Below are 477,771 nucleotides of genomic sequence, written 5' to 3'. Positions count from 1 at the left end.
GAGCTTATGGGACAGGGACAGAGTGGCCTACAGAAAAAGCCACTCACCGGATCCCGTGCGCCTGCGACGAAGCAGCTCGAAAGATATGTGGTCCTCTCTGACCCTGTACGCCATCTCCTTTGCCAGCATCCTAGTAATTTATTGTATTAGAAGAAAAACTATAAATGCGTATAATTACCCGTACAAAAAAGGAGTTTTTAAAATTTTTGGCAACACTGTATAATGTTGACAAATTACATTTTTCTATGTATATAGTTTCTACTTTCTAGCAAAGAGTATATCAAAGCAAAGACAGCAATGGCCTATTCAGCACATTATTTCTTTACATAGAAATGATCAAAATATAAAGACAAAGGCTGAAAAGTAAAATAATACCATAAAATTAAAGTACCTAGGAATAGGTAAAATATTTTTTTTTTTGTTTTCAAATTTATATTATAAATTTATTTTATTCTTCGAGTATCTATCTGAATTATTAAAATTCTATTTTCATTACGCATCATTTTTAAAAGCATAGTTATTATCTTGTATTATTGCAATATAAGACCTACCTTACCATTTACCAGTATGCAAGTTTTATGACATTGTCCTTCAACAAGTTCATAAGTATGCAGCTTATGTTTACCACATTCAATGAATGAAAAAAAGAACACAATTTAATCTGAATACATTATTTATATTCAATTAATCATAGTTACATGGGATTTATATATTAAACAGAAATTACCAAAATAATTTAACAATAACCAATTACATAAGTATCGTTAAAATTTATATCAATAACGTTGAATCAATTTAGTAACTTTACAACTTTTAAAAGGTTAAAGAACTATGGTTGGGCCGGAGAAATAACACCTAAATATTTATATCATAAAGCAGTTCTTGAGTTTCGTTCTAAGGGCGTGTATGTTAGTTGAGTTGCTTATAATGCGACCAGAACTGTTGCTTAGGACTTTACGAGTTACAAACTCGTTCTAACAATCGCCTTGGATAAGTATGTCTCTCTACCAGAACAGCAGCGCTTAACACTGCTGTTATTAGGCATGAATAGGTGTAGCGGTAATGCCTCCTTAGTCGAACCACAAGGGGTTCTACCATCGTTAGCGTAGGTATAATGTGCCTTATAAGGAATCTGTTGCTTCAATACCCGAATCAAAATTTAATTTTGATCCTTCGAATCTTCTTTTCCTTTCCTATTGCACCGATTTTATTTGCAAATTTATTCAAAGACAAATCAATGTCAAAGATCTCAATAGAGTAAATATATAATATACGGGTTTTTAACAGTTTATAAAATTATAAAATTTATTTGTGTACACCTATTATTTTACCATAAGTCGCACGTACAGGTTGTACCTGCGACTTATGGAGACATGGTTTTGACGTAGGACACGGGGATGTCCTACGTCAAAAACATGTATAATTAAAATACATTTCCTTTCAACACCAGATAAAAGTATCTATAAAAAAGGATCACCAAGTGATCCTAGTTAAAAATTGACCCCGATAAATGTTGTCTTGATGATCTTCTTTCTTGCTTTCACAGTCGTAACAACTCTGGCACGGTCTTTAAATACATCTCCCGACGAACATTCGTTAGCGTGATTCAGAAATGGATCAGCGACATCTAGCGGTACTGGTGGAACGTGTCTATGACGTAAGCATTCTCTCCAAAGCAGTTTTGTTTGTACCAGAAACTACTAGATGTCGTAAGAAGGATGTTCTTACCACGCTTTTATTAACTTGACCTGTATATATGTAGGTATGTTTATGTACCGATATCTTAAACTAGATTTTTTACCCAAATTTTGAACCATTTTCAAGAACCAATGATCAACTCGATTTTAATAATTTTGACCCATTGTACTTACCAAGATCATCAGATAAAGGATTTTCGAGGCGGTGTTCGGGCGCCGTAAAGAAAGTTCATGCCAAAGTTACTGCATCATAGATTGCGACATGTAAGGTGACCATCTTAGTATTCGGATCTGGTCATTTTTATTGCCTTCAATAAAACACCTTTCTACATGGACTCGATTATATGAGAAATAGTCACTGGCGCACATAGACGCACTCATCAGATAAACTGCATAAACGAGCATACACTTCGATCATATAAAAAATAACTTTCCTACTAGTTATAGCCTATATATTTCATTATTGTTGACATTTTGCACCGGAGCCTCTCAGTAATGTAGATGAGTATACACATTTAAGAAAGGATTTTTTATGAATTCTATATTGTCGTCAAGCCGTTACTCTTCCACTGCTGGACACGGGTCTCCTTTAAGAATGAGAAGGATTGGGCCATAGTCCACCGCGCTGGCCAAGTTGAGCACTGGTACACTTTACATACCTTTGAGATTTTTTTTAATTTCACTCAGGCATGCTCACAGTGTTTCACTTCATCGTTAAAGTGAGTGATAATTAATTTCTAATACGCTTATAGTCGAAATCATTATGGGATTTGAACCTTTTTTTTATAATATAAGAGTAGCAGACGAGCATGCAGTCCACCTGGTGGTAAATGGCTACTGCCGCCCATGGACATCTGTAATCAACCCCAGATAGGATTAGATATTTCTACCTGAGGTCGGCCACAGATGCGCCGCTACCCCTGAGGACTAAGCTGGAACGCCTCGGAAAAGAAAGGGTGTGGTAAGGGAGACAGTCCCTTACCACACCCTTCAAACCGTAACACAGCAGCGCCTAACACTGCTGTTATTAGGTAGGAACAGGTGTGGCGGTGGTGCCGCCGGAGTCGAACCACAAAGGGTTCTACCACCTTCAAAATTTCTCGGTCCTCTCGGACTTTAAGGTTTCAACCACTGAATTCTATCATCTAAGGTATAAATTTATTTTAAAGGATAAGTTGACCTAACCCATAGATGGACCCATGGATGGAAACTCATAGATGGATGAGTTTTATTGATTTCAATGCCATCTATCAGTTTTCTCAGTCTGTCTGCGAAATTACCTACCCTTGTAGTACTGTATAGTAATACAAGATGGCGCTGTGCATTTTCTGAAACACGCTAACGAGTGTACGCCGTAGACTGTATTTCAGGGCGCCTTGTACAACATAGACGATTTACCTGAATTGGACTAACCTGTATTACACACATACCGCCGTGCTTCCCGGGGTCACTAGCCGAGCGGTTCGAGCTCCCACTCTTGCCGCCCGCAACCCCGGAAGCCCCTCTTACGACAGGCAGGGGATATTGTAGCCCTATTCTGGTCCCGGAACTACAGGAACCTGAAATTTACCTACCTAGTAGTAGTAGTACCTTTTTTTATTTTATTGCTGTCGAGCGCCCTTTTCGCGACCCCGTATAAGCCTAAACCTAGTTTTGATTTACTAGAATTAGACTCACCTGTATTTTAATTATGTTATATGTGCCTAGTGGTTAATGACTTTAGAGTCCTTTTCGGAGGTCCGAGATTCAAATACCTGAAACGCAACTCGTTTTTCTTAAGTAATGTGTATTTACCACCACCGCCACACCTATTTCTACCTAACAGCAGTGTTAGGCGCAGCTGTGTTCCGGTTTGAAGGGTGTGGTAAGGGAGATAGACTTTTCCGAGGCGTTCCAGCTTAGTCCTCAGGGGTAGCGGCGCATCTGTGGCCGACCTCAGGTAGGAATATCTAATCCTATCTGGGGTTGATTTCAGATGTCCATGGGCGGCAGTAGTCACTTACCATCAGGTGGACTGCATGCTCGTCTGCTACTCTCATATTATAAAAAAAAAAAAAAAAAAAATTAGAAATTAATTATAACTTGCTTAAGCTGGAAGGAAGGTATCCTAAGGAAACCTGCACATCTGAAAGTTTAAAAAAAATATCAAGGGTGTGTGAAGCCTAGCAATACGTATTTGGCCAGCGCGACGATTTGGACGATGTCCTAAACCTCTCTCAGTGAAAGGAGACCCGATCCCAGCAGTGATACAGTAATGGGTTGACGATGTGTTATAAGTATCTATAAAAGGATCACCAAGTGATCCTTGTCAAAAATTTATTCATAGTATTTTTGGCGATCTTCTTTCTTGCTTCCACAGTCGTAACAACTCTGACTCGGTCTTTATATACATCTCCCGACGAACATTCGTTAGCGTGATTCAGAAATGGATCAGCGACATCTAGTGTTTCTGGTGCAACTTATTGTGTTGTCTATGACGTCACCACTCTGTTTCGTTCGTACCGAGAACTACTAGATGTCGTAAGGAGGGTGGTTTTTAGTACTTCAAGTGATCGTAAGCAGTGATAGCGTGGTACTTATAAATGAATGATTACTAAGTAGCTTTAAACGGTGAAGGGAAACATCTCGAGGATAGCCTACACACTTGAGGTTACAAAAAAAAACTGGCCAAGTGCGAGTCGAATGTCTTTGGGTAAGGAACTCTAAAAATGGTCCCAAAAAAGTGTGAATGTATGGGCTGTGATTGTAGAAAGCGTATTTTAAAGTAGTTTGTGATGGCAAGAATTTATGTTTTGGACCAAAAAAAAATCGATTATTTCGAATCGAATCAATTCAAGAATCGATCTTTTTCGGAAAGAATCGCCATCCCTAAATTGGATTACAAAATACAAATAAAGGGATCTCGAACTGATCCATGTCAAAAATTGAAAATGTATAAAGCATTCGTTTTCTAATCAAAACTGACGGGTCCTTTAAATACGTCTTCCGACGAACACTCGTTAGCATGATTCAGAAATGGAACAGCGACATCTAGCGGTACTGGTGGAACGTGTCTATGACGCAAGCACTCTCACCAAAGCAGTTTTGTTTGTACCAGAAACTACTAGATGTCGTAAGAAGGATTGTTTTTAGAAATTGAAGTAGCAAACGAAATTAAGTGATTTGAATTTATTTATTATTTTTATAAAATCAATAATTTACAAAAAATAACTCATAACTCATAACACACAATTGTGTTATGAGTTTCTTTTGCCGCTTCTCCATAACGAAACTTAAGAAGTGGCGGTAGATGTATTGACATTAAAAAAAATAGAAGGTGGTAGAACCCTTTGTGGTTCGACTGCGGCGACGCCACCTCCACACCTATTTCTGCCTAATAACAGTGTTAGGCGCTGCTGTGTTCCGGTTTGAAAGGTGTGGTAAGGGAGACAGACTTTTCCGAGGCGTTCCAGCTTAGTCCTCAGGGGTAGCGGCGCATCTGTGGCCGACCTCAGGTAGGAATACCTAATCCTATCTGGGATTGATTACAGATGTCCATGGGCGGCAGTAGCCACTTACCATCAGGTGGACTGCATGCTCGTCTGTTACTCCTATATTATGAAAAAAAATTTAGAATAAAAAAATGATTTGGTTTGACATTCGGTATCATACGCCGGTGTCTGGGGTTCGCATATCAGATCTATAATTTTTCGTTACGATGTGTGGGTAGAAACAAATTAATTATTTTCCTCTATTTCTCGAAGGAAAATATCGTGAGGAAACCTACATGCCTAAGATTTCTGAAACGAAGAAGTTCTCAAAGTTTTATTACTCCAATCTAAAAAAGCAGTGTGATAAACACCAAAGTATGAATATTTTAATCCAGTTTCTATTGGCTTACTATTAACGAAAAGTAGGTACTATTATAGTTATACAATCACAGTAATTTGCAAAATAATATAATATATTTTTTGAAAGGTTTACAATCCCTGAAGTATGTGAAATCACGTGATCTGCTGAAACTGACATTCTAGGAAGGATCTAGGTGATAAATAAAGACACTTTTGTTTTCAGAACAACTTTGATAAACGTCAATTTATCAGAGTTTTATGGCTTCAATTTTGGCACCTCTCGGGTGCCACCCGCCATACACAAAAGAAATGCATGGCACAACTGTGATGCCATCCGCACGGAATCGGCTAAATGAATGAAAAAAAAAACACAATTTAATCTGAATACTGTATATTAAACAGGAATTACCAAAATTATTTAACAATAACCAATTTCATAAGTATCGTTAAAATTAAATTTAGCAACTTTACAACTATTTAAAGGTTAAAGAACTATGGTTGGGCCGGAGAAATAACACCGCTACACCTAAATATTTGTATCATAAAGCAGTTTTTGAGTTCCGTTGTCAGGGCGCGCACTGTGGGCGTGTATGTTAGTTGAGTTGCTTATAATGCGACCAGAACTGTCGCTTAGGACTTTACGAGTTACAACTACTAGCCACTAAGACCGCCATTCGTTATTTTCCCAACGGATCTGCTGGTGGCTTAGATGGCCTTACACCTCCACACTTGAAAGACTTTACCGATCCTTTGTTAGGTGAAGTAGGAAAGGGATTACTGAAGGAACTCACCGCTCTCATTAATTTAATGTTAGAAGGACGGGTTCCTTCCAGTATAACACCTATAATCTATGGAGCCAACCTCGTTGCTCTCAAAAAGAAAGATGGAGGCATTCGACCTATCGCAGTGGTATGTACTCTTCGACGATTGGTTTCCAAGTTATGCTGCCGAAATTATAATGAGCTTTTGTCCAGGCAGCTTGGCTTCAGTGTCAAGGGTGCCTGCGAGGCAGCTGTACACGATGCTCGTACATTTTTAAACAAAAATGATTACGATGTGTTTCTTAAAATTTATGTAAAAAATGCATTTAATTCGGTAGACAGGGGACCTCTTCTAGCGGAAATTCAAAAAGAAATGCCTGAAATATTTGACTACATGAGGAGCGTAAAGTGCTCCCCCCAGGGCAGAGCCCGACCGCGGCATTGCGCTCGGAGGACTCCGGTTGTGTTCCATATGGAGTTCTCCACCAAGCGCTGTGGACGGCCACCGGGGGGGTTTTAGTGCGGTAAAAATCCCACATAACCCGGCGTCGCTCCCACGTCGTCGGGTACCTTTTGAAGGTGTCCCCCTCGAAAACAAAAAAAAAGAAAGATACGGTATGATTTAGGTATATTCAAACGTAAGAAAATGGATACGTATTTTTTTTGTGACAGGACGGTTTATTAACCAACTTATTGAAGGCACATTATAATAACATAAATTATATAATACATTTATTTCTTATCGACTAAAGTGAATAGAATTTATTTCTTTTATAGATATTTTTTATATTTTACGTTGTTCTTTCATTTATTTATTTTTAATTTTCGCAAGCTCGTAATAATGTCGGACTTTGATGTGAGTTTATGCGTCTGTTCTCTCAGGTGCTCCATGCAGTCGGAATCATTATAACTACCCATTTCAATACATTTTCTTATGTAGAGACGCCACATTTTGTCCGTATTCAAACAATTTGGATTTCCAATAACAATTAACTTTGCCTTTGCTCTCGTCAGTGCAACGTTGAATCGCTGGAATATAATAAAAGTTTATTAATTTAACAAACAAATACCTATAAATATCGCATCGTAGCTGGTAGGTACATAAATAATTCGTATTATGATTAAATGTATACTAATTTAATACACCAGGTTCTATAAACTCTCTCCTGCGCAAAGCAAACGAGTAGGTACTATGTAAAAATAATAAATATTCGGTTTCTCACGATTATTTACTGTGCGAGAATAGAAATAGGACATTTTCGCAGACTAATTTTAACATATTGTTTTTGATTTTTTTCAAGAATCGAAAAAATTACACTTAATGTAAGAATATTATAACAAAATAAGTTTGGAACTACAATATGGCGCTATGCATTTTCTGAAATACGCTAACGAGTGTACGTCGTAGACTATATTAAAGGGTGCGTTTTTTAACGAAATCTATGTAAATTTATCTAGTCCCTACAAATATTTTTGTAAGGGCCGCCATTTAGGCGACCCCTTATAACCCTAACCAAAAAGTGTTTTTTCTATTTCACTCATTCTCACAAACTTCAATTAGTGGAAAAATAGATTGTAATTATTTTAAACTTCAATGATAATACAGAAATAATTCACATTTCAATTTCCATAGTCAACTCGAGCAGCAGTTGTTGCGTTTCAGTGGAAGGGTGTGAATGGTGACTTTTGACATTTTTGATTCCACAGCACTATCCCCCCCACTCTACCACTTTTTTTAAATATAGGAGTAGCAGACGAGCATGTAGTCCACCTGATAGTAAGTGGCTACGGCCGCCCACCAGTGACCGTCACCGACAGTCGGTTTCCGTCGCTCGTATGTTAACTCACTGGTGTTGAAAGGAAATGTATTTTATTTATGGTATGAGCGTATTATAAATTAATTATAGCGTGCTTAAACTGAAAGGAAGATATCGTAAGGAAACCTGCACAATTGGAAGTGTCAAAAAAATACTCAAGGGTGTGTGAGTCCTACCAATTCGTGTTTGACCAGCGCGGTGGACGATGAACTAAACCTCTCTCACTGAAAGGAGACCCAAGGCCAGCAGTGGGACAGTAATGGGTTGAAGATGTGTTATAAGTATCTATAAAAGGATCACCAAGTGATCCTTGTCAAAAATTTATTCATAGTATTTATGGCGATCTTCTTTCTTGCTTCCACAGTCGTAATAAATCTGACTCGGTCTTTATATACATCTCCCGACGAACACTCGTTAGCGTGATTCAGAAATAGAACAGCGACATCTAGTGGTACTGAATAGAGTGGAGGTTACCCCCTTGACAGTACAATTTACTTTTAAGAATAAGTTGATTTCATTGCCACCTATGAGATTTATAGTTATCAACGCTATCTATCAGTTTTTTATGAATACATTCTATCCCTGCTTCGTATGCGGGTCCGCTAAATTACCTCCCCTTGTAGTACTGTATAGTAACACAAGATGGCGCTGTGCATTTTCTGAAACACACTAACGAGTGTACGTCGTAGACTGTATTTAAGGGCGCGTTTTGTATTATTAAAGCGGGATATTTAAGTTATTAGGTTCATGCGGCATTGAATCACATTTAGATCACATATATTTTTGTAAGGGCCGCCCTATTAGCGAACCGTATAAACCTAAAAGTGGTTATTAGTTTTACTCATTCTCAAAAACTTCAATGAGTGGAAAAATCAATTAATTAAAATAGATCGTAACTATTTTAAAATTCGACGATAACACAGAAATAGTTCACATATAATTTCTATAGTCAACTCGAGCAGCAGTTGTTGTTTCCGTGTGCGGGTGTGGATGCTGGCTGACTCACATCTGAGTGGTAACGTATCTTTGATTCACTCACATTTAAAAACTTTGTCCACAGCACTCTCCACACTCTACCATTTTTTTAATAATATAAGAGAGCAGACGAGCATGCAGTCCACCTGATGGGAAGTGGCTACTACCGCCCATGGACATGTAGATAAGATTAGATTAGATTACAGTGGACTATGGCCTACACCTCTCTCATAAAAAGGAGACCCGAGCCCTGCTGTGGGACAGTAATAGGTTGACGATATGTTATAATATATAAAAGTATCTATAAAAAAGGATCACCAAGCGATCCTAGTTAAAAATTGACCCCGATAAATGTTGTCTTGATGATCTTCTTTCTTGCTTTCACAGTCGTAACAACTCTGGCACGGTCTTTAAATACATCTCCCGACGAACATTCGTTAGCGTGATTCAGAAATGGATCAGCGACATCTAGCGGTACTGGTGGAACGTGTCTATGACGTAAGCATTCTCTCCAAAGCAGTTTTGTTTGTACCAGAAACTACTAGATGTCGTAAGAAGGATGTTCTTACCACGCTTTTATTAACTTGACCTGTATATATGTAGGTATGTTTATGTACCGATATCTTAAACTAGATTTTTTACCCAAATTTTGAACCATTTTCAAGAACCAATGATCAACTCGATTTTAATAATTTTGACCCATTGTACTTACCAAGATCATCAGATAAAGGATTTTCGAGGCGGTGTTCGGGCGCCGTAAAGAAAGTTCATGCCAAAGTTACTGCATCATAGATTGCGATGATCTTAGTATTCGGATCTGGTCATTTTTATTGCCTTCAATAAAACACCTTTCTACATGGACTCGATTATATGAGAAATAGTCACTGCCGCACATAGACGCACTCATCAGATAAACTGTATAAACGAGCATACACTTCGATCCTTTAGTTCCTGTGGCGTAAAACATTTTTCTAACACTAACGATTTCTTCGGGACCCATGACCGTGTCATAAACTTAAAAATACCAAATTGAGTATTCCTTGGCTTCAAAATATCCACAAAATGCACTTTTTCACTCATTTTCTCGCACAAATAATATATAATTAAAGTAAGTAGATCACAAGCATGTCAATTGAAATATGATAACACACACTTCGCAATATTTTTTAATACAGAAGACGTATAAAAAATAAATATTTAATTTAGGCAACTTTATTAAAGTTAAGGTAAAATTTATAAGCGATCTCAATACTAGAGGATTACAAACGCTCAATGCAACTCGTTATGTTCCTTTGATTGAAATATTGCAAAATTGTCAAATTTGACATAAAATCAGGGGTGTAGTGTTGCCACTGGCGCATTTTTCAATTGCCGTATAGGAGATAATATTACAGTTGCATTCTAATTAAAAAAATGTACTTCCACTAAAACCTAATTTTCTACAATATAATTGGTATGAACTATGTACACATTTACATATTTTTTACGCAGAGAAATCCTTATGGATCCGTATGTTTATCCTTACTGACTAAATCTCCGTTGAGATGATCAACACATAAGGCGTGTAAAACGCACTCACGATATCTTGAGCCCTAAAGACCGGAATAGATTTCCCCGAATCCCCCTTTGTGAGCTTATGGGACAGAAACAGAGTGGCCTACAGAAAAAGCAACTCCCCGGGTCCCGTGCGCCTGCGACGAAGCAGCTCGAAAGATATGTGATCCTCTCTGACCCTGTACACAATCTCCTTTGCCAGCATCCTAGTAATTTATTGTATTAGAAGAAAAACTATAAATGCGTATAATACCCGTACAAAAAAGTATTTTTTAAACTTTTGGCAACCCTGTATAATGTTGACAAATTAATTTTCTCTATATATATATAGTTTCTAGTAAAGAGTATATCAAAGCAAAAGTAGCAATGGCCTATTCAGCACATTATTTCTTTCCGTAGAAATGATCAAAATATAAAGACAAAGGCTGAAAAATAAAATAATACCATAAAATTAAAGTACCTACGTATAGGTAAAATAAAACATAATTATTTTTTTCAAATTTATATTAATATTTTATTCTTCGAGTATCTATCTGGATTCCGTTATTAAAATTCTATTTTCATAACGCATCAATTTTAAAAGCATAGTTATTATCTTGTATTATTGCAATATAAGACCTACCTTACTTTTACCAGTACGCAAGTTTTAGGCCATTGTCCTAAAAGTTTATAAGTATGCAGTTTATGAACTTTTACAATTAAATGAATGAAAAAAAGAACACAATTTAATCTGAATTGGATTTGTATATTAAACAGAAATTACCAAACAATGACATTTTATACATCAATGTTACCAAAATAATTAAACAATAACCAATTAGGTACATAAGTATCGTTAAAATTTATATTAATAACGTTGAATCAATTTAGTAACTTTACAACTTTTAAAAGGTTAAAGAACTATGGTTGGGCCGGAGAAATAACACCGCTACACCTAAATATTTATATCATAAAGCAGTTCTTGAGTTTCGTTCTAAGGGCGTGTATGTTACTTGAGTTGCTTATAATGCGACCAGAACTGTTGCTTAGGACTTTACGAGTTACAAACTCGTTCTAACAATCGCCTTGGATATTTTATATTGAATCAAAATTTAATTTTGATCCTTCGAATGTTCTTTTCCTTTCCTATTGCACCGATTTTATTTGCAAATTTATTCAAAGACAAATCAATGTCAAAGATCTCAATAGAGTAAATAAATATATAATATACGGGTTTTTAACAGTTTATAAAATTATAAAATTTATTCGTGTACACCTATTATTTTACCATAAGTCGCACGTACTGGTTGTACCTGCGACTTATGGAGACATGTTTTTGACGTAGGACACGGGGATGTCCTACGTCAAAAACACCATTAAGCCTCGATGTGGTGCGCGCGGTGTTCCCGCGCGCACCTCATAGATAAGCGGATGGAGTAGCAGCTCCATCCCGAACCGAGACGTCGGGATCGCGGACGAGTGCTATTAGACGCCTTTTGTCCGGACGCGTGGTCCCGACAAAAAGAATAGAATTTATTTCTTTTATAGTTAATTTTAAATTTTGTTGCTCTTTCATTTATTTATTTTTAATTTTCGCAAGCTCTAATAATGTTGGACTTTGATGTGAGTTTATGCGTCTGTTTTCTCAGGTGCTCCATGCAATCGGAATCATTATAACTGCCCATTTCAATACATTTTCTTATGTAGAGACGCCACATTTTGTCTGTATTCAAACAATTTGGATTTCCAATAACAATTAACTTTGCCTTTGCTCTCGTCAGTGCAACGTTAAATCGCTGGAATATAATAAAAGTTTATTAATTTAACGAACAAATACCTATAAATATCGCATTAGGTACATACATAATTCGTATTATAATTAAATGTATACTAATTTAATACACCAGGTTCTATAAACTCTGTCCTGCGCAAAGCAAACGAGTAGGTACTATGGAAAAATAAGAAATATTCGGTTTCTCACGATCATTTACTGTGCGAGAATAGAAATAGGACTTTTTCGCAGACAAATTTTAACATATTGTTTTTGATTTTTTTCAAGGATCAAAAAAATTACACTGTAAGAATATTATAACAAAATAAGTTTGGAACTACAATATGGCGATGTGCATTTTCTGAAACACGCTAACGAGTGTGCGTCGTAGACTATATTAAAGGGTGCGTTTTTTAACGAAATCTATGTAATTTTATTTAGTCCCTACAAATATTTTTGTAAGGGCCGCCATTTTGGCGACCCCTTATAACCCTAACCAAAAAGTGTTTTTTTTTATTTCACTCATTCTCACAAACTTCAATTAGTCGAAAAATAGATTGTAATTACATATTTTAAACTTCGATGATAATACAGAAATAATTCACATTTCAATTTCCATAGTCAACTCGAGCAGCAGTTGTTGCGTTTCAGTGGAAGGGTGTGAATGGTGACTTTTGACATTTTTGATTCCACGGCACTATCCCCACTCTACCACTTTTTTTTAAATATAGGAGTAGCAGACGAGCACGTAGTCCACCTGATACTACGGCTACGGCTACGTGGCTACGGCCGCCCACCAGTGACCGTCGCCGACAGTCGGTAGCCGTCGCTCGTATGTTAACTCACTGGTGTTGAAAGGAAATGTATTTTAATTATGGTATGAGCGTATTAGAAATTAATTATAGCGTGCTTAAACTGAAAGGAAGATATCGTAAGGAAACCTGCACAATTGGAAGTGTCAAAAAAATACTCAAGGGTGTGTGAGTCTTACCAATTCGTGTTTGACCAGCGCGGTGGACGATGGACTAAACCTCTCTCACTGAAAGGAAACCCAAGGCCAGCAGTGGGACAGTAATGGGTTGAAGATGTGTTATAAGTATCTATAAAAGGATCACCAAGTGATCCTTGTCAAAAATTTATTCATAGTATTTATGGCGATCTTCTTTCTTGCTTCCACAGTCGTAACAACTCTGACTCGGTCTTTATATACATCTCCCGACGAACACTCGTTAGCGTGATTCAGAAATGGAACAGCGACATCTAGTGGTACTGAATAGAGTGGAGGTTACCCCCTTGACAGTACAATTTACTTTTAAGAATAAGTTGATTTCATTGCCACCTATGAGATTTATAGTTATCAACGCTATCTATCAGTTTTTTATGAATACATTCTATCCCTGCTTCGTATGCGGGTCCGCTAAATTACCTCCCCTTGTAGTACTGTATAGTAACACAAGATGGCGCTGTGCATTTTCTGAAACACACTAACGAGTGTACGTCGTAGACTGTATTTAAGGGCGCGTTTTGTATTATTAAAGCGGGATATTTAAGTTATTAGGTTCATGCGGCATTGAATCACATTTAGATCACATATATTTTTGTAAGGGCCGCCCTATTAGCGAACCGTATAAACCTAAAAGTGGTTATTAGTTTTACTCATTCTCAAAAACTTCAATGAGTGGAAAAATCAATTAATTAAAATAGATCGTAACTATTTTAAAATTCGACGATAACACAGAAATAGTTCACATATAATTTCTATAGTCAACTCGAGCAGCAGTTGTTGTTTCCGTGTGCGGGTGTGGATGCTGGCTGACTCACATCTGAGTGGTAACGTATCTTTGATTCACTCACATTTAAAAACTTTGTCCACAGCACTCTCCACACTCTACCATTTTTTTAATAATATAAGAGAGCAGACGAGCATGCAGTCCACCTGATGGGAAGTGGCTACTACCGCCCATGGACATGTAGATAAGATTAGATTAGATTACAGTGGACTATGGCCTACACCTCTCTCATAAAAAGGAGACCCGAGCCCTGCTGTGAGACAGTAATAGGTTGACGATATGTTATAATATATAAAAGTATCTATAAAAAAGGATCACCAAGTGATCCTAGTTAAAAATTGACCCCGATAAATGTTGTCTTGATGATCTTCTTTCTTGCTTTCACAGTCGTAACAACTCTGGCACGGTCTTTAAATACATCTCCCGACGAACATTCGTTAGCGTGATTCAGAAATGGATCAGCGACATCTAGCGGTACTGGTGGAACGTGTCTATGACGTAAGCATTCTCTCCAAAGCAGTTTTGTTTGTACCAGAAACTACTAGATGTCGTAAGAAGGATGTTCTTACCACGCTTTTATTAATTTGACCTGTATATATGTAGGTATGTTTATGTACCGATATCTTAACACGTTAGCTGCGGAACGCGGCTTAAAACACCTCGTCCATGTCTGGTCGTTATAGCGGTAAGAAAAAACTTTAACTTCTCTGTGGTGCGAGAGGCATAACTTCCGTCTGGTTCAGTGTAGGAGAGTGATAACTATATGTTTGTGATGTGCTACTGATTCCTAGTTCTATGGTACACCAACCTAATGTCGGGTTTGTTAGACCTCGTACCGCACTGAACAAATAATAATGCTAACACAGTGCGGAACGAGGTTGGGAACGCCTCGTTTCCTCACGCACCTCGTACCGCACCCCACGCTAGCTTCACGTGGTTAGTGTTGTGCAACGCAGTCGAGGCTGCGTAGCGACGAAGTAGGACCGCTGTCTTTATGTTGAAAATTATCATGTCGAAACGTTGCCGAAAAAAGTTGATCATGGAGGAAGATGAAGAAAAACGGTTGAAAAATCTGAGCCAGAATCAGAATACAGGAAGATATTTCAAAAACAGGTAAGTCACAAATATACTCTGTCTAGGTGAAAGTCCAGTAGTGAGACTTGGCAGGCTAGGCGTATATCCGTATAGTAAGAAATTACATTATAGATAATTACGTTTCCTGTTATGGTTCAAACAAAAGTTAAGTAGCTACATTATTGATATAGGAAACGTAGGCAAAATCGTTACCGAGTATTCCGATTACTCTTTACCCTAATCTACTCGCTCCTACTTTTCAGAATCCACTGCAAAGAAAGCACATCATCTCGATAAGGGTCCAAAGAAGAAGAGATGTGTCGGATGCTACGAAAAACTCCGCACATTCTTGACATGTCGTGAGGCAGACAAAAAAACCAAAAAAAAAATCTCACGGAATGCACTGTTTGCAAAAAACCTTATTGTCTGAAATGTTTCAATGAAAAACATCCATAACTTTTCCCCTTTTTGTATTCATTCTGTCCATCACGTTGATAAATAAAAACAATAAAATAAAATCGATATTTATTTTCCCATCACTAAATTATATGGAAACCTGCCATTTTTCAGTGCGGTCCGAGGTGCATTAGACCCACATTTTATTTTACCCATAGAATCTAAAGTAACGAATTTAACCAAGGGCGGCGGCAGTTTTAGGTTAATCAACTCATTGTTAATAATAATCAAGACAAAAGCCGTCGATTTTGTCTTATTTGGCGCCAAAAAAAGGATTTTAGTCTCCTTCGGGCGGTGGGATTTAACACGCCTCGTGCCGCCACAATGTCGGATATAGGACGAGGTTTAAAACAACTCGTAACGCAGTAATGGAAAGTACAGAAAAATCTGTGCCGCAGGGAACGTGTTAAACTAGATTTTTTACCCAAATTTTGAACCATTTTCAAGAACCAATGATCAACTCGATTTTAATAATTTTGACCCATTGTACTTACCAAGATCATCAGATAAAGGATTTTCGAGGCGGTGTTCGGGCGCCGTAAAGAAAGTTCATGCCAAAGTTACTGCATCATAGATTGCGATGATCTTAGTATTCGGATCTGGTCATTTTTATTGCCTTCAATAAAACACCTTTCTACATGGACTCGATTATATGAGAAATAGTCACTGCCGCACATAGACGCACTCATCAGATAAACTGTATAAACGAGCATACACTTCGATCATATAAAAAATAATTTTCCTACTAGTTATAGCCTATATATTTCATTATTGTTGACATTTTGCACCGGATCCTCTTAGTAATGTACATGAGTATACACATTTAAGAAAGGATTTTTTATGAATTCTATATTGTCGTCAAGCCGTTACTCTTCCACTGCTGGACACGGGTCTCCTTTAAGAATGAGAAGGATTGGGCCATAGTCCACCGCGCTGGCCAAGTGAGCACTGGTACACTTTACATACCTTTGAGGTTTTTTTAAATTTCACTCAGGCATGCTCACAGTGTTTCACTTCATCGTTAAAGTGAGTGATAATTAATTTCTAATACGCTTATAGTCGAAATCATTATGGGATTTGAACCTTTTTTTTATAATATAAGAGTAGCAGACGAGCATGCAGTCCACCTGGTGGTAAGTGGCTACTGCCGCCCATGGACATCTGTAATCAACCCCAGATAGGATTAGATATTCCTACCTGAGGTCGGCCACAGATGCGCCGCTACCCCTGAGGACTAAGCTGGAACGCCTCGGAAAAGTCTGTCTCCCTTACCACACTCTTCAAACCGTAACACAGCAGCGCCTTACACTGCTGTTATTAGGTAGGAATAGGTGTGGCGGTGGTGCCGCCGGAGTCGAACCACAAAGGGTTCTACCACCTTCAAAATTTCTCGGACCTCTCGGACTTTAAGGTTTCAACCACTGAATTCTATCATCTAAGGTATAAATTTATTTTAAAGGATAAGTTGATCTAACCCATAGATGGACCCATGGATGGAAACTCATAGATGGATGAGTTTTATTGTTTTCAATGCCATCTATCAGTTTTCTCAGTCTGTCTGCGAAATTACCTACCCTTGTAGTACTGTATAGTAATACAAGATGGCGCTGTGCATTTTCTGAAACACGCTAACGAGTGTACGCCGTAGACTGTATTTAAGGGCGCCTTGTACAACATAGACGATGTACATGCATTGGACTAACCTGTATTACACACATACCGCCGTGCTTCCCGGGGTCACTAGCCGAGCGGTTCGAGCTCCCACTCTTGCCTCCCGCAACCCCGGAAGCCCCTCTTACGACAGGCAGGGGATATTGTAGCCCTATTCTGGTCCCGGAACTACAGGAACCTGAAATTTACCTACCTAGTAGTAGTAGTACCTTTTTTTATTTTATTGCTGTCGAGCGCCCTTTTCGCGACCCCGTATAAGCCTAAACCTAGTTTTGATTTACTAGAATTAGACTCACCTGTATTTTAATTATGTTATATGTGCCTAGTGGTTAATGACTTTAGAGTCCTTTTCGGAGGTCCGAGATTCAAATACCTGAAACGCAACTCGTTTTTCTTAAGTAATGTGTATATTAGAAATTAATTATAACTTGCTTAAGCTGGAAGGAAGGTATCCTAAGGAAACCTGCACATCTGAAAGTTTAAAAAAAATATCAAGGGTGTGTGAAGCCTAGCAATACGTATTTGGCCAGCGCGACGATTTGGACGATGTCCTAAACCTCTCTCAGTGAAAGGAGACCCGATCCCAGCAGTGATACAGTAATGGGTTGACGATATGTTATAAGTATCTATAAAAGGATCACCAAGTGATCCTTGTCAAAAATTTATTCATAGTACTTTGGCGATCTTCTTTCTTGCTTCCACAGTCGTAACAACTCTGACTCGGTCTTTATATACATCTCCCGACGAACATTCGTTAGCGTGATTCAGAAATGGATCAGCGACATCTAGTGTTTCTGGTGCAACTTATTGTGTTGTCTATGACGTCACCACTCTGTTTCGTTCGTACCGAGAACTACTAGATGTCGTAAGGTGGTTTTTAGTACTTCAAGTGATCGTAAGCAGTGATAGCGTGGTACTTATAAACGAATGATTACTAAGTAGCTTTAAACGGTGAAGGGAAACATCTCGAGGATAGCCTACTATACACTTGAGGTTACAAAAAAAAACTGGCCAAGTGCGAGTCGAATGTCTTTGGGTAAGGAACTCTAAAAATGGTCCCAAAAAAGTGTGAATGTATGGGCTGTGATTGTAGAAAGCGTATTTTAAAGTAGTTTGTGATGGCGAGAATTGATGTTTTGGACCAAAAAAAATCGATTATTTCGAATCGAATCAATTCAAGAATCGATCTTTTTCGGAAAGAATCGTCATCCCTAAAATGGATTACAAATAAAGGGATCTCGAACTGATCCATGTCAAAAATTGAAAATGTATAAAGCATTCGTTTTCTGATCAAAACTGACGGGTCCTTTAAATACGTCTTCCGACGAACACTCGTTAGCATGATTCAGAAATGGAACAGCGACATCTAGCGGTACTGGTGGAACGTGTCTATGACGCAAGCACTCTCTCCAAAGGAGTTTTGTTTGTACCAGAAACTAGTAGATGTCGTAAAAAGGATTGTTTTTAGATATTGAAGTAGCAAACGGAAGTAAGTGCTTTGAATTTATTTATTATTTTTATAAAATCAATAATTTAAAAAAATAACTCATAACTCATAACACACAATTGTGTTATGAGTTTCTTTTGCCGCTTCTCCATAACGAAACTTAAGAAGTGGCGGTAGATGTATTGACATTCAAAAAGTGCTTTGTGAATAGAAGGTGGTAGAACAGTTTGTGGTTCGACTGCGGCTACGCCACCGCTACACCTATTTCTGCCTAATATCAGCAGTGTTAGGCGCTGCTGTGTTCCGGTTTGAAGGGTGTGGTAAGGGAGACAGACTTTTCCGAGGCGTTCCAGCTTAGGTAGGAATACCTTATCCTATCTGGGATTGATTACAGATGTCCATGGGCGGCAGTATGGCTACTACCATCAGGTGGACTGCATGCTCGTCTGTTACTCCTATATTATGAAAAAAAACTGGTTAGAATAAAAAAATAATTTGGTTTGACATTCGGTATCATACGCCGGTGTCCGGGGTTCGCATATCAAATCTATAATTTTTCGTTACGTGTGGGTGGGTAGACAGAAATTAATTATTTTCCATTTCTCGAAGGAAAATATCGTGAGGAAACCAACATGCCTAAGATTTCTGAAACGAAGAAGTTCTAAAGTTTTATTACTCCAATCTAAAAAAGCAATGTGATAAACACCAAAGTATGAATATTTTAATCCAGTTTCTATTGGGTTACTATTAACGAAAAGTAGGTACTATTATAGTAATGCAATCACAGTAATTTGCAAAATAATATAATATATTTTTTTGAAAGGTTTACAATCCCTGAAGTATGTGAAATCACGTGATCTGCTGAAACTGACATTCTAGGAAGGATCTAGGTGATAAATAAAGACACTTTTGTTTTCAGAACAACTTTGATAAACGTCAATTTATCCGAGTTTTATGGCTTCAAATTTTGGCACCTCTCGGGTGCCACCCGCCATACACAAAAGAAATTCATGGCACAACTGTGGTGCCATCCGCACGGAATCGGCTAAATGAATGAAAAAAAGAACACAATTTAATCTGAATACTGTATATTAAACAGAAATTACCAAAATTATTGAACAATAACCAATTACATAAGTATCGTTAAAATTAAATTTAGCAACTTTACAACTATTTAAAGGTTAAAGAACTATGGTTGGGCCGGAGAAATAACACCGCTACACCTAAATATTTGTATCATAAAGCAGTTTTTGAGTTCCGTTGTCAGGGCGCGCACTGTGGGCGTGTATGTTAGTTGAGTTGCTTATAATGCGACCAGAACTGTCGCTTAGGACTTTATGAGTTACAAACTCGTTCTAACAAACGCCTTTGATAAATATGTCTCTCCACTAGACCATACCAGCGCTTAACACTGCTGTTATTAGGCACAAATAGGTGTATTGGTAATGCCTCCTTAGTCGAACCACAATTGGCTCTACCATCATTAGAGTAGGTAGGCACATTATAAGGAATCTGTTGCTTCCACGCCCGAATTGAAATTTAATGTTGGTCCTTCGAATCTTCTTTTCCCTTCCTATTACACCGATTTTATTTGCAAATTTATTGAAAGACAAATCAATGTCAAAGATCTCAATAGGGTAAATATAGGTATAATATAGGGGTCTTTAACATAAAATTTCTTCTATAATTTTACCATAAGTCGCAGGTACAACCTGTACGCGATAACTTGAGACCTGCGTGATGACACACAACGGAATGTTAGTAAAAAATACTATCATCAATATTTCAATTAAGTAAACTCATCTCACATATTAGATACGCTTTTACAAAATTGCTTATCCAAAATTCTAAATTTAAAATTTGATGATCGTTCCTGGATGCAGGCAACTCTTCCGGTTAGGTTTGGTGGCATAGGTGTCCGCACCACGGAAAGTTTGGGGCTTCCGGCTTTCTTGGCCTCTTGTCATAGTACGATCGCCCTCATCTCCGATATATTAAACTCTAATTTGGATGATGTTCGGGTGACGTACATGCCAGAGGCTGAGGAGGCCTGGAGTGGTTGCTTTCCGGCTGAGGATATATCTATGTCAGATACAACCAAGCAATCCGTTTGGGATACACCGGCTCTTAAGTCTGTTTTTGCCTGTCTTCTGGAACGATGTTCTGACAACTCTGATAGGGCCCGTTTATTAGCTGTTGCCCAAAGTGAATCAGGACATTGGCTACACGCGCTCCCTTCCAACAATATTGGCACCGTGCTGGATCCTATAACGTTACGCATTTCTATAGGTCTCCGGCTCGGTGCCAAGATTTGCGAGTCTCACTTTTGTCCGTGTGGGCAGGAGGTGGACACGGTGGGTCAACATGGCTTGTCCTGTATTAGGAGTGCCGGCAGGCTATATCGTCACGGGACTCTGAACAGTTTGATTCGTCGGGCTCTTGCTACCGTCTCTATACCAGCGACTTTAGAACCCCCAGATCTTTTAGAGACGATGGCAAGAGATGATGGAATCATTCTAGTTCCATGGAGTCTCGGACGACCCCTGATATGGGACGCAACGTACGTTGATACTTTAGCCCCCTCTCACCTAGATTAGCTAGGTCACTTCAGTGAAAGCGGGGGCTGCAGCCGACCATGCCCAGACTCTCAAGCGTCGTAAATATAGTAATTTATTAGACAATTACTTGTTTGCGGCGCTTGCTTTAGAGACAATGGGTCCATGGTCATCTGACATGAAAAAAATCATGTCAGATATGTCGACCAAACTTGTCACTGCTTCCGGTGACCAAAAATCTGGCGGCTATTTTGCACAAAGATTAAGTCTTGCCGTGCAGCAAGGAAACGCCGCCAGCGTTTTGGGAACCATGCCTCACACGGCAATTTTAGATGGCTTATTTTATTTATAATTTTCCTGTATATATTTTGTAAATAAGTCCATTTTTAGTTTGTATTTAACATTCAATGTATGTTAGTAAATAAGTAAAATAATTAAATTTTATATTTAAGTAAGTACACATATTTGATTAAACTGTAGAGTTAACTTGCTACTGATGAAGGTTTTTTTTAATATAGGAGTAGCAGACGAGCATGCAGTCCACCTTATGGTACGTGGCTACTGCCGCCCATGGACATCTGTAATCAACCCCAGATAGAATAAGATATTCCTACCTGAGGTTTTCCACCCGCCTGAGTCGAATCACAAAGGGTTCTACCACCTTCAAATGCGCAAATTGAGGTGTCGCATGCCACGCTAGCAGATCTCAAGTTATCACGCAAGGATCGTGCGAACTTGTCTTGAAACCCGCTTAACAGATTTCTATATAAAATTTCGTAGGTATGATGTAAGTATATTCAAACGTAAGAAAATATACGTATTTATTTTTTGTGACAGGACGGTTTATTTATCAACTTATTGAAGGTAGGTACAATATAATAACATAAATTAATATATTTATTTCTTATAGACTAACTAATATAATTTCTTTTATATATTACTTTTATTTATTTATTTTACGCTGTTCTTTCATTTATTTATTTTTAATTTTCGCAAGCTCGTAATAATGTCGGACTTTGATGTTAGTTTATGCGTCTGTTTTCTCAGGTGCTCCATGCAATCGGAATCATTATAACTACCCATTTCAATACATTTTCTTATGTAGAGACGCCACATTTTGTCCGCATTCAAACAAATTGGATTTCCTATAACAATTAACTTTGCCTTTGCTCTCGTCAGTGCAACGTTAAATCGCTGGAATATAATAAAAGTTTATTAATTTAACAAACAAATTCCTATAAATATCGCATCGTAGCTGGTAGGTACATACATAATTCGTATTATAATTAAATGTATACTAATTTAATACACCAGGTTCGATAAACTCTCTCCTGCGCAAAGCAAACGAGTAGGTACTATGTAAAAATAATAAATATTCGGTTTCTCACGATTATTTACTGTGCGAGAATAGAAATAGGACATTTTCGCAGACTAATTTTAACATATTGTTTTTGATTTTTTTCAAGGAGCGAAAAAATTAAACTTAATGTAAGAATAGTATTACAAAATAAGTTTGGAACTACTAAATAGTAAAGTGGATGCCATAATGTTGGCTACCCCTGATCTAGAATTATAGAATAGTTCATTTTGTTACCTTAGAGTCCGTGAGAAATCCAAGTTTAACTTTCCTGGTAGAGTCTTTTCCATTTCCACGTACTGTGGATATTAAGATTATCTTCTTCTCTTTGCCTTGAAAAGATTCCACTGATCCTACTTCAATTCGTTCTGCCCCCTGGGTACTTAACCATTCTTTAATTTTTATAACCTAAAAATAGTTTCATTTATTTGTAAATACCTCCTTAAAATACTGTTTAATAAATTTTAAATTAAATTAAATTGTCTTATTTTTTAGCTAAACTTCGGGGTTCGGATGTACCATCATAGCGCGTATTTATATATTACCATGTTTACAAAATACTAGCTTCCAGCTTTACCTGTGATGTATAAGGTGTGATAATGCCAATATCTTTCAAGCTTTGCTTGTATCTGACCATCAGTCTCCTTATATAGACTTTCAACATGTCCAGCTCCATTTTATTGAAGTAGCTATAAAAAATATAATAATATAATAATAATAATAATAATAAGGCTTTTATTTATCTTTAACCTAACCTAGATACATATAATAAAAGTTTAGTAATAAAAACGAGAAATAAAATAATTAAGTTAAAGCCCCTTTGCGGGTATAGGCCTCCTTCAGACGTCCCCATTTTCCTCTATCTTTCCCTCTTCTCTATCCAGTCTGTGCCCGCTATTTATATAAAAAATATATTTTATATTAATTATTGTCCCATTGGGGCAGCCTCATTGCATCCATCACTCCAGTTCAAATCATGAATGTTTCAACTTGAAAAACAGGATACTTTTAATCAGATAGGTGTTGCCATTATCGACGTCTATTAATATATTTAGGGCTAGAAATTTATCTTGGCCGGCCAGTCATAATATACATATTGTGTGGGTGGATATTAACGAAAAAGTAGGTACTTTTTTTTTTATAATATAAGAATAGCAGACGAGCATGCAGTCCACCTGATGTGGCTACTGCCGCCCATGGACATCTGGAATCAACCCCAGATAGGATTAGATATTCCTACCTGAGGTCGGCCACAGATGCGCCGCTACCCCTGAGGACTAAGCTGGAACGCCTCGGAAAAGTCTGTCTCCCTTACCACACCCTTCAAACCGGAACACAGCAGCGCTTAACACTGCTGTTATTAGGTAGAAATAGGTGTGGCGGTGGTGCCGCCGGAGTCGAACCACAAAGGGTTCTACCACCTTTAAACTAGGTGTTGCCATTATCGACGTCTATTAATATATTTAGGGCTAGAAATTTGTCTTGGCCGGCCAGTCATAATATACATATTGTGTGAGTGGATATTAACGAAAAAAATCGGTTGTCTGTAAAGTCGGATTACTGACGATAGTTGAACGTGACAACGTCATAAGAAAATACTGATGGAATGGTTGCATTTTTCAAAAGAAAATTTTAATTTTATTTGTTTGATAGATATTTTGTATGGATATAGAGAAGGAGGTAAATACGCGGAGGCCGATTGTGCCCCTTTGTCGCTCGTTCCGCTCTCTCGCTTGCACTTCAAGCTTTAAATGGAACGCCCCAAGAGCGAGGTAACGCCGCATGAGTCATGTTTTTTGGTGCGTGCAGCCGGCTCCATCGAATTATAAGACGTTGTCACGTCAAAATGTAGGTACTTATGAAAAACATGGAACTTTACGCAGTTTACATACCTTGATGATTGGTTTTCTTTTTGCTCCTGGCCAAAAACTGCATGGAAAACTATAGCGCGGCACTTTTTTGTGCTATTTAGTATATTCACTCTGCTAATAGATTCTTCTGCTATACAAGCCTACAAAAATAAAGGTATGCATAATTATGTTAATCATACTCAGTCTTAATTTACATAAAAAGAGGTATGTGTGCAGTGCGCACATTAATATAAAGATTGTAATATTCTTCCGTCTTCCCTGCATCAGGACCCCAGACCCCCATTTTCAATTTCCTCTTTTACCTAACAGAGTTTGAAACAATAGTATGTAGGCACGTAGGTACCTTTTTCTTCTCGAGGGGGAAACCTTCAAAAGGTACCCGGTGCCGTGGGAGCGACACGGGGTTATGTGGGATTTTTACCGCAATAAAACCCCTCCGGTGGCCGTCTCAGCGGTGCGTAGAGGGCTCCGGGATCTCCAAAGAAACGCAACCGGAGTCCTCTAAGCGCACTGCCCTGTCGAGCTCCGCCCAAGTGAAATTGAATCACCACACCGTCCGATGTACACGACGCTATGCGACCACACATACCGTCGTCCTTCCCGGCATCGTTGGCCGGGCGGTTCGAGCTCCCACTCTTACCGCCCGCAACCCCGAAAGCCCCTTTTAGTCGCCTCTTACTACAAGCAGGAGATACTGTAGCCCTATTCTGGTCCCCGGAACTACAGGGACAAGGCACGTAGGTACCTATAGTCCGATTCATAATTAGGTGTCCAAAATGTAAACAAAGAAATGTCACTGTCAAAATTAACAAGAAACAAAAACTTTAACAAACTCAACAAAAAACTAAAACTTTAACAAATATACACAATTATACAAACGCGTTATGTAAACGAGAAAACATTCGAGTTCGATCACAATCACGAAAATGAATAATATCAACTACGAAACTTAAAAATGACGGCACAAGAAATGTTTTGGATTCCGATTGTGTTACCATTATCACATTTTAATTTTCTACCATAAACTTTGTTTTTTATTATTATTACTGTATGTAACGAAATTGAGGTGATATAAATATTAGAAAATGTGAACTAATCTTAATTTATTTAGATTACAATTTTATTATTGTTGTATTATTTTAATATCGACAAAAATAAGAAACTACCATTTGAAACATATTTTTTTGATAGGTCAACACTTTTGTTTACATTTTGGACACCTAATTATGAATCAGACTATAGTGATTTGATAACTTAATCTAGAAAATACTCTAATGCACTAGGTTCAGACTATATAGGTACATTACATTTTCGTGATTTTCGAATGTGTCATAAATAATAATAATTTTCACGTTGAAATGTTCAGAAATCTACGGTCCCCCTTTAGTATTCCTATCTTGTATGATAGGTACTAATAGATAGGTTTTAGAACCTCAAACACTAATAAACAAAACTTAGCTCGCCAGAGCACCGACACGTCCGTACGGGCCAACGGTTGAGCACTGACTGCAAGCTGCCTCACAGACTGACATGTGCGCTTGAGACTAACTACCCTCGTTTAAAATAAATATGATTACTTTCTATAACGTAAATAAGTTAGCTCCCAAAGCTTACCTGTAGCTTTCCTTCGTAAAACTGTTCGTTTGAGATGCTAAGTATATCTGCATGTGATCGAAAGTTTTTCTTCAACATGACAGTGTAGCTAGGATCAGTATTGCGTGCATTGTACAGAGTGTACTCCTTCATCAAACGTTCCATCATAGATAAACCTGTAATTTTTAATTAAATTGTATTGTATAGCTTTGCATCGCACCTTTAGCTTACAATTACGTAGGTTTACGCAAAATATAGTCAGTATAAATAATAGGTACTTATTTTGATTTTTTTGATATTTCTTTAGCTTTAAGTACAAAACGAATTACATGATGTAATTCGTTTTTCGCAGTGTCGGGAAGAGCGAGAGTAAGAGGAGCAGTCGTTCTAGGTGCCAAGTGGCAATACTTAGGCGGTAAAAAGTCAATTCAGAAAACAATTCCTAGCGAAAAGTGTGTTTAATCACGCTAGCAAGTACTAAACTACACTTTTGAGAATCTTTTTACGGAACTCTCAGAGACATTCAGTCTCGGAGAGGTTTTTTAAAAGCAACTGATTATTGATTTTTAATTTTTATCCCAATCTTCTATTATTTTTAGTTTATATAAATATAGTGAAGGCGAACTTATATTAAATAGTTATAAGAACTATTTATACGAGTTACACTGACCTAACCCATGTTTCTTAGCATGCGGTGAACAGATGACAGGTCCAAGTTGCAGGGGATCGCCGGATAGGACAAGGAGGCCTGTCGGGACGAGCACCTTCCGTATGGGCAACAGGCAGAGCGGCTCCGTGGCCTGCCCGGCTTCGTCGATGAACAAATGTGTGATGTTGCAACTGTAATGGTTTTGATCAGAAAAGGTGCAACCTTAACGGAAAGTAAGGTATCGGCGGAATGATAATGGGCATATTATTTTTCTTTTATAAGGAGAGAAATAGAAGAGTGGCAGACGATGCAGTCTGATTGTAAGTGGCTATTGCCGCCCATGGATATTTGTAATCACCTCCAGATACGATCATTTTCTTTTTTTTTATAATATAGGAGTAGCAGACGAGCATGCAGACCACCTGATGGTAAGTGACTACCACCGCCCATGGACATCTATAATCAACCCCAGTTAAGATTAGATATACCTACCTGAGGTCGGCCTCAGATTCGCCGCTACCCTTGAGGACTAAGCTGGAACGCCTCGGAAAAGTATTTCTCCCTTGCCACACCCTTCAAAACGGAACGCAGCAACGCATAACACTGCTGTTATTAGACAGAAATAGGTGTGGCGGTGGTGCTGCCGGAGTCGAACCACAGAGGGTTCTACCACATACCATTTCCTACAGTATGTCCAGTGTGTTCCATGTCGGTCATAGATGCGGCGCTACCTCTGGTATGCCTCGGCAAAGTATGTCACCCTTACCGCACCCTTCAAACCAGATCACACCAACGCTAACACTGCTATTATTATAGGGCACAAATTGGTGTGACTGTGGTACCGCCGGAGTCGAACCACAGAGGGTTCTACCAAACTTCAAATATAATTAACTGTATTTAGGTTTATTAATTAAAATATTACAATTATACTTTGTTGTATTTGGAACACCTATTAAATTTTACTAAAATAAAGTTATTTTAACAAAAGAGTCTATAAGGAGCTCTGAACACGCTTACATATTTCTTGCTGCTTGTGGCCCATAGCAGATAGTGCTAACAATGACTCTGGTCCCCTTTAAAGCCGCTTCCAATTGTTTTACATACGGAATTGATGGGTTCCTTACAAAAGGATCCGTCGAATAAGACTTTAAACATCCAGGTAAAGTCGACCTAGAATAATTAATTAATGTTTTATACTCATTACCACCTGAAGTGGCGATGGTTTTAGGAACTCGGCCTCGCAATCCGAGGGTCCGAGGTTGGAATCCCAGGCACGCTCAGAGCTAAGTGCGTATTAGAAACTATTTATCATTTGCTTAAGCGGTGTAGGAAAACATCGCAAGAAAAGTTACACGTGTAACACGTGTAACTTTTCTTTGTAACGTAACGTGTAACGTTTCTTGCGATGTTTTTAAAAAGTTCTCAAGGGTGTGCGATGTCTACAAATCTGCATATTTGGCATAGTTCACTGCTCTCAGTCAGAGAGGAGCCTGTGTCCAATAGTGGCATAGAAATGGTTTAATAATGAAACATTACAAACTTGTAACAAAATAATATTAATACACATACGTAATAAAATCAAATCATACCAATCTCTACTTGCGGAATTCCTGCGAAGAAGAAATATCCCTGAGGGAAACTCTGATTCGTATTTAAGCAGTTTTACCGCTACGTCATCTGCAGCCATGTTAGATGGCGCACACACCATAACTCGGTTGGATTCATTCGACTTCAGTACCTATAAATCGATTGTAAAAATTAACTGCCGCGCTTTTCGGAGAAAAAAATGACTTTTTTATATGGACTGTAAGTAAAAAATCGAAGTACGGCAAGAGATTTGTGTGTGGAAAATGAAATTGTCTTAACAGCGTGAAGAAAAGAATGAAAATATTTGCCGCCAGTACGAGACGGAAAATAACAGTATGCCTAGACATGCTGTGCTTCCTAATGTCAATATTATTATTAACTCGTAATTCTATTCTTGTAACTACTTTGACGTGCCCACTGTGAGCGCAAGTCTTTACAATTATTTGTTATTTTTTTTATTTTTATAATATAGGAGTAGCAGACGATCATGCAATCCGTCTGATGGCTACTGCCGCCCATGAACATCTGTAATCATCCCCAGATGAAATTAGTTTCCTACCTGAGGTCAGCCACAGACATGACGCTATTCCTAAGGACTAAGCTGAAATGCCTCGGAAATAATATCTCCCTTACTACGCTCTTATACCAGCAGCGCTTAACACTGCTGTTATGAGGTAGAAATGGGTGTGGTGGTGGTGCGTCGGAGTCGAACCAAAGGGGGTTCTACGACCTTCAAGTTGCTGTAGTTGCGACTGCCGTTCATACCTGCAAAATTGCCTCCACGATAGTTGCAGTCTTGCCGGTACCCGGAGGGCCATGCAGGACATAGGGCGCAGTACCAGAACTTTTAGCTACTATGTGCTCGACCGCCGCCCTCTGCTCAGAATTCCTCGCGATACTAGGGTTATACCACCTGATATAGTAAAATTGGATTATAGATTTTATTCGAAAATTATCATTTGGGTATTATTAGAATACACCTACCTGTAAATATACCTGTTTAAAAGCGTAAAAGAAATATTCAATAACTTTCTATGAGTAGGTACATGTATCTCATAATTATATTTCGATCACATAAATCTGTAGTATAGGTACTTTAACTCACTATTTTTTTGTAAGTTGTAACCGACTACTAACCCGTCTACTCAACCCGATATTGAAATCTACACCATTTTTCGCGAAAAACAATAAAAATTTACATATAATAGTTTGTTATATAAATATAATAGTTTGTTAACTTCAAATAAACAAACAACAGTAGCCCCTGGCATTTTTTTACTATTTCCTGTTTAAAGACGACTTACTTTATAATGGACGTCCTTAAAGGTGGTGTGATATTTTTCTTTGGATATATTTTCGATCTGTGAGTATGCTTCATAATGTCATTTATAACGTTATGCATGCTTTTGCTTTGATATTCTGAATATAAGAACACTAACTTGAAAACTTCATCAATTTTGGTCCTGAAAACGTAAATACTTATATAGTAAACAGGTATTTTTAATATCTAACATTAAATAAAATCATTGAATCGTTTGCACATGTTCATATAGGTAAGTAGGTAATTTTGCAAAATACATAAGTAAGTAATATGACAAAAGAAACACTATTTTCGTAAAAACAAAGGCTGTTAAGATTCAAAACCAGGGGTGTGGAGGTTAAATTCATAAGTAACTCAGTATAATATTATAGTATATTATTATTTGTACTCAGGGGGGTTACTACTATCTCTTAAACAATTTTAATTTAATCAAACTTTTACTTCATTTGCAGCAAAATTTAACTTTTTAAGCACAATATGACAATTTCAGTTGGTTTTAAACAATGGATAAGTGAAAAATTAATAAGGGTTTAAGTTTGTTCAACTGTGTATGACGGAATATTTTATTGTTTTAAGGAGGAAATAAAACTTTCCTGAACTATGATGGTTTTTAAAAGGCCCCCAAAATGGTAGGCCCCCAGATAATAAAAAGTATATAATAAAAATAATAATAAATATCCCCAGATAATAATAAAAATCCTAAAAAGAATAGAATTTTTTTCTTGTATTTAAATTTAATGACTTATGTATAGAAATACAAAATCAAAATATGTAAATGAAAAGTGTTGGTCGTTGGTTGAAATTTGCAAATCAAGTACATACTTAGATTACATTATTTGCAAGTTTTTTGAATCAACATGAAACTATATATTTACAGTTATAATTATAATTACTAAAAAATATAATTTAAACTATAAAATAAAAAATAACTTATTTACAAAATTTACATTGAAACCTACAAAAATTAAAAACAAAAACTAAGTACCATAAAAAATGTCACCATCACTGTCTTTGGGCAAGGTTCCCAAGACGATGAAATTCTCTTATTATATTATTATTTATAATTTCATTTTACTTACTTTTACTTTAACTTGTTTACTTAGTACCTAGTAGGTACATATTACATTTTTATTATTATTGTGTTGTATTATTATGAGATAAATGATTTGAGATGAATTTTTTATAAGCTTACCGGTAACTCTTTGGTTTTTCCAATTCAATTATTAATTTATTCTGCTTTATATCAGTGATGATTCCTATTAATTTTTTCGATGATCCCAAATTAGATACAAGCATTATACGGTCATCTGAAAAATGAAAGTAATGTTTAAAATTTATTTTAAGCAAGTAATTTGTTACTTTTTAAGTATATATTACCAGGAGTTACTTTGCGGAAATCTATATTATAAAATTCCAACATGTATGATGGTACCGCGCCAAACTGCTAGTCCGCTCTGAAGTTGTTGCGCACAAATACAAGCATATATTCCGTAGCAACGTAAGGGCATAGGCATACTAATGCAGCTATGTAAAGTATGCAAAATTTTGGGTGGATTCGCATCTCTATCAAAGTTGGTCGGCTAAAAATACGTACCAATTCTGACTCGTTTCTGTTTAATTTTAGGCACTGCTATAGACAATTTCTTGCCTTCCTCTTTCAATATAACACGATCCACATCTTGTTCCTAAAAATAAAATAAGTATTCGAATACAAAACCATTTTTAGGGTTCCGTACCCAAAGAGTAAAAACGGAACCCTATTACTAAAACTTCGCTGTCTGTCCGTCCGTCTGTCCGTCTGTCACAGGGCTATATCTCCGGAACCGTAATAGATAGACACATGAATTTTTTTACAGAGGATGCATAACGATGGCCGCTATAACAAAACATACTAAAAATAAAATAAAGTTGAATATTAAAGGGGGTCTCTATACAACAAATCGGATTATTTCGGCATTTTTCGATCTAACTGTTAAACAGTACTAGGAAGACGGTTGAAATGTTTACAATCTGTTTACTACTATAACTGATATTATAATAAATACAAATAAGAACCATAAAACATATTTTGATATAATTATTTTAATTTTATAATACATTGTTTACGTATCATTCCTCATCACCCCAACGCCATCTATTTTTGTGTGACATAAATAATTATGCGTTGGGGCAAATAATACTTAGGTATTATTGAAAATTTACGTTTATCATCACCCCAACGCCATCTTTTGTTGGGTTATATAACTAAGTATTGTTAAAAATAATAAAAATATGTAAGTAAAAAATAATGAACATTTGGAGGTACGGAAGGAATGGTATAGACGATAACATTACAAGGTCATTGATTGTGTTGGATACCGTGATAACATTTAATTTGCGAACGCTCGGATTTTACACGGATTTTCACGGATTATTTAACACGTTATTTTTTAAACAACTATTGTGATTATTTTTACTACTAGAAGTAAATGTGGTCACATTTACTTCTAGTAGTGAGATAAGAATAAATTGATGTCCCAGTTTAAGTAAACCTAATTTTGAGAAGATTACTTCTGAATAGGTCTTCCCTAATTTGCGTCTTTCCAGCCGTATTTATGGCAGCCGTTGCAGTTTGCGGTTGTGTTTACCGTTTTTTTATAGTACGAAAGAAGCATACATCAGTGCAGTCCTCCTGATCACCTAAAGGTGACATCTGTTATAGTTCGCGCTTAACTGCTAGTCCGCTCTGTACTCCTTCCGAGCAGGTGTAGCCATACAATTTGCTATGGCGACGCCATTCATTTCTATATTCAGAGCGGACTAGCAGTTTGACGCGAACTTTTTTTTTTATAATATAGGAGTAGCAGACGAGCATGCAGTCCACCTGATGGTAAGTAGCTACTGCCGGCCATGGACATCTGTAATCAACCCCAGATAGGATTAGATATTCCTACCTAAGATCGGCCACAGATGCGTCGCTACCTCTGAGAACTAAGCTGGAACGCCTCGGAAAAGTCTGTCTCCCTTACTCCTTACTCCCTTCAAACCGGAACACAGCAGCGCCTCACACTGCTGTTATTAGGTAGAAATAGGTGTGGGGGTGGTGCCGCCAGAGTCGAACCACAACGAGTTCTACCACCTTCATACCTATACCAATTCTATATACACTCCTAAGGACAAATATTGCCTCATATTTATGATTCGGCTGGCATCCACACCCTTCTACCGAAACGCTAAATCTATTGACGCTAGAAATAGGTATGGCGGTACCTATCCGGTCGAATCGTCCTTATCCTACCACTACCACCTTTCAATCTAATCTTTCTTTTTTAAAATCTTTTAAAAGTAAATACTGCTTGTACAGGATGATATGTTCGCCCAGCGAAAAAATCCCACTATAAATTAAAAAAAAAACAACCTTTCAATCGTCTATTTCGTCTCGCCTTGTTTTAAAATAACACAAGTTTTCGCTCTTGAAACTGTTCAAGCCAACCTGTTTGAACGGTTTACAATGTTTACAAATGGACCTTTGATATTATCTAAATAGTTATCCCATAGTTTATGTTTAAGTATAATGTCTGCATTGTCTGTAATACCGTTAGTAACTACCTACTCATGTTAACAAAGCGAACTTACAATGCGTAGAAGTGGAGAGGCAAATAAAGGCAAGTATACCTACGTATACATTTAAATTTAACATAAGCTTATACATATCTATATCTTACACTCCATTGTACAAGTGTTAATTATTATCCAATCTTAACCCAAACTAAATCCAGTCAGATTCCATATTTCAATTTTAATTATAAAGATTTACCTACATGCAACATTTCCCTCTCTTTAGTTTCCTCAAACCACAGTAAATGATGAAAATATGCTTCGTACGCTATGTCTGATAGATTATTGAATATTACTCTGTAACAAAAACAACATAATTATTTACAAAGTTCCATTTGAGTCGATGTCGGCGTAAGTAAAATGGCTGCGTCAATGTGAAGTATATATTATTACAATCGTCGTCAAACTATTTTTACCTAATACCGCACCACTGCTGGGCAAGGGTCTCATGTCAAAATAAAATTCATAATCAGTTATTGATGGTCAAGTGCGGATTGGTAGACTTCACATGCCTAAAAATTTTTTTTAATAAATGACTACGTCTGTTAGTGGATTTTCTCACAACTCACAATATTAACGTTCCCTATTAAACAAGTGATTGTTAATTTATAATACGCTCAGAACTTCGATATATCCGAGATGTGTGCCTAGGATTAGAACTCGGAGCTACTAACTTACTAACGTCGTATTCGAAACCACTGAGCTATCACGCTTGAATTGACGTTCAAGTAGGTGCAAGATATACCTAAGTATCAATTAAAATTATATGGGATATATGGACGGCTTAAGTGTGTATTATAGATGAGTTCCATGTTAAATGGAAAATATTACTTCATAACACACAAGGTCTAAAGACCAGATCAAGAACTTAAATATACAATAATTCAAATATTTATTTAAATTTTAATAAATATTATGAAATCCTGTTTCAAATTTCATAATATGGAGCCACTGTGAACGAAGCTTAATATTATACATTAAAATTGATCTTCGCAAGCGCAGCAAATACTTAATTAATTTCTTTATTTCGATTAGGTCCAATTAAATAATTGCTATACAACACTGTTTTTTACAAGTTTTACAGCTTAAAAGTAAATAGCGAATATTGCGAAATACTTACTTCAATTTCATAACATATTTGTGTTCTTCTGCGGTAACGATGTGTTTTCCATCTAGGCCTTTAGAGTATATTTTTTTATATTTTAAAGGTATACTCCACTCATTTAAATTATTCTCCATTTTAAATCAAAATACACGTAGTATTATTTAATTGGAACTGCACTGCACTTGCTTTCACGTAACGTTAACTATTATAAGCTAAACTGATAAACTCCTTGTATAACACTACTGCTTGATATGAAGTTAATAATTGCTAGCTGATATCGGTCTGCTGACTAAACTCACACTGCTGTAAAACCTGCTGTTTTATGTGTTTTACGTGCCTATTGTATAGTACAAATGCACGTAATCAAAACACGAGTAGCGTTCCGGGGAATACCGGAATTGTGTTGAGGCTTGGGGTTGTCACCTTCTTATTCGAATATCTTACTACTATTTAGTAGAATTTAATGGAACAGAGTGGTGTTAAAAATTTAGGATAGGTATACGCTCTGGGTTCGAGGTTCAAACCTCTGGTTCTTTGATATCACTCTGAGTTTACGAAGTTACTTTATATTTCAAAAAACTTGGGCATCGCCCTCAGTGGACTCCGGTCGCATTCCTATGGAGATCGGACATTAGTGGATGGGCTTAGCGGGGAAAGAGTATGTATAACTATAACGTAAATTTATGTATAGATTTATACTTATTTTAAGATGTTGGCAACACATTTCAACCTTGATTTTGTTTGGGTATAAACTATAAAATAGCGCTCGAGTTGCAAAATGTAACAAAGGTACTCAGATTACATAATTTCTGCGAAAGTTTGCCTATGATTTCGTATGTATGGACCTATGTTTAGGAATTACTGATTAACATTGTTGGCCGCAAATTCAGATAAAAAAAGATAGAAAAGGCATCTCGAATAAAATATTGACTAATTTGAAATTATATCAATTTCAGTCTTTAATTATCTAAGATTTCAGTAGGTACAAGATAGAATCTTAGATGCACAATATTAAGTAAATGCTGTTTTTTAAAGTCATCGTTCTACACAATTGGCACCCGTACCCAGCGACAAAATTATTGTCGCCATAAGGGGGCTGCCCCGGAGGGAAGATTTTGACACGAAAATAAAAAAGGAAACCCCCATTAATCGACAAGTTAAAATGAAATTGCGTTATCAAAACATATCATCACTACTCTACTAATCTATGATCGTCACATACACGAAAGAACGTCGCGTCACAGTATAAGGATCTATTATTAAATTCCGTGTAGCAATGCGATGTCGTACGTAGCGTGGAACTAATTATATTTCGCTCACAAGTAAATCAGGATTAGTCATTAGATTTAAAGCCGATTTTCATACATTTGATTGATGGAAATCAAACATACCTACTTGCCTACTTACCTCGTAATGTAATATAACTACAAAACACCCATAGATCTTCCATTTGATGTTATGTAATTCGACATGCTGATTCTATGATGGTAAATTAAAAAGTCGATGGAATGACTATCCGGTGAAATACCTATCCTATATCTATGCGAAGCGGAGATGAAGGTGTACGGAGACGAGCGGGCAGCGTGTTTCCATGAATGCGTTTGTGAGCTAACATAGAGCGGTTAGTACCTACGGAGCGAAGTTGGTTGAGCGAAACATTTTTTTGGCGAGCGTGGTAAGACTCCCGGGTAGCAGGGATGGATATGTGCACCGTTGAACCTAGACATCTGCGTAACCTAGCGTATATCTATACGTGCCTGTCCCTGTAGTTCCGGGATAAGTAGGGCTACGGTATTTACAGCCCTTGTCTGTCATAAGAGGCGACTAAAAAGGGGCTTCCAGGGTTGCGGGCGGCAAGAGAGGGAACCACACGGATAGCGAACCCGCGAAGGACGGCAGTATGTGTGGTCGTATACCGTCGTGCACATCAGACCGTGTGGCGAGCGTCAAGCTGGCCCTTAACTCTTTTTGACAAAAGTACACTGCAGACAGTAGAGTATCCCATAAAAAACCCACATTTACAATATGTATGAAATTTATTATCTATAGTTGTCTATTACACAAAAAATAAAAGGTCTCTTTCAATCATGGAACAATAAAAACTAGGTGGTTTTTATTTTGTTTTGCGTTTTCAATACATTGATCCGCGAGGCTTTATCTACAATTTTTATGGTTGTAGGCCACAATCTAATATGGGATATATGGAAATGAAAACAAACATGTTTTTATTCGGTGTTTAAGCCTATACATTTATGAATCAACTAAGTACATGGAAGTCATGTATTTAAAAATTTAAATTATTCGCAATATCGATTTACTGCACAAACGTTTCTTTTATGGTTTAAGAAACTTGCGACAGTTCAATCTTATGAATCTTCTCGAGAATTTGCCCGTTACAATGTAACCTGTGAAACTGGTCGGCATCACAAATCAATATCATTTTTACTAATTTTATTTTTTATAATATCAGGAGTAGCAGCCGAGCATGCAGTCCACCTGATGGCAAATGGCTACTGCCGCCCATGCACATTTGTAATCAACCCCAGAGAGGATTAGATATTCCTACATGAGGTCGGCTAGATATGCCGATACCCCTGAGGACTAAGCTGGAACGCGTCGGGAAAGTACTTCTCCCTTACCACACCCTTCAAATCAGACACAGCAGCAGTTAACACTGCTGTTATGAGATATAAATAGGTTCCGTAATCGTAAGGGTAAATCCGTAAAGGGTTCTATCACCTTCAAAACGGTTCTACCTAATCTTTTCAAGAATTCTACTAAGCATATTGTTGAGATATTGAGTATAAACTATGTATAAACATGTACAATGGATTCCTGTAAATAAAACTACAATTTCGATTAATGAACGGTTTTATTGCTTTTTTACAGTTGTACATCGAACCATTTAAGTATAAACAGGAAATAATATCAATAACAACGATTACCAACAATAATTTTGGCGATATCCAATGTTAGATCTAACATAAGACACTGATGAATTTGCTGTTTATCTTTGTCAATTACAATGCATTAACAATATCAAAAAAATATCATTTAAATGACATAATTATAAGTTTGCTATAACAAATACAGTTCACTTTATCAAATTACGGACCAGTGAAATAGTTACGATCGTGCAGCGAGCGGTTGGTTGACAAGTTTACGGATTTGACTGCGAACAGACCACATCCACAGTCAAATTGGTCTGACCCATACACATTTGCCAACCAATCATGCGCTATTTGGCACATTATCTGCAAACACATACATGCAGAAAATCAGGTATCCGTAAAATGACCACAGCGGACAAATAAAATAAAAACAAAAATAATCTTAGAAAAAAATGAACTTATAGAATATGTTATCTTTTCTTTTTTATAACTTGCACAAATATATCAACACTAAAATGACGGTAACCCAAGAATAATTAAAAAATCTAATTTACGCATAATCAAAACAAAAATAAAAAAACAAAATCAAAATCACACAATACCACATGCTGTTTTCTAACAGAAAAAATAGTTTACTGAGTATTTTTTCTTCCAAAAACAGACTGTAAACTTTATATTGAACAATAATGAACTTAATACGCATGAAACTAGCACATTTTACTTAAACCTAAAAGTTCTTGGTCAACAATTAAGAAAATAGGATAAAATAAATCCTTAAATACGAATAATAAAGATATAAAAATACTTTAAATGCTAATAAAATTAAGCACAGCACATTTTTTATATAAACCTTAATCTTATCAAACTTATTTTTATAAAAATGTTTACCTTATTGCATTCAATGCAATGATAAAACTAAAGTGTACAGACCGAAATAAGACCATGTAACAAAATTAATGTACTTTTCATAATATAGGCGTAGCAGACGAGCATGCAGCGCACCTGATAGTACATGGCTACTGCTGCCATTGACATCTGTAATCAACCCCAGATAAGATAAAATATTCCTACCTGAGGTCGGCCACAAATGCGCCACTACTTCTGAGGACTGAGCTGGAACGCCTTAGAAAAGTAAGACTTCCTTAAAACACCTTTCAAACCAGAACACAGCAGCGCTTAAGACACACAGTCATTAGGCAGAAATACGTGTGGTGGTGCTGTCACGGGAGTTGAACCATAAAGCGATCTACCACCTTCAATGTCAGAAAAACACTGGGTTATATTTAGATAGCTGTAGTGATATACTGTTTTCTGACATGGCTCCTTAAATAAAGAGAAAAGCAGCGACAAATATATAATAATTATAAACTATCATAGTACTTAAACACTATTACTTTCCATGTATTCTAACATTTCGGTCAAACTCACTTTTGAATAAGTAATTGACAACAAGAATTCTGCCATTATTAAAATGGACAAACAATTCAAGGGTTTCTCCTGTACATTTGTATACAGTTTTTTTTTATATCTCAGACTATAAAAGGGTGGTAATAAGGGTCCCGCGACCAGGTTATTCATGAAGTTAATACGTACACACATACTTTAATATTATTGACATTAATTCGTGTATTGCATCATTAGTGCATATTTATGGACAATTTAAAGGGATCAGTAGTTTCTTGCTTTTTTTAATTATTTGCCGAAATTATTGTCAATACCACTAAGTATGTGACTCATTAACGGGTTCCTATTATGGCCATTATTAATAATCAATCTATCCAACTTTTTGTCTACAGAAGATAAACATTTGATAATTTCTTCATACATTGTGAAATTTCGATCTTTGGTAGGCTTTGATAAGTAAAATAGGCCTATTTTACACAGCAAAGTGGGTAGTTAAGAATAGATAGATTGAATATTAATAAACGGCGTAAGTGTGGTATAATGTCTTGTCATATTTCGTTACACTTTGTCCACTTTGTTGCTCCTGGGGGCAAAACTTGCAGCTGCCGAGTTGTATCTGTATAAACGCTACAGCTTTATGCAAGCGAGTAATTGGAGGTTATGGGGAAAAACAGCATAATTTTACTTTAGAGAACACAAAATCCATATACGGCATCTGACTAGATGGAAGTAAGTGTTACCGCTGTCACATTAAACATGGTTTACAATGTTGAAATTGAATTGAGTTTTACAAATTGTATAGAATTGGAGTTATTTGTATTTGTCTTGAGATTTTTCTTGCACCCCGTACACAGTTTTTTAAACTCATAGGAAATCTGGACAATTTCAGAATAAAAAGCAGTTTTATGTAATCAAGAAAACGGGTAATATATATTTATATTAGATTAGCAGGTTTCAAAATTTCAAAATTCTGGGAACGTTCGAAATAACACATCGGCTTGAATACAGACAGATTAATCTTAATATCACAGTTAAACTTAAATGTGTATAATGTTTATAATTATATAGTTACTTTGCGGAAATCCATGCTATTAAGTTAGGATTAAAACTACTTCGCAACAATCCGCTACAAATATGTATGATGGTATATATTTTAAACCATGCAGTATGTACCACCCTCCCTCCCTCAAAGGATGCGTGCAGATACAAAAAAAATTAAAAATATACACCACCATACATACCACCACCAACACGTGTTTCGCTCCAAAACGAAGCATCATCAGGGTAAGTTGACTCTGTGACGGTTAATCGTTAAGATTTAACGGTCCTAACTTTATAAAAATATAGTAAGATAAATTATCAAGTTGTTAATAAACTACGGTTTTTGATTTAATGATGGTGTGAAGACATTACATACACCCGTTAATAATATACAATATATGCTAATTCTGCACATCAAAGATGTAAATTTGATGTAATTTCTAATGTGCAGTTATTGTCAAAAGTTTCGTCTATAAAAGGATCCAAATAATCAATCTGTCCCAGATTGATTATTGATCCAAAAGGATTGATACATTAACGAGCGACGGAGGCTTCAATTTAATTTTAAAGTTGTTCATATTCGTATGTTTTGTGCCGTGAAATGTTTTTAAAGAAACTCAGATGAATATTATAAAACTTACACATAAAGTACTAGACAACAGAAAATATAGAAAAAAGATAGAAATAGAAATAGTGTTATTAACAGTAAAGAAATGAATTATTATGTGTAAAAGGTTTAAAAGACATTTTATCCCAACAGAAGTACTTGATCCAAATTTCACGAAATAAAACTAATACTAATATGAAATTACCAATTAGATACTTAATAAAAACCGAAGATGCAAACTTGATGTGTGTAATGCCGATTTTTAAAGCGATAAAGATAATTGAGTCCTGATATCAAACAATTATATCCCAAAACTAAATTATAAATGAAAAACCTAAATCTGCATATATTAACAAAATAAATGTGTGATCTGTAAGCTTTATTTAGCTTATTTGTATAAAGAAAATATGTATATATACAAAATAAATTTTAAAATATTTATCTGTCTCTCAATGGATATAATGCTACTTTTTAACTCAAAAATATTTTGGGATATGCATTGAAAAAACTGTGTACATAGGAGTAAGAAAATCATCTATATAAATCTTATACAGTCTCACTGTCAGGTAAGAGTCACCCCAAATTGAAAAGGGTTAAGAGCTGGTAAAGTATAGGTTCTTAGCCGTAGATATGATACTGTTTTTCTATACAATAAATTGTGAGGTCCACATATTTTACCTACATTATATTCTACGAATCTCTTTAATCTCTGGCATCAAATGCCACATTTACAAATATATATTTTATCTGTCACATTCTGGTATCATATCAATATGGACATCAATACCCAGTGCCAACGGAAATGAACTCAACTCAATAGAAAGTAGACAGGTTCAAAATCAGGGATAACGATTTGATAATATTCGTGGATATTCGAGAAATAAATTTTTTCGACCAAAAACATCGATTTTTAATCGATTCGAAGGAATTAGTTGTAATGCGTCCATTTTTTTTAATATACCAGATAATCGATTACCCAGAGCAGGAATAAAACAAATCGAAGACTATTTTCCAGTAATTCATATTCTTATATGAAGTACTACTTATATAGTGGATTTCCTTTTGTGGATTTGAATCGATTTAAAAACAGATATTTTTAGGAAAGAAACGCCATCCCAACCTACCAACCAAGTAATATAGAATATCATTGGAATTGTGTATAGATGTCCATAAAGCAGAGCAATGGTCACATGTCAAATTACACGTCAGTTTGACATTTATATCACAGATAAAATATTTCTGTATATATCTTATTTTAGTTAAATCAATTCAGCCGATTTGAGTATTTTTGAATTGCAACTTCGTAGATTCGATGTTCAATTTAAAAGCACGAATAGAAAAAGTATTTTAAATTTGCAAATTTTTAAACTTAATTGTGAACGTAAGTTGTCCATTTCAATGATACTCAAATTGATGTCTGGGATATTTGAGCCCAAAATCACTGATAAGTCCTAGACCTTTTTAGTACCTTTAGTTTAATATACTTATGTATTTGAGATAAGTAACTTTATTATACACATATATTAAGATATATGAGTACGATAATAGCTGCAATCAATGGCACTAGATGTAATTTTGTGTGCGTATGAGAACTAAAATATACGTCCGACGAGTGTGTGCATTTAAAATATAAATGCTTGAGTACTTTACAATGGCATAAATGTTTAATGTATGTATGCATGTGTGTGTGTTAACGTGTGTGAGTTTGTGTGTGTTTATGTGTATGTATGTGTGTGTGTGTAACGCGCGCGCGTTGTGTTGTGCGTGTTTTGTCTGTTGTGTTGTGTTATATTCGTAAAGGAATTACTTAATTTTTTCTTTATTCTTCTTCTTATCAGCCTTTTTGAGTTGGTCCGAGAGCCGGCACTTATCGAACCTGGTCCTCGCGATGTCGGTGAGGAGGAACGAGGTCCGCGGTACCTGCTGCCCCTCCTCTCCGTGGTAACAGTTCATCTCTTTACACATTTCCATGTACTTGCGCCATTTGGCGTCTCTGCTTAGGCAGGACGCGTTGCCGATGATGACGATTTTCGCCTTCGCCCGGGTCAGTGTGACGTTATACCTCTGTGAAACGGAATTGAACGCTTATTCACAGATTTTAGTTTAATAGTTGTAATGCTGCCACACTCGCTCTAATAGCCACTAATAAACTTCGTTTTTAAGGGTGTAGAACCACTATGCCAAATCTATTTCTGCCTAGTAACAGGAATGCCTCAGATTCCCATCTGAGGTGGACCATATATGCGCCGCTATCCCTGAGGACTATGTTGGAACGCCTCGGAAAAGTACGTGTCCCTTAACACATCCTTCAAACCAGAACACGACAGCGCTTAAGACTATTGTTATTAGGCAGAAATAGGCGGTTGTGCCGCCGGAGACGAGCCACAGAGGGTTCTACCACCTTCAATCTTATAAAACGAATACCTTATCATCAACCAAAAATCCGAGGTTGTACTTCGCGTCGTGGTCCAACAGCTTACAATTGGCCCGGACAGTGGACACCAGGATGACCCGTTTCTCCTTACCCTGGAACGCTTCCACGGTACCCACTTCCACTGCCTCGAAGTTCACGCTCTGCAGCCAACTCTTCATTTTGTATACCTGTGGAAGGAGACCAGTGTTTCTCAATCTTTATTCCCTTTCAGTATGTAAGAAAATGACACGACCCCCTAAACTACATATTTCAACTCCTATTTTATTTTCTTCCAAATATGAAATCAATACAATTTTTTTGGTTTTTTGATAATACGTAAGGTATCTATTTAATACATAATTTAGGAGTAAAAAAGACATATCTTTACTAACTTTATTTAATCTCATACATATTTTCAAACTAGAGCATCATTTATTTAAGTAAAGTTTGTAATGTAAGACAACTCTTACTTGTCGTATGTATGGGGCAATGATACCAATGTCCTTGGCAGCCACTTGATGCTTCTCAATCAAAGCTCTGGTGTACCTCTTCAACATGTCGAGCTCCTTCTCATTGAAGAAACTAAAATGAATATAATATACGTTTTCAGGTGGTTTGTGGGTCGATTTCGGAAGCATCTCTGTTTTATTATTTTGCCTTATTATAACAGCCATATTAATGTGCTGTATTCTTCTTTGTAGGGTATGGTAAGGAATTTTTTTTCGAGGTGTCCCAACTTAGTCCTTATGTGACCACAGATGTGGCCAACTTTTGGTAAGACTATTCGTATCTCGGATTGATTAGATAAACATGGGCGGCAGTCGCCACTCATCATCATCATCATCATCATTGAAATCAGTTCAGCTGTTTCAGAGACTAGAGTCCCAGCAGTGGGACTGGAATGTGTTGATGATGGTGATGTTTGCGTACATACCTGGGGGCGTTGCCTATCTTCTGTTCGCGGGACTCCACAGCGTGGAACACGATGGCCCGGTCGCCGCCGGGCAGCCCCAGGATACTCGTCTTGCTCAGAGCGTCCGGGGGCGCTAATGCCTACATGTAAATAATATTTTTTTATCATTATCGTCCTTATGTTCATTGTCTTCAGTATCATTATGATTATCAATTTAACCAATGTGTGTGTTTTTCTTATTTGTGTAACACAAGAATAATTACAAGAATATATTACAAGGATTTTTATTGTTAAGTAGATTGTACAACCTTTTAGAGTTTAATTAAAATAATAAGTTTATTTCATTATTAATTAAATTATTAATGGATTACATAAAAGGATTACCTGTAAGGCATTATCATAGAACAACTCGTTAGGAATGGTTAAGATGTCTGGATCCGACCGGAAGTTCTTCACCAGCATTGTGATATAATTTGGATTATCCGTATATAGATTTTCGTAATTCCTTATTAAACGCGTCATCAGTGATACACCTGGGAATAAAATAAATCAGTTCAACAGCAATCCTAAGTATGTTAAAAACATAGCGGAAGTCGTAGAAGACGGGCTGGCAGTACACCTCATGTAAGTAGCTACTGCCGCCATAGTAGACATAGACATCTTCAATCATCCCCAGACAAGATTAGATTCCCATCTTAAGTCAGCCACATGCACCGCTATCCTAGCTGCTGGAATGCTTCGGAAAGTATGTTTCCCTTGCCTTACTTTTCAAACCAAAACACATCAGTGCTTAACACTGCTGTTATCAGATGGAACCAGCAGCGCCGCCAGCGGCACCAGCGCGGCGGCTCGGTGCGGTGCGGCGCGCACTCACCCAGGCCGCGCAGCTTGGCCTCGCGGCTGATGCAGACGGGCCCCAGCTGCATGGGGTCGCCGGCCAGCACGAGGCGGCCGGCGGGCGCCAGCAGCGCCACCAGCGGCACCAGCGCGGCGGGCTCGCTGGCCTGCGCCGCCTCGTCGATGAACAGGTGCGACATCTGCAGCTTGTGCGCGCTCTGGCTCCGCGCGCTGGACGAAAGGAAATGAAACGTTGTGTAAACATTTTTGTTTCTGAGCAGTGATAGTGCCTAGGCCGTAGTGATTGAAATGAGTCTCGATCGAGGTGTCTGAGGTTCCAATCCCGGGCAAGCACCTCTGATTTTTCAATATTATGTGCATTTTAGAAATTAATTACCACTTGCTTTAGCGGTGAAGAAAAACATCGTGAGAAAACCTGCGTACCTGTATCCTTTATATGAGATTTTTTTGTTTGCTCGACGTAAGTGATTACCATAAAATTTGTGACACATTTCAAAGATGTTGTCAGGAGTTCATTCATTTATCTCGAAAAATATAATTTTCAGTCCATCTCAATAAAGTATAATATTGGAAAGATTTTATCCTCACGAACTTAACAAGAATATTTTCAAATTATTGTATTGTATTGTCATCAACTTCTGATCGCAAGCAAAGCCGCGTGTAAAAGTTAGTAAGGAAAAAATATCTTACGTTCCGTATTTAGCGGCGTGGAGCAGCGTGGTAACGAACACTCTGTACATGGCGGCGTGCTCGTTGTTCACCGGGTAGTAGCTCTCGTAGCTCGTGCCGTTGGACACCGACGCTAGCGCGGGCGGCATCACGCTCCTAAAACATCATCATTATCATCATATTCATCAATACCATAGACGTTATCATCATCAACATCACCAGTAACTTTAATGGGGTTCTAAAAACAGAGGTGTAGACTAGGTGGTGGAAATAATCAACTATTAGTTGATGAGCTGCTTTAGGCATTCGGACTGTAAAGTTTTAAAGATATATACGGCATTTATATATATTAAGATGTATGGCTATTCTAAACAAAATTCTAATGTGACACATCGTCGTTACAAACTTAAAATCTGTTACGTTTTAAAAATACTTTTATTGGAAAAAAAATAATTGAAAATATTTAATTTTTATTTTATTTTATTGTTCATAAACCATCTAAAGACTCAACTCAAATTACAAGATGCTGAAATCAATGAAACAAAATAAGGATAATTTTGAATACCTACTTTGTCCTGTCAAATATAATTTAAGTTTGCAACAACAAGGTTTACATGAGTGTGGGGAGATTAAACAAAAAATAAAACAAAACAAAACATACCACTCCCGTGACTGTGAGTTAGCGCGCAAAAGAAAATTGCTATAGTTGAGCATTTTGTTATACTGCAACAGTATCAAAGCGATATGGTCGGCGGCCATGTTAGAGTCAGTGCACACCATCACTCTATTTTTCGGATTTCTCACAACTAACTGCAAAGAATGAAATGTGTTAATTTTATTTTATCATGTTTGTTAATTTTTTGAAGTTATACTTCTTTTAAAATTATGAGTGATTTTTTACAATACCGACATATAAAATCGACATAAAGTTTGCAAGTCAATGTCGCAAGTTTTGCAATCAAGGGTACAAAGCAATGTTAAATATTTTTTAACTATGATATGTCACGACACGATATGATATGTACCAATCATTTCGTGATATATTTTTTGTTTTGTAATACTTTCACTTTTAGCGCGTTTACACATTGATACTCGCAGCCTCTTTTATTTATTTTTATTAAATACGCCAAAGAAGTATAACTTCTTACAAGCGTATTAGCTACACGCGATTTATATCTAAGTTACGCTATCTACTGTCTTTTTTATTGTAGAAGCACTATATTGCAGGTTTTGTTCTACACAAATGAATGAAACAGCAGTGATATAATTAACTTTAAATGTAAAATGAGGTGTTTAAAAGCGGTCAACAAAAATTCAAGGAAATGGAAAATTAGTGTTCCTACTACTAATAGAAAAAAAAGAAAACACATGCTCGTCCATTTAAATAATGTATTAAATTAAAATTCTAGAAATGTATTTATAATGTATTGTAATATAACCCAAATACTAAATATAAAAACAACTTCGACGAAGTGAATAAATGAGGGTAGACATCCAAGAAACTTCTATTCTTCGGTGTTTTTCCCTTTATCTTTTAAACCGTTATAGGTAGACAGTTCATATTTTCACAATGCATTAATTTCAATGTTATCATAATACTAAAATAATAAATAAGAATTTGATAATACTGAACCAACAGTGTGCGTGTTCGACTCGCACTTGGCCAAGTATTTATTTATTTTTATATTTTTGTTTTTTTTTCGTATATATGTACATTCTGTAAATAAGTATTAATTAGTACATAGTTTATTTTATCTTACTTTTAATTGGTATTGAATCTAATGTTTTACAGTAAAATTGTATTTATAATCCTTACTAATATTATAAATCCGAAAGTAACTCTGTCTGTCTGTCTGTCTGTCTCTTCTTCACGCCTAAACCACTGAACCGATTTTAATGAAATTTTGTACAAAGATAGTCTGAGACCCTAGAAAGGACATAGGATAGCTTTTATCCCGGAAATCCCACGGGAACTAGGGATGGCGATCTAAGATCGATTAATCGGAGAATCGATCTTTTGGACCCAAAATATCGATTATTTTAATCGATATTAGTAAGGATAGAGTCGTAAACTATGAATTTGATCAAGTGATGATCTTTAGCAAAGTTGAAGGTACGAATTTTCAGTTTTATGTATTCAGTTTTATATACTGTATGTTATATTATTTCCTTTTAAACGCGGGCGAAGCCGCGGGCAAAAACTAGTAATGAAATAAATATCATTCTTAGTTAAATAAAAAAGTATTCATCTTGTCGTACCTGTATGATGGCCTCGACGATGGTCATGGTCTTGCCGGTGCCGGGCGGCCCGAACACGATGTACGGCGCGCGGCCCGACGTGCCCGCCACGATGTGCTCCACGGCCGAGCGCTGCTCCTCGTTGTACGCTATCAGCGGGTTGTAGAATCTGATACACAACATTATTATAACTATAAGAAATTTGAAATTTTGAAATTTGAGGGTGGTATAACCCTTTGTGGTTCGACTCCGGCGGCACCACCGCCACACCTATTTCTACCAAATAACAGCAGCGTTAGGCGCTGCTGTGTTCCGGTTTGAAGGGTGTGGTAAGGGAGACAGACTTTTTAGAGGCGTTCCAGCTTAGTCCTCAGGGGTAGCGGCGCATCTGTGGCCGACCTCAGGTGGGAATATCTAATCCTATCTCGGGTTGATTACAGATGTCCATGGGCGGCAGTAGCCACTTACCATCAGGTGGACTGTATGCTCGTCTGCTACTCCTATATTATAAAAAAAATACATCCTGTTAAAAACTAAATAACTACAATTTTAACTTCATTTGCATAGATAGTGCACAGCAAAACAAAAATAGAACTGTACAGATTTTGTTTATGTTAATATTGAACAAATGTTACGTAAATAAAAATAAATTTTATCATTTATCATTATTACTTCATAATTTGTTCCTTAAATGCAAAATTATTAGACACCACAATGATACAGGTAGATGTGTGTGGTTTCTTTTAATTCATTGTTTCCATACTTATCTGAATACATATATTTTTAATTGTAGTGTAATTCCAGTTGTTACCAAAATAAATCTTAAATCCTTCAACTGCTTTTGTCTATATCTTATGATATTTCGAGTATTATTAATATTTATGATTGGACCATACATAGTTGTGATGAACCAATCGCAGAGGGTAGTAGCAACATTGTACAGGCTCCACAGAATACAAGCGTTTCAGATGACTAAGCTTATCTGAAACATTAAAGCTGAGTGGAGACCTTTTCGGTTAGAAAATAATTATAATATTTTTTTGTATGCAATTTTCTAATTATGTTCATTGTATATTTTTTTGCCAAATAAACTATTTTCTTTCTTTCTTTCATTCAGTTACCTCTTGAGCGCGATGAGCTGCGGCGTCTTCCTGGCGGGCTCGGGGAACACGCGGCACGTGTGGCGCGCCGCCTCCAGCCGCGACACGGCGTCGTGCATGCGCTCCACCGGCACGCGCGACATCAGGAACCGCACGTCGAACAGCGCGTCCGGACGGTACAGCGCGTCGAACCTGCGATATTATACATACACTCTATTGTAAGGGTATATTTTCACTACAATACTTTTTAGTTAATTGATGTTAATAAGAGTCTATTTAATTAATAAAAAAAAAAGAAGGATATTATGTTTTTAGAAAAAATAAGATGTCATGGAATGAATTGTCAGAGAAAATAAATAATGGAGTTGTAATTGAATCTTTTATTATATAAAATATTATTTCAGGAATAATGAGCTTACACTATATATATCTTATGGAAAGACTTATACTGACTGACTGAATCATCATAGACATTAACCCAGTACTGTCCCATTACTGGGCACGGGTGTCCTCTCAGAATGAGAAGGATTAAGCCATTTAATCGAGAGGCTGAGTTTTAATCACTACAGGCTACACTGCTTTTATAATCATCAAGGAGCCTAAACTATAGTTTCCTTTTATGATGTAAGCAACCGTAAGGTATATTTTTTAACCTTCATTTCTACTTAGGCGATTTGTTTGATAATCCGCAAATTTTGAAGAAAGCTCGAAACTTAATATTTGGTTAAAAAAAAAAGAATGAAACACGAATTTTACCGTTTTTCGACCCAGAATGGGTAAAGTAGGAGTAAATTATTAAAGGTAAATTTTATATTATAATATGTTATGATTTACGTTACGTTACGTTTTTTTGTATATGAAACTAAGACTAAATACTTTGTCTTTAAGCTTTAAGATACTTACGATTCATCTAAATTTCCGCATTGGACATAGTTGTCTTCTATGTGTTTAATGGTGCTCTCGAATAATGTATCCTGTTTTTCGACTGACCTCAAATAGACCCTGTCACCTAAAAAAAATGATTAGTTTGAATTTTCTACACACAATCTCAGGACACGCCCACGCATACATTTATCATCCGTATTTTAATGAATAAATTGATTTATATAAGATATAAGTAAATTTGAAGTTTAATTGGAATCAACGCTATTCATTCACTAGTCAATGTTACTCAGAAAACCATTCACAAATGTTAAGGATTAAATGTACAAAATTAAGTCTTATAAAAATAAACTGGCATATTGGATGGCAAAACTGCTGCACAAGGCACCTCATAATGAGACGAGTTTATGCCATAGTCCATCGCGCTGGCCGACTGCGAATTGGTACACTTCTCACACCTTTGACAACTTTTTTCAAAGAACTTCAGGCTGTCAACCATTAGGATATCACTGTTTAACAATTTGCAATTAACAATAAAAAATAAAAATATAATTGTAAAAATTGTGTGTACCTCGGATCAAGGAAGGTCGTTTTTCAGCGAGGCCAGGTACCTCCAGTAAATACACGTCGCCCTTTTTTTGTAAATATACTCCGAACATATTATATTTCTGAAAGTAACACGTAATAAATAATAATGCTGTAATTTTAAAAAGTTCTAATAACTATTCGGAAAATATTTTTGAACAAACCATTTTAAACATAGTGCAATTTTGTTAAGTTAAACATGCAACAGTATAAAGTTCATATAAAACTCACTTTCTTTATTTCGTTTAAAAACACATGAAGTAAAAGTAGTCAATTTGGTAGTAGCAGCTAAAACGTTTAAGAATAAAGAACGAGAATGCGAATTGAAAAGCTTTCAATTTCTTTTGATTTCTTATTTGACCAACTATATACAAAATTAAGTGCAAATAGTGAAATGAAGGCACTTTTCTTTCACACGCGTGTGCCACTACATGCGTGTGTATGATCTATGTGTGTACGTATATCTTATCGTTATACACGGAAACACATTTGACGACTTCAAGGAATTAATTAATATGCGAGTAAAAATACGTGCGGATTTGAACACGCGTGTCGGGAATAGCACCCTTACTCAAAATGTATATCAAATTCCTAACATAACTGTTAAACCTAATAATTTAAAGGATATCCCGAAAAAGAACTGCGTATAATTATACATACCCTTAGATTAATTCTAGCAACAATTTCCTCCCACCATAGTAAATGATGAAAGTAGAATCTATAATTATTAGGAGTGGGTCCTTCGTCAAAAATAGCTCTGCAACGAAAAAAGCACTAAAATTACTATTTCCTACAATATTGCATAATAAGTATAATATAGTGGTGTTAAACAATCATAGCTGTACCAAGTATCAATGGGCATTTTATGAAACTTTATATAGCATAAATATATTTATTGAAAATGAAATGTGACTAATTATAAACAAACCAAGTGAACCAGGTGCAATCCTTCCATTGCAATATGTAACGCTTATTCAAATTAATCTGTCTGAATATATGAATGAGGAGCGCGTGTTTGAAGCATTATAAATGAATATAACAACAGAGAGTAACAATATATAACAGAGAATAGTATATAAAATCTTTATAAAAAGTACCTAGTTGCAATCAAAACTTTTCGTAACTGTTCAATCGTTTCTTGGGGCAACTGCAACCCCTCCAACGCCTTATCTTCTAAGCCACGGGGCAGTAATGTCTTCAACAGTTTAGGTATTTTGAACGTGTGCTCAAACGGTCTGTAAACAAATTTGTATGTTTGAAAACAGAAAAAAAAGAGCATTAACTAATTATATGAATTGAATCTCCAAAATCATACTCTCTATATCATACAAAAGCGAGCATCTAATTTAATTGACTTAATGATTTTTATGTTCTATATTCTAATAATTCTAATAACTCAAAATCTCAAAATAGGCACAGTGTTGAAAATTCTTCAATACTAAAGGCGTCTTATAGCCGCCATCTTCGTCAACCCATCCTAGTCCCACTGCTGGGCAAGGGACGTTTTTTTTTTAAGATATCAGGTGTGTAGGTATCCTCACGATATTACATTACATTACATTACGCCTTTACATTAAGTGATCATTTATTTCCAATATAAACATAACTTTGAAAAATCTGAGGATTAAACCTCGGATTAAGAGAATGAGTTTTAACTACTGGCATATCACTGCTTTTTATTATAAACATTCTCCTTACTTGATCAGTATCAAAGAATGAAAATAAAAGTTTATGTACTTTGTAAAATTATAAATTTATGAAAAATTAAAAATGGCAGACAGACCTAACATTGTTTATATGAAAGATGTACAAAAAACTATGCATACATATGGCCTGTTGAATACATAATCTTGTCAGTGTGGGCCCAATCTTCTCCAGTGTATGGATTACTAGTTTTTATGTAATCTATTGGATTTTCCTGCACTAACACCACCTAAAAAATAAAAAAATATATAAAAGTACTAGTAAGTAAAAAATTTAAATTAACCCCACTGCTGTGCGTGGCTCTTTACAACTGGGGGAGGATTAGACCATGCTTTACCAAGCTGCTCCAATGTATGTTGACGAAGAAAGGAAGGGATTAATTGGTGTCGAAAAAATTTTAAACCGCCGATAAGGCTTATAACTTGGTTTAATGTCTATACAACAATTACAAATTCTGATTTTGAAGCATGGAAGCGCATATAAAAAGCCACTAACGGTCACCCATCTAGCGCCCGTACGCGCCCGTCGTTAGTTAACATTATGATATAACGTCAGAGCTACGCACGCTCTGCTTTCAAAAAAGAAATGATGAGAAAAAATAAGAATATATCCTTACCATTTCTCGAACAACTATAATATCTTTCTTATCGCTTGGTCGATGAAACGTAAACATTATTGGCATCTCATATTGCCCAATGTCCGCTCCAACAAACTTCACTAATATTTTTTGTTCAACAGATGATTCTGAAATATTCATAATCATAAAAATATGCATTTCTAAAATGCATCTATTTCTATAATAGCTTGTTGGTTGTTGTAGTTTTATGGTTACTAAGAATTGAGATAAAACATACTTAGTAGTTGTTTTATATCCATTTAATAACTGTTATTAATTAGTAGTAAAAGTTAATTTCCATTCTGGCAGACTTTATTCTTTTACTTTACTTTGAACATTCATATAAAATCTATTTACTTTTTCATTTTTTATTTTCAAATAAATTTTATATCATATTATATGTATAGAGTAAGTTAACCTTTCATTTATGTGAGCACATAGGAAGTATTATAGTAGTATTAGTATATAGTAGTATTTAATTAACTTACTTTTCTTCAAGATATTAGGATCTTCCCCAAACACAAAAGGATGCTTATCCATTTGGTAAAGAGGTTGGGGATGAGCTAATTGTATACCAATAATCATCAAATCTTCATTTTTCATATCATTGGTAATACTAAAAGAAAACTTCGCTTTTTGCCCGGGCTTCATCTAAAAATAATACATAATCAATTTTATTATGAGGTATTTTATTGTTAATTTCTATTACTCGTTAGGTGTAAATCTTAACATTTGAAGAAAGCTTCTAATTTTTTTTATTAATAAAGTTTTCTTACTGTACTTTTTATAAATGTCCAAATAAGACGGATATAACTATTGTGTTGTCCTTAAATATTCGAAAACAATATGAGATTTTTTTTGTTATATTAGGCTTAACAGTAAAATACCTACTACATAACATTATAGTTAGAGATACACAATCACTTGTTTTATAGAGATGGCCTTGGAAATAAAATGGAACTACATATATGATATTATTATTATGTTATCTATAAAGTACATATACTGAGTAAGTGACTCATATTTCTCTGGGAACATTCAATATATATTAATGCATTTCCTGCGGTTGAGCACCAAACAAGTGTAGTAACACTAGTAGTTTAGTTCTACCCTATTACTTCTAAGAAAAACACCAGAAAATAATATAAGTTATCATGCTTTCTTTAATATGTTTGTTGCTTAAGAAACAACATAAGTTTACAAGTACACATTTTAATTTTACATTATTATATACTTCAATACATACTATCTTTTTGCAATTTATGAGTTTATTAGTAATTATGAGTATTAAACGATAATAATATAACAACACAGTTGCTAGGCTATAACAACAAGGAAAGAGAACACATTTTTTATAAGTTATACATATTCTGTATACATATTACAATGGTATATGTATCCTATGTAAAGAAAAACATATACGGCTTAGAACCTTCTTCATGAAGAAGGTAAAAATGAAATTATTATCAATTTAGGCTTCCTAAAAAATATTTTCAAAAGTAGGCATCTATAGATAATCTCAGGTAGGACTTTGATCCTATCTGGGATTGATTACAAATATCTATAGGTTGCAGTAGCCTCTTACCATAACATGGACTGCATGCTTGTTTGTTGCTTCTATATTATAAAAAAAATCAAAACACTTGTGTAACTCCATTTGTAAAAACTTACTATAAGCCTTATCTTTTGCTGGTCACTCTTTTCCACTTTCATGCCTGGTGTATTCTTTATCTTCTCACCCTGGGCAGTGCAGAAGATTTGTACACCATCACGATTCTTGCTAAAGGTCCTCCTATGAAACAAAACAAGAAAAATTGATGAATAGATTATAGTTAATAATACAGTTGACAACGAAGCACAAATAATAAAAATAACTATGATTTTAAATAGGTACTACTAGGTAGGTACTTGTTCCAGTAAAGTTCCAGCCTCACCTTATTAAAATGGACTATTAAATGACAAACACATAAAGTAGATTGTACAGGAATTTCTTTAATATCAGTATGGATGTTATCATCATGATCATCATCATCATGAACCTATTACTGTCCCACTGCTGTGCATGTGTCTCCTCTCCTCCTCTCAGAATGGGAAGAATTTGGCCATAGTCCACTGCTCTGGCTAAGTGTGTATTGTTAGAATTTACATATATACCTTTAAAAACTTTCTTTTTTTAAGATTTCTCAGGTATGCAGGTTTCCTCAGGATGTTTTCCTTCACCGTCTAAGCAAGGGATAATTAATTTGTAATACATACATAATTTTGAAAAATCACAGGTCCGTGCCTAGGATTTGAACCTCGGACCCCTTGATCAAGAGGCCGAGTTTCTTAACCACTAGACTATCACTGCTATGATTGTTATGTATTCTTACATTTCACATTAATGCTATTGATACCATGGACACAGAGCAGAAAGAAATAGGTTGTGTACTATCAAATATTTCATCTTTGAGTCCACTAGAATCTAACATAGAAATCATAACTTCAAATTAAAATTTGTTATTTTCGAAGTACATAACTATGTGTAACAGTTTAATATATTCAGTGGATGGGGCCATTGTAAGCATTTTAGGAATGCCTGTGCCAGGAAGCCATATCTAGTATGCATGATGAAATTTATAATGACATTACATTTACAACTGATAACTTATAAACTTTTTTACTAGTATAGTCTGCGCCAAACTGCTAATCCGCTCTGAAGTTGTTGCGTACATTTGCAATCATAAATTCAGTAGCAATGTAAGGGCATACTAACACAGCTATGTACCTGTGGGCGAGAGTGGTCAGCGCACGGGTGCCGGGAGGTGTCCCGCGCTGTCTTTGTCCCGCTAATATCTACAATTTGCTATTTGACGTGTCTCCTTTCTATATTCAGAGCAGACTAGCAGTTTGGCACTGACTATATCAATCATTGTTTTGTTAATAACTAGCTGTATTAAGAAAAATATAAGCTTGTAATTTATACAATAGTATGATGACAATATTTGCATGGTATATTAAGGTGAGTATAGACTACAACATGTACCTTTAATATCAACCTATGAAGTGTCACCTTAAAGTTTTGTTTTAGTAGTTGTTGTAGTTGGTTTAAACATCTTTATTTTCATAAGAATTTACATTCAACAATGAGAACTTATGTAAACTTAAAATAATGTTCAATATTCGGCGTTCATACTAATATTTCATCATTAACTTACATCAATTTATTTATTACTTTAAAAGATTAATTTTGTTTCTCAAGTTATTAATAAAAATGTACTAGGATAATTTTAGGAGTATATGCAAACTGGTTGTCAAATTACACGTAGTTGTTAACCTTGCCCGTAATTATAGCTATAAGTATAAATACAAATAGATTAATTCAAGAATATTCTAGATACAAATAGTATCATCATCAACCCATTACTGTGTCCCACTGCTGGGCATGGGTCTCCTCTCAGAATGAGAAGGATTACGCCATAGTCCACCGCGCTGGCCAAGTGCGTATTGGTAGACACAAATAGTATAACTGAATATAATTATTACTAGTAAATGAATTACTTCATACTTAATATCAGGGGGACTGCATGTGCCACTTCTATCTATATTATATAAAATTATCTACCAATTTGCACTTGGTCAGCATCATGGAGCATCACTCAATACATCTCATTCTAAGAGACCCATGCTCACCAGTGGGACAGTAATGGGTTGATGATGATGATATTGTATTGTATGAATGATGTAAAATTGGTATGATAAAGATAGAAGTACATTTATAAGATATATAAAAAAGTTTTTCAGTGTAATAAAATATCATTGCCCATAAGGTGTCAGTAAAAATACTGTGAAAAGATTACGATAATTACTTTATGAACTCGACCACTTAACAGCTGTATAATTATGAGCTAAAAAATTTTTTGAGGACAGAATTAGGGGACCTCACCCTACCTATTACATCTCATGGTGATTGTGCTTTTGTTCACATAATTGTCATTCACTTGCATAATTTTTAGATTAAGGAAATAAAGGGAACAATCCTGATTTGGAAGCCTTTCTTTCAAATGCATATAGCTCATAGTAAATCTATAGATGCAATGAGAATTGGTAAGTTAGTCTAAGAGATTAATTTATGTTACCAAATTAAACTACTCTGCTGTTGGAATATAATCGCATAAGGAAGACAGTGACAACTTATCTTGAGATGACTGTATAGCGATATTATTTAACTGCAATATGGATAAGAACTTAGTAGTCCACTGCCGTACATGTCTTTACATTATAGGTTTAGCTGCATAGTTTTGTCATTGAAGATGGGAATAGATGGCTGACTTCACAGGAGATACTACCAATTTCTTGAATTTATATATTTATATGGCTCTTGTCTCACTGTAGGGTACAGGTTGCTACCCAAAACGCAGTGAAGACTGGGCCATAGGACAGTCCGGCCTTCACGTCATCAAGCTGGATTGGCACAATGTGATGGTGACCACATGGCACATGTGCCTTTTTTCACAACTTGGTGGCACCAATAGCAATAACAAAACAAAAGAAGAGGGTAGGAATAGCACTTTTAGAAAAGTTCAATAAAAAGATTGGGCGCCAAAATAAAATGAAATGTGCCAAAATGTTAACTAACTTACTTGTTATTATTATAGTTGAGCAGGATCAAGTTGCAAATATGTTTAGGAGATGCTTTATGGTCGATTAACGCGTTTTCATCGTAATATTCATCCACCATACCGCACACTTCGCAAAATAACTCCATTTTTAAAGAAACCGTTAAGTTATTTAATATTAGAATAATTCAATTAAGTATTTTAATTTAATTCACAAACACCTAAAACTTTTATATAAATTCTTATCTAAGATAAAAACAAATGCACGATTTTTAAACTTAACAAACTGTTCCGATCACTTCGAAACTGTTAATAATGTTCCAAAGAGACAGCAACTAATATTTTGTATTATCGTAAGGATCATAACGTCATTGCAAAAGAAATGTGGAACTACAAGAATGAACTTGGTAAATTGGAAATCCCCGTACAGAAACGTTATAAAACAAAGAAGTCATTCGATTTGTATCCAAATTTCAATGTTACATGCAATAAGTGTTGCTACATATCTGTGGCAAAAATCTACTACCATCGGATTTTAATGATGGCGAAACCAGACTTGGCCGTGTTTACCAATACAACCAATGTGCATTGTGCAGAGTGTGTGTTCGTGTGTGTATTAGTTATATGGCGTATTTATTTGCGTGCGTAAGTTTTTATACAATGAGTAAATAAATAGCAGACATAATGGCAATTATATTACTTAATAAAATACATGTTTTCGCTGACTTCTTGTTTTTATCACTCGTTTATTTAACAGGATTTACTTTTAGCGCCAACGCCTATCGCGTCGCTAAAATACGAGTTCTGTTTGTCCAGACCTTTATTACATTTTAAAATGATTTTTAATGGTATTTAAGTGGGATTTTGTGAATACATACTTTATATTTGACTAAATACAGTAATACTGATGTATAAACATGAAACGTCATGTCTGGTTCCACTATAAGAGCGCGAACTCATCACGGAACGTTTTCTCCCGCCGCTGCGGAGGACGTGGTACCGTAGAAACGGACTAGACTTATTGTTTGAAATACAAGCGAAAACAACCATCGAAGGATTAAAACTGAACGAAAGACCATAATATATGTAGCACTTCTATCTTTAAAAAATAAAACATGTGTATATAAATTATCTTTTCTTTATTAGCAGATAGCAAGCATTAATACGGAACCCTAAACATTATGCTAACGTCTTGTGTTATACACTGTTATGATTTAATATAAAAAATATAATATTACGCTAGGAGTAAGGCAGATTCAGCTTTGTTAGGTTGGTTATGACGGGAGTCGAGAGGGTATCGGTACAATTTGTTCAAGTGCCACAGAGCGTTGCTGTCGATGTTGTTGTAGCCCAGCCCGGTGCACTCGTGGAACACGTCGTTGCAATAGAAGCCACGCGCGCATTTCTGGCCGTAGACGTCATAGCGCATTTTCTCCGAGCACTTTTCACCGGGACCCTGTCAAAATGTGTATTGAATGTAAATTTGTTGCTAACGCTAGAAGTTATCGTAGTAGTTGTACAATGGTGATTAAATCGAAATAAACAAAGGCTATCGGAAACTCGTCGTAGATGTTTTGCAATCCGTAAGGTGTTTGCAAACGTATAAATCCCAACAGTTCTGGCAAATGCTATGATATATAGCCGAAATAAGCGTGCTGTTTGTTGGCTACAACCGTCTAATTGATTCTATGTTATGTGAATCTGAATCTTCTATTCTCTAACTATGACTGCCAGTGACCACTCAGCGTCAGGTAATCTAAATGTATGTTTCCATTGTAAAATTGAGAGGTATCTTACCCGGTAGCAGTCGAGCCGGTTGCCGCAAACCTCGTTCACATAAGTGCCGCGTTTGCACATCTTGTATTGCTTGCCACCTTTGCTGATGTCGCAGTTCTCGTGATTCGGCAATAAACCATCATTGTTCTCACATACGGGGCACTCCACTAACACTCTGTGAAACGAATTCAAATCTTATATTTGAAGCATTAATAATATCTAGCAAGTACACACACTAACAAAACGACACGACAATGTTAATGTGACGTACCTATCTACATATTTACCTACCTATAATGCCGAAATAATTTTGACGAAAATAATCAATTAAAAACAATGATAGCTAGATTATATATTTCAAAAGAGTTAGAAAATAGAAATAGACAGATTATGTAAAAGAGTACCGTGTTACAAGCTACTGAAGCTATAGGTAATCTTAAATGCAATGTCATAAAAATGCAGTTCCACTATGTATTCTACCACTTACCTCAGACAATTTTTTCACGAACCTGTAGACCGCGAAACTGCACGTTTCTCGCCATCGAATAAAATAAAGAATAGACACTGAAAAGCTTTCACAAATTTGATTACATATTATATAAACATTGCGAGTATAAAAATTACATTTATATCTACGGGTAGAAGCGTATCGTTACAATTAAAATAGTTTCTTTAAACATCAATACATACATACCAAAAATTATCGGTTTATTTCTTTTTTCTGTGCAAAATAATCTGGCACAAACTACTCATAATGAGTCTGTCTACATTGACTTTAAGTGGTCCTTACCGCCCAACCTTAAGCTTACTCGTAACAGGAATTCTAAGAATGGCCAGGTGCGAATAAATGATCTTGTCAGTCTTATCCCAAAAGCGAATCACAGCGGAGAAACCGTAAAGTTCTACAAACTTTGTGCCCATTTCTTAATTTGTTCGAATGAATCATCGTATTAGTACGCGTGAGTGCAATATTTTTGGACATGCACTTTGAGTAATTTGCGATACATTTTTCAATATTTGAAACATGTTTAATACATACTACTTATCATCAAAATTTTAAAATATACGAAAACAAGTGAAATTTAAATTGCATAAGAGCACACATTTCAAAATACAAAAGTATAATTTATCTTTAGGTGACAATCATACTCTGTGAATTTATAGATTAACGACTGTAATGAAGGCATTTGAATGAACAAAAAAAAAACTAATTATCCCCACTTGGGAAATGGAATTGATTGTCAAATATTTGGGCCTAACGTCAGCAGATCCCTCTTCCTGTGGAATAAAGATGTTTACATCCAGCGAGTATTTGCAACATCAAAAGCTCGTTCCAGAACAGCTATACATCGACTTATTACCCCGCGACTTCAGTAGGCTCTTCCCTCTCAATGAGGTTGTGGGCATCATACCCATGGTAGTGCGCCGAACAAGCGCCGACCAACACCAAAAATAAAACCAGAGAAAACATTTTTCACCGAGTTCTGGAAATAAAATTAATATCTTTAAATTTATTGTTAAGAGGGCGGTCGCCAATTTTAGTTGCTATATGCATATGCCATGGTACGATAATATTGATGATTTAAAATATCGATTAATTAGTAGGTATAGCAGTTTGGCACATGTGGTGCCAAACACCATTTAGATACGCATAGGTTCGGCCCGTCCTCATTATTAGAGGAACCATCACTAGTCTTTTGAAAAATGCTAAATATTTTGGGATATGAACCGCGTGAAAATGTTACCACATATTTATATCCCCTCAAGTAATGAAAATTTAATAACGAATGTAAGAACGAAGGCAAAGAAATATTTTTGAATGATGATTACGTACTTACTACGTTTAAACCTACAACGAGTTATATGAAAGTAGATACATCGGGTAAGGGCTGTATATGTGCTTGCAATGTCAATCAATGAATTGGCTAAGGCCTATTGATACAATTGTGGCCCTTAAGTAAACCATATACAACAAAATAAAAACCTATCTAACAGTGCCTAAATAGCCGCCGATGATGACCATGTCAAAACTAATCGAGGGGCTCATGCAATTAGAACATTTTCGACATGGTATTTTGAATATTCCGTTGCTCAAGGCATCTACCGCGTGTTTAATCGTTGAGTATACGTTTGTATATCATGTGATACTATGTTTATACAATGCCGGTCTATTGTTGATAATAATATCACAGACAAATTTCTTGGGAAGCAATCAGATTTTATGAATGAGCTAAATATTTGTACGTGTTGCGAATTCGTAATCGTTATACTAGGAATTTAGTGGGAGGATGGTACCACGTTTTACGTGTTGGAAGAGCTATGTGGAACAATAGAAAGGTACGATCATTATAGATTTAACTGCCAAGACTCTAGCGACGAAACGTAGTGACAAAGAACAGAGGCAATGGACTTGAAACATAAGGTATTTTTGAGAAATGATATTGAGAGACGACGTCGCGACGCTTCTGACGTCTACGGGGCGCTGGTTGTGGGATCACTCAGATCCAGGTCTGGATTAGACACAACACAAGGCAATTTTGATAACACCAGATAGTATTTATTTATGAACTTGCAAAGATATTAAGTAGGTACTGGTAATAAAATCAATGCTTTTTGTTTTATTAATTCAATAGATTTGATCATATTGGGAACTATGACTATGATTATTACATTATAAGTTTCTTTTCTTCTTTTTCCGTTTGGATCAGATATGTGGTACGCTTGTTAAGAGCATTTTTCCGACACGACGACTTTTTGCGACTTTTGGAAGTATTTTTGAGAAAAAATCCTGCAATTATTGATAGCTTTAAGCCAAATGCTTAGCGAAAACGTTTATGAATTGTAATATATGCGTTTCTTAGGTTGATTCCCAGTCCGGACCTGCCCAGATCACACTGTTTGTACGCCGTGGCCTGCACCACGTACTTTACTCAAGTTTATTTTCAGACATGATGACCAATTTGTTTCCGCCGGAAATATCATCGCAAAACATGTTATTGTTTTTAGAGAGAACATTTCTATAAGTGTTTAACTACGTATAAAAATGTGGATAGAACAACTAAGAGTAAACAAATAAATATTTACTCCACATTTTTTTGTATAAAGGAGTTAATGTTTGACTTTGAAGGATTTTTATTAATTTTTCTGATACAGATTTTAATTATTTTTGTCATTTATTTTGAACATTGTGAACCCATAAAACTGGCATCAACATGTTTTCGTAAGTAACCGTGTGAGTTTGTCCAGAAAGTAAATAAAGAAAAGCCGTTAATACTGAAATAAAAGTGAAAAGACTCCGCTTGCGAGTCACTGACTTGAAATTATATTTATCGCAAAACGTCATTCGAAATACACGAGACACGTGGCAACTTGGGGCTTATTAATAAACGGGCGAACACTGCCGCACAAGTTTGATTTGAGTCCATACTTGAGCATTATTAAAGAGCCTTGGAAGCCGAAGTGAGTCAAATTAATTGGCACGGGAAACGCAGTGTATGTAAACGGAACGCTACTGTTTGCGCAAGCGCCGCCCGCCCAAGCGTCTGCCCACCAAATGCGCACTCGCGTGAAACATTTCGTGCAACGTGGTTGTATCGGTGCAAGCTGTGACAAACGTTCATACGTGATTAATAATACGATTATTGATTATAAATAAATAATATCGAAAGGTTCTTAAAGTTGAAACCGAACTCTGCCTAAGACTTTGGTGTTGTTAGCATATAATTTAAAAGTTTACAATGGGTATGATTTCTCGAGTGCGCGGTAGAATAAGAAGCGATTCTTTCTCGAAGATTCCCACTATCAAATCTGAAGACAAAATAGCTAACACTGGTAAGTGTTTTTCCATTTTGTTTTTCTTTATTTGATCGCAAAGAAACAATAGAGATCTGCAATTTAAAAGCTGTGTGATTTATTTCTCTTCATTGGTAAGTATAATTAGTATAAAAACAATATTAAATATAAGCTTTAGTGTGACCTATAAACCTAGATCGCTCATGTTTCGACAATAGTTTGGGCGCCAAATGTTTTCAACAATAATGCCACGTTTATTACGAGTACACTTATGTGAACGCTGCTTGGACTAAATTCAAAACAATACCAGTAAATTGTGCGATGTAAAGGTTAACTATATTTACTATAAATAATAATTTTAAATTTACTGAAACCTACAAAAAGTTACAATCCAAATAGATTTCGAACGCAAATGCAATTCAATCCCTAAGAATTGTGTTGAGACGCAAATTTGAAATAAGTCTGTCTTACCGTCTGTTCCCTAAACCAAGAACATTTAAAAAAACAGTAAAGTATCATTAAAATTGATGTTTCTTTTCAGTGTGGCTAATCTCATTGGTCTTCCTACTACCGTATTGGGCGCCTCGTGGATTGTTCGTTGCCTTGGGAGGTGCGTGGCTGATGGCTGCCTACACATGTCTCGTGCTGCCTGTACTTATATCAGCCAACTATAGGTATCCGGCGAGGTGGTACCCAGCAGTGGCCAAGCTCGCTCACGGTGAGTCACACAAAGCTAAGAAATCGCTACTCATTACATCGTCAACCCATTACTATCCCACTACTGAGTACGGGTGAATGAGAAGGATTAGGCCATACCGCGTTAACGGCCCCGGGAAGGACGACGGTATGTGTGGTCGCATACCGTCGTATGCACCAGACGGTGCGGCGAGCGTGAAGCTCACCTGGGCGGAGCCCGACAGGGCAACGCGCTAAGAGGACTCCGGTTGCGTTCCTTTGCAGATCCCGGAGTCCTCTACGCAGCGCCGAGGACGGCCACCGGGGGGTTTTAGTGCGGTAAGAGTCCCACATAACTCTGTGTCGCTCCCACGGCATCGGGTACCTTTTGCAGGTTTCCCCCTCGTGAAAAAAAAAATAAAGGTCATACCGCGTTGGCCGAGTATGAATTGGTAGACTTTTAAGATATTTTGTATAAATCTCTCAGGTATGCAGGTTTCTTCACGATGTTTTACTTCGCCGTTAAAGCAAGTGATAATTAATTTCTAATATGCACATTGCGTTGAAAAATCAGAGATGCGTGACTGGGATTTGAACCTCGGACCCATTTAATCGAGAGCTCGAATTTCAAACATTAGGGTATCGCTGCTATAATAAACATGTGAAATAATACTAAGAAATTATACGTCAACAAACAGTGATTTGGCATATGCCTACGTGGTTCTTCGAGAAGTAACTATAAAGACGACATGATGCACCAGAACAAAAATAAGAAATTGGTCTTTTAATATATACTACCAGGAATAAATGTAATCGAGGCGTCTAATTTTTATTACAACTTTTACTCCTAACTTTCAACTTTCAAAATGGTTCTTGTACTTCTTGCATAGATAATAAAAATATTTATAAGTGTATTAGTCTCATCTCATACAAATTAAAATAAAAATATTTCAAGCATCAGCGACCCATTCTATAAAGTTCATATAAGATATAATCACGTATATCACATTAAATTACTATTTCACCATATTTAATATTCGCACACATTACAAATAATCGTGGGTTGATAGCTACTTTTTGAGTCAGTTCAGTAAACAAACATGAATACGTCTTGTAAACAGAAGTTGTGCCAATCACAATAATATTTGCCTCTGATAACCAGATTTAAATTTAGTCTACTTACATTCATAAATTGAAAGTTGATTATTATTTTACCCTGTTCAAATGTATGGCTGGGTCATTGTATACGGCCAAAAGTGACAATAGCGAAACTCAAATTAAACACGCTCTATATTCAAATTGAATATAAAATACGAACTCACTAAGATGGGCCTATTTCAAACGGATCTCTCCCCATATCTAGGAGAGCCCTCAACTATATTCCAACCTAGTACATACGAATTAGTAAATGAAAGCTAACCGGTAGCGGAGATTTTCAAACCGTTCATATGACCACTAAGACCGACGGCTGTGTTTTACGCGCTAAGGAAGAGCGGGTAACTCCACCACTAGCGATCACCAACCCAAATTCCGGCCGAGAAATCTGTAAAGCTGTCACCAAGATAGTGCTGGCACATTAGTATCAGGTTCAGCTTTAAAACACTAGCCTCGTGTCCACTGTCAACATGTCGCTACAGTTCATTAATCTCGAGTATTTATCCATTTACTCAGGAAATTAAAAACGTAGATGAGTTTAGTTTGTAACACATGATAGTGTTTACACGTCGAATGTGGAGTCGGGTCATTGCCGATCAGAAACTGAATGGAGCGAGCTGGCTGGTGGCCAGATAATGTGCGTCATTGGCTTCTCTTTTTCGAGATTAAACAAAAACACATGGCTAGCATTCATCCATAATCATAAAGTGCATACACAAAAATATTTTTCGTTTTGCACAATTATTTACGTCGCATATCCCAAAATTCTTAACTACGCATCATAAAAATATTCATAGAAACTCGTTAAATTTGTTTATAGAAGGAAAGTAGTAGTTTAAACATAGGCAATCTTTAAAAGTAATAGTCAAAATGCGTATGGATGGAGCTTTCGATTATAGAGTTGCCTTTATAGTTTGATGTCGAAGCTTACTTTACGCTTTTCATCAAATTGAAAATTATGGTTCAAAGCAAGGAACTACAAATACTAGTTCCTTGTTCCGTAGTTCAAAGTTGAAAGTAGAACTAATATAATAAATATTGTACTAGTAATCTACAGGGTCGAAAACCGTCAACTTAAACGAATTATGATTTGTTTATGTGAGAATACAAGAAATCTAAAAGTTTTGAAAATTGGAAAATGCTGAATCAAAATAACTTAAAATAAGTGATTTTGACGGTAACTTTGTGCTACATATACCTATGTAGTTGAATAAATAATTTAAGTAATAAAAAACTAAATATTTCAAATAAATAATATAATAATTGGTTCTTTGGACATCATACAAATAAAAAGGCTTGTCTTACCAGAGACCGTTGAAGGGATGGAGTGTGAAGTAAGTTTCTTGTGAAGGTTTCCTCTGAACTGATTATCCTGGAGATAAGATAGCCCTTTTATACTAAACTTTCTTTTACAAAAACCAATGACACGGTTAGCTATGATGAGATTATACAATAAGAATTAAGTAACTTGAATAAGTAAGTATAAATAAAAAAAGTATATAAATATATTTTTTCTAATTTTAAGGAAACTCGTTTAACACAACATATTGAGGATTTTTTTTCGGGAGAGAGTAGCATTTTCTTGTATTAAACTTGCAACATCTTCTAACATTCTAATATTATAACCTAGGTATCTTTTTAAGTGTAATTAATTTAAGAAGCATACAAATTTATATTTGGCAAACTACTGGCAAATGAATAAGTGTCATATAAGTAGTACAAGTGTGTAAAGAGTGTAAAGACCCGCTATAACGATTCAATCTTATCATCGATAATAACACAAAAAGTTATTTTTCTTGGTTACATGTTGTATTAAGCCTTTATATTATATTTACTGGACATTTCTTTCTTAGAAAATTCAAGAATATTCTATGCAAATGAGGAAAAATGCTGCGAGACGGAAACTTGAGGTCTCAGAAGTGGACAATTTAAATTGACAGGTCTACACCCACAGTCCTCGACGCTCGTCGCTAAGGGACTTATTTAGCAGATATTTACAAGAGATTTATGATTTACAAAGATTTTTATTTTGATATAAATCATTTGTAGAAGTAGTTAACAACTGTTCTGGTCTCATGGTAACAGCTTACATTGGGAAGATACATTCATTACACAAGGGCAATGACGGATTCTGGCTTAGTTCAAGGGGCTATCAAGCCTCAAAAATCTAAAATCATGTACTCTTTTCACGATCTTTTTACCAAATTGAAAAGTAATGGTAATGTTTTTACGCTAACGCTCGCCTTATTTCGCAGACTGCATTATTTCATTACTCCCTTAAAATCTTTGACTGGCCTGGCCTGGCCTGATTGGAATCCAACCCTCTAAAAAAATCCAAACATGAGGCGTTTCAACTTAGTCCTCAAGGGACTAGGCTGTGGCCGACCTTAACTAGGATTCAAATAAATTCTACTTTGATAACAGATGTCCATGGAAGGTTGTAGAATGAATGCTCATTAGTTAATTCAACTTCTTCGATAAAAACATACACTGATGATATCTGCAATAAAATAAAAGTGTATTTTTGCATGACTATTGTTTGTATTCGCGTATGAGTCGAATATTATTGTTTGTATGCTTGGAATTCACGTGGGAAAATTCACTCTCATAATCGTAAAATTGCATTGTCTAAAAATAAGTAGGTACAAACTAAGGTATACTTATTTTATGAAATTATTGAATATTTTCCTTATTTCCAGAAGCGGCACGCAGGCTGCAAGCTCCCACCGCCTGTGTATTAAATGTTCTGAAGACTGCATATTCGCCCCTAGAACGCGCTGAGCGGCTTTTCTTGCAGATGAATAACCTTTCTACTATGATAAGTCAGGTAAATGTTTTTGATTATTTCAATCTGAGTAAATATTTCAGAATACTAAATTTAAACTTACATACGGACTTTGTTCTATATTTAATTACTGTTATACTTAGAGATTTGTGGATATAAATCGCTTTCTAAGTTGCCTGTTCTAAATGTAGATCTTTTACTTACTTACAAGAAGTAGCAAAGTAATATGATGATTTGTTGATTCTTCTGCCTCACGGATATCAATATTTAATCTCGGTATCTGGATCACATTAATGACTATGTGTATTTTATTGTTATTATCCCAGACGACTATTAAAATCAATGACAATGCTCATAAACACACAGTGCACAAAAACACTATAAGTATATAAGACAGTCAAGTCATTGTCTTGCTGTCGTTTTAGTCATAGTCCCATATATTAGGTTTAAGTATATTATTTGTCCCGATTTTGGTCTCATGTATAATTGTCTTTTAATGATGATTTATTCTTTACTATTTCAGTTACTCATGTTCACTGCATGCAATCGCCTCCTCGTGTCTCACGGCCGGCTGACCTGCCTCTACTCGCTGATGTTCTACAATGTCATCACCTACTCCGTCAGCTACATTCGAGAAATATGCACCAAGGAAGACTGGTCTCCCTACGTGAACGTAACTCGCCATTCCAGAGTGAAACACCTCGCGATGTCGGCAACGAAGATTGTTTTAGAATGGACCAAAGCAGTTACTTTTATAGTCACAATTACTTTTATACTTCTAACCTTCGGCTTGGAACAGGGTTTGGAATACTACCGTCCTAACGCTCTGTACGTTCTCGTGACTGCTACATATTACCTTCTATCAGAAAAAACATTCCTCGAACTCTGGCCTATCGGTCTGACAGCTTTAAAACTAGAGAGACTTGAAGGCATGGAGATGTTATATTTCGGAGTTTGGGCTAGAGGTATAACGACAATGTTAGCGATACCTATCGTGCCAGCACTAGCGTGGTATGAGCGTTGGAGACTGGCCGTGCTCGTGTTTTACGTTTGTGTGTACATACAGGGTAGGTATAGACTCGGAGAAGCGCTCGTGAAACTGAACGAAGCGTGTGGATCCCTTGCCAGATTTCGACGTGCAACAACTGAAGAGCTATCGACTCTCGAGGACGTGTGCGCAGTATGCCTTGGCACCATGAAGGCGGCCCGCGTCACGCCATGCGCACACTTTTTCCACGCTGATTGTCTAAGGCGATGTCTTTCTACTTCAGATAGATGTCCTATATGTGTTCGACCCTATGTATTTTATTGATATTTAGCAATGACGTGCTCTGGATAAGACTGCTTGAACTGAGGAGGGCAGATACAGTACCTGCTACTCGCGGACTATGGTATCGTGTCATCGTTTTTAATGATGATCTCTATTTTTGTAAAAGTATTTATGATGGGACGGGTCGGGATGGGACAAGACGACATACTTAAAGATGATGACGGAGTTTGACGGCTTATATTAAGTATAAACAGTTGACTGAAGACGTGGATTGAAATTTTAACAGTAAACAGTTATTTATTTATGTTAATTCGAAGTCAAACTTAAAAAGTAAGGAAAAGTAGTCGTATTGATAACATTATTAAAACAGTTTCATTGCAGATTTTATTGGTCGATTCCTATAAACTATAGGTTTATAGATCATAATGTGATCGTCATGTAATTTAAGTATTATTATTTATAAGAAAATTTAATCTTAAAAGCCAGAATGTAAATTATTTTTAAACAGTATTACACAATGCTTTCATGATATACTTATATTATTTTTATCCTCTTAGTAAGGCCTATCAAAGATTATAGGTACATCTATTATCTATTTTGAGGTCAAAATCCAAATACATATTACCTAAACCCTCGCAATAGTTATATACCTCGCGCTTCTATATGTTATTATTGTAATCAATTATATTTTATATTGAATATACTTTATAAACATGTTGTCATTTCATTTGTTACCAGCCCGCTATCAAACTATTACCACCACAAAGAAATGCCGAGAGAAAATATTCAAAGGTATAGTCTAACAAAGACAATAAGTGTTTGGATTAAGTATTTGAGTTTTCATTTAATTTTAATATATCATCATCTACCCATAAGTATCCTACCGCTGGAGACAAGTTATTCTTAAGAGTAGGAAGGCCAGAGTAGCACAATCAGTAGGATCTTAATAAACCGCAAGTTAGTAGATTTTTTTTTTTTTTATAATATAGGAGTAGTTGACACGCATGCAGTCCACCTGATGGTGTGGCTACTGCCGCCCATGGACATTTGTAATCAACCCCAGATACGATTAGATATTCCTGCCTGAGGTCGGCCACAGATGCGCCGCTACCCCTGAGGACTAACTGGAACGCCTTGGAAAAGTAAGCCTCCCTTACCACACCCTTCAAACCAGAACAAAGCAGCGCTTATCACTGCTTTCAACCTCAGACAGGAATCTTATCTGGCTTAATTGCATATATCCATGGGTGGCAATAAACACTTACCATCAGTTGGACCGCTTGCTCGTTTGCTACTACAAAAAATAAATATTTTATATTATATTAATTTTTCCGAAAGAGAAATTTGTCACAGTCAACCGAAGCTTGAAAAACTTGATCTCGTCTTTACATAATTAAGTTTTCTACTGCGGATCGGCAAAATGCGCCTTAAATAAAATTATGCTTCTGGGCTCTGGCAGCCAACTTTAGACCAGCCCCTAGCTACGACGCTAAAAATCCTTGCTTCAATACAACCAGGATAATACTGTGAATACAGCATGCTCAAATTTCCCGCCCGAAGCCGAAGCTCGTGGGAACCAACATGGCGGCGTTTCCATGACATCATGCTATTACGTCATATAAACACATATGCTATCCTTATCACACCTGCTGCATAGTATCTACAGAAATGAGAGGGAAGAGGTGGAACTTGTTTTCGTGCTATCTTCTTCTGTCCCGTGCAATTGCCGAAGCGTAATGCCGAAACGCCAAAACAGAATTCATTATCGGAGTCAGTCTGTATGCCTGCGCGGTTCTGTCACAGTATAAGGATATACAGTAATTTAACTCGGCCCTGTCCTTGAATTAGATACCTACGGTTGCGCTGGGCACGGTAACGCGTTAGGGCTGCCTGCCTACAGTTTTTTAATTACATCTGCATACTTGACTTTCTTTTTAATTTTTTGATTGTAAATGTTGTATTTTTTTTATTTATACAAATGAATGCTATAGTTAATTATATAGAAAGTGTTGAATGAAAATGCATGTTATGTTTTTTAATATGTATATATTACGTAATAAAAACTATTCTTATAATTGGGTACTTGACAGTTACAACAATAAAATATGAAATATGTTCGACATGATAGCTTATAAATTAACATAAATTATGCAAAATTTAGTTTAAATATTTAATACAATATTTAATAATAATTTTAATTAGAGATGCGCCGAATAGTGGTTTCACCGAATAACCGAATACCGAATATTATTCGGTTTAACTTTCACCGAACTGGATATTCGGCCGAATGATTCGGTTTACCAATTCATTGTTTTGCCGCGTAAACAGGTTCTAATATTTCTTTTATAGTGTCCATTATTGTCAATTTGTCAGTTACCTGTGTTCATTAAAACTTTGATTTAAGTTGTAAAAAGAAATACTGATTTGAGGTTTAAAATAAATGTTAACTATACTAACTTTAGAATCTATACAAATAATTAAAATTTAAGTGTCTGTTTGTAATGTCAAAATAACAACATTTTACTAAGACCATATAACATAAAAGGAAAATATAAAATATACGGTACATACGGTACTTATAACGAAAAAAATATTATTTCAAATTTGGTTTGTTCCGGCTAATCTTTAAAATGGCTGTACTGATTTTGATGGGACTTTCACTGGCAATTAGCTGATGTTATAGACAGTAACATAGGCTACATTAATTTTGGGAAAAGAATTAGGGATAAGCGCAAAAAAGTTAAATCCCATGAAAACTTCAGAGTATTTACACTTTTAACGCGGGTGAAACCGCGGGGCACAGCTCGTAAGTAATAAATATGTTCTTTTAAGGTTTCAAAATAAATGTTGATTTGAAGTTTAATTGCTTTATGTTATTAAATTATCATAGGATTTCTTTGACTTAAAATATAACATAAATCTTACATAAGAAGTTTTGTGTTTTAGTTATGTACCGTGTCGTGTATACACGAAAGTAGACATACCTACTCGAACCGAATATATTCGGCACCAAAACCGAATAATTCGGCCGAATACAAATACCAAAAAAGATGCCGAATACGCCGAAAACCGAATACCAAACGAATATTCGGCGCATCTCTAATTATAATCTATACTCCGATTCATAATTGGGTGTCCAAAATGTAAACAAAGGTGTTGACCTATCAAGAAAATACCTTTCAAATGGTAGTTTCTTATTTTTGACGATCTTAAAATAATACAACAATAATAAAATATTGATCTAAATAAATTAAGATCAATTCTCATTTTCTAATATTTATATTACCTCATTCAGAATAGTCCCTCGGCGGCATATCGCGCGAACAAACGGGTGCCGAAAGGCCGCTAAGCCACGCCCTCAGCCTTTGTTGCGCCGCGCGACGACGAATAAATACGACGCGTGCGTTGTGCAAGCAAGCCCTTCGTTTATCAACAGTTTCGAGTTTTATTTTGCGCGGGAATAATAAAAGTTGTAAATTGGTCGAAGAAATAGTTTTATTCTATTAATTCAGAAGAGGGATAACCTCAAATAACAAGCTCTGACACCTGTCTACTGAACCAAAATTACAACAATCATACGTATTTTTTTAAAATATCAAATTGTATTAATTAAAAACTAATCTAATTTAGTAGTAGTAGTACCTAGTAGATTAAGTATCTAGTATTAACATAAAAATCATTGTAATTGTCTTACCTTTCGGAGTTTCCAGGCAGTTTAAAAAATGTTATATCTGGATGTGTTATTGACGAATTGAAGCAACCAAAAACAACACAATATAATCTATAACTTTTCTTCGCCATATTATTCTTGAAACAACAAAATATCTTACAAAACCGTCACATCACCCGCTCGTCACCGTGGCACATTCACGAATGTTCGTGTACCGAGTTAGTACCGGCCCGAGGCGAGTAGGCGTGGCTTGCGTTTCGTGCGTTTGTATGAAGATAAAATACTGTATATCCTTATACTGTGGTTCTGTAGTGCGGCGTTAAGTGTTATTATGCGAACAGAATATGCGAATATAAAATAAATACGGCATATTCCCTCAGTTCATAAAATGTTATGAACGAAAATGTGAACTCATTTTCTTTGACTTTTATTTCGACTGGTCAGTGTATCTCAACATTTGTTGGATTTTGCTGATAACAGGTAGGCTGGACACGTTTCTGACTCTTTATTATTGATAAATAAACTAACAGTGGCTTTCGATAAAAAATGATAAATGCAATAATCGCAATTTTTTATCTCATTAAGTACCATTTTTTGTATTGGTTTATTTATATGTAATGTTGACAAAAACTAGGTAACGTTATGACCACACTTTTATAAACCGTAATTCCTGAATAACAATTGATAATTAATATATTATGGGTGTGACGGGTAGATATAGATAATTTGATAATTCTGACCAAATTGTTCTAATTTATATATTTTTTTAATCCTCAAATCCCCAAATGTATAATTATTTTTCAAACAATATGAGGTATTAGAAGAATACAATTGTTTTTTTCATATTCTGATATGAATATCATTTTGTAAATTGTTGCTGTTGTTGCATTGTTGTTGCAGGTAATACATATAACTGAATCTGAACTGCAGCAGTCATCATAGAATTTAGTGTATCTGATAATTTACGTAGCTGTTCCTTATGATCTTTAAGAACAGAATCTACTTATTTTGATAGTCCTTGATCTTACCCAATCTATTGTAGTATTGACATCCAAACGTCGGGGCTCGTGTGACGTCATCTCCTGGCGTCTCCGCATCTGCAGCCAGCCTCCACCTTCTATTGATTGATTATATACCAAAAATATGTAATACAAGAACCATTAAATAAAATATATTAGATACTTTCTTCTTTCAAACATCGATACACGAAAACAATTGGCTTGATATGATATACCTCAATTGCTTAAGACGATCTATGATCGTGTAAAATATAGTTTGACCACGGTTGGGTGCACATAAACCTATTGAATTGGATCAGAGAACACTTTACTATTTTCCTATACCTTGTGCATAGTAGGTATTGTAGACTATTAACATGCAATTGTAACAATAAATAACTTTGAAAACAACAGCATAATGTAATAATATTATTTACACATTGCATTATACAGTTAGTAATATTTAAACAACCGAAAAATACGTTTGATGTGAAGTAATATAAATACATACTACTTAATAGACTAGATTGAAATAAAACACAGGTGAAGAAAAACATACAAGAACGCCGATTACGAAAATTAATGACGCGATTATGAGAGAATTTAATATGAGTTGGTTCTGGTTAGTAATATAATAAATAACGCTAATTCCGTTTTATATTAATAATTTATGTTACATTTATGACCATAGGCATAACAAGCATTTATTTTTAACACTCAACGCATATTCAATTTTCCTTATGCGACAGCAACGTGAACACGTAAGAACTTTAATAGTCATAGTATGAGAAATATGTATATTACTTATTCGTAGCATATTACTTGAAGTAGTTTTGGAAAGCAGCTCATGAAGCTAAACCTACAAACATCTAACTTTGTGCATACGTTAAGTGCTTGTATAACAATTGTCGAAATCATTCACCTCAGTGGCAGAACCAACAAAGCCGAATATAAAATAGTATTACGTCATCCGTTGACGAGATTACGAGACGTGTTGAATGTGTAATATAGCTGTAGCATGGAACTAGTTATATATTTAGGTAGATGACCGCAATAGCGGGTTGTACGACATCATATTTGCATAGTTAGTCATCCCTAAAATTGTCTAAATATCAAATAAGCTTGTATTTCCCATTATACTGAGGTTTTAGCGAAAGAATGACGTTAGTAAGATAATTTTTAACAAGAGTCGGGAACGAACGTGGGTCAAACACTTCTCCTTTGTAGGGTGTTGTTATAAAGTTCTGAGAAGACGTCGAGTGTGAACAAAATAAGTCCGAGGATGATTGTGAGTTCCTACGTTCCTTTAGGACTTTCCGAGCCTTGTCCCTACTTGTCAGTTGGATTTGGCAAATATGTAACTACTTATTTTGCACTTCTCCATAGATTCGGATGTCTGTTAAGGTAAACTATTAATCTATGGAGCTATTTTACTACCTTATCTGTTGTTACATTGTTAGTTGAGTTCTTATCGTTAACACAGGCAGGTTAAGTTACTGGTAGATTACTATTACACTAACACGGTAGGTTCGTCAAAATTGCTACTCGTACATTTTATAGCGCAAACATTACAAAACTGTGATTTCAAGAAATCTTGATTTTTGTTTCTTATTAGGTATATTTTTCTGGAAATGTGTGTGGAAGAGTTGTTCACACATCATTGTGTAACTTAATTGTCAACTAAGCAAGTAATGGCTGTCCCTCATGGACATCAGCAACCACTAAAAACGATAGCTGTTAGGCACCACTTTAAATATCTCAATATTAAGCAGGTAAATGTGGAAGTTGCTTTCTTATGTTACTTTTTCTACTTTAACTTTTAAGTCATACAATATTTGGTAATTTAACTTTGGTCACGTTATTAGGCAACTTCAGGCGTATATAAATTGACGAGCATTTTAACATGTCATAGCGGATACTTAATCATATTTCAAAAAGATGATCTCAACAGACCGACAGACGTGCTAATGCAAAGCAAGTCTAATGAATCAAATTAGGATCTATTGAAGGAACGGAGATGCTCATACGATTTGGCAACACGCCAACCTAATGGTGGTTAAATCGAACATGTTTGTAAAAATCAACACAATGTTTAACTAATATTCTTTACAAACTGCACTTAGTGAATTAGCTATTCTAGTCCATTAGTGATTAATTTTCAGTAGATAGGTACATTCGGTACAACAAAATTATGAGTAGAAGACATATTATGGCCACAACAGCCTTGCCCCCATAATATATTCGTGGGTGATCTGTCACGGTGTTGCGAGATAAAATTATAAATAGATTACCGACAAAATGTGTTGAAAAAAAGGTATAGATAACATTAACTGATGTTTATAGGTTAATTTGTTGTAATTAAAAAAAATGTCCGCGGCGAACAATGACCTCTATCCTTTGAGAAATTATTTAAAAAAGGTAAGTAGCATCCTTTCACTTACTAAGGACTTATTAATTTTAAGAAGCGGATTATGTTCTATTTATAGACAACAACCATATGTAACGAATAAACGAGTTTATGAGCAATATTATAGAGATACAAGGTTAACCACCAATCCGTAGGGTCACGTTTTATTACAGAGAGGCCCTCACACAATAGGATTATAATGAGATTTATGGAAAAGCCATGAGTTAAAGTACATTATTTATGTTTATTCTGGATTATATCACGGGCATGCACACGTTAACCGTTGAATATTCGCTAATTATAAAAATAAACGCTTTATTCTTTTAAATTACGGAATTGAAACACAAACAAATTCCTACCCACAATCCCGGACGAAATACAATTGAGGATTTGGTACCACCAAAATTTTAGAATAGGCTATCTGCAATGCACTAGAAAAAATATATCTCTAATGTTACGAGTAGTAGACGGCAGTGGCGTAACTAGAGGGTAACTGGCGAAATGCCAGGAGCCCATGGAGTCCTAATATCCCGATCTGTGATAGGATTTTTAACTTTCTTAAGTATTAAGGAAAACAGTGCAATCAAAGTGCATTACTTATCAATATATTAAATAATTAATAAAATACTTCTTAAAATGGTATCTGTGTGTTTATAAATACACAAAAAATATTTCACCTTAGACCTAGTTCATCAGAGCATCATTAACATGAACGTTAAAATTCGTGTAGATTTATTGCATTTCAAAGTCAATTATGTTACGATGTAGAATTATAGTAACTCCAGTATTACTATACTTATAAAATATTTTACTGTTAGCCTAGATAAATTACCAAGGACCCTGCATTGCGTAGCTTCTACGCTGCTGCTTCGAGACGCCGTACGGTAACCAGCCTGCAAGATTAGCAATTGTCAAAGAGTCGTTGAAACACCCTATTATGTGATAAAAGCAGTAAACTTGCAGTCCTTCTGATATTAAGTGGTTACTGCCATCTATGGATAACTGACCTCAGTCTAAAATTAGGCAGTCTAGCACTAGAAGACTGAGAACTAAAATGAAACTATTTATATTTATATTATGTAAATATTTTAAGTTTTCTCATTTTAAGTGACTATGTATGTCTTATGAGAAAAATAGATTATTTAAACCCAACTATACAAGTATCATCTTATTAGCCGGCGCACCAAGCGTAATTTTACATAATACCTATAACTGTCGCTTCCTTTGCTGCCTATACCACACACGCTGCCTATTCAACAGCAGCAGAACAACTGAAAGCTTCCATAAAAAATACGATAAATTCTGTCACCTTTAAAGAAATAAACATTCTCTTAAAACGACACACATCTCTCCCTATTATTCAAAGTACCGCAATGCTGAGAAAAATTAACATATTCTGGTATCCTCACTTCACTGCGCTTAAAGATTTTCGCAAGGAACCGATGATAAGTAGATATAAAATATAACATCTTTACCTCAGATTAATATTGTAAATCAGAGACTTTTACAACAACAATCCTACATAAAACTTAATGGCTGGTTGGAAATTTTCGATGGAAAACAGTGAAATGAATAAAAGTGTGTGTCCCGAAGAATACTCATGTTTTTTGAAGTCAGGAATCGGAAATTTAGACTATAACTTAATACCTATCAATAACAAAGAAATCAAATCATCTATGTATGCATTATGACGATAGGTAATTTTAGATTTAATTGTATTCAGAGCAGTTGACCTCGACATGTGTACTAAACTGTGACGTTCTGTTTAATTCAGGCAGTTCCTAATGTAGACACCACGTATCTACACAGTTGTAGATAGCCGAATCACACATAAGAATAGATATTTCTTTATTAAAATTCTACCAATTTCAATTTGCATGCAATAGGTCTTGACTCGTAACTGGCCTGAACTTTCTTTAAAATTCTGTATTGTGTTATATAATCAAAATAGTAATAGTTTATTGCGACGGCTATAAAAGTTGGTACATATAAAATAGTGGTGACTTGCCTGCCTTCCAAGTCCTTGAGCCCATCGAACAGACCAAATCAATAATGGGCGGTAGTCGATGACCTCTCAACGGTGTTAATTATTCCAAACATTGTCGCGAGGCCGCACCGAGTGTCTTGGGACATCCTGATAGCAAATACTCATGTTATTATTGATTGGGGGTTGATACTGAAATAAGCTGACAGTATTATTAACTATATGTAAATTATAATGTACTTACACGATCCACATGACATTCCACACTTAACATTTGCCTTTTCACGTCTTCTGAGGTTTGCAATTTTCACAAGGAGATTACATTCACATGTTATTTTGGAAAACCTTCATTCTGTATTCATTGTAGTATTTTTTGTACTAGGTATCCGGACTGGCTTTAACATTAACAGATTTACTAATAAGCTGAGAAGTTTAGAGCGGCAAATTTATCTTGAACAATAATTTTTTTTTCGCCGATTTTATAGTCCTTATGCGCAGAATTAGGGATTTGTATTGCCGACGATTGTATTTATCTGATAGAGGTCGCTAGGAAAGTTAAATTTGAATAGCTCCTACCACGTACCTGCGTAAGAGGGTATTTCAAAAAGGATTCAAAAGGATTACTCTAAAAAGTCAGGTCTGCAATATCTAATTTTGTAATTTCATAGATTATATCATCTTAAAAATAAGTATGTTCAGTATTTGAATATGTATGTGTATAAATTTTATACTTTTTATGAGATTCTTGGTATCAACTTTTAAGTCTTTGAAAGTCTTTAAATTTTATTTTACTTAATATTTTTTGTTCCAGAACAAGAATGACATGAAAAATGACGATAATATTATATGACTACTACGAATTGGAGGAGAGAGCTTCAAGGCATCTCAAGGCATGGAAAGGTACGGTAAACATTTTAGTTTATGGGGATATTTTTATGTTATTTAAATAGTAAAAACTTTGCCGCGAAGAAAGAAACTGTAAATGCGTATAAGTAGGTATACAAAAAATATACAGTACATAAAATATACAGTAAATAAAATTTAATGACTCCTGATTTTTAACAATATCTGTTAATGAATTATAGTTAGGCTTTAAAAAATCTTTTTAAAGAAACGACAAGGGGTTTGTTATGCTGATTTTAAAAGGTTAATCAGTGTTGTGGACCAACTTAAACCATTCTTAACATAAAATAAGACTTGTACCCATTGGAATAGGAATACAGATAAGACAACCACCTATGATATTATTATTTATCAATATAATATGGTTCCAATAAAAAAACGAAGAGCACTATTAAAATTATAACATCGTACGAGATGTAACGTAAAATGTGATTACGTTTAAAGCAGTTGTAAAGCACTACCCACACATTACTTTGCATGTCCTTGGAGATTGACATGTAAAACTGATATCGTTTATTGGTAACCCAAAGTTGCAAAACACAATGACTCTTATCATGCACAACCGCCGAATATGGGTGCGCATTGCAAGAGTTTAACGATACATAAATTTGTAATATGTTATACCACAATAGAAGTTAGTTTGTATTTTGTGGTAATATGTAGCACTGTCTGTTGCACGCACTAAAACAGTTTCAACTTAAATGGGCTATATTTTGAAGTAGTGGAGATTATTTTTATTTATTTTCATACCTAGGTATTTCTCTACTTCAAAAACTATTTCATAAGATAGAACAAAACATTCAGTAGGTAGGAGCCTACGTATAGGTTGGTAACAAACTAACAGTATGTACCTTCTTGTATATAAATGACGTAATCATTCAAGAAATAACTCGTGAGGTATTTTTTGTTGCAAACAAAAATAAACCTTTGAGTAATGCCTCACCTATTTAGATGTTACTAGTTGCTTTAGACAGTTTGTTTACAGCTTATGTAGGTATAGTTTGTTTTAACACTTATCACTATAAGTAACCTATCCTACATTTAGGTTTAAAGATCTTTATTTCTCATAGAAAACAATTGTCTCTTAGGTACATAAGATACAAATACATAAGGTAGACAAGAGGGGGGCGCCTCGTAGTTCAGAAAACGACAATAACTTTGAAATTATAAAAACACTGCAATTTTATTTATCTCTGTATATGAGAAACATTATTTTTACATATCCATAATAAACGTAGCTAGAGGATTTATGTTGTTGGAAGCCAATCCATAATGTTGTAAGATGGTCGTAAACCCGTAACCTCAACCCACCAGACAATAAAAGTTAAATATAGGTTCATCGCCAAGATTTAGGACGGGATATATTCGGCGAGCGGCGTTGCTGTGGCCACCCCCGGCCACAAACAACCACAACGGAGTTTTACATACGTATTTATTTCACTTCGGAAAAATTTACAAATCTTTTACTTTTATCTCTAACAGTATTTTATCATAATAATATCATAATAATATCGTAATTCAATTTTACTTTTATTGTATAAATGGTAGATACTTTTAGATCATCTTCAATGGGTTTATGAACCTGTAGTAGCTATTTTAGTTCTCGATAGTTCCATTGATATCATGCTGGGCGGGTTCCCTCTCAGAAGAAATAAAATATAGACAATAGTCCACCACGCTGGCCAAGTATGAATTTGTAGACTTAAATACTTGACTTGGTTTCAATTTCCAATTTTGCTGTTTTTTGAAAGTTTCTCGCTATTTTGCATGGGTAAAACCTGTGATATTACACGCTTTTTATTAGCTTCACCTGTATGTTTGTATGTTTGTTTGTATGTTTGTTTGTATGTTTGTAACCGACTTCTTTGGGCGCGATTTTGACCCACTTTAAACGGCCAGATTTCGTTCAAACTTTGTAGATTTATTTCACAATTATACTATTTACTGTTCCTTAATTGATTCCTAGATTCATTTAGATTTTCTACTTTTTAGTTAATTTTATCATAAAAGCGTGTTTTTTAGTTTTTTGAACTATATTTATTATTTTCATTCTAGCTTGGCATTTGGTAATGTACGCTTTCGCGGGCGTGTTCGGCATCCTCAACTACATATTCCTCCAAAACGCGATGCAGCTTGTTGACAACAACTGCGTGCTGTACCCAAGAGAGTTGGCCTTCCGTACCATCGATTTGCCAAACGCAACGCACAGTCTCAATGAATCTGATTCTGACACCACAAAAAGAGAAACTACAAACGACGCGACGCAGAAAAATGAAACCGGTGTTATTGATGTACCAGAGGATATGTCGGGTGAGTACTTTGTATTGTACAGACAAATAAGTTGATATTTTTATGGAGTCGATGCGGTAAAAAATTTTTAACAAAAAATACAACCGCCTTCTATGTCACTACAAAGTAAAAAATAATTCAAATAAATGTTGGTTTAGTACATATTTCTGAAGTCGGCGCTCAATATATTTCGTTGGATAACGATGTAAACAGCGTGACATATGAGCGCCGACTTTTTTACTTTGTAGTGACATAGAAGTCGGTTGTATTTTTTGTTAAAAATTTTTTTTCACCCTTTTTAGTGATGACATAATAACATTTATATTAATACAATATAAAATTGTATAAACGTAATCATGAATTAAGGTAAGGTCTGAATGTACCTACATTGATTGGAACCGCTCGCTCGCAGGGCGCTGCCGCGCCCTGCTCGCTTAGTTTTATATTGTCTTATATGTTCTAAACTGACTGATAACTGATAACTGACTAAATAGTCAATAATGGACTGGCTTTGCAATTTCATTAGAACCTACACCAAATATCTTCAAACACAACTCAATTATTCCCATCGGTTGAGGAGTTACATATTTTGTCTCCGAGCCACATTATCAGACCCTTAAATAGTCAATGATGAACTGGCTTCGCAATTTCATTAGAACCTACACCAAATATCTTCAAACACAACTCAATTATTCCCATCGGTTGAGGAGTTACATATTTTGACTCCGAGCTACATTATCAGACCCTTAAATAGTCAATGATAAACTGGTTTTGCAATTTCATTACAACCTACATCAAATATCTTCAAACAAAACTCAATTATACCCATCGGTTTAGGAGTTACATATTTTATCTCCAGAACCCACTCTGATCCTCATCATATTTAAATGGGACCAACTTGTAGCAATTGTCCACACACGAAATTAAAGGTATTAAAATAGGTTCATAAACTGCGAAGTTATGGCTGTTATATTTACATGGGTGGAGGAGTTCCCCTCATTTTCTCCAGAACCCATCGATGGATCCTAACCATATTTAAATGGGACCAACTTCCAGCTCGTCTCTACACAATAAAAAAAGAATTATTAAAATCGGTCCATTAACGGCGGAGTAATTGGTGTACATACATAAAAAAAAAAAAGATACCGGCCGAATTGATAACCACCTCCTTTTTGAAGTCGGTTAAAAACCCTTTGTATCTCAAGCTCATTTAAGTCATATAACAGTGATAAAGCCTACTTGTTCTAGTTTCAGACGGGTGGTAATAGATGTAAGAATATAAAGCCGATACCCCCATTTACCGCTTACCATACCTTTTAATCCAGAACACAGCAGCGCTTAATACTGCCGCAATAAGTCAGGAACAGGTGAGGCGGTGGTATCTCCGGCCTAACCACAAAGGGTTCTACTTCTACCACCTTCAAAGAGTTAATTATATCCCCATTTTATTTATTTTAAGTAACTTGTACTGATAATAAAAGTAACAAATATAATTTAGGCGACGACAACAACAGGCTGATTCTGGACACTTCTCGGACGCTGTTCGGGTTGGACAGCGACTGCCAGTTTGCTGAGTATATGCCCATCATGTCCACAATCTTCGCGGCAGCGTGGGCCACGATGTTCTCCATGTGCCCAGGAGGTGGACACCCAAGATCAGGGTACTGTAATATTTTATTAAGTCACATAAAGTTAAAAAATTTAAAATGACTCGGAAAGTATTCTTATTTTAATAACTTGTCTGATTTCTAAACTAAAGCTTTTTTGTTTAAAGTTTTTTAAACCTATGAAGGTTCATGCTTTAGAATCTGTAGAATATAATCTAAAATAGTTTGTTTAGGAACCTGAATTTGAAACATAGGTACCTAGGAAAGTATAATATTATTAAAAATCTAATTTAAGCGGGACTTATATATAACCTCTTTTTCCCTAGCTTACAACAGCCATGGCGTATTCTGGCGCCGGCGCTGCTGTGCGCACTGGTATTGGTGGGGCTGACCGGCCACAGCTTCAACAGGACTAACGGAGGCTTGCACGCCTTCTGCTCAGCTTTCTACAATGTTACTAATTCTACCACGTAAGTGCTACTTTTGTTTTTCCTGACTTGTGAATTTTGTTGCAACGTGTGTTGAATTGTAATAAGGCTATATTGGGTTAGATAGGAGGAAACTCGGATTTTTATTAATAAAGGATATGTGGGGTCCTCGGAAAAGTTTTATAAAATGAATAGATGTTCATGAGCGCGGATTATTCGTCAATTACCACCATGGATTGTATGGGTTTCCAATAGTTAATATTCACGAGCTATACCGATCGCTAAGCGGACTTCTTGTCTGGTGTTTTATTTATATTCACAAGCTGCAGTTATTTTTAACCCCGGACTTATGTAAAGTAGGTTATAGGTTGTTCATGAGCGCGGACCACATACAATCATGGATTGATCAGGTTTCCAATTCTTGATATTCACGAGATTAACCTATTTCTGCTTAGGCAGAACCTTACCCTTAACTGTTTAATTAACTTAACCCTTAACAGTGCTGTTATTAGTAACAGCACTGTTAAACGATGCTGTGCTGTGGTTTTAAGGGTAAGTTAAGGGAAACATACTTAATAGAGGTTTTCCAGCTTAGTCCTTAGGTATAGCGGCGCATCTGTGGTCGACGTCGTGTAGGATTGATATTGTTTGAGATTACAAATGGGTGGCAGTAGCAACACACCACCAGTTGGACTCCATACTTGTCTGCTACTCTAATATTATGATATACGAGTACTATTACTATTAGTAAGTACCAATACTCATACATAGGTTCTTCTACCAATAAGTATTGATAAGAGAACCTCTTATCTGGTACCAGGTGCTCCGCCGCCAGCCCGTACCTCCAGCAGTCGTGGGGCTCGTGGTGGGGTCTGGGCGGGCGCGCGGCGGCGGCGCGGGCGGCCAGCGCGGCGGTGTGGGGCAGCTGGGCCGCCGCCGCCGCGCTCTTCCTCGCGCGCTGCCTCGCCGCGCCTGACTTCCAGCTGCGCCGCACGAGAGCTTGCTTGAAGGACCCGCAACAGGTGAGTAATTGAAAGAAACCATGGTATCACTCCGGTCGAACCATTCGATCGACCGGAGTGGTACCATCTATTAGCAATTTTGTCCGGGAGTAAAGCATCTATCGGCTTTAAGTTGAACATTTTTTTTATGGAGACGGCAATATCATTTATTATCAGGTGAACTTCAAGCTTCAATGTATTAAAAATATATGAAAATATTAAATATGTATATATTATTATGAAAAATTTCTGTGGAAAAGAAAAATTATTTCAATATTAAATGCAAAAAACGCCATCAACATTTTCACGATTATCACGTCATACCACTAACACTGCGTGGAATAAAAAAAGAGATTTGTAAAATATAGATAAATTGATTTTGATTCCAGAAACTAACACCGTATCTGAAGAAACATCGGCGTTCGAAGCAGTCCCCCGTGTCCCCGAGCAAGCAAGACACTATTTCTGTCAAGTCCGAGCCGACGCTGACCACGGAGCTGGTAACAGCTTCCATAGAGCACGAACAGGACACCGCGCCGCCCTCGCTGCAGGTCACACCCATCAGGAAAGGCTTCAAGCCAGACGACATTGAGCTGAAGACTACACCGCCTAGAGATTGAAAGAGCAAAATAAATTTGTTCTCATTACGACGCCTTTAAACTTCGCTTAAACAGTCATGCGTTAGTTAAAAAAAATATGTAATCAAAATCATCATCGATCACATTTTAACGACACTTTGCTTATTTAAGAATGCGAAGTATGTAACCCAGCATTACAGCCAAGAGGTATACCCATTTAGTACACATATAGTTATTATAAGGAATTTCGACGGCTAAATCAATTGATATATATTTTTTGTAACACTTACGCGACTTTGAAAAGTGAGAAGGAGGAGGAAAGTGAGTTTCTGTGAATGTGGACCTCCAAAATCAGAACTGGTGGCTTAAACCATTGGTAACTGCTGTCTTATTAAATTACCTTAAAAAAAGGACGAGACAGTTTTAATTTCTTTAAGTATATCGTCGTAAAAGCTCAATGAATATGCTAAGTACCGTCTAGGAAGAATGAGGAGCTCAACCAAACTTGTAGATGTCTTTTTATTCTATCTTTTAGTATAAAAACATGCCAATAAATTGCACAAGACAATGAAATCACCTCTGATTATAAAACTATCGTGGTAATTGCGTCTGATATCGCAAATATAATAATAACATGAACATCATATTAATAAGTGCATGTGAATGACATAATAATATTCTTCGTGTTTTTGTACAGCAAGAAGGTGAATAAATATAATGTAATACAATGTAATGTACGTATACAGGAAAATTTGCTCTAAATTGTTTTTGTGCTTATACAGTCAAATGATAATTATAACGCTGGGCTCAATCTCTTTGCCAGATATTAGTACTTACTGTTTATAATATTTTCTTCGTACATATTACTTCGTAAATTAAGTAAGCATTTATAATCGTTTAATTAATTATATTTTTAATAAGTGTGTTTTGATTTTAATTACTTTATAAATGAGTGTTATAATTCTATGAAATTATATATTTAAAATTAAAATAATTTTGTTTCTTTTCTACTTAGGATAACCTACTCCGGAGTGTGTGTATGGTCTCATTCTTTGGTACATCCTGCGGCGCAAAAATTGGGGCGCATTTTAACGAGGTGTCGTTGGATTCGTCTAAATCGTGGAATGTGGGTGTGATATATTATTGAGCAGTTAAATTTTCTGTTTTTATAATAATTCTCTGGTTACATTCTATTGATTTTAACATGAGCAACTGTTGTACTGGACCATACGCCTACAAAGTCATACATAAAAGTGTTATAAATTTATATGTACAACATATATATTTTTACTAGACCTGTGAGACGTGCCAAATATGTAAACTTGGAAAAATCAGTGTTGTAGCCGGTTTGCAATATAAAGCATAGTCGATTTAGATGATTTCTGCAGGTACGGTGGGCCTGTTGGAATAGCAGAAAAGTAAGTATGTACGAGTAATATGAATGGAAATATAAACAATTTCTACTAACGTTATTAAATGTATAAAACGTTTTTAAAATCAACACATTTGATAATACGAGTCATTTTGGATTGAATGCCTTTACCTATTTTTTTTAAATCCGATGTCGACAAGTGTTTGTCGTTTGACAAAATATTGAGTAAAGTCAGCAGTCAATGTCAAATGTCAATATTTCTGTGAATTATATGTCAATGCCAAAATGGTAATCTAAACGATGTTTTGAAATGAGAAACACATGAAATCTTAAAAAATATCGCTTGTCGTCGCTATATCATGATATTCTACCAGGTAAATAATTTTTTACGCAGACGGTTTACTGCAAACCAAATTCTTCGCTATGTTCACAACGAGGTTACCGCTAAGGCTCTGTACCCCCTGGAAGGTAGAAAATTGTTGAAGATGAAGGGAGAAGATGCCTCTATATTCTTACAAGGGCTTATAACGAACGATATGAAGCATTTTGAAGAAGGTGCCCGGTCCATGTACGCGATGTTACTTAACAACAAGGGCAGAGTGCTGTTTGACACTTTGATTCATAAATGGGAAGCAGACAACTCGTTCATAATAGAGTGTGACAAAGATATCGCAGCGCAGATGCAAAAACATCTGAAGTTGTACAAGCTTAAGAGGCTAGTTGAAATTAATGATATCAATGAAGAGTTAAGACTATGGGTACTGACTAAAGATTCATCAGAGTCTAAAAGCAAGTTAAAAGATATTGCTGTGTATAAAGATCCTCGGCTGACAGACCTAGGTTTCAGAATTATATCACCTGCTCAAATGCAAGGAGCAGAGGTATTAGACAGACTGGAAGAAAATGAAGTCAAAGTTGAGAGTAATGAAGACGGCTACAAATATTTAAGATATAAATTAGGTGTGAGTGAAGGTGCTAAGGATCTGCCTCCAGGCACGAGTTTTCCCTTGGAAGTAAACTGTGATTACTTACACGGTGTAAGCTTTCATAAAGGCTGCTACATTGGACAGGAAGTGACAGCTCGCGTCCATCACACAGGTGTTGTTAGAAAAAGAATAATGCCTTTAAAATTTTCTAAAGCAGTAACAGATAACTTAGAGATGGACTCTGTGATCTCAGTCAGTAATAATCCTAAATCCAACTTGGGGAAATTAAAGGGTGTCATAAATGATTATGGTATAGGTTTGCTTAGAGTAAAAGAGGCTTTGGAAGCCAGCACTCTGAACATTGGCAGTTATTCAGTAGAAGTGTGCAAACCAAACTGGTGGCCTATTGAGGCACCTAAAGAAAAAGTTATCAAAAACGAATGAACACATTGGAAAATTAACAGCAACATGAAATAAATTATTTATTTGAAATATATTTTATGTATGTATAATATTGAAGCACTAGTTAAAATGTTAATTAATTCTATTTATTCCTTTTAATAAATGTTGAAGATACTATAATATGCATGCTATAATACAAGTATTAAGGACATATCCCTTATTAATTTCAATGTAGTCTCACATGATAGAAATAATTTGAGTATTTTGCTCTCTCGCATCATAATATTTTTTTAATAAGTAAATAGCAAAAGTATGCAGTTGACCTGACCCAAGTATTCACTGCTGCACATGGACATTCTTAAACCAACTCCATGTAGAACAAGGTCTCTATTTGAAGCTGATCACAGATGTATTTCTATTAGTGGACATTCACATGAATGTAAAAAATGTAATCTTATATTGATATATTAAAATACATAATTAATATATCCTAAATAATGCTATGTTTTGTACTTTCTTGTGTATTCATTTGAATTACTATATTTTGTTTAAGAATATCTTTAAATTTAACTTATTACAGTATCTACCACGGGTCAGTCTTTTACTCTTTTAGTAATTTCATAACAGACATGAATAGATTATACCACACATCCATTAAACCAATTTTATGATAGGGATACTGCAAGACAAATTCAGTCCATCTAATGTTGTGATGATCCCAAATAGGAATGAAGTACATACAGATTGTGGTCCCAGATAAACACCTGTTATGCCTGCTAAAAGCAGGCATAACAGGTGTTCTGATGCTCTGTTCCATCACTATTAACAATATTATCAAACCTTGACGGTTCTGTTGGGTATGGATCTCCTATCTGAATTTGGTTTGGGACCTGATCAGTACCATGAGCAAGAAAAATGTCTGAAAGTGGCACGGTGTAGGTGTGTAGATTTCTCCACACAATCTTTTACACATCACTTTGAAAAATTAGAGGTGCATGTCACTGATTTGAACCTTGATTTTGAGATCAAACCTTTGATGCAGATGAGATTGACCCTAGTGGTTGGAAAGTCGATAATGGTCAACTGCTATTTTTAATTAAGAATGTAAACATGTCTATTGATATTTTTTTTACTATTTCAGTAAATATGGAAGAAGCAAAATCGAAGGAAGTTGTACAACAGATAATTTTTGAATTTAATTGCTCAGGCTGTGGAATGGTTGAAAAAGCCCACTATAAAGGCTCAAGCCCACCTTTTTCCCGGAACATCACACTAAAGTACCCTGGTTATGTGATGAAAGACCCATTTAGTCCACCAGGGAAAGGAGAGATTTTGGTTCTTGGAGCAGATTGTGCAATGTGCGAAAAACCTGTCTGTATAAGCAAGGATTGTAGCATATTTTATACTAAAATGTACTGTAAAGAGTGTGCACGCAACTCCATTGAACAATTTCCAACAGAAATTAAAACTAAAATTTGTTAGAAAAATTGAACTTGCTACATGTTATTTAATATTTATGTGGATTAATTATAATATTGAACAATGACTTTTTTTTTTAGCAATTACTTATCAGTTATATGACAGTAGGTTATAGAAATGTTCGCCTCATGGGCTAGACAACTTTAACTCATATTTTTTTGTAATTACGACCCTGCGATTCATGCGAAGCGCAAGCTGCTTCGTGCAGTATTTAATTAACGCAGGCCAGCGTAATAATTAACAAATAAAAAAAAATCATGAAATAACATACTTTTCGAGAAACAACCACAAAATAAAACACAGCAGAGTTTTATAAAATACTGTTTACTTTGGCTTTCCAGTCCGATTTACAGTATTTATACCAATTTTCACAAATTAATTTTAATAACAGTTATATTGACCAAAACTCTAGTTTCAATCACTTAATATAAAGTATAATACATAAATTCAAATCATACAATGCAGGCCAAATGTAGAAATGCGAAATTTTGACCGCAACATTACTAAAAGCTCACAGTCAACTTACGCCACACTCAGTGGAAAACGTAAAATACAATCTTAAAAATAATAAAAAATTATAATTACAGCGTAGTTATATTTAAGGTATATATATTAATAAGCTCTAAAATCAGGACAAATTAATTACACATTTTATCAATTACCAGTCACTCCATACAGATTGATAGCACCACATTACATCATAATAACCCTTTTAGAAATCGCCCAGTGACTGTATTCTCTTCGCGTTCAAAGTTTACCTTTATAAAATAATCAAATTAGTCAAATACTTTGCAGTTGATCGCTTACAGTAATTACAAATTGGGTTTATTATAAATAATTGTAAAGAGTTTAGTTGCTTCCAATTTTAATGTTTAAATATTGATGGCTACCGTGACGTGAAATATTCGAGATATATAATAACTAGAATCTATTCAATAATGTTATTAATTAAAAAGTATGCTAAAACGACAAGTACATATTTTGTGATGGGTAATACGGCAAAAGTGGCACTATAAAGTCAAAAATTGATTATTCATTTTACACAACACAGGTTGAGTGGAATATTTGTTGCTCTGAAAATATTTGTGTATTTTATCTGTACATATTTATGATTTGGGCAGTGTATTATGAAAATTTACTATTGTAGCTACTAGCTCATCTTAATTAATATGTAAAATTAAAAGACGCACGTACTTGGCTAGGGCACCAATATATCCCCAGGTAAGAGTTCGTTTTAATATAAAAATAACATTAAAAGTGAAACTTGGCACTAAAAGTAACAATAATAAAGATACCTTGAAGCTTCACTTGCGTAAAAAAATATAAAGCAATGAAGGAATATTCAAAATTTACTTATAAATTAATTAACCCCAGCTAAAACATAATAAACAGAAATATTCAGTGGATATAGCCACTATGCACTAATGCAACTATTGCTGGATGAGTTAGGGTCGCACGATTGCCTCACATTCAAGCACAACACTTACATTAAAATTGCTTAGCTATCCACGTAATACTGTGCCCAATCGTATTTAGAGCCGAATTTACGTTCAATTAATTCCAACATCGACAACATTTATATCCAATACATAGTATATTATGAAAAAGTGTTCATTACTTTTAAAAACATTTTAATTTACATTCGACTATCAAATTGTACTGGCCTCGATTTAAAACATGCAAATAAAGTAAGTGGGTGCTCTGGACGGGTGGTTTACATTAAAATTTCTTACAATAGGTATAAAATTGTGATACAATTAAGAATAACTGGGATATTCTAAGCGGGTATTTTATCACTCGACTAATTAAGTTAAAGTCGTACATCTTAACTAACAAAACTTTCACAGCCGAAACGTAATTACAAATTTTGATACGAACAATGGTTAAAATTGTATTGAGTCTGTTCCGCAAACCATTTTAAGAACGTGTTTGATGTTAAGCAGCTTTTTTATAAATAAACTCGACTGTAAAGACATAGTTTAAGCAGCTGAGGAGAAACCCATACATTACACTTTCCACACAATAATTATAAACACACAAGTCTGACTTATTAATTATCTAATTGCAGAATTCACTTTAAAGAACCATTCAAAGATATACATTATCTAGTAAAGATTTCTAAATTGTTACAAAATTTGATAACACCTTTCAATCACATCACTCCTTGCAATGTGTTCGGGAGATTCAATGCAAAGATGCCTAACAACTTATCGACTATCAACTGCGGAATAATTAAAATACTGCTACCGCACTTATACAGCCAGAACCGAAGCGGATGAAGGGCAAACACTAATAATATTTTTACACTTTATAACTAATAAAATTTCTATGAATTTGTGTGCTATTATCTTTTTCACATACCGATATTAATTTTATATCAGACTAGTTAGCTGTTGCAAAATTCTGAATTATGTTTTAAATTAAATTAAAATGGAAGGCGACATTCTAATAATACCCATGAAACCACACTATATCAGTATCACCTGGACTGCCTTGACAAAGATGGAGCCGGAGATAGATTCGAGACCAGAATACCGCAATTATTGCATACTGTAATAATGTCACTGTTCAGAGCCAAATGGGTTAGTGACTTAAAGGTCTGTTTTGTAAATTTACGGTATATAATAATCACACTAATTACAATCATTCTGGCATCACATTTCATTACTGGGACATTTGAGGAAATAGGTGCTAATTTTAAACAGGCCTATTAAATAAAAGTAAAGATAACAACAACAGTCTACTTCCAACATCAAACATATCAATATGTGAAAAGGATTTTCTTTGCATATTATTAAATTTCTAGACCTTTAATAATTTTGTATAAACCACTTATTTAGAAATTTAATTACATCTTTTCTAATTACTAAAACGCTTTATTATTCACAGCGAAAAACTATTATAGGGCTCTTACATATTATCAGTATAAAAAGTATCAACATAACTTTAAGACGCCCAAAGCTTGGAAAACATCAGATGACATTGTAAAATACATAATCTTTTCAACTTGGAAGCCAAAAAATAGGTCGTGGTTTAGAAAATACCGATCATTTCTACAAAAAAGATCCTAAGAAAATGTTTTTATCCAAGCATTTGCTGTAAATATTATTGCTACAAAGTATCCAATACAACAACTATTTTATCCACAATCCAAATACCGACAACTACGTATTTCCTAAAATATGATAGGTTTACTGAATAGCTAGAAAATTAAAAATAGTTACAAAATACGCTATCGCTTGAGCGAATCGAGTCTAGCCTCGGCCGTGTGACTCCCTAGTTTACATTTTCCTCGCTGCCCTTGTAAAGAACAAAATTATAAAGTTTACATACAACAATCATTCTATATAAGGGCAGATATACTTTCTTGTCTATATTAGTCTGTGGTTTACTTAAGAGCAACGACTGCACAAATTGTAAACCAGAGGCTAACAAAGACACTCATATTATTCTTTTTAGCTCAAGTGAGTCTTTCATTTGTGTGATGTTTGGAATATGGAATGTATGCAAAACATCGTTGTATAAATTATAGCGCACTTTTGTGGTAAATGTCGAAACGAGTAAAACGGTATTTTGTCTCTTTTCTATGCTCTTTGTACACTTTGCGTCTTTTCTAACGGAGCGTTTTCCCTCTGTTAGCCCGTAGTTTTGCACGATTGCATTACGTTGACGCCAATAGCAGATACGTATTGCGCGCGGTCACAGCGGCAACAGCAGACAATCGTGTCGTGTAATCGTTGTGTTGCAGACCCGCGACCGCGCGCGATGCGGGTAAAAAACATTCCGTGGTTAACGTAACCTCCTTGTGGAGAGATGTTTTAATTTATATTTTTATTTTCCATATTATTTTTGATTCCTAAAAGAAAATTAAACAACTTAAAAATACTGTTAGTTATATTTGCTCTCATCCATATTTTTTAATACATTTTTAGCTTCAAATATAATCTTTCTTCTTCACAATGAATACACAACCCCTCACGCCATGTTATGAAGATCGTACGTAGCTGCCCACTTTTTTTCTAACGAATAACAACTTACTTTATTAATAATAAATGAATTAATATGTTTTGTACCAAATGAAGTAGGCGCAGTAACACACACATAGCGACAACGTCGAGGTACCAGATTCGCGACACAACGGAACTAATTGTTTGTTTGCTAGATAAATGCGTACACAAAAATTTTAATCTGATGTTTTGATTTAATATTTCATAAAGTCATTTCAAATATAAAAAAGTAAATGTAAGCAGACTTGCAAATCAAAAAACAAATTTAATTTTAAAAAATTAAAAAGAAGTATAATTGGTATAATAATATTCACATATGTATTCATGTTATTTTAACCACACCTATGACCCTACCTTACATGTTAGAACGTGTGCTTCTGGTATCTTCAGAATATTCTTAACAATTCATAAAACAGTGAAAACATGATCAATGTTACGGGCATATTATTTTCTTGTCGTCATGTCATCAATCATCATCATCATGCCATTAATTGTTCTAAAAATAGTATTTATATGAAAAATCAAAGATATTATACATCTCTACATTTGTGAACAAAAATCACTTCATTTTTATTTGCTGTTAATCTAGACATATATTATCTTTAATAAAGTAAAATAATTTTATTTAATACTTATACGAAAATCGACAGGTACTTATACTTGAAGTACATTATAACAACGAAGTAATTGAAAACACGAGTAATACCTTGAAGTGCCTGAGTATAAGTGTTATTAAACAAACAGTAATTCCCCCGATACCAAAAATACCAAGTGCATTGATCACTAATTTAGGTTAAGTCCCTATCATAATGGTTTAACTCAATAAAATGAACCTGCATATAATTCATATTGCTATCTGTATGTACACACGTTATAAAATTATAAGGACGCTCACATAACGTCAGACCAGACGGAAAATCGTGACGTAAGTCGAATAGTGTATCGTCGACATTTATCGGATTGGACTAAAAATACTATCGGTATTATAGTAGATGTGGGGATTATATTATTCGTTGGTCACTAATATAATAATTAAAATATTAGCAGCCATACATTTTATTTTCATTGTATGATTATTTGAAGGAAAATGTTTAAAGTAGCATCATCATCAGTGTTTACAGAACTTACCCATTCGTATCACACCAACGCGAAACCAATAGACAAATTATTGTACCTATGATGCTACAAGTTATTTGTATTCATGTCACATTTTTATATGGGTATTATTTAGACGATGAGTTTGTGTGTGTCAGCATTTTAGTATTCGTTCCAGTATTTGTCTGCGGATTTAGCATTGGTCTCTTCATGTGACCTGTTTCCCACTACTTTTGAGGTGCTGTTTCATATTCTTATTCTGTTACCTGAGCAGCTGCTACGTTGATGGTCTACGATTACTCGGTGCTGAAGTGTCAGTGGTCGGTGACCGGTCGGGTGGCAGTTGCATATCGTCCGCAGGCAATCGGGCGGCAGCTGCGCGTCACCGGCATGCACTCGGGCAACAGCTGCGCGTCATCCGCGGGCACTCGGGCAACAGTCGCGTCCCGTGCGGCGCTACTCGGGCGAGTGCTGGTGGTGGTGCGACGGCAGCAGCGCGGCGAGCGCGTGCACGGCGAGCGACAGCTGCGCGACGTACTCGGTGCCGCGCGGCGCGCTGGCGGCGGGCTCGTCGTCCTCCTCGTCCGGCTCGGGCGTGGCGTCCTCCGCGCCCTCCTCCGGCTCGCTGCCCTCGCCCGAGTGGCAGCGCACGCCCTCCGCGCTCACCTCGCCCACCGGCTCCGGCTCCGAATGCTCCTCGTCCGACACCACGACGAGCTCTGAAAATGAAACAAATATATATTGTAAACAACATGACGTAATAAGAATGTTATGTGTAGATCACAGAACATATATATGAGCATAATCAAGAAGTTACGCAATTCATTATTGTCACAAAATTAAATGAAAATCGGCCGATCTACGCTACATTTCTTACGTATCTTGTTAAGTGAATATGATGATCACAATAATCATTTTACTATATATGGTTGAATGGTTTCACAATGCTGAGAAATGAATAAAATCAAATGTACACAAAAATGAAAGATTAACATAATATTTACATAAAAGTACCTACAACACATTGAGCTTAACTATGTCACCTACCTGTGGTAGTACGCAAGAGTCTCTGCTGAAGTGCGTGCACGGCGCGCTGCAACGCCCTCGTCGCCGGTTGCGATAGCGTCGCGCGACTTGCGAGTAGTAGTAACGCGCGAGTCGATCCTTCAAAAACAATTTATATTAACTCTCAAAAATTACACAATATAAATTGACTAAAACAGAAGAGTTAAGTTACTTTCTTTTTTTTTTTGTTAACCAAATAACACTAATAAAATTTTCGAATTTACAATATTTTTTCGGTCAGGTTTAGAATCGGACTCAGATTAGTTACGACACAAATAAAATACGGCGCTAAAGACTACGTCCTTTAGCGCCGCGCCGCACCACTACGCTAACTTTTATTTTTTTTCTATTGCGTATTCATGCTGAGGTAGCTTTCACTCAAATTCAAGTTACTATCCCAAAATATGCGGCGCGTTGCACAACGCTAATGTCTGCGTTGCGCCGAGCAGGGTGCCGGCTCTTAGTGCATAGGAGGATATATAACTCAAAGGTGACTGACTGACATAGTGATCTATCAACGCACAGCCCAAATCACTGGACGGATCGGGCTGAAATTTGGCATGCAGGTAGATATTATGACGTAGGCATCCGCTAAGAAAGGATTTTAATTAATTCTACCCCCAAGGAATAAAATAGGGGATGAAAATATTATTTCGTAACGCGAGCGAATCTGCGAACAAAAGCTTATAGGAGGATAAGAGGGGTCGTCCGGTTTAGTGTAATGTACATCATGTACGCCCCAGTCGGGTGTAGTGTAGTTACCGAGCAGCGAGTGTAGCGGCGCGCGCGGGCCGGCGGCGGCCAGCTCGTCGGCCAGCGCCTCGCACGCCGCCGCGCCGCCGCCCGCGCCGCGCACCGCCATCACCTGCCAACACGCGAACACCTCGTATCATGTAACACCGCTATTCATTATCATATATATAAAATTCTCGTGTCACAATGTTAGTTAGCGTACTCCTCTGAAATGGTTTTACCGAGTTTCACCGAATTTTATATGCATATTCAGTAGGTCTGAGAATCGGCTACTATCTATTTTACATGCCCCTAAGTGATTAGGGTTGGTCACCCCTAATATTTTTTATTTATATTTATCAACAACGTTTGCCTGGTCAGCTAGTATACACGAATACGTATAATCGAAACACTTCTTGGAAAAGCCGGCCAAAAATATTTTTAACTAGTATACGAGTTGCAACTTATTTGCCGACCCTATTACTTGCTTTACACATAAATAATACAAAAAATCTAATAATTACACGGTGTAATTAGAATCCGCGCCAAACTTCTATTCCGCTCTGAAGTTGTTGCACACGAGTGTAGTCAGAGAGCCAATGCGGTCGAACACAACCACACGTGTATAGTCGGTAGCAACATTAAAGTACACTAACGCAACTATGTACACGAGGGCGAGAGCGGGGTGTCCCGCACTGTCTTCGTTCCGTTAATATCTACAATTTGCTGTTTCAACGCGACTCGCTTCTATATGTCAAGCAGACTAGAAGTTTGACACGGACTCTACCAATATAAAGTAACATGTTCCACTAAATAAACTTCCAAAATAAATTTACAAAATTTTAGGGAAATTGAACATTGTTCACCTAAAAAAATACTCGTACATATACTCACTATGATTATTTTATATTTTACCTTTGGGTAATAATGTTGCATGAATTCAAAAATAGTGGGGTCTTCCAACGAGTCCCGCTCGTCGAACAGTACCGCATCTATGTACTCGGACAGTACGCTGCACTCGAGTAACATCTCTTCCAACTTTGTATCGGCCTGTAACATAAATTTAATTTAATCTAATGGTACATACAAGAACAAACAATTATAATTATTAACAATAACTTTAGTTTTATTCATGAATTATACGAAACTTATATGAAGACGGAAGTTTGCGCGCTTAATGAGCCGGACATGCATACCAGCAATGGTATCAACAATGGATCAAAATGCCTGTGTAAGGCTTACGTATGGGAACTGTATTCATTTATAGTTTGTTGAAAATATACAGGGTGAATTTTTAAAACGGGCCTTCAGGGCTAAATCCGAAACTATAAGGATGAGCGAAAAATGCTGAAAGGAGTTACGAGGCCGATTTTGATAAAAACTAAAACTGCATCATTACTTTTTTAAAATAACTTTTTCCCTAGCCGGGAATCGAACGAGTTCATTTTGAAAAAAAATACACCCTCTATATTATTCCACTATCTGATAGTGTTGCTTATAAGGATCAAAATCTGGAAAGTAATGATAAATGACAAACTAAATTAAAAGCCTCAATTTTAAGAAAATACATATTTTTTCACATTAATCTGGCAGTTAAGTTCCCGCCATTCATTACTTTAAACATTTTTTTGGCTCAATGTTTCTAATCATTCGAAATGGACGTTTTGTTTCCCAATAATTTATATTTTTTATGTCTGACTTAGCTAAGGTTATTTTTAGGACCATTAAAATAGATTTACTTGCTATGGGCTAAGTTTCGTTTAATACAGATGTAAAGTTGACAATTTCCGAGAATTACTTTTTAGAGTCAAATCCGAGTGATTACTTAAAAAAGAGATATAGAAAATCATATTTAACATTGAAACGAAGTTGTAAACAACAAACAATAGGAATTTACTATTTAATCAGTTATCTATTTTCATTAAAAAATAAATCCTAAAAACGGCGGTAACTTATTTGCCAAACTATTACTTTCTCATACTAAGCCGTATGTCATAGTCATAACATCGAATAATTAGTTGATTAACCAACAAATTCTTCAATGGTATGACTTATGTCTGTTTCTAAAGAATTATACATAAATCATTTGTATTGTATAATCTTAAGGATTAGTATGCCAATGTATGAAAAAATACGTATTTTCTTCAAAAATTTCCTTTTCCTTTAATTTGTCACATAACATTACTTCCCAGAATTTGATCCATATAAGCGACTCTATCAGATAGTGGAATAATATAGAGGTGTAATTTTTTTCAAAATGAACTCGTTCGATTCCCGGCTAAGGAAAAAAATATTTTAAAAAACTAATGATGCAGTTTTAGTTTTTATCAAAATCGGCCTCGTAACTCCTTTCAGCATTTTTCGCTAATCCTTATAGTTTCGAATTTGGCCCTGAAGGCCCGTTTTAAAAATTCACCCTGTATATATGATACATGAGACATATTAATTAGTTACTCTTCGCTTGTATATTAGAGATTGCGTGTTATTGTGTGGTAAGGGAGACACACTTATCTGAGGCGTCCCAACCTAGTCTTCAGGGGTAACGAGGGGTAGGCATATGTTATCTTATTGGTGTCATGTGGTTCATCTGGGATTTTCACAGATATCTATGGGCGGCTGCCTGATGAAATGTGGATATTGGCATATCCACTTACCATTATACTATCGTTGACCATTACACTACGTCACTATTATAAGAACGTATACAGACCGGGTCACTGGCGACGTCCCGCCAGAAGGCCGCGAAGTGGTTAAAGCGCAGCGGCGCCGCCTCGAGCGCGCACAGCGCCGACAGCAGCACCAGCTGCTCCGACATGCAGCGCTGGCTGCGCGCCACGCGGCAACACGTCTCTGTTTACAACGGACCGTCACGTTTGTGGTGAGGTTATATGGCCAATTAAAGCCATCTGTAGTGTATATTGGTATAGTCCGCGCCAAACTGCTAGTCCGCTCTGAAGTTGGCATTTGGCTATGGCGACGAGATTTATTTCTATATCCAGATAGGACTAGCAGTTTTACGCCGACTATAATCATTAGCTATTATTGTACATGAGTTGGGAAGTTAAGTACTTTTACCAAACAAATATTTTTTAACATTGTTCTGAAATATTAAAAACACGCCGTAGAATAACTTAACGGCGCGTATTCGCAACTGATATTTCGAAAATATTGATTTTATCCGTGTGCTTTGTTCAACAATTCATCATTCAGTTGTAAAACTGAAAAGTATACAATTATAGCAGTAATTACCAGTATAGTAACCACCACTACATATAATTTGACACTGTTTTTGTTATTTAAATCGTACCGTACAATAAGGATGTTTATTCTCACCAATAAACTTGTGATAGGGTCGATAGAGCGCTGCGAGCGGCGGCGCGGTGTGCGAGTTGTGCGCGTTGTGCGAGTTGTGTGCGTGGTGCGGGCGCGAGCGGTGCGCGTGGTGCGCGTGGTGCGCGCGGGCCGGCCGCGCCGCCGCGTGCGCGCCCGCCGCCAGCGGCACCAGCGCGCCCAGCGCCGCGCCGCCGCCGATCAGCACCAGCTCGCGCAGCACGCCCGCGCACGCCGTGCCTGCAGTCGAATCACACATTACATTTTTTTTTTAATTTGTCAATCATTTTTTTTGCTACATATGACGATCATTCCTGGAGGTTTCATCTCAAATTTAGAAATAGAAAAAAACTAGTCTTAAAGGCCTGACCACACAGAGCGCGTATTCTAGCGCCACGCTAGGGCGTTAGCGCTAGTAGTAAATCCTGACGCTGTTGAGTTGTATTGTACTGAGTTACTAGTAAGACGCAAAATCCTGATCAGGATTTTGATTTTGATTGCTCAGGATTTTGTTCTAGCGCTGACGCCTGGCGCGGCGCTAAAATACACGTTCGGTTTGACCGGTAAAATATAAAACACCGTGGTACTACCTAAGGAAAGAAACCATTTAAGATCAATAATTCGTTTCATTTTATAATTCTTTCACAGTGAACTTTTTTAAGCTAAATAGGACAAAATGAAAATCAGTACTGAAACAAAAATAAATGCGGTATAAAAATATTATGTACTCTCGCAAAGCTCAATTTGTGGATACGTAATTAAAACAAGAATCATACGTATCGGATACGTACCGAGCGAAGCGTCTCTCAGGTGCGTGAGCCGCTGGTGCAGGTTGAGCATGGTGAGCAGGCGGCGCGCGCACTCGGGCCAGTCCTTGCAGGAGAGCAGCAGCGCGCGCGCCTCCTTGGCGTCGCGGCGCGTGCGCAGCGTGCGGCACAGCGCGCGCGCCCAGCGCAGCGCCGCCGTCAGCTCCGCGCGCACCGCGCCGCCGCCCGCCCCGCCGCCGCCCGCGCCGCCCGCCCCGCCGCCCGACACGCCGCCCACGCCCGCGTTGCCCTCCACGTACACCGCGTGCAAGCTGTGCAGCGCCTATTGGAGTTCAAGTAACACACTCAATAACACGTTCTTGATCCATTTCGTCCGTGATAAGCAACTCAAAAAAAACAACTAATAATAAAACAAATAAATCCACAGAAAAAATTGTTGAGTGAATAGATTGCGATGAAATAAAAACTAAATGTTACCAAGTGAAATCCTATGCTTTCTACGAAAATTTAAATTCAGTACACAATCACATAAATTACTATAGTATGTACGAAAAATGTAAAACACTTAGGGCTATTTACTAACGGAACTGTACTTACTTCAAAGACCATTTGTAATCCGCCGTTATAAACTACGTACAGTCTGTCGTCTTCGTCCACGACCAACGTGTTCAACACCGATATCAGCGTCGTCCAGTTTGTTCTAGAGTTTAAAGCTATAAAGAAACAAAATTATCAACAATTTTTTTACCACTAATAAATGCAACGACATAAAATTATATATCGGTTTCTATGTATATGTATGTTTGTATATAATAAAAAGAAATGGATAAAAAATAAAATCATTCTAACTAAACAAAACATTCATTCGCTGTTGGCCCTTTTTTTTTTTTTTTTTTTTTGTTGACGAGGGGGAAACCTTCAAAAGGTACCCGACGCCATGGGAGTGACGCCGGGTTATGTGGGATTTTTACCACACTAAAACCCCCCCGGTGGCCGTCCTCAGCGTTTGGTGGAGAACTCCGGGATCTCCAACGGAACACAACCGGAGTCCTCCTAACGCGATGCCCTTTTATCGGGCTCTGCCCTGGGGGGAGCAATTTACGCTCCTCTCACATCCCCTGGTGATTACAGCGATATGCGACCACACAAACCGCTGTCCTTCCCGGGGTCGCTTGCTGGACGGTTTGAGCTCCCACTCTTGCCGCCCGCAACCCCGGAAGCCCTTTTTAGTCGCCTCTTACGACAGGCAAGGGTTACCGTAGCCCTATTCTGGTCCCGGTACTACAGGGACTCGCTGTTGGCCTAATGTAATAATAACTTAAAAGTGTAATCCTTATAAAATGTTTCAATGTTCCAATATTGTATGTACTTGCAAATAATATTATTGTGTGAAAAAATATTTATGATAGTTCAGCGAAGCAACATTTAAACAAATTGTGAACAACTTATTAACTTTATATAACAAAGGGGAGTTTCGATGAGTCAAAGTTTTATTTGTAATATCGGAGTAGCAGTCAAGCATGTGGTCCATCTAATGTGTAATCGACCCCAAATAACATTAGATTCCTATCGAGCCACCGATGCGCGATACCCTGCCACCGATACCGAGCACTAAGCTGGAATGTCTCTGCTAAAGTATATCCCCTTACCCCACCCTTCAAACCAGAACATAGCAGTACTTAACTCTGCCGTTAAGCATAAATAGGTGTAGCGGTGGTGCTGCCGGCGTCGAACCACAGAGGGTTCAAAGTCAAGATGTCGATGTGGTGAGGGTATGGTACCTTGCAGGTAAGCGGCGAGCGTGCTGCGGCGGAAGGCGGCGGCGTCGCGCGGGTCGATGGCGTCCGGCTCGCCCGCCGCGCCGTCCTCCTCGCCGCCGCGCCCCGACAGGATGCGCGCCAGTCTGACAACACACGACACTTGCTTATAATAACGACACAAGGTCCACTCAATGATTATAAAGACATTTCACCTAAATGTAAGACCAATAATTCTTAATACATTTTAGGTAAATACTACACGTAGCATTCGTCAATTTTAAAGGAAAACTAAAAATTTAAACTAGAACACTATATTAGCAGATTTTTATAGGGTGAATTATTTAATTGCGCGTGGATAGTGACATCCGAGACTATAAGGATTAACGAAAAATGCTTAATAGAGATACGAGGCCGATTTTGATAAAAAAAATCAAACGGTATCATTAGATTTTAAAAAGTCTGTTTCTCAACGGAAAATTAAGATCGTTTTAGAAAAAAAAGGGCGCACCGTATTATTAAATCATCGGATAGTGTCGCTTATAAGGATCCAATTCTGGGAAGCAATTATTTATGTCAAACTAAAGAAAAATGCTCGTTTTTACGATAACACTTTTTTCACAAACGCATGATAAAAACTTCACCCTACATACACAACATAACTATAAATATACCTTAGCAGTTCGTCCGCAGCGCCGGGGTACAGATGCGCATGCGGCGCGATGTTCCTGTACGCCCAGTGCACGTTCTGGTGCGTGACGAGCGAGCGCGCGAACGTGACCGAGCGCTGGCAGCACAGCCGCAGCAGCGCGTAGTACGGCGGCAGCATCGCGCGGTTGTACGACACCACCTCGCCGTCGTCGTGGTCCGCACTACGCACACACACAAACATAGATAGATAGATACAAAGGGACGTAGAGGCAAAAAATATAGATAAATAACTTTTATATCCAATAAACTAATTGCTACTTATTTACTAAAATTATTTTAAAACAGACAGCAAAATGTACTGATATATAAAGCATATATTAAACTTACTATACAAATAATTTCAAGGCAAAAACAAAACGCATAACAATCATAACAGATTATAACTATTCATGCATAATAATCTTTCAATTTAATATTATAAGATTGTATATAATAACACCATACCAACTTTTAATACATACTCAATTGTTCATAATCATTAATAATTGTGGTATATTTAATCGCAAAGTTGTATGTAAAACTGGCAATAAAGGAGACCAACAAAATTTGTAAGCATGTGTAAAAAACACATATAACTTCACACAAATAACTAATGTAAAGTCAGATAACAGTCGCAGTCTACCCTTAGCTATAAGCATTTACTGCACCTATTAAATGAGATCAACAAAAATATTAAACAGCGAAACGCTAAGATAATTTTAGACAACATTGACAGTCTAGCAGTTAGCAGTCTATTTAGTACTTTGTCCATGCTAACCATAGGTTCCAAAAACACTCACAGTATATAATTAAAGGCGAAGTGCTTGTTCACTCTGGGGTTGTTGATCGCGATCTGCACGTTCTCCGGGCAGTCTACGGAGACGGCGTGCCAGAAGGTGAGCAGCGCCTGCTTGTTGGGGTGCACCGCTACCGACGGCTCCGATATACCCGGGTGGTATAAGTCCCATAGGTCGTTGAAGTACGCGCCGAACTGTGTATTTTTGATATTATTGTTGGAATTAATAATGATTGGAAGCAATATGTACACTTTGTTTTCCAATAATAATGAAATAAGTGTAATATGATTGATGTTTCAAAATGTTATATTCCACGCAAGCTTACTGATTTAAAATAAAAAGAGCTTGAATTTGTTTGTGACAAACATAGTCCTTTAAAGTAGCAATTAGCCTAAAACAAACAGTACAGATATAGATGTTTTATCTTTTCACAGGACATTTCACACAAATAAAACGGTGTAAGTATTATTCCTCGGTTTCTACTTATAAGTCGCTGGTACGCTTCTGGCTCTAAGGACATAATATACACAATTAAGATTACTTACCAACAACTTCTCTCCTCTGCCGACTACACAGTAAGACATGACGCCAAAGTACGCAGTCAGTTTCATAGTGCCATGTGACGCTATGTCAGTGTACTTTCGCGCCGCTTTCAGTTTGGCCAGCAGCATCGTGTACACCTGTGAAAAAGTCAAGCTGTATAAAAGAAATTCCTAATGCTTGTTTTCAGTAAATAACAAAGAATCGTAATAGATGTATTGATATATAACGTAATAGATTGTTTAGCAATAGGCGAAACAAGTAGTGCATTCAAATTAATATAAAACAGGTAATACAAATGATACCACGGAGAGTATAAGTTAGGCGATTTTCATTTGATTCTGCATTGCGCATATAGTGTGTTAATCGAAATTAGTAATTATAAACACCTTTAAACAGTTTGGGCTGTAGGGTGTTCCAAAGAATGAGACATAAACACATACGCTCGAAAAACATAACCTTCCGTCGTCGGGCAAAAAAATCTATACTCTATACTAATATTATAAAAATATAAAGTTTGTAACTTTGATTGTTTGTAAAAGCTAATCTTCGGAAACACTGAACCGATCATGAAAATTCTTTCACAATCAGAAAGCTACACTATTCAGGATTACTATAGGCTATACATATTTTATTATGATTTCACAAAAAGCGGGTGAAGCCGTGGGTACTGCTACTGAATAATATAATGCCGACCTGGTGCAGCGTGAGATGCGCGGGCTCGGGCATCTTGTGCGGGTGCGCGGGCGGCGGGCGCGCGCGCGCGTACCCCGCGCGGAAGTGCTGCGACGGCACCAGCGCCACCAGCAGCAGCGCCGCCGCCGCCCGCACGCGCGCCGCGCCCGCCGCCAGCAGCTGCGCCTCCAGCCAGCGGTCCGCCGTGTGCAGCGCCCACGCGTGCGCCGCCTTGTTGCGCGGCACCTGCGCCGCCCGGGGGACACCATCGTATCATATCAACACGTAACACGTAGTAGTGTTGACATTTACACATTAGCAATTTCATTGCGTCGAACACCACGTATGATATCAATCCGTAACAGGTAGTAGTGTTGACATTTAGCATTAGCAATTTGAATGCGTCTGGCACGTATTATTAATTTCTCTTCATATTATACAAGCTAGAATAAAGTTACTTCTTTTTTCTTCCTTTTCTTTCAATTCGTATAACGTCATTGCAAACTATGTGACACTTTGAGCAGAATGTTATTTTGTCTTTTTTTTAATGTACTAGTAACTATTGAGTTGTTTATTTTATATAAGTCGAAATTGTATAATTACCGTTTTCTTTTATATTAACTTTTGTTTAAAAGAAAACATAAAAAGATTTTAAACTTTGCAATAACACAGCAAACACGAAAAAAATTTCGAAGCAAAGCGTATTGTAAGTTACGAAACATCTAATTTTTAACGCTTATTGAACTAAACCACTTTTTTATTTCGAAAGAATCATACAAAAAATATCAATCACCAAGTAAACATAAAATGTAGAGATAAGTCAAAAAGTAAAATATGTAGTAGATACATCACCTGCAGCGCGAGCCACTCGAGCGCGGCGTGCGGGCAGGCGTCGGCGGCGTCCCACAGGCGCGCCAGCACCAGCGCCGTGAAGCACGGCAGGCCGCCGCCCGCGCCCGCGCCGCCGCCGCTGCCCTCCACCAGCAGCGTCAGCAACTTAAAAAACGCGCCGCAGTTCTGCGACCGCCGTTCCACGCACGATTATGATTATATGTACCGGTACCTACCATTCGATGCGAGTCGGTGCGTCTGCTATCGACAATCGTAAGTTAGGTTAGCTCTAGCGGCCCTCGGTGACGGGAAGTCACGGGAGCGTTACTAGAAACTACGTTCCGAATTCAGTTCATTAATTTCAAAGTTTCACTTGTCGTAGTAACATTTATTTTTATTTCATCGCAATTTTTAAATTTAAATCTAGTATCCTAACTTGAAGCAAAATTATAAACAGACGTCAACGTAACTAAAAAGAACGAGCAACTAAGATTGAATTTGTAAAAAAAAAGGAAAAGAAAAGAAAACAAAAAACATTTAGCACAAGAACTCACTTCCGAATGCTTAGCGATTGCCTGGAAGATCATATTGATGATTTTCTGAGCCAGCGGCTCGTTCCACCGACATAGCGCGAATATCAGCGAGCGCGTCTGCTGCAAGTTTAAACAGTCCCGTGTTTGCTGGTAGATGAAAGGAAACCCCTGGAATGCAAACGGTATTTTGTATGAATAAAACGCATGTCAAATCTTTATTTTACCAGGTAGAGTATTTCTCTAAACTTTTCTCATACGAAAGGTTTTTGTCCAGCAGTGGAATATTAATTGTTGGATGATGATTATTATGACCATACTAACGTCGATGATAACGATGTCGATGATAGTGTCGTCAATGGCAAAGACTGTATCTTAATCATAAAACGTAAATGATCTCGATTTTGACTATGATTATAACGACGATGAACATGCTAACGATTATAACGATCGTGATATGATGTAGATAACGATGTTGGTGACTTTTTAACAAGTACGAAGATGATCGTAATGCCGATGATGACGGTGGACGTAACGATCATGATGACTTTTTAACAAGTACGAAGATGATTGTGATGACGATGATGACGGTGAAGGTAACGATCATGATGACTTTTTAACAAGTACGAAGATGATTGTGATGACGATGATGACGGTGAAGGTAACGATCATGATGACTTTTTGACAAGTACGAAGATGATCGTGATGACGATGACGACGGTGAAGGTAACGATGATGATGACTTTTTGACAAGTACTAAGATGATCGTGACGACCATGACGATGGTGAAGGTGACGATGATGACCACGATGTTATCCCCCGTACCTTGGCGTGTATGAGTGCGCGCGCGTCGCAGTCGGGCAGCGCGAGGTGCCCGGCGGAGTCGCGCGAGCGCTCCACGAGGCCGGCGGCGAGCGCCACCATCTTGTCGAGCGCGCCGGGCCGCAGCTTGTCGCCGCCCTCGCCGCTGCCGCCCGCCTCCTCCGCGGGGGACTCGCCCTGGAAACCATCGCGTTACGCTCGTAAACTTTAGCTTGAACGACGTTATAGGGTTACGTAACCCAAGGGCAAAAACAGAACCCTAAAAAGTATAACCACTACAGCTACTATAAAAACAAATATCAAAAATAAAATATATGAATTTTTTTATGGTATGGAACCCTGCGCGAGTATACGAGTTCGACTTGCACTTAGCCATTTTATTAATTTGCTTGTGCTTATATGTCTTACGACGGTGATGTTACGCGAATTTACGCGAATGTTACGCGATGCTAAATATGCTTGTACTTCAACATAGTTATTAAACATCAATTATTATTCATTATGTTTCATTTATTATGAAAGTATAATAAAAGTATTAAAAGAAACGTTTAAGCATTTTATAATTATACTTTTCAAAACAAATTACAATTGTTATTAATAAATGAATAATGAAAATTTTAAAATAAAATAAACCAGAAATCATAAAACCTGGAAAAATAGCATTACATTAGCATGACAATTAAAATTCATTGGATTTTCGAAGAAAGATCGACAAAACATCGCTTTCTTAATGCAATTTAATAACCCTTCCGTTCCCCATACACATTCTTTCACTACATATACTAACCGTAGAGGAATTCTGCCCGAGATAAAAGTTGACCATGCTGGAGATGGCATTGATGCGCAACATGAACTTGCCCTCCTCCTCACCCATCTTGCTGAACTCGTACAGCAGGCTGAAGTACTCCGTCAGGTGTCGCAAGTGCGACCTCGCTCCGTTTTCCATCTACAACGAAATTATCAATCGCATGTACTATATACCTTATTAAAAAGATATCATCAATAAGCAATTTATTTCACACGCATTTGCCACTTCATTCAAATATTTACCTAAAAATCACTATAAAGCATAATTTAATTTTTTAAGTACAAAATTTAAAAGCAACTTAACCGAATGTCATGCATACCGTTATTTTTTTTTTTTAAAGTTAGATTGCTATTTCAAAGAGACTTGCAGTTTACTTAGAAATTTATATAATAATCAAATGATTAACTCACCAAAGATAACAACATTCTTATAAACCTAGTAACACAACTCGCTTCCCCCAATTTACTATTATCCTCGCCTTCTTCCATACCTTGCAGGTATAAGGCACAATGACTAGATCTGGAAAAAAATATCAATTGATTTAATTGAACGATTATTTTTTCAATACTATAATTTTATTCTCCTCTAACATCGCTTAAGAAAACAAAAAGAAATTTAACATTATATTTTTTTATTTATAACTTTATAATTTTATTAACTGTATTATACAAAATCTATTGTAAACTCACCTCAGCCTTTGTATGACGTGCATACATAGCCTCTGAAACATTTGCCGGACCATCTGATTCGGACACTTTATTAGCACCTATAAACAAACATGACACATTTTAATTTCAATATGTTATATCAATAAAAGTAAATGAGTGGTATAAATACACAGAAAATTAATTGGAAAGTGCACTATCACTTGCACGAAACTTTGCGTCCTCAAAATAAAATCAAGTTTTATGTCATTCCGCATTACATACCTAACCATATATACCATATATAACCATTTTTTACATTTTTAGATATAGGTATATCTAAAAATGTAAAAAATGGGGCTGTTCTGTTAAAAGTTAAAAAGATAGGGTACGTCTTTCTTTACCTTTATACGTATATAGCTTTAAAGTGTTCGTACCTGCATGGGCCACCAGGTGTCGTCCGCCATGTGTCCTAGAAACCACTCGGACGCCGCCGCAGATGAGTTGAACTGCTTCGTCACCAACTCCACCCATGACACCATTGTTGGCTATATAGGCAAAATATATCTCAAGAAATTAAAAAAAAATATACAACCATAAACACTAGTGCCCTATACTTTTAGTTCAATTTTATGTGAATAATTAGATTTTCATAACTTAAAAACATCGACATTAAAATATTTAAGAATCATAACTGTTACATAACAAAATTTATACATTCAATGATGATATTAGTTTACTCATAAATAATGGGATATCATATAGAACCTTTTCTTTCGCGTGTATGAATGTCTCGATGAAGAATGACGTGGAGAGGCGCGCCGCCACCTCTGTGATTTCCGGCCGCAGCGTCAGCAGCGACTGAGGCACCGAGCTGCACATCTGGCCCATGAACCTACAAATATTAAATTTACGGTCATACGTAAAAGTGCATAAAACGAGGTTACATAGCTAATCAGATTTAGTAGTTAGGACATCAAACTTTAAAGACTACAACTAACAATAAGATCAACAAGTATACTTCTGAAAAAAAAAGTCGGGTACTATATAGTATAGTAGTAGGGTATGGGGCTGTGAGTGTAGAAAGCGTTTATTTTATTATTATTATTATACTAACGTGAAATAAGCGTGCTGGAAGATATTTTTGTCGTGCAGGAACTGCATGTTGTCGTCCCAGATCCACTTGAGCAGGTCGGGCGGCAGCGCGATGGCGGGCGGAGGGTCGCTGCTGCGCCGCTCCACCGACGGACTGGGACTCTCCTCCGCCGTTGACGACTGTGGACATATGCGAAACTGACATTTGAACTAATCTTTTAGTTTGGATAACAAAAAATATCTATATAAATATATTAGTCAGAACGATAAATATGATTTCAACTTCATGTGTTAAATATTTGTTTGAATCATGCTAGCGATTATATGTTAAATTTGATGAAAGACTGGTCAAAAATTTCAATCACTTATTGTTCATTTAATAACTTAAACCGTGGACAAAGTTTATTATAATCATTTATGAATGTGGCAAAACGTTGATTTTTAGCATTTTTGAATTCAATTTATGACATGGTAGAATACATATTAAAAGTCTAAAAATACACAAAATATACATGCACACTGCTAATACTCTATAGACATTGCTGTTATACTATAAAAGATATTGTAAGGTCAAAAATATAAAAATCAATCACAATATTCCTAGAATTCCAACTCACCTGCGCTTCTTCCAGCTGGCCGCTATCAGAGCCGCGCGGCGGCCGCGGCGGGCTCAGCTCGTAGAACAGCATGTACGCGCTGTTCGTCTTCTCGAACGAGAAATCCATGAATTTATCCGTTACTGAGTCGTATGTTTTACTCTGAAAACGCACGAATGTATATGTGAATTGGTTTCACCTTAGTTGGAAGGTTGTAGAAATAACACGCTTAAGATACATAGCGTGATTATAAAACATTAAAATTTCACTATATTGAACCTATTATTGTCTTATGGATGGACACTATTTTCCTGTCTGAAGAGGAGAGATTTTCCGAGCACAGTTCACTTTGTTGGTCAAATATCGTAAACTCCACATGCTTATGATTTTTTTGAAAAACTCCTTTCAGGCATATAGGTTTTCACACAAACTTTCATTGTTTCACTATTCATCTATAATATATGCAAATAATTACAAAAATCCTGAAATTTGAATGCCCGAACCCCCAACGAAGGGTACTAAATTCCGCTATACCTTTTAAAGGCTATAACTGTTAACTCAGGCTCACTAACCTTGCATAACACAACACAAAAAAACAGATACCCCAATCCCGCAGCTCCACCCACAACCGTCTACATTACCGTCATCTCCCCGCCGAAGCACTCAGCGGCGATGTGCGCGGGGTCGAAGGGCTTGACCTCCGCGTCGTTGAACAGCAGCCAGCGGTCCGCGTGCTCGTGCTCGCGGTCGCGGATGAACGAGTAGTAGTGGCCGCCGTCCGCAGTGCCCGTGTGCACCGTCACGCCGATCAACTCGTACCTAGTGGGAGAGTGACGTAAGACTTTCTCCGACGAAGACGCGTGTCCTACTTCATAAGCTGTCGGACCTCCGGACAGAAGTATCGAGTACACGACGCTTCTTCGAATGGCATCCCAGGACAACAACTTATGTCTAGCAGGTCTAGTCTTTGTAGTTTTATTATTAGACAATTAAGTGTAACTACCGATTCGAAAGGAGTTTTATTTAGAGACGAAAAAAAAATAGACGTAAGGAGTATTACTTATTGACTTTAAATTTCTTTGGTCACATTTATAGAATTAAATCCTACATGAATATCTACTATATTTTTTTTATTTGCCAATAAATAGTTAACTTACTCATAATATTCTTCAGTCTCAGAGTTGTCTTCACCTTCTGGAGTACTACCACCTTCGCTTTCCTTCTTAAGTTCTTCGGATTTCCGTTTTTCTTCTGTAAAATAAAAAAGTAACATAATTCATGTTCAACACAAACTTGTACTTATGTCTGAAACGAAACATAGACACGTCAACAGTTACATGTAAACATTTTAATTTTGCGTTATTCAACTATTAGCAAAGTAAAATGTAATCCTAACTAATATTATAAATGCAAATGTAAGTTTATTTTTTGTTTGTTATACTTTTACGCCTGAACTAAATAACTGATTGTCATGAAATTTTATACACACATTTCTAGTATCCACAAAAAGGATATAGGGTATTTTTAACCCGAAAAACGTCCATTCCCGAGGGATAAACGAAAACTTCTGAAGGCAAGAGAACCAGTGACTAAAGTGCTAGTATAACAAGAGTAAAAAGTAATATAACAAATTACCTTGATACTGTGCCGGCATGAGGTGTTTCTCTACATATCCGGACATGTCGAGCCGCATCGGGAACGAGAAATGCGTGTTCACCTTCTCCTTGAGCATCGTCAGCATGTTAAACGTGTACCGCATCGTGTTGAAGCACAGTATCCGCGGCAGCTTCTTGAAACACGCCCTGGGAGAATAAATGCAGTTAAAAATTGCAGATTTTTTGTCGCTAGAGATATTACGAGGGTTAGTTTGATGAGTTTTATATGGAGTATATTATGAGTGTAATATGGCATAAGTATAGTTTGGCCTCTAATTTAAATGTTTACTTTGTTAGAGGTCCACGAGACTGGTTAAAAAAGGGTTGGAGAACTTCAAACTATTAAAATTACTTAATTTTCTTACCGACAAATAACACATACTTACTCTACTATGTAATTTGAAGCCTAATTGTATCATAAATCGTACACTATTGTACCTAAAATATTAATGCCCGAATGGGCAGAACATTCTTTGAAACGATTCAAACAAATTTCAAAATGAATTTCTGTTAGTTGCACGAATATTAATGGTTTGTTCCGATTAACATGGGGTTAAATTAAAGTTTACTGAAAACAGGATCCGTGGAAAAAATAATACTTAGGAGCCATAATGATTTTTACACTTTTTATATTTAAATCGATATAGAAACGTGCTGTAAATTACACATTAAAACAATAACTCATATATCTACAGGTAGTAGAGCTTACATACCGTTTCTCAGCGCGCACTTTGGTGGAGCAATGCGAGCACGTGTAGCAGTTGTCGCCCTCAAGCGTGTCCTTCACAGTGACCTCGTCGAGGCTCTGGTGCAGGTTGCGCATGTCCGCCACCTGGCACCGCACCGTGTAGAACTCCTCCAGCGTGCGCGACACGTGCGGACAGTCCTGCGTCAAGCATCCTTAGTGTAACTTGGATCAATATAGGACGTATTAAAACGATACTTGGTGTGACTTGGATCAATAAAGGATGTAACCCAAATGGTTTTGTGTGTTTCTCGTGAAGAGTGTAATCTAAAAATTTTATACGTGTCTCATGTACTAATATTAAAAAATAAGCGAGAGGACAATATAAATGCTGTCAATTTGGATTATATTCTTTATGGACACAAAGTCACAACAATATTTTTTATTACATGTGAACTTTTAAAATATAGAACGAATTACATTTCAAAATATATAAAGAACATCGATAAAACAATGAGAACAACTACATAAAACAATTACAATGTAACCTAATCAAATCTAATATTAATCGTAATTTATGGGCTTAGATTGGACTCGTATTTATGTACTACAGTGGGCAATAAACCAGGTCTCCTTCTATATGTAATGTAAATGTACCTAATAATGTAAGAAATATTTTCGTGAATGTGAATGTTTGTGTATATGCATATTAATCACTCACCAACGACACGACGTTATTACTGAGCACGCCGCAGAACAGCGTCTTGACGAGCTTCTTGAGCTCAGGAGTCATCTCCTCTAGCTTGGAGACCAGATCGATGAAGAACTCCGCCATGTCCTTCTGCTCGCCCGTGTTCAGCGGCTGGTGGTCCATCTGGTACACCTTGCAGAAGCTCCGCGGGTTGTAGGCTTTGCGCTCACTCTCCTATTAATAAATATAAATTGGTATATTATTTTTTTTACGTTTTGGAAAATCTATGACATAAACGAATTATATCATATTTCTTTTAATTACAAATTAAATTTAACGATAAAATGAGTGATTGGTTATTTGAAGGTAGTACTACGATATATACTGCCCTGTTCCATTGGTGTAATTAGGTGGGTGAGGGTACATTATTATTTTACTGCAGCGATTTTAACCGCGCGTTGTCTGGAAGCATTCCTGCAGCACTAGGTACAACAGCACTCCATGCAGGATTCAGTGTGCGCCTGCGGCATCAGGTACAGGTGCTGCATGCAAGACGCCGTGCGGCACGCGGCGTGCGCTACGTACCATGAGGTACGCGAACATGCGCTGCATCTCGTGCAGCGTGGCGGCGTGCGGTGCGCTACGTACCATGAGGTACGCGAACATGCGCTGCATCTCGTGCAGCGTGGCGGCGTGCGGTGCGCTACGTACCATGAGGTACGCGAACATGCGCTGCATCTCGTGCAGCGTGGCGGCGTGCGGTGCGCTACGTACCATGAGGTACGCGAACATGCGCTGCATCTCGTGCAGCGTGGCGGCGTGCGGTGCGCTACGTACCATGAGGTACGCGAACATGCGCTGCATCTCGTGCAGCGTGGCGGCGTGCGGTGCGCTACGTACCATGAGGTACGCGAACATGCGCTGCATCTCGTGCAGCGTGGCGGCGTGCGGTGCGCTACGTACCATGAGGTACGCGAACATGCGCTGCATCTCGTGCAGCGTGGCGGCGTGCGGTGCGCTACGTACCATGAGGTACGCGAACATGCGCTGCATCTCGTGCAGCGTGGCGGCGTGCGGTGCGCTACGTACCATGAGGTACGCGAACATGCGCTGCATCTCGTGCAGCGTGGCGGCGTGCGGTGCGCTACGTACCATGAGGTACGCGAACATGCGCTGCATCTCGTGCAGCGTGGCGGCGTGCGGTGCGCTACGTACCATGAGGTACGCGAACATGCGCTGCATCTCGTGCAGCGTGGCGGCGTGCGGTGCGCTACGTACCATGAGGTACGCGAACATGCGCTGCATCTCGTGCAGCGTGGCGGCGTGCGGTGCGCTACGTACCATGAGGTACGCGAACATGCGCTGCATCTCGTGCAGCGTGGCGGCGTGCGGTGCGCTACGTACCATGAGGTACGCGAACATGCGCTGCATCTCGTGCAGCGTGGCGGCGTGCGGTGCGCTACGTACCATGAGGTACGCGAACATGCGCTGCATCTCGTGCAGCGTGGCGGCGTGCGGTGCGCTACGTACCATGAGGTACGCGAACATGCGCTGCATCTCGTGCAGCGTGGCGGCGTGGCGGCACGGCGCGGGGTCGGCGCGCAGCACGGCGGCGCGCGCCTGCGGCATCATGTACAGGTGCTGCATGCACGACGCCATGTAGCACGTGGCGCCCAGGTTCGCCAGCCCCACGTAGCCGCACTCCGAGCGCGACTCCTCCGCCGGCCAATAGTCCCACGGGTACGACGATGACGGACCTGCGAAGCACGTACACACGCAATGTACAATGAACAGGTCTCCACAAGATTTATAAGTTGAACATTAAATATTAAGTTGTATGACCATGTCAGCTTGTTTCGAACACCTGCAAAAGAGTGTGTTATTACATATTATAGATAACTAAGATTTAATTAACTATACAGTTGACCACTGACCAGGTTTATGGTGTTCCATGAGCTTGTGGTGCAGCACCATGTAGTTGTCGGGCGCGCCACGGACCAGCTCCACCAGCAGGTCGTACGCGGCCGCGCGTGACTTCTGCGACTTGCACTTAGGTAGGTTGCGCCGCTCCGGGTTCGGCACGTCGAACAGGAAACCGAACACCTGTGTTATACATATAACAGTTATTTAAAGTTCAACCAATGTCGCTTTGCAAATTAAAATCCGATTATAAATTAAAGTGGAATTTGATTTCCGCAAACATAAAAAAATAATTACATTTAAACTACATTTCCTTACACTGCACATTATGATAACGGCAAGTATGAGACTATTTTCGCATATAAGAAGACTAGTAAACCTTATAAACATAGTTACGTACCATTTCCAAAGTCCTGGTCCCTTGTTCAGAGGTCTTGAACCTTAGGGGATGTTTGACGAGATGCGTGAGCAGACTGAGCTGTCCGTACAGCCCGTCGTCCGGCGTGCAGGGCTCCGTACGCTTCTCTATAATCTCACGTTTTTCTAAAGACGAGCGGATCTGTTCGCATAGCTCGTTGAGATCAGGCGCGCCGCTGTCTTCTGATGTGGCGCCCTCTACATAAAAAAATCCGTAAAATTTTTACAACAATTGTTTCATATTGATATCTTAGCAATACGTTAAATAAATAATACTTTAAAAAAACTTAAAAAATCACGCTTTTATTGCTAATCGAACTAAAAACTAGAAAATATTTTTTAATGACAAAGAGTTTAGGAGTAAAGAGATTCAATTCAGAGTAAAAAGCGTGGTGTGCTTGATGTTACAATCATTCTATTGGCAATTATCTATGAGAGAATAGTTATGAACCGCAGTAAAATGCACGATATGTGTACAAAGTTTCAAATTAATCAGAGTTGTGGAAGTTGGTGAAAATTACGCTCAAACATGCCGTTACATACATACATACATACATAGATACAACCCAAGCTAATAAAAGCGTGTTAATAAGATCTAGGTAATTTATCAGGATTGCATGATAGCAACTTCATAATATTTTTTATACCTCTTACTATCTATCTCTATCTACCTATCTCTATTACTTGTGTAAAATTGAAAGATTTACTTACCTTTGAAGAAATCTTCAGGAAGACCATCGATAAGTCTACAAACAAGCCAAAAGTAGTCTCGGCACGCTGGTCCGTATGGCTCTTTTCCCTCTTCCGCATGATGGTGTACTACCTGTAGTAACAACGTAACAATTACCTTTAGAATTTCCTATTCATATTTTGTTTAATTTTTGTAGCTTTAGGTACTCATTTCCTAAAATGTTACAAATACGGATAGTAAGTGGCACCACAGCGTTATATAGTTTTTTACAGATTGTTCAAAATTTTATTTTATTGTCAATTCACACATTTCTACGCAAACCATCCTCCTGCTACGAGTAAAGGGTACTGAATTGTTTTGCCTTTGCTTATACATAGAAATAGTTGAAATTGTAACATCAACATAAAATTAACGTCAAAACTCTTTAAAAGCTTCACTCAATCCCTCCCTCCTTTCCTCGCCTTTAACTAAAGTAAAGATATATATCACAATGATCACATGATTTTGTCTGAGTATGTTGTACGTCGACCGACCTCGTTGTGATGGTGCGGGTGGTGCGGGCGCATGTCGGCGGCGCGCGGCAGGTGCTCCAGCAGCAGCTGCAGCAGCGGCGCCAGCACCGCCACCTCGCCGCCCGCGCACAGCCGGTACAGCGCCGTGCCCGCCTCGCGACGCACCTGAGTTGTGAAACATAGATTAAATCAGTACATTTCATTTTATTGGTATTACTTTTTTAAGGGGAAATAGAATGCAGAAAAGGATTTTGTATATAGTTTGGCTTATCCGATCTTAGACTGAAGTTAAAGATCAAATATAAAATTTTCTTAATATCGTTTGTACACTACTATCTGAATTTATATTATCTTAAAATGTTACATAGTAATATATTTCAAAACGCTACGCTTACGATTACAACGTGATACTGACTGAATGAATAAGATAGATTGCGAAATACATTGAGAGTAAGATAAATTGAGTCAAGTGGGCCTGGATGGTGAAATCGGAAACATGTAGTTTCCGATTATTGAAAAATTAAAGCTACATCATTAAGTTTTTAAAAATTAAAAAAAATCTTTATTCGGGAATGACACCTGTAGTATTCCATAATCGGATAGTGTTGCTTATAAAAATCAAATTCTAAAGAGAGATACGAGAGCGTGTGAGCATAAAAGAGACTGATAAAAATAACAATCGATAAATTGGAAACGAAAGTGAAAATTGTGAAAACAGAAAGAAAGAGACTAAACGAAGCAGAGAGTATGAGCAAGTAATAAAGGGTTTGAGTGACATACGGCGGGGTCGGCATCGTCGAGCAGCAGACGGGGCGCGGCGCGGCGCAGCGACCAGGCCAGCGCCACCGCGTCGCCGCCGCCGCGCGCCCACCACACGCACATGCGCATCGCGTGCTGCACCACCTGCACGCACACACATACACACACACATTAATTTAAATTAGGAACACTTATCACCTTATCAGTTTAGGTTCACCAAACAAAGAGTGGAACAAAATAAAATTATATAGGCGCGCCATGTGTGCCTATACTATTACATACATACTGTACTGTTTATGGAGATTTCCGACTTGATACAGATTTTTTTTTGTGAAGACAGTTTAACACAGTATTATATGATTGTGGCGACTGTGCAAATATAAATCAATGTACATTTAAAATTGAGTTAATACTATTAAAATAAATCACAGTTCCAATACTATGTTAACCAAAATTAATATTATTATATGGATACGAAAATCTTAAAAAATACAAACCTGAGCTCTCCCCCAAAATCCAGTCTTATATGTGGTTGGTTCTTTAACCGTCGCTGCTTCGCAAAGAATAGATATTAGCCTCTCCGTGGTCTCCTCCACACTCATTAATGACAGTAAGGCCTGAAAATAAACGATTTCAATGGTTACCTGGAAGACCATTTTAACGCGATATACGAAAAAAATCTGCCTCAATAGGTATGTAATATTTTGTAAATTAATTTAACCGAAAAGGCTGATTTACGATTGTGAAAAAAATACCTATTTATTTAATCAATTTTTGAACGACATGAGGAAAAATAACAAAGATTTATTTTGGAAGTTGGTACCCTGATGCGATTTAAATAATTATTAGGTTATGTTAATCGTGTAAAAAATAATTAATAACGCATCTAGCATTGCCCTACACTGATTTAAATATTATGATCAATTATTGAGTACACTTACAGGATGCAGCTTGGGATTTTGAGCGGGATCCGTCGCGGGCAATGTGCCGATCCGACAGAGCAGCTGCAGGAGTAGCGCGAGGCAGTCCTGTCTCCACTCACTGTCGTCGCTCCTTTGTAACACACCTGTAAACATTCTTACAATTATGTAACGAAAATAACAAAATGCACGATTGACGTAAACACGAGAAACTTTATTTGAAGCACTACCTATAGGCAAGAAATATTTTATTGTCGATTAAATTTTATATAATTTTGTTTTGAAATGTATATTTTTAATACAAGCATATGCGATAAATAATTACGGATACATACTTATTAAAATCTACATAAAAGAAAAATATTTCACAAGCAAGAAATACACTAAATGTATGTAACATATGAAATACACATTATACAAAACACAACATGTGTTACAACACATAAAATCCTATTTGTATATTGTGAATCTAAAAAGATTTACTCACCAGACATCATAATATCGTACAGGAGCCTCAATCCACCTTTCTTTATAAACAATTCGTTCCAGTTGTCGGCTGAACCTTTATCATCATTACTCTTGTCATTGCTTCCTGTGGAATCCTTTACATTAGGACTATTATTGTTTGAGCTCAGTTTGTCTATAATGTGCAAGGAGTACATGAGCTTTTGCGGACTGGTCGGGTCCAGGAGTTCGGGTAATTTGCTTTCTATCGGGTTTTGAAATGCTTCCAATAGCGTCGGGTTCAGGGGAACCGCTTGCAATATGTCCCACACGCGACGAGACAATAACTGCGCTTTCGTATGCGCTACTTGCTCCTGAAAGTAATATTAGTTACTAATAGTTTTCTTTTGGAATGTATATTTTTAATTTTAAATGGGAATTATTTTGAATGCAAAAATATTAAAAGAAAATACAATAAAGCACCCTGCTTAGATACAGGCCTATGCAATAAACACATTCGTATATGTTATGGCATAGGAAGTTTGTAACAGCCACAACAACTGTTATTTATATTATGTTAATTTAATGAGGGTTGTTGTTATACTTTTTAAGTTATAAAATGCAAGGACTTATATTTGTGCAAATAACATCGTGCAAAGTGATTCATGTTGGGACAAATAAACGTAAAATATTTGTATAAACCAAATCTACAAATTAGTCTCATTATTTTTTTTCATTTTTACAGTATTAATTGTTATCACTGAGTACATTTGCAAGATTTTATTTGTTTAGTTATTTTTTCTTTATGAACCTTACAATGATGCACATGGGAAAATAATAACTTAATGCTTTAATTATTCACTTCAAGCTAACAATTGATTAAAGAAATACAACAATGACATAAAACATACATACACACACTATCACGAATCTTGATGGCATTAGACATAACACACACTACAGTAGTATAGTCCGCGGCAAACTGCTAGTCCGCTCTGAATATAGAAACGAGTCGTGTCGAATAGCAAATTGTAGATATTAGTGGGATGAAGACAGCGCAGGACCCTTCCCGACAACCGTCAGCTGCCCACTCGCGCACACGAGTATATACCTGCGTTAGTGTACCCTTACGTTGCTACGGAATATAAGCTTGTAGTTGTGCGCAACAACTTCAGACTAGCAGTTTGGCGCGGACTATATCTCAAGTGACAACCCTCACCCCCTGCGCGCGGGCCTCCTTCATCTGGCCGAGCGCCTGCATGAGCGTGAACAGCTGGTGGAAGCAGACGGGGTCGAGCAGCAGCAGCGTGGGCAGGCGCGCGCGCGACGGCGCCGGCTGCGCGGACGGCCACTCCGCCCACGCGCCGCGACCGCTCACCCCCACTGACACGAACACCAGCTGGTGACCACGACACTTATACATTGTTAGGGTTCAACAAAAGTTCAACAAAAATGCTTATAAAAACACTCGTGTGTTTATTTTGCAAAATACTCTACACTCAGCTGTGAATGACAACACCGGTTACTGACTATTTATTATTAGGGTTCTGTACGTCAAAAAAAACACACGTGTGTTTTTTTGTATTATGAGATACTTTTACTAGCTGTTAGACACTTGTTCATTATGTGGGTACCCGTACGTCAAATAAAAACTTATATAATCACTCGTGTGTTTGTTTTGTAAAAAACTTTACAATAACGAAAATCCATAAATGGAATTTAAATAATTCGCCAAGTACGAGTCGAACTCGTACATGGAGGCTTCCGTACCACCATTCATTATTTTTGACTTATTTTATTCATTTTATTATTTTCAACAATACTAAGTTATATGATGCAACAATAGATGGCGTTGGGGTGATGATGAATAATACGTAAACAACGTACAATAAAATTAAAATAACTATAATAAAATATGTTTTATGGTTTTTATTTGTATTTATTATAATACCAGTTATAATATTAAACGAATTGTAAAAATTTAAACCGTCTTCTTAGTACGGTTTAAGAGTTAGATCAAAAAATGCCGATAAATACCGGTTTGTTGTATGGAGACCCCCTTTAATATTCAACTTTATTTTAGTTTTAGTATTTGTTGTTATAGCTGCCACCGTTATGCATCCTCTGTAAAAATTTCATGTGTCTATCTGTTACGGTTGCGGAGTTATAGCCCTGCGACAGACGGACAGACAGCGAAGTCTTAGTAATAGGGTTCCGTTTTTACCCTTTGGGTACGGAACGTGAGTCTGAGGAAAGTCTGAGTCTGAGTTTCATCGATCTAAAAGTTTGACTATGAAACCGTTAAGAGAAAATTTCGTCCTGAGGATTCTAAAATTGGTATTAATAATTAAAAAGACACTTATACTAAGCATATTATTCTCTCTATTATACTAAACTTAATTAACTTTGCAAAGAGCAGTCATTTTAAAGTACACACAACATACCCTTCTGTAAAACATATTGCATAGATAACATAGAGTTTTCTATTACTATAATAAATTTAAGTATATTACCTAAATTATTATTAAAAGCCCTCACCTGATTATCTTTAAACCCCATATCATACAAAGAACGCTCGTCGTAGTCAATGGTCAGCTCTTGACCTTGTGTTATCATGCGCAACGGGCCATCAGTTGAAAGAGCAGTGACGCCTTCTTCTCCTTGTATCTATAATTTAGAAACTTTCTTAGTAACCACATGCACTTCAAAATTGATTTTATAAATAATTAAACTTTAGAATATTTAATAAAGTCCATTTTTATTTCTTTTCAGTCACATTTTTTGTGACATGTGCATTTAAATTCCGGAAAGGCGCCAAATCGCAACTAAAAAGTTACTATAAAAAACAAAACCCGATTGCTAAAAATATAGCCTATGTTATCTTATATTAAAAAAAACATACGTAACAAACATATAGTCGAAAAACATTACCTTCTTAAATCGGTTTTAATAGCTTTTCTTCATAAACTCAATTATACAAATTTTCGATAATCCGAATGCCACAAATACGACAACAAATTGGACGAGATTCTACTGGAGTAGTATTATAGCTAATTTTGATAATGATTCCTAATTTAAATATCTCCTACTATGGTGTGTAGCGAAATACACAGTCAAAACAAACAATAAAACTCGATAAAGCTCAACAGTTAGTCTTATAGTGATGTTATTGCTTAGTATATACACAATGGCAAAAATATTTATAAATACATGCAAAATAAAATATTAACATAATTATAGCTTTAAACAAAATACTCATTACTCACTTTTAATTTTTAAATGGCATTTAAAAGACATGAAACGTTCATAGCGATGTTTATTTTTTACAACTGTGAGGGTAGTGTATTGATATTCGTACAGTGTAAAAATCGGCTACTTTGGACACGAAAAAGCGTGGCTTAAATGCGGGTTTAGGTCACAGAGTGCTATAAAATAAAATATGCTAATACGAAACAAGCTTGTTAGCAACACTGCACAAATAATACAGGTTTTTTATCAATCACGAAAGTACATGAGGTTCGTGATTATGAGGCATAAGAAATACATTTTTACATCGAAAGGAAACACTATGAACTCACACTTAATCTTTATTTTTAAGACTTTGAAAAAGAGATTTTGTGTTCCGTATATGACGATATCATGATGATTTCTATGTGTCATCAAGTTTATACATAAATAGAGTAATGAAGCAACATTTAGTAAATACACAGATATTGCCAAATTTAATGACCACTTGTTAACTCTTACGTAGCCATGGGAACATTTTATACCAGCGCCAGCGTCGCAACAGTGCTACCGAAGAACGAAAGTGGTCGTCCTATGCAGCGGTGTGACTTCGCCGCGTGGCGTAGGTAATACGGGCCTCGAGGAACCCTTCCTTACACGGGCAATTTCCTCTAAGTGGGTACACTGCCCACGGGGGTTTTGAGCTGCCGTGAGGCAGCGGTGCAGCATTTGGTCCTCTGTGTGACCTGTGCTAGGCTGCGTGGACAGACTTTCAGTCCTCCAGATGGTCGGAGGATACCAGTCCCTAGAGTTCACGAAATGCCGCCGTCACGCTGCCCGCGCCCACCGTGCCCGCCGCAGCGCCCCGGCCACCCACCTGCCGCTCCCACCAGACGTGCACGTGCGCGCGCAGGTGCGCCACCAGGTCGGAGTGGTGCAGCGCGAGCACGGCGCGCGGCCCGGCGCCCGCCGGCTGCAGCGTCACGCGCACGCTGCCCGCGCCCGCCGCGCCGCCCTCCCACTGCCCGGACTCCGCTAGCGCCCAGCGCCGCAGGTGGTATCCGTATCTGGAACAATTGAATGACGTTCGAGCTCGTATATAAAATCGTGCGCCATATTATTGCCGTCGCCACCGACGTCTAGCGTAAACTACAAATCTAAGTTATGAAAGATGTTTGTACATGTGTATTTTGCGTACCTTCGTTTAAAAGTATCTAAATGTGTCTTCAGCAATAAAAGCGCTCGTTGTATACATTGCAACGCGGCCTCTTCAGTCATGTGCTCGTAAATGTTCTGTTTATCCGCCGACTTTTCCTCGTCCTTAGTCTCCTCTGTTGTGATAGATGGCGTCAACGACGATTCGCCGTTTTGGTTCTTTGATATAAGTCGTTCCGCTGCCGACGACAGATGGAACATGCACTTGGAGACAAAATCGTCTTCCTGTTGTAACTGCTGGCCCATGTAGTAGCTGTTTAGGTATTGGATAGCGCCCATTGATACATCTGTAAGAAATTTGTAGCATCATTAAATTTAATATTGTACCTAAAACATTTTCAAGATAAGATGGCTCCTTTGTATCTGACAATTCACTGCAAGATTAACTTATATAGGTATTTTTAAAATACATAAACATTATAAAGCGAGAAGCGTATCGTTACCAGTGCTGTTGGCCCGCAGCGCGATCTTCCAGAGGTGGTCCATGGCGAGCGTGTGCGGGTGCGCGGCGTCGCGCGAGTCGCCCGCGCCCAGCGCCATGCGCGCCAGGTTGCACAGCTGCTGGTACAGGCTCAGGCCCATTATGCTGATCGTCTGTGGAACGAACACATACGTATTAATACTATGGTTATCGACATTCCTATCTAAATTAGTAGGCTGATTTTCTAAAAAAACATAAAGCTTAACGGACTGATAACATCAATGACTGCTGTTGATCACGTAAACAATGGAAACAGGAGTCGTCTTCGACCAGACGGATAAATAGCATATAATAAAAAGGCGTATCTCCAATAATGGTTCTTTAGGGTTTTACAGATGGATAATATTACTACGGTATAATTTTTAGGCACACATATTTTTGCAACAAATTCAAACTACTAAGCAAGTGTCAAAAAGATAATTCAAAACATAATGAACACTTGTATACACCAAAGATGACAAAAATGGTTTAACTCCAAAAACACAGATATAAGTATCTAGACAACTTTGGAATTAGCCCCGGGACTCAGCATGACTTTTATAAAAATGATGCAAAATAAAAAATCCTCACCTCAGGATCGAGCGTGGGCATCTTCTCCACGTAGAGAAAGCGCAGCGCGTCTAGTCCGAGCGCGTGTTGCTCGGGCGACTTGGTGTGCGACAGCAGCCAAGAGTACAGGCAGTCCGCGCACTCCGCCGTGCCGCGCACCACCAGGCACTGCCACAGCTCCTCCACCTGCTCCACTGTTAACCTGTGGACGTGACGCGTTAGACTCAAATTAGCACTAGTAAATACTTGACATTTCTTTGTGGTGTTAGGATATGTTTACCTCTACAACAGTTGATTGTTTTTTTAGATTGCAATTCAAATTAGACACATAAAAGCTAAGGTTATTAAATCATTTCACCTCCTTCATGTGTGTAATAGTCTCAGACCAAACAAAAATAGTGAAAGTCTTAGTAAAATTGAAACAATTTATCACAATTACATATTCACAACAATATTTGTACAATTTAATTAATTTTGGTTTAAACGAAAAAATTATCAGAAATAGTTCGTTTCAAACTATTTCTGATAACTATTTGTGCACTCAGGATATTTCCCATGATTGAATTAAGACATGAAGAATACAATAGTTAAGTTCATTAATTTAACTGTATTTCTTTACAAAACACTTATAAAAGTCAACACTTGAGCCTTACCCATACCTTTCTTACAACCACTGATATCTAAAACACGTAAGCAAAACATTTCAATTTCCAAATAGCCACAGACTTTGGACGTTATCCATCACTTTACGAACCTGAAGTGGTGCGGCGACCCGACCGGCGAGAAGATCGCGGTGAGGAAGTGCAGGCGCACGGTGAGCTCCGTGATGTGCGCGTAGTGCGCGTCCGGCGGCCGCGTCGTCACGTAGTGCCGCAGGTCCTCCAGGAACAGCCGCATCATGCCGCGCTCGCGCTCCGCCCACATCACCACCTGCACACACCACACGAGCGTGATAAACATGCGGCACACGTGCACGTTAAACGTACGGACATGTACACGGATGCTACGTTTGGTGCGTTTAACGTACGAGACATGTGCACGTTAAACGTACGTACATGTAAACGTATGCTAAGTAATCGAGTGCATTAAACGTACGACACATGTGCATGATAAACGTACGTACATGTAAACGTATGCTAAGTAATCGGGCGCGTTAAACGTACGACACCTGTGCACGATAAACATACGTATATATATACGTATATGACAAGAATCGGGTGCGTTTACGTGTGCTTATACGGACGCGTATACGCACATAATCATTGTGCTCACTTTTACTATATTAAATGAATAGATAGAAAGAGCGTACGGATAATTGTAACCTAATCATATGGCATAAATCTGCATATTTATAGCGACAGATAAATAAAGAAGACAAATTTGACACATATACAAGATATCTAAAAAATTACGTGAAATAAAAATAACGTACCTGATGCATATCCATCCCACGTAGTTGTTGGAATGAAGAAAATAACTTCGGCAGAAGACGAAGCGATACAGCAACCGACCTAATATAAAAAAGTATAAAAGTATTTTAAAACATACATTTAATAAAACATATGGCATAAATTATAAATATATACAAGTATATATAAGTGTAGAATTAGATATAGATACAAACGTACCGATGGTTGGCGAGATTATCTAAACAGCCTTCAATAAACTTGATCCTAATGAACTTATCTGTGCTAAAACACAGTAGAGCGCACAGCGCTTTCTCTGCTTCTAGAGCCAAACCCTCGCCAAGTTGCTCCTGAAAAATACAATGGGGATTAAGCTGATATTAGTCTTAGACTTGTTTAATAACTTTGTTAGTGAAGTGGTATGATGGAATCTGCAATCATAACATGTAGTGTGCATTGTCATTAAATGAGGAAATAAATTATGTTAATATAAAAAATATTGGAAAAATATTAGAAATAAAATCTCATAATGATCTTCATTGATATCTTAAATGAATCGGTACATCTCACTTGCAAATATTTTGAATTTACTTAGAGCAAGTTAATTCGTTAAGTTAAAGTTTTGTAATAAGAGAAGCTGTCGTCATACGACTCACAATGGCGCCGTCCTGCAGCAGGTCCCACAGCAGCGTGTTGCCGGCGCGGCACACGTCGTCCACGCTGAAGGGCAGCGGCGGCGCCACGGGGGAGGGCGGCCGCGGCGCCCCGCCCCCGGCCACGCCCCCCGCCACGCTCGCGGCCACGCCCGCCGCCACGCCCGCCGCCACGCTCACCACCACGCCGGCCAGAGCGCTCGCGGACTGGTACTCCGACAGGCACTGCGCCTGACCGTTCTAATTATTAATCATGTATAAAAACAGGAAACACTTTATTATATTTGGTAAAATGAATATGAAAAACATACGAAATAGTAAAACTGATGTGGATACATGTAGTACACCTTACACATTACCTTACAAATTACCTGAAGTAACAAGTTTTATGTATATTATTGTTTTTTTACGCATTTTTCAAACAATGATCAATACACAAACACCATACTCCAAAATATGTAATTTTCATTTTATTTCTAATAGGAACTAGTAATGACCTGGTACTCGATAAAATATAGTCATCCAAGGAAACACCCATACATGATACAAAATTTACTGGTATATGTATATGATCACTTGTATACGCTAAACATGGCACATTTATACGTATACAAGTGATCAATTCACCGGTGCCATAATAATATAACAACGGATGATGCCGAGTGTCACCTGTGCAGCGAGGCGCGCCAGCTCCTCCTCGCAGGCGGAGTCGTCCTCGTCCAGGTCGGGCAGGTGGCGGTGCGAGTGCGGCGAGATCGCGGAGGACGCGCTGCCCTCCTCCTCCTCGCGCCGCTTGTAGCTCTCCATCAAGCGGAGCTCCATTAACCTCCGCCTGTATTTTCATAGGAAACTCTTATGTATTCTCCGTTAATTACTCTCGTTATTTTTGTTAGCTCGTTGGTTTCGTTATTTTTTGTAAATCATTCACATAAGCGACGATGAACGTTCCGTATGTGAATGATTTACAAAAAATACTATGTAATCTTCACGAGGTCGTTGTACTTGCGATCTTATAAGTAGCATGAATATAAGAGTAAAATCTGAAATAAAAAATAGTTCAGTGGTGGTGCATAACACACTTATAGTAACCAAACAATTTAAACAACCATCTTCCGTAAGTCACAGGCGCAACTTAAAAGAAGAATATGTTTCCGATTAAATACTCAAGAAAACCTGAGAAAAAATATAACGCCCCAAGAGAATTTAAATAATTAAAAAAATAAAGGATGTGTAGCTTAAAACCATTCAAAAATACATTACCATAGTGAATCTCTACTATCACGTACCTGGCGTCAACATTATCGCACAGCAGTTGGCAGTGCGCTGTTTCACTACCGGAAGACTCTTCTTCCACTTCAGACACGGACTCGGCCAGGTCAGCTGCCTTCAGTTGTGTTGTCACTGCACAAATTACAAATATAACATGTTAAAAACATACAAACGTCAATTATAAGCGACGGGTCCCTGTACATACAGCATAACTATATTGAAAATATGACAGCTGAAATAGACATACTAATGTAAAACACGAAAACAACCATTATTATACCTATTGGTAATATATATAGCACACATACGTTATTCAAACTACATTTGTTTATATAAAAGTGTTCTATTTCTAAAAATAAAAATTACGAAAGTCCCCGAGGGCGTATGGACCCTGCACTCACGGAAATGCCTGGGTTTGCCGGGCTTGTGGCGCTTCTTGTAGAGTTTCTTCTTGCGCGGCCGCAGCAGCTCCTCCGCGCCGCTGCTCGCGCTGCCGCTGCTGCCCGCGCGCTTGCTGCGCCTGGTGGGCAAACGTTGGGTTATATTATAGAGAAGTGTAGGCAACAGTGGCGGACTAGGGTCGTCGGAGGCCCGGGACGGAAATTTGAATGGAGGCCCCAAAAGTGTATAAAGTTTATTTCATTTTGACGTTTGTTTTTCGCTGAGTGATACACATTACATAGATTGCTTGGTACTGACGACCTTTTTTTTAGCAAGTGTGTTTCGAGGATCGCAGGCCTCCCAGGATCGGAGGTCCGGGGCGGACCGCGCCTTCCGCCCGCCCTTAAGCCGCTAGAGGTATGCAAGTTCGAGTAACGAGGCGTATTGATGGGTATTATTACTGTTTTTATATGGTACTTAACCTAACTTGTAAGAATGAGTCTTACGCACTCTACGATATGATTGTCATTATATAACGACGACGCGTTCTTACTATATAGTAATTATTATACCATGTCTTGGCTGGGCACGAATCTCGTCTTGGAACGAGAAGGAAGTATTTCGACAGATGTAATGATTTTTTTACCTGTTTAAGTTAGAAATTAACTATCACTTGATGTACAGGTAATAGTAAATACCATGAGGATTCTACACGGAACTTCTTTTAAAAAAAACCTCTAACATAAACGACGACCCTAAAATAAAGAAAAATGGTATGTACAAATATTAAGTTCTGTGCAAGTTAAACAAAAATATAATTAATAAAACCTATTTATATACATTGGAGTCCAATCCATTTTCCAAACATATAAACTGTGAATAAATATTTTAGAGCAAAAAATATTGTGTATTTTTTGTTTGAAAAATGTAAGTGAACAACATTAACAAAAACTTACTTTTGACAAGACTTCAAAGCTGCACACTCTTTTTTCGTAAGCTCTTCACCCTCACGAAGCCATTCTGCTTCAGCTAAAACCATATTGCCATTTTAACTGTTATTGTAACAAAAATATTTCAAAAACTTTCCTCAAACAGACATTACAGTACTACTGGGTATTCAAATTTGTAACTGGTAGATTTTTTTTTATCAAATATAATCTTAAAAGTATTTAGTGTTCATGAATATAATGATACATTTACCTGTTAGTTCACGCTGATGCTTGCTCTGTTTCCTTGGCGTGGGCCCAGCTTCCTCTCCAGATGTGCTGAGTTCCTCACACTGAAAATAATATTTTTAATACTTCACATTGTAACCCTTTGACAACTTTACAGCATCTGATGTACTTAAATATTACCTGTCACATGGTTTTAATTTTTTTATTACACAATCATTCAAATGAGGGTCAATATCAATCAATCAAGGGTCAATCATTCAAATATTCAAGTAAGGGTTAAAAGTGAAAAAAGTGTAGTTATCGCCAAACAGCTAGTCGGCTCTGAAGTTGTTGCGAGCAGGTGTAGTCATAAAATTTGCTATGGCGTCGCGATTCATTTCTATATTCAGAGCGGACTAGCAGTTTGACGCGGACTATAAGTGATATTTTGTCGACAAACGTGAGATTGGTTGGGAGTGGGAAGGATTCACCTATGTCCTGAATGTCTCAAGTATACAATGTATGGCTTACCGGGTCGTCGTCGGAGTTGGTCTGGTCCATGCTGACGCTGGCCTCGGAGGAGGAGTTGTGGTGCGGCTTGCAGGCGGGCGCGGCGGCGCGCGGCGCGTCCGGCGCGGGCGACGCGCCGCCGCAGCCGCCGCGCGCCCACATCGCGCGCGTCAGCGCAGACGCCAGGTACAGGCTCTGTCACACATGTTCATGTTCATACTTATAGTCCGATTCATAATTAGGTGTCCAAAATGTAAACAAAGGTGCTGACCTATCAAAAAGATACGTTTCAAAGGGTAGTTTCTTATTTTTGACAATTTTAAAGTAATACAATGATAATAAAATAATAATCTAAATAAATTATGATCAATTCACATTTTCTAATATTTATATTACTTTAATTTCGTTCCATACAGTAATAATAATAAAAAACAAGGTTTATGGTAGAAAATTAAAATGTGATAATGGCACGATAATGGTAACACAATCGGAACCCAAAACATTTTTAAGTTTCGTAGCTGATGTTATTCATTTTCGAACTCGAGTGTATTATCGTTTTCATAGCGCGTTTGTTAAATTGTGAATAATTGTAAAGTTTTCGTTTTTTGTTGAGTTTGTTAAAGTTTTTGTGTTTTATTAATTTTGACAGCGACATTTGTTTGTATACATTTTGGACACCTAATTATGAATCAGACTATAGATATATTTTATACAAATTTAGTCCAAAGCATAGATCTTATATATAAAACTTGTGTCACAATGTTTGTTATCGTACTCCTCCGAAATGGCTTTACCGATTTTCACCTAATTTTATATGCATATTCAGTAGGTTTGAGAATCGGCTACTATACATTTTTCATACCCCTAAGTAATAAGGGTTGTTCATCCTTAACATTTTTTTATTTATATGACACGTTTGTCAACACAACGTTTGTCGGGTTAGCTTGTAAGTATAGATATCTTGCCTTGTAATTGAAGGAAGCCATTCAATGGGTTAAACGGCTGACAATTGTGTGTGCAGTTAAGTGGTGCAAAAACACGAAATCAAAGAAAAAGTGCGGAGAAATATCGTTTCATTCGTAAATGAGCTAAAAACTACATTTTTTAAATATTTTGCAAACACGAAAATAAATGACAGTGACAATTTCAATCATCAAAACTGGTTACATTTTCTTGTTAGGAGTGAATAATCTTTACTAATCTATGACTTAGATATAAGTTATATAAATTGATTGTGACGCTCAAATTCATTTACAATGTCCAAACATTTGTGTGTACCTAACATACTGAGATTGATTGACTGCTAAACTAAAACTTATTTTAAATGTATAAAATTTTGTGTGTCTGCATTGCTGCCATGTAATTTTTTTCATAATAATCATAAACTCCAATATTGGCAGACTCTTTAGAACAGAATCTTAGAAAAAGGAGAGGCCTTAGTACACTGAGACACACAGAATGTTTTAAGAGCATTCTTACACATGTAGATTCTTTTCATAACATTTTGCTTTGCTATTAAATCAAGAGATGTAAATACAAATGACCAATATTAAAACACAATAAATATGAAACAAAGAAATGCAAAAAATTGTTTAAAATTACATATATTAGGAGTGAATCGTAATAAACCATTGGAGAAAAAAATTGACAATCACTCACCTGCTCTGTATGCTCCTTCGGTGGCAGAGCGCACAGCAAGCTATACAAATGCGCGCAAGGCTTGGGAGCGAGTGCCCTGATGAAGCCAGGCAGAAGGTCGTACACCTGACGGCCGCAGTGTTTCAGCTGCGCGGCCGCCCACACCAGCTCCACGTGCTCGGGCGTCACGCGACCCTCCACCGCTAGGAATTTCAGTATCATGTGCGACTGTTTTATCACCTGTTGAAAGTAAAATGTATTATGAATTAATTACTATTACCATTTTTAAATGTTTTTGAAATGTAAATTATTGCAATATAACAATTTTCAACGTTATATAAATCCTTAACAACTAAGTATAAATAAATTGAGTAGCACATTGCAAGCAGCAAATCATTATTGTTAGTAACAAAAAAGTACAAACCTCAACATGTAAGTTAGGGCCAAACAGGTGTTCTATGATGTTGTTGAAGGTGAGCCAGGCAGCCAGCTGCTGTCCAGCGACCTCGGCGTCGGCGGCGGGGTCTCCGGCACAAAGCTCGTTGTGCGCCGCGATGTGCGCGTTGATTTGCGCCACACCCGCCAATCGCATCGTCAAGGTGCTGCTGTTGAAGTACTTGAAAGCTAATGCCAGTCCATCACAGTCAAACACCAGCGGCGCATCCAAAGGCTCCTTCGCTGCTCCCCACATGAAATCTAGAATGAACATCAGAATTCATTAGTACTACTACAAATGATTAATACATTTGTTTGTGACAACAAACATTTTCCGACAATACAGTCGTTCTCTACCTAATGTAATGTTAAGATATAATGACTAATGAATGCATACCTTGTATTCACAACTGTATTGAATCAAGTTTATATAAGCAATAAGGAACTAAACTAATTTTGACATAATTCTCACTGAACATCTCTATTTTACTACAAAATCATCCCTGTGATTGATAAACATATGAAGGGCCATGATCATGTATTCAAGACATGTGTTCTGTCATACCACAATGAATACTAGAATAAAACAACGCAACATCTCAATACATTACTACAAAATACGGACATACTTACCAGCTATAGACTTAACTGCTGGCACTCTGAGATCCTTGTCTTCTAAGCTGCACATGTACTTTAATATCTTGCTTCTAAGTGGAATGAAGAGTTGAGCCACAGCCCTGAAGTTGAGCCAGAGTTTCAGGTTCCCCACGGCTGCCACAATGGCATGGGCCATTGTCACTGGCAAGGAAGCCGATGTGGCATGCTCAAAAACAGCAGACATAGTACATACTCCGCCCAGTTTGCAGAACAGGTTAACATTTCTCAATAAATAAGCTGGTATTTCTGTATCCTGGAGATCACAATAAGAGCTCAAATTTGTTATCTCTTGGGCGGAGAGGTCATCTAATCTACTGAGTGATGAATGTTTACAGGCCATGTACAGAGGAAAGTTGAGTAGGAATATCTTAGACACAATGTGCATAAGCTTTTCCTTTTGCTGCACCGACCACACCTGTGATTCATCCTTGGTTGATGTTGAAGGTTTTGGATCAATTGGTTCCTCTGAAGCCTCTTTAGATGGTACAGGGTGTTTACTTTCTTTAATTTGGTCATCTTCTTTCTCACTACTTTCTCTGTCTGTTTTAGATGGAGGCTCAGCATGCTTTTGCTTTTCTTGGATGTCTTTGGGAGGCGCCTTAGCAGCCTCTATTAACTCATCTTTCAATTGCTTAAGTTGGCATACAGATAGGCATAGAATGCTCTGTACAACTAAATAAAATCTCTCAAAGTTCTTTACATCTCTATAACAGCACATACATTGCCTGTAAAGAAAACAAATATGTAGACTAAATAACTTAACTTAAGGCTTAGATATTACTACTAAAAAGGTACTCATTATAGTGCCTGAATTTCAAAGATAACACAAAACATGCCATTCACTTTTTGACAATTAATTATAGAGACATCGTTGTAATAACATTAATAGCGTTACCTTTGTGGCCATGAGAGAATGTAGTTCAGTACAATTTCGAGCTCCGCCTGACTTATACTTGGATATTGAGACACATCATCTGTTAGTCTTGCTTCGCCTAAAATCAAAATAAAATCGAAAATTTCCACTAAGTACTAAGCTCATATTTCTTAATTGGACCCATAGTGTGCATAAAACTACGAATGTACAGCGAAAACAATGGTACGAAAGCAAATGATCAACTAAATTTCGAAACAATGTATCTTACAATTCACTAAAAGCTGTGAAAACTCGGAACAAACATCACACATCCTCAGTGTTTTGAGTCAAGATTGAGCGAAATATTATTGTAATATTATCGCAATTGTTAAAATGCTGGGAATATAGATCATTATTGATATTTTCGTATCAGAAAACGAACACTGCCTTAAAAATGTCACAGAATCCATTCCACCATTGTTGACGATTGTTGTCAAAACACCGTTTCGTTTTTGGACATTGACGATAATATTTCCATTAGGTTATTATTATACCAAGACTTTTAAATGTTCACAATTTATATGAATTTAAGTATATGATTCTTTCATAAGCTATGATTTCCAAATTCTCCATCAATGTGTTGATTATATAATAACATATTGTTAAATAAAACGGGCAATGAAAGGAGAAACTAAACGGTAAATCATTGATCATTTTGAAAATTTAGCCGAGGGGATTCTGATTCGGTTAAATTCAGTGTGTACGACTATTGTGATTTTTTTCTGACTTTCTCAAAAATATTCTGTTTTCAACCATTTTAATAAATAGATTCCGTTTTATTAAATTAAGAAATTTTACATGTTATTTAATAAATAATACAATCAAATTAGGACTCCCTCAGACTGCATATATTTTTGCCGTTGATGTGTTAAATAGCATATCGGGATTTAGAAGGGTCTCGACTCTCGATGAGGTTCCAGTTATTTGGATACTTACTATCTTACCAATAAAGTTAATGAAGGAACTGAACAGTAGTACCTGGTTAATAAAATCATTACTTAAAACTACGCCGGCAATTTTATTTTAGTCTATATTCAATATCGTTACAATCTGTGTAGATATATTATATCTATTTCACTATTTGACATATTTGACAAATTGTCATTTCGACTTCGACACAACAATGACAGTTTTGAATAATGATCGAGTCTTGCGATATGGGTTGAGTTTATTTTAGCCGCTTTTATTTTATAAGAAATGGTTCAGTTACTTTATATTGTAGCTAGCTTACATGTGCTGCTATGCCCTTTTACAAAAGTAGAGGAAAGTTTTAACATCCAAGCCACACACGATATTCTGTACCATCGGTTTAACCTCACAGAGGTATATAAGTTCTAAATTTGGATTCATAAGACGCAGACGGAGTAGTTTTATTAAATCTATTTTTTCCAGTACGATCATAATGAGTTCCCGGGAGTGGTGCCGCGGTCTTTCATCGGCCCGCTGTTTATATCCGCCGTATCTGCACCTATTGTTGGCATACTGCATTTAACTGGAATAAATAAATTTTGGGCACAATATGTGGGTAAGTCCTTGTCAGTTACAAAAACAAATCTATAATTGACAAGATTTCTTTCTAATATTTCATGGTAAAACACTTATTTGTTTACAACTTGTATTGTATGTTATTTCCAGTTCGGTTGACATTAGCGTTAAGTGTCCTGGCGGCATGGAGCAAGCTGCGGGTGGCGCTGCAGAAGCAGTTCGGGAGCACCTTCACCTGGTGGTTCACTGTGATCACCGTTGCTCAATACCATTTCATGTTCTATATGAGTCGCCCATTACCTAACATTATGGCTCTACCTTTAGGTAAAACATTAATCATATTGTTACTACTTAATGTTAAATTATCCAAATTTATAACTGCTTAGTTATTTCTAGCCTATAGTGTGAAATAACTATAAATAGAAATGTAAATTTTGTATAACTGCAATAGAAATATGGATGAGTATCATAACTGTAGAAAAAACAATCCTTGTGGCCATTTGATAAAAGTGACAAAGAAGAATATGCCATGTCTCTCTCAGTTGTGGGAAAAGTCCTGAGACTTCAGATCTGAATCTGAAAGGTTTGTAGTAAAGTGTAAAGTATAACTTAATAGAACTGGTCGAAATACTGATTATAAATAAAAGGAGTAAATTCAAAATTTAAAAGGTTGACGTTTCTGTCATAACACACATTGTACAGACAGTCGGTATTCAGATTTCGTCACGGGACGTATAATATAATTTATATTTATTACGGGGGTCCTGGGGACCTATTTGGGAGTCGCGAGTGTGTGTGCATCACGGTCGATCGGTCGCCGAAGGGAGCACCGCACAGTTCTACGGTATTTATACATTTATTCACCTACATTATTGTTTCTAGCGCACAAGGGTTCCAAATTATATTTCGGATTAAAAACCAGCGACCTAAAACTCTACATTTTTTAATTAGTTCCATATTGACCATGAGGACTACTGGGCTGAAAATGTATGCTTTGATTTTGTCCCACATGGAGATTGAACACATTCAAAAATTATATTTTACCTGTTTTTTTTAATTTTGGGTTTCCTTATATATTGTTTTTATTCATATAAAATGTCTACATTCATTGATGTAATAATATGCAGATTTATATACCTATTTCCCTCTTTTTTACACTTTTTCAGTTTTGTTAGCATTTGAAGGCTGGTTATCAGGAAAACACAAGCAATTCATATTATGTGCTGGAGCAGCTTCAGTGATATTTAGATCGGAACTGGCTCTGCTCTTTGGATTATATCTAATTATAGATTTGTACTTCAAGAAGATAGATATAACCACGTAAGTAGTTCTTATTACGCCTTTGAAATATAATTTAATTCCTTGCAGAATTTTTAATACAATAACAACCATAATCACCCACATGGTCTACACAACATATTGTGATCACAGCCTCTTATAATCTATTACATATAGTAAGACAGAAGTATATTACACTGGTTTTATACATCAAATATGTTTGAGATAAGATAGTTTCGATTATTGACTAATAATATAAATTTTCATGTTTCAGTTTCCTCAAAATTGCAATACCAGGTGGTATAGGATTTGTTGGTCTCACAGTAATCATAGATTCAATATTTTGGGGCCGACCCTTGTGGCCAGAGGCTGAAGTATTTTGGTACAACACCATTCTCAATAAAAGTTCAAACTGGGGAGTATCCTTTATTAAGTGCAATTGCATATAGAAAAGTGTCTGAATTACTTTTACCTTCTCTAGCACAACCTGTGTTATTTTTGTTGTGGTATTACAAATAAAATAAGATATCTAAGATGTACATTAAAACATTTTTTTATTACAGTTATGCTTTAACAAGTTCCAAAAAATACTGCGATTTATTAAAATCAATAGGTTTCTAAATTAATTATATCCTTAACTATATGATAACAGACTTCACCATTTCTGTGGTATTTCTACTCAGCTCTCCCTCGGGGTCTTGGACCAAGTATGATATTGATCCCTGTGGGGCTTTACTTAGAGAGGCGGCTAGTACAGATAGTGGTTCCAGCGTTTGTATATGTACTACTGTTCTCATTTTTACCCCACAAGGAGCTCAGATTTATTATATACGTGTTCCCTTTGCTCAATATGGCTTCAGCTGCAGTTTGCTCATATGTGTAAGTAATAGCTTCTTATTTATAAAACATAATTTATTTCATTAATTTTAACTAACCTTCTACTGTAGTCTGGTTTTACCTTATAGTAGCAGTTTTTTAACATGCCTGAATAAAGTTGTTGAAGGGATTAGTTTTTTAGAACTATTTTTATTGCATTATTTGCATTATATTTAGTAGAACTATTTTTATTGCATTGAAATTTAGACATTTAAAGTAAGGATTACAATATACTCGTATGTAATTAGCTTTGTCCATATCTAACTAAATACAGGAAATCTCAGTGTTAAAAGTATAATATCACTTATAATTTCAGTAGTAAATTATCAGATGTTTTTCTTCTATTTTCAGATATATAAGACGAACAAAAGCACCAATTTACGAGTTACTCTTCTGGGGGTGTATTGTTGTCATAATTGGAAATATTATGTTCTCTTTAGCATTAGGCTTAGTTGCCATGACAAACTACCCTGGGGGAGTGGCAATAACGAGGTATGTGTATTATTTAACCAATTAAGTTATTGTTCTTCTTGTGGCTTCAATTATTTCAATTGAATTGCAACAGCACAAAATAATTTAGATTGTAGACTACACTGTTTAATATTGACATGACAAAACCAAAATATTGACGAGAAAAATAATGCTGTGGTGCTCACTTGGAGTAATAATAAATTTTATATAATTATATATACATAGAATTAATTTTGGTTCATTTTATTAACTTTCAGATTCCACAAATTATTAAAAAATGAACCATATGTTCATGTGCATATCAGTAACCTGGCAGCACAAACAGGAGTTACAAGATTCACACAAATAAACAAACAGTGGACATATAGCAAAACAGAATCATTACAGCCAGAAGAATTACAAGAGTACACACATCTTTTAATTGAAGCTAAAAGTAAATATTCGCCCACTCTTAAAACATTTATGCGTACACACAATATTTTAGATAGTGTTGAAATGTTTTCCCATATAGCAATGAACTATAAATTGATTCCGCCTATAAGGATTAAGACTAAACCAGCATTATTTATTTTGGAGAGAAAAAACTTCAGGGAATATCCGAGAGGTATCCCAACTAGCGAATTTATAACATCAGTTGAAAATGATGAAGAAGTATTTGTAGCCCTAAATGAAGAGGTTGAAATAAATTATGATGAGGATTATAGTGACAACAACGTTCATGTAGATTCTACTACTTCAGATGTCAATCTAGAAGAAGAGCTTAAAGAGGAACCAACTATACAAGATGACTCTATGAAAAATGAAGAAATGGTTGATATGGGTAGTGAAAATATAATAACAACTGAGGATACATATATGGATTCAGAAGTAGAGCAGGAAAAGCAATCTAATAAGAAATTGAAAATTAAAAAGACAATTGACGATCTAAAAGTTTTTAAACAAGAAAGGAAGAAAAAAGCTATTACAAAAATAAAATCTGAAACACGTAAAGAAGTCGTTGCATCAGCAAAGGAAAAATTAAGAGAAATAATGAAACGCCATAAACACATCGCCGAAGAACTCTCGGAAAATATAGTAACAGACACCGAAACTGAACCAGTGAAAGAAGAAAGTGACGGTAGAGGTGATATACCTGAAAAAGAATTCTTTGGAGAACAAGAAGATGCAGCATTTGACGAATTAGATAATGAGCCTGTTAATAAGAACGCACAAGAGATTTATGTAACAGAGAAAACAGAAAATGATACAAAGGAAAATAATAATATAGAATCTATTGTAGAAGAAGTTATTGCTCGACTTATTGATAGAAAGATTTACGACGACAAGACGAAACCAGAAGATATTAAGGTAGAAGATAGAAGAATGATTCAAAAGATAGTTGAAGAAATTTTATCTGAAAGAACGAATTATACGAAAATGAATTCGAAATAGTTATATATTAGCAAAGTACTAACATATCATGTTTGGCTTGATTGTGTGATCTCAGTTCATACTGGTTGTTAAGTTAAGTATAGATGAAAGAACCAAAAACAGTTTAAAAATATTGTATAGTCCGCGCCAAACTGCTAGTCCGCTCTGAAGTTGTTGCGAACAGGTGTAGTCATACAATTTGCTATGGCGACGCGATTCATTTCTATATTCAGAGTGGACTAGCAGTTTTACGCGGACTATACCTAGCGTGATAAAATACATCAAATTGATAATCATCACTGTTCCGTTACTTTTATCTTTATTTATATAATCCGAATTACAATTTGAACCGAAGGATGGATTAAACTTTACCGTGTACCATAAAGAATGTAATATGTGTCGCTTTTTTAGTTTTTCGGTTATTTCGTCTGTACTTGTATTTAGTGCCAATGTCTTACATGCGTTTTTGTATGCATTTACGTATTGTTGTATGAATATTCGTGTTGTTAGTATAATTATTATGTATGTTACAATCAAAAACTACTTATTTCCTCTTAAAATTAATCTTCACTTATTTCAAAATATTTTGTTATATTTGTTCAAAGTTACACTTTCCAGAAAAGCCAAAGTTCCTAATACGTTATTATATATAAATGTTAAAAATACTAAAAATTGTAGCCCTTATAAGTTTGTGTATGTTCCCTTTGTGTAAAGTGTAGGCACTTTAATACTATTTATTTAATGTTTCATTTCAATTTACGATTGGCAGTGATCAATAAGTAATGTTTTATTACATAATTGGATAGGTGATTTTTTAATGGCAATGTATAAATACCGGTTTGATCTAGTCTGTTTATTTAAGAGAACATCAATTTTACAGTGATTTTTTTAACTCCTAAAATTCAATACTTTAATCGTATCACTAAGTAAAAGAATGAATGTGACTGTTCAGTGCATTAATTAAATTACTTGATTCCATGCCGTCCTTGTACTACGAAAGAACTTTTAAAACATACCAGGATAAAACTTTACCTTTTTTGGCGAATAACTGCCGCAAGACTTACTAGCTCACTGAGCGTTTTTTGCCGCTTCCTCTGGAATAGTTCTATTATTTTGTAATCCACGAGAACGCAGTGTAGCACAATAAAGTAGCTGCCGCGTTTACATTAGATTATTAGCAGAATTAGATCGGAAAGAGATCGATGTATGTTGCGTCGTATGCACTATGCAACGTAGCAGTAACTCAAATGAACTCAAATTTTAATATTTCTTCGCGTGTAGAAATCTGCCGTCGCACACGGAAGTGGAAGAAAAACGCTCCGCGAGTTCTGCCTCTAAGAAGCCTCAGCCTCATAAGAATTGCTTCTTTTTGCTCATAATTATTTATTGTTGTTATTTTGCTATCTGTTGTACTGTTTTTAAAAATATCTTTGTAAATAAATTACTATGTTATAGTTTGTTTGTTTCTGAAATTAACCCTGGCAGTTTAATTTCTATAAATACTAGCTCACCCGGCAAACGTTGTGTTGCCATATATCTAAAAAAATATTAAGGGTGAACAACCCTTATCACTTAGGGGTATGAAAAATAGATAGTAGCCGATTCTCAGACGTACTGAATATGCATATCGGTGAAAATCGGTAAAGCCGTTTCGGAGGAGTATGGTAACTAACATTGTGACACGAGAATTTTATATATAGACGGTTGCCCGCCTACATCAGGATTGGCCATAGCGTCTCACGTAGGTGTTTGGGCGATTAAAATTATTTGCAAGCAAGATCACAAAACCAAAAGTTATTTTTATTCCAATAAAGTTATGCACGTTAAATTAGCAAGATCAGTTCCCAATTATTGAAAATATCACACATCACACACATACACGCACACACACAAACAATTGTATTAGAAAACAAAGATAATTGAAAAATTAAGCGAAACAATAGCGATTCGTCTAAGACGTGGTGCGCCCCTTCTTCCCGCCTTTTTTTTATACTTCTCTAAAAAAAATAGTGGCGGCGCTCCATCGACAAGACGCTCCGCTAGACTGCCAGCTGACAATCTTGTTTCGTCACAGCTTAATAGATGGCGCTAGGGATGCGCCGTCATATATATAAGATTGCATGAAAGTGAAGTAATAAAACAAAATCCTTAAGAATTGAAAGGCGTTTATTTTGATTATTATTATCGACACATCTTAATCATGAACTTGTATTTAGTGTATGCATTGCATTATTTTTACGAATATATAAGTAACTGATGCCGATCAATGGGCAAAATTATCAAAAAACACGAAGTTCGCCATTTTTTCTTTATTTCTCTATCTCGTATTTCAAAATCTTAAAAGAATAGCTCTTTTAATGAGGTAATGACACGTCGGGTCTATATTAGTTACATTTACCATTCACTATAAACCTTAGCTTTTAAAATTGTTGCCACAACAAAATATTTTATAGTCTTATCGTTTTATACTTAGACTTCTTAATTATATATACATAAAAAAAAATAATGTTCTTTTGATATCGCATTACAAACCTCTGATATTTTGAGCTGTAACTACATATATATATATATATATTTTATTACAAATTCACAATCAATATTATACATTCCGAAAATACAACCTACGCCTTATATGGGCTCTTACCTTACATTTTTGCGATCACAATCCATCTTATTTACTTATGAGCACTTACTTTTAAGTCTGTTCAGGGTTAACTAATTATTATATATTATATAATGCAGTGGAAGTGCTTCAGTATTCAAAGCTTAACAGCAAAGCGTACAGCTGTTTTGTTCAAATTATGATATACAAAATAATAAAGTCGTTCATATGACGTTCATATCATAATTAAATTTGCGTATGTATATTCTACACTAATTATTGAACATCACATAGAATGCACTCAACCTAGCAAGAAAAACGCATTTTATATTTTGTATTTATATTACTTTTGTTTTTCTTCTTTACTGCTAGTCACACTTATTTAATTGAAAACATATAACAGCATAAAGTGGTTATTTATAAATATTAAAGTTTAATTGTTATTAACAGAGAATAGTATTGTCATCTGATGTCATTGACTAGAACGAATACTAGAATACCTAAAAATGCAGACTTGTTATAAACAATAAATAGGCATAGATTTAAATCTACGAGAAGATCTATTTTGTATCATAGTTTTTATTTTTTGTTCGACAAATTCTTATTATTTAAGACTTATCTAGTTTTTAAGCAGATTTACACTGCTCCAATTACAAAAATAAACTTTGAAATCTCTTAGAAATCTATTATCGACTTTATGACGGAAGCACTTATTAGGGAATGTAATTTATAAAAACAATGTAGTATAAGTTCACAATTATATGCAGCATAAAGCACACGATTAAAAGCAGCTTAAAAATGATCACCACATAGTTAAATTCAGTTATTATTCAAGTGATCTGTCGTTTTTATATTTTTTTAAGTAAATCTATGAATATGTTAAAATACTCATATATACGTATATATGCATGCATATATACGGTATGATTGATTTCACAAACGCATGTCGGTTTTATATGTTGCAAACTTTGACATCGCGACACACATGCCAGCGTATTTTTCATGTACATGATCCACCACACGTAAACTTGACACAATCGTTCGTGAATTACAACGCCATACACATGACACTTCAAAATCTTGTATTATTTTTCAGGTATATACACGGCAGTTTATATCCTCGAGCTACATAACTTAACTAGCGACTACTCGTATACAGAAATTTGTTCTTCTTTGCAAATAAAACAATCAACACAGCAATAAACTTTTCTAAAAAATATTTGGTTAACGGCGAAACTTTTAGTCACTGTCATATTACTGAAACAGTAGCAACTCAGGGTGGAGGCGATCAGATGAGGTCCTGCAGCATGCGCCAGTCGTAGCGGCCGGAGCTGGAGTGGATGCAGGGCGGCACGGGCGGCGGCGCCAGCGCGAGCGGCCGCGTGCGCATGGCGGCCAGCGCGCAGTACGGCACGCGCAGCAGGTTGCCGCTCACGGCGTAGCGCGCCGCCGCCGCCCCCGCCGCCGCGCGCAGCCGCCCCAGCGCCACCACCATCACGTCCAGCGTCGCCGCGTGGCCCACGAATATTACGTTGCCGCCTACCGATGACACGGAACACAATAAACAATTATAGATCTGGAATGTCAGGGAAATTGGACATCTGTAATCGACCCCAGATAGGATTAAATATTCCTACCTCAGATCGGCCACAGATGCGCCGCTACCCCTGAGCACTAAGCTGGAATGCCTCAGAAAAGTATGCTCCCTTACCACATCCTTCAAACAAGAACACAGCAGCGCTAAACACTGCTGTTATGAGGCAGAAATAGTTATGGCGGTAGTGCCGCCGGAGTCGAACCACAAATGGTTCTACCACCTTCAAACCTACCTGTAGCGGCCCTACTTCATATGTAGTTGTTTAAAATAAATGTATAGTAAAAACAAATGTAAAAATAAAAGTATAATAAAAATTAATGTAAAAATTATAATATAATAAAAATAAATGTAAAAATAAAATAAGAGTAAAAATAAATGTAAAAAAATAATTGGAATAAAAATATTTACAACAAAAATAATTATGTAAAATAATAACCAAAACAATCAATTAAAAGAGCAATGTTAAAATGTTAAGAATAAAAATTAAAAATAAAAATGTTAAAAAAAATGTATGTAAAAGTTGGACAACCGATTCTAATTTTAAATAGTGGCATTATCGCTTACGGTATGGCCGACCGGCGCCGAGCGCAGGCGATCCCTCCCGATCGGCCGTCTGCGCGCGCGCCGCGTCGGAACGACCAGTCGGTCCCGCATCGATATACGGCTACGCCGCGCCACTTATTTTTCGCGCCGCTTTGCAAATTATTAGTGCATCGCTTAATTTTTGGACTTTATGCTTGTGTGTATGTGTATGCTGAACTTTCTATCTTTCTGCATCTTTCTCGCTCTGCTTCCCCTTCTGTATTTTTTTATGGTGTACTGTGGTGTAATAAAAATTGTGCGTTCGTGAATTTGGACTTGAGTTATTTAAACACCTGATCAACTGATCATCTCACCACCTCAACCACCACACACCCCTACATACCTAACGTTCCTGGTGACAAAACCGGCAACATTCGATCCTAAACTATGAATGTTCGTTCTTCAACTAGATAGAATTTTTATTTAAGAATGAGATTTAATAATAAATAGATTTTTTGAGCCTGGATGTTTGGAGACCAGTCTGTGCATCTAACGTACAGTTATGTACGATTTCAAAAATACAATAAGAAAGTGTTTATTCAACTTTGTAAAAAAAATACTAATAATAAAATAGTATTTCACCTTCAGCTTCAGTATCCCTAAGTGCACTCTGCATAACCTTCTCATTTCTCTCATAAAAATCTTCTATAGTTTCATTAGACACCGTGTCAACCTCCACATAGGGTTTATATCTGCAAATACAATGTATTTTTATTTATATCCCCCTACATAAGCAAGGTGTCTCTTAATAAGTCATCATTCTTACTTTAGGTCCACGTTGTATCCCGCAACGTGAAGTTCCAGCGGCGTCATGAAGGGCGCCATACCCTTAGCCATGTGCCACATTTTACATTCAAAAAGTCCTGGCTCCACTTTAATTTTTATTGACGGATCAGCTTGCATACCTGAAAATAATAAGTTTTTTTATGGTTATGTTGCGACTGTCTGGACTTAAAATCGTCGACGATAGTTTATCCAGTCATACATCAATAACTATATGGTTTACGCAACAATAACTTCTGTTATTTTAGATGTTATGTTATTAGTAGCCTCCGATCTTCAATTTTTTTGGCAGGGCAAAAACTGAAAAATGCCGCACCAGGCCATTATATTTATTTTTACGAAATATACCTAAACGCCTCGCGAATAATAATGTTCGTGCCTAGTGTAGGTCAAAGTTAAGTCAATGATGAGTTGTCAATTCGTATGTAAAGTGTGAATTTAACCATCGTCTGAATTTGGCGCTAGGGGCATAGGCCCCGGCTTGCCGCCCCCAAGATCCGGGCCTAAGTTATATACATCACATATACTTTTCGCCAGACAGAATTTTAAATCTAGTGACCGTATTTTAAAGTACAACGATCGATACTGCTAACGTTGGATCCGGACTATCTAATATCAATGTAAACAGTATGTAGGTAGTCCTAGGTACTCTTGCAGGGCTTCGTCCGCAGCGCCCCGCCCCCAGCGCGTGCTCGCTACGTACCCTCGAGCAGGTGGTGCGCGGTCTCGACGCAGCGCAGCGCGGCGGACGCGTACACGTGCGCGACGGGCACGCGCGCGTCCCGCAGCGCCTCGCCCCCAGCGCGTGCTCGCTACGTACCCTCGAGCAGGTGGTGCGCGGTCTCGACGCAGCGCAGCGCGGCGGACGCGTACACGTGCGCGACGGGCACGCGCGCGTCCCGCAGCGCCTCGCCCCCAGCGCGTGCTCGCTACGTACCCTCGAGCAGGTGGTGCGCGGTCTCGACGCAGCGCAGCGCGGCGGACGCGTACACGTGCGCGACGGGCACGCGCGCGTCCCGCAGCGCCTCGCCCCCAGCGCGTGCTCGCTACGTACCCTCGAGCAGGTGGTGCGCGGTCTCGACGCAGCGCAGCGCGGCGGACGCGTACACGTGCGCGACGGGCACGCGCGCGTCCCGCAGCGCCTCGCCCCCAGCGCGTGCTCGCTACGTACCCTCGAGCAGGTGGTGCGCGGTCTCGACGCAGCGCAGCGCGGCGGACGCGTACACGTGCGCGACGGGCACGCGCGCGTCCCGCAGCGCCTCGCCCCCAGCGCGTGCTCGCTACGTACCCTCGAGCAGGTGGTGCGCGGTCTCGACGCAGCGCAGCGCGGCGGACGCGTACACGTGCGCGACGGGCACGCGCGCGTCCCGCAGCGCCTCGCCCCCAGCGCGTGCTCGCTACGTACCCTCGAGCAGGTGGTGCGCGGTCTCGACGCAGCGCAGCGCGGCGGACGCGTACACGTGCGCGACGGGCACGCGCGCGTCCCGCAGCGCCTCGCCCCCAGCGCGTGCTCGCTACGTACCCTCGAGCAGGTGGTGCGCGGTCTCGACGCAACGCAGCGCGGCGGACGCGTACACGTGCGCGACGGGCACGCGCGCGTCGCGCAGCGCCTCGCCCACCAGCGACGCCTGCAGCCGCCCGACGCGCGTCAGCGGCGTGTCTCGCGCGTACGACTCTGCACCGCCCGCCCTGACACATCAACACAAGCATGTTACCTTTTAATTTTTATGATTCCTAATATGAACTTCATTCTCTGTTCATGTGAGCTCGCACGCATGCACGTACGTAGAAAAAAATAACTGGTTACGTACGTGCATGTGTGAACAGCAACGGGAGTGTTTAATTTATTTTTTAGTCAGACAATTTCATAATATCGTAATTTAATCCAGTTCATTATTCATTTCTCAACATCAATTCAGTTGTTTCCAAAATGAATGCAGGCAACCAGTTCAACCTGTCGTTTTAATGTGATAATGTGAACGAACACGTTTAATGTCACTCTCATCTTTTGCTTGAATTCAACTACAATAAAAAACCGGCACCTCACCTTTTTCCTAACTTCACAGGCATGTTCAAGTCCTTCCTGACGTAGTTGCCGTGGCTGTCGAAGCAGAAGTTTGTCCAGGGGCCGTACGTGAGGTCCACCCGCTCGCCGTGCCTCATTGCGAATATCCACCGCCTGTCCTTGTCCTCGCTGTTTGTTGTCGTACCTTGCTGAAAAATATTGCAATCAAATTAATAAAAGTGCTGGAATAGTATTTTTTAAAACATAGTAGGGGCTTAACGGTAGCCGTAATTGATGGGTACTTTTAAAAAAAGTATATGGATAGATAGAATTATGTTTGTAAATTATGACTATGATTTTATAATAACATTCATCTTATGAGATGTTAAATCTCGACATTTCATATTTTGCCTGTGGTTCATAGTAGTCTTAAAACACTTTAACCATTTCTTTAAGTCTTAATAAGAAGTGGCATAAATATTTTTAAACCTGTTATAAATAACAATGAATTAAATATAGTTACTTAGTTGCTTTCTCACAATGAGATTGTATTTGTTTAATACAAGTAAAATATATTTACCCGGCTTTCATTGTCTACAGCGGAATAACCGTTATCGTCCAGTGGTTGCCAATCCATGCTGGGACCTACAAATTTTAATATAATTGAAAGTAAATTATATTTCATAAAGAATTAAGAGGAAACTTAACTTTACCGACCGATATTTCCTCATAATGTCCAGATAGAGGTATATTTCTCCGAATACAATTTGGAACAATGAAATATAGGAAGACATTTAATATGAAAAGTTATACAGAAATGTTCTATCAAAACGATGTGGGCACAGTGTCCAGGTAACTTAATTATTTATTGATTAAATTGTTTCGGTTTTAATTAGGGTAATAATGAACTACAACCCTATCCTAAAACATAACGTTTTAAGCAAAATAAACGCACAAAAGGATCTTTTTACCATACATCTAAATCCAACATTCCGACACATATTGTTAACTAACCTTGCGTTATGTTTAAGATGCCTTCACTGCCGTTATTCTTCACAGTGGTCCAATATTTCTCCCATTCCTTAAAGGACTCCTCGGACTTGTCTCGGCCGAGGTCCTCCGCATCTTCATGAGGGTACGATCGCGTCGACATCTCTGATTGGGAACCACAAATACAACGTTCAGCGTCACATACATAAATACAGGTCAGTACGTAAACAAAAGCGATCCATGTTTCGCGCAACGACCCCATCTTAGCAAGTTAGCACGATTGTGAAATCGGGCGATCCAATATGTACACAACTGCACTGTAGACAAAGCACAGACAAACTGGTCTAAGGCTTCTACTAAAACTGGCGTGTGTGCACGGAGCGGGTGCCCGCTCCATACGGCCTGGGAGATGCAGCAGGTGTCCGCCGACTTGAATACACAGTAAGTACACGAGCGGGCGCCCGCGGCGTGTAAATCCCGTCGCGTGCACGCCTATGGCACTGCTCCTACTGTTTTTTAATACAAACAAGGGAGCAGCAAAGGAGCTTTTTGCATCTATAACTAGTTTGAGCTTGCTCGCTTCCTACACTACAAAAAGAGCGCAACCACTGCGTCAACGGCACGCCATACAGACGACATCTACCTACTAGTTTGACAACTTACGTACCTACCTTATGAATGATGATGAAAATGTGGTTGTCTTGCATATATATGCAAATAGTTTAAACTACTTCTGTAATAAATGTCGTTCTCCATATTGCGGAATTGGAAATTTTTACAAGCCATGTTAAAAATACAATAAAAAAGTAAGCTATCATAAATTGGCGTTTTCATTCCCTAATTATCAGCTGCACGCTTGCTATTATGCGCGCGTGCTGTTTTGAATGTTGACGTTTCGGTATATTTAACTTATTTATTGTTATACTGCTTGTATTTTAGGGTTCCACGGAGAAACCTGTAGCTAAGCTTACGTCAGTTCGTCTGGCATACTTTTAAACGAACAAATAATAATAAATAAAATGTAAAAAAATCTTGACGGAAATATAAAAACATGTTTTATGTTTTTTGCTTTATCCTAAGAACGATATAGATACCAACAAAGTTCATACGCGCTGTAATTAGAGTTGCTACGCGATAATAAATGATAAAAAAGTACAGAAAGCACATTGTTTATCCTCAGCAAAAATCCCCCAACATGCGGATGCACTTGGCCAGTATTTTATATATTTTACTCACGACACGAAATCGATCATTCTAAAGTAAGTAGAGCGGAATATTTCTTTTAAAATACATGTTATTGTACACTTTTACATGATAGTGACAAGTCGTCAATAAAATTTACTTACGTTTTGTTAGCATTACCTATTAACCTAACAGTCAATAGACTTCACACTTTTAGTTACTTAAGTACTTATATTACAAAATAAACAGTCAACTCTACACTACTGTCTACTCACTTTTGGTAACAAAGTTTCCTAGCGGCACCACCTCGTGCAGCGTCCAGGCGTCCGACTCGGCCGTGCGCACCGTGTTCGCGCCCAGCAGACGCCCACTCACACCTGCACACGAATGTTTACTGAACTAATTAGACATTCCATATACCATGCTGTAAACTGAAACTGCTGAAAACCGTGTCACTTCATGCCATAACTATAATTATTATGTGATATTATAATATCATGTCATCATCGATATCTTACACATAGCCAACCGTTAATCAAGACACACTCGTTTATTGCAACCATAGTTTACAATGATTTTAAGTAAACGAGACTTATATAGGAGAACCGTGTAACAAAACCAAGGAATCGTCATTCTGTTGATTTCTACGCGTTAGTACAAAAGGTAAAACTCAAGCCATGTTATATTTCTGCTTACAAGTTTTTTAATTTACTCAAGACAGAAATGAATAAAAATGAATAACTATGGGTCAAAACGTATTCAATTATCGAGTGCTTGCAACAGAAACTACCAACTTGATATGAGATATGAATAAGCTACGTTTTTGATATCAATGTATGCGCAAAACATATCGATATGATAACCAAATAGCGGCTCGTAACCATGTTCAAATAAAAGTGATGACGCAAAAAAAAACGACATCTAGAGCAAAATATGAAAAACTGTACACAATGGGCTAAGTCAACAGTCTAGAGGGGACAATAATGACACGCTAAAGTACGTAAGTAAGAACAATGGCTATGACATGAAAGACATTAATTTACCTATTTAGGCTATTTATGTATTATTTGGACCCAATTATATCACAAACAAAGGGCGTATTTAAGCAAGTCAGTCGAACTTTGGACATAATTAAGCGTGCTTAAATAATAAGAATGATAGCACAGTCCGGTACAAACTATTAAAATTTGCTCTCTTGCAGTGGAAATTAGAGGTTCGAATCCTAACTGCATGTTTTTTTTGGAATTTCGTAAGGAAATATCTATGCTTACATCTTCTACATAGGTAATATTTTCAAAGATGATTGAGAAGAAGTGAAGGCGGCATGTATATGGGTAACATTGTCGACCGTGGCCGACCTCGTCGTATCCGAGATTACAAATGTTCATAGGCGAAAATAGACACTTACCGACAGATGGACTGCAAGCTATTTCTATTATAATAATAATAGCGGAGGCACTGCCGTGCCTCCAGATACTGATAATAAGCATTCGCAATTGATGCCGTCATGCTGTATTCTTCAGAAGCACGAATACATTCCACATATTTTCGGAATTGCTAACGAAACAAAGGTGTCCCGTTTTAAAGTAAAATAATAATGATCAGTAGATATAATATGTATGATTATAATCTTTAATTATTTAAATATATTAAACATAACTCTGATGGAAAACCATATAAAAATATATTTGCACAATTAAGCACGGCTTACAATCGCCCGTTAGTAATAATCGATCTATCCATTTTTTGCGTATCCACGATCGAAATGTAACAATTTCTAGTAGACAAGAAATGTAAAACTTTGGTAGGCAAACATTGTATATTGTTAATTCCGGGTCGACATGAAAAGATCTGACCATGTAAAGGACGTGCGAAAATATCGAGCAAATACATACAAACAAAAAGTTGCGTGCGAAAGCATTCAAACCAGCGGCGTGCTAAAGCTCGTTGCTTTATATACAATATGATTTTTAGCTACATTTACACAAATAAATATGATGTAACATAGGAGACGACGTCATAATGACCATAGATTAGATAGCGTTAAAATCACAGGTTCCCAAACTTTTTCTATGGGCCGCTACGATATTAGTGCGGAGTAGTTATGCAGAAAGCAGTCATGCAACATTTTTCCTAAAAGTAACATTTGACAAACTATTTTTATCTTTATAAAAAATATCCGATTTTTAATCTAATAAAAAATATATCGGTACGGGTCAGACACGGTCCGTGGGAAAACAAAATTATATCGTAGGTACTTTATGTGTATGAACGTATTTAGGTACTTAAGTATATTTCGAAACACGAATTCTTTCATTCATTTAAATTTAATTGTATGGAAAAATGTCTGTAGACATAAATGGAGCTCTACGAAAAAGTTCGTAGTTGAATACAACCATATAAGGTTTTTTTGGTAAATAAAATTTATGTTTGAGATATTGGATTCAATTTATTGGAGTATACTTTTTGTTTGTAAATAATCGCCGAAGTCGTTTGGTTCATTTTGTGTATAATTGCTACATTTGACATGACTTATATTATTATATTCTATAATATGATAAAAGGAATGATAAGAACATGAAAATAAGTGAATCTACGATTACAAACTATGATTACGATTAAAACCTAATAGTAATGCAAATATTATTCAAATACTTAATTAACTAACAAAGTAAATTATAACGGAAGTGCTAGCATCGTCAGAAAAATGCATATAACTCGGCGCAAAATTCAATGTTATTTTACTATTATTAGGTATCAAATACATACATATGCTATACATATTATACTACAATAAACAAAGACAATACAACATTACGAATTTTAAATATTTATTTAATAAAAAAGTTCATTTAAATAAACATCACTTAATAGGTAGGTACAAGGTACAAGGTAATTAAAACTACAAAGTCTTAAGGATCACAAAACGTAATAACAGTTACATTGTTATTGATACCGGCGTTATGTTGTCAATAGAAAATGCAATGAACACTATGATTCATAAAACTATATCAACACATACATTAATATGACTGGCCTATAATACTTATTATAGACAGGGAATCTTTATTTTTAATAAAAACACCACAGTCATAGTCAATGAATGTCAAGGTCCACTAACCTCCAATTTTCAAGTACAACACGCAAACACGCTTCAAAAAAGCCATTCTCATATTTTCATGTAACGCTGATCACGCGACTTTAGTTTCAGAGATATGTAGTATATTATGCGTAACGCACAGATTACATATTAAATTATATATTCACCTGTGAGCCACGAAGTGCCGCGCACCCAGCCGTCAGCTGAGCTGTCAAATAGCTTCTCTTCGATATAAATAAGATCGCCGACCACTAGTTCAAGTTCGTCGCTCGATTTCGGCGTGTAATCTTGAATCACTTTGTATACCTACAAAGATAAGTAATTTGATCTAGGTCTATTATTTAGGATATGTCCGTAGCACATAGTCTGTCCAATAATATTACACAATTGTATGTTTTGGTTAGCTTGTTAGGTAATGGGTATTATACGGCCGTACACTGCGGTCAAGGTCAAACTGAACAAAACAACGCATGCGGCTTTTCGTGCCGCGGTTTTGGAACCCTTCCCTAACTAATAAGACCTATAAATCTACACAAATTTACATTTTTTGTTTCAACATTGTACATTATACTCAAAACTAAAGAAATGAATCATACTCAAGTAAAATTTAAACTAAACTTAATTGTTATGTAAAGATTACACTATTAACACAAATACATAATTATTATTAGATAAACAAACTCACTTATTGTATACTAAACGTTAATAATACTTGTTGAATCCTTATAGCATCACTTTACAACTAAGTATTTCTCGCCTCGCCGTCAAGTATTAAACCATAAAGTGTAACTTATTGATGATACGCGGACACAAACAAGACAACTTCATAGGACACACTAAATGGCCAATATTTTTTACAATACCCATGTATAAACATTATCTTATCATATGGGTGATGTATGAGCATGTACTTGAATATCTGCTGATGTGTCATGAAAAGCCACTCTCGTATTAATTTTATCTAACATGAAAAATATTATCTTTAGTAAAATTATAATATAATATTAATATGTGATCAAGTCAAGGATGTAAACTGTGAACTGTTTTCATACTTAATGCGTAATAATGATCCTGAAAATTCCCAATGCAACCCACTTTAAAATTCACCCAGATGTATACAGGAACAAAAAAGTTAGATTAATTATGATAAATTATAGAATAGATAAAAAATAATGCATATTTTTCAAATATGGTCCCAAATATGGTTTGGGAATCTCTGGTTTAAATTTTACCATATATATTAAATTAAAAATTTACGCTGCATATCATAAATTAAATAGTATTAGTTGGTCCCTTGTTTCTGTCATAATAAATGATTAACATTTGGATGTAAATATTACCTTGTGTTTCGCAAAATGGGGGTCGGTGGAGTAGAGCCGAGCTTCCCAACCGGACTCCACATTCAAGTCCAACTTCTCAACCAATGCCTTAAGAGGTTCAAATGCTGTCTCCTCAAAATGGAATGCCAATGTAAGATGTGAAGACTTCAATTTATCCTCTAGGTTGGTTTGTACTAAAATATAAAAATTATTTATTCAAATACTATTAATCAGTAATTATCAAAATTGTGTGGATTAGAATAAGAATATCATTGTAGAAATTAATTCAGATAATGTACATTTTAATAAGATAAACTAAAGGTGTATTATAAACGAAAAGATATAAAAATGCGTAAATTATAAATATAATTACCTCAGTTAACCCCGCCACATGCTACTGTTAATCTTCTATCCCAAGCTAATGAATAATAAACAGATAAAAAGCTTTAAATAAATACAGGTAAATTTAGCCAGATTTAAAAACTATAATAACAATGAAAGAAAAATAAGAGAATGCTATAAGAAATACATAAAATGAGAATAAATAAGAAAAGAAAAAATAATGTGAAAGAAAGAACACCATGTGCTAAAATCCGTTTCTTTTTTATATTACAGCATATAGGGAAAATAGTAAAGTAAGTATCACCTTCAAAAACATGTAATTCATAGTATTACTACTATTACCACACACTTATCTCGCACATTTGTTACTGCCAAGCAGAATATGACGTCAATTGCAGAATTTAATAGCGGATAAATACAATAGGTAGTGCTTGGCAAAGGTATACATAATAGATTCTCAGAGAATGTGGATATTTCGCTGAATACTTAATGACTCTTTATTCTGAACCTATTTTTTTTCTGAATTACTCTATACTTACACAAATTGGACACCTGTTTTATAAACTGCTTTGCCAGTGATTTGAAAAACTTATCATATTCTTCAGATGCAAACAGGCCCATGAAGTTGGGGGATATGTAGGGCTCCAGGTGCAAGGGGGTGGATGGGGCGGCACCAACATTGCAACGTGTCTGCTTCAATGCATTTCCAATGTGATAGGACAATTCATCAGGAGCCTGTAAATGATAGTATAGTTTTGATTATTTTATTATTAACAAAACATTGGTTACAACAAATATATAATAAGTTTTTTAAAAAATATACTGTTTTTCTACATTCATATCTCTGTTAGCAGTTTTAATTATATGAATATTCATATTTTATCTTCACATTTGTATTGATTTCTATTTGTAAGGGCAAGAAATAAAAAAAGTATAGGTTCAATATTACTTGCATATTATATGAATGAAAGATTTACTTACATTGAAAAACGCTACAAGTGTGATATGCGGTGGAAAGTTATGAGCTCCATTCCATCCACACGTGTTTTGAGATTTCTGCCAGAACTCAGTGAGGCGCATCAGCAGCGGGCCGGTAGGGTGCGCGTACAGGGTGTACTCCCGCGGCACGCACTCGTCGATGTGTGGGTCGTTTGTGTGCGCCAGCAGCCAATCTGCCGCCAACTGGACACCATTATCTCCTGTAGCCGTCAGTGCCTTCAAACTATACAAAAAGATAACAAATTTAACACATTGTGATGGCCGAGATGTAAATTTTATAATTATTATAACTCACGCTCGGTTTTTTGGGTACCCCATGTTCATGAGCTTTTCAAGGGGATAACGCCTCGACTTCTTACGAGCAGGGACTGTAGCCATTTTCAGTGATTTACTTGAAATATTACACACAACACGATGCATACAAACAAACCAAATAATAACAAAAAATTGTAAACAGCAGAGCAAGGTAGCCAACGTCGTCAACGATATTTAATTCAATTTGTTTAGTACAAAATTGATTACTGTTTAGCTGTTCACTAGGGATGTAAAATAATAATTGTTCATTTTTGTGGCATAATCGATTATTAAAATAGTATAGTCTATCTAGCCTATTTTTAAATAAATCGATTATTTTGTACAAATTGATTATGTTTAATGTGACCGGCAACGCGTAACCCATGACCTACAATTTAGGAGATCCCTTCGTCAAATCTCGAACGCCCTAAATCATCTGTTCTCACTAACCATCGCATAAATCCGTCATCCAATGTTACGGAATAATCGAAGTTCGAATCGAATCGAAGTTGGAAGTCCCTATAATTTAAAACAACAAAAAATTATAACAACACTAGTTAACAACTGACAAGTCTGCTGTCTAACTGACAATGTTACAGTCACAATTATACAGTTGCTTCAATGCTTGTCAATTGTCAAAACAACAAATTGAACAAAAAGAAGTCCTTTTAAACGATATTTTCTTTGCTCCCGTGCTTTGAAACAATAAAATTCCTCGTTCGATTTTTTCATTATTTGAACAACAAAAGAAAAACTCTACTGCAAGATGTATTTGAGATATTACATGAATGAAAATGGTGATAGGCAATATACTCTTGCGGTAAGTATTAAACCACGTGCCGATCTTACGTTTAGAATACAATTTACAGTTATATTACTTAGAAAACTAAATATTGTCATTAATTACTTTCAGACTATCGATCCGTATGGAAAGCCGACACTGTCGGCCCATCCAGGTTTGTTCTTATATTTGGTTTGGTTAAACAATGGACACCTTATTAATTGTTAGTAAACATGGTTATAATAAGTTCAGTAGCCGAAACATTGAGCGCCTCATTCTACCTTACCTAGAGTTCATTAGACAATCTGAAAACTCATGGTCATCTTTGTTATCATATCATGAATGATACTTAATTTTCTTATTCATAGAAGATTAATTTTTAAAATGGATGAGTCTGTAAAGTTACTATTATTTGCGATCAATTGTATTTGTAAACAAAATAAAATTAAAAGCTGTCTCGATTTTATTATTAGAAATATTTTTCTATATGATCATATATGCCTTTTTAATTTAATAACTTCAAGACCACATTTAAGATATTTAAAGCTTTCAAGTTTTGTTTCTTGCATTAATATTTTTTGTCAATTCTTTCAGCACGATTCTCTCCAGAAGATAAGTATTCCAGGCAAAGGATTATAATCAAGAAAAGATTTGGTCTACTGCTCACCCAACAGCCGGAGCAAATTCATTAGCGTAATATAATATAGAAAGTAATACAAGCATGAAGACAATTCTATTTTAAGAAGAACCGATCAATTTACCTATAATAACAATTCTTTACAACAACAAGCTATACTTGCATATAATATTATGCAGGTTTGCATTTTATATTTTCAAGATTGACTGTAGCATTATTTCTTTTAATGACTCAATTTGGTCTCATAAGGTTCAATACCTGACTCTGGTGACACTCAGGAGTTGTATGTAAAATATTGTTCTGTAAAAGTTTCCTAAATAGATAATAAAAAGTATTGCATTTATCTTGTTTCATTTGATTGTATTCAGTACTGTACAAATAAAATTTTGAGGTTTTGGTTGTTGTTCCCGTAGTAGTTTTGTTTATTGTTCTGTTATATTAGTAGGAATTTCAAAGGAACAGATGTTAATAGTATTCACAAATGGTTAACACTATTGAGAGAATAGTTTTTTATTTTGAAATTGCAAGTAGTAATAATCTGGCCCAATGATGTTTACTGGTCAGGGGTAAAGGAAAACTAATATTGCGCATATAATAGAGAGTAATATGTTTCTTGGTAGGATCATTTCTAGCAACATGTATACATATAATAATACTCTATGATTTCTAGGCTAATAAAAATAAACATAATATGAAGTAATATGAACCAAAGAGTATAGTAACCTATGTAGGAACAACTGTGCATTTTTCAACTATGGTAACATTATATCATGATAATCGTATTTCCAGTGTTCTCATCTCAGATGTGATATTTAAAAATAATATTATATCATTTATTTTAAATTGTATAAAGGTATTTACGCATTTTATTTTATGGAATAAGGTTTAACTTTAATGTAACTAACTCTAAACAGTATCTAAATCGTAAATATATTATCTTTGAGTACGTCAATATAAGGTTTTGACTTGCATTGTCAATGTCATATTGACATATTAAAATGTTGAGTTTTATAAACCGGCTGGCGAAATAAATAACGAAATTGCTTTTAAATTCATTATTTGTTCAATGTTATGTGTTAATAACAAGAAATATATTTTAAAGCTGTAAAAAGTTACATATTCGACCAACATGTCAAGCAAAGAAGACTTAAACGTGTACTGGAATAAAATCAATTATGCATTTCCCATTCTTAACGACACGATATTTAGTGATTGTACCAATGAAGAATATGATGAAGTGCAACAATTAATTGTGAGTCTAGGCGTTCAAGTGAGAATACGTGATTTGATTCTTATTCACATAGAGAAATACCTTCGTCAGCACATAGCGCCATCGTTTTGGTCCAAGTTTTCAAAGGTTGATGAAGAGATCAAAGGATTTCAGTTATTTAAGTCGGCTGTTAATGATCTGTACGATGTGGCATCCAGCTTTACAGCGATGCTTAGGAGATTAATAATACTTAACAACAGCTGCTGTGACAACAAGACTATCTACGGTGAGAGGGATGTCCTGCTGGGTTTTAAGCAATTATTGCGGGCCACATTATTATCTCAACTGCCATTAGATTTCCAAGTGATTATAACCCATTTTTATAAAATGTCATTTAATGTTTTTGATAATGAGTATGAAAATTCAGATATGGGTGAAGATGTGATGTGTTCGGGTTGTAAAAATGAATATTCTGACTGTAATTGTGCATACATAGTGAAAGTTTTCTATGAAACTAATAGGAAGCTTATGGAATTACAACTACTTGAGAGACTGGCAGGCCAGGTGCTTACAAATTTTATACAAGTAAAAATTGAGAGCCAAATACAGAAACTATGCACAGGAACATTTTATGTTTCACGCATAAGCTTTCTAGAACATTGGCTGGACACTACTGTAATGTCTTGGCTGACACGGATATACTGTGCGGGCTCGTCTAAACCTCCACCAGATGATAAGAATGTTCAAAATGCCATTTCTAAGTTTAAGCAAAAAGTAAGCTATTACTTGTATCATACTTACACTAAACTTCAAATTGATCAACTTTTTAATATCATAATTGAATATCCAGATTCCAAACCTGCAGTAGATGACATTAAATTATGTTTGGAGAAAACAGATTTAAGAAGTACCTTGTGTAAGAAGTTACAAACAGCGCTTGAGACAAGATTACTGCACCCTGGTGTAAATACTCCAGATATCTTAACAGCTTACATTTCCACTATAAGGGCATTGAGACACTTAGATCCCTCTGGTGTTATACTGGAGACAGTAACAAAACCAGTTTGTAGTTATCTAAGAAATCGAGAGGACACAGTTCGGAGTGTTGTAAGCAGTTTGACGGAAGAAGGTGCTGGAAGTGAATTAGCTGAAGAGCTAGCTAAGTTTGCAGCTGAAACAGATGAAGACATTGAAAAAGAAGAAGCCTGGGATGAGTGGAATCCAGACCCTGTGGATGCAGACCCAAAAATTAACTCTAGTGACAGAAAATCGAATGACATTATATCAATGTTAGTCAATGTTTATGGGAGTAAGGAATTGTTTGTGAATGAATATAGAACTTTATTGGCAGACAGATTATTGGCTCAAAGTGTCATAAATACAGAGAAGGAGATTAGATATCTAGAACTATTGAAACTCAAATTTGGAGAATCTCAACTGCACTTCTGTGAAGTAATGCTTAAAGATATATCAGATTCCAAAAGAATCAATGCTTTAATACATCAAGATAAGAATGTAGAGGAATTAAATAAGAAATTTACTTCTAATGCAATGATTCTTTCTGCACAATTTTGGCCTCCTTTTAAAGATGAAAGCTTAGAATTGCCAGAAGAAATAAAGCAACACTTGGAGGCATATACAAAGTCCTTTGAAGCCTTAAAAGGCAACAGAACCTTAAATTGGAAGCCACATCTGGGTAATGTTAATATAGAAATTGAGATAGGTGAAAAGAAGTTAGACTTGACAGTATCACCATTCAATGCGACATTGATTATGCATTTCCAAGATAAACCTGAATGGTCACTGGAGGAGCTACATCAAGTCATGAAGGTGCCCATTACAATATTACGGAGGAAAATCACCTACTGGCAGTCACTTGGCTTAGTTGCTGAAAGAAACGTAGATTACTATGTTCTTGTAGATGGTAATGAAGCAAATAAATCAAATGTTGCTCCAAGTCAAGTTCAAGAAATGATTTGTGAAGATGAAGAGTCTGAGAGTGTGATGGCTTCTGCACATGACCAAAGAGAAGGTGAACTCCAAGTATTCTGGTCTTATATAGTTGGCATGTTGACAAACTTGGATTCTTTGCCATTAGACCGCATTCATCAGATGTTAAAAATGTTTGCATCCCAAGCACCAGGCACGGAGTGCAGCTTGCAGGAGTTGCGGCAGTTCTTGGACACCAAAGTCAGAACTCATCAGCTTGTCTTACAAGCTGGTATGTACAAATTACCCAAGTCTTAAATTATTATCATAAAAATGAGATATTATTGACATATATGTTCAAGGGAGTAAATAAACAAAACTCAAAAAAGTTTCACAACTTTATTTTTTTATTTTAAATAAAAATTTGGTTAAATTTCTTAAGTCTGTGGGTTAATATTAATATCTGGATTACCTACGTATTGCTGTTAAAACATGTGACATCTTTAAGCCCTTACTTTGCAAGATAAATCTGATATATTATTATGTTGCAGTAGCAGAAATAAATTATTATAATACCACTTGTCAGCAATACTAATAACATATTTATAATACTAAGTGATTTTAATACATAATCTTGTCAGTCTTAATGCCTATAAAATACTGTTTTAAATTAAAAGTGGAAATCGATTAATTAATAATAAATTAAAATTTATAGATACTGAGAAAATAATACACAACAAGTAATATTGGAATGTATAAATTACATTTGACATTAAATATTTTATACCTAAATATGTATAAATGCAAGCAGATTGTTACACTATGCTATCATAGTATTGTTTAATCTCGTAAAAAATATTTTAGCCAATCGCACCGAACAATTTCAATTTTTGGAATGTAGGAGTATGCATATTTAAAAGTGGTAAAAGAAGTAATCTGATGTTCTTAATTTTTTTTATAATCTTGCGTGATATTATGCTGTTATAGTTATCAACACAATGTGCTTACTTTAAATGATTATCTAATTATATGAAGTACATGTTAACATGTTCCTTAAAACATGAAAGCAGTTATAGGACATTAAATAAAGGCTGACAGTATGTCGACCTGTATGGACTGTTTTCTAATATTTTGCAGTATTTTTATGCTTGATCTACTTGATGATTTAGTCTGCTAGATGCAAATTTTAATTACAATCTCATAGGTCATTTATACAGAAAAATAAGCGGTTTCACATAACATAGTATGAATTAAATTTTAACTCAATCTTAAATACATAAATAAATAGATAAATTGTCTACAACAGTTAAAGCTCTACAACTAGTTTACATATTTACAGACAATATCAGTGCAATGGTAAACTCCTATTTACCAATGGAGCATCTTTCACATAAGAATTTTGCCATACATGTCATACATAATCAAATCATAAGACATTACATGACAAGGTAAATGGAGAATACATTACTTTTCCAATATATTTTTTTAGTATAACTTAAAAGAGTTCTTCAGATATTTCATAAACGGCAACATGCTTTAAGTCAGTATCATTTTTTTTTATAGAACAGACAAAATAATATGACCATATTCAAGCGCATGTTTCTTATGTGAAAAATGCTCGAAAATTTTTGGCCACCAAAACACACTTCAAATCGTTATACTCACAAAAGATAAGGCTGTATTTGCAAACTTATTAAACTTTAAATGCAAGTTATTATTATCATTACAATTATTACTTACACAATAAATTATTAAGTACATAAAATTTCAATTTAAGTCCACAGCGGTGCTGACAATCTCCAATTGGACGTATCTAGTTACACTGACTAACAGATGTTGCGCCACTAACATGGCAGGTACAGAGACATCATTGTGAATAAATAAAACATATGCACAAGGATCTAAAAGCATGTGTTTATATATTCAGTTGACTCAGCAACAAACTTCAAAATAAATAATCTTTACTTAATTAAATCTAACACGTTTAAGCTTTAGTGTCATATCTGATCTCTTCATATCATTAATGCATATGCACCACAATATATAATAGGTTAATTTCTTAGTCTACTATTATTCATATTAAATGTTCTACATTTATGCTTTTAGCTTTACTAACGGGGTTATAATTGTCGAAATTGGTTAATGCAATGTCGTAAGTAATGCCTGATTTAGTCGAGACCAGTGTTTTGAAGACATACTATCTGTATTGCTTATTAACTCAAAAATACACGTAGCTCTATTAATATTAAGCTAGTTTAACTAACTTTTTTGCATATAATAACGTCTCAACACTTGTCCAAGTAAGCCAGGCACTACGTTCATAGAGTCCTATAAAATGTACTTATCATCATCATATTGATCATAATAACATCAACTTTATCAAAGTTACTTACATAACTCATCAAAAGAAGTAAGAATACTGATGTGAGAATAGAATGGTTACAGTTTTGAGTAATTTCTTTTTGTTAAACCCTTTTGTTAAGGGTGAAAGATCATAAATGAAATAATTCAACACTTTCAATTTACTTTGCTAACTATAGTATGATTAAAAATTGGGACAGTATTTTTATCTGTATCTGTCTAAGTAACGGTTTCGTATCTAAAATGATATTTATTCGTGGGAGAAGACTCTCCGTTTATTATTTTTACACAAATTGAAGACTCAAGAGCCGAGGACATAAGTATTTTGGCCGGATTCTTTACTATTGACTTGTTTATTTTATCTTAAACATTCATAATGAATAGAATTGCATGCCGAGACAAATCGTTATGGTCTAATCAATTTAATCTGCTATAAGTATGTTATGTCATGTTGCATATGATATTTAGGGTCAAAGTTATGGACGTCAAAATCTACATCTTATAGAGTTTGCGAAGTGATATTTTACTAAGGTAGTCAGAGGAGACTTATTTCTTGAATAATGGTATGGACACCTGTTGCATTGATGTTCTATGTCGAAGTTGGGGGGTAATGAATGTGTTAGTGGATATTGTTCCTCGTTCACCGGTTGCGTCGTGGCGCCGGTGCGGGCGCGGTGGCGGGCTGGTGCGTGAGCGGGCGCTTGAAGGGCCCGAGCCGCTTGGCGGGCCGCGGCGACACCGCGTGCGGCTCGCCCGCCCCGCCCCACGCGCTCGCGCCGTGGTCCAGCAGCGCGTTGGCGAGGCGACCGCTACCTTGCTCTGCACACGAGTATTATTATAATCAGCATAGGTGGTTCCATCGCGGTGTCACAACTACTACCTATCGGCTAACCTATTTCTATGGAATTCTGGTGTGAACAATGTTAACATATTTATTCATATGCTACTTTGGCCTTAGTTGTAGCAATGTATTCGTGATCAACTTAAAATAAGAATTCTGTGTTATTCAGCGTACTGATTGCATATTGATTTCGTGATTTTTCATAAGCATTCACTTGTAGCATTCATAGGACTTATCGTAACTTTTGGCCGTCGTAAACAAAAGTTGCATTTATATTTTTTTTGAATACCATGCTAAAATACTTTACGAATCTTAGAAGTGCATTTTACTTGACATGCAAGTTCAATTTATATGGGTTAAAATTTATTATTTATTGAGAAATTCATAAAAGACAAGACATAGGAGAATAGATTGAGTAGTTTCTTGAAACCAGTTAGTATTGTAGAGGAAGCAGAGAATATCGTTAGCTATACGGCTACACACCTGTAGTAGCGTGCGCGGGCGGCTGGGCGGGCGCGGCGGGCGGCAGCGGCTCGCGCAGCCTGGTGACGAAGTGCTCGAAGGTGGTGGGCTGCGTGTGGTGCGCGACGAGCGCGTCCAGGTCGCGCGCGCGCTCGCTGCACGCGTGCTGGTACAGCGGCATGGTGGCGCGCACGGCCCGCCCGCCCGCGAACGCCGCCGCGCGCACCAGCGCCGCGCCGCAGCTCACGCGCACCACGCTCTCCTCCCATATCGGACCGAACACGCCCACCTGCGCATATCATTGTATGCTTTCCAATTTTTTTATAGACATTACTTGCATTTTAAAAATAATGTAGTCTATAGCGAATAGTGCAAAAATGTAATTGAAATATAAGACATTTTAGTAACACAACAATAACAACAGTAGTTGAAAAGTAAGACAACAACATTTGCCATGATTACACTAATTATTATTTATTTACGCTACCCAAAGATACATTTTTTTTTCCGTTTCTATTGTGTCGTGCAAGAGGCTAAATATTATTAATAATAATCTATAATAAACGTAACAAACACAAATATAACACAATGACATCTGACCAATGTTAAAAATTTACTAACTCTTAAATACTTTTCTTATCAAAAAAGCTTTGCAGCACTTAATGACCTATCAAAAAACGAAAACTAGGTAAACTTTATAAAATTCAACACTCACGTCCGGCTTTCTAGAGACAGTGCAGCGGAGCATGCCGCCGGGCAGTGGGTAGAGCGCGATGAGCACGTCGCAGAACTGCGTGGGCAGCGTGTCGCGCTTGTACGGCCGCCAGTGCTCGCTCCACACCACGTGCACCTCGTCGTTGCCCAAATGTCGAGTCTGATGACAATAAAGATTTGAAATTAAAGTTTTAAATTATTTACGTTTAAATAAATAATAAAATATTAAATAATTACATTTCATTTTATATGGTATTGGTACGCACATGCGCGAACATTTATACAGAACAGTTGTTTGAAGCGAATTACCGAAATAAAATGTAATCAGCCACTGGTACAGAATAGCTCTATACATACCTTTGTATTGAGTGTGTTAATACAAACTCTCCTGTATTTTGTTTGTTTATTTAAATGTGTATAAAGTATATATATATATATGTGTATATATAAATATTTAAATAAATAAAATACATATTTGAATGCGATGGTACCTTGTTGAGTATGTTGTCCGGCGTGTCGGCGGGCATGCGCGTGGCCACGTGGAACAGCGCCTCGAGTGAGGGCGTGGCGCAGTAGGGGGCCGACACGCCGCCGCCGCCGCCGCCGCGCAGACCCCCCGCGAACCCCACGTGGCTCTCCAACTCCACCTGCACGCACACTCATATACATGTATACATGCACGTACACATGGTTTACACGTACATAAAAAAGTTATGAATACGTGAATGGAAATAGAATTCAATTTCTGCAAGTTCACAATTTCTGAATTTTTTGACTACCAGGACAACCCATGTTAAAAATGCGGATTTTTTTGTAGTATTATGCGCAGTATTATGCAAACTGTAATAAATAAGAACATACCTCCCAAGCTAAAGCAGCGAGGAATGCTTCGTAAGCAGGACTGCCGCAGCGATTGGATAAGATTTCGTTACGAGTCTCTTGACCCTTGCCCACGTATATAACCGCCACTTTGTGTGTTTCACGGCATCTGGAATAAATAATTAAAATTTCTAAATATAACCTTTACAAGCTTTGATATTTAATTTTAATATTATCATCAACTTTATCTCATAATTCTGTAAAATGCAGGGATAATGTAGATAATTTGACTTTATACAGTATTGATAAATTATATAAAACAAAAAATAAACTCATACGCAGGTTTTTGCAATGTGAAATATCAGATTTTTCATAATATGCACATGAGTTGGAAAATTAAATATTTTATAACAAGGGTTCATAAAATAAGCTATACAATTTTACAGGATTATTTCCGTATATGTTCGTATAATTTCGTAAAAAGATTTTTCTGAAATGGTTAAGGTTATTGTCACGGATAGTACTATTTAAGTAGGCGACTGTCAGTGGTTCAGCGTACTGCAGCTGAGATTACTACTTAACAATACCAACAACATATTATAATAGTTACCTCTGCGCGTCGAGGTTCCTGAGCTCGCGCAGCAGGCGGTCGGAGCGGCGCAGCAGGTGCGCGTGCGCGCGGCGCGCCGGCGCCAGCACGCCCAGCTGCGTCAGCAGCTGCCGGCTCTGCGCGAACGGGCCCGCGCCCCCGCCGCCCGCGCCGCTCCCACCGCCCCCGCCTGTGCCGATACCCACGCCGGACACCGAGCCCCAGTCGCCCTCGTCGGACTCCTCGTCACTACTGTCGTTGGAAAGAAACATCGTTAATGTAAATGAATCGTGATATCGTATGTCTATTTTCCTTACCGTAAGTTAATTTTAGAAACACAATAACTCCTCATTTCAAATTTATGAGCCTGTTACATAAAATTAACAGACATTTAAGGTTTCTTGTAAAATATAAACTAATATTTTTTACATAGTATTATCTAATATTTATATCTTACATAATTTTTATACACATACATTCGCCCAGTCTCTTCATGACACGTATGTGTATAATAAAGAGATAGGATGCAAGTGACACGCATTTGCCTACATGGCATACATGCGTAACATGAAAAGCGGGCTCATTGGTTAAGCATGATTGTATTCGGTATCTTAAGGTTTTAATTTTTACCTGTCCCTAGCAGCGAGGTACGCACGCTCTGCGTTCCGGTGCGCGACGAGCGCGCAGACGAGCTCGTCCTCGGCGCCGGGCGGCAGCGGCGACGCGCCCGCCTCGTCCAGCCGCCGCCCGCACGTCACCTCCGGCGACGTGTGGCCGATGTACGACAACACCTGTACGCCACACACGATCAATGTGAATTAACATTCTTAGAATTGGACGTCTCTAATACTGGACGAAAAAGAAATTCGAAAAAATACTATCGATACTTTTATTTTTTTAGTTTGTTACCAATAGAGATTAGATAACTCAATATGTAAATATGACTTGATACGAAGAGCAATATGTACCAATTTTAACTAATTTCCTATGATTATAAACAGCTATAAATTAAAAAGGTTCAATTTAGCTTTTTACAAATTATAAGGAGTAGGTTGTATTTTTAATTAATTTATCATAAAATATTGAATAATCTGTCATTGCGCTCTTCAATTTGCCATTTTAAAGTACGGATCAGAGAAGCTTACATGATTCAATTCAAAAGCAATATTCGTCTCTTACGTGATCCAACTGATGTTTATCTGGTGGAGAGTTTTTATAATCAGGAAGCAGATCCGGCGGCAATGGGGGTGGTAAAGATGATAATGTGTTATCCCGTGGACATTCAGTTCTGAAATATAAAAACATCAACCTCAAACTCAACATCACACCTCAAACATCAAACTCAGCAAAATGTATATTTTTCTTAAGACAAATATATATTTAAAAGCGTATTATAATAGCATAGACTTTCTAAAAGCGTTACGTTACTTAGGATTTTGAGCCTACGCAATATACTAACGTTTCTGGCATTGGTAGTGGGTCCAGCCCCTCAGAGTTGGCGAAAGACGGGTCGTAGTAGAGTGCGGACGCGTCCCAGCACGCCTTGCCCGCTATGTCGCGCAGGATGACTCGCACTTGCCGATCGGACGTCATTAGGCCTGAGTAAACATTTATAATGATAAAAAATATAAAAATAATTAATATAACTTTAAACATTATCAAAGATAGTATTCAAAGGGAGAAAATGAGCCTTTCTTACTCCAAGAATGTGTCTAGCAGGGAGGCAGAAAGGGTCATGATAATTACTTTTAACGTGATGATGAGTACGTTGTTGGCAAGGTAAAGGTTAGCATGATGTATAATGTGTCAACATGTGCATTTTAAGCATAGTGTGTAATGACATGACATCGACAAAGGAACAATTGGTGCAGTGTTCAATGTATTGTACTAGTGCACCGTTAGAGCGGTGGACAATGTATCGACATGTGCATAGTTAACGTGGCGAACAATCCGCCGACAAGCGCACAATTCGCGTGTCACACAACGCACCAGGCGTGGTGCCGCCCTGCGGCGCGTCGAGCGCGGGCAGCTCGATGACGGAGGCGAGCGTGGCGTCGCCGAGCCGCATGAGCTGGATGTGCGGCGCGGCCAGCACGGGCGCGCCCAGCTCCGCGCCTAGCGGCGGGCTGCTGTCGTGCTGCTCGCACACGCTCGACGACAGCTGGCAGCCGCTCCACAGCGGCCAGTGCCCGAGGAACAGCACCAGTTGTGTGCATATCTGCGGGCGTAATGTTGTTTTATTGTACATTTCTACAGCCTTCGTAGGAAACATACATGATGAAAATGCGTATTCTTCACAAAAATGGACACATATTATGTGTTCTGTTTTGTCTTGCTTAACCATATTCATCCTATTATTTAGTAATAGTTTTCGTGACCACTATTTTTATAAATTTTGGGCGTAAGTTGAAGAAGCGTTATATAGATTAATAATTCTATAAGAAGTGTACATAACATTTACATTCATATTTTTACTAATACTTATGAGGAAAGTATACTTTTAAAAACTTAAATCTAAAAAATATTTTTCTATCTACTATTCATGCATATTTTCTTTTGCTCACACTTTTCACGTAGATATATAATTTTATAATACTTAAGGAATTTTAAAATATCATTAGGCTAGACATCGCACATACAAATAGTTATGACTAATCGAATCCAATCATAATCGCGTCATACCGTCTGCGCCCAAAGTTTAACGTCGATGGTGGAGGCGGGCGAGGTCTTGGGGCCGAGGTTGTCGAGCTGGATGTTGGGGTCGAAGTCCTCGTCCACGGGCAGCGTCAGGCCTTCGATGTCCGAGCCGTTTGAGCCTTTCATTACCGCGTAGAGGACCTGGAGGACAAATAGGGAGGTAAAACAACTATAAGAAAATTATCTTAATAATGTATAACACCGATATAAATATCTACTATATATATTTAGTTATATAATATATATTTATTATTAATTAGAATTAAAAAGAAATAGCGGATATAAATTTCTGTTTAATCATACACTCCGAAATTATTTTATAACTTATTTTAAAGTGAGTCGACATATTTATATAAAAATATATATTTTCAGGCTATTGTTTAAAGTATATTAGATATATATGCCTTATTACATGGGTTACAAGAAAAAAATTTAAGTTGAATATGAGTAGGTCTCAGAGCAGTGATAGCCTAGTGGTTAAGAAACGCGGCCTCTTGATCGAGAGGTCCGAGGTTCAAATCCCAGGCACGCACCTCTGATTTAACAAAGTTATGTGTGTATTAGAATTTAATTATCACTTGCTTAAACGGCGAAGGAAAACATTGTGAGGAAATCTGCATACCTGAGAATTCTAAAAAAAAAAAAACGTTTTCAAAGCTATGTGAAGTCTACCAATACGCACTTGGCCAGCGCGGTGGACTATGGCCTAATCCTTCTCATTCTGAGAGGAGACCCGTGCCCAGCAGTGGGAAAATAATGGGTTGATGATGATGATGATGAGGTCTCATTATTCTAAAGTAATAAAAGGAATTGGACAGCAACTGAAAACCCAATCCTTGTCCATGACAAAAATGTCACTTGAAATCGATAAATTTTGCGTAACACACTACGATTTAGCACTAGACATATTTGTGGGACATTGGGTCTCTCTTGATTAGCACCGTGTTGCGTGGGGCGGTGGATCGCTGAAGATAGTTTTGTCATCAATTAGTGTTTGCATTTAAAACGGCGGCGCGCACTTCGATCAGCACAGTCAACACCAGACTCCAGAAGCAGTCGCTTGCCTCATATTAAAACCAAAACTTTAAAACTCCTCTTCAAAATGCAAAAGATCGTGAGTACTCCAATATATTTCATCGTATTTGTTTCATGAATACTTTCTAATCAATCGCGCGTGTTGAACACTTATATAGGCGCTTTTTATATACCTTCAAGGTTGTGTTTGTACAAGTTGTTTACTTTTCTTGTCGGTCATCAGCCAATGTATGCTAACAGCATACATTGGCACAACATAATTTAAATGGCTTGTTAGAAATGCAAAGTAAAAACAAAGGAGTCTCCAACAAGTTTAGCGGACAGCTAGTCCAATTTTAATTAATCCCCTCCTGCCCCGTACTCGTTTCAAAATGAGTAGGGTTTAGGTTGAAAGCGGATTAGAATATTTAACACATAAGTGACCTATCACATCTTGGAATTCTTTATGAAACCTTTATACATTTTATATTACAATATATTTTAGCGGTGTTAAAGTAACGGATATAATTAATTGGTAACACTTATAAAGCTACGGAAAATCTCATTACAGCAAAAGTGTATTCAGGACTACACAAATAGGTTATCAACATTTTCTTATATCGCAGATCCTGTGCGCTTTCGCTCTCATCGCGGTGGTCGCCGCTGCCCCCCAGCAGCAGGACCAGAGCCCCGCCTACATCCTCAAGCAAGAGTCTGATGTCAACCCTGAGGGTTACCACTTCGAGTAAGTATACAACTATCTTCTATCTTCAACTATCTAATACCGATTATCACAGTATCCAAAATATACTGTAATAACATTAAACATGATGAGTCTTCGGATATATAACACAAATGGAAATTTCAAAATGTGCTGGAAGATAAATCATCTGTGGCCATATTGAGTAAGACCAGCAGAGTGAGACCAGTAGTGTCTACAAAATATACTAAACAAAGGAAATCATAAAATACATTATCCTTTGTATAATACCAAAACTATGCAAACGTACGAATACGTTACTGTCCCATCTATATCGTAAAATTCTATTACAATCTAGTAATATACAACAAATTACAACATGAAGAATGTCTCAAGTCTTTAAATCGACGTACTTCCGAAGTTCCGACTCGAACTACAAAACGGCAAATTTGATATGATGATGTTCCGCCACAGGTTCGAGACAAGCGACGGCACCTCCCGCCAGGAGCAGGGCACGCTGAAGCAGGTGAGCGAGGACCACAAGGCCATCGAGGTGACCGGCAGCTACAAGTACACCGCGCCCGACGGCCTCATCTACACCGTCAACTTCGTCGCCGACGAGCACGGCTTCCAGCCACAGGAGCACGTTGAACAACCCGGACAGCAGTAACTCTTTACTATACATACTCATTTGTAAACTGTCAGTGCTTGGGAAGTGTTTATTGTCACAATGCTAGCAATAACAATGTTTCTACTGTATTACTGACAAAACCATGTCGACATAAAATCCTATGAAGTCTATAGGTTTTTAATCAGTATAACAGTAAATAAAACATTGACTACGGTAACATTGATCAACATCATATTGAAGAACACTAATCAAAATAATGCAACAATTGTCGACTGTAACCATTCTGTGCTCAGATGCAAGGACACTTCCGAGTATATTACAAGTATTAAAGATGACTTTGATACTTGTAATACGTTGACATTTTTATTTGATGAGTTAAGCTAAACAATATCCTTTGCAATTCAAAATTAACGTTTTGTTTGTGAAGACAATTGCCTAATTTGAATGAAATGTGAGTAAATGTTAAAGGTTATGTCATAGTCGCTGTTGACTATAGGATAACATTTTTCATTTATTGAATAGAGGATTTAGAAGAACATCTGTGATGCCTTCTTATATTTTGCATGAGATTTTTATTTTATTATATGTTTTTTAAATAAATGATTTGTTATATAAAAAAGAAATTGCATTTTGATTTAAAGCATACCTATTATTTGTTAGTAACCTAAGTGTCCAAAAGGACCAACTTTGCTTTTTTAATTTGTTATTTTTTTTGTGTCCAAGACAAACTAAAGCCGCATTTCAAAATTAGGCCAAATATAAAAACAAAAATCTTACAAACATTTCTATACAAACATGCAAAATTATATTTTAGAAGTATATACATATAGTTTAGAAGAGGCAACTGCCTCTTTGTATATAACTCTATATATTGTGTATTATCACACAGACAGACTGAATGACATTTTTTTTAAATTGAAATATACATAACTTAGACAATTTAAACAAATAGCTGCTAAGTGTGTATGACACACGACATTGTAAACATTTTTTTCGGATTGCACAAACAGTGGGCATATTGACAATGGTTTGCACCACCTGACCTTTCACATTGTGTAACATCGTTTAATACGTAAGTGGAAGTTCACTAAAATGTTCAATTGCCTATTGTAACGTTTGGTTCAATTTCGTGAAAAATATGAGTGTTATACCTATACATTTAATTATTTAATATTGTCAATATTTACTAAAATTTTAAGTTATCCATTTTTATGGATAATCTGTTTAGTTTTAAACAGATTTAGTTTGTGAGCTAAAATACTCTTGAAATATTTATGTAAATTATTCCTCACATTTAATCGAGCATCACGAGAACGTATTGCAGAAATTGCTCATTCTTAAAAAAATATACTTATGATATTTTCATTTTTCAATTTAGGATTTCAGTTAAATACCTTCGTATCACTACCAATGAGTCATTTTGGGTAAGATTGACCCAGGTTGTTGCAGAAATGAAATTTATATTTTTATTTTGGCAATAGTATTAAATCGTTTCACTAAAAAGTGAAAGTATAAAATCATATAAAATTTAAAAAAAAGATAAGAAGTATTTCATCATCTTATATATGAAATTCTCGTGTCACAATGTTAGTTACCGTACTCCTCCGAAACGGTTTTACCGATTTTCACCAAATTTTATATGCATATTCAGTAGGTTTGAGAATCGGCTACTATATATTTTTTGTACCCCTAAGTGATAAGGGTTGTTAACCCTTAACATTGTTTTATTTATAGGGCAACACACCGTTTGCCGGGTCAGCTAGTAATGTTAATAAAAATATTCAGATTCACACACATAACACTCCAGAAGATATTAAAGCACACCATTAATAAAGTAGAAAAAAAATGTTGTCATACTGGCATAAGTATTTTTCCGAATGTTGATTGAATTAAATTCGAAGAACCTCTTATTCCTATTTATTCAAAAATTAGGAAAATAGTAGTACCACAAGGTAAACTTAGCGTCATAAGAATAATTAAGTTTATATTGAATCATGCCTTTACTGTGAGATCATTTCTAATATAAAATATGTCTATGTATACAACATAGTGTTAAGATCATCCATTGTTGTGATACTGGTGTGCAATGTGCATTGTGCAGATATGGACACATCAATATCAATTCAGTTTCGTTGCTAGATATCGGACTTATTGCGAAGTAATTGATTTATAATTAAAATGCAATAAAAAAGTATGAATTATATATTTTTTTCTTATAAAAAGTAGGGATAATGTTACGTAGAGATTTTATGGAACAAATATTGTATACAACTTTAAAATTCAACTACGCTTCGATCTATATTTGTAACCAACACAAATTATACATGCATATATGGATTATATTTATTTATATAAGATCTTTTTTCTGATTTAATTAAACACGACGTCACGAAATGAAGTCTAGTCACTACGCGTGACAGGTGAGTGAGGAGAGTGGAAAGGGTGTGGGGGTCCTTGGCGACATCACACATACGCAATAAACAGCTACGGAGTGTACAAACAAACCTTGAATATGAGCAGGAGCAGGGAGTGTTCGCCCTGCGGCGCGGGCACGGTGTGCGCGAGCAGGCGCGCGGGCCCGGCGCGCACGGCGAACTCCGCCAGGCACAGCAGCAGCGAGCCCGCCAGCGGCCGCGCCGCCGCGCCGCCGCCGCCGCCGCCCGCCAGCTGCGCCAGGCACGCGCAGATCCAGGTTATTATCTTCTCTGTGTGGGAAATTAGTTTGGTTAGGGGATTGTTATATTTGTAGTCTGAAGGAAATCTGTGCACATGCACGTTCATTAGTACGTGGACTTATTTAGTGTATTTAATGACCCCATAACTATTATTCTATTCAATAATTGGTACTATAGGGAAGAAAATTTTCATAAGATCTTGACATGAAGAATTTGAAGAACACTCGTAAAAATACATCTTTCTGGTGCACAAAGTTATTTACACACTTACCAGCAAGTCCAGGATATAATTCGACGATGTGATCGGTGTAATCAGCCAATACTAGTATAGCGTCGCTCACAACTTTAGCTATTGTTTTATTTTTCATCTGAAACAAGTAATAATATAATATACATTTACGTATACCACAAATTAGAACACAGTATAGATTACATTTTAAATTCATAATTAATATTTGTATAATGAAATGATGTATAATCTAGAAAAAAGATATCAATTATTATATCAGACAAATTAAATAGAATAACAACATTGGAACAATTTTACTTGTAAAACAAAAATATTTTGAGCAGCCACTTCTACAATACTGAGATTGAACATGTCTAACCATGAGCATCTGCAGCAGACAGGTGACGTAGCCGGGCAGGCGCTCGCAGTGCGCGCGCGCGGCGAGGGCGTGCGCCACGTGCGCCGCCAGCGCGCACGCGCCCGCGCAGCGCGCGCTCGCCGCGCCCTCGCGCCGGCACACGCGCACCACTATGTTCAGCACGTGCTCCTGGGGGGAACATCATTTATTTTTAAATATAGAAGTAGCAGACGAGCATGCAGTCCCCTTGATAGTAAGTGGCTACTGCGGCGCATGGACATCTGTAGGCGCCCCATCTAGGATTAGATATTGTTACCTGATGTCGGCCACAGATGCGCCGCAGAGGCCTAAGCTGGAACGCCTCGGAAGAGTAAGTATGTCTCCCTTACCATATCCATTAAACCAGAACACAGCAGCGTTTAATAATGCTGCTGTTAAAAGGCAGAAATAAGTGTGGCGGTGGTGACGCCGGAGGCGAACCGCAAAGGGTTCAAAATCACCATCATGCTGGTGACTAAGGTATCTTGATGTTCATCATTATTGTCCGATTGCTAAGTAGAATATACACCATAATCTATTGAGCCAGTTAAAAATAAAAATACACACTATTAAAAACCATAAGTTCTATTTATAAAAGTTACGAAATATATTTATTAAGTCTTGAGATTGTACCACAAGGGTAAGGGATTCAATGAAAGAACTTACATGTAGTTTGTGTGCTCACGACACGTCCGTCTCTCGCCGCTGCCGGAGTAGGACTGACTCGAGTCGACCGACGGATGGCAATCACACATTTATTAACCAAATCGCAAGTAGTACAATACTTTTTATTATACACCCGGTTGGTAGAATGTCACATTATTAATATTCAATTTAATTTAATTACCTTTAAATCGGGACAAGAGACCGTGTTGTACTGGTGAGGGTAGGGCTGCAGCATGGGAGCGTTCATTAATCCGTCAGGCAGTGACAATAAGGATCCGAGGAATGTCACAGCCGCCGTGCGAGGACACTGAATCAAAAGAATAAACAGCTTATACATAATATACCATTAAAAGGTAAGCTTTCCTAACTGAACTCGTTTTTTTTAAGCTTAATGTCTATAGGGAAAAAAACTATAGTAGGATTTCTTTTTGAAATCACAAGTATGATAATAACTACTTAGCTTAAAGCAATAGACAACCCATAATTATTGTAATCATAAAAAAAACAATCATCATTAACTCACCGACGGTCCCATATCCGAGGAGTTCAAGACCACAGTGGAGGCGTGCACAAAGTCTAGAAGGAGTAGCGAATAGCCGTCGAGCGCTAAAGAGAGGTAGCGAGGTGCTGCGTACTCCACCAGAACGTCCACCACTGACCGATCTTCGCCTGTAAGACCTGCGGAAAATAAAGTGGTTTTAATAGAATCGATGTAGACTGGAATACCTGATGACGGAGACTCGGAGTTGTTACTGTTATTTCATTTGTAAAAAATATTGCTAAACTGTGATGTTTTGGAAATAAGCATTAAACAGATAATTTAAACATAATATACATATATGACATTATTAATTGTTTTCTGTATGTATATGACTACAATTAAGTTTTATTATAGAAATTGAACTTTATTTTCTATACATTTATGGAGACACTTTTCGGAGATCTTTTTTTGGGCACGACTTATGAACTGGTTGACTTTAAAGTCTCATTTGAAACACTACTTTAATTTAATTATTAGTGGTCCACGACGCACCAATACATATTGCTTACAACTCGTCCATAGTTTTATGCACATGAATTACGGTAAAATAACGTAGGTATTCAAACAAGAACGTGTATGTACTAGTTAGCAGTACTGACCATGGTGCAGCGCGCGCTGGTAGAGGTGCAGGTGCGCGAGGTGCAGGCGGTTGTTGCAGGCGGAGGGCGCGCCCGGCCCCTGCGCCTGCGTCGACTCGCACAGCAGCCGCAGCGCCAGCAGCTTGCCCGACCTGCCCGTCAAACAGTTTTCATTATAACTTCGGCTCGTAAATTACTAAACATTACTCACTCCTAACAAGAAAAGTGTTACCAGTTTTGACAATTGAAACTGTCACTCTCATCTATTTTCGTCTTTGAAAAATATTTAAAAAATGTAGTTTGTAGAGCATTTACGAATGAAACAATATTTTTCGACACTTTTTCTTCGATTTCGTGTTTTGGCACAACTTAACTTGTTACCATGACAGCCTGACAATGACTGACACGTTTGTCAGCCGTTTAAGCCATTTAATGGCTTCCTTCAATTACAAGTATACTTATCTATACTTCGGATGTACATATTTTTTTAGGTGGAATGTCGAGAACTTTTTTCATAATTGTTAATTTATATGTAAAGAAGAATTATTTAAAATAGAAATACTGTACTGCAACTTAAAAAAAAAAACATTTCAGCGTATTTAATTTTAAATGTAAAACAAGTTCAAAATCCGTGAATAATTTCCGTCGGCCATAAAGCTATAGAAATTTGTATCAAAAATGAAATATTCTTCAATTATTTACGCATAACAAAGTATACCTAACTGGAAAATCAATTATGTACACATACAGTTCAACAGTATTTTACATATATTGCAAGTTAGTTGAAGTTACTGCCTGTAATTACCGTAAATACCATGTTTTAGGCTCATATATTACTACACCATAACATAAAAATATGGGTGTTTAAATTAGTCTAATCTATTAGTAAGGACCTATTCTGGCCACAATATTTCAACACTGGTCGGAGCGAATTGATAAGACTGATGTATACTATATATATTTCAATTACGTCCGTTATAACTAATCAATTCATCAAATGTTTTTCATCTTCGGTATCTTAAAATTGGATACATTAAGGACATGGAAGTGTATTTTTTTTTTAATATAGTGCACTAAAGAAGCTCGTAAAAGGAAAACTCACCTATGCGACGCTGGCAAGGCTTCCGCCTCGAGGCACCAGCCCGCCACCAGGTTGAAGGGCACATGGATCTCGGTGTTGCCATTTAGTGTCTGGTTCGCGCTTATCTAAAATAAAATGTCACACACGATCAGTTACACTTAGTGTTGAAGATTACAATGAATATAAACCATGTCAAACAAGTTTTTAATTAATTTATTGTAATAATAAGACTGCGGCGATACCACATGGCTTATTTATTTTACCTATTACCAATACCTTATGGAAATAATACTGTGTTCAGGATTTTAATTGTGTTCAATCAGATTTAATATAAAACGGGGCGTTTTAACTTAGTCCTCAAGTACAGCAGTGCATCTGTGAGACTATAATATATTATGTTTTGTTTAAAATTTGTTACAAAACATTACTGGCTGCAGTAATGCATATTTCTACTTATATGAGTCGTTCCAGCTTAGTCCACTACCGTCGACATTCCGACCACTATTATCCTATTTGAGGTTACCTATCTTACGACAACGAGACAAATACTTAAACATTTGCTGCTTATATTATATAAAAACCTGACGATAAAGTACCACCGACCACCTTCATGTAACCGCTCGTAATAATTTCAATCAACACGGGATCCACTTTCAAATCTGATAAACTATCGAATATTTTGAAAGCCATTAAAATAAATAATTTAAAACACAACACAATGCAATAAATATATAAAATAAATACATTAAAAACACAATTTCATTGTAAAAATAATTGAATTAAAATCACTGCTCACAATTTCATTTATAATATGACATCTCGATTTAAAGTTACCGAAGTACCCTCATTAATTTTAATTATTATATCTATACAAAAAGTATTTCACAGAGTAAAAACAATTAATTTTCAATACTTATACTAATCAAATCGTGTTAGCCGTATATGATTTTTAGTTATTATTTTTATCCTATATAATATTATATTTTTACAATACCAAAAGATAAAACCACTGCTTTTCAATCGTTACTGACTTTTTGGGAAAGATTCGGCAGTGGCAATCGGTAAGACGTTAAAGATTTAAAAGTACTATAATTGCGCTACTTTTACGCCGACATTTAGTGTTCTCATAGAAACATAGTATTTCTGCGGTTGCACGCAAACAGAATGACACGCATGAGCTTGTAGAATTTATAGACGACTAAAGTTATTGGCCCGGCCATTTACACCTCATAACGGTAAATAATACTACAATCGATCGAAAAAATAAACAGATAAAAAAAAGACTTGTCTAATTAGCAAAAAATATAAATCAAAACCTCTCTCCTCTTGAGCCTCCTGAGGAGCCTTCTTTTTCCTGGTCCTCTTTCGCATTGGCAATCCTTAAAGCATTTTGCGTTGGACAACAGTTCGCACAACCTTAACAACACCATACATTGACCGCGGTTGGAGCACGTTTAAAATAAATAGGACAAAAAATGCACAATAGAAGAATAATGAACTCGAAAACAAAACATGATCCGATCGAGATAAAATGGGAATAACAATATTTTATTACACCATCTGTCGGGCGGTCAGATATCGAGTGATAAGTAACACGCCTGCTATATTTGTGATATCTATTAACATTCAGATGGATGGTGTAAAGCGACGCGATTTGCGACGTAGGCGAGATGACGGTGTAACAAGTCATAGTACTTTAATGTTTACTCACTAATTTACAGTTAAGTAAAGTTTGATTTTGGGTTTTCCTAATCTGTACGCGGGCAACCAGTGGCTTGTTTTGGCTAATTGTTTTCGTTGATGGAATAAATTGATTTAAGAGTACACTTAAACAATTTTACAAGTATTTCCAATTGGAAATAATTATAAATCTACACAGTACATTAACGCGACTAATCAATTGGTTTTAGTATATCGTGACCGATCTACGATGTTATGGAATGTTGGATACATTGGAATGTTGTATGGGTGTCTGATAGTGGTTTAATATCAAATGCGTTAATGTTTAATTACTACTAACTCTAAATGTTTTCAAAGAGATTACTTAATCCGCCTGTAACTATTTTTCGACGAGGTTCATTCATGAGTAGTTTCAAAAAACATGGTATAAGAGATATGAACAGTAAATATCAGCTCCTACCAGCTTTGGGGCATCATAATAGAGTATACAACAGGTTTTCATATTTATGAAAAGACAGCCGTATCCAGCATTAGTACATTCATACTACAATAATATTTAAAATAAGGGTTAATTTATTAGCCACTCTCAAAAGGACAATTATCGTTTAACATGTTTTTGTTATTTTTTCTTGATTGTACTTGTGTTGTGTTATTCACTTCGTTAATAGACGGGACTGTCAACATTTCTTTATTATAATTAAGTTACATTTTCTTTTATTTTTTATATTTGAGCCTAACGATAAAGTAGGCGTGTTACCAGATGGAAAGTATTCAACGTCGCCTATGTACATATGCATCACCAGAGGAGTCGTCAATGCATCCCCGGCTTTGAAGGAGAGCTCTTTTTGCACCATTTTTGAAGAGCCCCATGTCATAGTGCTCCGGAAATACCTCAGGAGGAAGTACATTCCACATATTGCACTATCGTGGCAAGAACGTCCGCGGAAACCGACATACATCCATACATATACAATACACATACAATAATAGAAAAATAAACAATACCGTGTCGTATTGTTTATTGTGACCGACCTTGAGCAGAGTGCCATTGAGGTGTATGAGGTAGTTGAAGAGATGGTGGTGGGCTTGCGGGTCGCGCAGCAGGTTGGGGTCGCCGAGCGCGGCCAGCATGCGCTGCCACAGCACGCACGCCACGTCGGGCAGCCAGCCGCGCGCGCTGCCGCCCAGCACCACGCCCACGCCCGCCCCCGCCCCGCCGCCGCCCGCACCGCCCGCCCCGCCGCCCCCGCCCTCGCCCGCCTCGCCCTCCGACCACTCTGTTGAAAAGCAGGTTGATCCGCGTTTCGTTCTCTCACCTTGCGTGTTGGAAACGAAACGACCTATTATTAGTATGTGATGATTGATGATGTTGAATAATGTAGGGCAGAAAATAACGGGTTGGTTAGATATACCGTACAATGTTTCACGTATTTTTAAAGTCCCTGTAATTATTGTAATATATACATTCAGAACGTTTACATGAAAAAATAACAAATAACGAACAAAAACCTCAAGTATTTTTTTAATATAACAGCTCTGCTAATCAACCTGTTACTTTTGCTACCCTAACGAAGCAATATTGCAGATATGTCTTTATTGTAAAATAATGTTCTTTTGTTAATGGCATTAACATAATAATAATAGCTTCAGTTTACATTTTCTCTATAACTTACCCACATTACCTCCATCCGAAGCCAAGTCAATTTGTAGCGGGGAATCCTTGATTGAACTGCTCTCTACGCCACTAGAGGGCGCCGGCGATGGAGAACGAGAGCCTTTGAAACAAATAAAACATTTGTAGCACCAATAGATTTATTAATTGTTTTACCGGTATAATTTATAGTTGGCTTACTTACCACTTGCAGAGTCCCTTTCGTCCTGTTGAGACGATTGCCTCAGAGAGTCGAGAGAGTAAGATCTTCTTGGCTTCGTCACAATCGTGTCTTTGGTTTCGTCTAATGGAACAAACATAAGGACAATATTTAAATTGAATTCCTCATAGTAAAAATACCTACTTTAAAGTACATTAATAATTATTATATAACATTTTAATCATAATATGATATCATGATATAATAATAAAAGAAGTATTCTCAATGGTTAAAATTAACCAAAAATATTTTTTATTACTAATGTACCAACAATTATTTTGTTATTTATCTAGCTATTAACGTAATTTACAGACATTGGATAACTGATCAAGCAATTAAAATAATGATAAATCAAAAATTATATTATATGCATAACTTTTGGGAAAGGAACAAATATCCCGAAAAGTGTGAGGGGGTGTCGGGCATACTTTTGAAAAATTCAATTATTATTAAACTTCAATAGTGTGATGTATGTATGTAGAATAATGTAGCTTTATCTCATGTCAATGAATACCTATAGATAATATAGTATTTAAGAAATAGAGACGTAGTATTTGTAGTGTACTGACCAGTGTTGTGCCGCGGCTCGCGGGCGAGGTGCGGGTCGGAGCGCGCGCGCGGCAGCGGCCGGCGCGCCGCCGCGTCCTTGCGCGGGTGCGCCTCGTGCGACACGCGCGGCGACTTGCCTACGGACATGCATATTTAATTATTTACTATTGGTTCTATTTTTATAAGAGTATTTCGATTAACTTATAGCGTAATTTTTGTCGGATTCCAAATTAAAATGATATTCAACAGGGTTGATTAGTAAATAAAAAAATTACATAAAAATATAAACATACAAGAGTTGTTAAAAAAAAAAGATTTTTATGATTTAAGTACATTACTTTCATACTTTTTCAATTTCAATTTTTTTTTAAGTATTAATAAAATAGATACCAAAAGTGTAGCACCATGATGTTAAATATTTTAAGACGAGACTCCTAAATATTTCTAAATATTATTTAAAATAATAATAAAAATATCTATCATTTATTGCAGTGATCTTTGAAAACCTTTAAAGATCAATTAACATCCTTACTATTTTTAACCAGAAAAAAATCTAAAAAAAAATTCAATACGGATTTATTAATTTATATACAGGGTGAATTTTTAAAACGGGCCTTCAGGGCCAAATCCGAAACTATAAGGATTAGCGAAAAAAGCTGAAAGGAGTTACGAGGCCGATTTTGATAAAAACTAAAACTGCATCATTAGTTTTTTAAAATATTTTTTTCCTCAGCCGGGAATCGAACGAGTTCATTTTGAAAAAAAAGACACCTCTATATTATTCCACTATCTGATAGTGTCGCTTATAAGGATCAAATTCTGGCAAGTAATGTTATGTGACAAATTAAAGGAAAAGGAAAAATTTGAAGAAAATACGTATTTTTTCATACATTGGCATACTAATCCTTAAGGATTATACATAACAAATGATTTATGTATAATTCTTTAGAAACATACATAAGTCATACCATTGAAGAATTTGTTGGTTAATCAAGTAATTATTCGATGTTATGACTATGACATACGGCTTAGTATGAGAAAGTAATAATTTGGCAAATAAGTCACCGCCGTTTTTAGGATTTATTTTTTAATGAAAATAGATAACTGATTAAATAGTAAATTCTTATTGCTTGTAGTTTAAAACTTCGTTTCAACGTTAAATATGATTTTCTATATCTCTTTTTTTAGTAATCACTCGGATTTGACTCTAAAAAGTAATTCTCGCAAATTGTCAACTTTTCATCTGTATTAAACGAAACTCCGCCCATAGCTAAATCGGACATAAAAATATAAATTATTGGGAAACAAAACGTCCATTTCGAATGATTAGAAACATTGAGCCAAAAAAAAAGTTAATACACGAAATATTTAAATTGATGAATGGCGGGAACTTAACTGCCAAATTAATATGAAAAAATATGTATTTTCTTAAATTTGAGGCTTTTCCTTTAGTTTGTCATTTATCATTACTTTCCAGATTTTGATCCTTATAAGCAACACTATCAGATAGTGGAATAATATAGAGGGTGCATTTTTTTTTTCAAAATGAACTCGTTCGATTCCCGACTAGGGAAAAAGTTATTTAAAAAAAGTAATGATGCAGTTTTAGTTTTTATCAAAATCGGCCTCGTAACTCCTTTCAGCATTTTTCGCTAATCCTTATAGTTTCGGATTTGGCCCTGAAGGCCCGTTTTAAAAATTCACCCTGTATATATCAATTACTATTAGTGTATGTTACCGGGCGTCCTGGCGTCTGCGGCGGCGCGTCCGGGCGGTTGCGCGCGCGGCGGCGCCGGGGCGGGCGGCACGCGGCGCGCGCGGCCGCGCTCGGCGCCCGCGCCCTCCGCCAGCTCCAGCGAGTACACGTGCCGCGCCAGCACGCGCGTCAGCGTCTCCATTGTTTTCTGAACACACAATGACATTATTTATTTAGAACTTTATCTTATATATAAAATTTTCGTATCACAATGTTAGCTACCGTACTCCTCCGAAACGGCTTTACCGATTTTCACCAAATTTTATATGCATATTCAGTAGGTCTGACAATCGGCTACTATCTATTTTTCATACACCTAAGTGATAAGGGTTGTTCACCCTTAACATTTTTTGATGTATCTAGCAACACAACATTTGTCGGGTCAGTTAGTTATACCATAAAAATTGATACAAAAAGCAGAGTTAATGTTAGAAGCATTCTCTACCAGTCAACTTTTGGGTAAAGCAGAAAATATGCAAGGCATAATTACATATTGTTACGATAAGAAAACCATATGGATGTCATTAATGTGTCTAAAAAGTTGTATACGTTGCCGAGCTGGCAGATAAGAAATAGGCCATATTATGTCTAATCATGTGGACTGCATGCTCCAATAATGCATCCATGCAATGCATGTAAATGTCACAAGCAATAAAAATAATATACAAAATATAAATATACCAATGCTAAAATAAATACTTGAATTTATGTTTTTAAGATGTATGACTTCTAAAAGGAAACTATAAAAACAAAAAAATAAAACAATTATGAAGTGGTCCCTATTAGTAAAGTTATATAAAAATATCGTAATACTTGTCATATTAATTTTTTTTTAACTTTGATATAAATGTTATACTTTCGCGAAGTCAACAAATTAATATTTCTTACCGCCCACTCCTTTATCAAATCCTCCCAATGGGTAAGCCTCGAAAGTAAGTCCATGAAATTCTGCCAAAGTTCCGGTTTTACTGCCACATTCAGATTGGCTTTGATCCACGTCACTATGAGCGTTTGGAACAAAGCAGGTGCTAAAAACCCACCTGTAATATTTACAATTAGACTTAATTAAAACATCCTCAATTAATTTATATCGAAACTAAAAATTACGAAATAATCTTACCAAGTGAATCCTGCTTCCTTTTTGGTGGTACCTTAGTAAGTACCAATGATGTGATTTGTAGAAGCACCAATAACAGCTGCTCCCTGTAAAAATTCAATATAAATTATACATTCCAACATTGTTTTCAAGAGTTGCAGATGCGTTATCTGCGGCTGACCTCAACTGTATATGGGGTTGATTACAGATGTCTAGGTTTGGCAGTAGTTTTCCACATGCTCATTAGTTAGTTATATAGATAACTTAGATAAGTACATGTCTCGTTTTGTGGACAGCCTTAACTGCTTGACTGATTTTAACATACGAGGAACACTTTTAAGCAATTGGATTTTTGTAATGTAAAGCAGCACTGACCACGAGTTGGCGTCCATGTTGACATGCATGACCATGTATCTGTATATGTTGAGCACGCGCTTGCAGGTGTCGGTCTGCTCGTCGAGCAGCTGCTGGTGGCCGAGCGCGCCGGGCGGCGCCACCGGCGACGGGCTCGCCACGAACACGTTCGCCGCTTGCGTCATGAACACTTGCAGCACGTTCTGGGGAGTGCAGCCTCACTTCATTTATCCATCTATATAATAACTATTGAAGTAGCCTAGTGGTTAAGCAACTTGGCTTCTTGATCAAAGGGTCCGAGTTTCAAATCCCCGGCACGCATCTCTAATTTTTCAAAGTTATGTGCGTATTAGAAATCAATTATCACTTGCTTAAACGATAAAGGAAAACATCGTGAGGAAACCTGCATACCTGAAGAAACTTTATAAAAAAAGTTTTCAACGGTATGTGAAGTCTACCAATTCGTACTTCGCGCTTGGCCAACGCGGTGGACTATGGCCTAATCCTTCTAATTCTGAGAGACTTGTACCCAACATTAACATTAATGGATTGATGATGATGATTATGACGATAACTATTTAATAACGCCTAAATGTATTTTAATTTACGGTCTGCCTGTCTGTGTACTTGTTATTGTATTTAGGCACCGAAATTTTGAGAGGACCTTTATATTTATGTATGTAATTTTCATTCTTTTTATCTCTTCGAAATCTGCGATGTGCCCTATAAAGTAAAGGACTTCATCACTGGTCGAACGAGTGATGAATCTTATATCTATTATGGATAATTTAAATGTTCTAATACGGGAGAAGAAGTATGCGGCGTGAATGAAACTTCACACTATGCGTTATCTTCACCTTTACCGTTTACCTTTTCCTGTCATTTAATTTTACTGTAATTTAGTGTTGGTGACCGATGTTGGTAAATTCCAATAACCAATATTATAAGCTTGTTACATAAATGAGGAAAATAACAAAACATACCTGTAGCCCGGCGCGCACCAATATGTTGTCGCGTCCCAATGCACCCAGGTAAGAGTCGTTGCGTAACCGACGCGGCGGGACCAGAGGCTCGCCTCCGCTGATGTCGACCGGGCTTTCCATAAGAAACGGTGGAATTTCTATCACCTGTAAATAGATATGCAATAAAGTAGAGCAATAAATTATAGTTTACTTTATTAGGGTTTAAAGCCATAAAAATCTCCTTCACAGTGTAAAATAGACCAAATTTAAATAAAAATAGAATTTAAATAATAGCCTAACACAAATATTGTTTTTTTATTATCAATTAGAATTAATATATTAATAGTGTCTTCATGCTATATTTACAGCAGGGTTATTGTCAGGGGTGACTTCACGGTATTGGCAATTATTTAGGAATCTGTTTGATTGATTGATTGAATTCTTATGAGGATTTAGGAGATACCTTAGATAAGTTATCTCCTTAAGACGTCTTTCGAAAATCCAGAGTTTGACACTGTTATTAGATAAAAATAGTGAGGCGGTGGTGAAGACTTGAACCGTAGAGGTTTCTACCAGTTTCAAAACCTTGTTTATTAACTACTTTGTCTATATGAACATAGTACTAAGTACTAACATTCATTTGTATCCAGTCCTTGTACAGCGCGATGACGCGGCGTACGGCGGCGGCGTGCGAGAAGGGCAGCAGGAAGGCCTGGCGCAGCACCTCGATGGTGAAGTCCACGTGCTCGCGCGACGAGCAGCACAGCACGTCGCGCACCACCTGCTCCGAGCTCAGCTCCTCGTATGTACCCGAACCTACGACGTTCCAATATTTGAGGTCTTTCGCCATCACTGCTGGGACGTCTCTTTTTGGAGGGAGATAGATTTAGGCCACAGTCCAGTGTTGATAAAATTCAAGTTGGTAGACTTTACACTTTGAGAACTTTTTTATAGAAAGGCCAAACATGACATAGGTTTCACGATGTTTTATTTTACCATTAAAACCAGTGATAAATTAATTAAGCATAAAATAAAAACAATGCTCAAAATTTTTCATTTTCATTTGTCAGCCTATGTAATTAATTTATGATATACTCATAACTGCAAAGACCCTGAGGTGCATGAGTGATGAAACCCCAGCAAGGAGATTGAACTTCAAAACCAACTCCTGTTTAGGTTGTAATTTTTTTTTAATACGTATTACTGAAAAGTTGGTGTAATTATAGTGCCTAGGCCTAAAAGCAGCTATCGCACAGCTGTTGATCAATTAAAACCATGCAGCAAAATTTTACAATAAAATAAAATGATTTATAACTAACAATAATTCTTACCACCGGATTCCAAACTAGGATGTTGTGTATTTGAAGCGGAGTCATGTGACGATGCTCTACTAGAGTCTGACGGGTGGCCCACAGTAAAGGATGTCTCTTCCTCGTGGTGTAAAGATGTTGCCGGCGTAGGTGTGTTGGAATGAGCCTGATTCGACGTCATGCTGGTCATTGAAGACGGCTGTCCATTATCACTCCCTTGTCTCTTCATGAAATGTGCATAACTTGCTACCCATTTAATCAGGATAACTCTGCACACGACATGATCATCCTCTAGTATATTATGCTGAACAGGAAGTTCTAAAAATATGTCACAAATATGTGATTATAAATTGAAGTAAAACAAATTCAAAGAACATTATATCATATCATAATATTCTAAGAAAAAAATATCATGGAAACTACTTACCAAGGTTTGGTTTGTATAATGAATTTTTGTGATTGAACTGTGGGCATATTATGGGGAGGTAGAAAGCTTTAAACTTCTCCAAAAGGAATGCAAAGCATCTCATCGCCTTCGCATGTGATCTGTCTTTCCACTGTATCTTTGTAACTGATGTGGCCATTCCATCAAGTAGTATATCAAAGAAATACTTAGTTTCATTGTCCACAACTCTCTCATTGGCACTTGCTGGTAAAAGTGGCTGGATGTCCACACTTTGAACGGGGTTGAGGGCATTTGTGTCATGAAATATTGACGCGGATACATTCGCCAATTTACCCATTATACCAGTTGGAGTTTGCTCTACCACAACTTTCTTTGGACCTTCAGAAGCTGTTGCAAAATTTGGATGTTGCATTATGTCCTCCATTTTGAAGTCCCCAGATTCACCTGATATGTTTGTGATTAGATCGTAACCCTTGGCCTTAAATGGGGATCCCATAGGTGGTAAACAGGACTCGGGGAGCCCTGGCACAAGGGATGCAAACATTCTGTGCACCTCGAAAGGAGCATTGTCACCTAATGCCTGATACCATAGCAGAAAATATCTGTAAATAATTCATTGTATTAAAAAAAAATTATTACCGACTCAGTTTTCAAAGTGTGTAAGGGACTTTATGTTATACCTTAAAGCTTCTGCTCGGAGTTTTTGGGAGTTGCCTCCGTGGAGAAGCTTTAAAAATATCCTTGTCAGAGAATGTAATTGCCATCTTTTTCCTATTAATTCTGGGAGTAGGCATAACACTTTTTCTAGGAGAGACAGAGCACCCTCCAGCTCTTCCCTGCCTGCTTTGTGAACTATAAATATAAAAATATTGCTTTACAAAACCATACACACATTTAAATAAGTAGTTAATAAGCATACATAGCTGATGAATGATTTAAAGTATAACATGCTATGTCAGAAACATTTAAAAGGTTGGTTATTAGTTATTACAATCACAATAACAATGGGTCATACAAAATTTGGCAGCATGGCAAGGCTATGTAGCAATTTGTTAATGGATAAAAGCCTGCATAGATAAAAACTTAAGATAAATCCTTCCATTTGAGATTAAATATCATAGTATGATAAGCTAGCAATGGGTATGATAACACTGTGCAATTCGAAAATATTTCCAACGAATATTCTATTATTGGCAACTTAAATATACGGGTCGTTATAAATAAATGTTAGTGAAATTATTGATGATTTATGATTAAAAAAAAGTTAAATAAGCCCCAATTTTAAAAGTTTCACCAATATTAATTTAATTTTTGAAGTAATTAATATAAATTAATTTGTATTAAAATGCCTGACCAATCAAAAATACCCATCACTCACCGAGATGAAACGGAAGTTCTGTATGGCAGAAACAGAAAAATAATTTATAAGTATATATACAAATAGATCTAATGCTTTACAGTTGTAAAGTGCAATAGTAATTTAATTACAAGGGATGAGTTATATTCACATAGATTACATGGAAGTTAAGCTTTTTAATTACCAAGAAATATTTCAAAGTCATGGTAATATAATTTCTTTTGCCTATTGTGCTTATACAAAACAAAAGTTGTGCATCACACATTTATAGATATAACACAACAGTTTTTTTTCTTCAAAACCGAAGATAAGAAAGATATCTTTAATCTTATATACAATCTTTGTGTTATGAAGTGGTTTCAAATATGATTGATTTAACTCTAAAATAATAATTATAAGTCAGGAAGCCCTAGTTGTTTTCAATTGCCTTGATCATAAGCTGGTTTTATACAGTTAACTATAGTAATGTTTGTTATTAACTAGCTAAACATATACTATCTCTAATAACCAATATTTAAAGGGAAATTTATTACTGTGTAAGTATTTTAGTCACAACTCGAAAAATACATACTAAATAAATATTGTCATCTATAATTATAATAAAATGTTGTAATTATTCACGTAATTTATGTATGTCATGCAAGATACTTATATAAAAAATAGCATTTGGTTGTCTATATTAATGTCTGTATAGACAATACAAAAAGCAAGTATTGCACTATGATATAGCAACATTGACATACATTCACAACATTGCTTATATTTCTTTACTATGTTTAAAATATTGCTATCAACAGGAGTAACATGATAAAGTATGTTCCAAGCATTGACCAACTGTGGAAAGATTCAAATCCAAGTATTGGACGCACAAGAATGTATATGGGACATATTTTATACCATTGTTATTTGTTATTCTAAAATGTATTCAAAATTGGCTGTGCCTTTGTTTATAGAAACAAATTGCTAGAAAAGGCAATTATAGTAGATTTATGCATAAAACTTAATAAGCAATAGTATAAGTAGATCATAGTTACCTCTTTGGCGAAGGTTATTTTCAGCAAGTATGAAATTATCATACAGTATAAAGTATACATGGCTGAAGTTAGCTTCAAAATATGTTTTGGCTTCGTCCGCATCGAAATGCTCTGAAATATAATAGCTAAATGAATAACAATGTTGTTCTCATTACCAATAGTGTGGCCAAGACTTATTATACAGTTATATGTCGTGTGTACGTGTAATTAGTATAGTAATTAACATCTACACATAAACAGATGTTTAGAAATTAGAAATCATTAAGAAAATCGAACTTCATTGTGCGATAAACTTGAAGATACAGAGGTACATCAATTACAGTTATTCTCAACTAATTAGCATGTTTAACGGAATGTAGCGGTGATGGCACTTATAAAATACGCAATTGAGGCCCTACACACTAGTTATTTGTTTGATCTAATGTTATATCCAATAGAAAGACACGATTTGCTTACCTAAGACAATTTTTAAATGCTTTAGTCGGGTTGCAGAGTCCTTTTTCGAATCCTGTATTTTGACTGTAGATTTTTTGACATCTTGGTGAGATTTCTTAGTAAACATAGCGATGGCGACTTTAGAAGGTTACGATGTAATTGTTTTTCATTATTATATTTAAAAATATTTAATTTTCACATTGTTTTTTTCATAGTTTTCACTGGACATTATCATTCATCTGTTTGAGTTTTCACTAACAAAACTACAAAAGTCACTTTATATTACAGATAAAATAAATCAAGTTGACGTAAGCGTTTATTTTTTTAAACACAGGTCTAACACATACATAAGGCCAAGTTGTCTATGGATACATATTATTACCAAAAAAACATGTACATTTTGCTAAATAGTAAAATATTTACTAATACATTGAAATATATACAAAAATATATAAGCAAAAATGCCATAATTTCTAATCGTGTGAATTTTGTGTTTTTCTATTTATTATATAAAGAACGCAGTAGGATATGCCGTAATCACAGTATAAGGATATACAGTATTTTATCTTCATACAAACGCACGAAACGCAAGCCACGCCTACTCGCCTCGGGCCGGTACTAACTCGGTACACGAACATTCGTGAATGTGCCACGGTGACGAGCGGGTGATGTGACGGTTTTTTTTAGCAGTATATTTTTTTGTTTCATGATTAATATGGCGAAGAAAAGTTATAGACTATATTGTGCTGTTTTTAGTTGCTTAAATTTATCAATAACACATCCAGATATAACATTTTTAAACTGCCTGGAAACTCCGAAAGGTAAGACAATTACAATGATTTTTATGTTAATACTAGATACTTAATCTACTAGGTACTACTACTACTAAATTAGATTAGTTTTTAATTAATATAATTTGATATTTAAAAAAAATACGTATTATTGTTGTAATTTTGGTTCAGTAGACAGGTGTTAGTTTGTTATTTGAGGTTATCCCTCTTCTAAATTAATAGAATAAAACTATATCAGACGACCCGCATGGCGGAGCGGCCACCATACCGGTCTGACGCGCAAAGGGTCCAGGGTTCGATCCCCGGCCAGACAGATGTCTAAATGATGAAATTAGATTTCTGTTTCTGGGTCTGGGTGTTTGTGTATTTGTCTATGTGTGTGTACATGGCACCCACGACACAGGGAATCCTATGAGGGGCTGTGAGTGTAGAAAGCGTTTATTTAGCGTTTATTTCTTCGAACAATTTACAACTTTTATATTATTATTATATTATTCTATTATATTATACTATTATATTATTCCCGCGCAAAATAAAACTCGAAACTGTTGATAAACGAAGGGCTTGTTTGCACAACGCACGCGTCGTATTTATTCGTCGTCACGCGGCGCAACAAAGACTTAGGGCGTGGCTTAGCAGCCTTTCGGCACCCGTTTGTTCGCGCGATATGCCGCCGAGGGACTATTCTGAATGAGGTAATATAAATATTAGAAAATGAGAATTGATCTTAATTTATTTAGATCAATATTTTATTATTGTTGTATTATTTTAAGATCGTCAAAAATAAGAAACTACCATTTGAAAGGTATTTTCTTGATAGGTCAACACCTTTGTTTACATTTTGGACACCCAATTATGAATCGGAGTATAGATTATATTAAAATTATTATTAAATATTTAAACTAAATTTTGCATAATTTATGTTAATTTATAAGCTATCATGTCGAACATATTTCATATTTTATTGTTGTAACTGTCAAGTACCCAATTATAAGAATAGCTTTTATTACGTAATATATACATATTAAGAAACATAACATGCATTTTCATTCAACACTTTCTATATAATTAACTATAGCATTCATTTGTTTAAATAAAAAAAATACAACATTTACAATCAAAAAATTAAAAAGAAAGTCAAGTATGCAGATGTAATTAAAAAACTGTAGGCAGGCAGCCCTAACGCGTTACCGTGCCCAGCGCAACCGTAGGTATCTAATTCAAGGTTAGGGCCGAGTTAAATTACTGTATATCCTTATACTGTGCCGTAATCATGTAACTGTCTTAAGGTATCTACACACTGCGTTATATAAACGTCAACGTAATGACGTAATATTAAAACAATATTAAAGTAAAGGTACGATTCCAAGAGTTTAATAAATAACCTGGTACGATCTATACTCAGATCTATAGAATTTATTTTTTCTTATTGAATCTTATTGAATTGAAAGAGGGTCCCGGTTTCGATTCCCCGCTAGACAGGTATCTGAATAATGAATTCCGATTCCTGTTTCTAGGCCTGGGTGTTTGTGTATTTGTCTATGTGTGTGTCCATGGCGCCCACAATACAAGGAATCCACTAGGGGCGTTGATTGGAAATGTATGGGCAAAGACATTGCTCATACTAAGGGTACAGATAAGTTTGTCCGACTGTATTAACTCTGTGCCTACAACGAAAATAAATTACGAATTTATGGATAAACTGGTTAATAAATTTTGAAGGTGGTAGAACCCTTTGTGGTTCGACTCCGGCGGCACCACCGCCACACCTATTTCAACCTAATAACAGCAGTGTTAAGCGCTGCTGTGTTCCGGTTTGAAGGGTGTGGTAAGGGAGACAGACTTTTCCGAGGCGTTCCAGCTTAGTCCTCAGGGGTAGCGGCGCATCTGTGGCCGACCTCAGGTAGGAATATCTAATCCTATCTGGGGTTGATTACAGATGTCCATGGGCGGCAGTAGCCACTTACCATCAGGTGGACTGCATGCTCGTCTGCTACTCTTATATTATAAAAAAAAAAAAAAAAAAAAAAAAAAAACTGGAATCCCACAGCTGAGTTTTTTATATTTATTATAAACTAAATATATCGAATACACCCATTTCTGCCTAATAGCAGCAGTGTTAAGCGCTGCCGTGTACCGCTTTGAAGGTCGTGGAAAGGGACATATTACTACCCCTCCCTGGCTTATTTTACTTAGGCCTCAGATAGAAACCGAATCTTATCTGGGGTTGATTACAAATTTCCCTGGGCGGCAGGAGCTACGTACCATCAGGTGGACTGCGTACTGTTTACTGCTTCAACAATACATGCTAATTGAAGAAGACCACGTAATATCGCCAAGTATTGGTTGCAATGAAAGTCGTTATGTTTTTTTTTAATATTTATCCCCTTTTATACTTAATAAGAAACCCTATACATACTTATGAGTTTTTTTGACTACTGTTCCCTGTGTTGTATGTCATTATAATTTTATTTAAATATAAATCTTTGTTAAATAGAAGTATGACATGTAAATTATTTAATAAGGAAATAAAATTTCAATTGGGGAACCACATTTAATAATATTATAGGTATTCCTCATGAACTCCCCGTTTTATTTACCCGTACTTCTGAATCACAGGTAGGTATCAGTAGTCGCTTATCACCTATACTTCTGCGTATTACGCGTCGTTGGTAACTGGTTTATATGTATTTATAAATGAATACAACTCGATTAGAACATACATTCGTCAGCACGTTAGTTTAATTGGAAAAACCCGAATACCCGATCTCGCAGAATCATTCTGTACTGTAGTCTCTCTCAATCTTTACACCAAAACGCTTGTATTTTGCCGGTCTACCATGATATTATAATAATTGATTTAAACAATATTAATTCTAGTCAAGTCAGTCTTAAATTACTTACGTTTAATCTTTGTGAATCGTAATCTGTGTCAATAACATGTGGTTCCTAAATACTATTATTGTAGTAACATGTTCGTTCATTGCCGTTTCGGCACGAGAACTAGAAAAACCATACAAAGATGCCATTGGATTTCCGGAAGTCGAAGAAAATGTAAAGGTCCAGAATAAACAGGTACATTGTGTTATTATGTTACACTAAAAAACTTAAAACATAGCCGGACACTTTAAAGTTAAATTTACAGTTATAGATTTAAGAACCTAACGGGTCTTGTGTAAAAAATCAATTGCTTTGCCATGAAGGTTGTATGATGAATTTAGACCTGACAGTTTTAATTAGCAAATTAACGTTCTTCTGGTGGCTTTTTATGGGCGTGTAACCAATACTTAAAAAAATACATGAAACAAACAAATAAATGCAGTTGTACAAAATATTAAATTTCTTGAATACTCTTTTCAATAATATAATAGAAAAGTAGCAAATGCGCACGCAGCTCACACGAAGTTGAGTGGCCACTGCTGCCCATGGAAATCTGTAATTAACCCCATATAGAACTCGGCACGGACTTACTTCCCCTGAGAACTAAGTTGAATTTTGCAAAAAAAGTAATTAGGAGAATTGAAAATAGCAATTTGTAGCATATTTAGAATTTCTATAGTCCGTGTGGTTGAATATCGTATCACAAAGTCTATTAAATTGAATTTAATTGATTAATATAAAACGTTATATTCTGAATCTACGCGAAGTCGCAAGCCTAGCTCGTCTTTAATATACCTAGGTGTATTTATAAATGTACGTAATTTATTATTCAAAATATAATGAAAATTTGGAGATAAATAATTAGTTCGATCAAATAAATCAGGATAATATGCTGAAATTAATCTACAATAAAAACACATATTTTTCAAATATACATACTGCTATATGTAATATTAGTTTTACAAGTGGGCAAAGACTAGCCACTTTTCCCACGCTTTAGCCTAGTATAACGTAACTCTTAGCGTAGTGGGCAACATCTTAAAACTTTTCATGCCAGCTTTCATCTTTCCCTAATCATTACCTGCTCACAATCAATTGTTAAATAGGTAGTTGAAGGTACTCATTTAATCACTTGGCTTGCGAAGAATATGAAGAATGCTAAGTCAGTATAGTTTCATTACAATCAGTTTAATAATTTAAGAATGCATACGAGATAAACGAACAAACAAAATTTAATGTATATAAATTTTCTTGTTCACACTGGTTTCTTTTAAAACCGGTCCGTCGTTATTATAATTTTATAAGTTTAGTATAATATGTCGATAAATATTCACATAACATCCTATAAATACCTAATAAATATTGATAAAAGATTAGAGCGACGACCATTGACTATTGTGAGATATACGTACTCTTGAAAAAACACATGGATTGTATCTATGTACCTAAACCTACTTACTTGAAAAAATCATTGACATGGTACACTTAAGTAATAATTTGGCTAATTCCCCTGATTTGAATCAAAGTTTTCTAGTGAGTAATGAAATTGTTAAATAAAAAAATCAATTCAATTATTCGTTACAGAAAATAACACACTGCAATTTTAATTTAAGTGAATATAAATATCATATCTTTCGACTAAATACATTCATATCTGGATTGTGGTGGCCTAAGAATCCTACCATATAAGTACATATACCTATGAATTACATATTAAATGCCCAAGCATTTCCAGTTCATATTACATGGATTGCAATATTTTAAGATTCGATATCAAGTGTTTTTCTGCCAGGGTCACGATATAAATCATTTAATAAAGATCGTCATTATTGACTCGAGGCATGCTATAATTTTAGCAGTGATAGCCTAATGGTTAAGAAACTCGGCCTCTAGATCGAGGGTTTCGAGGTTCAAATCCTCTGATTTTTCAAATTTATGTGCGCATTAGAAGTTAATTATGCATAATTGTCTACCTTTGCGTGAAAACGACTCATAAATACCGGTTCGGCAATTTTAAGATCAGAATCTGTCTATACAAACATGCAGACAAGCAAACTTTGGTTTGCATAATCGCAATAAGAATGTTCACACAATCTGTCAAATTACGCTTTAAGGTCATTGTGATACAGGTCTGTGGTCATTAGGCTATCTATTGTGGTTTAAATTGTGTATTAAAATAAAATTATTTATCATTTCATTGATTATACCAAAACTTTATGATTATTATATTTATTATACCTACCTACTAAAAACATAAAATTAACAGATACTTACAATTGTTAATTGCAAAACAAAATTAAGTTGATAATAAATCATGGTAATGAATCGTTTATTATGGAAATGTATATGTAATGTGTGTGTATGTATTATGGATATGTATTATCCTACATATAGATGATATAGGAAGATTAAGTAGGAAAGTAATGTAATAAAAACCAGGTGCTTACTTAAATTCTGTGTATAAATATTAATTACACTATAATATTTCATTATTTCATTTTCACCTGCCTGGATCTAAAGTAATATAGGTATATTAATTATTATAATGTACAACATTTTTTTGTAGAATCTATTTACCTATATGCGTTTATCGAACAAGAAAGATAGATAAAAAGTATCCATATTCCAACATAGTCTGACATGAGCGAGGTCGTGGGTAAAGCTAGTGAGCTAGTAGTAGCTAAACGATGATTTGGAGGTGATAAACATGTTCATTTCGAATGCATTTAATGATTTAAAATTTAGATACTTCATACCATTAAGAATACCTACTGGATACATTTGCTTGACTTGAACACCTGGACGAAATCTCGTTGGACCGGTTTTATACAAAATAACTCACGTTACTCAAAATAAGTGCTTTACTAATCCACGTATATGAATATCTTTCATAAACTTTGTCATTACGTTAGTTTTTATAGCGCTTTACAAAAAATAAAATAAATAATTGGCCAATAAAAATTCGGCTACTAATATATTTATAGAGACTTCCACGCGGGGTATTGGTCAGGGTTACTCCATCCACTGAAATACGTCTATAGAATTAGCAGCTTGTCGTCTGTAGATGCGGATACTTAAATCAATTCTCGAATTTCTTGTATCAGTCCAATAGTCAATACATATAAATTTTATATGAATTCATAATATTTATTTTTTACAGAACCGCACTCCAGTATTTTTGCCGTCTATGTGTCGCGAGGATGAACTTTATTACCCTGGCGATCAAAAAGATGACTGGATTTGTGATTGTCGACCAGGTAAAAAGTTTATTTATTGTGTATGCAAAAAATGGATTTACCGGTAAAACCTGAGATTTGCCAACTCTATCAACGAATCTGTGATAAAAACATAATTTAAATATAAGGACTGAGGCTTTATTATTTGTATTTCGAGTTATAATCCCTTAAGATAATCATAATTATCTTAAATCAATATTGTCCGGTAAATATAAAAAAAATACTTAAAATATAATGTCTGCTTGAATGGGCACTATCGCACTAGAGGTTTTGCGAGCTCATAGAATCGTGACAAAATTGAAAAATCATGCACGCAGATAGAAAAATAATATATTTACTTATGTGTATTTTATAACTTTTCAGGATATCTGTACCATCCGAGTACTAACAAGTGCTGGCCAGCATACCGGCAGGGTCCTTGCCAACGTGGCCATTTCCTGGTGTTACCCAATGATTCACCGGTGCCAACTTGTTACATCAACCCTTGCATGATGGACACTCTAGTTATTTGGAACGGAAAGTGCGAGATCTTGGGCTCGACGACCCCGTGTGAATCAAAATTTCCTCCCAGTGTGCTGTGGGTGAACGCAACAAACCTAGTTCTCGACTGTATGGTACTGAACTCGGAAGTTTCTGACGTAAACCGGACGCTGCCCAAAGCTTGCCCGCCAGGCTGTAAAAGGAGCATACAGAATAAGTGCGTGCCAGAAAAATTATAAAATTATAAACATTTCTAGTTATTTACGTGATATACATAAAAACAGCTAAGAGTCAACAAATTGAAGAATACCTACATACTGCGCATTGATTACTTATATGCGCATATATGATTTTTTTAGCATTTATATTTTAATTTAATTCATATGTTACAGTCGAAACGAATGCATTAGAAATTTAATTTTCAAAATAAGTCAAATATACTGAACGCTCACTATTATTTCGTTTTGGTAGACACATCATTCAGTGGTTCAATAAAACTCATACATAAATATTATAGTTAATTTTTAATTTAACGAACTAAATTTATTTACTTATTTTTCTAGTCTGACTGGAAGATAAATAATGGAAGAAGTTATAGTAACGAAGTAGATACTTACGAATACTTAAAGAATAGACCTATTGAAAGACAAAAAATGCCAAATAAAGTTCTTTTTACAATATATTGACTGATTTCTTTTCCTTTTTCAAATGCTTCTTCTCTAATGAAATGAAATACTACCTATTCTTACACTTATTGTTAATACTTATACAAACAAAATACCAAGCTATTTTTTTTGTAAGTAGTAGAAAAATAATATTAGCGATTTCTGTCTAAAACATCATAAGCGCTGCTGTGGTTTGTGGTGTTGTAAGGGAGATTTACATTCCCGAGGCATTCCAGCTTAGACCTCAGTGATAGCGGTGCATTTGTAGCCGAATTCAGATGGGAATCTGGTCTTGTCTGAGGTTAATTGCAGATGTCCATGGGCGGTAGTAGCAACTTAACACCAGGTGGACTGCATGCCCCTCTGAAGCTTCTATATTATAAAATTAAAAGAAAAAAAATCAACTCAATTTATGCTATTGCTTTCAATTGACGCTGAACAGGACAGGAGTCACGTTACTATCTAGGGACAGCAATGTGTCAGAATAATTTTATAAAATCAACCAATTAACACGTGGAATTCCAAATGGACCTTTGACGGGCATCCAATGTAGAGTCGTGGAGTGCGACGAATGTAGAGTCCCGCAATATCATTAAAATTTCAATAAATAGTAAGTAAATCGATTTAATATACGGGGTATAATTGGCACCTGCCCTTCGATTAGACCCCTCTGATTAAACTCACCCTCCAAAATTTGACCACAACTTTTCCATTGTATTCCGTCCTGTCTCTATGACAACGCGTCTGTCTGTAGCCATGGCGATGCTCCGCCTATATACTAACCCCACATGTCATTTTGTATTGTGGGTCCTTTCAAGAGGATTCTTTTGTTATGATTTACCAATGTATAATTTAACGTTCATCTGTTTACTATAAGTAGTTTTGAGATCAAAGTCTATTATGTAATAAAGAAGAAAAAAAGAAAATAAATGTAGCTTTTTAGTAAAAACGTTATAATTTTGGACATAACGACACGTAATGTTTGGTAAGTTTACCAGCTTTTATAAATTAGTTAATAAGCTTTAATTACGATTGGTCACGCAATCTTCTAACCGACATTATGCAACAATTTATTACTTTATGTTCTTATGTTTTTAACTAATATTCTAGCTATGTATTCAAGAATTATTTAATAATTAGGATTCGTAAGAGTATTTAATATTTGAACTATTGCAGAATTTACTTTCTCATATGGGCAAATTATAATATCTTTCCTATATGCAAGAAATAATTTATTTTCTATTTTACTTAAGATGATTTAAAGATAATAAATTCATGGTGTATACGCATATTATTATTTATTATTACAATTTATACATTAATTATTTTATTTTATAAAAGGTTTGTACTTCGATCACAAAATGAAATGATTATATTCGATGATAAAAATAAATATATAAAAAACTATAATGAATAATTTTTAAAGTAACGTAACATTGAAGTGTAATATGCACCACTATCTAATACTCAATAGTAATATTCTTTCTTATGTCGTATTTATAATTTTAAGCAAATAAATGTAGGTTAGAGATTGAAAGTAAGGCCGCTATATATAACGATTAAGATGTGGGGTAGGTAGCGGTTGGCACCGGAGACCGATCGTTTAATTTCCATATAATGGGAAACGGCGAGCTTTTCACTATCGCAATTGATCGCTGACCCACATTCGCTGGCCACCGCTGACCATCACTTCTAAGCAGAAAGCCGCACTGAAAACTATCCAACTAGCAAAAGACAGGGACTATTCTCACACTTTTGTTAATCTTTCGAATGTCATAGAGTCCTCTATGCTTCGACTACACTGAGCTGCTGTGTTTTGCTTTGGATGACGTGGTAATTGAAACATCATTTTCCGAGATATGTCAGCTCATGTAGGAATTAAATCTTATCTGGGGCTTATTACAGATGTCCATGGGCGGCATTAGACACATACTAACAGATGGACCATGATCGTCTGTTACTCCTATGTTATAAAAAAGCCTATTACTGCTTCACAGCATGTCCTTGATCTTCGCCCAGAGTAAAAGGGTTGTTAAATTTCACATTCCTTTGGAATATTTTTCCAAGAACTACATCTACATTTCTATGTTGCCTCACGATGATTTCATCGTTATTAACTAGTAAATGTCACACTCATGATATTGTTCTGTGGTCAGACTACTGGTCTCTGATGACACCCCAAAATGAGGATGATTATAACCCACACTAACCAGCTGGCGGGATGTGTCATCTTACGATGTTTTTAAGTTTTCATACATATTTAACACAAGCAAGAAGTGAACTTCACGCTAGTGTGTACATTAATTAGAATATTATATTGCAACGAGGTTTTGCCCGCGGCTTCGCTCGCGTCACGAAGTAATATTTTCATCCCCTATTTTATCCCTTTGGGGGTAGAATTGATCAAAATCCTTTCTTAGCGGATGCCTACGTCATAACATCTACCTGCATGCCAAATTTCAGCCCGATCCGTCCAGTGGTATTAGCTGTGCGTTGATAGATCACTATGTCAGTCAGTCACCTTTGAGTTATATATATTTAGAAGTATTTTTATCTTGCTATGAAATAATTATATGAATGTAATATTATATTCTCGCAAATAAACGGAATAGAATTGAATTAAGGGAAATGTAGTTTGTGTAAATATAACAAGGTTTAGTAGGTGCGTATCTACATGATGAATTCTGGTATTTTCACAGTTTTGTTTCCCGCTAAATTCCGCGTAATTGTTTATATGTAATTCAATGAATGTTATCGTTATGTTTACTAATGGGTTATTTACAATTATTAGGTATTTAAAAACTTAAATGAGGGAAATATCACATTTAGTGTATTATAGACATGTTTTAAAATGGTCCTCCTTTCTCCGAATGTTTGTAAGGGTATCTACATGTTTCCCTGATTAAATACACTACTACACTGCAAAGCAAGAGCACCTTCACCATTATTTTTTCACGATGTTGCTCTAAGCTACCGTTTCGCTATCAATTACAATCTTGACATTTATGGTTCGTTTCAAGTTAGGTCATCTAGATTGTGGCACTTGGTCGTTTCAAGGTAATCTTAATTTTGGCAATAAAAATATATTTAGTAGTTATACAATTTATGAGTCACCAAATTCTATTGGACTTTATAAATACATTCGTAAAAGTTTCCTTTGGAAAGTCTATTTTAGCGCAGTTGCCAAGTTTTCCTCAAAGGAGAGGCCCTAGAGTTAGGCGCAATCCCCTTTGGAAGAGACAGATTGAGGCCGAGATCCAGACTCATGTTGTCATACCCTTAACCTGTAAGTGCCTTGTTCCTGCTGAGCCATATCCGTGCTTGCCCTATGATCAACATCAAAGTTCTATACAAAAAAGAAATCACCGCGCTTTGTCGCCCTTGTTCGTCACACCGACTAGCACTAGCATTTAGCTTTCACATTAATTATGTTAGCATAGATATAACTATGTTACTGTATATGATACAACAATATAGACCGGGCTTGGAAGGGGCAACAAAGAAAGTAAGTTACTTAGCAAAATGAATTTATCTCTCAATAGCTCAACTATGTTCTAGCATCGGTTACGCATTTTCTTTACTGTGTCCACGTCAAAATCTTGGCATGGTGCACACGACGGGAAAGGCAAATATCGTGAGGTGGGAACTGGGTCGGCACTCGGCCTAGTTTGCTTATAATTTCGTTTAATTTATAGTTAATATAATTACCTCACATGCTCCACCTATGTTACGAATAAGAAATGTGTGTTAAATCTTATCGATGATGGTAACAAATTGCTTCGTTATTCCACGAGAAAACTAATTGCTTAGCGTTGAAATTATCGACAGGCTTTGAATATTATTAATTTCTTGAAAAAATCAGGTAAGTAACTATCTTATTAAGTACGATTACTTATTTTGCCTTTATATGGATAGTAAGTAGGTGATTTTAGATAGATAGATAGATAGATTATTTATTTCAAGAACTTAAGCAACAACAACAAATTATAACACACAATAAACAATGAAATCCAAAAATACACATATGGAAACACAAACTTAATTATGAACTTATTGACTAAATTTTCTTAAGAAATAAAATTACACAAAATATTAAAAAAAAAACTGAAAATAATAAAGTAAATTAAAAAATAAAAAAAAACAAACAAAATACATAATCGAGTGTTGCAGCTAAAGTCTGTGAATGAAGTTTTAGTTTTTATGATCTATTTTTGAGAGCACAACTGTTGTTAAATCTATCATTAATGAATGGATCCCTTAAGATAAAAAAATAATACTAACTTTTAGACGAAAGTATTCATCGTAGAACAAGTTTTATGACAAATTGAATACTCTGATAAAGGAGATAATTGTGCCTTTAATTAGAATCAATTAAAATTATCAGTAATAAATTTTTGTGTTCAATAAGGCACATTAACTCAGTAATGGAAATCTTAATTATACAAAGTCATTATGATGTCTACGAAATGTGCTACGATAAGCTACGAATTTCCAATTTAGGACTATCATGAATGAATAGTTATTACCTCATAATATGCTATTTATGATGTCTTTCTTTTAATTAAGAAATATATTTGTATACAATATTTTATGAAATATAAGATTTGTCTTGATAGCTTCAGTGGTCCTCAATATGTGATGTGAAAAAAAATCAGTTCAGGATGCCATTGTTTGAAGTTTTTCTTCGTAAATTGCAATATGGATATTGATTAAAAATGTTTATAATCAGTGTAATCCTGAAAAACAATGCAAAATATATAATATGTGCCAACCGCCCACACGTACTTTTTGGCGTAAGGTTTTTAATTTCATTCTGTTATATTTATTAACGGTTGTGTTCCCAACGATAAAAACTGTTACGACGTACATTTTACTGTATCCAATTTAGACTGGTTTCGATAAAACAATACGAATTCACTCCGGACCAAGCTATTGCAAATTAAGGGCAGTGGGTCAGTCACTATTCTTATCTTGAGGAAAGGAAAAAACATATTTTTGGGACTTTCCAAAGCAGTCTGTATTACGTACGTTGATGTATAAACAATACGGGCTTTACATAAGTACCTACCTATCAATTGTCTCAGCTAGTAATCGAGTCAATAAATATATTAATTCATTGTTTTATTTCCATTTTTTCTGCATACGATGTAATTAAATTTAATATATAATGAGGGCACATGGACGAACTACAACAATAAAGCACTAAAAAGTAAAAACTACAATAAAGCAATAATTTTATTGCTATTTTAGTGAACAATATAAATTTAAAAGTGGCGATTTTTATAGCTACAATAAAGAGTACCTAATTTAAAAAAATAATAAACAAACTCTGATTAGGTAGGAACCCTAAAATGTAAAGGCAAGAATAAGGTTTTATCGCTTGTTGTAAAATTCCTTAATGTTCAGTTCGGACCTCATCGGCAATAGTTTCCAAGGTTAGCCCACATATACAAGCAGATATCATCGTGAAGATAGACATATGGCCTTATTATATATAATATATTAGTTATTATAGAAGTACATAGGTACAAACTATTTTATGTTTTGTAGAGACCAGAGACTGGGTACCAGTTGAAGGTGGTAGAACCCTTTGTGGTTCGACTCCGGCGGTAGCACCACCACGCCTATTTCTGCTTATTAACAGTAGTGTTGTAGCGCTGCTGTGTTTTGGTTTGATGGGTGTGGTAAAAGAGACATATTTTTCCGACGCGTTCCAGCTTAGTCCTCAAGGGTAGCGGCGCATCTGTGTTTAACCTCAAGTAGGAATACCTAATCCTATCTGAGTTGATTAAATATGTCCATGGGCGGTAGTAACCACTTATCATCAGGTGGACTGCATGCTCATTTGCTACTCCTATATTACTAATATATATAAAAAAAAAACTTGTCTTTCAGAGAAAAGTAAGTTAACGTAATTCGCATTACAAATATATGGGTATATTTTTTATTTCGATAGGTACATAAAGATGTCTACATATTTTATGTTAGATATATGCAACGAAAATATTTTATGTATAACATTATATTAATATACCAACCTACCCGGTAGGTATGTATGTGCCATTTTGTGGATTAAATCCATAATGTCATAAAGTGAAAAATCAATTAATTGTCACGAGAGTTCATGTCTTTTGTGTAATTTAAATTAATTGCAAATATTCCAAGTTGTTTGTAAAGTTTCCTCACGCGCGAACACTCCTCTAAGTGTAGTCGTAAGTCAGAAGGCGTGATTACCATCGGGGTGGTGGCGTGCCGCGCTGACGTCACGCACCACTCCCGCATAACACAATAAGCAAGAAGCAGTAGCTTGCTTACTAGATTATGCCTACCTAATAACTGTAATCGCTGTTCCAGTTAAGTTTCACTCGGAGTCAAACTTTGCTGACCTTGGCGGAGACACTTAAATATCGCTAAGGTCAGTTAAGTTATACACATTAAAAGGTCATGAAAATTTGAGTCAAATTGATGATAATTATATGAATTTACGCAAACATTAGCAGAGAACTGTACGTAGACCTCGAGAAACGACTGGACTTATTATATTTAAGAATATTGTCTGAAGTTAGAAGGTTATTGATTGGTATAATAATTATAGGTATGTGGGTGTTCTTATTCTTCAATGGCAGTATTTTTCGTAATAATTGCTGATACCAACGTAATTAGTAAATATTTTATTAGCAAGTTAACACCTATAATGTATATGCACGTAGAACTCTATCAGCGACAAGTTACGACTTACGTTGTTCCTTATATACTTCGCAATTTTATTGAAACCGTTATAATTTTCACGACTTGGTACGTGTAGTTGGTGGCAATTGAGAATGGTGTCGATCACGTCGTTCGTAACACATTAGGACGGTGGACCCTTAGTCTACAAGACGCTGACCTGGTTTAGTGCAACGAGTTAGATTAGGCGCGGTAGGGCATTGCGTGCGCCCGCCCAGCACCACCTCTGTCCGAGCGGGCAGCGGGCGGCTCGTGGCTCGGCGACTCGCCGGTCAGTCGGAGCCTCGCGCCCTCCGCGCCCGCTCGTCGTAGCGCCTCGTTCTCCACTACCAACATACACATGGCACGCACGTCGCTCTAACTCACACGTTTGTTATGGAAAAGCGCACAGCCAGCGGCCGGGGCGAACCCATCCCGAGTATCCTTAAGAAGCCCAAAGATCGGCGCAAGGGCGACCTTGTTGACAAGAGCACTAAGATCAGACGTGAAAAGGCGGACGGATCGAAGAAAAGCGATGTGAACGTCCCGCTACCCCAGGGTTGTACACCTCTTATGTATGCTTGTCAACAAGCCGATTACAAGGGGGTCGTCGATTCACTCAATAAGGACGTGAGTTGATACCCTTCGTTGAATTTCAAATGACGCATACTATTTTGTTTACAAGCTACTTACGACGTTCTATCGTGGTATTGTGAATACACTTTCTTACACTCACACATTAGCGTTTCACCCGCACAGTGCGCTTTACAACATGATTCGGTAATTTATTAAGGTAACCTCAAAAGCAGAGCATAATTTCTGTCGTTATTTCAAAACGGTGTTTCAAGCGCACTTTATATATGGACTTATAATAATCTATAAATCACGAGAAGTCATATCGATAATGGTGTTGAAAAATGAAAAGGGTTGTTTCCAGTACTTTGCCGGGCACGCGATGTTACGCCGAGAGGCCACCCATCGCCTTGTAAACAACCCGTCAAACTGCGCTGAAAGCTTTCTGTCAATATTTTCGTAATTAGGTAGAAGTAAACAATAATAGAATAAAAGTGACCGTGGACACAGTTGTACAATGTGTAGTTTACTGTAACGTATTGTTTATTACTTATGTTCATATTTTAAATGTTTATCATAATTAAATATTATGAACAATTTCAATACAAAATGATGCATAATTTATCATTAAATTAAAATGATTTAGACGAAAAGCATCAAAGGGAGACGAAATATTGCATTGGGGGTAACGTGTAGAAGTCAATCAATAGATATCGAAACGGCGTACTAGAAGACATTTCCAAACCGCTAATGTCCCATTGAGTACCAGTCACGCTGCTCTGGTAACACTATTTTCTTTGTCTTGATAGAAGTCACCGTGAAGCTTGTTGTTCAATATTAAGTTTTATGAATTACAATCTTAGAATAGTGTGGAAGAATAGTAAAATTGTGAAGTTGGATCGATTGTTGTGGACACTGCTCTGCGATCTCTGGTCGGAAATGTATTAGGAACAATTTTAATCCTACTGCAAGGTAGGAATACATTAATGAGGCTGTTTAGTTTTGGCACCTTCATATATAAGTATATAAGTACCTATGTATGTACTTAACATTTATATATTATCTTTTAAACCTCTAGACGAACTTCTATACTTAAGCTATCGTTAGATTCGACTTTATAGTACAAGTGTTCTTAGATAGATGACATCAAAAAACAACTGAGAGATTATGCTGCAAAAAAGTTATAAAATTACGGATTAAATCACGAAGATACCAAAGAGATATTGTCTTTTCGTGCAGGCAGTTCTTCTGTCGACATCGTCTTTTTTTAAACGTTTTTATGTATTGTCCATTAGCCAGCATCGGTGCGCGTCCGTGACCGTGGTCTGCGGTGCGCGCTCCACTACTGCGCGTCGAGCGGCGCGGGCGCGAGCCAGGCGGCGCGCGCGGCGTGCGCGGACCGCGTGCTGATGGCCGCCCCAGCGCTCGCCGACGCGCGCGACGCGGACGGCCTCACGCCCCTGCACCTGGCCGTCGTGCACGGGAACGTACCCCTCGTGCAGACGCTACTCGCGGCCGGCGCTGACGTTAACGCCCAGGATGACGAACACCACACTGTCGTGCACTGGGCTACTGGTAAATGATCTCAAAAACAAATACGACCGCTCACAAGAATTTATTAGTAATGGTTCACTTACGTAATGTTTTAAACATACCGTTATATACCTACTAAGGCATATTTTTAAAGAGCAGCCACTATACATTAGAAATCCAGGAGAATTATTAACTGCTGTTTGTTTTATAAACCCAACGCGACGACGTGGCTGTGGCAAACCGCCGACGTCTCCGTATGTTACCAAGTGCAATAAGTTGGTTGAGATATATGGATAGAAATCGTTCTTGTTTCTTGAATTTTGTGACCATTTATTCTTGTTTTTGATGCAAGATTTATAGAGCACGAGTTTCCATTGCAATGGCGTTTATTAGGTAGAGTTCTTATGACCATTGTGAACCCTGCGATCTATATATGCTTGTCATCCCGTCCAGATTAATTAATTTATTTACAAGAGCAAAATAATACTTGTTGCTGCCGTCGTAATTACAAACTTACGACAAATAACTTTCAAGTGTAAAATTAGTACTTAATCGGTATTCACAAACGCCGCGGTAAGTGATTTAAAATATTGTTTTGGTCTTATCAAGCAATCGTTCCGACCGCTATCGGGGATCATCATTAGACGAGTTCGCGGAGTGAGCCGTTATCTGCGGTGTCATTCCGCGGCCGGCGGTTGCTCGCATTATCGCCACATCGCGCGATCTGACGGCCCCCTTGCACGCTACCGATTAGTTTCCCACAAACCCTCGTGCCAATACACCACCTGACTGTCTAGCAAAACCAACAAAATAGTCACTAAAGACGCTACTTCATTGCTCTATGGAGTCATGTATTACTTACCATTTACTTATTTATGAAGTAAAGATTAAGAAAATTGTTATTTATTACTCTTATGAATAATCTCATGTACTATATTTTTCTACGTCGAAAAAGCAAGCTGCTTTATTCTTCATTGGTCTTGTCTGGAACGTAATAGCGTAAAAGGTCAAAGCTGATTAAAATAGTAAAATACGTGACGAAATTATCAGCCTTATCATATTATTATGGTCTGCCAAATGTTTACATAACACCCTTGGATTTTTCAATAATTAGGTACTAGATAAAAACTAGATTGTCGATAACAAATTTCTAAGACTACATTGCGAAAAAAATTCGAATTTATTCAAAAGTAACTTGTATCAAACTTTTGAATGTGTAATTGAAGTGATATACTTAAAGTTTGAAGTAGGACACCATAACTCGAACCTAGGGTCGCTTTCCATCTGTATTACACTATAAGCGATTGCAATTCGAGGCCGTTCAAACTGAATATCGTGCGGAAATCCTCCGTCGGATGTCGGCTAGCGGCGACCTTGCCGCTCTCCATATCAATAGCTTTTGTTTCATTATAATCAAATAGCTAAACAATATTCAACGGCCGTTTTTCATCGAGTTTAGCCCGTGGCTTCATTTGGGTTCACCAATTTTCGTTTTTCAGCTACCATTTAGAAGCTGTAAATTAAGTAAGTACTTGTACTATTTTTGTGTTAACTATGATACTCCACATATTTTTTGTATCACTCAGTGAGAGTCCAAAAACAAAGAAAGATCCTAAAAATAAAAAATTGCGATTCGCTCTCGCACTGGCTTCCCTACTATCGTGATAAATATGTTTATAGCTATATATTTCTTAAATGTGTTTTTAGTATTTTCATCATAACACACAGCTGCAGATGTACCTACATGCACTGTGAAAGTGTCTACGTACCATAGAAAAGAGAACTGAAACTCTGAAAAATACCGGTCTATTGTTTATTATTGTGCTCTTGTTTTTACCCTTTGAGTACAGCGCCTAATCAGGTAATATTAAAAAAAAACTCTAATACCTCAACAGTCCAAAATATTATGTTAAAATACTTACTTTAGTAGAATTATGCATCAAATTTGTGTAGAAACATCATAGTTACGATTTGAACATAAACACATTTATCATATTTCAGAAGCCGTATATTTATTATAGACATTACTCACGATGTAAATTGCCGCAGCATGAATTTCGTTGTGGGTGGTGAATAGTGGTTGGTTAAGGTGGTATGCGGGTATGGGGGTAGAACTCGTCCAGTCTGGTCAGTTATTGAGCGTGGAGCAAGGCCAAGCCCTTGAACTCACAAACTGCGTATAACTATCTAGAATCTAACGTTTCGGAGAATTAGGACGGCAAAGGTCGCTTACTGATGACTCGGTGTGGGTCGAAGCCCGATTTTATCAGCATGTTATTTTTTTCTTACAAAACAAATAAAACTGGCATCATTTTCCTTATGCTTATCATAACAATAATATACTTCAATTAGAATAACAAAAAAATACCAAAGTTAAAAGATTCTACTCTTTATCATTTTTCAATACAAAATAAACTTCTACGTACTTACTAATATAACTTTTTATTAAGGTGTTTTTAGTAAACTGTTATTAAAACAACCAGAATCTATTCAGACATTAAAATTCGAAGTATGAATTGATTATTTACAATGTTAATAGTTGGACTTATTATTTAGATACCAGCCGTTTGTACTAAAATAGATGCTAGATCATTTTTATATGTGTTTCTATTATTAAAGTGTAGACACTCATTGTGATATATATTATGAATATAGGTATTACGTAAAATTTACTTTGTTGTTCCTAATTCTTGAAAACTGCAGCTATACGTTACCTCATTAATCAAAAACTTAGCTTAATACGGAATAAGTTCTCACGTAAAAGTAATATAGGAAAGTCTTTGTAATATTTAATTTAATGAGACTATAAGTAGTTTATCTGACATTATGTTTGGCTTTGCCGGTGCTGTCAATGTATGTAGTTGGTATGGTACAGTCCGCGCCAAACTTCTAGTCCGCTCTGAAATTGTTGCGCGCTGGTTTAGTCAGAGAGCCAATGCGGTCGAACACAACTACAAGCATATACTCCATAGCAAGAGTGCACTAATGCCTCGTGCGAGAGCTGGCAGCGGGTGCCGTAGGGTCCCGCGCTGTCTTCGTTCTGCTAATATGTACAAGTTGCTGTTGCGACGCGACTCGTTTCTATATTCAGAGCGGATTAGAAGTTTGGCTCGGAGTGTATAGTGTTGTATGGTGTCAGTGTGTGGCGAGGTGGGTGCGCTGCGGGCGGTGCTGGCGGCCGGCGCGGACGCGGCCACGCCCGACCAGCACGGCGGCTACCCGCTGCACTACGCCGCGCAGATGTGCGGCGCGCCCGCCGCCACCGATCACCAGGTACTATTCATACACAAACATGCAAACAATCGAAGGGATAGAGAAACACTTTTTCGCAAGAACTGCTCTACGACCCTCCGTGGCCCAATTTGTTTACCTTCGAAAATGTTATCATTAATCCTCCTTTCAAGAGAGAGATTCAAAATTTATTGACTTGTAGGTATAATATAATATGATTTTTCTATGTATATGTCGGAGAAGGACGGCTCTCATCGACATCATTGATAGAATCTATGGGTTTTGTGGGCGTTATCATAGGGTAAATGCAGGCACAAATACAGTAATCACAGTATTTATTGTTCTTAACATTTATAACTTCGGATTTACAAAATAACTATACTATACTACTACTATTACTTTACAAACAAAGGATTTGAGCAGCAGCTTCAAGGTAGTGACTACACGCTCCAAAGCACAACGAAATAATGATCCACCTCGATCACTCACATCAGTTCTTATCTACGAGTATGTTTCCCCACCGCGCCGCCACATACCTCGACTCCACCAGAGACCTCTTAAAGTCTCTGCTCTGATTCTAATACAAAAGCTATACAATGACTGTTAATTATAATTTAAATCAATTAACCCTTCGATTGATCAAGTACGAATAACATTACTAAAATACTAAAGTAACAGTATAGCTAAAGCTATATTAAATAACTTTGACTCTTCCTCCGACATATATAATTAGTAAACGAGTATTGATTTTCTTTCTTTTAAAGTTACTTAATATCAAATAAAATGTTTCAATTTGTATTTTTTTTAATATAATAGAGTAGCAGACTAGCATGCAGCCCACCTGATGGTATGTGGCTTCTGCCGCCTATGGATATCTCTAATCAACCCCAGATAGGATTAGATTCCTACCTGAGGTCGGCCACAGATGCATCGCTACCCTTGAGGTTAAGCGGGAATGCTTCGGAAAAGTAAATCTCCCTTATCACACCCTTACAACCAGGATACAGCAGCGCTTTACTTCTTCTGTGGTGCCGCCGGAGTCGAACTACAAAGGGTTCTACCAATTACAATTTAATAACGAGCTATGAGGTGATGTTAGAGTCGAGGGGCAGCGCTGGAGGTGCTACGAGCGCTGGTGAAAGAGGGCGGCGCGCGCGTGGAGGTGCGCGACGCGGACGGGCGCACGCCGCTGCTGTGGGCGGCGTCCGCGGGCTCCGCCGCCGCCGTGCTCGCGCTGCACCAGGCCGGCGCCAGGGTCGACGATGCAGACAGGTTAGCGACTTTAATTCACTAATTTCTCTAACTAGTGCGAGCTTGCACAGGGAACGTAAACAAGATCCATCGCTAGTGTTCCCTTTCGTAACGTGACATGAAATATACTTAATTGTGTATAGTTAAAAGTGTCAGTCGTTAGTTCTAGTATGCGGAAACCCATGTCATAAATTAGCATGAAAACTACTTCGTAAGAATTCGCTTCCATCGTGTATGATGAATGATATGCACCACCGTCAGTTACGTATCTTATTTACCAAATAAATATTATGATTTACGACGCGTTTTCCTTGTAGCTGCTACTATGATTCAATTTGTCATCATACATTTGCATATGTAAAGAAAACTGGCAAGCTCTTTGTGGTCACGTTACATAAGTCCGACGGTGCCAAAAAGTTTGATACAACTGATGAATGACCTATGTTGTTACTCGTTTTAGCTATATTATAATTATTATGTAGTTGCTGCACTTTATAATTTATTCCACTAGCAATTATTGCTACACAATGTAATATCAAGCATTTTGAAACAGAGATGGACTGACAGCGCTACACTGTGCGGCAGCAAGAGGTCACACGGAAGCACTTGAAACTTTAGTAGGGCTGTGCGGAGCCCGTGTTGACGTAGCGGACTCCCATGGCTGCACTCCGTTACATTACGCAGCGGCTCTGGGTCATGCTGATTCTACTTCAGCTTTGTTAGTACACGGAGCAGATGCGCACCGTCAAGATCGAAGGGGCCGCAGCCCTGCTCATACGGCTGCAGCGAAAGGACAAATTGAGACCGTGAGAATTCTTGGTCAGTATTCAATTATTAAATGTTACATATGGCAAAATTACTGTACTATGCACTAAAATGTTTACTGGTTAGTTTTGAGGCATTGAATTTAGAATTATATTTCAGGGGCGAGGGGTGCGAATTTATGGTTACGCAATTCAAAAGGCGATTTACCGTTGCATGAAGCAGTAGCCTCCGGAAGGAGAGAACTGGTAAAGTGGCTCTTAGATGGAAGACCTTCTCAAGTTAATGCAACGAATCACGAAGGCCGGACACCGTTGCACATCGCTGCCGCTACTGACAATGCAGATTTATGTCGTTTATTATTAGATCGAGGAGCCGATGTTAATCCTGTTGCACGATCATCAAAAAATGAACCTTTAACGCCTCTAGATTGTGCTACCACTCGTGGTCATCGCTCAACTGCTAAATATTTACAAATGCACGGTGGTTTGCCAGCATCAAAACTCACAAATACACAAATCGTAGTTGATGGAGCCCAAATAACAGCATTGCCTACAAGAAAAGTAACAAGTACTAAAATTGATGTTCGTGACAGAATTCGTATAGAAAAACGCGAGGTAGTTGAACTTTCAAGTCCAGTACAAGAAAGACGACATATAAGAGGTAGTGATGCTCATTCCGAAAGCGACTCATCCTCAGAAAATCAAAAAAACAGAAGGAAATCTGAAGATAGACGTCCAGTAAGATATTATGACAGAAGAAAAAGAGTTATTGAGAAACAAAAGAGTTTCAGTGATGGGTATGATACAGAATTTGAAAAGTACTGCAAAGAAGACCGTTATAGGCGGAAACATAAAAAACTACCTCGTCAGAAAAAATGTAGATCAAAAAGTGAACCATCACGACGAAGCAAGAATAGTGCAAAAGCTCATAGACGATATCGATCTAGTTCAGAAAGTTCTTCAGACTCACAAAGTTATACGGAGAGGAAAAAATATAAACGAAATCGAAAACGTGGTAAGCGAAGATATAGTAGTACGAGTGAAAGTAGTACTTCAGAATCTAGCGACAGACGCAGTACTAAGCGTAGAGGGAAAAAAACTTCAATTCATATAGAAAATGATGATGAGAAACAAAGCGTTAATATAATCAAATATAAAAGTGCGGATACTGTCCCAAGTACTGAAACTGTTGAAAATATTGACGCAAACACTTTGAATGTTACGCCTTCAACATCCGTCGACCCAGAACGTAATAAAGATATTCATTCAACTAAAAGTAAAACTCATAGTGAAACTGAAACAGATACTTTATCTGTCAAAACAAACATGGTAGTCACTGAAGCACAAATACATATGGAACGTGAATCAAGTCAACATGGTAGTTCTGAACTAACAGTAACAGTTGACTCATCAAATAATGTTTCCATAGAAGCTACCAACCTAACAATATCTCAAAAAGAAACAAGTCAAGAAACTAAATCAGAAATTCAGGTTGAGGACACGAGTTCAAAAGATAAAGATGAGATATCTAAAACTGAGACAGATTCAGAACCTAAACTTGCTGATACATCAGAAAATATAAAAGATAAAGATGAACTTAAAGATAATATTCCAGCGGATGATGAAATCCATAAAACGGAATCGCTGTCTGGTACAAAAAAAGATTCAGAAATAACAAGTAGTGCAGAGAAATCTGAGGAAAATAACAAAAGCCTGGATACTGCTGCTGAACAAAGTGCGGACAAAGATATAGATGATAATATTAAGACCAGCATTGAAATGCAAACAAAGGACTCGACACCAACCGATGGCGAGCTAACTCGTAAAAGATCATTTCAAGTTTTGTCTGGCCCTGAAGATTTATTAACAGAAACTAAAGAAACTTCAGTTGAAAAAAAGATAAGTTTGGATGAAACACCTATAAAAGATATTTCTCCGAGTGTATCTTTTGCAAATAAAGATGAAATAATTAACATAAAAGATTCAGACACTATTTCAGATCACTTAATGGGTGAACAAGTAAAACATTCTGAAATAACAGAATCTAATGGATCAGGAGAAGGAGAACTGCGAGATTCAGAAAAAAAAATTGATGATGCTGAAGAAAAAAGGGAAGAATACGCAGCTTCTGCTGGAAGTAGTGGTGACAATACGCAAAGTACTCATAAAGGAATTGTTACAATATTTGATGAAGAAGTTCCCGAGATAGATCGTGCTGTTCAACAAGTTATTATGCAAGGTGGATCCGAAGAATTCGATTTGTCGCTATCGCAATCTTCACCAAGACGTACCCGTAAGATCTCAAAAGATAGCCAGGCAAGCAGCAGAAAAAGTAGCATATACGAAACTGAAAGTTATAAAGTATTATCTGAGTTTGCTCCTACGAGTGAAGTTTCCACAGGAATACTTAAAAAATCTAGTAGAGCAGATGAAGGGTCCGCTGAAGAAGACAAAGATACTATTGCTGGGGCACATTTTTTCAGAGACAATTCGCTAGGTAGAGTTCCCAGTGTGAGTGACAACGAAATATATTATACACATTCCGAAGCTAATGGCCGTCGTAAACGATTTCGAAAAAAAGGAAGAACTAAGAGCCGCATTACTATTAGATCTAAAAGTGAAAACTCTGAAAGAGGATACGAATCTAGTGGACTGATGGACTCGGGGTTTGAACCAAGCCCCAGGCCTGCTCAACGTCTTATCATGAGCCCACGTCTTCGAGCATATTATCAACAAAGAAATGCAACTGGAAGATTTTCAGGAAAATCTGACAGTAAAATTCCTGTCCGGAAACCGGGGGATAAAAATGCCGTAGATATGACTTCTGTTACTCAACGCATTCAAACTAACATGCGGAGGTTGGTTAAAATTATTTTTGTTTTTTTATAAATTTAAAACTACTTATATATCATTCTACTAAATATACTTTCTGATATACTTTCTGTTAGTAGATTGAAAGGATATCTAGAAATTTAAATATGACAATCATAATTTTAGGTACTACTGCGAGAGAAAGATATTTCAACATTTATTGGAATTGAAGCGATTACAAATAAGAACAAGTAAAGCTAATGAAGCAGTTTTGGTGAAGAGAGCAATAGACGAATACAATAAGTCTAGTTTATCCAATGTCGGATTAGGACCTTACAACAGCCCAGATTTCTCATTTAGCAGCTTTGAGAAATTTTTATACGAGAGCTTACGGAAACTACAGAAAAGTGGAAAAAGGCATTTAGACAACTTACCGGAAAAACCGATCGATTTCGACTACGGTGAAAGCGAACTATACAAAATGACTGGTATTCCGGATAACCCTTGTCTGTGTACTAGCAAGACTCATCGATGCTATCACGCCGTACACGCATATACTGGCATTCCATGTTCCGCTTACAGTAAGTACATTTAGCTAAATCTGTTACTATATTTTTTCTATAGCATTATCTAACCAGCTATTCAAAGTTCCTTACAGATGGAATCATCATACTATGCCGAAGCCTGCAACAGCTGGTCCGCCGAAGAAAACGAAAGGCTTCCTGCCAAAAATTAACTCCAAACCGCCCTCTGGTTCGGGGAAAGCACATGTCACTTTAGAAGTGTCCCATGGGTCTGAAAAGCAACTGATAGCTTTACCCGCTGAACGGCTGGATAAGAACAAGAGATATTATGTGACATTTACTGTAAAAGGATCCGAACCTCCTTCGGATAATGATAACACATCCCCCAAGTCACCGCCTAATTCCAAAAGCGTGCGAAGTGGCTAAATTGTATGTACCTGCATTAATTATATACTAAAGATGTGTTGTGTTCGTAGATATACATGTATTTATACATTTATACTCCATATTTTTTTCTATTTATTATTTTCTTGTTGTTTAATTATAAAGTGTACTTAATGATACCGTCCATTTCTTGATACTAAAATAAAAGTATTTTTTTAATTGTAGTAAGTAAATAAATGTAATAATTAAATATATTACGAATGATAAATTATGGAAAAAATAATAAAAAGTAATAAATTGATTATATTACGCGTAATAACGCAAGTATAAACTCGTATTAATCAAACCACATGCAATGATAAACTTTTATATCATTGTCTACGCGTGACGTTATTTCACAATAAAGATATTAAAAAACATAAATTTGACTTCAAAATCACAAAAGTTCATGATCCCGTTAAAAAGGTTATCTTTACGATAAGTTTTCTTATCACTTTAAAAATTATGTTTTGTGCCTATCAACCGACAAGGTTTCTATTCTATTGCAAAACGGAGCTAAGTACCCAATATGCCTGTTTTGTAAAAAGTTAAAATTAGTCTTCCCGTTGTAATGTCATAAAATAAAGCATAAAATACCCGATCCACATGTATTTGTAAGAAAGTTGTAGAACATGCAAATATTTTGAAAAGTTAAGCTTGGATAATAATATTTTCAATTACATACCTATGAGAATATTATGAAGTTATTAATGTGATGTTTATTGTTACATGCACTGTAAATCAATTGTAAAACGTGTCCACAATTTGTGTAGAGTTTTATAATAAAGAAATTAATGTCCAATTTGTGTTCATACTTATTTTATCATAAGATACCTATTTCTACCTCTATCAAAGCTGTTAATCCAATATTTTTTGTATACTACGATTAGTTTTATTAGTAGTTTACAGAGCCATTAATGCGCTATAATTCCTTTACCTAGTCAAATATTACTCTTACAAATTTTAACCAACATTTTATTAAACTTGTTCAGTGCTAAAAGCAAGACATTTATATCTTTAACACATTTATTAGTCAATATAATATTAACATAATTAATACTAGCTATATGGTTATCGATTAGACTCCGAGTAGTAGTGCGACGCCGGCCAGCGTCCAGCGCGTGGGCTTGTCCTTCGTCTTCAGGTTGAAGGTCCAAACGAACGTTGGTCCTCGCATACTGTGAACACAAGTACAAATATTTCAGTCACTACAATGTTTCTAAACTATGGCGGTACCTACTTATTTTGTAATTTGTTTTCAGTAAATACCCAAAGAAAACTCTTAAAATTCTACACTCACAGCTCCGCAGTAGGATTCCGTGTATCGTGGTTGCTATGGACACACACAGAGACAAATACGCAAACACCCAGACCCAGAAACAGAAACCTAAATTCATCATTCAGATATCTGTCTGGCCGGGGATCGAACCCGGGACCCCCTGCGCGACAGACCGGCATGGTGACCGTTCCGTCACGCGGGACGTTAATATACAACAAAAATAATCCTGGTGATTGAAACTAAATTACAAATTCTACTCGAAAACTTAAGTAGTTGTAGATCTCATATAAAATCAGTGGTTATAAAGACAATAATTAATAATAGTATAATCAAATTTTGTATTATTAATATTATAATAATATTTCTTAATAAACTAAATAAGTAAATAATAATCTATGTAGATTTACCTAATAATACACGTTACGTACATAATTTCTGCCTTGCGGTTTTTGAGTACACATGAATGTCATAGATTAACAGCTGGTGTGATGTCGATGATGTCATTATTGTTATTAATAATTTAAGAGGTTCAACGCGGATTCGTTCGCGGATATTTGGTTTTTATTATATTTTTGGAATAAAAGGTCAGGAATTCCAGTATTTTTTTCTTCGTAAGTGAATGTCTTGTCTACATGCTTTCAATAATTTCATAGCTCAACAGAATGACTTATGATTTTTTGAAAATGTTGTTTATATAAAAATATTGTTTTTTAATAAAAGGAAGTAACATTAATATATGTTCTCTTCCGTCCATGCATATAATATCATATCACCGACATTGACTGTTACAAAGTTACACAACGGCAGTTATAAATAACACAAACACGCGTGAAGTGCGATAAAAGTTACATTATACATTTAGGTACCCCTATGGAGCTTGTATTAAATCCACTAAATAGGATTTCTTTCATTTCTTTTTTTTTTCAATGAAGCAAATCAAGCAATCTTATTGTTGTATGTCACATATCCATGATCTAGTTACCTAACACATATCTGGTGGAAAGGTGAAAGGAAGGAAATAAAGTCGCGTTCACTGCATATCCAGCGTAACGTGTGAAATGCTTCCAACAACAATACCAACAACAACGACAACAAATACTATTGTTGATCGAAGGTGAAACGTCTCTTCACCCTTACCGCAATGGAGGTGTAAGGTCGTCGGAGGCCCGGGGCGGAAAGTTGAATAGAGGCCCCCAGTGTAAAAAGTTCGCCTGTGATTCGGTGACCTGTTTTTTCGCTGACTGATACACATTTCATGCATTGTTTGGTTCTGACGATTTTTTTAGTAACTGTATTTGGAGGCCCCATCGGAGGCCCGGGCCGGGAACCCCCTTAAGCTAGAGCTTACCGTATCTTGTACACGGGACACTCGTACACGTTGCGCGTGTCCTGCTTGTCCTGCGTGACCGCCTTGATGTAGATGACCGGCATGATGGGGAACAGCTGAGCTTACCGTATCTTGTACACGGGACACTCGTACACGTTGCGCGTGTCCTGCTTGTCCTGCGTGACCGCCTTGATGTAGATGACCGGCATGATGGGGAACAGCTCCATCATCCGCGACTCCACGATGCCCCCGGTGGCGGTGTCCCAGCGGGCACCCTCCATGTACAGGCCGTGGATGTTCGCGCCTTCACGGGGTGGTGCACTAGAAATGCAAAAGTATCATCATCATCATTTTCTGTTTATAAGATTGAAGTAGCAAGCGAGTATTCAGCCAACCTGATGGTAGAGAAGTCACTGCCTTCAATAGGTACATGTTACTCTCTCCTTTTAGAACACGGGATTAATGTGTTATGAAGTGATCGTAGACGTATTACCACTCTTCATGGCTAAGAAGTCACCTATTTTAGTTTTAAGAAACAGCTGTCAGAAACAGAATCATATAGAAATAGATGTATGGCCTGGCCTTGGTATTTCCTACCTGATAGTGGTTCTTCAGTTAACATCATATCGTCATCATTTTATTTGGTCTACTGTTAAATCGGGCCTTCTCTCAGGATGAAAACATTTTTTCTACATTATTTATGTTAATTAATAATAAAAATGTTCAGGTAAAATGTACCTTGACCTTAATACATATTTAAATATATGTTAAAAATTGCGATCATGCTTATGAAAAATTTCAACGTCATATTGCATGTTTTCTGGGACCGTATGAATTGCACACTTGGAGGTCAAGTTATAGATATTCATGTGGGTAAATATAATTTTAAATTTCCTTATTTTAAAAATGTCGCATGAAAACCTTTTATATTTTATAATACAAGGTAAATCTTTTAAAAGGACACATATTCTGAAAGTACGTCAGCTATTACAAGATATGAGTATTAAATGTAGTCTTCAGGCGATTGAGAGAACAAGCTCCCTATTTGGGAAGAAAACTATGTACATTTTATCGTTTCTCTACCCTGAATAGTAAATCATAAATCAAACCCAATTCATAGTTATTTAGGCTCAGTTTAAAACATGCTACTTAAGAAGATCTGAAACAACGAAATCAGAAATGACCAGAAATAAACTTGCGATCCGACATTACAGAAACCTTTACACCAAAAATCCTTTATCTCACTTGAAATCGCCCCGTCCTTTCTTGGTGACGTCACAGTTGAGGCACATCTTGTCGAGTGGCCACTCGTTCTTGCGCGCCGTTTGTTGCATGATGGCCGTCAGGAACGACTGCGGGTTGAAGAACCCGGCCAGCCACACCGCGGCCGGCAACTGGACAAAACAAACCATAATCTTTAGTGCTCTTTATTTACTTACTAGCTGTGCCCCGCGGTTTCACCGGCGTTAAAAAGAAATAAAGCGAGTGAAACCGCGGGGCACAGCTAGTTCTAAAATATAAGTAACCTTAGTTAGGCCCGTCAAAATATGTCCAGCCATTTCAGAGATTAGCCGGAACAAACAGACAGACAACCGTATGTATGTATATTCATATGCATGTCGTAAAAAGCGATTATTTCAATATTAAAATCAGACACTCCAATTTGATTTATATGTATAGATTATATTTAAACATTACATTACAGTTTTAATGATTATTAAATTATAATTATCCTTATTATCATCGTCATTATCACTTCACTTCTATAATAATCAATATGGCCGTTACCATCCCCATCTTACTCGTTATATCAACGTCATCATCATAATGATATCAAACAATACTGTCGCACCGTTTGCCATGGATCAGTATGTGTAAGTCGGCAGTGTAGTTCGATCAGATTTCAGGTATAGCCGTTATGCCATCCCTGACTAAATTGGAATGTCTTATCTCTCCTATCTCCTCATCTAATCATCAGCAGAGCTTAACTTTGTGTCATAAGACAGGAATATATATGCCGGTGTTGCTTCCTTGAATTTAAGCACTAAAAGTGGCCTTATGAGTATAGTAGTATAGGAGGTATAGACATATTTCAAACACTCTTTAAATTTATGAGGAGAATTATTAACAAAAAATCAGGTTTCTTCAAGATTTTTTTGTTAAACAAGTGAACGACCACATTAATTTCTAAACATATCAACATGTCTTTTATAAAAAGATAAAATAGAATTATTTAATACATCACATACTAAGCAATTATGCAAATACTAAACACATAATTCAACCTTGACCAAACGATTTCATGAATAATCAAATTAATCGTGGTGTAGCGAGGCTCGCTAGTAAATGGAAAATGAATTATACACACAAAGAAGAGAACAACACAAAATACAAAATTGTTAATTAGAAATTATACAAACAAAAAAACAGAAGAGCAAAAATCTAAGACGAAACACTTAAATAACTGCTCCGTCGAATGACAGTCAAGAGAGATTCGTCGTGTAAGTAATTAATGACATTTGAGGAGAAACAGTAGTTATATTTTGTTATCCAAAATAAACTAATGCAGCAAGCAAAGGTCAATTGAATCGAGCAAGGTATAGACGTTTGGAAATTATTTGGCCCGTAACACATATCTCCATTCCGATGGTTCCCCAAAAATTTAAAAGCAACTTAGAAGAAAATTAGCTTCGAAAAAATAACATCCTAGACAAAAGTCTTTTCCGGAATAACTTAGTTCAAGGTTACCAGAGACCGTTTCTTATCAGCGCTAATAATTTGCAACAGAATTGATTATACATACATTAAAGTCTCCAGACCAGTTCTCGAGCTCGACGAGCCGGAGACATAGGTCAGAGAACCAGGCGGCGAGGCCGAGCAGGCTGGGGTACGCCAGCTTCGTCCACGAGTCCGGCACCTTGTCCATGAATAACGACTCCATCAGCTTCTCCATGTCGCTGCTTATTGTTAACTCTCCCTTGAAAAGAAATAGTATTATTTCTTTATTTCAATGCTTTGGTTTAATTTTTTATACATAAGTTCTTTATAAAGACATACTCGTAAGTATATTTGTATTGTATATAATTATTGTGTTGTCTAAATAAAGGCTTGTCTAATAAAAATTAAGAAGTAAGTTTATCACAAAACGACAAATATCTAACTTTTTTAATAGAGATTACAATCCAAATGTCGTAATTCCATTTTAGCTCGCTCCGCATAATGTGTGTTAGCAAGAAAAATACAAAAGATGTCATTTTCAATTACATTCTTTGTAGACAACAAGTAATACGGGTGATACAGGTAGTAAGACGTGTTCATTGTAAATTGACATAAATATTAATATACTTACTAATGTGACTATATAAGTAATTATTAAATTATAATTTATTAATTTGTATTTTAATGATTAATCTATTTACGATTGAACGTTTAACGATCTTTAAATAATTTGTGTTCTATAATATAATACTTAAGTATAAGCAGTGATGCACTGGCTAAGTGCACTGGCGCTCCGTTGGGGGGCTCGAAGTTGGAACCCAGGCACGCACCTCTGATTTTTTTTAATTATTACGTATATTGTTATACGTTTATTGCGTATAAGACATAGATTATCACTTTTGCTAAAACGTTGAATCAAAACATCTTAAAAATACATACGACTGAGAGAGAATGTAATGACCACATTCGCTAGGAATGGTTTGATCAGAATATGACCCAGCATTAGCCGGAGTTCCTGGCTTGGGTTGGGTTGGGTTTCTGGGGATTACCTTCAAACCGAGTTCACACTCCTTGAGCGACCTCCGTATCTCCCCCATGAGCTTGTTCATGCGCTCGCACTCCTGCAAGGCGACTATCGTGTACGGGGTCAGCTCCTCGACCTTGCCCATCAGCTCTGCCAAGTTGAACGGTTCAGGCACTCTATCCAAGATATCGTCCAGTATGTATCGTATCTAAAATGAATTTGAAAAGAGAATGATGGAAGTATGGTTTATTATAATGAGTTGTATGAGTACGACTACGAGTACGAATATTTTGAAGACTTGGGATCAATAATAGTTATATTAGTAGAAATAGCAGTACTTGTAATGATTATAGGTGGATAGGAAACATGTCATGGATAATTATTTAATCATATAATTACAATAGATTAATAACAAGTTTGTTACAATTTAAAAATATTATAATAAAAATAATTTATACTCACTATTTCTTCTTTACTTGCTCCGCCTCCAGCTTGAGCTCCTGTATCTCGAGGTTGCATTTCAAATACTACCTATGTTCAAGAATATAAAACAATAAATAAGTTAGAAAAAGCTAAAATTCTATTCTAAGTAAACCTTGGTTATCTGATTAATTATTTGTTGAAAAAATTAAACTTCACCTTGAACAAGCGTTCCGATACCGTAGTCAGGTAACCAATTTCAGCGTTGGGGTGGAGCCCATACAGATAGGGCGTTTCGTCTGGCAAGCACTCATCTATGTACTGATGATAGCCTACATAATCAGAATTTGGTGGTGAAATGAATCCTTGAGCCAATTGCAATTCACCATCAACCTGAAATTTAACGAAGTTCACTATTAATATTTAGTTCAACTAGAGCTACAAGGGTAACACTTTCTATATCCTATTGTTGGGCTCGGATAAAAACATGTCTTTACCCGTACTACGACCACAGATTGAAAGACAATTCGAATAGGCAGTAATTGTCAAATTTCGATCTGATTGATTTAATTTTTGTAAACAAAAATTAAATCAATCAGTTGTTACTTCTTAGTAAAGGATAAATATCTGAAAATTATCGATCATCTCACCAACTCAGGTTGCATGTATTCCAAGAGGAAGGTGCGACACAGCCTCCTGTCCCAGTCGTCGGTGATGTGCCCGCCGTACATGATCTCGCCGAACAGGTAGCGCAGATCCTCCCAGGGCACCCGGGGATTCGCCTCCAGGTAATTGTATAGCACGTACACGCAAATGGTCAAATCGCCAAAGTTGAAAGGGTATACCCTAAAATTGAATTAAATAGATTAAAGGGTGTTTTTTTTAATTATGAGGATTTAAGAAATTTTTATTTAAATTTAAATGAATTAGGCAGTAGTCTCCGCATTTACACGAAATTATACTTATGCGAAAGCGCGTAAAATCGAAAAAGAAAGAGATATTGTTAATGAGAAAAAGCTCCAAAATATATGTTGTTATTTTTTACATTTTTTTCTTATAGGTATGCCACATAATATGTAATATCTATACCTGTTCCATCCTTGAGGACCGAATTTGCGTCTTTCAGCAACAACAGCATGGAAATAGCATAGAGAGAACAAAATTGCTTTAAACTCGGCTTCTTTGCTGCACATTTCTAAAGTCTCCTGACTGAAGTTATCTAAAGCCTACAAATTAATATTAATCGTTAGTATAATTTTAAATAAATATTAATTTGATAAAAATATGTTAGAAAAACATGTAGATATTATACCTTGTGTAAATTTGCCCACATTCCAATAGGAGGCTCGTTGGTTATCTTGATCGCAGATTCCAAAATTCCCTGCGGAATGATGTGATACGCAGGATCGGCGGCCGGCTCTGCACTCAGGTATAATCTGGCAGAAGATAATTCTCATAATTATTCATTCTAACTACATTCTACTCACTAGATTTTCTCCAATGACTCCTCAGATGATAACATAATATCTATAATTTGTTTTAAAGCCATATAAGTAATGGTTTGAATTGTAAAACATATTATTCGCACTTTTAATACATTTTACAAAATGAACTTTTTTTCGATTTCAACATTTCCATCGATACATATTAGTATCACCAACCGATATTCCTCCAAGGGGTTTTCGAAAGTCTCCTCCATCTTCTTCTCGAGAGTCGCGAGCCACTTGGCCACCAAGTGGATGTTCTGCAGGATGACCCAGTGGCCGTTGGCCGAGGCCACGCCCATCGCCTCCTCCGCCACCACCTCCTGGCCCTGGCCGAGAGACACTATGTGGAAGTTCTTCTTGTCCGTAGAGAAGCCCAACTTGCGACCCAGCTTTTCAAGGTCCTGAAGATGAAAATATTTCAATGTAAATACCGAGCAAAAAACCAAGTCAGCTACTTGAGGTTTACGTATACAAGAAAGGCTCGTCATAAAATTATCAAATTGAAACAAGGAATAAGTAATAAATTTTAAGGAAATTCAGCGGTTAAAAAGCTATAAATAATTATACTCCGTCATTTACGTGAGCATTCCAAATAATAAGTATATACATACATGTAGTAAATATTTAAATGAATGACAATTACTTGTTTGCGGCGCTTGCTTTAGAGACAATGGGTCCATGGTCATCTGACATGAAAAAATTCATGTCAGATATGTCGACCAAACTTGTCACTGCTTCCGGTGACCAAAAAGCTGGCGGCTATTTTGCACAAAGATTAAGTCTTGCCGTGCAGCAAGGAAACGCCGCCAGCGTTTTGGGAACCATGCCTCACACGGCAATTTTAGATGGCTTATTTTATTTATAATTTTCTTGTATATATTTTGTAAATAAGTCCATTTTTAGTTTATAATGAATGACACATAATGATGACAACAGAAATTAGGAAACATGTTTGTAGGTATAGCATGTAAAATAGTTTGTATATTTTAATGTTAATAAAACGGAGGTTACTATACTATTAAAATTGCAATCGATAACACTTTATTAATTGTTACCTTTAGAGGATCTACTCCCGGAGACAGAATAAAGAACATTGCCGTAGTAGAAGTACTCTCTTGATAAGACTTTTCCAAGGGCGGTGTCCGAGCTTCAACGTATTTAGTACCGAGATTTTCTTCACAAAACGCTCTAAAGGAGGACAACAAAAAACGAATATATTCATAACTTAAAAGATTATAATAAAGATCATATGTTGAAAACTTCGGTGACTATATGTAAATCTACATGTCATTTATTTCTGTCATCAAAAAATAGGAAAAAGAAATCTATCCTCTATCTATCTAGTAACTTTCCGATCAGAATATCTGTTATTTTACTTACATCTATTTCTTAGATGTTGTTTTTGTCTAGCAATCTATCAATAAAAGCTCAATTCTACTTTCCATTTCATAAGATCAATTCCATTGATCGATCCATCGATTCAATAAGGTCCATTCTACTTTCCATTTCACAATTTCAATCTATTATTGTGTATGTATTGCATACCCAGATGCGTAAGACATGCGGTCCGGACGCAACGCTCGCATGATGCAAAGTCGTTGCAGTGAAGTTTTGTTCTTCCATTCACCTGGTAGCTTGTCTCTTTCGGGAGCCTCGCCGTCTGTGTATTTTTGCCACCTGAATACAATTTAAATTTTATAGAATTTGTTTTTTTTTTCGTTTAATTGGGAGTCACTAAACCATACCAGATTGTTATTTACAATACACCGCAAGAATATTTCTTTAAAATTCTCGTTTGATACTAAGAAACTTATTTAAGCCTATTTAAGCTTAATTAAATATATGTTTTATTTTAAATTGATTATTTTAGATGCGATATACCTCTTAGTAGCTCCTTCGATTTCCTTATCAAGATTTTCAAAAGCATCCATTTTTGCAAGCGCAATTATTCCGCCCCACGAATTATTTGACAGCCAGGGGTATGGTGAAACCTCAGGGGCGACTGCGTATTTCAGCAGGAAGTCAAGTTCTCTGGGATCTACTTTACCTTCAGATTGCAGTACCTGTGAAATAAATTAATATTTGTCCATTATAGCTGTAAGAGAGTCTTAGTCGCCCTTCTATTCGGTCGAGTAAAACATATTTTTTGTATGCGATAATATTAGTAGGATACGTATCTTAAATGCTTTCACAGTGCTCTGTAACAGTATTAGTATAATAAAATAACTGTATTCATATTTTACATGTAATTTATATTGCATCTATCTTCAAAGAAGTGTTTCATATCATTAATTATATCGTTTTGATTTACTATTGCATTTACCTGAAGCGTAATGAGGAACAAGAAAACAAGCTTATCCCTTTCGAACAATCCCCGGCTGGTGTAAACGAACACAGCAAACGTTATGCTATCGAGCAGGTTCCTCACTCTACTCTCCAGGTCCTCAGCGGCTTCCGCCCTATTCAGAGCGTCTTTGAATACCACGCTGTAGGCCTTCAGAGAGAACTGGTACATAGGGTTTATCTTGTAAAGTTCGTTTAAGATAAAGTATAGGAGCGAAGCTCGCGCTGCTGCTCGCCTGTAAATACGATATAAGGTTTAAAAAAAGAACAGTAAGTAGTGAGACACTCAACAGTAGAACATAACCAAAAGAAATTTGTGGGAGTTGTATGAAAATTTCTGCTTACCTATATTTTTCACGAGCTTCATCAATCTTAACGGCAGTGACTTTCCCTTCCTCCACCTTTACTTCGATGTCTGCGGCAGTTTTCTTTGTAGTCTCCAGATTGATCACGAGTGCAGAATCACTGAGAATGTCCGGACCAGCTGAAGATAATCTTTTCAGCAAATCATCTTCTAGGGTTTTGAGAGTTATTTTGAAATCGTTTTGCTGTTTAGTGAGGCCAGCTCGCAGACTCTCTAAGTCGGGTCTTTCGGCCTTCACCACTTCACCTAAGAGTTGTTCTTCTAGACTGTATTCAAATTGTAGATGTAACATTTATAGTAAGCTTATTATATTTGGTAGAAGTATAAATGACGCTTACCCATCTCTCGTTACAGTGAAGTTTATAAGGGTACACTGAGCTTGCATCTCTGGTTGGTAATGTGGATTAGCCAACTTTGTTTGGATAATCAGTCGGAAATTAGGATGATAATCTATTTCTCTGTCACCAATCTGAAAATTCATGAGTTATTGACTATTTTTTGTTATCAAATATCTGTTTTTGCTTCGATTTAAATACATCGCCAATTAAGTAAGGTTTCTAAATAGTTGTAGTCTGATGGACGCCTGACCGGAAGATCTTACTTGTAACTAGTTACCTTAAGTACACGTCCTTTCCGTATAAGTACTCTGCCAAGTAGTGGTTCAAGTACTGCATCAACGGTCTCTCCAATATTCTCTAGCAACACCACATCACCATTGGAAACAGCTCTTTCTATGCGATCTAAGTAGTTGCGTTGTGTGAGTCGGATTACAACTAACGCGTCGCCATATCTCGATTTTATCCATTTTATGCCTTGCCTGCAATGCACATCATCTTCACTTTCAAACTTTCCAAAATGCATTGTAATTATTATAAGGAAATAAATTAGATTTCAATTATTATAAGTTAAGAACAAAAGTTAAAGGATTTCAGATATTCGTTCTGTTTCACAGTGGACTACAAGCATCGTATTTTAAATTCCTTAATTATGGCCTGACACGACCTTATTAGAATAGGATTTTTAATTGAAACTTCACAGTTATTCCGGATTATACCACATATCTATTTTACCACGTACGAATACAAAAAAAATATTCTACTGATAGACTACATTATGTAATTAAATTTTCTCACAGTTGTGGGTCTATCATCAGCGGCCATCTTGCTGAGTTGGTCAGAATAGTAGCGTTTTCGGTACTCATACTGTCCGTGGGCAATCCTTCGTTGTTCCAACATGCCACTTGTGCGTCATCAGTCAACATCGTCAGAGGGTCTAGACCCTCGGTCGTATCGATTTTCGGCTGCAACCGCGAACGTGTTAATTATTTAGCAACTTCGATCATAATTAGAAAAAAAATGTCGAGTCACTCTTATTTGCACTCCATTTATATTGCCATTTCCATAGTTTGTTTCTGAGTCCTAAAAGCCTAGAGATATTATCAACGTCTTACTATATTTCGAGTTGATAAACTTTTGAACTTAAGTCAGTCATGGAAGAATTTATATTCAATTTAGTTTCGGTTTTATTTCAATAAATAATGATGATTGTTTATTACTTACGTTTTCATGTTATTCAAACAGTATCAAGATCATAAATTACTTACATTACTTCTATTCCACAGAATTAATATTAACTGTCGTCAACACTATAAGTAAGTATAACGAAACAGTCTTTTAATATAATAAAGAACTAGCAGAAGAGCACAGAGTCCATCTGATGGTAAGAGGTTACTGCTGCCCACGGGTCTCTGTAATCAACCCCAGAAAAGAGCAGATTCCCAACTGACGTCGACCACAGATGCGCCGCTATCCCTAAGGGCTAAGTTGGAATGCCTCGAAAAAGTATGTCTTACTTATACCAGAACATTGCTGCTAAAAGGCAAAAATAGGTGTGGCTGTGGCTGTGATTACAAGTATGTTATACCACAGGGTTCAACTTCAGCGACGGCAAGGACGCCAGCGACTCAAAGGGTTCTACCACTTTTTTACTGTAGAAGATATAAATATGAATCACATTAGTTTTCCCGAGCGTTGGCACCCAGTCATCGTTCATGAGCTGCTGCCGGTAGCGGCGCGTGAAGCAGCCCACGTACGATATGAACGCGGTGACCAGCAACACGTCGCCCGGCAACATCACGCCCGACTCCTTCAGGTTCACCACCGTCGCTGACCATCTGCGTGGGGGGAATTGTTATGGTGGCTTCGTGGAAAGATTTAAATATGATTAATTATTAATAACAAAGATCGAAATATATCAATTCTGCCAAACTTGTAAAATTTCCATCTCTGATTGGCAAAACACTGGATACATTGATTATTATTAAGAGCCGTGACAGAGACGTGTAACGTAAAATTTTCAATAATTCATGTATTATTCAAATTTGATGTGTACATACTTATATTGAATTACAAAAAACACAATCGTCCAACTTTAATTTCAAAATTTACAATAAATAATATGACATATTTTCAAATTAAATTTAAAAAGATATTTTGTAGAAACAGCTACATATTTTACAATATTGATTACAAGTATGTTATACTTATTACTATACCTAATACTTAGTAATTATCCCAATTACCTTATTTTCTCTGAAGCTAATCCATTTACCAAACGGTTAGCTAAATCAATAGTAGCATTGGTTGCATCAGCTTCGGCCTGACATTTCACTTTCTCGTTAACAGCTTCTTGGAATGCTTTCAACAGTTCTTCTAATTTTTCTTCGAGTTCCTATAAGTAATTACCATTGTAAATTATCAATATAAGCCAATTTTGTATATTTGAATTTTTTAATGTATTATATTATTGAATTCATAATATGTATTAAATTGAATACCAATTGATCCCGTGTCATCTAGTAAAATTGTAAAGATTAACAATGTATTTAGCCAAAATCTACATTATCTATATTCTAAGGTACCTGAATTTGATCAGTAAGGAAGGCGAGCTTATCCCGAGCCGCCTGTAGTTCAGCATTGGCCGCATTGAGAGCCCTCCTCTTGGGCTCCACCACCGCGTACACGTCGTAGAACTTGACGATGTTGATAACCCACGCGCACAGACCGGCCGCAGCCGCCGACTTCGACATTATGAACTCTGGATTGAACTCGGGATTCTTTATGTAAGGTTGCACAGCCTGGATAAGAAAAATGTTAGTAATAAAATTGTCAATTTTTCTTTTATAAAATTGCTATTTAATTAAATAATTATAGTAATTATACCTTAACAACATCGGGGTGTATGTTCTCTTTGTCATAGTAGACCAAGTCGTATAAGAACTGATCAACTTTAGCCATCATAAGCTGAAATAAATCAATTAGCACACATATCAAAATCGATAAAGATAAGTATAATACTCGTATCATTTCACCATTGTACTGTGTCCTACTAATTGTAAACCATTACCTTGCACGCCTTCCAAGACCTATCTTTAGGCAGTTTCCCTTTCTTAGAGAACAATACAAGTACAGCAGCAGTAACATTGACCACAGCGTCGGGTGGTGAACCGAAGGACTTCAACTCTGTTAGGTTATTCTTATTCAGAGTGTTCAAAGCTTCCTGTGCCGCAATCAACGCGGGCTCGGCTTTTGCCAAGTCATCGGCACAAATCTTTGCTTTGATCGTTACGTCTTCTTCTATTACTTTGACCTTCTTCTCTTCTTCCGCAGCTATACAAAAAATATAACGCACAGTTATCTTCAGAATCAATTCTTATAATGAACCTAATGATTAGGCATACTTATAATTGAATTTTCGTTGAATATTCGATCAACATTCAAGATCGTAGAATTCTTCATGGTTCTATTGGAACAAAATGATCGCGATATTTTTATAAATGGAGTAAACCTGTATTCTAGTTTAAGAGGTGTAGCAAGGTAAAAATACTTAAGTTATTAGTATTACTTATTTAAATCGTTGCAATTTAGCATCAGGGAGTAGGAGACAAATGTTATCGACCTTAGAAAATTTCTTGGGCATGGGCATTGGTATCTAATTAACGTGTGATATGTAAGCTGTATATTATAAAATAAATAACTACCAAAAGCTTTCTCCTTGGATACTTTTTCACTTTCAGCGCCAACAACTTCAATAAGTTCCTCTGCTGCTCTATTCTTGACTTTCAATATTTGTTCTTGTTCTGCCAGCGTCACCTGATGAGAATTTGAAAAAAATAAGAAAATTAAATTCGTCACAGGTGCACCAATATAGTTATTTTCAAGCGTAATCCGAACCTTTAGAACAGCAACATCAGCTGCACAAGATGCTAGCTTCTCCAAACCATTCTCCAGTCTCATTATCATCATTTTAAGGTTCTTCGTCTTTTCATTCAACAGTTTGCTGTATAAAGCAATTTGTTCGAGAAAAGTCTTGGGCGTGGTGTAGTTATACCGCCGTTCATTTTGGAAATATATAGCGGACATTTGATTTACGCTCTGGTGTACGTGGGACATGAAATTGGATACTGGCTCTATCAGGTTGACCTGAGGAAGAAATGTAACGAATATCAATTTTATGTAACATAATCTTAAAAGTCAACACTACGTAGTACTTAATTATATTTGAAAACTAAATGAAATGAAATTCTTCATATATTGTGACAGAAATGCATCCTAAAATAAAATATTTATTTTTTCAAAGTGTTTCCTTAACTTGGCTATATAGCGGGAACCTTAATCAACTATAATACGATTTGTGTACTTTTGTATTCGTAAGGTTCTTACCGGTAATGATTCTACTTCGGAAATAAATCTCTTGGATACGGAGCGCAGCGCCTCTTGCGGCCATTCGTGGAACCAGTTAATAGCAGTGCAGTTTACGATGGACGGGAACTTTCGAGCTCTTATACGCAGGGTCGCACCCACAGGCGAAAAACATAACACAACCTATATTTTAAGCTTTTATTATTACTAAGGCTTTTATTTTTTTATTACTAAGGCTTTTTATTTATACAAAATATCTGTATAAATCATGTTCATAAATAATTCATTGTTATTTTTTAAAATAATAAGCATACCTTAAGCATAGTTCGCACGCGATTGATAAAGAATCTCCAGCAGTTTTCTCTGGTATCAGGAACACCTGATGCTTTCGTCTACAAAAAATATAGGCAATAACAATAAGAAAACAATTCTACAAAAGAACCAGATTATATGCCGTTAAAAATAAATTACCTCTCCTCTAACACCGTTAATAATATTTTCAGTTTCATCATCGGCCAGCAACTCTGGTATCTCACCAGAAGCGAGGAGATCGTTGATAAGTACAAGGAATCTTTCTTCAGCTACTTGAGCATCCGTCATGAGAAACACATTACCTATATTTTTAAGGCCCGCCTTTATGTAGAGGCCAGCTGAAATGTTTTTGAATTTAAAGTAAACAATTTAGATAACCGTACATTATACAATATCTAAAACAATTGAAATAAATGGAGCAAACTTTAAAACTATCGAATTTCTCTAAAAGATACAATAAAATAAAATTTCATGTAATCGCATACCCAAATCAACTTTAAGATCATTGATGCTGTATCCTTTGCGAAGTTGAATCTGGAATACTTCGAGCGAAGATATAAACGCAGACAGTCTTGATAGCGATTGTTTTCCTGAACCACCCACTCCAACTAATAGAGCATTACCTCGCGGAGCTTCTAGGATACGATTTATCCTAAACAAAAAAGTTATCTCAGGATTTAAACTGTATTCATTTGGGCTACATTCAGTTCTGTATTGATATAGGTAAGCTTAGAAGCTGCATAAGCTTACTGGGTTAAAATCAATTATCTAAACTAATAATTAACATTTAAGTAAAAACTCATTGCTTTTTAAGTGACGATTTGTGTCTAGAAGTGGCACAATATTGAGTTGATCACGATGATATACAATATTTTGAAACATCGATAACGCCTTTTGTTAAAAACTATGGTATAAGATAATATTAAGTTACAATCACTCCAAAAAGGTTATACCAAAACATTTTTACCTGCATATATGGTACATAGCATCCTCGAATAGCACCAGATTCATAGAAGCGACAAGATCATTGTAAGATGACAGTGATTCGTCAAGTAACCTCTTGATCTGTGCCCAATCCCTGATGGGGAAGTATTTTGGATCGCCGATACCTTCAGCAAAGTGACAGTATATTAACGGCTTCTCGAACACCACGTTCTCGTCGAAATCCTAAAAATTGTATGGTATAATAGACAGCGAAAAAAAGGTAGATATGATTTTGAAAGTTAATTGTTTTTTTTTTATTTTATTTTTATTTAGGAAACATACAATACAACATGATACTTAAAATAGGTTATATAGCTAGTTCACATATCAGTAAAGTTTCCACTAATATCTTATTCATAAAATTACTGGTAAGTGATGACTCTATTGGTGCAAAACGGAGATATTTAATGATTGAGTTACTTTTAAAGAATTAAGTAATTATCTTAAAGTAAAGTAGAATTTCTCGTTGCAATGACCTGTCTTATGTTGCTTTAATATTTACCAATGTTGAGTGTACTTAAATAAAAATAAAAGTCTCGGGGGTGTGCAATCTTCGAATATTGCTAGGAGCGGTTACATCCTTACCTACAACGCTGCTTTTCAGCTACCTACATCTACCAAAAAATCTAATTTCAGCTTTGTAGTATCACTCATATCCAGCTTTTTACCAAATTTCCATATGATCATAAAAAACACTCATCTAAAAGATCCCCAATCACTCTATCTTTTCTGTAAAACCTTACCTCGCAATTCTTTTTGATGACTTCGGTAATAAGTTTGCTGAAGTTTTCATTATCCACAGAGTCAACGAGTTTATCCGAATATACGCGAGTGGCTTCATGCATCCACAGCCTAATCAACTCAGATTGTTGCTTAATTGCATCGCCCGTTGTGAAAAGAATACCCTGGAAATTGTAATAATTACCTAAACTAAATTGTTTTAAATTCCTGTTCGGTTGGTTGGTTGGTTGGGTTATTATTTTGATGAAAATTGCTAATGGGAAACAAAATAAGATATTCGTGATGTAGGATACACGTATTTATTAAGTATTCTAATTAAACAAGAAATAGAGATAAATTGATCTTAATGTGTAATATCAAACAAATAGTAAGTAGTACTAAAAAAAGATCATTTACTTACTTGGAATATATTAGATAAATCTCGAAGATTAAATATGTAGTGGAATTTGATAGCCGTAGGCAAGAAGGAGGACGCAAGCTTATTGTGTAGCGCGAGAGCAGCGTTAACTAAAGGCTCAGCGTACCGCTGTACGACTATGCCGAATTTGTTGAGAGGATTTCCTAAGTGTTGAGTCAGGATTTGCTTATAGATGTGGAAACAAGCGTCCAAGCCAGGGAAACTAAAAGTGAAATTCGCCGTTACTTCAATGCAAATAGTCCATATTGTGATGATAGGGAATAAAAATCTGGTTTTACCTGACGGCAAAAGTGCAGAAATGTCTTTGTAAGCGAGGATCGATTGTAAAAGATCCTGCTGTGGGGTTCATACAAGACACGAACATGCAATTTGATATATCCTTGAGCGACAGTTTCTGTCTATCGTACCTTTAAAATAAAATAAATATATATAAAATATTGAATATACTGAAAGCGACGTAACCTAAAGGAATTTGAAAGCTAACGCATACCAGTGTTTGTAATCCATAAATTGTCGAATTAGAGTATGAGGCTGGACAGTCCCATACGTGTCTACCTCAGGCATGTTTAGATCATCAACGAAGTAAATCATAAACTTGCTGCCTGGTGGACCATAATTACGACCGGATTTTTTCTCTAACGGCTTCTCTAGCACTTTTTGTATCATCTCTGCAAAATAAAATCAATGCGACAAACCATGAAAAGCGATTCTATGTAAGAATTATTACCCTCACAAAAAATACTCCAATATAGCAAGTCACTTACCGGACGTGGTATAGAAATTTAGTGGTGCATTTGTGATAGCAAACGAGTCGGACAACGCATTCAGTTTAGCGGCTACACTCACAGTTTTCCCACTGCCAGCACTGCCTACCAACATGACGGGTTTTTGCTTGGCGATTAGCAAGTCCATGAAAAATCTAATGCGAGTGGTTTCTGATGTTGATACAAGACAAGACTGAAATTAAAAAGCATGAAAAACTTATTATAAAAAAACTATAATAATAAAATTAATCAGAGTGTATAAGAATATACTCATATGTACTTCCATAGTATAAACGAAGGCAATGCATTGAAATCCGTCAATGAGCCACACATATCCACATACATGCATTCGTAAAACATGACTCTCCGCAGTCGAGTTAAAACATATTATCCACTATGCAGTAACTATCCATGATTACCTGTAACGGTATTTCAGGATCCAACTCGAACGTTTCCACCTTCTCGACCCAAGGTAAGAACTTCTTCGTTTCCGGATCAATGAAGAAGCTGAACACGTTGCCGGTGGAAGGGAATTTGATCTGCTTGAACTCGTTGCAGAACCACTTGCTGAACTCGTTCCGCCAATCCACAAGCTGGTCTTGGAATAAACCAGAACCGAAGCCCCAAACGACGGAGAACACAAAGTACATTTCGTACCTAAAAGAGGGTAAAATGGTAAAAAATGGACTTAAAAGGGATACTTCCTTTTTTGTAAGATACACATTATATAGTTTAGTTACCTACTTTTATTCTATTCAAACTTATTCTCCACTGGAACGTTTACCAATAACAATTTATATAATAAAAAAGATAGTTTACAACATCAAAGTAGACTTGAATAAACTCCCGTGATATAATAGCAGTCGTTACTATCATTGTAACATTCATGGATAATATTTTTAAGAAAAAAAATCTCACCATTCTTTGGGACAATCGGTGGGTAACAAACTCTTATTCAAGAAACACTCAAGTAAGTAGCAACTCAGCTGTATTTGCTGTAACTCTACTAGCGGGGTGATTCGTTTATACTTTTTGCATGACTCTAGTAGTGGAGGAATGTATTTGTCGAATAAAACTGTGAGCATCGCTTTCTCAGACTCATCATCACGAGTTGTGTCTATCCAAGAAGCGACAAATCTGAAAAGGAAATTTGATAACTCGAGTATTTCTATGTGATCCCATATTAAGCATTGGCTGATACTGGAGCTTATTGATCATAACGACAGATAAAACATACGGATTCCATCCCAAATCCTGTGGATTAATATACAGAATACCAGCTCGCGATACTGTAGCTGGTGTTGCTGTACGTAAGGTCGCGATCTCGAATAATAATCGCATAGACTTTGTTAACGCAATACGTTCGTTACTTGCCAAGGTTAACACCTAGAAAAAAATACAGACAACACCGACATTAGTATCTAATTTTATATATTATTTTATTTTATTTAACTATTTACTTATTACCAATTTCTGTTTAACCACTTATACCTTATTATCATCCATCAAAGTATTTAAACTCTCGATCCACATTGGATCAATATCACCATCAAGTACAATCCATTTGGGCCCGTCTCCAGGCATATTTGCCATATCTCTCATGATAGTAGAAAACAGACCATCTTTCCACTCTCTCGTAGCAGGGTTGATGATACCAAACAATTCGTCATTTGTCACTGCCTTTGGATCCAGGTCATTGTAATAAGGCTTCATTTTCAGCATATGATATGTTTTGTTCAAGCATTGCCATACCATCGACTTCCCCGTACCAGCGAATCCATCGATAAATACTGAATGTCTTACAGCAAACAGTTCTACCAATTGCACCATCTACGAGACAGATTTTAATAATAAAATTTACCATAATAAATAAACTAACGCAGGTTACGCTACGCTACGCTAATTAATTTATTCTCACTTTCAAAATAAAACCAGCTTCCGGTTGCAATTTCATCGATATAGCGCCTTCAACAAGACTTTTTTCGAAATCAAAGTCCCGTTTCCTGGGTACGTCGAGAGCAGGGAAGAGATCTCCAATAAGACCCATAAAGACAGGTGTATCGTCTGTTACAATCTTCGGTATATTGAAATCTCGCAACGCTCTCATTAGTACTTGATCTTCGGGTCTTAAACGGTCGCCTCGCTGTAAATTAACGATATTATTTTAAATTAACAATAGCGACAGCTTAGAATTAATGTAAGTAGTAATTATATAATCTAATCTAAAACATATATAAACCTTTAAGGAACCAGCAACGACAAGCACAGACTTAATAGCCCTGAGCCCCCAATCATAATGGTCCTGCTTCGACAACAGCTCTCGACACAACATATACAGCGTGATGAATTTGCGCGCTAGCAGTCTTGCGTCCTGGAAGCCCTCGGCCACCAACATGATCTCGCAAATTAATTCGAAGTCAGGAACTACCATAGCACAAGGCCTGTAAAAAATCAAATTCAGATCATTAAAATGATAACAATGTATCTAAGACCGACGCTAAGTGCAAATTGGTAAACTTTACACACTTGACATTTTTTAAATAACTTTCAGGCATGTAGGTTTCTTTAACCGGTAAAACAAGTAATAACTTTGAAAAGACTAAATTGTCAAAGTAGACTGAACTCCAGACCTGCAACGTGAGGGGTCGAAATCATAATTTTGGAATATAAATCTTACCGAAATAGCGCTTTCAAGTTCTCCGGCAATTCCGTTCTCCCAGCGTAACCTGGGTTCATGGTGATGAACATTCCAATCGTTGGCACGAGTGCTATAATTTCTCCCATAAAATCAAATTTCTTCTTCTTAGCCTTTATTGCATCTAAGACACTTTTCACTTGCACAGACACTACTGACAAGACTTCCACAGAGATTCTGTTGAATTCATCAAAGCATCCCCATGCTCCGGTTTGTGCCAAACCTTTGTTTATATGAAAAATATAATTATAGTCATAAAAGTATATTATCTTATATAGTATATACATTATTTTAAAATATTTAAATATATTTTTTGTCAGAGAGTTGATTAACAGAATATGTCTCACAACATACAGGGACAATAAATTCTGCTGATGTACACAGTTAATAATCGCCTAAATGCTATCCACTCAAAGCGGAAGATTTAAATATAATTATATAATATTCATTCATTTACACGTTATTTGAGTATTTGAGTACATAAGTGCAATGATTAAAATTAGGTTTACCTTTGTAAATGTTCCCGCATGACTTGTAATCCATTTGTTCAGAGCAGTTGAACACATAGACCATAATGCCAAGAGCCCTGCCCAAATCTTTCGTAGTCTCAGTTTTGCCGGTTCCGGCTGGACCCGCCGGCGCTCCACCCATTATTAAATGAAGGCTCTGAAGAGAAAATACGGTGTGCTTACTTTACATCATAGTGAAAAACAATAAGATTAGTTAACATTACTAACATTTAAATGCAATTATTGGCTATGCATTAATCTAATTTCCAGTATCAAAATATTCGTCGTTAATACTTACCTGTGTTAGTGTGATATAGCAGCGATCCGTTAAAGGCGTAATGACAAGCCGAGGTGTGTTTCCTAAATACTCGTAATCGTAGAGGAATTGTGCATCGCAAATGTTTGCATAACAATTATTAAGTTTTAGATCCCAACGATGCCTAGAAATCACAAACAGTTGAATAACAAATCATATAAAAATAAAGCATTGTATCTTAATTTAATTAGACTAATTTATTAGGGCTACGTTACTTGCCTTAACTGACTCTGCCACTGGAAAGCATTGGAAGTTTCGACTTTCGCAACGATGAGTTTGGCGACAACGTCTCTTGAATGTACGTCGATGGTACAAATAGTCATAATCTTTTGTCGATCTCCTACACTCAGATCCCCGAGTAAAAGCACAATCAGTGCATTTAACTGAGCGATTTGCTTCTTCTGGTAATCTTTTAATGCGTTCTCATATCCTGTTTATTACAAAATAGGTTTATCATTAAGTAACATTCTTATATACATATTTCTTCCATTATTGTAAGGATTTAAATATTGTTGATTCTGCTAGTTACTAAACTTTAATATTGCCCTAATTACTGATAAAATGATCTCGTTTACCTTCTTCTAACTTTTCAAAAGCCTGATTAGTCTCAGTGGTCCACCAGATTTGTGTACCGACAAGTGCCGGTTGCGCGGGCCAGTCGAATACCCATTCATCACGTGGTTTATCTTCATATGACTTGACGCTATGCTCGAATATGTCCCTTAACGTGTACCGCATGCAATCTGTTACGCGGTTCAACCATATTTCCACCTGAATGAATTAAGAAAACGCCTCTGAAGAACCTCATAAAATCCGCTGAATAATACAGTAACGCACTTAGATATCTTATTAATCTATAATTACTTTTAAGTTTCGTTACCTTTCCAGAACAATCGCAACATGGAGCTTTGAACGGTACATGCTCTTCGTTTTCCTTCGATATCATCTCGAATGCGTGCTTGCTGCCGGGCTTCGGAAATACCAACTTAGCCAAATTATCATAGAGCTTAGAAAGATGCCGACAAACAGCCGGTGGGTTGTTCCCGTTTGATAATATATCTGTAATCATTTATCAAACTTTAGTTTGCAAGGACTAAACAATTTCTTTTTATATTAAAATCATAAAGCATCTACATATTACCGAGCAGATCCGCCGATGATACGAAATAGAAACGAGGATATGCCAAGCGTTTTGTTTCCAAATAATCGTTAAGCGCTTTCTCGCATAGATTGAGTGCTTTCATGAGCTCTTCTAACTTATCTAATAGGCCTGGTTTGTTGGTTGCTTGCACCACATTCGGAGTTGCAGCTACGTCTCTTAACAGTTCCTAAAATATTATATTAAGTGAATTTGCGAAATAAAATAGTATTGAAAGTTGATTTATTCCTACAAATGCAGTATCATTTTTTAACTTACTTTAAATGTCTTATCAATGTTATCGAATCTCTTAGAATCTTCAGGCAACTGTGCACGAATATCATCAGAGCCAACAAAAATACTCTCGAGGTACTGCCATTTTCGCTGCACTTCAAACCATATAGAAATAACAGCATCTGCTGTGCCCAGCTTCTTCTGCCATTCCGTTACCTCCGCCTCGTAAAAGCCGATGAATTTCGAAGACATCATGGTTTGGACTTGGTTCTGGTGATTGCGTTAGGATTATTAAATTATTTTTCGCAGTTTACTTTTTGTTAAGAGTATCTTTTATATCTGAAAAATATAGCTCTCACCTGATTGTCTTCAAGGGTCTCCACGAGTTCCTCGCTCGCCTTTGGCAATTTAATTCCTGTTCTATCGTGAATAGTGTATTCGAACTCCATTATAGCCCACGTTGCCTCCAATTCCCTAAAATATTAAATAATTTCATTATATTTTATATCTCTTCGTTAATTTTTTTTTTTTCATGAAATACTAAAAAATATAAATTACCTGAGAGTTTTCTCCATGGCTGCTTCCTTGACAGACTTATCCACGATGGTTTTAACTTCTTCTTCGTATTTGTGAAGATTCAGCGCTAGTAAATCTGCTAGAGTTGTGTCATCATCGATATGGAATTTAACCTAAAACATCCAACAAATAAAATTAAAGAATATAGAATAAACGGCAAACTGAAAAAAATCCAAAAGTAAAGAACTAGTAAAATGCTTACCTAAAAAGTATACATTTAACTACCTTAATAATACGAGCACTATCTACATTATTTACAAAATGAACTCTGACAAAATTAATGCGTGACTTGTTGTCTTTGGCTGAGATGATGACTCGTTAAAAGATTCTATTTGAAGTCCTTGCTCCCTCATTTCTTGCATTGAATAAGATTTGTTGAGTTTTATAAACTTTTTACCACTCTGATGTTCTTGAAACTTTGGTCTTCTGAAATCTTGTATTTGTAAATAATGCTTCATTATAGGAACATACTTATTTTCTTCATTATCATTATTTGGAGAATTTGCGTCTAATGATAATGTTAAATCTTCTAGCGACTTGAAATCCTCAATGATATCATCTAGTGATACACAACTTCTTACAATATGCTTTGCTACATATATTTTAGTATGAGTATGATTGGTATCGATGGACATGATGTGGGAATGTGCAGCTTTCTAAACAATAAAAACAACATACATGAAAAACACACCACTAAAAATATAAAATTACAATACAGTACATATACTTATATGATTATTTCCGTACCTTTGTCGCCATCATCAACTCGACCCAATGTCTGTCTTTGATGGCTGGATTCTGCAAGTCAGTTACCGCTCTCAAAGACGTCATCAAATTCTTTATTGTTGCTTCTATCGATATATAAGGTTCCCTGAAAAATGTATACATCAAAAACCACTGGTATTTTATTTCCACAATGCAAAAGCTTATAATATACTGTTCAATCATTTTCAACTGTAGGTGGGTAGAAGCAAATATCCACCAGAGCGGCGGGAGCCTACACACGTTCTGTACGTGCCCTCTCGCTCCTCTTTTCCACGTGCTACCGCGTGTTCATTGTGAAGTACAGAGACTACTCCTCGGGAAGATCAGGCCGTGCTTGCTTCCTCGAGCCCCGTGACAGCGCCGTGCACGTCCCTCCTGATACGATTCGAGTCCGCAGATAGACTTGGAAGGCAAAGTTGGTGGTTTTTCTACTCATCTGCTGGGACGAGGATTGGGTCATACCTCTCACACTATACAGTCCACTTATATTCTCCCGTAGGATTGCGTGGTCGTGCCCGCATACCTACACCCCTCGCGGCCTGGCCTACGAGCTGGACCGCACAATATTTTTTGGCCTTCGAGCCGGACTTAGAATATCGCTTACCAAACTCTCATATCTTTATCAAGTTGTCGTAAATCTTTCGTAAAGCGCTTGCATTCCTGGTCCATACCATCTGCATCTATCTTCTTCCACGGAGATTTCTTCCAGAACTCAATAGTTCCCATGACGAGGTAATAATAGTCCCACAATTGCTATAAGACAAAATAAAATTATGAAAACTCTAAGAAAGTAAGTAATTAAAAATGTTTTGGATCATAGTCGCTTAAAGTAAATTTGAAATAATAATGTTTTCATCATTACTTTTACGAGTTTCAGTTCACGTCGACATTGCTTTAGATTCTTCTCGTCAGGAGGCTGAATGTCGAAGAGGCCGCATGATTTCTTCAAACCATTTACAATATCTTCAAACTGCATCAACTCCTGATTCACTCGATCTATTTGTCTATACGGTTCGTTGCAAGACTCCAAAAATATCTAAAAAATCACCGTTGGTCAAGTTTGACATTGGTTTAAGTTAAGGTTACCGCTTTTATATCCGTATTCTATCTTGTTTTTATTTTACTATTTTATAATAGGTATTATTTAAATTACTACTAAATATGATACTAACCTCCTTAAGTTTAAACTGTTCTCGGTACATAGTAAGCCGTAGATTGATAAGGGCAACACGTTTTGCAATAAGCGCTGCCTGTGCCGCTTGAAGTGGGGCTACATTATTTTTCATTACTGTCGCTAGTTTCACTAAATTCCTCCAACGTTCAGGCAAAACATCCAGCTAAATAACACCAGAATTACTCAAACATTGTAAAAAAGTTAAAAATAAATAATACAAACCTCTTATCCTAAAAGAAAATAGGGAAGGTCATGCTCAAGTTTTAGCAAATGCTTTTCAGTACGTAGCAATGAAATTGCAATAGCGCTTACAGCGATAGAAAGGTGACCTAAACTATTACTCTTACCAATGTATATACCGAATATTGATGTGATGCCGATGGCTCCTATCCTCATCCAGAGCACGCATAATAAATCAAAAAATAATTGATACAAATATAGAGGTTTAACAAAGCGTACGTTTTCAACACACCAGATCAGTCTGGCCTTGACAAATTTCGTTAGAAACAATAATGTTATTAATATAGTCGGAATTGTAAAGAAAATCTATTTATATATATTTATTATCATACAAAATTAGATAACGTTAAAAAACAGTACTATGAAGCAAGCAGTTTACCTGTTCATAGGTCTCTTCAGGGAAATCAACTCCGTATTCTTTCAAAACGTATATAATATCACGCAAGGGCTCAAACATTTGGTCTGTGCCAGCATCCTGTTTCGCCTTGACTTCGTTAAGTACACCCATCACTCTCAGCAACCCTTCATAATCATCTTCGCCTAACTCTACTGATAATTCCTTTGTAGCATACGCTATAAATTTCTCCAGGTCATCCAAACTAAAATTATTGAATTCTGATATATTTGTTATTAGACAAATATTGTGTAAATAAATATTAAAGTAGCTATTACTAGGTATAGATGAATACGATTTTATTTCTGTACTTGCCTGGTTTGCACGTGATCTTTTAGATTCTGTTTATACAAGTTACTCCACTTGCAAATGATGTTCATGATCGCTTGGTTGAGCCGCTTCAGGTCTAATTTCAACCACCCATTACATAAGTAGTCTGAGGGCAGTGCATGCACTTCATCGTATAGCGAGTTGTACTTATCGATCTGTAGTTGCAAAAAAGTACATTATTTTAATGTTCCTCATTAGGCATATAAGTATTCTGTAATCGGAACACAAGGCAGGTCATTTTATTGTGAGAAATACAAAATATGTTAAAACGTAACAAAATAATCAACGTGCATACTCATAAATATTGTATAAAGTTACAAACTTGAGCATTTACCTCTTTTTGGTATTGTTCAAGCGTCGGTTTACCTTCCGGTGGATCGACACCATTCTCATATCTATATTTATCAAATTCCTCGGGAGGAATAACACGGCCATATTTAAGAAATCCTGCTAATACTTCCTGTCTGTCTTCCATCCATAAGGGTGTGTATTTTTCATATTTCTGGTAAAAGAAAAAACCTATATTATTTGACTCTTTTTCATCAAAATGTATAGAAATTGTTACTTACCGAAGCATATTGTACAACATCATTAATACTGTTTTCCACTCTCTTCAAAATATCGTGATACAGATCAATCATTGCATCCTCCTGTGCAATATCATCTGTAAACAAAATTTAATTCAATCGCAGCAAGAGGATAAGAAGTGAAGCATATATAATTTAATATGTAATTAATTAATACCTTCATATGTAGCAATCGGGACTATAGGATCAATCCTCGGAAACATTGTAGCTTGTAGGAACATATCTTTCATCATTTCTTTAAGAGTATCATAAAGGCCACCAGGGTCGTCAAGGTCCAAGGATGGCGAGAAGTAAATATCTAGTAATTTACAACAGTAAATAGTTAGTACAACTGTAATAAAAGTAAGTCTGGTAGAGTTTATTTAAAATTGTTAATACCTGGGTCTTTGAGTTCTGCTATGATCTCCATAAATGCTACTCTTGGTCCCTTTTCTAGATCCGTTTGTTTCTCAAACAAATCTAAACTTGATTGTATAGCTTTCATAACTTGACGAGACACCTAAAGTTGTTGTGTATAAATAAATATCAGTAGATATTATAAACACATACAAAACAAGGAGTATTACAAGTTCACATTACTAAAAGATACCAAATTCAGACGCAATTTTGTTAAGTGAATCTAAAAAGGACCTAACATTAAACAAAATAACTTACAAGTGAGTCAACATATTTCACGTAAGCTGGCCAGCGTGCCTGTCTAAACGCTTCTTCCTCCATTTCGATTCGCTCTGCTTCGATGTCAGCGAGTTCTTCAGGGTCTAATTCCTCCTCAACTTCTTCAGCTGGTGAATCTACTTCATCGCCTACAGTAAGTAATGGTGTGACTTGATTTTATTATTTAATATATGCTTAAGGAATAATTGGATAAGTTGTTACAAATTCACTCAAAATAAATATAGTAAATAACGTGTAGTTGATATTCAATCACATTATGTAATTTATTGAACTTATTTTGTTTAATTGATATTTTAAAACGTTCGTTGTAAAATACCTGCATCTCTACGCGCTTGCCGTTCCTGTTTCTCAGCTTCTTTAGCTTCTCTCTTCAATCGTCTGGCCTCTCGTCTCTCGAACTTTGCTTGAGCAATCTCAGCCTTTTCTCTCTCTCTTTCTTCTCTCGCTAAACGTTTTTCTTCTCGACGTTGAGCGATTTCTTGTAACTTCTTAGCACGCATCGCTTTTTCCTCTTCATCGAGAGTAGCTTCATCAACTTCTTCTAATTCTTCCTCTTCTTCGTCGGACTGCAAAATGTTAGCAATTATTACTACCACATATTCCAATCCATAGCAATCTTTCGTTGATATGATGTAGTAATTACCTCCTCTTCATCTTTGATGTTAAAGAACAGCTTATAATTATGTTCCAATATGCGTTCAAAGTCTGAATGGCTTTGAAGAATTTTGTTACGCCTGAAAATTTAAAATTATATTTAATTTAAATACCATTATTAGAAATATAAACAAAAGTATTATATAAAGTAACCTCTCTGCAAATCTTGGACGTCGTTCGTTAACAGCTAAAAGTTCCATCTTTTCTGGATTTTCCTTGCGATTATGAAGCGGCTTATTGCCCCATTCGGCAATATCATAGAGACCTTGTTTAACGTTATTCTGAGCCGTCAGTACTCTTTCTTGTAGTGTATTTATAGCAGCATACACTTCCGCCATCCAGTCAGTAACTGAGTTTAACAATTATTATAACAAATTAGATGATCAATCTTAATTAAAAATATCAAAATACGCAACAAAATAAAACTTACAGTCATCATTCCAAGTGAGTTCCTCGACGCCCCTGCCAAGTAAATTATCGATGGCAGATATCTCTTTTTCAATAAGTGCCACCTCGGTCTCGTGGCTGCCTTCACGAATTGCATTGTACCATGATATTGCGCGATTCAAACGGTTCATGTCATACTGCATTGTAAAGTATAAATCAAATTATTTTAATTCCATGAAGCTCGATCTTTATACGAAATAAAGTATCGTTAAATATTTGCACTTCATTTACCTGCAATTTCTCATTACGAGCGTACAATTCCTGTCCTTCTGGTGGAATTCCTTGCTTATCCAAGTATTTCATGTAGCGTATCTCGCGCAATAACATCACTAGCTGTAAATTAAAATAATAAAAATTATTAATAACAAAATTTAAGATGATATCGAATGATATACAAATTCTCGATGAATGTACGTAATATTTACCTCTGGACTAAAATTGTTTCGTACGAATGGAGGATCCCTATAGATAAGGTTCTTAGCGAGGTGTAATTTGCAGATATTGGGTACCGTGGCGCACCACTGCTTGAACTGGCGATCTTCGAGCATATTGAGAAAACCTAGCATCTCGTTGTGTTTCTGTTTCATGTATAAGGCGTTCTCTGATTCTATTATACTGTAAATAAATAGCCGTTGGTGTTAAACGTTGTGGAAATATTCACTCAGAAAAGTTCAAAAGAAGGTTTAAGACAAGTTTATTCGTTATATAATTGCATTGTATGCAGATAATACTCTTGTCCATCGAAAAAGAGAGTGGGTGCTATTCACTGCAAGCTGTTTATTCTATTTGTTTTTATTTAAAGTAATTAAATTTAAAAACATACGGATCTTCAAATAGTATAAAATCTTCCATGGGAGCTTGAATCCTCCTGCGCAACTTATGTATCCACCAAATCATTCCTGCCACCGGCGGAAGATAGGGATCGACCATTGGTCTCTCTGGACCTTTCGTTAGTTTCTAAAAGGCCAGATATATCACTTATTATTTTTTTATAAATAAATATCTATACGAATAATCTCTACATCTTGGAAGAAATGAACTAACCGACATTTCTTCATCGTATATTTCCTTTACGGAATCCAGGTTAGAATGCATCATATCCAACAATTTTGGTAACTTTGGTTTGAGTTCCTCCTTTATTATTGGTCGGTGGAACAAGTCTCCGATGATTTGGAAGAACTACAAAAAATATAATGTAAATAAATTCATTTAATTTATAACTTACTGTTAAAGTTAAATCGTTCGTAAGAGCATTCAATAACTATCATTTTACTTCTTATACGTAATTCTTGAGTGAGTAAATTGAGTGATAAAACAAAAAAAAATGTAAGTAGCTTGCCTTAAAGAAGTGTTCCATATTATGGCATTCATCCAAACCCTGTGAAAAGAGCGAAGCGAGTCTCCTATCCACATCTTCGAGAACACCCACATGTTTGTGATAGTCAGGAATGAAAGAATTGTCTTCAGGATCAGCTGGGTCGTATGTTATGTTTCCAAGATTTTGATAGATCAGTGTATATTCCTCTAAAACCTACAAGCAGGTCAATATAATGAAAACGAGTCATGCGGTGAACGTAATCTACGTTACCATAAAGCACCAGCATCGTTTCCGTACCTTCATACACTCCGTGCTCAGTATTTTACCCCGCAGGCCACAAAACTCCACCTTCTCTAATTTTAATATCTCAACAGTTGCTTCCAAAAGGTCTTCGATCATTTTGAGTCGTTTCATATAAACATTGAAGCGCATAAAAACACGATCGAAATCGAACGACCATCGCACCGGCAGAACACCAGGTGGGAAGAAAGTGTGGACTTTGTCCCGATTCATTTCATATGTAGCACTACAACATGAGAAATATTCATTATTATAGTCATTTTGATTTATTTTACTAAGTAATTGTAGAGCTGGAAAGGATATTTTAACTGATTTCCTAAAGAATACCTTACACCAAGCTTACTTACATGAAGTGGTTCAAAATATTCATAGCCTTTCTCAGTTTCATTAGCTGTTCATCAGGTTCGCCTTGGAATATCGAAGGAGGATCAATGGAATTCGTGCATTGTTGAATAACCAAATTGCATACTTCACGCAAAAGTGCTAAAATATTTTACTACATTTTAATATCTGTTTTAATGGACTCAAGGAATATTTTTTAATTTCCTTTTTAAGTTATCTTCTAACTTACGTATTAATTTTTCGACGTTACAGTAGTACCTCGATAGTCCCCACAACATTCCAATACAGTGAAACATTGGCCTTATCAAAAGTTTTGCATCCGAAAAGTCAGTACCTTCGAAGTTTTCGAAATGCTGCAGCAGTGGCTTCTGATACACGTAGATGTCGCGACACTCAACAATAGCTATCAATAAGAATATTAATAAAAGATTTGGTTTGGTAAAACCTTAAATATAAGTTATTGATAAAGAAAAATAGACCGTCTGGGATTTAGACTTCCAAATTTTTAGATTTCAAAAGTTTCAGTATCTATGTCAAGTTTATTATTATCTTCAACAGGCTAATGATGTACTCACATGCAACGACATTAGTCAACATGGTCTTGAAGCAGCTCAAATATACACTTCGAGTGGCTTCTAGGTAGTGAGCCATCCTTTTGACCCGAGGATCTCGCAGCTGAGAGTAAATACCTTCGAGATTGCGCAATCGATTTGCGTAGAAGTCGATATCCGCACTCGGCAGAGGAAATTTAGTTCGTTTAAACGCTAATAAAAACGATTTTATTAGTAAAACATCTTTACTCTTCGCTAAGTTATTTAAAATGAAAATTCATGGTATTTTACATGATTACGTGTATACTTTATAGTTCTACATATGTATAAATGTTGTCACCTATATAAGAATCCTCTTGCAGCAAATCGTGAACCTGCTGCGCCCATTTTATGATAGCTCCTTCTATGTTAGTCTTCAAATACAGATCAACATCTTCGGAATCACTAAAATTGTAAATGGAATAGACCGTTACATTATTTCTATTTTCATATCTACTCGTAAGTAGCAAATAAGTATTTTATTCAACCCAAATAGGATATGAAACTGAAATGGATTTTTTTCAGGTTCCTTATGTGTCACCTTTCTCTCAGTCGGGCTTCTGCGTGGTAAATGTTTTCGACTCCATCCGGCATTGGTAACATCACCTGACTGGACATTTCACCTTTAAGCTGAAAATTCAATTATAAATCTTGCATTGCTTGCACCTCCTTGCTAACTAACTACTTTACTACTACTATTATTTCAAATTCAATGAATTACTACCATCAATTTTAATAAATTTATAAAGTACTTTTACCAAACCTTACCTTCATTACTCTACCTTAATAATTTCCATCTTGATGTTTTAGCTTGGAATTTTAGCATCATAATAATTACATTATCCTACAATATACATTACTGATGGCATACCTGATGCATCAAGTTCCTTAAGTCGTTGATGTGCCGTCTCATGTCATTCTGCACTATCTTCGGCCAGCCCCTTTGGTTCTCAGGGTTGCACAGCAAGGGACCAATGACCTCGTCCGCCATCACGCTCAGATCCATTAACACATTACCAGAAATTTCGCCTATCGTTATCACCTGGATAAAGGCTTATCGGTAATTGCTTAAGGCCTTTATTAATTTACAATTATTAAAGAAGAAAACATGACATAATTTTCAAATTTTGCTAGGACAATATTTTTTTAATTTTCTACCATGATTGTTTGTTCGATAAATTAATTCACCATTGCATAATAATTATATTTACGAACAATTTTAATGTTAGTCTTACCTTACGAAAGTTAGCTTGCGTTATTCTTTCATCTGTATTTCTTAGAAAGTACACCATTTTGCCTCTGCTTACTGGCGGGAAATTGGTAGCACAAGTTAACAGACCGGCGGTATTCATACGGAATACAATAATGTCGTACTTAGGCATATCAAAGAATCTGAATAAAATGTGCTGTAAAAAATTGATGAACGAACAAATGTTATTAATTCAATAAAAAGAAGTAATCATCAAACTGTACTAATGCGTAAATAATTTCTTGGCGCTTTTTAAAACGCTTTTATTAGCTTGGGTTGTATGTATGTATGTATGTATGTACGTAACAGAGTAACGGAATCTTTAAACCCGATTTCTATCCACTTTGAACGTTCAGGTTAATTCAAAATTTTGAAAAATTATAAAAAACCGATGACAATACACGATTTTAATAATTTTGTACCATTGTCCTTATCAACATCCTCAGGATTAATAATTTTCGAGGCGAGAGCAAGCGCCTTAGAGAAACTTCAAGCAAAGTTACTAGATTGATTTTTAGTTTTGAAAAATAATAATGTTATTTCCCTATAACTCAAATGTGCTGAAACATATCTATAATGCCATCTTGTAGAATGATTTTTAGGATTCCGTACTCAAGGGTAAAACGAAACCCTCCGCTGTCTGTTCGTGAGTCACAGGGCTTTATCTCTTAAACCGTAATAGATAGACACTTGTTTTTTTTATAGACGATGCATAATGATGGTCGCTATAACAACAAATACTAAAAATTAATAAAATAAATATAGTTCAAAAACTAAAAAACACGCTTTTATGATGAAATCAACTAAAAAGTAGAAAATAATTGTCAATCTAGGAATAAATTAAGGAACAGTAAATAGTATAATTGTGGAAAAAGTGTGGGGTGCTTTTCGAAAACTGCTAAGTGGAGCACCCCACGCTTTTTTCACAATATATAATACCGCCACTATTGCTGAAAACTTTTGGATACATAGAATTGGTAGATACTCCTGAGCTCTACACTCCATATCCCTAAGGTCAATTGTTCAGTCATGTATATTTATATGTATAATTTTCAAAGTAAGTAAAAATTACCCTTTCGTCGCCAGTAATGAATTTCGCCCATTTATCCAGTTTTTGCTTTAAAGATTTCAATAAGTAGTCGCACATAAATTCTAAGCGAGTGTCTACATCCTCTTTCTGTAACAAGATAAACAATTTAGACAAAAAAATATTCGAATAAACAACACGCTTGAGATAATCCAATTTGAATAATCTTGTAAGCTTGGTTGGTTAAAACTGCTAGTCCGCTCTGAATATAGAAATGAATCGCCTCGCTATAGCTAAAACAGTAGGTATCGCTGGTAATAAAAGGTAGGAAATATGTGATACGAATAAAGATTGATCTTTTTATTCCTTGATCTTACTATGTGTAGTATTGGTGATAGCGATGACGATAAATTATTATCTATAACCATTCTATATTACATACTGCGATTACTTATCCCTCCAGTAGTTAGCGGCAATTAGGAAAAAAATATATAATCATACTCACATCACCCATTGTCCTTTATTATTTATTAGTTACTCTAACGTAAACATAAACAGTTGCAGACAAATAATAAAAACTTTAGTTTTTATGTAATGTATGGACATTCCATCATTATGAAAATTCTCAAATTTTTTTCTGTTGTCATAACAACACAGTTTAATTTCAAATTTCGAACAGTGGTGTAAACCGGAAGTAATTATTAAGTACACGTACCAGCTGCGTATATACGATTAAAATAAAATACACTTTAAACTAAATCAAATATTTAGTTTTTAAAACTGCTTCGATGTTTATAAAATAATACTTAGATACAAATTTTTTCATCAATACAAAATTCATGGCGATCTACAACACAACACCGTGTCTGACGAAACATTAAAAATCTGTCAAATTGACATTTGACAACCTTCGTCAATTTTACGCGCCAAAACTAATCTTGTTTCTTGTTGTTCCATAAATTAAAAATTCAACATTCTTGTAGAATTTATCTACTTTGTGAAAATATATTCAAATATTATTGGAACAACTAAGGTAACTTTGTAGAAATGGAAGGTTTCGATGATCCAGGAGTATTTTTCTCCGATAATTTTGGAGTAGAGGAGAACGAATCTCAAGATCAAGTTAACCTTCAAGCTGTGAAAAAGAAATTCAAAGAATTTATTCGTCAATTTCATACGGGGAATTTCAATTTCAAATACAGGTAAATATCTTAAATGTTTTCATTGTAAGCTTGGCGTTGTTATTTTAAAAAGTAATGTATTATGACTATTTATGACTATCAAAACTAAGTAGTAGATCTGGTATAATACCTATTCACTGTTTCATTACAATATGATATGTTTCTGCTTTCAGAGATGCATTAAAACGTAATTACAACTTGAATCAATATTGGGTTGATATAAACATTGAAGATTTATCGAGTTTTGACGAAGTTTTAGCTGAGAAGTTGTATAAGAAGCCTACAGAACATTTACCTATACTAGAAGAAGCTGCTAAAGAGGTTCTGTAACATTCAATATAAACTATGTGTGTGACTAATGAACAGTGGTAACTTTATTGTTACTGTTTATTATGTGTTTATTTTATAAAACTGATTTGTTGAAGTCCAAAAATAAAATTATACGAAAAAATTATTAATTTTATGGGTAGTTGCTAAAATCTCAATTGGTTCTCAGTTGGCAGATGAGCTGACTGCACCAAGACCGGAAGGAGAAGAGAAAGTTGAGGATATTCAGGTTTTGCTGACATCAGATGCACATGCCTCAAACTTGAGGGAACTAAAAGTAAGTATACTTTTTGAAGCTAAGATTTGGAGCTCATCAAATTATTTGTTTACTATATTATGTTCAATAAGATGTTTCATAATTGAAATAAGCATTGTCAGTGCCTTTGTACAAAGGTTTTCTTTGTTATCCTTTACCTCTGTTGCATATTTTTGTGTAAAAAAAATATGTAGATATCATCATCAATATCATATGAATGATGATGAATTAAATCATTTCAGTCAGAAACAGTGTCGAGGCTGGTTAAGATACCAGGCATAGTGATATCTGCATCAGGGATAAAGGCGAAGGCTACTAAAATATCAATCCAGTGTCGTTCGTGCAGGAATGTTATCCCCAATTTACCAGTAAAACCTGGCCTCGAAGGTTATGTTATGCCAAGGAAGTGTAACACGTAAGTAATTCTTTTTTTCATGGCTTTTTATATAAGGGAACGTACCCATACTACGTGACCCATTTAGGGGAGGGAGGGAGGTCTTTAAAATGTCACGCTAAGTCACAGGAGCAGGGGGAGGGGGGGGCTTAGATTTTTGTCACGTAGTACAATTCATCGAGAGAAATCTCGCAAGCAAGCAAGTCGACGAGAATCCGTGCTACAGGCGTATACAATAACGTCGTTGTACGATCGGCTGCTTTTGCTCGTCGCGCCGGCTCAGGACATAGTTCCCGTTTTTTTTTTTGCTCGTCGCGCCATTTCATAACACGTTTAAGGCATACCTAATCCCAAATTTACCTAGTACAACCCATCTCTAATACTACGTAACTATTTAAGGAGGGAGGGGGGGGGTCTTAGCATATACTACGGGTGGTCACAGGAGGGGGGGGGAGGGGTCGAAAAATATTAAAAAATTGGTCACATAGTATGGGTACGTTCCCTAACCAGTTCAAGAAAAGAAATCAAATAATTGCAACACTAGACAAACTTCTAATGCATCAGTAAACTTTAGTAATTGTTTTTAAGAGTCAACTCAAATGGAAGCTTCCTCCATATTTTGCCTGTGCATGGTAAAATGTTAAAAGAACGAGCTTAAAAAATGTATTTAATTTCAGTGAACAAGCTGGCCGTCCAAAATGTCCATTGGATCCATACTTCATTATTCCAGATAAATGTAAATGCATAGATTATCAGGTATGAGTTATGATATCCTTTAAAACACAATATTTGATGTGTGAATATATATTAATTATGTAGTTTTATAATAATCTTAGTTGGCAATTTTATATCTTGTGATCCAAATTATTATATTTTATTCAGGTACTGAAACTGCAAGAAGCCCCAGAGTCCATTCCCCAAGGTGAAATGCCACGTCACCTCACAGTGTACTGTGAACGCGTGTTGTGCGAGCGAGTAGCGCCGGGTGCCAGGGTCACTGTACTGGGCATCTACTCTATTAAAAAGATTGCTAAGATTGGGGTATGTGAAACACTAAACAAATTTTATTATTTTATTATGCATTTATTATATTCATGAGTATGAGCAATTAAAGGTAATAGAACTCTTTAATGTTTGCCTCTAGAGCTCTCAGCTTTTACTTTTTAACAGCAGTGTTACGTTACAAGTGTAGTATGGCATTTCAATTTAGTCCTCACGGGTAGCAATGCATCAGTTGCCAACCTGAGTTAGGAGTCTAATCCTATTTGAAGTTGATAATATAGAAGTTCATGGGCAGCAGTAGCCACTTAAGATTAAATGTAAACTTGTTAGCTACTCCTATACAAAAAAATGCGCAATTTTGAAATAGTACATTTCATGCATAATCAATATTATTCGACATAAACAGACTATTGTGGCGCATTAATACAAACAAATATTGATGTTAATGTATTGTTCCAGAGGGAGGGCCGCGACAAGGGCTCCGTGGGCGTGCGGTCGTCGTACGTGCGCGCGGTGGGGCTGGCGGCCGAGGAGGGCGTGACGGGCGGGCTGCGGCCCTTCACGGCCGACGAGGAGGAGCAGTTCCGCCGCCTCGCCGCCGCGCCCGATGTCTACGAGCGCGTCGCCAGCTCGATAGCCCCCAGCGTGTTCGGCGCTGTCGATATGAAGAAGGCTATCGCTTGCTTGCTGTTTGGAGGTTTGTACCCGAGTCGCTAAATTGTGACCTGATAAATTTTACAGTTAAGAATGGTGCAAATTAGAGAATGGGTAATGTAATGACATAAGTTAGCCTCCAAAAAAGTGAATTAATCAGAATATGGGAAACTTAACTTATACTGACTCGTTGAAAATATCCTCAATTACTGAGCTTAAGATATGTGATTATAGGAAATTCCACCTACAACAAAGTTTTCAGCAATAACTATCATTGGGTTTTATGGCATAGTGAGTATCTCAAAAATAACAATAATAAAAATAGAATATTAAAAATATTTTAAAAAAAAGCAAAGAACTATAACTTATTTTTTATAATTTTTACTATAGGATCACGCAAGCGCCTCCCTGATGGTTTGACACGTCGTGGAGATATCAACATATTGCTCCTGGGTGATCCTGGTACAGCCAAGTCCCAATTGTTGAAATTCGTAGAGAAAGTAGCCCCAATTGGTGTGTACACGTCAGGCAAAGGTTCCAGTGCTGCTGGGCTCACTGCCTCTGTAATTCGTGATCCTGGAACTGTAAGTATATATACAGTAGTTACATCTTACAATTATATATTATAATATAAAAAGGAATAGTCCTCTTATGTACTTACTAGTAGTATATTATTGTTTTATAAATATGGTTTATGCAATGTTAGAGCCATTATAGATCAAATTCATAATTAATTTATTATTCTGACATGTTCGGTATTTAAAACAGCATATAATTTATAATACGAAATAAAGATTTGAAAAAAATAAGATCAAAATAATTTGGCAATGTAAAATCGAGTGATTTTCAATCCTATTGATTAAGAACTCCAATTATTTTATTAATATGTTGTGAACAGCGCAACTTCGTGATGGAGGGCGGTGCGATGGTGCTCGCGGACGGCGGTGTGGTGTGCATCGACGAGTTCGATAAGATGAGGGAAGACGACCGCGTGGCCATCCATGAGGCTATGGAACAGCAGACAATCTCCATTGCCAAAGTATGTTCACATGTTACAATTTAACAGTATTTTATTGCCACAGTATCCACATAGATAATGTTCCAGAATGCTTGTGTTCTGGATGATGGGGCACTTAAAATAATGCATTAAGCTCAAAAATCATTAACTGCAAAGATTAATTACCTCGACATTATTGCTATGTTTAAGATGATCTAAAATAGAGCTATGATTGTGGAGGGTAAAGGGTTTGTTATTTATTGAAATGTATTTTTCTAGGCTGGTATAACAACGACTCTTAATTCCCGCTGCTCGGTGCTAGCAGCCGCAAATTCTGTGTTTGGACGCTGGGACGACACGAAGGCGGATGACAACATCGATTTCATGCCCACCATCCTCTCCAGATTCGACATGATCTTTATTGTGAAGGATGAACATGACCAGAATAAGGATATAGTGAGTTATTATTTTTACATACTAAATCATGGTGTATGGAAGTAAGAAATAAATGTGTTACAAAGTGGATTAACTTATATTGCTACTCTAAAATAATTCATTGTTAGAATTTGGTACTTCAAATTCTTTAATTTATTTTTTCCTAAGTAGTTCTAGTAGTTCTTAGTTTCCATCCTTAATCTTGAATACAAATTTATTACTTTTATTAATCTATTTGATTATTATCGTTTTAAGAATCAAATTGTGTGTATGTTTCGTATAATATTACGTGCATCGCCCATAGTTACACTGTTTTACACTATCTGCATTTAATTTCTTTAGTTTGGTATAATCCGCGCCATACTACTAGTCCGCTCTGAATAAACGAGTCGCGTCGAATAGAAAATTGTAGATATTAGCGGGTCGAAGGCAGCGCGGGACCCCTCCCGGCACCAGTCTGCTGCCTGCTCTCGCCCACGGGTACATAGCTGCGATAGTGTGCCCTTACGTTACGATGTATATGCTAACTAAACCTGCGCGCAACAACTTCAGAGCGGACTAGCAATGTGGCGCAGACTATAATCTATTAAAATGAAAATCCTCTAATCCCAGACCCTAGCGAAGCACATAATCTCAGTGCACATGGGCGGTAACAGCGCGGAGCGCGAGACGGCGGCGGGCGAGCTGCCGCTGGCGCTGCTGCGGCGCTACGCCGCGTACTGCCGCGCGCGCTGCGGCCCGCGCCTCGCGCCCGCCGCCGCCGAGCGCCTGCGCGCGAGATACGTGCTCATGCGCAGCGGCGCCTCCGCACACGAGCGCTCCGCTGACAAGCGCCTCTCTATACCTATCACTGTCAGGTAATGTCGTGATCGCTACACCAAACCCTTACTTATGCATTAACAATAAGGTCCTAGGATATAAAACTCCAGAAAGGTAAAAATGTCAGTAATGTATCAGGTATTCCCTGATAAAAAATAAAACTGACCATTCTGATCCATTATATTCTGCTAGCTGGGCAGCCTGGTAATAAGTAACCGGGGCCGATTACTTAGAAATCAGGTAATAGCTAACTCAGTATAACTATAATGCACCACAGTAACTTATTATACTATAGCGTCAAGTATTGCCAGTTAGTGAACTGTAAATACACAATATCACAAATTCTTATGATTTAACATAACTCTCGGTAGAACAACTGTCGCGCGGCACGGCACCCATCATGTAACGCCTCTCAAACCAATCATAAACATGGAATAATAACGCGTGTATTAAGCCAGCTCCACATTCTCGCGAGAACGCGAGAAAAACCCGATTCTATAGACTCAACATTCACGTTTCTCGTGCTTTTCTCCACGCCCTTTTCTACACGTGCCCGCTCTACATTCTCGCGAGAATATGGAGCGGGCTTTACAATTTTCTTATTTTAATGAATATACTATTGCAGGCAATTGGAAGCTATTGTCCGGATATCAGAATCGTTGGCTAAGATGCAGTTACAACCATTTGCGACTGAAGCACACGTGACCGAAGCTCTACGTTTATTCCAAGTTTCAACATTGGATGCTGCAATGACCGGTAGCTTATCAGGTAATTATTCTTTGGTTAAATGTCGCCAACTAGAATATTATATTAACAATCGTTATTACGATGTTTATACATTATATTTTTATCCACAGGTGCAGAAGGTTTCACAAGCGAGGAAGACCACGAAATGTTGTCTCGGATCGAAAAGCAACTAAAGCGCAGGTTCGCTGTAGGCTCGCAAGTTTCTGAACAGACCATCATTCAAGATTTTCTGCGGCAGAAGTACCCTGAAAGAGCTATCCTCAAAGTCATCCACACTATGATAAGACGAGGCGAACTGCAACATCGTTTACAGCGAAAAATGCTTTACCGACTATCCTGAACACTTCTATCATGCTATTATTACAGTATCTTGTGTGCTTAGATTGTAAGGATTATTTTTGTAAGTTTCTAAATAATAAACACATTTACGTTTTTAATCACTTTTAATTTTACTACAATTGAATGAAAACAATTATTATCATTAAATATCACGTCTTTTATGACTAGATTATTAATGGTCAGAAATCAGCATTTAAAACGCCGACTCGTGGCACTGGTAATCACAATAAAGCACAATTATCATAACATTAAGGAAATAAGCTAGAATAGTATTCATTTGTAGTTGTTATCAGTTTCACTGATCGTTAAGCTACAGTGATTACCTTAAGCATAAGAAAATAATATCTTAGATGCACATCTAATATCGTGGTGCGTAATGGGACATACCCAATAATTATTTAAAAGTTAGATGAATTAATCCTTAGACGTGTCGACGGTCTGCAGCTTGAATGGATACTCCGGGTGCTTCTCGACGCCTTTCCAAAATAAGAAATTAAATACACGACTGTCCTCCCCCTTGTCTAATTTTTTTAAACGATTTATTTCCGCTGGTAGCAATTCAAAGTCATATATATCCGAGTTCTCCTATAAACAAGTGGATACATGTAAGTTTACATTAAATATATAGGCAACATATTATTCATTTACTATATGTAAAATGGTTTATATCCATTTGAAACGAAAAAAGAATTTTAACGCCTACTATTTAAGAGCTTACACGCTAACACATTTTTTTAACCCTTGTACATGAGATGTTTAGATAAGAACGTTTTTCTGTAAAAGTAATTAAATGTTTTATTCCAAAAATATGTACCTTGAGCCTGTGATCACTGGTACTTTTCGGAATAACGATGACTTTCTGTTGCACCAAGAAGCGCAGTAGAACTTGCGCCGGCGTCTTTCCGTGATTCCTAGCTATATCCTTTACTTCTGGGTGACCTAATAAATCCGGAAAAACATCGGGGCTGAAATGGACATACAAAATTCCTCGTCTTAATTAAAGATCGGACTAAATGCAATAAAATAGCTAAATAGTGCATAACTAGTGATTTGAAAAAACAGGCGACATGTATTAAGGTATATTGCACATGCCGGGAAGGGCGTGAGTGGAGAAAGTCAAAATTTGATATCACAAAAGATCCAACTATGAATATTAATTGCAACAAACACTTTATAATTTAAAGATTTTGCTACAAATCCTATCGTTTCCGGATTGAAAAATTGAACCATATTCGTATTACTAATAATGTGCCGAAATTTCTTCAATTTAAAGTGCTAAAACCTTTTTAACATGCATGTTTTTTGTACTTTCTTGATGCATAAATAATAATTAATTATTAAATTAATAATTAACTGTAAAATATTGATCAAAAGTACTCGCGATTATTGCCGAAAATACTGGAATGTCGGTTATTGCGCCATAAATATTGATTACAAAAATGCAATTGCATGTAATCCGGTCATATGCAAACTAAATCTCATTAAAGGGACCTTACCTGTAATTATATTTATTGACAAAATGCTCTTTCGCTCCAGGGCTGCCTAGCGGTGCATATGCAGTCACCACAATTTCGTGTTCCATGCAAAACTTCCTCAGGTCCAACTGTTGGAAGTATGCATGTAGCTCCACTTGAAGCACCTGGGGCTTGATCGTGGCGGAGTTTATTATTTTCAATATCTGCGTTTCATTGAAGTTGGATAATCCTAAGTTGCGAATAAGGCCTTCTCTCTGACATTCTTCCATTGCCTTTGAAAAAAGTAATTGAAAATTAGACTGATGGAGTGACATGTTAATGATGACATGCTGACAAGCATTTAGATTTCCAAAAGATTTTTTCATGTACTACTAAAGCAAATAACTTAAAATTTACTTGATTTCCTAGATTATTGGTTGAGATATATTATGTTTAATAAGATATGAACTATGGTTTAAACAAGCGTTTCTGTATCAATTATCTACCGAACTACAGACCACTGGTCCGTAAGATGCAGCGGCAGTAGAAGTGGTCTGCGAAATTTTAAATAAAATTGTCGCATTACTAATGTAGTAAGTGGCGAAGTACTCGTAAGTGGACCTTTTCTTACAGTTTTTTTTAAACGACTTTAAAACTATTAAATACCTACAGAAAAAAATACTGTTTCATTTGTCGCTTCGTGATTCGTAACAAGACAAGAAAATGTGTTACACGTTCATTATGTTAAAAAGGTTAAGACCCCTTATCCCTACTCTTTTTAAATGGAGACCGGTAAACATCAATGAGACAGCTTATACGCACCTTCCACGTGCTAATGTGATCGGTCTCCATATCGATATCGTAGTCGCCGTTCTCCTTGACGAGCGGCGTGAGGGTGTCGGGGTCGCAGCGGAATCCAAAGGGCACGTGGATGAGGTACAGGTCCACGTAGTCCATCTGCAGGCGGCCCAGCTGCAGGTGCAAGAACCGCTTCACGTCCGCCGCGCGGTTGCCCACGTGTGGCAACTGGAATTATATTATATATTGTTCAGGTCATTATTGTTCATTTTAATCGATGATGCGTATTTTTTCTTTGTTTGAAAAAATATTGCGTTAATGCTAATGAAATGTCGTATAAGTAAATAATGTTAATCACTCTAGTTTGAAATTTTCTTGAAGACACTTATTTTGCGAACAATTTACTTTCGAAATTATCTGTGATATATTGGCACCATCAAGCTTAGTTTTGTTTAAGTTAAAGTGCACCCTTTAGCTAGGTATTTCCACTATAAACTTATGACTTCTGACCTTATGGTACCAAGTATTTAAAATTAATATTATTTTAAAAAATATTATAAACCAAGACAAACGCAAAGCAGACATTATCAAAAAAAATACGTATACGTATAAATATAAAAAAGGAATTACCTTAGTAGTAATAAATAAATCCTTTCTTGTTCCTTTCCCATCTTGAATCCAGCGTTTAATAGCATTTCCTATAGCCTCTTCGTTGTTGTAATTGAACGCTGTGTCTATATGACGATATCCCAAGTCTAGCGCCTTGTACACTGTGGTTTCTATTACTTCTGGTGGAGCCTGAGAAACGACGTTTAAATTTTTAATTTGTAATTGACTAGCTAAAAATTCTCAATAGACTAACCTGCCAAGTCCCCAATCCAAGAGTAGGCATCAAATCTTCGGTCTGCGAAAGTTTGGCGTACTTCATTATTCTCGTATTCAGGTGGTAACAACGAATTTTTATGCCCTTTCAATGACTCCCTTATAACCCGAAAGCACAGCTGATCTTCACCTGGATCGGCTTGCTTTAAAACTGACAGTCTTGATTTTTTGGCAAAGTTCCAATGCAATTCGGGATCAGATCAATCTGCGAAAAAGAATAAATTCAATATTTCATTAATATATTAAGAAGTAAAATAATGTAACCACGTTTTCTCGTTCCACCGTTCTTGATATGAATTATTGATTTTTGTGATGTAATGTATTCGATGATTTGAAAATTCGCGGCCATCTTCCGTTCGGAAATATAAACGAAACTATACCTAAGGGCTTCTAGGTTATCAATAGTAAAAAAGGCGTAACAAATAAATAAATAACACTAAAAACAATTATTATCAGACACACAATCGAATATTTCAGTTGCATAATACCTTCTCATATACGTACCTGTGTTAGGATTTGTGACTTGGATTCTTAAGACTTTGTTTTTAAGTAGTAAAAAAAATATCGACAACAAAAGATGCGACAGCGAACTGTCAGCGACATTTATTGATAAATATTTCGCGCCGTTTGTTTATAAAAATACAATATTTTTGGTTAGTTATATGAAAAGAAATAGATTTATTATAATCAAATCAATTTCCATTCCTGGGACTTATAAAAATGGGGGTAAGTACGAAGGTAACGTAACAAAGTACTATTTTCTAGTCTCTGTAATCAATAAAGTTCAATGATGTGTAAATATATATTTCTTGTTAATCTGATTTTCCTGATATTAACGTTTACTAATAAGTATTTCTTTAATCTTTCCTTAATGTTAGGATTGTCTTTAGAATAAAGTCAATTAGAATTAAAAAAAATCTGATTATCTTCATAAAATACTCAAATCAGCAGAAACTTATTTACAGAGTTGTTTATATTAGTCGTATTAAGAAATCTGCTTATTTTTTCTGTCTAAAGCATTTGTACCCAGCGAAATAGTCTCATAACTTTCATATTTACGTAACAATTTCCAGAAAAAATCCCAAGCATCTGCTAACAAGAGTAAGGAGAAGAGACAGGCGCGGAAGCTGGAGCAGCGGCGGATAGCGGACGGCATGGCCCACGTCACCTCCGCCAACAAGCTGAAGGACATGGCAACGCTGTGCAAGGAGCTGCTGGTCTACCGGAGTAGGGAACTCGAGGTGGACATGTACATACAGAGGGTCACGGATCTCGACAAGAATGTACTGGACTGGGCCATTGATCTTACCGAGAGAAATATGAAGAGATTGTAAGATTGTTTGTAATGTAAATTGTCATAAGTTGTCACCAGAATATAAAATTAAGTGAAAAGAAAATAGAGAATATGGTAATTGTTACTGAGCAATCTGGTAATAAACACAGAGTACAGAAAAAGGCAAAAAGTTTTACATAAATAGTAACATAAATTGTACTTACAATTTCAGGTATGAAACGTGTGCATGGGGTTGGAATCGAGAGCGCAAAATAGAGGAAATGACAGATGATGCAGCCTGGTACCTCATAGCCAAGGATCAGAAGGACAACTTGCTTGCCTTTTCACACTTCAGATTCGACATGGACTTTGGAGACCCTGTGCTATACTGGTAAGTGGCATGTTTTATGTAAAGGTAGTATAGATAATGCTGTGTGATCATTTGGCATTTGATTTACTACATTAAAAGGTCGTAGAACCTTTGGTGGTTTGTCTTTGGTGACACCACCGCCACCACTACTTACAGTAGTGTTAAGTGCTGTTGTTTCGATGTAAAGCATAATATGATATGAGGTGTTCCAACTTTGTCCTGAGGGTCAACAAAGTATATGTGACCAAGTGCCACATGGTCACATATACACCTGGCAATTGTCATATGATCACCATGAAGATGACCATGGCCCATAATCACCATGTACCAACCAATGAACTACATACTAGTTTGCTACTTATGTATTATAAAATAGTATAAATTGAAAAAGAACCCTTATAACAAAAAATCTGTTGACTTTATTAAACAATTCCAGTATCCAGATTAGCAGATCTATGGTCTAGTTGTCCAAAGAAAGTAGGTAGAAAAAGAAAACAGTTACATACTGAATGATATTAAATATCATTTTTTTTAAATACACAATTTTTAAGTCATTAACTTATTTTATTTGGTTTACTAAAGAATAATAACTTAAATTTACTTTAACTTAACAAATAGAAAATGTTTTTGACTGTGATTTTTGACATACAAGTTTTATTGATAAACCTTTACTATAACTAAATTTTACCATCCAATAGGATGGATGGTGAAACCATCATTACTCTTAATTTATGATGGTTTGAATTTTAAACTACCTGCTTAATTTGACTAAATAAAAGATAAGTGACTAAATAAAAGATGGATAAATTAAATAACTGTATTTTACTGTTTTCTTACAATAATTACAATATTTTGTACATGAACATTTTTCATACAGTGACTGTTGCGGATTTGTTAAATGCAAGTAAAATCATAGATTATAATACAATATTATCCTTGTAAAGATTTTTTCAAATATATTGTCTGGTAATAAAATATTCACACAACTTGGTATTGTTGTATATGGATATATAATTCAGTATATACTTTGGTTTTTCTTTTATCAGTCTTGTTCACTAGAATATTCAAATTTAATACATAATACGTATAATAATGCAGATACTATAAATACATAAGTTAACAGGTGGTCTATTGGATCATATATATGTATCAACTTGTATGATACATGATGTATGATACTTGATCATATATATGTATCAATGTTTTTTACAACTTTACAAGGTACCAACCAAGTAACCAACTAACATCCCATTTCCTTTTTAGTTGTGATTTTTGTGAAGTATGTGGCTATAAAAACTAATATAGTTTTACACAATAAGTTCAACTTGAATCTTTGTCTGGTACAATCTGTGAGCAGTTAAGTAAGAAATAAATATTCCTACAAATACCTTACTCATAATTATTTACACTTTCACCACTGGGCGATTTGGACGTACATCCCGCTCTTACCTTAAACATAGCACATTATAGTTACAATTAAACTAATTAGTTTTAATTTTATATATCCAAAGGAAACAGTGGAATAGACTAATATTTCTCCTAAAGAATCTCTTTTCGAAAACGACTTTTTCCTTAGGCCACCATCTGACACATCTAGTACAAAGGTATCTGAACAATTTATGAAGAATGTATATAGTCATAGCGGTTATAGCTATGCTAAGGAGAGCTACGTCTAGTAGCAGGTATTGGGTGGTGGATAGATCTAGTGCTGGGGAGCGCAGGTGTGACGCGCCCTTATGCCGGAGGATGTACTCTATCCAGTACACTCCCGTCTCTAGCGGCGGCATCGGCCTGTCCAAGAACTTGTCGCGCAGTTTCAAAGCGTTTTCTTTATATCTGTGAACAAAAAACAATTTATAAATAATCTATACACTAAAATAATGCCAAAATTACACGTATTGTCGGATTTATAAATAACGAGCTTTTGCCTGCGGCTTCGCTCGCGTTACGAAGTAATATTTCCATCCTCTATTTTATCCCCTTGGGGGTAGAATTGATCAAAGCATTTCTTAGCGGATGCCTACGTCATAACATCTACCTGCATGCCAAATTTCAGCCCGATCCGTCCAGTGGTTTGGGCTGTGCGTTGATATATCACTAAGTCACCTTTGAGTTATATATATTTAGTATGAGTTAAAAAAAATGTTTGTTTAATCATGACATTTTATTATGTTTTCATATTAACATCGTTCGTGACAGCATTAGCACAGGGTCGAAGCCACGATAAATAAACTTTAATGATTAGAATTACTAATAAAACATAATATTGGCGGTCATTGGCCTGTCGTTTATTATCAAAAAGCTTAAAGGTCACTAAATCATCAACACGTTTTTTTATGAATAGGTACTGTGATATCAAATTCCTTCGGTCTTTACGTCGCGTGAGATTGATAACTGCCTACCAAATAGTATGTTTTTCAGTAGTTTTTATACTCGAAGTATTCAAGCTAATTGAACCCAGACCTTCAGAGCTTAAAATGTATAATATTTGCTTAGAGTAATAAATAGCCTTCTATATTGTACGAAGAAATATATGGAAGATCTGAGACACATAGTGTGCTTCCCTCGTATAATCTTTAATTCATGAAACAAAATTGATATGATAGCTATTTAACGATCCGCGTCGAAAAACGTTCATGCCTTACACCCAGAGGGTGAAAGGTTCAAACCTTGACCAGCCAGAACTAAATGATGAATTTAATTTTTTTCTCTGTGTTTGTGATAGCCCAATGTTGGAACTTGCGTTCCTAATCGTTGAATCCCAATTTCGAATCGCAGAAACGATTTCTTTGATTTTTAAAACCTATATGCCTAAAAGTTATTTAAAAAAATTCAGAGGTGTGAAGACTAATAATTCACATTCGGCTAGCGCGGTGAACAAAAGCCAAGATCTTTCATTCTTAGAAGAGACCCATCTCCAGTAGTGGAATGTACTGTAATGGGTTGTCAACGTGTATTTTGTGCGTCCATAGCCCTTACGACAGCGAATCCTAAGGCTATGTGAGTCGAAAGTTTATTTTAATACTTCGTGTGTACCTCGCATCGTTCAACAAGTCTCTCAGCGCCTCTCTCCACGCATCTGCCCCACTCTCGTCAAATGACAGTGTCCTGGCGACGCCTCGGTCGCTCATGGCTCGCCCGTTCAGCGCCTGGTCCGCGTACAAGGGTATGGTCAGCATGGGTACCCCACAAGCCACCGCCTCTTGCGTGCCAAGTAGACCTCCGTGAGATATAAACAGCTTGATATTCGGGTGGCCTGTTTACAAAATAAAATTAACATATCGATCGACAAGGTTAAGAATTTTGTGTTTGTGAAAACACTGTCATTTTATCGGAGAGATAAGTGTTGTGAGATGAATCATAATATGTACAGTACGCTGTACGTTATGTAGATATTTCTACAATTAACTCAAGTGCCACACTTGGTGGTGACTTTTTAATGGTGGTAATGTTAAAAAGTAACCACCTATCGTACATCATATAACAAAATACGTAAATCAAACATACAAGTTTTGGGTTAGTCTTTAGGGGCTATCCGTAAATCACACACAGTAGGTGTAAGTTGTGACGTGTTGTGTGTACATTTAACTAAAATTATCTTTAATGAAAAAATGATTGAAAGCTATTCACTACTTAAGAATTCTGCCCGTCATCCAAATACTTTTCAAATTACATATGGTTTCAAAATAATACTTACATAATGTCTTATATTGCGGTATCCAGTCCATAGTATATACGTTTTCCGGAACAGTTAAATTCCCGGGAAGGTTCGCTGGGTTCATTTTGATTAATACAGTTTGTGGCAGTCCCGAAATAGCGGAAAATATTTGCGATAGCTTGTGGCTTGGCATCGTTTCTATTCTAGACATAGAACCAAAGCTCCAGTAGATAAATCCGTCGTTGGACTGGTCCAAAAGCCGTTTCAATTTCTGGAAAAACAATAAAGGTTGGTATTATCGCCAATTTTAAAGTAATTAATATTGTACAAGGAACAATAGAATCGTACGAAGAATTAGCAATATCTGGCAATCGTCCTACGAGTCTGTTACTACTTTGATCGGTTAAACTATGTGAATATGAAGAAATGAGGCATTTTTCGTTCATCTTCTTGGGAGAATTTTCAAAATCTACTAAGAATATCAACTGATACGTGAATCCAGTGAAAATACAAGCGAGTATCGTTATTCGTTATTAATTTAATTTAATGGTTGACCTTTGATACATATCATTGCAAAACATCCAAAACATTCACACGATAAAAAATACGTACAGTGGAAATACACTAGAGTCACCACCTACTTAAAACGTTCTTTAATATGTCCTACATACTTAATAATGTAATAATTAAGATATAATTTCGACAAACAGATATGTAAATAAGAGCTCTGATATACGAGCGACAGCCATACCTGCGACCGTGGCGGACGGCAGTCGCTGGTGCGACAACACAGTGTAGTCCATTGAAATGTTACATTTTTTAGGCCTAACCTTGCGTTTTTAGAGGACGCAATTTTATTTTTTTGATGTGTACGGGGGGTTAGTGTAAAGCTAAAACCAAGTTTGTGGGGTCGCCACCCTTGTCCCACGGCCGCCATCTTGAAAATAGGGGTTGAAATGGTTTTTACGATATATCTCTTAAACTATTTATCTGATAAAAAAAATATAAGCATTCTTTGTTGCAAATTAAATTCTCTTGTATCTTAATATGACACATTATTAGTACACACGTATAATATATGTATAGTTAAGAGTGCTGACAAATAGTACTCACCTCAGAGCGCTGTAAAACCTTAGCTATTGACTTAATAAAAAAATGTTGCTTATAAAAGTTGTTCCTCAAAAAACGAGCTACAAAAATGGTCTGATATCATTTTTTCGTAAAATGATCAAAAACAAAGTTATATCGAAAAATATAATTTCTTTTCTCGAATTTCTTAACATTTTCGCTTATAACTTTTTAATTTATAGTTCTACGACAAAAAGTACTGGACCAAAGTTGTAGAGAATTTCATTTGCAACAAAGAATGCTTATAATTTTTTTTATCTGATAAATAGTTTAAGACATATATCGTAAAAACCATTTCAACCCCTATTTTCAAGATGGCGGCCGTGGGACAAGGGTGGCGACCCCACAAACTTGGTTTTAGCTTTACACTAACCCCCCGTACACTTCAAAAAAATAAAATTGCGTCCTCTAAAAACCGCAACCCCAAATGTAACTTCAATGGACTAGTGATCGTGTTTTGTCATCGGACGTTGTCGACAGTCAGCAACAGCCAATGACAAACGCCGATACACATCGCAGATTGTTGCGAGCAGACTCTGGCTAATGCCGGCACTCGTTTAGTAGCTTACTGTCGCTTGTATGTTACTGCCCTAATTTTAATTAACCGTATTTAACCTTTTCGTTAAGATCCCCCGAGGTGGCACATTTCTAGGTACACTTCCTCTTATCATAAGCGTTATCATATAAATTCATAGAAATAAGATTGTTGTTCTGTATGTGGCTTTCCCAATAATATAATTAATATAATATTCTAAGCCCGTCACCCATATAATCATATTTATGTTTGGTAGCTAATAAAGAAATTTAATATTATGAATTAAAAAAACGGTCAATTTCATGGGTTCGACCACGATGATTAAATTACCCATAAATTGAACGAAGACAAAATTAAACTCAATTTTACATTACACTGACATTAAAGCAAAATTTCCCAAGAATATTTCATAATAACAATGGTTTAATTTGCCAATAACTTATTGATTCGCCCGACATTATCTAGAATATTACAAGGGCCTAAGGTCATCTTAATAATCGAGTCTCAGCTGCACAATGCCTAATGTAGGTTAATAGTTTCACGCTACTGGGAAATATGAATAACAACATAAACGCCCATTGTTTACTTCACTGGCGTATTGTAAATTATATGTCTGGTTAGGCAAGAACACGGTCCTTGACTGGCAAGTAACCGTTATTGAAAAATGTTCAGATTTTTTGGTTCGATTTAGAAGACCAGTCTATTCCAACTGTTATCTTAAGGTGACTAGTATTATCCTTGTCAGGGGCCTGCATGAGTATTTCAAATCGACCCTAGTGGAACCCTAAATTTCCCTTAGTACGGTTGTCTCGAACACAGCTGTAGTAAAACGCATAAATAACCGGTTACAGCCAGTTACAGCAGTTATGTCATCAATAACAAAATGAACCACAACACTGATCGATGCCGACCAATATTCTCTTATCTCTTGGAGTGAATAAATAAATCATACGACTGATGAATGAACCCACATTATTCAAAGACAATATGAACGTAGATAGCAACAACGTATGGATGATAAGTGAACTCACCGCTGGTAACTTTTGTGTGTTGTCCAGATGGAGCCCGCCAACTTCCACCATAGCGGGCACCAGTGGTCGCACTTCGTTAATACTGAAGTGACTGTTCGATAACACTAAGCTGTAATTTTGGGCTAGTAAATCTAGTTTCGTGTCAGTGCCAAAAAGTCGGTCTGCTATCACCTGCAATAAGATAAATTAATTCATATATGACACATTAATAACCTACCTTATGTTAAGCAATTGTTAACTTATAAAATTGTAATTTAATTAATAAACTACCTGTGACGGTACTTGTGACTTGTATTTGTATAAGAATTTTGCCAAAATTACAGCAAAGGTATTTGTGAATCTTTCCCAGAGGTTCATTCGCTGCCCATAGCCCACCATATACGATGGAATGTAGGTGGTCCCGTCAGGATTTCCCAACTGGTCATTGACCCACGGCAGCGGCACGCTTGACAGAAGGCCGACAACAGGCGCCTGGAACCTTTCGCCTAGTGGAAGGAAACATTCAGTTCCAAACACCTCGACGATAACCAAATCGAAGGTTCTCGTAGAGTTTATCAATGCCTTAACAGCTGGCGTTCGAGATACAACGTCGCAAGAGTGGACGCATTCTTTCATGATCGTTTCCAAATTTCGTACAAATGCAGGCTTAAAGGAGTTTTGTTGCGAAGTGAGGTTGTTAACTATTTCAGGTATGGTTCCGGCTAGGCTTATTTCCTCCACGTTCGCTGGCGGGTTCCTCTGTAACAGTTAAGTGGGTAAATTACAAGATATTATCATTAACAGCTATTTGGCGCACTTAAATGCACATTGGCGAGTGTAGCCGTAGCGCGTGCCGTGAGATAAGGCGCGCGGCAGACAAGAGGTCAAACAGACATGTCGTTAGCGGGAGTCGCTCCACGCGTGCGGCTCCGAATGGGCTGGCGCATCTATGAATTGAACGAGCGTCGCCACTTCTACTGCTGCCTTACAAAAGTGTAGCGCTCATGTCGTTTGCTTATAAATCTGTAGTATGATGAACTCACGTCAAACTTTTCATTTAATCGACAGGGAACTTAGCAACTCATCTGTGAATAGCTTCATTTACGACTTTCGATTTATAAAGTTTGATGTACAAGTACACACTAAAAACCTTTTGCTATTTTCATTATATAAAAATTTGTAATTTGATTGAAATTAATATTTCACGAACACTTATTGACTTTCACAAGTATATGTAATTTTAATAATGGACATCGGTCCAGTCATTATAAATACATTGCTAACATTGAACATTTTTATTGTTCTAAATTTAGACCAAATTTTAATGATTAAGATGTTTTATTATAAAAGAGATAATTATTTTGTTAACATAAAAAGACACAGATTTAAAAATAAATTATCGAGTCAAATGTAAACGTCACGCATTTAAAACGTTAATTGCCTAATTTTATGTGCATTTTTTATTCGCAAAATTTGCATTTTTATCAGGCACTTTGTTACATAAAAGTTATTTATTTTATACAACTGGTAGGCCTATGTGTCATTTTCAATTTATAATTATTTATATATTTATATAATCAGTTCTATGTCAATTTATAAGTATCAGTGACCTGAAACAATTGTTTTTTCGGAATACATTAGTATTTTATGAAAATCATTATTTAAATAATCATCAATCGTTGTACGTTCAAGTTTTAATTTTACATTTTTAAATGGACAAAGGTGTTCCAACCTACTCCTATCTTTTTTTTCTGTACATACCATTGGAAAATGCGTGATGATTGTAAGATGATGATCCCTTTTGGCGAGTGCTTCTATAATACGGCCATACATGGCATGGTGGCTCTTGGTGTTGGTGGGCAGAACGGCCAATATCCTCGCCGCGTGCGCCGCTGCGGCACAGAGCAGCACCACCCACAGAGCCCGCGCCCGCATTCTCCAGCCGTCCGTCGGTAATTGGCACTCGCAGCCTCGCTACACGCGCACACCCGCCCTTTTATCGATCTGCCGAAAGACCGCTCCACCGCAGACTCTTTTCACTATTGAGAGCCAGAGATACGAACGAAGCCGATAAGACACTTCGCACTATCTACACGCCACCTTTCAACCCTTTTTGCTATGTGCATAAATTGATAAGCAATATTCACAACTTTCCTCAGTGCATTACCTACTTTTGAAAAGAACTCATTTCGAAAGTGTGGGAGTGTGTGGTCGTTCGTTTCGTTAAATTTCACCAAGTGGGAAATATAGTTTTAGTTTGTGAAATAAGCAATAACTATTGTGTTGATTATGTAATTTGAAATATGTAACTAAATTTTTATGTGATTTTTATTTTTCGGTATGTAGGTATAATTTAATATCATATATTTCATGTGTATAAGTATATATTTATTTAATATTAATAGAAACTAATATACTATGTCAGTAGACTTCATAAATTAAATTTATTTAAGTGTGCAGCATAACTATTCCCTTTTTACTTATTCAAATATTAAGGTTATAAATTCTTAAATAAGCAAATATTAAGTACTTTAATGTACTGTTGTACTTTGTCTTGTATTTTATTCGATCATGTCCAAAAAATTAAAAAAATACTGTATTTTTCTGGCTGATATTACTCTGTGTTCATAAGAAAAGTTTAGATGGATTTTTTTTATTGTCTTTGCAACTAAGTTAACTTATGGCTAATTATTTAGCTAATTAGTAAATATGCTTAATTGATAATTTAATCAATAATATTTTATGTCCGATTAAATAAAATATAATTAATTTTGTTTTTTATTCATAGTAATTTAAGTGTCTTATAACAATTCTTTTCATTATTATATTTTGACGTCTTTTGGTTTTATCATATTAAACCTTAAGGTAGCAATCCATCGGCGGCCCCAGCTAGGATTCTAATCCTCTCTGGGGGTTTATGCCAGTAAACTATCTGGTCAACTGTATGCTGCAAACATCATTCAATTAAGTCTTAAATACTAATTAATGAAATAAAAAAGAATCAAAATTTATTTTTTAATCTCAAATTTGAAGTCTGTGTATACTTTAAGTTCTTCATCTCTTCTCAGTCGTTTCGCTCTTGTCAGAGTGGGCGTGGTCATCACGTGTCGTGTGTGGGGGCTGATGTGACCTGTCCCACTCATGTTCTTCTAGAATGATGCAAAATAAATATGTTTAAAAATACTGGACATATAATTATATTTATTTGCTTATTTTGAATATTAAAAAATACATTATTATTATTTTTTGTTTTTGTTATCTTTTGAGTTGCGTGATATATTCCGTTCCGACATTTTGCTTATTTCTTGTGAAACAGTAGCAAGTATATTGCATGTCTTTCCAGCTACGAGGTGCAGGTGGAGGCGGGCGGGCGGCGGCGCGGGCTGGGCCAGCAGCTGCTGCGCGTGCTGGAGCGACTGGCGCTCGCCACGCGCATGCGCTTCGTGCGCCTCACCGCGCTCACGCACAACCCCGCCGCCACCGCATTCTTCAAGGCTTGCGGGTATGTACACGGACGGTTTCTTGTCACGCGGGCGTCTGTCCGCATGCGTATATCGCCCGCACGCGTTCTTCAAACTTGCGGGTATATACACGGACGGTTTCTTGTCACGCGGGCGTCTGTCCGCATGCGTATATCGCCCGCACGCGTTCTTCAAGACTTGCGGGTATATACACGGACGGTTTCTTGTCACGCGGGCGTCTGTCCGCATGCGTATATCGCCCGCACGCGTTCTTCAAGACTTGCGGGTATATACACGGACAGTTTCTTGTCGGTACGAAAAAGACCCTTAGTGTAGTTATTAATTATTTTAGGAAGGATTAGTATTGGTGCGCGTGCCAGTCGTCCTGCCACAAAATAATGAATAGATTTCGCCTACACTATAACCTATCGAATCCAAAAATATAATTTTGAGCTTAATTTCAAACTGAAACCAATCAAACACACTCACAAAGTTTAAACAACTAAAATAAAACCTAAACGTAAACAGGTGTTTTGTATTAAAGCCTTTATTACGGAGTACAACAACAACATGGATCGTTTGGATAGATTTACATTGAAATGTCTGATATCGCCAAGCTTTTATATTTTTAAACTTTGCAAACAAATCCAAAAAGGTTATTGTAACCAATGAATTTCGTGTCATGTAGCAAACACTACATTACGTACGATCACCTATATTTTGTTAAAAAGCATAAAACGTGCGAGCAAATCCTGGTTGTTTACTTAAAAATGAGTCGCACCGAATGAAAATACGTAGATGTCTCTACACGCGCTAGTCGCGTGCTCGCAAATACCTACAATGTACACATATTACTACTCGCATTACATCGTATGTCCTCGCTATATTTTATATTCAAAATCGCAAAAAGTCCAAATAATTCCAAGCAAAGTCAGATCGTTTTGCGTGTGATGTAAGATCGATTAACAACGTGATTCCATGCTCGCGTAACGTCACCCATTCGACGCGTGCCCGCGTACGTTCACCTCTATCTTACAAAAAATCTGAAAATGTACGAGATTGAAACTCGGGTCGCATAGTAATGATAACCCAGCGTCCACGCCACTTCGGTCTCCGCATTAATGGTTTGAGTTCGAGTTGGTAGAGCTGTAACTATATTGGTGCGATACGCAAAGTCCCGCGTTCGTCCCACGGCAACGCAGATGACAATGAATTTATAGATTTTTGTCCTGGACCTGGGTGCTTGTATTCGTCTTTATCAGTGTCTGTAGCAAGCAATGAAAACGGCTTTATATTGAAATCAAATGGTGTAGGACATTTAAGAAGAGAAAAAACATAAATTAGAGATTTCAGCGATTTTTTATAATGTTGATAGAAAACGAACAAGCATTCTACATGAGGTTGATCCACAAATGCATTACTAAGTACAGGGGTTACGCTAAAACTCGTGCGGTGTACTGAGAGGACGTTCATCGGGCAGTATGTTGAGGCTGCGCTAATCAAATTTTCAACAGCATTATGCTTTACGAACACACCGTGCACCCGCCGAAAGTCACGCATGTAAAACTCGTCGCATACACGCGTGCCTAGACACTGTTCATATTCGTTTTCAATACAAACATACGAGCGTGCCCCCGCGTCAGAGTTTGTCGGCGAAAAACAAAGCTCTTACTATAGAGAAATATATATAAATACCAATTCCAATTACCAAAATTAGTCAATATGAGCACTTGAAGCACTTAGTTCTGCCAGCCAGTAGTGATAGCAACATAATAATATGCTAGACTCGATTCGAGCCGAGATAATTCTACGTGCATATATTTATGCCACACACGCCTGTTGCGTGCTCGATCGTACGTTCACCTTTTTATATCAAATTAAAAACAAGGGTGACATGATGGTATAAGTTCATTTTTTTCGTTTTATCGGACATCCGTTTTTATTGACTATCAATACTTTTTATTAGTGACCGCTGGCTTCATTTGACGACACGCGTGGCGGAGGGGTCAAAATACCGGTCTGATACACAGCGGGTTCAGGGTTCGATTCTCGGCCAGGCAGATATATATATATGACTAGCTGACCCGGCAAACGTTGTAATGGCAATAGATAGTAGCCGATTCTCAGACCTACTGAATATGCATATAAAATTTGGTGAAATAAAATGTATCGAGTTTGGGATTTAACAGTGCTGAAGTTGTTAAAAATGAACATTACTTATTAAACGTGGAAAATGATTTTAGGTTCAACAGTTTTCGAGTTATCAGAATGTAGAAAGTAACTCGAAATAGTAGTTATTATATATCAGGGGTAGTTTAAAATTACTTAACTTTTTTAACGTACTTCGAAAAAGAGATCCTATGTTCGGCTGTATGTATTTTTTATGACTTGGTACAGGACTCTCTCAATAACCGATACAGGTTTGGAGCGTACTCCACCACGCTGCCTCAATACGTATTCGGGGACGACTGAAATTGATATTATATGATGTGTAACACAAAAATGACATTGCTGTTTTTTAAAGTAACCCAAATTTTATCGGTCAATGAGATTATTACTGGTCAATGTCAAGTTCAAATCGATCGTAATCCACTGCGACGTTTTGTTTTTATTCTGATTAATAAAGTCTTAACATATTTTTATGTAATAGTATCGTAATTGAATATAGATATAAATTATATAACCTTGGATTAATACATAAAGAGAAATTGCAGATACATTGCTGGGAATTGGTCTAAGAATTAAGTTAGAAATCGACAGTTTGCTAAATGTTGTCAGCCATTACTAAGGGCGTCCGCTAAAAGCAGGCAGTTTGAAGGTGGTAGAACCCTTTGTGGTTCGACTTCGGCGGCACCACCGCCACACCTATTTCTACCTAATAACAGCGTTAGGCGCTGCTGTGTTCCGGTTTGAAGGGCCACACCCTTCAAACCGGACAAGGGAGATAGACTTTTCCGAGGCGTTCCAGCTTAGTCCTCATGGGTAGCTGCACATCTATGGCTGAACTCAGGTAGGAATATCTAATCCTATCTGGGGTTGATTACAGATGTCCATGGGCGGCAGTAGCCACTTACCATCAGGTGGACTGCATGCTCGTCTGCTACTCTTTATTATAAAAAAAGGCATGCGCTCGTACACTTTCTTCAAATCAGTCCAACGCCGTTGTTATGTACCGCGGGTTGCACGAGGCGGGCCCCACTACATCCAGTTTTAGCAGACACCCTAAATCTTAATTATCGTCTAAATTTGCAAATTTGTTTGATTTTAACTTATTTTATTAAGTAGTAAACGTTATATTCTCTTATCAAATAGAATGCCAATGTTTTATCAATATAAATATGACGCTTCCTTAATTGTGGCGTAGTAGATGATAGTTTGACATTCTAGAACATTGTATAATCAGTAACTACAGTCGCTGATTGACATATTGTGTAATCAACGGCATACGATTAAAATTCTACTAGAGATCAGCCACAGATGTGTTGCCATCCTGTAGGATGAAGATCGAACTCCTCATATGATTCAAAGGGAAAAGATGTACTTAAATTCATCCGGGATCTTTAAGGGAACAGCAGTTTTAGAAAGAGGAGGATATTTTATTACACTAACTTTCGATTTATTTCAGAGACTGCACAGGTACTCATTTTTTGGTATAAGCAGACCTTTTTTCGCTATCAAATTCTTCGATAAAGCCTGCCTTCAGCTTCGTGAAGCCAGGTTTAATTCCGTCATTGCTTCAAACCAAAACAAAGTAGCGGTTTGCTATATTTATAAAAAAAATATGATGTTGGTACTTCCGGAATCGGACCTCTAAGAGTTATGCCATGTTCAAATTTTCTCTTTGTAAACAATAATACACGTCACACACGTAAACACGACGCACACGAGTCACAGGTCACAGTAGGTTCGTAGAGATCTGTATGGGTTTAATTTATTTTCCTCATTACATATTTATCAACCCTTATTGATAAATACCAGGAAATCGACATTGATCCTATGTATATGACCCTGTTTGATAATAGACTAATGTCCTCGAGGACTTTTTACTTTTACTTTTATTCGACTACGGAAGGTAATGTTTGAAGCGTATGTATGTTTGTCGCATTTTTTGGAGTGCACCCAAACGGCTTGACAGATTTTAACATACAGGGTTAATGTAGGCTACGTTTTGAACAGTAAATTCTTTATTAATTCATTAAATTATAATAGCAAATATAAATAAATAAATAAATAACGCTTTCTACACTCACATCCCACACTATGATTCCCTGTAACGTGGGTGCCATGGACACACAAAGACGAATACACAAACACCCAGACCCAGAACAGATATCTAAATTCATCAATTAGATGTCTCTTTCGCCGGGAATCGAGCCCGGAACCTTTTGCGCGTCCGACCTGTATGGTAACCGCTTCGCTACATGGGTCGTCAAATGAGCTTAAATTTTGGATGATAAGTGGTCACTGCCTAAAGTCGATCACAGGTATGTACCTACGGACTTCGAAGGCCACCTTCTAAGTACGTCAGCCTGCATCCACACCCGTGGCACCACACCACTGGAACTCAACAAAAGCTTCACGCTAGAAAAAAGCGTGGCGAAGGACCCGGACAAAACCTTTCGAACTTTGACCTTAGGAGGTTTTAAGTTTACAACAACGATATTGAAACGGCTGTCCACGCGTCCTCTAAATGGGCACCGGTTAATACAAAGTATTTCATACTATCTGTCACGTTACTCATTACAATTAAAAATTATCGCAATTTATTTCACTGAAAGAGAACTAAAGTAAACAACAGACCAATTATTATTTGTGTTATCTCGAACGCTGCTCGGTGAGGTAAGCTTTTAACTTTGTACGACCTATATTGAACTCTGGCTCTTGTAACCGCCTAGCATCCTGTAATTCTAATATTGTCTATATAAATATATTGTCTACATATTCTAAATTACTATTCCATAATTGTAACTAGCGTCCATTAGTAACTCGGTAGCGTGCATTCTTCTTGATGGTTTTACTATTTACCTATCACAGGGCTTTAAATTCTCGTAAACGCTATATTAATCGTTATTTTTAATTAATCATTATATTATTACTTTAACATGGGACTACATTTCTTAAAGTTTAAATCTTTGGCTTCGGTTTCGTGTAAAGTTCCATCCGACAATCCGTACATCACCTTTGAAAAGAAATCGACACTGAAGATTGGTCAGACACTGAAGTTTACTTATACAGGGTTACTGAAAATTCGTTACATTCCCTTGCAGGGTTAAAGTAGAGCTCATTTGCAATAGATTTTGTCATTAAGTACCCTAGCCGATAGTGATTCATTTTTGAGATATTCAAGTTTTTGAGTTTTTATTACTAAATAGCGATTTCAGGCAAAAAATAAAATGCTCCTAAGTTAATGTCCTATTTTGATCCTATTTTTGGACATAATCTTATACCTAACATCGCAACACTTTACTGTACTTTTACCTCTGCAAGGGAAGGTATCGAATTTTCAGTAACCCTGTATAAACGTTAAATCCCCAGGTACAGCTTAGACGAGACGAGCCCGCCAAAGGAAGAAGCGTCGCACTACGAGATCCTGAGCAAAGCGACAGAGATGGAAGAAGACATTCCAGAGGAATTGGACGACGCGTGAAGCGACAACTGTCAGTAGAACTTTTAGTGAACTGTGGTGACTGTGACCGTCATGTTCTGTTGTCTAGACAATACTTCGTCTTTAATGAATTTTAGTCAAATATTTCCACTTCTATGTATGTGCATATCCTGATACTCTGCCAAGAGATTTGTTGTATTTAAGTTTTTTACTGTAAAACTAATAAATATTATATAGATAATTATACGACTCTTTTTTTTTTAAAGAGATAAGTGGATTTTTGATTGGCGCTAATTAATATTCAATGTTTGACCACAATGTCACTGATAAATTGAAGATTAAAAGTAAACATACACTTTTATCGATTGAAGAGCCGGTCATTTTTATTAATATACTAGCTGACCCGGCAAACGTTGTTTTGCCATATAAATAATTTCCTAGTAATTTCTAGTGTAGACAAAAAATAGCTTACTTATTGTAAGTATGTATGTATGTTAGAATGTGTATATTGTATGTATGTAAGAATGTGGTATATGCGTGAAATAAGCATGGAGCGCTGTGAACGATGAGGGAATATAAAAATAACAAAAGGCAAACATTATTTTTAAGTTATTATAATTTATTCCTTAAAATTATATATCATTAATTAAACAATTACGACAGTAACACTATTAAACAATATCAATCTCTTAATGCTATAGCGTGAACAATATTTTTTGTTAGTCCATCTTTAGCTAACACAAACAAACTTGTCCGTGTGAAAAACATGGTGTTCTCAAATCTAATCCACAAACAGACATCGTTTGACCTTGGGATTTGTTGATAGTCATTGCAAATGCCAATCTAATCGGAAACTGAATACGTTTGAATTGAATTGGCACATCTGTAGGTATAATAGGAATCCGTGGTATGAGTATATTTTCACCTCTGAACTTGCCATTTAAAATCCTGGCTTCGATCACGTTTTTCATTAATTTTTGAATGACTAATCGCGTACCGTTGCACAGCCGGGGCGGGTTCAAATTACGAAGCAAGATAATTGGAGATCCAACCTTTAATTGTAAATTATGCGGTGGCATGCCTGGCAAATCCAGTGAGTTCAAAAACTCTGTGGGAAAATTTACTGCTTCGCTGTCGTCGCAAACTGTATCAATAGATTTATATGATACCAAGTTCCCTAGCAACAACATTTGTATCTTCAGATTTAAATTGTCAACGTCTACATTTTTTGGTGATCGTCAGAATGGCCGGTCACTACCCATATTTTACATCGAATTAATTACTAAGAGTTGCTACCTAGTTGCTACTAGTTGCTATTAGTTGCTACTAATTGCTACCTTCGATTAAAAAAAGATAAACTACTTTTTAAGGTGACCGGCCATTCTGACATCAGGATGGCCGGTCACCTATCCAGTGAGAAGAAACTGCGCAAATAAATAGAGTTTTTTTGTAATCAATAGTTGCTACCAAATTGCTACCTTCATATGCATCGTATTGGACTTCATAGCTTTTAAGGATAAAAAAATATTACGGATTTAATATAAGAGGACTAAACGCCTGTATAATGTATAAGCATAATATGTTTAATTTCGGGTTTTCTCTTTTAATTATTCAGGCGTATTAGGCGTTTAGTCCTCTTATATTAAATCCGTAATATTTTTTTATCCTTAAAAGCTATGAAGTCCAATACGATGCATATAAAGGTAGCAATTTGGTAGCAACTATTGATTACAAAAAAACTCTATTCATTTGCGTAGTTTCTACTCACTGGATAGGTGACCGGCCATCCTGATGTCAGAATGGCTGGTCACCTTAAAAAGTAGTTTATCTTTTTTTAATCGAAGGTAGCAATTAGTAGCAACTAATAGCAACTAGTAGCAACTAGGTAGCAACTCTTAGTAATTAATTCGATGTAAAATATGGGTAGTGACCGGCCATTCTGACGGTCACATTTTTTGCCGCTAAAATCGCTCTTTCTGCAAGCCACTCATGATTTATGTACTGTGTGTGTACATCGGGAAATATTTGTTCAATGAGAGTATCTTGCGAATCAGCGATTGTGCAGAAATCGGTCGGTAATTTTACGTATCCAGTTTCATCTATAGCAACTTTTCCATCACCGATATCTAAGAGTTGTTTTGAAAATGTTTCAGCGGATGGATCTTGAAGCATTTGAACGCGCATATTTATTTTTAGCTGTAATTTTTCAACATTACGCCACAATGGAGATGATTTTAAGCAAGCGTTGATCTCATCAGCGTATGTTTAACGTAGAATGACTGGAAGTGTTTGTCTGAAATCACCTGAAAGGACCAACAGAGTTCCGCCAAACAGTTTGTCACTGTTTTTAATATCTTTCAATGTCCTGTTCAACGCTTCAAGTGAATGTTTGTGTGCCATAGTATATTCATCCCAAATAATAATTTTACACCGTTTCAGCACAGTGGCCATGGACGATTGTTTCTTAATGTTGCATACTGCGTCAGGGTTATTCTAAATATTTAATGGCAGCTTAAATACTGAATGACCTGTTCTACCTCCATCCAATAAAGTTGCTGCAATGCCCGATGATGCAACGGCCAATGCGATGCCATTATTTGATCGTATTTCAGCAAGAATTAGCGAAATAACGAATGTTTTGCCAATTCCACCCGGTGCATCCAAAAAGAAGAACCCACCTTGTCCAGCTGAAACTGCGAGCATAATGCGATCATAAATGGTTCTTTGTTCCTCATTCATTAGTGGGACATTGCGGGCAACAATCGCTGCCATTTCTACAGTACTGTACTGCAGTTCACGATTCATTTCAGTATTCATTAAATCAGATGCAGTTCGATTTGGCGAATTCATACCGAAATTACTAAGTGGTAAGTTAGCAATGACAATGCAAAGATCCTCAATAGCAATCAATGCTTCATTGTACATTTAGTCGCTGAATGTTATGGTTAGATCGTGGCACCGTATACGATGTTGATGCAATATATCATCAGTCATTGAATCTTTGTGATTTTCCCATAATATCTGTGCTCGGGCTGGGAAACATGTAGTCAACACTATAGCGAATAGTCGACGAATTTGTATTGCTGTACAGTTCAATGCAGCTTCAGCAAGCATGCATTCCCACTGGTTGTCATCTTCCAGCAAGCCGAGTGCAAGGCATGTATCTTTATACGTTGGATATTGTTGCCCATTCACTTTACGTATATCTTGAAATGATAATGGGCCAGTAACATTAACCAACAACAGTCGAAGATAAAAGCACTCAGTGTGTCTTGGATTGACTGTAAATAATCGCCCCAAGGCGTTTGATTTAAATAAATTGAGACATGCAGCAACTGGTGAGCCTTGCTTGCGGGGCACCCATGTTTTTGTTTGAGTCCATGTGAAATAGCGTGGTACTTGTGAATAGAGTAATGTTCGTGCAAAGGCACCAAAATCATCCGCACGATTACACAATTAAAAAAATAAACATGGTCGTCTATATTCGCGCACGAAAGTCAGAGCATCCTGTATATATTCTTGCATATGACGTGGACTGCCTACGTACGATGATGGTAAAATGACATGGTTACCAATTTCGGCGACGTCGGCGTTGTTGTTGATAGCGTCTCGCAAATGAATGTACTCTTCCGCGCGCAGCTTTTGTTGATTGTATCGTAGTCGTTCGCTCTCAATCTTCGCGTACATGTCGACCATGAATTGTTGACAAAGCTCACGACATCGTAAAATGACGTTGTCCAGGCCACGTCTAATCATTAATCGGTACGCATAAAAATCCTTTGAGCTAACGTTCTTGTTTGTTTCAGCTCTTGTAATATTTGTTCATAAAAATTAATTTAAATTTATTACGTTCAATAATTTAATTGTTTTGTTAAATGATTAATGATCAAATTAATAATCAATGTTTCAATCAATCGTTGTTTTATGTTTATGTAATATCCGTCTTGTCCCTTCCAGAATATTAGCGGATATTGGAGAGCGTCATATAAACGATGTGTGTCAGCAATGAACTGAAGATTATTATTTCTTCTACGAATCACAATTTCTCGTGCAGCTGTACAATCGCCAACCATGATTCCAGCAACATCATCAACAACGGGTGCATTGAATCTACGAATATGCTCTCCAGCTGGTGTTTTATCAGGATTAATGACGATAGCGTGATTATCGCTTTGTAATTGGTGCATATGTGATTTGAATATTTTCAACAACTCGTTGTGCTCGTTCAAAAGAGCATCTAGCTCGCTGACGATGCGCCTGGCATAAAGTGAATCAAGGTTATTATAATCACAACGTGCATTCACGCGATTGGCAAGTGCGCTTCCGGAATCCTCGCCGCCCATAAAGTCCATTTTATGATAAACTTGGCCTCTGATTTTGAATGTAGAATTGAATTGTTGACCATTTGCATTAGTATTTCGAACTATTTGCGAATTGAATCTTCGAATTGACTTCAGGAACACGTTAGAATCTGGATCCGTGCCAATAAGTAAGCCGTTCAATGGTTCAGGTGGTGTTTCAATTTCAGGTAGTTGCACTTTTCCTGACGCGCAACACATCCCAGCTGGCTCATTTTTGAATTTCAGAGCATGACAATGCGGACATTCCTTGTCCATAGCACCAATTACCACTTTTGAATGAGCATAATATTCAATATCGTGCTCATACTGGAATGCTAGACGCAGGAATGAATCAGATATAAATGCTCGATGTACCTCTTGTCGTTGTTGGTCATTTGTTCTTCGTCTATTGACTGTGAAACGGTGTGATTGTCGTTGTTCTAATCTTCTGACTTCATTGCGTTCAGCTCGTGTATCTTCTGGCTCTTCTTGATGCAATTGCGCCATTCTGACACGTGCATCAGTATTTTGTTGCTGGATTTGTTCTTCTGTTCTTTCGGATCTACTATTTCGCAAGTTTCGAGCTTTACTTGTACTGCGGCTCAAATCAGACCCTTTGCGTTTTCTTGGCATTGCTCACTATACAAAACATACATAAATAGAATTAATGAAATTATTTAATGATGAAAAATGTTAAAAGTATAATTATGGCCAGGATTTTTGCCGCAGTTTTGAAATGATTAGTTTTAATTTATGAAATTATAACAAAAATATAAGTTTTATGGAAAAAAAATTCAAACAAATTAAGTAAAAAATTAAATTTTATGAAAACATTGTCTCTTATAATTTTTTCATACAACCAATATTTCCATTGAAATTTCAAAATAAAGATTCATAATGATTGATTTTTTGGAAACTATGAAAATCTTAATTGTTCAATTACATTTTTTTAATAAAATTAAATTAAAATTACATTTTTATAAGATCAACAACATTTTCGATATAAATAAAAAAAAGTATACTTACAACACAAAATCCGTTGTTATTGGAAGCTCGTGTCACGTGTTGAGTACTTTTGAGGTTATAAAATCACTTGATTACTAATCGTGCAAAATACACTCAAAATTGATAATTTAATTATTATTGATAAAATAGGAATGATTAAAAGTTAATATGAGAGTTACACTGAGATAGCAAAATAATAATTGTCAACGTTACTACTACACTTGATGCATAAACAATAATGATGGCCGACAACTGTGTAGGGAGTGAGAAAGAAAGGAGACCGGCTTCGTTCTCATCCCTACTCCGTGCTGTTTACTGGGTCAGAAGTGACACCTGTAGACATCTGGCGGGGATAACTAATTAAATGACGATTGATCAGTTTTCGACCGGAGAGGAAAAATGATTAAATAAGTAAAATGGCTATTAAAAAGTAAGGGTAGATCGTAGAAGGGTGAAAATTGAGGATTGTATGTATTTTTGTATGTTTGTCATAAAAAATAGAAATTAAAAATTTTGTCTAAAAAATAAAAATTTAGGGTTGTACTACCCCTAACATTTAGGGGGATGAAAAATAGATGTTGTCCGATTCTCATAGATACCGGATAAGCACAAAAAATTTCATCAAAATCGGTCAAGCCGTTTCGGAGGAGTATGGCAACGAAAACTGTGACACGAGAATTTTATATATTAGATAAATTTTCCAGAACTTATTGTGTATAAAAAAATTAAAATACAAAATTAAATATTATGGCTTCTATTGAAAGCATATAGTAAACTTATATAATACGTACCGAAATAACAGGAATAATACACGATGACAATAATAATTTTATTTTTTTAAGAAGTTTATCTGTGGGTTGGTAGAGGATAATGTAGTACAACATACTATTCACAATTGGTCGTTGTGAACTAGTCTTTGTATGGTTTATGAAGTTAAATAAAACGCAAAGCAATACTTACAATAAAATATATTTTTCTTGTTTTCTTAATTTATAAATTAAATCAATCTTAAATTACGTCACAAATATGTTAGGAGGCGGGTGCATAAAAATTACATGACTTGAGGTCCGTAACATCAATACGAATTAAGATACAATACGATACGAATACGAATATTTTTGCTAAAGAATTTAACAAAAACACTGTCGAAAGAAGCAAATTCAGAAGGGACAACTAAAATATGAGAACGTACTAAGGAAGAACCGTGATAACGTGTGAAACCATAACTTTTATTGTAACTGACCTCTGACTTACCATCTATATTATAAATAATATGCTTCTAAACGAGGTTAATGCTTCGATTGTGGGATACACGTTACACTGCCACAGATATTACTTTTATGAAACTCCGAGATCAATTTAATATTTATTTGCTAGGTGGGTAGAAAAAATAATTACTAATCTTTTTTTTAAGAATATCCTTATTAATTTCATTGAATTTGAAGGTGGTAGAACCCTTTGTGGTTCGACTCCGGCGGCACCACCGCCACACCTATTTCTACCTAATAACAGCAGTGTTAGGCGCTGCTGTGTTCCGGTTTGAAGGGTGTGGTAAGGGAGACATACTTTTCCGAGGCGTTCCAGCTTAGTCCTCAGGGGTAGCGGCGCATCTGTGGCCGACCTCAGGTAGGCATACCTAATCCTATCTGGGGTTGATTACAGATGTCCATGGGCGGCAGTAGCCACTTACCATCAGGTGGACTGCATGCTCGTCTGCTACTCCTATATTATAAAAAAAAAAAAAAAAAATTGTAGGTAGGTACCGAATTTAAAATTCCCAGTTTAAAATATATAATTAGTTCACTTGCACCATACATACCTACATCCATAACACCAGCATTTATCACACTCATTCTTTTGATAGTCTCTTAATGGATAATTTGTAATTTATAAAGTTCAACTATCGACTGTTTCAATGTCCAGTGGACTCTCTGATCTATTATTATCATCTGTAGGTATATTTTCAGGATCGTTTGAATGAGACCGACTACCATAATTAATTGGGTAAAAAATTGCAGAACCTGAGTCACTAGAAACTAAAGAATACGCAGTACTATCTACGACTTTTTGTCTGTAATCAGTTGGAGTTAAATTACTATCTAAAAAAGAATGGTTCCAAGGTAGTCGCAAGTCCTGTGAAGTAACCCGGGAGACCGCTGTGGGTTGCAGGGTAACTGCCCTTGGAGGTGTGATGTTAACATTTTTTTCTCTTCTCTCCCTAGCTCTACGATTTTGGAACCAAATTTTGATCTGCAAATAAAAAAATAAAAGTAAATCTTACTACATAGAAAAATAGAAAGCAAAAAAAGAGAACATATAAAAGAAAAGATAGAAATATAATTTTCTTTAATTATAATGAATTAAGATCGTACACTTTTTGTGGGTTCATGTTCAATGGTCAAGCTACAAAACAGTTCCTAGGATTCAAATTCCGTCAAAGGGACGGTTATTTCAAATATATACTCGTACTATATTATACTATGTATTATTACAAAAAAACTGAGTGAGTATTGACAACGATTACACAAAATCTTTCTGAAGTTTCAAACGTTTAATAACATACATGTTTATTTAATTAGTATAGTAAAAAAAACAATAACCATAAACGTTAAATAAAAGTTCATTCTGATACTCTTCCACACTCTGTACGAATAAGGGCCGCTACACGGCATAGGAGTGACCTCCATCCATCAGGACTTTTCTACTAAGAATGCTCTACTTTCAGTGAACTTTTAGCCAACCAAATACTTAAATTATTATTTTTGTCATTAAACATAATAATATCTTTATAGGAATTTTCACTTGTTTACTTATAAAACAACGTTATTATATTCATTTATTGACAATGTTGTTAACTGTTACCATGTCTATACTTTTAATCGCCTTTAGACTGAGATCGGACAAGGCTAACTTCATTTGTGTTTAGCATCATATCCGCATATAGACGTAACTAAAAAGCACATGTTACCCACACATATCGTTTATTAAAATAGATAAACCTAACGATAAAATACCAATGCATAGACTGTAATTGATAGTAATGAATTACATAATACAATTTCACAAACTTACTCTATCCTCTCTAAGCTGAAGGGCGGCAGCGAGGGCTCGTAGGGCGGGCGGCGCGAGGTAGGGCGCGCGAGAGTACGCCGCTTCGAGGGCGGCTGCCTGCGCTCCCGTAAAAGGGACCCGGGCGTGGCGCCCGGAACGACGAGAGCGACTCGCTGATATGGTGTTACTACCTAAAATTAGACAAAAAATTGCGTTTCGTTTAAATGAGAATCGTGATACCTAAAACTCGTCCTTCGACAACAAACCACCGACATGAAATTAAACGTTAATTGCGCTGCCTACCTACTCTGCTTACTACCTACTATAATCAATTTGGGTTTCAACTACCTGTAGTTACCAATAATGACTAGTTAATAAAAGTGACCAACACCTCTATCAAAAGTTTTCGGGCCATAATTTAGTTTTAAAACATTTATTAATAATGTGATGTAGCTTCGGGTGTATTCATACATTCTTAGAGAACTACTAGGACTATAACTATTGACGATTATGACAAAAGACACGTCCACACCACAGCAAGACTGCATTACTTACAAACGAATTGCGAATTGTTAGGCTTCACATAGCTTTGAGAACTTTTTAACCATATCTCATACATGCAGGTTACCTCACGAGTGATAATGATTTTCTAATATGCACATAACTTTTTAGGGTTCCGTAACCAAAGGGTAAAAACGGAACTCTATCATTAAGACTCCGCTGTCTCTCCGTCTGTCACAGACACTTATTTTTTTACAGAGTATGTATAAAGGTGGCCGCTATAACAACAAATACTAAAAATAAAAAAAGTTAAAAATAAATGGTAATCGCCATGCAAGAAAACGTTATTTTTCGACGTTTTTCGCTATCGAATCGTAATAGGTAGACATTTCAAATTTTTACAATGTATTTCAGTGGCAGATATAATACCAAATACTAAAAGTAAGAAAAATATAAAAATGTCGGTTGTACGTAACCTTCCGTATCCGAGTTCGACTTGCACTTGAGCAATTATTTTGTAAAATAAGAGGTAAGAGGAACCTCGGACTGAGACGCCGAGTTTCACTGCTTAACGTAAATAATTCACATAAATTGGAATATTTACCATTGACCCTGACCCGAGAAACACACAACGTGACAAGGCAGTAATCTAAATCTAAATATATTATAAAATGCTAATGTTAGTACGTAAATTCACAGTTTTCTCTATCATCCCCAACTCGGACTTCCTGTTGCAATGGCAGATACCCCTTGGTTTCCTGTTGTGCGTAAGGAAGGTGGCGAAAATGTGAAATAATATATCTGTCTTACTCTAAGTAATGTAAATGTGAATATAAATGTCCTTCTCTAACTCATGTGAGCTTCTGGAAAGTTATGATTTCTAGAATGTTCTAGAAAGTTCGAAAAATGTCTGGAATGACCTAAACAGTTCCAAAATATGTGCGATGTTTGTAATTGTTCTAGAAAGTTTTAGAGAACTTCTAGAATGATCTAGAAAGTTCTGATTTTTTTGTACTGATCTAGAAACTTATAAAAAATCTAACATTATTTAGAATGTTTCAAAATAATGTTGCAACTTCTTAAATTAATCCGAAATGATCGAGAAACAGCAATCTCTTAAATCTAGTATTATTATTAAAGCAGTTACAATCTAGAATGTTCTAAAATGATCTAGAAAATTCTAGAATGTTTGCAACTGATAAAAACCATCCGAAATGTTCTAGAAATTTCTGAAATTATCTGTAAAACTTCCAAAACGTCTGCAAGTGTTAAAATCAATCTGGAATGTATAAGTAAGTTCTGTAAATTTTGCATGCTCTATGCGCGAATTTTTATGAAAAGTTCCCCAATAATACATTTTATTACTGAGCTTTATGAACTTCATTTTATTATTAAACTTCTTGAACTTTTTTGTATTTATTTTTGGTGATATTTTTTTGCGTTTTTTATACCATCAAACATGCTATATATTTTAACCCGAGCAACGGCGGGTTTTGCTGCTAGTATAGTGTTCTTATAATAAATATAGTTCAAAAAACTAAAAAATAATTTTCAATCTAGGAATCAATTAAGGAACAGTAAATAGTATAATTGTGGAAAAAGTGTGGGGTGCTTTTCGAAAACTGACAAGTGGAGCACCCCACGCTTTTTTGAAATATATTAATTTTATTAATTTTTAGTATTTGTTGTGCGTCATTTATTAGGTATGCATCGTCTGTAAAAAATCAAGTGTCTATCTATAACGGTTTAAGAGATAAAGCCCTGTGACTCACGAACAGACAGTGGAGGGTTTCGTTTCCCTTTGAGTGAGGAATCCTAAAAATCATTCTACAAGATGGCATTATATATGTTTCAGTAAATAACATTATTCAAAACTATTTTCAAAACTAAAACTAAACATTTTTCAAAACTAACTAAACATTTTTCAAAACTAAAAATCTTCTAACTTTCTCTAAGGCGCTTTCTCTCGCCTCGAAAATCGTTAATCCTGAGGATGTTGATAAGGACAATGGTACAAAATTATTAAAATCTTGTATTGTCATCGGTAGATGATAATTTTTAAAAATTTTGAATAAACCTGAACGTTCAAAGTGGATAGAAATCGGGTTCAAAGATTCCGTTACTCTGTTACGTACATACACACATACATACATACATACATACAACCCAAGCTAATAAAAGCGTGTTAAAAAGGAACTAAATGCACAATACTACGATTTAAATACCTGTTAGGTAAAGTATAAATATATTTTTTCTGTTGCTTTTGTGTTTGTTTGAATCAGGTGAACAAATTTTCCAGGAATTACAATTTATCACGGAAATATTTTAAATAAAAAAATACATTATACCATTTTTAAACTACCAGTTCGGCATTATACAATATAGGTAATACAATATAGGTATACATATATTATTGATATAGATAACACTTAAAACATGCCGCCTGTTTGAACAATTAGAGGATTACGTCTTTTATCTAAATAGAGACATTTTTAAAGTTCACAATTTACACGAGCCGAACCGCTTGCTGTATTTGGTTCATTAATAAAAATAAGTCGCTGCCTGTTAATTAGCGAACTTGGTCATTCAACTTGAATGTTTTATTACGATAACAGTGATACTAAGTCAATGATTTTAATAACGAAAACAATAATACCGAGAGAACTGATATTTTGCTTGCCTACCTAATAGGTGCCTAAAACTTAGTCATATTATGGTAAAAACTGTTATATCGCGGCTGTAGGATAGAAATATTTTGGGAGGGGCTGGAAAATCGTGATAATTAATATTTTTTCACAGGTCACAGGACTAAGTTCCTAATTTCACAGACTTATTTACAGACGACCTTTAGATTTTTTCGCCAAACTAAATATTACTGCAGAAAGCAATACCTATCTAACACAAAGCCATTGCATTTGAAATGATGTCGAAAGGGTTTATGCACATAAAACTCCATCAGCTATAATAACTGCGTTCGATTTGTTTAAGATTTCGATAGAGTCCTACTAGTTCTTAAAAAAGTTTCCAAAGGTGTATGAAGTCTCCTATCCGCATTTGGACTATGGCTCTAAAACCCTCCCTCTCAGATGAGTCCCATGTCTAGCGGGTATCAGTAGGTTACTGATGTGGTTTAATAGAATTATTCTGGAAAACCTAATACGATTCCAAATCTACCTAACTTTATGATAATATTTAGTAAGATACTGACGTGGTAAGCGGGGCGGCTGGTACCGGGTACAGCACAACCAACTCGGTGGATCAGGTCGCTCCTGACTGCTTTGTGTTTCCCCTAATATCCTGTTTATACTGAAATCAGAACTACTGCACTTCGAACCGGATTGCACCGACGGCGAATCCATCGCACTGACGAACCACGAAATTTGAGCAAACTAAAATCAAACCTACCAATCGTTACTTTAAATATTGTGATACAATGGAGGGTGGTCTTTTGAAAACCACGCCCTTTGCAACCCCATAATTCTCCAGAGATGTTATCGGGACCGCAATCAACGGAGGCTGAATGGGGCGTACGCTCCGGTGAACTCACGAGTGTTGTGACGGCTGCTCATTCATACGACCGCCGCTTGAAAGAGAAACTGATACTGTTTGTACCACACAAAAGGATGTTATTACTTTAAGGGTATGTGAGAAAATTAATTTGTTACTAATATCACATTACACACGTTTGTTTGGACGTAATCCACTAGGTAATCTGACACTTACTTATTAAAAGGCAAATTAATAATTAATTACAGTGCAAATTTTGTTTTGTACTTTAATATAAATATTAATTGGTTTTGTAGCATAAATACGATACACTGTGAAGTTGTGTGCAATAAACTTTAATTCCACTGAGAGTTGAAGCTGGAACCTCGGTAACTAGGTAGGTATATAATACCTAACTTATAAAATACCTACCTGTTTATGTACGCACTAATACATGTAGGTTTGCCAACAAAATAAGATTCCATTTAAGTGTAAATGTATAAGCAATGCAGCGGTAAATATCGTTTCATGATACCGACCAAAGTTTATTTACCCGTTTTAAAGATAAATTAAATCGTCATTAACTCTTGTAGACCTTTATTCGTCCCGGATTCAATGTAGATGAACTTTACCTTATTAAATTATTTTGATTAATGTAGGCACCTTTTTTTTTTCTCGAGGGGGAAACCTTCAAAAGGAACCCGACGACGTGGGAGCGACGCCGGGTTATGTGGGATTTTTACCGCACTAAAACCCCCCCGGTGGCCGTCCTCAACGCTTGTTGGAGAACTCCGGGATCTCCGACGGAACACAACCGGAGCCCTCCAAGCGCGATGCCCCGATCGGGCTCTACCCAGGGGGAGCAGTTTTCGCTCCTCCCACACCATGTTGTGTCTACGACGGTATGCGACCACACATACCGCCGTCCTTCCCGGGGTCGCTTGCTGGACGGTTCGAGCTCCCACTCTTGCCGCCTGCAACCCCGGAAGCCCCCTTTTAGTCGCCTCCTACGACAGGCAGGGGATACCGTAGCCCTATTCTAGTCCCGGAACTACAGGGACTAAAGGCATCTGATCTCGAATATAAGCATAAATCCTAATTATCTTAATATAATCTTTGAAGGGGTTCGAACCCTCTGAAGTTCCACCCCGACGGCACCACCGCCACACCTACTGCAGCATCATAATGACAGTGTTAAACGCTGCTGTGTTCTGGTTTGACGGGTGTGGTAAGGGAGACATACTTTTCTGAGGCGTTCCAGCTTAGTTCTCAGGAGTAACGGCGCATCTGTGACCGACTTCAGGTAGGAATCTAATCCTATCTGGGGTTGATTACAGATGTCCATGGGCGGCAGTAGCCACTTACCATCAGGTGAGCTGCATGCTCATCTACTACTCCTATATTATATATATATACATACCTACTGTTTATAATATCTTGGTGGTACGGAATCCTCCATGTGCACATTCGACTTGCACTTAGCTGTTTATTAAGCATTCATAGCGAATGTTTTCAAGCGCAACTTTTGCATCACGCGTGAATGGTTATCAAAAGAACTTGTACGCGACTACTTAAATATTCTGTAATCATGGTAAACGATTTAGATGTCATTGACAGATTGTACAATCTAGCAACCTCAAGTGCCACATTGTTATATCGTTTAGCCAACAAGATATTGTTAATAGCCGTGTCATTGTAATCCCATTATTTCGAATTGTATTTATAACGGGAACGCTTTGATGTGAACCGCAAGATATCAGTTTTTCTTTACAGATGTGTGCAATTTTTGTAGAGTAACAAACAATGAATATCCTCACACAAATACAGTAGCCACTTTGCCCCTATTGCAATTATTGTCACGCTATTTGGGTACCTTGAATCAATCTGTTCCGTTGTTGGCCGACTGAATTGGCTGGCAATGATAATTTAATTACCTACTCAAATAGCTTTGTAAACCTAAGCGCCTTACGTTAAATAGTTAATTATGTAACTAAATAAATAAGTTCTGTGTTTCTAGAATACCCCCTCTTAGGTATTTTTTTCTTATAAGTAGGTAGGTACCTAGAAGCATGGACTCCGTCAGGATTATTATCAGGATTAGAAGATAATACAAAGGCGGACTTAGTGCTATGAGTATACTCAAGTCAACCATCAGGCAAAGCCTACAATGAATAAAATAGAGTTACGAGTTAGTTATAAGCAGCCAAGGTTGTCTGAAGACGCTTATAATACCTACCGGATGAGCCACTACATAGAAAGATCATTATTATCAAGCTACTATAATATTACCTACCTAGACTCTTAAAATACACTGTTGCAAACATCATGGAAAAGTCTAAAGATGTTTCTATTAAAAATTGATTATTCATTTTATACAAACATGACCGTCAAAAACAGGATTGGACGTGGTTCGTTCTACTTTGTGCGTCTGGATATATGCTTATGATTTTAACGATCTCAAATAGCCCTATCTAAAGTCTAATCTAAAATAGTACAAGTCCTACTTTCATTTTTAGTAAACAATGGTTGTGCCTGCAGTCTTGATACCGGAAGACACATAATGTGGTACCCAATGCCTGTCGTAAGACGCGAGTAAAAGGGCTTCCGAGGTTGCAGGTAGCAAGAGTAGGAGCTCGAACCAGTCATAACTCATACAGCGACACCGGGAAGACCTGATATGAGTGGCCACATACATCGTAAAGACCAATTACAGATGTTATAAATGCTCATCTAGGTACAAATTCTAATTCAAATTTCATTTAAGTATTCGAAATTGCTTATTATAGAACTCTTTTTAAACGTCATCAATCTACCACCCCTTCGGAAGGTGTTTCTCTCTTATCGTGCTTGGAGTGCCTATCTAGTCCAAGTTGGAGATGCCGGAATCCACACGTAGCACCGAGAACGGCCACCCTGAGTCCATGAAATTTCACATACCTTGGTGTCACTCCCACGGCACAGGGTACCTTTGGAAGGTTTCTCCTCTCGTCAACAAACAAAATATTGAAAATATGTCCGTTTGCAACTCCAGTTCATACCATGAAACAAAAACCTATTAGGTACTTAGGTAGGTACTTACTTTATATCATTCTAATAGCATAATAAAGGTTATCAATCAGCAAACAAGTTTTCTGCGTAACTAGGTACTTAATTCCTTTATAATTGCTACTAGGTACCTACTTACTTTATAATGATCATTGATAAGTCGTAAGATTGTAACCATTATAAGTTATGCAATTATTGTACTCTCTTTGATTACATACAATTATTGTAACATACTTAAAGAAATAATTAATAATTTAAAAAATATTTAATTAATTTTCTATTTATAAATTTTCTAGTATGTTTATATCAAGGCTTTACCAGACACTGGATTAAAATCTAAGGAATAAACAAAAGAAAGTATTTTAAATGATAAAAAATTCTTAATTAACTTTATGCCTTTTAACTTAATTCCTTTTCCCCATAAAATATAAGAGTCATATTATTTGATATAAAAATAATTAGGATAGGAAAAAGAAATATGAGAAAGTGAAATTAATTAAATTTTTATTTATTACTTATCTTTATAATGTATATTTTAATCAATAATACATATAATGAAACATTAAACTTGCATAATAATCTACGGTAATAATCAGTCAAAGACCTATTGCCTTCGATCACTAATAAGAACATTGCATATCAGGTAAATAAATATTGCTTAATAAGATAACAGGTGTGATTGGAGCAAAATACAGTTAGACGCGGTCGTGGAGGGAACCGGTAGAGCGATGTAGCCTCTGACATTGTAGTTCGTTTTGTACCAAGGTTTTAGCTGCACGAACATTTATTTTTTCCTCTCAGTAATAAAAAAATAATTCGCGTGTAATACAAATATTACGCGTATAACTATTTATGAAAAGTGTATAAAAGTAGTATCGTCAATCAATATTCTGCAGTAATCAAGTGTTATTAGGCATATATAATTTTGTACACGCAATGTCTGTACCGGAATATTTCGTGCTAGGCGGCGACCGTATGCCCCGCATCGGTTTTGGTACTTGGCAAGTAAGTATTTATGTATATCCGTACAACTACAATATACGCATTTAATATATTCCGTACCGTGACTAATCTAAGCAGGAAAACGTCCAGAGAAATACGAGTACAAGATTAGATGATGTTTTGTGTTGTTGTTACGTGTGTTTGAGTTAAAATATTTTATCAATATGACAGTTCCAAGAACGACGCCCACACTTGTGTGCTAAACAATTATATTTTTGTGAATACATACCTAAAATAATATGTTATTACTGTGTTTCCCTTTATTTATCTACTATTAGAAACATACATTCCTGCAACTAACTTTTAATTTTTTTGATAATTAGGTACCTACCTACTATTTAACCTATGTTTCAATAATGTTTGGTGAACTTATTTGAAAATAGTGTAGCTTTCCACCAATGAAGTAATTTTGAAAAACGGATCAGTAATTGCTTATATTACCTATCTCTAACAAATACATGTTTGTACTTATGCTAAGCTATGTCCATTGTAATTATAGTAGCTTTAGTAGAAAGTTCCTGTGAATGAACTCGTGGAAAAAAGTTCACAAAAGCACCTACAGTTAGGTAGGTACTTATTTTTTATTTTTTAGAACTGTATGTAGCCGGATTTTAGATACAAGATATTACAGTAGTAGCTACATGTTCTTCAATAAGATTTTACTTGTTTTATTGTTTACAGAATAGGTTGAACATACAGTAGAGTAGATAGAAATCTTAGATAGATAGGTACTAAATAGTCACTTAGATATCGAACAGAATTAGGTACGTTGTGGAGCCAGTCATTGATGTAATGTGTTCACTACCGCTCCTGACTAGTCTAGACATTCGGTACCTACAGGCAAATGGTTATTACCTTCCTACGTGTATATTATAGATATTATTAACCACTTATAATGCACATAGTAATAATGTATGATATTTGCCAACCAGCGGTCAAGCAGACTAATTAATTTTGAATTTACTAGTCAAAGTTTTAAAATTAACAATAAATACGTATTATACATTATAAAGCCAATTTTCTTCTAAATATGTCTACTTATGATCCCTATTATATAATCACTATTTAGATATATTATGTACTGATCAATTAATAATGGAATTATTACGTAATGACTCCCTCATAAATATTGGTTATATTTATAATATGAACAAATTAAGAAGGTAATAAAAATTACCATAATATAAATGATATTATATTTTGCCAAAACCTATTTCCCTAAATATTTTTTTAATATCATTCAACAATAATTAATTGCTATACGTGCTTATAAGGATGTCGGAAATTATCTAGTACTTTGTTAACATTAATCACGGCACTAATGTTACGATGTATGAGTTTCTCGTGAAATAACAGTCCTAGGATAAAATCATGTTCCTTGCCATAGTAGCTTCGTAATCTGATTGATTAAGCATTGTTTTAGGCATCCGATGAAGTATTAGAGAAGGCAGTAGCCGCGGCTTTGGATGCGGGCTACCGACACTTCGACACAGCCAGAGCGTATGAGAATGAGGCAGCCTTGGGCCGAGCGCTCAACCGGTGGATCGGCAACGACCCTGCCAAGCGAAAGGAACTATTTATTGTCACAAAAATTCCGCCAGGAGGTATTATTATACGCAAACACACAATATGTACTGTATAATTACTACGTGATTTGTAGTGTTTTGTATGAAATTCCATTCAATAAAACACTCGCTGGATCCATGCCCTATTTGCCCCAATGTATCTCTGTGACTTTGCACAAGGGTGATCATATAAAAAGTGTTATTAAAATAGAATTACTACCAACAGTTCGGGGATTACGTCATTTCTACCGAAATTAGTTATAGTTCAAATATGTTTATTTATGGTGCGATGCATATGTACTCGTATCTACCATTGATTGTACCTATAGCAACATGTTTAAAAGTCTAGGGGCATAAGGGGTTTGTTTCTGATAATTAACTAAGATAAAATTGAAAACTAAAAGAAAACCAAATTATACCTAAAGATAAAGATTATTTAATGTACCAAATGCTTTATCAAAATTTACAGGAAATAGACCGGATCTGGTCGAAGAATGCTTCAATGGTTCCCTTAAAGACTTAGGGCTGGACTATATCGATCTGTACCTGATACACGTGCCCTTCGCCTTTGAATACGTGCCCGGAGACTTGCACCCTACCAACCATGACGGCAGCATGAAGGTTGACCTTACTACAGATCTTGTTGCCGTGTGGAAGGTATGTACCTACTTTGATACTAATAGTACCTATCACAGCATTATATGCAACTCTACCTAAGAGCTTACAGAAAAAGATAAACTATAGAACTGTCTACAGACTCTGCGTCCTGTGGATAGGTACCTACCCACCTAGTATACATTGAAATCTAACACCTAACCACAGATAATAATGATTGTATATTAGTTATTACACAAATATTACAAATCTGTGTCAGTATAGATAGCAATGTTTTCAAAATTTGAAATTTCAATTATCTGTCAAACTACTAACGAACTTTCAAAAGTGATATGTCGTCAAAATTATTATTTTATAAATAAAATATGTAATAATCAATTCATTCTAAATATTACACCTGATTAATGGAACAACAAACAAAAAACAATTCAAAATGGGTTTAACATTTCCTCAATATTGCACACGCATAAAGAAAAACCATTCCCCTTACACGAAAACAAAAGATGTGAACTTTAATTATCGAAGTGACGCCGTTTACAAAGATTGCAGTTACCCAAAAATTGCAACAAAGAGCCCTTCGTCGTACAAGACAAGTTTAAAATGTCGGTCGCAGATATTAAATAATAAATTATGCGATCATTTCTCTTGGACTAAGGTGTACAGATCTCCCGTCAGGAGACAGGATAAGCAGCAAAATATCATAAAAAATGAAAGCACGGAATCGAACAATCCAACGTTCAGTCCAAGTCGTCCTATTATTGAGATTGGTCAAGAGGTAAACGATGCCTCTGTTTATTTTAAACCATCGCAAGTCATGACTGACATGACTCAGACATCAACTATATCTGTACCGAAGGAAACGCTTCTAATTTCGAAGAAAAAACTATTTTGTAGTAACTTGGTGCCTAAACTTCTGTGCCCCTGCTGCACGGGAGGCGGGGACGACCGCTTGGCAACTTTGATACAGTCTTTCGATGGCAGCCTGGAAGGATCGTATGAGGATGTCGACTTGAGGCAATCTAATATAGAGTTCCTATCCCTAAACGCAGAACCTTCTATTATGAGTATCATACATTTGCATAAAACCATGATAAAGAAAAAAAAAACTCCGAAATTTTACGCCAAAATTTTACAAGCAATCATTCAAAATTCGATTAAGAACTTTACGTGCGTTTTTAAATAAATGCCAATTGAGATATTAAATAAATATTTAAATATACATCATGAAAACATAGTTATTTCTTTTTCTGTACTGGAAGCCCTCCTCTAGTCCCTATATTTTCACAAATTGGTAGAGCCCGTATGGTGAAGTGTTTGATCACAATGTAACAATGTAGGAACGTAATAGGTATTTAAATTAATTTCACAGGACAAACACTAAATTTCCCATCAATTATAATATTTAGTATTTTGTCTTAGAACCTGAGCTTTAGAATATAAAATGTCTACTAATGTTATTATAGGTACCAATATTTACAACGCAAAATAGAATCATTTCAATTATCGTAAACGTTCACTTTCGAGTTACGCAGAACGTTAATTAACCTTTTATTATTTTATGAATAATAAAATTTTATGTATTATTCTATTACATTACGGTACATAGGTATACACGACGATTTTCACAGTAGGTAGGTTCGTGATTTAACCCTTATTTATATATAGGAAAGCCCTATTTGAGTTTTCGAAGAATAAGACATTTTCGAAATAATTATAAACCTTTTTAGATACTTATACCTAACCTTGATAGTAAAGCTGTAAAGTATTCTCACGTTTGAGTGAAAGTTATCAACTATATGGCAGGTAGGTACCTACCTATTCTGTAGTGAAAGTCCCTAATTACTTCACTAGTTCCCAAGACAATACGACGAAGAGAATATACAAGCGTTGTGCAGGTAACCTGACAAAAAAATATAAAAAAACGATAGTATAACGATAATAAACATATTGTTTCTAAAATAGAGTAGGTAATTATTTTTAAATTATAGACAGACAGTTAATTTTCATTAATAGAGTTTATTCTATTAGAAATGAAGGTTTAGATCTAAACGTGTAAGCAGTGATAGCCTAGTGGTTAAGAAACTCGACCTCTCGATCGAGGGATTTGAACCTCGGACAGGTTCAAATCCCAGGCACGCACCCCTGATTTTTCAAAGTTATGTGCGTATTAGAAATTAATTATCACTTGCTAAACGGTGAAGGAAAACATCGTGAGGAAACCTGCATACCAGAGAGATTTATAAAAAAAAATCTCAAAGATATGTGAAGTCTACCAATACGCTCTCGGCCAGCGCGGTGGACTATGGCCTAATCCTTCTCATTATGAGAGGAGACCCGTGCCCAGCAGTGGGACAGTAATGGGTTGTTGATGATGTGTCTAAATAGCGTGCCATGCTAATCAAAAGCAGATTGCTCGTAACTTTGTTACATAAATCTTACCTTTATATTCACGGGTAGTTCGAAACCGATAATAATCATTGGCCATTAATGCACAGAATAATAATAATGAACATGATAGATTATTTAGGTAGAGCTTTCAAACTGTCAGCTTTGATATGAATATAACAAAATATATGACATTTAGACACAAAATGTAAACCGTATTGAATTTTAAACCAAAATTTATTTATTATGCTATTCATGATGCAGCTTACATTAAACTACAATGATAAAGAAAGTTAGCAAGATTAATTTAAGAGCAAAAATAGCATGTATTTTTAGCACAATGTGGAGCAAAGATGAACGTAAACACAGTTTCTTGCTGTAAAACTGAACATGTCCATGGAATATATACAAAACATGATCTACTGATATAAATAGTTAATTGACAGACTGCATTCTAAATATGTAGGTAACTATAATTTCTTTTAAAATCGCCTCTATACTGAAAAAAATTGAACATAAAATATGCCGAAGCAAGAAACTGTAGAACACAAGGAAGGAAACATCTGTTCTCCGCCTAGAAATCCAGCTATTCCATGTACTATATCACCAGACACTGGAAAATACATATTTGATTTTTGGTGTCAGTATAATGTAAAGTCTAATCCCAGTCTAGAGATAATTTCTCATGTTCTATCCAGGCCGGTATCTGAAACATCTTCTATGAGAAGTGTATTTAAGGAAGCCAAAGAAACTAGCCGTCAGACAAAACGTCCTAGTCCGATTCACATGCTAATCAATAACTTAATGCAAAAATTCAAACTCAAAAAGTCAAGGAATTTACGAACTAGTAAAGAAAATAAAGTATTAGTATACCGGGTACCAAAGAAAATGAGTAATTCTTTACAAGAACATAAGGGTGAAGCCAGTACTAAATATGAGGAAGATAAAAAACCCTTGACTATTAGAGACGAGTCCGTGCATGCATATACGTCTATAAATATATCAGGCATTACCAGACCACCACATAGAATATGCGGTCCTGGTGAAATATTGTTCAGAAGAGAATTTATGCGTGACAAAAGGTGAAAATCTCACTTATGTACTCCACATTGTATCTCTTACCTCAAGGTCTTCTAATCTCTTTCTAATAGGTTTACAGTCATAGGAGAATGTCGACGGGACATTTATATTAAACGCGTCGAATTATATTTATGTTTTAATGTTATAAAATAACGTATTTGTCTGTAATTTTAGCATTAGTAAAACCTATACGTGATACGAAAACAATAAATAAGGTTTTAAAAATTTTCTGTCTGGAATTTGGCCTATACTTATATCGAAATCTATTGAGCATATATTTGAGATTCTGAATTTAACAATTAATCCTGAAAAATTGATACTTTTTATCTCTAAAGTATTTTGCTTCTCTGGGTAAATTCAAGTATTTCTTTATTTTGTCTTCTTACCTTTATATTTTCTCCTCTTAGACCGTATTAAAGCTCAAGGAGTCGGGCAAGGTGCGGCACGTAGGCGTGTCCAACATGAACGAGGAGCAGATCTTGCGGCTGTCTGCAATAGAGAAGCCGGCCTGCCTGCAGATCGAAGTGCACGCGCTCTGCCAACAGTCCTCCATGCTCGCTGCCGCCAAACGTCTTGACATACCAGTTGTGGCATACTCTCCTCTAGGGTCTAAAGCCCTGGCTGATAATCTTGCTGCTAAAACTGGGTACGTTAAATTTTACATCATGCCTCTCAATCAATATGACAAAAGGAATATTTTTGGTTGTTGTAGATATCCAAATATAATTGTACTGTGAGTGTATAAAACATATTGTATTCTATTCAAAAACGCAATTATCGGTTAATAATTAAATACTCGTACTTATTCATTAAAATTACAACTGAACAAATAGGGGAGTAAAGAAAAAACGCGTGGTTACGGAACGCGGAATCTACACGTGTCTATTTAATATGCAATAAGTATATTTAAACGGAATAATGATTAGAATTATTACATTCTAATGATGACGTTGTCGAATGATGAAATAACAGGCGAGAATATCCAAGCCTGTTAGACCTGCCCGTGGTGAAGAAAATAGCGGCAGCTCACTCGCGCACTCCGGCGCAGATCCTGCTGCGTCAGCTGCTACAGCGTGGGGTCGCTGCCATCCCTAAGAGCACTGATCCTACCAGAATCAAACAGGTAGTTTATACTGTATTAAGCTATAGGTAGTCCGCGACAAACTGCTGGTCCGCTCTGAAGTTGTTGCGAGCAGTTGTAGTCATACAATTTGCTATTGCGACGCGATTAATTTCTATATTAAGAGCGGATTAGCAGTTTTACGCGGACTATACAAATTTTGATATTTTATACGGGCATCTTGGTGTTTTGGAATGTTTTCATGTAAATAAACAGACAATCAGAACACAGATACAGAAATTAAAAAAAAAAGTATTTTTTTGAATTGTGTACGTAACGAGTAATTTATAATTTTAACTGTTTCTAATTATTTTAATCATCAATCAATCTCGGTTGGCGTGGAAGTTTGTCATTGTCTTTTTACCCCTCTATGCAAAAGTAATAAGATGATACTGCATTATAAGTACCTATAGTAAAAATATTTAATATTTTTTTGCAGAATATATCAGTGTGGGACTTTGAGCTCAATGAAAATGAGATGGCAGAATTAGCGGCCCTGGATCGCGGCGAGAACGGACGCATCTGCGATTTCAGCTTCTTCGTCGGAGTAGAGAAACATCCAGAGTTTCCCTTTAAGAAATAAACATATAAACATACTTATAAATAGCATCAAGCAGTTCATGATTTTTTCGCTATTTTAAAAGACGAAGATTAAAAATTAAGATGAGATAAAAAAATATGACGAAAACGATTTAATACCTACATTCAATTTTTAAATAATTTAGACAAGAATATCCATGCACAAGTTACAAAATTTTAATTAAAATTAATTTTGAATTTATGTTTATCATACCTAAGTCTATTTGACATACCTCAAGTTTATAATAATATCTATGTTATAAATATAGGCTCAACTTGTATGAAATCAGAACATGGGTGTTGACATAGAAAATTATTAATTTAAATCAGGTGAAGTTACAAAAGTGAATAAATGTTTTATTGTCCAATAATGGCTTTTTATTATTCCTATTTTTACAAAATTTTATTGACCATTCCTTGTTAGTTGTATGCCTACATACAAATGACTGAATTTAAATGAGTTCACTCCACCCAATTGAGCTGAAATTTAGCATACACGTTTCATTTGGATGACAATGCATTATTACCTTAGTGTCCTCATTCTAAATTAAATATAACGTGCCAAATACTTTTTATGCGCCTTCAGTACCTTCACGGTTGTCAGATATAAACGTTTTCTTAGAAGAATAACAAAATGGTTAATTTAACAAAAACAATATACCTAGATGTTTGCACCTATTACTTTGTAGCGCATCTCGCGACCACCTGTTGTACCTATATTTCACCTGTTGTAGGGCATCTGCAAGCAACTCCTAATTATCAGTAAGTCCCAATCGATTACTGTTGAACAAGTGTGTTAAAAGCTATATTTGTAAGTAATATCAAATAGCAGTTTACAAATACCTTACCTTATATTCCTACCTACGAAATTAAATTATGTGAGACTAGGTTGTTCTCACAAAAGTTAAATGGAAAATATCAATATTACCTAGCTGGTCGCCACATACAAACGGGTATAATACCATAAGAAAAGAAATGAATAGGAAGCAAAATTCATGAAACGTAGATACTTAATATAGGTACCCAATGCTCATTATGTTAATATAGGTCATTAAGGGTGAATACACTCGAAAGAATGACGGAAAACAATACTGATAATTTGAATAAAAACATCAAATTCATGGCTTTACGTCATTTCACGAAGAATTCAATACCTACTATGTTAGGTAGGGGATACTGAGGAGAAAAATAAAACTGTGGCACATTAGGAAGGTAGAAGGAGAGGAGGGGAGGAGGAGAGGTAGCCATGGCTAATTTTGGCCATAACAATTGTACCCCACTACATAGTAATATAATTCTACTTTTTTTTTTATAATATAAGAGTATCAGACGAGCATGCAGTCCACCTGATGGTAAGTGGCTACTGCCGCCCATAGACATCTGTAATCAACCGCAGATAGGATTAGATATTCCTACCTGAGGTCGGCCACAGATGCGCCGCTACCCCTGAGGACTAAGCTGGAACGCCTCGGAAAAGTCTGTCTCCCTTACCACACCCTTCAAACCGGAACACAGCAGCGCTTAACACTGCTGTTATTAGGTAGAAATAGGTGTGGCGGTGGTGCCGCCGGAGTCGAACCACAAAGGGTTCTACCACCTTTATATATTTTACCAGTCCATCCACTCATACAGAAATAAAATTATAAGAATATATATATTAATTTACCTGAAACAATTACTTACTACTCTTCCAATTGTGATAGGTATAATTTTAATTTATACATAATTTTTTTGTTATATATGGTAGGTAGGTACTGACTACATACTCGTAGCTTGACGTACCTATAACCGTTTCTATCTGCTAAGCAAAAAGTTTAATAAAAATTAACAAAAAAATGTTATTTCACGTTTTTAAAATATTACATGTATTCATGTTTTTAAAATATTACATTTTATATTTATAATATTAATTAAGTTTAACATAAAAAGTTTTATATCAGTATGTAAATAATCCTGTCGAAATTATTAACTCTATAGTCCTCATCGTTTTAATGCTCCATAAACACCAGGTAAATGATTAAACATTTTAAAACTTAGATACAATTCATGACTAAAATCACGTTTAAGAGATTTATGCACTATATCTTGAATTGAATAATGCTAAAAATCTTTTATTACTTTGTCTACAAGTTGTTACTTTTATACCCAATCTCCTCTACTTTAATTTTTGTGAGTAACGATGACTCTTGCAAGGTATTGTACATAACCACGAAAAGTATTAAAAATATTAAGAATGACTAGAGCTACATCGAGCGTAATGAAGTTTAAGTAGGTATAATGGTTGTATTGGATAAATAAAAAACTTTTACATTTATGATTTACGCCATTTTTAAATGTGTTATTTTATTACAAGAACATGAATGGAAGTCATACCAAAAAATTCACAATCTGAGTGCCGGCTCAGTCTCGAGGCACGATACAGATAAAGCCTACGTTTTTCATTTACCTACAATTATATCCTTCAAGATTCCTTACACATTTTCTCACAAATTTCTAGCACAGCAAAGAAAGTTTGACGGAGGTACCTATAGGCACAGTATAAGGATCTACTGTGCTATAGGTGACCTCCTGTACGGCAAGTGTCACAGAATACTCCGTATTTGTTTATACGTTTTACGTTACACATTCAATAAATTATAGATTCAAGGAAATCTGTTAAAAACGTAATCCAATTGAATAAATTGAATATACATCCATTAATATACAGTAGGTATCGATGCCATTTCTTGAACTTAACGTAAATGTGGCAAATCATTCTTACTTTTTAGTTGTGGAGTGAGCCCCAATCTGATCGTATGTGTCCTGACTGTTGTAGTGATAAATTAATGAGTGTTCTATAGATAATCATGGCATATATAGTGAAAGGATGTGTGAAAATGTATTACTACCTCAACGAAGATATTGCGGGTATAATTTTTATATTAAAAATATCATTAAAATACCGAATGTAAATAACAACAACCTAACAGATAGAGAAATATACGGTCTGTGGATAAAGTCATGCGCCTTTACCAGTATACAAGTATGTTATTTTTAACACAGCCAGAATCTATAGGATATGGTGATACAAACGTAGGTACTACTCTCATAGTAACTCTGTACAGTTTGATTTGAGAATCCAATTCTACCGTACATATGCGTGGTATATAGCCTAAACGAATCTTATTTTGAAAGTAGATAGAACAGTAGATCTTTTTTAAATGATAGGAGTAAAGGACGAGCGTACAGTCCACCTGATCGTAAGTGGCTACCATCCATGGACATCTGTAAACCCCAGATAGGATATTCCTATCAGAGATCGGCCAGAGATGTGCCGCTACCCGCGAAAAGTATGTCTCCCTTATAACACCCAAACCAGAAGACAGCAGCGCTTAACGCTGCTGTAATGAGGCAGAAATAATTACGTAGATATTTACGTACTTAGTTATATTGATGATGAAGACGACTTATTAATTTCTAGATGAAAAGACACAAAACTGGCCGTTGATGCGAACTCCCTGGCCGGGGCTGGCCATCATGTTCTTATACCTCATGACGGTACGCCGGTGGCTGCCAGACTACATGAGCAAACGTCCAGCCTACGATTTGCGGCGTTTGATCGCGTTGTACAATGTCGTACAAATATTTTGTTGCGGTTATGTTGTATATCATGTAAGTTTAACTTATTTTAAAAGCATCTGTAGTTTGTAAATGTCCGATAGACCTCGGAAGTTATCCCTTTTCTTGTACACAATTCAGAATTGCTTATCAGACCTATGTCCATGAACTTCAGGATTCGCTACTCAGGCGGCAGCATTACCGGTTCCTACTTCAACAAGTATATTGAAATTCTAACTTAACACATGCAATTTTAAATTAATGCATATATATTAGGTATTAATCATTATTGATAATTATGTATCGATAAATATTATAAATAGGGTACCTATACCCTATACCTAGTGTTTATTGCACGAAAATCAGGTACTTGACCATTATTGGATCTGTTCCACTGAAACCATGGCACCGGCTTCGTTATAGATAGCAAAGCAGGTAGCAAATACAAAATAGATATTCTAACTTAAACATACATAATCCTGCAAAAAACCTGATATCTGTTTCACGTGAGCTATAAAGGCCCTGTAATATAAATACAGGTAGGGGTCAAGTCTGTTTACATAAATTCAATAATATTAGTAAATTATTTTACCAAAGTTCATTTACCTTTATGTTATATATTGCAGAGTTTAAAATTAGGCTGGCTAAACCATTACTCGTGGATATGTCAGCCAGTGGACGAGGGTCCCCACAGCACTGAATTCGCATGGAAAGTCTGCTACGCATACTTCCTAATCAAGCTTACTGATCTCTTCGACACGGTAAATCATTATTATACATACTTACCTACTTTCTTTTCGCCACTTATTGAATGAGTGGTTGTAGCATAATGCTATACAGTTTTTATACGTACATAAATGTATAAAAATAGACGTAAACACTTACGTAAATCTGTTTACGATTGGGTAATACTGTTTAAAATATATTTTAGCAGTGCTAAAATATTTTCTTATAATTATAAGAACAATCAATCAATTATATTTTAAATTGTTGCAAATACGCTCACTTGTAAAAAGTACGAATCTCATTTTTCAGATCTTCTTCGTGTTGCGAAAGAAGCAAAACCAAGTATCATTCCTACACGTTTATCATCATTTTGGAATGGTAGCGGTTTCATGGGGCATGGTGAAGTGGGTGCCAGGTACGTAATGAACCATAAAATTATGAGTTTTACGGTATACCTACCTTGAGTGGAAGAGAATGTTACGCGGCACCACCACCACATCCATTTCTGCCTAATAATAGCAGTGTTAAACGCTGTTGTGTTCTAGTTTGAAGGATTTGGTAAGCGAGACATACTTTTCCGAGGCGGAAGTTAATTACAGATATCCATGGGCGACAATAGCCACTTATCATAACGTAAACTGCATGGTCGTCTGCTATTGCTGTATTATAAAAAGAAGTTGATTTGCCCTATGCATAATATTATATAAATATATTATAATCATAGTATTATGTTGATTGCACGTTCACTCTAGGACTCAGCTTGCTAACTGCGGCCAACAATATGTTTAGTTTCAATTCACACATAAATTTAGAAAACTAATTAATTAATTAATCTTAATCTATTTATTTATTACAGGCGGGCACGTAACGTTTGTAGTTTTAATAAATTCAATAATACACATCATAATGTATTCATACTACTTGTTATCAACGTGGGATGAATCTTACAAAAGTTCCTTATGGTGGAAGAAATATGTCACTCAAATGCAATTAGTAAGTAAAAATTTAATTCAAATTATGTACAATTGGCCCATATAGATGCACAATAACAACATTCTTAAACCCTGTTGTGTTCTAATTTGAAGGGAAGACACTTATACGAAGCATTCAAACTTAGTAATTAGGGGTAGCACTTCTGTTAACTTTCATACAAAATAATGCAGAAGGCGTTATAACACGAGGAAGTAATGGCAATTATTTGAGAAATTAATCATAACTGGTCACTGACCAACATCTCACTAACGTTATAAAGTATAATAAATTAAGTTGATTTCTTATTTGTTAGTTCCCGACGCAAAATTCCCGAGGTGTATTATAAATTAATGTGTCCTAATTAAGGTTCCTTAATCGAAAGTGTTAGGTACACTATGCTATAATGAAAGAAAATCTGTTTATCTCTTTAAAGATCAACTTTTTCCAAGTCGAAGACGTTTTAAATTTAACTTTTTCATTATTTTACAGGTGCAGTTCACACTAGTCCTATTACATCTCATAGCTCTGGCGGTAACAAAAGATTGCAACTACCCGCGGTTTCCGGCGTATATACTTATCCCACAAAATCTCTTCATGGTGATACTGTTCAGCGATTTCTATTATAAAGCTTATATCAAACCGAAAAAGAATTAGTTTAATGTAAAAGTAAATTATTTTAAATTACATTTAAATGTTTTACTTTGCGCTTCTTTGCTGCACTTTGCATATACCTTTTTCTATATAGTATAAGAGATTATAACCAGCATAGCCTGTACCTAACGACGTATTAAATGGAAACAAACATAGAAATGAAAACACAACCATAGTGTTTTGACATTAATTTTGGATTATGTAAATAGTTTTAATTATTTTTTGTTGTTGGTATTGGATAAAAACTTCCTAATCGAAATTGTCTTAAATGGACGAGTAATATTTATCATAATGTAAATTATTGCATTTCTTACAAATTAAAGTGTATACAAAAAAATGGAATAAAAGCGACAAAAATATTTAAAATATATATTTATTCCAAATTATACTTTTGTGCTTAGCACTATTTTGCAAGTACTAAGTATTTGCTTATTTATAAATATGATATATATTGCAATATAATTAAATGTGATGTTACATCAATATCAAACAGGATAACCTTGTCAAATATCACAATTAAAATTTACTAATTCAGTCAAATAATGCTACAATTGTGTTAGTCTAGTAAATAGATTTTGTTTTACGAGATCAATCACATTGCTCTGACTGAAAGCGTCAATGACCGCCTTGGTCAGACAGAGGCTGCCTGGGGCGCTGTCCACATCATCCTCGTCCACAGACTTATTTGTATTAACAAACTCTGTAAGATTTGCTTTAAGCAATTCTATTAGTTTTTCATTGCTAATAATGGGAACTGTTTCCAAGTTATTCTGTGGATTGTCAAGTAAGGCATTGAGATCAAATTCTTCCGGCGCGGCTACTTCATGGTCGTCGTCACGAGTCTTCTGTCGCTTGATGCGATGCAACTTGCGTTTTTTATCCAAGTAAGCTTTAGCAACTGCTTCCAGCTGCAAGAATAACACTGCCAAGGGAGTGTCAGATATGTCATCCTGCAATTTCAATATTTATAATTAGACCGACTATCATATAGCATAATGGCATGTGTTTTAGTCACTCATATTATATGGACACTATAGACATTATGTTATAATAATTTTCTCAATGAAAATTAAATATTACTTATGCACATAGAAAGACAGCATCATGAAGAAACCTGAGAACTCTATATTTTTAGCTGTATACTTTAATTTGTCACATAACATTACTTCTCAGAATTTTATCCTTATAAGCGACACTATCAGATAGTGAAATAATATAGAGGTGTCATTTTTTTCAAAGTGAACTCGTTCGATTCCCGGCTAAGGAAAAAAATATTTTAAAAAACTAAGGATGCAGTTTTAGTTTTTATCAAAATCGGCCTCGTAACTCCTTTCAGCATTTTTCGCTAATCCTTATAGTTTCGGATTTGGCCCTGAAGGCCCGTTTTAAAAATTCACCCTGTATATAGTAGTATATATTGATATAATCCCTAATCATTCAGTGGGCACATGCCCAGCAGTACATAATACAAGGCCCTCAGTAATGATCTTAATGCATCCTATTATAAAATATGATGTCAATGCATCATGTGTTTATTACTTTTATGACTATGCAGTCGACTCATAATGACCTCGCTAAAACATTTAATTGCATAGCTGAGTTCATACATCATGAGACTTACCTCATTGGGATTAACTAATAGTTTAGCTGTTTCCTGTGGCAGATCTTTACACAATTGAGCAACTAATATTTTTATAAGAGCTTCTGACACATGGGCTGATGTGTCTTTTTCCTGAAAATGATAATTTATTTATTTAATATCACAATATGACTAACATTTACATATTTTTTCCTTTCTTTAATTTATAAAATAACAAAGGTAATAGAATTCAAAATTGTTATTACATGTGGAAGCCATATATTGACTGTAATATTGAGAGGGTCAATATTCTGAACATAATGCCACCAGCCACGGGGTACTAGCAAAGCATCACCTGCCGAAAGTTCCACCATGCGTGCTCCAGTTATACCTAAAACAAAAGAAAATATTTACACGCTATTACGAACATATTAACAAAAATTAAATATGGTTTAAATTTGAAAACTACTGGACAGATATTGTTTTCAGTATTTAGAGATTAATATTCTTTATTTCAAATATAAAACTTATTTTCAAAAACTTTATTTACCATGAAAACTATCCAAATTACTAGGGCAGTAGAAATTAAGTTCACTATATACACTTGATTCTTCATAGGGTACTCTTGTAGGTATTAAGCCACCAGTTTCCGGAGGAAAGAGGATCCATCTCTTTCTGTAAAGTATTTTGATAACCATTATTGGTAGTATTACACACACATATTATATTAAAATGATTTTCAGAAATAAACTTAAGGCCAACTTTATAAAATTTAAAGGCAACTTTTTAATTTCAAGCTTTTTTAATACCATTTATTCAAAAAAGGGGATATAAGGGATTTGCTTTTGTGTGTGCACTTACATCACATTATGCATATTTTTTAATTTTGATTGTCATTCACATTATAGTAAGCCTTATTGTAAAAATATACTGTTTAATACATTATAAATAACAAAATATTGAAAAAAAAATAAACATTTTAAAATGTCACAATCACAATTTTGAACTGAGCTTCCTTCATATATTTTTACCTTCCATACAGTTGGGCGACAATGTTGTAGCCATATGTATCCTGATGGCATGGTGTATGAGACCCTTTGCTGCCGACCCACAGAGTGCTCTGTGATGCCCCTTTGTCCGGGTATCCAAACTGCTTCCAGGATAATTCCTGCATATAACATTTTTTTTTAAAACAACTTTGTGGTAAATCTCCCTTATTACAAGTGGTAGCATCATGTTTTAATTTATATTACTGATAATAAAATCAAATTATCCAAAAAAGCAGTGACAGCATTTTGAAATTCAACCTTTCTATCTGGGAGTGGGAGTTTCTAATCTCAGGCACCTTAGATTTTTGAAGTTCCATGCATTTTATAAATTAATTGTCACTTCACATTAAGACATTGTGTGAAAATCTAAACTCCAGAAATGTCTATAAGAATATTTTAAATCTACCAATCCACACTTGGTCAGTGTGGCACGGTATGGTCTAAACCTCTCTTTCTGAAAGCAGATCTGTGTCCAGGAGTAAGAGAACAATAGGTTGAAGACATAGGTAGAATATAATTATCTAACTGCATTAATATTCACCTTACACAACTCATTATCTGGAGGTAACCATTGATGGAGATATTTATAGTCGAAGTACATCCACTCTTCTCCATCCAACTTCTGGAGGAAATCTTTGAAAGTCATCGTTTTCACCGCGCACCGCCGCTCCCAACATGGCTCGTCGGAAACAAAATCTTTCATCAGGCACCGAAATGGTATTTCCTTGTCATTAAATATTGAACACCACTTGTCTTCACTCCACTGGCTTATAGCCCAATTAGAAACATATTGCCTAAATATTAAAGGCACAGACGCTCTCGCAGTCACATTCCTTATTACATCTTCAGTAATATTTGCCATAGTGTTTACCACTCAGTTGCCCATCACTTTAACATCTAATAGTTAAGGATATGCACTATTAATTTATATCCGTGAATAATTCTCAACGCAAGCACCTGATGCAATGGTGCATTACACAGAAAACGTTGCAATAGTGCCAGACTAAAAGAAAACTATGACGTAATGTAAGGAACGTCGTTATAAGTATTATTTATTACATTATATAATTATTTTATTCGTATAGTCCGCAGTACAGGGTTATAACACTTATGAATTCAAAACTTTAAGTGCAGGTCATAAAGCCGGATTTATTATAACCTTAAACCCAAACAAAACATCATCAAGCGACGGCCGGCAAAATATTATTTTGACATTTTGTTTGTTTTTTTTTTGTAGTATTTTTATAATGTTGCCGTCTCAAACGTGGCATGTATACAATGTTTATTATGTGAAAATAAACTAGTGGCTTATATAATAAATGCAGAATATTACAATAATATTAGAATAAAGGGTTTTTTTTAACAAAATTGTGATGTATACATCATGATAGGTTTTACAAGAAAAACTATTAAAGTTATTTATATAGAAAGCTCAGAGAAAATGTAATGATTGATTAGGAATACATATGAAGGATTCCATAATATTATTATTTATTTCTATAACATAGGTTACTATACTCTTTGTCTATAACATCCATGCTATAATAATAAATAGTATGTGGTCTTCTTCATCTGGTAACCTTTTAGGAAGATCTGTCATAGTGCCATGTGTCATTTAATATGTGCAAATTGTCAGAGTAGGTATGTGAAAATTGACAAATTGACATTTGACAATAACAAAAACAAACGTTATTGCATGTTTATGTGTAGATGTATACAACATAATTTCAAAAACAAATACTAATACCTATTATAAAATATGTGCAGTGAACAATACTTATCAGTTAACATAAGCACGCTACGGTTTACTCATTCCTTTTCGCTGGTAGTGGTTTTAAGTCAGAATAACAATATACAGCGCTGTATAAAACTATAAAGTATATCATTTGAAAATGAGTGCGGAAGTAGTATCAACGTTTTTCTCAAATGAAGCGGGAAATTCTGATAAAGTTGAAAGATTTCACGACTTAAGCGATGATTTCCTTAACCTTACCGATGAACTTAATCTATCCCTTGAGCAATTTGAATTACCAGCGGCCGTTAAATGCGTTTATAATCCCACTATATACGCCAGAAATACGTTTGAAATGTATGTGCGAAAATATTGCAAAACGAAGAAACGTATAATGTACTTTGGGATGAATCCAGGGCCATTTGGAATGTCTCAAACTGGAGTAAGTATTGAACACTTTTATCAAACGAAATCGCTGATTCATTTACAATGTTTAAATATTTTATAATTCTCTGTAGCGGTGTAATGAGGATCTTTGCACTAAAACCCTCTTACCTTGTGAGGATCACCACCATTACTTAACAATACAATAATGGGTCGACAACAATGTAGTTTCAGCTATGTCCTGAAGGATAGCACAATGATAAATGTTTAGATTTGAAGTAATCCACTCTTTAGTGTTTTCTTTACGCCAGTTGATTGCATGTCTCGGATAACATTCTTCAATTTCAATTTCAGGTGCCCTTTGGTGAAATAAGTTCAGTGAGGGACTGGTTGGGTATCGAAGGGCCAGTGGGTAAACCACCTATTGAAGTAAAAACCCGACCAGTTAATGGATTCAACTGTACTCGAACTGAGGTAAAATATTTGTATCAATGTTCTATTGCTTATTCCCTAATCAGTTTATATTAAGGCATCATGTATAAGTATACCAGTAGCCACTCCTAGTAACATGGCATGAAAAAGTTACAGCTGTATTATCAATGAGCATTTGCTAGCAACATTAATAAATGTTGCTAGCAATTTGACATAAGGGAGACTTACACCAAGCTAGGTATTAATGTCTAGAAAGCAGCTGGAATGTGCTTGTGTCAGTGCTAACTTTATATACATATATGCAAGATATAGAAAACTTTGATAGCATTGCGATACTACTGGCGCCATCTATCAACAAATTTTTAACCCTGATTGCTTTTCACATAACACTTCAAAAACTATGTAACAAATTTTAAATTTATTCTATCCTTTATCTTGAGCGAAAGTCTGCAAATTATTAAAAAAAACCTATCTTTAAACACCACCTAGTGTTGATATCAGAGCTATTGAGTATCTCTTTATCAATTATTTAAAAATATACTGAGCTGCATTAACGATAAAATCAAATTTTAATTACAATTTTTTTAATTTGTTTTCATATACACTTATTGGTATGTTTGCAGGTTAGTGGCAAGAGATTTTGGGGACTATTTAAAGACATATGCAAAACACCAGAAAACTTCTTTGAAACAAGTTTTGTTTATAACTATTTGAACCAACAATGGATGAAGAGCAATGGTTGTAATGTGACTCCATCAGATTTAAGAGTGAGTGACTGTTTAGAATATGTAAATGCTGTGAAATTAATCAAGCTACATAATTTTATCTAAGGTTGATTAAATATGTACATGAGCACAGTATTTGGTGAGTTGGCCGGTTGTTTGCTCCTTATATATGTGTCTAACAATGTAACATTTTCAGGTCGCTGAAGTAGAGGCACTGTATAATATCTGTGATCCTGTCTTTGTTAAGGTACTTCAACTATATGAAGTGGAGAAAATAGTTGCAATTGGTAATTTTTGTGCAACTAGGGCACGCAAAGCATTGGACAAATATCCTATAAATAAGTCTATTGAGGTATGTATTGTCTTTTATATCACAACTTTAACAGAAAACAGGAAAAAAATGCCTCACAGGATATTGCTCTAAAACACAAATATTTGCTATGTAACTTGAATGCTGTGATAGATAGGGTGATGGACTGATGACCAACTAATTGTATCATGTAATGCCATATGAAAGCATTTTACTTTTTATAAACTTTTTATTTATGCTCCCTGAAAGCAGACCCATAGATGCAGGGTTGGGCAATTGCAAACAAGCTGTTCAATTTATTATTTCATTTTTATTTCTCTTAAAATATTTTTAAATATTATTTTTTTATCATTCCCACAGTAAGCTATTAGTAGGTTTGAATATGTGACAGATAAGGAAATAAACAGTAAGGAACATTATGATAACTAAACAATTTAGTTGACCATCATTAAATATATGAATGGAACATTTTATACATAAACATATTTATTTGTCTACTTTTAACTGCTAAAATTTCTTTTGCAGATCATATATTTACCACACCCCAGTCCAAGAACTGTTAATAACAATGAGTGGGATAAGAAAGCTATTGAGCACTTGAAGAAATTTGACCTGTTGAAGTATTATATCAAAGATGAGTCTGATCCTACTTAACTCTTCAATAAAAATATTCTCATCTTAATGAATACCTATCTAATAACCTGTCTATTACTATATATTTTATTATTGTGCACTGGAGTTATGCTGACTCTAATTCCCAGAAATGTTCCCACCGAGATTTTGTTATAAGAGTACATAAAACTTAAATAAAGACTTATTTTAAAGCGAAATTATGTATCATTTACTTTATTTCGTAAACTTTTTATATTCATATTAGATTCATATGATTCACTTCAAATGAGCTGGCCAGCTAAAGATCTTATTGTGCATAATCATTATATTATTATAATACGACTAAATATAATATGACTACATATATCTTTGTATAAAATAGGCCTGTGGCGCCCAATTCTCTGTAACATTGTGTACTGACTATGCGTTTTAGAATAAACGTGAAATCGTGTGGCAACAATATTACGTATAGCAGTGTCATATTGTCGGTTGGGCTTCGGGTAATCATAAGTTGAAAATGAATAAAATAATAAAAAGAAAGCAAGTATTACAATATTGTGTATATATATATATATATATATTATATTTTAATATTAAATTAATATATATTATATTTTTTGTATATATTGTATATAGATTTATAGTTTGTAAATAGAAAATAAAAACACTAAAAAGGAGTTAATTGTAATAAATTCTAAATTGATTTTTGGCTTTAGTCGACAGAAAGTATCAAAGTAACCTATTTGAGACTTCACGCGATCATTGTGAAACTGGTCGTTAGTTAATGTAAGTTAGTCAAATTAAATGTAGAAATTTAATTTTATGTAACTAAATATGAATTCAACCCGCTAAAGTTCAAACACACCGTTTGCATTACATATGGCCTCTGAGACCCGAAGTACCAAATAAAATGTATATTGTATATACCTCAATCATTAGATTTTAAATTTCGCGGGCTTTTCTGTAGTCTACAAAGTATAAAACCTATGTCTACTATGGTTTATTGAAATAAATATGGTATGGCAGACACTTCCGTATATTACATAAAATTAAATACACCTTTAAGTACTTAAAATAAAATAAACATTTAAAAAAATAATACACTCCTTAATAAGAAAATAGTTGAACACGACCAGGAGTATAGGTGTTCTGTGAACACGACTTGACAGTTGACAGTGACTCCCATCACGTCAGTAGGATAATATATCTATGCTCCCATCACCCATGGGTCGATCAGCTGCAGCTGACGTTTAGTCATAACATGTAACATATCAATTAAAAGTAATCAACTTTATTTATTTATGATTTTTCTATAAAATATTGTGTTGGAAAAGTATGAACGTTCACAAAACTTATTATTGAAAAGTGTAAGCACCTACTTATAATATAAAGCCTATCATCATACACTTAAGCCGTTTTGCTCATTTTAATAAAATTTGTATTCAAATCCATATGATAAAAGTAACACTGTATATCTTTTATATTTTCAGGCTATTTAATGTTAAGTTAAAAATTTATTCCAACTGCACTATGCGTGGTAATTAGCTATAAGAAATAATAATTACGATAAAGGATAACCTCACTACAATAATAATAGTTCCGCATATGTACGAAGATGGTCGAATTCATGAAGAGAGCGCTAGTATTAGCTCAAGAAGCGTTACAAGACAATGAAGTCCCTGTGGGTTGTGTTTTCATCATCAATAGGAACATAGTGGCAGAGTCTCGGAATAGTGTTAATGTGACACGCAATCCTACACGACATGCAGAAATGAATTGCATTGACACAGTCATAGACTATTGTAAGAATAAGAGTATTAATTATCGAGATTTCTGTTCTAATATAAGTGTGTATGTCACAGTGGAACCATGTATAATGTGTGCCGCAGCATTGAGAATGTTGAATGTACGCGAAGTGGTTTATGGCTGTGCAAATGACAGATTCGGTGGCCATACAGTGCTAAATGTAAGCAAATTCTATGACTACAATTATGTGCTTGAAGGAAATTTATTGGCTGAAGAGGCAATGTCATTACTCAAACAGTTTTACAAAGGTGTCAACCCTAATGCTCCAGAAAGCAAGGTTAAAAAGAAAAATAAAATTGATGTGGGTGAATGTAATAATGCCTCTCAAAATGACAATGACGGAAAAGATGAAAATTAACATTATATTACCATATATAAGAAGAAATGACTAAAGTATCTCCATTGGTGGTAAAATTGAATATATCTATATAACGACTGTGGTTACACAATCAGAAGTACAGGTATGTTCTTGAAATCTAGCGAGGGACCTCTATAATTGCACAACCAATCGTAACAAAAACCCTATAGAATTGTATTAAATACACAAAGGGTATACTCACAGTTTAAACAATTTAAATAACATAACATACATCTTTTATGTACATACTATAAACTGAAGGCCCTACAAACAATCTATATAGAAATGGGTGAAGAGTTTGGTGAACAACTTAACAAAATTGAACTAATCTTAATTCTGTAAGGACCTTTTCAATGGACACATTTCGAGAGAGAGATATGTAATTTTTATCTGGCAGCTTTCTTGAAAATATAATATGGCACATAAAGTACATGACTTGGAAACAGATTTCTACCCATCTCCTATTTTGCAGAATATCAGACCTAAGGATTGAGTGATATGTAATTATAGGAAATTGTCTATTCAAATATTATGGAAATAAATAATTATATTGAATTATGAAACCTAATTATATAATATAATAATAATATTTGCCATCTGCTTCATTTTAAATTATCACTAGACAATTAACATAATACATGAGCGTGACATTTTAGAAAATCCTTTCAAAAATCTATCCCATTGCATGTTACAATTTTTATGACACATTGGTGCAATATGTGATTGTCACCCAATGATGCAACACATTTAATATAACAATAGGAAGGTATTTATATGATTAAGAATTACTTAATAAATGAATAAATAATTAAGTGTTTGTAAAACCTGTTTATTTTACATATTCTTAATATATTACAGAGAGGGTAAACAAAGCTTTCACTATATTAACACAAACACATGTAAAACCAATAGGCAATATATGTGATTTGCTAGAAAATTACAAATTTAATAAATGAACAAAAATAAAACAATCAGAATTGTAGGTACTTACATCATAGATATTGTGCTTAGTTATATGACCCATTATTACAATATAAATAAATTAACAAGAAAGATCAACTTATGAATTTGGAATGTTGCATTCATTTTTCAATTTGCACAAACACAACACAAACCACTCACCAACCAAATTGACGAATAACATTATGCATAATTTCCTTTCCTAGCCCGTAGATTTAAATCAAACTTTCAATTATTCATAAAATAATTACCACTGTATAATGAAAACATACCTAATATCAAAACTCTAAAAATTATATCCTACATCTCAACTTGACACATTTAATTTGGTTTTGCTTATGTAATATTATGAACTAACAAAAATATCAACAACCATAATATATACTGAATGGCTAATAATATATTATAACTTCACTTACAAACCTACTTATATCCTGTAATTGTGCACTGTATTAATATAAAAGTGAGATCTTTCAACATGTTATACACAATTTATCAGTTAATGTTATATTACTCATAAAATATCCACGGGGACATCACAGAAATTCTACAAACCTAATATATTATGAGATCTCACCATTACATTCCTACAGTAAATTAAAATCTAAATTTTATACAAAATAATTCAGGCAAGCATTTAAAAGCACATTTATATTATGCTCAGTTTAACATATTTACATAATCCTAGGCACTGTTTAATAACATTAATCATAATTCAAGGATAACTTTATAAGTGCAGCGAATATTTGACAATTTTCTTACATCCAAATTTGATAAAAGTCGACATGTTCTATTTCTGCTCATCTATGCTATGCTAAATCATTGTCAATCTATCATGTCCACTTCCTCTTTTAGATTTGAACTCTAGCATACTTAAGTAGAATATTTGTAAGTCAATACACTTTCAAGTCCCTTGACAAAGATTTTTACCATAATTCATATCACAGTTGTATTAAAATATTACCAAGAAAAGTACTATTGTCAAATGAACATGCACTTATAAAGTTTTACAACACCAACTGATTCTCCGTTAATTATCTGGGCTGTGGAACCCATTGACGAGAGGTTCAGAAGGCTGAGAGTTCACTACTTCAGGGTCATTACTGACAGGCACATGGTTCCCATTAACAACAGCAGGCACGGGGTCCCGAGCCGGGCTGGAGTTGCAGCTGGAAGTACTCCCGCTGTCCGAACTGGATGAACTGTCACTCTCAGAATCTTCACTGGTATCTTGTGTTCTCTGACGCAAACCTTCGTTCTCAATCCTTAACTTGTCATTGATCGACTGCAAGTCACATATTTGCTCCTCCTGCTCCTTCATGCGCTGCAGCAACTCCTTGAAAGATGGTTCATCAATTGAGCCAGACATTACAGATGTTTCTGAAGTGTCCCTATCAGTCATCATGCTGTCTCTGTCATTTATAGATGCATCCTTATCTACAATGGAGTCCTTGTCGTCATTACTTTCTTTTACCTTATAGCGCTCTGTTCTTTTCACGAGATTGTCATATTTTGCTTCGAGTAAGAGATACTCCTGGATGAGCTCGTTCTTCGACATATTCGACAAACGTTCACATTGAGCGTCTTCATATACACTAGAGAATTCTTTAGTCAGATACTCCTCTTCATCTTCAGGCAAAGAATAAAAATAGTTATCCTCAGAGTCCACGCTGAAACTAGAGTCACGAGTACGCGCGGAAGGTGTTGTTAAAATTTGAAAATTATTTTCGGGCTCAGGTTTGTGAATCTCCATAAGAAATTGATTGTTATTAAACGGTGCCTGAGTTTTAGTCACGACGAGTTTACGAAACCGATTAACTCTTTGGGTATTGTCAATCTTTCTTCCTTGCCAGGGTATTTTACAAAATGGTTTCATGATCTTCCGTTTAGATTTGCCGCGCCTCCTCTTCTTCTTGACGTTTATCTCAAGTTTTTGTTTATTCCCTTTTGGCACATCCAGTATAGAGGGCGCTTCCAACAACACTGATCGCGTCGGATCGCCATCTTTGATTTCTTTTATGTTATTTACATCCATTTTTGATTGAGGTCAAAAATGTAACTACAGCGAACTTCGTCTGTTAAATCCGTAACACACAATAGAAAGTCTCAAAAAACTGGCCTAATGTTAAGAAATACCATTAAAGATACACTGTTTAACTACTATGATACACACTCCATAAAGCCGATTTCGCCATTTCCCATCTTCATTGTAATTTATTCTCTACTCGACTTCGCTGAACGACTTCGAGTCGACGTATTTTTATTTGACAATTAGGGTTGCCAGTACTACTTTTTTAACTTAAGATAAATTACATAAGTAAAATGTTGATAATCTTAAAATGTGCAATATTAATTAAAGATACTATAAAAAATGTGGTATGGAAAGCTATATTTTTCATTTTACGATCAACACAATCAACCATGAACGATATTATCAAATTTTATTATTTTAATCATACCAGTTGCAAATTAAAATACCTTTTGCTATATGTACAAAGTCGAAGTAAATTTCAAAATTATGTCAATGGAAAATTAAATTTTCAAAATTATGGAAAATGTCAATGTCATGTCAATAAATATAAACGTATTTAAAAATTTATAATACAGAAAAAGTGTTAAATTATCACTTATTTATTCAATTTGTTAGTTTGGGTTGATACCTACAACTATTTAAATGATTCTTACAAAACGTCGCCTAAATATGTGTTTGTGATTGAGTTTTCACGACAAATTTCTTGTATAAGCGCTTTCAGGGTTTTTAGTGCTTTGTGTACAACAGTGTACGTTTTATACAATTAAAATATAGTCCAGTTATCAATTGAATCACCTTTAAAATTGGAAATGTGAAGACAAATGAGATATTGAGGGTTTGTTCCTCGCTATGGATGCTTTTGACGTTAATAGTTTGAGATCGAGGAGTATTCCAGTGCTGGACAATTACATTTTTTATACCTTAAATAAATATAGTTTTAATTTTTTTATCTCCTAGTTTTATTATCAAAATTGTTTTATTTTATTGTTTACTTCTAGTATCTATTTATTTCTTTATTTTAAGTTTTTAATTTTTATACATTAAATGTCGCAGGTGGGCACGATTACGATTCTTACGGCGCCAAAATTTGAATGCGGATCCTTATAGATCTCGACGAGACAAGACGAAAAGTAAGAATAAATTTTTTTGATATCTCGCTTAGTTTTCGAGATATCGATATTTAAAAATCGAAAAAAAAAAAAAAAAAAATTCTTTTAATGATGTATTTCGATAGATTTTTGGAAAAGAAAACGAAAACAAAGAATATTTTTTTTCGATATCTTGCTTAGTTTTCAAGATATTAATAAATACATTATTAAAAATGTTGGAATTTTATTGAAAAAATTTTTTGAAGATATATTTTATCCTTTATTATGATTATCACTATTATTATGATAATAATAATAATAATAAAAAAAACCTAACCTAACCTAACCAATACCAACTCAAATTTCAATCACCTCTAACTTCGTTGTCCCTTGCCCGATTTCTAATTATTTTATACCATCGTACACGTCTCAACGATACCTTTTCGCACATACTACTTCCGTTTCTCTCCGTTTTCTAAATTTTTAAATATATTTTAATAACCTAACCTAACCTAACCTAACCTAAACCTAACCTAACCTAACCTAACCAATACCAACTCAATACCAACTCAAATTTCAATCACCTCTAACTTCAAATCAAATCAAATCAAAATTTTTTATTCAAAATAGGTTCTTTACAGATCACTTTTTGAAATTGAATCATGTGGAGCTGGAGCTAATTCAGACCACACCGTTTTGTCAGTCAAATAATCACTTACTTTATAGTACGCTTTTTTACATAGCGTTAGTTTAACGACATGTTTAAACTTTTTTTCTGTGAGATCCAAAATGTGGTCGGGTATTTTATTGTAGTAGCGAATACAGTTGCCCACGAAAGATCTAGCCACCTTACATAATCTATGTTTAGGAATTGCTAATTTATTTCTATTTCTGGTATTAAAGTTATGGTGGTTACTATTTTTTTCAAACATATCAGTGTGTTTCTTACATACATAATATTTTCATAAATGTATTGACTATGCACCGTCAATATATTAATAGTGGGAAACAGTTCTCTTAGGGACTCACCACGCCGCAGACTATATATTGACTATATATGACTTCGTTGTCCCTTGCCCGATTTCTAATTATTTTATACCATCGTACTCGTCTCAACGATACCTTTTCGCACATACTACTTCCGTTTCTCTCCGTTTTCTAAATTTTTAAATATATTTTAATAACCTAACCTAACCTAACCTAACCTAACCAATACCAACTCAATACCAACTCAAATTTCAATCACCTCTAACTTCGTTGTCCCTTGCCCGATTTCTAATTATTTTATACCATCGTACTCGTCTCAACGATACCTTTTCGCACATACTACTTCCGTTTCTCTCCGTTTTCTAAATTTTTAAATATAATTTTCTCCGTTTTTCAAAAATCAATTTTTGGTTTTTCTCATTTTCCTCCGCCGTTTCTTAACGAATTCTCTTCATTTTTCTTCTACCGTATTCTGCACGTCCTCCCCTATCCGGAGATACCAGTCGCACTTTTAAAACGCAAAAAATCGAAATTTTCGAATAATTTTTGAGTATCGATATCTCGAAAACTAAGCGAGATATCAAAAAAATTTATTCTTACTTTTCGTCTTGTCTCATCGAAATCTATACGGATCCGCATTCAAATCTTGGCGCCGTAAGAACCGTAATCCCCCCCGCAGGTGCCTAGTACAAGCAATGCATTGGCGTTTGGTAACAATTTTGGCGACTCATCATTTGATTTTGTTCAATGTCCTTACTGCTCTCAACCTAAATATTTCAAAGGTCGTAGAGGCCTTAATATACATATAAGTAAGTCTCATAAAGTTTCTCAATCGAGTAACACAGTTTTAAATTCTTCTGCAATTGATCCACTTTGTCAAACACACTCAAGTAAAATTTCTAATGAAGAGCCTTTTTGGAAATATTTATATAAATTAAAATCTTCCATTCCAATAGTGAAACGCATACCAAAAGGTGCCCGTATATCAGTTGCCACTAAATTGTCTCAATTAATAAATTGTATTTTAAAAGATAACTCGAAGCAATATTGGGAGCAGTATTTTACCTTTTCGTATAATATTTTACACGCGTCTTCTGATCCTCTATCTAAACACACATCCATTACACAAAAAATTAAGAATAATTGCTCAAAGACTCTCCATTCTGGCTTCATATTAGAAGGTAGGAAGCCATTTCATCCATCTTGTCTTTTTCGGACTATTGAGAGGAAAATTAGTGATGGAGATGTAAAAGGTGCTTCTACTCTTCTTTTTTCAAATGATGTAGTCGCCCCTGATTCCACAGAAACACTTTCAGCTCTACGGAATAAACACCCACCACCTAGTTCTTCATTACTTCCTGGCCTTACCCCCAATTGTAGTGATTCGTCACTTACAGTTTTACCTAAGGATGTTTTTGGGGCTATTATGTCGTTCAAAAATGGATCTGCCGGAGGGTTAGACGCTTTAACGCCGCAACACTTTAAAGATCTTGTGTGCGGCGCAACTGGCGACTCTGGCAGAACCTTGTTGAACGACATAACCAAACTAATAAACTTTATGCTTGCGGGTAAAGTCAATCCAGAAATTACGAATCTTCTTTATGGTGCTAATTTATGTGCCCTAAAGAAGAAAGATGGGGGTATCCGCCCCATTGCTATTGGAAACACGTTGAGAAGAATAGCTTCTAAGGTATGTTGTAGGCATATCCTGCCTTCACTGAAAGAAATGTTTCAACCTGTTCAGCTAGGTTTCGGTTCGAAGGGAGGTTGTGAGGCAGCCGTACACAGCCTTAGAAGCTTTTTGCTCAACGGTGGTGGTGATGTTACACTGAAGGTTGACATTAAAAATGCTTTTAACTCTGTCGACCGCAGCACTCTGCTCCACGAAATTAAAACAATTGTCCCAGAAATTTTCCCATATTTATTTCAGTGTTATGGTGCTCCTACCCATCTTTTATATAAGGACAATTTAATTGAGTCTGCGGTCGGATGTCAACAAGGAGATCCACTTGGGCCAGCAATTTTTAGTCTTGCCATTCATCCCATAATTTCGAAATTAAATTCAAGGTTGAACATGTGGTATTTGGATGACGGGACCTTAGGAGGCGATGAAACCAGCGTATTTAATGATTTTACATATCTTTTAGATGCCTTAAAAAAAATTGGCCTTGAACTGAACTTTTCGAAATGTGAGCTTTTTATAAATGAGCTATTACCTGAATCTGTACGTAGATTAATTTTACAAAAGTTTTATTGTTTGTCCCCTGATATTCAAATTGTAGGAAAACAAACACTTCGCCTCCTGGGTTCTCCCGTTTTAGAAGAATCAATTGAACCTTTTTTCGACGAACTGTTGTCAAAATTTGATGTTATTTCTGAACGTTTAGGCAAAATTAAAATTCACATGGCTTATCATATTATTCGTTTTTGTATTTTTGTGCCTAAATTCACATACTTTTTAAGATGTTGCCCAGCTTGGAAATTTTTAAATTTACTGTCAGTTTTAGATTCTCATATTTTAAGAACTTTGTCTAATATTTTAAATTGCAATTTGAACGAGAGATCTTGGTCCCAGGCCTCTTTACCCATTCGGTTTGGAGGTCTTGGTATCAGGAAAGCTACATCTGTTGCATTACCAGCATTCCTGTCTTCTGTGCACGGTGCGAGTTCTCTGTTTCAAAAAATAACGGATTCTTCATTAGGCCATACAGAGATCTCGTATTTTGAGGAAGCTAAGAATGCTTGGTGCATAGCTTGCCCAGGTGTATCACTACCTGTGGACCTGAACGTGCAAAGGCTATGGGACGAGCCGCTTTGCAGAATTACACACACCTCTTTGGTAAACTCAAGTGTGAGTTCTGCAGAGCGAGCTCGTCTTCTAGCCGTTTCTGTTAAGGAATCAGGATTTTGGCTACATACAACACCGTCCAATAATTTAGGGACGGTGTTAGATAATTCTTCATTTACTATCGCCATCGGCTTGCGACTAGGTTTACCTATAATTCATCCACATTGTTGTCCTTGTGGAGTTCAGGTAGACCATTTGGGACACCACGGCCTTTCTTGTCGTCGTAGCGCCGGTCGCCAATCGCGCCATGCTGCCCTCAATGATGTCATCCGCAGGGCTCTTGCTACCGTCAACGTACCGGCACAATTAGAGCCGAACGGTGTTGTACGTGACGATGGTAAGAGGCCTGACGGTTTGACTCTAATTCCTTGGAAGAATGGGAGGTGTCTTGTGTGGGATGCTACGTGCGTCGACACAATGGCACCTTCCCATCTTCATCTTTCATCTAGGGCGGCTGGTGTTGTGGCTACCGACGCGGAAATACGCAAGCTGCAGAAGTATGCTAGTCTCAGTCGAGACTACATATTTCTGCCGTTTGGTGTGGAAACGATGGGGCCGTGGGGTTCTGACGCTCGATCTTTTTTTAAACACCTGTCAAGGCGTCTGATCGAGTGCACCAATGACCAGAGGGCTGGCGCTTACCTCGGGCAAAGAATTAGCTTAGCTATTCAACGAGGTAATGTCGCCAGCGTTTTGGGGACTCTACCAAAGGACAGCAATTTGGATGAAGCTTATTATATTTAATTTATTTTTCATACATAACTATTTTAAATCCTGTTTTATTAATAATTTTTGTATTTCTATTAGGTTAATATTGTAAATAATTTACTACGAAAATAAATAAATAGTATCAGTATAAAAATTATGTTGAAATAATTGATTTTTTGTTGTGTAACGTGTTGCAATCAGTGTCATTGCATAATTATTATTAAATATTATACTAATGTGGCGACCTCCCGCTGCTCGTCAAGAGATTGCGCCACGAGTATTCTGAATCACGCTATCGAAGTTTTCTAAATATCTGGCATATATACAAGCTCCGAACTGAGACTGCTGGAGCACGGCCGCTCCCGGGCATGATCACCTAGCCCGTCGGGAGATCTCCCTTTGCCAAGCTAACATTGTCGCATAATAACAAAAATAAGTCACATAATGTACGTTCTTAAACAGTTCTCGTTTTATCGCAATCGGCCATTGGATTTTCAGTTTGATTGATCATTTTTTGCTATTTCCTATCCGAAACATTATCCTATCCGACACATTAAAATTTGCTGTCCAGTTGAGAAACCCACCTGTTCATTAGCGATGACCTTATTTAAATATTGATTAATGTTTTGAAATAGTTCATTGATTTGAATGAAATAAAAAAAATTAAATCAAAAATCACGCTATAGCAGAACTAAAAAGCAATAATTGTTGCAATCTACTAACTTTGCGATGAACTTTCTCTAAGGCGCTCGAACAATCTCGCCTCGAAACTCGTTAATCCTGAGGATTTTGATAAAGACAATGGTACAAAATTATTAAAATCGTGTATTGTCAGTGGTTTTTGATAATTCTTCAAATTTTTTAATTAAACTGTACGTTCAAAGTGAATAGAAATCGTGTTCAAAGATTCCGTTGTTCAGTTACATACATACGACCCAAGCTAATAAAAGGGTGTTAAAAAGCAAGCGAACTACTGGTAGTGGAACTTCCACTAAAAATACTCGAAATTTTGAATAGAAATTAGCGACATCTGACGGTTAGAGGCAGAATTATTTTATTAGTTATAAAAATAGAAATAAAAATTTATAAAAATAATATTACGCTTAGTACATTATTGAAATAAATATTATTTTTAATATTTTAACGATATTACCTCGGAACAATAGGATATTACTTTATTATATTTGTATTTATTTTAATGGTAACATTTTACTATACAATATGAACATAATACGTCAAAATTCAAACTTCAAAGTCAATTTGAAGCAATTTTGATGTTTGTTTGTCATAAACGAAATTGACTAGGATATAAATAAGTTTTTCAAAAGGATTTTGCTTTTACAAAACGTATAATTGCGGAAAATCAATGGCGGACGATATAGTATTTGAGTTGTTACATTCAGAAATAATCAATTATGCTTTGGAGCAGCCAAATGCCACAAAGGTTGAGTTGTCATACTATGTAATTTGTATAATGTTATTTTAGAGTTCTAAATGTTTACGATTGATTTGCAGGAAGTTGATTTATCCGTGGTGGAATATATTGGTTTTGCCGCAGGATACAAAATAATGGAAAGATTAACCAGGGAATGGCCGAGATTCAAAGATGAATTGGATACAATGAAATTCATATGTACAGACTTCTGGACATGTATTTACAAGAAACAGATAGATAATTTGCGGACCAACCATCAGGGTGTATATGTGCTTCAGGATAATGCCTTCAGATTCCTCACAAACTTTTCTAACAACCATCAATATTTGGAATATGCTCCAAGGGTAACTTGACCTATTATCGTTTAAACTGCTTCCTAAAAGTTTACTATTTCAATTTATTTATACAAAAGTTGTAGAACTCTGTTATTAGTACCTTTGCCACACCCATTTCTGTTTTATAAACAAAGTTTTAGTACTGCTGTATTACATTTTAAAAGATATATACCTATATGAGACAACTATAAATGGATGATAGTTGCAAGTTATTATCAAGTAACTAATACTTATACAGTACACAAAAGGAACAAAATCAGAATAAGCTTAGTGTTGTAACGAAAGTATACCTACCTATTATGTAATTGCACAAATATTTAAATTCTAGTTTCTTTTCCTTGAAATATATTATCAGCATATATTTTACCAGTTTATACTAGTAATATATCAATTATGTTTAAAAACTAGATACCACTCTAAAATTGCACAAGAAAAATTGTTAATCCTGATTCCCGATGTTTCTGATTATGGGATAAAATTATTAAAATTGTGTATAGTCTTTATTTGTTTTTTAAAAAGGGTATATTTAGCATGTATTGTCATTGGTTCTTGATAATTGTTCAAAATTTTAAATTAATTCAAGTGGACCATTCAGTGGTTAAAAATTTAGTTCAAAGATTCCATTACATACATACATACATACATACAGACATACAGGTCAAGTTAATAAAAGTGTGGTAAAAAGAGATTTATATCTGTGTTACTATGAAAAATTTTATGTGTTTTAATTATGTCTTATTAATTTGCAGTATGTTGCATACACATGTGGACTAATAAGAGGAGGACTTGCAAATCTCTGCATCAACAGTGTGGTAACCGCGGAGGTTCAATCTATGCCATCTTGTAAATTCCATATTCATGTCCAAAGAACATAACTTTTAAATGAGGACTTTAAATGATGTGTCTATATTATGCAATGTTAAGTAAGATGTTAATATCATAGTAAATTTTGTTTTCCTTTTTAAAGTCTTCTTACTCCTTACTTTATGAAATCAACATTTCGAAGATATATTTTTCTTTTGGTTCTAAAACTATTTGAAAAAGATCAATTTTTGGGAAATCGATTTCAGGCGATTTTTTATGTATCAATTAATTAGGCTCTGATTCAATTCGATTTAAGAATTCTTTTTCAGAAAGAATCGCCATCCTATACTATCGGGCGCCCGCAGTGTGCGAATGTGGAGTTTGCTAGGCGCATGTCGCGTTTTTAAAGTCGCTGCATGACGCAAATGAAACAAATTTAATAAGCTTTAGATAATAATGTTTATTAAAATCCCATCAAGTATTAATTTTTCAATTATTTATGACTAACTTGTGTTCATACCTTTAAACAATATAATTTTAAACATCTTAAATCAACAAAATTTTAAACGGACAAATAAATTTAACATCAACAAGTAGGATTCTTCCACGAAGCAGGCTTAGCATAATCGTAAATAGTTACTAAAACCATTATTACTCCGACATAACAGCCAATAACCGTACTGCTATACAGAATTCTGTCGCAAAAACCTCCTTTTAGATATACGGGTCGCCCATCTTCACACTGAAATAAAATAAAGTTTAATTACTTATAATAAATACCTTCACATAAACAAAGCACATACCTATCAAATGTATTGACAGGGCAGACAGGTTCATATCTTTTCCTAGAAAAAGGTGCCGTTCCCGAAAAAAGGGATGGAAAAAACCTCCGATGAAGTGACCACGAGTGAAGCCGCGGATAAAAGCTAGTAGTGATACTCAATATAACGTAATTAAAGAATAGAAGAGCGCCACGAACGTAACTATAGTTTTATTATAGTGTGATTCAAGTTAATCTAAAAATACTTGATAAGTAAAAAATTGAGAGATCTGCCGCCAGGCTAGGTGATCATGCCCGGGGAGATGCCGTGCTCCGACAGTCTCAGTTCGGAAATTGTATATGTACAAGATATTTAGAAAACTTTCATAGCGTGATTCAGAATACTCGTGGCGCCATCTCTTGACGAGAAGCGGGAAGCCGCCACAATTATTTAAAATAGTTTATTGTTAGTATAGTTATAGTATGATAAGATATAACTCCACAGAAACGATGTGGTATATTGCAACCATTTTATAATATTTTTGTGGTTTTTAAGTTTTAGTTCTTGTGCGTGTACCTATACTATGCTATACGCACTTCTTTTAAATTATTTTATTTAATAAGACGAAGAAATGTTACTGCCTTCATGAGCTTTTTTAATACGATGAAATTATCACCTCGTAGCGCTACGCCGTTGAAAACAATACGTAATGTAAAATTTAACAGTTGCCTCCTCAATTCCGCACTAAAGGCTTGGTTTAATTTCTTATAAGAATTCATCAACCATCTCGGACTGAAAGACTACACGCGTCGTTGTTTAAACTGAATCGTGTATTATGGATTAAAATTACTGATTTCCCGCGGCGATTTATTTTTATTCTTATTCTGTGAACCACAGAGGCGTAGCGTGGAGTGGACTGTCCATACCGGACAGTAAAATCAACTTTAATATTTATCATATTTATAATATTATTTTAATTTACCTAACTTTCTTCTTCTTTGCCTCTAAAACTTGCGCCTCGGGCCGTCACCTCTAGGGGAGGCAAAATTCACAAACAGAGGGACCAAAAAGGTCCTTCAATTTGTTCGCGGACATATTCATGTTGGAGAGCGACACTCTATTGTAATGTGTACAAAATAAGATAACAGAAAGGTTGTAAATTAAATTTGAATAATATGAAAGGCTCGGCTTACTTGGAAATCAGCTTGCAATTTCCTTAGTTTTACAAGACTTCTTGGTTGTTGTAGAATTGGAGATGTTTTGAATTCCCGAAGGAAATATTTCGTGATACTCTGTAATTACGATGCTTAATTAATAACTGATAATTGATCATTAAAATGTATGATTTTATATCATATAATCGTCAAATTAAAAGCTTACCCTCGCTAGCATTTCAGTCGGGTTTCCAAAAAATTTTTGAAGAAAGACTTCGTTCAAAATTTCTTGTTGAGTATGATCAAGTGTCAATAAAACTCATCATGTGATTTTTAAATTTAGAATTGAAGTATTTTTATGTTAACATTCGCGGCCAATATTTTAAGTTAATATGTACGAATAGTTCGCGCCAAACTGCTAGTCCGCTCTGAAATTGTTGCGAGCAGGTGTAGTGCAGGTGTAGTCATAATTTGCTATGACGACGTGATTAAGAGAGCGGACTAGCAGTTTTACTACTTTAGAACTCCCTATTTTATTATCAAATATCATATTTTATGATTTTCAGCTTTCACTTCGTCGTGATACCTACCACTAGATCCCTAGGCACGAGATGGCGCTACACATGATCTGTAATCATATTCTGAATCAAAATATTGAATTTTAAATTGTTGTTACCTTGTAATACACAATACTCGTACCACTAAAAACCAAATAGTATAGCAACCTATATATATGTGGCGGTCTTAAGCTAGACCGCTACATGAAGCACTTTGATTCTTTTAATGTAAAATATTAATATAATAAGCGAAATATTAACTGCTTAATAGTTTAAGTAATACTTTTCATAAGTCGTGTTATTTTTAGCGAATAAATTATAATTATAATACTTTGCATTGTATTTTTAATGACCCAGTTAAGTTATTAACCATGTACTAACGAAAAAGAAATTCAAATTGCTTAAAAATATCTGTATAATAAAATATCAGTACTTATATCTCAGTATAATTAAATCAACAACCGCCAACCTCAGTCATATTGTATTTGGAATCTAAGAGTATAGTTACATGTTTGTAATAAGTGATATTTTGGTTTGGTAATTGCCGATAAACATACTGAAAATCTTTGGTTATTTGCTGGCCGACTCTCTTTGTAAATAATCACGAGGAAACTATTTCATTGGGCCTTATTTTGTAAAAATAAAATAGTTTCTCAAGGTTTTCATGTTATGTATAAATTAAATAATTCTTTAACATGAAAAACCATTAAGTTTCATTTGATTTTGACATAGGGCAGAATAAATCTATAATCTTTGTCAATTGACAAAAAAGCGTTAGAAAAAAATCTTTGTCTTTGAATAAAACTTTCTGACGCATACTTTTTGATTGGCGCTCTTTTACTTCCTCCGTACTTCCTTCATTCGCTCCGCTCTTTCAATTTTATAGAAAATGGCTACCGCAGAATTGGTGACTGAGCAGTTTCAATTTTTGGGTATAGATGTAGAAAAAGAAGTCTTAACGAAATGTGAGTACCCATCTAAAGGCCTACAAACAATACAGACGTCGCTTACCGTTCGAAAGAACTTCCACAAAAGTTATATATTAGTTGTTGTCAGCTTGAACGCTAGAAAATTAATGTTCAAGGTTGTTTCTTTATTCATGTCTTTCAAGGTGTAAGTTTATGTGAAGAATATAATGTCGACGCGGAAACTTTTAGTGAGCTATGGATGGCATTTAGCCTGACTCACTTGAGCGGCGCGTCGCCGACTTTGGAGAACTTAGATTTACTTGCTAAAAAGGAATTTTCCAAACTGTCCGCGAGTAAGTCCAACGCTCACGCCAATGAAACCGTCCATGCAAGTACCGGCTCGAGTTTAGCCGTATATGGGGCGCCTGTTTCTACTCAGTATCCTTTTTAACGAGACCGATCCACGTGTTCTATTGTTTTGAAGTACTTTAAAAGTTTGTGAAGTTTTAAGTACTAGCCATATGATTTGACTGCGCGTACGCAAGATTTAATGAGATACGCGAGACAAATGATTACAGAAATTCCAAACAGAGTAATTGACTACTGTTCTGCTGTCATAAGTACCTACATTTCATTAGCATTCTTCCTTAATGTTGTAGCTCAGATAATGATGTTCTGTCGAACTATATGTCTCCAACTTCGAAGGTATGTTATTTTAATTTTTGTTATCTAATCTTGCTTATACTTCCTATATTTATATTATTATTGATCATTATATTACATGTAATATGTTATTTATTCTAAGTGTTCAGAGTTCAAACAAGGCTAGCACTTTATTAGTATTATAGGTTAGCATAGTTGATTAATTGCGAAATATTTTATTCCATTATTCATTATGTTTGTGGGCTACTAAAACTTAGCAATTAAGCATGACTGATGTAGGTGTTATGTTTGCATATTAAATTAATTTTACTCGAGGACAAGTGAAAATAAATGTGTGTAAAAAAAGTTGTGTAAAGTTTAGTTTCAGGGACGGAAACCTTTATGGACAGATTATCTACTTGCATTAAATGGGTATACATCTATGGGCACAGTGTCTGCATTCTGTGACTAGATCTACACTCATTGATTGCTTGTAGACTGTAAATCTGAGGAAACAGCACGGAAAATTAACAACATTGAGCATGAAGGATTCTAGAAAACAGTATGAAGTGTTATCAACAGTTTATTATTTCAGAATGTAACGCAGTGGATGAATCATTGGTGGCTTAATTAAAACCTGCTTCAAATTTATTATAAATGTACATATTTTCCTTCCAGAAGAAAAAGCAAATATATTGTTTATTTGGATTTTAAGTATGAAACCATTTAAAGTTTGTACTGAATACTTATTAGTCAATATAGACTAGTTAAGGAAAAAGTTATGATTTTTGCAGTGATAGATCACATATCTGAGTTTTTGCCTAAAATTGTTTTCATTTTTTCATCTATTTTTTCTTCCTTACAAAAACCCAAATAATTTTTTGAACCACAATTATTAGAAAATGTCCTGCAAAAATTTGAAACGGTGTATTGTGGGTATGGTATGTGTCGGACACACTCCATGGGACTCGAGATGTTGAATTTGTTCATATATGAGGCCTTATGTGGGCCCCTGTCTTCTTTAGGGATTCTCATAAATGACAATGCCTACTTGTATAGTCCTCATAAAACTGCTAGTTCACTTTGAATATAGAAATGAATTGCGTAGCCATAGCATATTGTATAACTACACCTGCTCGCAACAACTTCAGAGCGGACTAGCAGTTTGGCCATAACTATACCATAATATTGGGTGTGTTTCATGCTATTTTTTTATTATTCTTATCATACTATTCAAGTCAAGTCTTTAGAAGTTATACTTTAGTATTATTTTTGTTTACTTAGTATTCATTTTAGAACATAAGTTTAACTTTGCTTTCGGCATAGTTAATAATCTGTATATTGTATAAGTATTGTGTTGTATAAAATATAAACTATTTACAATCATACAATGAAGCATTCGTCTCTCATCAAGAAGAACCAAGATCACAGAACAGAACCACAATATCAAATAGTTGATGAAGAATGGTACTTGACTTGATGATATTTGTGGGCGAGTATGCCTCTGGTGCATGTCATACCATCATGACTAGATCCATACTCGTCTGCAGCCATCAACTCAATCTACTTTTTGAAGCTATGTTTTTTTTAGAGCATTTGAGATCGGATTTTTTAAAATATATTTGTAAAATTTAATCACCATAAATTTGGCTAATAAATATTAAATTAAATGCGCCAAAGAAATATAATTTCTTACGTGCGTACATTTTTGTAATCAATGTTATCATGACATACTTTTAATTCATGGAGAAATGTTGACATGAATCTCCAATGTGTAATTAAATAATTATATGAAGTCAGGGCCTAAATTTCATTCAATTTTACAATGGTTTTAATATATAACATAACAGAGTAAAATGAAGTTAGTTGTGAATCATAAATAGTAGACTTGTTAATTAACCATAGGTTTTTTACCCTAACACCATATTTTTGTATTTATTTGAAATTCCTTATTCTATATGTTATTAATTAAGGTGGTACACAGTATTATATTTATTTATTAAGTCTGTTTTGAAGTCAATTTTTAATGGAATATGTAAGATATGCACGTGCCTGATATAATATATAGATTGCCAAATTTACGTATGTTGAACGTAATATAACCCTTCACAGTAAGACTGGAGGCAGCATCACACCACCTATTTCTGTTTTATAACTGCAGTGTTAAGCACTGCTGTGTTCTCGTTTGAAGGGTGTATTATTGGCAAGAAAAAGATACGCATTTGGCCGACCACAGAGTACTCCAATTCTATTAGAGATTGAATACAGATTTTCAAAGGTGGCAGTAATAACTTACCGCCATATAAATGGCACGCTTACTTGCAAACTGTTATTGTAATACAGTGAATATAATGATTAACACTATTATTTTTCTAATTTGTTTTATTATTTCTCCTGTTTAAGCGAATCACTGTTTTCAGAGGGTTAAAAAAGAAACCGAACAGCCATCGCATCAAAAGACAGAACTGCGGCCGGCCACATATTCCCCAACTGTGTAAGTATCTTAAAATTACTTTATTCACACTTACATACAGTAGTATGAATAATTATCCTTCAATAGACTTATATTTTTACTGAATAACCAAATGAAATAAAATATGTTATATATTACGACATACAGTCCAAAACGCAGCAGTATGAATTGAAAATGATTAAAAGAGGATATTGAGAAGTACATTGAGACGAAACTTTATTTTAATCTAATGTCGAAAACCAATTTGAAATTTATCCATGCTCAACATTTAAATTGAAAAAATAAGTTATTATTTTACATTCTAATCACGTGAAATAAAACCCTGCCTTTTTATGTCTATCTTCTTTTTCTCTTTTGCATTGTAATGTGGATTATGGATGTTAAAATGGCATATTGTTTTTTTTATTACGTGAACATTCTTAACAGTGTTGCCGTAAATATTTTAGCGATCGCTCAGCAAAGTATGCTTCGAGAACAAATCAAGGCTCTGTGGTACACTCTTATGGAGAAGAAGAGATGTTACAAGATATTGTCAGTGTTAATTCCTTAACTGACATGGTAGAATTTAAAATTTCACAAGTACCTAATGAAGATGGCGAGCTATACACAAAGGCTAAGTTAGTATTCATTTTGTATATTTACACATTTTATTATGTAATGGCTATTTTCTAACCTACCGAAAAGATATTAGAGGTTAATCTATACTATCTATATTATTAATATTATAAAAAGGAAATCTTTGTTTGTTTGATTGTAATGAATAGGCTCAAAAACAACTAGACCGATTTTAAAAATTCTTTCACCATTCGAAAGCTACATTATCCACGAGTAACATAGGCTATATTTTATATAAAATATATTTGATAAATAGATTTCGAGGCGGTACAAAGTTTGTCGGGTCAGCTAGTAATAATATTATAAAGAGGAAAACTTTGTTTGTTTGTTTGATTGTAATGAAATGGCTCAAAAACTACTGGACCGATTTTAAAAATTCTTTCACCATTTGAAAGCTACATTATCCACGAGTAACATAGGCTATATTTTACATGAAATATATTTAATAAATAGATTTTGAGGCGGTACAAAGTTTTCCGGGTCAGCTAGTACCCAATAAATATAAAACCGCCTACCGGGACCCCTGAAATATACAAGTTCCGCGATAATATTTGCTAATCATATAAGTACATGTTTTGTCTCTGACTTTTTTATTCTGTAACTAGAGAAACATCAGTTGCTTTTACTATGGGTTGCCAGTGATTATAAAATCATTAAGTGACGTGATTTCCGCCTGAACAATAAGTACCTGGCGTCTATTTTAAATAAGTTTCAAGTATTTACTTAATCTAACCACTTCATTTTAAGAAGTTGGCATTATATCATTTTATTATAAAATTGTAAATAATATGATTGGAATTAGTTATGACAAATTATTATTTGATACAACCTTAGTAATAATAAATTATATAAGTGACTAGTAAGGCAATGGCTAACTTTCATAGTGCTGGCTTCCATAATGGCAATTTTTAAAATGTGCTATCAACCCCTATTTAACCTTACGGTTGATTTTGGAAAATCTCTTAAATTACATTTTTATTATTTTCATTCAGAAAGCTAAATATGAACTTTCATCGAGTTTGCTTTTAAATTGACGGACTTTCATACTAACTTTCAACCCCTATTTAACCCCCTTAACGGTGGAATATCAAAAAATCCGTTCTTAGTGCGCATATACATTATAAATTGAGCTAGGTATAGGTATATAGGTATATATTCCAAATTTCATGATTCTAGCTTCAGTAGTTTAGGCAAAACCTTGATTAATACTTTTTGAACGTATCTTTTCGCTGTTATATATATAGATTGGTCTGCTATTTTGTGCTTTTATGCTACTTTTGTGCAAAACTGCACTTAAGGACTGGATTAGGATCCCTTGTTCTCCTTTTATTATACTTTTGATTGAAACACTTAAAAAATGTTTTTTTATTTATGGATCTAAAATTGGGTCATACACAGTGAGATTTTTTATGATCAATATTCCTTGTTTGGTTCAGGTTTGGGTTTGAGTTACTGCAAGAAAAAGCGACCACTTTTGACAACCACATACGCTATATATCACAATGTATAATGAAGAAAAATAATTTCAAGGAATCTACGTCTGTTAGGCATAAATCTCAGGTTTGTTAATATTGGACAGCATATTAAGTAAAATTGAGCTTATTTGTTTTCATAAAAAAAAAAAAAAAAAAAAATCCGACAACAAATGCGCATACAGCCATTTATATCTTAAAATCCTGTTACTGATTCAAATGGCAGTATTAAGTAATTTGAACAGATAAAATTTTCTGTATGTATCGTGTAAAATTATTAATTTTTACGCAGTTTATAATTTTCAGACGGAAGTGTTTGTATCCGGGCGCATCGAATGTGACGCGGACGCAAGGCTAAATGCTAAAAGCGTTGTCCTTCAAGGCACGTGGGAAGAGTCGCTCAGTCAGGCAGTGGCTGTAGATTTGGATAGGTTAGAGACCATAATTTGACTTCATATTTTACTATTTGTACTTTGTTCCATGAGTTAAAGAACTACAAAACCTATAAAACAAATTATCTAAAGATCTCTAGGTTTGCTTTCTCTTTCATGAATTCTCTATTGCTACGATTACTACTACGTCACGACTTAGCTGTTTTTAGATTTGATTTGTTGAACATCTTCGAAATTATAGTTGTATTGAAATCTTAGGCTAGACATCTAAAAAAGTAAAATCTGTGCAGCATCATTCGTAGTAAATAATTATTAAAACAAATACAATACCCAATGCTCGTACTAATAAAAACTCTTTATTTTATAGTCATGATGAATATAGTATAGGCGACAACATAGAACTAATATCTCGATTTTCGGTACACAGTGTAAAACAGTATTCTCTGTTTCCTGGACAAGTGGTAGTTATGCGCGGCATCAACCCCCGAGGGGACAGATTCCTCGCACAAGAAGTGTACCACGACGCGGCTAACCCAGTGCCCGATCACAGTGCTGATATGCTCAACGCATTAAAAGGTTTAACTATCTCTTTCGTAAAATATTAATCTTTAATTTTAAGGACTAAACAGAACTCCAAATCACGAAATAAATATATCAATAAAATATTTGCATGAAATAATTATCATTCAATAATCTTGACTATGTTTTGTTTCACATGAATATACCTATTTAGGAGAGTAAATGTATTGTTACATCTCCTGAACAACTTTGTTATATATTACGACATACTTCAGTCCAAAACACAGCAGAATGAATTGAAAATGATTGAAGAGGATATTGAGAAGTACATTGAGATGAAATATTGGATCTAATGTCGAAAACCAATATGTAGTTTTATTTTTTTAGGTAAAATATCAATGGTTGTCGTGTCCGGCCCATACACAACATCAGACAACCTGGCCTATGAACCCCTGGCAGATTTAATCACGTACATCGACACAAACAAACCGCACATTGTCATAATGACGGGTCCATTCATGGATTGTGAACATGCTAAAATTAAGGACAACTCCATGGCAGAAACTTTTGAATCTTTCTTCAATAAATTGATCGACAGTTTAGCGGGCTTGGCTTCTACAAGGTATGATTTAATTATTGTAGTGTAAAAACATTTATTCTCTAAAACCAAATTTCTATAACATGGTTGTTTTAACAAAATATAGCATGTAAAATAAATTGGCTCAATTTTTAAAGTTAATTATGAGTGATTACCATTAATATATTCCATTGTAAACAAGAAACATTATGCAAATTTTACGGTTAATTATTTCAAAATTTTCAGCCCCTTAACACAGATATACATCGTGTCAAGCTTAAGGGATGCTTTCCACGTCAACATTTACCCCACTCCAGCATACTCCAGCAGAAGAAAGAACCAGCATCAAACTAAATATAATAACATCCACTTTTTGCCAGATCCATCCACTCTGAACATCAATGGCATAGTTGTTGGAGTAACAAGTTCTGACATTCTCATGGAGATCAGTAAAGAGGAAATATCTTTGTTAGTATATATTTTTGCATTTCATTTCATAAAATATCTAAAATCTACTAATGCAACGCCTGGAAATATTAAATATAAGTTATTCTAAATGAAAGATTTGTAACTTTAAATTCTGTAATATGTAAAATAACATATGTTTGGCGAGTGATAACCACGCTATTCAAAATTGCATTATCAGACTTTATATACTTTTTAGAACTTGCACTCTTTCATAAATCGAGATCTCTTCACACTATTGTATCACGTAAGGCAGTATATTACTTCGCCAAGTGCCATTGTTTTAAACCAAGGGTTGAATGCCTTTCACCGTGAGAGGTCAACTCTGCCAAGCAATTGAACAGTATGAGTTGACGACGAAGCTATCACGTTATCTCAACAATTCAACATGTATTAAATGTAAGGGTAAGGGCGGGGACAAGCTGAAGAAGATATCGTCCGCGCCAAACTGCTAGTCTGTGTCCGTCTCTGAAGTGCGAGTAGGTGTAGTCATACGATTTGCTATAGCGACGCGATTCATTTCATATTCATCGTTAACTAGCAGTTTTACACGGACTATATTACGTTACATAAACCTGTCGCGTTGTGTTCTCTAAGGGCATGGGCGGGGACAAGCTGAAGAATGTATTACGTTACATCCGCGTTTCCCAACCTGTAGTCCGCGAGTATATGTATGGGGGTCCGCGGTGTTACCTCTGGACGACACATAAATCGCTCATTAAATGCAAAAGGGCCGCAAAACGAAAAATCAGCAAACCCGTTTTATTAGAAAAATGTGATCTAAGCACACGGTATTTTAAAAAATTAAAAAAGATGCATCCAATCGTGTATAATACTATTATTAATCTATAAAAAATATATACATAAATTGGTTTTTCAAATTTTGTTTTGGCTCTCCTGTAAAAAAATGATATTTGGGATTGCGGTTTTTTTCGCTGTTTATTTTATTAAGGGGGTCCGTGAACTGTACTTGATTTTCTAAGGGTCCGTGGACTGAAAAAGGCTGGGAAACGCTGCGTTACATAAATGTTGCGTCGTGTTGTCCAGGGGCATGGGCGGGGCAAGCTGAAGAAGGTATTACGTTACATAAACTTGTTGCGTTGTGTCCAGGAGCATGGGCGGGGACAAGCTGAAGAAGGTATTACGTTACATAAATGTTGCGTCGTGTTGTCCAGGGGCATGGGCGGCGACAAGCTGTCGCGTCTGGCGCGGCACGTGCTGGCGCAGCAGACGTTCTGGCCGCTGTGGCCGCCGCCCGCCGCGCAGCCGCTGGACGCCGCGCTGTGGGCCGCGCACGCGCAGCTGCCCTGCTCGCCGCATATACTCATCCTGCCCTCTAACTTCAGATATTTTGTTAAGGTACCTGTTATCCATTTTTTGTTATACTTGCTATTATTACCACGGTTTTTTTATAATAATATGGAGTAGCAGACGAACATGCGGTCCACTTGATGTTAAGTGGCTACTGCCGCCTATACAAATCTGTAATCGACTCCAAACATGATTAAATATTCGTACCGAAGGTCGGCCACAGATGGGTAGCTACCCCTGAGGACTAAGCTGGAACGCTGTCTCTGAAAAGTATGTCTCCCTTACCACACCCTTCAAACTAGAACGCAGCAGCGCTTAACACTGATGTTATAAGGCAGAAATAGCTGTGGCGGTGGTGCCGCCGGAGTCGAACCACAAAGGGTTCTACCACCTTCCATGCTTTCATTAGCTTTACCTGTATGTATTTAACTGAATCTTTGAACTCTATTTTCGCTTTCAATGGTCCAATTAATTAATAATTTTGAACACTTATCAAGAAACGATGACTACATGATTTAACAAATTTTGTCCCATTCCTCATCAGGGTTGTCAGGATTAAATATTTTCTGTGCAATTTAGCGTGGTTTTAAGTTTTTATTATTATTGTTTATAACTTCGCTTCCGTCACTAACGAAACAAATCTAAGCCTATGGCCTGGTAAGCTGACAGCAACCAAATAACAACTATTGTGTCTGTTGTTGTCTACGGTTGTTAAGCGAATTTCTAAAGGAAAGAGTTTATACGTTTCCCTTTTAAATTAATATATTTGATATATATTGCGTATTTTTGTGATCACGCTCAATTTAAATTTCAATGAGTATAAGTGTATTTGGTTGGATTCAGATATTTTTATAACTGGTATTCTCATAGGCAGCGCGGTTATCGAGATAACTTTTTTTTTCTTTTTGTGACAGGACAACGTTTGCATGAACTTACTAGTATAATTATCATTTTCTTTTTCAGGAGGTCAACAATTGTGTCGTAGTGAACCCTGAGCATTTGACAAAAGGTCCTGGTGGTGGGACCTTCGCTCGTCTGTTGATTTCCGGTCATGAAGAAACTCCTAAAATTGCAGCTCAAATTGTTCGTATTTAAGAAATAAATAAATGTTCATTATGCAACTTTTTATTTGTTTTTCATTAAAAGTTAATATATCATTTACAAAATACAAAAATACGGGTTTATTACATGAACAAGAACAATCATAATTATTTCGAGCTATATTGATTATAAAAAATATTTATGAAAATCCTATAAGTAAACAAAAAAGAGATTATTAAATCCCTTGTATGTATATTAGCAGCAATCATGTTTCGTTAATTATATGATACGTAAACATCGTCGTGAAGGTTAATAGTCTTTCCGATTCCTGAGCGTAGCGCCATCTGTATCCCCATACGAGGCGAGTTACCAGCGAACTTGCGCTCTACGGGATCTTCCATCAAACGGTAACTGTAAAAATGATAAAGGAGATAAAGAAAAATTAAAAATTTGTCGTGTCAAGTAAATAACTTTTGTATAAAAATACAGGAATAACTAAAGAGCAGATTGATGGACAAATTCCATCCGTTCCACGTAGACTTCGTTATCTCGATACTCTCGTAGTAAGATAATGATATCCACAGAATTTTTATTTGTCCGCCAAGTTAAATTATAATATTTATGTTACCTTCTTAGCATTTCTAGCGGCTCCGTTTTTGGGTTGCGTATTCCGGTTTCTGGATCAATAGTAGTCATTATACACCTGAAATTATTAATTTCTTTTTTATAAATATACTAATTTCAATATCAAATTATATTCACTAATTAATTTCTGTGCGTTCTTATAAATTCAAGTTTTCGATTTTCATAAGAAAAATAATATAATACTAACCGTGTGCAAGGTTTCAGCACTTCAAACACACTTTCACCGATTTTCACAAACTTCCATTTATCCTCATCATATATTATAGGTCCTTTGACTGTAAAGTTAGGCCTGAAATAACGGTGATCGACCTGAACGTCACCAAGGCGGGAATTTAAGTCGTCAATAGATGCCTTGTTGATCAGATTGAAAGACGACTCATCGGGAAGAGCACCCTGCAAAATGTTTATAGTTCGAATTAAAAATTGTTAACTATATGATACAACAGAGATGTACCTACACAGTTAATGATATTTAAAACTGAGTATAAAATTGGTTTGGTGTTGGGCAATGCCAATGTTAAGTTAATTCTGGTTTTACGGATTAACTATTAGTGCTGAATCTTTACCATCTGAATACAGCTCTTTTCTGCTGACCTATTCCGGTTATCGGTGCGACAAGTAAATGTCGACTTCATTAAAATGTCTAAGCGAGATCTCTGCACGTATAAAAGGAATGTATTTATTTTCAGTCCCTGAATCCATCTGCTCACCACAAGTTTATACTTATTTTGCGAGCTAACTTTTATAATATTTGGTCATGTGCAATTCCACAGAATTCGTTTTGAAATCTTTCATACAATGCAATATATGAAAGATTTCAAACTTATATTATTCGAGTCAATTCAAATACAGAGCAGCTTGTCCTCAATACTAGATAGTAACGCAATTATTATTGACTGAGTATCAACTTACAGTGTCCGTATCCCTGAATTTGTAGTACTTGATGTTAGCCGGGTCTCTTAGCTCGCGACATTTCTGATTAGAATAATAAACTAATCGGAATTTGATGTCAGCACGATTTAGCAACCTGTAAATTAATTAAAACAATGTTGAGATAAAAGTCTGCTGATACTCGTAAATAATTATGTGAAAACATAGCTACAGTATGTAATGTTATCATTTAAATAAACACATCGGCATAAATAGCATCAGAATTATCGGCAACACTGTAGGTATATGAACATCCATATTAATAAATAAAATTGGCTTGTCTTTTATTATCTTGGAACCTTTAAATCCATCAGAAGAGATTTGCACTCAAAGATAAAATAAGTAGGTACGTGCATTACAATGTAAAATAATTTGCATTTAATGTAAGGATTTTAAAAAAGTTGCGTAAAAAAGTGCTTTTAGCCCAGCTTTGGATTTCCCAAATCAAGCCAAATGGTTGTAAAAGTTTGGGAGATTGCGTAAAAGTCAAACGTATAAGCAAAGCCACGGTGAAAACGTCGTACGTATATAAATATAAACTTTTTATCTCGAGCAATAACGCATTATCTTTAAAACGAATGATAATGTGAGAAGAAGTGATGATAATGTAAATATGTGGTGGTATAATAAGTATGTGGTCTATTTAAGAATTGAGTTAAATGAAAAGTACGTAACCTACTTTGAAAACCATTCGCTCGCCTCCCGACCGCAGTCAAGTACTGGAACAGTGCAGGTCCATACTGTAGCTTTGAAAGGTTTTTGCAATTCGATGACCTGAAAATAGTACAAATATAGGTTCCTACTCGTATAATACCTTTAGAACCATATTAAGACACCTTTATTGTAATAACTTCAATATTTATAGTTCATTTTTACCTCAGCCAAGTTAACGTAAAGAGGCTCCATATCCACATGGCGCAAAGTAAGAATAGAACTTTTTACAGTTGGCCTCACAAGAAGGAGTTCAGGATATACTCGTGCGTTTATAAAATGGTTCTTTTCGTCCACCACCATGAGCACTCTGCAAGAAAAACAATATGAGGCTTTAGAAAACTGGGAAGAATATAACTTATGGTCACCTGGTCACCTCGATTACATACCTGTCTCGGAGCCATCCGTCCTTTAGACCGAGGTAAGTACAATCGGCCCTATCGACTGTTACGGGACCACAAGATTTAATTGGATACACGTAAAGATCTTCAAGTTTACCGACATGAGTCCATACTGTTGGCAACTTATTCTTTTGATAGCGGTAGTAAGCGTATCCAGCGCCGAGCACTCCAGCTGTGGCGATCGCCGCGGTCACGTAATGAGCTGGAATTAATATTTTTAAATTAACCATTATAAAAAAGGAGCTTCGGTTCTGTATTCGATAATGTATGTAGTTCGATTTACATGTCCATGATTTTCTTTAAAAAAAATGGATCCGAATTGGATGAGAATTTCGTTACTTTAAATGTGTATAACTGCGTGCGTCTCTACATGCAGGGTTTGTTAATAAGAAGAAAATATTCACCTCCAGCTTATTATGACTACCCCACATCGAAGTTTGGTGAAAATCGGTTCCTCCTTGCAAAGATATTTTGTACAATTAAAAAAAAGATTGTTTTAAGGTAGGGTATTGTAAAAATGCAGTTATTTTTAAATTTCAGATACAGACCTAATTTTAGTGTTTTACGATAAACTGGCATATAGAACTTTTATAAATTGCAGGCATAGGCAAGTATAACAAAAAAAAACTACCTACATTTAGCCAGATTTACCTTTTAACAGTTTAGACCATTTAATTTCATAACAAAGATACACAGAAAAAAATGTTCTAAACATCGATGCTTGACTTGGATAAACAAACTTAATATCGACATATTTCATCTTATGCTTATCACCCATTTGTAGTCGTTCATTATCATATGACCTTAAAAATGTTCCAACATTTGAATAAATGTCATTATGCAAACCAAAAAAAACATCCATATATTTCATGTAATAAGTAGGATAAAGAAATAATTTTAGGCGTAAAAGTAAAAGATTGAAAGTCTTAGACATAATTACAGCAATAACTTATACAACACGGATATTTTTTGTTGTCGTACCTTGAATATTTTGGTTGAACATGTTTCTTTCGTCGAATTCACCGCCTAATTTAACCACACACCGCAAATCCACAGAGGCAATAATGAACTAACAACGAATACCGCTATGCATAGAGTATTAATACATGTTACCGCTATGTGAGCTTTGCCTACTATTAATATATCCAAGCGAGACGCAAAACGTACGTAATATTACACTAATCCTTATACTGTGGTAATATCCCTAAGTAGTCTGTGGACGTGAAGTTAAATTATTTATTATTGTTGTAAATAATGTTTTTATTTTAAATTTTAAGTTTTAAATCTTTTGAATACGGTAATAGAAATGAAAAAACTTGAACATTTCAGGTACACAGGCGTGTGCGATATACAAGGATATCTTTATAAGCTTTTTTTACTTAAGAGGATATGCCTAGTAGGTTTAATAAGAAGTTAAAGCTTATAAATTCCATCAAGTATAGAAAGTAATTGTGCTTTCCTCACTTGCAAAACGAAATATACAACACTACTTCAATTTTTCGTCCAAGAAAAGACCATGGGCCAAATAAGTATTGTGGTGCTTGTGGTTGTAAAACCTAAGGGAATGTTTTGACTGCAGCACCACCTCGGGTATAGTCCGTATCAAACTGCTAGTCCGCTTCCACTATAGGAACGACTCGCGTCGCAATAGCAAATTGTAGATATTAGCGGGACGAAGACAGTGTGGGATCCCCTCGGCATCCGTCCGCCGCCCGTTCTCGCCCGCGGGGACATAGCTGCATTACGGAGTATATTCGAATATAACTAAATCTGCGCGTAACAACTTCAGTGCGGACTAGAAATTTTGCGTGGCCTTTACCATTTGGCCCAAACCTCGTATAAGAGTAGAACAACAAGTAGAAGTACGCCTATAAAGCAGAACAGGGCCCGAAGAGTAAAATTGTAGATTTTATAAAATACTTGATTTGAACGTACTTAATAATTTATAAGGTAAACAATTGTTATGTGTACGGCTTCGAAGTGTTAATGAAAATTAAGGAAATATTTGCTCCTTGTTAATATAGTATACAACTCAATATATTCTTCTACTTAGCCTAAACTTCATTGAAATTTATCTAAAAAAAAAACAATTACACTATGGTTAAATGTCACTGTCAAATAATGACAGTCAACTTCCATCAATGATTGTCAATTTAGCAACTTGTCAACGTGTAAATGCGTGGAGTGATTTCCAAGAAGAATAAAAAATGTGCATATTTGATTTAATGTTTTAAAAAACTTTAATAAGACCAAGCATTTTAATTTGTTATAAATATGGTCCTATTAAGTAACGATGAGGTAATTCGTGTTTTTTGGAAACAAGAAACAATCATCAATTAAGAAATAATTAGTTAATTGTTGCTTTTATTTTCAGTTCTTGATTGAACTTGGGAAATTGTTCCAAAAAGCCCGAGCTTCTGGGTCTGTCACAATGACCATGAAACGGTGTAAGTATTCTATCATAGCTGTATCATAATTTTGACTCCTCAAACATGTTTGTATTCAAGGATATTTACAAAACATTCAAGAGTACTTCATTAACGTTTCGTATTAAATGTTTAATTCCGCGTTCTTATAGATGATGGACGTACAAAGCCGCATCCGCGGGATGGTACTCCAGCTGTAAAGAATCCAGAGTACAAATGTTTAGTTCGCGCACAGTCCCGGAGTAAGAAGATATCAACAGTTATCGAGCAGCGCGACGTCGAGAAGTTCAGTACGGCATACTCCAATTTACTAAAAACAAGCGTAAATGGATTAAAACGTTTGAAGAAACCCAAAAAGAAAGCGATGGCTACTCAATAACAGTAAACAAGCAATGTGTGGAGACTGAAGCAGTGTATTTTGCACAAGAATGAGTGTTAACATGAATGTGAAGTGTATCTGTGCAATGTTTGCTAGTTTGCGCAAAGAGACCATTGAACTGTGCTTTTCCCTCCCGAGGTGTGAAGAGTTGGTCTACTGCCAGCTAGTGATGGTGGTGCATTTTAGTCATTGACCAGCTGTCCGATGCTCCTAATTTTTATAAACGTTAAGTTATACACAAACATTTATATAATAAACAAATTAATAATGTATACTTCTGAATGTTTTACTTTCCTGTTAACAATTTAAAGAAAAACAATGTATGTATTAGATTTTTATTTCAATGATCTTAAAATTCAGTAATACATGTGGTATAACATAGGATTTACAATATAGCTGATTAAATTTCATATCACATTATGAGACCAATACAAAATCATTAGAATAGTAATTCCGTATGATTATACACTTATTTGGTTAAGTTATTTTATGATTATATTAGATAATACATACAATTTATTTATTGCATAACAGTACGGGAAAGATTTCACATATTTTTTATAAACTTAACTAAGCTGCATGCATGAGAGAAATCTGAATAACCAAGCTATATAAATCTAACTTATAAATTGTCTATAATAAACTTTTCAATAGTCATTTGTGACAATATCACAATATATTGAAAAATCAATAGGATTATTTGGTCATGTTATCATATCATACTGAATTATCGTAAACTTATCTTACAGTCCATTTAACCAATTAAGAATAATGTCAACAATTTACCAAAAACTTCATAAGATCACTCTAAAATTGACCACACGTATAACAATTGAGACAATATTATATTAATGTTTTTCAAACATCCAAAAATTTTAAAACACATGATTTAAAAAATGCTTAAGTAATATAAGAATAACATTTCATAAATTTACCATTGAATGGTAGTGGAAGACCAATTTTATGCTTATGTTTGCCGATTTACAAAATAAGTCAATTATAAGTTTTTGTCAATTAATCATTTTTAAAAATACTGTTGTTTGTTCGCTCTTATAAAACTAGGTCGTGAATTACAACAAAGCAAAAGTGCAAAAATATGAGTAGGTACTCATCCTAGGAAAAATATTACATATAAAATGGACTGCTTTGAAAAATATTTAACTGTTAATATCAGTAAATAGGGCCCCTAATAATGATTATTGCTTAGGCTATCATTAATGTAGTTCGGAGAAGAATAGTCTCTTTTAAGCCTACAGCCTCTGAACTGGCAAGAGTGAAAAGTTGCTAACAGAAAGAATATAATAGCATTTAAGATAGAAAATAGGCACATAACATATTCACATTAGTTATAGTATTATACTATGGTATATTGTACCTCTATTTATGACATACTATACTTAGAGGTCAAAGAGATAAAATACATAAGGTATGTAAGTTGAGTGATGTATCTTTGTAGGAGGGTCCACCTCTCTAAGTAGTCGTACATTTTGTCATTTCACGTAATATTGCATCTCGCTCATGATCGATTTCGAGCAAGCCGTGGCATCGACGAAAAAAAATGATTGCGTGAAACCCACATGGTACGCCACTTCCTTCGTACCCCATACCGTAACATACAATATTGTCTATGAGCATGGGCGTCGCTATAGCTTTGTTAACGGGGGCAAGGGTAGGGGAGACAGCCGTCGGTTGGTGTTACAAGACAAAAGAAAAAGATCGTCTAATCTCTGAAAGTTGTCGACGAAAACAAAAAAGGTACTCTTATTAAAAACCTTCCTCGCCACCGCTGACGTGGCGTTCGGGTCTTCATACACGCCATGTCTACGTGAGTACATTCCTGGTGGCGAGGCCCTTGTAGCTCGCCCGCGCGCTCGTGCCGCGCCGCCAGGATGTACGCGCTGCTCACGTTGCGGCGCGTCAGGCGGCGCGGTGTCTAGGTGAGCACGTTCCTGGCGGCGAGGCGCTTGTAGCAGGCGTTGCGCACGTGGTCGTTGCCGAGGCGCTCGGCGGCGTGCAGCACGCGGCGCAGCTCGCCCGCGCGCTCGTGCCGCGCCGCCAGGATGTACGCGCTGCTCACGTTGCGGCGCGTCAGGCGGCGCGGTGTCTAGGTGAGCACGTTCCTGGCGGCGAGGCGCTTGTAGCAGGCGTTGCGCACGTGGTCGTTGCCGAGGCGCTCGGCGGCGTGCAGCACGCGGCGCAGCTCGCCCGCGCGCTCGTGCCGCGCCGCCAGGATGTACGCGCTGCTCACGTTGCGGCACGTCAGATAGCACGATATCTACATTATAATATAGTTTAGCTATCAATAATCAAGCTAGCCAGATTTCTCTCTACCGAAATGCAGGAAAAGTCAAATTTCAATCTTTGAAGTAGAATGATTGTGGATGGATTGATTATTAACTGAGGTATATAAATAATTAAGAAAAATTTTCTCTTCTGTTTCTCAGCAAATTTGTTTTATTTCATTTGTAAGTTACTAGTTTTCAATTTAAAATCCTCAAATTTTCTACACTTAACGGTTATGGTAGAATCTCGACAACTAGACTAAAAACATAGGATAAGTTATTAAATCATTGAATCTACCTTTGCATTGAAATTTAAACCAATGGGCATGCATTATTGATATTCCTTATAGTTTCGGAATTTTCCTACTATGCCCAGTTGAAATAATTAACATACAAATAATGTATACAAAAAACAAAGCTGCAAATACAATATTACCTTAATAGTGATGCTGTGTATATCATCGATAAGCAGCTCTGCTTGTTCGTCATACAGCTGACCACGCGCCTCGCAGCGCGCCACCACCGCACTCACGCCCGCCTCTAGCACTTGATCGCTCATAAGGCTGCAAGTTTACATTTATATTACAATCTGAAGCTTATATTCTGTTAGTGCATTGATCTAGTCTATGACAGAAACTCGATACTTGAAAAAAAAAAGAGAAAACGTTATATGTGGCAATTTGGCAAAGCGGCACATTATGTGTTTCAAAATGTTAACGTTTTGGCTGATGTAAATATGGAGATAGCTGTTGTTGTGTCCCTGGTACTGACGGCAATATTATTTGGCTCGCTAATGCATCACCATGTCCACTCGGGCAGACGGTCGCACACAGACTGCCTTACATTTTACACGGCACTTACCTTATGACATTAGTGACGTAATATGCCTTCGAGACAAATACCCACCTACCCACATACGAGTACAAGATTTCTCACAGAGGCCTTCGTAGATGAATGTAGTACCACTTAGAAGATTTTATTTTTACATCAACAAGAATCCTGGCAGTTCTCTGTGATCTAATGCCTAATTTGGAATGATATAAACATACTTTGGGATATCAAGATAGTAAGCATTGTCATTGTACGGTGACGGTTTCTGTAATTTAGAGATTCAAATTAAAAATAATGAAAAATAAATATTACCTTGCGGCTGTTTCCTTCGAAACACGTATACATTTCGCTAAAGCCTTAACTTCCATAAATCTATCAGCATTCACTAAATATTTGGAAACGTGAGTGTAAATATTCATTGAATCCAACTTGTGTTCCGTTATAATTCTGAAACACAACATTAAAATTATTTTAATAATAAATAATTTTCAGATTTCAAAAATTGTTTACTGAAAACAGTTATTAGATATTCAAATATCAAAGATGTCTTGGTTAGAACGACTGTTAATCCAGCTAAAGATCTATATCTGTACTGAAATGATTACATTATCGAACGTGCAACGCTATTCAGTACAGAGTGCACTGTCCAAAAAGTGGTTATTTTTATAACACAAAATTTAATGGCAGATTCTATCCATTTAAATTTAATATTAATATGGCAGTATAATAAAAACGTGACTAACTTGAACGCCAGAGCAAATCCTTCTTCAACAGTTTGCCCCACAGCGAGAACGACCGCGACCAATCTTATTTTGTCGGTGGTCGAGCCGAACAGCGTCGGCGGTCTGAAGTCATTCGTCTCGGTGTCCTTACGATTTTGCAACGGTATCACTTCATTTAGCACTTTCTCGGTCAATCTGTTGTTCGCTTCGGCGGTCGCCAAGTACTTGGCAAGCTCCATTTGACGAGACATCGTCGTCATCAGGTTGTCTATTGTAGTTTTATCCAAATGGAACTGTATCGATTTGGGGTCGTTTGTTTCTGAAAGAAAAAAAAAATATAAGGATTATGTGCATTGTTGTGTAGCTCTAGGATGGCTTCACGAATTGATTGATTGTCGATAGATAGTGGAATCGAGCATTTAATAAGATTAACTGTTATCATTTGGGACGATAAAGAAGACTTACTTTTATTATTTAGAACTCAAACAATACTTATTATTATCCTCAAATAATATATACTATTATAGTATTTGGGACTCTTAAATTGTAGCTGCTATTGCCATTTATTACGCTCAATTAAAATTATCATCGCTTTCTGCTCCTCTATTGGGTTACCTCGTAAAAGAGTTTAGGGCCTAGTCTACCACGCTGGTTAAATTCGGATGATAGACTTCTGACAAATCTGAGATCTTTTCTTTACAGAGATTTCTCAGAGATTTACATTCTCTGACGATGTTTTTCCTATGTTATTATACCAATTTTACTACTTTTAACAATTTAAACTGACAACCAACACTTACTGCTAGCACTCGGCACACAGTTACTCAGATGGTGCAAGGCCGCGGAGAGGTGGTGCCGGCGGGCGTGCAGCGCAGCGAAGGGCGGCGACGTGTTTCCACATGTTTTCCTTCGCCGTTACATAACTAGACTATAATACACAGAAGCATAAAATACTCACTACTAGCACTCGCCACAGTTACTCAGCTGCCCGCTCGCGCACTGCACCGCGTACAGCGCCTCTAGCCGCTTGCTCATCACCGATACACAAGCTATAGTCCACGTCAAACTTCTAGTCCGCTCTGAAGTTTTTTCGCGCAGGTGTAGACAGAGAGCCAATGCGGTCGAACACTACTACAAGCATATACTCCGTAGCAACAATAAGGACGCACTAACGCAGCTACGGATCCGTGGGCAAGAGTGGGCAGGGAAGAATTCCGGGGAGGACCCACGCTGTCTTCGTCGCGTTAATATCTACAATTTGCTCTTGCGATGCGACTCGTTTCTACGGACAAGCAGTTTGTTGTTGGTGCGGACAATAATGCTCAGAAGCACAAAAAAATACTTACTACTAGCACTCGGCACGTAGATACTCAGACGGTGCAAGGCGGCGGTGAGGTGGTGTTTACGGGCGTGTAGCGCAGCGAAAGGCGGCGGCGTGTTTACACATGTTTTCCTTCCGAACCACAGAAGCACAAAAAACACTCACTACTGGCACTCGGCACACAGTTGCTCAGATGGTGCAGCGCGGCGGCGAGGTGGTGTCGGCGGGCGTGCAGCGCGGCGAAGGGCGGCGGCGCGCGCGGCAGCGAGCGCGCGTAGAGCAGCGCGCACGAGGCCGAGGCGCGCGCGTGCTGCCCGCTCGCGCACTGCACCGCGTACAGCGCCTCCAGACGCTTGCTCATCTCCAACGTGCGGCATATGTGCATTATGTACTCCTGGACATACAAAATACATTGTTTTTTTTTAATATGTATTCCTGCACAACATACAATTTGTACATAGTTTTTTTACCGACTTCAAAAAGAGGTCTGTATTCGACCGTTACGTATGTTAGTATGTCCGCGTTTTTTTTCAAAAACTAATCTACTAATCCAATTTCGATGGGGTTTTGGTTATTACAATATAAGAATAGCAGGCCCATAGACACGTGTAATTAACCGTAGATAAGTTTAGATTGCTGAAAAATATGTCTTCCTTACCATCCCACCATTGTTATAAAACAGAAGTAGGTGTGGCAGTGGTCTCACCAGAGTCGGAATACAGAGCTTTCCAACTTTATACTATTATAATAGATAAATGTTATTTATACATAACTAGGCAAAATAAAAATAGTACAGTGCATTTTTTCCTAATGCAAGTTGTACTGGTGAACCGATTATCTTTATATTTTGGTTTATAGTTTTACATAGATACTTTCGGAAACTATATGATAATTATTGAATCTCGATCAAGAGACTAGTACAATTGGAGCTGCCTTTACAAATCCATGTACATATACAGTAATTAAACACTAACAAAATAAATACTTTGGAATAACTATTGCTTATCACTGTCACTAATTACGTACTTTATTGTTTAGTCTTTCTAACATTAGTCAATATTGTAATTGTATTATACTAATCAGGTTTAAAGGAATTAATTTAAAAGTTAAATTAGTTTTAACATTCCGTAGAAAATTAGTTTTATCACCAATTCATACAGCTTACATAATAATGTAAACAATAACAAACTTTTGAAAGACGATCAATAATTTATTGTAGCTAATTTATCAAAAACTAACATCTTTGAAGGCACTTACCGACCACATTTCCAAGGTGCTATCACTGTCACTCATAGCTTTTAACAGGTCATTCACCTTATCCTTCTTCAAGCAGTCCATATAAACCGTCTCTGTGAAGGTCTCCTTATCCACCAAATTAACGTAACAATATCTGATGACCTCACTTAAATTGCTATGTTTCATATAGAACATTATATTAGCAACATGTGAGCCATAGTTTGTGAGGTAGTACACACATTCCTTATAGAAGAATGGGTCGAGTCTTTTATGCTGATGGTCTGGTTTCGGTTCATTATGGTTGTTGTTCCTACGTAGCAAGCCTTGTGCTAAGGATTTCTTCGGTTGCACGGTAGCTGTTTGGAAGTCGCTGTAGTCGCCTTGCTTGATTTTCTTCACGCTCGCCAACATGTGCATTATGTTAAGCGCAGGCTCTGTTACCTGTATTTTCTTCTTGCCTGTGTTCATTAGCGTTAGTTTCTCGTTCGTTGTCTGAAATGTGATAATTTGTTTGTACTATTAGAAAGTTAAAACGTATTTATGTTTATTAAAAATATATTTAAACAAAGAAATAATACGTAAGACGCTTATATTTTTTACAACCATAAGATGAGAAAAAAATGACTTCTATTCCTCAACTGCATATGTTCAGAAAAAGGTAAATAACAAAGATGGAGGTTCTTGAAATCATCGTGGTCATTATCTAGTCACGTGATAGCATGTCAGGCAAATTTTAAAAATAATTACTTACATACCAATTTTTTAGCATAGTTTACAACATTAGGTTTTTATTTGCATAACATTTACACCAAGTAAAAATATTATAATTACCTTTATAGACTCTGCCTTGTCTAATAGCTGTTGATTGACGGGATAGTTCATATCCTCTAACATGCATATAATTTCATTCAACAGCGGCGGATTGCTTCTCGCGCGCCCTTCCGACTGCACGCTGGACGTCGAGCTCGTCCTCTCCGAAAACCGTTTCCCTTGCATTCGTTTGTTCATAAACTGAGATTCTGACGCCTCCTTGCCATATTCCACGTCATCGTGCAACTCGACGCAAACGTTAGCGGTATTCTTGAAGCATAGAGCGAACTTTCGGCGCGCTTCCTTGAAACACCCCGCGCGGAGACACGCTTTCCCCCACGCCGCTAGTACGCTGTTCCGTGCGATGCCCGATTTGGTGGCAATCTCCAATGCTAACTCCCATTTTTCTGCTTCCAAAAGCGATCTTACGATTTGGCCTGAAAATAAAATTACTGTTACTTACTTTTAAGGAATTATGAGGAAGTAGTAGGAATAGTCTAACTATTTATTATAAATAAATTTAATTAAATGAAGAATGCTAGGTTCCTGTGAGTTTGTAACAGTTCTTTTAATTTTGGTACTTGCTAGAAACATTCGGCTTCGATAAAAATTTGCTTTTGCTGAATTCGAAAGTTTTATAGGATGTGGGTTTTTTGTCGAAAGGGTTGAAGTCGAAGCAGAAGCTTTGCTTTGTGAACTTTACTCATACAAACGTAATTTTCAAAAAAAAAAAGTACGGATAAGTCAAAGTTATACCATACCATTAACTCAATTCCAAATACGATCGAAGTCTTATTTGTATACGCTCTTTACTTATCACACCTTTAAAACTAAAACTAGCCACGCCTATATAAACACCTTTATAAATCAGAAAAGCATGTTTCACACATTCACGAGGTTGCCCACAGATACGCCGCTGCCCCTGGGGACTAAGCTGGAATGCCTCGGACAAGAATGTTTCTCTTACCACACCCATTAATCCAGAACAAAGCAGTGCTGAACATTGCTGTTATTGCAGAAATACATACTGGGGTGCGCGCCCTGGTGCGGCACGAGGTGGTGCGCCTGGTGCTTGACGAGCGTGGCCATCGCGTCCGCGTGCGCCAGGCAGCGCGCCGCACTAGGTCACACAGTGGTACGTACTGGGGTGCGCGCCCTGGTGCGGCACGAGGTGGTGCGCCTGGTGCTTGACGAGCGTGGCCATCGCGTCCGCGTGCGCCAGGCAGCGCGCCGCACTAGGTCACACAGTGGTACGTACTGGGGTGCGCGCCCTGGTGCGGCACGAGGTGGTGCGCCTGGTGCTTGACGAGCGTGGCCATCGCGTCCGCGTGCGCCAGGCAGCGCGCCGCACTAGGTCACACAGTGGTACGTACTGGGGTGCGCGCCCTGGTGCGGCACGAGGTGGTGCGCCTGGTGCTTGACGAGCGTGGCCATCGCGTCCGCGTGCGCCAGGCAGCGCGCCGCACTAGGTCACACAGTGGTACGTACTGGGGTGCGCGCCCTGGTGCGGCACGAGGTGGTGCGCCTGGTGCTTGACGAGCGTGGCCATCGCGTCCGCGTGCGCCAGGCAGCGCGCCGCACTAGGTCACACAGTGGTACGTACTGGGGTGCGCGCCCTGGTGCGGCACGAGGTGGTGCGCCTGGTGCTTGACGAGCGTGGCCATCGCGTCCGCGTGCGCCAGGCAGCGCGCCGCACTAGGTCACACAGTGGTACGTACTGGGGTGCGCGCCCTGGTGCGGCACGAGGTGGTGCGCCTGGTGCTTGACGAGCGTGGCCATCGCGTCCGCGTGCGCCAGGCAGCGCGCCGCACTAGGTCACACAGTGGTACGTACTGGGGTGCGCGCCCTGGTGCGGCACGAGGTGGTGCGCCTGGTGCTTGACGAGCGTGGCCATCGCGTCCGCGTGCGCCAGGCAGCGCGCCGCACTAGGTCACACAGTGGTACGTACTGGGGTGCGCGCCCTGGTGCGGCACGAGGTGGTGCGCCTGGTGCTTGACGAGCGTGGCCATCGCGTCCGCGTGCGCCAGGCAGCGCGCCGCACTAGGTCACACAGTGGTACGTACTGGGGTGCGCGCCCTGGTGCGGCACGAGGTGGTGCGCCTGGTGCTTGACGAGCGTGGCCATCGCGTCCGCGTGCGCCAGGCAGCGCGCCGCACTAGGTCACACAGTGGTACGTACTGGGGTGCGCGCCCTGGTGCGGCACGAGGTGGTGCGCCTGGTGCTTGACGAGCGTGGCCATCGCGTCCGCGTGCGCCAGGCAGCGCGCCGCACTAGGTCACACAGTGGTACGTACTGGGGTGCGCGCCCTGGTGCGGCACGAGGTGGTGCGCCTGGTGCTTGACGAGCGTGGCCATCGCGTCCGCGTGCGCCAGGCAGCGCGCCGCACTAGGTCACACAGTGGTACGTACTGGGGTGCGCGCCCTGGTGCGGCACGAGGTGGTGCGCCTGGTGCTTGACGAGCGTGGCCATCGCGTCCGCGTGCGCCAGGCAGCGCGCCGCACTAGGTCACACAGTGGTACGTACTGGGGTGCGCGCCCTGGTGCGGCACGAGGTGGTGCGCCTGGTGCTTGACGAGCGTGGCCATCGCGTCCGCGTGCGCCAGGCAGCGCGCCGCACTAGGTCACACAGTGGTACGTACTGGGGTGCGCGCCCTGGTGCGGCACGAGGTGGTGCGCCTGGTGCTTGACGAGCGTGGCCATCGCGTCCGCGTGCGCCAGGCAGCGCGCCGCACTAGGTCACACAGTGGTACGTACTGGGGTGCGCGCCCTGGTGCGGCACGAGGTGGTGCGCCTGGTGCTTGACGAGCGTGGCCATCGCGTCCGCGTGCGCCAGGCAGCGCGCCGCACTAGGTCACACAGTGGTACGTACTGGGGTGCGCGCCCTGGTGCGGCACGAGGTGGTGCGCCTGGTGCTTGACGAGCGTGGCCATCGCGTCAGCGTGCGCCAGGCAGCGCGCCGCACTAGGTCACACAGTGGTACGTACTGGGGTGCGCGCCCTGGTGCGGCACGAGGTGGTGCGCCTGGTGCTTGACGAGCGTGGCCATCGCGTCCGCGTGCGCCAGGCAGCGCGCCGCACTAGGTCACACAGTGGTACGTACTGGGGTGCGCGCCCTGGTGCGGCACGAGGTGGTGCGCCTGGTGCTTGACGAGCGTGGCCATCGCGTCCGCGTGCGCCAGGCAGCGCGCCGCACTAGGTCACACAGTGGTACGTACTGGGGTGCGCGCCCTGGTGCGGCACGAGGTGGTGCGCCTGGTGCTTGACGAGCGTGGCCATCGCGTCCGCGTGCGCCAGGCAGCGCGCCGCACTAGGTCACACAGTGGTACGTACTGGGGTGCGCGCCCTGGTGCGGCACGAGGTGGTGCGCCTGGTGCTTGACGAGCGTGGCCATCGCGTCCGCGTGCGCCAGGCAGCGCGCCGCACTAGGTCACACAGTGGTACGTACTGGGGTGCGCGCCCTGGTGCGGCACGAGGTGGTGCGCCTGGTGCTTGACGAGCGTGGCCATCGCGTCCGCGTGCGCCAGGCAGCGCGCCGCACTAGGTCACACAGTGGTACGTACTGGGGTGCGCGCCCTGGTGCGGCACGAGGTGGTGCGCCTGGTGCTTGACGAGCGTGGCCATCGCGTCCGCGTGCGCCAGGCAGCGCGCCGCACTAGGTCACACAGTGGTACGTACTGGGGTGCGCGCCCTGGTGCGGCACGAGGTGGTGCGCCTGGTGCTTGACGAGCGTGGCCATCGCGTCCGCGTGCGCCAGGCAGCGCGCCGCACTAGGTCACACAGTGGTACGTACTGGGGTGCGCGCCCTGGTGCGGCACGAGGTGGTGCGCCTGGTGCTTGACGAGCGTGGCCATCGCGTCCGCGTGCGCCAGGCAGCGCGCCGCACTAGGTCACACAGTGGTACGTACTGGGGTGCGCGCCCTGGTGCGGCACGAGGTGGTGCGCCTGGTGCTTGACGAGCGTGGCCATCGCGTCCGCGTGCGCCAGGCAGCGCGCCGCACTAGGTCACACAGTGGTACGTACTGGGGTGCGCGCCCTGGTGCGGCACGAGGTGGTGCGCCTGGTGCTTGACGAGCGTGGCCATCGCGTCCGCGTGCGCCAGGCAGCGCGCCGCACTAGGTCACACAGTGGTACGTACTGGGGTGCGCGCCCTGGTGCGGCACGAGGTGGTGCGCCTGGTGCTTGACGAGCGTGGCCATCGCGTCCGCGTGCGCCAGGCAGCGCGCCGCACTAGGTCATACAGTGGTACGTACTGGGGTGCGCGCCCTGGTGCGGCACGAGGTGGTGCGCCTGGTGCTTGACGAGCGTGGCCATCGCGTCCGCGTGCGCCAGGCAGCGCGCCGCACTAGGTCACACAGTGGTACGTACTGGGGTGCGCGCCCTGGTGCGGCACGAGGTGGTGCGCCTGGTGCTTGACGAGCGTGGCCATCGCGTCCGCGTGCGCCAGGCAGCGCGCCGCACTAGGTCACACAGTGGTACGTACTGGGGTGCGCGCCCTGGTGCGGCACGAGGTGGTGCGCCTGGTGCTTGACGAGCGTGGCCATCGCGTCCGCGTGCGCCAGGCAGCGCGCCGCACTAGGTCACACAGTGGTACGTACTGGGGTGCGCGCCCTGGTGCGGCACGAGGTGGTGCGCCTGGTGCTTGACGAGCGTGGCCATCGCGTCCGCGTGCGCCAGGCAGCGCGCCGCACTAGGTCACACAGTGGTACGTACTGGGGTGCGCGCCCTGGTGCGGCACGAGGTGGTGCGCCTGGTGCTTGACGAGCGTGGCCATCGCGTCCGCGTGCGCCAGGCAGCGCGCCGCACTAGGTCACACAGTGGTACGTACTGGGGTGCGCGCCCTGGTGCGGCACGAGGTGGTGCGCCTGGTGCTTGACGAGCGTGGCCATCGCGTCCGCGTGCGCCAGGCAGCGCGCCGCACTAGGTCACACAGTGGTACGTACTGGGGTGCGCGCCCTGGTGCGGCACGAGGTGGTGCGCCTGGTGCTTGACGAGCGTGGCCATCGCGTCCGCGTGCGCCAGGCAGCGCGCCGCACTAGGTCACACAGTGGTACGTACTGGGGTGCGCGCCCTGGTGCGGCACGAGGTGGTGCGCCTGGTGCTTGACGAGCGTGGCCATCGCGTCCGCGTGCGCCAGGCAGCGCGCCGCACTAGGTCACACAGTGGTACGTACTGGGGTGCGCGCCCTGGTGCGGCACGAGGTGGTGCGCCTGGTGCTTGACGAGCGTGGCCATCGCGTCCGCGTGCGCCAGGCAGCGCGCCGCACTAGGTCACACAGTGGTACGTACTGGGGTGCGCGCCCTGGTGCGGCACGAGGTGGTGCGCCTGGTGCTTGACGAGCGTGGCCATCGCGTCCGCGTGCGCCAGGCAGCGCGCCGCACTAGGTCACACAGTGGTACGTACTGGGGTGCGCGCCCTGGTGCGGCACGAGGTGGTGCGCCTGGTGCTTGACGAGCGTGGCCATCGCGTCCGCGTGCGCCAGGCAGCGCGCCGCACTAGGTCACACAGTGGTACGTACTGGGGTGCGCGCCCTGGTGCGGCACGAGGTGGTGCGCCTGGTGCTTGACGAGCGTGGCCATCGCGTCCGCGTGCGCCAGGCAGCGCGCCGCACTAGGTCACACAGTGGTACGTACTGGGGTGCGCGCCCTGGTGCGGCACGAGGTGGTGCGCCTGGTGCTTGACGAGCGTGGCCATCGCGTCCGCGTGCGCCAGGCAGCGCGCCGCACTAGGTCACACAGTGGTACGTACTGGGGTGCGCGCCCTGGTGCGGCACGAGGTGGTGCGCCTGGTGCTTGACGAGCGTGGCCATCGCGTCCGCGTGCGCCAGGCAGCGCGCCGCACTAGGTCACACAGTGGTACGTACTGGGGTGCGCGCCCTGGTGCGGCACGAGGTGGTGCGCCTGGTGCTTGACGAGCGTGGCCATCGCGTCCGCGTGCGCCAGGCAGCGCGCCGCACTAGGTCACACAGTGGTACGTACTGGGGTGCGCGCCCTGGTGCGGCACGAGGTGGTGCGCCTGGTGCTTGACGAGCGTGGCCATCGCGTCCGCGTGCGCCAGGCAGCGCGCCGCACTAGGTCACACAGTGGTACGTACTGGGGTGCGCGCCCTGGTGCGGCACGAGGTGGTGCGCCTGGTGCTTGACGAGCGTGGCCATCGCGTCCGCGTGCGCCAGGCAGCGCGCCGCACTAGGTCACACAGTGGTACGTACTGGGGTGCGCGCCCTGGTGCGGCACGAGGTGGTGCGCCTGGTGCTTGACGAGCGTGGCCATCGCGTCCGCGTGCGCCAGGCAGCGCGCCGCACTAGGTCACACAGTGGTACGTACTGGGGTGCGCGCCCTGGTGCGGCACGAGGTGGTGCGCCTGGTGCTTGACGAGCGTGGCCATCGCGTCCGCGTGCGCCAGGCAGCGCGCCGCACTAGGTCACACAGTGGTACGTACTGGGGTGCGCGCCCTGGTGCGGCACGAGGTGGTGCGCCTGGTGCTTGACGAGCGTGGCCATCGCGTCCGCGTGCGCCAGGCAGCGCGCCGCACTAGGTCACACAGTGGTACGTACTGGGGTGCGCGCCCTGGTGCGGCACGAGGTGGTGCGCCTGGTGCTTGACGAGCGTGGCCATCGCGTCCGCGTGCGCCAGGCAGCGCGCCGCACTAGGTCACACAGTGGTACGTACTGGGGTGCGCGCCCTGGTGCGGCACGAGGTGGTGCGCCTGGTGCTTGACGAGCGTGGCCATCGCGTCCGCGTGCGCCAGGCAGCGCGCCGCACTAGGTCACACAGTGGTACGTACTGGGGTGCGCGCCCTGGTGCGGCACGAGGTGGTGCGCCTGGTGCTTGACGAGCGTGGCCATCGCGTCCGCGTGCGCCAGGCAGCGCGCCGCACTAGGTCACACAGTGGTACGTACTGGGGTGCGCGCCCTGGTGCGGCACGAGGTGGTGCGCCTGGTGCTTGACGAGCGTGGCCATCGCGTCCGCGTGCGCCAGGCAGCGCGCCGCACTAGGTCACACAGTGGTACGTACTGGGGTGCGCGCCCTGGTGCGGCACGAGGTGGTGCGCCTGGTGCTTGACGAGCGTGGCCATCGCGTCCGCGTGCGCCAGGCAGCGCGCCGCATGCGCCGCGCCTGTCTCCGCCACGCGCGCGCCCGCTCTAAACATGAACAACTTATTATACGAGGTGAAAACTATTCAATCTAGCATGGATGACTAAACCTAAAAATATCAGGAGATAAAATATATAATTTATATATATAATAATTTCTAAAGATAAATTATAATTTCTTAACAATTTACCCTCTCATTTAGTTTGTAGTTGAATTAAATAAAGCCCCAAATGTCTTATTTTATTTGTCTAGTCAATATCGATTAAATAATTAAAGCTACTTACAATTTAAACAAAAACATATTGCTTTACAGGATTTTTACAATACATGTACCACATTATTTATTTTATTTATTGGTAACTGGTAAAAAACACCTTGCGGCAATAAGTTTATTTTCAATTAAAAAAGGTTTTTTATTATCAATGGTTCCACTCACGACTTCTCCTGTGGAGCGCGCGAGTACAACTCAGCAGCTGCGAGAAGCAAGGAGCGGCGCGCGCGCACGAGCAGACGCGAGTCTCCGCCTTGCGAGAGCTCGCGCGCCACTTCGTCACTACGGTCCAGTAAAAATCTAGCGACAAAGATTTTCATTAATTAAAATTAATTAACAAAGAAAAAATCTATTAGAACTTTGTAAAAAAGCACGATAAAAAAATAAGTGAAAAAATATATTCTGAATACATATGTCAATTCTTATTAAATAAATATGTTTAAGATATCTAAAAACGGTTGTTTTGCTGAGAAACTCATATTTGACATATGCATGTTAATTTAGGACATTTTTTCTCAGACCTGACTCAACTAAGTTTCTTACTAGAGTCCCATAATATAATAGGAGGCATGCAAAAGTGTATAAAAATCCATAAAAAACTGAATCTGATCAAAGATCGCACCTGAAATCTATTGCATCGCATACCGCTGTTACAAGCATTATCAAATAATATCCGTAATTGAAACAACAATGGTCTCTGATAAACAACAAACCTAGGATAATCCAAGTTGATACTATGCATCTTCATAATCGACAAGCAGAGCGTGACGTTAGGCGTGAACTCATAGCTGAACTCTGTCCGGACCGCTTCGTTCCGCTTCCCATTGGTGGATAAACACCAGTCCATGCAAGTGGCGCCACTGCCGGCAGAGTCCGAGTTGCTGCTCATCGCCATGTTGTCTTGTTCGTGTGCTGGCTTCTTGTTCATGGTTTGTAGGTAGCAGTCGTCACACACGCGGAACTTCACGCCGCTGGGGTATGTTGGCACCTTAGGTTGGGAAAATATAATTATTACTTTTATCATTAAGCTACCTTTCATATCGATTAGTATGTTAGCGGGAAGAAGTGTTGGTGAAACGATGTTTGGTATTTTATCACTGTGGACTTACAAATATGATATGATACAAATAAAATAGGAAATGAATATGATACGGATTTATGAGATATCTATGAGCCAAAGATTTTGTAAAAGACGTTCAAATGTTTAAACGTGAAGTGTTATTATATAAAAAGAGAGAGTACATAAATTACGCCCAAAAAATTTCACTTCTTAGGAGCATACATAAATATACACATGCTTTTTTTAAGCTAATTACTTAAATTTTACTCAAATTCTTTATAACTAAAAAATGAAATATTCGAGACGAGAGCGAAAGTTAATTAAACAAACCATAATTTAGAAAACCAGTTACTTACTTGCATACGATTTCTCGAGCACGCGTGACACACAAGTCTTCCGCAGCGTCGGCAATGATGTCTACGAATTATCATTGAAAATATAGATATTTTGCACATCATGCAGCGATCCGTCGTGCAGTCTTCTACCCATTGATCCTTAGTCGGCACTCGTTCGGGCATCACGAAGGGCTTTGACGCCGCCTCCAAATTTATCGAATCTATTGACTGCAGAAGGCAATCGTCCCATGGCTTCAAGGGAACTGGAGAAACACTCGAAGGATTCCTCATATCCAACGCTTTCTCCGCGTAATATCTCAACAACGCATCGACAGCGTTCCGAGATATCACCAAGGATTCTATCGACTTGATGTTATAATACAAGTTATCTCCGGTCGGATCTTTCTTGAGATTCGGCGAGATTTTGTTTATGATATCAGTCAACGTATCCAGTTTTCCGTTCATTAGGAACTGCTCGATCATCAGCAACGGTTTCTCTATCAGTTCCCAAAACATATGTCTCAAGTTTACATCAATTTCCGTCATTATTTGCAGTCCAATTTTGATGTTCTCGAACGATTTCCAGTCGAATAAATTCTCGGATATAAAATCGATGCAGACTTGAAGTATTTCCACGTTACGCACTTTGGACATCTCCTCTTGAATGAGATCTATGGCTTGCGAGGTAGAGAGCCTTGAGAGGAGTTTCTGCACCATTTCTGGTGTGGCTTGGTTGGTGTATTCAAACAGTTGGCGCAGAAGGTTTACCACGATTAGATTCTTCATGTGGTCTGAGATATCGTGAACATCGGCCCATTCTAAGCATAGTTTGAACTGTTTAAAGGAAAATAAGATATTTATTTTATTAAATAATTATACTTTAAATAATTCAAGAAATTTAATATACATTTTAAATGAAAATCCTTACCTGTTGACTGTCTATGAGCACTTCGATGATACTCTCAGGATTTTCAATAGACACTTTGTAGGTGTTGTACCAATGGTTCACGCCCATTATTGACGATATCTAAAAAATAAAAGAGACATTAATATGGATTGTGGATCCTTAAAATAAAATCAAATTATATCACTCTAATGTGTAGGGTATAACAGTGGTTGTAGATTTCGAAGTCTGAAGATTCTCTTACAAAACTGTAGTATTATCAAATAAAGTAGAAATAAGCGTGCGTATCAAACCGTAGTAATTAAAGAATTTCTATCAACTTTAATATAGGGAAACGTACCTGCTCATACAATGGTATCCTAGTCATCCAACTAGTGCATTTTTCATATAAGCCTTCTTCCAACGAGCTCTGATTCAAAGTAAAACGTAAATAGTCCAGTACTTCCAAAGCTCCATCTGCCGGCCAGTTACTCAAATTGTTTACTATCAAGTCCAACTTCAGTTCAGGACATTTGAGATGCTGACAATATTTCCAATTATTACTAATCTTTGGGTTTGTAGCCAGTTTAAACAGAATCAAGTCTCTTAAGTTCATTAAATTCGCACTGCACATCAATTGGCGTTCAGACAAGGAGTCTATGATTTTCAAACATTGCAACATTTTCCCGGATTCTATCAATTTCGGCATGAACGTGAACAACTTGTTCAGATCTATCACAGTGTGGAGAGATGCCAAATATTTATTACTGTCGAAGAGGACTTTGGTGTGATCGAACCTCTCTAACTCCATGTACTTGTTGAGGCATTTCGTCCGAGCGTCAGTACTATGCTGCATGTTATTCTCATTAAGTGACGTGTGAATTTTCTTGATTATATGCGCGAGCACCCAGTTGTGTAGCACAACATATGTAAGGCATTGAGGATCAGGTGTTCGCGGCAAAGGTGCTAAGTCAGCTGTGTGTTCAATAAACAGCTTTTCCTCAGAATTCTTGAAATCGTATACAGCCTGGAGCAGATTTATAAAGTTCTCCTCAGTTGCTTCTTTATGAGGACCTGGTAACGTAATCGATGGGCAGAAATTTAATATCAGCTTCGGAATCAAATTCACGTTCAATTTCTTACAGATTGGTTCCAGATATGTGACTGGCATTTCTTTATTGTTGATCATATTCCCGAATATGGCGTGTAAAGGTTTTTCTAATATCGTGAAGTAGGGTACATCGGTAGTGGTTTCCGGTGTTCGATCCTCTTGCTCCAGTTGCGATACGGACTTTGTGTACATGTAGCACATCCTCAGGTAATGAACTCTAGCTTTCTTGGTGCCTTGTCGGGAAACTTCCCCGATGTTGCATATATCTTTGTCGGACGCCGCTACCACATTCATAAAAATCTGGTGATACTTTTGCATTAAATTTTCATCCAGTTTATCTTCTTCACTTGGATTTATGACCACAGCTAGGTCTTGACACGCCTGTCTCAGCTCCTTAGAAAGCTGATTCAGTTTACAAAACTCTTTATGCTTGATTGGTATTCGGCAATCAGTGATCAAGCCACAGATATTATCAACGTAGTCGAACGATTTTTCAGTATTGCCGAATATTTCAAAGGTCACGCTGGCTATATCTTCAACGAATCGAATGTAATTTGTCTTCTTCACACCCGCAACGTCTGTGCTACTTCTGACTTCGGCCAATTTGCGTTCAACGACATTTATCAGTCCGTACGTGATCTCCCTATTGAGACCGCTGCTGAGTAATATATCGACAGCGTTTATGAAAGGTGCATTTTGATGATTGTACAGTTGTAGATGAGGATGTCGAACTCCCAATTCAATTATATCGAAAGAATTAGGTGCTCTGTTCGAAGCGAGAAAACCTTCTACCAAACCCATCACTTCAGTAGCTACGACCGATAGAGCTGACAGTTCCTTAGTGGAATATCTAGAGCAGTCTCTATAATAAAGTATATTCTTGATCTTCGCCACCAAGTGACGTAATTGTTCCGTAAACGTGACTTCAGTTGCGATTTCGGAGTCTGCTAAGTCGAACATCTGAAATGTGAAACAATGATATATTTTCTAGCTTTGGTAACTACAAAAGGTTTTTGAAATTTTTATTTATGTATCGAGGAGTTCCAGCCCGGCACGCACCTGGTATTTTTCAGCTATATGCTTAGGTATTTGAATTATATATAATAGACGGGTTGACAAAGAAAATACTGCCATATTGACATACAATATTTGTATTTTTTATATATTTGCTCTGGGGTTACTGACATTATGTTAAAGTAAGTATATAAATGCTGTTCATACATGTTATTGTTTGAACACATGTTTTTACAGAATATTTTTGTTCAGTGACTTATTAGTCATAAACTGATTGATCGCTATGGAATGCTTTTGCAGGATTCTTGTTTTACTAAATTCTATGCATCAATATACAATGAAGGTGATAAAACCCTGTGTGGTTCAACATCGGCGGCACCACCGCAACACTTAATTATGCCTAATAACACTAGTGTTAAGCATTGCTGTGTTCCAGTTTACTATTTTCACCCAGATATTTGAGTCCTCAAATTTAATGAATCCTGTTATTTTACAAATTAGACGTTTTCCGTTAAACTATTTTTAAATTCTAGCATATTTAAATTGCAACATTAAACTATTTTTTTTTATCCCGAAATACCATACGAGAAAATAAATAAAACGACCTTATTTTTCGCTTACCCACTCTCCAAATTTACAGTAATATACATACGAAACTTCTAGGTATTATGAGTTAAATTAGAGAACTTACTTCCAAAATTTGATTTGCCTTGGAAAAATCATTGTGATACAATGCTAGAGCTACTAAGCAAGTCGGTTTGGCCAGCATGATCGAGATGAAATCAATGGTGCCCTCTTTTGTTATATACGCTGAAAATTAAATAAGTAAATATTATAAAATTTATAAACTCTCAGACAAAAAGAAACTATTTTTTTTATATAACTAGTCCCTTTTATAATACACGTAGGTGGATTAGGTATTTTTTCGGTTTTAAATAAGTAATAGAAAAGCCATTAATAATTACAAAAACATTGTTAATGCTAAAAAAATATTAAGATTAAGGAAGCCATTTCGTTTTTTTTTGTGGCGGGAGAAGTCCTTCAAAAAGCGCCTGTTACCGTGGGAGTGACTTAGGTTAGGTTAGGTTAGGTTAGGTAAGATTAAGGAAGCCATTTCGTTTTTTTTTTGTGGCGGGAGAAGTCCTTCAAAAAGCGCCTGTTACCGTGGGAGTGACTTAGGTTTCTTTGAATTTTTTTTTTTTATATAAATCAAGATTTTGTGGACGTGACCTAATGCTAATTGTAATTATACTATTTTTATTGCTCATCGAAAAATGGTTACCGTCATCTGACGCCGATATAGTAGACGCGAGCATAGCGTGATCAGCATCAAATTTAGAATTGGTATGTCGTCTCCTAGGTTTAGATTTCTTTTTGGCCGGCTTTATATCTATCTCTCGATCCTCATCTTCGCTGCTTTCGTCCACTTCTACATAATCTAGACATAGCTTTAGTTGCAACGGGTTGGTGTCAGGAGAGAGTGTTGACACCAGTTGCATCTTCCATATCGAATGGTTTACGATATTCATCATCCTCTTTAGTCGCGCCATAACATTCAATTCATTCCTATCTAAATCAATTCTATCGTACTTTTCCGACAACTTCTCCAAACACATTTTTAGAGTATTTAAAATAATTTGCGTCGTCAGCGACGAGCACATGAAACCTGAACTAGTGCTGTTTATACTTTTAGGAAATTTATTTTGCTTTTTCGAATAAAAGTATGAACATTCGGAGTGGGTACCGCAAGGATACTCCTGATTGTGTTCAGGACACGAAAAATATTCGTATCTTATAAAGAGACATGAGAAAATTGTTTCCATAACTTCAATGCAATATTGTAGAGGCTGGATTGATAAAATGAGCCGTTTTATGTCATCAAACACTGTTGTCAGCTCTTGAGCATTTTCTTCCCCTTCAGACGAAGTTACTATGGCATCTATTATCTTTGTTATTGCACAATAACTGTTATAAGTGGAAATGTCCCAGTTCAAATCAGCTTGCTTGAGTTGTTTATCATCCATTTTATTGCTTAATGTTATCAACTCATTAATAAAATCGTTGTTCGTGTTTAGTAGTCTCGATACTTTGTATCTATCTACTTTGGACAACCTACATACTTGAGATATGACAGTCAATGCACTCTGTGCCAAAACCTGGCTGAATATGGAAGTTGTCATAATTTTACAATTGTTTTCTAAACAAAATTTGATCACAGTTAGTTCTCTTTTCACTTCGGTTATGTAGAATTGTAGTTGATGGTCAACTGTTGTGTAGTTATCTAGGATTGAAAATATATTTGTCAATTGATTCACCAGGGAAGGCAAGTCATATGTTTCTGGACAATTTGTTAGGTCGATGAGCACCATAATAAGAATTTGTTTTGTGAAATTGTTAATTTCGAATGTAACATTCTTCATGTCATGTAACTGTTGCTTGTATACTTGAGCGGCTTTCATTAACCAATGAGTCTTGTCTTGGTAGCATAACTCGAGCATGTATTCTGCTGTTAACTTGAATCTTTTTTGTGGCTCATTCTTGTGCAATAAATCTGAGGTTATTTTGAGTAAATCTGGTTTACCCTGGAGCAGTAAACTAATCAAAATTTGTTTTTTATGTTGCCGGAACAGTTCATATGGCATTTGTAGCAGAATATCATTAGTAAATTGGGGAATGAATTTATCTTTCCATCTCACAAGTGAGAGCAGGGTTACCAATCTGTCAGCATTTGTGATGCTGTCAGAAATTTCATGTTTCAATATGTCCAAATATAATGATTGCAATTTTTCAACAATTAAATCATTTTCTGACAATTTTCCTTGTAAATAACATATAATTGTTGATGTTGTCACTGGATTGTTTTTCAAATTCTGTTCAAAAAATACTATCGCCTCATTAGATAATTCATTGACTGGCTTGGATTCTTCTAAGTCGTTAAAAACTTTTATAATTTCCTGAAAAGAAGAAAGGTTATTTTATTATGAGACTTAATATTAATGATTGTTTACTAACAACATATAAAAGGGAACTCACATTAAATATGTCTTCTGTTAAATTGTCTAGAAGACGTAGCATGTACTTTATTTCCTCTTCCTTCATTTTGGATTCTGTAAGTAAAGCATAATATAGAAACAAAACTGTATTACAAATAACTCTTCAACATTGATTTGAATATACACATACAGTAACACAGACAATTTGACTATAAATATGGATATGCACAGATAAGGTAAAACTGATTAGAATTGCACCCTGCACTCCGTCCTCCTTGTAAACAATACCATATTGAGATTGTACCCACTCGCCAAACAATGTTTACATGTACAGTATGCTTTATAATAATCTTCGTTTACAACCAAATACATAGACGTTACTATATTTATGAATATAATAATTAAAATGTATTAATTTGAAGACTTTTAAAATTTAATATTATAGTTTGAAGATGGACTTTGAACAACAAATCTCAATATCATAACTTCAACACAACAATAAGGGTTTTAGATTAAAATAGTGCTAACTCCACAAAATCAAGGTGAAACAATGTATGACTGGTATGAAAGTCGTAAATAAACTCTTTTGAAATATAATCTAGTATAAATATAATCTAATATACAGTTGTTCGCTGAAAATACCCTTACCGTTTATTGTCGTACAATAGCATCAGATATTTACATATTTTATAAATTACACAAATTGATATAGTATTATTAGAAATTGGATTAATCCTTCACAAACACAAAACAAACAACCATATTATTTCCACCAACTAAAAAAAACGACAACAAACGAGATCAAACGACAGAAGACAGACAGCTGATCGACATTGACTGTAGAAATACAGATAAGCCACATTCACAGATAAAACATGTATGTTTTTGCATTTCATTCAAAAATGAAATTCGATAATCGCTTAAACAATTTTGTTTTAAGCCCACTCTGATAATATATACTATAGCCTAGATGAGTAGGTGAAATGCTTAATCGATACAAAGGGATCACAGTGATCACACACTGGCGGACTATGGGGTGGCACAGGGGCGGTCTGCCCCTGACTATACTCTTTGATAGATACTAGCGATTTGGTAGTGGTATCACGGAAAAGAAGGAACAAAAACTCCATACTATTGTGTTCCTATAAAGAAACTACTACTGCCAAATGTTTACAAATAAACCGGAGCAAATCGAATACAGGGTGAATCTCCATAAAGTGCACATATTGAAACAGGTAAAATTAAACCGCATTTTGTCGACAAAAATAATATAAAAAAAATTAAAAAAAATTTTTTTTGGGTTTTACGACCTTTTGAATTTTTTTTTGGGAATTGTACACCTGAAGTAAATAAATCGCTATAACTTTTAAACTAAGAGGGTTATCAGGTTCAAACTAAAATAACAATGATTGCCAATGATAGGCCGTACTGATCCATGAAAAAAGAAAACAAAAAAAAATCATCTTCCCATGTAAAAAGTGTCAGATTAATGCAAAAAAGCACTTTTTTTAGGTAAAATTTTCAGTAATCATCAATTTCCTCAAAATAATCTAGGCATTTTATTTTTTTATTATTATTTAATGCAATTCTACGTCGTATTAGCTTTCAAACACTAAAAAAACCACGCCTCTAACTCAAGTATAAAGTTTGCTAGGAACGTTTCAAAAAAGACGCGACGCACGTGCGCCCTAATAAAACTGGTATAGTCCGACCCATAATTAGATGTCCAAAATATAAATAAAGGAAACTATCAAAAATATGTTTCAATGGTAAATTCATGGTAGTTTCTTATTTTTGACGATATTAAAGTGATAAAACAGTAATAAAATAAATCTTTAATAATTAAAAAAAAACACTAGTTTGTATTAAAAATGTTATTTATTACCAACACCCTTAAGAACTGCCTTTGTTTAAGCGCTCGTAGGAAACTTTATACTTAAGTTAGAGGCATGCTTTTTTTAGTGTTTGAAAGCTAATACGACGTAGAATTACATTAAATAATAAAAATAAAATAAAAAGCCTAGATTATTTTGAGGAAATTCACGATTACTGAAATTTAACCTAAAAAAATTGCTTTCTTCACACTAATCTGACTATTTTTTTCTGGGAAGATAAAATTTTTTGTCTTTTTTTTTTCATGGATCAGTACGGCCTATAACTGGCATTCATTGTAATTTTTGTTTGAACATGATAACTCTTTTAGTTCAAAAGTTATAGCGATTTATTTACTTTAGGTGCACAATTGGCTACTTGACACTTTTTGGGAAACTGTTTTAATGAATTCATATACGCATTATATATGCCTTTCATTGATCATTTTTTTCGAAAAAGGGCTATTTATTAATAAAAAACATATTTTTATTACGGTAAACGGAACGTTACGCCAAAACAGGCGGTCAAGTGTCATTTCGTAGCGTGACGTCAACACATTGAAAATATAGAAATAAACTTCGACGTTACACATACTTCAGGTTTCGATGTGATCGACAGGTTTCGATGTAGTGACGTCACATGACATTTGAGGCAGCACTGTCGCCGTTTTGGGATTTAAAATCCACAGATAAATAATCGAAAATTTCTTTTTAAAAATTAAAATACTTAGAACATATTAAAAAATAAACGAAATACTGCATAATTTATGTTTACTTATAAGCTATCATATCCAACATATTTCATATTTTATTGTTATAACTGTCAAGTACCCAATTCCAAAAAAAAACTTCAAAAGGTCGTAAAACCCAAAAAAAAATTTTTTTATTATTTTTTTTATTTTTTTTGTCGACAAAATGCGGTTTAATTTTACCTGTTTCAATATGTGCACTTTATGGATATTCACCCTGTATAGTCGAATCGAGTATAAGCGTATTCGAGGGCAACGAGTGTTCTTGTATTGAGATTCTGTGGGGGAAAAAAACTTTTTTGTCACTTATTAGTCTGTCCCGGAGCATCACTATATTATATTATTATTCTGTACTGTCAACTGTCATTTCAGTGATGTCACTGTCAAGTGTCATTATTTATAGGCCTGCCGGCGGCGGATCAAATTATTTTTGTAAAAATAGTTTTTCTTCAATCACTGTTACATTTGGCTTTAAAATTATGAGATTTAAAACGTACAGTTTGATTAAGCAAGTGCAAACAATATGCTGCAATCATTATCGGTCGTATAGTGTGTTTTCAGTTCACAAAATCTTAACAAACAAACGTAATGTGGCCCGGTTTCCGTTAAAACTTTCATCGATAGTATGTGTGTATTCATCCGACAACAAGAAGTTTATAAATTTGGAGAAGAGAGCCGAGGTGTTGAAGGATGCCTTCGAGCAGCGACGTGAGCAAATAAAGGATACAGAACAAAGAATTCGTCAAAAAGGTGTAGAGTTGGTACGCGATATAAAACAACAAAAAGAAGTCACTGAGCAAAAGTTGAAAGTCAAAAAGGAACACCTAATTAAGGATATACTAGAAACCAAAGCCAAGGTCCGGGAAAAATTTGAAGAAGTTGCCGAGGTATATTTAAACATTAAAAATTGTTGTTTTGAAATATCATATGTATTTCAAGTTCACTCAATATCTGTGCATACTGGAAACTAAACTACAGATCCAATATTACTAGATAAGCTATTTTCATCCTGATTAACTAAAACTACTATTAAAGGTGGTAGAACCTTTTGTGGTTCAACTCCAGCGGCACCACCGCCACGCCTATTTCTACTTAATAATTCTTTTTAAACTATTAGGTAGAAATAATATACCTTTTTAAAACATTCTTTTAAAGAATATTTTAAAAAGGTCTAAAAAATGTAAATATTTATTTTTAATGTAGCTTAATTTTTATTTCAGAAAGAAAATGTATTCACAGTGCCAAACATTCTCTGTATGACAAGAATAGTAATGTCTCCATACATTGGGTATCTCATCCTACAAGACAATTACAACTTCGCTCTTGGCTTATTAGTTTTTGCAGGAGTTACAGATTTGGTAAGTACATATACATATGTGGTGACTTCCCGCTACTCGTCAAGAGATGGCACCACTAGTATTCTGAATCACACTACTGAAGTTTTTTAAACCTCATGCATATATACAAGCTTTGAACTGAAACTGTTGGATCTGTCCACTCCTGTTTCTTGATCACCTAAGCTGGTAGGAGATCTCCCTTTGCCAAATATAGGTTTTAACCACATTATTTTGGTTTGAGAAATATTCCTTTTTTTGAGCGAAAGGCAAAAGCAGTTTGTGTCTTGAGGACAAAGACATTGATTATATGAGGGAAATAAAATATACTTTAAATGTAAAAACAATATGATACAATAGACATTTTTCTATACTCTAATTTATATTTTCTGTATCATCAAACCATGTGGTAATTCTTTTTTATAATGACATGACACCCCAAAGAATCGAACCTTAAGTGTAAGAAACCAAAATTTTCACCAGTGTACGTAATTGGTAGATAATTTATAAAGTTGAGATAAAGCTCCAAAAATGGTATCAGGGGGAAATTACCTTTAATTATTATTTTGCATGTTGGTGGTAGTATGTATGATGGTGTATATTTTATTTTAAGGGTGGTGAATACTGTATGGTTTAAAGTATATAAGATATACCATGCTGTATGTTGGTAGAGAACTGTTGTAAAGTACTTTTTAATCTTATTTTATAGCATGGATTTCCATAAAATAGTACTTGATTCTATTAACTCCAGTAAATAATTTAGTTACAGGATAATTATACGTAAGAAATTATCACATTTACAATATTATGTTTGTTACAGCTAGATGGATGGATAGCGAGAAATTGGAAAGGGCAATCCACAAAGATGGGGTCATTCCTGGACCCAATGGCTGACAAAGTTCTAATAGCCACTCTGTTTATAACCCTCACATGGCAAGAACTGATTCCTCTGGCACTGACACTGTTAATAGTGGGGCGTGACGCTGCACTGGTTGTTGCTGGCTTCGTTATCAGATATATGAGCCTACCACCACCTGTAAGAATACATTTTTTTTTTCATAGAATAGATTAGGATTTAAATAGTTATTTAGTACTCGTAAATTTTTGTCATGCATGGTATGAGTGTGCGGTGTTATAAGAAAATAAGCTAAATATTACACTTGTCACATGAAACTACATTATTTTGAAGAGCATTTTTTTACAAGTTGAAGTTCCATCCACATATACTGGACTTGTTTTGCACTGACGTCCTTGCCACGAAAATGTAAGGTGTGGAATAAGAGTCCTTCTCAGGTATTTCCGGAGTGCTATGACATGGAGCTCTTCAAAAAAAGATGTAAAAAGAGTTCTCATCCAAAGCTGGCGATGCATTGGCGACCCCTCTGGTGATGCAAATTTCCATAGGCGGCATTGACTCCTTTCCATCAGGTAGCATGTCTGCGTAATTGTTAGGTTAAACCATAAAAAAAAAAGTACGAGATGGTTTCTTCACAATTATGCTTGAAATTACGTTACACTAAAGCAAATAATAATTACATTTCTAATAGGCACATAATTGAAAAACATCAAAGGTTCATGCCTGACACACAACCTAAGACGCCCGACTGAGAGACAGAGCATAACTACTACTATAACTAAAACTAGCTTTATTATAAAAATAAAAACCCGACGATTTAAAAATATAGCATGTAGACCCACAATTAAGACGAAACTAACATCCCCTTTTATTTTAAAACCCGTCAGGCCAATTAGCCTATAGGCCGTGCCAAAGATTGAGTCATACATACGCACGAAATCATTACCTTTCGCAGTCTGATAACAAATGTCATACGTTAATTTATGTGGACATCCAACTATGGAAAGCACGCCCGCGCTTAGCAATTAGTGAGTATAATGTTTCTTGACTATGCGTCCCCTCATAACATTACTCATTAAGTAGGTACCTACTTGTGTGACATAGGTACATGCAACAACCAACTCACAAGTGCGTGAGTCATCTTTATTTATTGTAATATTTGTAACGTTTTGGCATGGATATACCGTTTCATCAAATTATGACGTAGATATCTTCATATTCTAGAATTCCTAGAACAGATTTAATTCATTAATGTTGTTTAGACTTCAAACATTGTAGACCGTAAGTACATATGTAATGTTTTTAGCGAATACAATGATATAATATTGTCGTCTTTACTCTAATAGCAATTACTTATTTCTATCTCTTTCGTGTATTAATTATTTAGATGACTTTGAAATGTAATATGAATAAGTGATTCAACATTTCGCATTCATGTTGATGTTTTATAGCACCCTTTTTGGTAACAAACACATCGAGACATAATTAGGGGAGAAAAACATGTCAAAAATAAATAGCAGGTAATTGAAATTTATCGCGGATTTTTTTTGTCAAATAGATCTTTAGAATATGATCTTTTTATATTTACACATTGGTATCCATAATGAAATATTACACGTCTGTGGGGCCTATTTTTAAACGTTTAAACGATTTCTACACTCACAGCCCAACACTAGGATTCCCTGTATCGTGGTTGTTATGGACATATACCGAGACAAATACACAAACACCCAGACCCAGAAACCCAAATTCATCATGTAGATTTCTGTCTGGCCGGGGATCGAACCCGGGACCCTCTGTGCGTCAGCCCAGTATGGTGACCGTTCCGCCACGCGGGTCGTCAAGTTGGAGGGTCAGGAGCTGCGGGTTGCCGACCCCTGTTTTAAGTTATTAAATATACGATTGTTTCAGCGGACGTTGAGCAGATATTTCGACGTGACGCACGCAACTGCCCAGCTCGCGCCTACATTCATCAGCAAAGTGAACACCGCCGTGCAATTGCTCTTGGTAATTGTCACTTGAAGTTGTTTTTTTACGTAATTGTAATGGAGACTCTGGTCGCCTGAAGTTTAGTGACTACAGCTGTCCATTAGCACATGTGATCCAAAAAGGCATAGATACTGACGTTATACATATATATATATATATAATTATGTTGGCTGAATACTTCATAAATGCACAATGTTCCGTTTTAAAACGAGTAAATGATCCACGGATAAGGAGAGCTTTTTAAAAAGGTCTTTCTAGAGCACGCGGTCATTAGGGTCAAGCGCTGTTTATTCAAGGAGTTTCACTTTGTCCTACTGCCTTTTCTTTGTATTCCTGTATCATTTTACAGCTTAGTTGGCATCCCTACGTTCTCATTATGTGAGAAAATAAAGCCTTATTTATGCCGAATTTTAGTAATTACATTGTATCGGCGTTGTTTCGGCACTGCTCATAAAGAAAATTCTTACTTAATTTATGCGACGAGCGTTTTTTGGTAAACGACATAGGTATCAAAAATAACGATTTTTTTTTAATAGTAAGGCTCTGAAATTTTTTCCGTAAGGGACACTCAACATAAAACTACCACGATAGCAGAGATTACTCCACATAGTACAAAAAGTACCATATCATATATTGAAGCCATCTTCAACATTATTCACATTTCAATTACTTTTTTTTCTTTTAGGTGGGAACTACACTCGCCTCTCCAGTGTTCGGCTACGTGGACCACCCCGCACTGCAGGCCCTGTGTGGCATCACCGCCGCATCCACAGTAGTATCAGCTGTTAGTTATCTGATTAGTAAAGATACCTACAAAATTCTCAAGAAGAAAACATGATATATAAATTAAATTTTATTGTTGAGCGTCCGTCATATTGCTAATGTTAACTTGTGGAATATTAAATGTAAATATGTATATTACCTCAGAGTTTTAATACAGCTTTCATTTACCGATTCAACTTAATGATTGATTTATACGAATACTCGCAATGTTATGAAACGTGTTTACGTAATTCGCACTCTCTTTCGACATATCTACCTATATACATAATTTAATGTCGTATTAAGTACGATTACAGTGCTTATACTGAAACCAATAAAGTTATATAAAAGTAAAAAGTACATATCACAGTCTATATTGAAATGGTACATTTTAGTCAAGGGTAAAATGTTATTGTTAGTCAAATTAAATAAAAAACCTATGAAGTACAAAATATGGATAATTTTATTTCCTCATTCTATTCACATGAATAAACCGTGGTTTACACAAAATACTCATAAAGTACAAAAAAATCGATTATCGTACAAAAATTATACTTAAACTAATTGAGAAAGTAAATTAAGGAATTTCGTTTGGACATTTTCAAATAAATTAAAATTATAAGTATCTCTTGGATCTCCAAGTGCATACGAGAGTAGCTTGGGCTACACATTATGTTTATGAATCAATGAGGAGTGTTTAAATCAGACAAAACAATTTTTTCACATAAAAAACTACAAAAATAATGTGGAATGTTGAACATTTCTCATGAAGAATTTTCATTGTTATTTTATTCGATAATGATCCGTTAAATTAGTAAAGATGATGAAATTTCGATATTTAAAAATATGTATATGAATACAGCTAGGTATAATGATATTCTTAAGAATTTCCAGTTAAATCAATATTCAATTTTAGGCCATCATAGATTACACTGCCTTAATAAAACTGGAAACTGACTCTAGTACATGAGGACGCTTGGTATAAGGCAATATTTCATAACTTTTTATAGAGAAATTGTTTGATTTTTTTTATAAAAAAGTGTATAAAGGGGATCTGTCACCCCAAAGTGATTTCAGCATCTACGTTGTGAAGTGTTATTTATTAGCAGTCAGAAGCCATCATGTATTAGAGTCATTAAGTGTTAATTTCTTCTATTATTGCTTATCAATATTGGACTGCCTAAACCTAGTTTTAATACTTATCAAATGTTACAGTTACAAATCTCATGTTAGTTATTCAATGATGCTTTAATTATTACATAATGGACTGGATGGATGGTGAAAGTTTAATCCAATAAAGGCACAAATACACTAGTGACTGAAATAAACATTACCACATTCCTCCAATTAAAACTAATTGAACCTTACAAGATATTATTTTCTTAGATTTTTGGTTTATTTTTCACTTTTCGCAATTTTATTTCAAGCTACTTATAACTTAAACTTTGAAAAATATTAAAACAAAGTATAAACACATTATGGAAAAACAAAACAGCTATAGCAAGGTTACGATTATTACAGCGTAGTAAAATCTATTTTTGTGACTATATTATTACTATAATTAATAAACTGTTACACTCTTTATAAGTAGCATGAATAAAAATATTTCAGGATACCAATGGTTCTTGTTATTACCATAGTCATGGGTTCTTTAAAAGTTAGCACAGAATAAGGTTAAAGCAATAAATCTTCATTAATGTTGGATCTAAATTCTAAATTATTGTAATTATTAAACAATAATGGTTATCTCAAGCAAGGCAGTATCAGTAAAATAGTGATATCATAATAAATTAATTTTCAGACTAGATTAATTATATAAAATGATTATTTAAAGTCTGGTTTATAATTTCTAATCTGTTCTCTTGTACCTAGCTTCCCACAGCTCTGTTCATGTACTACATACAATGACACTATAAACTAAACATCTAGCTAAGGTATCCGGGCTACAAAATTACCAAATCAAGATTCAGTTATGTAAACATGACACATAAATAATATATTAATATATTGCAATAGTGCTTTAAAATATAATACTTTACTGATGTTTGAATTCCAAACAGATACTGGCACTTACAACAATTAATTTAAACAACAATAAGTCAATAAAAATACAGTACCAAGCACATAGTAAAAATTAACAATTACATAGTTTATACAAAACAATTTTCATATAAAATTTATTATTATGGCAGCCATCAGGAAGTTCCATTGATTTACTATGTATTATAAGCTTATTTATGTAGCTGCAGTGAGTGGATTTCTGTTGCAAAATGCAGGAAATTGCATATTAATTAGGGGATCTATCATTGTAGGTGCATATATGGATTCTTGTACACAAGTTCTTTTTGTAGCAATGTAGTCAATAAATGCATGATGCAGCAACAATACAAATACAGACTCTAACATTGACAACAATTAAGTAATGTCAGCTTTTATAACTGCACCAATGCAATTGATAACTCATGTACAAGGACTAATAAATAAATCTAATGCCATGAAAGTATCAATTGATATCTAACAACTAAATTCTCTACGATCAACATCTTTGGATAAGTTGAGTACAAAAAAATATATTTCTCCCTACCATTATTCAAGCAAGATTAAAACAATTTTATTATTATACACAAGCGTTATATTATTAAGGGACATTAGATTTTAGTAAAAGCACCAATAAAAATTCAACTGAAACACTTAATAACATGAAATTAACTTGAATAGAGATGTCATAAAATAATAAAACTTAAAACTAAAGTTATACACATTGTACAAAAATAAACACTGAGACATATTATGGATTGCACAGAGTACATACTAAATGTGAATTTGTAAAAAAGAACTTGTTTTAAGACAAGTCAATGAAATTGGGGACAGCGTTTACTACAGGTTAAACAAGCATTGCCTTTTAAGGAGCAGTTTGGAGTTACCGTTTAAATATTATTTAGCATACAATTACAAATCCTGCTTAGGTTAATACAAGTTATGTCATAGTTACAAGTAAGTATATTTAACCGACTTTATTAATGAGCTCATCACAGATGGCTGTGAGTTCTTCATTATCTTTAATCTTCTGCGCTAACGATTCCTGTAAAGATGAAGCATGTACCTCACTCTTCTTGAGCATGGCATTCAATTTGAGAATCTCTGCCTGATGCACCTTCTTTACAGTATCTAGCTCAGCATTTGCTTTATTAAGCTGCTGCATGGCGTGTTGTCGGAGTGTTTCGTACCTCGCTTCCAATTTCTGTATTGCATCATTGTTCTCCTCCACGGTGCGTTTCAGCGTCTCCTCGTTGCTCTTATATCCTTGAATAATGACTTTACATCTTTCATACTTAGTGTGAACATCATTGAATGCATGTTCCATGGAAGCTAAGTGTGCAGCGGCCTCATCACGTTCTCGTAACAGAGTTGATCTTTCCTCTGTCCACCTTTTACCCTCAGCTTCTCTTTCACCAATAAGAGAGGAAATGGTGCGCTCATACTCCTCCATAACCACACTCATCTGTTTATTATTCCTAACTTTCTCTGCAACACGTTGGGAGAGAGTCTTCTCCTTTTCCGCATATTCATCATTTTGTTCTGTTAACTTTTTAATTTTTATTTCACATTCGTCTAAGCGTTCTCTTAAGTCCCGGTTGAGGTCTCTCAAGCTTTGCGCCTCCTCCTCCTGGGCCGTCAGCATTTCCTTGAGGCCCCGTAACTGTTCCATCGTATGCGGATCCATGTCCGCGGGTCGCGTGATCACCGGCGGCGGTGGCGGGACGTTCGCTCCCAGGCTCAGCAATCGGTCGATGGTCGCGATGGCCGGCGACACAGTATTCGCCTTAACTGGTGTCACTTTATTCGCGCAAGAGGGCTGACTTCTATTCACAGCAGGAGTTACTACTTGAGTGGGTTTCTCAGTGAGGCCACTGTTGTTCGGTTGCACAGAAAGCTGTTGCATTGAGTTCACTATATTTTGCTCCGTACCTGACATGGTACTGTACACAATACGCACTGTTCTCAAAATCTACATTCAAGAAGTTAATTGGGGAGACATGGTCTCCGAAATCAAATAATCTGTCAGCACATTCAAGGATACCGAAACACCAGAAACGTTAAAATCGTAACATCGAAAAAAGTAATAGTTTTAAACTGTCGATAAGCACCTATAAATTAGCAGATGTGGAAGAAATAGTAAACATCCCACGCATGGAGTAACAAAATGTACGACAATTATTTACTTTAGCACAAAATTATTTGAAACACTACGGCTACTTTAACTACTTTTACGGTACTATAAAACAAAATTACTAAATTTCCACAAAAGCTCTTTATTTAACACTTTTCCATTTTCAGATATTTTTAATTAAATGGTCGTCGGATGGATGACATCAGACTCTATCACAGATAATTAAAGTTTAATTTAATTTTGGCATTCACCACAGACAATAAATTACAGTGAATAAATCCTAGTTAGTTGTTAACTTAATAACTTTATTTTATTTCAAAACGTTAAATATATTTTCTCTGACTTAATTTTTTACTCATTTACTTTACTATCTTAGAAATTTTGAAGGTTCTCTTTAAGTCTATAATTATTAAATTTAATTAAATATTACATATTTTTTAAGTCTAAAGTCAAGAAAAAGTGTAAGATAGCGCCTCACATCGCGCTGCAGCGAAGGAGATCTTGCTTTATTATGTGATGTTGATTATACTTTTTGTTTATTAGACAAATACATGAAGTCAAACATCGTGAGGAAACTCATATACTTAGGTTAGGAGTTCTGTGAAAATAAAGATTCCCTAAGGTCTGTGAAGTTTACCAATCCGTGCTAAGCAAAGGCCCGTACCAGCCCTGGGTTGATGATATTTTAAGGATAAGAACTCAGTTTATTTTATAAGTTTAATTTATTATTTAATGTTACTTACTTTTATTTAATTACTTAATAGTAACTAATATTTTTACACTAACTGAAGTTACTATGATATTTTTTTTCTTAGCCTTTAATATCTTGAAACATATTACAGTACAACCCGTCAGAATTTCTTTTGACGATGCTACATATGATATTTGTATATCATATGTAGCATCCTCATGTAACTCATCTAAATTCTAATTATGTATACTGGCACAAATTAGTATGCTTTAAAAGTTCGTCCAAGAGGCTAGTCTATCTTTTCTTTAGTCTAAGCTTTACTCAATCTGACGTTATAGGTACTTATAGGTATATTAGATTACGGTTTAATTAAAGTTATTATATTTTAAATGCGCCTGGCTTATAGTTTGGGATGTGTATAAATAACATTATCAGCCGGCTTTCTTCTTAGACGAACATTTTTATTCATAAGTCTCAAGTCAAGTATGAGCGCAGGTGTTCCAACATCTATATAATTCATTTGCCTATATCTTTCACACCGACATAATATTGAATATTAATAATATATAACAATATAAATACTTTTTCTGTCTGCTTTTTTGTTTTATAAACCTATACTTAAAGTACATTTATAATAGGCATATATACTTAGGTATAACTTACACTCTTCTCTAAAATTAAAATAGTTATGAGAATGATTCAAGACGACAAAAACATGTTTTTTTTAATTTATATTTTATTAACGGACTACAGTTGAATGATAAATTATTTAATTAAACGCCAACAATAAATCTTTCGGTTTTATACATTTCGTAAGCAAATTCTTCGTCATGAGTTGGATCAAATTCCAAACCTGAAAAAATATAAAATATTTATAGGTGGTAGTTAAACAACTAACTTATCTTTGTATTTTAACTTCCCAGACCCCAGACATCCCAGATAATTTCCATAAACTTACCGACATATTCAATTTCTAAATTGAATGGACCATTTATTTTGTCAGCGCAAGTTATACCAAAATGCGTTACTCTATCTAGTCTCATTCTAGTTTGCTTATCTTGTATCCGTCCTTTGGATCCTAAGATAAATTTTGAAAAAGGTATCTGTAACAAAAAAAATAGAGCATTTAATAGTTCCGTTTAGTTTTCTTTCCTCTGATTTTATCTATGTTTAAAGCTATTGTTGTTATTGTCGCCGTTACGTTGTAATGGCAAAATAAAGGTATATTTTGCCGTTACGTTGTAATGGCAAAATAAAGGTATATTTTCTTCCCATCATGATATATTATATCAGAGACGACGTCCGAACTTATCATATTTCGCTCACACAGTATCTATGCGCATTTTTCTTTATCAAATTTACATCCCGTTCGCGATAACGTGCGATCAATGTGGAATGCGACTCCTCGCCCGTAATTCAGTAACGCCGTTTTCAATTTAAATAATTAATGTTCCACCTTACATTTCAAAACAGTTGCGATAGGTGCCTTAACAGGCTGTCCCTGTAGTTCCGGGACTAGAATACGGCTACGGTATCCCCTGCCTGTTGTAAGAGGCGAATAAAGGGGTCTTCCGAGGTTTGCGGTCGGCAAGAGTGGGAGCTCGAACCGTCCAGTAAGCTACCCCGGGAAGGACGGCGGTATGTGTGGTCGCATACCGTCGTAATCACCAGATGTTGTGGGAGGAGCCAACGCTCCCCCAGGGCAGAGCCCGATCGGGGCATCGCGCTTGGAGGACCCCGGTTGTGTTCCGTCGGAGATCCCGGAGTTCTCCAAGAAGCGCTGAGGACGGCCATCGGGGGGCGTTTTAGTGCGGTAAAAATCCCATATAACCTGGTGTCGCTCCCACATCGTCGGGTAGCTACCTTTTAAAGGTTTCCCCCTCGAAAAGAAAAAATACAGGTGCCTTAACAGGCAAGCATCCATATGCTATTGAACTTACTTTAGCAACTTGCCAATAAGGACCTCCTCTTGTATACAACACATAATGATAAATATCATTCCATGCAATGTCGTAAGACCCTTCACAGGATATATTTAGCAAGTACGACCGTCCATCTCCTCTCACTTTCAACACTAGTGTGTTGTAAAGATTCCAGTCGTATGTTGCTTCACGTTTAAATGATTTCTGTAAGCAGAGTAATATCAGACGAAATTTATTTTATTGTAAAAATAATTTATATTTCACCTTACTAATGACTACTGGCGTAACCTGAAGTTAATGAAAGGGTTTACAATTAATGTATCAGTAAAATTCTACATATTAAAAATCAAGGGCCATGGTTCGCCACGGTGAGGCTGAGTGTGGACGCTTTTATTAAATTTTACAGCAGCAATGTTCTGATTTTAAAGTTATGTTTACTATTATTATGTAATGCTGTAGTATTTTTTACAAATAATTTTCACTTTTTTTCTATACTCAATAACCGATGGACTGAAATAATAACATCTTATTAAGGGTGGCTGAGTGCCTAATACAAAAGTGCCTGAGCTACGTGCACTATAAAACATTTGTTCTTAAACTCTTTAGTGTGGATAGTGGATACTCTCTTTTGATTAATTTGATTTAAATAACGTGCCCTTACCCTAATTCTCTTAGACCGAAAAGCGCAGTACCCTGCCTTCTTGATGCGACCGTCTTTGGGCACCCTGACGTCCAGGTGTCCATGAAAGTTCACCCTCCCAGCAGGACTCATACTTAGATTACAGAAGCTGTATCCTTCATTGTGGTCACTGTCACTTGTTGCTATAAACTTGTCCAGGACAGCAGGCTCGTTGAATAGCCATAGTAAATCAACTTCACCTGAAAGTATATAAACATTTTGATTATTATTAAGAAATATGTGTATACTTATTATAAGAATTAAAAAAGTATGTAACAAGTGCAAGATCATCTAATCCAGTTATTTCATACAAACAAGGCTATAAATATTGATGGGAATGTAATCCACAACCCACAAAATAATTATGATGCTTGTAATTCTTATAATTATAAAATTATGTTTTGTGAATGTGTAGTGTTTAATTTTAGTCAAAGGTTAAATAAAATCAATTATTTATAATAACTGAGTAAGTATTTGCAGAAGTCATAATTGCACTAAATCAAAACTTATTTGTAAATATGTAACTATAAAGTTGGTGTGGATGAACCTATATCTTTTATATGGAACAAAATAAAAAGCACTGTTTTTAAATAACATTATAATGTCACAAACATAAAGGCACAATTCAAATGTCATCAAAGAATACACAATATCAATTACTTATAAATATTTTAAAATATAATTTGAGATTCACCACAGTAATTTTTTGGAAAAGCAGCTCCAAAAAATGAGTTTAAAAAGCACCACAAAAAGGCATATAAAACTATCCATAACACAGTCCAAAATAAACAAATGATTATCAACATAATTATTTTCATTAAGGGTCATTCTTCGAAACAGTGTTTTCCCAACTCATTCGTTTGCCTCAATTTTTTTTCAACTTTTTAATATCAAATAATCATTTTTTTAAACTTTAAACTGAAAATTATATGTAACAGCATTAAATCAAACACTAATAATTGCTCCCCGTAGTTGATTATTCATTGATATAAACATTTAAAAGTAGAAGAAAAGAGAGCCATAGACCTGAGTTAGGGACCTGTCTCCAAAAATCATCCTTAAGTTTTCTTCTATATCTAGCATATGAGTACAAATTTATTCAGTCTCTTATCCAATTTTTAAGTTGCCAAATATTAAGTGTCTAGTAATTCGTAATTATAAGATTGTATACAGTAAGTTTAGGCAGTATAGTACTAAGATTTATGAAATAAGAAAAATAAACAACTACTTTAAACTTCCACCAGAAATTAAAACTAATTCCAATATGTAATACAATTTTTAAGAAGTATTAATTAAATGCTAAATTATATTCTATTCTCTTCCCAACTTGTTACTTGGAACAAATTAATGCAACTCTATTCGCCAACTTGACTTATGAGTTGGTCGCATATCCTAGTTAGTTCCTCATTATCTCTAGTTTTTTGTGTTAAAGATTCTTGTAGTGAAGAAATTGTGATCTCATGTTTTTTCATTGTAGCATTTAACTTTGTGATTTCAATAGCATGAGACTTCCTCAAACTCTCCAGTGTTTCATTAGCCTTCTCCAAGTTATCTGTTGTGACTTGTTTCAGATTGTTATACAAAACCTCATACTTTTTCATTCCAATTTCATACTCGGATATTTTTAATTCAAACAACTTTTCCCTCTCTTTTGAATCCATTATAACGGTCTTGCACTTTTCATATTTGGCAAGGAGATCATTAAAGGAGCATTCCATGCTGGCGAGATGGTTTAATGCTTGGTCCCTTTCACTCGTCAACTTGTCAAATGTCTCTTGATATTGAATTTTTTCATGTTGCTGTTCACCAATCAAGGAAGAAATTGTTTTTTCATACTCTTCCATAACAATGCTCATTTGTTTGTTGCTCAGAATTTTATCATTGATTTTCTGTAGTAATCTATTTTCACGTTCCAATAAATTATCTCTTTCTTCTGTCAATTTTTTTACCCTATGTTCAAGATCCTCAGTTGTCCTGCTGAGTTTGTGTTCCATATCCTGTACTGAACTTCTCAGTTCCCTGTTCTCTTGTCTCAACTGTAGCACTTCCTGATCTTGTTTTTGAAGGATTATTCGCAAGGATTGAAGTCGATCCACTTCTTGAGCACTGAAATGACTGTAGCGAGGACTCCGTGGAGCGGCTGTAGGTGGTGTGTTGCCCGAGAAGCTGATTAGTCTTTCTGTTGCAACTTGTGTTGGAGTTAATATCGCTGACACGCTGCGAACGAGGGCTGGAATTGATTTTGATTGCGCGACACTTGTTTTTGGTGCCTCAGTGCTGACAACTGGTGGCACAATCTGCGTAGGTTTATCTTTACTGCTTGTAGCGAGAACCAATCCTGCAGATTGTGTATGTTTAGGGGTCGCAACACTGATGTCGGTTTGTATAGATGTCGCGCTGCTGGTCTCGTAGCCCACGTCACGTTCAAATGAGTCCGCATCAGACTGTTTAATCGCAGATTCGATTAGATCTAGTTTATTCTTCGCGTACAGTGGATCAAACTTAACAAACAGGCTCTCCTTCCCCCTGTCTATGCAGTTATGATTGCGATTTGAATCCGCGATCTTAACGAGGTAGTCCAAGCTAGTTGCATCGATGTACATATCATCAAACATAGGAACCTCTTGCATAGTGACATCGCAAATGCTATCGAACTCCGCGCCAGTGAGGAGGTCACTCGTAATATCAGTCGTTTCCGAGAGATCCTTCTCTTTTTTTGGTGACAAAGCCATAAGATCGCCCATCGACGACACAGGAGTTGCGAAACTATCGTCGGATGTAACGTTCCCTTTAGAGGACAGCATGTTTTTATCTGTTATTTCACTACTATTCTCCACCGATTTTAACCCTAATATTCGACGGAAATGCTGATGTATTCCTTTTAAGCCACTTTCTTCATTATAAACTTTCAGTGAAACAATACTCGGTAACATTCGTGTCTCACAAACCTCACTTTTAGAACAACTGCAGCGAAAATAACTCTCGGTATAAGAATGCGTTAAACTTTGAAAACACAACTATTTTTATAACTTCTTAACTCCGTAAAAAAGAAATAGGGCTTGTGTTATATAAATATTCTGTCAGTGAAACCAACGAACATAACGGATAAATTTATTTTTAAAAACTTGACTTAAAAGTCATAGACAATATTTATCCTCTTTTGTCCGACATACTTATCTCTGTCGTGTGTTAAGGGAGCGAATCATAGTGTTGCTAGATTATTATCAAAACTTCTTTGAATCGGTTTTTTTTTCTTTTAACTTAAATAATACAACTCTTTATGTAATTTGTTAAAAAAAATGTCACATTGATTACATGGGATCTTATTTTTAGTTTAACCGTAACATACAATATGTAAATAAAAGTATGGTCATAGTATGGTCCGCGCCAAACTGCGAGTTCACTCTGAAGTTGTTGCGAGCAGGTGTAGCGAGCATACCATTTGTTATGGCGACGCGAATCATTTGAACCTGATAACCCTCTTAGTTTAAAAGTTATAGCGATTTATTTACTTCAGGTGCACAATTCCCAAAAAAAAATTCAAAAGGTCGTAAAACACAAAAAAAAATTTTTAATTTTTTTTTATATTTTTTTTGTCGATTAAATGCGGTTTAATTTTACCTGTTTCAATATGTGCACATTATGGAGATTCACCCTGTATTATTATCATTATGCTTAATAAATTCAAAATTAATTATTGTTTTTAAAATTTCATCCCTAATAAATTTATTTGTTTGGCTGAAGAGCTCTACTACGCATTAAACTTAAATTAATCGAACTGGGATCGATTAAACGAAGTATCGGATTTTTTTACTAAAATTCTTCGTTTTTTGCAGTGATTGCATTTACAATTTTAGAGTGCTTAAGTAACACTCATAGATTAGTAAAGATTACTCACTCCTAACAAGAAAATGTACCCAGTTTTGAGAATTGAAACAGTTGCATAGAAAAGTTTTGCCACGTCTCCGTGCTAAAATGTCCCTAAAATATTTGAAATAATTATTTATTTATTATGTAAATTACGCAGTATTAGTTATTTATTCGTAAATTTTCGCTAAAAATGTTTTTATTTGTCAAGAATTAAAAAAAAAAACTTACTGATAAGCCGTTTGTGGCTTCATTCAATTTCAAGGCGGCGAAGTATCTTTACTAATCTATGGTAACACTAATAAGCTTCCTTGTTTTGTAGGTGTGATTTCAAAAATATTAATTAAACTTTTCACTTTTTTTATATTCAGTAAGTTCACAAAAGTCAGTCTTCAAAATTCTGTCTTTGATATTTTAGTGACCTGATTGTTCAAAAATCTTTTTTTAGAAGGATTGCTTTCCCTAAATATTGATTGGCTGCGTGGTGGCTGATTAAACTGTATTAACAACTATATAAGTAACTTTAAATTCTTGCTTTAGATGCATATGTCCAAAGCAATTAAACTACAATCAAGTTTAATTAAAAGAAATTCTTTTTATTATCTTTACAATGTATTAACATATTTATTAGGAAATGATACTGCAGGCTTCTAACCATAAGGGCTTATAAAACTAATTGCGAATGATTTTTTTAATTTGCATTGGTTTGCATTTAAACATATGACTTGTTTGTATGACATAAAACTACTTTTTTTAAGAAAACAGTGAATTTTTTTTATGTAAATAAAAGTTGTTTTTTTTCTGTATTCTGAAAAGTAACCTTATTACGTATAAGACACTGTGGCTTAAAATCTATAATATGCTGACTGATAATTCTTTCACATTTTACACATTCTTTTGTGATATCACTTTCAGATCTCCACATTAAACATAAGTATAGTCCAAACTGAATCCGCTACAAATTTGTTGGGAGCAAGTGTAGTTATACAATTTGCGATGCAATTCATTTCTATATTCAGAGCGGACTAGCAGTTTTATGCAGACTATACTACTAATGAATAATTAATTAGTATTGCTTATGAATGCATTAGTAGCGTATTCATTCAAGTATTTATCAGTGGTGTACACTTTAAGTTAAATATAATAATTTTAGTTTAATGGTGGTATAGAAAATAGTAAAAACCATTTAATGATGGTGTATTATGTTGGCCTAAAATTCCATGAGAGCTGTAGGAGCATATAAAAGCTTACATAATAAAATGATACACTTGGAAATTATGAAATGTTGAAGTTTATAAGTCCCTAGTATTAATTTCAAGCCCTCCCTACCAAAAACATGAATCATTAATATGTCAATAAAAATAAATACCTGGTCTGGCAATAAGTAGAGGATCCATTTCAATTAGGTCCTTTATTTCTTGTCCAAATAATTTTAGCTCACTTTTAAGTTCTTTGAATCCATTCTTTATGTGTTGTATAGTAGACACCTTCTCCAGCTTATCCTCCGTATTGTAGCCGCCTTTTCTGTCCTTCTCCCAAAACAATCTTTTCTGAATTGGAGCAGCAAATCTTAAAGTTTTACTTGGCTCTAGCACGAAATTTAGTACACAACATGGATGGTAACGCTTTAATAAACGGAAACAAGAAGCCTTATTTAGGGCCATCATTATACTTTACTATTTAGTTATATTTCTCATAACACTATCGACATTATGATGAGTATTGTTTTATATTATGCACCAATAAGGTTACTTTTCCCATTTGTTGTGACATGTTAATGTCAATATTGTCATTTGTCAATTTGCCTTACTTGACGTTGTCACGAACAGCTGTTTGTATAGATACAGGCACAGGATACAGGATTATTGTCTTTGTTTTGTGGTGTGTCAAAGTATTTTTACACTGTGAACTTGTTATGTCAATGTCAATCACATATGAGACATGACACGACGGCCGACGCGACGATTTCAAAATTAATTTCCCTTTCACTTTTTGTTATTATAGCCAATGGTTGTAATATATGATTTGAACTCTATAGAAGGCAACCAATCGAAGTGGGAATTTCACGTGGAAATACTTCGTTAGCTTGTATTCTCAGTTCACTTTTATTACGCCACGTTTTTGTTACTTGTCCACACGTTTATTTCAATTTTCTTCTTAGAATGTTAGTGTAGAAAGTGTATTTGTTATGTTTTGTTGAGTGCATAAGCGATAGTTACAATACTCAAAATGGGAATGGAAAAACATCACGTAGAGGTAAGATTATTGGCCTAATATTTGCATAATATATTATTCCATTTTCTTTTTTTATTATAATAATCTGTACAAGCGAGAATTTATTCTTAACGTAGTTCGTATAGTAAGAATTTATTACTATGAATGTCTGGCAAATTTTCAAAATATTTCAATAATTATGGGTAAATTAATAAAAAAATATATAATTAATTAAAAATTATATTCATCTAATAAGACTATAATAATTATTTTATATTTATAACAATGAATAATAAAAAAATATATATTAAGAGATTGATTATAACTTAATCATGATTTTTCTAATTATTTACAAAATTAATTTATGAATGTCTATTTTACAAAAGAAGAATCAAATATTATTTTTTTCAAATAATATATGTAAAATAATGAAATAAGCATCGTTTAAATTTTATTATAGTTAAATACATATGGTTTTATTACTAATAATAATAATAAATATTAACATTTATTTAACATTGTTGTGTTATTTCAGGACCCATGGGCCTCCGAATCATTATATCCCCCTGATATATTGCAAAAGCTAGACTTTTCTAAAAGTCCAGCAATTTTCAAGCCCAAAATATCAGCAGCTCAGCCTGGGGAGGACTGGATTGTGGTAAGGCCATTACAGCGCTCCGACTTTGACAAGGGGTTCCTTCAGCTGCTTAGTCAGCTTACAAGCACAGGAAATATCACAAGGAAGCAATTTGATGGTAAGGATTCATAATTTTTTGCATTTTGGACGTACTTTGTCATATAGAAGTGTATTTACTATACATACATAATAAATATTTTATTCCAGTAATACTATAGGTGTTAGATAGTAAATGGAATATTATTATTAAATTGATAAAAAATGTATCAACTGCTGTTGGCTTCTATTATTATTTTTTTTGTATTAATTAACTGCATTTGATTCAGATTGTCTGTATAAATGATAAATGATTACTATGAATGTGAGATATAAAATTCTGAATCATATTTTGATATAATTAAATTAGTATTTTTTACTTATTAATAATTGTTATTGAATCTAGGAGTTAAATTATTTTATTCTTAATCTTATCTTATTTATTAAGACATCCAATACTTGTATATAATAATAATAATAATGTGAGTGTGTGTGAGAGGGTGTGTAAGTGTATGTATGTCCATAAATATTATATATGTATTATATATTTATATATAATATTTTTATATGTTATATATTTTATTTTACAGTTTATTATTATTTAAATGTGTTAGGTATTAAACTATTACATTTATTTAATACATTTAATAAATGTAATAGTTTAATACCTATATGGATGGTTTATAATAATAGTAAAAGTATTCAGACAAGATACCATGATTCTTATCAGCCTGATAAGAGTGTGATTTCCCTGATTTTAATAAACCGGCATATAAAAATAATAGTGTTAGTGATTTATATTTTTTATATAGGTTTTATGAGCATAAAGTCACAACTACTGAAATATTTTTCATGAATTTCATAAAGTACTTTTATCCCAAAAATATTTTGATTCACAAGTATAGTATAGATTATGAATTTTAAAACGTAAATTTCCATTTACTTTATTGTAATGTGGGAAACAAATTATGGTAATAATACTTTTTTTTAATTGGAAATGTTATAATATTATTGCAGAAAGTATTTAAAAAAATTTAGTTTGGCACAAATTAAATAGCAATATTTGGAATTTATATTGCTTTAGTTGTAGGGCTACATAGCAATTTTTTGGCTTTGTATTCTGAGCTGTTGGAAGAGATATATTATGCTTAGCTGTAAATCTTTCAAAATATTTTTTCTCAGTCTAGTAACACACAGTACAAATAAATCACATTGAACCGAGAAGATTTGCTAATGTTTGTACAAAAACAGGTCTGCATGGTATTTAAAGAATGTGACATGACATTTACTTTATGAGGTGACCTTGAAACCAATGCCGGCAGCATAAAAATGGCCTCATTAAAATCTAGTTTTCTTCCTGATCAGGCCGTTTTTTATACAATAATTTATTGCAACATGACTTATCCAGCATTCATATAAGAGAAAAGAAATAAAATTATGATTGCATCCTTAAAAGAATACTTTATTTATTTTTTAATAAATTGTATCGCCTACCGAAAATTTCATCATAGGATTACTTTTATATATTACAACATTTACATTTACTTCAAATTGTATACACGTTTAGTATTAATTTCCTACATCATTGGTTTAATGTCGTTTTCAGAGCGCTTTACACAAATGAAGGCATCAGGTGGTTACTACGTAACAGTAATTGAAGATACGCGTGTAGCGAAAATTATCGGCGCCGCCACACTAACTATTGAGCAAAAGTTTATTCACAACTGCTCATTGGTAAGGGTATTTGAATTAGCACGTTATTTCAAGCATCTTACATTAGTAGAGATGAGCTTAAAATTAAAAAAAAATGGTAAAAAATTTTAGGTGATAAAAAAGATAAGGCCATTTGAAGATAACTGCTTTTTAAATTACACCTATTCATCCTAAAATAAGGTCTGACTCGATGCTAAATACAAGACCTTGTATTAACATAAAAATTAAACTAGAATAATTATAAAAATAAAATTAATTAATTATATTCTTGCATTTAATAATAATGTTATATCTAATTATTTTTTTACAGAAAGGCAGATTGGAAGATGTTGTAGTCAATGATACTTATAGAGGAAAGCAACTGGGAAAATTGTAAGTATTGTAATAATATGTTGTCTAATAATATTATTCCTATTAAATAAAAATATAATTTTCTTCTTATATTTGGTATACGATTTCTATTATCTTTTAGATCTAATGCATATTATTTGATTAAATGAAATTGATTACATTTTATATAATTTTGTACAAAAAAAAGTTACTAGATCAGTTCCCTCCTTTTTTTTAGAATTGTTGTAACAGTGTCACTGCTGGCCCAAGAACTCGGGTGTTATAAGATGGCGTTAGATTGCAAGGACAAACTCATCAAATTCTATGAGTCGCTTGGTTACAAAATGGAGCCAGGGAACTCTAATGCTATGAATATGAGGTGAGTAAATAGTCTTGTAGCTGATACGATGTTTACTTTTCTTATGAAATAACATATTGCTAAAAATAATGTTGCAGTCATAGATTATGCGTTCTAATCTATGGACCTGCAGTAAAGGGGTGAGAGTTAATTGTAGAATGTTTACTTTAATCCGGGTTTTTTATAATGGAGTAGATAGCAACAAATGGGCATGTAATTCGCGTTATGTAAACCACGGTGAACTTTGAATTTGGCCCATAACTACAGTTGTTGAAGTTGAAAAACCCCATCTAAACAATATGTATCTTCAGTATAATTATATATTATTTATTTATTTTCAGATTCGATGATCCATCCTGACAATTAGCCGCTAGGACGTCCGACCTGCGCTCTAAACTGTAAGTAGGCAACCACGACGAGACATCGCAACATCGCGGCTCTAGTAACATTTGAATATCTTCTTTTACTAATCCCCTGGTACCCACATGTTTTAATTTTCCCCCATTTATTTATATTTAAAGGCCATTGAAATTAAGACTTATGCTATTTCAGTATTATCACAATACACTCGAAGTCACTTAAGATAAGATACGGATAAAAATATCAATAGTATTGATTTCTATTTATGTTAATCTTTCTATTGATATTGCCGATGGTTTTATTGTTTTTTGTATACGGCAGGATCTTAAAAGTACTTAAAATCAGCGTCAACCACACTTTTTATACGAAATATTTTAATGATTATTTTTGTTTTTACGACCCGCGTGGCGGAGCGGCCACCATACCGGTCTGACGCGCAAAGGGTCCCGGGTTCGATCCCCGGCCAGACAGATGTCTAAATGATCAATTTAGATTTCTGTTTCTGAGTCTGGGTGTTTTTGTGTGTCCTTGGCACCCACGACACAGGGAATCCTAGTGTGGGGCTGTAAGTGTAGAAAGCGTTTATTATAATGTGATGTCATACCGAAACAACATAAGTCTACTCTATTTTTCATACAGTTTATTATTTCCTTTTCGAGTTATCGAATGATTGTGTTTTTATAGACAAATGTAATTGTTGTTTATGAGTTATTGTACAATATGAAGAATGAATATTATTTATGCTTAAAGAATTAAAAGTCGAGTTTTTTATTAGCAGTTTTTTATATGCACTATTGAATCTTTTGCACCGATTTATATAAAATCAACTAATAATAGGCCAATAGGAGTGTATAAAAATAATATGTGTCTATTATTACTTTGGTTTTGCTCGAGTTTTGCTTTGTTGTGATTTCTGCGTGGTAGTTTGTGCGTTACAGTTGCAGGGTCAACCATTCTATCCATCAAAGGTCGAATATCATAGAAATATATCAATGTCATTGGTTGGCGTTGACTAGAGAGCGAAAAATACACTTGAATGATAATTAACATTTGATGGGGTGATTGATTGAATATGGATGTCCTAGCACATAAGTTTATTTAGTTTTTAAGTTTTGTACTTCACGTAAATAATATATGCGCATTTATTCGAGCCCTTGGATGTAGCAGTCATTTGAAATAGTTCGACAAGGTGTTCAATTTCTTTGTCATTTACATAAACGAATATAAATATTTTGGTCAAAAAAATGTTTGTAACATGTAAGCGACAAGATTAAATTTAATGATTTGCTTGGCTTGGATATAAAGATATTCTGAATGACCAAGCAGATTGTGTAGAGATAAGTGTAGAAAGACCCTTATAATATTCATACATATATAAGTAGTACCAGTGATGATTACAGCACTTTTTTGTGTTATAATGTTCAGTAGGTTATTACAGTTCATTTTAAACCTTGTCGGGCTATAGCTTATTTGCCAGTTACTAGTTACATTTAACTGGTTTTTGTGTTGCCATTTTATTTTAGTTCCAACAATGCTTGTTGCTTGTATAATAATGTAATTAATTTGTTAAAGTTAGCTTATAGTGACTAACATTCATAAAAAATCATGTTGTAGATGCATTAAAATTTTTTTGCTTACATTTTTGTTTTATTTGTCATTAGCATAAGAAAAATCTGGGTAACAGGACGTTAAGAGGGCAGTAATGTAGTGGTATCAATTATTCCCACCTTCCAAGCTGAAAGACTGGAATCGAATCCAAGACCACTGATTGTCTTGATACTGTCGTAAAACCTATTTTAAGCAAATACCATTTTAACATCCCAACGAAAACTACTTGCTCGATATCTCCATTAACTATAGGTTGGATAATATTATTACCCACTTTATGATGATAAATGACCTTTTGCGACAAGTGCGACAGCTATAATAAAAAATGATGAAAAATGCTTTTTAAATCTACAATTAAATATTAAACAGCATATTTATTTCAAACATTTTATTTACAGAAGTGTAAATAATCATACAGCAGATAGAATATTCCATACAACACATAGCTCAAGTGCATGTCGCTACTGAAAAACCTGCAATTAGGAAATTAGCGTTCATTTAATTAATGAAATAAAAAGTTCCTGTTTATTTATCATATTTTGTGCAGGTTTTTCAGAACCGCTATTTTCGTATAGGTAGGTATGAAGTTCTCTATTTAATTTTTCTTGGCTTCTTATTATAGAGGAAAAACTATGAGGATCAAAGAATTCCAGAAATATGAAAATTTTTACAGGATAAAATAAGTTTTACGTGAATAAGTAATTCTAAAAAACGACAAATTGACAGCGGAGAGGGATTCTTAAGGCAAAAGAAGTTTTAATATTATAAAGCGTATATGGATTGGATGTGTAATTCGTTTTTCCTAGTGGAAATTATAAAAATCTATTTTATAGCACTCTGTGACCTAAACCCGCATTTTAGTTACGCATTTCTGTGTCCAAAGTAGCCGATTTTTACACCATACGAATATTAATACACTACCCTCACAGTTGTAAAAAATAAACATAGCTACGAACGTTTCATACTTTTAAATGTCATTTAAAAATTAAAAGTGAGTAATGAGTATTTTGTTTAAAGCTATAATTATTTTAATATTTTATTTTGGACGTATTTATAAATGTTTTTGCAATTGTGTACATACTAAGCAATAGCATCACTATAAGACTAACTATTGGGCTTTATCGAATTTTATTGTTTGTTTTGACTGTGTATTCTCGCTACACACCATAGTAGGAGATATTTAAATTAGGAATCATTATCAAAATTAGCCATAATACTACTCCAGTAGAATCTCGACTAAGCGACCTATTTGTTGTTGTATTTGTGGCATTCGGATTATCGGAAACTTGGATAATTGAGTTTATGAAGAAAAGCTATTTAAACCGATTTAGGAAGGTGATATTTTTCGACTATATGTTTGTTACGTATGTATTTTTCATTCTTTGGCAAACTCAAACGACTTCATTAATTTTGATACATGATGTGTCGTTGGATTCGTCTTAATTGTGGCGATAACATAGATTATATTTTTAGCAATCGGGTTTTTGTTTTTTATAGTAACTATTTTGTTGCGATTTGGCGACATGTCACACAAAATATGGCTGATCTGTAAGGGTTATTACAAAGTTACTTGTTCACGTTTCACAATCCGAATAATCGTGAATATTTATAACTGAGGACCGGATAATCGATTTTCTACTGTATCACTAGTATTAGTTATGTACATTATGTGATTGCTTATATGTTTCTTTAATACGTTTAGGTGGAGTTCCCATTATAAGTCATTGGTCTAGACGCCTGTATGTAGCCTAAATGGCTTGATAGATTTCGACGTATGTGTGGTGTTAGATTTGTCTTTATCACAAGAGCAAAATAATTACTAAATTTTCTAAATTTCAATGGTTTTGGTTGTGTCACATTTTTATTGCTTTTTTAGTTCATAATTTTTAGTTTCAATCATTTATAAGTTTCAAAATAATTATCATATTTTTTCATATTTCTTCACAAGTATAAGCGGGTTTATGTCACACGAGCTATAAAATAGTATACGATACTTGTGACAAAAGTAGCCTATTATCTGCACGGCGTTTAGCATGGCTAACTTCACGCCGTGCAAAAATAGGCTACTTTGGCCACGCGTATCGTAATGTACTATTTTATATAATTGAAGTGGTAAGTGGTATGAACTTTGTCCATGTAAGTAAACATCACTCTTACATATAGGTGTCGGCTAAGGGAATTAAAGAACTTTAAATATGCACAACATACACAAAATATATAGATAAAGATACATTTCTTGGTTCCTATATAATTTTTACACATATAAATAAGTAGGTAACATTCGTAGCTATGTTTTATTTAGCTATTTTATTAAATGTTTTGTTTCGCAGGTACGAGAGTCAATAGAAGAAAATCTGCTCTTTTTGATTCCATAAAATTATCATATTTTTTTGCAAAGTAGTCTAAGGCATATGTCACAAAAATATTAGAGTGTAATAAACGCCCGTGTAATATTTCTGTTAATGCTTCCTGTTATATTTTAATGTAAATAAATTAATGTTTATATATTATTGTTTGCCTATCTACATTACTTTAATGAATACAATTTCAAATTGGTGTCTTGTGGTATAAGTATTATTATAAACAATTAATAAAGAAGAACAGTACATACTTACATAAAATAATTATTGTATAGAAGATTAAGTACTGTATATAAATAAAATAAGTAAAGATATTGCATAAGTTTAGATTATCACCGAGAGAAACGACTTGAAAATTATTCCAGAATCAATCGAAAATAATGATATAAAGAATATAAAATGTATATAATAAAAGCTGGCTTATCTACCAATAATCACATATTTCTTAATAAGGAAGCTACATATATTTTTACACCGAAATAAAAATAGAATAGTGACGAAAAGACAATAAAATGATATTAATTAATATCAGATAGCACAATTGAACTGTAATAAATCATATTATTTATCGTGTGTCATCACTATTGCAACATCAGTAATTGTAGTGCTTATATACTTTTGGCCCAAAATCTAATATCTAAACATATACCTTCAGATAAAATATACAATATCACTGCAAATAACAATTTAGTAAATTGAAGTAATTAAATTAAAACGTCACATGATTAAATAAATATTCTTTAAACAAAAAAAAAAACGTAAGAAGACATTTCATATAAGCAAAAATACGTCATAATAGTATTACTCATTATATAGTTTAATAGTTAGTGACTTAATATGATCACTGTCTTGTGGGATAAGTAGTAACATTTTCTTTTGATTCGTAACATTACGTTATTCAATCAATTAAAAAAAAAGTATTTGCATACAAGTCATTCTTAGGTATCGAATAACATTTTCTGTATTACCGTAAATTGTACGTGCGATAATTCCACATACACAAATTTGCAGTGTTGTTCAGGTATTGTAAACATTTTCGGTGTTTGCACGCTAAGTATTTATGTATAGAAACTATATTTTTGCAAATTAAAACTTAAGACTATTGAACGCCGAACTGCGTGTCTTATATGCATCTAGTCTCACTGGAGCGCCTGTCCCTAGGTGCTGTCTAACAATATCTTCATTATACAATACTTGATCCCCAAACATCTAACATTTTCCGACAACACTCATAATTCGAAGCAAAAGACATCGACTGGCCTTAATAGCGTTTAAAGCTACCATTACGAATACAGGAAGCGTGGAACTAATAATTATTTATATAACATATTTTTATTAACATCAAAATAAATGCCTTTCTCAGGTTAAGATGAGTAATTACTTATCATAGACTCGTAAATATTTAGAAATAAACTTACAAAGGAAATGATCTTCTATATGAAGAGTTCAAAATTTTAGAACAAAGTTGAAAATTAAGTAAAATTTTAAAATTGAGCTAAACGGTGTATTTTTGATTCCACTAAATAATATCTTGGGCACATTGAAAATAATTTACTACTAAATAAATCTATGGAAAATGTAGCGTAGATCTCCATACATAAAGGTCTCAAGGTGTAGTGTGAAGACTGCAACTGACCAGCGCGGTAAACAACGACCTTACTCGTAACGAGAGGGTTTTACTGAACATGTATATGATACATGAACATGACAGTGAAAATGAATTGAGCACGCTTCCAACATCATAATAGCACAAAAACACTTAAAAAGGCTTAAGCTATAAAATAATTTAGATAACATGTATAATTTATTTATCTTTTAACTGTTTTTAATAGTAAAATTTAAAAATGTATTCAATATTTTGTTACATTTAATTTCAGACTTTAATTTTACCTTCAAAATCCAGAAATTACGTCTAATAAATCTATCTGTATATGAGTATAGCAACGTCTGTAATAGCATGTTAGTATTTTGGTAACAGCATCCATTATATTACGGCATAATGTTCTTATCTATTATTCATAAATCTGATATAATATCCATGTGATGAATAAAAAATGCATTATTTTAAATAACATTTATTTTAGTAAAATATAAATAGAAACTAAATGGATATGATAATAAAAGATCTTGACCATATATGACCCTTGTTTGTTTGTAACGGTTTGCCACCCACAATCACACATTTTTTTGTATTTTTATTACAAACATATCGAATCAATTTATATTCTTTCAATCCACTAACAGGGGAATGGTGCATATTTATTTAATCCTATATACATCTAATTTACGTAGAAAATCCTTGGAGTGCCATAAAGTGCCTGAAAAACTCATTTTTCAGTCAATACAATGGCCGATTACAATTTAATAGAACCTTAAAAAAAATCTTATAATCGCAAAGAGGAATTACTTAAGCCTTACATTTTTTCTTAAGGGGTACCCACAACAAGAACCGCATTCGACATCTATAAATCTTTAAATTAAGCACACCAATGAGTTAGGATAGTGACAAATATAACGAAAATTAGCCATAGAATCTTGCTTATCGAGATATATGACATCGATATTATATTGAAAACACATATCTGCGGAAATATAAAATGTGCCATGAAATTTATTAACTCCACTAAACAACCATCATAAGAAAGATATCCCAAAAAGTAACGGCAATAACCATGGTCATTTTAATAGTCAAGTGGAAGAAATCTGTCAAATTGACAGCCCGCGAATTCTTTTTAATTGCGTAATATTTTTGCGTAAAAGTAGATTTACACATCTCAAGAAATACGTTGCTTTTCGCTAAATTTGTCCCTAGCCTCACTGAAAACGCTTTCAAACATTAAAAATTCCAATTAGTTAAATATAAGATATTTTACATATTACCTATCTGTTCTGGACCCCTACTAGACTTCCATTCCTTTTATTTATAACAAATCAGTCATAAGTCATTTATGACTCAGATCATGATTAACTTTGCCTCGTATTAAAATGTAATATTCCAATCTTAATGTATGACAATTATGGTGTAGTTTCCAAAATTAAATATTCATGTTAATATTACAATATTTCGAATATGTATATACGAATATTGTAACATTTCGAAGAATAATTGTTAAATACATTTTAAAATATCAAGTATCGTTTCGAATGTCAGTTTTCAGAGGAGCCACTGAATTCAAATGAACATCCACATCCACTATAGTTATTTAGAACAAAATCACTTCCTAAGCTTCATATACAATTATGTAGGTAATTCGTGGTAAACTTGAGTACCCGCGTGCGAAGCTGCCAACATAGACTTTATATTTGATGCCAACATAACAATCAACATGCCAATTAAGCAACATCCAACATCAATTGAATACATTTCCACATAAACCTTTACGATATTAGACTAGATAGACATTTGTAAAAGAAATGTTGATATATTTTTTTTATTAAATTGAGATTAAGCAGTCAAAGTTTAGACTGTTCAAAAATTAATACTTTCATATAAAAGTTTTGGTAACAAGTTCAGAGTTTTGTTTACATTTTATTTTCTTTGCGCTTTTTTGAGTCTACCTTACATCTTTAGAAATTATTCTATCATAAGCCCACATGATGGTCGTAGCCATATGGAGGTTAAAACACCCTCCCTCGCCTCTGACATCTTAAATTATCCAATATTATTATAGCCATAGTGGAGTTTTAAAATCCAAAAACCTCCCAGTCATAATTATAAGTTGTCAACCAAGGTTCAACTCTTTCGAAAGAATTTTTTATGGCCTTGGCTTACATTATTCTCTATGACACGCACAAAGACTAGAACAAAAACACCCAGACCCAGAACAGAAATCTAAATTCAATTCTAATTATTCTCTTGGCGGGAACTAAAATACATATTCAACGTACATACCGATATTAATTGCTACGCGGGTTGTCATGGGAATTTTTAGAAAATGGTCACTTCTTAAAGGCAGACAAAGCAGTCCAAGCAATACAAAGTACATTGGTAAGTTCACGTTATACTGGTCCATTTAGAGCTTTAGAAGGGCGGCGGAGGAGTGCTGATCTTGGTGCCAAGTTTCATAGGCCCCTGGCCGCGTGCGTTCCGTCTGGCTTCCATCTCTCTTTGCCGCTGCAGTTTCCTCTCTTCCCGTTTTCGTCGCATCTCGTCCATTTTTGATGCATTGTTTTCTAAAAAAAATATTTTATATGTTATGATCGCTACTTGTTGAATTAGTTTATTTACTCATTCTAGTAGCATTATAATTAAACAAGTTGGAAAATTGTGAAAAATGGAAAATAAATTATGTCGTTGAGCGAAGCGAGAGAGATAAACAGAGTATATGTTTTAATGATCATTATGATAATGATCGAGTGATAATATGAATAACTGTAAAGAGACCGAGAGGGAGCATTAACAAGACAATTACTATATCTACAGATAGGAATCGGTTAAGTGATATAAGAAGGAATATGACAGAAAATTTTACGGTGGCAGAGTATTCAGTAATCTAGATAAAGTATGTGCGCGCCCGAGGGAGTTTGTGTTTGCGCGACCGTGCGTCCTTGTCTGTATATAACGAGATCCCGCACGTACCATCTACGTTCTCCTCGATGGGCTCGAACTCGCCGTCCTCCCAGCCGCCGAGGCTGTCGTTGCTGTTCTGGTGCGCGGCGGCGCGGTGCTCGCGCGCGGCGGCCGCGGTGCTGCGCACGTACGTGGCGTTCGCGTTGTTCACGTTGTTCAACGCCGGTTGAGTTTCGATCCATTGCGTGTTGTTCCACGTCTCCGATGGCGACGCTAGCTCCGCTTCCGCGTTCTTTTTATTATAGAAAATATTATACATAATTAATTCATTAAGTACCTTGTGAATAAGGCTATTTTCATCACATACATATTGGAAATGAAATTCGAAGGCTGGTACTTAAATTGATCAACAACCAAGCAAACGGTTTTCAAAAATAGTTAAAAGACCATGAAAAATATTTGACGAATAATATTTTATGGCTTCATTATTATTTCACATACTTAGTATGCTGCAGTTTACAAAAAAAAAAACTATATCTCTCAAGTTTAAATTCCTTTCACTACGACAAGGCGCAATATCGAAGTCCATAACAGTAATTTAATGCTTTAAACCTCATACGCAATGAATTATAATGTCAACCACTCACTGGATTTTCCTGAAGCGTACCCCACTCTTCGTTATCCCAGTCGTCCTCGCAAAGAGCGGCCAGACCGGGAGTGGCGTGCGCGCTCCCACTGCTCGGCGGAGATTTCACACTCGCTCCTGTACCTGCAAATTGTTTGTTGTTTGTTACATTAATTAACGCCAATCTTCGCGGCAATAAATATCTGATAAGACTAGATTTTTAAACTGATTCTTATAACACCATTAAAGTATTATAGAATAGTAAAAATTGTAATAAAAAAGACTAACTAAGAATAGAAGGTATGAGATAGTACGAGAAAGACAGTAGAATAAGATGTGGAAAGTGGAGAAATTGGATATTTGTTTATATGACAAAGCGTAGAGAAAAAAGAGAAAGGCAGGGGAGATATATTAAATGTACGAGAAAGAGGAAGTTTCGGGGAAGGAAAGATGGCCGGGATAGACATATAAGCGGGAAAAAGTGTATACCAGGAGAGAGAAAGAGAGCAAGGGGAGTGAGAGGGGGAAGGAGGGTGGGGAATGTGGAAGTAGGGAGAGATTAGGAGGAACAAGGATACAGAAAAGAGACAGAAATTAGGAAGAAAGGTGGTAATTTACCAGTTCCCGCGCTAGAGTCGATCTCGCCCCACGCAGTCATGTCCCAATGATCGGGATCATAGTCGGACGCAGATTCACTGTGCTCCAGCGAGGTCATCGACGTCACCGAGGAGGTGGTTGTCGACATGCTGCTTGAGGATGGTTGTTCTGGAATATTGTAAGATTTTTTTTTAATGGGCATGATGACAGTATTAAAAAATCGAAGGATAAATGATTTACTTAAAAACAATATGTTAAAAAGCATTCTCAAAAATAGCCCAGTTTTAATAAAAACTTTACGATTAATTATATTTTCAATAAAATAAAAGTATAAAATAATGCAGTCGGCCATCTTGTCTAAAACGCTAATCGGGGCGAAATTACGTCAATTTTTTGGCGTGTCACCGTATTACTTGAACTTTTCTATGGGCTATTGAAGCGTGACGTCACTCGCGGACGCCATGACACCCGTGAGCGTTTTCGCGCTTAATTCAAAATTGGTTTTTAAAATGCTAATATTTCTGTTAATACTGAATTTATTGCCGAAATAATACGATTTTTGGAATCAGTAGACATGTACCTACATTATAGAAGGGGACTTCAAAATTTGTCATGATGCCCAATGTATACAATGTAGGCAGTTATTAGTCAATCGTACACGGCTTTACAAGTTATGGGTAAAGTGATGAAGTTACAATACCATTCTGGGAGTCAATAAATAAAACCATAGACAATTAAATTAACATAGATCTCCTTATGATAAGTGGCAGCTTACGTAAATGGATAACAGTAATCGACCCCAGGTAGGATTTGAATCTTACCTGAATTCTCTTTATTATCACATCCTTTAATGGTGGTCTCATAAGTAAACATGATCTTCAAAAATTATATTAGTTCAAAAACATTGAAGTTTTTATATCTTTTTGAAATCTAAATACAACACCACACTACTAACTTGAAAGACATGACTCACATACCAGACATTTGTGTGTGAACTTCTAAATACACAAAAAGTATTTTTATCAACTCGTGGCCGCCACGTTGGTTAGCGACGGTGTGGCTGTGTGCACGTCTGCCTCTAGTGATGTTGATAGTATGTATACTCACCAAGGCTGCCCGGTTTGGACAGGGCGGACTTGATCGGGTGTTGCACGCGCGCGGTGTCGGAGTGCGAGCGGTAGAACTTGGCCGTCACGGCCGTCACCGCCCAGCCCGCCCACGTGGCCGCCGCGTTGCTCAGCGACGGTGTTGCTGTGTGCACGTCCGCCTCTGGTGGTGATGACGATGATGTTAGTTGATGAGAGTGATAAAAGTATAAGCCGCGCCTAACTATAACTATAACTTCAAGTCCGCTCTGAAGTTAATATGCGCAGGTGTCAGTCAGAGAGCCAATGCGGTCGAACACAACGACAAGCATATACTCCGTAGGAACGTAAGGGCACACTAACGCAGCTATGTACCCGCGGGCGAGAACGGGCAGCGGAGGGCGCCGGGGGTCCCGCGCTGTCTTCGTCCCGCTAATGTCTACAATTTGCTATTGCGACGGCGACTCGTTATTGTATTCGGAACGGACTAGTAGTTTGGCGCAGGCTCTACCTAAACGTAATATTTTGGATAATGGTTTATTTTTGAAGTAAAACTTCTTTAGGTGTGTCATGAGACGAAACAATATACTGGTTGTTACGGAAATAGTGTTACGTTAAAATATAATTTAATTATTGTCAATTTAAAGATAAATATATCTAATTAATTTGTGTATGTTATTATAATTAGTAAGTGTATTAGGTTCAAAGTGTCCGTCACAATTGACAATTGACTATAAATAAACATAATATAATTTAATGATAATATGGAATTTTAGAATATCCGAATCGTTATACAATTAAAAATATATTATGTGGAAGAAATATGATTTTATTATATTTACCCATTCCCTCCTTGAGACTGGGATCTTCTGAGACTTTTTCTAATTTACCAAGAAAACCTCGTATAGTTCTAAAAGCAGCGTCTCTAACCTGTAAATTAAAAAAAACCGTTTACTTTCTCCATTATACTTATATGATACACATTATTATATTAATGTCGAAAAAGTAGTAAGATACACTACATAAGGCAATACAATTTACTTCTGAGAGTGAAAAAACGCCAAAACACTCACTTTTTTGCCTAACATGGCAAACAAAATAAATAGAGTACTAGTAATTACTTTTTTACATTTACGCCATTAATCTTTTTATTGATATATTGGCGTTTATTTTTTTTATATAAAAGACAAAATAAACAGAAATATAACCCACCTGCTTCTCAGGATCATTAGTGAGCGGACAGAGCGCTGGTAGCACTCTATTAGCGACCTCGGCTAGCAGGAAGTACTGCTGCGTGGCGGCTAATGCCAAAACACCAGCTTGCCGCGCGGGCGGGAACGCATCGCGGGTGGCTCGGACGAACGCCGACACTAGCACCTTTTGTCGGATTTGCGGGTGAAGGTGTGTTGCGATCTTGCCGAGGCATACTGTTGTGTTCGTTCTGAAAGTTTAAGATTAGGGAATTTAATTATTTTACCGTGGATGTCTTCTACTACGATGACTATATACGTGCAATCATGCATATTATGCAGTGACAGGCAAGTTTGATAATCGGCTTCAAATCTGTGATTGTTTTGTTACATTTTAGTCATGTACGTATTAACCGTAAATTCTGCACGTAATCGACAGTTTTCTAAAGAGCGTGAATCAAGGGAGTGTTAGCATTGAGATAAAATTGCTTGATCTTGAAAAAAATAATTTGGTTATATCACAGATGTAATAAAACGAATTAGGACAGGACTAGACATTTCTTATAAAAAAATGAATGATAAATATTAAAAAAAAAAATTAATTACCTGATACCCCCTTGCTCATCTTTAGCCTGTAGCCGTGCAAAATGGCGCAACACTTCCACATTCAGATTGTTATAGTTGAGCTTGGATGCTAGGTGCACTATCGATTTCACAGTCTGCTCTCTGATCACGGGATTTGTGTCCAAAAAACCGTGTACTACTTGAGGAAATATTTGGTCATTTACCTAAAGGAAAAATTACTATTTAGTCCTTAAGACCTTAGTATAAATTTACATCTTTATAAATGACACAACAAACAACTTTGCGCCGAACACGTGGAGCAAGTGCGCACCAGTCGGAGGCTACTATCGAACTGATTGTAAACCCCTCCCCCCCTCCAGTGCTCGGTGTTACGTCATGACGACATCATGGTTTCATATTCAATATATGAGGGTAGTGATAAATAGAAACTTACACAATTAGCGATATTACGATCTTTCGATGACGTGCCATCACACATTACAATTAACCTTAAAATGAGTTATTTCTAAACCATGCAATATTATTTTTTATTATAAATTTTAATAGAGATATATATACCCTGTCTTGCAAAATATAATTGAAAAGTTAACACATACTTAAAATAAACACATACAATTTTAGAACAAAATACTCACAGTAGAGTTTTGTAGATGCATGATAAACTGGTCCAGTTGCGACAGCAGCCGTGAACGCGTCGTCCGGTCGCTCGAGGCGAACAGCTTCACCACACATGGAACTATTTGTTTCTGATACTCCTCGTCTGATAGGAGCTTACCAACCTGAAATATTGGAAATATACACAGTTTTCAGACTTATTATTATATTTCGGACTTATTATCGGATTATTTTGGAACAAAACGTCATACACTTGCATATCTGCTTACATTATAGGTTCTAAGATTAAAACTTGTTATAATTAAAATCCATTGCTTTATGGATGAACAGACAAATGAAATGTTTATTAAATTTACCTTAAACATTGGTACAAGAACAGCAGATCCAGCGTCACTATAGTGGAAAGAAGTGAGCAACTGGGGCAGAATCTTGTGAACACACACTCCCTCTGGAAAGTTATCCAGATGGGAAGCCAGTGCAGTGAAGAACTTCCCCTTCTCCGCTTTATCCTTGATTTGGATCTCTTCCAAAAATAGCATTGTGTCTATTAAATCATTCTTGAAGTAGCCACCCATTTTTCGACATCTGAAATTGATAGGTACTAATTTAATATTGCTATGTAAAATGTGTTAAAATTAATAATAATTTAAAAATAATTGTATTATTTTTTTGATATTTGTTTTTCTTTAATAGTAGAATTAATTTAGTTTCATAATAATTTTCATTAGGTCAAATTTATTTGACGTAATTAATAATTTAATTGGAACTTGGAATTTAAAACAAATGGAAGGTAATATTTTCCTTATAATGTATGATCTGTTTTTTAACTTCATTATTGGTCCAACTTTTCAGAATGTCACAATGATTTCTGTTATTAGGGTACTATTGTCCACTGCTCTTTAATGTAATATTTACTATACAACAATAGAAAAATGAAATGTAATAAAATACCTTGTAATAATATCAGCAGGATTTGGTCTAGATGCGGGGTTTGCGCTGACTAATTCACAGTACAGTGTGCAGAGCTGCTTTGGTATGTTGTCTACAGTTTTCAGTGCTGGCTGGTTCTTCAGGGGGCCATTGAAGGCCTCCCATATGAGGCAACCTAGACCCCACATATCTGAAGAACTGAAAAACGCACATCCATATATTATGTATTATTAATAATAATAATTTAATCTCATACAAACTCAATATATAATAGTTAATTGTAAGACTAAATTGATCTGTGTACTAATATGTGGGTCTTAATAAATAAAATTTTGTTCTGCAATTAAATGTGTTTTCATTTAAATTGAGCCTACTATGGTACATCATAATTTTTAGTTAAATCATGGTCCAGAGAGGACTTTTAAATTGACCCTATACTTGTAGATTTCTGGGTTCTTCAATCATCAATAAAGTGATTACATTACTTGAGAGAGCTATGTTTAACCAGATATTAATGTGTTTTTATTTTAACACCTTAGTTATAATGCCACAAAATATATTTTGCATTCTTAAAGACTTCCATAAATATTCAATCATATTGCATATATGTTGAAGCTGTGGCAATGACATTCTCAAAGTAACATGCATATACATTTCTATATAGTATACTGTAGTATTTTACCCAATGGATCTTAATTATGCAATTGAGGCCAATGTAAATTGATTGAGATAAAACAGTTTCATTGGACTGAATTATCTGTACATATTTAGGCACAAAGAGGTCAATGACTGTCATATTGATATGGTAAAAAATGGAGTTCATTGTAACAAAAAATACCTTGTGAAGATGATATAAAAATAAAGACTGAGCATTTTTTGATTCAATACAATATCTTGGTACATTGAGATGTATTTCTCAGAGGCATTGTTACCCTTAAGGGTATACTTTTAAGGAATACTCCTTACCACAACTTTTAAATTAGTTATGGTCTTCATTGTATTAGTTATGGTCGTCATTGGTAGCACTTTAAAAAGCAAACTTTAGGTATGAATGTAGATGGGTTTTTACCTATTGGACTCACCATTTAGTGATAGATTTAAGTTTACTAGTATCCTTCTTCTCGGGAGGGTCATATATTTCTAGAGCTGGTAATATCTTGATTGGTATAGGGTTGGTATTCTCTTGGCCGTGAGCTGTCAGGAACTCGAACCCACCAAGTTTCCACTCCCCGGCAATTGTTACAAATACTGAATAGAGGCACACATTATTGTGCTTTACATTTCCATCGTTGTTGAAGAATGATAATGCCCTCTGTATAAAAAAGGACGAGAATTTAATATTATTCGTACATAAAAGATTAAATAGTTTGTATATAAAAGAAATGAAATATTTTAAGTGTATTTGGGCTAATGTACCAATTGAATTCATATTGATTGATGTGATTGATTGATTGTAGAATCTCAATCATTTAACACTGATACAATACCAATCAATCAATGCCATCAATCAACTATAGAATGTATCAGGTAACAGATGCTGCTTCAGATAATTGTGATCAGATTACTCAATCATTGATTGATGATGGTCCAACCATTGATCAATTCTCAATCATCGAGCTAGGACATCAATCATCAAAGCTAATTCATAATAATATAATATGATTTGATTTGAGACATTTGGCAAACATACAATATTCTTTTGTGAATATTATATTGATTTAATTAAAACTTTGTCATTGTAATGTAGTCATGAGTGACAAACTTGCACAATATTTTAATAATAAAAGTAAGAAATATAAGTAATCTTTTAAAATTCTGTTTCTACAGAAGATTAATTATAATATGTTTGATACTTACAGTAATTTGAAATATACCCCATGCGAGGAAGAGATCCTTTTGGGAGCCTTCCAGCGTCATATTTTCTATGTGCGTGGCTAAAGGTTCTACATTTTCTGTGGCTAAGTACAAAAATTTTTCAGTTTCGCAACTATCTAAATACTGTAAGATGCTTGGGTGTCGCATACTCTTTAGTTTTTTCAGGGAAGCCTTAGCGATATCGAAGAGCGTCTCCGAATTTTTCTGGACATCGAATAAGAATATTGAAACTTCATCCTGCGTTCCTCTTTTCTTTCCTTTGTGGAGTGTCCACACTGACCTGTCCTCTAAGCCCCGGACAGGATCCCCGACCTCGTACGGGAAGTCCTTCGTAGGATCCCGCGAAAAGAACGACCACATATTGAAAGTTTACTAGTCTAATAGTTATTTACAACTTTCATACACATCTTCGCTGACAATACACGTGTAAAATACCAACACAACACATCACAGTAGATTTTAAATACGTTTTTTTATAATAGTCCTTAATTATTTAGATAATAATCAATACGCACTAAACAATATCATCATTTAAACTAGCTAGATTTATAAAGTCACAAAAAGAATGACGACAAAATGATGCACGAATGCAGTGCAATAATATGACAGAAGAAGACGCAAAATAGTGTTGCCATCACGCCGGCAGTCATTGATAGTATATTTTGTATCTGTTCTATATTTTGTATATATCATTTTTATAATAATATGACTTGAGAAGAATTCCTTGGGAATATCTTAATGCTTACTTTTCCAACTGCGGATTTTGCCTTTATCCGTACTATGTTGCCTACATGATTGTTCTGAGATGTTGCCAGCTAATTATTTTCTCCATTAAGTAATAGAAGAAAACTTCAAATTCTTTCATTTCAATCTTTCTTTTAAATTTTATTAAATATATTTAAAAATTGACGATGAACTTCTTGTATAAAAAAGTATGTTTAACGTGATATTTAACAATAGTTTTTGGCTGAATAATCAGTTTAACTGTCAAATGTCAATGTCACTTACAGCTGCTACTTGTTCTTGTTTTTGGGTTTTGGGGTTATGTTGTTATTTTAAAATATTACATAAAAAGTTCTATACATTTAAATTATATCAAAATGTCGAAATCGGTTTCGCGACTTAAATCTATGAAGAAAGTGGCCGATAAAATAGACCATTCATCCAAGTTAAGAACGAATATTCCTGCCGGGATGGCCGCGCCTGGTCCTCCTTTAGGACCTATGCTAGGGCAGGTAAAAGGAATTGAATACTTTCTATGTTTCTACATCAGAATCTCTCATGTTTTTCGTGCAATTGATATTTTTTTTTAAACAAATACACAAAAGCCGCTACTAGTACTCAAATTTTATAAATTAATTTTGTTTCATAGGCGTATCTGAAATTCCAACTAAAGATTGAATTCATCAATCATCATTCATCTACAATTTAACAAACCTCACCAAGTTGACTAATTAATTACATACTACTTTTTACATTTTTTAAATTTCGAACGTTTCAGCGCAATATAAACATACCAGCGTTTTGCAAAGACTTCAATGAGAAAACCGCGAATATCAAGCAAGGTATCCCGCTTCCGACGCGAGTGAAGGTTAACGCCGATCGTTCTTACCAGCTTATCATTCATCAGCCACCTTCCTCGTACTTCTTAAAGCAAGCTGCTGGTGTTAGTCGAGGTGCTATGGAACCAGGTGAGTTGAGCACTCTTACATTTAAATTGCTTATAAACTTTTTCTATCATATCAGGTCATATTGTCATGTTCTATCATATCATAGAAAAGGCACTTTGTACACTCTATCTCATAGTGGGATTTCTGTGTCATGAGTACCATGGAAACATATTATTATAGATGTAAATAGAACCACCTGGAGCTAGAATCTAAATTTATCATTTAGATATTTGTTGGGCTGGGGATCGAACTCGAAATCCTTTGTGCGTCAGACTAGTATATCTCTCTGCCACAAGGAACATCTTATTATTCTTTTATTATTAAATTTCTTACAAAGATTGGATGGATCTTAATGTTGATGGGAGCATTTGTATTGGAAAATAATGGTGGTATAGGCATCACATATTCGTCAATTATGGGTGGCTCTGCCCAGCAGCGAGATTAAAGGATGTTCATCTATACTTTTGATTATAATGATCCAAGACTAAAACAAACTGGAATATTCATGATTGTTTACATGAGCTTAGATGACTCAAGTACCTATAATTTTATCTGATGTCTATAATAAAAGTCAGTATATTTGTAACATAGTCATGTATTCTAATTTACAGTTAAAGAAATATGTGGTAAAATAACTTTAAAACACATATATGAAATAGCTAAAATCAAAGCGCAAGACCCACCATTAGAATGGAAGCCCTTGAAAGAAATATGCACAATGTTGCTGGCCACTGCAAGGACATGTGGCATACAAGTTGTCAAAGAGTTGGATGCAAAGGTAACTATTGTATTTTGTCTGTCTATTATATAAATTCAAAGCTGACGATGCATTGGTGACTCCTATGGTGTTGCAAATGTCCATGGGCGATGATGAGTGCTTTCCACCAGGTAGCCCGTCTGCCTTATCATTAGGTTAGAAATTGTACAGTGGACCCCCGATAATCCGGCCCCCGTCTAATCCGGCGCCCCCTGTAATCCGACATGACTTTAAATATGTATTACATATGTATTTGACAATCTTCGTACATATGTATGTGCATTTATGCTTAATTTTATAATAAAACGTAAGCTCTCTATTGTTATTTGATTTACTAAATTTGACATGCATAAATTAAGTATGATTTGTACTTCAAAGTATATACATATGTACATATAACATATAGAATCTTATCATTGGATATGTAATTTGTCGGATTACTAGGTACTCTTGTAAAAAAATCCGGACTATAGGGGGTCTTACGCAGTGCTCTAATCCGACAAATTCGATAGTCCGACACTGCCCTGCATAACGTTTGTCGGATTACCGGAGGTCCACTGTATTAGTTAATAATTATTAGTTAGGTTGAAGGTGGTAGAACCCTTTGTGGTTCGACTCCGGTGGCACCACCGCCACACCTATTTCTGCCTAATAACAGCAGTGTTACACGCTGCTGTGTTCCGTTTTGATCCAGCTTAGTCCTCAGGGGTAGCATCTGTGGCCGACCTCAGGTAGGAATATCTATCCTATCTGGGGTTGATTACAGATGTCCATGGGCGGCAGGAGCCACTTACCATCAGGTGTACTGCATGCTCGTCTGCTACTCCTGTATTATAAAAAAAAAAGATTAAATATACAAACATAATGGCTTAGCCCAGGGGTTCCCAATCTTTTGTAACCCGCGGCGCAGTTACAAGTTCGATATTTTTTCACGGCGCCCTGTTCTAGCTAACTATTAGAAGAAGACAGTCGAAAGAAATAGGTACCCACAATAATAGTAGTTACGTTAGGTTGATCGAAACGAAAATTAAAACACCACACTATAAAATTGTACCATACGTATTTTATTTTAAAAGACTTTAAACGGAAAACAACAAGAAATACTTGAGAAAAAAAACAAAAATTAAATACGATATTTATTCAGTCAAATCAATGTGAATCAAAACGCCAATATTGTGGTGTCAAATAATTAGCGGATCGACTCACGGCGCCCCTCTTTACTTTCTACGGCGCACCAGGGCGCCGCGGCGCACACTTTGGGAACCCCTGGCTTAGCCTGTTCTCTCTTGTCTGTGTAAACTGTTTACATGTTTTTTTTATATTTTTAAGAAAATGGTGCTCCGAGAATGAAGTTTTTGAATTTTTTATGATGGATATTTACATGGATTGTGGTTATGGCGAAACTGAATTATTTCCCCATTATTTAAATAAAAAATGTAAAATTTAACATTATTCTTTAAATAAAAAATTTAAAAGTGAAAAACATACAATAAAGAACAAGCAATTACAGGAAGTAGCTTTAGCTATCAGATTATGGATGTTTATAAAGAATCCTCTAAAAGATGGAAGGGCTTTGAATAAAACGTTTTCGATTTTGATATATGTCTTTGTCTTTCAGGAATATGGCGAGTTTTTGGCAGAGCGGAAACAGATTATTGAGGAACAAAAGAAAATATTACAAGAGAAACGAGAAGCTAAGATGTTAAGAACTGCATAGTTGTATATTATTGTATTAGATATAGGTTTACAAATATAGATCAATTTAGTGTTCAAGTTGTTTTTCAAAAAATACCCAATATATGTAGAAGTCAGTATTGTATGATGATATTTTTCCTTGGTGTGCAAATCATTAGTTTAGTATCATCTTCAACCCATTTCTGTCCCACTGCTGGGCACGGGTCTCCTCTCAGAATGAGAAGGGTTAGGCCATAGTCCACTGAGCTAGCCAAGTGCAAATTGGTAGACTTCACATGTTTGAAAACTTTAATCAATAACTTTTTTAAGTTTTCGCAGGTTTCCTCACGATATTTTCCTTCACTGTTTAAGCAAGTGATAATTAATTTTTAATACGCACATTGGAAAATCAGAGGTGCGTGCCTGGGATTTGAACCTCGGACCCCTTGATCAAGAGGCTTCTTAACAACTAGGCTATCACTGCTTGGGATAATTTAACAATTTAACTAAACTGATTAGTTTAGTATGAATGGTGTGATTTTATTTTGAAGCTAGATTATTGAACTTATACGATTATTGGTTATTACTCTACACAGCTTAATTTAAATGTATGAGAACAGTAACAGTGATTTTTCAAGTTGAAAGGCGACGAAAGGGCCAAAATAGGAATAAAACAATTGTTTGCCAATTTTTCGTTTATTAAAAAAGTTTAAAACAATATTCAACATTGAAATTTAAAATAAGTACAAGACTTTTGATAGTCAAAAAGGATTCTATGTGTCACCTAACACTCAGATCAGTCTACAGGCCTACACCATACATAATGTACTCTAACTCCTAAAAATTCACAAAAAAAAGTTATAACAACATTTTTCACAACACAAGATAAATTATTTTAAAATTAACAGTATAAAATATTTTAGGCACCTAGCTCATATTGCTATGAAAGTATATTTCTATGATTATATGAAGTATCTACATACTGTATCACAAAAACAGTCTATTTTTATGAAGATGCAAAACCAAGCTACAACCAAAATGATTACTTAAAATCTATGTAAATGTATTACAAAAATACATCTGTCTAGTAAATTTGTAGAACACTAGGATTTATTTCTAAGTTCTATTCTACTATTCTTATGGCTAAATAGGATAGACGCTTACAAAAATAAAATTCTCTATCTATAAAGCAATTAATATATTTTCTAGGTGAAAATATAATGAATGGGAATATTATAAACACATAGGCAAGTTATAGTAATACTTGTTTCATATTTTACAATTTTAAATCTAATTGCTTTGTACTGTAAATAAATTTCAATGTTTGTACCCAGTTTAAGCATTTTTACATAATCTAAGACAACATATTTAGTGTCAGAGTTCTTTCACACATATTTAATAGTATCGTCAAAGTCCTGTAATATTATGTTATGAGCATAACAACGTCATTCACAAAAAAAAATATTCTATCCATCTAATTGTGTCAGATAATGTAAAAATGCAGTTACATTAAAAACATGATAAAACAAAAAAAAAATAGGTATGTATATCATACTTACACAGATCTATGAGTGGAATGTCGAATATCACTCCAAACATGTCTTCAGGTAGTGTTTAATGAATATACGAGTACCTATATTGAAGTAAATAAAGAAATCTCAATCTTTGTTGTTTAGGTAACAACTATAGGTAACATTTGCGACATACACTAATCCTATACTATACCCTTTAGTTAAGTATGTTTCGCTGTCAGCAACTTGGATGTGCTGCTCGCTTAAACTTCGGTGAGTTGGGTAGAACTTCAGGTAACTCTGTGACTTTGTGAATAGTGAAGTCTGGGAGGTCGGACTCCATTGCATCCTTGTGCAGTGGAATCCAAACTGTGCCGCCTAATTCAGCCTCCTTACCGCCCTGTAAATAGGAAATTTTCCTAATAAGAAATATTTATTGGTTTTCATAAGACTTATGAAACAACAAGACAAATAAACGACAATTTATGGGCTGGCTTTGTGATAATAGGAATCGAAACAATTCGTCAATTTATTAAATACATTTATACATTTTATAAACCAGGTTTTCAGATATTTAGGCCGCTGGGCGTTCAATGCTCAATTTGCTAGTATTTTTTAATACGTCAAAATGGTTATCTCGAAAGTACCTATATATTGTGTGCACGTCCGAAGTACGAATGTATGTGCACGTACAAATATGTTGAAGAGAAAGGATGGGACCGTTGGGAGAGTAGACAAAGAGAGTTATTGTTAATAAAACTTACCTTTATATCAGTTTCCAATTTATCTCCAACCATGATGCACGTGCGCGCTTCGACGTTAAGCAACTTGCAGGCCTCCAGAAAGATGTTCTGGTCGGGCTTCTCCCACGGCAGGTCTCCGGAGACCAGCACGCAGTCGAAGTACGGCCGGAGCTCCAGCCGTTGGATCTTCTGCCACTGGGCGCGCGAGGGCCCGTTCGTGATCAGACCAAGAAGATAATCCTCCCTGTGCCACATTCATCGAGCAGCCTTTTGTTATTTCAAACCCCGTATACAATGCTGAAACTCAGCACATGATACAACACGAACGAAATGATCTTGCACTTTTATAGACATTAGAGTAAACAAAGCTTATACCTAAGTTATTTTGTAATGAAAAGTTTGAGTAAATCAACTCGTTATTATTTTCTACTGGTAAACATTCAATGCAAAAACATTTCAATATGTTACAATAGTGTAATTTCACATATAATTTATCCTTTATAAATTAGATGCGAAATAAACTTATAACTATAGTGATGCTATGCTGAATGACATAGTTTGTAAATACAAAGGAAATATTATGTAGCTTACATATTATTTAGTTCGTATGTGACATTTAATATTCAGCATGGCACCACTTTATGAAACATTTGATAACGATGGAGATATTTTGTACTCAATTGGAACTCTATCGATTTTTAATTACCCACTTACTTACCCTACTAAAACATTGTCAATCTGTGAAACAATCATTAGTATATGAAAGTACCTCCATAGTTATATTGAAATTTTTGAGGCAATGGTCTTTACCTTCGCCGTGACGTACTCCCTCATATATTTATAAATACAATTCAAACCTAAGTGATGCGCACGCGGCGCCCCGAGTTAAGTCACTCGAAGAGCAACAACTGAACTGTTGAAAAACAAGTATTTTATTAGCAACATGCGCCGAAAGCCGACCCAACCGAGTTGCAGAGGCATCTATTTATATTCATTTCAATATCTTTTACTATCTCATTTTAATTGCTTAATTTTTGATACAGATATTACAGTAGTGTATGCCTTTACAACCAATTGGTGTTGACTTTTCATGACATTGAAAAATCAGTACCTACTGCACTGAAATACACAGTATTATGTGGCATGCGAGATCCGATGGTCGGTGATAAAATTAATAACGCTTGAAATATGAACAAGTTTTTAGCCAGATTTATGTAAATATAATGTATTTGATGACGAATGGTTTTGAGAAAATACCTCACCACATAACACCATGCACAAATAAGACATCTTATAAGTGAGCTGATCCGAGATTTTCTTACATTTGAAACACTTATTGAAGTAATACAATTTAATTAAAATATCATGCAATTTTCTTCGTGCAAGTACTGTGATTTTATCAAGAAAAATATTGATATAAACATGTCTGTATCTCGGAACAGCTTCTAAAAATATTTGTGTTGAAAGATAAGGCAATTACATTGTTTCAAATTTAAATATAACATGTTTTGCCACAAGGTAATTGCCTTAAATTGTACAGTAATTATGAATTTATTATTACATCATGAAGAAATATTTCAACGAAAATAACATATCGTGTGACCTCGAGTTTATAAAATGTGTGTGAAATCGTAAATATTTCTACATAACATAAAATTTTATTACTTTAGAAGATTGCACACTTACCGCAATGTTTCTAACAGATGAATTACATCTGGCGTTAGTGCCAAGTTCTCAAATCTTAATTTTAACCATTCAGCAGTAATATTTCCTGGAAAAAGGAAACTCGTGTAATCAAATCAAATAAAAAAATAAATAAATATACATAACTTATAATGAAATTAATTAATAGTGGCTGTAAAAACAAAAAAATTCAATTTCAAAGATAAAGAAAACAGTGATATCACGTGGGGTATTCCCAGGAATTATGAATCTTAATGTTTTAATCTTATCGTTTGTATATATAATTTTATACCATTGTAATGCCAAGTACCAAGAAGCCTATGTGCCTACAAGTTCCTCTATTTTCCCGTAAAATTATCATCAAGTTGGATTCAGCGATTTTAAGGCTATCCGTTACACCCCGTGATAAGTTTCTATATTGGACAAAAATAATTTCAAAAACACGGATTTTTCCTAGACCTTCCTTTTTATAATTATATAGCGATAGGAAATTCGTGTAAAATGACAAGAGATATATTATTTTATTCGTTTTCCTATATGTTGACAGACGTGGGCGGTGCTACCTTGTAATGTTTGTTTCATGGAAATGAAAAAAAAAAAAAGTTAATTGAGGACGCCATCCAAAATATCGTAGTATGTTTATTTATAATTTACGTGAAATAACGTTGACTCATTCCTGGTTCCATAATTCAGATTAAACATAAGTATTTTTTTTGTATTTCGATGTCAATTTCCTCTTAAAGTACTACAAAATGTGTTTTTAAATCAATTTTAAGTGAACAGTGAGCATAATAATTGTTCCATCAATATTTTATGTATGAATAATAGAAATTAACAACATTTTAACATCGTTAATGTTTCATATCGGTAAAATTACGTTGCCGTTAAAAAGTGTGTAGATATTGTGGGCACGACGCCAGAAATCTGTGTAAAATCTTGGCTTGAACATTTGTAGGACAGTTGAGCTATTAAAGAAACTTTACCTCACTGGAGTACATTTTAAAAATAATCTTATTTATTGTTTCGACATATAAATTATAAATATATTTTCTTACTGTTGCTGTAATAAATAAAATCAAGTCGGGAATTAAATTGCATAACGAGTGTAGGGTAGACTACCGTTTTTTAGGCTGAGGTACTACCTATATTTACCAGCAGTATCAAAAAGATTCTGGTAAGGCAACCAAGACATTCTTAGTCCATAGTAATAACAATGCATCAATGATCGCCTTCTGGTAGAATCCCTGTTCCATATAAAGTAACAGATTTATATAACGGGTTCTTGACAGATTGGGCTGTGGAAACAAGTTACTATTCGGTGAAATGGAAAAAATCCAAGCACATGTTCAATGTTATTGATTTCAATTTACCTCTCCGGTGGTACAGATTGAATAGAAATCTTCTAATATAATGATTTTACCAAGTCATGCTGACATGAATGATGGAGGATAAGTGGTAAGGAAAATAACACAAGACCACAAGTGTCTTTTCCTGGCCTCAAAGATGTATGAAATCCCAATTCCCAAAGAGGAAACTCGTGTCCAGCATACAGTAAATGCTAATAGAAATAATGTATTGAAAATGACAGGAAACAAGGCAATACGATTAGGTATAGTATCTGACTATCTGTTATGCGTCAGTCACTACAATATACTCATTATGTACGTGGTCATTAAATTCGTCACAGTTAATTACACGATGTACGTCGTAGGATAATGACAGTAAAAGACTCATCTACAATAATAGACACTGAGAAAAGTTCTTTAGTAAATTAAAACGTTACCTGTTTGAGGCTAATCATAGACGCATGACTTGTAAATATGCATTGTATGATGTGCAATACCTTATACATTAGAACAAAGAAATGCAAGTAATTGTTGCAATAACGCAAATACAAGCGAGGTGATTAAACCATGGTCATTTCATTCATTGTGTGTATATTGGTACATGGTCATTAAAATCGTCATAGCTAATTAAACTATTTTTGTAGTATTGAGTGGCATTAAGAGACTCAAATAAATTTTGTAGCACATTAAGATAACATTTTGAGGTAACCGTAAATCATACATTTAATATATTATACATTAGAACAAAGAAAAACAAGCGTTGAATTGAGGCAAAAACAGACTGGATCAACAAATTCAAACCGATGTTATCATAACCATACTGAGATTTTTTGAAATATGATTCAATGATCAAACTTTAGCGGACTACAAACATCATCGGTGTCCATTGGAGCAGTATGGTGCAGTCCGCTCCATACCTCACCGCATAAATGATGTTAGGAGATTTATACCGAGAGGTGGGATATGCAACTCTATTAATAATTTCATGTTCCTCTTCATAAGAAAAAAACCCACCACAGCTCTCTCAAAGCGCTACAATAAAATTACAATATAAGATCACAGTTCACAATGAAATTGCCCACGCGCACAATGACGCCCTGTTGTGACGCAAATAGAACTAATATGTAGTGTAACAACAAAATCATACTGTAATTTCTGCCGAATCACATTTCGAAAAGATATAGGTACTTACTTGTAACATGTCTATAGTTCTTGGGTAGGGAATTGCGCCAGAGCAATTCATACCATTTGTTCAATTCGTAGGACTCGTCTTCGGGGCGAGCTCGGAAGGCACGAAGGAAATTCGCAGCACTGTCTACCGCCACGTCTCTTGGCATGCCGTACTGATGGTGCATTACTTCCACGAGCTAACATAAAAGAACAAGAAAAGTAAAATGTATAATTGCTGTTATTATTTTAAGTAAAAAGGTCCCTTAAGTTGAATGTTCTTCAAAGACAAATAGAGTGAGATATCCTAATGGGGATTTAAGTGGTAACTGCCGTCCATAGACCTCTGTGTAAACCGCTCCATATAAACTGGTGGTACTTCTTGAAGCTGATTACAGATGTGTCGCCTCAAACTATGTAAGTGGTATTTGTTGCAGGTAGAACCCTTTGTGGTACGGCTCCGGCGGCACCACCGCCACACCTATTTCTGCCTCATGACAACAGTGTTAAGCGCTGCTGTGTTCTGGTTTTAAGGGTGTGGTAAGGGAGACATACATTTCCGAGGCTTTCCAGCTTAGACCTCGGGCGATTTAAGGTAGGAAAATCTAATCCTATCTGGGGTTGATTACAGACGTCCATGGGAGGCAATAGCCACTTATAACCAGGTGGACCTCAAGCTCGTCTGCTATTCCTATATTATAAAAAAAGTCTGCTGCCTTCGTACCCTTTCAACGAAAGATGGAAGTGCTTCACTCTAAAAATAAATTTCCAATAGGTGTGGCGGTGGCGTTTCCAGATTGAATCATATTGGTTTTTCCACCTTACATTCAATCTATAAATCAGTAATTCATAGAAGGAACAAAGGGATAATTTAATCTTAGATACATACCGCGTATTGTAATATTTGGATTTGTGTGTATTGGAAACATTTCTGTGCGAATTAGTTAAAAATTATGTACGTATCTATGTAGATATGTAGATACTGTGCAGCTGTTTTACAGAAGTTAATGTATGTACATTAACTACTATAAAACAGCTGCACAATCATCAATGGTGACAAATAATAGTCAAATCTCTATTAAGTGATTAGGTAAATATGGTCCTTCGAGGCCGAATTTTGTAATTCATTGCTTAATACATATATAAGTAAAGATACTTCGCCGCCTTGAAATTGAATGAAGCCACAAACGGCTTATTTTAGTAAGTTCTTTTTTTTAATTCTTGACAAATAAAAACATTTTTAGAGAAAATTTACGAATAAATAAGTAATACTGCGTAATTTACGTAATAAATACATAATTATTTCAAATATTTTAGGGATATTTTAGCACGGAGACGTGGCAAAACTTTTTTACGCAACTATTTCAATTTTCAAAACTGGGTACATTTTCTTGTTAGGAGTGAGTAATCTATGGCTTAATATAACAAGTTTCATAATTTTTGTATAATACGCTATAAATTCCTCTTTTGTACTGTAATTGAAAATATACTAAATGTACAAATATTTTAAACGTAATCACTCAGTTATAAGATAAAAGCCAAGGAATAGGCGGAAGTCTATGTAGGTATGTTGTAGTATTATATGGCTACAATGACTGCCATCATTTTTTTTTTATTTCCTGGTAGAGATATAGGTAAAGATGGAAGACTGGCTTAAATAGATTGCCATTACCTTACTCTACTTTTTGAATCTCACAGAAAAAAAGTTCAAACATGTCGTTAAACAAACGCTATGTAAAAAAGCGTACTATAAACTAAGTGATTATTTGACTGACAAAACGGTGTGGTCTGAAGTAGTTCCAGCTCCACATGTACCATTAGGTTAAGTTTAACATTGTAAAATCCATTTTTTTAAAAGATGTGTGTTATGGAGTTTCTTTCGTCGCTTCTTCTCCATAACGAAACACCTTGTGAAGTGGTGGTAGTTTGACATTCAAAAAGTGCTCTGTAAAGAACCTAATTTGAATAAAAAAATTTGATTTGATACTGTTGAACTAAACCTCCATCTAACTATATTAGTACCTACAAGACCTCTCTGTATAAATCTTGTAGCTTTTTACTGCAGTTCAACTATGTAATTTATGAAGGTATGGTATTAACAAGAAATATCAGCTCGGCATAACACCCACTGGTTAGGAAAAGGTTAGATCTTTAAATATCACCTTATTATCTCATTGTGACTTTATTCTGCATAGGTAAGGGAATGACCCATCAAAATGGAGTCCTCAATTTCTTATACTTACTCTTTTAAACAGCCAAACAGTAAATAAGCTCCCAAGTTAATAAAATATAGTATTTTAATACCACATACAAGGTCACATTAATTTTATTTAGAGATAACCACCAATAGACCAACGCAATGACTGATTAGAACAAATATGTTAAGTAAATAATTCCTTATCCATTACTCATGCCATTATCATTACAGTTGCTATCAATGTTTGTGCTCATCTAAGTACTTCATAAAGTTATGGGACACTTGTTATAATTGTAAGAATTATGACAAAATAATTATGTAGTAATTTTCCATTTATGAGAAATTTTAAAATACAAAATTACAACGATTCATTGATAGGTACATTTATATGTACTAAAGTTTTCAATTGCTGCAAACATTAGAAATTCAGTACTAGCAATAAACAAAAGGTTTAGCATTCATTCGCATACATAAAGCATTAATATCTACAGCTGTATTTAACCATTGCATAAGCAAGTTCTGTGTTTCAATATCTAGCTATGTACGAGTAGTGCAGACTGGTTCAGTGTTCCCACTATATTTATGTCAAGGAAGTATCTGTTCGGTCCAGGAATAGTAGGGTCAACGATCTGTGTGCTAGAGCATTCGTACAATCACCTGTACTTTGGCAAGCTTCGGATGTGAAAATTGATACTGTACAACTGATGTGTTCTTTGTGTATGAGTTATCCAAATTTTTAAAAATATCTTAGTAATTTATAATTTGGTTTAAACGTGTGATCATAAATAATATATCACTTTTGAGTTTGTGGTATTACTGTTTATTTATAAAACAAGTTTATAGTTTGACACACAATAATATCAGTTAATACTTACATATTTACAGAAGAACAAACAAATATATATGTAAAAAGTATAAAAAACCATTAAGTACACTTATGACAGTTCAAGAATGAGAATGTAATTAAAAGTTTACTGAAAAATGAATAGTGCAGTAGTCAACATGAAATAAAAATGTTGTGTGAAGTAGCAGATTAGTCTCCAAACAATTTCTTGCCTAATTCCATAAACCGGTGATTTCTACACATTTTAAGTGCTCCACCCTTCTTTAGTACAGGTATAACACTTTCATTAGAATCTACTAATCTACAGAGGAAGTCCTCAAAAGCTGACTTTACATTAGGTGGGAGTGTTCCAACCTTAACCTTTGTAAGCATTTCGGTGATGCCCTCAGCCCATCCACTCTCAATAGCAAACTCGGATATCCAAGGTACAATAGTTAGTACTCCACTCATTGTCTGCATGCCCAAAAACCACAGGTCTGCAATTTCATTCCAATGTTCCTTGTAAGCCATTGACACAACAATTGCATTGGGGTCATTCGACTCATCTACATGGTAAGCATCCCACAAGAATCTAATAGTAGACTGGATGTATCTACAAATGGAGAAATCATTCTTTTTGACCTTACTTGCTTGTTGTTTTAGCAGTAGAAGCCCAAGGACTGCGAGATGGCCATGGAGCACAAGATTCTCTGGAATATTCTTTAACTCGGGCAAGTTATTGAAAATGAATTTCAGCAAAGTGTTGAACAACATGCTATTTTCAACGATTTTGGGAGCGAGTACTGTGAGATTCATGAAGATGTTGCAAAGGCTGACCATAGCTGCTCTTGAATCTTTCATGTCCTCTACCACTTTAGGGTCAAGTTCAGGTTCTGGTTGTGTTTTGACTTTCCCTCGTTCAGATTTAGGTACAGGTGGTTTCTTGTAATGTACAATGGACCAGTGGAAATTCATCGCTTCATACAAGATATCCTCTTGTTTCAAATTCAACACAATGTCTCTGGCTTTGTCTTCAACAACTAAATGGCAGAGAGCTGGTAACATGAGTCTCAGTAAATCAATTTGACCCATCAGGGAAATCTCCATATCCATGGGTTCACCGTCAGATTTGTTCTTTTCAGCCAGTTTCCTAGCACGGTAAGCATGGAAAGAGTCATTAGCAAGAGTGAACATAAATGGAAGTAGAACATAAATTTGTTCCCTCATTGCTGTTGTTTCTTGTGCAATCCATGAAACCAGAACTCGGACCATGGCACAAACAAACACCTTCTCAGCATCGGGCAGCTTGTCTCTGTTTTTGTCATTAGACACTTTAGTCAAGATAGATACAACAGCGTTAAAAGCTCCTTTCAGGCTTGTGTAAACAGACTGTTTTTCCTTTTGTTCCAAATCCAACTGGTCTGTGGCCATGTAATTAATGGATGACTCAAGCACAATAAAGCATGCTGTTACTAATTCAGCATTGGCAAATGCTTGTTTGAAACTTCTGTCTTCAAGTTGCATTCTCACTTCAATAGCACAGAGTTGCAAGAGTAGTAGGAAGAATTTCTTTGGATTTTCTTCATCATTAAACGTCCACTCAATTCCCAGAAGGTCAATAATGTTGGCAGCAAGCTTTAATGCAGGATCTCTTTGGTTTTTTCCAATCTTACTCGTCAAAATGTCATGGAGAGCTCGATAAATACTCTGTGGCCAAATCTCATCCGATGATCCGGGTATAACAGTGGTTTTATTGCAGCTATATAGAAGAGCACTCAAAATTGTGGCCAATTCAAACTTCCTTTCAGATTGATCAGTAGCAAAATCCAAGGCAATCTTGCTTACTAATGCATGGAAGGGCTTCGGGTCATTCCCCCAAGCCGCAGGGCCATACCGACTGACCAACTTAACCAGGATGTTAAGAGCCTCATCAGTTTGGAAGCTCTGGTGAGAATATATCTCAGACATCTTCTTTATGGCACCAACTTCAATGAGGGCTTTTTGACCCACTTCATGTTCTGCTATGCACTGAAGACAGGTATATGCCTCACTAATGATAATGAGGTTATCATCATAATCATCATTGTCTGATGTCTGCACTATCTCAAGGAACACGGGTATGTTAGCAAGCATTTCAGGATGCGTAGACAACTCTGGTTCATTGCAGAAGCACGTAAGGATCGACATCGCGACAGATTTATACACGGATGGCGGGCAATCATCCTGTTCGTTGGTTCCCGTCAGTAGTTTCTTTAAAAACTTAAACCCTATAGCCTCAAACAGGGCTTTTTTCGCTTGTGCGTTGCAATCCTTGCTCTTCACAAGTTTCGTCACCATGAACAGCGCAGCGAACTTTTCCGTGTCTGTTTTCGCAGACTTTAGTATGAGCACGCATTTTTTTATCGGTTCCGATAGGTCCCCCATTGTCACAAATCACTTGAACGCGGACACAAAACGCAGCAGATCGCGCTTCACTGAGGAGACCACGCGCCAGTGAATCGGGCGAACAGTCTACATCACGATTATAATTAGCACGAGTTCTCTTCCAAAATATCTAAATCTGGACGTCGAGCTCACGATCTCCAACTATGAAGAATCTATTTATACCACACTGGAACGTGAACGATCAACATGCGGGTGCATAGAACGTAGAAGCAAAACGAAGATATCAACATACGCAAAAGCTGCGACGATGACAGCGCGCGCACCTTATTTCGTTCTGATTTTCCATGACCGTGGCAATGTCACAATGACAAAATTATGAAATAATATATTAATTTATACACTCACCTGATTGCAAGCTTTGGTGTCTCCTTTTCTTGTTTGTATTAACGTATTATCTAAGTCGAAAAATATTGCTGATACATCGCAGTTTTCTTCATAAATACCATCCATTATTAAAATTCGAAACAAAAATCTTTTCTGTTTTGCAGTACGGTACTGTATTAGCGGCTGTCTCGTCCTCGAATAATTCTTGCTCGCTCTTACTTTACGAGTGTAATCAAGAGGGGTATATATTTCTATCTCTTTAAATCAACCTTGATCAGGAAAATACAGAGTTAAGGGAGCCATCTAGCGGCTAAATAATAAATTAAGATGTGTGATAGCTGGCACGAGCTGTGTTTGTGAACTACGTAGTTGGGATCGGTTCGGGTAGATGGCATTGAAATATAAAGTGTATATTTTATATTAATCCATAATTATGACTACAAATTAACGCAGTTTTAACCATTTAGTCCAGATTATTTTCTTTTAAAATCTTCGTTGCGTCGCCATAGCAAATTGTATGACTACACCTGCTCGCATGTTATATCTGATGATATCGCACTAAAAAATTAATGTAGTACCTTTCCAATATTAAATTTCGATCTTTGGTAGGTAAGAAATGGGTAAAATAATAAATAGGTACTTACCTACCTACATGCTATAGTAACTACGAAAAAGAATAAGTTCTAGTTTTATACATATGTATCCACATAATCTTATTAATTAGATGTATTCATCTATCTACATATTTTTGTTATCAAATGCGGCATTTAGATCTAATATTACACAAATATATTTTATTTACATAATTTTCCTGCATAGGTATCTGTAATTTTCTTATGAACATCGGGGTACATGGGTTCCAAATAAGCGAGTGGGTAATATCTTATATTACGAGGACCGCCGGGTGAGTTACGACCAGGGGACATGTCATTCTATGAACAGAAAAATTCTTTTATCGACATTGTTTCGGGAGGATAATATCCACGTCGTTAATCTAAGTTTTTGTTCGCGTCTTATGCTTTCATAAGATCGCTTATTTTTTATCTTTTATTTCATTTCTTTGACTATAACTTATATAAACCAAAAGTTAATTTACTTATCTTTAGCTGTATTACAGTTTAGGTAGTATAGGCAAGGTTTTAATCTTGAAATATCGGTATAGTCCGCGTTAAACTGCTAGTCCGCTCTGAATATAGAAATGAATCGCGTCGCCATAGCAAAAATTATGACTACTGCTCGCAACAACTTTAGATCGGACTAGCAGTTTGACGCGGACTATACCTAGATATATTTTAGTCACTTCTAATTCATCTATTCAATTTCGATTACAGTTTGTTGATATTGATAGTAAAATGAGCTCTATTATTTAGAAGAACAATTTAGTTATTTAGAAAAAAATAATAGCTTTTAGAATCTACCTAAAGGTACGTCGAACCTAGGTAACCTAAAGGTATGTCACCTTACATGATATAAGATAGTAGATAAGTATTACATGAAGCATTTCATAGGTAACGTTAAATAATCTTATTAAGTAGGTATACATTAATCTCAAAAGCAGTATGGCTCTAATAAGCTTTAAATTAATAGTGTAATTAGTAGAACATGTAAGCAGTGTATTAATTTCCCCTGTAGTTGCAGATTGAAGCTAGTACGTGAGATGGATAGGGAGGCTTTACAGTAACAAAGGCTTGTTTAAACTTCGACAGAGGTATGTGGCTTGTAATGTAAACAAGCTATGTAGTGCTGGCTATTTTTATTACCTTCCGATGGTAGGATGATATAAAATAAAACATTTTTCAGTTTGTATGGCAGACAAACGTAATATATACTTTAGCATTGTAACTGCCGATTCATAAAGCTTGTGAAGGGATCTGTCCCATTGGAACTATGGGTCTTCTGTAACGGTGACGAAGGTTTTAGTCAGTTTAACAAGAAGTTAGGCCATAATTTTAGTGAGTTAAAGAAAGCTCTTTTTATCAATATTAATTGTTAATTTATTACAATATTAAAATATTTCACAAGTAGCCGACGAGTTACCTAAAATCTTATCCAAACATTTACATAATTATAATGTAAAATTTAATAAGTGTTGGATATTTTTACACTAAGTAAGTGGTGCAATATGCCCTAATTGTTATTATAATAGATAAACATTAACTAATCATAATAAATTTATAAGTATGTACTCGAATTTCAAAGTTATTTCGCATTCAAATGCTTCGATTTGTTAAAACTAAAATAAGTATGACAATATATTTAAATAATAAGTATAAAGCAATTTCTATTGTTGCACGGAGCTAGGACGGAGATTTATGAAGCTTAGCTGGAGCGGCTTGTTACAACTTACGGAGCACTGCGGTATGTGGGGCTTGTACCCCTGACCATTTATTAACTGGAGTTGCGTTCAGTAGGTCCTGTATTATAGGTTACTTTGTTGCAATGTCCTTTACTAGATTAAATATGGAGAATAAACAGATACAGAACGTTATTAAGAATACATCTACTTCTACTCAATAATATTTAAATCATTAAAGTATTAACCAATTTCTATTGTTGCACGGAGCTAGGACGGAGATTTATGTAGCCTGGCTGAAGCGGCTTGTTACAACTTACGGAGCACTGCGGTATGTGGGGCTTGCAATCCTGACTATTTGTTAACTGGAGTTGCGTTCAGTAGATCCTGTATTATAGGTTATTTGGTTGCAATGTTCTTTAATAGATTAAATATGTAGAGACTCATAAACAATCTTTGAACTTTACTTAAGAATATACTTATTTCAGCTTAATAGTAAAGAAAATGTTAACCCCTGTTAAGTTCCAGTTTGATAGGATGCTAAGGGAGATAAGCGTTCTAATTTAGCCCTTACTCTAAGCCCATGTAATTATCTATTAATCCATGTGTTAGGCTAAATTGTTATTAAATTAAATATTATAAAAATATTTTTAATAGGTAGGTAACACATTCTTTTATTGTATACATTAACATAAAATAAACATCTGTTGTTTCTATTGTAAAATGTAGGTGGACCTACCTATATCCTTTTTGAAATATTACCTTTTTAAAATATTACTATAATTTTTATCTCAGAAAAATCTAGCACCTAAGTAGATATAAGTATCTATCTATAAAATCGAGCGAAGAGTTTTTACGAAAATGATTAATGAAGGAAGAGGCACTCCTGTAAGGTCTTTTATTATTTTTAATCTAGTAGGTGAAAACACTTTATATAAAAATCTCTTCTTTTTATCTTTATTAGAAAACAGGATGGTGCTCAACTTGCTAGAAATCGTCTGTTTTTAAATTGTGAATATATTTTTTCAGTGTACAGTGTTTTGTGTAATCTTTAGTTTATAATATTAAAGTATTTGTATTTTTGGTGACAATTTTATTGAAATGATTAATATCTCAAGTCCATCCACTTTTATTTAAATTCGTCTACATATATACTTTAATGATAAGACACTAACAATACGAAACAATCGTGATAACAATAAGAAAAACATCCACAGTCAAGTATAAAAACCGTTTTTTTAACGTCACGGCATGTTATGTAACCAATTTTCTGCAGAATCTACAATTCTACGGTATCTACGATTGAACTCTGTTATCTCCGCACTAAATATTTTTTATCCAAACCCCCATCTCCCTTAACGGCTTCGAGTGACCGCATCTGCCTTCTAATCGCAGTAAGAAACCCTAAAAAGGACAGCAGGACGCAGGGAATTTTTACGTGGCTCCTTCAAGGGCTATTAGATTTCCTGTCACACGCAGGACCGCCGTCGGCCGCAGACCTTATTTGCCAAACATTGCTATGTCAATGCCAATTTCTTACGTAAACAGTTTCGGTGGACATTATATTTTTTGGCAGGAAAGTTTGCCGATGGCGGGAAATTTTGTAGGAATGGGCGGTGTAGGTATAAAATTGTTCGCTTGCTAAGCGAAGGAGCTTAAGAGCTTACTTTATTTTCTTTGCAAATGTTTGTAGAAGTATTTTAACTTAAGCTAGGTGGGATATTTATTTTATAATTACGTTTATAATTTGTAAACGAATCTAAATTTAATTTAGGCATGACAAAAATAGGTAAATTACAGGATGCACCATACGTGTCTAATAACAAGGGAATTTAAATAAAAGTCTATTTTATTCCTGGTTCAATTACAAATACTATTTCTATTGTATTTTTTTTAATATTTAAACTTCCTAAGTATACAACTTACGCCGACGTCATCAAGTGTAAGGTAAAAGTTATGGTGGCCGTAGATAAAGAAGGACAATTCCCTTATCATGTCATTAATCTCCCATAAAACTTTCGCCTTCAGTATTGTTCGTATGACTTCTTTCATCCAATCCAAACTTTCTCGGGTTCTATTGTGCTCTTATCAGCATTTAAGGGCCTTAACTGAATAGTGCGGAGCGCCGGTGGCAATTAACTCGCGTCGCTCATTAGCAGGCCGTTCTTATTCAATACCCGTAATCCGAGCTTGGGGCGAGTTTCTTTGTAACACCTCGATTTTTTGTATCATGTGACGTGGAGTGCGTTTGTGATTATTCTAATGCTCGTTAAGTAGAAAGTCGTTTTGCCTTGTTATCCGACTTCGACGGAAAATGTTTTTCAAGCGTATATACAGGGTGAATTTTTCAAATAGGTTTCAGGGCCATATACGAAACTATAAAGATTAGCGAAAAATCCTGAAAGGAGTTACGAGGCCGATATTAATAAAAACTAAAACTGCATCATTCGTTTTTTTTTAATATGTTGTTATTTTGTTTATCCTTATGTTATAATCCTTTTCTCCACCCCTGACAACTCGTGTACAGAAGTACGTTGTCGTGTACGACAATTACTTTGGTAGTGAAGACGTGTAATTGTACCAAACAAACAAACTTACTTTCGCATTTATAATATTAGGATGTATGTATGTCTTTCGGACATCTACAATGTTTCTTCAAATTGTTAAGACAAGCAATTGATTAATGTTCTCAAGGAAAAACAGATGGTTATTTTCCTTCACATGCTGAAGCTGCACGCATCCAATTATTGCGACTCGACTGTCCTTAGCACCGAATGCACGTAGCCTATTTACTTAAATTGTCCCAATTGCTTTGCCAACTGTTATTTAACCTTGTTAGGGGTTCATTCCAAGTATTTGTTAGATATTTATAGAAGATAAAGTCGATCCTTTTCTGAGAAGTTGGATTCTTTGGAGGATTCAATTTTGTTGGAAACATTGCCAAACTATTGCCTCCTCATTACTTTCTCACGGTAAGTTATATCAAATGGTAAAGGTTAATAAAATGGAGGAAACAACCCAACTATCTTTGAATAAAGAATTTCTATTATATACAAACGAGTGTATGTGTGCATGCGAGTATCGAGATAAGAGCAGATGAGCAATGTGTGCGGTAATATCCTCAATACTGAATCCTTGGATATTTCGTCTTGTTTTAAATCATACGTGAGTTATACTGTCTATTATTGCAAATTTGAATGAAGATTCTTATTCGTTCCTAACGATGGTCCTCGGGCACAAGTATCTTTCAGCATCCAGTAGAATTCCTCCTAAGTATGCTATCGAGGCTTACGTTCATTTAAGAGTAATTTACGATGAAAATATTAAAAAAAAAAATACGTTCGGAATAATTACATACCACGTAATGATTTGCATTATTATTGAACGAAAGCCATGGGTTTCAATATAAAAATAAAAGTAATACAGAATAAAACGGCTAAAGGCAGTTATTGCCCTGGTCACGTCGTTCATTTGTAGTAATTTCCGTCCATTCTGGTAGGTTCGTAGAGCTGGCCACCTGAGGCTATCTAGGTTATACGGACAATCCTATTGATTATTGCCTTAATTCAAAAAATAATACAGGAGGGTAAAATGCGGGTCATATTATAGGACAGTGTTCAACACAAAATTCTTGTACTAAATAGGCACCTAAAATATATTTTTTTAATTGTTGATAAACAATGAACATATAATCTGACGTTGTTTTATACGGTAGATGTAGGCAAACGTAAATGTCGTAAACTAAGTAAGCAATATGGTCCCTGGACATCTGTAACCAACCAAAAAAAACACGAGTCCTACCTGAGTCCTGAAGTCCATCACGGATGCTTTGCTACACCAAGACCATACCGCTAAATCTAGCGCTTTCCATGTAAAGACATGGTTTTTGGAGTAAAACTTCGAAGCACACTAAGTTTTTTTATGTCTAATATTCTATAGAATATTTTAAGTATAGCAACATGGCGTGGTGCCATCTTTCATTCACGAAATATACTGATTTAATTTTTTATACTTGTCTAATTGGGTCTAATATAGAGTATGTAAGATTGAAAATAATTATTGCTTTCATTATTTGTAATTTTTCGAATTAAACAATTTAATATTTCTTAAACTCTATCTTAGAATAAACTCTACTTAAATATACTAATAACTCTATCTTAGAATAAATCTAAAATGACGAGGAAACCTATTGAGTGACAATGACAGCATATTTTTACTACAATACCACCTGATTCGCTGTACCTACTCTCAAAACTTGCATATCTACCTATTATGCATCATACATCTTTGCGCTAAGCTGATCGTGGATGTTTGTTAAGTTTACGTCAAACTTAAGCAAATTTTGGCTGCGTTGTTTGCCGAAACATTTTCTTGGAGCAAGAAGCGTCTGCGGTGTGCGAGCTCGAACAATCTGGTATTGAAAGTAAACACACACATGTGCATAGTGATTTACGTTGAGCAAATATCGCGCTATCGCCGCCTTGCACTTGCCGTATTTCGCGCTTCACCGCTCTGAGCACCGCACGCTTACCTTAAGCCGATTTGGAATTACCTGTCACATAATCAGCGGGGAAAATTGTTCAGTAAATGTAATCGAGATTCTTTTGCGATATAATTCACGTGAAACGATTGTCCCTTTCTATGTAATCAACATATCGGCCTTTTAGTGTCACTGTTGGACGTAGGTTTCTTTAATTTCCGAAATACTCAAACCTAAATTCCTATAACAACTACTAAATACTGACAAAAAGAAAGGTATTACTTGTACACGAACTTTTGTCTTTATGTCTCTATCATTATTATGATACTATATAGCTTCTGAAGGACTAAATCAGGTTTAGGGCGACATATTATTTAGTTACATTTTAGGACGTTAAAATTCTATAGGACTTGTAAAAGTGTTGTTTTTTATTTCAAAGAATTAAACAGTGTAATGCCGGGTCGACGTAAAATAGCACCACTTCTACCGTATATTTCTTAGATTGGAATCTAAGGTAAATCTTGGAGTTTTCCTGTGAATTTATTCATGTACTGGCACTATTTTTCTGGTGCCATCATGAACAGCTGGGACATATGAGATTGATTTTAATTTTCGAATTTCTTTCTTCTTATACTCGTAGAATTCTCTATCGTAGATTAATTTATACGTTTCGATCAAACAATGAGATTACCGTTATTTCACTTCGTCTTTTGGAGACAAACCGCATTAATTACATATTAATGTATTGTTATAAAATTAAAATTGGTCTTATATGGAAGTCGTACCTATACATTACAATAACAATGAATTCAAAATCGAGCAAAAGCAGGAAAAGGCACAGCTGTATCATTTTCTTCTTAAAGTCGTTCAGGTAATTTTCCCCTGTAGCTGTATCTTGGCTGTGTATACCTAATGATGTAAAAAACTATTAGGTTCAATTTTGATTGGTCAAGAGAGCATTCTATTACAATTGGTACAATCTTCTAAACTTACTATAAATCTGTAGAGAGGTCAATTCTGTACATGAAATATATTTCCAAAATAACTATCAGGGCATTAGGGATCGATACCGATGCCAAAAATGCATTCAGTAAATTTTTTGTCTGTCTGTCTGTCTGTCTGTACAATCGTTATAGAAACAAAAACTACGCGACGGATTTTAACGAAATTTGGTACAATTATTTTTCATACACACTTGAGTTGGTTATAGTATACTTTTCATCACGCTACAATTAATAGGAGCAGAGCAGTGAAGGGAAATGTTGGGAAAATGGGAGATGTTACTCCATTTTTTAAGCTTCCGTCGCGTGTGCAACCTCAATGGTTAAAGCTACACAGAAATCATGTATGACGGAAATGTTCTCCTTAAAATTATATGAAATATATCCCACGACAGCATATGTCTATCTTTTATGGTTGACTCACAATAACACGTGTAACTCCCGATAGCTTAGCAGTTCGAAGGTTTCTGATTATATTTGTCTACTTCTACGTTTATAACACTCTCAGTCATCATTAATTAAAAAAGTTACCAGTATTTACTAATCCATAAAAAAAGAATCATAGAAATCATACTCCGAAGTGATAAGGGTTGTTCACCCGTAACATTTTTTTATTTATATGGCAACACAACGTTTGCCGGGTCAGCTAGTTCTAAATATAGTAAATTTAAAGTTGCCTCTATTTTTTGCTATTCAAAATAAAAGTTTTGTTAACGTACTGTAGGTTTTCTTCTTCAGACGGACGAAGTTAACAACTATCTTTTACTATGACAATAATGGTAAATCTAAAGTTTATTGTCCAAGCGTAAATAACTGATGTTCGGAGTTCTAAGCGCGGTCGTAAACGATACAGCTTTCCGAACTTTAGCTGGCTCCTTTGGGATACATTAAAATGCGAAATATCCATTCGAAGCTATGTGCTAGCATAATGGAGTGAATTCTATTTATTCACGAATATATTTATGCAAATATATATACAAATTAGTAAAATTCATGTGTTTAAAAAAATGTTTTTTTCTTATTTGCATGTATTATGTATCCGGATGCTGAAATAAAAAATTGCTGAAGTAAAAAAAAATAATAATAGAAACTGTAATTATTTAAAAAATACTACTATTATTACTTCGCGATTTCTATACATAAAGTATGCCAAAAATAGAGCAAATGAAATTAAAATAATCATATAATCAGGTATCATAGTCTTACTATGGAGCAATTTTACTCTATAACTGTATTTAATTATGTAAACGCCAATTCACATTATGTCGGGCCGACAGTTCTACTGGGACGACAAATGTGTCGGATGCATATTGACATATGTATTTCGATAGCTTTGTTCACATTAGAACGACCCGATAAAACTGTTCTAACGTCCCAGTAAAACGTCCCAATGTTCCAGTTAACTGTTGGGCCGACATAATGTTAACTGGCCCTTTGAAAGAAAGAAACAAAGAAAGAAAACACTTTACTCAGAAAGATTGCATAACACAGTACTTACATATTATTATGCAGGTAAGTTTTCAAAACAACCTAAGTGGAAAATTTTAACAATTACATTTATTAATATTTAATATATTATTACGAATCTCTAAAAATAATGTCAATTTTTTTTGCATTTTTATTAACATTTTAGAGGTGTTTTGATTTGTTAGATTGTAATTTTATTAATTAAACGTAAGAATTAAAACCTTTTTATCGGGGGAAATTGAAAAATCGCTCAGGAAGGAACAAATGATCTTTCCGAAAACCGCCAGTCTCGAAAAGTGAGTCGAACAAGTCATGACGTCATGACACATCATAGATAATTATATAATTTTGTTGTTTACACATTTAATTTTGTGCACTGTTTATTCGAAAGTACATTTTCAATTTCGTCTCGAAACTGCGGCGCTTTTAATAAAGTTCAGAACTTGAAGAACAAGTTTAATCTTGTAAATTATTTGTTCTTTTGGTTGAGGATATATTTTTCAGTAGGTGCCTACATCAAATATAATAGCTGGCGGAAGTTATTCAAGCGCGAAACTTCCATCGGCCATGTTCTTCTTTTTCCATCGGCTTTATGCACGTGCTTTCTTGATATGATCGATAAAGCAATAAAAGTAAATAAAAACCTGAATGAGAACATATTAGTTAGCACGTACACATAAAATAAATAATTCTTGCAAACATCATTAAGATTCTGAGGGATATTCTTTATATATTACGTAAGTAGTTTACCGTACATAGCTTGTAGTAGTTCAAAGGTAAGGTAAGGAAGGTATTATATAAGACAAACAGACACAAAAGTAAGAAAAAAATGTTTTCCATAGTACCTAACTATCAAATTGGCAATTTAAGGTAAAAAATAGATTTTTAAATGATAATCCATTATTCTTTAATGGTCGGTATTGAGCGTAGCAAAAATGCTAAGATAAATGGTGAAAAACTTAGACACTTCGGTACGCTTTTCATAAATGTAATATGGAATACATATTATGTTTAGACATTATTCTATCTACATTTTACAATACAATGATGAATTAAACGTACAATTTGCCAACAATCTCTGCACTATGTGTATTAAATCGTGTTTATAGCCTCGTTGCTCGTTCAAATCGCGCCTACATTGTGTTTATAACAATGCGATGAACCGAACGATTGTTCAGCCGTTTTAATACACGGCCTTCTGCCTCGACTACAGCACAGATCTAAGGGTGGCTATATTTGGCGACGTTAAGAAGCGGTTGAGACGCGCGTTTATGTCTGGCAATATTCGTGATATACAAATTGCAAATATTCACATACTATGTAGTTTTAGTATCTTAAGTTAAGTAGTTACTACTTCTTATGGACGTTATGAATAATCTAACTGTAAGGTATAGTGCAGAAGCGTTTTTAACTATAAGAACTAAATATCTTACAAAATGCGCCTAAATATGAACTAAACTGTAAGTGGAAAAAGGTACCTACATTTAGGAATTTACCAACAACTATGACGGCAAACAAGCTGAGTGTGCAGGACTCCTAACGCCTCCAGGCAGTGTGCCGCTCTGCAAACTTGTTCCGAGTGGCCAGGAAGCTCTCGTCGAACAAACTTGCGCGAATTACAACCATAGTGTGTACCCACTTTAAATAACGTGTTACTGGTGACGAAAATCTCTACGCGTCGTTAGGTCTCTGTCAATATTATGCCTTTTCTGTGAAAGGACTTCGTAGTATTTAAACCTGTTTAACTCGTTTGAAGTATGAAGTGTAATAAGTATGCTTAAATATATTATACTAACTTTACATTTCTGAACGTTTTTTTACGCCAGTAATTTATCTTCTATCTATATAAATAGAATGATACTTAAAAAAATACAATATCTTCATTTCATAAAATTATTGTTTCACCTCCCTACAGAGTCTCATACATGAGAGAGGCTGACGCACCAAGCATTTTATAAATTTGGAGAGCTCTTAGCTAAAATAATAAAAAAACCTTGATGTGTGTATGTTAAATAAAGTGATAATTGGTTTCTAATGGAAATGACGTAGTGTAAATTATTATCCAAATTCATACCAAATATAGGCCCACAGCCTCAATTACATTCAATGGGTATTGTCGCGCTCGTAGGCATTATTAGATGGCTTATAGTTAGAGCATGTCCGTACTTTATTATTATTGCTAACATTTATTACAACAGCGTACTATAGGCTTTACTACAAACTCGTATCATAAACTACATTTTAACCGATATATTGAACAGTATCAATTGATTAATATATGGGAGAATTATATGTATGAAATTATATGAAAATGTACATTGCAGATGGTTGAATTATTTTGGGTCCGACTAAATAGGTATCAGTAAGATAGTCATAAAGTAGTGATAAAAACTCGGCGTCTCCATGTACTCCAGCACTTGAGGGATCTTGAAAGAAAATCTCGAAGGTGTGTAAAGTTTACTAAATTGCACATCAGCTTAAACCTCTTTATTTCTGCTTTCAGAAACAGCTCACATGTCATAGTGAGGTATTCCCCCAGGACTATGACATGGGGCTCTTCAAGAGGGGTGTAAAAAGAACTCTCCTTCAAAGCCGGCGACGCATTGGCGACTCCTCTGGTGTTGCAAATGTCCATAGGCGACGGTGACTGCTTTCCATCAGGTAGCCCGTCTGCCTTATCGTTAGGTTAAATACAAAAAAAAACTCTCTAACGAGTCTCTACCCGAGCCCAGCAGTGGGACAGTAGATTAATCATAAACAATGTAAAATGTACGTCCTTTGTCTGTAGCTCTTATTACATAAAAATAGCATCGCAGCTCTCACCCTGTATTCACGTTATTCAACAAAGGTCGATTTAAACCTGCATAATATCTCTCATCAATAGGCATTTGAATAATAGCAGGCGATGCTATAACACGGATAATATCATGCTTATTGCACTCTACCCCGCTACGATCAATATTGAAGCCTTTAAGGGTTTTGTTTGACTGCGGGTAAAAAACGAGCAGCGAGCAAAACGGACTAGCGTTCTATTTTATAAATGAAAAGGTGCGAGAGAATTAATTTTGCCAGAGCCAGTGAATTGGATCCTGACCTAGCTATAAATCGAAAGACATGAGAAATATAATGCTAGGTATTCGCAACTGTCTGTTGGTCATTTGGAAAAATAGTACTCAAGAAAAAAAAAAGGTTTTATTAACACAATTCTATTGCTTTCGTCGTTGGCAAAAGTATATAAAATGGCTGATGGCTAATGGCAGACTTTAAATGAATAGGAAAATGTAAAGAATATGAAAGTTAGATAATTATTGAAATTATCGCGTAGTAGAGGTCGATAGACACGATTGTAAAAGCTCTGTGAAGCTTTACGAGGATGTCGAACAGTCCGAAGCTTGTAAGTTCATTCGGTTATATAAATAAAAAATGTAACGTGAATCTGATTTAGTCGGTACTCATTTTATTGTTTACTTAACATTTATTTTCACACCGATTCATTCGCCATCGCTTAACGTTTACAATATTAAAGTACGACAACTCAGTATAACCGGACGCGTACAAATTCCGATAAAACCGAAGATATTTCCTGTATTTGAAATAAACGATAGAGATGAAACGCAAATCGCTGTTATTGAATAAATAAATAAACGATCAGCGAGAAAAGCAAGGGCAAAGTGATTTATTTTTATTTTTCTATTGCACTACGAAATGGCTATTGAGGACGCCGTCCGTTTAGTAATATTATGTGGATTGCGCTGTCTAAGGAAACCGTTGAATATATTTTTTGCTACACAGAAATAGCAAATGAGTATGAAAAAGGCTGCCATAACAGTGGTTAGCAATTTGGCCTCTCAATCGGGGGTCAAGGTTTGAATCCCAGACACTTCTGTTTTTTAAGTTACGTGTGTATTAGAAATGAATTAACATTTAGATGGTGCAGAAAGATATCGCGAGGAAAAATATTCTTTAAGATGTGTGAGTTCGCTTATTCGTATTTAGCCGTAGGTCCTCTCATCCGTGCCCGGCAGCGGGGCAGTAATGAGTTGACGATGAAACATCTGTAATCGACTTTAGATAGGATTAAAGTCTCACCTGAAGTGTCTGTCCTTTACCATACGCTTAAAATTGGAACAAAGAAGCGCTCGCTTCCATAGTTGAACGACGTAGTTAGAGTTTCTACCATCTGTTTAATTATGACTTTTTGTACAAACTTATAATAAAAGAAAAAGGGTTAAGATCGACCGAAAAAAATCACATACAGGGTAGGATTTCCACCATCATCTAATTCTAGGTACGCTAATACTTCTGAGGACTAAGGGGGTGTGATGAGAGTGTCACCGTACTGTAACTACAGACGGTTTTATTTTCCAAGCAGACACCCAACTCGTGCCTACGTACGACAGATTTATTCGCTTGCAAAATTAAACTCCGAAAAGTATTTAGCAATTCCACCCAGAAATTCCTGTAAGTTTAATTATTTTTAAACATTCAGTTACTTAAAAGTGAGGTAAAGAATGGTATAAAACGTAGAATACCATGCCGGAGTGAGTGCGAACATTTGGCACCATTCGCTGGCTTTTGCATTCTTAATGCGCCGCTGAGCCCGTTTTATTAATGTCATGTTTGGACTTTTGGACCAAGTGGAATTCCATCCTATTTTTATGTTATATTTCTAAAGCGCTAAAGTTTTAGTGATTATATTTAAACGATCTTTAATTGTAGGAATCTTACATATCGTTTAACATAAGCTCGATTGTATGCAAGTTTGTATGTCTTGTATGTCTCGATTGTATGTCTTGTAGTTAAATTGGGACCAAAAAATTGGTGTTAAAATCGTAGGTCCTTTATGGTTTTACTATGAACACCTCCCACAAAGTATTTTGTTTTAGTTTGCCTTTATCGGAAAGGTGTGAGATATAGTTACATGTGATATTTCGACTCCATCCTCAGAAGTAGCTTCCGTGGCTAATACGTGATAGAATATCAACAATGGATTCATATTTCGTTAAATTACAAATATCTATAAGGGATAGCGACCATTTAACATTGATGGACTGCGTGCTCGTTAGTTACCCAATTCATTTAATCAAAAAGTCATATTAATTTCGATCAAAACAGGCACAAAAAATTTACATGGAACGTTCAATAAGGGAAATGCCGTTTTGAAAATGTTTTGAAAGTTACCTGGACAGGATTTTTTTCAACAAATTGTATTTATTATATTTTTATTAAAAACTGTAATAAATATTCCATTTTCTATTTATAAATTTGATATACAGAATTCGACATGCAATACTAACAAGGGGTAACAATCCGTTCACGCGTACAAATTGATTGGCTGTTGTGTGGCACCTCGCGCATGTTATTTAAAGCCGAATTTGATTGTAATTGTTAGTTACCGATATAACTAACGGTTAATATCGCAAACAAATTATGTATTAATATTGTATTGCCTGTTAATCTAAATACATATATATAGCTCAAAGGTGACTGACTGACATAGTGATCTATCAACGCACAGCCCAAACCACTGGACGGATCGGGCTGAATGTAAGTGTGTTTCATTTTTTGGCACGGTCTACAGAACGATTTGACGGATTTTAGAATATGAGGTGTTGTTGGATTCATCTAAATCGTGGGCTATATTTTAAGCAGTGGTGTTTTAGCTTGCAAAATAATTGCTAGCTGCACCCCCTGCTTCGCAGTGTTGGCACACCTTCATCATCCCGAACAGGTGACTTTCTGATGAGGGTACCACACACCTCCAGTGGTCGGTGTAAAATTCCGACTGCGCCCATTGTTAAATTTGTACATCGATTATGACATAAGTACATAAATCTTTGGCCTATGCAAATCATAGTAATATACATAATACATATTTATACATATAAAATATTGACACAATTCTGCAGTTTAAAAAGTAACGTTAAAAATCCGATATGGCAATCACTGGGCATCAGTCCGTTCGCGCGAACAAATTGATAGGACGCGCGGCTTGTCGTACACCGAATTGTTGGGATTGGAATTTATATTTATTGCATAACAAAAACTGGAAAATAATAAATGGCAGCAGTGAACAGTACTCGGTCTCATAGGTATATTTATTTTAAGTAATGCGCTATAGGCATTCTTTAATTAAATAGTGAAGAAAAACAGAGATAGATATGAAACATAAGCCTGAGAGTTTTTGTAACATGGTTATATGAAAGGTGATAGAAATTAGATGGGTAGGTACCACCGCCACAATAGGGCTACGGTATCCCCTGCCTGTCGTACGAGGCGACTAAAAGGGGGCTTCTGGGGTTGCGGGCGGCAAGGGTGGGAGCTCGAACCGTCCAGCAAGTAACCCCGGGAAGGACGACGGCGTGTGTGGCCGCATACCATATTGTAAACACTAGGTTTTAGTGCGGTAAAAATCCCACATAACCCGGCGTCGCTCCCACGTAGCCGGGTACCTTATGAAGGTTTCCCCCTCGCAAACAAAAAAAAAAAGGTACCACCGCCACACCTATTTCTAACGTGAAGAAATTCTATGTTTTAATGGAAATGTGTGGATGCCGTCTGATTTATATATGAGACGATCGTAATAGTAATGCTGTCTCAATGCCATAAATGGATTTGCAGCAATAGCATATCTTTTTATGGGAGTTTACCGAATCTTTTATTATTTTCTATCCGTCGGCTACTCGTGTTAAACTTTGAATTATTTGATATCTACCAATCACAATTTCGAGCATGAATAAAATATTTATTATCAAAAAGGAAAACGTCTGCCAAAACTTTAATCAAAGAAGCTGTGCACATTTTTGCCGCTTTCAATGAAAGTGTAAATTTTAATTTTAACTTAGCTCAGATAATAAAAGCGCTGATTGCTGTCGACGTTCGTTGGTAACCATGGATTTTAATTAATAGATACGCCTTCGAGATGAAAATTTGTGCCTTATGACGTGGAATGTTCCTTAATATAAAAGCAGCAACTGAGCATGTAGTTCACAGTTCCTAAGTGGACAGGTTTTGGCATAGCCAAAAGCTGAAGTATCTCTCCCTTAGCACGCCCTTTAAACCACTAGCGATAAAATAACGTGGAGAAGTAGGTACAAGATAAATGAAGTAGCCACATACCATCAGATGAAACCATGCTCATATGCTTTTATGTAAAAAAGAATAAAAAAATATGTCTAGATTTTCAATTATCTTGAGTGATAGGTGTGTACATAATCTGGAATATTGTGCATGCGTAAGCTTTGTACGGGGACAAATGACGGGTCGATGTCGAGAAAAACGATGTCGACGAGTTTTAGTCTGTCTTTTTTGACATTCACTAGAGCCCAGACATAATATTATCTTGATATCCCAGTAGGGCCATAATCGTGTTTTCGAAATAGATGCGTGTGTAAATAAAGCCTCATAAATGAAATTTATTTCTATAATAAATATTTTGTTTCTATTGTGATGATGGTCTTAAAATTCTCTTTTAAGCTATTGAGCGAATGGCATGTCTTTTTATTCGTGACTCTAGTTAAATTACCCTTCGATATAGTAACTTTTCAGCAGGCCATGTCTATTGATTTTAAGTCTACGTGTACAACGACATTCATGCTTGCATTTTCTGCATTTGACAGCTTACGCTCTCAATTATTTTTAATTTGATTTTTTATTCGCCTTCAATTCGTCGAATCGAGTCTCGATATTAGTGAAAATTCCTTTGTATTCGTCAATTTATGGAATTTCAAGCCACGATTTATTCTTCGGTTTATGTTGACAGAATATTTTATGCTTATTTCTTTAATGGTAATGATATTTGGGGAATTTTGTTCAAGTATTTATAAATCGAATCGTTTTAATTTGCATAAGTTATGAGAATTTTCTTTATCTCTATTTACGCTTTTTGTTTTTTGGTTTTACAATATGCATTAAAGTTATTGTACTATCCAAGAGTTTTTAAAGGTGTGTGAAGTTTATCAAACTGAATGAATGCTTACATTACATGCTATATTTGACCTAAACTGTTTTCAGTCTGAGTGGCGATCCGTGCCCAGCGGCGGGAAACAATAATGGTCGAAACAACTTGAGGATTACCATTATATTATTTTCTAATAGTTAAATCTCCTGTGATAGGTGCCTATCCTTTTAATAAGTTTTCTGGGCTAAGTGACCTCACTATACCCAAAAACCTCACATACACAAATTTTTACATAAATTGAGCGGATTTTACCACAATAACGTTTTAATACGACACAAAATATTTACAAATAACATTACCTAATTAATTAACGCCCATTATTCACGTTACCTTTGAAATGTATTCTAAAAAGCTGGCAAAAGACGCTTTGATTGCTCTTTCAAACAAATTCAGTACCTTTCATATAAATGTTCTTTGACATAGGAACAGGAAGGCAATGAATAACATGCAAATGTCGGGCCTAATGAAAACCGCTGAGCGGGCGAGCCGCCGCGTCCTTCCGAAGCCGTAAGCCGCGGTATTAATTCGCTGAATAGAAATGAACGTTTGTCTACACGAAACTTTGTTATTGCTCCACTGCTCAAGATGTGTGGGTTGCGGTTGTACGGTTGCGGGTATCGATATGAGCGTAGTTTTATTATTAGTTGTTTTAGAAATTTGAAGGTGGTAGATCCCTTTGTGGTTCGACTCCGGCGGCACCACCGCCACATGTGCTTCTGCCTCATAACAGCAGTGTTAAGCGCTGCTGTGTTCTGGTTTGAAGAATGTCGTAAGGGAAACATACTTTTTTTAAGGCATTTCAGCTTAGTACTCCTCAGCTTAGTAGACCTCAGGTAGGAATATGTAATCCTATCTGGGGTTGATTATAGATGTTCATGGGCGGCAGTAGTCACTTACATCAGGTGGATTGCATGCTCCTTAGCTACTCCTATATTATAAAAATAATAAAATACGTGTGGCACTCGGAGACTGCCGCGGTAAAGCTATTGCATAGCATTTTTTATCAACTTATGCAATTACAATTATATATTTATTTTATTTATGCAGTATGCAAAAAGTCATTAACCCGTCAACTGGCGTACGCGCCCCGGGGCGCACAGATCGCTACTAAAAAGTATCACCGCTGTGCCGGTCGGAGTGGGGGGTGTTAGGTTTTTTCGTTACGGAATTTCTGGATTCGGTCTCCACGCTCAAGGCCCGCGATAGAAGCTATGCAATAGCTTAAAAAAAAACTGTTTCGTGTTAAATGGCTATTATTTAACTTGTTATGTGGTCTGGCTGGAGTATTTTTAAGTATGGATACGCTCATACCTAAGAATTGTAGACCCTCTTATGATTCAATTGGCTTTAGTACGTACTTTTTTTGCTATAAATAAAAAGTCGAACGATTCATTTCTGGTTACACAATCAAATATTTTCGTTTTTCCTCATTCAAACAGACTGGTAATCAATAAGCAATTTAATGTGTGCGTGAAAATCGTGTGGGGGCTCTACCTGATTGTGATCACTTACTTATTGATTTACGATATTTTAATGTATTCTAAACATTATATTCCACATGAAGGGTAAAAAAGCAGACTTTTCAGTCACAAAAACCTTATTATGATTTTCAGCTGTGGCGTAAAAGAGTCGTATATGTGAACGCAGTATTCAAACAGCATTTTACTATAGATTATTATGAATTGTAAATACATTTGTAGAGCAACCATAGTAATAATACATCTACAATATATAGAGAAATAGCGCGTAGAATAACATGCTAATTGCAAATGGCAAACGCTAATGAAAACAGCTCAGCGCACTGAAGCGTCGCGCCTCGCGTCTGAAATCATGATGCGTCATTATAATTTGGTGAATACCAATGTATAATTATGGTACATTGTTTTAGTTGAAACCAATATGTTTTAGAATTAAGATATGTACAAAATTAAATCGTATTTATTTAAGACATTATACTTGTATAAGTATAGTGTTTTATGGTTAAATAGTAAAGCATGCAGTCTATCTGACGGTAGGTAAGTTGCTCTTGCTGTGAATATCTGTAATTAATCCTGGATAGTATTATAGAACTACCTGATAACTGAATTAAGCTGTGTTTTGCTTGTGAAGTTGTTAGAGACATACGTATACTTGTATTATGAGGTGTTCTTGTTAAGTCTTCACAGGTAGCCATGCATCTACAGTCGACATTAGGTAGGACTATAATCCTATCTGGGATTTGTTATAGTGACAGAGTCTAATCAGCGCCATTTACTATAGATAGACTAAATACTAATTTGCTACTTCTCTAATATATAGAAATAAGTAAAAATGAATATAAACACAGAAGTCAATTTGAGTGTCAGCGTACCATAATCATTGGATTTATCAAAATCGTTTCCAGTAAAGTCGTTAACTTTAGGAATTTTATTAGACCCCGAAATGAAATCGCAGATAAATCACACTGATAGGCGGAAGTGTTTCGGACAAACCTCTTGGGATTCTATACCAAATATCTTCGTAATAATATGGCGCCCTGCAAACGGTTACTTTATCTGTCTATGGACGATAACTGACAGTAGCAGACCATAGACAAAAGACGCTCGCCGCACTTCCATAATTTACTTACTTTTCCTTTTGAATTTGTTTTTAACATTTCCTCTTTTTGAGAGCCGTTATCGTGAACGCGTCGGGTCTGCCTTATGTTTTTCATTCTATTCAGAATCTGTTTTTGTGAGAGCTCCGGTTTCATATTTTTACTTTTTAAGAATTGAGGATATTTTAGTGGCTATTTAAATGAGCTACTTATTAACTTGCTAATGACTCTAGAGTAAAACAGAAAAACAGAGTAGTATTTCGTTAAGTTTCTAGTAACTCAATTCATAAACAACTTAAACATCATTACAGCTTTATTCAAATTGCGATTTTCATTCAATAAAGATTTGAAATTGCTATGCGATTTAAACGGGAGGGTCATATGAAATTTTCCAACGTGCAAGCATTTAATATGATTTGTTTATTAATATAAGGGGCTTACACTTTATCATTAGTAATATTCTATAGTAATATGTTAAATAACATGATATGAATACTAAAATGTTGATTTTATGCCGAAGCGAGCGAGAACATTATTCATAGATAAATACAACTGATCATTATACCATAGATTATTCCTAACCTATTAAACGACATATTATTTGATACATATAAATAATCATCATTAACATAACCCAATCAATAAGACAAAACAATAAGACGTATATTATTTTTCTCTATAAATATATACTTGCTTGATATAACTTTTGCAACTGGAGCTATTGCAACCATTAATAGATTTATAGTTCTCCACTTCGTGGCCTAGAAAAATATAAAATTGCAAGGAGAGTGCATAGACAATAATCATGGGCCGAGAAATGGATGGACCAGCTTTTGTTTCTCGGCGGGAGCAATTTCTTTCCCCGATGTTTTAAACTCGCCAGTTTCTTGCGTACGTAATTTTTCTCTTCAACAAGTTCTTTGTTTGTGTGCCAGATGGTATTGCTTTGGCCTTTCTAAAACCTAGCTTTTGTTCCGTTTTAGCTTACCAATTGTTACTAAAACTCTCGTATCTATATACTGTTTGGTTTATCTGTATTTATTAAAAGTAAATAGTATAGGTATTACTTGGGTAAATGAGGTTTTTGCAATCATTACGATATAGCGTATCTACTTCTTGGCCCCGAAAAATGTAAAATTGCAAGGAGAGTGCATAGAAAATAACCAGTTTTTTGCGTGCGTAATTTTTAACTTCAACAAGTTCAGGGCCAGATAGGTATTGCTTTGGCCTTTCTAAAATCCAGCTGTTGTGCTGTGAAGGTTATATTACTTGTATATTTATTTATTGGACTTAATTGACTTAAATCCCTTCGAAATCTGGTTGAGGGATAAAACCACTTAAAATATTTCAGATTCAATTCAATCAATTAAAGTCCTAATTCCATCAGTGGCCCTATAAAAGCGACAAAAATTTGAGAAATAGAGGACTCTTGCTTTTTTTTCACTGACTTATATCTGTTGAGCTATTTCCTCCCACATGAAAATACTGCACCGCTTTGTTCCCTACTAGTCCGTGATAGCCTAGTGGTTAAGAATCGCGGCCTCTAGATCGAGGGGTCCGAGGTTCAAATCCCAGGCACGCACCTCTGATTTTCAAATTTATGTGCGTATTAGAAATTAATTATCACTTGCTTAAACGGCGAAGGAAAACATCGTGAGGAAACCTGCATACCTGAGAGATTTATAAAAAATAATCTTAAAGGTATGTGAAGTCTACCAATACGCACTTGGCCAGCGCGGTGGACTATGGCCTAATCCTTCTCATTCTGAGAGGAGACCCGTGCCCAGCATTGGGACAGTAATGGGTTGACGATGATTGTTCCCTACACCACGAAATTATAATTATCGATGTCAGATCTTTCATAGTACTTGATTCTTTTTTGCTTGATATCGTAGAGTCAATTCATTTTTGAACTATGTCATTTATCCGTCAGTCGGTCGTATTAATCATCTTGTCTAGGCAGTTAGACCCGTCAGCAGTTTGTACGTGCCTAAGGGCTGGGCCAGCTAATGCTCGAGGCAGTAGTCATTAGGAACCATTGGTCCCTTAAAGTTTTTTATGGCTACTTCTTTATTGTATAATGGTACGGAAAATTGTTCTTGCAACTATTGAAGGTGGTAGAACCCTTTGTGGTTCGACTTCGGCGGCACCACCGCCACACCTATTTCTACCTAATAACTGCAGTGTTAGGCGCTGCTGTGTTTCGGTTTGAAGGGTGTGGTAAGGGAGAAAGACTTTTCCGAGGCGTTCCACCTTAGTCCTCAGGGGTAGCGGCGCAACTGTGGCCGACCTCAGGTAGGAATATCTAATCCTATCTGGGGTTTATTACAGATGTCCATGGGCGGCAGTAGCCACTTACCATCAGGTGGACTGCATGCTCGTCTGCTACTCTTATATTATAAACAAAAAAAAAAAAAATTTTTTTAAGAGAAAAAGAGTCTACCTGCAACTAACTTCATATAGAATACTTCTACTATTTAAATTATGGTATGTATGCACAATGGCATTATTTAATACCACTAAAATGTAAATTTTAGAACTGAACGTATGATTGATACTGCCATTTTTCCAAGTTAGTTCTTAGGAGAATTCTATCATCGTAGTAACCCTAAAGGTTCCTCCACACTAAGTCATACAAACCTGCAATAGGCGAAGGTATTCTATACCTATAGCACTGCGGAGGCAATCAGTCGATCTCCGAAGAGCGGTAGAAGTGAATCTGCAAAATGGCGTTCGCTGGGTATAATTAATTACCCGAGCTTCAATAGCGGCGGCAACAAAAGGCGATTGTTTGCCTTCCACCCTGTTGAATCGATGTCGGCCCTAAAATCCGGATAATCTTCTTCTTTGTATCTGTTATGAAAGAAATAAAGTTTTTATGCTCCTCAGATTGGGCGTTGGATCTTTTGAAACGTATACGTAATTTAGATGCTCGAATTGCTCCATTATTGCCTTATTATCTTATCTGGTAGCGCTAAGTAAGCCTTTGTTTTTCTTAAGAAAGATAATGTTTGAGGAGATAGATATATAGTTTATTTCACACAAAATATCAAGTAAAATTAGTGTGCCATGGAAGTTCCTGATGACGTTAAGACAATTACTATATATCTTAAAGTGAAGGCAGTAAATCAGTCGGACTGCAAGATCGCCATTACTATTACTACCTCAATTTTTTCAAGTATATTTGGACGATATGATTGACAATGAGTAGCATGGACCAGTGTGTATAGAAACTCAGTCTCAAAACATATATTCAAATTTATTGGTTTAATCTGCACAACTCCGTATGCTGTGGATAGCATAAAGATTGTCGAGTCAAACGGGTATTGTATAGCATAGAGAAGTAGAATTTATGAATGTAATAACCTAGTTTACAGTATGTAACCATAGTCTTATACCTTTAAAGCTTAGTGTTTCATATTTCTTGCGACCGAGAAATACGGCAGTGGTGTAGACATATTTATTGATAAGCTCCTTATATGACAGAAAACGCAATATGTGGGAGGTCCTGGCTCTGTAAAGCTATGTTCAAACGAAGAGCGACCTCTGACGGGATTAAAGCAAAACGTTTATTTATTTTCGAATAAATGTAGAGAAACTAATAAAGTTGGTGACTGAACATTGCATTGATTTATTTAATTAATTATAACGATTCCCCTTTTTTATTTATTTATTTATTTATTTATTTATTTATTTGTTGTTATTTATTTGTTAAGTGTAGCTTTCGAATGGAGAAATAATTTTTAAAATCGGTCCAGTAGTTTTTGAGCCTATTTATTACAAACAAACAAAGTTCTCCTTTTTATAATATTAATGTAGATTATTACCGACCGAGATTGGCTGCTTGTCCCTCTTCTTTTACTCTTATTCTTAATTATGTTCTATTATTGCTAAGAATCATACAAAAGTACATCATTATTACACTTAACGTTAACGAAAGGTCAAATACCTCTATTAGCAAGCAACCCTCTATCGCGTTAGTTCGAACACAGCATAAAAGCTAAAAAGACTGGGTTGCAGATAACGAGGGTAGCACAATAGACGCTCCCGCCCACCGCCAAATATGAACTCTCATTGTGTACTTAATTACAACGGCTGTCTTTGAGATATGGCCAGTACATTCCACCACAAAGCCTGTCACAGACAAATAACATTTTATCGCTGGAGTAATGTTTTCACGTTTCAAAAGGCAAATGTGTCTATGGTACACATCTTACACCTGTTCTTATGAAAGTAAATAAAGTGGCTGAATGGCAAGAAGCTAAGGCTGTTAAACGCTATATTTAAAAAAAATGGCTGATTCTTAAAACCAAATGTCGTAAAACTTAAAAAATATCGTTTATTTTGTTTTTACTTAATCGAGCTATAATATTATTTGTATAACTACTAATTATAGAGTTAAATTATTAATATCTGTGGAACCTTAATGGGTTCATAAAAAAAGATTACGTAAGCTTTTATTTCAAGACCACATTTTTTACTCCAAGAATATTATAATATGCCAGCTTTAATATTGAATACAAATTGATGTCATTTTGAGATTTATATCTCGATAGAATTTCCATTAGCGAAAGATTACTAGAGATCTATTAATAGAGGTTAAAGTTCGCAAATTATTTCTTATCTAAATTAATATTATAGTAAGACGGTTTAATCTAAACTGGTTGAACAAGACCTATTCTAATTAATCTTCAAATAGTAAATAATTTATTATACGAGTATTAGAGGGACAAATTGATTTATTTTGGTATAAAAACTAACTTTATGGGCTGTGACTTTTTAGAAATAATCTACGTTCATACTTTTTGAATTTCCCTCACATAGGACTAAATGCGGGGAAAGCGTGCATGAAAAGTCTTCATTAATAATTCCTTTGAATCCACTACGACTGCTCTTCAGGGTTTGTTTAAAAATCCGTGGAAAACCGGAAACTCCATAAGTACAATTCTCATTTAAAACAACCTAAACTGTATTAAAATAATATTTTAATATTCTCTACCTGTTTTTGCATATTAATTTTAAAGCTTTGTACGCATGCAAGAAATAAGCGTGAACTAAAAAAATACGAGCAAGAGCAATAAAAATAAAAGGCTGGCGATAACAATAATTTTAAATTAGATCAATTTAGGACGATAACGGCCCCAGTTATTATTTCCATAGCGCCGATAAACCTTGTAAATGGTTTTCCAAACGCCCGGGTGCGCGGCGAGCCTTTTTATTAGGGTATTTGTCAAGATATTCTCCGGCTAAAGGGACTATAATCGAAAATTTTACGTTTGGCTACCATATGCCTTCTGTTCACTCGGAGTAGATAATGCGTTCTGAAATAAGGTTATTAACCTTTATTCTCCGTTCCTCATTACGTTTTTCACGGGTATTACGCAGCGATTATTGGGTTTTAATCTCAGCAATCGTAGTCAGTCTTATCCTTTCTGTGGGCTTCGTAAAGGTTTCGAAAATAGGAATGCGTATAATGATTTTAGCTCCATTTGCATACGCTTAGTTATAATCAGCTATTTCATCCGTCAAATCACACGGCTACACAGTATACACGGCTGCTGTGTCTCCAGTTTCTTGCTATTTTTTTTTCTGGACGCGCTCCCACGTGTCTAAACTCTGAATTTGTAATAGTAATGGTTCATAGACTGCAAACTATTTATCACGCAGAAAGTCTGTATATATGATATGGCACAGAAAGTCCTCATATTATACTGTAGGAGAGCACTACGAATTGATTTTTCGACATTCGTCCCCTATGGTAGTAAATAGGCTAAGAAAGAAAAGATAGAAAGAAAGCTTGTTACTGTCAGATCACTCGTATTTAAATCGAATTTTTAAATGCATTTATGCTGAACAATACCCAAGAATATTTAGTAGAAAATATGCGTAATATAAATTTATAAAATAGCCCCGCGAATTGATAGTAAAGGGGTATAAGCTGTTGTTTATTAACCAATAACATCCAGATTCGCGGGCGCTATGTGCAAATTTGCATGTTTAATGAAATCATCGTAGTACGTGATCGGCGCTCATTGGCAAATCCGCTCTCTTGTTTGTTCAGAACTAATTATGAAATAGAAGATAGGAATATCACGTCCACTTAGATCATTTATTTACAAATACTACCCGTTGCAATGGTCGAAATTGGACTGACAATTTAAATATCTAAATAAATAGTAAATTTAGTATTAACCGAAGTATAACATGAATTGTTTTCAATTAAAATATATAATATATTTTATTTTTGACTAGATGTATGATTCTAAAACAATTTTACAATATAATGCTTATACGTAAATATCGGTTTATCTACTACAAACATTGTCCAGGTACCTATATGTGGGAGAATGCTTCATTTCATATATATAAATATTCCGTTTTTAAAATCACATGATATTAATTTCGAACTACCGCTCCGTATTAACAATTGGCTACCTGTATCATGGTATAAAAAAGGGGCGCGCAACTGTCAACAGATCAGAAGTTGTCCAATAGTGGGCACGGCACGGTGGTGCTCTGAACTGTTTGGTGTTTTGCTTAGGTGTTATTGTTACTATGGTGGCATTAACGCTTATTCATTTGATTATTTTAACTATATTTTTATAAATATTGGTTAAATTAGTTGAATCGACATACCATTGTAGATCTACCTACCGGCGCGCCCACATCAGAATCGGGATAGGATACGCCCTTTTATTACGTAATAGTTTTAAAGTAACGGTAACAGAAGATAATCAACCGCGTGTATAAGGAAGTGTTCAACTGAAGAATTTATGGTGGCTGTACTCCTGACGACAGTTTGGGACGCGCAATGGAGGCGATATTGACAAGGCCTTCGACATTGGAGGAGCTGTGTGTGAAACACATGATGAAACCGGTTGCGTGAGTAACGTGTACGGTTTGTCTAAATATTATAATAATTTTATGTGCATTATTTTAGCAAGCGTGTGAAAGCAACCGCAAGCTTGGGTACCGCAAGCTTGGGTATGAAAATTGAGGAGGTGGAAGGTGGTTAGCATCGTCCATGTTAACCGTCTACGTAATTAACACTCATTGGCGCCGAGACTCATTGGCGAACGATTGGCGCTCCGGTATGATCAAACCAATGGTTTTTATATTTTCGATTTTGCTATTTGAAAGTTGTTAAAGATTATAAGAATCACTAATATGAAAATATTTGGTTATGCGCGAAAAATTTAACAATTACACTCGTAGGTACCGACATTTTTTTAGAAATGTTTTGGGTTTTTAAAATTTCGAGTAATTTCAACTATGCTTTTCACAGTTTCGTTGCTTATAGCAACTCATTAAGAGGCGATGCTTACTTATGCTAAATAAGTAGATGAATAGCGATCATATTCTTTTAAATTATTACGCTGCAAAAAATATTTTAAGATTGTGAATACAAGTTCTGATATCTTTTGTATGTATTCGTTGTAATGCATTTGACATTCGTAATAAACTCCCAGTCTTAAAATAAAACTAGTCACAATGAAGATTATTTCGAAGTAAAAGGTTTGATAAATCAGGTAGCATACTTTTTGCCATCGCAATTCCATGGCCCGTGAATTTCGTAAGTTTTATTTCTAGTTTCACCTGGAACACCGTGATAGTGAGATATGTATTACCTAGCGCTTGTTCCCAGAATCTGTAACTAAAATGAAAGCTGCTTAATGGGGGTTTTGTAACAACACTTGACTTGTGATGGCCGTAGACGTGGACCAAAATTGAATGAAAATGTAACATTTAGATTCTGGTGGTGAGTCAGTAAGTTGTTTATCGGTAAGCGACTTTGTGCTCTTACAAATTTGTGTATTTAAAGTTATTAATAAAGGTTACAATTTGCGAAGGATACATTAAGGTAAAGCTGAAGAAAAGGAGGTGGTAACGTTCGCATCACCCCAAATGGTGTATTGGACTAGGCAAAAAAAAAAAAGGTGAATTAACGTAAGTTATAACTTATTAATAAACATTTAGTCTTCTGTTTTTCACATTGTTTTGTGACATAATGTGTAACTATTACTTGCTATTCACTTTAAAAAAATGCAGAAGTAAAGAGAATCGAAGCTTAGCTGACTGTAGAAAAAAAAAACAGTTATCATAATGGTGCAAAGCTGTAAGCATTTTTCGGTCAAATGTGTTTAAAGGTTTAATTTAATAAAGACAATTCATCAGCCTCGCTCGGAGTCGATCAAGTATTTTTAATAATAACTTAAAATTTGAACTTGTTTTACAGTAGTTTAAATTGTTATTGGATCTTCTTTCGTATTTTGTGTCATAGTAAATAATACCTTTCGAGATGACGTACATCACGATCCTAGATAAAACGTAGTGATTATATTCTCTTTGATCCTAGACTTTACGTGTGAAATTATATTATGTTGGTACCTTTAGTGAATACTTTAACAGTGGTAAGTTAACTATACCATCATGTAATCTAGCTAACAATCTAAACGTTTTAATTATTCATTGACATAAGGAGTTTATTGTTATTTTATTTAGTTTTGTAACTGTGCAGATGACGACATTACGTCTAGATATACGGCTGTGGATATAACAAATTCAGAATATTCACGCACGCAATGTTTATATTATACGAAACAATTCGGCATGTTTTTCTCCTTTTCATTACTTTATCGTAGTTACACTCAAGCAGGTAAAGTTTGTAAAGGTGGTAGAAACCTTTATGGTCCGGCAATACCAATACCATACAGCAGTGTTAGGCTCTGCTGTGTTGAAGGTGTTGATGGGCCTCAGTAGCCACTTACCATCAGGTGGACTGCATGCTCGTCTGCTACTTCTAGAGGTATGAAATTTGGTTTAAAGTTTTTGTGTGTGAGCGAATATTATGTATAAATCAATCCGGGACGAAATAATGGTATTTGTAGGTACTTATTATTCTTGCAAATGGTTAATTACAACAACTTTTGGAAGTTATTCACAATTTCTTGTGATAACAGATACTGTTACGTATGAGTTATATTAAATTGAAATAGGTAATTCTATTATTTTCAGATATTGTATTGGAACTCGAGGTTCATACCACAAAATATTCGTTTTTATTTTGTGTTCATACTGTTTCGACCGCTGTTTGTTATTCTACGAATTAAAATGTATATTTTTGCAGATTTATAAGTCAAAGTCAGGTTCGGACGAGCAATTATATACCTACTGCAAGTTCTGATAGAATTCGAAAAATCGAATACTGCAAAAAGAAAAAGAGACAAGAGTACATACACTACTGTCAAATTGGACTCTGCAATGTGTGATCATTATTGTGTGGTAAAGACTTTGTTTGCAGCAATGCCTATCGCACAAACGAAGGTAATTGTAATAATCAAGGTAAAAGTAAAATGATATAAGGTAAATAATATAATGAAGGTAGGATGACTCCAATAACTTTTTACGTTTAATGACCTGGTTTTCGTTGTAATGTAACTGTGGACTTCAGAGTGTTATTTCGTTGGCATTTGACGTCATCACATGAACGGTACGAACTATAGCTCATATTATGGTAAGGCAATAGTATTTTAATTATTTTATTAAGAATAACGACCACGGAGTACTTGCTGCTCTGATATTTTCTTTACTGTATGTAAAGTTGACATTAAAACTGTTTTGAACGTGACAATTCACTTTATTATTATTTTCACACATTTGTGTTGTAGACATCAGGTTTTTCGGTTTGAAATTAACTTTTACTTTTTTATTTTTATGCTTGTTACAGCTTATTTGTTTACAGTTCTAAATAAGAAAAGCACTCGTGCATGGTTTTGAGCAGGTCTCGAATAGTTTCTTATAAAATTCTGTCATAGTCAAATGAGCTGACTTAAAAGGCATTAATGATTTTCAAGAAATCCTGTCTGAGATAGTCAGACACATTATAACAAATTCGGTAAAGGAAGACATCGTGAAGAACTACACATCGGGAAATATATTCTCAAGGGTATCTGGAGTCTCTACCCAGTGTACGTTTGGCGATGCAGAAGACTATGCCATAGATTTAAGCGAGCCAAACGAAAAGATCTGTAGATTTTACTCTCAAACCATGAACGAAACGCGGAGCTCTCTCGTTATATCGTATATAATTATTGACTATACATATAATGTAATGTGTTTTCAGACTACGAGAACATGTGCTATGGAAAGTAAACTATTTGAACATGTCAGATGACTGTGAACCCTGTGAAGCAATGACAGTATCGACAGTCAAAAATCTGGTAAAAACTTTTGTTTCTCTTGAGTACCTGCGAACTTTGGAACGGTATGTGGATTGTAAGTTCAGTGTTATCGGGATTGTCTTGCATATCGATGATTGTCTGGCCAACAGTCATGTTTATGTTTGATAATAACCCGAGTGCCATGTGACTTGGCAATTCTTTTCAGGGAATAATCAATTATGTACGTACGTTATGTGACTTAACGAATGTTTTTGATGTCATGTGACTTGACATCAGCCATGTGACTTGGCAATTCTTTTCATGAAATAATCAATTATGTACGTACGTTATGTGACTTAACGAATGTTTTCGATGTCATGTGACTTGACATCAGCCATGTGACTTGGCAATTCTTTTCAGGAAATAATCAATTATGTACGTACGCTATGTGACTTAGCGAATTTATGATGTCATGTGACTTGACATCAGCCATGTGATTTGCAATTCTTTTCAGATAATAATCAATTACGTACGTAAGCTATGTGACTTAGCGAATTTATGATGTCATGTGACTTGACATTAGCCATGTGATTTGGCAATTCTTTTCAGGAAATAATCAATTATGTACGTACGCTATGTGACTTAGCGAATTTATGATGTCATGTGACTTGACATCAGCCATGTGATTTGGCAATTCTTTTCAGATAATATTCAATTATGTACGTAAGCTATGTGACTTAGCGAATTTATGATGTCATGTGACTTGACATCAGCCATGTGATTTGGCAGTTCTTTTCATGTGACACGACCATTTATTAATTGACTATTTATTGAATATTTATTAATGAGATTTGGCTTCTGTGGTTAAAATTGAGACTATATTATCCGCAAATCTAAAGTAGTTTATCCACTTCTTTAATATTATTGAATTTGATTTTTTTAAACTTTTGTTCGCGAGCCGTAACGGCTGCTCGTCAGAATGGCCGTGTGGGAGAATGCTTCATTTCATATATATAAATATTCCGTTTTTAAAATCACATGATATTAATTTCGAACTACCGCTCCGTATTAACAATTGGCTACCTGTATCATGGTATAAAAAAGGGGCGCGCAACTGTCAACAGATCAGAAGTTGTCCAATAGTGGGCACGGCACGGTGGTGCTCTGAACTGTTTGGTGTTTTGCTTAGGTGTTATTGTTACTATGGTGGCATTAACGCTTATTCATTTGATTATTTTAACTATATTTTTATAAATATTGGTTAAATTAGTTGAATCGAAATACCATTGTAGATCTACCTACCGGCGCGCCCACATATATAGATGATACTAGCTGACCCGGCAAATATTGTGTTGCCATATAAATAGAAAAATGTTAAGGGGGAACAACCATTATCACTTAGGGGTATGAAAAATAGATAGTAGCTGATTCTCAGACCTACTGAATATGCATATAAAATTTGGTGAAAATCGGTAAAGCCGTTTCGGAGGAGTACGTTAACTAACATTGTGACACGAGAATTTTATATATAAGATAATATAATATATGTAATATACAATACTGAAGACCAACTAAGATGGTCGATGGTCGTAAGACTGGAATCCATACCCTTTTACTGAAACGCAAAACTGCTTTATGCTAAAAACAGGTGTGGCGGTGGTACCTACTAGGTTGAACTATACTGGCTGTACCATCTTTTATGAACATAAAGACGAAACGAATATAACATTTCATTACAATGGATCTGTAAATTAACAGTGAGCTAATGTTTAATGGAATTATCGCAATACGTGAACGGCGCTGCTGGGCCAATACGTTCACATGTTTGTTTTCACTAACTAATTTAGAAATACAGACACTAACCGTGACATCAAATTACCAACAAATCCATTTCAATTAAAATACATTAATGCAAACGATTTAATTTAATCTGTCTTATAGTAATTATAGTACTATTGTGTTTAATGTCGTGGAAGTAACAAAAGAACTTATACTAAATGATGGTAAGTGGTAACTGCCTCCTTGGGGTATTTAATCTACCCCAGAAGGTATCAGAGTTCTACTTGAGATTGGTTACAGAAGCGTCGCTACCTCTGAGTACAAAGTTGGAAGACCTTGGATCTACCTTACCACATTTATCTAGCAAAAGACAGCAGCGCAAAATACTTCAGCTTTGAAGCAGAAGTAGGACTATTTCTGTAATAACAACAGTGTGTAGTGATGCTGTGTTCTGGTTCGAATGGTGTGTGGTAAGGAAGAGACATATTTATCTGAGGAGTTAACAACGCAACTGAGGTCGATCTCGAGTAGAACTGTAATCTTAGGGATTGCAAAGCAAGTGTTTCAATATAGAAGATATTTATATCTTTTGTTAAAAGTTTTACTCGTTCCAATATTACAATACTGGAATCGTTGAAAGAACCCATCTGCCGATAGTCCCGGAACTACTCTTATAAAAGATTTCATTGTAGCTGAGCACAGATAACCGTTCGCTATTGTTCTATTATCCACTGTGAAAGTTCAGCATTTCTGCAATGTCGCGAAAATTGACAATTTTCACGTAGTTGTTCAGTACTATACTTAATATAACTATGTGTTGTAACATTTAGTTAAATAATGCCAGTATAATAATAAACTATTATTTAAACGAAAATAATCCAAGTCATACAGCCATCAATGTTACACTAACTTTAAATTTGATTAAAATAAGTGTTTTTTTTGTACAAAACATTATTTCAATCGTGTTGTTCCAATCTAGATATGACCTTAAGTAACTATGTTAAGTTTCAAAATGATGTGTAGTTTTTTCAAAAAAGGGATAGAAAGCTTGCAAGATTTTCGAATTATAGAGGACTCGCTTCGCTCGCCCTAATAATGCGTATCTTATAAGCGGACGTAATCCTAATTCGTACTGTGTTTATATGCAGATTTTTTAGAAAATTTCGATAGCATGATTCAGAAAATTTGTAGCGTCATTATTTAGGGATTCGTGGAGATATGATACATAAATAATGTATGTTTTAGTAATATTTAAAATTTGGGTCGTTTTATCATCATGAAATCATAATTCTTAATATACTACAAGTGGCAGAATCAAAAATGCAATTACTCAATTCATATTTCATTCTATGTTACTTTCGATATTAAATTAAAATATACTGTTTAATATATTCATTAATTATTATGTTTCCAACAATGTTTTATGCTAGTAGTGTAACATTTTCATACGACTAGTTTAAATCAAGTCTGACTTAATCCAAACTTATCTTACCTACCTATCTAAATTAATGTAAATTGTATCCTTCCAAAACTTTATTCGAATGAATATGCAGGAATGTTAGCAGGAGTGAAACAAGCGCTGGTGGTCATCGGTCAGGGGATCAAGTGGCGAAGCCAATTTCCGGAGCGCTCGGTAGGAAGTCGCCTCTGTCCGGCCGATACTGGCCTGGAAATGGCTTTGTTTGCTGACGTCACACAGATAAATCGTTCGCAGCTTAGAATGTAGCTGCAGCATCCCCACTAGTGGACGGGGATGTTTATGATATCTTAGATGCAAGTCTTCTAGTAAGTAGGGGTCTAGGTCAATGAACTTTTATAGTAAATTAGTATATAATGCTCTGATTTGGCTTGAAGTGTTCAGTACGTTGCTTAAATGTGCTAAAAAATATTTAAGACTCATCCTGTCGCAACTTAATCAACTTGCCCAAGGAAAAGAGGTTATCTCGCATGTTTATGGGCTGCAGTGACCACTTACCATCATGTGGACTGAGTGCTATTTCAATCAATCTTATAAAAAAACTCTTGTTATATTATGATAAGTTGTTTCTAATATATTTTTAAATATGAATACTATTTAAGCTTATTACCAATTTAGGTACGCGTATTGTACATTGTAAGTACGTATATTTCTAAATTACACTTTGTATCTGTATCCCTGTTATCAAGGAGACAAGTCAATTTCCGGGAACAGGGGAACTCACCTCTGTAATTAGTGTGGATGATACGGTCCTGGGAAAAATCCTATTTCCTGTTGGAGTTGATTATTACACTTTTATGGAACTGTAAATTATATAGAAGTATAATGTATCATCTAAAAAGAATATAATTAAAGATGGTGGATATCTTCGTAGTTTGCGACAATATCTACTGATACGAAGTAGTAACTTTTCTTACAAAAGATTACAGTCCTTGTTCTGTTCTAATGTCGCTTCATTTCTAACTTAAATAATATAGTCCAAACTTATTTGTCTTTCTGTCTCACAATTTCGCATAAGGTTAATTTGACATGATGCTAGGCGATATGTTGTTGAAGAAGAAGCGAAAGAAGATAGCGAAAAGGAGATAGAAGAAGAGAAGAGTAGAAATGTACTCGTAGTTATGACAGGTAGCAACGCCTACGATTTGCTACCTTTCATAACTACACATACGTAGATTTTCAGTAGTACCAATATGAAATTGGTTAAACATTTTCAAGTATGTCAATCACAGACCTGTATTTGTTTTTACAGGTCTGTTTTTTTTTTCAGGTTTGTGATGTCAATGATAACTTATGATGGTATAGTATCGTATGATATAGCTTGTTTTTATTACTTAAAATTGTCAAATTTGTTATATCAGTGAGTCTGTTTCTTATAACGATGTTCCTCTGAAGTTACATATTTTCGTTTAAAACCTTCGTCCTGACTTCTCAGCAAATCAAAAACTCACAAATCACGCCTCTGTCGTCAAACATATATCAAGTGAACCCGTTATTCATAACACCATCATATAAATTTAGGAAGCTATTTGTTGCTACATTAGAGGCATAAGTATTAGCATTAATAAAGTACGTGTTGGTCGGATCAAGTGGGGTAGCCAATTTCCGGAGCGCTCGGTAGGAAGTTGCCTCTCCGATTAGCGGGTGATACAGTGCGGGAAACGTTCCCGTTTGCTGGAACCGGGAGCTGGTAGATAAATGTAGGAGTATCTATTACGTATGTTTAAAGTGTTGTGATAGGACGTGTAAGAAGCTTTACTTGAAGTTGCTTAGGTTGTAGGTCTAACGATTGTATGATGGCTCATATTTCTAAATATATTATTTTGAAAAAAAAAGAGTTATGATTATCTACTTCATTGTAGTGATAGCTTAGTGGTTAAGAAACTCGGCCTGTCGATCGAGGGGTCCGAGGTTCAAATCTCAGGCTCGCATCACTGATTTTAAAAATTATATGCGTATTAATAATTAATTATCATTTGCTTAAATGGTGCAGGAAAACATCGTGAGGAAACTTGCATGCCTGAGAGATTTATAAAAAAAAGTTAGTGGACTATGGCCTAATCCTTCTCATTCTGAGAGGAGACCTGTGCCCAGCAGTGGGACAATAATGAGTGATGATGATGATTTCATAGAACAAATAACCTTTTGTCTAAGACTGTTTAAAATATCTGTCGGTATTTAAGTATGTATGATAACAAACTAAACACCTTTCATTTTTTATCTGTCTGCACGAAATAAAGTTAGGGACAACGTAAACAGTTTTGGTTTTCATGCAGAGACGAAATTCCTGTTTTATGACATTGTTTTATTTTTATGTCATTTTTATTTGTTATTTGGAAATGATCTTAGCTCACGATTCACTCCACTTCACGATTTCTTATAAATTACCATTATTATTTATACTAATATTATAAAGAGGAAAACTTTGTTTGTTCGTTTGATTGTAATGAATAGGCTCAAAAAATTCTGCACCGATTTTAATGATTTTTTCACAATACAAAAGCTACATTATCCACGAGTAACATAGGCTATATTTTATATGGAATATATTTGATAAATAGATTTTGAGGCGGTTCAAAGTTTGCCGGGTCAGCTAGTTAAAATGTATACTTATATACATACAGTATACTGAAAATACCATTTATGAAATGAAACAGTATGAATTAAAACGACGGGTCGCATCACAAATGGAGCAACGGAATTTGTCTGCGAAAAAGTATATTCAGAATAAATCTTCGAAGACGGGCGTTCCTCTGAATTAATAAGCAGACGCTAAATTTAAATTTAATGAAACAAGTTTCTCGAGTGGGAGTTATATTGTTCGGGCTATGGCTGGGTGTTGCCTACCTTCGCTACGAGACACTATACTTTGAAACATAAGTTACTCTTAAGGTGCTTTTATTGTGAATAGAAATAACAAATGCGTAAATTCAATAAACGATTTTGTATGTATGTTGATATGCGTAATCGATTTTAATAGGATTGAAGTCTTACTTTAAATTGGTCATAGATGCGTTCTTATAATTTATCTATGTTTATCTATGTCTAAGCAGAGACATTACCACCCTTTTAATATGGCAAATATATTTGTAGCGGTAATGTCGTCGCCGGAAATTCAAAATGTATGTTAGTGAACGATTTAGGTGGTCCTCTTTAATTATCTTTGTAACTCGTAGCTATAATAGAGCTACCCGATAGTATCCCTGCCTGTCGCAAGAGGCATACAATTTAAAGCTTCCATTAAATCTCCAAAATTTTTATTCAAAACCGGTTCTCCAACGTAAGGCGAAGATCATTCAAAAATAGTATAGCTCGTTATGAGTCCAATAATTAAAATTCAAGGCGGCGAGTCAATTACGTTTCAAACGGAAATCTATTTTTCCGGATTTGCACAAACATTTTCTATTTGGGTCAACGAGTAAGGCGTGGCGTGAAATGCTCAACGGTGGCATGATTCATCGGAATTGCATCGTAATTGGAAAAAATATGTTATTGCTGTTTGACGCATTCGGTTGCGAATTCGTGTCCGGTTCAGGAAGCCGGCTTAAATTGTACATTACCTGGATTTTTGACTAAAATTAATTGGTGTTTGTTGTGGTACGTCAAGTTTTATTTAAGACTTTTATAATAAGTCTTTTATAGAAGTCGGCCACAGCAAAGTGCAAACGTCTAAGGACTAGTTTCAAACGCTTTGGATAAGGCTATCTCCCTTAACACCTCCTTGAAACCAGGGTTAAAGGTTCTACCAATTTCCGAACTACGTTGTAGTAAGTGGTCACGATACTACGAGTACTTCAAACTAATTGACTGAGGTCCTTCATAGATGCATTTTCGCCCTTGAGGTCTAACCACGAATGTTTGTCTCTTCTTTATCACACTTTTGATGTGAAACATCTATAGCCACACGTAAAACTGATTTCTGGCATGGCGATGCATGCCGCTATACGATGGTATATACTCGTATATACAGTCTATATGCAGTAGTGTGTACGGTGTGGCGACGCGTCGCCATGCGCAATCGAATTCAATAAATAGTCATCGTTATCTGGAAAAAAATCGTAATATTTTATTTTATTATTATGACATATTTAGTTCCTATCACAATATGTTCTTTTCTGCATATTACTTTTACAAAATAATGTCGATGTTCCACATCTGCCAGACGTCCCGTGACGGCTCACATTTTTTTCAATAAGAATTGAGTAGTGCTTGTTGAGAACACTGTTGTTATAAGACAGAAATAGACGACAGTGGCTTCATTCCTGGAGTTCGAAGTTGATTCTTACCACTTTCAAATATTTCCTTAGATTTGTTCAGTTCAGTGACCTAAATATGGCTTCATCAGTGACTATATTAAATTATAAATAACTTTGGAATCTAAGTGAAATTCATTTGAAAAAGTGATCTACATTTCCAGGTTTGCACAATCTGTTTTCTATTTACTCGTAGGTCAATGAGGAAGGGGCGAGGCGTAAATTGATCACAACTGGCATGATTCATTGGAATTGTATTGTAATTGGGAATAATGAGTTATGAAATTTCTGTTTGTCATAAGTCATTTCTTGAGATTGGACCGTGATGGACAGCAGAAAATCATCATAATTAGCAATGCTTTAATTTTGGTCATGGATCTTTTATTATAATGAAAAGGATGATCCAGTGTTCACCGCGCTGGCCCAGCGCGTTTGGTAAACATAACTTTTTGAACTTTTTTTTTAAGATCTCTTAGATATGCAAGTTTCCTAAGTGTGTTTTTCTTCATCGTTATCGCTATAACGATAAAAAAATATTTTATAAATACGCACAAAATTTTCAGAAAGATTTCGTAGATGACCTGGAATTCGAACCTCGGTCTTCTCGATTGAGAGGCCAAGTTTCAACCAAGCTATGAAACTTTAATGCAATTAGTAATCATTATTATATTTCAGTTATTACGTTTGGTTAAAAAAAGAAGTCCACTAAATTTGGGAACAATGTGTTACATTTTTTCGAAAGAAGCTTCGAATTTGAGCTCGCGTCTTACTAAAACGTGTGTACTAGCTAGAGTATTAATAAAAGCGTTTCATAAGTGTAAATCCGTTTCCAGCTTCCATAGAAATATATTTCCATCGTCATTTCCATCTATCTGGGCGTCACGTCGCATCCATGATGCATATTCGGACAGAAGTGTCCATACAATCAATACGAGGCAATAAAACACTTGTTCCTTTTAGTCGGTTACATTTCCCGCTAAAGCTGAATTCGGCTGCATTTTCAATTGTTACCGCCGCCATTTTCGTTTGGGCTATTTCGATTTTAAAATTTAGCTCCATTTTCTTTTAGTAGCCCACTGTTACTTTGTCTGGATTAAATAAAAGGATATTCATGTCGGTTCCTCCGCCGCCATGTTCATCGACTAATAAATTATTTTTTGGTTGTATTTCAAATCTATGAACTGTTGAAATTTATTTGATTTCGATTTATATTTTTAATATAATAAGAGAGTAGCAGACGAGCATGCAGTTCAACTGATGGTAATTGTCTACTGCCATGGTCATCTGTAATTAATCCCCGGTTACTTTAGATTCTTACGTGAGATTGGCCACAGGTGCACCGTTACTTCTAAGGACCAAACTGGAATGCCTCGGAAGTGTCTCTCCCTTACCACACCCTTTAAAGCAGAACACTGCTGTTGGCACAAGTAGGTGCAGTAGGTAGTTATTTTACTTATTGTATTAGTGAGTGGTCTTACTACCTAATTATCTTATTTTTGCTTAATGACTTTAGTACGCGAATTATTTGGGGTATTATGCTGATATTATATTGTAGAGCAGATTCAATGCAGGAGGCATTAAGTTAGAGTTCTTCTGGACTGATTTTAACCAGGACTGCAATATTATTTGATAGTAAATGTCAATGTGCTGCAGTATCCATAAACTTCTGCTTTGCTTCTAATGAATATTGCTAAAAGCGCCTACGTAAGTGCTTACAATATATTGTGGGTTGAATATTAAGTGAACTTTGATGCTTTATTGCAAATCAAAGTACATATTCTTAAATCGAATTCAAATCGTTTTGATGACGTAACACGTGAGCGTTGAATGTCCCGTCGATACCTATTCCGACTTAAGTGTTAAAGTAGCAATTGGATTGGCTGGCGGGATTTTGTATAAAAAATACAAGAGAGAATTGGAGTAGTCTTTGACAAGCACTTCGGCGGGGCCGGGCAACTCGAGCGCGTTTACTTAACGCGACTTCGCAAATGCTACTGATTGCTTGTTTGTCGTGAAAAATTTTTATTTCCCTCACCGTCGCTCGACGCTAAAGCCCGGAATTTTCAATTTAACTATTTTGAATTTGCTTCATATTGGTTTTTCTTATCAATGCGCAAAAGTAAGGTAAGCGCTCACCTTTTCTCTTGATCAGATTTGTCTAGTTACAATTTGCTGCACATTTTTAACAGGATTTCCTTTGAGTATCTTCAATTTGCATACGTATTTCCTGAAAATGGTCGTACATTTTAAATTGTAAGTACCTTTTCCACTTTACGTGTCTGTAATTTTGTCGATTGTATAAAACAACAACTTGTTATAAATAAACGTTTGATATATAGCCTTCTACTTAAATGTGAGTGGCAGGCACATATATCAGACAGAATCGGGCACTGTATGATTCGTCATTGATTTCTGCCGATCATTGTTTGATACGAAATGGAAGTAAGATACAGGGGAGCAATAAATAAAACGGCACACATTTTGGTGGCGTTACGAAGATCCTTTGTTTGTTGGAATCCAGTGGGATCGGCAGCCCCGGCCGAGCTGGCATCGACAAGCGGCTTAGTTTAAATTGAAACATATTGCCGGAAGGACTTCTTACGTACACAGTTCTAATCGAGTTTTGTTCCAGTATGGGGATTCAGAATCTTTATGAAACTTTAATAATGTAGATGGTATTTTATTATTCATGTTATATATAGTTGTTAGGATTTTGAAATTGGTTTGTTCATTTCAATTTCCTTATTTTTTGACGTAAAAAGACGTCGTAATAGTACTAGTAGGTTTGTATAGTCCACCTTTTTCTAAAATTATTGGAAACATTAGATATGGAACCTTTGGTGTTTATTTTTAATAAAAAATTCCATATTTGTGTTGAAATAAATCTTATATATAAAATTCTCGTGTCACAATGTTAGTAACCGTACTCCTCCGAAACGGCTTGACAGATTTTCACCAAATTTTATATGCATATTCAGTAGGTCTGAGAATCGGCTACTATCTATTTTTCATACCCCTAAGTGATTAGGGATGTTAACCCTTAATATTTTTATATACTATTTGGCAACACAACGTTTGCCGGGTCAGTAAGCTTATAAATAAACAAAATACACCAGACGAAGAAAATTATTTGAGGTAGGTGAAATAAAAAGCAGTGATAGCCTAGTCGTTAAGAAATTCGATCTATCGATCGAGGGGTCCGAGGTTCAAATCCCACGCCACCTCTGATTTTTCAAAGTTATGTGCGTTTTAGAAATTAATTAGCACTTGCTAAACGGTGAAGGAAAACATCGCGAGGAAACCTGCATACCTGAGAGATTTATGAAAAAAAAATCAAAGGTATGTGAAGTCTACCAATACACACTTGGCCAGCGCGGTGGACTATGCCCTAATCCTTCTCATTGTGAAAGGAGACCCGTGCCCAGCAGTGGGACAGTAATGGATTGATGAAAATAAATAGACTTACTCGTATGTTGACTACATTTTCCTAATTATATTTTAGAATGATTTCTTTAAACGTAAATACATATATAAAACCCGTTCTCAAATAGCGACTCCTGCACATACATTACCTACATAATAATAAACTTTATTTATATCTATTCCTTGACGTTCCGAATTCAGCGGCGCGCACTCTATTTCAGTTATAAAATTTCAGTTGGACATATTTTATTACACTTCCTATTTTGCAGAACGGTGCTCACGATTGCACGTGTTGCGAATTTCAAATTATTCCCCGGGGAGTTTTATTGAAGTATTTGACAATTTACGAGCGTAAGTCACGATAGATTGGCATAAAAGATAGGTTCATAGCCGGGATTGCGCTGTTTGGATACAACGATAAAGGTCTGTATTGGTTTTTACATTGTGTTCGAATGTTGTGTATGGAGATTATGAATAAATATAATTTTACATTTGGTTGTTGAAATTAGCAAATATAGAATTAGTAAATAGTTATATTTTATTTTTAGAAAGAGTATAAATTGAATAATTATATTATGTATTTTCTCATAACAAGAGTTAAATTTAAAATTAGGAAATTTTGACATTATAATTATCTAGTAATTCTATATCGCTAACACACAAAATAGAATTACAATTTATATTAGGAAGAAGCTTAGTAAGTATTTTTATATTTCTATGAATAGCTCAAGACCAATAAATAATTAATCACGTCTATACTTTAGACTTTGGGCTTACACGTACGGGGTAATATCAGAGTAACCCGAAAAGGCAGCCTCAGTATATTTTGTACGAAACAACGGCAATAAATAACTGACCCGGAAAGGACAAAGGTTCAAGAATATCGCCCAAATGAATTGAAAGGGCCTCATACATAAAACAACGGTCTTCCTTCCGATGTAACACTGCTGGTGTCACTTCACTCGCGAAACATTTACATTCCTAGCTATTGGCTCATACTCATTTATGTCCTATCCATCATCAACCTGATTGTTGGTGATAAAGGTGGAACCGTGAACAATTCGCCGAGTAACTCGCCGAACAATGACGAGTATGTAAACGTCACGAGTTTAGACTCTTAATCTTTTGATTCGCGAATACAGACAAAAAGTGCAATAGACCCTCTATTTTCAGTTAATTTAAAGTCAGATTTATGTTTAATTATTAATATCTCTTGCTGTAAAGTTATACGCCAATTTATGAGTATAAATGGAAACAAGAATACCTACAATAATTCTTAGTATATTTACTTACTTCAAATTTAATTGTTCCTAATAAGTGGTACAAAAGGTGGTTTTAGTACTGACTCTATATATTCACTGAATAATGTAAATGCTTAATTAGTTTCTAACATTGTAGAAGTTAACCATATATGAGAACGATTCAAACCTGAAAGCTAGTATCACAATTACATATTATAATACACAAACATAATCATACAATTCTCATCAATAACACTCTCGCATGTGCATAGATAATGAACATTAATTACCCTCGTTTCAGACTACGTGCACAATGACCGCTTGGGTGTTGATAAATGCTTATCTTTCATCTTGTAGATTAATCAAGTAGACAATTGGTATACATGGATCAGGGGCCATCTATTTATTGGTATTATAGATTTACACTGAAGAATTTTCTAAAAAATAAATAAGCTGAATCCTGAAAATTTAGGACTACTTCATATTGATTTATTTCACACGTACTTAAAGCGGATTTTATGCTGAACTTATGTACTCACCCTACAACATAAATACTTAATTACTTTCGACTAATAACTACGATGCAAGCATTGTATCGCAGTTAAATACGAGTAATATAATACACAAACATAATCATGCGACGCTTATCAATAACACTCGCATGTGCATAGATAATGAACATTAATTACCCGCGTTTCAGACTACGTGCACATTGACCGCTTGGGTGTTGATAAATGCTTAACTTTAATGTTGTACATGAATGAAGTAGACATTTGTTATACGTAGATTAGTGTACATCTATATATTTATGGGTATTATACATATTATTATAGATATACACTGATGAATTTTACAAAAAAAAACTGAAACCTGAAAATATATTATTATATTATATTGATTTATTTCAAACAAACTTCAAACGGATTTTGTGCTGCACTTATGTACTGACTCCGCATTATAAATACTAAATTACTTTAGACTAATAAGTATGATAAAAATCAATAAATATTACATACGTGGACGATACAGACATTAATGCTTGTATCGCAGTCACATGTTATATACACAAACATAATCATGCGACGCTCATCAATAACACTCGCATGTGCATAGATAATGAACATTAATTACCCGCGTTTCAGACTACGTGCACAATGACCGCTTGGGTGTTGATAAATGTTGCTATAGGGATGCTTATCTTTAATCTTGTAGATTAATGAAGGAGACATTTGTAATACGTGGAGCAGTTTACCTATTCTGTTACGTATTTATGGGTAGCATTGTTTGTGCTGCAGTGTTGGCCACATAGGGTTAGAAAGGACGTCTGTGCCCTCGGAGATGTCGTCCTATCATCTTTTGACTAGGTAATTCTCTTGTTTACCTTTACTGTTAAAGCAAGTGATATTCTATATGTTCTTTAATTTCTAAAAACATATACAACTTCGAAACTCCAAAGGTACGCGCCCGCGATTCGAATGTTGGATTGAGAGACCTAAACTTGGATTTATATAGAGGCTTATCACTATCTCTATCACTAGGCTATTACTGTTTCATAAAAATTAAATGTGTAATGTGTAAAATTAAAGTTACATCATTCCTTGCACATTTCAAAACATATATAAGTTAATTTCAAATAAGACATAAAATATTATTTTCAATCAAAGTTATACGCGCGAAGATGGAATTAAAGTCGTGCGGTGCGAAGCGAGTGCTCTCACAGTTGTTATGCACTGGGCGGGGGTGCAGGGCGGGCGGCGCCCACATAAATTCCGATTTATCGTTAACCTGCCAAACTTTCTGGACGCCTCACTCACTACCCACCGAACCCTATTTTATTTAACTCTATTCTACTCGCTCAGCGTCATTATTTCTCCCGTTTCCCGTATTTACAACGGATATGTTATTTTGTTATCGTTATAAACTTTAACTTAGTTTGGGAACTTTATCGACGAAGCAAGTTACCTGACATATTGTAGTTTTATCGGTTTTGTTTCCTCTTTCTTTGTGACTTTCTACTTTAGGAGATAGTATCGAAATTTATCAAAGAAGACTTACGTATGGTTTTGCGGACATCATTATTAGCAAAACTATAACGTTGTTTTTTTCCTTCATCACGATTACTGACAAAGAAGACCGATTACACCGATCATCAATGAGACTTTATTTAAGACTGAATTAAAATAATGTGTTAAACTTTGGAGATCATTACGATAAGATGATGCACTCTATAATGCCTTGTCGATTTATCATCGAAATAATGTAAGATCTTTTCTTGTTTACGTTTTTCAGTACGCAGAATAATAAGAAATATAGAAAGCAATATAATAGTAAATTATCTCAGTTATAAAAGCAATAAGTTGAGAGCAGAAATATAAACCAGAAAAATATAACCACAATTATTAAAGAAATTAACATTTATTCTTCTTTTCTTAATTCTTATTTTTATTGTATCTTATACAGAAACAATAAAAATCTTTATAAATCGACATAGACTTTACTTTTATTACTTCTAGGAATATCAAGACATTGTTCTTTAAACGTTTATCCCTGAATAAGATTGTTTTTCAAAATATATTGTGTATGTTACAAAGTAAATCAGCTATGTTGTTATGTTTACAGTTAACATGTTTACATTGTAGATCGGCTATTATTGTTGAGTCTGCTATTTTGTTATTGTTGTAAACTTGATCGTGGAAGCAGTTTACTTGCCGGCAGTTTTATTGTTTCCTTTACCGATTTTTGGTAGACTTCTTACTTGCTTTACGAAGACAGATGACACAATTAAGATCTTGTTCATATTTATAGACATTGTCGATTCAACGTTGAATACATAGTGAATATTTTATTAATTTTTAGCAGACTTTTAGTTTACTAATTTGGTGAGACAAGGTACAGTTAGTGACAATTTATTTTCTGTTTTAAATTCACCGTGATTTCTCTTACTCTTTTTAAAGGCAGTTTATAAACGTAAATATTTCTTTACAGATGTCCATACCCATTGTAATATCGTTAACTTTAATAAATCATGTCTACTTACCTATAAGTAAATCCGGGGACAGGTAACGTGGCGCCAGGTTTCCTCACAAACAAACCAATAACTGTCGTCTGCAAGACATTTTTGGGGGAGGCAATTATTTATCTTTCGTCCTTAATTTTATTAACTATTCATGTGAGTGAAGAGTGCAAAACCGTGTGGCTTGTGTGGATCGTAGACGATCTATTAAGCTAAGCAACTGATGAGTGATTGTTATTGGATAAATTTAATATTACGCACCTCCGCATTTCGTAAGGCATGATAAGTCTTTACCAAAATTATATAATAGTTACTAAATCTCGTCGTTTGAATACATTCAACGCGAGTGGGTTATTAACCCGTACTTTTAGCTCTCACCACCTTCTTGATTAACCCAGTGCTTAGTGAGGCACAAAAAGGCGTGCAGCAATTTGCTTGAGTGAACTTTGTGAATATTTTTAAAGTTTTTACAATATTTCCATTACGAACCAATCATACAATAGTTTATTATTAATATCTACATAGTCACAGCCAAAAACACAAACAAAAAATAGAATTAAGATAAAATAAAAATAACGATTTAATTCGTTGAGATAATAGACAATTAATATTAAGTACTTAAAAAATTCTAACTTTTAAGGGAAGAAAGTAACTTTTAGAGGAAAGTTTTAAAAGATTAAAAAGTTAACCTCGCATGCGGTCGCGACCGCCCCCTCCCGGCGGACGTTACAGCTACTTACTTTAATGTGTCTACTTGAGAATAAGTACCTAACACAATAAAAAGTAAACTGAATACGTCTTTATGTTATTAATTCGCTTACAGACGTATTCTATGGCTTACTTACTGTCAATTTAATGATGAATTATAGTTCTTTAAGATAATAGACAAATATTAAGTACTTAAAATTCTGACTTAAAAGTTTAAGAGGTTAAGGGAAGGGACTAACTTTAAGAGGAAAGTTTTAAAAGATTAAAAAGTGAACCTCGCATGCGGTCGCGACCGCCTCCTCCCGGCGGACGTTACCGCTACTTACTTTAATGTTACTTGAGAATAAGTACTTTAAAGTAAACTGGTGGAATATGTCTACGGTCCATTTTTCATTTATTCGCTTATAGAAGTTTTGTATGGCTTACCTAATTATAAATTTAATGTAGGGAAACAGTGTAATATAACATGTAGGATTTTTTAAAATTAAATATCGTGTTCAAAACTTAGAGCCGCACGTTAGTATAAGTATGTCGTGGGTGCTATAAACACACACAAAGATGAATACACAATTATCCGGACCCAGAACAGAAATGTGAATGCATCATTTACTGTTTGGCGGGTACCTATTAAGGACCATCTTCACAAATGGTTGATCAATATTTCGAGGCAGCCCAAAAACCTAAAAACAAAAAATAGAATTTAGTTCAAAAGAAGAAAAAAATGATCATGTAATTCGTTAAAATAATAGACAAATATTAAGTACTTAAAATTCTAAGTTAAAAGTTTTTAAGAGAAGGGACTAACTTTTAGAGGAAAGTTTTAAAAGATTAAAAAGTGAACCTCGCATGCGGTCGCGACCGCCTCCTCCCGGCGGACGTTACCGCTACTTACTTTAATGTGTCTACTTGAGAATAAGTACTTTACGCAATAAAAAGTAAACTGGTGGAATTTATGTATCTTTTATTTTTTCGCTTACTGCATTGTTTAAATTACTTACTGTCGGTTATGATGGCATATTAGATGGAGAGTTATTTTTAAATAAAGAACATTTTCTACACTAATAGCCCCACAAAGGATTCTGTGGCGTGGGTGCCGAAGTACATATAAAGACGAATTGTTTTACCATGCGGGTCTTCAAGTGTGAAAGGTCGTGGGTCGTCTAGAGCGATACGAGACCGACTAACATGAAATGCATGCAAGATGGGACCACTTTATCATTATCATCATCATCATCATCAATCATCAATCATCTATTTCTGTCCCACTGCTGGGCACGGGTCTCCTCTCAGAATGAGAAGGATTAGGCATAGTCCGCCGCGCTGGCGCGTATTGGTAGACTTCACATACCTTTGAGATTTTTTTATAAATCTCTGAGATATGCAGGTTTCCTCACGATGTTTTCCTTCACCATTTAGCAAGTGATAATTAATTTCTAATAGGCACATAACTTTGAAAAATGTGGTGAGATTTGAACCTCGAACCCCTCGATTGAGAGGCCGAGTTTCTTAACCACTAGGCTATCACTGCCTATATACTAGGCTATCACTGCCGATATCACCACTTTATCATAAGGTTACCTAATCTATGTAGCATCAAGCATCAGAAGTCAGAAATGTCTTCTGCCTTCAATACGACGTTACATACATATTTTGCGACCACTTACAATCAGGCCAATTGTAGATTTCTATTTTAAATATATTTATCTTCGAAGTTTACAATTAATGCATACGTGAGGAATCTTTACAAATGTTTACTATTTTAAATGCGGGTTCATAGACCGACCACAGCTCTTCATAACGTTGCGAAATAAAAGTTAGAACTCATAAATAAACGCGATCCGAGCGAAATGGTCGTTACGCGCAAGTTCTGTTGTTTGGCTAACAAAAGATTGTTAAAATAGAGATTTATATATCTTGAACTAAGTTCTTCCGTATGGACAGTCGCCTTTAGCACATAGATTACGATAAAGGTGTTGGAACTCTTCGTTGTTGATTAAGATTAAGATTTCTATTTGCTTTTAAATTATTTTAGTTAGTTAGTTTTCGTTTTACCCACCTACGTTTGTTTCATAACATAAAAAGTTTTGGAGATATCAAAGATGAAATCTCATATTTTTCCGGTAGAAATGTTTTGTTTTTAAGTTATAGCAGGACTTTTGTTAATTAATTTTGTGGACTGTCTCTTCACGAACTGTGTGCGTGCGGCATGCGTGACAAGAAAATTGTCTATGAAACGATACGCAAGTGACACGCGTGTAGGTCTGACACGCATGCCGGTGTAAACACGCGTAACAGTAAGAGGGACTTAAGAATCATTGTTGATTCTTTATTTATTTTTAAATTTAGCAAATAGCCCCATATTTCTTATTCATATTTTAAAGATTATAATGCTTATTGTGACTCACTCTTAACAGATAGACATATCACAAAGTAAAGCAAATATTTTGTGGACATGCCATCGCGGTAATGTTTTACAGTATTGTAAATATTATTTTTATCTATCTGGTAAAAAATGGTAAAAATGTGTGTATTTACGACATTTACATGTTATGCATGTATTATACATTTAAACCTTCCTCTTGAATAAAAAAAATCCCTTTCGTAGTTTTAAAGATGTAAGCGAATATAGAGATAGACAGCAGAATGCGACTTTGTTTTATACTATGTAGTAATGTAATTGAAGAAAAAATATTTAAATTAACAAAACTGCATCTTCGTCCGCGCTGAAGTAATTCCAATTTACATTCACCTTACAAAGTTAGTTCTATTCCTTTGTGTTTACCTTTTGTTGGTGTACCGACGGAATTCTTCGCTGATGCACCGGAAAGAATTGAGCTAGTTACAAACTCGCAAAATATATTACCTATCGGACTTTAAGGAGGAAAGTTTGTTGAAAATAACGGCGCAGCTAAAGCAGAGTAGATACCGTATCTGAACATCGACCAACAATGTTTAGAAACTGCAGTGGATGATAAAGTGGTATAACAATATCAGCTGAACATTAACTTTTGGCTGAGTAAAGACTGGACTGGGGAAGGTTTAGAACTTCACTATACTGTTCTATTGGTAAAGATGACGAGCTAGTATCTTGGATAAATAATGTATTACCTTTTCTGCTAGGTAAACTAGTAAAGGTTTTATTTAAATTGTTTTCAAGGTGGTAGAACCAGTTGTGGTTGGACTCCAGCGGCACCACGGCCACACCTATTTTTGCCTAACAACAGCAGTGTTAAGCGCTACTGTATTCTGGTTTGAAGGGTAGGGCAACATACATTTCCGAGGAATTCCAGCTTAGTTCTCAGGATTAGCGGTGCATCTGTGGCCGACCTCAGGCAGGAACATCTAATACTATATATCCAGGGTTGATTACAGACGTCCTTGAGCGTCAGTAGCCACTTACCATCAGGTTGACTGCATGCTCGTCTGCCACTCTTATATTATAAACAGTTCTAACAGCACATTATTTATTAAATGGAATTATTTTAATTAAAACAGTTTAACGGCATACGAGTAATAATTGTTATGAATGTTAGAAATATTTTAGAAACCACAAAATGTAGCTTAACTGAAAATTAATTAGTGGTATTGAAATAACGTTTTAGTAATGTTCACAGTCAGGTACTAACTTTATATAATGTATCTATTTCACCACAAACAAATTCTCTATGTTCTATGTAATTGGTCGATTCCACACATTCTTCAGAAGCTCACAGAGAAGTGTACGACACCGTCACGTACTAACTTTTGCATCTTTAATGAGATTACTATTGATCTATTCTTCAGTTACAAAGTTAATTCGATGGGGGTGATACTGAAAGGCGAGGCTAAATAATAAAATAATCTCATAAGCAGCCCTTAGTTCACAGCCACTTCCCTTTGTATGCTATTAATTAATTATCGTAATCATCGGATCAAACTCACCCCCGTAACCGCGAATGCGTTAGTAGCTTAGAGTAAACCATATAAACATAATGTTAATCAATAGATATTAGGTAACAAGAGGGTTACCGAATTCAATCTTAGTGATAACCGTAATCCGGTTTAACACGTTCGCTGCGTAAAAAAAAACAGTAACTTTCAGCTAGTGCGACGGCAGTCCAAAAATGCATCCACTTGACTTTCTTATTGTGCGTGGCAGGCCTTTTCGACCCGACACCTCTGGGTGGTATTGAAGCCCTATTATCTTAGTCAAGGCGCATTTTACATTATAAATTTTTATACTTTTAAAATCCTCATGAATCACTTGTCTATACATTAGTCCCGCCCCTGGCTCCTCCAAATAGAAAATGAGAAATTAGCAATCGAAAATGTCTGGTCGATAAGGCCCGATACCGCACTAGAGTGTAATTTTTGTAGTGATGGGATAGTAAAAGAAAAGAAAATATCGAGTCATTAATTTTATTAAATTTTAATAAACACAAGCCGAGCCTTTTTAATGTGTTACACATAAGTCAAATATAGTAATTATAAAGGTAGACCCAAATTTTATATAATTACAAAGATTTTTCTTAGGGATTTCGAAATATGAACCACCGTATTCTTCTTCGTTATCACTATCGTTTTCTAGTACTATTTTGTTTTTACGATGCGCCATTGTAACGAAGCTTGCAGGAAACCGAGTAGCTCGAGCGCGTCCTCCTCTCGAAGCTAGCACAACACTACTGGCGGCTCAACGCGTACGCATCTGCACAGTGCGGCAACAGGTCGCGAGCGGTCATGCACCAAAACAGGCCTGCCCCCGCACTGAGATAACTTTTTTTACGTTCTATGCGGCGGAGGTCGAAAAAGGCCTGCCGTAAAAATACCCAAGAAACAGGTTTCGCACTAGCGAGAAAGACCTATTTTTCCTGTGCGCATATTAGTTTGGCACCGCGTCGGGCCGATTGTGGGTGAACCGCAGTGAACGTGTTAAGGACGTATTAATTTACAAGCTTATCATTATTATCATCTTCATCTATCATCTTATTATTATTAAGAAGTAATATTATTAACTAAGAAGATTTATACAAACTTCCATCCCCTATTTTATCCCCTTGGAGGTAGAATTGATCAAAATCCTTACTTAGCGGACGCCTACGTTATAACATCTACATGCATGCTAAATTTCAGCCCGATCCGCCCAGTTGATAGATCACTATGTCAGTCAATCACCTCTGAGTTATATATATTTAGATCTATGGTTGTTCCCTGCTGGGAAACAATGGCGGACTAAGGTCGTTGGAGGTCCAGAGCCGAAAGTTGAATGGATGCCCTCAGTCATAGATTAATAAATAGTTACTATATAATCTCAGTGTAAAACGTTGATTTGATTTTATAAAATTACAATTACTTATTCGCCCAAAAATGCACATAATTCCGGTAACCGGTATTAATTTGGTTCTGAAAACCTTTTTTTTAGCAACTCTGTTTGGGGGCCCTCTAGGATCGGAGATCCTGGGGCGGATCACCCCTTCTGCATCTTAATCCGCTAGAGCTGGGCACAAGTCTAGTATTACATTTGGGCTTTAGTACGTTACGTTGGTTAAGTGCGAGCTGCCGCTGCCGCCTATGGATATGTAGAGAAACCACCGCGTACTTGTTCAATAAATATATTTACATACAATACGACATATAAAATATAATTTAGGAAGACAGACAATATTTTCAGTATATACAATAATAAACCATAGCAACTATCGTTGCGATCACGGAAAACACCGACCGCAGCCGATAGTTGCCGAACACGGTTCTGACACTATTATTTATATAAAAATATTATTGCGTGTCCGCCCGTTGCAACCTGTCGCCACAGATATTTCTCATCTACTACATCGGATTACACTCTTACCATCACCCTTGAAACTACGGCATCGTAGCGCTTAACACTACTTAAAGCAGAAATAGTAATGGCGGTTGTGCCTCCTGAGTCGAACTGCGAAGGATTCTACTAACTGCAGTTTTATCATAAACCTGTTATCGACTTAAGAACGGCAACTTTTGGCAAAGGGAGATCTCCCGCCGGGCTAGGTGATCATGCCCGGGGAGCGGCCGCGCTCCAGCAGTCTTAGTTCGGAGCTTGTATATTTGTAAAATTCTTAAAAAAACTTCGATAGCGTGATCCAGCAGCGCCATCTCTTGACGAGTAGCGGGAAGTCGCTACATACTGTTACTTAGAAAAGAGTTTAGGCCATAGTCCATCGTGCACGTCAAGCCTGGCTGGCTTATGTGTGGAACTCTTAATATATCAGTTCCCACGCGATGTTATGCTTCACTCGTCTGACAAGAAATAAGTAGCTAATAATGACTAATATTGTTTTATCACGAAAAGTCCCTGCTAGGTTCGAACCCAGAAATCCTGACTGGTATGTTGAAATGTATGCCACTCCGATTTCACAACATTGGCCGTGTACGAGGTTGGTATTACTTAATTAAATATCCCTACCACATACAGATCGGCAGTGCATTTCAAGTATTCCCTTTGTATAATGTACACTATGTATGTAATTGGAAATGAAATCAGGGAGATAATTCGCTCAGAGAGATTTAATGCTTTCCGAGTTTAAAATATTTTTGAAAATATTTGTTTTTTTATATGAGGCCAATATCATCAAAGTCATATCAAAGTCTTCAGGAGTAGTAAGTAACACAACTAGGATCAGCTTCAGATAGAAGCTATTCTATGTGGAGTCAGTACAGATGCCCATAGGCGGCTGTAACCACTCACAATTAGATGGTCGTATTAAAAAGACTAAACGAAATATTCAATAATCCCTCAAACAAACCAGGTACCGAATTCCATGTCAAAGGAAAAATAGAATTTGGAATGGATCCTGCGATCCCGTTCATTTGTATGCGAGGACTTGGAATAGTGACCTAATTAAAAGACGGGGGTCTTTTGTCATGCAGATGCGTCAGTTGACGCAATCAAGGCATCCGTCGTGAGTCGGCCAGCCAAAAGTCTTCGGAGTTTTCTAATTCAATGAGCGAAGTATTGGGTTCGGTGTGAACTTTGTTTTAAAAACCACTTTGGAACTTCTAAATTAGCACTTCGGGTTGTATTTCAGGAATTAGGAAGTGTTTGATTAGTTCAACTCGGTGGGTATAATTTTTGACAATGTGCGTGCTGATGAAGCTCTTTATTCAGTTAACACTTAGTTCTTTTTCAAATTTTGCCAATTAAGTTAGCAGTACGTTATCGAATCGAATTTAGTCAAATTTGGTTGTTAAATAATTAAGCAGATGGTCAATTGTGTCATTAAACACCAGTTCAGCCAGGGTGGTTAGTTTTTACCGAAGCTTACTTACGATAGATATCATTGTGAACTTTATGTGTAGAAAGCGAATACTGTTGAATGCAATGACATTCAAACATGACTCTTTATATTTAGTCTCTTTGATTAAATAACAAACTGCTAAATATAAAGGCCTTTCATACAGAATGAAAATTCGTGTAACGGTTGGGAATCGCATGTAGTTAGAAAAAGCATACAGCTTGGTTTTATTTTGTCACATTATACTTTTATAATCTCATATGACGTAGGTTACAATAAAATATTTGCATTTCAAAACTAAATTTGTAGCTTACAGCGTATTACATAGCTTTCGTAGCTTTATTCTCCGTCTCGTCTCGTTTTAAACTTTGTTAAGAAAATAATCCGTAAGTTTGTATTAAATCAGAAAAGACTTTAAAATATAGCGAGGGCAGAGGTCACCGTACAGCTTAGTGCATGCAAAACTTAAAACTAACCGCACAACTTGTAGCGATGACAGTTTTATGTTTCCCCTCGGGGCGGGTCATTTGCAAGTAACCGTTATATCCAGCTTTTCTTACTATATAAACATATTTCATAAATTTTAAATTTTATTAACGTGATTGTTTTGTAAAGTCTGGTTCTATACGTGTGTTTGTGACAATGATTACTTTGTGTATTAAAATAGAAAGGGTTAACGAACACTCACATTAAGGGACTATTTTGTATAAAAACCCTTACGAAAATCTTTGTAGACTATCATCGTTAATACATGATAGCAGATCAACAGAAAAGCTTAGCCACATAGTCCATCGGTCAGCTTATTGCATGCAAAAGTTACAACTAACCGCACAACTTGTAGCGATGACAGTTTTATGTTTCCCCTCGGGGCGGGTCATTTCCAACGCAACCGTTATACACAACTTTTCTTACTATATTTAATACACGTTTTAAACAAAACTTTATTCATTTATTTTAAATTATATTCATGAAATGATTGTGTGTTTTGGTTTTATGTGCTTGTCACAATAATTACGTTGTTCATTAAAATAGACAGAGTAGGGAACAATAAGAAACCCCTTTTAAAGGTGTCTGGAAACATTTGGGCAAAACCTTTGTGATCTATCGTCGTCTACCTTTCACTGTCTCTTTGTTGGCCATGGGTTTCCTTTCAGAACAGACTTTAGCCCATGGGCCACTAAGCTTACCAAGCGCAGATTGGTGACATCACAAACCCTTAAGAAGAAATCACAAGCGTGTATGTTTCCATACGATATTTTTCTTCCAGTTTAAAGTCAGAATTAATTTGTAATACGCACGTAACTTCGACAAACCACAAAAATATATATATGGTCGAATTGAGAAAGCTCCTCCTTTTATGAAGTCGGTTAAAAAGTGTCTGACATACCTGTGGTTCGAACCTCGGACCCACAGATTGAGAGGCCGAATTTCCACTAGGCTTATGCTTATCTACCTACGACTACCTAGAGCTAGAATCTTTAAACGGTTCTTACTGTTGGCAGCGACGCTGTTTGCGCTCCGCTAAGTTGCCAAGTTAATGAATAAAATGCTAATGTACGCGTGTAATGAAAGCCTTTTCTTTTTCGTTTTTTAGCGTCTAGGGGTAATACACCTCTGATAGCTTCATTATGTGCTAGGTGTTCTTTATGTGCGGCTTAGATGGTGCTTAATTAAAATTATATTAAGAATATTTATTAATAATGTATTTATGATGTATTTGTAACTTCTGCATTGTCAGAATCATCAAGTAAAGTTTAAAGTGTCGCTTGCTTCTAAGTGTGCAGAATTATACATATGACATGTGGCAAGACACAGATTAGAAATAATTTATGCAAACACAAATGAAA

General features: G+C 36.0%; 41 protein-coding genes across 53 annotated transcripts; 21 read left to right on the top strand and 20 right to left on the bottom strand.

The window, feature by feature from the left end:
* Nucleotides 1–12,188: 12,188 nt before the first annotated feature.
* On the bottom strand, nt 12,189–34,770 carry LOC140742884 (putative helicase mov-10-B.1). Of its 3 annotated transcripts, none has more exons than XM_073073931.1 (14): nt 34,473–34,770; nt 33,556–33,649; nt 31,350–31,440; nt 30,948–31,062; nt 29,739–29,897; nt 29,200–29,347; nt 28,437–28,585; nt 27,865–28,017; nt 26,869–27,038; nt 26,220–26,374; nt 24,627–24,745; nt 23,312–23,423; nt 22,972–23,142; nt 12,189–12,409 (listed from the first exon to the last, which is right to left on the bottom strand). In XM_073073931.1, the coding sequence occupies exons 1-14, from the start codon at nt 34,589–34,591 to the stop codon at nt 12,200–12,202; spliced, it is 1,965 nt and encodes a 654-aa protein (XP_072930032.1). In that variant the 5' UTR covers nt 34,592–34,770; the 3' UTR covers nt 12,189–12,199. The 3 variants fall into 3 exon arrangements, with proteins under 3 accessions (XP_072930032.1, XP_072930030.1, XP_072930033.1); XM_073073929.1 differs by lacking the exon at nt 12,189–12,409 and adding an exon at nt 22,337–22,571 and having other exon boundaries at nt 34,473–34,768; XM_073073932.1 differs by lacking the exons at nt 12,189–12,409; nt 33,556–33,649; nt 34,473–34,770 and adding exons at nt 22,337–22,571; nt 33,153–33,218.
* A 7,358-nt stretch (nt 34,771–42,128) lies between these two features.
* LOC140742878 (putative helicase mov-10-B.1) lies at nt 42,129–57,453 on the bottom strand. The gene is made up of 19 exons (XM_073073925.1): nt 57,001–57,453; nt 54,050–54,170; nt 52,867–53,029; nt 52,379–52,506; nt 51,885–51,991; nt 51,156–51,293; nt 50,719–50,815; nt 50,045–50,141; nt 49,495–49,600; nt 48,613–48,783; nt 47,513–47,660; nt 45,915–46,063; nt 45,275–45,409; nt 44,601–44,794; nt 44,111–44,259; nt 43,748–43,866; nt 43,284–43,395; nt 42,825–43,001; nt 42,129–42,464 (listed from the first exon to the last, which is right to left on the bottom strand). Exons 1-19 carry the CDS (start codon nt 57,123–57,125, stop codon nt 42,204–42,206), a joined length of 2,697 nt encoding a protein of 898 aa, XP_072930026.1. The 5' UTR covers nt 57,126–57,453; the 3' UTR covers nt 42,129–42,203.
* Nucleotides 57,454–58,098: 645 nt separating this feature from the next.
* Nucleotides 58,099–65,746, bottom strand: LOC140742880 (uncharacterized). The gene is made up of 4 exons (XM_073073927.1): nt 65,680–65,746; nt 60,114–60,236; nt 58,774–58,927; nt 58,099–58,432 (listed from the first exon to the last, which is right to left on the bottom strand). Exons 2-4 carry the CDS (start codon nt 60,221–60,223, stop codon nt 58,211–58,213), a joined length of 486 nt encoding a protein of 161 aa, XP_072930028.1. The 5' UTR covers nt 60,224–60,236; nt 65,680–65,746; the 3' UTR covers nt 58,099–58,210.
* Nucleotides 62,158–69,222, top strand: LOC140742879 (uncharacterized). The gene is made up of 4 exons (XM_073073926.1): nt 62,158–62,583; nt 63,086–63,262; nt 67,074–67,201; nt 67,683–69,222. The coding sequence occupies exons 1-4, from the start codon at nt 62,490–62,492 to the stop codon at nt 68,469–68,471; spliced, it is 1,188 nt and encodes a 395-aa protein (XP_072930027.1). The 5' UTR covers nt 62,158–62,489; the 3' UTR covers nt 68,472–69,222.
* A 1,609-nt stretch (nt 69,223–70,831) lies between these two features.
* LOC140742877 (uncharacterized) lies at nt 70,832–85,288 on the top strand. Its single transcript, XM_073073924.1, has 7 exons — nt 70,832–72,579; nt 78,300–78,388; nt 80,447–80,701; nt 82,179–82,341; nt 82,614–82,757; nt 83,536–83,737; nt 84,106–85,288. The coding sequence occupies exons 2-7, from the start codon at nt 78,319–78,321 to the stop codon at nt 84,334–84,336; spliced, it is 1,065 nt and encodes a 354-aa protein (XP_072930025.1). The 5' UTR covers nt 70,832–72,579; nt 78,300–78,318; the 3' UTR covers nt 84,337–85,288.
* Nucleotides 85,289–85,885: 597 nt separating this feature from the next.
* LOC140742876 (putative transferase CAF17 homolog, mitochondrial) lies at nt 85,886–87,088 on the top strand. The gene has a single exon (XM_073073922.1). It carries the CDS (start codon nt 86,026–86,028, stop codon nt 87,034–87,036), a length of 1,011 nt encoding a protein of 336 aa, XP_072930023.1. The 5' UTR covers nt 85,886–86,025; the 3' UTR covers nt 87,037–87,088.
* A 1,693-nt stretch (nt 87,089–88,781) lies between these two features.
* On the bottom strand, nt 88,782–132,848 carry puf (ubiquitinyl hydrolase 1 puf). 4 transcript variants are annotated; one of them, XM_073073916.1, is made up of 58 exons: nt 132,664–132,848; nt 132,417–132,513; nt 131,498–132,246; nt 130,854–131,125; nt 130,451–130,669; nt 128,813–128,986; nt 128,328–128,406; nt 128,084–128,156; nt 127,148–127,266; nt 126,764–126,878; nt 126,147–126,309; nt 125,481–125,717; nt 125,047–125,174; nt 124,851–124,929; nt 124,173–124,348; nt 123,440–123,620; nt 122,832–122,982; nt 122,372–122,675; nt 122,051–122,240; nt 120,487–120,615; nt 119,168–119,347; nt 117,992–118,322; nt 117,526–117,650; nt 117,082–117,201; nt 116,606–116,728; nt 115,847–115,990; nt 115,334–115,445; nt 114,606–114,820; nt 114,220–114,388; nt 113,816–114,042; nt 112,316–112,519; nt 111,623–111,795; nt 110,890–111,056; nt 110,412–110,505; nt 109,896–110,073; nt 109,276–109,416; nt 108,681–108,838; nt 108,332–108,458; nt 108,001–108,111; nt 107,609–107,685; nt 107,330–107,438; nt 106,899–107,057; nt 106,115–106,288; nt 105,314–105,460; nt 104,781–104,945; nt 103,950–104,174; nt 103,259–103,393; nt 102,717–102,907; nt 101,901–102,098; nt 101,251–101,372; nt 100,067–100,182; nt 99,494–99,791; nt 98,706–98,942; nt 98,083–98,222; nt 96,288–96,422; nt 95,403–95,505; nt 94,623–94,739; nt 88,782–94,294 (listed from the first exon to the last, which is right to left on the bottom strand). In XM_073073916.1, exons 1-58 carry the CDS (start codon nt 132,704–132,706, stop codon nt 94,032–94,034), a joined length of 9,888 nt encoding a protein of 3,295 aa, XP_072930017.1. In that variant the 5' UTR covers nt 132,707–132,848; the 3' UTR covers nt 88,782–94,031. The 4 variants fall into 4 exon arrangements, with proteins under 4 accessions (XP_072930017.1, XP_072930018.1, XP_072930020.1 ...); XM_073073917.1 differs by having other exon boundaries at nt 125,481–125,708; XM_073073919.1 differs by having other exon boundaries at nt 128,084–128,147.
* Nucleotides 132,849–133,551: 703 nt separating this feature from the next.
* Alg12 (Alg12 alpha-1,6-mannosyltransferase) lies at nt 133,552–139,408 on the top strand. Its single transcript, XM_073073921.1, has 8 exons — nt 133,552–133,757; nt 133,827–133,959; nt 134,070–134,243; nt 135,086–135,239; nt 135,472–135,616; nt 135,850–136,076; nt 136,425–136,565; nt 136,802–139,408. Exons 1-8 carry the CDS (start codon nt 133,632–133,634, stop codon nt 137,973–137,975), a joined length of 2,274 nt encoding a protein of 757 aa, XP_072930022.1. The 5' UTR covers nt 133,552–133,631; the 3' UTR covers nt 137,976–139,408.
* Nucleotides 139,409–141,132: 1,724 nt separating this feature from the next.
* On the bottom strand, nt 141,133–154,091 carry Epp (Ecdysteroid phosphate phosphatase). The gene is made up of 13 exons (XM_073073915.1): nt 153,751–154,091; nt 153,438–153,678; nt 152,996–153,191; nt 152,136–152,308; nt 150,963–151,101; nt 147,971–148,072; nt 146,538–146,678; nt 146,104–146,168; nt 145,566–145,732; nt 145,041–145,207; nt 143,502–143,640; nt 143,318–143,427; nt 141,133–142,095 (listed from the first exon to the last, which is right to left on the bottom strand). Exons 1-13 carry the CDS (start codon nt 153,873–153,875, stop codon nt 141,845–141,847), a joined length of 2,016 nt encoding a protein of 671 aa, XP_072930016.1. The 5' UTR covers nt 153,876–154,091; the 3' UTR covers nt 141,133–141,844.
* A 269-nt stretch (nt 154,092–154,360) lies between these two features.
* Nucleotides 154,361–155,512, top strand: Nop10 (Nop10 ribonucleoprotein). The gene is made up of 3 exons (XM_073073914.1): nt 154,361–154,569; nt 154,663–154,705; nt 155,125–155,512. Exons 1-3 carry the CDS (start codon nt 154,516–154,518, stop codon nt 155,220–155,222), a joined length of 195 nt encoding a protein of 64 aa, XP_072930015.1. The 5' UTR covers nt 154,361–154,515; the 3' UTR covers nt 155,223–155,512.
* Nucleotides 155,513–156,147: 635 nt separating this feature from the next.
* Nucleotides 156,148–158,703, top strand: morula (anaphase promoting complex subunit morula). The gene has a single exon (XM_073073911.1). The coding sequence runs from the start codon at nt 156,297–156,299 to the stop codon at nt 158,622–158,624; it is 2,328 nt and encodes a 775-aa protein (XP_072930012.1). The 5' UTR covers nt 156,148–156,296; the 3' UTR covers nt 158,625–158,703.
* On the bottom strand, nt 158,692–188,393 carry LOC140742871 (probable Rho GTPase-activating protein CG5521). Its single transcript, XM_073073913.1, has 34 exons — nt 188,133–188,393; nt 187,677–187,787; nt 186,664–186,681; nt 185,966–186,137; nt 185,307–185,887; nt 184,901–185,197; nt 184,204–184,385; nt 183,591–183,734; nt 182,629–182,810; nt 182,278–182,360; nt 182,046–182,197; nt 181,140–181,305; nt 179,422–179,538; nt 178,838–178,936; nt 178,655–178,756; nt 178,014–178,258; nt 175,323–175,426; nt 174,242–174,372; nt 173,625–173,779; nt 173,283–173,408; nt 172,418–172,585; nt 172,081–172,177; nt 171,640–171,839; nt 166,775–166,930; nt 166,082–166,310; nt 165,552–165,690; nt 165,272–165,380; nt 164,723–164,883; nt 164,114–164,344; nt 163,546–163,672; nt 163,176–163,331; nt 162,686–162,844; nt 161,992–162,259; nt 158,692–161,486 (listed from the first exon to the last, which is right to left on the bottom strand). The coding sequence occupies exons 1-34, from the start codon at nt 188,236–188,238 to the stop codon at nt 161,308–161,310; spliced, it is 5,652 nt and encodes a 1,883-aa protein (XP_072930014.1). The 5' UTR covers nt 188,239–188,393; the 3' UTR covers nt 158,692–161,307.
* On the top strand, nt 167,835–169,757 carry CPR49 (cuticular protein RR-1 motif 49). Its single transcript, XM_073073912.1, has 3 exons — nt 167,835–167,903; nt 168,430–168,548; nt 168,978–169,757. The coding sequence occupies exons 1-3, from the start codon at nt 167,892–167,894 to the stop codon at nt 169,171–169,173; spliced, it is 327 nt and encodes a 108-aa protein (XP_072930013.1). The 5' UTR covers nt 167,835–167,891; the 3' UTR covers nt 169,174–169,757.
* Nucleotides 188,394–191,585: 3,192 nt separating the features above from the next.
* On the top strand, nt 191,586–196,178 carry LOC140742868 (uncharacterized). 2 transcript variants are annotated; one of them, XM_073073909.1, is made up of 4 exons: nt 191,586–191,977; nt 194,943–195,039; nt 195,382–195,715; nt 196,062–196,178. In XM_073073909.1, exons 1-4 carry the CDS (start codon nt 191,843–191,845, stop codon nt 196,075–196,077), a joined length of 582 nt encoding a protein of 193 aa, XP_072930010.1. In that variant the 5' UTR covers nt 191,586–191,842; the 3' UTR covers nt 196,078–196,178. The 2 variants fall into 2 exon arrangements, with proteins under 2 accessions (XP_072930010.1, XP_072930009.1); XM_073073908.1 differs by having other exon boundaries at nt 191,590–191,977; nt 195,382–196,178.
* An 844-nt stretch (nt 196,179–197,022) lies between these two features.
* Nucleotides 197,023–214,118, top strand: LOC140742866 (uncharacterized). 3 transcript variants are annotated; one of them, XM_073073906.1, is made up of 8 exons: nt 197,023–197,148; nt 204,737–205,016; nt 208,114–208,247; nt 209,305–209,477; nt 210,010–210,275; nt 210,381–213,078; nt 213,218–213,612; nt 213,680–214,118. In XM_073073906.1, exons 2-8 carry the CDS (start codon nt 204,851–204,853, stop codon nt 213,979–213,981), a joined length of 4,134 nt encoding a protein of 1,377 aa, XP_072930007.1. In that variant the 5' UTR covers nt 197,023–197,148; nt 204,737–204,850; the 3' UTR covers nt 213,982–214,118. The 3 variants fall into 3 exon arrangements, with proteins under 3 accessions (XP_072930007.1, XP_072930006.1, XP_072930008.1); XM_073073905.1 differs by lacking the exon at nt 197,023–197,148 and adding an exon at nt 203,033–203,498; XM_073073907.1 differs by lacking the exons at nt 197,023–197,148; nt 204,737–205,016 and adding an exon at nt 206,387–206,498.
* Nucleotides 214,119–214,986: 868 nt separating this feature from the next.
* On the bottom strand, nt 214,987–248,948 carry LOC140742865 (dynein beta chain, ciliary). The gene is made up of 82 exons (XM_073073904.1): nt 248,925–248,948; nt 248,465–248,569; nt 247,379–247,549; nt 247,015–247,185; nt 246,685–246,773; nt 246,445–246,548; nt 246,129–246,317; nt 245,783–245,956; nt 245,559–245,694; nt 245,209–245,437; nt 244,933–245,124; nt 244,638–244,772; nt 244,417–244,550; nt 244,019–244,208; nt 243,825–243,926; nt 243,577–243,730; nt 243,300–243,495; nt 243,136–243,226; nt 242,809–243,058; nt 242,472–242,620; nt 242,196–242,316; nt 241,975–242,115; nt 241,800–241,894; nt 241,565–241,732; nt 241,216–241,385; nt 240,886–241,105; nt 240,265–240,429; nt 239,955–240,128; nt 239,697–239,845; nt 239,075–239,198; nt 238,310–238,440; nt 238,111–238,225; nt 237,797–238,021; nt 237,521–237,707; nt 237,260–237,438; nt 236,955–237,150; nt 236,599–236,809; nt 236,362–236,503; nt 236,064–236,220; nt 235,537–235,777; nt 235,099–235,300; nt 234,778–235,002; nt 234,351–234,689; nt 234,097–234,245; nt 233,778–233,996; nt 233,279–233,516; nt 232,860–233,052; nt 232,586–232,763; nt 232,374–232,502; nt 232,078–232,297; nt 231,680–231,841; nt 230,920–231,119; nt 230,438–230,604; nt 230,112–230,290; nt 229,955–230,032; nt 229,662–229,823; nt 229,173–229,421; nt 228,980–229,091; nt 228,346–228,608; nt 228,162–228,242; nt 227,861–228,076; nt 227,522–227,670; nt 226,954–227,113; nt 226,074–226,240; nt 225,556–225,757; nt 225,279–225,409; nt 224,922–225,206; nt 224,557–224,812; nt 224,115–224,296; nt 223,779–223,910; nt 223,289–223,421; nt 222,408–222,634; nt 222,059–222,182; nt 221,836–221,972; nt 221,397–221,592; nt 220,966–221,139; nt 220,789–220,857; nt 220,352–220,534; nt 219,388–219,561; nt 217,830–217,978; nt 216,711–216,905; nt 214,987–215,156 (listed from the first exon to the last, which is right to left on the bottom strand). Exons 1-82 carry the CDS (start codon nt 248,931–248,933, stop codon nt 215,057–215,059), a joined length of 13,767 nt encoding a protein of 4,588 aa, XP_072930005.1. The 5' UTR covers nt 248,934–248,948; the 3' UTR covers nt 214,987–215,056.
* A 400-nt stretch (nt 248,949–249,348) lies between these two features.
* On the top strand, nt 249,349–255,668 carry Mcm5 (Minichromosome maintenance 5). The gene is made up of 13 exons (XM_073073899.1): nt 249,349–249,621; nt 249,774–249,921; nt 250,097–250,204; nt 250,426–250,598; nt 251,255–251,333; nt 251,460–251,618; nt 252,039–252,276; nt 252,624–252,817; nt 253,132–253,272; nt 253,510–253,686; nt 254,278–254,522; nt 255,110–255,252; nt 255,342–255,668. The coding sequence occupies exons 1-13, from the start codon at nt 249,467–249,469 to the stop codon at nt 255,569–255,571; spliced, it is 2,190 nt and encodes a 729-aa protein (XP_072930000.1). The 5' UTR covers nt 249,349–249,466; the 3' UTR covers nt 255,572–255,668.
* LOC140742863 (1,5-anhydro-D-fructose reductase) lies at nt 255,656–259,061 on the bottom strand. Its single transcript, XM_073073901.1, has 6 exons — nt 258,685–259,061; nt 258,453–258,620; nt 257,847–258,050; nt 257,067–257,317; nt 256,385–256,535; nt 255,656–256,155 (listed from the first exon to the last, which is right to left on the bottom strand). Exons 1-6 carry the CDS (start codon nt 258,748–258,750, stop codon nt 255,985–255,987), a joined length of 1,011 nt encoding a protein of 336 aa, XP_072930002.1. The 5' UTR covers nt 258,751–259,061; the 3' UTR covers nt 255,656–255,984.
* A 207-nt stretch (nt 259,062–259,268) lies between these two features.
* Naa40 (N-alpha-acetyltransferase 40) lies at nt 259,269–275,988 on the top strand. Of its 2 annotated transcripts, none has more exons than XM_073073902.1 (5): nt 259,269–259,442; nt 259,778–260,034; nt 260,210–260,368; nt 270,022–270,180; nt 275,675–275,988. In XM_073073902.1, the coding sequence occupies exons 1-5, from the start codon at nt 259,425–259,427 to the stop codon at nt 275,784–275,786; spliced, it is 705 nt and encodes a 234-aa protein (XP_072930003.1). In that variant the 5' UTR covers nt 259,269–259,424; the 3' UTR covers nt 275,787–275,988. The 2 variants fall into 2 exon arrangements, with proteins under 2 accessions (XP_072930003.1, XP_072930004.1); XM_073073903.1 differs by having other exon boundaries at nt 259,270–259,430.
* On the bottom strand, nt 261,151–268,922 carry UGT47A1 (UDP-glycosyltransferase UGT47A1). Its single transcript, XM_073073900.1, has 6 exons — nt 268,440–268,922; nt 266,970–267,437; nt 266,700–266,870; nt 264,045–264,276; nt 263,384–263,603; nt 261,151–262,183 (listed from the first exon to the last, which is right to left on the bottom strand). The coding sequence occupies exons 1-6, from the start codon at nt 268,611–268,613 to the stop codon at nt 261,829–261,831; spliced, it is 1,620 nt and encodes a 539-aa protein (XP_072930001.1). The 5' UTR covers nt 268,614–268,922; the 3' UTR covers nt 261,151–261,828.
* A 6,856-nt stretch (nt 275,989–282,844) lies between the features above and the next one.
* On the bottom strand, nt 282,845–288,000 carry LOC140742510 (uncharacterized). The gene is made up of 3 exons (XM_073073405.1): nt 287,850–288,000; nt 284,162–284,331; nt 282,845–283,339 (listed from the first exon to the last, which is right to left on the bottom strand). The coding sequence occupies exons 1-3, from the start codon at nt 287,998–288,000 to the stop codon at nt 282,986–282,988; spliced, it is 675 nt and encodes a 224-aa protein (XP_072929506.1). The 3' UTR covers nt 282,845–282,985.
* Nucleotides 288,001–291,858: 3,858 nt separating this feature from the next.
* Nucleotides 291,859–299,889, top strand: LOC140742860 (aldose reductase-related protein 2). The gene is made up of 6 exons (XM_073073897.1): nt 291,859–292,177; nt 293,598–293,778; nt 294,209–294,396; nt 298,227–298,465; nt 298,792–298,942; nt 299,379–299,889. The coding sequence occupies exons 1-6, from the start codon at nt 292,109–292,111 to the stop codon at nt 299,520–299,522; spliced, it is 972 nt and encodes a 323-aa protein (XP_072929998.1). The 5' UTR covers nt 291,859–292,108; the 3' UTR covers nt 299,523–299,889.
* A 1,428-nt stretch (nt 299,890–301,317) lies between these two features.
* On the top strand, nt 301,318–305,499 carry LOC140742859 (very long chain fatty acid elongase 7). Of its 3 annotated transcripts, none has more exons than XM_073073896.1 (6): nt 301,318–301,527; nt 302,979–303,169; nt 303,742–303,876; nt 304,151–304,256; nt 304,698–304,834; nt 305,303–305,499. In XM_073073896.1, exons 2-6 carry the CDS (start codon nt 303,005–303,007, stop codon nt 305,465–305,467), a joined length of 708 nt encoding a protein of 235 aa, XP_072929997.1. In that variant the 5' UTR covers nt 301,318–301,527; nt 302,979–303,004; the 3' UTR covers nt 305,468–305,499. The 3 variants fall into 3 exon arrangements, with proteins under 3 accessions (XP_072929997.1, XP_072929996.1, XP_072929995.1); XM_073073895.1 differs by lacking the exon at nt 301,318–301,527 and adding an exon at nt 301,824–302,224; XM_073073894.1 differs by lacking the exon at nt 301,318–301,527 and adding an exon at nt 302,231–302,425.
* Nucleotides 305,500–305,819: 320 nt separating this feature from the next.
* HSPBAP1 (HSPB1 associated protein 1) lies at nt 305,820–309,312 on the bottom strand. Its single transcript, XM_073073893.1, has 6 exons — nt 308,634–309,312; nt 308,075–308,211; nt 307,594–307,718; nt 307,310–307,434; nt 307,086–307,196; nt 305,820–306,414 (listed from the first exon to the last, which is right to left on the bottom strand). Exons 1-6 carry the CDS (start codon nt 308,952–308,954, stop codon nt 306,010–306,012), a joined length of 1,224 nt encoding a protein of 407 aa, XP_072929994.1. The 5' UTR covers nt 308,955–309,312; the 3' UTR covers nt 305,820–306,009.
* A 649-nt stretch (nt 309,313–309,961) lies between these two features.
* On the top strand, nt 309,962–312,505 carry Smug (Single-strand-selective monofunctional uracil-DNA glycosylase). The gene is made up of 5 exons (XM_073073892.1): nt 309,962–310,266; nt 310,563–310,682; nt 311,264–311,407; nt 311,562–311,717; nt 312,201–312,505. Exons 1-5 carry the CDS (start codon nt 309,985–309,987, stop codon nt 312,327–312,329), a joined length of 831 nt encoding a protein of 276 aa, XP_072929993.1. The 5' UTR covers nt 309,962–309,984; the 3' UTR covers nt 312,330–312,505.
* A 1,009-nt stretch (nt 312,506–313,514) lies between these two features.
* Nucleotides 313,515–315,006, top strand: LOC140742855 (tRNA-specific adenosine deaminase 2). Its single transcript, XM_073073891.1, has 2 exons — nt 313,515–313,654; nt 313,778–315,006. The coding sequence occupies exon 2, from the start codon at nt 313,903–313,905 to the stop codon at nt 314,449–314,451; it is 549 nt and encodes a 182-aa protein (XP_072929992.1). The 5' UTR covers nt 313,515–313,654; nt 313,778–313,902; the 3' UTR covers nt 314,452–315,006.
* A 253-nt stretch (nt 315,007–315,259) lies between these two features.
* Hexim (Hexamethylene bisacetamide inducible) lies at nt 315,260–317,678 on the bottom strand. Its single transcript, XM_073073890.1, has one exon. The coding sequence runs from the start codon at nt 317,444–317,446 to the stop codon at nt 316,442–316,444; it is 1,005 nt and encodes a 334-aa protein (XP_072929991.1). The 5' UTR covers nt 317,447–317,678; the 3' UTR covers nt 315,260–316,441.
* Nucleotides 317,679–324,328: 6,650 nt separating this feature from the next.
* Nucleotides 324,329–325,810, top strand: Trs33 (trafficking protein particle complex subunit Trs33). The gene is made up of 3 exons (XM_073073889.1): nt 324,329–324,518; nt 324,590–324,853; nt 325,594–325,810. Exons 1-3 carry the CDS (start codon nt 324,441–324,443, stop codon nt 325,717–325,719), a joined length of 468 nt encoding a protein of 155 aa, XP_072929990.1. The 5' UTR covers nt 324,329–324,440; the 3' UTR covers nt 325,720–325,810.
* Nucleotides 325,811–328,929: 3,119 nt separating this feature from the next.
* DNApol-alpha73 (DNA polymerase alpha subunit B) lies at nt 328,930–338,620 on the top strand. Of its 2 annotated transcripts, XM_073073885.1 has the most exons (12): nt 328,930–329,085; nt 329,232–329,466; nt 329,688–329,733; nt 332,091–332,164; nt 332,590–332,760; nt 334,195–334,318; nt 334,537–334,661; nt 335,050–335,198; nt 335,529–335,763; nt 335,965–336,186; nt 337,359–337,542; nt 338,458–338,620. In XM_073073885.1, exons 1-12 carry the CDS (start codon nt 329,010–329,012, stop codon nt 338,587–338,589), a joined length of 1,773 nt encoding a protein of 590 aa, XP_072929986.1. In that variant the 5' UTR covers nt 328,930–329,009; the 3' UTR covers nt 338,590–338,620. The 2 variants fall into 2 exon arrangements, with proteins under 2 accessions (XP_072929986.1, XP_072929988.1); XM_073073887.1 differs by lacking the exon at nt 328,930–329,085 and having other exon boundaries at nt 329,302–329,466; nt 329,693–329,733.
* Marc (Mitochondrial amidoxime reducing component) lies at nt 338,602–342,312 on the bottom strand. Its single transcript, XM_073073888.1, has 8 exons — nt 342,204–342,312; nt 341,211–341,424; nt 340,987–341,131; nt 340,790–340,884; nt 340,093–340,207; nt 339,368–339,573; nt 339,164–339,238; nt 338,602–338,946 (listed from the first exon to the last, which is right to left on the bottom strand). The coding sequence occupies exons 1-8, from the start codon at nt 342,223–342,225 to the stop codon at nt 338,811–338,813; spliced, it is 1,008 nt and encodes a 335-aa protein (XP_072929989.1). The 5' UTR covers nt 342,226–342,312; the 3' UTR covers nt 338,602–338,810.
* A 1,047-nt stretch (nt 342,313–343,359) lies between these two features.
* On the top strand, nt 343,360–344,301 carry Srp14 (signal recognition particle 14). The gene is made up of 3 exons (XM_073073883.1): nt 343,360–343,520; nt 343,597–343,669; nt 343,801–344,301. Exons 1-3 carry the CDS (start codon nt 343,497–343,499, stop codon nt 344,025–344,027), a joined length of 324 nt encoding a protein of 107 aa, XP_072929984.1. The 5' UTR covers nt 343,360–343,496; the 3' UTR covers nt 344,028–344,301.
* Nucleotides 344,302–344,348: 47 nt separating this feature from the next.
* On the bottom strand, nt 344,349–366,786 carry Sptz (zinc finger FYVE-type containing 26 spastizin). The gene is made up of 17 exons (XM_073073884.1): nt 366,634–366,786; nt 366,026–366,099; nt 364,275–365,946; nt 363,684–363,802; nt 361,229–362,938; nt 360,913–361,011; nt 360,006–360,818; nt 359,303–359,577; nt 358,755–358,889; nt 358,238–358,365; nt 351,251–351,666; nt 350,441–350,911; nt 349,349–349,577; nt 347,884–348,181; nt 347,453–347,587; nt 346,746–346,872; nt 344,349–346,302 (listed from the first exon to the last, which is right to left on the bottom strand). The coding sequence occupies exons 2-17, from the start codon at nt 366,089–366,091 to the stop codon at nt 346,132–346,134; spliced, it is 6,864 nt and encodes a 2,287-aa protein (XP_072929985.1). The 5' UTR covers nt 366,092–366,099; nt 366,634–366,786; the 3' UTR covers nt 344,349–346,131.
* A 2,210-nt stretch (nt 366,787–368,996) lies between these two features.
* Nucleotides 368,997–373,705, top strand: CLS (cardiolipin synthase). The gene is made up of 5 exons (XM_073073881.1): nt 368,997–369,492; nt 369,826–369,963; nt 370,760–370,975; nt 372,707–372,802; nt 373,470–373,705. Exons 1-5 carry the CDS (start codon nt 369,085–369,087, stop codon nt 373,620–373,622), a joined length of 1,011 nt encoding a protein of 336 aa, XP_072929982.1. The 5' UTR covers nt 368,997–369,084; the 3' UTR covers nt 373,623–373,705.
* Nucleotides 373,706–373,991: 286 nt separating this feature from the next.
* On the bottom strand, nt 373,992–377,947 carry LOC140742847 (transforming acidic coiled-coil-containing protein 3). The gene has a single exon (XM_073073882.1). It carries the CDS (start codon nt 377,520–377,522, stop codon nt 376,551–376,553), a length of 972 nt encoding a protein of 323 aa, XP_072929983.1. The 5' UTR covers nt 377,523–377,947; the 3' UTR covers nt 373,992–376,550.
* A 1,214-nt stretch (nt 377,948–379,161) lies between these two features.
* CIA30 (complex I intermediate-associated protein 30) lies at nt 379,162–386,679 on the bottom strand. Its single transcript, XM_073073879.1, has 5 exons — nt 386,246–386,679; nt 380,992–381,209; nt 380,349–380,534; nt 379,367–379,511; nt 379,162–379,261 (listed from the first exon to the last, which is right to left on the bottom strand). The coding sequence occupies exons 1-5, from the start codon at nt 386,541–386,543 to the stop codon at nt 379,182–379,184; spliced, it is 927 nt and encodes a 308-aa protein (XP_072929980.1). The 5' UTR covers nt 386,544–386,679; the 3' UTR covers nt 379,162–379,181.
* Nucleotides 381,988–384,152, bottom strand: LOC140742843 (uncharacterized). Its single transcript, XM_073073878.1, has one exon. It carries the CDS (start codon nt 383,940–383,942, stop codon nt 382,365–382,367), a length of 1,578 nt encoding a protein of 525 aa, XP_072929979.1. The 5' UTR covers nt 383,943–384,152; the 3' UTR covers nt 381,988–382,364.
* Nucleotides 386,680–386,837: 158 nt separating the features above from the next.
* On the top strand, nt 386,838–390,897 carry Gnpnat (glucosamine 6-phosphate N-acetyltransferase). Its single transcript, XM_073073880.1, has 6 exons — nt 386,838–387,132; nt 387,626–387,845; nt 389,370–389,497; nt 389,787–389,848; nt 390,045–390,185; nt 390,506–390,897. Exons 1-6 carry the CDS (start codon nt 387,106–387,108, stop codon nt 390,522–390,524), a joined length of 597 nt encoding a protein of 198 aa, XP_072929981.1. The 5' UTR covers nt 386,838–387,105; the 3' UTR covers nt 390,525–390,897.
* Nucleotides 390,898–396,551: 5,654 nt separating this feature from the next.
* Nucleotides 396,552–407,109, bottom strand: yata (N-terminal kinase-like protein yata). Its single transcript, XM_073073873.1, has 13 exons — nt 406,487–407,109; nt 405,712–405,941; nt 404,651–404,827; nt 404,056–404,284; nt 403,720–403,863; nt 403,106–403,287; nt 402,522–402,750; nt 402,152–402,239; nt 401,332–401,493; nt 400,246–400,392; nt 399,650–399,771; nt 399,072–399,294; nt 396,552–398,665 (listed from the first exon to the last, which is right to left on the bottom strand). Exons 1-13 carry the CDS (start codon nt 406,862–406,864, stop codon nt 398,514–398,516), a joined length of 2,463 nt encoding a protein of 820 aa, XP_072929974.1. The 5' UTR covers nt 406,865–407,109; the 3' UTR covers nt 396,552–398,513.
* A 386-nt stretch (nt 407,110–407,495) lies between these two features.
* Nucleotides 407,496–410,704, top strand: mRpL11 (mitochondrial ribosomal protein L11). The gene is made up of 4 exons (XM_073073877.1): nt 407,496–407,739; nt 408,006–408,195; nt 408,786–408,952; nt 410,550–410,704. Exons 1-4 carry the CDS (start codon nt 407,605–407,607, stop codon nt 410,646–410,648), a joined length of 591 nt encoding a protein of 196 aa, XP_072929978.1. The 5' UTR covers nt 407,496–407,604; the 3' UTR covers nt 410,649–410,704.
* Nucleotides 410,705–412,132: 1,428 nt separating this feature from the next.
* Nucleotides 412,133–423,058, bottom strand: LOC140742841 (N-acylneuraminate-9-phosphatase). Its single transcript, XM_073073876.1, has 5 exons — nt 422,866–423,058; nt 417,081–417,255; nt 414,546–414,630; nt 412,881–413,103; nt 412,133–412,516 (listed from the first exon to the last, which is right to left on the bottom strand). The coding sequence occupies exons 1-5, from the start codon at nt 422,968–422,970 to the stop codon at nt 412,355–412,357; spliced, it is 750 nt and encodes a 249-aa protein (XP_072929977.1). The 5' UTR covers nt 422,971–423,058; the 3' UTR covers nt 412,133–412,354.
* Nucleotides 420,050–422,813, bottom strand: Neurochondrin (neurochondrin). The gene has a single exon (XM_073073874.1). It carries the CDS (start codon nt 422,497–422,499, stop codon nt 420,286–420,288), a length of 2,214 nt encoding a protein of 737 aa, XP_072929975.1. The 5' UTR covers nt 422,500–422,813; the 3' UTR covers nt 420,050–420,285.
* Nucleotides 423,059–477,771: the final 54,713 nt, after the last annotated feature.

The sequence above is a fragment of the Epargyreus clarus genome, unplaced genomic scaffold, assembly GCF_041222505.1.
Source record: "Epargyreus clarus isolate Ecla_fem2 unplaced genomic scaffold, WU_Ecla_fem_2.2 ptg000006l, whole genome shotgun sequence".
In the NCBI taxonomy this organism is placed as follows: Eukaryota; Metazoa; Arthropoda; class Insecta; order Lepidoptera; family Hesperiidae; genus Epargyreus; species Epargyreus clarus.
The sequence above is the reverse complement of the archived record's forward strand: the minus strand, read 5'-3'. Positions and strand labels throughout refer to the sequence as shown.

Bases quoted from the DNA above. Each gene is read 5' to 3' on its own strand.
- CIA30 (XM_073073879.1), bottom strand. From the start codon at position 386,543: ATGATGGCCCTAAATAAGGCTTCTTGTTTCCGTTTATTAAAGCGTTAC. The intron at 381,210-386,245 runs GTATTTATTTTT...ATATACTTTCAG, and splicing joins TCTACTTATTGCCAGACCAG to GTGAAGTTGATTTACTATGG. The intron at 379,262-379,366 runs GTAAGTTTATGG...ATATTTTTTCAG, and splicing joins TTTAGAAATTGAATATGTCG to GTTTGGAATTTGATCCAACT.
- HSPBAP1 (XM_073073893.1), bottom strand. From the start codon at position 308,954: ATGGCAAATATTACTGAAGATGTAATAAGGAATGTGACTGCGAGAGCG. The intron at 308,212-308,633 runs GTGAATATTAAT...TGTTATATGCAG, and splicing joins CAGATAATGAGTTGTGTAAG to GAATTATCCTGGAAGCAGTT. The intron at 306,415-307,085 runs GTAAGTCTCATG...TTGAAATTGCAG, and splicing joins TATTAGTTAATCCCAATGAG to GATGACATATCTGACACTCC.
- LOC140742847 (XM_073073882.1), bottom strand. From the start codon at position 377,522: ATGTCAGGTACGGAGCAAAATATAGTGAACTCAATGCAACAGCTTTCT.
- puf (XM_073073916.1), bottom strand. From the start codon at position 132,706: ATGTGTGATGTTTGTTCCGAGTTTTCACAGCTTTTAGTGAATT. The intron at 118,323-119,167 runs GTGAGGGTTGTC...TATTACTTTCAG, and splicing joins AGGAGGCCCGCGCGCAGGGG to GAGCAAGTAGCGCATACGAA. The intron at 108,112-108,331 runs GTTCTATATGAT...TTGCCTATATAG, and splicing joins TCATACACGCGAAAGAAAAG to CCAACAATGGTGTCATGGGT.
- LOC140742884 (XM_073073929.1), bottom strand. From the start codon at position 34,591: ATGGAGAATAATTTAAATGAGTGGAGTATACCTTTAAAATATAAAAAA. The intron at 29,348-29,738 runs GTAAGTCGTCTT...TTACTATATCAG, and splicing joins TTAAGGACGTCCATTATAAA to GTGGTATAACCCTAGTATCG. The intron at 23,143-23,311 runs GTAAAGCTGGAA...AACTATTTTTAG, and splicing joins TCACACCTTATACATCACAG to GTTATAAAAATTAAAGAATG.
- LOC140742880 (XM_073073927.1), bottom strand. From the start codon at position 60,223: ATGTTTTCTCTGGTTTTATTTTTGGTGTTGGTCGGCGCTTGTTCGGCG. The intron at 58,928-60,113 runs GTAATAAGTCGA...TTCGTTTCACAG, and splicing joins GAGCCTACTGAAGTCGCGGG to AGTGTTAGTGGAGTGCCCCG. The intron at 58,433-58,773 runs GTAAGATACCTC...ACATTTTGACAG, and splicing joins ACCGGCTCGACTGCTACCGG to GGTCCCGGTGAAAAGTGCTC.
- LOC140742859 (XM_073073894.1), top strand. From the start codon at position 302,365: ATGGCATATATAGTGAAAGGATGTGTGAAAATGTATTACTACCTCAAC. The intron at 304,257-304,697 runs GTACGTAATGAA...TATTTATTACAG, and splicing joins CATGGTGAAGTGGGTGCCAG to GCGGGCACGTAACGTTTGTA. The intron at 304,835-305,302 runs GTAAGTAAAAAT...ATTATTTTACAG, and splicing joins ATGTCACTCAAATGCAATTA to GTGCAGTTCACACTAGTCCT.
- Naa40 (XM_073073902.1), top strand. The intron at 260,035-260,209 runs GTAAGATTGTTT...TTACAATTTCAG, and splicing joins GAGAGAAATATGAAGAGATT to GTATGAAACGTGTGCATGGG. The intron at 260,369-270,021 runs GTAAGTGGCATG...ATGTCTTTCCAG, and splicing joins GGAGACCCTGTGCTATACTG to CTACGAGGTGCAGGTGGAGG.
- Mcm5 (XM_073073899.1), top strand. From the start codon at position 249,467: ATGGAAGGTTTCGATGATCCAGGAGTATTTTTCTCCGATAATTTTGGA. The intron at 250,599-251,254 runs GTAAGTAATTCT...ATTTAATTTCAG, and splicing joins ATGCCAAGGAAGTGTAACAC to TGAACAAGCTGGCCGTCCAA. The intron at 253,687-254,277 runs GTGAGTTATTAT...CTCTAATCCCAG, and splicing joins ATGACCAGAATAAGGATATA to ACCCTAGCGAAGCACATAAT.
- CPR49 (XM_073073912.1), top strand. The intron at 168,549-168,977 runs GTAAGTATACAA...GTTCCGCCACAG, and splicing joins CCTGAGGGTTACCACTTCGA to GTTCGAGACAAGCGACGGCA.
- LOC140742866 (XM_073073905.1), top strand. From the start codon at position 203,265: ATGGAAAAGCGCACAGCCAGCGGCCGGGGCGAACCCATCCCGAGTATC. The intron at 209,478-210,009 runs GTTAGCGACTTT...ATTTTGAAACAG, and splicing joins AGGGTCGACGATGCAGACAG to AGATGGACTGACAGCGCTAC. The intron at 210,276-210,380 runs GTCAGTATTCAA...ATTATATTTCAG, and splicing joins TGAGACCGTGAGAATTCTTG to GGGCGAGGGGTGCGAATTTA.
- Nop10 (XM_073073914.1), top strand. From the start codon at position 154,516: ATGTATTTGAGATATTACATGAATGAAAATGGTGATAGGCAATATACT. The intron at 154,570-154,662 runs GTAAGTATTAAA...AATTACTTTCAG, and splicing joins ATAGGCAATATACTCTTGCG to ACTATCGATCCGTATGGAAA. The intron at 154,706-155,124 runs GTTTGTTCTTAT...CAATTCTTTCAG, and splicing joins GACACTGTCGGCCCATCCAG to CACGATTCTCTCCAGAAGAT.
- LOC140742860 (XM_073073897.1), top strand. From the start codon at position 292,109: ATGTCTGTACCGGAATATTTCGTGCTAGGCGGCGACCGTATGCCCCGC. The intron at 292,178-293,597 runs GTAAGTATTTAT...GCATTGTTTTAG, and splicing joins TCGGTTTTGGTACTTGGCAA to GCATCCGATGAAGTATTAGA. The intron at 294,397-298,226 runs GTATGTACCTAC...TTCTCCTCTTAG, and splicing joins ATCTTGTTGCCGTGTGGAAG to ACCGTATTAAAGCTCAAGGA.
- LOC140742871 (XM_073073913.1), bottom strand. From the start codon at position 188,238: ATGTTTACTAAGAAATCTCACCAAGATGTCAAAAAATCTACAGTCAAA. The intron at 182,811-183,590 runs GTATGTTTTGTT...TGCACTCCCCAG, and splicing joins TGGTGCGCGCCGGGCTACAG to AACGTGCTGCAAGTGTTCAT. The intron at 178,937-179,421 runs GTCAGTACACTA...TTGTTCCATTAG, and splicing joins CGAGCCGCGGCACAACACTG to ACGAAACCAAAGACACGATT.
- Smug (XM_073073892.1), top strand. From the start codon at position 309,985: ATGAGTGCGGAAGTAGTATCAACGTTTTTCTCAAATGAAGCGGGAAAT. The intron at 310,267-310,562 runs GTAAGTATTGAA...TTTCAATTTCAG, and splicing joins TTGGAATGTCTCAAACTGGA to GTGCCCTTTGGTGAAATAAG. The intron at 311,718-312,200 runs GTATGTATTGTC...TTTCTTTTGCAG, and splicing joins CTATAAATAAGTCTATTGAG to ATCATATATTTACCACACCC.
- yata (XM_073073873.1), bottom strand. From the start codon at position 406,864: ATGTGGTCGTTCTTTTCGCGGGATCCTACGAAGGACTTCCCGTACGAG. The intron at 402,240-402,521 runs GTGGGTTATATT...TTTAATTTACAG, and splicing joins CTAATGATCCTGAGAAGCAG to GTTAGAGACGCTGCTTTTAG. The intron at 398,666-399,071 runs GTACGTGCGGGA...TATTTTTTTTAG, and splicing joins CATCGAGGAGAACGTAGATG to AAAACAATGCATCAAAAATG.
- LOC140742865 (XM_073073904.1), bottom strand. The intron at 243,927-244,018 runs GTAAATATTACG...TTTAATTTACAG, and splicing joins GAAACAATTTTAGTCCAGAG to CTAGTGATGTTATTGCGCGA. The intron at 241,895-241,974 runs GTATTAATTAAT...TTTTGTTTACAG, and splicing joins CCCGATTGCTACATATGAAG to ATGATATTGCACAGGAGGAT.
- LOC140742855 (XM_073073891.1), top strand. From the start codon at position 313,903: ATGGTCGAATTCATGAAGAGAGCGCTAGTATTAGCTCAAGAAGCGTTA.
- LOC140742868 (XM_073073908.1), top strand. From the start codon at position 191,843: ATGTGGTTCCTAAATACTATTATTGTAGTAACATGTTCGTTCATTGCC. The intron at 191,978-194,942 runs GTACATTGTGTT...TATTTTTTACAG, and splicing joins TAAAGGTCCAGAATAAACAG to AACCGCACTCCAGTATTTTT. The intron at 195,040-195,381 runs GTAAAAAGTTTA...ATAACTTTTCAG, and splicing joins GATTTGTGATTGTCGACCAG to GATATCTGTACCATCCGAGT.
- LOC140742877 (XM_073073924.1), top strand. From the start codon at position 78,319: ATGACGATAATATTATATGACTACTACGAATTGGAGGAGAGAGCTTCA. The intron at 82,342-82,613 runs GTACTGTAATAT...CTTTTTCCCTAG, and splicing joins GGTGGACACCCAAGATCAGG to CTTACAACAGCCATGGCGTA. The intron at 83,738-84,105 runs GTGAGTAATTGA...TTTTGATTCCAG, and splicing joins GCTTGAAGGACCCGCAACAG to AAACTAACACCGTATCTGAA.
- LOC140742843 (XM_073073878.1), bottom strand. From the start codon at position 383,942: ATGTTACCGAGTATTGTTTCACTGAAAGTTTATAATGAAGAAAGTGGC.
- Epp (XM_073073915.1), bottom strand. From the start codon at position 153,875: ATGCATCGTGTTGTGTGTAATATTTCAAGTAAATCACTGAAAATGGCT. The intron at 146,679-147,970 runs GTGAGTAGACAG...GTTCCCAATCAG, and splicing joins AGGAAACTTTGTTACCAAAA to AGATGTCGACGCGATCGTAC. The intron at 142,096-143,317 runs GTGAAATACTAT...TGTCATCGGTAG, and splicing joins TAGGGATACTGAAGCTGAAG to GCGGCAACGTAATATTCGTG.
- Srp14 (XM_073073883.1), top strand. From the start codon at position 343,497: ATGGTCCTATTAAGTAACGATGAG. The intron at 343,521-343,596 runs GTAATTCGTGTT...TTTTATTTTCAG, and splicing joins TCCTATTAAGTAACGATGAG to TTCTTGATTGAACTTGGGAA. The intron at 343,670-343,800 runs GTAAGTATTCTA...GCGTTCTTATAG, and splicing joins CACAATGACCATGAAACGGT to ATGATGGACGTACAAAGCCG.
- DNApol-alpha73 (XM_073073885.1), top strand. From the start codon at position 329,010: ATGGCTACCGCAGAATTGGTGACTGAGCAGTTTCAATTTTTGGGTATA. The intron at 332,761-334,194 runs GTTAGTATTCAT...TGTTTGGTTCAG, and splicing joins GAGCTATACACAAAGGCTAA to GTTTGGGTTTGAGTTACTGC. The intron at 334,662-335,049 runs GTTAGAGACCAT...TTCGGTACACAG, and splicing joins GTGGCTGTAGATTTGGATAG to TGTAAAACAGTATTCTCTGT.
- LOC140742841 (XM_073073876.1), bottom strand. From the start codon at position 422,970: ATGGATGGTATTTATGAAGAAAACTGCGATGTATCAGCAATATTTTTC. The intron at 413,104-414,545 runs GTAAGTGTGCAA...AATGTGGCACAG, and splicing joins CATCTGTTAGAAACATTGCG to GGAGGATTATCTTCTTGGTC. The intron at 412,517-412,880 runs GTAAGTTTTATT...TCCTATTTACAG, and splicing joins AATTGGAAACTGATATAAAG to GGCGGTAAGGAGGCTGAATT.
- UGT47A1 (XM_073073900.1), bottom strand. From the start codon at position 268,613: ATGCGGGCGCGGGCTCTGTGGGTGGTGCTGCTCTGTGCCGCAGCGGCG. The intron at 266,871-266,969 runs GTAGTTTATTAA...ATCTTATTGCAG, and splicing joins AGTCACAAGTACCGTCACAG to GTGATAGCAGACCGACTTTT. The intron at 264,277-266,699 runs GTGAGTTCACTT...TTGTTTTTCCAG, and splicing joins ACACACAAAAGTTACCAGCG to AAATTGAAACGGCTTTTGGA.
- LOC140742879 (XM_073073926.1), top strand. From the start codon at position 62,490: ATGGGTATGATTTCTCGAGTGCGCGGTAGAATAAGAAGCGATTCTTTC. The intron at 62,584-63,085 runs GTAAGTGTTTTT...GTTTCTTTTCAG, and splicing joins AGACAAAATAGCTAACACTG to TGTGGCTAATCTCATTGGTC. The intron at 63,263-67,073 runs GTGAGTCACACA...CCTTATTTCCAG, and splicing joins AGTGGCCAAGCTCGCTCACG to AAGCGGCACGCAGGCTGCAA.
- Neurochondrin (XM_073073874.1), bottom strand. From the start codon at position 422,499: ATGGGGGACCTATCGGAACCGATAAAAAAATGCGTGCTCATACTAAAG.
- LOC140742878 (XM_073073925.1), bottom strand. From the start codon at position 57,125: ATGGAGTTATTTTGCGAAGTGTGCGGTATGGTGGATGAATATTACGAT. The intron at 48,784-49,494 runs GTAAGTATCTTA...ATAATATCGCAG, and splicing joins TGCGGAAATTTAGATGAATC to GTTCGACGCGCTGTACCGTC. The intron at 42,465-42,824 runs GTATTCGTTTTA...TCCGTTTCACAG, and splicing joins GATTTTTGGTTGATGATAAG to AGGTATAACGTCACACTGAC.
- Sptz (XM_073073884.1), bottom strand. From the start codon at position 366,091: ATGAAGGAAGAGGAAATAAAGTACATGCTACGTCTTCTAGACAATTTA. The intron at 363,803-364,274 runs GTAACCATTTTT...TTTAATTTTCAG, and splicing joins TATATCGGCGTCAGATGACG to CGTATATAACAAAAGAGGGC. The intron at 361,012-361,228 runs GTACGTTTCCCT...TTTATTTTTTAG, and splicing joins GGATACCATTGTATGAGCAG to ATATCGTCAATAATGGGCGT.
- LOC140742876 (XM_073073922.1), top strand. From the start codon at position 86,026: ATGATATTCTACCAGGTAAATAATTTTTTACGCAGACGGTTTACTGCA.
- morula (XM_073073911.1), top strand. From the start codon at position 156,297: ATGTCAAGCAAAGAAGACTTAAACGTGTACTGGAATAAAATCAATTAT.
- Marc (XM_073073888.1), bottom strand. From the start codon at position 342,225: ATGTTCAACCAAAATATTCAAG. The intron at 340,208-340,789 runs GTAGGTTACGTA...ATTAATTTACAG, and splicing joins GCGAGCGAATGGTTTTCAAA to GTTGCTAAATCGTGCTGACA. The intron at 338,947-339,163 runs GTAACATAAATA...TCATTTTTACAG, and splicing joins CCGCTAGAAATGCTAAGAAG to TTACCGTTTGATGGAAGATC.
- LOC140742863 (XM_073073901.1), bottom strand. From the start codon at position 258,750: ATGAAGTACGCCAAACTTTCGCAGACCGAAGATTTGATGCCTACTCTT. The intron at 258,051-258,452 runs GTAATTCCTTTT...ATATAATTCCAG, and splicing joins ATTTATTTATTACTACTAAG to TTGCCACACGTGGGCAACCG. The intron at 256,536-257,066 runs GTAAGGTCCCTT...TGTCCATTTCAG, and splicing joins GTCAATAAATATAATTACAG to CCCCGATGTTTTTCCGGATT.
- LOC140742510 (XM_073073405.1), bottom strand. From the start codon at position 288,000: ATGGATTCGCCGTCGGTGCAATCCGGTTCGAAGTGCAGTAGTTCTGAT. The intron at 284,332-287,849 runs GTCAGTATCTTA...GTCTAATTTTAG, and splicing joins CCAGCCGCCCCGCTTACCAC to GTAGTAACACCATATCAGCG. The intron at 283,340-284,161 runs GTAAGTTTGTGA...TTTTATTTGCAG, and splicing joins TTCAGCTTAGAGAGGATAGA to ATCAAAATTTGGTTCCAAAA.
- Hexim (XM_073073890.1), bottom strand. From the start codon at position 317,446: ATGGATGTAAATAACATAAAAGAAATCAAAGATGGCGATCCGACGCGA.
- Trs33 (XM_073073889.1), top strand. From the start codon at position 324,441: ATGGCGGACGATATAGTATTTGAGTTGTTACATTCAGAAATAATCAAT. The intron at 324,519-324,589 runs GTTGAGTTGTCA...ATTGATTTGCAG, and splicing joins AGCAGCCAAATGCCACAAAG to GAAGTTGATTTATCCGTGGT. The intron at 324,854-325,593 runs GTAACTTGACCT...ATTAATTTGCAG, and splicing joins ATTTGGAATATGCTCCAAGG to TATGTTGCATACACATGTGG.
- mRpL11 (XM_073073877.1), top strand. From the start codon at position 407,605: ATGTCGAAATCGGTTTCGCGACTTAAATCTATGAAGAAAGTGGCCGAT. The intron at 407,740-408,005 runs GTAAAAGGAATT...CGAACGTTTCAG, and splicing joins TAGGACCTATGCTAGGGCAG to CGCAATATAAACATACCAGC. The intron at 408,953-410,549 runs GTAACTATTGTA...TTTGTCTTTCAG, and splicing joins TCAAAGAGTTGGATGCAAAG to GAATATGGCGAGTTTTTGGC.
- Gnpnat (XM_073073880.1), top strand. From the start codon at position 387,106: ATGGGAATGGAAAAACATCACGTAGAG. The intron at 387,846-389,369 runs GTAAGGATTCAT...TGTCGTTTTCAG, and splicing joins CACAAGGAAGCAATTTGATG to AGCGCTTTACACAAATGAAG. The intron at 389,498-389,786 runs GTAAGGGTATTT...ATTTTTTTACAG, and splicing joins TTATTCACAACTGCTCATTG to AAAGGCAGATTGGAAGATGT.
- Alg12 (XM_073073921.1), top strand. From the start codon at position 133,632: ATGGTTCAGTTACTTTATATTGTAGCTAGCTTACATGTGCTGCTATGC. The intron at 133,758-133,826 runs GTATATAAGTTC...TATTTTTTCCAG, and splicing joins ATCGGTTTAACCTCACAGAG to TACGATCATAATGAGTTCCC. The intron at 136,566-136,801 runs GTATGTGTATTA...ATTAACTTTCAG, and splicing joins GGGGGAGTGGCAATAACGAG to ATTCCACAAATTATTAAAAA.
- CLS (XM_073073881.1), top strand. From the start codon at position 369,085: ATGAGATTTAAAACGTACAGTTTGATTAAGCAAGTGCAAACAATATGC. The intron at 369,493-369,825 runs GTATATTTAAAC...TTTTTATTTCAG, and splicing joins AATTTGAAGAAGTTGCCGAG to AAAGAAAATGTATTCACAGT. The intron at 369,964-370,759 runs GTAAGTACATAT...TGTTTGTTACAG, and splicing joins TTGCAGGAGTTACAGATTTG to CTAGATGGATGGATAGCGAG.